Consider the following 487,587-nt stretch of genomic DNA (forward strand, 5'->3'; position numbering starts at 1 on the left):
TGTCTCGCATCCCCACCCTCCTCACCTCATTCACAGGTGGTGGGGGAGTAGCAGGACATCTTCTGCAGATCAAATCTTGTCTGATATAGCATCTGCTTCCAGCCCAAACTGAGAAGCGTTCATGTTGGAATTGGCCACTCAGATGGATTTTCCTCGGATGATTGTGTGTGCAAGAGCTGGCATGGATGTTGAAAAATATAAATAGATGACCAATTCTGACTGATTGTTTTTCATATGTTTATAATTCTGCAGGAATAATTACAAATCCACATAAATACTACGCAAGAGCTGGGCCACAACCAAACAGGAGCACTAATTACTGCTGGGGTCAGACCACAAACACAACTCGCTCCCACAGCACAATATATTCAAAGCCAGAGCATCTGACCGTTACTACTGTTGCAGTCTTAAAATGACTCCTGACATACAGTAGTTATTTATTTATTTATTTATTACATTTATATCCTGCCTTTTTCCTCCTTAAGGAACCCAAGGCAACGTACATAATCTTCCTCCTCTCGATTTTATCCTCACAACAACAATAACCTTGAGAGGTAGGCTGGGCTGAGAGTCTGTGACTGACCCAGAGTCCCCAGTGAACTGCCATGGCTGAGTGGGGACTAGAACCCAGATCCAATACTCTAGGCACTACATCACACTGGCTCTCTCCTATGTTACTCCTATGAATGCTACCAATGAAGGAAAAAAGCACCCCGGTGCGATTTGTCATCTGAGACCCTGTTCTGTGTCCCACCTCCTAGAGGGGAGGTTGGTGGGACGTGTAGCAGAGCCTTTTGTGTAGCAGCACTGGAACTGAGGAACACCCTCCCCAAGGTTAGGCAAGCCTCCTCCCTAGTGTCTTTTAGATGGGTGGTGAATATAATATTGTTCCATCTAACTTCTATTAATTAATGCCATTCTGATAATTAATTCTCACTGGAAAAGACCCTGATGCTGGGAAAGACTGAAGGCAAAAGGAGAAGGGGACGGCAGAGGATGAGATGGCTAGATAGCATCACCGATGCAATGAATATGAACCTGAACACACTCCGGGAGAGAGCGCAGGACAGGAAGGCCTGGCGTGCTGTGGTCCGTGGGGTCACGAAGAGTCGGACATGACTGAACGACTGAACAACAACAACAACAATAATTAATCTCTGGTTTTAAAATATGTAAGGGTTTTTTTTATTTTTATGTATTTTCATCTTTGCATTTTTATTGTACATTGCGTCGAGCACTTACTGAGTGTGGGGCAGGGGAAAATCCAAAAATATTCTAAATAAAATAAAATATATCCTCACTGCCTGGGGCTTCTATTCTTACCTTGTTACTGTCCTTGGAGCACTGATGTAGTTCAGAAGCAGCAAAGGAGAACCTGGATATGACTCTGACCTGTTCCAACTTCTGAAACCTTCAACCTTAACTTTCAGTGACCGCCTAGGGCTTACAAACAACGATTGAAAAGTGGCCATACCACATCATTGCCTAATCAGAGAGAAGCCAGCCCATTTTTAAGAAGTTATTAAAATAGATTATGAATCAGCGAGGCAATTAGTTTGCCTCATATTATGACAATAACATGCTAAGATTAAAAATTATTTAAAAAAAAAACAGGCTGTCATGTTTATGACGAAGGTTTTGCAAATACGTTCCCAACGATGATTCTTAAGTTCCCAACGATGATTCAAAGCCAAAACCAAAACCAAACGAAAGATTCCACACACAGAAATGCACTACAGACAGTGCCAGGCAGCACAATTGCGTGTGGTGGTTTTGTCTCGGCAGCAGACGTGCCTAAGAGCATTAAAATGTCTTTGCGCACCAGCTAGCTTAGCATTCCAGCTGGCCCTGGAAGCTCACAAACAATATTTATTTACTACATTTATAGCTGGGAGGGGGGGGGAGTTTGTGTGGGCTCCCTGTTGGCTCCCCAGCCTGCCACTCAGGCTGACAGCACCTTCTGCTTTTTCCTCTCAGCTCTTCCGGGCATGGCAGCTGAGGCGGAAGCCTGGGAGGGGGGGAAGTTTGTGTGTTGTACTACGAGTATATCCTGCCTTTCCTTCAAGGACCTGAAGGCAGCCTACGCGATCCTCCTCCTCTCTGTTGTATCCTCACAACAACCCTGTGAGGTAGATTAGGCTGAGAGTCAGTGACTGGCCCAAAGTCGCACAGTGAGCTTCATGGCAGAGTAAGCACTAGCATGAAGAGGTTGGCCGCTGGTGTCCCCAGTTGTTTCTCGAGTCCCCAGCATTTGGTGGAAGATATACTGTCCCTGAACATGAAGGTTCCATTTAGCTACCACAGCTGAAAGCCACTGAGAGAACTATCCTCCATTAATTTGGTTAATACTTCTAACATCTGACATAGAGGATGCGATCCTAAACATACTTACTAGGGAGCGTGTCCCACTGAATGCCGAGAGACTTCAAGGGAAGTAAACATGCTTAGGATTGCAAGGGAAGACAGAGGCCATCACCACGTCTTTCAGCAGTGAATTCCACAGGCTGATTATTCATCATGTGCGGTCATGAATCTGCTGCCAATCCATGTTACCAGTTGACCCCATGAACTGGGGGCTTCCTCGTCCATAATTCAGTTTCTTAGCCGCTGGGCTGAGGTCGATGATGAACGAGGTTCTCCTCCCATCCTGAGCGGGCAGGCTTGCCACATACAAGAGCTGCTCTAAGCAGCAGTTTGGGGCTTGTTTGGCGGATTATTTATGTATTTATATTTTCATCCCATTTTTCAGACAACTATAGTCTCCCAAAGCAGCTCACATCAATAAAAAAAGGAGACACACGCCCTAAGACTGGAAGATCCTGCTGCATCAGACCAAAGGTTCACCAGACCCAACAGTGTGTTGTCTGCAGCGGTTAGCCAGATGCCCCCAGGAAGCCCCACAAAAAGGGCATCGAGGTCAACAGTCCTCTCTCATTGTTGCTTCACAGTAACTGGTATTCATGTTGATCAGGTTCCCCTTTTTAAATTCTATCATCTGGTTAAGACAGTTTTATTTAGGCAAGCTTTTCATCAGCCTATACAGTTGTTTACACTGACTGATTTGAATCATCTATCACACCCTTTTCTTTATGCTTTTAAAGTTTTTACCCTGTAGTTCTGCATTTTGACTTGTTTTTATTACAGTCTTGTTAGCTGCCTTGAGCAAAGGAAATTGCTGCACCCCTGGAACGTCTTACTGCTTGCACAAGTGGGGTGTGTATAACAGTATTCTGCTAGCAGATATAAATGATCTTAAATTAAAAAACAAAACATTTAGCCATCATAACTAATAGTTTTTGATAAACCCATCCTCCATGAATTTGTTTCTTTTAAAGTCATGGCAGAGCAAACAAGTTGTTTTCAACATGTTCCAACATGCTCCGACAATCACTCAACTGATTCACTACATGGACAAGACAATACCAGTTGACTTTACCCTAACAATAACAACAACCCCCCCTCTCAATGACTGAGTGCAATCCTATACATGTCTACTAAGAAGTCCCATTAGAGGAAAGTCTCTTCCCATATTTACCTACCCAGACAGGGAGGGAGCAATCCTATGGCCACCAGACAGAGGCTAGATGGCCATAGGATATGCCGTTTTCTCGAAACCAACCTTGGAGCCCGCATTCTGAGGTCGGTTCCTGGAGAACCAACCTCCCCCTACTTCCGTGCTGTCTTGGAGGCAGTGTGGAACAGCCCCATCCTCTGCACTCGCCAGAGGAGTGCAGAGCGGCTGGAAGGGGGCGTGGCTGGGAGCGTTCCAGGATGGGGAGAGAGTAGCTGCCTGTACGACACATCCTATGTGTCATACAGCAGCCTCCCTCCCCGCTCCATGCTCCTGTGGCTAGACAGCCACAATCGGCTGTCTAGCTGAAAAAGCAGGGCAGGAGAAATGCGGAGGGAACGATCCCCTCCGTGCTTCTCCTGCCCTGCTTTGAATAGGCGGTCGCCTCCGAGTTTGGAGGCAGTTGCCTATCTCAATAGGATTGTGCCCTAAGATCATCTACTGAGGCCCTCTTCCAGGTGCTCCTTCCAAATGAAGCAAGGTGGATGGCTACAAAAGAGAGGGCCTCTTCAGTGGTAGCACCCTGTTTGTGGAATGCTCTCCCCAGAGAAGCTCACCAGACTATGTTATGGTCTTTCCAGTACCAGGTGAAGACCTTTTTATTCTCCCACCCAGGCATTTTAATAACTGTGTTTAGTGCTTCTAATACTTTATTCTGCTGGTGGTTTTATGGCATTGTAATGGTTTTATTCTTTGCTATTGGTTTTATTTGGTTTTATTCTGAACTGTTTTTATTATCTGTTTTAATATTTGTACTTTGTAATGTACTGTACACTGCCTAGAGAACTTTGGTTATTGGGCGGTTTAAAAGTACAGCAAATAAATAACATTGCGTTCAATGGGACTTACTCCCCAGTAAGTGGATATACGACTGCAGCCTGAATTGACCTTAAGATATGACAATATACAGCGAGATGCCATTTGGGTGCCAGGTTCACTCTCACCTGTCATCTTGCCAAAGCAATATTACCAGAATGGCTCCCAACAAAGTCCCTGTGAAACACGGTGCCAGACGGATGCTTAGCTGTCAGTCTACATTTCATATGGAGACATCCTGATTTTATCCAACTGCTATGAAAGTCTGCACAGTTCGTGCTTCCCAACAGTGTCTAGCAATTCTAATTCACAACTCTGCAACAAAAAGCATGTTGCCACAGCTTCTTGAAAGTGTAGCAAGCAAAAAACAAATTCATTCAACTCCAGTTCTGTTTCCTTGTTTTGTATAATGCTTTCCATATTATGTTAATAATCATGTTAACGTGAAGTCATTAAAGAAATAGTTGAAAGCAAGCATCTCTGTCCTTAACCTTTTTCATGGTCCAACAATGATGCAAAGTGTGGTACAAGTATGTACCACAAGCAGAAGTGGAAGCAGCACACGCTACTTCACATGCAACGATGACCAAAACAACAGAAAAATTACAAGCTAACAAGGCTACTTGGGTAGCAAATTGTGGTAGCTGATTAAAGGGATTCATAATTCATGTTTTGGAAGGGACAGTGGGAAATGCCAAACAATGTCAAAAGGAAAAAATTAAACCACTTGATGTAAATGAAACATCTTGCTTTTAAACGCCGCAAAATCAATGTACTGAGTTAACAGAGGCCAACCACGTAGGTATGCAGCGAATGCTTTAATTGTATATAGCTACTTGCAATGAAATCAGCACGTATATTTCCAGATGGCTGTAATCACAGAAGCTTTCTTTCCAAACACTGCTGAGATGTGGTGGAATCGCATGTGATATCATATCATGTGTTCAGTTTCAAGGCGAAGCTGTTTGGTACCATCTAGTGGCAGAACTGTATCTGAAACACCAAAAATAAAAATACTCTTATTTACATCTCAATAAGTTAGGAACAAGAATGTTGTTTAAATATGGATTTTGTTTGATGGATGTTGGAACAATAAAAATCACATGTACAACTGTATGCTTTATTTACACTATTATGAGAGGTGTTTAATGTGCCATTATTATGATTAAAAGACATATAGTTGGGAGGCAGAGAAAAATGCAACACATATACATTCAAGGCACAGTCAGTAGCAACAGCTGGGCTGGGATGAAGATTCAGCCCAAGTGGGATAGGCAGAAACAAAGGAGAGGTGAACAGACTGGGGTGTGCGTGCAAACTCCTTGGTTTCATCCAAGGTATTTCTGAGCTCAGTGCTGGGTATGGTACAGCTCTGGGATAGTTTTTAATCAAACCCAACCCATATCAGTTCCTTCAATCTTTTTTTCTTTATAAGAAATAATTTGTTTTTTTTCCAACAGCGGTAACAAGTTTCCTCCCACGCTGGTTGGGGACTGCTGAGAGTTGTACAACTTTTTTCTGTCTAACATGCATAGGATTGTATCCTTATGTTGGTTGGGCAATTATCAGGGGTGCTATCGCAACAGATTCCTGAGAGTTGGACTAGATAACCTTTAAGAACCCTTCCAATTCTTATCCTATGATTCTATCTGCTGTCTCCCCCTGTTCTTGTTTAATTTGTTACATATATTGAATTTTGGTATTTTATATCCCATTTGCATTTGGAATTTTATTGTTCTTGCTGTAGGTGTTAGCCTTCTCGTGCATTTTTAATGGAGAATGAATATTTATCTAACAAAATAATAAATAAATGAAATAGATATTAAATTAATAATAACAATAACAATTGTATTAAATATGCATTGTGTTGTTGTTGTTGTTGTTCAGGGACCTGTTGCTCCCCTGCCTTATCATTGCAAAAGCTGTCTAAAGTAAAGCTAACCAACAAAAGATGAGGCGCCCAGTGGAGAGGAGGACAAGCTCACCGCTTACATGGGGAGAGCCTCACCTTGACCCCTGGATGGCGGAGGCCACCCCTGAGGCAGCAGGGAAGCCGTTCTGATGGGAGTCACAGCAGCAAAGATGAAAAGTGGTGGCTGCCTCTGGAGAGAGAAATGGCCGGCCTGCTTGCTTGCCAACCAGCCACCCCCTTCCCGAGTACAGGTGACAATAACGCCAGAGGTGGAGCCAGCTGCTCTGAGGCAATTTAAGAGGGCCTGGGCCCGGGGCCGGCCCTTTTGGCACTCCACTGCCACTCCCTGCTGGGCCTTGGCAGGAAATGGCTGTGCGTCAGTTGGTCTCTGTCCATCAGTCAAGAAGGGAGCTGAGGCAAAGAGCAGGCAGCCTGCTTGGCCTGCTCAGCAGTTTCCTCAGGCACTCATTCCCACCGTTCTTGGTCACCCTTCCCTTTCTCATTGTATTCATTCAGCATCAGCATCGATTTGTTTATATTCTGCTTTCTCGTAGTAAACCATGCAGAAAGTAGCTTACCATGGCACAAGAAAAGAACAATACATCATAAAACATTAAGACAACACCCATCAGTCCCAGCCAGCATGGGGGTTGCAGTCTAAGATCAACTGGAGTGCCACAAAAACAGCTAAGGGTGCAATCCTATGCACGCTTAGATGGAAAAAAGTCATACAACCCCCAGCATTCCCTAGCCAGCATGGCTGGCTGGGGCACACTGAAAGTTGTAGGACGTTTTTTCGGCCTAAACATGCATAGGATTGTGCTCTAAGAGTCTTGTGGCACCTTAAAGACTTACCAATTTTATTTTGGCATAAGCCTAGAGTGCCGCTGGCTCCCAGCCCTGGTTTAGTGCTTTTGTGCTTCCAAAGCACTTCATCACATGCATTATATACTTGTAATTCTTAAACAACCCTGTAAGGTGAATCAGTATTCTTATTCTCCATATTGCAGATGTATGAACTGAGGCTGAGAGAGTGGCTTGCTTAAGGCCATCTGGTGAGTTCATGGCAGAGGCAAGATTAGAACTAGATACTTCCCAATTTGTGGCATCTCTCTCTTGCTCTCCTAGTAGCTGACGTTTTGCATGCGATGCTCTGGCAGATTTTAAATCCCAAATTGAATAAGACAGCTTTAGAAGAGGGGGACCGGACAAGTCTTCATACCTGAGTTAGATCCAGATTTGACATACTTAGAACAGACCCATTGGAATCAACGGGTCTGAAGTTAGTCATGACTAATGTATGTCTCATTGATTTCAATGGGTCTATTCAAAGTATAACTAAATCTGAATTCAACCCTATGAGTGCAGGGACATTCTCGCTATATCTAGGTATGCCTCTGTAGCTCCTTTGTAACAGTATTCATTAAGCGGCAAACTAGGCTAGTAATACATGAGAGGGTTTAAAAACATTAAGCAAATGCTACCAGATATCTCTGGCATGCTTGTGGAAGGCAGTACTCTGGTGCTGAGTTACAAAAGGGAACCCAATACAAGGGATTAAGTAGTAAAGCCAGGCAGCTTCTCCCTCGCTTAGAACTCTGGCTAAATGCCTCTCTCTCCTCTCTCTGGTGATTAGGAAGGCCGGGTGATTTCCCAAAGCTCACTGTGGGTATGTCACTCACATGTGCCTAACCTAACCAAATCGTTTTGAAAAGAAAATTCAGTGCATGCTGCTCTGGGTGGGTAATAGCAAGAGCAGGAATACAAGGCAAATGAAAGCAAAATGAAACCTAGCCATGTGTGCAGTTAGATCTATTTGACTGCAGCCTTTCCAGCTATCCTGAGTGCAGGTGCAATCAGCGTGGATGCGATCTGGCCGCCAGTCTTCTCTCCATCCACCCCTCTGCCAATTCCAGTCACTCATCTGAGAACTCAGCTGGGTTGCATGGCCACTGATATCCTAGTATTTGCCATTTTATTTTGTAATCAGAGACCCTGTAATGATCCTTTTCATTTTTTTATTTATTATTAAATTTATTAATCGCCCATCTGGCTGGTCACCCAGCCACTCTGGGCGATGTACAACACACAATAAAAACAGTTTAAAACAATAAAATTATACAATAAAAACATTTTCTAAAATACCCTAACCCACCCCAAATGCCTGCCTGAACAACAACGTTTTTAATGCACGACAGAAGCTCATTAAAGAGGGGGCATGGCGGAGTTCCCTAGGGAGGGAGTTCCACAGAGTGGGGGCCACTACAGAAAAGGTCCTCTCCCTCGTCCCCACCAGTCTAGCTGTCCTGGCTGATGGGACAGAGAGAAGGCCATCCGAGGCTGATCTTGTTAAGCGGCCTGTCTGGTGCTGCTGGAGGCGCTCCTTAAGATAGGCTGGGCCGGAACCATATAGGGTTTTAAAGGTCAAAACCAACACCTTGAATTTGGCCCGGAAAACAACTGGTAACCAGTGCAACTCCTTCAGCACTGGAGTGATGTGATCTCGCCGGCGGCTGCCTTTAATCAGGCGAGCCGCCGCGTTCTGTACCAGCTGCAGTTTCCGAACCGTCTTCAAGGGTAACCCCATGTAGAGCGCATTACAGTAGTCTAAACGAGAGGAGACCAGGGCATGTACTACCGATGGGAGCAGATGGTTGGGAAGGAAGGGGCGCAGCCGCCGTATCAGATGGAGTTGGTACAGCGCTGTCCGGCTCACAGCTGACACCTGAGCCTCCATGGACAGCTGGGAGTCCAAAATGACCCCCAGGCTGCGGACCTGGTCTTTCAAGGGTAGCCGTACCCCATTCAACACCAGGTCAACATCCCCCAGCCTCCTCTTGTCTCCCACCAAAAGTACCTCGGTCTTGTCAGGGTTCAGCTTCAGCCTATTCCTCCCCATCCAGCCACTCACCGTCTCCAGACATTTGGACAGGGATTCTACGGCCAACCTTGGTGAAGATTTAAACGAGAGGTAGAGCTGCGTGTCATCCGCATATTGATGACACTGCACCCCAAACCTCCTGATGATAGCCCCCAGCAGCTTCACATAGATGTTAAATAGCATCGGGGAGAGGATGGAACCCTGTGGCACCCCACAAGTAAGTGGCCACGGGTCCGAAACCTCCTCTCCCAGTGCTACCCTCTGGTACCTGCCGGAGGGGAAGGACCGGAACCACCGCAATACGGTGTCCCCAATGCCCAACCCCTCCAGGCGGTCCAGGAGGATACCGTGGTCAATGGTATCGAAAGCCGCTGAGAGGTCGAGGAGAACAAGGAAGGAACATTCACCCCTATCCAGAGCCCTCCTCATATCATCTACCAAGGCGAACAAGGCCGTTTCTGGCACACAAAAGGGGGCACACACACACCGATTCTGCTCTGTTCACAATCAACAGCTAACATGATGGCAGAGTCTTCAGACTAGTGTAAGTTCCGGGAGCTCAATTTGTCCGAGCAGCCACAAGTGTAGAATAGATGAATAACCATTAAAACCGAAATGCCTTCCCACCAACGTGGTCCCAAGCAGCCTTCTTCTGTTAGAGATGGGAGGGGGAATAGGATGCCAATTTGGTTATAGGTCAATTCCTTTGCTTAGAAATCAACCTGTAATTTCTGTCAACCAGAGCAGTAATTTTTCAGTTCCTCATGAAACTGGAACAGTTTAAAGCAGTCACATGCCATAGCAGGTTCTCATTTTGTACCATAATAGAACTGATCCCTAATGCCGCATCTGATCACTTCCTTTCAAGGGTGCTGCTATGTTTGAATTATCTGCAAAGCTGTGTTATCCTGGAACAGGGCTCTACCTATAGTTTGCTTTTAGATACTTCCTCCCTTTTTAAACCACTGGTCAAAACTGTGCCTTTGGTGCAAGCAAGCTTATCTAATTTTATAGCTTTCTCTTAATACCAGCACACTAGATTTGCACAGCATTGCCTACACATTTTAGGTGGAATCTAAAAACTCACTTTTAGGTACAATGAAGGGCTCCATTTGGACTAGACCGCAGGCGCTTATCAAAATGGTGGCAGGCAGCTTTTAAACTGATCCCTGAGGGAAAGCTGACAGGAACTGGGAAGCTTCTGGTTTGGGTAAAATGGTCACTAGGGGATGAGAGTTAAAATATTTTTGAAAGCCCAAATGGGACTGGTTGGAAATAGGCCACAAGTATGCAGTACAACATGATAGCTAGTCACAAAACCTAAGGGTCATGGAAGAAAAGGCACATCCTAGAGAGATTTGGAGAGTCTTTGATCCAAGATGGGAGAGTTGGAGTGCTTGGTTTTAAAGGAGAACAGAATTAGTGGGAAAAGCAGAAACCCGGTGGAATGGCGAAAACCAGCGGGAAACTCTATAGGAAGGGCATACTGGTGGTAATGTTGCTCTGTATTTCAAAGAGGGCAGTGTTAAACTAGAAATCTCAAAGGGGAGAAACTCCAATATAGAATCACAAAACCAGACCCCCAAACTACTTTAGTACTGGGGACAAGCTATTGGGTTTTCATAAATGAGACATTTATCATCCGGTTGTCATTCCCTACTCATGGTTGGTTGTTCATGGTTTTTTTAAACGACACTGTGACCCCCCAGTTTTGCTTCTGCATTGACAAGTTTTTTAGAGCAGGGGAAATGGCACTATTTAATTGTAAAAGCAAAAGACTTTTTCACTTGTGTATTTGCGCTATTTTGCTGTATCACAGTGCCACCTAGCAGAAAAGGAACCACTCTTTGTGTAGTGCTTGGGTCTCAATTCTGCAACGAAACTGAAAGTAGATACAGGATTAACAGCTGATTAATGGCCTCATATAGAAACCCCCATTGTCTCCCTGACAAAAATCATCTTGAGGATGCTCTTGAGAGGGAGAATGAAATCAGGGGAGTATGCCAAGGAGAAAGGAGTGCAGTAACACGTGACTTCAATTACCCTCACATAGGTGGGATAAATGCATGTTCTGGTCATGATGAGTAAAATTTCTAGATACCCTATAATGACTGTGTTCTAGATCAGTTGGTCATGGGAAGGTGACTCTGACCAGAGGGGAGGTGACTCTGGACTTAACAATAAGTGGAACCCAGGACCTAGTGCAAGTTGTGAATATTGTTGAACAGGCTGGGAACAGTGACCACGGTGCTAACAAATTTAATTTATATGTAAGTGAAAAATTCCCAGGAAATGTTAACAGTGTCACATTTGACTTGAAAAGGGGAAACTCCTCTAAAATGTGGGGACTGGTAAAAGGAAGTTGAAAGGGAGAGTCAAGAGGTTCAAATCTCCAAAAATGCTTTGGGATTACTCAAACCCACAATAAAAATCTCTGCTAGAATGTATACGGCAAGTCAAGAAAGGTACCACAAAGCCCAAGAGGTCACCAGGATGGTTAACTAAGAGTGTCAAGGAAGCCATTAGAGAAAAGGAAGCTTTGCTCAAACAAGAAAAAAGGAATGCAAACTTTCAGAAAAGAAATGCAAGCAGACAATGAGGGATTAAAAAAAAAGGATTTTGAGGAGCATATTGCTAATAACATTAAGACCAACAATTAAAAAGAAACTTTAAATACATCAGAAGCAGGAACCCAGCTAGAGGCAGTTCATCTGTTGAACAAGGGAAAGAAGTACTAATGCAGGATAAAGAGATTTCAAAGAAGCTAAATTGCAGATTTAGAACCCAAAGATGGATAGGTACCAGTGCCTCAACTGATTAACATGGAAAGAGTTGGAGAAACTGAGGCAAGTCATGGTGACAAAGAGATGAAGTTCTAGACCTTGCTGACAAGTTGAAAACAGACAAATCACCAGGGCCAGATATTATCCATGCAAGAGTTGTTGAAGAACTTATATGTGAAACTGATGATTTTCTAACAAAAATATCTAACATGCACCACAGGGTGGGAAGGTGATCAATGTAATGCCAATTTTAAAAAACAGATGGGGGATTCCAGGCTGATTAGATTAATATCTGGTCTGGATAAATTGTTGGAAAGTATTATTGAAGATAAAATTAGCAAGCATTTAGAAGGGCAACTGCTGACAAAAAACCAATACGGCTTCTGCAAAGGTAAGCTGAATGACTCACTATCCTTTTAAAACTCTTTTGAGAGTATCAACAGCATATGGATAGGGGTGATCCAGTAGACATTGTTTACTTGGACTACTGAAAGGCCTTTGACAAAAGTCCCTTACCAAAGACTCCAAAGCAAGCCTAGCAGTCATGGGATAAGAGGTCGTCTTATGGATCGATAACTGGCTAAACAGAAAGCAGAGTAGGAATAAACTGAATTCTCACAATGGAGAGATGTCAATAGTGGGGTCCCCCAAGGATCTGCATTGGGACCAGTTCTTTTTAACTTGTTCATTAAGTTATCAGGAGTTAGAGATGAGCTGTGAGATGGGCACATTTGCTGTCAACATCAAATTATTTAGGTTTGTTGAGACAAAAAGGGACACCAAGAGTTCCAAAATGGTATCTCCAAACTGGAATGGACATCAAGATGGCAAGTAATGTAAGCAAGTGTAAAGTGATGGGCAGTGGGACAAAATCTTAATTTCATGCTGATGGGGGCTGAGCAGGCAGGGACTGACCAAAAAAGAAATCTCTGGGTTGTGGTTGATAGCTTGATGAAAATGTCAACCCAGTGCGCAGCTGTGAAAAAAGCAAATTCCATGTTGGGCATAATTAGAAAAGCAATTGAAAATAAAACTGCCAATATCATACTGCTTTTATACAAATCTATGATATGACCACACTTGAAATACTGTTTATAGTTCTGTCAACACACCTCAAAGGAATTATTGCAGAGCTGGAGAAGGGCAACCAAAATGAACAAGGGGACTGCAGCAGGTCCCCTACAAGGTACGGTTATGTTCAGGGTTCCTTACTTTAGAAAAATGGTAAGGTGGGACATGATAGAGGTGTATAAAATTATGGATGGAGAACAGGAAGTGGAACCCCCCCCCCCCAATAATAGAACCCAGCGTCATCCCATGAAACTGAATGATGGGAGTTTCAGGACAGATAAAAGATGTCTTCACGCAGCACATAACTATGGAATTAGTACGCCAAGATGTAGTGACAGCCACTAATCTGGATGGGTTTAAAAGATTAGACATATTCACGGAGAAGACTATCAATGTCTATGCATTTCCTCGAGTATCAGAGGCACTATTCCTGTCAATACCTGTTGCTAGGTAACACGAGCGGGAAGCTGCTATAATTGTGCTCATGTCCTGCTGTGGCCTTCCCATGGACATGTTGCTGGTCACTGTGGGAACAGAATGCTGGACTAGATACACCTTCAGTCTGATCCACTATGGCTCTGATGTGCCTAAGGGGCTTAAATATGCTGAGCAGTATTTTCCCCTTATCACTATTGGAACAGCAGGCTGCCTACCGTTTCAAAAGTGGCAGAAAACATATTACCAGTTTAAAATTGTCATTGTTTATTATGTTAACCAATTCTTTCTGCAGCATATGCCTACGCAGTGTACATGGCGCAGCCACGGCACAGGGCAGTCAGTCAAAGAGGTGCCATCTGCAGGACTGAGACCCACCTGAATGTTGAGGGGTTGGACCTGATGGTCTTATAGGCCCCTTCCAACCCTCCTGTTCTATGATTCTATGTGGAAGCTATTTGAGGAATATACATCCAAAGCATCCCTTGACACATAGATCACTATGCTGCTCTTTGGATCCTGTCCCTCATGTTCTCATTATGAGAACGTGGAAAGATGCTGGATGAACAAGACTGACTTTTACAGATGTATGTACTGCAATAAACTGAAGCAAAGCCTGTAGCAAGTGAAAATATGGCTGCCAACTCTAAGCAGACGCACAGCTATGCCCTCCATACAAACACAGGGTGGGGCTGATGTATTATGTTTTCTTAAATCTGAGAAAGGTGTGTATTAAGGGTTAAGCATACCTTTCATTATGCAATGGGTGGGTGTTCTATCAGTTACAGGATATGGTAATCTCTTACCTTATTCCTCTTCCTTTTCCAACTATGTGCACCACCCATAATTATAATGCTCTACAGAACATGTATGATCACATGGTATATTTAACACAAATACTGAACACTTAATTATGTAATTTTATTTGAGACGCACATAGTTATAAAAGAGTTCACTTGAAATAACACCCCTTTCCCCTCTTTCGTCTTTTTACAGAGTATCAGTACACAATTAATGATCAGGTTTACAAGTTAACCACATGAGAAGTCCACATTATTTGCAGGAGCTCTTTCACCTTATGCCCTTGGAGCAGTAGTAAGATGTGCTGTGCTTCACACATGGTGGAATAACTGTATGTAAAAATTAGACTATTTTGGATCATGCTTTATTTTTCAGAATTTAGTATATTGCATTAAAATAAGCCCAAGGGGGAAATGTCATTTGCAAAGGGAAAAAAACAATATTTGTAAGGCCATAGGAATGCACTTCAGATTCTCCAGAACCTAGGAAACACTGTATTTAAGAAGTCCTGTGTTTACATGTATCTTGAAATATAAACTAGGAGACTCAGAATGTGGCAACGCCATTCAGAGACCATTAGCCACTTTAGTCTTTAGCATTATAAAAAAACCACTCATTCCAATCAGGCATTTTCACAGTTGCCAAAAACATTTGCACATAGTATCTACCATCACAAGCCTTTAAAGTTGTTAACCACCAAATTGTTGACATAACCGAAGTCTAATACAACATGCATTTTGGCTAGCAGAAATAACGGGCTTTGCGGTTTCGAATCTGAACATGAGAAGTGGGGATGCACTTGGGACAGCTGAATCCCCCCATTTATATATAGATTAAGAAACCCCCCCATTGGCAAGTATTTTACACGTATTGTACAGAGAGAATGCCAAGTTAAATAAAGGATTTTGATATTTCATATGCAACACAGGAGTGCAAATTTGTAGACAGATGTGTAAAACTTAAAACCAAGCATGTTTAAGCTATTAAAAAATCCAACTGAAGGAGACAACAATGCTTTGATTGATTGACAGGTTTTGCTAAGCACAGACTGCACATTTTGAAGTTGCATTCTCTTATTTAGAAAGTCAGTAGGGAACTAGAGATTTGAGGAGGAAAGGGAAGAGAATGCTGGCTCTCTGGCTCCTGAAAAAGCATCAAGGACTGGCCTTTCCAAAACGCCCCCCAAAAACCAAAAGAGGTCTCTAAGCAAGAGCAAATGTGTTGTATCTTGTAGAATGGACAAGAGTTTTGGGAACCTCAACGATTTGCTAGCAATGCTGTGTTTTAAAGGCTTAACATTTGAGATTAGTCTTCTGCAGAGCTACCGTTCCACAAAATACTTGTTTTGGGGTAAGATAAGTTCATTATGATATGAATGATAGAAAGGCAGCCCTATACCATCTTTGTATGACTGCTCAGCTAAAGCATTCTAGGGAAGCATTCACACTGTAAGATACAGCACATCTCAGCTTTACAAGGTATACTATTCGTAGAAAAAAGGTCTAATATCAACCATTATGGAAAGTTAAAATTGCAGCCACAGCACTTAATACGGCTGCACAGGCTACATCATTTTTTTTTAAGACTAAAGTTGTTTCCACGTGAAACAAGTATTTTCAAAACTTCAGCAGGGAACAGACAATTCTGTCACTAATCCTTTGACAGGAAAAACAAAACATTAACATTATGAAAGAAAGTGAACTGTGTGTGGCAACCTTACACCAAGCTTAAAGTGAATTTCCTATGGTCTTACTTAAATTATGTACATTTTAGCACAGCTAGAAGTAAGAAAATAGTAAAAATTTTTAATAAAACAAACAGAGTCGATACCCCAATTTGCTGCTGCTTCAAGAAGCACTTTATATGAATTCAACTACATACAGGCTCTCTCAAAGGGAAGTTCATAGAGACTAAATGTTCGTACACAGAACCAAGATGTGAAGTATAATTCTGACAAAGAAGAAACATAAGCAAGGAAAATGTGCAGAAAGGAGCCATAGAACTTGTCAGTTTTGACTTTCAGACAACCCCCTCAGATATAGATTACAATGCAAATAAGTCAGAGGTGATAAAAAGAGGGACATTCATCATGGGTATAGTCACACTTGCCCTAAAGAAAGCACTTTTGTTATAAGAATGCTTTAGTTCAAGTGTGTGACCCAGAGCTATCAGGCATACTTGTGTTTTACTATTTAATATTACTGCCAGACACTACTCTTTCTATCCATCAAACTAGATGGGGGCAATCCAAGAGGTAATTGGAGCAGTATTCTTAGGATCATAGAGTGGCAAGAGAGTCCCAAATTCACAACTCCACCATATTAATTTTTTCTAAACTGCTCAGGACAAAAACGAATAAAATGCTTTCTGCTGACTGCCAAAAGCCAACCTATTTACCTCCAAAAATGCAAAATATAGCTGTAACTACATTAATGTCAACACGTGACACTCCAAAAATGAAATAAAGGTGTGTGCCTACTTGGCTAATTTATGGAGCATGTTTCAGAATGGCAGCTAATGGAGCTATCAAGGTTGAGGTGGTGCTGAGTTAAGAGTTATAACTTGTAGAGGTCCATGTTTGGCACATCAATAAAACTAAAGCACCTGTTTTATAGTCACCCAACACTTTATGAAAAATTTCAATAGTGGTGTAATAGACTACACATGGGAAATCCCAGCTAAGTGAGAAAGGCAGCTAAGTTTCCATCTGTTCTAAAGTTCTGAACTAACATCAGTTGCCTCAAGATTCATAAAAGGTCATTATCAGCAAAAACTGACTGCTTTTTGTAAAGCATCTTCTTTATTGAAAGGGACTGAAAGCTATAGGGGCCAATTATACACGCTGTGTGCAGCTTCTCTTACAATATTCAACAGGATGAAACAGTAACCATAAAGTTTTATATTTAAGAAACAGTTGCTGCACTTAACACCACAGACAACAAAATGTCTTCATTCAACAGAATATAGGAAGAAATAGAAGTGAAGTCATAAGTGACCTGGATTAACGAAAGGAAAAATGTTGTAAGCGATTAGGGAATATTTTCTGTACATAAGAGACAGAAAGGCAACATCCTACATTCAGAAAGAAGTCATTTTATAGAAAAAGAGATTTGTGTATTGGTTAAACAAATTGGAAATGATAACCCAAACGGAGATTTTTAAGTGCCTGAGGTATTAAGCTTTTCACCACCACATTACAAAACCACATTTCTACTGCAGACATACTTGCACGCCTGCAAAACATACTAGGGACATATGCCAGGCCACCATGTGTGTGGTGCCTAGCAAATTTCCACAGGGCTCTGAGCCGTTTCTCCCTTCTCTCTGTCTACACAAGCAGCATGATGAAGCACTAGGTTAGCTGGAGATCCATGCACACCACCCCATACCCTATCTAGCCCTCCCTCTCAACTTAAAACAAAATAATCCATGTTCCAGAGCACAACTAACTTAAAACTTAAAGGGGGGAGGGCAGCTGGCTGCGGAAATGGAACACACAGCCCTAATAGCCCCTTATGCTACCCATGCATAATCGTAGGCGAAGTTCTACTGACCCTATGGAAACCCTCTGAACATGGGCGCCGAACTGTGGTGGGCTGAATCATGCCCTATATATTTAGTGGGATCTAGTCTGATCCTTTAACATTACTGGTGCGGGGAGAGGTTGGGGAGGACAAAAAAATTGCTCAGGAATGCTTACCAGCCCCCAAAATGCCGTGCAAATACAAGTGTAAGACTATGCTCTAACAGGAAACAAAAGGCTAGTACAGATGTGCAAAGAAAAAATTAGCAGCTTTTGAAGCAGGCAGTGAAACAAAGTGATGAAGAAAGAAGATTTAGCTCCTGCACGTGTCTCTCTCTCTCAACTTCATGGCTTCCATATTTGAGAGGAGGGAGCCCGACATGTCGAGAAGCAGAGTGAACCAAAATCCATTCTCTCTTGGTTTAGCACACTCTACGTTCAAACAGAGCTCTCAGCAGCAGCCTGGTGGTAACAGCTCTGAGGCTAGGTGAGCCTGTGCTTTCAGAGAAGCAGGAAAAGGGTTTTTTTTCTAGGTATGCTGCAGTCTATTGTTAGGAGTTCATCAAAGCAGCGTGCATCGAAAGAAGCTGCTCTTCTTTGATCTGTTTTCTGTTATTTTCACTGGCCCACTTGCACCTGCTGAACTGTTGTCGTTCTAAGGAGACACACAAGAAAACAAAGATACAACTTGCATTATTATGGATGAACAAAGCTTTTGGATTCTTTTTGCCCACAAGCAATACTCAAATCCAATGGAGAACTAGTAATATGTGCTGTCTAATTGTGTACTGGTGTACCCCAAACTGTTCTCTAGCAATTACCTGTGTAAACATGCTGTAGGAAACTAAAGGATCCCAGGAATCCAAAGTGCCCTCCCTCAGAGGCTGACCATTGCATCTCTGCATGATTAACTGCTCTGACTGTGCCTCCTTGCAATCAGCCTCTGCTGGAGTCATGTAATTCTGCCCCATCTGGAGCATTTAATCACAACTAACACAGAGATGCAGGACAACTACCTGCCTAAAAGGTGACTGCCTGTTACAGCCCTGCATGAGTCACTTGCTCTGGGCTTGCATCCTTCCAATCAGAAGTCACACCCAGAACAGAGACTCAAACAAACATATCGGGTGGGTGGTGGCAAGTAGTTTTTACTCCAATAGTAAAACAACTCAGGGTTAAGAGTGAAATTGTGCCCCCAATTTTAATTCAAAAGAAAGCATGCCCCAGCTATCAGGCATTTGGGAAATAATGGGGTACACACTAGCCCCATTGTAACGAAAATGATTTGTGCAAATCTCACTCATGGTGTTCATACAGGATAGGATCCCACTAAATTACACTTACTGTGTCTGTAATCTGACACATTACCATCTTGCTATGGTTTGGCAGATTAGGCACCAAACAGGAACAAGATTACATGTGTTTGCAGAGCAGAACAAGTGAGGCTGTGTTTATATCCATTCAGGGTTGCCCAGAACATTTTGGTGCCTCTAGTGAAAAATCCAGAGGGCGCCACATCTGACATGAACACATACAGGGCACAACCCACCAGGAACTTCTTGTGAGCAAGCCTTTTCTAAATGAATAGACCACTTCTCTGGTCGAGCCATTGCCCAGGAAAATGTGGCCAGGAAAACTTCCTGCCAGACTGTGCAAGAGTTCAGATCTGTACTTTCTACTTTCCTACCTCTACTGCCACCCAAAATCTAATGTCTCGGGCAGCCTCCTACTGGCAAAGCTACTTCTGGGTTCAGTTGTCTTACTGGACTGATTAAAAGAGCTCTGTGGGGAGAAAATGGTCTCTTATGAAGCAGCGTGCACCAATTCCCTTTAAAAAAGGCAAACTGGTATAGCACATAATTTCTATTCAGTTGCAGGAACTGAAGGCTACTTCAGAATTTGTTGCTCAGGTAGCATCTTAGAAGTACAAATGCAAACTTCCTGGCACCTGATCTTGTAATATCTGATGCATCAGCTATACAGAAGATACACACATTTTGCAGAACATACTTGGGAGGTCTGCAAGGTGGTCTCATCTCATCTTCCTTTACTTGCATCTTTGAGGAAAAGGTGCCCGTGGGGTGGGGTGGGGAGTCCCCCCAGAGAAGCAACAACACAGATAAGCTCTGGCAGCACTGCGGGCCAGTTAAAAGCTTTGCAGACTACTTGGCTGTGGGCCTCATAAATGCAGAATTTGAAAAGAAACAGTGCAGAAAGTTGCTTTTGAGCATAAGAGAAGGAACTATAACCTCCATATTCCCACTGGCACATTACATAATTTGTTCAAAATGTGCACTTCAGTTCAGACAATGGTAACAACTGCCTCCCCTCATCCCTGAGTATGTTTTGTGCCATAATGTTTATTTCAGTTCCACGTTCTTCTGCTGAAACATAAAGGATAAATCTTTCAGTGTTAGAAGGCTAAAGGGGCTTCTTAAGCATATTCAAAGATTCAGAAATCTGCTCACCAGTCTAAAGCAGACATCCTTCTCCCCTGACTGGCCAGTATGAAGCTGAGCTAAACAGGGATGGAGCTGCTCCTCACCACTGAGCTGGAAGAAGGGGGCTCATCACTGTTGGTCTCAGTGTCACAGATGCTCTGAAATGCTTTCAAAGCTCAGCATAACATCAGAGACAAGACCTCATTCCCTTGGAGAAGAGGTAGGTTTGCTGCTGAGTACAAACTTCTGACTAGATACTAACACAAAACCTGTTGTTTTGGCATAGTGTACAAGATATATCAATCATGAGATACAGGTAACAAGAGAAACCAACCATTTTTCTGTTGAGTTTTGTCATAATATCCCGTGCAAGAGTGAAGAAAGCCTAGAATCAAGAAAAAGAGTTATCAGACAAATGTGACATGATTGGTAAGCTAACTTTAGACAATTACATCTTAGGTACCTGGAGTGCAGGGTGAACTGTTTTTTAGGAGAATTGCAAAGATTACTTTTAAGGAGTAACAGACCCCTTGGAAACTAAGCACCCAATATCTAAGCAGGCCTCAGAATGGTAGTGCCATTTTCATGACTTCTTTCAAGCACCTCCTGCTTAAGACTATGTCCCTGGCTCAAATGATGGCCTTCTTGAGAAGTTTATCCCATCTCACTGACGTTTTTCTGCTACATCACCCCATTCTGATGGCAGGAAAGGACTCTAGATATCTGTCTCAAGTGAATGTCTGAAAGATAGTGGGATAGGCAGGGGGATTGGAATACACTACTTCTGTAGGTAATGTGTTACTCCAACAGTTTCAATGCACCTTCACTGCATATTAAGCTGATATTGTTATTAGTTTGGTCAACTGGTGTCTGACAATTCAGAGTCAATTGATTAAGAAGTTAACATTCTGAGAGAAGGCACAGATCAAGGCAAAGCAAGAACGTCACCACCTGCATATATCCCCACTAGGATCTTGAGAAAATTCAGAGCTATTACAACGTTCCAATTTTGTCAAGAAAAACTGTCAACACATACAGATAACCTCAGTTCCAACTAAATGCAGCTAAACTCATCTGGTCCAGAGAACATTTTATTATCCTCCTGTGTCCTGGTGATCAAGGTAGCTAAAATAACTTCTATTTAAAAGATGTCATTCAACAGATTTGAAGGACCATTAGCTCCATGCAGGAACAAAAACACTTCTACTATTAAATGCAGTATTATTAATTACAAAGTTTCAGCATTACTCTTTAAAACAATTGTTTTCATAGAAACACTACCTAATGACAGGAACATTGCGAGAAACAAATTAACAGTGTCAAGTATTTAAAATTAAAGACCTAGAATCTATTACAGAGAGCTTTGACTACGGGATGGTATAGAAATGTAATAAATAAATAAATATAATATAATATAATATAAATATAGAACTGCAGCACAGCATTCATGAGCTCAGACGCAACATGAGCTTAGGAACTCTTCTGTCCCTTTAAGTATCCATGCTTACATTCTATAGCTAGTATCCAATATTAGTCCTATGTAGAGTAGACCCACTGAAATGACTGGGACTTAAGCTGGTTGTGACTAACTTCTCCCATTCATTTCAGTGGGTTTACTCGACATAGGACTAACACTGGATACTACCCTATTTTTGCAGAATTTTAGTATAGGTTGCCCCAAATTCACCCACAGGAAAATCATGGAACAGAATGTATTCACAAGATTTCGAGCAAGATTACAATGATAGAAGAGGCATATTCTTACAGGACCAGACTGGCAAATATAACCTCCTCCTACTGCTGGGAATATGACGAACATACACTCTGACAGGCCCATACAGCTACAAAACGTTTAGTGCTATAGGAGTCACCATCTTCCGTTGTAAATCATGGACAATGTCTGTTAGGCCCTGGTGTATATGAAGCCCATAGTGTTGAGCACTCCCACCCCCTCCATTCTCAGAGTTGCAGGGAGTGCAGGAAAAGGAAGAGGGCCTATCTTGCTCTGCAGGAGGCAGAAGCCCTACAAGAGTCTCATGCTAGATCTGCCTTCTGCAGAACAAAATGCAGAGTGAAACAAGACCGAGCCCTTCCCTTGCGTTCTCTGGCATATGCATAGAATTTGGAGGAAGGGCAAGGTCTTCTCTCACTCTGCACCAGGCTCTGGAGAAAGGAAACTGCAGCATAGTCCCTATATTAGCAAGGAGCAACCTCTTTTGGTCCAGGGGCCAGATTGCCTCCTGGACCAAGCCTGACAGGCCAGGTGACAGGTAGGGGTGGGGGCCCTCCCCAAAGCTTTACATCCACCAGTGACATCAGCTGCACCACTGCCCACTTTATTTTCTCCCATGCAGAGAGAGGCATGGACAGCTGGCTCCTGCAGGTGCCTACCAAGCTGAGCAGTTCCTTCCTGAGCCACTTGCATCCCGATTGGCTCAGGAAGGGATTCAGCCAGGACTTGCAGGAACTGGTTCCCGCAAGCTCCAGCTGAGTCCAACAGCTCCTTCCTGATCAGAGTGCTCGTGGCACAAGAATGGACTCGGCCAGGACTTGCAGGAGCCCCAGACAAGTGCTGGGGGAATGCCCAGCTTATTTCCAGACCAGAGATAACATAGGGATCCCCCGCCCCCCTGGGCACAGGGTTTGGGGATAGCAGGGAGTGGGGGTTGCAGAGGGGGCTCACCCGCCCCCCCCCACAGGCTGGATGGAGCCCTAGCACAGGCCAGATTAGGCCTGGGAACCAGAGGTTGCCCTCTGCTGCCCTATATAGTACATAGGAAGCTGCCTTATTCGAGGTCTGGTGCTGGTCCATTTAGCACAGTACTATCTGCTCTGACTGGCAGCTACTCTCCAGGGTTACAAGCAGAGAGAGTTAAATCTTTCTTATCTCGCTCAACCTCTGAACCTGGGACCTTCTGCATGTAAAGCATGGGCTCTACCACTGAAATATGGTCCCTCTCCATACTTTTGTGATGCTTTCACAGTCATTGGGCAAAAACTCATGGGAAAGAAGAACTCATGCTGCTTGTGAGAGAGAAGCTGCTGCTCCCCTCCCCATGGCCACATCCCTGGGCCATCATGTGTGCCAGAACGCTTGGGGGAGGGGCGCATGGCCACAAGACTTCAGCCTTCCTGTCCACCCTGATGACCAGCTGTGTAAAATCAGGAGCTTGTCGAGTGCATCTTTATAAGGAAGATATGCATCCAAAATGCAGAGATAAACATTGGGAAATATTTTAACAAACAAGTGCCCAGCAGTTTGCTAGCAATTCAAGCCACTCTTACCTCTTCCACATTTATGCTCGATTTTGCGCTTGTTTCCAGAAATTTGATTCCATAATCAATTGCTAGCTGTAAGAGTATTGAGAGGTCATCGTAAGCATTTAAAAAGTCAACTGTCAATACGCAGTCAGCTGTCCAGCTATCAGCTACAGCATGATCAAAAGCTGCAAGTGGGGCTTTGGCAAGGTCAAGGCTGCTTCTGTTGCCTTCCGGCAATGACATTCCTCAGCTAGGATCCCAGGAGGCCAGTGCACTCCCACATGGGTGGCGTGTGTGTTGGCCTGTTTCTGGCAGCAGGCCCTGACAGCTCTTGGGATTTCACTCCGGCATGCCCCCAACCTCTGCGGCCAGAGATGGACTGCACCAGGAATGGTGGGGCTGAAGGGTCCCTATGCACATGGAAAGCACCACGGGCATGTTGGGCTCCAGCCCCTGCATTTGGACACTCTCTACAGTTTTTCCATTTCCAGTCAGTAGTTTAAAATTCAAGACTTACCACACTCTATATTAATGTTCACCCTTTGTACTTTCAGTTCTGCCCTTTACAAGATGCTAGCCTACTGCCCAGTACAACCAGCAATGCAGACTGGTGGCAGTGGCTTTAACTAGCCAGGCATTTTATTAGAGATGCATGAGCTCTAGGAAACTCGCCTTGGATTAAAGTGGAAATTACCCAAGTTTTTCTGAAAGCAATTGTAAATACTCAAGTAACTGAGCCAATCCAAGGCCTCAGAAAACTTATCTTCTGGCACCCATCTACCTGCAGCATTCCAATCCCCCGCCTCCCTACAATCTAATGGAGCAGCTTCACTATTAAGATTGTATTGTAGATTCTATTGATTAGATTGTATTGCAGAAAAGGGAAAACCAGGGGAGGGGGGATGGAAGAAGAGAGCCCAGTCCCCTTTGGGTGAGGGACTGGGTCCCCATCCTCAAAATATGCCCCACAAGCTCTCTGTGTTGTGTATCACCCTGAAAACTATTGGATAATAAATCTTAGAAATAAATACATTTCCATCCCTTCCCCACTAGGACCTAATGGGGCTTTACCCCAATAGGTCCTATGGAGGTAGGGAATGGAATGAGGCAGAATTGTGGGGAACCCAGCCAGGTTATTTTATTATTATTATTATTACCCTCCCCTACAGAAACAAGTGGCAGAGAGGGGACATCCTCCTTCAGCTCAGCTCAACATCCGAGCTGGAGGATTGTTTCGGGTTTGGTTAAAACTTGTGTTGGTTTTGGTTGGCTTAATGAGCTCCTGAAATTCATTTCCAAGCCTGAATCAGGCAAACTTGGTTGACATTCCTAGTTTTTATGTTAAATTTGGTGTTGAAGTAACACACCAGAGTTAGTGACTCTGACTCAACAAATAAATGATTGTGGCTCAGATGCCATCAACAACAAAACCGATAGCAGACTGTTGATTTAAATTCCTTGGGGATCTTGCTGTTTGCAAAGCCATAGCAGTTTTACCCAGAAAAGGAAATACATCTACTCCCTTTGGATACAAGCTGGGCTGAAGGGGGCACCTTTTTAGTTGTCGACCATTTTACACAGGAAAAATGAAGCAGCTATGGCTGTCCAACCTACATGGCAGCAGGGTTTTCCCAAGTTCCATGTCACAAATCTTTTGCTTATCAGTCTCACTGCCCAGCCTACGGTAAATTTTAATCTCCAATTTAAATTGCTGTAGCTGACGATGCTAACAACTAGCAAATTAAGGCCTGCAGTCCTATTCTACTTATTTCATCCCAATAATGCTAGTTTGGAGATTCTTGGGGGAAACCTCTGTCTCACCCAACTCAGAGACCACCCCCAGATGAACACAGAAATCAGGGTATTAGGATGCATTAAACTTGCTTAGTTATCACTGTCTCAAAAGAAAAAGTGATGTGAGAAAGAAAGGCCATCAAGAACATTAAAAATCATATCCAAATAATGGTTAATTTGGCAAGATTTACCTTCTCTCCCTTTTCTTTTGAAACTTGCCTTTTCTCATTCATATCACATTTATTACCCAGGATCATTCTTTCTACATCTGAAGATGCGTGCTGCAGGGAAGGAAAAGCTTGTTAAGAACAGCCATGACACAAAATGTGTTCAAACACAATGTTGATGTGTCAGATAAAACAGGAATCAAGACTATTCTGAGGCAACACATTAAAAGGGGGGGCGTAGCGTGATATTACCTACTTCACACATCTTTAATTATTTCAGAAGATAATAACCTTGGAACAAAATTTTGCTCATAAAGGATCTTCTGGTTAACTCATCTCTAAAAGCCCTTGTCTCATTGTGAGAGTGGAAGTGAGTGACAGACCGTAACATCCACATTATCAACCACAAAAATACGTGTAGGGGATGGCCTAGACAGACCTGTTCTTATAACTGTTGTCTACGTTTTATTAGTTTGTTCACTCTTGTAGCTTTTCTCCTAATGAAGAGCCTTTTGTGCTTGGAGTGCACTGAAACAGTTATTATATTGCTGAACAGAATAAAGACTCATGCACCGTTTGTGGACTTCTGCTACACTTTTGGTTTTGCTGACGAACTGTCTTTCTTTCTGCTCATCCTAGACCACAGGCAGGGGCAATGCATCTTGAAAGCTGCTCTGGGACTGCAGAAGTGAGGTGAGGCATGTCCTGGCTCCATCCACTGACCAGAGGAATAAAGGCTTCTGGGAGGTTCCACTCACTGCCTCCCAGGAAGAACATCATGGCAAGGGGATGGGCCCAAGAATGAGCAGCTGCAGGGAGCTTGCATCCCTCTCCATGCCAGAAAGAACACTCGGCTCCAATTCCCCTGCGACTGCAGAGCTGAAGGGAAGCAAACCTAAGCTTCCTTCTGCAGTTGGTCGGAAGAATAAGGGCTGCTGGATCAGTTGCAGCACATTTATCCAACCCATGGCGCCAGATGGAAATAAATGTCTATTACCCCCCCCCCCCTTACTTGTCATCTTAGTTTGTAAGCCTGAGGACAGCTTGTGTCTTCTTTTTAAATTGATATGAGCCGCTTTGGGGTACTCATATGGGGAAATATTCACTGCTGCGACAGCCTCAACTGCAACTAAAACCAGAATGGGGTACAGCTTTTTGTCCATAAATAGTCTAAACCTTATGAAACAATGAATATCGTCTCTCTATTCAAGCATAGACTCCAATCTGCTTTCCTGCAGATAAACAAAATTTGACATTTTCTTGAGAAGGCAAAACCACCAACGTGTCTGCCAGTAAGTTAGGTTTTATTGTATTGGGATCTGAAGCTTAGCTGGTAGGCCCATGTTCCATAGGGCAATGCTATTAATGTCAGACTGGTGCCAAGGATTTGGATGCTATGTTGCAATCACTTGCATCTTAGAACAGTTTCCCCTAATCTAGCAGCAAGCCACCTCCCCCAAAGACTTCCTCCTCCATAGCCTCTCAAGGACCATTTGCCCACCCTGCTTCTTTATCTGACCTTATGCTCTGTGAAGCTGTCCTTTAAACTTGGCTTGCTTCATTTGACTGAGCAGTCACTATGTCAGTTGTACTCTATGTAGGGCCTTGCACTGTGCCGATGGTGAAATAAGCACTGAGCGATAAACAAAGCTTCAGAAACAAGGAGGGGAGGAAATGAATGAGGCTTTAGCCCAGAGCTAAGCAAAATGCCTGCCAACTAGAAGGGAATCTCAGACTGCCATTATTCAAGGATAAAAACTGAAACAGTATCTAGCCATGTACGCTCAAGTGTATTTAAGGCCATAAATATACATCTCAACAGGCCCTTCTTGTTTTATCCCCATTCTGTCAGGGGAAAATAAATAATAAAAAAGCACCAGGGAGTCATCCTCATCTATCTTCTCAGGAAAGCAGTTTTAGTTAATCCATCCTACACCCTGCATTTTGGCTTTACTTGATAACTTGTAAATACACATTTTTGCTTGCTGTGGACCCACCACTGGATCAAAGTCACTTTGATCCCACTTTCCCCCAATACAACAACAGCTCTTCGGACCATTGTGCAATTTAAGTGACTTGGTGATATTTCAGTTTCTGTTCAGGACCTCATGAAGCTGCCAGACAGGTGAAGGTAATTATTCTCTTATATACACCTACCTCTTCTATGTTCCTTATCCAGTTTTTAATGTTGTCAAAAGACTTTTCATTTGTGATATCATATACCAGCATTATTCCCTAGAGAAAACAGAGTGGCTGTCAATCATATACATGTTATTCCCCTCACAGTTACTGTTGTAATGATTCCTGAAAGTTGGATACACACACCAGTGGGGAAGAAAAGGTGGGACTATTTCTACTATGCTCTCCATCTTCTGCCCCCTACCCCCATTTGTTTAGATTGACTTCATCTGTTCAATGAGGTAAAATAAACTTTAGATAGTATCACAGTATTATACACAAAGCAGATCCCACCCTATATTTTCAAGATAAAACTTGTTTGCTAGATTCATTGTTCTTGAATCTTTCAGAACAGTTATTAGATTGGATACATTCAATTTCATGTATTTACCAGGAATGATTTTGGATTGCCCCTCTGTTCACTGAGTGCCCAAGATGATGTACAAATACATCAACTACAAGAAGCTGGACAACTTTTGGTACAATAAAACCAGGGATTAATCATAAAAACAGAGTGCAGCATTAACTATCGAAAGCTTGGTGGAACAATGTTATCTTCACCAGTCATCTAAAAGACAAGAAAGAGGAGACTAGCCTAACCACCCTGGGGAGGGAGTTCCACAAGGAGGGTACGGCTACACAAAAGGCCCTGTCTTGAGGAAGTTTTATGAAATGTTAACTAAAACATGTCATCCAAAAAAAGTGTACTACTCTCAATATGCCTTCCTTGAAATCATGCAATAAGTAGTGTTATGATTTCTCCATACTTCAGACACCCATACCATGGAATGGAATTTTACTTCAATGCGCCTCCAAAAAGTTTCAACCTTCACAAAGAATCGCCACATATATGCTGGAAGCCTCCCTTATTACATCGCCAGCAATTTTCATGAAAAACATGTAAGCCCTGTTGGATCAGGGCAAAGACCTATCTAGTCCAGCACCTTGTTTTCCCTCAGTGACCAACCAGATGCCCTTGAGAAGCCCACAAGAGGATGTGAGAGCAATAGCCTGCTCCCACTGTTGTTCTCCAGCAACTGGGGTTCAGAGGCATGCTGCTTTTGAACCTGGAAGTAAGTAGTAGCCAAGGATAGCCCTATTCTCCACGAACCCTTTAAAGCCATATAAGCTCATGATTGTCACCACATCTTGTGGCAGCAAACTTGATAGTTTAAACTAGGTGCAGTAGCCTACTTATGTTTATCCCACCTTACCCCAAAGCTCATGGGAGCTTACACTTAGCAAACAAAATGAAGAAAAAACCCAAACGGTTTCCAGTGTTCACATTTTATGGATGTGAGAACCAAGACAAAAATTCCATGCTACCCAATAACTCACCTCTTCCCCAACAACATCCTGTCCCTATCACACACACCCAGTCCTCTGTTCTTTTCTGTATCATTGCAGACAGTACCCAATGTCTGACACTCCTCTATCACATCACACCTACACCCATTCCTCAATCTTCCCACAGGTAGAGTCACTGACTCCACACACCTAGATCAATCCCACTCAGCTTTCTATGTTCCTCTCAAGGGTGCAGCTTCTGTTTACCCCCAGCATCTATTCCTGACCAGTTTTTACCTATGAGAGCTACTTCCTCATTCTCCAGTGAGATGGCCATTTTAACCGTGGTACTGTTATAGTTTCTTTGAGATTTGTGTACTGGAAATTCTACTTGCTTAGAAAAAGGACCTTAAAAGTAAGTAGCTTGAGACGGTCCCCTCACTAAGCAAGACTGCAGGTTTCACTGCAACAGTGAGAACTCTGTCACTACAAAATAAGAAACTGGTATGTCTATGTTAAAGCAGCAGCACAACCAAGCCTGAAAATGAGCACTCACCATGGCTCCTCTGTAGTATGCAGTTGTGATTGTGCGAAATCTTTCCTGACCTGCAGTATCCCTGAAAACCAAAACATATGAATGAAATGGGGGATGCTGAAACACAGGACACAGACACCCCCCTCCCAAATTTTTAACAGTGTTCAACTTTCAATTTAATAGTAACATAGAGACAATTCTACAAATGCCTTGCAGTTAAGTTTTGCACTGGACAAGATCAAGTGAGTAAATGTTACAGCCTTAGTCCTGAACACATTTGCACTCAATGTACCAATTAGTTCAGTGGTATTTACAAGCAAGAAGGTTCTAAGACTATAGTCTTATCGTTCAATCCTCAACTCATTTATTTGGAAGTAAGTCTTATTTTTAATCAAACTTGCCACCAAGTAAACTGAGGTATGGACAGAAGGGTTTTAGGACATGTGCTCCAACTATGTCCATTTCATTAAATGCCAGTTCTCCTACCACAATCATTCCATCCCACAAGCAGTGACCTCATCTCCCAATCTCTGCTGGACAAGGTGAGTAGACAGCAGTGCCTGAAGAGGCCCCCTGACATCCTCAGCTGATTTTATTTTGGATACTCCTTTAAGATACTTTAGATTGGAGGGTTGTTTGTCTAGGATCATAACCAAAATTTTGTGGTGCCACAGCCATTGGTAGATGCATTCAAGCTATTTCAGGCCACTGTGACTTAAATCGATGGTATGGAGTCTGCTTTACTGTGCTGCCTATCTTCTAACGCAGTGAGAGAAGCAGCCTTTTGTGAAGCAATTCTCTCTTGTGCCTGCTTTATTTCTGTTTTAAGTCAATTAAGCTTAGTAATTATGAGCAGACTTGAGCATTTTTCAAGGGAAGGAGGGATATAAAATATTTTAATAAATCACAAAATAAGTCAGTCACAAACACAGAATGCTGGCTCTCAAGTCTATATTGCAAAGCACTTTGCATGCCAGACAATGCTAGGGATGAAGAAAAAGCCTTCAAGCTTTGACAAGGCTGCCTAACTGCCCGCTGTTCCAGCAAAGATTCTGGCCCAGCAAGAGGCACCTCCTTATCTGCACACCACAAGCCTCCAAGGGGGCCTGAATGTAGAACTTTAACCCTCAAGGGTGAGCTTCGTATTCAATCATGATTACCTCTTGTATGCAAACGTAGTCTAAACTGCTACCGTCCCCCCCCCCCCCCCGCACTAGTTTACAGAAGCTGATTTGAGCAATGAATAACTATGCCCACAGTCCTTAGTTCAAGGATAATTCTGCAGAGAGCATGAGAGAGATAAGCAACAAGCCACTGGCAAGTACTTTGTGAACTGGATTTGAAGTCTTTGTTGCAGAGGCAAGTTACATTCTTATAAACTTACCATATCTGTAGTTTGATTTTCTTCCCATCTAGTTCTATTGTTCTGATTTTAAAATCAATTCCTGGGGGAAAGAAAGATGTGTTAATTAGGAATCTACACTGTTCTGCTGCTTTATTCTCAAATTAGATACAACCATAGGGCTATGCAGAGGTTAGGTAGCTCTGCTAGTCTCCCCTCTGAAGTTTAACATTCTTCAATGCACTTAAGGCAGATGGTCACAATGGAGGACTCCCAGTCTCACACTGGTATGGATCCAAAAAAGGGTGAGTGGAGTTCCTCTTGAGCAACAGTTCCACTTGAGCAACTTTCCTGCCTCTTCTTCCACACTGCAGCCCCTTGAGCCCCGTCCCCCAGGGCTTCAGAGACTTCTTCCCCCAGTGGTGGTGGTGGTAGGGTGTGTGTGTGTGTGTGTGTGTGTGTGTGTCGCCCAGGGAAAAGAAAATCAATAGATAAAAGAGATTTCCTCTTAAAGCAAGTACTGATAAGCTTGAAATAACTATTGGGGAACATCTGCCTCCTTATTCTAAAATTTCAAAAGGACAAAAATGATGATTTAAGAAGCCTGTTCTTGATTCTGACTATCTATAACTTTATATAAGAGTTTTTTTTAAAGTTTTGAGGGTTTTGGCAACAATTTGTGGTATTTACCTGAAGGGGCAGCTACTCCTATATCAACCTGCCTGGACTAAGACATCTGCCAATGCCCTTCTCCAAGGACCTCCTCCATCAGAAGCAAGGCAGGTATCAACAGGACTCAAGGCTTTTCTGGCTGTGGTGTCCTAGTTACAGAATGCCCTTGCCATGGAGGTTTGACTGGCTTGTTAACACTGTTATCTTTTAGGTGCTAGGCAAAAACTTTTGCATTCACATAGACATTTTAAGTATTGTTCTTTTGGCTTTTTTTAATCTACTATTTTTTGGCTTATTTGTTTTAGCATGTTTTATTTTTTTCTCTTATTTTATTGCAAATCACTTTGGAATCAAATTCCAATGAAGGGCAATATAGAAATATGTTAAATATTAATGTATACATTTATTTATGAATCTAGCATTTTATTTGCTGAAGCAGATTTATATCCTGTCCTATTTAAATCAGTACTCAGAGCAGTTTTTTTTAAAGCTACAAAATCCACGTGCAGCACTATGTATTACGTATTAAATATTTCTTAAGCCCTAAATACTTTTTTCTTAGTAGAAGAATGCATGATGGTAGAGCAGGGGCATCAGAGGACAATTACTAGCTGACTAAAGCTTATTTATCTAAATTTATTTATAAATGTGTGTGTGTATTTGCTGAAGAATGTAAGTTACCTGGAGTGTTGTTTGAGACAGAAAAGTGTGAGGGATACATATCCAAATTACTGTTGATAAATAATAAAGCCGCCCAGCAGCAGGAACAGCCCCATTTTGTCAGAAGTAACAGAAATACTTTGTTCTGCTTTCTAGTTACCTAGAACCAGAATGCAGATGTTTTACATGTGAACTGGCTACCTTCCTCCAGAATCAAGCCCACCCAGAGCTGATTCCTGAAGACCTTCCACCCCCACCTCAATTACGTCATCCCTTGTTGACAAACAGTCCAGAACGATGCTCACTGTTGAAATTCATTGTGCAATTTTTCCTGTCAAGGGCACAGAGGAGCTTGCATTTAATTACACTGAACAGCACTAGAGATCAAACTCTAGGAATAAAGCTTGTGGTTTAGCAGAATTCAGAGGAAATAAGCTATAGGCATTCTTTTGTACTGCAAGTGAAGTCAACAACAGAATGGCATCCATTTTGTTTCAATGGACCATGTTTTTAAGCTCCAGATAAATGGAGGTTTTTTTTAAAAAAAATAAAAAGTTAGTATCAGATAGAAACCTTGATGTGGCTTCCGGTAATCAAGATGGTAGTTCATTCAATACAGCTGTCCTTCTCCACGCTACAACCATGTTTTATAGCAAGTTTGGAACATTTAGCATAGAGTTGAAGAGCCCCTGCTCATAACATCTCTCTCCTCACACAGAGAGGATCTCATCCTACTGTAAGTGCCGATACCCATAAGATTATGTTTACCAAACCTGCATTTGGTACACACGCAAGCAGGTTTTACACAGCTGAAGTTCACCTGGTCTAAACATAAGAATGTGTGCCGTAGCACAGCAACTGCAAGACTGGATTAAATTCCTGTTCAAAGTTGAAAAATGTACACAGGGTTTGTTGGTGTTTTATTTTTTCTTTCTTTCACGGGAACAATGGAAAGTGTTACGAATGCTTACAGCTCTTAATGAGTGGCTAGAATGAGCCATCCACTGACATTTCCTTTGTTTCCTCATTTCTGCAACAGGAAGTGGTGAGCTGCTGCACCCATCAGCAGAGCAAGTCTGGTGACTGGCTGCTGCTTCCTGATGAGCAGGTTGCTTGAAACGTGAAAGAAGTAGTTTCCAGAGTGATACAGAAGAGTTTAGAGCTTAAGCCAGGCAGCTAGAATAATTTTTCATTTGTTTGTCACAAGGAAGGCAGCCTACAGTGACAGGAAGGTTAGGCCACTAATTCCCAAACTGTGTGCCATGAACTGACACATTAACTGGTGTGCTGTCAGAAGAATAATTAAAAGGCTAGTCCTAAGGCCAGGTAGAGGAAATGCATCACCCAAAAAGAAGACAACAGAGGACAAAGATTTGCATAAAATTTGCATATGCTTATATATATGTATAGATGCACATTTAGAAAAAGTACTATAATTTAAGTAGAAATACAACACATGTCCCCATAGTGGGCGAAGCTGTGATGAGGTGACCTGTGTGCCTGCTCAGTCGGCTGATCAGGTGCAACTTCAAGGCCCCAGCTCTCTTTTCTTGTGGTTCTTTATTTTTAAACTGGACTTGGATTGGACAGCTCACCCAAAAGAGGACTGTCCCCTGTAAAATAGAACTCACGGCCATCCTGCCCACCGTGGCACCTGTTTGATGGACCGCTGAACAATTCAGTGCTCTGTGTCTTTGCCTCTGTTGGGGACAATGTCTACCTGTATTGAGCATCACTGAATCAGGCAACCGCTCAAAGCAGACATGCAGTAGAAGTGGCCTGCCCTGAGAGAAGGATGCATGTTTTGTTTCTGCAAGTACCTTCTTCCAAATCAGGAGTCATGCTCATAACAGCGACTCCTACAAAAACACAGCAGGTGGGCTTCCCTGAGTAGGCAAGCTCTCTTTTATGGACTCTTAGAGGTAAACCCCTTAAGTGTGTAAGTGTGACTCCAGGTTTTACGCAGAAAACACAGTCTGCCTCAGCCATCAGAAGTCTGGGAAACACCGTGTTGTTGCTTTACCTGAACAACAATACTCCCAAGAAGAGGTGGCTTTACCATGAGGAATGGTAAACTGGCTATCTCTGGCAGCAGATTTTGGGGATCAATGAATAGGACAGACAGGTGTGGCCCATAGAGCAGAATCCACTAGCATGTTACCCTGCACAAGCCCCACTGAAATGAATCGGAGCTGTGGAAGAGCGCAGTAGTGCTCCTGCAATGGGGTTCAGGCCAGAGAACTTTCCAGTGGATAATGTCCTGTATTAATAATTAGCAGAAGGGGTTGCTATTTAGATTTTCTGCCTCAGGCACCAAGGTGTTTCAGGACAGGCCTGTCAAGACCTAATGAGATTTTAAGATGCTTGCAATGCACTGCTGTGAAGATATGTTGCTTCAACTTCTAAGCAAGAACAAATCAAGATCAATCAAGATAAGGAGTTATCTTTGTTAGATGTTAAATTAGGATAGCAAGAAAAGATGACCACCAGTGACTACTGCTGCCAGCAGATCACTTTTATACACACTGGCATGGAAACTGACAAACCTACCACTCTAGATGGAAGCATGACTGCCCCTACTGCTGTCCATTCTATTTCATGTTCTCTAGCGCAAGGATGGGCAACTGCAGGAGGTCTGGGGGCCATTGTTTCTCCTACCCCCCGCCCCCAGCAGCACTCTGTGGGATGCCCAGAATTTATTTTTTACAAAAAAAACAGTAGTTGGCCACCAAAATGCAGTATCAAACCACTCCATAGTGCTAAAAGGCTTAAATGTAGCTTGTTTGCAAGCTAACTTTGACACTTTTACCACTCTGTAGCACTAAAACCGCCACCCTCTCGCCAATAAAATTTTCCTGCTGCCGCCGAATTCAGCAGCACAGCAGGGGCTGCACTGGGCGGCTGTGTGTTGCCCACACTTTCTTTAGATGGAAGCATGATTGCCCCTACTGCTGTCCATTCTATTTCATGTTCTTTTGGCCCCACTAGTTACAAACATTTATCTGCATCTGTGTGCACATGCTTAATTGGCCAATGAGCATAATGCGTCACACAGCTGAGGCAGTAAGCGCTAATCCGTGAAAGCTTACACCATAATAAGTGTTGTTAGATTTTCTTGAGGATCTTCCTGGTTTGTAGCCACACAAGTTTGTTTACAGTGCTAATTCTTACTAGTCCACTCCTAATCTCAGCACTTTGTGCTATGGCCCCTAACTTGGAAAGAAGTCAAGGTTAATGCACAAATAGGGACCTGTATGGGATAGTCTCATTAGCATCAAAAAGAAACATTGTTTAAACAGATAGATTTTATATAGCAGAATTTGCAGCATGAACAAAGATATACTTTTACAGAACAGAGAACAAGTTACTCTTAAATTCTGTTTCTTGTAGGATCATCCTATGCTTGGTGTTTTCCTGCATAAGGATGCCAGAAAACTTCCTCACCATGTAGACTTCCTTTCTAAGATGCATATGCAGAAAATTTCCTCTTTTAAAACTCCTCAATGAAAGCAGAGCCATTCCCTCTTGTCCCCAGAAGTATCACAAAACATTAACAATTTTTCATTCTCTTTCAGTCTCTTTATGCATTATGAAAACTAAACAGGCATTGGCAGCTGTATATTACAGCATTCCTTCTAACAGTGTTAGTCTAAGCAGTGCAAGTATCTGACTGTATACTAAGGATGTGGGATACTTTTGTTGCATCCATCTTTACGTCAGCCAGTCTAATTCACACTTCCCAGGCTAATCTGTGAATCGGAATACAGCTATCCTTTGATTCTGCACTTCTGAGAACTGAATTGCAAAATTTGGAGATCAAAGGTCCACAGAAGGATGTAGAAACTGGACGGAACAGACGTATGTTTGAATATAGCTGACTTGAGTCATTTTCCATTTTTGAAATTTTAATATCCTTGTGAACTGATTTTCACATTGAAGCTTCTGGGGAATGAGAAACCCCTTTTGGAGAGGTTCTTCTGGTTAAGATATCCTAGATGATTGGCATCAAATAACAAGTGTTTGGAAGAGATATACATGAGGCCAGAAGGTCATTTTCAGTTGCCACCTTTGAGAAATTTTTCATTCCTAAATTTGCTTTGATGAAGTAATGAAACAAGATCTAATCCAAACATCACATCAACATCAACTGTACTACAGCCTTAAATATAGCTACATTGTCATTTTCACATTCAGTTCTCATGTATCATTGTTTTAATACAGGACATAGTCGCAATACATCACTAACATCCGCTTTACATTTTTTACGGGTTTCACTGACATTGTAGTTTTGTGCATTTTAGGGATCCTCTCCTTTGTGAATGTGATTTCTGCTTTTTTGGCATAGCTCGCACAACATGAGTTTATTGATGTGCATCTGCTAGCTAGAACTAGCCCATAATCATAACCAAGTATAACCAGTTGGACAATGGCTAACCCAGGTTTCCCTTCAGACGAGATCATTTTTGGCTGTTCAAAGGTTCTTCTTTTGCACACGGCTGTTCCCCAAAGTATGATGGCTAGATTCACATTTCCTCAAACTATGACACAAGACGTATCGTGTGACTTGGCCCTGTAGAAACTGTCTGGGGGCCATTCTTATTACATATGGCCAAGATAAGGTAACTGCTGCAGCTGAAGGAAGTTGTAGACAAGGTTTAGTTTAGGGGTGCATTTTTTTTTTTTTAAGGGCTTTGCACACATCTGACTAGTGAAAACCCAGTTCGGCTAAGATGCAAACTGGTATCAGGTTGGTATGTGGATTGCATTTACATCTACATTAAAGGAACTCTTTTTCACTTCCACTTTTTTTTTTAAGTTCCCTTTTCAAAAATACTGAAACCACGTTTTCATAAGACTATAATCAGCCTATTTGTGAATGAGCATTAGCACCAGTAACTGCTGTGGTAAATTATCATTATGCTTATCTTGCATACATTTGACCTTTAAATAGAACTGTCAAACTGTACCACTTGGATTTCATGGAGTTTTGGTCCTGCTGTTTACCATTTTTTACCGCACATCTATGTGTCTGCCTGCTAAATGAGGAAAACACTTCTGGATGCTACATTTATGAACGCTTCCGTCATAATAAGACTGTTAAATTTTAAGGTGCCACAAGACTCTTCTGCACTGTAAACAGTGGGGGTTCACAGGGATTTGTACTGAAACCAATGCTTTTCAACTTGTTCATAAGTGATCTGGAATTAGGGAGTGTGTAGTGAGATGGCCAAGCTTGCTGAGAACACCAAATTATTTAGGGTGGTCAATATAAAAAAAGAGATTGCAAAGAGCTCCAAAAGGATCTCTTCAAACTGGGAGAATGGGCATCAAAATGGCAAATGCAGTTGAATGTAAGTAAATGGGGCAAAAAATCCCAACTCCACATATAAGCTGCTGGGATCTGAGCTAGTGGTGAGTGCTCAAGAAAAATCTTAGGGTTGTAGTGGACAGTTCAATGAAAATGTCAACCCAGTGTGTGGCTGCTGTCAAAAAGGCAAATTCCATGTTAGGCATAATTAAGAAAGGAAGTGAACATATGGCTTACATGTTACCTCCAGTTTTAGAGGCAGTATGCCTATGTACACCAGTTGCTGGGGGACAAGAGCGGGAGGGTACTATTGTACTCATGTTCTACTTGTGGGTTTCCCACAGGCAGCTCATTAGCCACTGTATGAACAGAGTGCTGGACTAAGATGGACCTTGGTCTGATCAAGCATGGTTCTTATGTTTTTATGCATTTGTCCTTGTAACAATGACAAAGATATGCAAGTTCTTTATAGAACAACACAGCCCTCAACAACCCATTAATCAACGCAGTCAAGGCAATTCTTGGTCTTAGTAGGAAACATTTTTTATACACCCCCCCCCCCTTATGAAATGTTACATTTGGCTCTGGACACTCCAAAGCATGGCAGGGTAATTGAGGTTCCCAGGAGGTCTCCTGTTTGGGTACTTTCCAGACTTAGCTTAGCTTCAGAGATGCAACTACACTAATCTTTGGGCTATTCCTGGATAATTGCACAGATTATGCAAAAGAAAACTGCATCTCGCTCAACAGGGAGCTTCAGCTAATCCTGCCTCTCTGACAAGCATACCTATGAAATGTATGTATTTGTCACATTCATACTTTGCTTTTTTGGAAGATGCACATCCAGGGTATTTTTTAGGAGTATGCTTAAAAGCAGTGTCTGAAGGGACCCTCGGCCTGCCAACATTGTAGTATAAGTAAAAGTTGACAAGCCTGTAAGTGATGCATCTTAAACCACTTCAACCAAGAAGAGTGTCAAAGGCTGTAGCTCAGTGGTAGAGCACATGTTTTGCATGCAGAAGATCCCAGGTTCAATCCCTGACTTCTCCAGGGAGGGTTGAGAAAAACCTCCCTGCTTGAGACCCTGAAGAGCTGCTGCCAGTCAGCACAGACAAGACATTGCTAGATGGACCAGTGATCTGACTTCGCATAAGGCACCTTCCTATGTTCACTATTCTTTCTAGCAATGGCACCGAGACCCATTTTTTTCCACTCACAGAACAAATAATTATTTAATCCTTGTGTTTAGCCCTTTATTGCAAGTCATTCAGCTCCTATTTCTAGGCAGTGCATCTACAAGCCTCTATCCGTCATTACAGAGTCTCACATGACTTCTTATCGCCTTACAAATAGCTTGTAAATTGACATCAACAGGACAGGATGCACATGAAGTCTTAGAGAAGCCTCATCTTTAGCATATGAGCTTCTAGTATAAAGCTCATATTTTATAAAAGGCTGCAAATAAATTTGACACTTATTTTATACCACAGAAAATACCACACATGAAGTCCACAAGCCTACAATAGAACTAAAACTGACATAAATGTTATGAGTAGCTTCTTGCAGGACAACCTGCGTGTTTTGGTTACACTTTGGAAAGTTTCAAATATGCGGTGCTAAATCCTATTGAGGGGATCATTTTGTTGGCTTTGCAGTTTAGGGATTAAAATTTGTCATGCAGACACACCAAGTTGCTGCATGTGCACACAAGCCTTTAAGAAAGTGCAGAAAAATAGAAATACACCAAGATTAGATCCCAAAGCATTAACTCTAACACCAGGAGACCTCCCTCTATTTTAATCTATCTGGGACAGAAACGGCCTTGGTCGCCTTGGTGAATGATAGAAGGAGGGCTCTGGATAGGGGGGAATGCTCCTTCCTTGTTCTCCTCGATTAACAAGATCAGCCTCAGATGGCCTTCTCTCAGAAGCCAGGACAGCTAGACTGGTGGGGACGAGCGAGAGGGCCTTTTCTATGGTGGCCCCCACTCTGTGGAACTCCCTCCCTAGGGAATTCTGCCATGCCCCCTCTTTAATGAGCTTCTGCCGTGCATTAAAAACATGGTTGTTCAGGCAGGCATTTGGGGTGGGTTAGGGTATTTTAGAAAATGTTTTTATTGTAGAATTATTGTTTTAAACTATTTTATTATATGCTTGTACATCACCCAGAGTGGCTGGGTGACCAGCCAGATGGTCGATTAATAAATTTAATTAATTAATAAATAAATCTGCTGCAAGCCTGCAGCTCCTCCCAAATCTGCAGGCAAAAGTAACCCTGATTATATATTTTCCAATTTAAAATATGGCTACTCTAAATTCCTGAAGTCTGAGATCTGCTTTTTTAAGTTATGAATTCTCGATCATCCCAGAGTGCAGGACACGTAATAATGGGCGCAAGTTACAGGAAGCCAGATTCCGGCTGAACATCAGGAAAAACTTCCTGATTGTCGGAGCAATATAACAATGGAACCAATTACCTACGGAGGTAGTGGGCTCTCCCACACTGGAGGCGTTCAAGACGAGGCTGGACAGCCATCTGTCAGGGATGCTCTGACTTGGATTCCTGCACTGAGCAGGGGGTTGGACTTGATGGCCTTGTAGGCCCCTTCCAACCCTATAATTGTATGATTCCATGAATTAAAATTGAAGGAAACATTGAGACTTAGTTATGTGCATCCTTACTTGGATGTCAGATCAGACAAAACAACAGCAACAACTAGCGGTATGAGAGAATGTCGGAGGCACATTCAGAGTATTAGTGAGGGAGAATTACAACTGCAGCAAGCTGATTTCATGCTGCACAGTCACAAAGACAACTAATCATTCTGAACTTTAACCTTTGGCCTTCTTCCCCAGAAACAACTGCAAGGCCATAATTTCATGGATATGCAGTCTAGTTAATGCAGCAACATCTGATCATAAACATGTATCTTGTGCATGGCAAATTCATTAATCCAAAGCAAATAGGATACAGTAAACAAAACACCAAGAGAAGTAGCATGTGATACCATGACTGTGGTTCCACTGAGCGAGAGGAGCAAAGCAAGGTATGATACCTATAAACCTGTAGAAATTGAACTTTTTTTGATAGCATGAACCAGGTGCTAACGTTTAGTTTCATGCCAATTCCCAAGCATACCATAATATATGGGTATTTGATACCATAAAAGCATACACATGATATATGGGTATTGTTTGGTGGCTCTGTACTGTTGGCTATTATATGCAATAATAATGTGTTAGCTACAGAGGATTTTCTTTGGTTAAAAAACCTTAGTATACTTCGCTATTAGGAAAGAACCCTTACAATAAAGAAATAATGATGATGATGATGAGGCTTGAAGGAGACTAGTGTAAACTATTAGTCCTCAGAGGAGAAAATCACTTTGTTAATATTTGTTCCCAGCCTATTTAACAACTTTCAACAGAAAGAATCTGACTCAAGGGCAGGAACTGTAAGATTAGCTGTTAAGAGTGGCCCACATACATCAACGGAAGAGACAACATCAAGGAGCGTGCCCACTGTCACACACATGGTCCTGTTCAGTGAAAGGGAGAACTACAGAAGGGCATGCATCTGATGAACCCAGATTAGCGTGTCCCCTGAGAGCAGAGTCTGCACGCAGAGTAGTATTTCCTCCAACATGTGTCAAGGTACAAGGTCTCCTCTACTTGAGTCAATACGTTTCTTACACTCTGGCCTGAGTCATCCTGAAGCAACTCCCAGGTACCCCTCAAGTACAGGAGTTGGCTAGTCAGCTTTCACACTGGCATCTAACTAATGTTTAACTCACGATAGATAATGACCTGGGACAAATGTGAGACCATGTTTAAAGCTGGTTGCCTTTTTAAACAAGGGGGATCCCTTGTTCCGCATCATAATCCGAACTCCTGAAGATGATACTGGGGGAATGCAGAAACCAAGCTGTAGAGATATTCAGGTGGCTTTTTTGGACTTACAAGACAACACTCAAAAGGGCTATCTCCTGAAAACAGGAGAGACAATAAAGTATAGTCATGTGAGTGGGCAATCAGAAATGTCAAATTGATCCATACTAGGTATGGCATATCTGAAATCTGCCTTAGGGGTGGGTCTCTTTGGGGCTGAAAGACAGGGTAAAAACTATCTGGAGTCCCTAGAGAAGACAAGACTACAAAAAAGCACAACACAAATGTAAACAAAACTAGGTAGTTCAGGTTAGAATGCTAAAGGATGGAGCAAGCACAACTAATGCAATATGACACACAGCTTATTTATCTTTTTGCCAAAGAATAAATGTTCTACAGAAAGGAGCAAACATCTATGTGGCTTCCTACTACCAGCTTTAGAATTCTTTCCACATTTTTTTTAGAATCTACAAAGTATATAGACGTTTACTCTTTGGATAAGAAAAGGCAGAAGACTGTGGGAAATGCAGAGATGTATGTCCAGTAACTAGAAAAGATAAGTCTCTCAACTATGATAATTTTGATCAGTGGCATGCCCGTGAAAATTCATTCGTTATAGTTCTATCCTACTTTTCTTCCCAAGTATACATAAACAAACATATGGTGCTACTTAAGATTATGAGTGCCTTCACAGTTTGGGGGAATCTGTTTACTAGTCTGCATACGAGCCATGTCACCACTAGTAGCATTTCTTCCAACCTGCATCATGGTCCAAAAATCCAACTAGTCTGTTTACTAGCTTCTCAGCCACAAATTGCTGAAGACCCACACAATCAAATTTGTTCTATGTGTGGACAGTAAAAAACTGGTCAAAGGCAAATTATGATACAAGACTCCATAATTAAGCCTGCCATACACAGATAAGGACTCAGAACATGGGCACATTTTCTATTCTTGCACACTTTAAGACTTATTAACTAGGTCGGAACAAGTACAGTGATGCTGACAGGTGACACATTGAAGATAGATTTCTTCTATGATCAAGGCCCTCCAGAACACAGCCATTTAAGCATCTTCTGCAATGCCTGAGAACCACATCAGGGAGATTTTGTACAGAGTCTTACGGATTACCTTTAATGGGATATTTTCCACGAGACTAAATACTCTCAAACAAAACATGTAGAACATGCTTCACAGTACCTATCTAGCTGGGGCATTATTAACATGAATAAAATGCTGAAACACTACTGAAAGGAGAAAATAATTTCCCCATAATTAAAGATGGCTGAAGCAGCCTTAGATTTTTAGCTCCAGTGTCAGAAGGAGTAGTTTCTGCATGCATGTGGCCCTCCATACTGGAAAAAGTTATTTTGCATTCAAGATGACTTGTTATGAAACAATGGAAAAGGGACTGGCAGCTCCAGTTCACACTGACATTCCAAGCTAGACCAAAAGGGAAGCAATCTAATATTGCTCATTATGTGTACAAAGTCACCTAATTTCATTAAGTGCATTACTTTTTGCACTTACAGTATCATGTCCATTGGCCACAGGAGAAGGAAAATAGAAGGCAACTCGGTATAGGAGTTGCAAAACGTGCAAAAAAACTCCCCCTGCCAGAAGCTTACCCACAAGTACAATTGTCATGATAGCAAGGCCAAATTAAGCCAACGCAAGTGTTATTTTTAGTCTCAGTGTCCCTTTAAGAAGGAAATTACTAACCTGACTACTTACAGAATTACTCTCTTCAAGTTATCAAGCATGCAATAGTTACAAGCCACTATCCTAAGTCAAAGAGTGAACTTCCAACAGTTAGAGCATTGTACAGGGAAAATCATGCATGTAAATAGCTTCTCATTAAGATGTATAAGGTTTCCACTGTGAGAAGCCCGTTGCATAAGCAGTGTGGAATGCAAGCATATGAAGTTCATATGGCCAACAGAGGGAATTGAACCTAAGTCCATTCCGGCAGAGAACGCGTTTTCACTTTAAAGAAGGCATCAGAAGTACTAATAAGAAGTAGTGATTTTCAGACTGACATGTGCTGTCTGTCATAGGTACCTTAAGACTCTTCTCTCTTCAAGCCAGTTGGGGGTTTTACTGCAGAGGTAGCTTCCCCACTCCTTGCCCCTTTAGTAAGGCTCAGGGCAGTGACTAAATATATTGGAGTAAAAACTTTCTCTGTAAGAGCAAGACCATCTCCCCAGCCCACAAGACACCCTGATTTAGAGCCAGATTAAACAAGCTGTCTGGCTATCTGTCTTCTTGCAAGCACCCCTAAAATCCCACTAAAGTCAACAATGGGGGTTGCTCAAAAGCAAATCCCCATTTTTGCATTTTTCGTTGTTATGCCAAACACACAACTTTGGATTTTACTGCAAGAGAATAATGCATATTCTGCTAAGACCAGTGGAGGTAAGTGAAATCTTGTGTGTCAAATTCCCCACAATCCTCAAATTTCTCTGGAGTTCAACTCCACTGTTCCCAATGGAATGAATTTCAAGCAAGTAGGTTTAGGACTCTGGTCAGTATCTGTATTTGGATGATAAAAAGCACTGCAGTTAATGTAAATCACTTGAATACCAGTTACCAGGTAGGCCTGGGAGAAAACTAAGAGCTGAATAGCCAATCTACATGTTCTCTGCCACGGGAAACTCTCAAATTCTCTCTCAAAGTCATTAGGATAATTTGTCAGCTGTTGTCTAAAGACTCACAAAATGCCCATCCCCCCCAAATCATTTTTCTATGCACTAATTTCAGTTCTGGATGCACATAGGCTACTTAATGTTTCTCTCTCAAAATCTATCGTCCTCTGAAGTGTCCCAGTGGTACATTGTTCCCTACATGCCACCCACAAAGATGAAGGATTTTTCCTTTGAACTTTTCTCCTAAAGAAGTTCTATTAAAGAGCAAATCTGAGCCAAAAAGCAGCTGCAATAAGGCAATCTTTATGCACCACCCGACCTGTAATATGAATCTATCCATACAAAAGGAGAAAGTTCAGGGAGGGAAGAAAAGAATCCAGTGCCTCATTCTTTAGCAGATTTGAAGAATGAAGCCAACCCACTTCTTTTTCCAACTAGAACATTCTAAAGTTCACCTAAAAAACCATACCATGCCACAAGTGATAATGCAAGGCCCATGAAAGTTGATGCTCATCTTTGTAAGCACCAACTCAGTTAACATTAAGTTGTTCAAAGTAAATAGCATGACAGGAGAAGAAGGGGCTAACAGAGACCTTGCTTTGGGGAAACTGCATGTTTACAGTTTGATAAACTGACCTGCTAGGATCTCTCAGGCAGCCAGACAGTGAAGTTCAATTCAGTACAGACAGATGTGTTTTGCAGTTCTATCAGGCAAATCACTAGTGGTAAACCATACACTTGGACAGACTACCTCCAGCTAGGTAGCGCACTAGTCAGAATGTGTCTGCCACAGACGCAACTATGTGTAGGGTGATGCAAAACAAACTCATCCACAGCTTAGAGCAAGCTATTTCTGCAAAGTAGCAGCAGTTCCTGCCTTAACAGCCTAGATACCTTTCTAAGGGGGTGGAAGAAATGGAAAAAAGAAGAGAAGTAATTGACATACTGGATCATCTCAACTAGCCCATGGGAGATTATCTTCATTAATAAATATTATGCTTTTGTTGTTTTAAGCACGGTATTTACCAAAGAGGTATTAGGGCAGCTATTTAATTATGGTCTAGAGAATTTCACAGATGATGGGGAACTGGAGGATGTTTCCTGCTCGTCCTCAAGAAACAGGAGTCTGCTTGAAATCAGAGTTTGAATTGAGATTAGAATCAAATTTATATCTTTTAAAAAAACTCAACAAGGTGCTTCAGGAATACATTAGAATAGCATCCAGCCTTCAAGTCACAATAGGTATTTTGCCCAGATTGTAGGCGCACAAAGGTGGGGCAGCTGCCTTTTTATGGCTCACAATCACTTCTTCAGAGAATGTTATTCAGTCAGGAATTGCACTCATGCCTAAAGCCATTAAGGGTTAACTGATGTTTAAACAAGACATTTGTCTTCATGTCAGTCAAATGAGACACACATATATCTAAGAAAGCTCCATCTGCCAGTTAAAGATGAGGATGAAGCAGTCAGACATCTGCCAAGTGGAGAGACAAAAGGTGTCGAAGCTTTTCCCATACAAGCCAAGCTATTTCACCAACAGATCACCAAGGCAAACAGCCACGGTGTTTCCACTTCAATACCATAAACAGTCCTAATTCCGCGTTGCACCCATAAACGTAACACTGAGGCCAATACTAGCATGTACAAATGGCTATGGGAATGATCAGCTATTTAGGTGAATAAGATACTTTTCTCCTGGAAACCAAGATAAGCCCTTGCAAATAAAGGCGTCTAGTATGTCTCTTCCTCCCACAATCCATTTCTGGATTACTCAAGCATCACATTCACCTACTAACTGATGTGAAGGATTGGAGGAAAAACTAGGGGGGAAATTCCCCATTCTTACCCCTGAAGGCCTGAAATAGAAAGACTGGAGGTTTGCTGGGGAGGGGGCACAGGACCAAAATCAGCTGTCAGCTCTACTAGCAGATGGGCAGCATTGGATTCTGCCCCAGGAGTGTAGTTTGGGAATCTATCAAGTTCCCTGTCTGTGCCACATGGTGACAAGGCCACTACTTGCCTCACATTCCTCTATCTTCTGCATAAAATGAAAAACTGATGAATATTTCAACATATACTTGCTATTAAGAAACAGACCAAATAGTTGAGAAGCTTGTTTGAATTCATGCCTAGTCTTCCACTTTCTGAAGTGTATGAAGTTCAGAACTGGCCGTTACAGATCTTTCAGACACTTAGATCACAATTCCAAGCACAGTTACTAGGGAGTAAGCTCCACTGAATGATTTACTTCTGAGTAAACATGCAAAGGGTTGTGCTGTAATTCCAATTGGAGAAATAAACTTGGGACATGGTAGTATTTTCAGGGGTATATTATTTATTGGGATGGAGTGGGCTATAAATTAAAACAAATATGGGTTCAGAATAGCCAAGTTTTTCTATAATTACTATGACATTTGCTGTGTATGACAATATACTATCAGAGTTCAGTACTGTTCTAAGTATGAAGCTATCATATTAAACTAGAGCTTCTAAAGCAACGTTTCTATTACTGCTTTTACTTTGTTATTTTATATTACCTTCCAAAAATATATGTTGAAAGTTTTTTAAAGCTGATGTTCTGCTGCAAGTGTTTCTTTTAATCAAAATGGAGCCATATAAAATGAAACCCAGGAGGAAAAACTCTGCAAGAAAAAAATAAGTCAATCTGTTCCAGCCATTTGATACACAAACAGCTTTTGCGGACACGCTGCCAGATGCTGATATCATCTTGGATAAGAATGTAAATATTGCAAAGTTTGTTTCATAGTCAGCAAGTTTCTGCATTGAATATGAACTCCTCCCAGCCCATAAGGGAGCTAGCCGTTCAAATTCAGCTATGTTACTATTGCCTATTGGCAGCAGAAGAAACCTAGCAGCCTCTGGAGAGGACTTCTCTCTCTGGTTACTATAAAAATGAATGCATTTAACCAGAAAAAACATCACATAGCAATAGATTAATTAAGGCTGCCAAAACTAGAACTATGATGAAGCAATCAAACATGTGTACCTCTGTATCCTTAGTATAATAGCAAATGTGGAGGCAAGACTGCATATTTTTCATGATTTGTGTTAACCTTTGATCAAGTTTTTAAAGTTCTGAATGTGATTATATAGCGACTTAATAAGCAAGCTGACTCTGTACATGATCCTGACAAGTTTCACTTCCCTTTTAGATGAAATATGCGTAAGAGTAAGAATTTCCACTCAAGGAAGCAGTAGAATCCTGCTGCAAAGTGCTTGAGTCAGATGTTTCCACTAAACAGACATTTGCACAGATGTAAGTATACAAGAGTAAATTCTTGCTACAAATTAATTAAGCATAAGGGAAACAGGCAGAGTTGTAAGAACAAACATGATGTCCTAGTTGTAACCCTCTAAACACATCTTGCTGCTGAATGACACATAGAAAATGAGCAGCTAGGGAATACACAGAACAGGCCAGTTTGAAACTTGAAATGCCAGGAAAGTGAACACTGGAAGGGAGAATAGGAGAGAGGCATGAACCATGCCATACCTAAAGCAACTCAGATCAATTACTAACTTTGAGGCGATTGGACAAGGGGATAGTAGTCTTGCGCTTTGACCAGGCAGATCTGGGTTTCTAACCCTTCCTTTAAAGTGAGTTACTGGGCCTGTTTGCACGTTATGACAGCCTACCATGGCTTAATTTACCTGTGGGGGCTGTTGCATAGTGCCAGGCACCCGCGGTCGTCACCTTTACATGGTGGCCATGAGCACCCAGCTTGCCGTGTTGTGCAAATCCAGGCAGCAGAGGTTGTTTGAGGGTTAGACAGCCCTTAAATAACCTTAAAACAAGCCATGGGTTATTTGAGGCTTGTCTAAGCCTCAAACAGATGCTGCCATCTAGGTTCACACAACACAAGAAGCCACGGCAAGCTGGGCGCCATGCATAAATGACACCTATGGGTGCCTGGCATGATGCAACAGGCTGCAGAGATAAATTAAGCCATGGTGGGCTGTTGCGTGAACCAGATCCATCTCTGATTCAGCCACAACAACCATGGTTTGCACATTACAAGAAGGAGCTGTGTTAAGCCTCAGGCTCACATGCTTCATCCTGCCCTCTTGCCACAGTCGAGTTGTAACAAGACTAATGCACAGCAGGCACATTTTAATGCAGCACTTTTATTAAATACCAGTTGAGCTCACGTTCCTCCAACTTTTAAGGAGGATTAAAATATATTCACACAAATTCGGCTGCTATTGCAGTTCCAGTCAGAAATTGTGAAGAGATACAGAACTACAATACTGCTATTGTAATAATGCCACTGCATTATGGTAGGACACAGTTGGTCCAAATCAAGCAATGATTTGCATCTATGAATGAGCCTGCACAGAATGGACACCACAGCCCCCACCACTTATTTATTCTTAACTTGACAGCAGTTTAATGAAGACCAGCAAAGCCAGGAAAACCACAAGGTCTCAGAACACATGAACACTCTTGCTTAAGTTTGGTTATTGCAGCTAATTAGTGCTCAAGCTGGATGTTGTCTTATATTAAACATCCAGCTTGAGCAGTTTCTCGTGGCCTCTCATTTCCTGACAATTTCTATACACTCAGCATTCCAAAAATTTAGTTAGCAACCAGTTACTATGACAGTTCCTTGAGAAGCAAAGGAACACCCTTCCTTGAATCAATTGTTTCCCCACATGCTTGGTGGTTTGCTGAGTAAGGCCTGCTTCATCAGTCACTGAAATACCAACAAGCGGAGCCTGATTTCAGGCTGCCTCTGTGGTAGCATCCTCTTGCAAATTGTCCCTAGGTATATTTAATGGGTTCTCAGAGCTTCTGGAGGATGGTAAAAAACACCTTCCTTTTGGGGAAGGGACTTAGCTCTGTGGCAAAAGGTCCCAAGTTCAATCACTGGCATCTCCAGATCAGGCCAGGAAAGACACACTGGAGAGATGCTGCCAGTCAATGTAGATGATATTGAACTAGATGGACCAGTAGTCTGACCCAGTATAAGGAGGCTTCCTATGTTGAATTTCAGTTGGCCGGGCTTGCTGATAATGTGGTTTTAAAGCCTTACCTGCTTGCTTTAGATGTCTGTTGTTGGGTATATCAATTTTTGTTATAATTGGTGTTTTAACTATTTCAGAAAGCAGTCCTTAAAACACCCCAATGTTAAATACACTTCTGATTCAACGAGATCATACTTTAGAAACTGTTGACATATTTTTATTCAGATGAAAACGGTGTGTATTCAAATTGCTTAAGCAAACCTAGAACTGAAGCTATAAAAAGTTAACACTTTTTTCAGTTTACACAGGTTCTACAGTAGTGTAGTAGAACTGAGCATTCTGTCAGTTTCACCCAAACAGCCTTCACATTTAATACATGACACTTACACATGACCAAATATTTCTAAGTAGATATGCAATTCACTAAAGTAAAAAAGAATTTAGTTGTGGCAAGGTGGCCTAACAGCTATGATCCTAGAAGAAAAGCTGCCAATCCTGTGAGCAAAAATCCTTAGCAGTGATATTTTCCATAAGAAAAACACTGGAGTGAAAGTGAGACAGTACAAGTCACAACCAAGTCATATAGGCTGTTCAGAAGTTCAACAAGGGAGTTCCTGCTCTTTTTATCACATATTGAAATCTATTACCTCTGGTCAGGGAAATGCTCTCCCATTTACTACAGCAGTTATCGTTGCTTAAGTGCTCTGATGCTTCTGCCTTAAAACACTAAAGGTGGTTTATCAATATTTTCCCCTTTGTTTTACAATATTAACAACTTCATTAAAAGGCTGCTTTTAAAAGACCACCATCATTATGGCTTGTGCCTCAAACAGCTGAGAAGTTACACTCCCATCTCAAGTGCCCATGTCAGAACCACCTACCCTGTGACAACAGAACAGGGTATGCCATGGTGACTTCTCTTGAGGCCAAGGTAACTGACCTGGAGAAACACAGAGGCAAGAGGTTTATGGACGAAGCCTTCAGGGATGTGACAGCAATGCTTCACTCTCAGGGTAACTGCTCCTCCACTGTCACGGAGAATGAGGGTCTCAGGGAAGGAGTGCATCACTCCAAAGAAAAGGGAAATGATCCCTTAGAAGGGTCCCGCTCCTTGGGGGATTGGAAAGTGCCCAACGTAATGCCAATTTTTAAAAAGCAATCCAGGAAAGATCCAGGAAATTATAGGATGGTTACCTTAATGTCTGTTCCAAGTAAGTTGGTGGAAAGCATTAAAGATAAAATGATCAAGTCAATGAACAAGTCTTGACGAAGAGGTATCAACATGACTTCTGCAAAAGTAACCCCTCACTTGCTAACCTTTTAGAGTTAGTAAATAAGCTTGTGGATAGGAGTTACCTGGTAGACATTGTGTACTTGGACTTTCAAAAAGCAATTGACAAAGTCCCTCACCAATGGGTTCAGAACAAACCTGGCAGTTATGGGATAAGAAGACATGCCATCTTATGGACTGGCAACTGATTAAAGAATAGGGAGTATAAGCATAAATGGACAGTTCTCACAATGGAGAGATATAAGCAGTGGGGTCCTCCCGGGGATTTGTATTAGGATTATGCTTTCTAATGTGTTCACAAATGACCTGGAGTTAGGGTTGAGCAATGGGGTTGTCAAGTTAACCGATAGCACCAAGTTATTCAGGATAGTAAACTCAAAAATGTATTGTAAGGAGCTCCAGAGGGATATCTCCAAACTAAGAGTGGGCAATAAAATGGCAAATTTGGTTCAATGTAAGTGTAAAGTATTGCACATTGGGACCAAAAAAAAAAAAGACCTCATTGGGGCCTGAACTGACTGTGACTGTTGGAGTTCTGGTGGATACCATGATGAAAATGTTGACTCTATGTGAGGCTATGGTAAAAGAGGCAAATTTCATGTTGGGTATCATTAGGAAATGGACTGAAAATAAGGCTAATACTGTAATGCCTTTGTTCAAATCTATGGTGTGACCGAACTTGGAATACTGTGTACATTTCTGAGAGACACACCAAAAAAATATTGCAGAGCTGATGATCAGGGGGCTGAAGCAACCCCCTCATGAAGAAGAGTTACAACATTTGGGTGGGGTTTTTTTTAGTTTAGAAAAAAGATGAAGAGAAGGCTATGACAGAAGTTCATAGAATTATCCAAGGTGTGGAGAACTACCAAAACTAGGGGTCATCCAATGAAGCTAAATGGTGGGAGATTCAGGACAAATGGAAGCCCTTCTTCACAAAGCAGGCAGATAATAATGATGGAATGCTAGTACAAGATGTGGTGTTGGCCACCAACTTAAATGTTTTTTAAAAGCGGATTAAACAAATTAATAGGGGATAAGGCTATCAATGGCTACTAGTCATGATGGCTATGTGCTACCTCCAGAATCAAAGGCAGCATGCCTCTAACTACTAGTCACTGGGGAACAACAATGGAAGAGAGCTATTGCCCTTGCCTGGCTCTTGGGCTTCCTGCAGGTGTCTGGTTGGTCACTGTGGGAAAAAGGATCCTGGATTAGATGAGCCCTGCTAGGACAGACTGAAGGCTTTTTTTATGTTCTTCGTATCCAGCCCCATACATACTGCAAGACCAGAATGGAACTATGCCTACTTCCGATGTTAAACTTTGCATTTTTAAGTTCTACCTTTCCATTTGGTCCCACAATCCTTTTATTTATTTATTTATTTATTTATTGCATTTATACCCCGCCTTTCTCCCTCTTGCAAGGAACTCAAGGCAGCTTACATTATCCTCCTCCTCACCGTTGTATCCTCACAACAACACCCCTGTGAGGTAGGTTGGGCTGAGAGTCTGTGACTGGCCCAAAGTCACCCAGTGAGCTTCCATGGCCAAGTGGGGACTAGAACCCGGATCTCCCGGCTCCCAGTCCGTCACTCTCACCACTACACTACACTGGCTCTTTTGTTTCTCTTTTGTTTTTGTTTCACTGGCTCTCTTTTGTTTGAGAGCTCATAAGATTTGTTACCCATCAAGAAGTATCAGAATAAGGCAGGCCCGCAAAACTTGAGATCTGCCATTCTGACAGTGACCCAGCCGCCATGTATAGAGATCTATCAGGGGCTCAACCAACCACCTGATTTTGCTACCACCTTGGTGTTGAAAAAACAAGCATTAAGCAGCTTGCAGGACATGCTACATGGCTGCTGTGCTGTACGTGGCTCACAACCCAATAGTTTAAAAAAAATGAGGAAACAAGGCTCGAACCTTGGTTGTATAAAGTATTCTAAATCAGATTCAGCTCAGCCGCTTAGATGTTATAAGCTCCAAACAGCTCAGAGCATCTCCCCCATTCAAGTGAGGAAAGACACAGGAGAAATTAAATTGTGAAGCCAGAGTTAAACAGGTAAACAACTGGCAACATGAACAGCCCCACTGTCAGTGGAATAAGGTGCAGCGGCAGCTGCTGAGCAGCCAGCAACCACTCACTCAGGAAAGCAACAGCGGGTGGCGAGTATCAACCCCTTTTCTTCTTCCTCTTATCCACGCTGGCTGCCAAGGCAAGAGTGATTCCAGTCCTCTACTGAACCAAAGAGGGATGCTGCTGGGAAGCAAACTGAGTATCCACAGGCTGGTTTTGGCAGCTATTTACCCAGCCTTCCCTCCAACCGGTTCTTCCTTTTCATCCATAACATGGCATTACCTTCCCTTGGATTGTAAGCCTGAGGTCCCATCTTACATTATTTCTAATGTTTGTGCACCACTGAGCCATTTTAGGCACTTTATAAGCAGGAGTCCTAGAACAGGTGCTTATTTCCAGCGGGGACCAGGCCATCCTCGAGCCAGCATCTGGGGGAAGGGCGTCGATGTTTCTAGGGGCAGGCCAACCGCAATCCGAGCGCTGCGCCCCAAAACGCCGAAGAGAAGCGTGGCTGGGCGGGCTGGCCTCACAGAGGAACGTCCCCATTTCCCTCGAGGCCACGGCAGGGTGGCCGTGCGCGTCTTACGGAGGGCGGCTGCGGGCCTGTCATACGGGGCAGCAGCAATTCAAGAAGTGACGCGGGGGGGCAGATTTCCCCCACATCCCCGCCCGGCCCAATGCTGCAATGGGAGCCCCTCAGCCCAGACTTCGCTCGCTCGAAAGCCCTTCTCCCCCCGCCCCCGCCTCCCTCAGCCCGGTCCCGTCGGAGCCCAAGCAGACGCCCGGCTCCCCATGCAGCGCCATGAAAATCCCGGATGGGGGCGACCGGGCGGGGGGGGCGGGGAAGAAAACCACGTCACGGGCCAGAGGCTCTCGCGCTACCCCCCCCGCCGCCGCCGCCGCCGCCCCCCCGGCATCTTTAATCCGAATCAGTCCTGGCCATCAACGCCTCCGCGCGCCCCCACGGCCCCCTCCCTCAAGAAGGCGAGGTAAAGAACGGGCGGGGGCGGCGCGTCACGCGCCCCTCCGCGCGCCCTGCCGCGCGTAGGCGCCCCCGCCTCGACAGGCCCCCCAGCGCCGACCCGCGTCCGAAATGAGACGACCCCGTAGAAACGGAGCGAGGCGGACTGAGAGAAGCCCCCCGCCCCAGAGGCACGCCGGCAAGCTGGGCAGGGCCCCCTCGCGAACAGGCGCCCCCGCCCCACGGCTTGGGCGGGAACGCGCCCACGCCGCCGCCTCAGGGGCGCCCCTCGCCGGCGCGGCGCGGCCCGCCTCGCCTGAGGCGCCCCTCGCCCCTCCGGGGTCGCCGCCGCGGCTCACCGATGGTGGAGATGAAGGTGGTGTTGAAGGCGTCCTCGCTGAAGCGGAAGAGCAGGCAGGTCTTGCCCACGCCCGAGTCGCCGATGAGCAGCAGCTTGAAGAGATAGTCGTACGTCTTCGCCATCTTCGCTGGGACTGGCGGCGGGGCGCCCGCGGGCGGGGGAGAGCCGGGCGGGGCGGGGCGGGGCGGGGCGGGGCCGCCGCAGGAAGGGGCGGGGCGGCCCGCGCCGGAAGCGCCCCTCTTGCGGCGGCGCCCGCCGGCCGCGCCAGCGCCTCTGGGAAGCGCGGTCTCCTGGCCCCGCCCCGGCGCGAGGCGCGTGCTCCGCTGCCCCCGCTGCTGCCCCCTCGCGGCTTTTGTGCGGGAGAGGCAGGCGCTGCGGGAGGGGCGCGCCGTCGTCCTCGCCCGCCGCGCCGCGCCGCGCCAGCAGGCCTTTCCTCCTTCTCAAGGCGAGAAGAAGTCATGCACGTCGTTACTCCGGCAAGCGCAACGACAAAGGCAGCATCCCAGCCCTACCTAGAGGAAACCCGTAGAATGGGAGCTTCAGCCGCCTCCCCTGCCCCACCAGCAATCTTTCTCTTTCTTTTTAAAATAATTGCAATAAATGTTAATTTCCCAAATGTAAAGGCCAACGGTAGTGTCCTATGCTGATCCTACCTAGAGCAGACCCATAGAAATGAGCGGGACTCAAGTTGGTCGTTAAGTAACTACGTCTCATTTCAGTGGTCTACCCCATGTCGGGCTAACGGATACTACCCATTAAATGCATGGAATGTAAATGTATTGTCGGAGGGCAAACCCTTCCGTTTTTGAGCCCCCCCCCCCCGTCTTGCCAGTGGGGCACACCCTGTCCCTTTCTATGTGCTTCTTCGCAAATATGTGTGCAAATATTTTATGTGCTTCTTGGCAAATAGATTTACAGTGCAACCCTATACACATGCATCACACCAGACCAGAGGTATGCCGCTGCTAACACTGGCAGAGCAGCTGTAGTATCCAATGCATGCTCCCCCCGAGCGGGATTGGGGGAAAACACACAACCAGAGAATGCAAAAGAGGCTGTAAAAGAGACACCCAGCATCCCATTGTGATCTGGAGTACAGGAGTCCACTGTTAGACGCAATCCAGAAGGGCCTAAATAGACTGGATTTTGGCTGGCCAAGCCTGTCACGCACATCGAGACACCAAAGGGGAAGGCCAAAGTCAAGAAAGAGGAGTAGAAATGCTCCATTTTGAGAGCAAGAAAGATCCTGGGAAAATGCAGTGAGGGGAGCAGAGCATAACAGCAATAACAAAGAAGATAGATAGATAAGAAGGAATACACATAATTGTCTGAAGTATTCCCTATGGTGGGTGGAGAATGTGTGCCCCTCCAGATGTTGCTGGACTCCCACCTCCCATCATCACTGACCAATGGTCATGCTGGCTGGGGCTGATGGGACTTGCAATCCAACAACATCAGCAACATGTTCCCCGCCCTGTGGCATTCTGTTCTCATTTTGCATACTTTCTGTAAGCACTATAAAGCATCAGGCTATTCAAAGTTGTAAAACATGCATTTAAGTTGTAAAACAGGAAACTATGTTCCTGTTATCTTATGTATATGAAAACTGAATAATGTGGCAAATGAACTTTGTGTCGGCCAACCAGTCTGTCTCTAGCTTTGTGCTGCTCTTGGCTCCCTTGTTTTCCCATCCTTGGATTAACTCCCTTTCTGGCTGTTACTTTTGTTCTAGCTGACTCACTCTGGTCCCCCCTTTTGCTCACTGTTACAGGAGCCATTTTAAACAACACTTGCATAACCCTAAAACAGGCCGTGGGTTCTGTGAGGGTTGTTCTTTGTAATGACATTGCCTGTGTCATTTGCTTAGTGTCAGAAGTTCTCATGTGCCTTTGTTTACGTATTAAATTTAGTTGTTCATATGTTATATTTGTAGAATTTGGAAAAAGACTCTAATTAAAAAGTTAACCAGAATATCTCAGGGGCTACTAATAGTCACAGAAAGCGAGCACAAACTTACAATACCAAAGGCTAGTGGCAAGAAAAATTTCCCACAATTCTACTTCTTCTGTTTCAGTGATAGATGGGGGGTTGGGAGTAATCAAATAGGACTATTTGAGTGGTTATTGTAAAGCTTAATAAGATTATAGCCAAGCTATTCTGACACTGGAACACTAAAACTAAATAGGTTAATTACTTTTGTTGTTGTTCAGTCGTTAAGTCGTGTCTGACTCTTCGTGACCCCATGGACCACAGCACGCCAGGCCCTCCTGTCCTCCGCTCTCTCCCGGAGTGTGCTCAAGTCCATATTCATTGCATCGGTGATGCTATCTAGCCATCTCATCCTCTGCCGTCCCCTTCTCCTTTTGCCTTCAATCTTTCCTAGCATTAGGGACTTTTCCAGTGAGTTTTCTCTTCGCATTAGGTGACCAAAAGATTTGAGCTTCAGCTTCAGTATCTGTCCTTCCAATGAGCACTCAGGGTTGATTTCCTTTAGGATTGACTGATTGGACCTCCTTGCAGTCCAGGGAACTCGTAAGAGTCTTCTCCAGCACCGCAGTTCGAAAGCATCGATTCTTCGGCGCTCAGCCTTCCTTATAGTCCAGCTCTCACAGCTATACGTTACTACTGGGAAAACCATAGCTTTGATTATACAGACCTTTGTCGGCAAGGTGATGTCTCTGCTTCTGACTATGCTGCCTAGGTTTGCCATAGCTTTCCTCCCAAGGAGCAAGCGTCTTTTAATTTCATGGCTACAGTCACCGTCTGTGGTGATCTTGGAGCCCAAGAAAATAAAATCTGTCTGCTTCCATTTCTTCCCCTTCTATATGCCAGGAAGTGATGGGGCCAGATGCCATGATCTTCGTTTTTTTAATGTTGAGTTTCAAACCAGCTTATGCACTCTCCACTTTCACCCTCAACAAGAGGCTCTTTAGATCCTCTTCGCTTTCTGCCATTAGGGTGGTATCGTCTGCGTATCTGAGGTTGTTGAGAATTCTCCCGGCAATCTTAATTCCGACCTGTGATTCATCCAACCCGGCATTTCTCATGATGTACTCTGCATATAAGTTAAATAAGAAGGGCGACAATATGCAGCCTTGTCATACTCCTTCCCAATTTTGAACCAATCGGTTGTTCCATGTCTGATTCTTACTGTTGCTTCTTGGCCCTCATACAGGTTTCTCAGGAGACAGGTAAGGTGGTCAGGTACTCCCATCTCTTTAACAATTTGCCACAATTTGCTGTGATCCACACAATCAAAGGCTTTAGTGTAGTCAATGAAGCAGAAATAGAAATTTTTCTGGAATTCTCTTGCTTTCTCCATGATCCAGCAAATGTTGGTGATGTGATCTCTAGTTCCTCTGCCTCTTCGAAACCCAGCTTGTACTTCCGGTAGTTCTCGGTTCACATACTGCTGAAGTCTAGCTTGTAGGATTTTGAGCATCACCTTGCTGGCATGTGAAATGAGTGCAACTGTACGGTAGTTTGAATACTCTTCGGCATTGCCCTTCTTTGGAATTGGAATGTAAACTGACCTTTTCCAGTCTTGTGGCCACTGCTGAGTGTTCCAAATGTGTTGGCATATTGAGTGCAGCACTTTAACAGCATCATCTTTTAGGATCTTAAATAGCTCAGCTGGAATACTGTCATCTCCGCTAGCTTTGTTGTTAGTAATGCTTCCTAAGGCCCACTTGACTTCACTCTCTAGGATGACCAGCTCAGGTTCAGTGACCGCACTATCATGGCTATCAGGGACATTAAGATCTTTCCTGTATAGTTCTTCTGTGTATTCTTTGAACTCTTCTTAATCTCATCTGCTTCTGTTAGTTCCCTGCCTTCTTTGTCCTTTATCATGCCTGTCTTTGCACAAAACGTTCCCTTGAGATCTCCGATTTTCTTGAAGAGATCTCTAGTCTTTCCCATTCTGTTGTTTTCTTCGACTTCTTTGCATTGTTCATTTAAGAAGGCCTTCTTGTCTCTCCTTGCTATTCTGTGGAACTCTGCGTTCAGTTGGATATATCTTCCCCTTTCTCCCTTGCTTTTCGCTTCCCTTCTTTCCTCAGCTACTTGTAAAGCCTCATCAGACAGCCACTTGGCTTTCTTGCATTTCTTTTTCTTTGGGATGGATTTCGTTGCTGCCTCCTGAACAATGTTACGGACCTCTGTCCATAGTTCCTCAGGCACTCTGTCTATCAGGTCTAATCCCTGAAATCTATTCCTCACCTCCATTGTATATTCATAAGGGATATGATTTAGGTCATACCTGAATGGTTTAGTGGTTTTCCCTACATTCTTCAATTTAAGCCGAAATTTTGCAATAAGAAGCTCATGATCTGAGCCACAGTCAGCTCCAGGTCTTGTTTTTACTGACTGTATAGAGCTTCTCCATCTTTGGCTGCAAAGGACATAATCAATCTGGTTTCGATATTGACCATCTGGTGATGTCCATGTGTAGAGTTGCCTCTTGTGCTGTTGGAAAAGAGTGTTTGCTATGATCAGCGTGTTCTCTTGGCAAAACTCTATTAGCCTTTGTCCTGCTTCATTTTGTACACCAAGGCTATGCTTGCCTGTTATCCCAGAGATTTCTTGACTTCCTACTTTAGCATTACAATCCCCTATGATGAAGAGGACATCTTTTTTTGGTGTTAGTTCTAGAAGGTGTTGTAGGTCTTCATAGAACCGATCACCCTCAGCTTCTTCGGCATCAGTGGTTGGGGCATAGACTTGAATTACTGTGATGTTGAATGGTTTGCCTTGGATTTGTACTGAGATCATTCTATCATTTTTGAGATTGTACCCCAGTACTGCTTTTCCCACCCTTTTGTTGACTATGAGTGCTACTCCATTTCTTCTAAGGGATTCTTGCCCACAGTAGTAGATATGATGGTCACCTGAATTAAATTCGCCCATGCCTGTCCATTTTAGTTCGCTGATTCCCGAGATGTCCATGTTCAATCTTACCATCTCATGTTTGACCACCTCTAGCTTACCTTGATTCATTGATCTTACATTCCAGGTTCCTAAACAATATTGTTCTTTACAGCATCGTATTTTCTTTTCACCACCAGACACATCCACAGCTGAGTGCCCTTTTGGCTTTCGCCCAGCCGCTTCACTCTTTCTGGCGCTACTTGGAAATACCCTCTGCTCTTCCCCAGTAGTATATTGGACACCTTCCGACCTGAGGAGCTCATCTTGCGGCATCATATCTTTTAGCCTTGTGATACGTTCCATGGGGTTTTCTTGGCAAGAACACTGGAGTGGGTTGCCATTTCCTTCTCCAGTGGACCACATTTTGTCAGAACTCTCCGCCATGACCTGCCCGTCTTGGGTGGCCCTGCACGGCATAGCTTATGGCTTCACTGAATTACGCAAGCCCCTTCGCCACAACAAGGCAGCGATCCATGAAGGGGTTAATTACTTTCGACCAACAGAAATAATCAGATTAGGGAAAATCACCACCATTACTCATGAACAAATCATGGACATATTTGTGCTTTCTTGGCTTGGGGAACTATTTGGCTTAGAGCACAATGCTATGCATGTTTTCTCAGAAGTCTGTATTTGAAGGCTTACTCCCACTGTGCCTGGGGTTGCAGTTTCAATCACAGCAGTGGATAGGATTACCACTTACTGAGGTTTTCTCAAAAAAGGTAGCCTTCCATGTTCTCACAATCAGGCAAGAATAGTATTAAGAGCAAAATAATTTATCTCATTTCCCTCTCTATATTTCTGCTTAGCAAAACCATATAAAATTGGAACCTGGAAAGAGTATAACCAACTGGTATAACCAATTAGAAAGAGTATAACCAACTGGGATAACCAGTTAGCTCTAAAGACTACATGAGGAATTAAAATCATATTCCACTATGGGTTTTTTCCTGCTTTATTTAAAGCAGGGGTGGTTAACTGGTCACCCTTCTCCTGCAGCCTGGACTGGATGAAGGTAGCTCTTGAAGTATTTTTTTCTGGTCCTACCAAAATGAGTTTAAGCTCTGAGAAATAGAGATTCTACGCTTTAACATTACATCACTCGTTTGGATTTTGTATACACTATGTAAATATCCATATTTTTATGTAATGGTGTGCCTGAACAGATGTGCTCTCTAATTGCACAGTCTTTTTACTGCTACATGTGGCCAAATTCATTACACAGTTGACTGCTTCCTTCCTCTGGACAACTGCCTGGAGAACAGAGCGGCCCCTGAGACTAGAAAAAGTTAGCCACCCTTAGTTGAAAGCAAAGTCTCTTAGGCTGCAATCCTATATGCACTTATCTGGAAATATGTCCCATTGAACTCAGTAGAGCTTTCTTCCAACTAGATGTGCTTAGGATTGCACAGTTACCATATAAACCTTATTGTCAAGTGACTAAAAACTAGTATGACATTTCCCTAACATCGAATAGGATATTTCCCAAATGCAGCCTTGATGGGGTAAACTTTGCTTGAGTACACCATTTATTTAGGATAGTTAAAAGAAAAGGGGATTGTGAGGAGCTCCAAAAGGATCTCTCCAAACTGGGACAATGGGCATCCAAATGGCAAATGCGGTTCAATGTAAGCAAATGTAAAGTGATCCATGTTGGGGCAAAAAAACCCAACTTCAAGTATAACGTGATGGGATTTGACTAGTGGTGACCAACCAAGAAAGAGATCTTGGGGTTGTGGTGGACAGTTTGATGAAAATATCAACCCAGTGTGCAGCCACTGTAAAAAAGGCAAACTCCATGTTAGGCATAATTAGAAAAGGAATTGAGAATAAAACTGCCAATACCATGCTGCCCTTATAAAAACCTATGGTGCAACCACACTTGGAATACTGTGTACAGTTCTGGTCACCGCACCGCACCTAAAAAAAGATATTGTAGAGCTGGGAAAAGTGCAGAAAAAGGCAGCTAAAATTATCAAGGGGCTGGAGCAATTCCCCTACGAGGCAAATTTACTACAGCTGGGCTTGTTTAGCTTGGAAAAAAAGGAGGGTAATAGGAGACATGATAGAAGTGTACAAAATTATTCATGGTGTGGAGAATGTGGATAGGGAGATGTTTTTCTTCCACTGTCGTAATACTAGAACCCGGGATCATCCCATGAAGCTGACTGGTGGAAGATTCAGGACAGATTAAAGGACTTCTTCACACAGCGCATAGTTACACTTTGGAATTTGCTATCACAAGATGTAGTGATGACCACCAATTTGGGGTGGGGCGGCTTTAAAAGGGGGTTAGACAAATTCATGGAGGAGAAGGCCGTCAATGGCTACTAGTCCTGATGCCTCTATGCTACCTCCAGTACCAGAGGCAGTGAGCCTATGTACACCAGTTGCTGGGGAACATGTGGAAGGGTGCTGTTGCACTCATATCTTGCTTGTGGGTTTCCGGTGGGCAGCTGGTTGGCCACTGTGCGAACAGAATGCTGGACTAGATTGGCCCTTGGTCTGATCCAGCATGGCTCTTCTTATATTCTTAAAAGCCACATATTAAGCCTGGTATAAGACAGTGGTATTAAAGGCAAAACTGAAGTACTTTGGCCACATAATGAGAAGACAGGATACCCTGGAGAAGATGCTGATGCTAGGGAAAGTGGAAGGCCAAAGGAAGAGGGGCCGACCAAGGGCAAGGTGGATGGATGACGGACTCGATCTTGGGGGAGCTGGGGGTGGCGACGGCCGATAGAAGCTCTGGCGTGGGCTGGTCCATGAAGTCACGAAGAGTCGGAAGCGACTGACCGAATAAACAACAATAAGACAGTGGACAGTTCTGCACCAGGGTTTTTTGCCTTAAGCAAGAAGTGGGAGGTGGGTATGTGTCTTTTGGCTAGTCTAATGTATTGAGGCTGGTAGAGGGTGAGTGCAGAATGTATGTACTAATATATATGCTGCAATATGTTGTTTTTAAATCTAAAAGGGCTTCTTTCTAACTTAAAAAAAACTCACAGTGAAGGTCTCGAGCCATTCTCAGCTATTCTTAAAAAAAATCAGAATATATATACAGGGGATTAGATGTGGAAGTTTTAAAGCTAGCGTTAGGAAACAAAGGCACAAGGCAGTGCTTGTGAGGGGTGGGGTGGGGTAGGGGGCAAAAGAGCAGCATTAATTTGGGGGGCGGGAGCCACAACTCAGTGGCAGAACATATACTTGGCATATTGAAGATCCCTGGATCAATCCCAGCATCTCCAGGTATGGTTGGGAAACAGTCCGAGACCCTAAAGAGTTGCCGCCAATCAGTGTAGCAGAACTCTGAGCGAAATGAGCGAATTTTTTGTGAACCGCCCAGAGAGCTTCGGCTATTGGGCGGTATAGAAATGAAATAAATAAATAAATAAATGGTGACTCAATATAAGGCAGCTTTCTGTGATCCTATTTAAATCGGTATTCAGAACCATGAGGACTAGAGACTCTATTTTACGGGAAGGGCCAGAGCTCGACGGGAGAGAACACGTATTTTGCATGGAGAACGCCCCAGGTAGGCTGGGAAAGACTAGTCTGAGCCACTGCCAGCGAGGGTAGATAATCCTGAGCCACACGGACCGATTAGCGCACTCACGCCGCCCCGATCACATTCGGTCTAAGGCCAAGAGAGGAGCGGCTCTGGCGTTCCCGCCCTCTGCCTTGCCAATCACCAGAAGGGGCGGGCATGCAGCCACTCTTGTGGCGCGGATTGGCAAGGAAGGGGGACGAAGTGCTGTCACTCAAGCCTCCTCAGGGCCACTCCGATTCGTAGAACGCGACTGGTGGGCGGGGAAAGCAAACCTCGACGGTCTTTGAAGAGTTAAAAAAACAAACAAAACAAAAAACGGTTGTTCGGGGAATTTTCAAAAGCCACAAGGTATATCTGAAAAGCTTATGGTTTCTTTTGTTCGAAACAAATAAGCCAAAACCCCGCCTCAAGCCGGGAGGGAAACCCAGCCTTCCCCCCGCCCGCTGAGGACGACGCGCTCTGACCATAGAGCGCCGCGTTCGGTCCCCTAGAGGGTCTCCCGGAAGTCGGGCGTTGCCATGGAGACGGGCCTGGGGCGAGGCCTCTCCCGCCGCGTCAGGCGGCGGGGCGCGTTTGGGGGTGGAAAGGAAGGCGGCCGGGCGGGCAGGGGGCGGAGCTGCGGGCAGGCGCTGGACTCGCGCGGAGGGCAGGGAAAGACGAGAACATGCCCGTGAGTCGCAGGGCCGCGCTTCGGGGAGGGGGCGCGCGACGGGGACGGGGCGCGCCTCGTTAGCTAATGGGGGCTTTGGGGGGGCGGGGAGGCTGCCATGTTACATCCGGGGAGCGGGCTGCAGGACAGGCCTTTTGCGTGAGCGGGGGGGGCGGACTCTCCCCTCCCCTCCGCTCCCCTCCGCTCTCTGTCAGGCGATAGTTGGGTGCGTTCTGACTGGCCTCTGTTACCCAAAACCGGTTGATACGTGGAGCCATTTCACAGGACCAGGTGCTGCAACACCAGGCGCTTGCCCTTTCCGCGGGAAGAAATGCTGCGCAGCCTCCCACCCTTCAGTATCGCGGGATACCCGGCCACGACCCCTCTGCAAAACTAAGCAGCTGCTCTTTCTCTTGGCAGCGGTGCTGGGCAGATTTCTGAGCCGCCGCCCCACATCGCATGATACATGGATTCGTGTCCGTGATCCAGCTGTAATATGTAGCTGGGTCTTTTTCCTGGCAAGGGATGCCGGGCACTATGTGGACAGGGTGGCGGTGAAGGGAGCAGGGCTTTCAGGAACATATTTGTGTCCCCCACACAAGAAAGTGTCGGGATGGGGGCCTTTGTCAAGACGTGTAACTGCAAACAAAATGTCAGTGTGCGTGTGCGTGGGGGGCGGCATTATCATTTCAGTTCTCAGTCGAGATCAAGAGTAGGTGGTGCAGAAATTTACCAGTTTAATTCACCCATCCTTTATTTTGAAGCATTTGGTTTACATGCATGGTATTCTTCAGAGTTCTTCCCCTTAAAATCCATCTATTCCTTTCATCAGCAGTATCAGGTCGCCAGGCTGCTGTTAATTTTAATTTTAGAATCCACAGCAGACCATCCAAGGAGAAGCCTCTCTCTTAACAATTCTGTGCACTGTTTCCAGGAACTGGCACTCCTTGTGTTTACTGTTCTTTCACATTTGGGCTTTGTAACGAAGTCAGCTCTGAACAAATTCAACTCACCGAGACTGACCATAGCCTAGTTACAAAGATACAATATATGGTGAATGCCCAAACCCATAATAGTAGTGTTCTTGTGGTGGATGTTCTTGTTTACTAGGAAGTTGGGGGAGGAGATTGCAAGATGAGGCAGCTGGGCATATGCTTGTAATCCTTAGATGTCCCTAAGGCCTGCAGAGCAGGAGGCAGAAAGGTCTGGTTTGGAGGAACACAGTCCAGTAATGTTCCCCTGTACAGACCTAGTTGAAAGGAGTGAAAATTGCCATGGTCTTGCATAACTGCTATTCACTTCAGTGATGGGGATTGTGTTCTATGTTGGGGATACCGTTTGGATTTTCTGCCTTGGACACCAAAATGATTTGGGGGATATGCAGTAGAAAATGCCTCATTCAGCCAAGCTGGCAAATACTGCTTTGTTGTATTCACATGCAATAACTTGCCTCTCTTGGTACCTTGCACAGCTGGCTAGAGACATAATTCACCCATCCTTAGAGGAAGAAAAGAGAAAACACAAAAAGAAACGCTTGGTCCAGAGCCCAAATTCCTACTTCATGGATGTCAAGTGTCCAGGTAACTATTTTTAAAGTGTTCTCCCCTGTAGTTGACCACAGAAAACCTACTGTAAAACAGAGATAAGACTGGAATTTTCATATTCGTTCCTTCTCTTATGGGGTAATAAAAGTACTTCGAGGGAAGATGAAGTGGATCTGTTTAACTTTCTTCACTGATTATTTCCGCTATAATTGAGCTGTTCCCAGTGATAAGAGGACAGGTGAGCAGATTCCTCCAGAAAGAATTTAGAATTAATCCACTCGTTTTGTCTGATTTTCTTCAGCATTCCAATGGACAATGCATAATGTTCATTTATTGAAGAATTAGGTTTCTTAGTCCAGCTTTAACAAAATAATTTTCTGTTAACAATCTTATTGAATCCCTGAGTTGTATGGGATAGGACATCAACACTATTGATCCAATAGTCTCAAAAATGAATAAACATTTGTTATAAAATGTGTTTGGTACTACTTTTTAATACAAAGGCCAGCAATAACTTTGTTTTGTGGGGAGGGGGAAACAAGACCCTTGCCTCCTCCTGCAGTTTTGCAGGCAGTATAGTATTTGCTGATGTGGCTCATTTCCCACTTTCATTTCTGAAACGTTGCAGCTACTTATCAGACCAGCTTACTCAGAAGGTCAAGTTGTTCAAATAGTTCCAGCCCAAAGATTGTACTTGAAAGTGTGATTAATGGAGGAGTGTGCGTGTCGCTTTTTACATGTACTATTCATGTGCAGGCCAATGTTGTTTACAGATTGCAGCCCCATTACACATTTATTTGGTCCCACTGAACTTGGTGAGACTTACTCCTGAATAAATATTTATAAAGTTGGGTTACACATTTTTCAGCCTGTTGTCTATATACTTAGTTTGTGCATTTGGAATAATTGAAAGCAAAAGTTTGGCTCCTTTAGATTATCCCCTTAGAGTAAAAATGTTAGATCTGACATTCTTACTTGATTTAGTCCCCCGCTACTGCAGTGGGAAGGTAGATAATGGCATTTTCTTTATGTCAGGTGCAACACAAAAGTTGGGAAGCAAACAGTTTGAGAAACCACTGTGCAGAGCCCATTCATAAACTTGCTTTCACATGTATATATTGCTGGCTCCATCTGGGCACTGACTTTCACTGCTTTTCTGTGGTGGAGACAAACCATCTCTGTAGGAATATTCACAAAGCTGCTGAAATAACTTTACATCCACAAATCCTATAATTTAACATTTTTGCACAACATGTGAAATACCTATGAATGTTAAATCTATTAAATAAAAAAATAATTACACTGGACACAGTGGGCAGTGTCCAATGGTGTCAATTCTGCAAACACAGATAGCGCTAGCAGAGCTCTGCTGAATCGTTCCATTGTGCAAGCGGTTGTCCATTATGCTTGCTCAATCGATTGTGCAAGCAGTTTTGCCACAGATTGCACAATGTGTTGCACAAGTATAACACACACCCGCTTGTGCAAATGTAATTTTAGTTGGATTTGTCTCTTGTGCACAGTGTGGAACCTAGTTTCCACTAGCGCAACATCATTTGCGCTAACCGAATGACACAGTTGGATGCTGCCCACAATTCCAGATGAGATCTGACTATTGCAGGAAAAAGTGGAACTATTTCTTACAACTGGGAAACTATAGTTCTATTACTACAACTTGAAATTGTTAGCTTTTTTTACAGCTGCGTTACACTGCTGTCTCATGTTCAGCTTGTGATATCTCATCTTCCATCTCTACAATCAATGAAGCACCATCTGGGTGGACTTTCCTCAGAGGCTCTAACATTTATTTATATATTTATAATATTTATATACCGCTCCACATCAAAAGATTTCAGAGTGGTGAACAGCAAGGATAAAAGAATAAAACACCCTGTTAAAACAATTAAAACATTTTAAAAGAAAATGAAAGTTGCTTGTTAGCCATGCATGTACTGTTTGGTCCTAGCCATTGGCTTCTGCAAGAATTAGTAGCTGTGGACCTGCTTCACGCAATGAAATAACCCACAGTTTGTTAACCATGGGCTGTTTGGGAGAGAGCAAGCATATTGGCTCCTGACTGCTCACCTGCTTCTGGTGTGCTAAACAACCCAGGGACAGAGTGTCCCTGGGTTGTTTGCCATGACATCCGAACCCAGAATTCTTGAGGGAGAAACCCCTCTGAGTTATGCCCCAAGAATGGGATATATGGGTACCATACCTGAATAGATGCTGGTCATCTGACCATTGGGACAGGCCTCCGAGAACAATTTTAGTATTCTCTACATTGAAATTAATGAAAGCTGTAGAGGGAGAAAGAGACCCAGGTTCAAGTTTCCACTCAACTGAGAGGCTTTAGAAATACTGACTTGCCCATACTGGCCTAAGGGCCTTGAGGACATTAATTATGACACCACAGTTTAGCATTGGGCATGACATTTCATAACCCAGTGTAGCATTAGTGTGTGTGTCCAATTGAACAAGAAATGTCTGCTTTTAAAAATTCAGGATGCTACAAGATCACCACGGTGTTCAGCCATGCCCAGATGGTAGTGCCCTGTGTAGGATGCTCGACTGTCTTGTGCCAGCCAACAGGAGGCAAAGCCAGGCTCACAGAAGGTAGGGGACAGCATCTGGCCTCTTAAATCCAGCCACCCATGTGCAGATATACCACTTATGCCATGATCTTAGAATTCAGTGACGGTCACCTATTCAGGCAGCCTATAATTTGAGAAATTCTTGCTACTCTTGCTCAAATTCCAGAGCCTGGGGAGGGTGGGATTCATAACTCATTGGTACAACACATGCTTTGAAAGCATAAGGCCCCCATTTCAGTTCCTGGCATCTTCACTTAAAACATGACAAGGCTGGGAAAGATGTTTTTATCCCTGAAATCTTGGAGAGCTACTGCCAGTTAGAGGAGACAATATTGGGTTAGGTGGACCAATGGTCTGACCTGAAAAATGACAGCTTCATTTTTTCTGTGGTTGAATATACATCTGGAAGGACACTCTTACTTCAACAATTGTACGGTAGAGGGTTTTTTTATTTTGGCAGAACTGAGAGTATAATGTTCTAATTCTTCTCAGAAACAGGAAATGGGTATTGGGACTCAAAGAAAAGCATATAATAATCTACAAAATGGACTTGGGTTATGAGGACTGGCTGGCTAAAGAATTCCATTTCCTTGAATTCTGGAATGCCAGTCCGTGCACATTTAGCAGAAACTACCACTCAGGTCTGGGCCAGGTCAGTTCCTAGTCTGGATGGAAGTTCTGTTGGGAAGCTTACATGTGATACTGTGTGAGCTCCATAGCAGAAACTGACAATAAATAAGTGTAATAATTAATTTTAGGTTTTTCTCTAGACAACAATACAGATATGCCATTTCTCAAAATGCTCTCCATTCTAAGGTAACGAAGAAACTGAACCAAGGATGGGGCCACATAAATTGAGGCCTGTACATACACGTACAGAGAAAGACAGAAGTCCTTGCAATAGGAGTCCTCCCTGTATATTGTGAGAAGATTGTCAGAAATCTAGACATGCAAATGGGTTCTGTGTTGAAGAGATTATATTCTGAACTTTTGAGATACATTCCTAGAACTATGAAGTATATTATAGGGGCTGTTGAAGTTATCAATAATACAGCATTTACTATAAGTTGTCCCCACTCGGCCATGGAAGCTCACTGGGTGACTTTGGGCCAGTCACAGACTCTCAGCCCAACCTACCTCACAGGGTTGTTGTTGTGAGGATAAAATGGTGAGGAAGAGAACGTAAGCCGCCTTGGGTTCCTTGCAAGAGGAAAAACGGTGGGATATAAATGCAATAAATAAATAAAAATAAAACCTTGAAAGTAAATGAATTCAGCAGAATTCCATTATGGAAGAAATGGCACTGGGATAGCATGGTGGGGCATGGAGTGAAATGTAGATGAAAAGGAAGTGAGAATAAGGGTTGATTATTCCCCCTCCCCCAATAAAACAAGCAGCTCTGGGTTTCAGCTACAGGGAGACAGAATGAGAATCAGTGTCAGTGCATGTTCCCCAGTCAGTGGAGCCTTTGTGCAAAGGAGGCTATGGAATCTTTAATTTTTAAAAGGAAAGCATATGCTGGAGGATGCTTTGCGAATGGGAGTGGTCATTTGAGTTTTCACTGTCTATAAACCCCCTTTGGATCTCATGCTGCTTCTTTCTTTCTAGGCTGCTCATTTAGAAGAAAGCAACACTGAACTGCTCATTTGCTGCTGTACATGTCACCACTGGAAGCCTTATCCGACTGCTGTTTAATCTAGCAAGTTAGTTATGTCTGGCGTTGCAATCCCACCCCCAGAAAACACCAAGGCTGGCCCTCTTATGTGCAGGTTGTGTATGTTTGGGGATAATTGAACTCTATTTTTATAACTTTTATTATATAATGGATGCTGAATGGATAGGGCTCCTAATTATAAAAGTAATTGACGTTGGGTCGGTATGGGAAATTTAAATGACAGTCTTGCAAACCCTGTGTTAAGAGTCTCTTCCATAGGAAGGGGTACTTGTATTTTAATTCTGCTGGTTTTGCAGCTTTGGGGCCCAGCTCTCTGGGAATATCTACATTGTAAATCACCTTTGAAGTGAATAAAAGGTATGAAAGAGTGTTTGGCTTGTTCCAAAGCCCCCCCTTATTTCAGCAGTTTTGCCTAGAAGAAATTCCCATAGATCTGCTAATAGATTCCTGGCTGGTCAGCAAACTTGGCATCACTTCAATTTGCCTCCTTGCACTGTTGTTAGTCTCACCCATAAGTTATGCAAAGATGCAGACCCTTTAACCTTTTCAGATTTTTCTTTATGAAGAGAGGCCATGTGCAAGGTAGAGCACACATTTTGTATGCAGAAGGTCCCAGGTTTAATTGCTGGCATCTCCATTTAAAAGGATCAGGTAGCAGGTGGTGCGAAAGAGTTCTGCCTGGCCCTGGAGAGTCACGACCAGGCTAGATGGAGAAACAGTCTGATCTGGGGTAAGGCAAATAAGTTCCCATGTTCTTGAATTTTCACTTTGGCCTTGGACTGTGCGGCTCCTGCCCTTTACTATTCTACTACCCTGAACTGTCTTGGTCAGTGAAGCTATTTATGCTTCGTTGACTTTTGCCAGTAGGGTAAATAATCACCCGCCAGACTAAAACTTGAGATAGAAATTCCTGAAAAGGGTTTTAGAGTGTGGATGGGTCTTAGGGTTGCTGTATTCCTGAACGGTTTGAGGAATGTCATTAAAGTAGCAGCTTCACTGCAAATTTTCTTGAATTGGGGATTTGTGCTGCTGCAACAATAATTCTCATAGCCTGTGGCTTATTCTTCATTTGATGTCAAAATGTATCCAGCAAATACAAACATCTGGATGCAAACTGTATCCAGATATTGATATTTAATGAATATCTAAAGAAACCATCATTGAAGCCATGGCACCTGCTTAAAGGTAAACAGGATCTCCTCCTGAGTTGGAAGAATCAGTTGCTGATTAGTAGATGTGTTCCTTTCCCCCAAATAAAACTGTATTTTGTGCTTTTTAGAAGGCTGACTGCTTCAGAATCAATAAACTGCTTGATATGAGACCTGCAAGAGTTTGAGCTGTTTTACTGCACTTACAGAAACGTTAACGGTTGCTTAAGTAAAGGAGGAGAGATTATGATTTCTTAGTAAAATATAACTGTAGTTGCAAATCCATTTTTGAACATGTTTGTGTAGGTTTAGCCAGTCCAAGGTGTGTGTGTGTGTGTCTTACCTTCCTCTCTTTCTACAGTAGTCACAACTGCTGGTATTACAACAATTTACAAACACTGCTCAACTTGAAGCTACAAAGAAGGAAGTGAGTTGGTCTCCCAGACCCCATAATCTACATCTCTTGCTAGAAAAGGAGCAGATTCAATTGGACATGAACACTGCACACAGTGCCACTTGAACATTTTGTCAACAATATGAAGTGTTTATTAGATAAGGCAATCAAAAACGCCAGTTATCATAATTAAAAGACCTAAATAGGCATTTTACATGATTAGAAGCCAACAGACCCAGTTAACCCAAACAGACTGCTGAAGAAAGTGGGGAGAAGAGCAAGGAACTCTTAACATTGCCTGTGCTAGGTCCAAGGTGCATCCCCCAAAGAAAGGTGATTCCTACAAAGGATGGTAGGCATTCTTTTACTTGCTCAAATTGTTAAAAGACAGGAATGTAAAAACACAAATATTTAGCACCTCTAGACCAATAATACTAATATACCTTAACTAATTGCAAAGATACATGGAACTGAAGAGTTTCTGATCAGGTGCCTCACATAGAAGAGGAAGAATATCGTATTAGTATCATCCACTTTAGAACCTTCCCTCAAAAAAGTTTGAAAAGAAATCGGTTTAACCAACAGTGCTACTAAACATATATGGTTAGATAAGTACTTTGAGGTATTTCATAAAGGAACCTCTTAATAGGCTTGCCCTTAGGAAAACTGTTTTAAAAATGTATGTCTGTGGTAATGCAGTATGATCAAATGGCTGGTTCGCACAAATACCCTTAAGATGTGTAATGTCTTAAGAAGGCCCATGCTATAACCAGTAACTGAGCTAAGCTGCTGATTCCGCCCCCAACATCACCCAGCTGGACTAGCCCGAGAGTTGAGCACGCACTTCTAAACAGGAGCTCCTGTGCCTGAGCAAATACACACAGCGGTTCCTCTTCATACTCAATACATGGATGCTGGGATTTACCAGTGGCACAGCCCCAGTCACTGGTGGACCACTTCACATGGGTTAACACATGGAAGAGTTTTGGCTGGGTCTGGGCCATCCATCAAGGAAATCACTTACCAAAGGCAGAGCAAAACATGACTAGAAACAGATGAGAAGCAGTGGGTGTAGGGATTGTAAGCAAGTCCAAGAATGGGAGAGAGGATGGTAAAAAAAAAACCCAAATGCTGGAGAGTCCAAATCAAGCTAGCAAACCAAACTATCCAGGAGAGGCTGGAGGACACAGCTGAACAGAGATGAAAGGTGCGAAAACCCAATCTATTAATAATTAAGTATAAACCCGCCATTCATGCTTTCACACCTTACAAATTTGAGGCAAAACTTCAGGGGAAAATTCATTTGTGAGGACTTGCAAAGTATGGAGTCCGCTTTCCCTCACCAATTCAGGAAAAAGCTCAAGTCAAGGCAAAAAGGAGAGCTGAGGGTAGGCATGCCTAAGAAAGTGGAGAAGGTATCATGGACAACTGTGTGGTGCAATAAAGTCTCCCTCAGAGGAATTATGGGAAGTTAAGAGATCAGTAAGTGGGGATTTCAGGGCCAGCTTGAATGGGTAAAACAAAGGGAGAAGAGCCTTCTAGACTGAACCTATGCATGTTTGCTCAGAAGCAAGTCCCATTTTTTCAATAGCACTCCCAAGTATATGGATATAGGATTTCAGCTTTTGACAAGCTTTGTAAACATCTTAAAGCTTTAAGACATGCCTCCTGCCTTTGAAAAATCGTATCAGCAGTAAAATGTTAAGAAAGTGAACAGGATGGAATTTTGATAATGGAGCAAATGAAATCCTCTCCCAAAGACTACACAAGGTTGGCAGTAAGTTACGCCTTGGAAAGGCTATTATGACACATATCATTTGACAATAAGCCTGCCAAATTCTGAAACCAACTGTAACTTTGGTACCTTGATCAGCAAACAGAAGCAGGAAGCTTTCCAAGAAACTCCAGACTACCCTTAAGTCTAGAGAAATATTACATGGCCAGCAAGTTATTAAAAACAGCAATACTAAGGCTACAACCCAATACTCATCTACTTGGGAGCAAGTCCCCTTAAACACAATGGGACTTACTTCTGAGTAGACATGCATAGGAGCATTCTGTAAATGCATTTATATGCTAAATACTAGCATCCAATCTGATGCTGAAAGTCAATACCACCATAACTGCAGGATTAACTTTAGTGGCTTTCTGCACTGACAGTCAAAATTACTAATGTGGAGGAATGAGCTCTGCGAACAGTTTGCGCCATGAGGGGAGGGGGATTAACTCACCCATGTCTTCCTTGGCTGCCTGGATGCTCTTAAAGGGATAGTTACCCTTGGCAGCTTACTCCCTGCTGCCTCCCTCCACTCCTAATCAAGAGGTGGCACCCTGAATATATGCAGTAGTACCAAAATCATGCCTCCCCTCAGTGCTGTGATGGCAGTTGGTGGCATGGCTGCACCTGCTCAAAGGATGTCCATGGTGGTTGTCCTGTGCTTTCACCATTACTATCAATCTTTCAACTACAATTTTGAAAGTGAAGACCCTCTGCCAAAAATCACATGCAGATCTGGCCTCGCATGCAAGGCTTGCGAGGCTGACAGTTTTGCTCATCTTAATGTTGCTCAATTTACAGGAAAAGAAGAGATGAAGCTATTTGAGTGGCATGTAGGTTGGGCTTCAGGCAGCAAAAGTAAGCTACTAGCATTTTTGGCAACTTGCAATGGAGTAACTTTCATAAAATGTTTTTCTCCCTCTAACACGGGGCCCCTGGACCCATACAGCTGCTTCCCTGAGTGACAAGTTCTAATGCAGCGCAATCAACACAGGATGGGAGCCCAACTTGCCAAGAGGATGCTTTCAGTGCTGTGGACACCTGTCAGTGTACACAGCTTTCCACATTTCTTTTGGAACCTTGCTTAGTCCTGCAAGCTGTTTTTATCAGTGCACTGTGCTAACTTGTCCTTTTCGAATTCCATTGCAATCTTTAAGGCAGTGCTGTTAAGAGAAACTGACTGCATGTTACAAATAATGGAGACCACCACACCCCGCGGCGGCATCAGCGAGCCGCCCTTTGCTGCCTCAGAGTCTGGTTCTTCAGGCAGAATGAGGAGGGCACTGCTTGCTCCCACTGCTCCTCCAGTGTGGCTGGCGTAGCGTCGCTGACGCCTGCAGAAGCCACATTCCTGCTTCTTCTCTACAACAAGCCACGCCATCCCATATTTACTACCATCATCCCAGGCTGCCTCTGTGTTTGGGACTTCTGCCCACAGCATTGCTACCGTGCTGGGCTTGAGATAACCAGGAAGGACTCCAGAGGCAAGCTTTTTCAACTGCCCAACTTGATAGCCATACAGCATGGCATTCCCAAACTTCAGAAGGTCGCCGACTGTGGACTGGAAACCACCACCAGCCCACTTGTAAGAGTTGTCCACATAGGGTGCGTTGACCAGATGACCTTTTTTGTTGTGAATGTAATACCTGGAAATGAAAGCAAGAAGGCTGGTAAAAGAAAGCACCTCTGTTATTCAGATGTTATCCAGAGCTTACATGATGGCTTACGTCAGAAACTGCACCAGGTAAGAAAGCACAAGATGACAATCACCAATGCAACTTTTCTGCCAGCAGCAGATATGATGTAAAACAAATTCAGTGCCCAACAGGCCAAAGTCGGCGCGCTCAGTTTAGCTACAGAGGGAGCCAAGGGACAGAGGGGTTTCCAACATCGGGGGTGGGGGGAGGATGAACAGCAAACTATTCCTTGCAGATTAATGTCCTCACAGCCTCGTCCAAGCTAAAAGGGTACTGTTAGCAACTGAAAACTTCAGCTTTGGATCTTCCTGTTTTTGGAAGCACATAATTCACCTTTTGAAGCCTGGAGGAGGCAGCCCATTGTGAACTCCAGAATGTTCTCTAGGCTGTTGATTTGGGAGAATCAGCACAGTGGGACAGGATGACGACTCCTGAAGCTATGCAATAATAAGAGGATTTTAATGGAGAAGCTTTGCCCAGTTAACAAGCAGTAGTCAGCGCTGTCAGACTCATAGTGGCCAGGCTCCAGGTCTCAGCATGAAGCTGCTTTAGAATGAATGATATATCCTGCAGTTGCACCACAGCGGTAGGAACAAGAACCCCCCCCCCCTCCTCCTACTGGCTGTGGTGCAGCAGAGAAGGCTGCTCACCCTTAACCTCTGGAGCTTGGGTACTATTCCTACTCTGGGTAGGAAGAATGACAAAACAGGCAGGCTGCCCTGGAGGATAACTACAGCCCCTCAAAGTGAAGGGCTTCAAACTGAAGGAAGTTCTTAGCAGGGCTCTCTGTATTCCATGGATCAGTACAGAATCTTGGTTTCTAAGAACAGTCACCTTCAGTCTTTAAAACATTCTAGCCCATGGATGGAAATAGAGGTTGGAAAGAACAGAGGAAGTGACCACTAGCTAATAGGATGTGAAAGTCCCTCTGATTAAAAGAAAGATGTGGACAAGCTCAGGATTTACTGCTACAAATTCATTTTAAGGAGGTCAGACCTTTAAGTACATGGATGAGCCTCTTGCACAGTGCAGCTTTTACTTGTATACAGGACTAAACCTACTTGTAGAAAAGCTACCTTACCCTGGAAGGGCAGCCCCACATAAAGCTCATTACAGTAGTCTAATTGTGAGGTTACCAGTGCATAGATCACCATGGCTAGGCTATCCCAATTCAGGAACAGGCATAGTTGGTGCATCAACTGAAGTTGGTAATGGGCACTCTGGGCCACTGTGATCACCTGGGATCCAGTGACAAGGATGGATCCAGGAGCACTCACAAACTAAATACCTGTTCCTTCAAAGGGAGTGCAACCCCATCCAGAACAGGCAAACAATCCAATTCCAGACCTGGGAATCACCTACCCATAGGGTCTCTGTCTTGTCAGGATTCAGCTTCAGTTTATTAGCTCTCCATCCAGCCCAGAACTGCATCCAGGCACCAGCTCAGAACATGCACAGCCTCTCCTGATTCAGAGACAGAGCTGGATGTCATCAGCATACTGATGACAGCTTGCTCCAAATCTAATGACCACGCCCAATAGTTTCATATAAGTGTTAAACACTGGGGACAAAATAGTGCCCTGCGGCTCCCCACAGTTCAACTGCCAGGGGTCTGAGGCAAAGTCACCCAATGTTGTTCTTGGGAACCAACCCCGTAAGAGTTGAATCACTGTAAAACAGTGCCCCCAACTCATGGAGACAGTCGAGGATGCTGTGATCAAAAGTATCAACAGATTGAGAGACTGAGAAGAAGTAACAGGATCGCAGTCCCATCCCTCTCCAGAAGGGTAACCACGGCCAATTTCATCTCAAAACCAGGCCTGAACCCAGACTGGAATGGATCAAGATACTCAGTTTCATCCAGGAGCACCTGCAGCTGAAGCATCACCTTTCTCTCGAGCACCTTGCCCAAATAGGGGATATTTGTGACCAGATAATAGTTAGCATTAATCTCTGGGTCCAGGAAGGGTTTATTTTCCATAAGTGATTGCAAGACCACTTCTGCCAAGGCAGCGGGGATCACACCATCACATTTGTTTAACAAATGCAAAGATTACTAACTTTGCTGTGGTCAAGGCTGGCAGAAATACAGGATGGAGAACTCAGAACAAAACATTTTGGTTTCAGATCGACATTGGAGCTCACTCTCTTGTTTCCCTCTTACTCTACTCTACTTGGATGCTCAGGAATGCATTGCTACAAACATGCACCATCTTTTCCCTGCTTTGGATTTAGGAAATACAAGGAGCACTGCAAGGTGGCAGTGTTCTCTGGTTTTAGATAACCAGTCCCAGCTATGCGGAAGCACTACTTTTCTGTTCTGCCCTGCTCCCCTTCATCCAGCTTAGATCAAATGCCTCCTGATTAGGGGCTTGTCAGCAATTCCCAAGTCACTCTCTCTGACAAGACCTAGGTATTCAGAATTACTCCCACTGGTGACACAGAGAACCCTATTGACTGTAGAGTCTCCAAAACCATCACTTCTGTTCTCATAACAGAAAAAAGCAAACTGGGCAGCCCAGAGTACCTGCGTGTTCCTCAAAATTTCACTAACATCCCAATCCAGCTCTGATCATGTATAAAGATGGTATTTATGCATGGCTAGTTGCACTGGAACATCGATAGGGATGTACTTCCCACTGAAAGCAATGCAGTGTGGACAGACAGCATGTGTATTTGGATGAAAATTTGATTTATAGTTGCAGTTCCTGATCCAGCTGGTGATATACACACACAGGAACCTGCTTCTGTATGAAGATCTCTTATCTGGATCTGGGCAACACATGCAATTTCATTTGGCTTTCAGGGCCACCTCTAAATGGCAAATTAAAAATTATGTGAGATGCAGCTATACACTGGGGGCTTCTCACTGCACATTACAAGTATCTCCATAATTTTGGAGTTGTCCTCTGTAACTCGGGAATGTCTAGGTTCCTACACCTACGCTGGGCCCTTATATTTAATATGCAATCCAATTTGAATTCTGAACCTGCATAGAAATAAATTACCAAACAAACAATTATCAGTTTTGGAGTCTCAGCTGACTTTTGTGGCTAATCAGTTTCTTTAAATAAAAGAAGTGGTGAAAGAACTAGTCACGTTGCTAGGAAACATACGACTACAGTCAAGTAGCATTCACATGGCACAGCTCCATAAGGTCTGTGTATTAATCCCTCTCACCACAACATATCCAAATTAACTGTAGATCAGATAGAGCAAGATGATTCTGACTCCTTTAACTCCAATGTATCCAGTAACAGCTGGCTCAGTGGTGACCAAGAGAAAGTTAGATGTGCGCTGCTGCCACTGTGGCAAGGAACGCAGGCTGCTGAGGTACTCAGGAGGACACATTTTATCCAGCCCAAACAAATGAACAACTGTGGGAGGCTACAGGACATGACTACACGGCCATTTACCTCGCTCTGTTGTATATCAATGGCTCATTATCATCCAGTCCTGTTGTCAACATATCCAGGTCACAAAATATTTTCTGCATGTAGTCTGTGAATTTCTGACCCGAGGCTCTCTCCACAACAGCACTCAGAAGAGTAAATCCATATGTCGAATACAAAAACTGACTACCTTGAAAATAGGGAAGGAGACGAAACACCAATTTCATGTATTATTTACACAGTGGATACACTTGGTCTGTCTACCTCTTAGTCTCCTAAAAAAGGGACCTACCTGCTAAGGTTGGAGTGACGATTCAAAGAGGTGAGAAAATGTACTTGCTTTGTTAGGCAAGTACTTGCTGTAGGTCTAAAACCATCAGTGGTATATCTTCCAGCAGTTAAAGTGTAGGACTGTATAAAACTCAGTATAATAACTTGCATTCATTTTCTCTCTCTCTCTCTCTCATGTTTTTAAATTGGTATCAAAGTAGCTGAGATTTACGAATTTGGAATGGAATCCCTTTTAGGAATACAGGACGCTGCCTTATACCGAGGTCAGACCATTGGTCCATCTAGCTCAGTACACCGATTGGCAGCAGCTCTCCAGGGTCAGGCAGAAGTCCTAGCTGGAGATGCTGGGGACTGAACCTGGGATTCTCTGCATGCAAAGCAGGTGCTCTTCCACTGGGCTACAGCCCTTCCTCCTCTTCAGAGCCCCAGAGAAGAGATGTACACGTTACATGCAAAATATAAGCAGAAGAGACCAAACTTAGGAAGAGAACAACCTGGAAAAAGGACATACTTCACAGTGAAGATGGAGGAAGCAAGGATGATTAAATTCTGTGCCCAGTGAAAAGATGCTGTTGAAAGAACCAAGTTACGCAAGTTGCCATTTGGCAACCCAACAACACATCTGAAGTAAGTAGTTTGCATAAAGGGTACTAGCAACTCACCTGGATTAAAGAACAAAGGATCATCTTTAAATATATTCAGTGAATCTATCACACTATCGTATTTTTCTTTCAAGTAATATTCTTCATGTTCAAACTCCTTTTTTTTCTTTCCACTTTTAGAATTTTTGCCTTCGTGTTCTGGCTTGGCTTTAGTCAAGTCATTCTTTTCAGAGCCTTTGTCTTCTTTCTCTCTGGGGGCAGATTTTGTGGTATCTTTTGCAGCTTTTAGGGCTCTGTTAGCCTTTTCTCTCTCTTCCTTTACTCTAGAAATATCTTTGTCATAGTGGCGAATTCCGCTTAAATGTGAAGCAAGCAGTCTTGTTGTGACATTGACCTAGTTTTTAAAAAAAAAAAAAAAACACTGGCTCAGATTCATGTGGTGTGATAACATGTATTATACAGCCATAACAGTCATAATAAATTTACAATAGTTGGGGGAGGGGGATAGGGTCATGGAACTCAATCCACTGCTCAGCTGACAACTAGCCCCATCAAAATTAACAGGACAATGATTGTGTAACTTGCCAGAGGAATGCCCACAGCCCCCCAGGGTATGTTTCCCTACTGCAGAGACAAACATTTCCTTTATTCTTCCTTACAAGATAGTTACTTTGTTATTCACTATTCAGCATATGTTACAGATATAACTGGCTGGATAGCCAAGCAATACCGCCCAACCACCAGTCATGGTTGTGATCGACCTCATTCACCTTTTTGCCTTCATATTCTTTTTCAGGAAATTCTGGAACATACTTCTGCACTGGAGCATCTAAATCCAGTCTTCCTTCTTCCCACAGCTTTGCAACAGCAACCATAGTCAGAGATTTGCTAATACTAGCGATTCGTAGCACAGTCTCTGGCTTGCAGAGCACACGGTTCTCCACATCAGCATAACCCATACCTTTAAGGAAAGAAGGAAATTGAATGATGTCCCATGCACTGAAATGCTTCAATGCTGTGAAACCAAAGGGTTTGTCAAGTTGACAAAGACGCTTCAAAGCAGTTGTCTCCTCGCCTTTCCTCTCCCCAATACCAACAGTGGTGAAGTCTAGCATCATGCTTCGCTTTACCTACCAAATGAATGTCAGCACTTCATTTATAGCAGTGACAAGAGCAAAGGACTGAGAAGCACTGGGTGTGGCAAGCATACATTTGTCCCAGTATCCATATGAAGTTGGTTAGTCCAGGAAGACAGGCTTTGAAGGGACATGCTTTGAAGTTGCATGGAAGGGCAGGATAGAAACCCAAACAGACGAACACATGAAAGTTGGTGAAATGCTCCACGTAATAACATACAGGCATCAGTTAGTCATCTTAACATGAATGCTGTTTATCATCTTAATTGGCAAGAGGAAGAGACGAGCTGAAAAACAGACAAGATATTTGAATTCAAATAAAAGAACTACCGTCCTGGCAAAAGAATGGTCTCACCCTAGGTCAGGGTAGGCAGACTTCAGCCTTGCAGGATCTACTTTGCTTACTAGAACTCCAAGATCCACCAACTAGAGCCAGTTGTAAAATACCTACTTAGAATGAAATAATTCTGAGCCCAGGAATTTGTTTGTAGTATCAGAACAGAATGAGACTTTCAGTTCTTCTACATAAAAAGGACTGTTTTGTGTGTGTGTGTGTGTATGTCTATGGGCTGTTGCATTTGTTTCACTGTTGTTTGTTTTTATTCTTTTGTAAACTGCTTTGGGATTTGTTTCAAATGAGAAGCGGTATATAAATACTGTTCATCATCATTGCTCATGTTTGCCCCAAGTTTTCTTCTTTTCTGCAGTATAATTTAAGATGCAGGAGGTCATTTCATTGCTGCTGTCGTTAAACAATTGGGAGTCGAATATCTTTGCCAATCTACTGTGAATCATCCAGAGATCTACAAGGAAATCTTGATGTACCTTCTGTCTTGTTGTTGTTCAGTCGTTGAGTCATGTCTGACTCTTCGTGACCCCATGGACCATAGCACGCCAGGCCTTCCTGTCCTGCGCTCTCTCCCGGAGTGTGCTCAAGTTCATATTCATTGCATCGGTGATGCTATCTAGCCATCTCATCCTCTGCCGTCCCCTTCTCCTTTTGCCTTCAATCTTTCCCAGCATCAGGGTCTTTTCCAGGGAGTTTTCTCTTTGCATTAGGTGGCCAAGACATTTGAGCTTCAGCTTCAGTATCTGTCCTTCCAATGAGCACTCAGGGTTGGTTTCCTTTAGGACGGACTGATTGGACCTCCTTGCAGTCCAGGGGACCTGATTGGACCTCCTTGCAGTTGGTTTGTAGGTTTTACAGACTCCTAAATTCATTTTGAAATTAAAGTTAATGTGGCCCACAGGCAAAAAAAAAAATTGGAATCAACATTTGAACAAAAAGAACCATTTAAGCTTAGCTTTCAGAAGGAACACAACCCTTCCTGATAGCTATGGAGGCAAAGAGCGGACTGGGTAAAATTGCAGTGGCATAAAATTACAGCCATCCATTCAATACAAAAGGCCGAACTTGGACCTATTCCACAAGCTAACTTCCGCATCATATTTAAATACAGGAAAGTTTGGGTAAATAAACTGTAACCGGTGGCATACAGCATTTCCAAGACACCTTGTGCTATGTCTTTTCCAGGGAGTTTTCTCTTTGCATTAGGTGGCCAAGATATTTGAGCTTCAGCTTCAGTATCTGTCCTTCCAATGAGCACTCAGGGTTGGTTTAATAACCTCCCTTGTAGACCATGGGAATGCTGTAGACATCATATACCTCGACTTCAGCAAAGCTTTCGACAAAGTGCCCCATGATATCCTGATGAGCAAACTAGCTCAAAGTGGGCTAGATGAAACAACGATCCGGTGGATCCACAGTTGGCTACAGAATCGGACTCAAAGAGTGCTTATCAATGGGACCTTCTCAAACTGGGGAGAGGTAACGAGTGGGGTACCGCAGGGCTCAGTCCTGGGCCCAGTGCTCTTCAACATTTTTATTAATGACTTGGAGGAGGAGGTGCAGGGAATGCTGATCAAATTTGCAGATGACACAAAATTGGGAGGGATAGCTAATACTTTGGAAGACAGAAACAAAATTCAAAGTGATCTGGATAGACTGGAGCGCTGGGCAGAAAACAACAGAATGACATTTAATAGGGACAAATGCCAAGTTCTGCACCTAGGAAAAAGAAACCAAATGCACAGTTACAAGATGGGGGATACGTGGCTCAACCACACTACAAGCGAGAAGGATCTTGGAATTGTTGTCGATCACAAGCTAAAGATGAGCCAACCATGTGATGTGGCTGCAAAAAAGGCAAAATGCTATTTTGGGCTGCATTCATAGAAGCATCGCTTCCAAATCGCGGGAAGTACTAGTTCCACTCTACTCAGCACTGGTTAGGCCTCATCTGGAGTATTGTGTCCAGTTCTGGGCACCACACTTTAAGAAGGATGCAGACAAACTGGAGAGGGTTCAAAGGAGGGCAACAAAGATGATCAGGGGACTGGAAACAAAGCCCTATGAAGAGAGACTGAAAGAACTGGGCATGTTTAGCCTTGCAAAGAGAAGACTGAGGGGAGATATGATAGCGCTCTTCAAGTACTTGAAAGGTTGTCACAGAGAAGAAGGCCAGGATCTCTTCTTGATCATCCCAGAGTGCAGGACACGGAATAATGGGCTCAAGTTACAGGAAGCCAGATTCCGGCTGAACATCAGGAAAAACTTCCTGACTGTAAGAGCAATACGACAATGGAACCAATTACCTGGGGAGGTGGTGGGCTCTCCCACACTGGAGGCCTTTAAGACGAGGCTGGACAGCCATTTGTCAGGGATGCTCTGACTTGGATTCCTGCATTGAGCAGGGGGTTGGACTCGATGGCCTTGTGGGCCCCTTCCAGCCCTACTATTCTATGATTCTATGTTTTCACAATAGGATTAGCTATTTAAAGGGGTTTCCATAGTGTAATGTGCTAAGGAATACTGTGAAGCATCTGGCACCAATTGGCTAAGTTGCTGTGACGTCATAAAAATGTGCACAAACAAGCTTGACCCCCAAAAGTAGGTAAGCCCAGAGGTAAGGGGATCGGAAGAAGTGGGCTGAGTAAGCAGTGAAACAAGACATAGAGACCTTGGAGGGAAGGGTCAGTGGAGCAGGCAGAGCAGAGGCCTGAGAAAATGAAGAGCAGAATATGCAAGTAGAGGAGGAAAAGGATTACACAGAAACTCATGAAAGGCCTAAGGACAAGACGGGCTGCATGTTGCTCAGAAAGGGAGGGGATAATGCTGGACTGTGGGGCAGGCAAGGGAGCTGGCCAAGAGTCAAAAACAAAGGAAGTAGGGTAAAGGAGGCACAGTCTTTGATGTACAATAAAAATTCATTAGCAATACTCACCTTCTGACCATACTTCTTTTCCATCTACAGAAACTCCAATTACTATTCCAGGGGCTCCCATCTCATCCTATTGGAATAAAATACTATTTTAGTTCTCTGTGTTCTCCGAACTCTGAAGTGGGGAACTTGTGGCCCTCCAGATGTTGTTGAACTACAACAGCCATCAGCCTTGCCCACCGGCCATGCTGACTGGGGCTGATGGGAGCTAGAGTCCAAAAGGCCACTAAAACTATCAGAATTGGAGAATGCAAAGCCAGGAAAAGGTTCATATATTCCTTTGCTTATATCACACACGTATCACTAAGGGCAACACAGAGATGACACGGACTCCTACAAGGGAGACACAGAAGGTGGCAAAAAGAGAGAGGGCCTTCTTAGTGGAGGCCCCAAATTATGGAACTATCTCCCCAGTGAGGCCCACCTGGCATCAACGTTGTCATCTTTTTGGCACCAGGTTAAGACCTTCTTCTACTCTGAGGCACTTGACAGTATATGATAAGGTTTTAATTGGGTCCTGGGATACGGTATGTTTTTTAATTGGGCCCTCTTCTTAGTAGCCACCCACCTCACTTCCTTTGGTGGAGGCTCGCGAAGAAGGATCACTGAGACTGATCTTAGCGTCTGGGCAGGTGTATATGGGAGGAGACGATCCTTCGAGTAACCTGGCCCCAAGCCGTTAGGGATTTGAGTGTTAATATCAGCATTTTGAATTGGGCATGGAGATGGGCTGGCAGCCAGTGCAGATTGAAAAGTACTGGCATAATATGATCATATTGGCCAGTATCCATTCACAATGTTGCTACCCTGTTTTGGACCAGCTAAAGTTTCTGGACCGTTTTCAAAGGTAGCCCCACGTATAACAGATTGCAGTAATCCAGACTAGAGGTTACCACAGCATGGATAACTAGCTAGGCTATCTCTGTCCAGATAAGGGCGTAGTTGGTATATCAACCTAAGCTGATAAAAGGTGTTCCATGCCACTGAGTCCACCTGTGCCTCTAGTGACAATGCTGGATCCAAGAGCACCCTAAACTACAAACCTTTAGGGGGAGTGCAACTCCCCCTCCCCGTCACATCACTTAGCTGGGCAGATGAACCACGCACTAACAGTACCTCTGTCCCGCCTGGATTGAGTTTCAGTTTATTGGTGCTCATCCAGTCCATTATCACCCCCACCCCCCGGCACTGGTTCAGAACACCTACTGCCTTACCTGTGTTTGATGAAAAGGAGAGATAGACCTGGGTGCCATCCACATATTGGTGGACACCTCAGTCCATAGCTCCAGATAACCTCCCCAGTGGATTCATGTAGATGTTAAACACCATGGGGGATAAAACAGAGACCTGTGGCACCCCATGGCATAATAGCCAAGGGGCAGAGAAGTAATCCCCCAGCAACTTCTGGAATTGGCCAACCAAGTAGGAGCAGAACCACTGCAACATAGTGCCCCCAACTCCCAACTGAAACAACCTATACAAAAGGATACCATGGTTGATGGTACCGGAAACCACTGAGAGATCCAAGAGAATCAATAGGGTCGCACTCCCACTGTCCCTCTCCCGGCAGAGGTCATCCTACTGGGCAACCAAGGCAGTTTCTGTTTCAAAATGAGGCCTGAAGCCTGAATGAAATGGATCAAGATAATCTGTTTTATTCAAGAGTGCCTGGAGTTGCGTGTGTTGTCTGTTCATAGGTAAATAGTTTTTATATTATATTCAATTTTGTATTTTTACGGTTTTAAATCTTTGTAGACCACCCAGAGAACTTTGGCTATTATGTGGTATAGAAGTGTAATGAATAAAATGAAATGAATTTGTAGTCTAATGTAGTTGATTCACCACGCAGGCATCTTTAGTCCTGGGTCACAGGATCTACTGCAAGAAGCGGCACAGGGTTTACCAGATCCCACAGAACCACCAGGGCACAGTAGGAGAGCATGTGATGCAGCTGCCTGATGAAAGCTAACCAGGTCTGGGTCTGGTTAGTGCCTGGATGGCACACCTGGGAACCCCCATGCACACCTCCTTGAGTTCCACAATGAAAGAAAAGTGGGATATAAGTAACTAAAATAAAACCTGACACTTCCTGGACCGATGAGGATGCATTCCTTACCACAAGCACACTCTATTCTATGATTCTCCACATCCTCAGGAGTTTTGCACTTAAGTCCTTTTTCCTTAGAAAAAAGTTTTCTCTGCACAAGCCCAGAGGTGCTGTGCCCTGTAGTCCCTGTTATTACCCCTCCACCCACCAGGGACATGAGTGGATAGGAAGAATAAACTCTGTATATGGTCAAGGGCCCTTTTCTTCGGTCCTTGTGGAAAACAAACGATGTACACGCCCAGGGACGTTTTGCTCTTCGGTGGTTGTTGGCTTCTTAAACTCTTGGGGGGAGATGAACGCTATAGGCTCCTTAGGGCCCCCCTTACGCCATCATCTCTGCATACGCTCAGTTAATGAGTACCGTGAAGTGGTATGTTTCGTGATATGAACCCCTCCCTTTTGGGGGGCTTCTGTTTGTTTGTCGTCACCACTGTGTTGCAAATAACAAAAAACTATTAAAAAAAAGACGACCAACCTCTGCATATGCTCAGGGACGCTCTGCCACTTGCTCCTTTGAAAAAACAACCTTGTGGCGGGGGGGATGAACTCTGCACGTGCTCAAGAGCAACCAGTCCGTCCCCCCATCAGGGTAGCCCCTCCCTCCGGGCTTCACCCACCTTCACCCGCTGGACAAGGTCCCTGCTGCTGGCCACGGCCCGGCTGAAGCCCTCCTCTCGCGGCGGCCCCTCTCGCCGCCCTCCGTCGCCGCCCTCCTCCTCCGCCACAGCGGCGGCCGCCACCGCCGACAGAGCCAGGCCGAGCCCCACGCCCAGGCGCCAGCGGCGCTGTCGAGGAGCCGGGCCCCACCGGGCCCCGGAGCCGCCGCCGCCGCCGCTCCATGGGCGCCTCAGGGGCGAGCAGCGGCGGAGCAGCGGCACCCTCCGCAGGGCCGCCAGGCCCCGCAACATCGCCCCTCTGCGAGGAACTCGCTCGCCAGGCTCAGGCTCAGGCTCAGGCCTAGGCCTAGGCCGGCGTTGCTAGGAGGCGCGAGGCACGAGCAGGCGCCTCCCGAACGCGTCGAGCGGAGCCGCCCGCCGCCCGGCAGCTCAATCGGCGCCCGAACGCGTCGAGCAGAGGCGGCGCTCGCTCCTTCCCCTGCCTGCGTGCGGGGGGCTGCGCGGCTCGCGCGCGCGCCCTCGGCGGAGCAGCCCCCTCGCGCGCGCCCGCGCCCGCCTCGACCCCGCCGGAGAAGCGGCGCGCCCCGGAGGGCGGCGCTGCCCGCGCACGCCTTGCCTCGGGAGCGGGCCCCGCTGCGCCCAGCGTCGGGGGCAAGACTGGGCTAGGCGCGGCGCGGCGCCGCAGGAGGGGGCCCGGGGGCTCTGGCCCGGGGAGCGCGCCCGCGACGGCCGCCTTCTGCGGAGCGGGCTTCCCGCGGCAAAGCGCCTGGCCGTGCTCCGCGAAACCTGCGCTGGCAAACCTCCCTGGAACGTCTGGACTGAGGGAGGCTGGGGCATTTCAAACGTTCTGGAGCGCAGGCTGTATCCGCGCCACCTTGCAAGCCGGAAGGGCTAAACGAGAACGCGTGGGGCCCAATCCCATGCATGTTAAGAGAGAGAAGGGTCGTGCAACTCCCAGCAACTGGGAGTCGGAGGGCTGCTTCTGTCTGAACATGCACAGGGTTGTGCCCTCGCTTGTTTAGAATCTGAACAAATACGTGTTTACTCCTAAGCCCCACTATGGTTCCGTGATGCTTACTCCCAGTGAGTGTCCTGGGGGTGATGTGGCTCTTACTAAGTGTGTAGCCCCTGAAAGGGCTGGGGTGGACTGGAGGCGGGGGAAGAAAATGCTGTTATTTCAGTTACACGGACTTCGCCTTGGGCCTGGGGGTCCCCAGCATTTCCGGGCTGGTGGGCACATTTTGAATTTTGAGAGAGTGTTGTGGGTGCCCTTATGCAATGGCAGCCATCAGAGGGGCTTGCCCATTCATAAAATGGCCACCATGGTGGGTGTAGCCAGTCACAAAATACCCATTTCCTAGTCAGCAAAGTGATGAAGTTAAAAGAAAAGTAACGTCTCCCAGAATCTTAAGTAAAAGGTAGAGTATGAACTCCCAAACACAAAACCGTTATTTTTAACTCACTGTTTTCTGCTCCAAGACCTATTTCATAGGAAGCAAAGTGACGATTGGCTAAGAAGCTGTGTACAAGGCAGAGGTGGAGTCTGTGCCCAAATGCCAAGTCACCCCCCCCCCCGAAAGCACAACAAAATACCCATTTTTCAGAAAGCCAGCTGGCGATGCTCCCAGTTAAAACTTTTAATTAAAAAAAATAGCTTCTTTTTTTTAAAGCAGGAGGGGCCGGGAGCCTGGCAGGCACCAACAGAGGTGTCTGTGGGCACACTGGTGTCCAGCAGTAGGGCATGAGGACTAAAGGTTGTGCCAAAGGCTTCCTGGAAAAGGTGACTTTCAAGAAGGGATTTGAAGGAAGCGAGGCATCTTCTCTTTTATTATCATCCAGGGTTGGCTCCAAGTTTGTGGAAGCTCTCAGCAAAGCATCCCCTCGTGGCAGCTGTGGCGGCTGCGGCAGTAGCAGTCCCAAGGAGCACCCTTTTGAAATCCTCTCGGCAGCCAGGGGCAAAACTATGTCAGCGGCATTGTGGGAAATAAAACTGTCAACTCCCAGCCCACTAGGGCTTCCCACGTTATTTTTTACAAACCCCAGAGCAATGCTAAATTGGAGGGCATTGTGGGATGTTAAAACAGTGGCTCCCAGAGCCAGCCACCAGGCCCACAAAGCTTTTAGACCTGGGCCCCAAACAGCTGCCCAATGACACCACGTGCTGATGCTGGGTCTGTGTTATTTCTTTATTATAATAATTATAATCACATTCCTTTAAGCAAGAACAGCAACTCTGGCTTTTTTCACTGCTGCCAGATAAGCTGCACCTACTTTTGGGCAGGGCACAGCAGCTTTCGGAGTAATATTAAAAGGCAGCTAAGGGTGCAATCCTATGCATATATAGGCAGAAAAAGTCCTACAAGGCCCAGCATTCCCCAGCCGGCCATGTTTTTCTGTCTAAATAGTTAATGTTATATTGAGAGAGAGAGCGAGAGAGAGAGAGCGTGTGCGCACCATTTGGATTTTCTGCCCAGGCTGCCCTCAAAATGCCTGGAACCATCTCTGCCTTGGGCTCAGTTCACTGGGATACTTATTTATATATTAAAGGCGCAATCCTACACGCTTAGACAGAAAAAAGTCCTACGACTCCCAGCATGCCCCAGCCGGCATCCTGGGAGATGTAGGACTTTTTCTTCTGTCTAAACATGCATAGGATTGTGCCATTAGAAGTATTTTTATCCAGCTCCTCAGCCAAAAAGTATCCCAAAGCGGTTTACGTATAATCAGTAAAAGAAGACATTCCTTGCCTGTGAGCTTACACTCTCAAAAGACACGACACACAAGGAAAAAGGAATGGGGAGGGAAGAGGGTAAAAAAGCAAGTCTTACAGCAGCGCGGGTGGAATGGCTCTGCTTCCCTCTTATCTCTCTCCATACCAGTTCCACTGAAATGAAGGGGAGAGAATGCCCTGGTGGATCATGCCCATTATCTTTTTAACCTAAAAAAACTGCAACCAGATCTGAGCCACGCTGTGGGAAATGGATGAAAGCCTAGGAGGAGAACAAATGTTTTAGCCATTAACCATCTATATAACATAAAGAGGCACAAAGGAATCCAGGAAACGTAACAGAATGAGTTCTTGCATCCTTCTCCTTGTCCGATGATGTTTTGAACTATCGAGCTGGGCACGAAGCCAGACTAAACAACTTTCAGATGTGCAATCAAATTCAGACCAGGTGGGACCCATTTTGGCATTTGTTGTTTTAATTCTCATTACTATTTTCTCAATAAAACAGAGTCATTTATCATATGCCAAATTCATATCCAATACAGACAAAGCCTGGATTCACTTAGCAGAGTTTAACATTGACAGATTACTTGCAGCAACAATCTCGCTTCCATTACGACAATCGTCCCCTCCCTGTACTTGAATCTTAATGAAATAACTCCTTGGGTGCAGCCATTTGTACTGGTCTTAATTCAGACTGCTACATTTCTAAGTAGCATTGAACAAAGAAGCTGCCTTATTCAGAACCAGACCCTTGGTCCATCTAGCCCAGTATTATTGACACTGTCAGCCATGGCTTTGCAGGGTTTCAGGCAGGTTTCTTCCCAGCCCCACCTGGAGATGCCAGGGGTTGAACCTGCGACCTTCTGCTTGCAAAGCAGGTGCCCTACCCCTGTGCTTGTTGTTGTTTATTCCGTCAGTCGCTTCCGACTCTTCGTGACTTCATGGACCAGCCCACGCCAGAGCTTCCTGTCGGCCGTCGCCACCCCCAGCTCCCCCAAGGTCAAGTCCATCACCTCCAGAATATCATCCATCCACCTTGACCTTGGTCGGCCCCTCTTCCTTTGGCCTTCCACTTTCCGTAGCATCAGCATCTTCTCCAGGGTATCCTGTCTTCTCGTTATGTGGCCAAAGTACTTCAGTTTTGCCTTTAAGATCATTCCCTCAAGTGAGCCGTCTGGCTTTATTTCCTGGAGTATGGACTGGTTTGATCTTGCAGTTCAAGGCACTCTTAGAATTTTCCTCCAGCACCACAGTTCAAAAGCATCTATCTTCCTTCGCTCAGCCTTCCTTATGGTCCAGCTCTCGCAGCCATATTATTTATCACATTTCTATACTGCCCTCCCATCTCTCACTTTGCAGTGCACAATCCCACCTTTGCGTCCCCAAGCTGTTTGTGTCAGTCACAGGCTCAGCGCTGATGCAGAAAAGCCCAATTACATCTCGCCCTCCCCTTAATGGGCGCAATCCACTGAGCGCTTCTCTTGTGCGAAGCCCGACTGAAACATACGGAAGACACGCAAGAGCAGTACTACCTCAATGGGGCTTGCCCAGACTTCTCTGGTAGATTGCACCCCCTGCGTGAGGCGGCTGCCTTGCCAAACCACAGGACAAGGCAGCCTCTGGCTCATTACCAAGACTAAACTTTCCATGCACAGTGACATGGGTTTGGCATTTGGGGTGAAATTGCTGTAGCCGAAGTCTGGCTCTATCTGTTTCATTCATTACATTTCTATACTGCCCAATAGCTCTCAGGGCAGTTCACAACATGATAGCATATTTGATATATCTGTCTACTCCAGCATTTCCCAGCTTGGTACCCTACAATGTTTTGGACTACAACTCCAAGCATCCCTGACCACTGGCCATGAAAACGTCTGGAGGGCACCAGGTTAGGGAAGGCTGATCTACTCCCACACCAACCTACCTGCGTGCTGAGATCATCAAAGACCCTCCTCTCCAGGTGTTCCCATTGTCAGAGGGAGGCTGGTGTCAACTGGGGAGAGTGGCTTCTTGGTGGTGGCACCTCCCTTACTGATTTCTCTTCCCAGGGAGGCTTGCCCTGTGCCTACATTTTTCAGTAGCAGGCAAAAACTTTTTCCCTAAGCTTTTAAGTATCTGATGAGTTTCTAATAAGACTATTTTACTGACCGCTGTATTGTTGTTTTTTATCCTACTACTTTCTATGAACCACCCTGGAAATAATTGTAAAAAATCCAAAATCCACAGTTGGGCAACGCCTTTGTTAGGCCTAACCAAAATGCCACAAAAGACTGTGCAAAGTTGGTCCTACTTCCCAACGGTGGATTTTGGATTTTTTTTCTCATGGACCAGCATATCTTTGGTTTTTATGGAAATATTTACGCATATAAAATAAACCATCCCACCTTGTCCTGTTAAACTCAAGGCAATGGTTAAGTTCATATCAAAGTATGATAATTTATTCCTTATAAATCTGAGTAATCCATGACAAGCAATGGTTGTGAACGGATCCCGGCTACCTCACAGCTTTCATGGCTACTAGAGTCCCCACAACACTATGTTTGCCCATGGCAGCTTTCCTTAACCTGGTGGCCTCCAGATGTTTGGACTACAACTCCCAGCATTCCAGATCGTTGGGGCTGATGGGGGGTTGAAGTCCAAAACATCTGGAGGGCACCAGGTTGCAGAAGGCTTGCCCATGGCATGATCCAGCCACAAGATTAAATGAGGCCAGTGGGAGAGGGCAGGTGCGGTTACATACACTTTTACCCTGTGTATAGGAAACCATGAGAGTTACACCATTTTTACGTCAAGTAGAAGAAAAGCAGTTCCCATTTCAATGTATGAAGCAGGACTTGGTGAAATACAATATATAAAAACAATACTTGGGAGGCCCCCTGGTATAAATTCACGGCCAAACAATTTTCACCTGCCATGTATTCATTTGCAATTCAGCCGTCTATACAAATGAAGATAAATTATTTTCATTTGACCCCACCTTCCCAATGAATAGTATTTGCATTTCTTCCTGCAGTTGGCTTGTGGTTGCCCCAGGCAGAAACTTTCCCTTAAAAAAGACAAATAAAAAAAAAAAGACTAGTATCTCTGGCCTTCTAGAGAAAAATCTGCAGAAAGATTTTTCACAAAAAAGAAAGTTCCTGCCAATGTAAGATTTAACCCTGGGACTCATTTCACAACTCAATTCACCTGGAGCCAGCTTTTCCAGTGGCTTTGTAGATGTGAATACCTCTTCCTAGTATGTCATCATATTTCTAGATTAGAAGATGAAAAGCTGTTGTATTGCAGACGTATATTGAACAATTCACAAGACCAGTTCAGCATATGATAATCCATTAAAAGTCAACCATGTGGTCTTCAACATGACAGGAAACAAAAACATGTACATTGGGCATTATTTTCTTTCATCTAGGAGTCGGTTTGCTTTTTAGTTGATGTTTCTTCCAACAGGAGGAAATGATCTGGAGGCGTCAAATGTCAGCCTAGAACTCCATAGTAAAACTGGATAAAAATGGAGGTACTATGATGCATAAATTGAATATGCTTGCATGCAATTAGCATGTTGTTAATAACATCAAGGCCAATTATAAAGAATTCGTTAAAATACACCAGAAGCAGAAAACTGGATAAGGAAACAATTGGATGACAACGGAGTTAAAGAAGTACTAAGAGGGAGATTGCAGAGAAGCTGAATTAGTTATTTTCGTTTGTCTTCATTGCAGAAGGCTTGGGGCTGATATCCATGCCTGAATTGATACTGGGGTAGGCTGCCTTAGAGGTTTGGGGAAAAGACTTGATATAGAAAGTGCCCAAAGTAAAACAAAACCCCTTCACACTTGCCAGCTTGCTGGCAACAGCATCCGAAACAACATCCCCAGGGAGGAGTGAACCTGTCGGTACAAGAGGTGAGCGGCAGAAAATGTTGAGGTGCTTGGGATGGAAGTAAATAAAGTGCTTTTTTCCCCATTGTTCTAGCTCTGATGAAGATGAAAGGATCCATGGCCCACTACACTGGATTCATAGAAAGGAATTTTTGATGAATACAGTGGAATAGTCTAAAATAGCCGGGAACTTTACAACATGAGCTAGATGGAGATGCAGGCCCAGGCTTACTGTTCAGATTGCTTTGCTTGCTTCTGGACTGATGACATTTCAATAACATTCTTATGCCATTTATATTTTGTTTCTGATTGCTTTCATCTGACATTCCCTGACCATGTATAGTATTTTCTAAGTATTACTGTTATCATTAATGATAGTTCATAATATGATAGAATCATAGAATAGTAGGGTTGGAAGGGGCCTACAAGACCATCGAGTGCAACCCCCTGCTCAGTGCAGGAATTCAAGGCAGAGCATCCCTGAGAGATGGCTGTCCAGCCTCCTCTTGAATGCCTCCAGTGTGGGAGAGCCCACCACCTCCCTTGGCCATTGGTTCCACTGACGTATTGCTCTAACAGTCTGGAAGTTTTTCCTGATGTTCAGCTGGAATCTGGCTTCCTGTCACTTGAGCCCATTATTCTGTGTCCTGCACTCTGGGATGATCAAGAAGAGATCCTGGCCTTCCTCTCTGTGACAGCCTTTCAAGTACTTGAAGAGCGCTATCATATCTCCCCTCAGTCTTCTCTTCGCAAGGCTAAACATGCCCAGTTCTTTCAGTCTCTCTTCATAGGGCTTTGTTTCCAGTCCCCTGATCATCTTTGCTGCCCTATTCTGAACCCTCTCCAGCTTGTCTGCATCCTTCTTAAAGTGTGGTGCCCAGAACTGGACACAGTGCTCCAGATGAGGCCTAATCAGTGCCAAGTAGAGGGGAACTAGCGTTTCACGGGATTTGGAAGCTATGCTTCTATTAATGCAGCCCAAAATAGCATTTGCCTTTTTTGCAGCCACATCACATTGTTGGCTCATATTCAGCTTGTGATCGACAATTCAAGATCCTTCTCACTTGTAGTGTTGCTGAGCCACATATCCCCCATCTTGTAACTGTGCATTTGGTTTCTTTTTTCTACGTGCAGAACTTGGCATTTATCCCTTTTAAATGTCATCCTGTTGTTTTCCGCCCAGCGCTCCAGTCTATCCAGATCACTTTGAATTATGTTTGTCTTCCAGGGTATTAGCATTTCCTGCCCAATGTTGTGTCATCTGCAAATGTGATCAGCATTCCCTGCACCACCTCCTCCAAGTCATTAATAAATGTTGAAGAGCACTGGGCCCAGGACTGAGCCGTGCGGTACCCCACTCGTTACCTCTGCCCAGTTTGAGAAGATCCTATTGATATATCTTTTATAAGGCTTTCCCTTCCCCTTTTAGAGTCCTTATTCCTCTTTGCTGATTGTCATATACTGTTTCTAGGCTGTATTGTTTTTATTGTAGGGTTTATTTTTGGTAATATTGTTTTTAACTCTGTATGCCACCTAGAGTATTTTGTATATAGGCAGGTTATAAATTGAATAAAATGAAACTATTATTTTCAGGCATTGGGCATCAATAATGCAATTGATTCATTGTAGTTCAAGTCTTGAATCTGTGGTCTTTGACACTGGCCATGCTTTACCCCCTCATCCACTGGGTTGCAAAGGTGCACATTCAAACTTGGACTAGACCATCAAATTAACACTCCCGTTCGCGCCCTTTCTGGAGCTCTTGCTGGAAATTCCAGCAGTCTGACACCATTGTTTTGTAAAGCAGACCACCAATATTTCCAGCCAGGGCAGAGGTGGGAAGACAGAATGTTTTCTGGGATGACATGTGCCTGCATGGACCGAGCGCTGTGTTCGCAACTGAACAGGTCAAATGCCTATACTCAGGGATCCACCAACCCAGCCCACCCACGAGCGGCCTTCAATTTCAGACTTCCTCAGCCTGGTGCCTTCCAGATGTTGTGGGCTGCAACTCTCATCCTCCCCAGGCACTTGGGCTATTGCTTTAGCTCCTCCATTGGCTCTTGCCACAGTAACTCATTTGTTCCTGCAGCCTCCAGATTGCTTTAATAGGAAAGTCAAGCCCTCCCTCTCAGTTCACTGTTGAGGAGTGGGCAGCTCATTTCTGGAATGGGGTGGGTCAAAGGAGTTCACAGATACAGATACTAGCATTTCTGGGGTTATTTTTTTTTGGGGGGGGTGTTTGTGAGTGCAATTTTTAATATTCAAATTCATTAAAAATACAAAAAAAATCAATGGGGGCAAGACAGAGATGACATTACATTGATAGAAAATGGATTAGAGCCCAATCTCCTCTTATTGAAACGGGTCCTTCCAAATGGAGCCATGGGAAGGAGGTGGTGTTCACTGCAGGGTTATTTCTAGAAGTGCCAAAGCCCTGTTGCTCAAGCAGCGGGCCCCACGATTGTAACAGACCCAGCAGAGCGGCCCCATTCTTTACTGCCCTACGTATGGGGTGCACTTGATGGAGAGCCAGCGTGGTGAAGTGGTGAGAGTGCTGGACTGGGAGCCGGGAGATCCGGGTTCTAGTCCCCACTCGGCCATGGAAGCTCACTGGGTGACTTTGGGCCAGTCACAGACTCTCAGCCCAACCCACCTCACAGGGTTGTTGTTGTGAGGATAAAATGGAGAGGAGGAGGAGGAGGAGAATGTAAGCCGCCTTGGGTTCCTTGCAAGAGGAAAAAAGGCGGGACAGAAATGCAACAAATAAATAAACACCGTGCAACCTCTTCCGCGTGTCCTATTGAAACGAAGGGAAGATGTACAGGAATGGTGCTGGCCCAGTTGCAACCTTTGCCCCTCCGTTTCCATGCATTATACACACAGAACCCTTAAGGTGGGAAAATAAACATCACAAGGCAGCAAGTTTTTTTAAAAAAATGTCCTAGAGTGTGTGTTTTATTCCATTATCAATTATACAATGTTTACATACAGATATGATTCTCAAAAACTGCTCAAAACAAAACAAAAAAGTGTGTCAAACAAACATGTGGCAAATACCAAATTTATTTGATTCCCTTCAGCTTTAGGCGAAACCAGAACGCAACTGGAATTCATCAATGTAAAACGTTTGGTTTGTTCCCCAGTGCAGCAGATCTTAAAACGCTGCCACAGAATGACGTTGCAGACCGAAATGCTGCCTAACAGTTTGTAGTGAGCCATGAATTGCATATGTCTCTGAACCCAGGCGCTGAATATTTTCGAATGGGGCCCACAGGTCTGTTTTGTTCTTGAGCTATGGGAAAGCCAAACCTTTGCAGCTTGAGGCACCTCCAAGAAAATCAAATTATAAGCGGGACAAACCGCTGAGTTATACAAATACCAGTCTAAAGACCACACAACTACCTTTTGTTTCAAGGGATGCCAATCAACACCCCCCTTCCCGCCCCCAATTCCTTTCCTGGGTTTCTAACATTAATCTTTGTTTAATATCTAAGTTGGCAGCACAGATGGAAGCGTCTCTCCGTCCCAATAAGGACTCCACATAGCGTTACTCAACTCTATACAAAAGATAGGCAACATTCAGTCAGGCATATGGCACTGCTGAACCATGGACACACGATGTAACCTATATATAGCTTCCCGCTCTCGATGTTTTCCCCGACTCCATGCCTGGGGTTTGAGCAAGATGGTACTGTGATTGTAGCATCATGGGAAGAAAATAATAAAATGAAGACACATTTCAGGGGGTTTCATGGCAAGCAGGTGTTTAAAAAAAATTGAAACAAAATGGCTAAGTGGTGTGGTCGCAGCTAAGAGGGTTTTCACATGTTGTTTAACTCCAGTAAAGTTTGATCCAGCATCTGATGCATATTGAGGTTTTCTTCTTTGGCATGTGCCACTTTCTCTGTTTTGGATTAGAAAAATGAAAAGCTGTCATTTGGATGCATCTATTTATTTTAATTGTACCAAGGCAAAAAACACTGCGAAGGGGAATGAAGTGTGCATGGGCATGAAACACCAGGATTTTCCAGATTTGAACATCTGTAAAACCAAAAGGTGGCAAAGCAAAGCACCTTGCAGCAGCCAGGCACCGCAAAAAACTTTGCCAAGCGGGGCCCAGAAAGAAAGGAGGTGCCAAATACAAAGACTTATTTTTGGCACAAGAGCATCTAGTTCATGTTTCATCAAATATTTGTTGGGAGAACCAGCAGGGGAAGGGGGAAGGAAGAGTATTTTTTTTTAATGTAATTTTTAAAATAAAGCTTTGGGGTACCTTAAGAGCAAATATAAGTCTGTTGGTGTTACTGCAACAGACCAACATAACTAGTCTCCTTTAAAAAGTAAAGCAAAACGGTGTGTCAGACAGTCAGTTCCAGAGAAAATCCTTGAGATGGAAATTTAAACATGTTCTTAAAATTATTGATGATGGGACTTCAGAAGCAATTTTACATCACGGATATTTAGCAATTAGCAGAAAACGAAAGGAGGGGGGAAGAGAGGAACCAACAATTTGACAGTTTGGGAAAACCCCAGTTGACTTATTTTTGCAGCTAAGCAAAAACATTAACATTAAAAAATCACAACCGTTGTTAGTTTATGTGACATGCACACTTCGTAGGACAGCCATTAAACACACTTCACTGATGCTGCACATAAGCACAAAGCTCCAGAACCACATACAACCAAAACATCAACAGTGATTTTGCCACGATGCCAGTGTACCTTTAAACTGACCAGAGGTTATCAACAAAAGGCCTCTTACTTGGGTGGCTGATTTGACCCACGCACAAAGCTGTTTTTACTGGGACTCGAAAGCATGTGCTCAAGTTTCAAATATGAACCAGCCAGGAGTACATCTGATTTGGGATCTTTTAAACAACGATTCTGGTTTCAAAGTTCTCCTTTCCACTTACTAGCGATAAAATAACTACAAGAGGTAGAGGCTGCTTGGTTTTGTGTATGTGGTTTTTAAAAAAATTATTACCAAGAGCATAGCTGGTCTTGAAGCAGGAAAAGAAATATCTAAATAGAGCACAGCTGATTAGGGAACTGTAAACCTTTCCTAAGACAAGCCAGCTTCACCTTCACTGACAGCAGACAATATTTCTTACTATGTACAGGCCTCTTGCATATTTCTATATCAAATGAATCATACACATATTCATTAGAAAGAATGGATTCATACTAAAGCTTAATCCTCGTTCAGGGCCAACTTTAGTTCATTAGTTAGACGGTGGTTTTGCTCAAGCTGCTGGTAGAGTTGGTCTGTGCAAGTCAGCAAGCGGGTTAGAAGAGAAGAGAGAAGAAAGAAGCAGAAGGAATCAAAAGTTAGAGAGACAGCCAAAAAGTTAACAGGAAAAAAACCCACCCCAGTCACGTCAGTAGAAGCTGCTTTATATTCCTAATGAAGCATCTACTTCAAAAAGCCCAAACACACACAATCTTAGGTGCTCTACCTTGCTATGGGACAGAACCTTAGAAAGGAAGAAACCTCTACCATCAACGGTGGCCAATGTGTTCAGGACCAACAGCCACATAAGAAACAAGCCATTCATATATTGGAGAACTCCCACCCATTTCTGCAATTGGGGCAGGGGGAGTTGGTGGTGTACTATGAGGCAGGGCCAAACAGATCTATTAAGGGTGCAGAGTAGGAGACGGCCAGATTTATTTATTTTTTTAAACCCACATGCTTTGTGCTTCATTACTAAATCCACCTAGCTGGATATGCTCCCACTGACGTAATCCAACTTTGTTTCAAGTACATACACTTACGATCACTTAAATCTTCATTATAGGAGAAAGACCAGCCCGAGCCACCCAGAAGTTTTCTTGACTCCATTAGTCAACATACAATGAAGTTACTAGCGTTTTCCCAATGAATCTTCACCTTTGGGATCTCAATGAATGACTGTCATCAGAGTCATTCATTGAGATGACTCTGATTACCTAAGGTGTCAGATGCATGTTCCTTTCATTGCATAACTGAGTGGCTGAAAATAGAGTTGTTCTTTTGACTCCATTATTGAATGGAGAGAAGCCCCAAACCTGTGTGTGTTAAAATTCAAGTGCAAAGAGGCTTCCTACTTGCAGAAGAGAGTCCTCTAAAATGTTATCTTGACAGCGGCCAATAAGTGATGGAATCCAGGCTGTGTTGTCCCTGTGTCATCAACCTTCTGGGCAGCTGTTAGCTAGCTCTTTCTATGCCCAGAGGCACAGCACAGGTTCTATATGACAGTGGTACTGACCTGTCAATTCCCGGTCAAAACTAGCCCTTGGGGGCTTCTCCAGAGGCGTCCCCTTCTCCTTGACCACCAATCATTTGGTTTCCTGGCTTCTGAAGTTTTTCTCCTATTCAATAAAGCTGAAATGCCTCTCCTAAGGCTTAGCTACTGGCAGTAACAGCTTGGAGCTCCAATGTGCTGGTATCTTTGACCCCACCCTTGGAAGCTTCTCCAAAATTGAATTCATCCCTCGGGCTGAAAAAGCGTCTACAACCACCCTATACATACACATATAACTGCATTTTTGTAAGCCACCCTGAAAACAATGACGGGCGGCAAAGAAATTTGGTAAATAAATTACATAATTAGGTACACCAAACACAATGGGATCATAAAGGTGACCAGACATTGGTTAAGGCCTCTTTCCCAATGTATTTTCAATATATAAAAATACTGGTTTAAACCTTTTCAGTTAACCAGTATTCTGAAAAGATAAAGAAATAAGAAGCCAGTAACAAATCTGCAAGAGTAATATATGACATAAGCCACAATAAAGTTGGAATAATAAAAATGGTAACACAAATGTAACGATTGCTTCATCAATGAAAAATTGTAATGTTACAGAACTGACCAATCGCCAGCAAAAGTCCATTTCAATTAAGGGCACAATCCTATGCACGTTTAGAGAGAAAAGTCATCAACTCCCAGTGTTCCCCAGCCAAGTGCTGGGAGTTGCAGGACTTTTTTCTGGCTAAACGTGCATAGGATTGTGCCCTAAATCTTATCATAGAATAGTAGGGTTGGAAGGGACGTACAAGACCATCGAGTCCAACCCCCCCCCCCCCCGCTCAATTCAAGAATCCAAGTCAGAGCATCCCCAACAGATGGCTGTCCAGCCTAGGCTTGAACGCCTCCAGTGTGGGAGAGTCCACCACCTCCCTAGGCAATTGGTTCCATTGTCGTATTGCTCTGATAGTCAGGAATTTTCTCCTGATGTTCAGCCGGAATCTGGCTTCCTGTAACTTGAGCCCATTATTCCGTCTCCTGCACCCTGGGATGATCGACACAAGATCCTGGCCTTCCTCTCTGTGACAACCTTTCAAGTACTTGAAGAGCGCTATTTAATGATCTTCATCATTAAACCTTCCACGTATTGTGAAGACAAATATAAGAAGTGTAATTATCCAATTTTCATCTAAGAGACATCACCAAGTCACTTGCCCACAGTGAGATAATTTGTAAATACCATGAGAACAGGTATCATGAAAACAAACAAAATATTTATTTGAAAGGCACTCTCAAATCAAGATTCAGCATCTTCAACAGACTAAACCTTTCTGATAGCTACAGATTTTGCTATCTGAAAGTAATGGTCTATCGGAGAAGCTAAATCTTGATTTGAGAAAGCATTTTGGATATTTTATTTGTATTCTCTTTATTTACAAAGTATCACACTGTTATGCACCCTCATGGGTGCAATGACTTGCAGCACAATTCTATACATGCCTTCTCAGAAGTAAGCCACACTATGTTCAATGGGACTTATTCCCAAGTAAACAGGTACAGGACTACATCCTTAGGCTGCAATCCTGTATACATTTACCTAGGGATAAACCTCACCGAACTCAGATGGGCTTACTTATAAGCAGACATCCATAGGATTGTGATGTTTCTTCTCATATGGAAATTGGATTCATTTTGCTCTTCATAATACATGGATCAATAATGACACTCCCACTGAAATGGAGTTTTGCCACTATACATCAACATACTGTAAAATTACAATTTCTTAATGATGAAGCAATTATATTGATTGTGTAAGCATTTTTGTTATTCTGACATTTCAGCAATTACTCTTGCACAGTTATAATTGGCCTCTTGTTTCTCTGTTTTTGTTCTCCGTTTACAAGAAGCCAGTATCTCTCACTTTCTGTGTGTGTAACCAATGAACTACACCAATCACTGACAGAGTTCAGTTTGGGGCAACTTCAGCAATGGTGGAAAAAGGAGTCAGTAGTCGCTCTGGAATAACCAATCTGGAGGCCAAGGTGTGATCTTATGTGCTCGCCCGTAGACGAGATTCCACTCCAGCTGGTCATCATGAAGACTGCTATTTAATAACTTCAACTTTAAGGGCAGGTGCCTGAGTGTGCTTGTTTTCCCTCTTCCCTCCTCACCCTTCTGTGTCATGTATTTTAGAATGCAAGCCTGTTGTTTGTCGCTGATCGTATGTCAGCCACTCTGGGAGCATTTCTGGCCCAGGAGCAAGGTAACTAAAATGCTTTAAAAAACAAATAAAAACGAGATCGTACAACAGTGACTGGCACTGACAACAAACAATGGCGCTAGCAATCCAGTCCCACATTTCACTGTTCCAAGCAGAGGAGCAAAAGGCAGAAAGTCCTCCACACGCAACTTTTGTCCAACTCAAGAATTCAGTGCCGTCGGAAGAGGGCAGCTGTTTGGGCCATCATTCACAAACCAGTTATCCCCCTGGCAATCTTTTAGCTAATGACTTCGGCAGCATCTAAGCGTCTCCAGGCTTGGCCACGTAGGACGATTCCCAACCACAACCTGATCCATGATGAGCAACTTCAGCAAGTCCAACTCAGCCTGGGACACGTGAATACTTGCTCTAATGAATGCTTTGCACAGAACCAGCTTTGAAGACAAGGGGAAGTGTTGAGCACCCCCCCACTCCACACATAACCGATTCCCTCTGTTGACAGAGCCTGGGCTCTTCTCTCTTCCCCTCTGCCCAACCCAGGTCTCCAGCCTCCCCTTCTGACTGTGCTGCTGCTTCCATCACCCTTTACTGCTTCCATCACCCTTTACATGTCCTTCCTGCTGCCCTTGATACCACCCACAATCATTAGGGCCAGAAAGCTGTTTGCTTTTAAATGAAAGCCAAGATTCTCAGAATACTCAGTTCTGCATAGAACTGCAGACAGTGTAAACACACACATCCCTGGCTACAGTGGACGTTCACATTTATCCCACGACTAACATCACCCTTAGCTCTGAGACTAAAGACTTCCAAATGTTCACCTTAAAACCCAGTCCGAGAAATGTTACCTGGAGGATCAGGAGGAGGATCAAGTGCCAGAAAGAAACATCTTTGTGAAAAGGAAGAAACTTTAGGAAAGTTTCCAATCTAGTAAAATAGGCTCAACTTGGCTGGTTTTGTATTTCTTGTATTTAAGACAGAAGATTTGTGAAATGCGATGTATGAACAGCGGTGAGAAGAACAAAAAGAAAGGAAAAGAGACAGGCAAAAAAATTAAAATTAAAAATAAGAATAACCCCCAATGGCGAAAAAGGAGATTTTTAATTTTATTCAAACTTGAAATGATGGAAATAAATAAAAGGCAAAAGGAATAGCAAAAGAGATACAGCTTACACAGCGGGATCTTTTTATTTTACATTGAAAGTTGGAGTGTTTCTGTACAGTCAAAAAGGCACAGAAGGGAGAGAGAGAGGGAGAGAGTGCCCCACGTCCTGTGGTCGAGTGCTAGGAAGAAAAGGTTACGGGAAGGTAGGAGGACAGGACAATGAACTGAGAAACAGCCAGTAACTTGGAAAAGATGGTTTATCCAGTGTGACGGAGATGTCTTTGGAGAAGCGAAGCAAAGACATTTATCTGTGTGAAGATAAAGAGACAGGAAATAAAAATAGTATAATGGATGGATTGAAGGGAGGGGAAAAGAAGAGAAGATGCAACAGAACAGAGAAATGGAGTCTGCCTTGCTTGATAAGGGGGTTGGCTCCTGCTTTTTATGGCACATGTGAGATGGCCATTTCATGCACTGGCCAAATCAAAACCCTCGAGACCCTCCAAGCGCTGCATTTGGAACAAACAAAATCTTGCACTTCGGGACAAATTCATGCAAACCAACCCCTTTTGCATGAAGTTGCTCCATTGTCCATTTCAGTTCTGAGCCCAAGGTCTGGGTTCTTGCAGAACTTTGCAATGTTTGGGCAAGGAAATAATGGAGCATTCCCCCACAAAAACTTTTGAAAGCAGATTCCCCCCCGTCCCACCACCCCTAAGTATTAAAACTGGAGCTGTACTTCATTCTTAACAGTAAAAATAAAAAGGCTTACTCCTTAGGTTTTTAAGAGTAAGGGTTGCTCAGCCCTCAGAGGCACCCCCTCTGTCTCTGCACAACCCTGGAGCACTAAAGCACCCAGAGACATAACGGGTCACCTCCTCTGTGGGAGGGGTTGTCCGAGTCACAGAAATATTTAACTGCATTGTCAATATTTTTTTCTGGGAGCACACCTGCAGTTCTTCTGTGGCACACAGTTTAGGGACGACTGGGGTGATCAGCACAGAGGGGCAGTAAAGGCGAATATCATCTAGAGGCAAAAGGGTGGGGGTGTAGGGAGAAGAGGTCCATTGTACAAACATCTTCTGCACACATTCATGGGAGATTTTTTGAAAGGTCAGTGCAACTATGAGAGCACTTTCACAAAATAGCTCTTTTTAAAAATACGCTCTTTTTTCGGCTTACTTCAGCTTGCACACACAGTGCTAAGCAAGAGTCAAAAGGATCTGGTTAAAATACCCTCATTTACACATCTGCTGGTATTTCAAGTCAAACGCATGTAACTTTCACCCCCCCCCTTTTCCAAATTCACTTTAATGGTGTGTGTGCGCGCGGGGGGAATCCTTTGCTGCAGGCCTTCCCCAACCTGGTGTCCTCCAGATGTTTTGGACTTCAACTCTCAGCAGCCCCAGCCAGATGGTCAATGATCAGAAATGTTGGGAATTGCGGCCCAAAACATCTGGAGGGCACCAAGGTGGGGAAGGCTGTACTGTTTCAGGGCCTTCCAACTGTCAGAGAATTTCCACCTTTTAAAACTGCATTTTAATCCTGCCAGGTTCCATCACTGCAAACTGTGCTATGGCCATCAGTCCGCATGCAAAAAACTGCTTTGTTCTCAAGCAAAAATATCTCACAAAATGTTCTTAAGGATGTTAAGTGTGTGACAGAGGACTTCTAGGGAAGGTTAGAAAATCAAGACAGATGATTTTGGAAAGGTTCCTCCTGTGCAAGCACCGAGTCATTGCTGACTCCTAGACAGACACCGCTTTCGCTGGCGTTTTCATGGCAGACTGTAGCGAGGTGGTTTGCCATTGCCTTCCCCAGTTGTGACTACCTTTCCCCCAGCAAGCTGGGTGCTCATTTCACCGACCTCGGAAGGATGGAAGGCTGAGTCGACCTGAGCCGGCTACCCGAGACCCGGCTTCCGCTGGGATCGAACTCAGGTTGTGGGGAGAGTTTCGGTTGCAATACTGACACCCACCACTCTGCGCCACACGAGGCTCTCAATGATTTTGGACCACAAATTAAAAATAAAATCCTAGGGCACAACAAAAAATATCGCAAAATAGCACATGAAGAAATATTTTTTGTTTGTAAATTAAATTGGGGGAGGGGGAGAGAATGCAAATTACTTTGGTAATTTGCAAGACGTATGGAGACTCTAACCAAAACCCAATGCTGGCTATAAAACAGCAATCAATCAGTGTGTAGATATTAAAGGAATGAAGTTCTGTACAGTTAGCCATGCACTTTGGAAAGAGCAGGCTTCCTTTTACTGTTATTTTTTATTAGTTAGCATACCCTGTTGTTACCAAGGTTATCAGAACGATAGCAAGGTTATCAGCGCAGTATAGTTGACTTCTGCCCAGTATTTCTTAAATATTATAAAGCAGATCACACTCATAGACTGCATACAGCAGTCTTCCCCAGCTGGGTGTCCCCCAGATGCATTGGACTACAATGCCTGTCATTCTAAACCATCATGGAGTAGACCAACACATTTGGAGGGCACCAGGTTTGGGGGGGCGCTGCTCTACAACATCCAGCATTCATAAGTACCTTCTCTCTTTCTTGTACAGTATCAACACTGCTGTGTTGGTGGTGTTTTATGGATAAGAACTCTTGAGACTCAACTTTGCATGTCTATTATTCAAGCATTTTTTATGCCTTTTCCCCGTCTAGAGATTAGCTATTTCAGGATAAGCGCCATTCCACCTTCATGGCATTGAAGCATGCTGGGAGTAAGATAGGGAACATTTGCCTACTGGAAAACTGCCATGTTCACCATGGGAATGAAAACTATGTGGACCAAACCAACTCTCAGACTGGACTTTGGTGCACCTGATCGCCCACCTTAGAGCCATCTGGGTAAGTTCTAAGAATCTGAAAAATCCGAAAGATGTTACACTACTTCATCACCTGCCCCACCAGCCACCATAAGAGCTTCGACAGATGAGTGTAAAGGGACAGGAAGGGCCCTTCTGGTGGTGGCACTAGAACTCCAGAATGCCCTCCCTGGCAATATCCAGTAGGCATCCTCTTTTCCCACACTGGGGCAGGTTCTGAAAATATATCTATTTAGACATACATTTAATGGCGTGTTGTTTTAAGTCTGATGCTGCTGTCTTAGGTCAAATGGCAGATTTTGAATAATTTTTAATGTATTTTAATTACTTTACTGATTATTCTTTTGTATAATAATGATAATAATGATAATGATATATATTAAAGTTGAATAAAAGAGCAATCCTACGTCTCCGAGATAGCGTTTTGAGGGAAGACAGGATTTTTTGCTTTCCTGGCTCTGAGCTCGTAGACAGCGCTTGGAGCCGGCAAGCCGTGCTCCCCCCTCCCGCCCCCCAGTGCAGAGGGAACCGTGGCTCCCCTCTGTGCCTCTCCGTGCTTGTAACGCAGAGCGTGGAGAGGGCGAAAATGGGGCATTCCTGGGGTGGGGTGAACCTCAGGAGTTTCAGACAGCTCCCTATGCGGTCTCCAGACCCGTTCCCACCCCCTCCCTGAAGCCACACTTAGATGCCCGAAATCAGGCATCTAAGCAAACTGCAGGGCAGTTGGAGCACAGAGGGAATTGTCTCCTCAGTGCTTCAGCTGCCCTGCACTGGATAGGTGGGTGCCTCCGGCTTCGGAAGAGGTCAGAGGTGGCCATCTATCGCAGTAAGATTGCGCCCCAAACAATGCTGTTAAGTAGTCACTGAGCAACTGGTCTCATACTTTGTATCATGCTGTCAACATATTGCCCACTTGTAAGAAGCTATCAAGGGGGTATCCAGTTAAAGATGCTTCAGGACCCCCTCTCCAGTATACATCCTTTTACTAGGAAGCACAGCCCACTGATTTTGACTTAGTTCACCTCCCAGTAAACAAGTTTAGGATTTCAAGTTTTAAAAATTGTTAGCCTTATGAACAGAACCTTAGAAATTCTGGGACAGAAGAGAACCCCAATGCACAGCCACATCGGGGTAGGGGGACGAGCAGGAGGGGGAAGGAAGCGCTTGACGGTACACAGCTAGGTGAAAGTGAGCCTTGCAGAAATGTTACAGAAATTCATCAACCCAAGCATGAAGATTTCCCACTCTTTATTGCAAAAGAAAAGTTCCTAGGCAACCTCTCTCTCTCTCTCTCCTGATTAAGTTCTTCAGCACCAAGGGCCTCAGTAGACAGCTGTGGGACACCACAGCTGACTTAGCAGCAATGTGCATTAATATGGCACAAGCCAATGCTGATCGACACTCCCTTGTGCCTCTTGAAATGTCAAAGTGGACATAAACCTTATGAGAGATTCTAAATTATTGTGTTATAACATCTTACCCTCTGATTATAAGCCTTCTCAGTAACGGATCCTCTCATTTTTTAAAATTAAAACGTATCTCCAAAATGCTGAGGGCTAGAAACTTATTTTGTTAAAATTGAGTTTTTAAAGAGCAGACTGTAAGAAACAGCAGTGCCAGGCTGCCAAGAGCCCACCCCTGCACTAAAGAGTGAGTATTATCTGCAAGGCTGCACTTTGCAATCCCGAGGGAGGAGGGGCACAGGCAAAAGATGGGAGGAAGCCATTTACATTGAAGTCATGTCGTTGAGAGCGTGGTCCAGCTCCTCGCTGATGGCTTTGTACTTGAGTTTCTGAGCATACAACTCATCTAAGGGTCACCAAGGGGAATGGAGAAGTGCAAGGAGACAGCAGTGGCGAGTGACCAGGGGTGATGAAAGGAAAGACCATCCGGAAATCACAGCAGTGAGAAGGGGAAAGGGTGTGCAGAAGTCAGTGGCGTGGCAGGATGAGAGAGTGAAATAAAAATACAGAGAAGTTAAGCAGATTCAGAAGGAATTCAGATAATGGAATAACTGAACATGGGTGGGGGAAAAACACGTTATGATGGAATTCTTCAGCAAGCCAAGCCAGTGAATGGGTAAACAAACACCGAGGTGATATGGGGGAAATTCTCTTTGATGTTAACCTTCCATTAAACCCAAAGAAAACTAGTTCTAGTGACACTCCTCATGGGATGCTCTCCACAGCTTTCCTGGAGTGGCAAAGTCTCTGGACTTGGCTGAAAAAGGCAGCACCCCTCAGTCGAAGAAACGGAAGAGGGCGATGGGAACTTGACGTGGGCAAAGAAAGGGTTTACTCCGGGGGGCAGGCAACCTGGTACCTTCCAGATGTTTTGGACTACAACTCCCATTATCCCTGAACCTTATCTGACTGGGCCTTGTGAGAGCTGTAGTCCAAAAGAGCAGGAGGTCGCCTACTCCTGGTTTAGTCTGGCGAAACCTGGTTGACCCCAGTGTGGTTCCCGTGAAGAGCAGTAACTCAGCTGCCGCAAGGCAAAGTCACCTCTGCCCTCTCCTTGCCGTATAGCCCTGGATCTCTCATGAAGGGTAGAAGCCCATGTCCAGGCTATACCGCTTCAGACCGCGGGGGTCTCTGGATGCTCCTCCGTACAAAACAATTTCCTACACACAGAGAACTGTCCTTCTCCCTGGCAGCCCAGTTTTGTACAGAAGAGCTTTTCCTCATGTGAGACCCAGATGCTGAAATGCTGAAGTGGTATAGCCCAGACACAATGCCACGCCCTCTGTAAGAACTAGGCTACAGGCACACCTGGAGGCAGAAGGCCGCACAGCCTCTGGGAAAGGGTTTCCAACCTGAAACCGACAAGGGCGTCACCATTTCACCAGAGTAAAACCTCTCCGAGCCCCTGTCGAGGCCCTCTTCTCTCCGGCTTCTTCTTCCAGGTTTGTAATTGTGTCATGGAAGCTGCCCGCCAGCCCACCTGGAGTCTGGTGCCACGGCAAAGGTTCAGCCAACAGCTTGGCACAACTACCAGAGCTGCCATTTGCACAGCAGAAGGAATGGCGCTGGAGCGAAGGCCACCCCCACTGGATCGCTCTCCCCCACCAGACATATCCAGAGTCCTGCAACCCCTTCTCCGCCTTGGGAGTGGCGGAGCAAACCTTTGGGCAGCCACACACAGCACAGTGGAGTCTCTCTGACTCCAGCACTGCACTCAGTCGTCTTGCGTGGGAAGCACCGCTTTCCCACCCAGGAGCCCCACGAGAATGAGAACGAAAAGGAGGAAAAAGAGAAATCTTCAAGGAAAAAAAACTGGAAGGGTTTGCTAAGAGCTCGGAAGCAAACTCTGTGGGGAGCTACCCAGATGCTGCTCACTGACACACAAACAATGCTTTTAATGTTGCTGACAAATTAGCCCGTGGGTGCCACCAAATAGCTGCTCTGACCTTCACTTATCTGTACCAGAAAATTGAGTTTACTTGCAACATTCCTAATTGGAATGAGCACAATGCCTCCCTTGGCTGACATTATCGGCCAACGAACTCAAGGCACTGACAATATCTCCTATCTGACTTGTTTACTCTTTTGGCAATGGAATATTCCAGAGGAGGAGTTTCAATGTCTGTAGGGAGGAAGTCTCAGACCACCAAAAAAGAAAAAAAGGAAAAGGCAGAAATAAAAGCAAAAGATGCAAAAAGCAAAACCTTGTCCATCTGAAGCCAATACTAAAACATTTTAAACCCCATTTTCAGACGTTTTTATTTGTCCTGCTCACGGCACAAATGTTCAGTGTAATGAATCTATGAGCACCAAAAGGCAGGCCGCCAGCCAGTCACTGTCCTGGCACAGAGAACACTTCTGTCCAGGACACAGTGCCATCAACTGTCCCAGTGCCATCAGCTTCTACTCTGGCCAGTTGTAGGCACCTACCAATAATGTCAATTTGGTTGAGGGGGGCCAAATCACCTATCAGGAAAGATCGCCACGTGGCTAACAATGGTTGCCGTGGCCCCACCCCATGTTTCACATGTTGCGAGAATGTCTGCCATTGGGAAGCCTGCCAAACACGCATGGGCTCTCCTCATGGCCTGGCCACACTCTCCCCATCACGTGACTATTAATCGCACACTGACGGGATGCCTGCAGTGGGCTAGTGATGAGCACTGATCCATGACAGGCACTGGCTAGCACTGGCCCAGAGTAAGAGGTTGCCCAAAGAAAGTGCCCATGATAAGAAGGGCAGACATGGCATCGGCCTTCTGGGTTTGCAAGGGACATGAAGACAGAATCATACCTTCTAAGTCATCAATGCTCTTCTCCAGCTTGGTTACTGACCGCTCTGCAAATTCAGCTCGGGTCTCAGCCTGGAGTCAAAACACACAGACATGCATGTCACAAAAGCCACAAGGAAGATGTGGGGACACTTCCACGTTGTTGCACAGAGGCAGAGAAAAGGTCATTTCTACACCAGGGGTGGGAAACTTGTGGCCCTCCAGAGATTTTAGCGTGATGCTGCAGCAGAGGGCAGATCCTGAAAGAGCTAGGATCCAACCATCTCCTTTACACGGTCTTCTCAACATGGGACCCCCACCAATGCCCTGATCCAAAGCAAAAATGTCACACCTCAATTATCTCTATGTTTTTAATACACAAAGGATGGAGTCCATCAAGCCCCCCCACCCCCACCCCTCAGCTGAATGGAAGTTGCCCCAAAGCAGAGCAATGCTTTCATACAAAGCTCCTCCCAGGGCCGGCCCTATCATTAAGCAGAGTGAGGCGACCACCTCAGGCGACAGAAGGAGGAGGGCAACAGAGGTGGCAGCCTCCAGGATGTTCCCACCTGTTGAAGGCCAGACCTGTGTGTGCCACACACCCTTTCTTAATTTTACCTCCTTCAGTTTGTCAGTAAGGACCTTGATCTCCTCTTCATACTTGTCTTCCTTCTGCGAGTACTATAAATCAAACAAAGGAATGGCAGGCCTCAGTCTCCACGTTACCTATACAAATGCGACACTCTGCAGCATCTGGTGCGCTTAGGATCATATGTTCAAGCATACGAAAAGTGGCTGCAGGGGAGGAATCCAGCCAAATTACAATGCCAGAGATGTGATCATACGAGGCTAAGTGAAGGTTGATTGTAAAGATGTAACTACTGCTTACACTTCTAAGATGTTTCAAATAATGCCAATACAAACTTAGTTCCCACTTAGATGGCCTTTTGAGCTGAATTAAGATTGTAATCCTATGCTCAGAATTAAGTCGCGCTGAACAGAGCAAGACCTACTTCCAAGTAAATACGCACAGGATTGTGAGAACTGCTGAACACAAAATGGTTCAACAGAGGCCTCCATTTTTTGGATCACAACAGGTTTAAGTAATCCACGCCCGGTAATTTTTTAAATTATATTTTTATTCCACCTTTTAATCATTCCCTCTAGTTCTGATATTCAGGTTATGAGTGCCAATGTGTATGTAGCCAAAACGGCATCATCCATACACAACAGGGAAGTATCAGCAGGTCTGAAGGAGCCCCAAGGTTTGCAGACGTACAGAAAAAACTGGTGAACGCATACCCTGAAGGGCGGGGGGCCTCAAACTAGCCCTATGAGGACTGAGCATGCCAAGTGGCCACAGAATGCTGAGTCTGCGAGATGGGATATCCAGAAAAAGAGGGCACGTCTGGCTGGCTAGCTGGAACACTAGCCAGTTTGTTGCAAGCAGAGATGTGATGGCTTGGGGAAAAAACAGTTTTTCAGATTTTTCAGAACTTCCTGGCAAAAAAAGAAAAGAGGGGGTTTCTATTTTTTCCATTCTTCCCCCCCTCCCCAGGCCTTCACATCTCTAGTTGCAGGCCCCACTCGTATACTGTACAGTGTGTTTCAAAGGTTTCACTAGTTACTTGCTAACTAGGCTTCCTCCATCGGAAAAGACTGCGTTTTAGTGAGTCACGTTTGTGTCTTCCATGGCTGCCAGCTGCTGACCTAAGGAAGAGTTCTGTACCGCTTCAAAGCTGGTGGCTCATTTACTCCGGCACAAACAGGCCTGATCCACCCTCACCAACAGGGGGCGTTGCAAGCGGGCCACGCCGCAAGGGCAGGAGGCTGCCGGTTTGACGCCTGCCGTCTCCCGTCACCTCCTCTCAGGTCGTGGGGGCAGGAAAGACCTTTGCCTGCATCCAAGATCCGCTCTCTGGGTTGTTCAAACTACGGCTGACTCAGTATGATGTTGCACCTTGCCTCTCCCTTTCTCCTTTATCGCTCTTCATGTGACAAGAACCACATACTTATGTAAACAAGTCATAAGGAAAAAGGGTGAAAAGTACTGAGCATGTTAAGTCGGGGGAGGAGAAGAAATATTTAAATGGGGTTGGAAGAGTTCTTAAGTTGTTAAAAGATGTCAAAGGAAGGAGAAAAGGTCCACAGGGCAGGCAAAAAGGTGTCTTTTGTTCCAGGTGGCTGCACTGCAAGATCCAAGATCACCCCGCAAAACAGCAAGGCCCCTTCAGTGTCCCTCGTGGGCTGCATGTTGCTTCATGGGTGAGTCTAAGAACTCTGGTGCTCCAGGCGACTGTGGGGGATGCTCGTGCATTTCTCCACCCCTGCCTCTGCATCACAAAAATGGTTTAACCCACAAGGAGTCAGAATCAGAGAAGGTCCTTCCTAATGTTAACTCATACAGGGTGTGGCTCTGGTCTGAAGAATCTGCTTTGTAGGATGGTGGAATCTCCTTTGTTTCCAGAAAACACTGGACAGATGTTTGCTGTACAGAACTCCTGCCGCAGGATACTTATGACACAACCTATGAACCCTGTTTCAGTTCTAGAATAGTAAGAGTACATTTCACATGGAGACCACGGTCTGTTCTTGAACAGGCTCACCACAGATTGCCAGAAGTCCAGCGGAAGCTGCAAACGGAAACAGCTTCCACCTCACACGGATGCCGACTGCTCACACTGGCTCGAATGCATAGCTTTAAAAAACAAAACCCCACTGAGGTTGGGGTTGCACCCCTAAAGAGAACTGTTTATAGTGTTTTATTGGTTTACTGATTCATGCAATGGTTTTCTTGTTCTGTTTTACTGTAGAGCTCAGTGGACAGAGTGCAGGAGATGTCCGAGTTCTATTTCTAGCACCTCCAGTTAAAAGCGTCTCAGGCAGTGGAGGCTGGTGGCTCCAATGTCAGTGGGGTGGAAATCTACTCTGGGTTTCAGTCAGAACCCTAGAGGAGCTATCCAAGCTCGGATAGCTGCTTTAGTGTTCTGAGTGAAACCCCGAGCAGATTCACCCCACTGAGATTGGAGCCACCAGCCTCTACTGGTCTCAGGCAACTGGATGAGAAAAACCTCCACCTGAAACCTTGGCTGCCACCATCCCTCCAGAGTGCACGGTTCTAGTTAGAGGGACCAGTGGTCCAACTCTGAATGAGGAAACTTTCAGATATTCACACTGTATTATTCACCGTGCTGGCAGATCCCCTTGGGGACTTGTGGGCAAAATGGTGATTTAGAAGCATCAGCACCAATTAGGAAGCAAACTTGCTTACTGGAGAAGTAAGTTCCTGACCGGAGGTGACAGGACTTACTTCCACGTAAACATTCCAAGGACTGGGTCATAAAGCCCACCGTGTAGCATTTGCACCTCCCAGCGAGACCGTACCTTCTCCGCCTGAGCTTCCAGGGACCTCAGGTTGTTGGTCACAGTTTTCAACTCCTCTTCAAGTTCAGCACATTTGCTATTATTTTGGAATGGAGGCAGGAAAAGGGGCAGGAGGAAGATCAATCAAGCAAAAGAAAAAAGAGAGAGGGGGGAGAAAAGATAGAGAAAAAATGAAAACTGAATCTCAGAGCTAAAGAAAGGGCCTTGAAAGTCGCTGAACCCATCTGAGACAGAAAAGGTATAAATCAATTGCAACACCCAAATTTGCTCTGAAGCTTGCCCCAACCTTTTAGGCAAAGAGCATGTCTGTAAGGCTCTTAGGCGTCTCACATTTGCTCCAGCGGGGTGTGCAGGGGAAGCGTCCCTGGTGGATGATGCCCAAAGGGAATGCCATCAACCACCACAAACGTCTCCATTTTGCAGAGGAGACACAGTCCAGCTTTTCAGGCAGTTTGGAACTTGACAATCTTCTGTCCCACAGCTTTCACAGAATTCCATCTGCACAGAGCATCTGACAGAGACACGGCTCATATGAACACCACAGAGTGTTCAAAACAGGCAAATTTATTTGGGATTATTTATAGAAAAACCCTTACACTATCCCAGATCGTTCAGTTTCTTTTTGGGGCTCAATCAGCTGCAAAAGAAGGTAAACGCGCACACGCACACACACTCATACTTGAGACTAAAGAAAGCCACTCAAGCCAAATACAGAAGGAAAAAGAAAAGAACACCAGGAAAATTCAGCCACTATTGCTAACAGGTGACTAACTAGCCGTTCAGGATAGCCAAAGGATTTGGGTTGCAGCTAAACCTGAACATTCGGTTCACAGACATGTATGTATATTAGCTCCAGTACCTTCTCCTCGGCAGCCATTAATGCTTTCAACGTTTGATCCATTATCCTTAACTGTTCTTCCAGCTGTCGGACTTGGCTGTTAGTGAACACATGAAAATGCACAAGAGCCATTCACAAAAATCAGTGAGCGAGTAAAAAGCATGCAGTGACCCAAACCAAATGAGAGACCCCCCAAAGGAACAACCTGAATACCACGTTAAGCGCGCAGGCGTACGCACACAAACACTCACACACGCAAAAAGACACCCCTCCTTCTGGCGCGTACAGCAGACCGCCGGCACAGTGCTGACCTGGACGCTCACGGGCTGCCAGATACCTCATGCTTGCCACGCTGAACCCAGAATGTTGAACGCCCAGGGGGCAGCACCCACCTTTCTGAGAGCTCAGCACGCTCCTCCGCACGTTCCAGGTCACTCTCAATGATCACCAGCTTACGAGCCACCTAGAGCAAGAGGGAAAACAGAAGGCGAAAAAAGGCTCATGTGCCATGCAGCACCACCCGCCACACGGGAACCGAAAGCACGATAGAACCAGGTGTGCAGAACACCAAGTCGCCTCCTACCCACTGGCAGCGGGGCGCCAAGGGAGGCTGGAAGCAGTTTTCCCCTCCTCCTCAAAGCACTGCTGTGGATTGGGCCTGGCCACCGCCAACACATCCTCCATCTTTTTCTCACACACTTCCCTTCTGCTGCCACCCGCTGTTCCCTCCCTCTGAGCTGGCTCCTCAAAAACCTGGCGTTCTCTTAGGTTTTCCAAATATTTATGTAATATATGCTTCTCTCTCTCCTCTAGACTTTTCCCCAGCCCGGTGCCCTCCATGTATGTGTGGCCACACCTCCCATCATCCCCAGCCAGCATGGGCTGGCTCAGGATAGTGGGAGTTGTGGTCCAACACACCTGCAAGGCCTTGGATTGGGAAAGGCTGCCGTACAGCACACTCTCAGTCCTAGGTCTCAATGCAATTAACAGCTGCTTGAAATGACTTAAAAATGTCCTACGTTCTGCTGTATTCAGCATTCTATTAGCTCTCTCTTAACAAAGTATGCATGTGAATAGTCCAGAAAGGTGAGTGAATCCTCTCAAAGTCAATGCACCTTAGAGAGAGTTTCCTAATTTCAGCAGCTCCAAATATCCACAAAGAGAATCAACTCTTTATTTCTTCTGAGTATTGAGCAAATGGAAAAACTATCGGTCCTTAACCCTGCCACTCTTGAGCTCAGAGTGAATACTCTACGTTCTGAGAACATCAGCCCAGGAGAATATTATACGGCATGTCGGATTTCTTTTTAGAATTCCTGTTCGCTAAATTCACCCCCTTGCGCAAGCTGTGATCCTTGTCTAAGCAACGGCCCCGGGGAAAAGCAGAAGTGTAAAGTGCAGGTTTATGATGTCATGACATCACAAACCTGCACTTTACACTTCTGCCTTCCCTCAGGGCCTTACGGATTCCGCTGTTCCAGAAAGCTTTGTAAAACTGACTCAGAGGGCCGGGTCACTGCCGCAAAATGACGTCTCCCAGATGTACCCTTCCAATCCCTCGAAGTGATCCGGCAGTGGAAAGTTCTGGTGCAGCCACCATGAGCAAAGACGATGCTCTCTCTTATACAGGGATCCTCGCCCGTCTTTGGGGCCCTGCGATATCACAGTGCTGCCTTGCGCTTGGGAGCTACGATGGGGGGTGGGGGGAAATGTTTCAAATGGCACATAATGGAAGGCAAATTCCACAGCTACACTTACATAAATAAACCATATCCAGGGGAAAAACAGCCTAGCTGTGTGAGAAGGATTTCAACTCTCAGCACTGGTTTAATTCTTCCCTCGTGAAACTTCGACACAATCTCTCGATGCTTTCTAGATCAAGGCGTTACTTTCTGGCATCTTCTTTGAAGGCTTCCTCCACAAAGAACCTTAGCATCAATCAGCCTTCTCCAACCGAGTGTCCTCCAGATGTGCTGGACTACATCTCCCATAAAGCAAGTGATGGGAGTTGTAGTCCCGCACATCTGGAGGGCACCAGGTTAGGAGAGGTTAGCGTCCGTCTTCGCTTATAACATAACGGCTGTGTTTCATCTGGCCAAGTGACCACAACTGCTGCAGAACAGCTGACTCCTTTGTCCTCTGCTAGGAAGAGCAGCCAAGCCAAAGAAGGAGCCGAGAGGCCTCGCGGCTGCGCTCAGACACCAACCTCTTCATACTTGCGGTCGGCGTCCTCAGCAATGTGCTTCGCCTCTTTAAGTTGGATCTCTTGAATTTCCATCTTCTCTTCATCCTTCAAGGCCCTGCTCTCAATGACCTTCATACCTCTGGAAGACAACAAAAGCAAGGTTTGGAATGAGTTTGTTAGCTCAGGCCCAGGGCTGTGGACACTCCCCACGCTATGCCCTCCCCCCTCTCTCACAAGCATACAGTCAATTATATTTATACACACACACACACACACAGATACCATATCAGCACAGGTCTGTGCCCAGTCTCAATTCTGCGCGGAAAAAAGCGACTCCTCTAACAAAGTACAAAGGTCTTATTTTGCATAATTTATATGTGTTTGGTACTCATGGGAGAGATGAGGGCACTGAAGACCACCAGAAACCCACCAGAGATCTTATCCAGCCACCTCTTTCACCAGGGAGGCTTCAGCAGGCATGACCTACGCATTTCCAACGCCACAAGGGGTAGAACATTAGTGGGCCCCACGTGCCCCCCCCCGGTTTCCTTTGTGGTCCCCACTCCTGCCACCACCATATATGACACTGAAATTCGGTGGTGCAGTAGCAAGGGGCTGATTTCCCCTTATTTTCAATAAAAGAGGTTGCGGTTTGCCACGGAAATTTAGTGGCACAGCACCAGGAATGAGCTATTTTTAATGAAAAAGTGGCCCTTTTGGCTGCTGCACCACTGTGGGGATTGGTCCCCGGACCCCCAGAAGTTGCCCACCCCGGGCTAGAAACATGGGTCTTAGAGATGCTGTCTCTCTGCACCTGGCCCCACATTTTGCACTCCCACAGAATGAAAGCGCCCAAGCAGTTGAAAGGGGGCTGTTGCTCAGTGGCAGAGCCCCTGCTTTGCATACAGAAGGTCCCGAGTTCAATCCCCCGCATCTCAAGGTAGGCCGAAGAAAGAATCTTGCCTGAAGCCCAGGAGAGCCACTAGCCAGTCAGTGCCCACAACACTGGGCAAGATGGACCAAAGGTCTGACTCAGTTTGGCAGCTTCCTACGTTCCAGGTTGGCCTGTGTGATCATATTGCAGCAGGCAACCCAGAACCAAGGACGCCACATCACACACACGCGTGCGGTTTTAATCACCTTTCCCCACTTGAGGACTGAAACTTTCAGTTCCCCACCAGCTGAAGGCACCCACTACCGGGTCTAAATTGCAAGTTCGTCCAAGAATGTGTTATATGTACAGGAAAAGGCCCCATCACCTTTCGGCATTGTGCCAGGAAGTGGGGCTATGCAGTCAAAGGGGCGGGGCTATGCAGCTCAGGGCTGGTTTGGCTTGGCTCTCAATGGTTCCCATTGACCTCTATGGGGCAAAATGGAACAGGCTGCCTTCCAGGACAACAGCTGGCACGAGGCAAAAGCTGACCCTCATTGCAGATAGTGGGATCACAAGGGGCATGTTGAGCCCTAACCCAAAGGGTGGACAAATGCAGCCCTTTATGTCCTCCATACAAGTGAATGGCTGCCATTCACTCATATGGAAAAAAATAAGTGCCATGCTTGGTGGCAAAAACCAGCATCAGCGCTTAGCAGCGACCGAAGACAAAGACCCCTGGGGGCGTAAAGTGTCTCTCTGTGCAGAATCCACAGTTGCACCCTGAACACGCCACAAGTGTCCCTGTAATATACAAACCCCTCCCACCACACTCAGCCGCCGTGCACACAGCCAGCCACAACAAGCAGCACTGTGCTGGTTTAGCATGGAGAAGCTCTTGGTGGGCTGGGCGTGGAGGGGCACCGAGATTTTCTTCCTTAGGTACCACACTGTCAACATCTGCCCTGCATAATGTAAGGCAGTATTTCCTAACCTGGTGCCCTCCAGACAGGTTGGACTACAACTCCCATTTATTTATTTCTACACTGCCCATCATGGCTGGCTGGGGGTGCTGGGAGTTGTAGTCCAACACATCTGGAAGGCCCCAGGTTGAGGAGAAGGCTTAAGGCAACTGGACCAACACAGCAGAGGCAAAACAGGCCCCGATCTCAATGGAAACAGGACGGATGGCAGCCTGAGCACCAACAGCCCAGAGCCCTCCCTACCTTTCGCTCTCATCCGCTGCCTTCTCAGCCTCCTCCAGTTTCTGTAGGGCGGTTGCCAAACGCTCCTGGGCACGATCCAACTCTTCCTCTACCAGCTGGATGCGCCTGTTCAGAGAAGCCACATCGCTCTCGGCCTGCGGGAAGGAAGCAAATGCAGCGATGTTTGAGGGAGCTGAAGAGGTTGATAGGACATGCAATTGGGGTGGTGGAGGGGGTGGTTAAAGAGGACTGAAACCAAGAAGGGAAAGTGCGTGGCGGGGAGAGAACAGGCAATCCAGTTTTAACGCAGGAGGAACCCAAACGTCGGTAGACAGATAGTGGCCACGTATGATCCTGCCAACAACGGCTACTAGTCATGATGGCTCTATATGACCTCCAGCATCATGTTCTACCGGTGGGCTTCCCACAGGGCTCTTTTTATGTTCATCTCTCCCACAACCTGTACAATCTATTAAAGTATTTCTCAACTGTTTCCTTTTGATGCAACCACACATACCGTGACTTGACAGGCTCCCTCTCTCTCTTTGTCTGTGTGTGACTTTACAGTATTCCTAGAAAGCTCTGACCCTTCACCATACACTTAGTGCTCAGCTACTATAGAACACATATTAAGAAACCCAGCAAACGAAGCGTTACCCTTTCTTTGAATAAGGAAGTTATTGTATTGTGCTGCATTTTCGATTGCAAATAGGAGTTAACTATGTCAGTTTCCAGACGGGTATTCATACTAGTCTGTTACAGCAAAAATGATAAAGGGTCTTGTGGAACATTACAGATTAAGAAATATATATGGCATGAACTTTTGTGGACTGCAGTTCATATTATCAGAAGCATGAAGGTTATCCTGAGTTACAGATAGATATAGATATCTGGTTGGGGATGGGAGTTGTAAACAGAGGTTAGAGGGAAATGAGATGCAGAAAGTACAGTGTGACCGTTCACAGAAACAGACATCCTGGCATTCACAGTTTACCAGTTTAGTTTACCAGTGCCAGGATGTCTGTGTTACAATGAACAACTGTTTATGTGATGGCCACTCTTAATAACGTAATTATCACTGTCCGTAGTTTCTCCGTTTCATTTCCCTCTGACCTCACTGTTTATGACCCACCTTGCCAACCATATTTGTGTGTGTCTGTAATTCAGAACAACACATCATGCATCTGATAAAGTGGACAACAGTCCACAAAAGCTTATGCTATAATAAATGTGTTAATTTTTAACATGCCACAAGACTGTTGTTTTTAGTAGGTCAGCGATTGTTCTCATTTAAACATCAAATAATTTCATTACACATTTGCAGTCCTGGTTACAATAAGCGTGGTTTTGTGGCCGTCTGTCCTGCAGTGAGTGTCTTACAGGAATCCGAACGGGTACTTATGTCTCCCTGGAATTTGATACTGGGGATGATGACATTTCAGTAAATCGACATTATATTGAATAAAAAGAACGGGTCTATTTTTACAAGAGTGGTAATCTAGTTTACCTTAAAGACAGTCAAAAGGTATGGACAGCTTCCCATCCCCCAAAGTTACAACACAGAGGAGTGATATGCAAGCATTTAGATCAAGGAGAAAAGTACTAGGAGAACGCAACAACTGCCATTTACACAACACATGAACACACCATGTGCTACTCTGTTCTCTCTTCTAACTCCCCTCCCTACTTTCTAAATCGATGTAAGCTTCTTGGGGCAGGGAGCCATCCACTCTTTTCCAACCACCTAATCCATTTTGGCTTCCAGACTTTTGCTCAAACCACAGAGAAAGGACAAAACTGGATCTTGTAGCGAACAGCTTCAGGTTTTGGTCACAGTCCAGCGGCCAACCTGCAGTATAGATATTACAAGTGGCACAGGCAGTGCGCGTTTCCGGCACTCCTGGACAAGATCGAGAGACAGGAAAGATCCCTGGCTGTTTCTCCAAGACTGCCTGCTCCTCAGTTGAGTAGATGAGAGCAAAACCAGGTCATGGGAAGGCCGCACACATACCAGTGTGATGCACACAGGAGGGGCACTATCAAATGCTTTTGAGTCATCTCGTGGTCTGCAAGACACAGAGGCTGCTATTGCGCTCATGTCTTGCTTGTGAGTTTCTGATTGGCAGCTAGTTGGCCACTGTGTGAACAGTATACTGCAGTAAATATACCTTTGGTCTGATCCAGCGCGGCTCTTCTTATGTTTTAGCCTAACCTTGGGGCCCTGTGCTCTCAGGTGTACAAAAGAACTGGACCTGCCTTGGATCTTGCAAAACAGCAAAGAAAGCTGGAAAAGGAGTTCAACTGCTTTTAAGCATCATGTTGAGAAGCACCTAATCTTACTGGGAATTTCCTTCCCGGTGGTCTAGGCATGGATGGACCACTCCAATTCTGGTCCATATCAGCTTCACGTGCGTTCATTCATAAGTCTATTCCATCCTGTTTCCACATCAATCTGTTAATTTATTATTTAAAAATCACATTTCAATACTTAAATGCACATTTGGTATGTATTTTATCCTAAAATGCAATTCTTATGTATGCGTTTTATCCTAAAACATGCATGTTGGTACTTTTTTTTTTAAAGCCAAGAACTGGCATTTGGGGTGGGTTAGGGTATTTTAGAAAATGTTTTTATTGTAGAATTTTATTGTTTTAAACTGTTTTTGTTGTATGTTGTACATCGCCCAGAGTGGCTGGGTGACCAGCCAGATAGGCGATTAATGAATTTAATAATAAATAAATAAATAAAACTGTATAACAAAATTTGGAGGAGTTAGTCCAGGAATTGAAAATCTGATCAGCTCACTTAAAACTGCAGGCTGAGCTAAATTTTCATGCATCCCTATTGCGATCTTTATTCTAATAGCAAACCAGATTATCTACTTAAAGGTACCATCACAACAGTGCCATGCTATGCATGTTTGCTCTAAAGCAAACCTCACTGTGTTCAATGGGGCTTACTCACTAGCCACGTAAGGATTGCACCCTGAGCCACATTTTCGCCCTTTTGAATGCAGCTTTTTTTTTTAAAGCAAAACCTCCACCATTTAAAGTGTATGAACTTCTATTACTGAGGATCACTTATTACTTATTACTAGATCGGTGCAAAATCACAAAGAAATGTCCTTGCTTACAGAAGCCACAAATCAACTCATTTTGAGGTCACAATCCACCAGGACCTTCTCCTGTGCAGCTCCTGTCCAGTTCAAAGCGGTCTGACAGGAGAACATTCCCATTGCACTGCGGCCAACATTACTGAAAGACAGCCAACCAGAATTTTCCATAACTTTATTCTGTTCCTCCCTGATTCTCAAAACACACTTCTGAGAATCTTCTGAGGCTACGGAAGTTACAGTATTTTCATCTTTAGGGAGGGGAGAACTGGCAAGCAATCCTGTGGAACAACTGATTAAACAGCATGTTAATAATTATATAAAAACTGATCTTGCCTCAATTGCAGCCTGTAATGCTTAAAGGTCAATTTCCTACTTCCGGTTCCCAAAGAAGGAACTCAGCACAGGCCAGCCTGCAGCCACCCTGTAAGGCCCAAATTATTCTTCTTTTTTTCTTTTTTTGCTGTAAAGCAGTACTTTCCCTTATATGGTAAAGATAAGTACTGATGACACCACATGGCACTCCCAGGGCTAACAAGATAAACACAAGTTTCTATTTTGTGTTTGCTATTCTCTGTCATAGTTTCACTATGATAGAACCAGGGATTAATGATTGCTAATGGGCAAGAAAGCAACCATTTCCTTTTCACAAGGAACAGCCTCTCCTGGGCCTCCCTTCAAAAAGTCTGCAAATCACCTGTGTCCCCCCCCCCCCCCGGAATATTCTGATTGGACCTGGTATTTGCACGAGAAGACTGGTTCTTACATTCTAACAATATTTTAATTGATTCTGAAGTTTAAGTCCCCATGCATATAAATGTGGCCTGAATTGCAAAACCATCTGGGCTTACCTCCAAGTTAAAGGTTCTTGCTGTTTGCCCAAAGTATCTTTCCCCAACCCAGTGCCCTTCAGATATGTTGGACTACAACTCCCAGAATCCCCCAGCCATTGATACCATACACCATCATTTTTGTGAATGCGGTGGGTGCCAGCTCTCAGCTGGTGAACAGGAAAAACAGCAAAAGCTTTTAATAGTACTATATCCTTCCTTCTATTTCCGATGCTCAGAGTTACGTGTTGATGCTTATGTAGCCAAAGCAGCACCACCCACACACGAGGGTGAGTTATCAGCAAGTTTAGGGAAGCCCCAGGGTTTGCAGAAAAAAATCTTGGGGGGGGGAACCCTCATGGGGCAGGGGGAGGACCTCCCAAAACAGCCCAATGAGGACTAAACATGCTCAGTGACCACAGAACACTGACTGACGTTCTAAGGAAAAAAGTTGGGGTGGGGGTACATGGCTGGAATACTGAACAGGGAGTGCTCCACACTGCAACATTTTGTTGCAGCTTCCAGTTGTGTCATCCACTCCCCCCACACACACACATCACGCTCAGAACACCTGCATGGTGACTGCATGCAAAACAGCTGCGTGAACCTGAGCATTATAGTCAACAAAGCGAGATTCAAAGATTTTAAAAAAACAAACTCAGAAAACAGTGCAATCTGAGGCATCTTTACTTGGAAGGAAGTCCATGGAGATTACTCCCAAGGTAAGTGTGTGAAGGATTCCAGCCTAAATGAAGCAAGTGACAAGAGCTCAGGCAAGAATCATGTGTCTTCCATGTACCAATGGCACCTGACCACCTGAGCCTGCATAAGAGAAGTTTTTTTTATGGATGGATCTCTAATATCACACTTGAGAATTCCCAGAGGGCAGGCCCAGCCCCTGCTCAACATATTGTGGCTAGAGAGAAAGCTCTCAGGAAGATTTTAATAAAGAAGAGCAGGAAAGGGCCTTTTCAATAGTCACGAATAGTTAAATGAGACCGCCATGTTCAGAGGCAGTCTATCTTTCAACAGCACTTTCCCAGGAACAACAGCAAGGGAGAGGCCATGACTTTCACGCTCTACTTGTGGATGGGCCATTGTAGGAAAGGGGGCAGGAGCTCCCAACAAAACAGAATGGCTGCAGGTTCAAGACAAGACAGGAAGCATTTCATTATTTTAAACACAGCCTGTCCCAACCTGGTGCCCCCCAGATGTGCTGGACTACAATTCCAATCATTTCCAGCATGGCCCCTTAATCATATCCCTTAATCATTCAAACAACACCTTTTGCAGCCATGACAGTTAAAAATGGAAACTCCACATGCAGGGAAAAGTACCGTTCTGACTCCCAGATGCTGGGGACAAACCAGAAGGAATCGGCTGTCCCCATCACACCAACGTCTGGGAGGGCTTTGGCTGGCAACTCTTAGGGACCGAATACTGGCCTAAATGGACCTTGGCTGGATGGAGTAAGGAAATCTCATGTCATTAGAGCTGCAAAGGGATGCAACCAAAGGGCAACCAAAATGAGCAAGGTGTCAAAGCATAGGAGCCAGTGTGGTGTAGTGGCAAGAGTGTTGGACTAGGAGCTGGGAGATCCGGGTTCTAGTCCCCACTCAGCCATGGAAGCTCACTGGGTGACTTTGGGCCAGTCACAGACTCTCAGCCCAACCCACCTCACAGGGTTGTTGTTGTGAGGATAAAATGGACAGGAGGAGGATAATGTAAGCCGCCTTGAGTTCCTTGCAAGAGGAAAAAAGGCGGGGTATAAATGCAATAAATGCAAAAAATGCAATGCAATCTTCCCCAAGAGTGAAGGGAAAACCCACCAGTGGCTACTTGTCATGATGCCTAAATGGAACCTCCAAGTTCAGAGGCAGTCAGTCTATCATGGACCACCAGTTGCTTGGGAGCAACAATGGGAAAGGGGGGTCGTTTTCAAGTCCTGCTTACGGGCTTCCTGGGGTGAGGATGTTGGACAAGGTGGACCTTTGGCCTGGTCCAGCAGGACTCTTCTCACATCCCCAACTTTTCCATCAATGAATCCTGTGGAACTCTAGTCAACCCATCTAAAAAATTATTCACAACAGCTTTCCCTACCTGCTGCCCTGGAGATGTGTGGGACCAGGAATGATGGGAGTTGTGGTCCATCACATCTTGAGGGTGCCAAATTGGTTGGGGAAGGCTGACAGAGACCGTTTTTACACCTGGGGCACAATCCTATGCATGCTTAGACAGAAGAAACTCCTACACCTCTGGGCATGGCTGGCTGGGGCATGCTGGGAATTGGAGGGCATTTTCTGTCTAAGCATGCATAGGATTGCGACCTTAATAATGACCGTGTACCCTCATGCTACCGTTTGAGCTCGGGCACAGTGCAACACATGCTCAAGCAGCTTCAGCTGTGAAGGACGCACACACAGAGATCCTCACTCCCCCCTTTAGAACGCCTGGGAGCCAACTCCGACCCTCCGTTGAGCTCCGCTTCCCAGTATTTCGGAGGGGAACACTAGTCTGGTGCAGTGGACAGACTTGGATATGGGGAGACCCAGATTCAAGTCTCGGCTTGGCTAGACGATCACTAGGGCGTTGTCAGTATGTCGCGCTCTCTCTGCCTGAGCTACCACAGGGAGAATGCGCGGCCAACATGCCTTCCTGAGCGGCCGGCATGGTAAAAACAGAAACCACTGATTTACACGTGAATGCGACCCTTCGCAACCAGCATGGTTTGTGTGCGTTGTATACCCCGGTAAAAAAGCCACCCAAAGCCTCACCCTTTGACCCTCGCCCGCCTCGCCCCAGGTTTAGAGTGGTGGGTTTTGCATTGACCAAGAGAAGCTTTGCATATTACGTTTTTCATGACAACGCACTGGAGACAGGCTGTGCAAGCCTAAGCCATGACGGAAACCCAGCCCAGGTATGCTCAGAGACACTCTTTTCTGCGGGGATGCGCACCACCTTCTCCAAATAAACCCGGCCCGGGTATGCCCAGAGACACTCTCTTCTGCGGGGATGCGCACCACCTTCTCCAGAGAACCGGGGCTGAGGCTCGGCTCGTCCGGATCTCGGAAGGATCTTCGGCCGGGCTGAAGTTACGGCGAGGCAGTCCGCCTAAGCGCGCCCTGGCCGGGCGCTCTCCGGCTCCTGCCTCTGTGCAACTGGGCTCGCGCGCCGTCCCCGCGCTCGGCCATCCGGGCGGCCTGGCTCTCGGCCTTTGTCTCCCCGGGAAGGAAGGAGGGAAGGGCGGCCGGAGGCCAGGCTGGCGGGCAGCCCGGCAAGCGAGCGCCCTGCGCGACGTCGCGCGGGCTCCTCCGAGAAGCCGGGCGGGGCGGGGCGGGGCAGCCTTTGTTCGGGAGGGAAGCCCTGCTCCGCGGCGGACGGGGCGGGAGCTGCGGCGGGGCCTCCCTCGCCCCAGACCGGGGGCCGGCTTGCGGGAGGGAAGCGGGGGTCCTCCCCGCCCCTTCACGGGGCGGAGGCGCCCGGCCCTTGCGACGCTCGGCCCCGCAGAGCCAAGCCCGGGAGCGGCCCCGGCGGGGGGGTCCGCGGAGAGGGGGGAGGGAGGCTCCCCCGACGTCCCCACCTGCTGCGGCGGGCCAAGCGACGCAGCAGCCCGAGCGCCCGCGGGAGCCCCCGGGAGGCGAGCGGGGCGGCGCGGGCCGGGCGCGATGCGCGGGGGATGGGCGCCCGCCCCGCGGCCGCCTTACCTGCTCGCGCAGCGCCCGCTCCTCGTCCAGCTCCCGCTGGAGGCGGCCCGCCCGCTCCTCGGCCCCGTCCGCCTGCTCTTGCAGGCTCCGGATCTTCCTGCGCACGGCATCCAGCGAGCTCAGCCCCGCCGCCATCGGAGCAGAGGGCGAGGCGAGGCCGGCGGGAAGGAGGCAGCGCCGCGAGCAGCCCGCGCAGTCCCGAGCAGCGCGCCGCGCCGCCCTCCGCCGCGCCTCCTCCCGCGCCCCCCGGAAGTCCTCCTTCCCCGCCCCGCGCCTGCAGCCGCCTCCACCGCGCCGCCCTGGCCAGGCTTTGGCGGGGGGGGCTCCCAGGATCGGCGCCCGGGGCTGCAGGGCTTCCCCCGCCAGCGCGCACTCGGCTGAGCGCGCACTCCTAGGCCTGCGTCGACAGCAATGAGTCCCGGCATTGCGCCCCAAGCGTGGCTAGCAGCAGCGCGGACGCGCGGCCCCGTCCACATGCTCTCGGACTGCAACTTCCGTCAGCCCCAGCCAGCATAGGCCACGGTGAGGGACGATGGGAGTTGCAGCCCCTCGACGGCTGGAGCGCTGCACGTCCCCCAATCCCTGCGGTCTATAGGATCGCGCAGCCAGCCTCCCTCCCGCTGAAATGCAGCCGGGCTGCCGCCGGCGCTGAGACGGATTCCACCAGCTCAGCCTCCATTTGGTCCGGTATCGTCCACTCCAGGAGCGGGGAACCTGGCGCCCTCCGTGAGTGTTCGACTACAGCTTCCATCAGTCCTAGCCAGCGTGGCAAGGGTTTTGAGGAGTTGTAGTCCAAAACAACGGGAGCGCACCAGGTTACCTGCCCTGGGTCTACTCTGGCTTTCCCATCACCTGCTACCTGGCCCTCTTTACGGAGAGATGCTGCCAGGGATCAGACCTCGGGCCCCTCCCCAGAGCTGGGGGCGCGGAGGAAGGACTATGCGGGCATCAGCCACCCCCCGCCCGCAAATGATCAGACTGAGAATCTCTCCAAAGGATGCTAGTGCGAAGTAAAGTACTGGAATTCGCACACCCCCCCCCGCCCCGAATGCGCTTACATCGCACTCTCGACTTGCGAGACATTTGGGGCGTTGCTGCATTGGGCAGAGGCCAGGGGCTAGCTAGAAGTTGGGCAAGCGTGCCACCTGGTGGCCACCGCTGCACACTCCATTCCAGGGTGGGCTGCTGCTCCCAGGGGCTGGCTCTGCCACTCCCTCCAGGCGAAAAGCACAACACACACACACATATTCTTTTGATCGAAGGGATGCTGCAGCAACATTTCCAGGATTAAAATGCCCCAGCAGCTAGTGAGGGAAGGGAGAGGAGGAGGAAAACAAAACAAAGTAGATACTCTAGGGAGTTGGGTCAATCGTGCTACTTGAAATAACTGCCAGTACCTCGGACAACTGCAAATTGTCTAAGGCTACTGGAGCCAGATGTGCAAAAATAAGTCAGGCTCTCACCTAATTCAGAGCCTGTGGAAAGGCCACCATGAAAGAGCAATTGTAGGCCTCAATGAAATGGGAGGGTGTGGGAATAAGCGGAGCTTTCTCCTCTTGCATCACAAATATGCAAGGAAATGTCCAGTGCAACCCTACGCATGTTTACTCAGAAGTATATCTCACCAAGTCTGTCAGGGTTTACTTCCTAGTTAAGTGTGTTCAGGATTTCAGCCTTAATATTACTTAGCATTTACATACCATTTGTTAGCATTCAAATAATTTCATGTGCCTTATCCCAGCAATTCTCACAACGGTCCTGTAAAGTAGGCCAGTATTATTAATCTCCATATTGCTACGGAGCGCTGAGGCTTGGAGAACTGATGTGAGTTTTGAAAAGCACACTTGCACACATTATTAGCAAACATAGTGTTTGTGCACCACCGTAGGCATGTATGTGTGTAGGGTAGGCAGAAATATTTCCCCCTTCCTCAAACCTAGCAGAGAGATTTAGGGTGCTTCCGGGCAGATAGTTCCTAGCACTACCAATGAGAAAGCCTTGTGCAGCTAGACACGGGAGGGTTACAAGAGGAAGACGTCATCTGGAGCCCCTGTACAATTCTGAATGAAGCAGGGCAATAGCACCCCAAAAGCCTCGTCCGGAAGCACCCCTCACCTCCCTGACTTGGAATAGGTGTGTTATCTTGCAGTGCAAATTGAATGGGAAAATTGCGTCTCCCCACACACCACACACCCACCCAAGAAAACAGGGTTAAAAGAGAAAACCTGTTAGGTTAGAGCTAGGAAGAATACCGGCTGGAACACAGAGAATGTTAAACAGGAGACACACCCTGAATTTAACACTCCACATTCCGGAGTCACTTTGCCATATCAGGGCTTCAGGATTCTCTTTCTGCTTTATGTCACTTGCTGTAGTATCTCTCCTGTTACCATTGCTGTGCCATTTACTTTGTGGCAACAGTGTATTAGGGGCTGTATAAATCCTATACATTTTCTGACAAGACTGGAGCCAAAATGGGGTTACTGAGAAACAAGAGAGGGAGGTATCAGCATGTTCTGCTGAGCCCTAAGGTATGCAGAAGTAGGAAACATAAAAAAGGGGGGGCATAGAAAACACACACCCAAACAGCCCAATAAGGACTGAGCATGCCCAGTGGCCTCCAAGAGCCACAAAATATTCTGTCAGTTGAAAACAAAAAAATAAGGGGGTGGGAGAATGAATTGGCCTGCATGGGCCCTTTACAGCTCAGGATATCCTTGAGGAGGACATGACTGGATGGCTGGCACCCTAAACAGAAGCACTCATCTATGTGGGCATGGATATGCTGCAACATATTGTTGCAGCACCCCTTGTATTGTCTATGGAGGAGATACCCAAATATGGGTGAGGGCAGGCACTGGGAATTATTATCAGAGGTAGTCAAGAAGTGGGTGGCAAGCCAGCTAAGGCACACTGAACTGAAAACACAAAACAAAAAATTTAAAGCCATCAAACAGGCTTCTATCCAAGCGCTCCCGTTTAGCCCATTTGCAGTAGGGCTTTTGTCATTCTGATCTGGGACTTGGGCGAAAGACCGTATTTCTTTAAGACAGAGTGAAGGAGGGCACTGATGTCAAACTGCTCTTGACGCAGCAGATTTGGTCCACCTACCTCAATATTTTCTACTGCAACAGGATCTCAAGGAAGGCCCAGCCCTGCTACCAGAGAACAATCCTCCAAACTAGAGATGCCAGGAGAAAAACCTGTGGCACCGCCACACGTAAAGCAAGCGCTCTGCCAGAGAGCTACAGCCTCCCCCCTTTTGTCTCCCCCTCCGTGTGGAGAGGGATTGCCCCTCCTGCCTCCACTGCTGAGGAATTATGGCTAAAGCCAGCCAGGGTCCCCTTTTGATCAGGATTTGACGGGTGTTTAATGCTGGCTTTGGATCTCTGTCAAATGAGCAGGGTGTGGTGGATAAGGAGAGGCTATTGGGCTCCAGAGCTAAATAGGGAACATTGCAATATTTGCCTATGACACCAAACAACCGGATGCAGGTCCTTCTTAGGCCTGGTTTAAACAGGACACCGGGCGCACTAAAAAAAAAAAAGCACACACACACGCAACCTGTGTGGCTGGGACAAAGCACTTTGCATCCAATACACACTCAGTGGCTACTGCCTCTGAGCAATATTATGAGCAATATTAGCACACCGGGGATTTGTGGTTTCGGAGCACATGACTTGTGGCAAGCAAATGTCACTTGTGGAAGTTCCAGTGACCCAGCATATGCCTGACACAAATAAATTTCTTCTTAAAATCACACACACACAGCATCATATCTAAACTGAGGTTTAAGTAATGTCTGTCCATAAAACATCTGGAAAACCCTCCCCATGCAGTTCAGGAGGAAGAAAGTGTGGCATCTTCCAAGCACCTCCTAAAAATGCACCTTTTCACCCAGCTTTCCCTGGGTTGTAACTGCTGTTGGGTTTTACTTTGGTTTTATAAGCTACTTTTAAAGTCTTATATTATGTTTTATTGTGTTGGAGTTTATGGTTTTAATGGTTGTGAACTTCCCAGAGAGATTCGGCTTTTGGGTAGTATATAAATATAAATAATAATAAAACATCCCTGTTAATAATGGATGGAGTAGTTCCATCCATTATTAACAGTAGAAGTGGGAACTATAAAAATAGCCATTCATGGCCTATTCATTCCTATATAACTGTTCCCTTCCCACACAGGATTATGCCTATGGAGGCTCACATGTGAAACTCAGTCATCCAACGGATTTTTCGAGGAAGGGGTGTGCACAGAAGCCAGAAGAAGCCTGGCATGGTCACCCTCTTCATTTCTGGGGGAGAAAATCCACCTGACAATTTTAGATGCAAAAAACTCCAAAGGTAGCTATATTGTAAGAAAAAAACACCAAAATCCATGTTAGTGCAATAGCTTTATTACACTAACCGAAAGATCACCAAAAATGTGCAAGCTTTCAAGATCTCCAGATGTTACAAAGAACAGGTCTGGTGGGAGAATGGGGAGAAAAAAATCCTGACTTGATGGTGAAGTCACAGCGTCTGTATGTTCAGAGTCCCAAGATGAAGTGGGGGACATTCAAAATGCTGGATCCTCCATTTTGGAAACATGTTTTTTGTTTCTGAGTAACAGCGGGGTTTTATAGTTCCAAAATGGGGGATCCAACATTTCCCCCTTTCTTGTTCCCAGCATCTTTTGGGGCTGCTCCAGAAACAACCTGGTAACTATCACATGAACTGCAGAGCTTAATTCGAATATCTACACACCCCCTCTTCCCCCGCTTTACCTTGGGACCCTGATCATGCAGACACTTTGACTTCACCAGTTTCACATTTTTTCCTCCCCATTCTCCCACGAAACCTGCTTTTTCTAACAACACCTTGCCTGATAAAGACACCTGGAGATCTTGAAAGCATGCACATTTTTTTGTGATCTTTTGGTTGGTCTAATAAAGCTATTACACAAACATAGATTTTAGATGGATTGCTGTCCACATACATCTGCCTCTCTAGGAGGCCTTCAACTGCAGGAATTCCCATGGAGGAATTTATTCATCATGGGAATGGAAGAATGGGCAGACACCAGAAATTCTGAGATCAGCTTGTCCAGTTACTGCAGCAATCGTGTGCACTTGGGAGCAAATCCTATTATACTAATTGGCCTTCCTTCTAAGTAAATGTGCTGTAAGGTTGCAATCCTAAACACTTGCTAGTGAGCCAGCCCTATTCTATTCAGTGGGGCTTACTTCTGAGTAAACATGCATCGGATCAGGCTGCATGGGTGTTGAATTTGTTTTGCCCTGTTTCCAAACAGACCATGTTCAGATGGGGCCGTCTACTCCACAGCGACGTTATGGCAATGAAAGGTTCTGAAAGCAGGAGCGGCAGTGCTTTAGAATGGTAGGACACACCTTTACGGTACGGGGCACCTGGCAAGGCTCCACCAGCTGGCAGAGGAGGCCACGCAGGGAGCAGGAGAACAACACCCAGCTGTTACTCATCAAGTCATTCCCTCCCACTCGTTAGGCAACCCGGTGTGTCTCAAAGGAAGTGACGTGGAGGCTGACGGCGGCCCACTTTGGCCGTGACTAATGCCTCCACCCTCACCACACCAGCCGGTAACCGCGAGCTCGTTCCAGGGAGCTCGTCCTTGCTCATTAGAGACATGCGCCCGTCTCATAGGTCTGTCTGCACCAGTCCAGGAAATTATGTCCTCTCTAGGCAAGTTAGTCTTCCAAGTTAGTCAACACTGGAGTTCCTTACACCTCTTTCTACAAAATGAGCCTTTGCACTTAGGAGATATGGGATGGAGGTGCGGGATTTGTGGTCTGTTGACTTGGAAATGGCTGGAGGAGGAGCCCTACGTTTCCCTTAAAGTTTGCAAATAAATATGCCTGCTTTCTCAATTAAGGGAGCAATGGCAGAAGTCTCTTTCTGTTCCAGTAGCATTTCTCAGCTCTCCCCGGCCTTCATCCGAGACGAGCTCTTTCAAAATAGTCTGCATTCTTTTCCTTATAAGGAATATCTCCCCTGGATCTATATGCGGTTCCTTTGAACAAGTTAAATAAACGCCTAGCTGGAATGCTGACTCCCATCTATAGAAAGCCACATACAGAGGAAACACATCTGAACCAGATTAGATGCAGTCTTGACTCTCAGACGGAGAGTCACTCTGTGGTTCTAGGGCTGAAATTAAGTCAAAAGGATTCCTTTCTAGTTGGGCACAAGAAGTTTTCTTTCCCCCAAAACCTACACAATGAACTAAGCACAGATTTAAGTTTGTCATCCAGTGCATGGATCTTCCTTACTTGAGGACTTGGCTTAATAACTTACTTTTCTCACACACCCCAAAAACAAAACCCTGCCTGCTTTTGTCATCCTTTCTAAACCCCCTTGCTGAATTTATGTATTCATTTATAAAGAGGTTGTTATTGCATTTTTAAATGGGTGAAATTTAAATGACTATTTGCTTGGGATGTCCATTGTTCCCTCTAACCTTAGGAGGAAGCCTTTACTTGGAAAGAATGTTAAATTGCACTGTAAGGGATGTGGGGCTGCAAATGTCTGGGAGTTACATGCACGGAACTATTTAATACTTCTCAGGGGTTAGACAGGTGGGTGGGATGAGACACTGCGAAGGGTGCTGCTGTCACACTATACCATATAAAGTGCTGAGCTATATATAACCCCATGCTTATTCTCTGGATCTCTGTCCTACAGATTGCAGACCTAGCAAGTATCATCTTCCGAGCTGGGTTTTCACAGACAGGGCTGTATTTTAATTGATGAGTCTTAGCTACCTTTCTGACTTTCAAAGCCACCAGAGGATCTGGAAATCAAGAACCACTGGCCTGCCTTGAAACACTCAGGCATTGATACCTCTTGGTACCCTACTGGGTAGCAGTAGATGTGTTGGAGCCTCAACTCCATAACTCTTACTATTTCCAGCCCTGTAGGGCAATAGATTATAATGTTCTGGCGGCTGTTTTACATGCATCAATAATGTCTTGAGACAGTTGAAAGGATTTTCTATGCGGAAACAGTGGTCACCCCACCGTCCTTTCCCCACTTTATGCCCAAGTCACACCTTGCAAGGGTTGAGGTACCCAAGTGCAGAAATCATGTCCATGACCTCTGGTGATGGATGGCACTCATCACACAAGGCAATGAGAGTTTTTCCGCTCACCCACCCCTGTCAAGAGACACTGGACCCTGTATCCTGTGATGGAGTCAGGAGGCCATAGAAACTGGCTGGGTGCTTGGGAGCAAAGAGGCGGGTGGTGTGTGTGGTGATGGAAAGGGGAATGTACTCACATCTGTGGCCTTTTTCTCTGCCACTTCCAGTTTTTCCTGGGCATCTTTCAGTGACTCAGAATACTTGTCCAGTTCATCTTCTGTGCCCTTCAGCTTCTTTTGCAGAGACACCAGCTCATCCTCCAGCTGGCCAATGGAAAAATGGGGTTGGGGGATGGTGGGGGAGGGGAGGAAGGGGGTGCAGCAGGCAACGTGATCGTGCAAATAAGAGGTGTGGGTGCAGAAGGACAGACAGACAGAGAAGGAGAAAAGGAGAAAGAGAGAGGAGAAAAACGTTAGCATCCTCTTGGCATGATACCTTGGTGGCCTTCTCATCTGCAGAGAGGAGGCTCTCTTCAGCCTTGTGTAGCTCTTCCAGGACCCGATCCCGCTCGTCCTCTGAAACTCGCATTTGTTTTTCCAACTGCACTATGTCATCCTCAAACTAGCCACGCATGTTAGAGGCAAAAAGAGGAGGAAATGCATTTTTATCCCAATATACATTCTCCTTTCTTTACCCACCCCTCGGATTCCTCCCACTCAGTGACTACAATATTTCTGAAGGTCTCCATCACGCGGACGGGTTCGGCCTGAACTAGAAGCAGGGCACAAACAAGTGACAAGCGAAACAGGAAGGGTGTGTGTGACAGGTTTTAGCAATGGATGGATCCTGATCCACAGCCCAGTCAGCTTCCTGTGCTTTGGTTCAGGCTCAAGGGCCCCAATTCAGCTAAATTTAACCACAAGGCAAGCCCCGCTGCCGCCAACGGAACGCGTTAGGTGCGATTAACTTCTGTCATTTTCTTTTCAGTGGGGCCGAGTCATGGCTAAGTTCAACTAGACTGAGGCCCAGGCTCCCTTGGAAGTAAGTGGCGCTGAAGTTGTTGGGGCTTACCCCCAAGGAAATGCTTCTGGGAGCACAGGGCCAGTGGGAGCCGCAACCGGGCCAGACCGACGCTGTTCTCAGAAGTCAGTCCGGCTCGGGGGGGGGGGGGCGCGTCTGCGTAAAAGCGCTCGGGGCCGTGCCGCGCGCGGCTCCGGCTCTCGCTCCCTGGTTCGTGGCTCAGCGCGCCGACAGGCCAGCGGGTGCGCGGGGCAGAAAGTCACAGGCGCGCCCTGGCTAGCCTCCTCGCGTGTCAGCAGGAAGCGCCACATCCACCCCTCCTTTCCCCGCCGCGAACCGCCCTCCAGAAACGCGCCTCTTAGGCAGAACCCGTTTTCCCAGAGGCGTCCCTGCCTCCCCGCCACCCGCAGCAGCTCTCCTCGCCCGCGCGGCTGCCCCGCCACCCCCCAGCTCTTTCAGGGGCGGGGAAGCCAGGCTCGAAGGAGCCCACCCCGGAACGACTTTCGGCGGCCGCAACGAAGTTCCCCCTTAACTCAACAGCCCCCAGCACCCGGAAGGAAGGAATGCGGGCAGCCCTCGCCCGCCGGCGTGGTGCGGCGAGCCGCGGGCCTGCCCCGCCGGGCCAACGGCGCTCGCTCCCGAGCAGACCGGCCCGGGCGCGGGGAGGCCGGAGCCCCCTTCTCAGCGGGCGCCGCTGGGCCCGGCCCCCGGCGGCGCCAGGAGGCCGCGGCCCGGCCCCCAGCCGCCCCGCGGGAGGCGCCGGCGCCGGCGGGGGAGGGCGGGGCCGCGCCGCCTCGCGGGGAGCGCGCCCGGGCCCGGGGGCCCGCCGCGCGCGGGGGGGGGCGGGGGCGCGCCCGGCGCCGCAGCCCACCTGCTTGCTCCTGTCCTCGGCGGCCTTCTTGTCGGCCTCGGCCTGCTCGGCGCGGTCCAGGGCGTTCTCCTTGTCCAGCTTGAGCATCTGCATCTTCTTCTTGATGGCGTCCATGGCGGCGGCGGGTCGGGGGGCTCGGCGGCGCTCCGCGCGGAAGACCCAGCGGGGCGAGCGGGGCGGGCGGCGGGCTTCCCTTCCTGGAGGAGGCTGGCCTGCGCCGGACTGAGCGCCTGGCCGATCTGCGAGTGCCTCCTACGCGGCTGCGGGCAGATATGTACCGTCGCCGGGGGCCGAGTGCATTCCGCGAGGCGGCCGATACTTTTTTGGGAAAGGGCGCGCGCCTGCCGCGCCCGCCCCCCGACGGCTGCTCCTCCTCCGGCCCCGCCTCCTCCTTCTCTCGCTCCGACTTGCGCTCGCTCGCTCGCTCGCTCTCCGAGGGGCCGCCGCCTTTCGGGCGCGCAGATGCCTATATATGGGAAGCGGGGAGGACGGGGCAGCCCGGCGCGGGCGGGCGGGCGAGCGAAGCGGCGCGCGGGGCCGGTCTCGAGCCCCGCAGGGCGGGGCGCGGGACAGGGGAGGAGAGAGCGGCAGGGAGCGGTGGCGAGGGGTGCCCGGGCGCCCCCCGCCCCCGGAGAGATGCAGAAGCCCTCCGCGGCAGCCTTTGCAGGCGCCTCCGCGAGCGCCTGCACGGGCAGGCAGGAATCCCCCCCCCCAGCCCCGGACGCTTTTCTCCCAGTGCAGCCTTCCCCAACCTGGCGCCCTGCGGATGTTCGGGACTGCAACACCCATCAGCCCCCGGCCCGCACGGCCAACGGTCAGTGATCGTGATCTGCCAAAGCCGGCAGAGGGTGGGGTGCCGCCCTGGCGAGCCCGGCTGCTGCGCGGTTGGCCGCGACTGCTCTGGACTTCGACTGTCTTCTGTTTACGAGGAGCCGATGCAGACACAGGAGGGGAGACGCGGGGCCTGGTAGCGGTGCAGAGAAGGACCCGTGGTGTGCAGAAAGGGGGCAGAGAGGCGCCTCTCTCTCCCCGCCCCTCGCCCCCAGCCCTAGACCACCCGTGGGGTCATCCCATGAAGCTGAGTGACGGGAAATGCAGGGCAGCCAAGAGGAGCCCCTCCTTCCCACCACGCCGCCACTCACTGGTGGAGGCAGCTTTCAAGGAGGCTCAGGCCAACGCATGGAGGAGACAGGAGAGGTTGTTCATGGCAATTGACTAGGATGGTGAAATGGAGCCTCCATTTTCAGAGGCAGTGTACCACTGAGAACCAGTTGCCAGGAAGCAGCATTGGAGGAGGGCTGTTGCATTCATGCCTTGCCTGTGGGTTTGCCAGAGGCACCTGGCTGGGCCAAGACAGGGTGGTGCTGGTCACGACGAGCCTCCGCTCTGCATGCAGAAGGGCCCAGGGTTGATTCCTGGCATGTCCAGGTAGGGCTGGAAAAACTCCTGCCTGACAGCCACAGCTGCCAGTCAGTGCTGCCAGTACTGGGCTAGATGGATCCAGGGTCTGACTCGGTCTAAGGCAGCTTCCAGTGTTCCTAAATGGGGCCTTTGGTCTGATCCAGCAGAACACTTCTTGCATTCTTAACTCTGAGCGTAAAAATTTTTTTTGAAGAGAAGTTGCAGACAGACAGCAGTTTCTAGAGCATCCTTTCCCAACCGGTCATCCTCCAGATGTTTTCAGCTACAACTCCCATCACTCCTAGAATGGCCAATGGATGATGGGAGTTGTAGTTCACATGTGGAGAGCACCAGGTTGGGAAAGGCTAATCCAGAGTGCTGGACAGACCTGGGTTCAAATCCCTGCTCAGCCAGTAGTCTAATTTGGGTAACCATGGGCCAGTCACTACTTTTCCTCCTACCTCACAGGGCTATTATGTAGATAATATTGTGGGAGAGATTGCTATCTTTGCTGTCCTTAGTTTTCTAGAGGAAGGGTGGGATAACGTTGTAATGAAAAGCAATAACATTAAGCAAGAATGTGATTTAAAACTATAGCTGCTGCTGACCAATTAAATAATATTTGGCAGATTTACACTCTGCTTTTTTATCTGACTAATCAATGACACTGAAATGAATGTCTGTATAACCCAGAAATTAACCGGATCATACAACAACCTGATCACACACAATAGACTTCATCTCACTCAAACGTACATCAAACTTTTGAGAGAGGTCAGCATTAAACCCATTTTACAGATGAGGAACGAGAAAGAGGGATGGAGGGAGGGAGAGATGGGTATAAGACCATACATTATGACTAAATGGGCATTTGGTCATAATATGTGGTCTTATACCCATCTCTCCCCTCCCCTCTCTTCATTCCTCATCTGTAAAATGGGTTTAACGCTGACCTCTCATAGAATCATAGAATAGTAGGGTTGGAAGGGGGCTACAAGGCCATCGAGTCCAACCCCCTGCTCAATGCAGGAATCCAAGTCAGAGCATCCCTGACAGATGGCTGTCCAGCCTCGTCTTGAAGGCCTCCAGTGTGGGAGAGCCCACCACCTCCCCAGGTAATTGGTTCCATTGTCGTATTGCTCTGACACTCAGGAAGTTTTTCCTGATGTTCAGCCGGAATCTGGCTTCCTGTAACTTGAGCCCATGATTCCGTGTCCTGCACTCTGGGATGATCAAGAAGAGATCCTGGCCTTCTTCTCTGTGACAACCTTTCAAGTACTTGAAGAGTGCTATCATATCTCCCCTCAGTCTTCTCAAGGCTAAACATGCCCAGTTCTTTCAGTCTCTCTTCATAGGGCTTTGTTTCCAGTCCCCTGATCATCTTTGTTGCCCTCCTTTGAACCCTCTCCAGTTTGTCTGCATCCTTCTTAAAGTGTGGTGCCCAGAACTGGACACAGTACTCCAGATGAGGCCTAACCAGTGCTGAGTAGAGGGGAACTAGTACTTCCCGGGATTTGGAAGCGATGCTTCTATGAATGCAGCCCAAAATAGCATTTGCCTTTTTTGCAGCCACATCACATTGTTGGCTCATATTCAGCTTGTGATCGACAACAATTCCAAGATCCTTCTCGCTTGTAGTGTGGTTGAGCCACGTATCCCCCATCTTGTAACTGTGCATTTGGTTTCTTTTTCCTAGGTGCAGAACTTGGCATTTGTCCCTATTAAATGCCATTCTCTTGTTTTCTGCCCAGCACTCCAGTCTATCCAGATCACTTTGAATTTTGTTTCTGTCTTCCAAAGTATTAGCTATCCCTCCTAATTTTGTGTCATCTGCAAATTTGATCAGCATTCCCTGCACCTCCTCCTCCAAGTCATTAATAAAAATGTTGAAGAGCTCTCTTACAAGTTTGATGTACGTTTGAATGAGATAAAGTCTGTAACTGCGCAATCCTATGCCCATCTCAGTGGTAAGTCCCATTGAGTTCAATGAGACTTACGCCCAGGTAAGCGTGCATAGGATTGCAGCCTTAATTTCTGTAGCACTTCTTATGTGATACATGCTGTTAGGGTGCAATTCTATACACACTTACCTGGACACAAGTCCTATCGGACTCAACAGGGCTTACTTCTGAGTAGACATGCATAGGACTGCAGTGTAAAAAACATTAGCCAAAACAACAGTCCCACAGAACAGTTTTCTGTGGGGCTCAGATGCCATTTGGCACGCCAGAACCAGGGAGGGTCCAGTTGCATCGTCCCAGAAGTAGCAGTCATCACCTATATCTGACTTGCCCATTCCTCCAAGGATGCAACTTAACATCACACCATGCCCTTCTGTCTCAAGCACATTTTCACCATTGCTAAATTTCATCATTGGGTCAGCCCAGTGCAATTTAGTTCTGCCAGCACATTTGCGTTTGAACCCCAGGGATCCAATTTGTAAGGCTGGGAGGTTCACCTGTTGCTTGTTAGCAGGCCATGTGGCCGACCCATCTCTGCTTGGCCTTGAACATGGCCCGCATTGCATCTGTTACACCAGCATGTGATAGTATTTCTTCATTTGGTACATGGCCACTAAGGGAGGTTTTGACACAGACGTCGTTCCATAGCTTTTGTGCAACAGCTAATTTCTCTTCAGCTCATGTGTGTTGGCCAGCACCCTGCACTGTAGATCATGATGGTGGTGGTGGTGATGACGACGACGACGACGATAGCCTTCTTGAGCACCGCTGGCCACCTTGAGAACCATTTTCTTGGTGGAAAGGCAGGCTACAAATCAAATCAGTCAATCCATTGCACATTTGAACCATTGTTCCAGGCAATGCATATACATAGACTGTTATCTTGGGGCTGCTATACATGTGCTTCAGAATGTGGTGTGATGTCTTGAGGTGGGAGAATGGACTATGTCATTTCAGATGGTGTGTGGGGGAAGCACATTTTTAATACTCTAATACTGTATAGGAGGGACTCCCTGCACACAGAAAATTAGCACAGCAGGGAGCAAGCTGGGATAGTACATTTCTCCCTGGTTTGCTAGTTTTCTACTGCAGGGAGTATTTACATGGAGGAGCTTTTTTTTTTTTTAAAGGAACACCTCCTCCTCACGTGCAGCCCAAAGTGGTACAATCCACTCCACCACTTCAGCTTTCTACCACCTCAGTTTTGCTTTATGTGAAGACTATGCCGTAGTCATCTTTTCAACTTCCCTGTAACGCAGGGCAGTGTTGCTATTACCCCATTGCAGCATTTCTCAAACTTTTTTCCCCTATGGGCCACTTGAAAATTGTTGTGAATCTCAGCAGATCACTTTTTATGCTTGATCTTGTGGTTTTAATTTTTGTGAGCCGCCCAGAGAGCTTCGGCTAATGGGCAGTATAGAAATGAAACAAATATATACACCTTTTTTTCTGCAGCATCATCAAATCCAGTGTCATATTATGAAAAATAGGGGCCCTTGGCAAGGCTGCTGAGAAGGGCCCTTTTTCTGGTTCATTTTAAAGGAGAAATCAGTAGACAGTTCCATTGGCGTATTATGAAAGTCATGGGCCCTGGGGCAGAGCCTTGTTAGCCTGTTTGGTAATCCGGTGCTGATCAAAACGGCCTTGATCTCCATCATCCGGGGAAAAAATCAATACGGGGCCAACATCAGAACCTGCTGGATCAGACCAATGTCTATCTAGTCCAGCATTCTGTTCCCACAATGGCCAACCAGCTGCCCACAGGAACCCCCAAGCAGGCCATGAATGCAACAGCACCCTTCTGCCCATGTTCCCTCACGACTGGTATACAGAGGCATACTGCCTCCAATACTAGAGGTAAAATATAGCCATCATGACTAGTAGCCATTCATAGCCTTTGATAGACCAAGTATAGCTGTTCCGCAACCTTTGGGCAGAGTACCTGAATGGAGCTGACTACCAGTGGTCTGTGAACCACAGCTTGAGAAGCTCCATCCTACTGCACGTAGTGGGAGGAGAGTAACTCAAGGCTACTTAGTACATTCATGGCAGAAGCAGGATTTGAACTGGGGACATCCTGTTCTACAGCCTTCGTAACTGTGGCTGTGCCAGCTCTGCTCAAGCAAGCCAAGCTGTTGGGGTTTTTTTTTGGATGGGGTCATCAATGGGATCTGTATTTTTTAAAAGGGCATCAGTGCAATGGCATGATCCGAGGGGGGTGCGTAGAATCTCTTGTGGCAGAACATGTTGGGGTGCAACGTTCCGACCGTGCGCAGTTGCTTGCAGTGCCCCGGCCACACTCTCAGGCACTCGCAGGGACATTTCAAGGAACCCTGTTGGGCACCCCTCTGGCTATGCGGCGCAGTTCCTTGGAAGGGGGCAAGGAAAAGTCTTGGGTCAGCCCCAGTCCACAAGAAACTCTTCCAAACCAGCCCCGTTTGGCAGAGGCGAACCCCCTGAGATCTTAAAAGTCAACACAGATGTGGGCTGCTGCTCCTGCAGCCTCCTTCACTTTTGACACTCTGGCCGGGTGAGGGAGGCATATTTTTGTAACTGCAGGCAGGCCTGGTGGATCAGGTTCTGGCAAGTCATTACATTTCTAATGGGAATAGCACATGTGGGAACCAAATGCAGAATGACGTCGGCTGAGGCAGAGGTTAGGTTTTGACAATCTAAAGCCAGGGAGGTATAAAAATATTTAGCTTTGAGCTGCCACGTCTATGCTTTCCCCTTTCCCACTGCCCCAGTTGTTGGTGGGTCATCTAATATTACCTTCATAATAACTCCGCTTTGTTTGTATGCTCTGTGATGTGGGGCGCAGCATTTCCCAAACGTTTGATAGTTGAGGGAAGGTTCTTCTTTTCAGAATCACAAATTTTCCGAATGGCTCTCATACCTGAAATGGTTTACTGTAAGATGAGGAACGAGTCCCCCTCCAAGGAACTTGTCCCTCCACTGTAATTCTGCACAAGTCACCAATCTGATCAGAAGCAGCAGGGAAGTCCAGAATGTTGACTCACACAGAGATGCAATGGGCAGACTCTTCTGAGAGTAGATAGTCCTGCTGTATCTCTGCATGAGGAGTGATGGAATGTGATCCAATCACAGCAGGATGACTGGACTCAGGCCGAATTTGATTGGAAGCTGATGTGAGCACATTGTCATAATGACTTCTGCGGAGGATCACATGTGCTCATTTGATAACCGATGCTGCCATCATTCCAACCATTCGAGGATGTCCTTTCTAAAGACTAAAGGATTTTAATTGCACCAATCCAACGGCTTAAGAAGGTGCACAACAGAAAACAATATTTCAGTATATCCAACAGCAAAACAAAGCCGACATAACATCTCACAGTAATTCCACAATAGAACCAGTACACAGATAAATGGGGAAACAAAATGAATCTTCCTCTTATGACTGATTGTTTAAAGTAAAACTGTTTATAAAGACATTTTAGAGTCTAAGGTAGAATATCCAAATCCCCCGCCCCCCGCCCCTGCCTGCATGCTAACAAACATGGTCACAATCCACTGGGAAGGTCTCTGCACACGTGCAGTCGAAAGGAACAGTGGCAGCACGAGCACTACGGTGGTCATTCACTACTGTGGTCATTTCAGGGTGGCTTGTGCAGGAGAACATCTCGGTCCTTCTGTAGTGCCCTTAATGGTACCCAAAATCCAACAGCCTGAGCAGTGGGCTTCTCACCTTAACATATGGCAAGGCTGCCTTTGGCTATGAAAGATTTTGGTCACCTGGCCAGTCTTAGAGCACTCTTCCTGGTTGCTTCCCAATTCCTTGACTGGCTGCTGGTCCAAGCAATGTGGTGGTAGTGAATGGTAGTGTGGTGGGCCAGGTGAATGGCCCCCAGGTGACTCCAGTTGCTCTCTCCGTGCAATGACGACAGCTCCTCCGTTCAGGCTGGAATTTTCTCTTTGGCAGGGACCCCAGTCTGGAAACTCAGGTCACGACCGAACTACAGCAAAGAAGTGGAAAGGTGTAATTTGGAGTGGAGAAGCAGCAGATGGCAGAGGGGGAAACTGAGGGATGCTCACCCCTTCCCTGTACCTTCTCCATGTTCATTTATTTAATTTGGACAGGGATTTGGACAGGGATTCTACGACCAACCCTGGTGAAGATTTGAATGAGAGGTAGAGCTGCATGTCATCCGCATATTGATGGCACCGCACCCCAAACCTCCTGATGATAGGTCCCCAGCGGCTTCACATAGATGTTAAATAGTATTGGGGAGAGGATGGAACCAGGTGGCCGCTCACTTGTGGGGTGCCACAGGGTTCCATCCTCTCCCCGATGCTATTTAACATCTATGTGAAGCCGCTGGGGGCTATCATCAGGAGGTTTGGGGTGTGGTGTCATCAATATGAGGATGACACGCAGCTCTACCTCTCATTCAAATCTTCACCAGGGTTGGCTGTGGAATCCCTGTCTAAATGTCTGGAGACGGTGAGTGGCTGGATGGGGAGGAATACGCTGAAGCTGAACCCTGACAAGACTGAGGTACTTCTGGTGGGAGACAAGAGGAGCTTGGGGGATGTTGACCTGGTGTTGAATGGGGTACGGCTGCCCTTGAAAGACCAGGTCCGCAGCCTGGGGGTCATTTTGGACTCCCAGCTGTCCATGGAGGCTCAGGTGTCAGCTGTGAGCCGGACAGTGCTGTACCAACTCCATCTGATACAGCTGCTGCGCCCCTTCCTTCCCGACCATCTGCTCCCATCGGTAGTACATGCCCTGGTCTCCTCTCATTTAGACTACTGTAATGCGCTCTGCGTGGGGTTACCCTTGAAGACGGTTCGGAAGCTGCAGCTGGTACAGAACGTGGCAGCGCGCCTGATTAAAGGCAGCCGCCGGCGAGATCACATCACTCCGGTGCTGAAGGAGTTGCACTGGCTACCAGTTTTTCCGGGCCAAATTCAAGGTGTTGGTTTTGACCTTTAAAACCCTATGCGGTTCTGGCCCAGCCTATCTTAAGGAGCGCCTCCAGCAACACCAGATAGGCTGCTTAACAAGATCAGCCTTGGATGGCCTTCTGTCTGTCCCATCAGCCAGAACAGCTAGACTGGTGGGGACAAGGGAGAGGGCCTTCTCTGTGGTGGCTCCCACTCTGTGGAACTCCCTCCCTAGGGAACTCTGCCATGCTCCCTCTTTAATGAGCTTCCGCCATGCGTTAAAAACATGGTTGCTCAGGCAGGCATTTGGGGTGGGTTAGGGTATTTTTAGAAATATGGTGTTTTTACTGTAAAATTTTGTTGTTTTAAACTGTTTTATTATACACTTTGTACATCGCCCAGAGTGGCTGGGTGACTGGCCAGATGGGCGATTAATAAATGTAATAAATAAATAAAATAATTAGGAAAATCCATCACCTGCTTTTCGACAATTGTTTTCAAAGCATGCTACAATGAAAGAAAAATAAAGTATCGATAAAACTACAGCAGTAACAATGCAACTTTACCACAAGGCTCCAGACCAGCTTTGCCATTTGTGTCTTGGAGAGAGGAGGGTTTAGCCCCTGCCTCTCACCCACCACTTCTCCACAGGGTTCCCCTTGCCTCTTTGACGTGATTTGGAGGAGACCTGTGTTCCATCCAACACAGAGATCTCCACTGAGAGCTTGTTTTCTGCCCTCCAATTCTGCAGCCTAGGAAGCAGCTCTATTATTCTACTTACCTTCTCAAACAGCAGCAGTTTGCTCCAGCAGTAACTGTTTTGCTCTGCGAAGGGTGGACACCCAGAGAAGTCAATGGCTCTAATTTACTCCCGGTGCACTGACAGTCGAGACACACGCAAACTACTTTACTCCTACAGCTGGAGTAAGTGATTGCTGTTGAGAGAGGAGGTATGAATGCACCTATAAGAATATCTCAGGTGAAGAACATCCCTCTCCCAGAAAATCAGGGCCTGATTTTCCACTAAACCATAGTAATCCTACAGTTAATTAATCAGAAAAAATGATGTATTGCTTTCCTGTAAGGTGACTCCAATTTAGGCTCTAGGGAGATCACCCATGTCAGTCTGCTGCAAAAACAACGGAGTCTGGTGTTAATTTAGAAACTAACGTAAACTTTGGAAGGCGTGGTGGTATAGATCCAGAGCCAGTGTGGTGTTGGGCTTATTGTGTTGGACTCGAACTGGGGTGACCCCTGTTCAAATCCCCACTCAGCCATGAAACCTAACCTACCTCATAGGGTTGTTGTGAGGATAAAATCGAGATGGGGAGAGAGAAAAGAACCATATTTGGTGCTCTGAGCTCCCTGAGGATGGATGGGATGAAAATGCAATATAATTAATGAATGAGAATGCAGCGCTCACACCCAACAGGGTATGTGTATATAAACAAAGAAAAGAAGGCAAGTATGGCTTTGCTCTGCTTTGTTTTCCAAAGTCTGTCCCCCAGACGTCCAAGCAACGCGAGAGATAGCTGTAGGTGTGTCACACAGCACAATGTGGAACACAAAGGAATACAGAATCCAACCAGATGAGTAAGATTCAATCCGTGTGTAGGTGTAACCCACTCCTAAATAATTAGCTATTGGTGATGAATCAGCAGCCTGAAAAGATCAATAGGGTCAAATAAACAAATGTCTAAAGAGGGACAATCACTTTCTCAAGAAATCCCCAGGATTTGCTGAGACCATGGTGTTCCACAGTGGCAAATTTCCAAAAGGACTCCAATTTGGGAGTGTCACCATTGGAGTCTGTCTCAAGTTTTTCATTAGAGTTTGGTGACTTGGAGATCCGCTACAGGCTGTCCAGAGACTAGGTCACCATCCCCCTTCCCCTGTTTTCTGAGTGCTACCATTTGGGGGGCTGATGGTTGTCTGTTTATCCTCTTATGTGCAGGCTGACCTGAGTGGGCCTTGTAAAGGCCAGGAGGGAATTGTTGACAGATGATGGCAGAAGATGTGCAGGTGAAGCAGCCTTATGTGCAGGCACTGGGGTTTGTCGCAGTTGTCGTCCCTGGGTTTGTATCCCTGCTAGGTGCCCCATTGTTGCAAGGGTGGCCAGGTGCAAAAGAGGACACAGCAGGGTCTCTTGTGTAGAAAAGGGAATTTCAGCAGGTGCATCTTGCATGACTGTCAAGGGCTCCTTGGAGGCCTCTCTCAGTCTAATCCAGTAGCCAAGTCCAGACACAGACAAGGGATTCTTTTCAAAGCTTTATTCCTCCTTTACAACTTAACAACTCTACTATTAGGAACTAGATATGAGCAGCAGAGTACCTATGCCCTAAGTTGGAACAGTTGGTCCCCGTTTGAAAGGGAATCACTGGCAGACCCTGAACTTAAGGGCTAGGGAGAGTCCCTCCCCTTTTCCCTTGGATCCTCTGGGCGCAACCATTGTTTGCGTGCCAACCGGACACTACGCCTCCTTTCCGCGCCCTCCATTTGGCGCCGCTCTCTGCGTTGGCGACGCGCGTCCATCAAGTCTGCTTCCCGCGCTCTGTCAGTCCCAGGACTGCTATCTAAGCTAAGAATGCTGGTGGGAGGAATCTCCATCAGCTGTTGGCCCTGGGAAAGAGGAGCGCGCTCCTCTCCCAGGAGCGACTCCTCTTCCTCAGAATCAGAATTACTCTGGGATTCTATGGGCTCAGTGTCCACCCTGACAATGACAAGCTACATCCGCAGAAATTCTCTGTTCTACACAGCTATTTAAGGTGCATCTGGTGAGTAGCTTTTGCTGGTGAGTAGCTGCCTCTCAGGTTGAGAGGCTATCTATAAGCAAGGTGCTATAAGACATCTGGACTGCATCCAAGTCTGAGGGCCCATCAGCGACATCCCTTTGGTCCCAGTCTTCCTTGCCCCAATTCCTACCGCCTCCTCTGTCCCCCCGACACAGCATGTGACAGTGTTAAGGGGTAGTCACCACCTCTGAGAGTCGAAATCTCCCACTTTTCACTGCCAGGAATGTGGCTCAGCTCCAGCGGATTAGGGGCTTGTAGAAATAGAGTTAATAATTTAGGGATTTGCCCTTGAAAGGGGCACAAGTGAACAATATGTAATTTGTGGACAAGCCCAAAGGCCTTGGAGGCTGTCAGAGAGCAGAATCAGGCTTCAGACTACAGTATGAAACGTCAAGTCGTTCTGCACATTCAAGTAGTATTTTCCTCATTCCTCTTGCTTAAACTAATGGATCCAGAAACACTACATGGTTTTACAGTACTGGTGGACCCCTCTGAGGTCCTGGGCCACTGCCCAGCAGTGCCAAGCCCTGATAGATAGACAACTGCCTCTCTTGAATTCCTTGACCTTTAGGACTCATTCTGTAAAAAAGAAAAGCAAAGCAACAATCCTCCTCCTCCCCTCATAGCCACACACACCTTGGGACAAAATAAGTTGTTGTTGTTGCTGTTGTGACTCCTTCATGCATTTACTGCCATGGGCTCTGATGGCCCCCAGAAACCCACAATTTATTTATTAGTCTTTAAGTTGCCCCAAGAATTTTTTTTTTTGCTGTTTCTGCTTGTGTATCTACCCAGTTTTAGTATTTCAACCTAACATCTCGTAGGTCAGTAATCTCCATCCCATATCGATCACATGAGAGCAGGACTTCAGTCTAGGTTATCACCCAAATCCACAACGACCATCCCATTTGAGAAGCAGTCGAGTGAGAGTGTGCTCATTCAGCTCTCTGGGCTCAAAAAGCAAACGGTTGCCTATGACATCCGGACTAAGCCAGGATTAGGAAGAGAGGGCTCCAGTGCCTCTGGGCAAAAGGGAACTTCTTGTAGACAGCAGCATCCTGTTTAGCCACTTGCTGAGCAAGGGAGGGAAGGGCAAACCTCTTATTCAGTTCCTCTTTGCAGAAAGGATGTTGGATGTGGCTTGGGAGCCCTAGGCATGGGGAAGAGCAGAGAACCTGTCTGGGTATGGAGATCCTTCTCTCCTTGTAAGAAAACAGAACTTTGCCAACCCCAGATGTTTCAGCAAGCACTGAAATCTCTGAGTGAGGGTTTTCTTGTTTACATCGATGAGTTTGCTGCTCTCAGGGAGCTGAATCTTGGGCAATTTAACTCGTTCCTCTTGTACGGATGCATGAATAAAAAAAAACATGTGCAGACAAATGCAGCTTGTAGAACATTTCAGCCGTTTGGGGCTGCTGAAGGGGCTGCCTGGGAGAATGAAAGAATTACAATCAGGGGACATATAAGATTTCCCCCTCTTCTTACACAGCTGCTTAAGGAGACCCAGCAGATGAATGACACCAGGCCTGCGCAGCCCGGGGCCCGAGGGCCAACTGCAGCCCCCCTCTCTCTACTGTGTGTGGTTCCACAGGGGAATTCCAGTTATTGCCTGAGGCCCATGATTTCCCCACAGCTGTGGCCTGCACAGACCTGTCTACAGTGGGGTTGAGGAAAGGAGAATGTCTACGTTCTGTTCTTCGCTGCTGCTGCTCTTCTGCTCCCGGGATTCACAGGTATGTAGTGGAGTAAGCAACAATTTCTCCAGACTCTTGCAGCTAGGTAACCCTATTCCATGGCCCACCTGCCTCAGAGACTTCCAGCTGGTTGCTGGGAGAGTGAAAACCTTGTGGAATAAAACAGTGGAGTGGAGTGGGGGGAGAGAGAGAGAGAGAGAGAGAGAGAGAGAGAGAGAGAGAGGGCATCTCTACACCAGCCTAAAATCCTGCATTTAAAATGGGGCTTTCTGCTTCCATTTTCAATGCAGAATCACGATGGCTCTCTTTTTCACCTGCTTCCTTCTCCCCCTTCCCTTTCCCCCTCCCTCTCCCCGTATCTGAGTCTTCCATTGATCTTGCTCCTCTTCTTCCCGCTTTATCTCTTTTCATGGAGGGAACTCAAGCAGAACACAACAGGGTAATTTGATAGCTCATTATCTGCAATCTATTTAAAAACAGAACAGAGGGCATTTAGTGCAGGAGACGCCTTGGAGTGTCATGGCGTCATGTAAACAGCCTGCAAATTTCCGTGAAGGAGCAATCTCAGTCGCAGGATAAAAGCTCCATGTGAAGAAAGCGAGAGAGAGAGAGAGAGCAAGCAAGCAAGCAAGCAGATCTTTAAAAAATGTCATGGGCTTCTCCTAAATAAAATAATACCATAGAGCTGATTTCGAAGAAATCAACTGGCCTTCCCCAACTCAGCATTATCCAGATGCGTTGGACTGCAACCCCCAGATACCCCAAAAGCCATGCTGGGTGTGGATGATGGGATTTATAGTCCAACACATCTGGAAATGGCTGGGTTGGGGGAGGCTGAAATAAACAACCCATCTCAAAACGAATCATTGGATTGCAAAAGTTTTCACATGTAACTAGTTTTCCTTTCACTTAAGAGCTTGCAGCATAGAGTGCAATGTGACTGACGCATCGCTGCCTCTTTGAGTGAGTTGTCCTCACCCCGCAATCTCCATGACTATTTTCTGAGCAGTTAAGTGGAGGCATCCTGGTTGCCGCATTGGTAGGACCGGTTCCGCCAGTCCTGGGCAAACTGTTTTTCAACTGAGTAAGCATTTATATAGGCCAGTTAAAAGGAGTTTATGTGTGACTATAATTTAAAATACAGCATTTGATCGCGCACTACTGATTTTGTTGAGAAAAATGTCTAACTCAGATAAAATGGATACACTAACTCTATTTAACACATGACAGAAACTGGGAACAATCTGTTTTTATTTATTTTTCCTCAGAGGCCCAAGATCAAATCTTTTGCTTGTTTATTTTATTTAATAGATATCTAGCCTGGTTTTCAGGGTAAAACCCTCATGAAGTGGATTGCAACATACCTTAAAATACAAAAAATAATTAAGGGCACAACCCCATCAAGACTGGAGGCTTCTGAGTATCCCATGCCCTGCCAGGTTGCGCTTGGCAGGGCAGAGGAGTGATGGAGGTGATTTTTGCCTCTGTGTCCTCCTTTCTGTAAGTTTACCTCTAGACAAGCCTCTGAACCTGTCTAGATGAGGAGCGTTGCTGGGGGTGAGGCTGGAGAGTCCATAGGATGTTGTGTATTCTGGTCTCTCCTCTCCCTTCCCCTCTCCTCCAGGCCTCTACGAGGTCATCCAAGGCTGCTTTTGCGACCTCAGAAAGCAGGCACTGTGGTTCTTTCCACAGTGGCTGTGAGGAGGCTGGGGAGGGGGAATCTGAAAAATCCTATGGTCCCTGGGATGCTCTCCAGGGACCATAGGATTACACCCTAGACCATAAAAGCAACAGTATTCAGTACATGAATAAGTAAAACAAGGGTGCAGACCCTGATAGGGGATGTGCCTGATCTCATCTGATCTCGGGAGCTAAGCAGGGTCAGCCCTGGCTAGTACTTGGCTGGGAGACTGCCTGGGAATCAGGCTTCCTGCATTGAGCAGGGGGTGGGCTCGATGGTCTTGTGGGCCCCTTCCAACCCTGTGATTCTATAATTCATTCATGGGCTAAAACCTCAGGACTGGGGGCCAAATCTTGGCCTCCAAGGATCCCCAGAAGGCCACGCCCCCTTTCCCCAGTCTTGCCCCTTCCCCAGCTGCTGATCGCGTGGTGGTTTTCTGCCTTTTGCTTGCTTTTTTCCCCATTCTGAAATGCTTCTCCCATTACTCAGCTAGTGGCAGGAAGAGCTTTAAGCTAAAATACGCTGGTGTTTTTTGTTTGTTGGCCCTGCCCCCTTTGCCGTTGGCCACGCCCACCACTGGCTTCTCCGAAATGGAATTTGGCCCTTGGGCTGAAAGAGGTTCTGCACCCTTGAATTAAAGTAACAAATGAGATAAGCGTGATAGCATCAGCAGCAGATAAGCCTCATTCAAAAGCATGGGATGCTAAACTTAGCCAAATGCAGCCTGGCATAAATACGCTCCTGCAGGCCAGCACAGAAGGGTCCTATGCACTTCTGGGTGGGTGAGGGGACGGGACACATTCCAAAGACCACTGGCTATGCCGCTGTAAGGGCCCTGATCTCCTAAACATGGTTGGGAGGTCAGAAGGGCACCGTGGCTCACACATCCCTTCCCCTTTTGAGCTCACCGTGGTGGCTTTTTCTGCTCTCCTTTGCGCTATTATTGACTCAGACTGACTGTCCTAACTTTAGTGGTTTCTGCTGGAATTTTGAGGTTTTGATCTGCTGATTTTAAATATTTAATGGCTGCTATTTTTTGTGGCTATCGATTTGTGTGTGTTTTTTTAACTTGCTTTTCATTTTTGTCTTACTTTATTTTCCTAGTTTTACTGATTGTTTGGACAGAAAAACAGGATCTAAGTATTATATGCAGCTCCACTCCACCCAGTCTTCCTCCCTTCCTGTCCCGCTTGTTCCATTGCCATGTGTACGCTTCTTGGCTTCCTTTGCCCAGCTCCCTTCTCATCCTTTCTCAAGCCCTTCTCCTTCCGTCTGTCTTTCCTTAGGGACAGGGCTGGTGTCAAGGGCTGACATTGCTGGGCGCTTGCTGAGGGCCCACTCCCCAGCAGGAGCCCACAGGGAGCAGCCCCCTGGACTTGCTCCTCCTCTTTGCCATGGCAACCTGCTTGTTCACCCGCCTCTCGCTCTGGCCCAGGCAACGGAGGTGGTGAGGAGGAGGAGCAGGAGATGCCAAGACCTACCTGCTCCCTGGCTCTCTGCCCGTCAAGCAAGCGAGTGGTGGCAATAATGAGAAAGAGGATGAGGAGCAATTGCAGCTGGAGACTATGGCAGTGGGAAGGTGGACTCATGAGGGAGGCGGCTCACTGAAGGTATTTTGCCCAAGGGCCCTCAATAACCTGGAGCTAGCACTGCCCAGAGAGATGCTGGCACAAATAAATAAAACCAAAGCAGCCCAACGAACAACTTCTGAGCAAATAAGGGGGCAGGGTGGCTCCGTCAGGGCATGCTTGAAGGCTTCTCAGGGGCACCCAGCTGGCCACTATTGGAGGCAGCGCACTGGGGTAGGAGAACATTTGGCCTGACCCAGCAAAGGCAGTGCCTATGTTCTATATATATATATGGCACAACTTGAAATCAATCCCAGGCAGGGTCCCGTATGCCTCGTTCCCTCCTTGTGCCTCCGAAGCAGCATTCAGAATCACTCAGGAATGCAGCAGCTGTGCGTGTTAAGGGCTCTCTGAATCACCGTGGCAAGTCATTCCCACTGTCTGCCTGCGTCTACGGCTACTTAGAAGACGCGGCTCTTAAAGCCGGGGAGAGGTGTGGGCGAATGTGCCTGTGCTGCCTCACCCTTTCAGACCGAGATGGTGTTGTGTGTGGCTTGTCCTGCTTGCCAAGACCCCATTCCCAAGAAGCTGTCACCCAAGAACACGTCTCCTTGCTTGCCCGTGGAGTTCCTCAAGGGTTGAGGGTATTTATAGTGCAGGCCGCTGCACCTGCCTGGATCCGTAACTCAAGAGATCGGGCTCAGATGCCACGGCAAATGTTGGGAGCTGGACACGGTGAGCGAATGCCTAGAAATATCTTGGAGGAGGAGGAGGGCTTTTCTTGAGAGACCCACTGCAGCCTTCCTTCCTCAGGGGCACCAAGCCAGGCCTGCTCACCACGCGATGGCACACTGAATGCCCCTTCTTTCCTGTGTGTGCTTCCCAAATGAAGCTTCCCAGCTTTGCTGATATTAACAGCAGCCCAGGCTAGCGGTGCTCTCCACCTTCTGAGGGCAGCTGCTTCTGGTGCCCGTTTGCCAGGAATGCCTCTTATTTTCCAATTCCTGCTAAAGTGCTGCTTCTATTTTTGTCTTTCTGGGGAGTGCCCAGTTCTTAAAAAATGGTCAGTGAGATGTGTTGGCTTTCTATTGTGCAATTGTGTTAATACATATTTTAAAAACAGTTAGCCTGGTTTGCTAGCATTGTCATCATTCAGGTGTTTTGTTTAGTTTCAGTTTTTTTACAGTTTTCCTCCCCGCCCCCCAGTGCAATAGCTAAGTAACTCAGTAAAGTTATAGAAATGAAACTGGTGCACAGCAGTGGTGCCTAGTTCTTGCTTACCAGTGATATGGGTTGACCAGTGCACCAGCGCTGTTGTTCCACCCCAGTCTTCTCCAACCTGCTGCCTTCCAGATGTGTTGAACTGCAACTCCCATCAGCCCCACTCAGCTGGGAATGATGGGACTTACAGCCCAACACATCTGGAGGGCACCAGGTTGGGAAGGCTGTGTCTCACGACCGTGCTGTGAATGAGCTAAAAAAAGTATCTGTTTACATGCCCTGCCAAACTGTTTCACCAATCTGTTTTCCTCGGAAGCTAAACAGGGTCAGCCCTGGTGAGTCCTTGGATGGGAGACCGCCTGGGGATCAGGCTTCCTGCACTGAGCAGGGGGTTGGACTCGATGGTCTTGCGGGCCCCTTCCAACCCCATGATTGTATGATTCTTCCTCCTATTCACACTGACATAACCTTGGAATCAGTCCCATTTAGCTCAAGCAGAATGATCCCCGGCTTATACTATCTGAGTTTTAAATTCTCTCTCTTTCAGCATGGAAGGTAACTATGTTCAGTTTTTAAAATCTTGCTGGAAAAGCAGACTGCAGTTCAACGAGAGCCTTACTGCTGTATTCAAACCCAGAGCTCCATCTCCTATCCAGAAAGCTGCTACAAAACACCATTCATTGCATTATATATAATACCTGTAACACTGACATAATTTCATTTTAAACGATCTTGTAACAGGGCTGCTCTTGTGCTGCTGTGTCAAGTGAAGAGAAAGTTTTACAAAAAACCAATGACACTCAAGAGCTAAAGCCATCCCCTTCAGGGGGCACCGATGGCTAGATTAATGGCTGGTGTGACTAGCGACTTGAAACGCCCTATCTGCAAAGTGAGAGGCTGGAGATAAATTTGTACTGTTGCCACCAAAGGGGAGAGAAGTCTGAGTTTTTGCAGTTGGATGTCAAGGAGCAGCATTTGTTCAAGTATTTGAAAGGCTGTCACAGAGAGGCAGGCCAGGATCTCTTCTCGATCATCCCAGAGTGCAGGACACGGAATCATGGGCTCAAGTGACAGGAAGCCAGATTCCAGCTGAACATCAGGAAAAACGTCCTGACTGTTAGGGCAACATGACAATGGAACCAATGAGCTAGGGAGGTGGTGGGCTCTCCCACACTGAAGGCATTCAAGATGAGGCTGGACAGCCACCTATCAGGGATGCTTTGACTTGGATTGAGCAGGGGGTTAGACTCAGTGGTCTTATAGGCCCTTCCAACCCTACTATTCTATGATCCTATGATTTTAGGGGTGCTAAAATGCATGCCATCTGGTATTCACCTGCTTCCCTTTGTTCAACTTGTATAAACATAAAGAAGCAAGTATTACTGAACCACCATAAATAACTCTAGTAGTCTGTCCCCAAATCTCAATCACTTGGGCAAGTATAAAAAATTGCAACTATATAATACCCACAACTGGTGTCCCTCAAATTCAAGCAGACTTGTCAAACGGCATTCTAAATTTGGCCATATTTAGGTTAGTTTTTGACTCTTAAAGGCGTATGACCATTTTTGGAAGCAGGGATGGACAACTTCGCCCTGGGGGTGCACATGCCCCTAGGCCTAATTTCAAAAGCCCTCTGCATCTGATCGGTACAGATGACCTCTGGCAAGAGTGATCTATCCCTTCCCTGATAGCCCACTGGATGGGAAGAAAGAGAGAAAGAGGGAAAAGAGGAGGGCAGAAAGAAAAAGGGGTGACCCACCCACAGTTGGCTCTGGCTCTGGCTCTGCCCACTGCTGACTTTGGCCCCTCCCACTGCCAACACACAAGGGAATGCGGCCCTAGACAGAAAAAAGGTTGCCCACCACCTCTACTCTGAAAGATATATGGCCAGAGTGCAGTTTGGATAAGGCTGCTTGGAGTTCAGGCTACACAATGTAAATATTATATGCTTAAAATGTTTGCTTAATTCAGTTTTAATGTTTTGTAATCACTTCTCTTTTGGCTTGATCTATAATTTCCAGATGGTGGCTGCAGATGAACAAGACTTCTACTAAGGACCTACCACCTGCAGAAGTGTAGCTTGTAAACGGTTATTTTTAATAGCTTGACCTGTAGAAACATTATTAGCACTGAAGTCATTATGGTTCATCAACACAAGTAGATATTAGCTGTTAAATGGCAGAGCCAGGACAAAAAGGGCGAGTTCTCACATGTTCATCCATTACACAATTTGTACTGCCCTTCTCTTTCTTGGTCTCCTAGAACAGGGCTGGGCAGACTTCAAGCGTATGGGGTCTCCCTTGTCTTTTCCTAGAACCTCGAGATCCACCAGCTGGTGGTTGTTGTTGTTTATTCAGTCAGTCGCTTCCGACTCTTCATGACTTCATGGACCAGTCCACGCCAGAGCTTCCTGTCGGCCGTCGCCACCCCCAGCTCCCCCAAGGTCGAGTCCGTCACCTCCAGGATATCACCCATCCACCTTGCCCTTGGTCGGCCCCTCTTCCTTTTGCCTTCCGCTTTCCCTAGCATCAGCATCTTCTCCAGGGTCTCCTGTCTTCTCATTATGTGGCCAAAGTACTTCAGTTTTGCCTTTAAGATCATCCCTCAAGTGAGCCATCTGGCTTGATTTCCTGGAGTATGGACTGGTTTGATCTTCTTGCAGTCCAAGGCACTCTCAGAATTTTCCTCCAGCACCACAGTTCAAAAGCATCTATCTTCCTTCGCTCAGCCACCAGCTGGAGCCCCGTCCAAAATAATAACTCAACAAGTGGGGCGGATGCAAACTTCGAATCCAGGAACAAAAGTCCTTTGAGGGACCAATCAGCATCCCAGAACTGGTGGCAAGTATCCTTGGGAGAAGAAATAAGATGGCATGAAGAATGGGTGCGTACCTCTCTCTGGCAACCTCACACCTGTGCTGGGCCTGCTGGCTGTCTCCAGAAGAGCAGCAGAAATAGAACTGGGTTTGGCTGTACAGATCTGGGGCGTGAAGACGAATGTATTGTTTGTTGGTTCTCTCTCTCTCTCTCTCTCTCCCTCTCTCTCTCTCTCTCTCTCTCTGTGTGTGTGTGTGTGTGTGTGAGAGAGAGAGAGAGAGAGAGAGAGAGAGAGAGAAGTGTGGGTTTGAGAAATCTTTGTGGTGAAAGTGAATGAAACACATGCCGTGCTTGCTCTGTGGCACTGGAATAGAGAGTGTTTTATTGTGTTGCACCTGGCTTGTTTGAGTTTCTACACCACCTTTCCCAACCTGGAACCCTCTCAAAGTGTCAGGCTGCACCTCCCATTATCTGGCTAGCCACGACCCATGCCTGGAGTGGGAGCCTGTGCAAAGGAACCGGACATTAACGAGCTCAAAAAAGAGCTGTTAATCCAGCAGAGAAGACAGAGAGCTTCATATACTCACAGCCAGTCTTGCTTCTTCCTGGTCCTCTGCTAGGTCACCTCTTGTGGCTGTATCTTCTTCCTCCACCTGAGTAGACTCCTGGAGTTAGATCCTTCGGGCAGCCAAACAGGTGCTTCTGCCATTCTGGGCTTCCCACCAGGTCCACTGTCACCTTTGGTGTAATGGGCCAGGGGTGTGTGAGGGGGGAGGCTCAGGGATGGGGTCATGGGGCATTATTGGGGGGCCCTGAGATGGGCTCCTCAGGCTGCCTCTTACCTCCTTTGGGCTTTCCTATACATCAAGGCTCCCCAACAGGGCTCCTGAGGGCACAGGTGCGCCCACAAAGAGGTTAATGGCGCCCTCGTGGTGATTTCTAAGTATACAAGGCATGTCTGATAACTTTCTGGTTGCTCTATATTTTTAAGTGTACGGACTTGGTTTCTCCATAATTTTTAGTCTATGTACCTCAGCTTGCAGTTTTGACAAGCCCCCTTGCTCTCTGATTGGCCAAGTCTAGCTCTTCAGTTGGAATAGGGTTCTCTGCAGGGTTCTAAGCCTCCTCCTCCAAAGAGGTCACTCTCCAGGGTCTGGGTCGGATGGAATCCTGAGACATGGCCAGCCACACCTGCTGGGGATGATGGGAGTTGTAATCCAACACATATGGAGGGCACCAGGCTGGGAAAGGCTGTTCTACCCACTGATAAAAGATTTCATAGGCTGGGAGATCCCACCAATGGAACTGACTGCTGCCTGTTAGGAGAGCTCAAAAGGGCACTCTAACAGAGCCAACAGCACTCTCCTGTTGTCATAGCACATTGCTTCTGAGCATGGGGGGTTCCACGAAGCCATTGCCCAATCCCCCTTTAATGCCACGGAAGAGAGCATCCATCGCCAAACCTTGCAGCAGCAAGTTCCATAAGTTAATCCGGCACTGAATGAAAGAAAGAAGTTCTCTCTTTTGTATGTCCCAAATCTATGAGCGATCCATTTCATGGTGCAACTTGCATTCTGGTATTATGAGAGAGGGCTGGATGCACCTGATCTCAACAGCTAAGCAGGGTCAGCCCTGGTGAATCCTTGGACGGGAGACCGCCTGGGAATCAGGCTTCCTGCACTGAGCAGGGGGTTGGACTCGATGGTCTTGCGGGCCCCTTCCAGGCTCCAGCCCTATGATTCTATGAGATTAAAAAAAACAACCCACTTCTCTCTGTCCACTTTGTGTGATTTTTACAAAACACAGGACTCATTTCATTCTGTTCTCTGTGAATTAATTTTCAGAATTTTGCTTGGGCAACTGCAGGATTGGCTCTTTGACTTACAGTCACTCAGCATCCTTTGTTGCAGAGTACTCATCATACCCTGATAATGATGATGATGATGATAATAATGTGTTCAGTATACTATTCCTAAAGTGTATTTATTTCAAGTAGAAGGAGTGGTACGCATATTCCGAGTTTCCAAATTAGTGTTTCTGAATAATGGATTGTCTTTTTCTTTTCTTTTTTAATTCTTCTGCTGCCTCATCACTGATGTTCTAACAATGGCTATCAAAATAGCAGCGGCATACCCCGCCAAGTGGGAATGGAGTTTAGGCACTCCGTCTTCATGTGTCAAAATGTTGAACGACAGCCCCCTCCTCCCAGCCCTCCAGGGATCTGCGGGAGTTGTTAGCCAAGTAGCATTGGAGGCTGGCAAAGAGAGGGCAGTGCAGCTTCAGTGCAGTCAGAGAGCAAGAGAAGAGCCAGGCAGAAGCCCCAGTTTCATCACAGTCTGTTTCAGCATTCGTTGTTCTTCCAGGACAATGAGCAGAACACACAATGGATGTACCACAACAGATGTTGGCTGGAGTGATTCCAAGGACCGATTCAAACAACCACATTTTTACAGCGACAAAGTCAATCTGAGTGGATTTTGTCTTAGTGCTGGGCTGCACGTCACTGTATACCCAGGAGCTGAGATGCAACGGCTGGCAGGATTGGGACCTGAGTTTGATGGGGTGGCGAGACAACATCGGTTGCGTGCCTGGGTGTGGAGCTGGGAAAGCAGTCCCAATCAAGATGTTGAAGCAGAACCAGAGCAAAGGGCTTGGGTGTGTCTCAAGTTGAAGCCAGGTAGACAGTCTGAACAACAACCAGTACCATAGCCAATGAGGTGAGGTGAGGTCAGGAGGAGCCAGGCAGTGTTGTCGTAGGATGTCAGAGGTGAGTTGTCTGTGTCAGAGACAGGAACCACGTGTTAGATCTGAGCAGTCAAGCCAGGAGTCGGGGAAAAGAACAACCCGACAGAACAAGACAAAGAAGGGACCATTGCTCAATGACAGAGCACATACTTTGCAAAAAGAAGGTCCCAGGTTCATCTCCAGCACCTCCAGACCCATGGCTGAAACTCTAGAGAGCCATAGCTAGTCAGAACAGAGTTTGGTGGACTAGTGATCTGACTCAATAGAAAGCAATTTCCTATGTTCCTAACCAAAACCCTGGCCTGAACAGGAAGGCTCAGTAGCCAGGGCCGGCCCTACCAGTGGGCAAAGTGAAGTGGCTTCCTCAGGTGGCCACAGGGTGTTGGAGGAGAGAACTGTATGCCATGTGGCCTGCCCTACACCCCCTAAGTTAGCCTGTCACCTTCAGACAAGGTGACAGGATGCTGTGTTGAAGAAAGATTGAACTGCCGGTCTGGTCGGCTTTCGAACATGGAATGGGAGGGGGTGTCATCCTGTTCTTTGGCTTAGGCAGCAAAATGTCTGGGGCTGGCCCTGCCTGGAACCTTGAATGGTTCAACAGAAAGTGACACTGGCACACAGCCCAGGAGGCTCCAGGTTTGAATCGTCCTTAACAAGCCTGCCGCTTTCTCAAGTCTTATTGAACATGCTTGAATTGGTCTCATGAATGCTCCTACATGCATTCCAGTCCATGATATATCGTGTCCTGACTAGAGATATAAAATTTCTGGAAATTTTGAGGCCATGGAAAAAAGGGTTTTCCCCCCATTTTTTTCAGGAAAAAACAGAAATGTTGAAAACAATTGAAAAATATTACTTATTTTTTTAGCGCTCCTTCCAGATCTAAGCCTTCCCCAACCTCATGCCCTCCAGATATTTTGGACTTCAGCTCCCATCAGCCTCAGGCAGCATGGTCAACGGTCAGGAATGCTGGGCACTGTAGTCCAAAACATCTGGAGGGCACCAGGTTGGGGAGGGCTGCTTTAGGAACATACAGCAGCATTTCTCTTCCTAAAGTTATTTTACGTATGACTTAGTTTGCTCATAAGATTATTATGAATAAAACTTTAAAAAGTAAACTGAGTTAGTATACTTGTAATTATTGTCTGAATGGATTAGGGCTACATTAAATGACTGCTACAGCATCAGAAACAGAGGAGTCTATAGAACAAAACCCAAACGGTTAAGAATGCACAAGGTGACTCTATTCACATGTTGGGAAACTCAGCATAAATGTCTATCAGTAAAATATACTTTAGATCAATAATTTTAATAAGGAATGAAAGAACTAACTATGCTGGGAATCTTACAGAGAGGATTAAAATCCCCCCCCCCCCCCGGCTTCATTATTTCCAGATATTTCACATCTCTAGTCTTCCTATAAATGTCTTCCTATTGCATAGTTTTTAGAAATCCTTGGGGGGCGGGGAGTAAAGCCTGGGTAACAATATATAAATGACTTATATTCTAAAAGAAAATATTTCATAATCCAAAACTGTTCAGTTTTTCCAATTTTTCACTAAAAAAATGGTCCTTGGAAAAAAAAAATGGAAACACCCCGTCCCCCCCCCTCCATTTTTCCAGTTTTTTTCTGGGCTTTCACATCTCTAGTCCTGACAGACTAGAAGGGAGTAGTGATGGCCACCAGTTTGGATGGCTGTAAAAGCGGGTTAGACAAATTCCTGGAGGAGAAGGCTACCAGTGGCTGCTGGTCCTGATGGCTCTGTGCCACCTCCAGTGCCAGAGGTGGTGGGCCTGTGTACGTCAGTTGCTGGGGAACATGGGCGGGAGGGTGCTGTTGTGCTCATGCCCTGCTTGTGGGTTCCTGGTCGACAGCTGGTTGGCCACTGTGTGAACAGAATGCTGGACTAGATGGACCCTTGGTCTGATCCAGCAGGGCTCTTCTTCTGTTCTTACGACATTGCTGCCTAAATTGGTTCTCACAGGAAATGCTACGTAGTAGAATTACACTACAACCTTTATGGATAATTTGCAATGAAGTGAGGCCAGGGTGTTTTGTGCTGGTTTTGGAGAATTCTGTGTTCCCAATAGACCACAAGTACAGGGTTAAACAGGAGAAGGTGGAGAGCTAAAAACTAGATAGCCTTTTTTGGAAGAGTTTTCATCTAGCCAATGGTGCTGATTTTCAAGGTGATGCTGTTTATTTTTCAATATAAAATTATGGTGTGGGGCATTAGGACCTCTGCTAAGCTGTACTAATTTGTATTTGGCCATGGCCAGGTCAGTGTGGCATCAGAGTACAGACTCATGCAGTGCCACACACATCGTTGGAATCAGTGCAGGAGACTGGTTTGTTGTTGTTGTTCAGTCGTTCAGTCATGTCCGACTCTTCGTGACCCCATGGACCATAGCACGCCAGGCCTTCCTGTCCTGCGCTCTCTCCCGGAGCATGCTCAAGTTCATATTCATTGCATCCGTGATGCTATCTAGCCATCTCATCCTCTGCCGTCCCCTTCTCCTTTTGCCTTCAGTCTTTCCCAGCATCAGGGTCTTTTCCAGGGAGTTTTCTCTTCGCATTAGGTGGCCAAAATATTGGAGCTTCAGCTTCAGGATCTGTCCTTCCAATGAGCACTCAGGGTTGATTTCCTTTAGGATGGACTGATTGGACCTCCTTGCAGTCCAGGGGACTCGTAAGAGTCTTCTCCAGCACCACAGTTCGAAAGCATCGATTCTTCGGCGCTCAGCCTTCCTTATAGTCCAACTCTCACAGCCATACATTACTACTGGGAAAACCATAGCTTTGATTAGACGGACCTTTGTCGGCAAGGTGATGTCTCTGCTTCTTACTATGCTGTCTAGGTTGGCCATAGCTTTCCTCCCCAGGAGCAAGCGTCTTTTAATTTCATGGCTACAGTCACCGTCTGCGGTGATCTTGGAGCCCAAGAAAGTAAAATCTGTCACTGCTTCCATTTCTTCCCCTTCTATATGCCAGGAAGTGATGGGGCCAGATGCCATGATCTTAGTTTTTTTAATGTTGAGTTTCAAACCAGCTTTTGCACTCTCCTCTTTCACCCTCAACAAGAGGCTCTTTAGATCCTCTTCGCTTTCTGCCATTAGGGTGGTATCGTCTGCATATCGGAGGTTGTTGATAATTTTCCCGCAATCTTAATTCAGGAGACTGGTATGGGTATTCAAATCAAAATTTAGCACCGCACCTCGTTAGGTTTGAAGACAAGACCCACAAGATATCTTTTTTTCTGCTCACATCATGGTGAGCACCAATATGATTTTTACCCCCCCCCCACTTCAAGAGTGCTCTGCCCTCATGAAGCCGCTTATTATTTATTATTATAAAAAAACCATGAACATGAAAATTACAAACATGCACACCAACACCAACAGCAAATGGTTTTTAAGCGCCAAATGCAAGACTGGAATAAATATTCCCTCTGGGTTTTTTTAAAAAGCCAGCAGTGAAGGATCTATATGTATCTCCCTGGGGAAGGAGTTCCAAAGGAGTGGAGCCACCACTGAGAAGCTCTCACTATATGCATATAATGTAGCCTTCTTTGAACACTGTGTCATGCAGGCCAGGTATGGCACTATTTTCTCTCTGGCTTGGAGTTCTAAATTATAACAGCAGCGTATGTTAAGTTACCTGTTTCTTTAAAGAAGGGATGTGGCCAAAGAGGGGGAAGTTGTTGCAAGTGAGTGTGGTTAGGGGAGAAGGCGTGGAGCAAGAAAACCAAGATACTCCCCCCCCGATATTGTTGGAGGGTTCGAAGCCACTTTTTATATAGGCTAATAATCTGATGAAATAGGAGGAGGAGGAAGGAAGGGACAGTAAAGTAAAGTTTATTGTTCAGAAGAATTTAACCCCAATCTCAAACAGCTCTTTGCTTATGAATATATAACATTTCTTGTTAGAAAGTCCAGCTGTTTCTATGTTGTGTATCAAGTTTATAGCTCCTTCATTCCATTCTTACCAAGAAAAGGGCAGTTTGATTCCATTCTTAAGATAAAGAGCCATCGCCTGGGGAACGGCAGGTGAAAAGTCAAGGGTGCCCTTGAAAAAGATTGAGGCAGTAAATCTACAAGCAAAAACAAAACAAAAAGGGAGTTGTGGCTGGAGTGAAATAAAATAAAATATGATTGATTGTTATCATGCTGTTCTAAACCTTTCTTTCCCTGAAAGAAAAAAAAACATTGAAGAATAACAGCAGACTCTCAAGAATTGGCAGCCCCCACCCTACCCCGAGGTCATAGCCAGCCCGATTCTGTGTTTTTAGGCATTTGGGGGCCCTGTTGTCAAAACCAGCTCCTTCCAAAGGGTTCAGTATTGCAAAACCAAACTTTGCTCTGGTTTGTGCTCACAATTAAGAACTTGCACAATGGACTGACAGACTGGCCCACTGTGAAGCAGGGGAGCAGAGTCAAAATGGTGGCATCATGGTGGGATGTCGGCACACAACCTTTTGGACAGTTTGGGCCCTGATTTATTATTTTGTTATTACACTGGCTTACGTACCACTTTCCTGTGAACTATCAAAGTAGTTAACAGAATGATAATATAACCATAAAAATATAACCATAAAAATGCAGTAAAGTAACCACTGATTGGCAATAAAACAAATAACTCTACTGGCTGGGTGGGGAAAGGCTTTCCTCAGGGAAAGGCTGCATAAAGAGGAGGGTCTTAAGCAGATGTCTGGATTTCAAAACTGAAGACGCCTGTCTAATGTTAATAGGAAGCGTGTTCTAGAAGTGAGTGCTGCAACCCTAAACGGTTTATTTATTTGCATAACTGCTTGTTTTGTGGATTTGTGGCATAATATTTGTAGGGCGCAATCCTATGAATGTTTAGACAGGAAAAAGTCCTACAACTCCCAGCATGCTGGCTGGGGAATGCTGGGAGTTGTAGGACTTTTTCTGACTAAACATGCATAGGATTGCACCCTTAGGGCGCAATCCCATGGGGATAGGTGGCTGCCTCCGAACTTGGAGGTGACCGCCTATCCAATGCAGGGCAGGAGAAGTACAGAGGGGATCGTCCCCTCTGTGGTTCAGCCACTCTGCATTTGCGGCTAGACAGACGATTTTGGCTGCCTAGCCACTGAAAGGCAGAGTGGGGGAGGCGGCTGCCAGACAACACGTAGGATGTGTTGTAGTGGCATTTCTGCCTTCAACGTCCTGGAATGCACCACAGAATGCCCTGTATTGGCCGCTCTGCGCTCCTCTTCTGAGCACGGAGCATGGGGCTGTTCCGAGCCACCTGCAAGGCAGTGCAGGAGGGGGGTGGGAAGGTCGGTTCTCTGGGAACCAACCTTGGAGTATGGGCTCCAAGGTTGGTTCCTGGAAACCGACATATCCTATGGCCGTCTAGCCGCTGACTAGCAGCCATAGGACGCTCCCTTAATATATTAAAGACATACATATTAAATACATATTGAAAACTATTACAGCTCTTGGATTTGTTTTCTAAAAGACCATCACAACTACATACAAGTTCAGCACATATATAACACTGATTGACATATTTATTACCTGGTTTTGAATCAGTTCATTCACATATGTAGCTATGGCCATAGTTAGGATGGACATTGGTGGGGTGGGGGCCAGAAAGGAAGAATTTGGTTTCAGGGTATAACTATAATAATTCTAGTTATGGCACACTTAGCATTTGGACTTGCACCCCCCCATCTATATTTTTCTTGGGAGGTTTCCTGCACTTTCTATCAAAACATCTGGAGCTGACAAAATATTGCAAGAGAGGCACAACGGGTGTTTAATGGTGGCTTTCGTGTTGCTGGTATTTTGCTTCTTATTTATTTATTTTTATTTATTTATTATTAAATTTATTAATCGCCCATCTGGCTGGTCACCCAGCCACTCTGGGCGATGTACAACATACAATAAAAACAGTTTAAAACAATAAAATTCTTAGACTCTATCTGCTGCAGACAGAACTGAAGATTCCTGTGTATATGTGCTGTCTATTATATGGAATGTCTGCAAAAGGCCGTTTACTTTCTGATGGGGAAGAACAGAATGTTCAATGCATTTCAGAAACTCTTTCATAATTAAACACAGACTTTAAATTCTGGGGGTTAAAAAAATAAATAAAAATAGTGTCTGTTCTCTGTCATTTTTAAAGAAGAGAAAATGATGGGATCGTTCTCTTAAACATAAAAGAAAAGCTGTCAGCATGTGTGGTACACGTACAACAGAATCCACCAAGACATTTTTCTGCACAAGGTTGTTACATTTTCATCCCACCTTATTCACTAGAACTCAGGGTGGTGTAAATGGCTCTAATCTCCCCCCCCCCAGCTCCATTTCATCCTAGCCACAATCCTGTGCAGTAGGTTACCCTAAGAAAGAGTGACTGGTCCAAGGTCACCCAGTGAGTTTTATGGCTGAGTTTGGATTTGAACCCATGTCTCCTGGGTCCTTGTCCAACACTCTAATGACAACACTGGACAAGCAACCTTGACTGAGGGCCTCCCGAGCTGTTTTGTTGCCTGAAAAGTCCAAACACCCCACCCTCAAAACCACCCTCGTTAACACAAATCCCTGCAAGCTTTGCTTTGCTGAATCATCAGATTAAGGGTGCATCCTGTCCAGCATCCTGTTTGCAACAGCTCTAGCCAGATGTCTCTGGGTCATTTGCACAAAGGTGGCAAAGTCTTCCCCTATGGCAGGATTCCCCAGCCCAGGACCCTCCAGATGTGTTGGGACTGCGACCCCCAACATCCCCCAGCCAGCCATGCTGGGGGATGCTGGGAGTTGCAGTACAACATATCTGGAGGGTGCTAGGTTGGATGAGCCTGCTCTACTGCTTGCTTCCAATTGTTTGTTTCCCCTCGACATGAAAGGCCAATTTAGCTATTGTTCCTAATAGAAGCTTCCAGATTTGTTCCCCATGAATTTCATTTTAGTGGGGCTTATGTAGAAGACCTTCCCTAGTGGATTGGGCCCAATGCTCAGAGCTGCCCATCTCCAACCACACTGTCACCCTTAAGGACACCCAACATCTGTCCCCTGGGGTGGCCCCTCACTCGGCCCCATGGTAATACTGCCCCTGGAAATGCCTTCTGGAGAACTCAAATCCTTGCTCATTATTTGGGGTCATTTTAGTTGGTCTTCATGAAGTAGGTATTGCCCTACTGTGACTTTGATTTTTTCTTCTTCAGTTGGACCAATACATCCTGCCCCATCTTCTGTCTGAAGTAGGGATGAGGGAGAAATGTGTCTGGTTCGCCTTTTAATGCAAACATACCTAATTTTGCACTTTGGAACCAATAGGCAAACGACACTCAGCTATTCCTCGAAATCCACACTTCTCCAAATGTTGCAATGCAGTTTCTCCAATCAAAGCATATGTACAACAATAGGTATTTTAGGCAAAATCCCACAAAAAATGCAAGCTTTAAAGCACTAGTTCTCAAAGTTCGGGATGAACCAAACTTAAGACTGGAAAAATGAGAACCCAAGAGAAGCTGAAACGGACAGATCCGTCTATCCCGGCCTGAATGGGACAGAGACCCCCCCTCCCCCTGGGTTTCCGAGTCTCTCCCGAGAGCCGAGCAGCCCCAGGCAGCCTTGGAGATGTGGTGAATTCTCCACACCCGGCTGCTGGCATGACTGTCATTCTTTTCAAGCCTATACCCGGCAACCGACCTCTCCCAGAGAGTGCTAAAGGCAATCCTTTAATCCTTTCCTCTCAGCACCAACTGAAGAAGAAGAGCACAGAGGATCCAAACACAAACTCGAGCATGACCTCACCCTGTGTTGCCCCGGTTCCAGAGGTCAGAAGCACCAATCAGCTTTCCCAGCGTGTCTCTGCTCTTGGCAGGGGAGTTTGCTGTAGGCCAAAGCTGGGGCAAATGCTCGCTAAACTTGTTCCGCTCTGAATGATGCTCCACACTCCACAGAGAAACAGGCGCATTGCTGAGATTCCAGCACAAAATAAAGCATTCTATGCATGGCGTATTCCTTTTTGGATTTAGAATGCCCTTTCTAGATTTTTATGGCTGTTCTTATATATCTTTATATTTATCTACCTTTGTGCCATTTGTCATTTTGTATTGTATCTCATTCTTAAGCTATAATAAATATCACCTTTCTCTCCTCTCCCTAGCAGAGAGGTCTGCCTGAATCACCTCATGCTGATGTGTGAGGGGGAGGAGTCAAGCTGCAGTGCTCTGCCCCACCACATGTCACCCAAGTTGCATGTTTTGTGGTTGTGTGAAGGGACCGTACAGCTCAGCCGCACAAGGGTGGAACTGATTAGCCCAGGAACCCCTATCAGGTGGAGGAGAGCTACGTCCGTGGGTCAGGATGCACACAGGGCCCCCTCACATGGCCAACGGACAAACAGATGGATGATAGTGTATGTAGGGGGGATGTGGCCATTGTGTGTTACCAGAAGAAGGGGCAATAGAGTGTGATCCTAGGGATGTACTTCTGTAAAATCTGTTCCATCTGCATTCCATGGCCTATCAGGTGCCTTTTGTTCCATTGTCCTCAGTGATGGAATTGGATTTTTTCCAGTTTCCCAGATTTGCTCAAATTCGCATTTGTGCAAATTCGTACTTGCAAAAATACGCAAATCCCTTCAAAACGGGCAAATCCCTCCTAAATGCACATATTTATGTTTTAGCCTATGGGTGAGATGTGCATTTTCAGCCAGGTTTTTTTTTTAAATCTCTATTTTTCTATAATGAATTTTGCATAAAATTCCAGAAAGTAAAAAAACCAGTCTGCAAGTTCATGGAATCCATGAGACTCAGGAAATGCTAGTCTGCTGTGGAATTCATGGGTCAGGTTCATAGATTTCCAAACTCATATGATCCCATGGCGGATTTCCTCCGGCATCCCCATGGGATCCCCTCACATGTTCAATAGCAGATGTGGCAGGCCCAATCAGGACACTGGTAGGGGAGGTGGTGGGCGCTTCATCCCTTTGTCCCCACTGTGGTCCCAACCCAATCCTCCTGAACCTGTTATTTACACTGGAAGGAATGTCCCCATTTGCACCAAGGGAAGCTTCTTTCTCAGTACAAGTAGCAAGCATGGGGGAGGGTATCTAGGCTGCAGTGGGGTGTGTGAAAAGCGATATAGCCATCCACCAGGGTCCTGATCCAATTCAGTGGGAGGGGAGTGAGCCTGCTATTTACTTAAAAAGCAATAACAATCCACATAATTGCTAACTGTGTGAGTGGGGACATATCTAGCTTGACCCTCTTCCTGTTTTCAAACTTGCTCCTAGAAAATATGTATTTTTGGATGCCTTTAACCCTGAAAACTGCATTTTTGTACACATGATTGGGGTCCTTTTTTTTGAGCTGAGAACTGTATTGCAAAATTCAGAAAAGGCCACCACCAGCCTTCCTCAACCTGGCGCCTTCCAGATGTGTTGGACTATAACTCCCATCATTCCCAGCCAGCTATGGGAGTTGCAGTCCAACACATCTGGAGGGCACAAGGTTGGGGAGGGCTGCTCTACGTACAACATGGGGCTAAAAGGACCATGGAGCAGGGTAGGCTGGGCTGTACTTGCCCCTTTTCCCATCATAAATCCTGCCCCTCTTTTGTGCCCAGAGAGCGTTTGTATGCAGGCCGCAATTCACGCAGAGCAAAGCGGGCTAAATTGGGTGCGCCCCGCCAAGGATGCATCTTATCAGGAATGTGTTCTAGCGGTAGCTCAAAGAATGCTTGGAGCTTTACCCAGGCTGTCGGTAGATCAATCTGTCTATTTATTGAAACCTAACGGCTGGTGAGGCTTTTGAGCATCCAGCATCACAGACATGTCTGAAAGGAAACTCACAACGTGTCAAGAGATGATAGCAAAAATCCCCGGGAGCAGGGGGGCAGGGAACACCTGCCTACCACCAGGCCCTGCTCTGGACGCAGCCGGGCATCAGGTTTCAACACACCACTAGGCTTAAACCAAGGTGACGGGTAGCACCTACTGTCATTGCGTCTGATTATCGGAGAAGAAAAACACCAACAGATGGAACCGTACTTAGGAAACATGCCTGACAGCGGAGCGTTCCTAACTATATTTGTAGTCACGGACGGCATTCGTTTCATCCTCTTGATAACGCGTGGAGATCAAATCCAGAGGATTAACCGCCAAGTGTGAGAGTCTCCCCTCTACCAGACTGGCATGGACACACATGCTGTTCCAACAAGCCTGTAACCTCATCTTAGGAAGAACCTGTCAAAAAGAGACAATATGACCTACTTTGAAGGTGAAGGAACTCAAACAGGGCTAAGATGAGAAGTTTTCTTGGCTGACTGCTTTTGAGAAATGGCTTCACTGTTTTTAAGATTAAGCACTGACGATGCAGCCTTACAGTTTTTGAAACCAAAATCTGAAGTATATGTTAGTGATAAATAAACATGGGTTATTTATTTATTTATTTATTAATTACATTTTTATACTGCCCAATAGCCAAAGCTCTCTGGGCAGTTCACAACAATTAAAACCTTAAAATACGGACAATATAATACAATATAAAAGTTTAAAAGTTTAAAAAGTACTACATTATGGAAAATCTTTTGTGTATATTCTTAAATCCATATTAATGTAATACATTTATTAGGCCAACTCAAATGTCACAAAAATTAGCAAGGTCAGTTGGCCTAATATTTATTTATTTATTTATTTATATCCCGCCTCCCCCCCCTTTTAAGGAACGCAAGGTAGCATACATAATTCTTCTCCTCTCCATTCTATCCTCACAACAACAACCCTTTGGGGTAGGCTGGGCTGAGAGTCTGTGACTGGCCCAAAGTCACCCAGTGAGCTTCATGGCCGAGTGGGGATTAGAACCTGGATCTCCCGACTCCCAGTCCAGCACTCTAGCCACTACACCAATATGGATTTTGGATTTTTTTTTCTTATGGCCAACACCTGTGCTTTTTAAAATATTCTTCTCATTCCCTGATGCAAGGCCTATGAGACCTGTAAGATATCAGGTACTACGGAAGGATATTTCATTTGAAAAACGGCAGCTGTTGTAAGTCATACTGTACAATCTGAAACAGGCATGTTATTCCTTTTTCCAGATCATGATCCTATTATCTGAAAGATCTCTTTGAAAATAAAACAGAGACCAAAAACATATCTTGCAAATTAAACAAGGCAAGGCTGTAATCCTACACAGATTCTTACTTGGGAGTAAGTCCCATTCAGCATAGTGGGACTTACTTCTGAGTAAACAGGATTGCACTGTACACAGCATTTAAAGGATTCAAAGTCAGTGAATAGGATGGAAAGAGAACTGAATAGTACTCAGTGGGTCAAGGATATATTGTCATTTGGGAAACCAGCAAAGCCTATATGCGAGGTCTTGTGGCAGCCAAGTTACTTGAACAAACCATGGAAAAAAATTAAAATACAACATATAAATGAAATTACAGAATTAGGACAGAATCAGAAGGATACCTACGGATATTTTATTTGAAAGACATTAGCATTTTTCCAGGTGCTTATTTGTATGGAATAAATGTGGGTTGGTTAGGGGTGTCTCTCTTCCGTGGTTCTAATGAACGTCCGCAGGCTGTTGCAGAGTTTGCTGCTGTCCCCCTCCCCAGTACTTGCATTTGTCACGGGGAAGTTTGCTTCTGTCCCCCCCTACACTTGTAACAGTTGCCTGAGTTCCGTAGCTCCTACCTGCCATGTTTGGCAAAGATTTGGGCTCCATAAAGGACAGGAGAGAGAGACACGGTTCAGATCTGCTGGGAAGTTCTCCTGAGCAAGTCTTGTTGAAATGAACAGGAACTGTGGGAGAGCATGAAGTGAGGCTTTTCTCCTCAAGACAACACAAGTTTGTTTGCAAGGCTACAGGATAAGCAGACGGGCAACAAGCAAGCCTGCACCAGCAATGCTAGAGTCCTCAAAAGAGCATCGGTCCCCCAAAAGCAAACAACAGCCCCATCCCACACAAGCCTACTTCTCGCCAATTTTCTGCCAAATTTTAATTGCTTCCTTTCCCCACCCCCTACTGCTCATCCCAGACATGCATAACACTGAATATTATATAAGCCGCTTTATAAAGAGATTATTGATTTGTTCCATTTATATCCTGCCTTTCCTCCAAGGAGTCCAAGGCAGCGTATATGATCCCCTCTGCTCCATTTTTCGTCACAACAATCCCGTGAGGTAGGTTGGGCAGGGCGTCAGCAACTGGATCAAAGTCACCCAGTGAAATTGATGGCCTAGTGGGGGCTACAACCCAGGTCTCCCATGTCCCAGTCCAGTACTCTAACCAGTACACCAGGGGTCCCCAATGTGTTCCTGATATTATTAAATATCATTATGCATTTCAGCTACACCAGCTCTTTTCATTATTACATAACGATTCTGATATAGCCTGGGTGAAAACAGAACGCCATGGAGATAACTTATTCAAGTATTTTTTTTTGTCCAGGACTAATAGAAATATACCCACATTAAATAGGCCTTTTGTAAAATTTACCCTACAAATTCGGAATAGATGGCATAAATATCGAATGCCCCAAATCTCTCCTCTCACACCTTTTTTAATCCATCCCTTGTTTTCTTATCCTAATAAAAGCATAATTCTCTTTTTACACAATTTTTACAGTGTTTACACATGTGGTTTACACAGGATTTTGGATTTCTTCGCAAAGGGCAAATATTTAATAGGATAACAAATTAAAGACATAATTCCAAATACCCCTAATTTGTGGTTTCAAATCCACCAAATACTACACTTTCTAAATGTACCATCAGTCAAGCAGCAGGCTATAAGGCCACTGACATAATTTGAAAAGTATTTAGTTAATTATACTCCGGGCTCTAAGGGAATAGTTTTGCAACTTTATAAATACCTTCTCGATATTGCTATTATAACATGAAAAGTTTAAAGGTCGCCTGGGAGCAAGATCTAGCATATGAAATAAATGACAAAAACTGGCAAAACATTTGGTCTGCCCACCCATTGAAAGCAATTTCAGCCCATTCTAGAGAGAGCTCAATCAAGATGTTTTATAGATGGTGTCTCATCCCCGTGAAGCACTCAAGAATAAGCAAAAGTAAATCTCCATTACTTTGGAGCAGGGTGGGTGGAGACATTGGTATATATCTTCACCATCAGTGGACTTGCCCATTCGCTCAAATCTTTTGGGGTGAGATTGAAAATGAAATCAACAAAATTACTAATCAGTCAATTAGCCTTAACTAGGGGCGTTGCAGGTTCTTAAAAGATCTGGGGCGCAGGCCCATAACACACATTTGCATCTGTCTGTCTGTCTTTATAATATATCCAAGTCTAAGTGCACCTTTAATATATATGTGTGTGTGTGGTGTGTGCATGTGGTGTGCTTGTATGTGTGTATAGATTACATACATACATACATACATAAGAAGTGTGCACTGACCCCCCCACCCCACTTCAACTCAGACCCTGATTCAGCATTTTGGAAAACATCCCACTTCTACTTGGGCCAATTTGTAGTCAGACCATTTCAGCTCAGCACCAAACCTGAGCAGAGATGTACGAATCCCTTACCTGGCTCCATTCCGGGGCATCCATGGTGGTGGGGAGGCGTTCTGTCCCTCCTCCAGAATCCTCCCCGGGCAGCTCCACTCTGCGGCAATTCCGTAGAGCTGCCGGCCGGGGCTGGCCACAGCCGGATTTCCAGCCACTGCCAGGCTGCTGCGGCCGCAAATGGCAGCCGCTACGCCGGCCACCATTTGCGTCCCTGCCAAGCCGTGATAGGCAATGTAAGTATTTACGTAGCCTATCACAGCAAAAGGCAGCCACACAAATGGCAGCTGCTACGCCATTTGCGTGGCTGCCTTTTGCCGTGGTAGGCTATTGTCAAGGGCTCCTTGGCAGCCTCTCTCAGTCTAATCCAGTAGCCAAGTCCAGACACAGACAAAGGGATTCCTTTCAAAGCTTTATTCTTCTTTTACAACTTAACAACTATACCGTTTGCAACTAGATCTGAGCAGCACAGTACCTATGCCCTAAGTTGGAACAGTTGGTCCCCGTTTGGAAGGGAATTACTGGCAGACCCCTGAACTTAGGGACTAGGGAGAGTCCCTCCCCTTTTCCCTTGGATCCTCTGGGCACAGCCGTTGTTTGCGCGCCAACCGGGCACTACGCCTCCTTTCCGCGCCCTCCATCTGGCGCCGCTCTCTGCGTCTGCGTCGCGCGTCCACCAAGTCTGCTATCTGTGCTCTGTTACTCCCTGGACTGCTATCTAAGCTAGGAATATTGGTAGGAGGAATCTCCGTCAGCTGTTGGCCCTGGGAAAGAGGAGCGCGCTCCCCTCCCAGGAGCGACTGCTCTTCCTCAGAATCAGAACTACTCTGGGATTCTATGGGCTCAGTGTCCACCCTGACAGCTACATAAATACTTGAGTAGCCTATTACGGCAAAGAGCAGGGCCGCAAAATGGCGTAGCAGCCGCCATTTGCACCCCTGCTCTCCGCCATGATAGGCTACATAAGTATTTATGTAGCCTATCACGGCAAAAGGCAGCCATGCAAATGGCGGCCACTACGACGGCCACCAGTTGCGGCCGCATCCGCCACCGCATCCGCCGCCAGGTAGGCTCCGTCCCAGGGGGATTCCGCGGGGTGGCGGGAGGGCCCGTTCTGCCACGGACTCCAGGGGAGTCTATGGCGGAATTCTCCAACATCCCTAAACCTGAGTCAAGGTTTGGGAAAATGAGTCTTTATGCTTCCTGTTGATCACCATTGAAAATAAAAAAAAACACCTGTAACTTTTTTCTTGGTCAGAACTGGACGATAATTTCAGGCACAGTATCCCCCTAGAAGGGGATTACACCTGCCCAATGTCAGAAAAATAGGTGCAGGGTTTATATTTTGATTTCCTTTTAAAGGGAACTGCCAATACATTTTTTATTACTTGGAAGAATTGGATACATATTTTAGGATTCATTGCCCCCTCAGAGGAGAGCATGTCTCCAAATTTCAGAATGATAGCCACAAGGATTTTTGTGCAAGGGTGGCCTTGTCATTTTGAGGCCTCCAAAAGAGGACATACTTATCTCTCTATGTTCCTTGTGGACCGTTGTTCTGAAAATTACAGACTGCCTAGAGTTGTCTCTAAGTAAGAAACCAGCAAAGTTTCAGAAGGTTAGGTGCAGCAGTTCATGTGGAAGGAGAGTTCTCCAGTTTGGGGGAGGGAGTGATTTGCTTTCCCTTCACCCCTTCCCCAATAGTTTTTTTGGGTAAATTTGTATGAAAATGCATAGGTCATTAGAGGTGTCTCCCAGGCAAGGAACATGCAGAGTTTCTGAAGGATATACATACATGCAAATTTAGAATGAGTAGAATATATTTACATTTCACCAATATTAGCAGCGGGGGAACATGGGGTGGGAAGGTGCTATTGCACTCATGTTCTACTTGTGGGTTTCCCACGGGCATCTGATTGGCCACTGTGTGAACAGAATGCTGGACTAGATGGCCCTTGGTCTGATGCAGCATGGCTCTTCTTATGTTCTTAAATAGAGAGTGCCTCTGAGCATATGCAGAATGCTTTTCTTTCACCACTAAGCACTTACATTCTCCCCCTACCAGTTCTATTCCCCTCCATGCAACCATCCCTCCTCATCCTACCGTCCTCCAGCAACCCTTCATAAAAACAGATGTCTTGTTTTGTGCAACTCCTCTCCAACTCCTCCTTGTTATGCACAAGCTCTCATTGTATCTTCCTCCCCATAACTTCAGTTGTGCCAAGACTTCACCAGGATTTAGCCAATGAGTCTGTTTTCAAAACTAGGGCTAAGTTATGGAGAAACTCTGAGCATGTACTAAGTGCCTTTCCCTCACCACTGAAGCTAGAGTTCATGCAAAAAAACAAAACAAAAAACACCAAACCCACAAATGACAAAACATGCATAGGACTGAGGTGAAACGGTAGTCAATTCATTAGGTGGAATTGGGTAGGCACTGTATTAAGCCTGCAGTATCGTGCTCACAACCCAGGACTTATTTCTGAGTAAACATGCAGAAGATCAGGCTGCAAACCTCCCTGCAAAAGTAACTCATGCTGGAATCCTATGCACACTTTCCTGAAGGTAAGCCTCATTAAACATAATGGGGCTTCTGTGTAGGCACACATAGGATTTTATAAATGAGCAGTATTTATCTCCCCTCCACTTAAAAAACAAACCAAAAAGTCCTATTTTTATTATAGCTTTCTGTTCATAGGAACATAGGAAGCTACCTTATACTGAGTCAGACCTGGGTCCATCTAGCGTAGTATGGTTGACACTGACTGGCAGCAGCGGCTCTCCAGGGTTTCAGGCAGGATTCTTTCCTAGCCCTACCTGGAGATGCTGGGGATTGAACCCGGGACCTTCTGCATGCCAAGCATGTGCTCTTCCGCTGAGCTACAGCCCTTCCTATTGCTGGATAATGGCAACTAACAAAAAAAAAACAGCCCCAGATTTGTTTCTCTGGAACCATGTGAACCCACTCTTCTCAAAGACTTGAGCGAGAAGGAGAAAACCCAACCGTCTTGTCTGTTTATATAAAGTCAAATACAGTTCAGAACTTCTCTTGCTCACCGAAGAGAATTCTCTTTAAGAATTCCTCAAGATATGGTCTGGGTGGAATAAAGGAGAGAAAGAAAGAACAGTATAGGGGAGGGAAAAAGAAAAGAAGAATGGGGACTGGAAATGTGTGTGTGTGTGTGTGTGTGTGTGTGTGTGTGTAGAGAGAATTCCCTACGCCAAGTGGCTCCTTTCAGAGAGGTAGTACTTCAGAGGAATTTAGGAGGCTGTGGAGGGTTTGTAAGGACTGCACATACTTCAATGAACTTTATGAGGTGAGGCGGCTGAGGGCTTTTTCTAGCTTTTTTTAAACTGTAGAACCTGTTTAAAAGCCTTAGCAGTTCCTTGATCATGATGCCACATAGTCCTAACCCTCCTTTTGAAATAATTTGAGTCCTACAGCTATTTAGGAGAAATTAAAGTGGAGGGGGAGGCGCAAGTTTATGGAGGCTGATTGGATCCTTTCCTGTACTGAAGCTACTAAACGTCTGCAGAAGCCAAAGATTTCACTTAGGGGCGGTAAAATCAGGTGCTGTGTGAAATACCAGTATTTCACATGGTGCTCTTTCTTCCCTTACGTCTCACTCTTCAAAATGTCATTGCAGGTAAGCTTCCAACAGCGGGCATGTAACAGCAGAAAAGAAATCCATTTATGCTGCCCCTTTGTTAATTTCCATGAAGCAAATAAATAATTTAAAAGAGTGTGCATCAGCGAATATTAAAGACTGTTCCAGTACAAAATTTATCCATATAATAACCTCCTCCCCAAAAGAAGCAACTACCGGACATTGCCAAAACATACATCTAAAAGAAGCATTATCTGCACTGCTCCACCAGCAGTTAGCCAAATTAGACAATCTCTTATTAAAGAGACATTGTGGTGTCCAATAGACATGAAACAAAAGGTTTTGCTGAATAAGACGCAGCCTAAGATCCAGAGATGCAATAGGCATAGACACCAAAGCGGTGATCCACTGATTAGGCATTTTGTGGTGGCACCCACAGCAGTGTCTCAAATTCCCAAATGTGGCCACGGGTCCAAAATGATTGGGGACCCCTGCACTACACCACAATGGGGGTCCAGCTGGCCCAGAATGATCTAATCTGCTTGGCAGCAGTGTCTTCCTACCAAAGATCAAGGACCTGGGAGCTTCTGCGTGCAAAGCAGGCGCTGTCTGGTCATCAGACAGGAGGTAGATGTGACCCGCCTTCCCGCTTGAATTTGATTTCCCATTAGAAGCCAATATTAGTCACCAGTATTAGTCGCCAGGGCACTTAGAAGAACAACACATGGCTCATCACACTGTGGGAAATTGACCTCTGTTTTCTCTCCCAGGGGAGGGGAGGAACCTGGATTATGACCCTCTGGCTGTTCTCTCCCCATGCTGGCAGCAACCCAGGGAAGGAAGGAACAATGGCTGCCGCGATCATGAGCGTGGTTACTTGGGCAGAGGCAGCGCGGGCTGGCTGTGAAGGAGGACGCACCAGCTGCCGGTCTGCTTTCTCTGGGTGGCTGCTGGTTTTCACAGTTCACAAGAAGGAGCCGAGGAAAGAGTGTGGGCGCGCCTCCTGAGCGCACAGGCGCCTTGGGCAGCTGGCCCGGCAACTCTCCTCTCAACACAGCCCTTGTGGGGCTGGTCTATCACAGGTGCCCATCTAAGTAATGATTGTCAGGGTGGAGACTAAGCCGACAGAGCCCCAGAGCAGTTCTGATTCTGAGGAGGATCAGCAATCCGTGGGAGAGGAGCCAGCTCATCCCTCACAGGCACAGTAGCTGGCAGAGATTCCTCCTGCCGGCATTCCTGGGAGAGAGAGTGACCCTGGCAGCAAGAGAGTGTGGGAGGGGAGATTGCTAGACACTCAGCACAGATGCAGGGAGCGACGACAGATGGAGGGCGCGGAAAGGAGGCGTAGCACCCGTTTGGCGCACAAGCAATGGCTGTGTCCTGTGGACCCAAGGGAAAGAGGGAGGATCTCTCCCTAGCCCGTAAGTTCAGGGTCTGAAAGTGACTCTCCTTCAAACGGGGACCAACTGCCTACCCGGAGCATAGGCTATTCCGCTGTTCATTGCTTAGTCGCTGGTGATTAGCATCTGAAAGAGTCATTAAGTTGTAAAAGGATTAAAGCCTTGAAAAGAATCCTTTCATCTGTGTCTTGAGTTGGCTATTGGAGTCTACTGAATGAGGCCACTAGGGTGCTCCTGACATCGATGCAAAATCTCCAGTGCACAAACATCTCCTAGATCAGAATCTGGATGTTGGGGTTTGGGTTTTGCAGAATTTCCAATCAGATGATTTTCAGTCTGATGGAATTTGGGAACAGTGACATTCCAGGTCTAGATGAGCTGGCAAGCATTAGACTGTAAGCTCCTTGGGGCAGGAAGGCATCTTATTTTCCTGGTGGGAGTTGTGGTCTGACAGATGGGAGCACCATGCACTCAGAGCACCGTGAGCTTTTGACGGCACTGTATCAATCCATATGTGACAACACGGCAGAGCACCAAACAGGTGGAAACCACAGTCAACGCCCAAGCCGCGCCGAGGAGGATGTAAAGATGCAGCGGAGACCGGCTATGGTGAAAATCATGATTGAACACACAAGGAACGGTGAAGGCTGTGTGGAGGCGTATTAGGACGGAGAGCAACGGAGAACAATCCACAGGCCAATTCTCTCAGGGAAGTCCCACTGAAAACAAAGGGGACCTGGAGTAGTGCACAGAAATGTGTGCCCCACATCAATCACTGTGTGTGTGTGGGGGGAGGGGTGCCATTTTAATTTTTCTTAGGCAATTTGAGACGCTGGGGCACTCACATATTTGAAGAAGGGTGGCAGGCAGTAAAAAGATTTGTGCTTGCAGTGGGTGTTCCCTCAATATCATACACTATTGTTCCCATTTAGATTTACTGAGAAGACATTTACTTACAGCAGCCTTCCAAACTCAGTGGCCTCCAGAAGTGTCCGATTACTGGGCCTTATGATCCAGCACTTCTGTAGGGCACCAGATTGGACAAGGCTGGCAACGTTTATGGCAGTCATGGCCTTGCAGGGAGGCTCATCTATCTCCTGTAGGACGCTGACTGAAGCCCAGAGCGGATTCACAGCCCCACTGACATCGGGGCCACTGGCCACCGCTGGGCTAATCTAATATCTAGGATTGTCCTGCTCCTGTTTTAACTCAAGACACTGGCTAGTGTCCCCAAAAGTTACTTTTTGCCTAGTGCGATGTTCTTTTCCTTAAAGTGTTTTGCTGTGTGCTTCGAACAGCAGGCCACTGTGCTGTAGATCAATGGAAGGGCTGCTTCTGCGGGGTTGTATTTTGACAATCGGCCAGCAATAGAGTTTCTCTGCAGCTCTTTCTGCACAGCGAAGCACCTGGGCCATCCTGCTAACTGCCAGTGGCCAGAAGAGACCCCCTCCCCCCGCTCCACAACATATTCCTAATCGTACTGGGTGCTTCCAGATAAGGCTTTTCCTGCGTGCAAAAAAAATCCATTAGGGTGGAAAAGACAGAGGGCATCTCTACACCAACCTAAAATCCTGCATTTAAAATGGGGCTTTCTGCTTCCGTTTTAAATGCAGGATCACAACGACTCCCTTTTTCACCTGCTTCCTTTCCCCCCTCCCCTTTCCCCCTCCTTCTCCCTGTACCTGAGTCTTCTGTTGTCTTTCATTGATCTCGCTCCTCTTCTTGCCACTTCTCTTTTCAAGGAGGGAACTCAAGCAGAACACAACGGGGTAATTTGACAGCTCATTATCTGTGCTCTATTTAAAAATGGAACGAAGGGCATTTAGTGCAGGAGACACCTTGAATGATCACGGTGTCATGTAAAGAGCCCGCAAACTTCCGTAAAGGAGCCATCTCAATCGTAGGATAAAAGCTCAGTGTGAAGGAGCCCAGAATAGCCACACAAGTTTGCTTGATTAGTAGCGTGACAGCCTTCAGCTTGGAAGCACCCACTGACCTGGGTTGGATGTCATGGCTACCCAGGGGTTGTTTAAACCCTGGGCAGTCATGAACCAGTGGGAGCAAGTGCTCGTGCTGAGCTAAACAACCAGGGGCCCTCCGTCCCTGGAAGTTGTGATGTCCGAATGCGGAACTGTGGTTTGCTGCGGGAGGAACAACCCAGACTTGTAAACTAAGGTAGCCGTGATGTCCAAACTGGGTCACTGTATCTTTTTGCAGAGTGTGATTGTACGCTGCTTTGGAAGGCAATCTTGGCTGAAAAGCAGGTTATAAAATTAACAAGACACATCACAAACTGCTTCTTAAATGTCCCCTCAGTTTTAAAGGGGGGTTGTCATCTGACGCAGGATGGGCTCCTGTTTGAGAGAGACACACCCAGATTCTCCTTGGGCACGTGAGTGTTGTAAGAGTTCCCTGCTGGGCTGGTCTTTGGGTTAAAGTGGAGAAAGGGTGGGAACATTTCAACAAAGTTTTAATTGGATGAAATGTTATTCTCCTTTGTTGGAAAATATGATGGTTCTTTGCTTTGCTTTTGGGGTCCACCATGAGCATTAGCAATGTGGCATGTAAGTGAATGAGTGAGAGATAGATAGATAGATAGATAGATAGATAGATAGATAGATCAGGGGAAGGCAACCTTTTTGGGCTGTGGGCACATTTGGCAATCTGAGAAACTGTCCCAGGTACCACCACAAAACGGCTGCCATGGGAGGCACGGCAAAGGACAAGTCATCTGCCCCAAAGACAGAGTACAAAGGCAGAGGTGGGGTCTGAGCCCCAACACACTAAAGAACTCCTTCGAAGCCACAGTTTTCAGTGCCAACAGAAATCTATTTCACAGGAATCCCAGCGGCCCATAAGAAAATGTGTTAATTTAAAAAAATGTGGGAGGGGTAGGGCTCCTTGGCAGGCACCAAGAAAAGTCTCCTGGGGTGCCCACAGGCATCCACCTTGCCTCCCACTGTGATAGATGATGGTTAGAACAGGTAGATAGGACAGACAGCAAAAGAGTCCAACCAAGACTCACCTCCACTCAGCTTCTGCGCATGAGTAACGCATGAGTAACGTGGTTCCTGTTTTGCTTTGTCGCACTTACTGTTTAATTACTTGACCTCAAGGAAGGTGATGCTCTCAGAGCCATTGACTCAGGAGAAATTTGGCTGTTTGTTTTCACATGTCCTGGAAGGCCTCCAAATAGGCCATCAGCAGTTTTTAGAGGAAGGCATTTCCGATTGCTGCAAGCTCTTCCGGTGAAGCAGCCTCAGGGCAGGTCATGGCAAGTCATTGATCCTGACAGCTCAAAGGGTGGCTGTTTACAGCCGAACCCTAATCCATACCTCCACAGTGAGCGCCTTGAAGCTTCCATTATCCTGGCGGCATTGATCAGCTGAAAGAATGCAGCAGCTAATGCCAGGGAGGGACTCAGAGTACATGATTTACTGTGGGCCGGGGCCAGTCCACCGCTAACTCTTTCCCATGCAAAGTAGCAGAACACTCGGAATTCATACAACAACCACCTGACCTATGGCCTGTCTAGCAAACCTTTCCTGCTTCCAATATCGTCGTCCAGACATTAAGAACGTAAAGTGCACTTAGAGAACCTTATGCTACCATGCTCTTGCCCTCCTCTTGTTCATTCCAGTGAGATTTGCACAGGAGAACTTGCCGGATGATTGTGCCCTGTGACTCCCCGCCCCCAACCAAACATTGCTACTGACATTTTAGAAACATAGAACACATGTGGCTGATGCTAGGGAAAGCGGAAGGCAAAAGGAAGAGAGGCCGACCAAGGGCAAGGTGGATGGATGATATTCTGGAGGTGACGGACTCGACCTTGGGGGAGCTGGGGGTGGCGACGGCCGACAGGAAGCTCTGGCGTGGGCTGGTCCATGATGTCACGAAGAGTCGGAAGCGACTGAGCGCATAAACAACAACAAAGAACACATGTGACAATCCACGAGAAAATAAATGCAAGACAACTACAGTTTAACAAAGAAAAGAAGCAATACACTAGCCTGAAAATAGGCAGGCTTGTTTTAATCAGGAATATGAAAAATTAACACTGTTGTTTTGTGGTTAGACCCATCACAGTGCAAGGGAAGGAAGAGCATAACTGCAGGAGAGAGGGAGAGAGATGACCAGATATCAGCCCTCTCAAAACTGGTCATATATAGTAAAATAAATAAAGGGCCCCTGAGTTGCAGGTTGGGGCTCAAGATGGGCCTTCCGTTTGAAAAGGTTGAAGATGATTTCTCTAGACCTCTGCACCCCATGTGAGACAGCCCATGTGGCCTCCTAATCCTTGTTTGGCTGTTGATTTTGGGCAGGGCAACATGTTGCATTAAACACACACCTACTGCCCCAAATGGCAACCGTGTGTTGAATCTGATCAGGAACTGGTGCACTCTGCTGTACACGGGCTGCTATCAGAAGCCCGGGACACAATCGGATGATGTTAGCCTGTGTGGCCATGCTATGCTGATGTCAGGGGCAAGGCCACGCCCATTGGTGTCACAGTGCTGGATGGAGGGGCTCTAGCCACTTCTGCCAGGGACCAGCAGCACCTACCCATTGGGGATGTCCCAGGGTGGGCAAAGCACTGAGTGCCTTGCCCCCTCTCCCTGCACATGGGAATCCTGTTGCGATCTCCAATCCGTGGTCAGTGATAACAGAGAGATTCCCTCCTCTCCAAGGCCCAGGTAGCCTCCAGACCACGGGCGGGGCTTGGAGAGGGGACTGGGCGGGGCCTGCAGAGAGAGCCCAACTCTCTGCAGGCTGGATGGATACCAGTGGGGAGGAACCCCTGCTGTTTTAGGCAATGTACAATTCTGCTCTTTGAAGCAAGGGATGGGTGACCCAGGAGAGGCTCCAGTTTCGTTTGACCAGGACACACACTTGCCTGAGCTGAGCTTGACAAAGAGGAATCAGAATTTACAGGAGATGAGTTAACTGTGCACTGATGCACCATAGGATTTCTTTTGTCTTTCAAATGCAGTTTTTGTTTGATCAAGTCTGCACATGTCTCTCCCCCCCCCCCCGCCCCACTACAACAGGGAGGGCATTTGCTTGGGGAAAAGGTTGCCTAACTGATTTTATTAATGCCACACCATCAAAAGGGCCTACAGGTTGGTCACCAGATTAATTATTCAGCTATCTGAAAATATTAATTTTGCTGGATAAAATTACATGGTTTAAGTTCACTGGACATGAAAATTGCAGAGTTTACCACATTTCAATGTAATCATTTTTAAATGGTCTGAGACCAGGGGTGTCTAGATTTTGTGAACCTGTATTTCATAGTAGATTTGTACTACTCAGCAATGGTGGCACCCATCCAGTTTGTTTTATTTTCATTGAGGCAGACTTTGAAGTAATAATTGTCCAACCTGGACTGGAGTGACTCAGCCTTAATTTCTGCTACTTGAAATAATGGAGGCCTTTGAGCACATGACAGAGTGAAGGGTCCCCTTTGGCCATTATTAATAAAAGCTGTATATGTTAATGACACGTGAGGAAGTGTCATTAACATTATCTCACATTATCTCTCTCTGCAGGGGGAATCTACCCTTTGTCTGTGGATGTTTTAGGCCAAGCTCTATCTCAGATGTAGAGCATCTCTACACCAGCCTGAAATCCCACATTTAAAACGGGGCTATCTGCTTCCGTTTTAAATGCAGGATCACAATGGACTCCTTTACACATGCTTCCTTTTCCTCCTCCTCTTTCCCCCACCTTCTTCCCCTAATCTGAGTCTTCCATATGTTTCATTGGTCCAGCTCCTCTTCTTGCGGCTTTTCCTTTTTCACTTTCACGGAGGGAACTCAAGTGGAACACAAGCAGGGTAATTTGATAGCACATTATCTCCAATCTATTTATGGAATGAAGGGCATTTAGTGCAGGAGATGCCCTGGAGGTTCACAACATCATCTAATGGGCTGGCAAACTTCCATGAGTGAGCAATCTCAATAGCAGGATAAAAGCTCTGTCTGAGGAAGCCCATATTTCCTGTATTGGAGGAGCCCTGATATAAATTATGTTATCTTCCCTTGGACTGTGCACACAAGGTTTTAGCTTCAATTTTAACTGGAATGCATCTTGACTATTTGGGTTACACTTTTGGAGGGAGACTTTCCCATCATACTCTCCAGAAATCACCGTGTCTTGGGCTATATGTGTCGCAAATGGACTTCCGCACTACCCAGAAAACTGAGTTCAGTCATTTTGGTGTACACTTATTGACCTCCATTTTGAGGGGGAGGGGCACAAATACTTCATTTTCTAGCAACCAGTGCCTTGGACTGCAGGGGTATCAAATTCATCCATGAGAGAGTTATGGAGTACATTTCTTGTACCCTACTTTAAAGCCTTAAATTTTTTAAGGGAAAGGCTTGCAAATACTACTTTTTCAGACCGTTCTCATACTTGGGGCGTCTCCAAAGAATGAAACAAAAAATGGGTTAAGTTCACAAAATGGTGCAAGGATAGAGCAAATGCTTCATGAATGATATCACAAGTGCTAGCCTTATATATATATATAGCCTACGGCATTCACACAACTACAGTTGAAACAGTAGCACACACCACTCCAATAAAGGCAGAGTGGAACAAAGAGGAAAGATGCCTACAGTTCCAATGTGCATTTGCTATACCAAAAATAATTGTCTGAGATGTGATTCACAGAGCTGGTGCACACACAGCAGCACTGGCCTTCTTGTAAGGTATTGGAAACGTATTCTCCCACTATCATCCTATTCCTTAACTGTGGTTACCATAACCATGTTTAATGCTAGCCCAGTTCCTGCTGTACCAGGAACTGAGACCAACATTAAACTGTGATTTTGAATGCTGATTAAACAGGAAGCCCAATTAGTGCGCCAACCCTAGTTAAGGCTGGTGCTGATGTTTCCTGTAACCATTGTTAAGGCAGGCAGGAAGAATTCACTCTCCAGACTGAAGGGGGTAGGAGGAGCAAGAAACAATTCCGGCGACTGACCCCTGATCTCTGAATTGCAGTAGGGAGAGAAACACTCTTCCATCTGCCATGGGCCTTTATAATTCAGTCCTGTAATGTACCTTCTTCTGAGTAAGCCCTTCTGAACAGAGCATGCCTTCCTTTAGACTAGACAGGCACTGGATTGGGCTCTTGGTGACTTAGAAGTAAGAGGCAGCAGGAGGAATGATGCCCTTAAGTTCCCCTGCGTCCGCCTGCCTGTTCTACGGAGACACTAAGCAGATATAAATAACCGGGGTTGGATCAACGGTTATTTCCAGAATGGGACCGGAGTGTGCACAGGGGAATTAATTTATGACAGCAAATGGGGAGAATAGAGAGCCAGCAAGCTTAGCCCAGGCAAAAGGTGAGAAACCTGGCCTCTGATGGGCCCGGAAAAGACCCTTGCGAGGGAAGGCCGGCAGGAGGAGGGTATTTCTACCTCCAGTACCTGCCTATTAAACAATGAGGGAAGAGAAACACAATTCAGTCTGGATTCCTGTCTTGCTGATCTCACTGGGCCCAGGAATGTCATGATGCCCTCCGACCAAAGGAAAAGCCGAGTCACGCTGCAGAGGTCTGGGTTGTTTCCAAGAGCTTCCTCACCTGAACAGCATTTAGCCGAGTGATGTAACGAACAAACTGGGGAATCTTCACTTCTCCCCAGTGCTGTTTGTCAACTTTCCTGCAGGCCAAGCAGCATCTGGGCAGGTGGGACTGTAGCTTAGTGACTGAGCACCTGTTTCATGCACGGAAGGTCCCAGGTCTGCTGCCTGGCATCTCCAGCGAGGGCTGGGAAAGACTCCTGCCCGAAACCCTGGAGAGCCGCTGCTGCCGGTCAGTCTCGACAATACTGGGCTAGATGGACCAGTGCTGCGGCTTGGTCCAAGGCAGCTTCCTGTGTTCTCGAGGAGGCGCCCACTGCCGACACGGAGGAGAGGAGGAACCCAAGTCGGCTGCAGCTCCCCTGGACAGCCATCAGACAGTCCCCCCATTGGGAAGGAAGAAATTGCCCCGGCAGCTGCTGCATCGTTGCAGAGCCCAGGACCAGCGCACCAAGGGTAGGCATGGCGGGGCACTTGCCGAGGGCCCACACCCCAGCAGGGGCCCACTGAGCAGTGCCCCCTGGAGCAGCTCCTCCTCTTCACCACTGCAACCCGCTTGTTCTCCTGCCTCCCACTGTGGCCGAGACCACGGTGGTGGTGAGACAGAGGAGGAGATGCCGCTGCCAACTTGCTTCCTGGCTGTCAAGCAAGCAGGTGGGAGCAATGATAGGAAAGAGGAGGAGGAGTGAGAGCAGCCGGTGGCAGTGGAAGACAGGAGGTGGGCTCCCCGAGGGAGGGATCAAGGCTGTAAAGAAGAGCTCTGTGGGATCAGCTAATAGCTTTATCCAGTGCAGCTTCCTACAGAGGCCCAACCAGATTCTGCCAGTAAGCCCACAAGTGGGGCACAAAGGGAACAGCCCCCCGCCACTGCTTGCCCCTCTGCAACTTGATTGTGTTACTTAAAAAGATGGTGCACTGATTGGGTGTCTGCCACGTAGATTTTCTGCCACGTAGATTTTCTGCCACGTAGATTTTCTGCCTCGGGCTCCAACATGGTTTGGGCTGAGCCTGTGATGTAGAACACCAAGCCTTCCACTCACTAGGCAATACTTCCCAAAGGAAGGACGGTAGTCCTTACGTTTGAGTGTTGAAACCCTTTCAGCATGAGGGCCAAATTCCATTTGGAGACACTCTTGGGGTGGGGTGTATATCACAGTGGCAGGTAGGGATGAAGCCAAGAGGGGCAGGACCGAAGGCAAAGCGGGGGAACTACGAGCACATTGTAGCTTAAAGCTCTTACTGGCCCAGAACTCAGCCTTAGGAGAGGAATTTCAACCTTTGAGAGCGAGGGGGAAAACCGCAAAAACTGGGAAACCACCAAACGTTTGGTGGTTGGGAGAAAGGGGGTGGGGCCAGGGAAAAGGGGTGGGCCATCTGGAGAACACTGGAGGGCTGGATTGGGACCCCAGGTTTGCCCCCCAGGCCGGGCCTCAAGTTGTGCCCTCCTGCCTGAGGCTCTAGCACAGGAGGTTTTCTTTGAAGTTCCTCTCGGAGAAAAATACCAACCCTTGACGCACGCCGTGGTCCCGTGGACTACGTGCACTCTCGTGCAGCGCGCACTCAGTCCAGGGCGTATAGGGCTGCAGCGCTGGTTCCCATTTGCGCTCTAAATGCTACTGTCTTGCCTGATGCTGACGCTGCACTTAGTGCGGACACCCGATCAGCGTAGCCCGCTGCAGCCCAGAACTCCTGCGCACAGTAAATCTTAGGCAGAAACAGCCACAGTGGCACCTTTCGAGGAGTGCCTCCGAGGCCAGCGCCTCAGCGCGTCCAAGCCCGGGGGAGCGGGGTCCTGCTAAAGCTGGCTCCGGCTTTAGGCCCAAGGCGCTGGCCAGGGATCAAGTGGCTCGGTGACGTGGGCCTCCCAATGCCCTGGAGCACCAGCTTGGGCCAGAGGCTGGGGGCAGGGATCCTGCCTCGCCAGCGCGGCTCTGAGGTGCGTGCCGCAAGGCGGGCACAGACACAGCGGGGCACGCAGAAGGCCGCGGTCAGCGCTCTCCCGGGACAAGGCGCGAGGGAAGCGGGAGGCGCCTCACGCGTGTTTGCCAGGCCCTCCACGAAGCCCCAAAGGTTCTTGGGTGCAGCTCAAACCCACTCGTGACAGCCTGGGCCTGGAAGATGCCTTGACGGGTTCCACCTTCAGGGGCCCTCCTCTCCGCTGCCTCTCCAGGTTGTGCTCCGGGGCTCGTCATTTCCTTTCCCATAATGTTTTCCTTCTCGCACTGTGATGAGGGCCCACAGTCTGGCATTGGTTGCACGGATGCCTTGATTCCCCTGTGCTCTTTTCGGATGACCCTTGGGGTTAGGAAACAGCGGCCAAGGCCTAAGGGCCACAGCAGACAAGCTGCAGGAGGCCCTGGATTAGGAGCATCTCCCACGGTTGGGGCAGGGAAGTTAATAGTAAGGGACCTTGAATCAAGCCAAGATGCTGGGCAGAGGTCTGTGCGTATGGGTTTAACGCTCCCCTGCACCGATTTCTCAATAAAATTCCCTCCTGAAGTAGCTATTCATCTTTCCCCATAAGGCAACTAGCAGCCAGGGGACTGTCTGAATTGGGAAAATGGTGCAGGGGAGAGGGCTAAACCCTGTGGAGGCTGGTGGCTTTGATGTCAGTGGGGCAGTGAATCTGCTTCAGGATTCAGTCAGAACCAGTCGGAACTCTAAAGGAGCAATCCAAGGTGTGGAGCGCAGCTCCTGACTGGTTCTGATTGAAACCCAGAGGGGATTCACCGCTCCACTGACATCAGAGCCACCAGCCCCCACTGGCTAGACCCTGACCCTTCCCCCCAATGCCATGGTCCTGATCTGATTCAGGGTCCCTCAGAGAGGAGGGACCCTCAAGATGTGCCAGAAGATGTCGAGATGGCCACCCATTTGGATGGCCTTAAGAGAGGGTTAGACAAATTCATGGAGGAGGAGAAGGCTGCCAATGCTACTAGTCCTCATGGCTCTATGCTAGCTCCCATATCGAAGGCAGTATGGCTATGTACACCAGTTGCTGGGGAACATGGGCAGGAGGGTGCTGTTGCATGTCCTGCTTGTGGGCGTCCCATGTGGGACCCATATGCAGCTGCATTGATCAAAAGTAGATACACCTACGTGGGTCACAATTCCTATGGTCAACTCAGCAGTCAGAACCAACCCAATGAAGTTCCTTCCCACTGAAGAGATGGAGCAGGAGAGGCCCTGTCTGGGAGATGCAGGCAAGTCCATCTTGACATCCAACACCGTGGCCAGATTCTCTGGGTGCTTCGAGATGAAGATTTTATGGCGCCATCCCCTTGCCTCTTTCATGGATGCTTATGGGAGGGTAGAGATGGCGCCATCCCCTTGCCTCTTTCATGGATGCTTACGGGAGGGTAGAGATGTCGCCATCTTCTGCTCATGCCCCTCCCATGTTTCTTCACCACGTCTTCCATCTGTTTCCTTAGTTCAGAAAATCTGTTAAGGGGAAAATAGCGGAACAGCTGCCCAAGGCCTTCTAACTTGTAGCACTCGGAGCTGTCCATCTGGAAGCACCCCAGGTCGCCCTCGCTGAGAGAGAGAGAGAGAGAGAGAGAGAGAGAGACACCACGCTGAAGCAGATGTCCAGGGCTTCTAGCTGGGTGGAGGTCAGCAGCTCAACCAAGGAGGCCCTGCCTGATTTTATGAGACTAGCAGATGGACATGGGTGAGTGAGCAGAACCAGAACTGTGGATCCTGACTGTCTTTGTGCAAACAGAAAAATCCATGTTGTACCCTAAGATTAAGCACTCCCCTGCAAGGAATCCCTCTCTCCTCCATAGCTCAGAGGAAACTGTATGAAGGAACACTTTCCTTCCACACTGGCTGGGAGGAGTCAGCTGCAGAGGATCAGTGCTGGAACGAAAGCTGTCTAGCCTGACCTTAGGATTACCCACAAGTTCAGGTGTAAATATTCACGGTAATTTGAACCTGTGCAAATTCCTACACAGGAAATCAAGAACTTAGAGGGGGACGTGTGTCAGCCAGGCACTTGGTTAGTCTTGGCTACAAAATCCCAGATTACAAAATTTAACATCAAAGCAATTGTTCATTCGCCCCTTGGCCCTTCACATGTGATACCAGTTCAGGTGATTGCTGCTTCTTTTGCCATCACTGCCCCTGAAGACTGTCCATTGCCAGAGGGAGGTTTCACTAAGCCCTCCATGTGCCTTCACTATTAGTATCATAGGACATCAATGATCAGCAATAAAGGATCAAACCCTCTCTCAACTTTCACCCTCCAGCATGCTGATTGAAAAGGGCGGGGGGTATAAGTGATAGTTGCACCCCGACTTTTGAATACCCTTCCCAGAGAGGTCTGTTGTGTGCATTCTCTGATGTCCTTTTGGCGTCTTGCAATGACCTTTTTATTTGCTAAGGCCTTTATCGTAACCTGTTTTAATACTTTTTTATTGTAACCTGTAGTTTTACTGTAATCCTGTTTTAGGTTTACTGGGTTTTATTCTCTGCTCTGTTTTCTTGGATCTCTTCCTCATCATACCTGATTTTTGTTTGTTTGTCATATGAAAGCCTAGAAATAATATAGATAGGATAGATTTAGGCCCCAACCCACATAACGTTGCAGAGACTAAGTCCAAATGAGATCAACAGAACAAGTTAGTTGTGAATAACTTTAGCCCCATTGCATTCTGAGCGTCTTAGTCACGACTAACTGTGGCTGGGATGGAGCCTTAAATTTTACCGTTGATTTTAGATGGTTCAGAAATAAAGAAATAAATAAAATCTGGGTTTTGGCTGTATAGCTGGGTTATAAGTAGGGTAGTAATAACAAAAGCTTCAAAGGTTGGTGTTCACCAAGACAGCTGAGTGACCGAGGTACAACTGAAGGGCCTGATGCACCTGGGGATCAGGGCCTATTTAAGAAATGTTGGTGCCTGAGATGGAAAACCCAAATGGTGCCCCCGCCCCAGCCATAAATAATGGAAGGTTGTAAGATCTGAGGTTTGGCAGGTAGCTACCAGAAAGGGCCTTTTCTTTGGTGGCACCTAAACTGTGGACTCCCTCTCAAGTCACTATTAGGAACATAGGAAGCTGCCTTATTATACCGAGTCAGACCATTGGTCCATCTAGCTCAGTATTATCTACTGCTGCCCTCCCAATATTTTGGACTACAGCTCCCATCAGCCCCAGACAACATGGCCAACAGTAAGAGATTATGGCAGAGAGAGGCAGCCTGGTGTCCTCCAGATGTTTTGGACATCGACTCCCATGATCCCTGACCATTGGCCATGCTGCCTGGGATGATGGGGACTGGACACCTTTACAGGGGCCAGGTGGAATCACATGTCCCATTGTCACTGATGGCTAAGACGCCCCTTGGCTGGTTTGGTGCACGAGCCACACTCCTGCCTGGCGCTGCTCAGAGCAAAGTGCCCGGGTACATGAACCCAGTGCTCTGGCAGCAGGGCCAGGCATTCCTGCACCACTGTGGCAGCTTGCAGGCTGAAGGAGGGCTTGCCTGATCTTCCCCCCGCCGCAGCGCCACCCTTATAACGGCTGGGGAAAGCAGTGCTGCAGCTCGCCAATGTGGCTCAGTTCCACTGAGAGCGACGGCCGCCTGCGTGGCCTGCCCTCTCACCTCTCCTCCACCAGCGCTCTTGTCTTTGGTCCTTGCTCACGTGAGCTGGAACCTGATCCTGCTCCCCCGGCCTGTCCTTGACTATGTCATTCTCCTCTGCCTCTTTGGACCTTGGTCTGCTTGCACAGGAAGCGGACCCCCCCCCCCCAGCACTGGTCTTTTTCTGTGCATAGCCAAGCCCTGAAACTGCTCCGGCTCGTGACTTGCCTTGGTCAATTTCGGCTGGGGACTCAAAGTCCTCCTTGGAGTCTGCAGGTTGTGAAGCCTTGCAGCTGTCTCCTCCAGGCTGCCATCTTTCCTCCTTGCACTCCTTCAGGCGAGCGAACCCTCTGTCCCACCCATGCCCTTTCGCTGCTGCTCAGAATTTCCTGTTCTGATCCTCTCAGGAACAAAAGCTACTCAGCTAATTGCCCTCAAGCGCTCCCTCTTCCTCCTTCTGAAGATTCAAAGCCTGCCAAATTCACAGTTTGTTGCCCTAACAAGCCACCTGTCAGGAGTTCTCAAGGGCCCTTTCCAGAAGATTTTATTTCTAGCACATTGGCCCAATCCAGTGGGAAGGGCCATGATCCAACCTACCCCTGGGTCATGATGCTCGTGGTGGGGGAGAAAGAGAAGAGAGCCTCCAAAATGGCATACAGAGAGTTCTCATTTTACCCTCACAATGACCCTGCGAGGTATCTCAGGCTACAGGGGCACCATTTTAGACGTTATTACGGGCTAGGTGGGTAAAGATCTTTCAGCCCATCCCTGTTCATTCTCAGCAAGGATAAAAGGCCCATCCTTGCAGACATTCGAGATCTAGATTGAAAAAGAACTTAGCAACAGCGATCACCATCCAATCTGGTGTTGCAGTTATCTTTCTTAACACTGTGTATGGCAATGTAATCCAAATATGTATGCTCCTAAAGCAAAGAGATTTGTGCATTTGAAAAGCCTACTAGTACATAACCCCATTTCATGGCTTAGAACAATAGTCTCTCTGTGCAGAACCAGCTGGTTGGTAAGGAATAGAGGCAAACTTGGGGGGAAATTATACACGGCCTGAAATTTGGGCTTCGCCTGTCCTGTGATGGCTGTGTCGGGCTCAGCCCTGGAGCAAACTGGGGGCAAATCCAATTAGCAAAGTCAATAGGCAAGCAAAAAGGACCAAAGCACAATATTACCAGTCCAGAAAAAGGGCAGTCCAAAAGCAGGGGCTCATCCAGAGGCCAGCAGCATGAGAGGTCAGTGCAAGGAGAAGCTAGGCTGCACACTCCTGGGAGCTGAAATAAAGGTGTCGTTCTAGTAGCTAGCAGGCCTCAACTGAAGGCTTATATAGCCAAGTCTCTCAGCCCACACCCAGATGCAGCTGCAAGCTGTTAGTGCTAAGCTGGTATCTCCCTACTTCTGAGGAGATCTTACTCATAACAGAATGCCTCTTTTAATGGTGCCTGCAGCGACACATTCATCAGTTAACCCAGGGGCTTGAGCAACTCCCCTATGAGGAAGGGTTACAACATCTGGGACTGTTTAGCTTAGAACAGCCTTCCTGAACCAGGTTCTCCCCAGATGTATTGAACTACAACCTGGGAGTTGTAATCCAACAGATCTGGAGGGCACTAGGTCGGCTCAGATAAAAGTGAGTGAGGGGAAACATGATAGAGGTGTACAAAATCATACCTGGCATGGAGAAAGTGGAGGGGAAGACATTTCCCCCCCTCTCTTGTAATACTAGAACCTCACGGGATCATCCTATGAAGCCGATTGGTGGGAGCTTCAGGACAGATCAAAGGAAGGGCTTCTTCACACAGTGCAGAGTTGAACTACCGAATTTGCTCCCACAAAATGTAATGATGGCCACCAATTTGGATGGCTTTAAAAGGGTGTTAGACACATTCATGGAGGAGAAGACTATCAGTAGCTACTAGTCCTGAGGGCTAAATGCTACCTCCAATACCAGTTGCTGGAGAACACAAGCAGGAGGGTGCTTATACTCACGGGTTTCCACAAACATCTGGTTGGCCACTGTGTGAACAGAATACTGGACTAGATAGACCCTTGGTCTGATCCAGCTGGGCTCTTCTTACGTTCTTATGAAGGCCTCTCAATACACAATTGCGCTCATTTCACATGCCAGCAAGGTGATGCTCAAAATCCTACAAGCTAGGCTTCAGCAGTATGCGAACCGAGAACTACCAGAAATACAAGCTGGGTTTCGAAGAGGCAGAGGAACTAGAGATCAAATCGCCAACATTCGCTGCATCATGGAGAAAGCAAGAGAATTCCAGAAAAATGTCTATTTCTGCTTCATTGACTACGCTAAAGCCTTTGATTGTGTGGATCACAACAAACTGTGGCAAATTTTTAAAGTGGTGGGAGTACCAGACCACCTTACCTGTCTCCTGAGAAACCTGTATGAGGGTCAAGAAGCAACAGTAAGAACCAGACATGGAACAACCGATTGGTTCAAAATTGGGAAAGGAGTACGACAAGGCTGCATATTGTCACCCTGCTTATTTAACTTATATGCAGAGTACATAATGAGAAACGCCGGGTTGGATGAATCACAGGTCGGAATTAAGATTGCCGGGAGAATTATCAACAACCTCCGATATGCAGACGATACCACCCTAATGGCAGAAAGCGAAGAGGATCTAAAGAGCCTCTTGTTGAGGGTGAAAGAGGAGAGTGCAAAAGCTGGTTTGAAACTCAACATTAAAAAAACGAAGATCATGGCATCTGTCCCCATCACTTCCTGGCATATAGAAGGGGAAGAAATGGAAGCAGTGACAGATTTTACTTTCTTGGGCTCCAAGATCACCGCAGACGGTGACTGTAGCCATGAAATTAAAAGACGCTTGCTCCTTGGGAGGAAAGCGATGGCCAACCTAGACAGCATAGTAAGAAGCAGAGACATCACCTTGCCGACAAAGGTCCGTCTAATCAAAGCTATGGTTTTCCCAGTAGTAATGTATGGCTGTGAGAGCTGGACTATAAGGAAGGCTGAGCGCTGAAGAATTGATGCTTTCGAACTGTGGTGCTGGAGAAGACTCTCATGAGTCCCCTGGACTGCAAGGAGGTCAAATCAGTCCATCCTAAAGGAAATCAACCCTGAGTGCTCATTGGAAGGACAGATACTGAAGCTGAAGCTCAAATATTTTGGCCACCTAATGCGAAGAGAAAACTCTTGGAAAAGACCCTGATGTTGGGAAAGACTGAAGGCAAAAGGAGAAGGGGACGACAGAGGATGAGATGGCTAGATAGCATCACGGATGCAATGAATATGAACTTGAGCACGCTCCGGGAGAGAGCGCAGGACAGGAAGGCCTGGCGTGCTATGGTCCATGGGGTCACGAAGAGTCGGACACGACTGAACGACTGAACAACAACAACAACTCAATACCAGTTGCTGGGGAACATGGGTGGGAGGGTGCTGTTGCACCCGTGTCCTACTTGTGGGTTTCCCGTGGGCAGCTGGTTGGCCACTGTGTGAACAGAATCCTGGCCTAGATGGACCCTTGGTCAGTTCCTGCACAGCTCTTCTTATGTGCTTATGATATGTGTATAATTATGATACACACATTTCCAAACACATTGGAAGTCTCATTCACACATTACATTCTTCAGGTTAAAAAAAAAAATCTTAGGAGTACACTTAAGAAATGTCATGTGTGAAGCAGCCATGAAAAACAGTTTGTAGGCTGATTCATGATCCTTTGGTGAGAGTGGAACTTACTGGGGGACACACTTTGCCCACATGCATCCTTCAGTGGGAGAAAAACTATCTTGCCTGCACCTCCAAAGCTGTCTTCGACGAAAGGGAACTGTTGTGTCTGAGAGATGCTTCTTTCCTTTTAAAGTAATGTTTCTTCTTTGGAAGGATCTTCTTGCAGCAGAGAGAGAGAGGGAGGGAGGCAGGGAGAATAGCATTGTCTGTAAACCATGGCAGGACTCACTTGCTCGCATTCCCACACTAAGCAAAATGCGCCCCACACAGAATATGTTTTACTTACAGAAGGAATCTCTTATGTGGCCGCAGGGAAGTTTTCGAAAGAAATGTGATCTTCAGAAATCGAAATGTAAACTTGAAACAGCTTCCAAAGCAAAGGTTAGATCAAAGACGAGAGCGATTTTTCTTGGGCTGGCAGAACCTGCAAGGAATCCGCGGCGTTCCTCATGGTGGTGCGATTCGATACGGTGGCTGTGAATCGAGCAATAAATAATACTTTACACATGGCGATCAAATGGCACTTTTATGAATATTGACTAAAGAAGGGTACGAAGAAACCCATTAACCCAGAGGCAACTGGGACACTTCACAGCAGCAAATATGTACGACACATAAGAACTGCCGTAGTGGAGTCAAGGACATGAGCTGCCAAAGGTGTGAGCTGCGAAGTCCTGAATTCAAGTCCTGCCTCAGCCCTCAGTTCAGCCTTAGCCCCTCATCTGCAATACAGGAATCACAGTGCTGGCCTGTCTTACAGGGCTGTTGTAAGGATTTGTGAGATAACTTTTGTGAAGGGTGCTGAATACTCAAACAGCATCATATAAATATTAACTGTGATTGTTAATTGATCTTGGTCGTTCATGCCCCAGTCCTGGGAGATTGGACAAGTGGGACCTGCAACAAAGTGTTACAGCGTGGAGTGCTCCTATGTTCCAGCCAGCCACGTTCTCTGCCAGGATGCACTTTTACATTCTTCCAGCTTTCCATTCCCACCCCACAACAGACACTTCACATTCTGTGGCTACTGGTCACTGAGTGTGCTCAGTCCTCACTGGGCTCTTTTGTGGGGTGGGGGGTATTGGCCCTCTTAGAGTTTTTTCCTTCCCCCAAAGGTTTTTGTACTTCTGCAAACCCCGCACATGCTGATGCCTCCCTCTTCTTTCTCAGGAGACTTGTCTTGGCTACTTAGCCATCAGAATCTGGCAACAAAATTCATTGTCAGTGGATCTTTCTAGATTAAATTACTCTAATGCAAGGGTGCACAACCTTTTTGGTCCTGAGGGCTGCATGGGATGCTGGCTCGGGGGCTGTGCATGCACGTACACACACACACACACACACACACCAGTCATCCTGATACAGACTGCTTTTTCCTTGCTTCTGGGAGAAGGGGATGGCAGAAAGCTTCTCTCCCCTTTCTCTCACTGTACTGTACAGTAATCTCCAACCTATCCAGAAAGGGCAAGTGACTCGTCATCTCTGTCCTCCATCCTCTGACGCACTCTACAGAATGCTCCTGGGAGGCAGCTGGCCAAAGGGCGAGCTGCAAGCCCTTCAGAGCTGCCCAGTCCTCACGTGTGGGGATAAGAGTGTGGGATGGAGGCCAAGAGCAGTTGGCAAAGAGGTTTGCAGCCCATGAGCCACCGGGGCCTGGCTGGGCAGTTTTCCTTGTGTCGTGGTGGCCTATAGAAGCAGAAGACGCCACAGCACAGAGACAAGGTGGGCAGGAGTGGGAGGGGCTTGATGCCTGGGCCAGCGGCCTTCTCTTGGCAGGGGGAGGGAATGTAGCAGTGGCAGGGTCCAGGCACCCATGGGGGCCACACCTAAGGCCTCGGGTGGGTGGGGTGCAAGCAGTCCAAGGGTTGTGCATGCCAGCTCAAAAGCACACTTCTTTGTGGGGCTGCTTTTGAGGTTGGCTTGGAAACTTCAGCTGGTGCAAATGCAGCCCTCAGACTATTTTCTGAGCCTCGCAGGTTAGATGATTAAACTGTCTTCATTGGCTAATAGGGAGGGACAAATCTGTCAGTTTCATGGTCTCCTGCATTCAGCATTCATAGAATCATAGAACAGCAGGGTTGGAAAGGGCCTATAAAACCACCGAGCCCAACCTCCTGCTCAGTGCAGGAATCCAAGTCAGAGCATCCCTGACAGGTGGCTGTCCAGCCGCGTCTCGAATGCCTCCAGTGTGGGAGAGCCCACCACCTCCCTGGGTCATTGGTCCCATTGTCGTATTGCTCTAACAGTCAGGAAGTTTTTCCTGATGTTCAGCTGGAATCTGGCTTCCTGTAACCTGAGCCCATGATTCCGTGTCCTGCACTCTGGGATGATCAAGAAGAGATCCTGGCCTTCCTCTCTGTGACAACCTTGGAAGTACTTGAAGAGCGCTATCCTCTCTCCCCTCAGTTTTCTCTTCTCAAGACTAAACATGCCCAGTTCTTTCAGTCTCTCATAGGGCTTTGTTTCCAGTCCCCTGATCATCCTCGTTGCCCTCCTCTGAACCCTCTCCAGCTTCTCTGCATCCTTCTTAAAGTGTGGTGCCCAGAACTGGACACAGTACTCCAGATGAGGCCTAACCAGTGCTGAGTAGAGGGGAACTAGCACTTCCCGGGATTTGGAAGCTATGCTTCTATGAATGCAGCCCAAAATAGCATTTGCCTTTTTTGCAGCCATATCACATTGTTGGCTCATATTCAGCTTGTGATCGACAACAATTCCAAGACCCTTCTCGCTTGTAGTGTTGTGGAGCCACGTATCCCCCATCTTCTAACTGTGCATTTGGTTTCTTTTTCTTAGGTGCAGAACTTGGCATTTATTCCTATTAAATTGCATTCTGTTGTTTTCTGCCCAGCGCTTCAGCCTATCAAGATCACTTTGAATTCTGTTTCTGTCTTCCAGGGTATTAGCTATCCCACCCAATGTTGTGCCATCTGCAAATTTGATCCGCATTCCCTGCACCTCCTCCTCCAAGTCATTAATAAAAATGTTGAAGAGCGCTGGGCCCAGGACTGAGCCCTGCGGTACCCCACTCGTTACCTCTCCCTAGTTTGAGAAGATCCCATTGATAAGCACTCTTTGAATCCAATCCTGTAGCCAACTGTGGGTCCACCTGACAGTGGATCCACGCTATCCACAGTTTTTAAAATCCCAAGTTCTTTCTGTCCTGTACATGAAGAAATTTGTGATTTTTGGTAAATTCTTATCAAAAACGAAAACAAAGCAAACTTCTCAACCACCTGTAATGGCCAAATTCAGTGGGTAAAACTATTCCCAGCCTGGAGTGGACCATGTTACACCTGCCTGCCATACAGCTGTTAAAGCTGAGGAGCCTGTCAGAAAAAGAGGTCACAGCCTTAATTCAGCACCCCAAATATAATTGAATACACAGAGATTGAAACTCAGACTTTTAAGAGGATGCATATCAGTTTCAATTTCTCCCACATCTGAATGTTTAAATCTAAAGTTCTTCCCTTCCCATTTATGATGAAATCTGCGAATTTTGGTAAGTTCTTATCAAAAGGCGAACCGAATGAAATTGTCACCCATCCCTATTGGCTACCGGTCTTTTTCTGAGCTCAGTTGCTGACCTCTAGGCCGCAAACAGGCTACTATAAACCCACCTCCTCCCCTTAGAAAGTCTCCAAGATTGCCAAGGAATTAGATGCTAAGTTTGGTGTTCCATGGACATGCAAGCACTGTGTAACTGTGTACCAGCTTCCCCAGTCTATCAGGGCAACCCACACAAGGATCCTGTTTGGGCGTTTATTTATTTATTTTATTTATTTATTTATTATTAAATTTATTAATCGCCCATCTGGCTGGTCACCCAGCCACTCTGGGCGATGTACAACACACCATAAAACAATTTAAAACAAATTCTACCATAATTTTTTTTTAAAATACCCTAACCCACCCCAAATGCCTGCCTGAACAACCACGTTTTTAATGCACGACGGAAGCTCATTAAAGAGGGGGCATGACGGAGTTCCCTAGGGAGGGAGTTCCACAGAGTGGGGGCCACCACAGAAAAGGCCCTCTCCCTCGTCCCCACCAGTCTAGCTGTCCTGGCTGATGGGACAGAGAGAAGGCCATCCGAGGCTGATCTTGTTAAGCGGCCTGTCTGGTGTTGCTGGAGGCGCTCCATAAGATAGGCTGGGCTGGAACCATATAGGGTTTTAAAGGTCAAAACCAACACCTTGAATTTGGCCCGGAAAACAACTGGTAACCAGTGCAACTCCTTCAGCACTGGAGTGATGTGATCTCGCCGGCAGCTGCCTTTAATCAGGCGAGCCGCCGCGTTCTGTACCAGCTGCAGCTTCCGAACCGTCTTCAAGGGTAACCCCACGTAGAGTGCATTACAGTAGTCTAAATGAGAGGAGACCAGGGCATGTACTACCAATGGGAGCAGATGGTCGGGAAGGAAGGGGTGCAGCCGCCGTATCAGATGGAGTTGATACAGCGATGTCCGGCTCACAGCTGACACCTGAGCCTCCATGGACAGCTGGGAGTCCAAAATGACCCCCAGGCTGCAGACCTGGTCTTTCAACGTTCCTTCAACGGTCTTTCAAGGACCTGGTGTTCCTTTTTAGCGCCTTCAGCTGCAGCTTGATTCAAGCCCACTGAGAATTAACCGACTGGCCTGAACATCTGAGAGCAGTCCAACGTTGTTAAGCTCAACATTTCTGTCCATTTGCATTGGCTGACTGTTCCTTAGACTGCAGCTCTGGGAGATATAATTTCAAGGGCTGCCCAAAATAAAGGATGCGTAAGTATCTGAGCCCCAGTTTAGAAAGGGACTTTGAGCTGACACTGAAATAGTTCTTGCTCGCTGGTACAGCTCAAAGGGACGCTCAGGAGCACCAAAGGGGAAGAGAGTACGCACAGAACGGGAAGAGTGCTGCGGGGGCAGGTCCACCCCAAGAAGCCTTGAGCACGTAAGGTGGAGGTCCCCAATCTTTTTGGACCCATGGGCACATTTAGAAATTTGAGAAAGTCCTGTGGGCTCCCATGGAGGATGTGGCTATTCACCTAATGGCTGCCATGGGGGCCTGGCTAGTCAAAAGAGGTGTGTGTGTGTGTGTGTGTATGTGTGTGAAATAGTGAGGCTAGAGGCTGGGAGGAGGGGGAAATAGCAAGGCAAATGGGTAGATGGGAAAGAGAGAGGCTAGGGCTGGGGAGAAACAGCAAGGTAAAGAGACTGGAAGGAGAGAAATAACAAGGGTAGAGGCAAGGAGTGGAGAAATGGAAAGACAGTAAAGGGGAAAAGTCTGTGTGAAGAAGAAGATTGGGGGAGGGACAGGAAGCAACTTTTTCCTTCTCTTCCCACCCACCAAACAGCTGATCTCTGGCAGGTTCAGGAACAGGAAGGAGAACCTGGCCCCCTAATGTTTTTCTAGCTTTGACCCCTGGCTGAAGGTCTCATGATGGGTGCAGCACTGGGAACTGTGGCTCCATGGCCAAAGATCCAGGGCGCACCCAGAACTACTTCTGTTGCCCATAGAAGTGGTCCATCATACAATTTCATCACACTACTGGTTTCCAGCATCAGTCAGCCGGCATCAGTGGTCTAGGAAAGCCACGGGAACAGGTAGAGAACAGCTGGGACTACAAGCTTTAATTGCTGGGTTAGTAGGGCTGCCACTGGAATAAAGAGATCTTAGCTGATTAATTGTACAGGTGTTAGTCAATTCATCAATTAGTTCTACATATTTATTTATTATTAGCGTTTATATACAGCCTTATCTGCCAAAAAGTCATCCAGGTGGTGTGCAACCATTAAAACAAGAAAACCTTAAACCAGTAAAAAGAAGAATAAGCACATTAGAGCTACGTGTTTAAGAAAGCTAAATGGAAAAGATGCGTCTTTATACCCTTTCTAGGGGCAATTGTAGTTCTTGAGTGAGCACATGCCACAGTTTGAGAGCAACAAAGGAGAAAGCCTTTCCATGCATGCCCAACGAATGGGCGTCTGTGGGTCATAGTGCATAATAGCTGCATAAGAAAAAAAAGTTCTAAAGAAAAAGGTGTGCGCTGTTCTTAGATGATACACGTATATGTGTCCTTAGGAGGCATCTCTCACGCAGAATGTTTTAAATTATTCAAAATGTCCCAAATATTTAGTGCAGTTCACATATATCACTTTAATATTCCTTACAACAGCCCTTTAAGGTAGAACAGTACTATTATCCCCATATTGTAGATGGAAGACCAAGACTCAGAGAGAATTGCATGCCTAAGTTTACCTAAATGAGTTTCATGGCTCTGAGGTGAGATATTAACAGGGAACTCCCAGCTCATCCCTTTCACCACTATGATAAAGCACCTCTCAGATTAATAGGATTGATTGATGAAGGCATATTTTCGTTGGTGGCACTGCAATTAAAGGGCACAGTATTTGCCTCCGGTGTGCAACTGTGCTAAGAAAGGGAAAAGAAAGTATGAAAATATGCCCTTTCCTTCTGACAATAGGCAGCAGCCGTGGATTAAATTAGAAGTTATCTCAGCATGCATTGGGTTGATGGTTTGGTAACATGCAGACTGATGTAAACAGAACCAATTCTTTCATCAGTTGACAGCCCACATAACAAACCCACTTGCGGCCCACCTGACTGTGCAAGCAGCCTCACAGGCACTTGCGCAGGCAATTTTTTTAGGGGCACTACTGAAGAAACACACAACAGGGGCACCGAGCCGCTTTGGCGACGCCCCAAAAAAGAGGCCAAAAAGAGATGGTGCAGATTTGCATAAAATGTGCCTATGCTAATTTATATGTATTTCGAAATATATATTAAGAATATATATTTCTAAAAATATATTTAGAAACAAGAACTATAATTCACACAGAAAGAAAGCACCCTTGTGGGGGAACACCGTGACCAGGTGACTTGTATGCCAGCCCAGTCAAGAGACCAGGTGGATGAGTGGCCCTTTGCACTCCCTTCGGATGTTTTTTTACCTTTAAATTGGGCCTGGACTGGACAGTCCTTCAAGCAGAGGACACCTTCAAAGACAGGATTGTCCTCTGTAAAGTAGGACAACCCCACCTTGGGATGCACATCTCTGACTATATCAAAGAGGTGCTTGGATGATGAGCAGACATTGTATAGCCTTTGATCCCAGCAACGTATCAGCAACCTACACACTCAGTTAATGCTCAGACCCAGCTTTCTTCACCTAATGATCACTCATTCACACAGAGTTAATTGTGCCAAATTATTCCTCTGTTACTCTTGTGCATTCGTTGAGCAAGAACAGTGTGGCATGTGTGACACTCAAAAGAAGCAGGGAAGAAAAGGAGGACATGCCCAGTTGAAAACACTGTGGGTAAAGAGGTACGTGTGTGAATTACTGACCATCAGTGGTGCAGGTTAGGAGTCTGGGATGTCAGTCTATCACCGGGCACCACATCCCTCTTACCAGCGTACAGAAAAGTCATTGCAAACAGGAAGTGAGCAGGTCCTCTGCAACCCTCATTGATACGGACTTCATCCAGGAGCTTTTGAAGGAAGTTGAGTGCGGCTGCATAGATGTAAAGCCAAGATGGGACTTAGTACAGAACGTGGGTGATGGAAGTCCAACTGGTGTCAGACATATTTGTCTAGGCCAGGCTGGTCAGTTGCAGAATTTGAACCCTGAGAGAGTGAGAGAGTGAGAGTCTTTTGGCCTATATTGAAATGGGTTTCCAGCAGGAGTTAAGAACTGAAAGAGAATCTTGGAAAAAGATGGTCACAGCGGGAAGATACTTCGATATGTATATATTTTTTATGAATTAGGAAAGCAACTTTTTGTAACATGAGCCAAGCTGAAGAGTGCAGCAGATGAGGTGAATTTCAGCCAGGTGGCATTTCGAGAGCAAAAATTTGATTTTTGCTCACCTGATGAAGTTGCCAAGCACAAGAAATGCCTTGGAATCCAAAACAAACACTGATGCATTTAGCAGGACATCAAGGTAGACAGCCCTCCAGACTCAAAAGCACAGCTGATTTCTGTGTGTGTGTGTGTGTGTGTGTGTGTAGAGCATTTTGGGAAGAGCTGCAAAGGCCCACTCCCCAGGGGAGCCTGCCAAGCAATGGTTTTATACATTGCTTAATGACCCAGCAAGTTAAACAGTTCTAAGAGTTGGGGGAAATTACACCACAACCTCCAATATTTTACAGACAAAAATAGGGACCCGAGCTCTTATCCCACTGCCCAGCCTCTGTTCTGCATTATTGAAGGCTCTGTCCAGCCCTGCTAAAAGTATGCTTTAACTTTGCAACTGCCAGTCTTCTACTAATGAAAACAAAACAGGAAAGTGTTTTGGTTAAAGATATGCTCCGGAAACATAAATTGACCCACAATACGTTACTAGCAATTCAGAAGAGATCTCAGCAACTGTAGCGTGTGAAACAGAAGGCTGTGGGCTGCACATCGCCTTAAGCTGGAAACCGCTACAACAGGCATGGGGATCTTATTTCGGCTGGAGGGCCACAGTCACGTTTGGGAGAGATATTGGGGGCCAAGGACCAGCAGAAGGCTGGGCCATCACAGCCACGACTGGGTGGGTCCAGGGTCCCCAGCCACCTCCCTCCCTCATGCAAACACACCATTCACACACACACACACACACACACCCCATCCAGACATTCAGAGAGACACACAGAGGCAGAGCCAGCTCAAGCGGCCATTCCCAGCAAGGAAAGGCAAGGGCCATGTAGGACCCCCTTGCGGAGGGGTTTTGGGGAGGGAAAAGGCCTCCACAGGGCAACTTATGAACCTGCCCAGTCAATGAAGTCATCAGAGGGCGTTCTCCTGGTGGTCCTGCATGGACCTATGGCCCAATTGGAGAAAACCCAGAGAAGAGCCTTTGGTGTTGTGGCCCCCTTCTTATGGAACTCCCTGCCTCTGGAGGTCAGGCAGGCACCAAAACAGTGTTGTTTCTGGCCCATCCTGAAAGCAGATTTATTTCAGGAAGCCTTCCTCAACCAACCAGTCACGTTTTTAACTAGAATTCTGCTTAGAAAAAAAAATGAAACAATTTTTAACATGGAGTTTTATTGTTTACCACATCTTTGTATTATTGTTCACTGCTGGGAATCTGTCTAGATGTGGAATTGCATATAAATGATGTCAGTAAAATAAATAAATAATATGGGCGGTGGGCTGTGAGTTCCCCACCCATGCTGTATACACTTACTTGGGAGTAAGCCCTATTGAACACAGTGGGACTTACTTCCAAGTGAACACGGAGATGATTGTGCTGTTCGTGTCCATGCACTAAGGGCAGCCTTCCAGATGTGCTGGGACTACAACTTCCATTATCCCAAGCAAGTATAGCCAAAAGGATTCATCCACTATCTACTTCAAGGCTGAACTTCGAGAGGAGTGGAGGGACTGAACTCAGAAGAACGACAATTCTAGCAGCTCACACTGAAAAGGACAACAGTGCCTCCCCTTTGACAACACGACTCTCAAAGGCCCAGGATTGCTGCCAAAAATGCACGTGGGATAAGCAGGACACTGGGACGACAAGATTATCCCATCCAGCTGCCCTGCTGCCCTGCCCGTAACAAGTGCAACGATTCACCCTGCAAACGGCACACATTGAAGAGGCTTTGAAGGTATGAAGCCATCAGTGGAGCAACTGCATTTTCGCGGCCGTCGCTGGATGGAAAGGTGCACCGGGGCGCAACACCTCCTGCCCCCGCAGCTTCACCTCCTCCGTGTTCCTCAAGCATCAGCTCACGGATGCAAATCTGCGGGCGGCGCGCGTGGAGCGTCGCAGGGCTACGCACCGCCCTCTAGTGGGGTGAGGTGGGTCACGATCGCTCATCTTTTGCCAGGGCCTGCTTTTCATTAGCCTGTTCGGGGAAAAGAAATAGATGTCATCTCCGGTCTGAGTGCATATTGAAATAGGGCCACAATTGGAATCAGCTTTCTATGGCAGAAAGCCTTGGAGGTGATGAATAGTGAGGACGTCCCTGGGCATATACAGAGTGCCTTTCCACCTGCACGTAGGTGGCAGAGTTTTCAGGCAAGTAAGTATGGCATCCAGGCCTGTTTGAGCCCCTGACACCCGTCCTTTTGAAATTAACCACTTTATCCCATCGACAGTGTAATTTGTTACATGTAAAACCACAATTTGATCCAGAAAAATGTGCTCCAATTGCATTAAGAGGGTTCAAAACTGAGGAAGGTAAGTAGAGCATTCCATCTCCCAGCTGTTTGGCACCTAGTATACTTTAGGGCAGGACTAAAAGAATAAGCTCATTACACCATAGTGTGAGATCCTGTCAGTCAGGTTGCCAAACTCAGATGCCTCAATCCCACTCTAAGATACAGACAGATGAGGCTAGAACAGTAGACCCAAGGGATCAAATCTTCCCCCTCTACCACCCTTAGTGGCACCCAAAATCTCCCACCTGTTGTGACCACCTTGCCTTGCCATACTGGTTAGCCCGTTTTTGTTCAGAACTATTCCACAAAAGCTAAGACATGGCCGGAAAACACCTTGGGCTGATGATCAGGATATGGGCCTTCAGTCTCTTTTCAAGAATTTTTAGAGAGGCAACTACCTTGAATTCCAGGGAACTATAATCTCTGTTTCTCTCTTTAATAAGAGAGGGCGGGCAGGCGGGCAGGAGCTGCACAGAGCTAACATTTCATAACACCCTAAACCTTCCTGGTCACTGAGTCATCCATCTCACCATAGACAGAAAGTCTTTGCTCTGATATTGGTAAGGTACAAGAGAGAACTTTAGGGAAATCAAGATAATTTCCAGAACTTCCCTTCTAAGATGTCAAAGCTACATTCTTCCAACTGGCAGAAGTCCAGAGCATTGAACCTAGAGTATGGTTTTACAAGGAACTAAATACATATAGTATTATTTTAGGCGTTTTAGAAATGATTAATAATAAAATACATAATCTCATCAGTGAACTCGTAGCAGCACAGCTTTTCCTCCTAAGCTATCTTGAAGGATCTGAGGAAGCAAAGCAGAAATCAGATTTCACTGAGTGCATTAAACACAGTAGAAATTTGGCACGAGGGGTGTGTTTTTCCATTTAGGAAACTGGCCTGGAGATTGGGGTGGCAATTTTTCAACATGCCACTGTAGCTATGCCTTTGTCAGCAGTTTGATCTGAAAACATCAGCAGGTGAGCACTGGCCCACCTAGCGTAGGGGATTGTCTGCTCTGGTGATCCTTCATCTACTGTAGGAAAGGATCCTCAGAACCACTGGAAGTCCTTATAGTGAGAAATGCCAGGGACTGAGCCTGCGACCTTCTGCTGGGAAAGCGCATTCTCTGCCATGGACCTTTGTCCTCTTCCTAAGGTACCACCGATGTACATTTATTCATTCAATTTATATCCCACCTTTCTACCAGCAATGACACTCAAGGCAGCCATCAATAATAAAATCCAAGTGAAAAACAAAATCTCAAAACATAAGAACAAATCCATCAAAACACAATGAAAAACACATGCATACAAAAAATAGACAGTACCCAAACAATTTAAACCCCCTTCAGCAACAACCCCAGGCCAGCCTGAAAAAAAAAGGCTTTGCCTGTAGGCAGAAGGATAACAGAGAGCGGGCCAATGCAGTCTCCTTCAGCAGGGAGTTCCAGAGCCAGGGAGTGGCCCCAGGGAAGACCCTCTCTCGTGCCTCCGATGGTGGTGGGACTGAGAGAGGGGCCTCTCCCCTGGAGATCTGGAAAGGGGAGATTCATGTGGGAGAAGGTGGTCTTTCAGGTGGCCTGGTCCCAAGCTGTAGAGGGCTTTGCAGGTCACAACCTGCACTTTGAACTGTGCCTGAAACAGACCAATAGCCAGTGAAGTTGTTGGAACAAGGGAGTCGCGTGCTCCCTGTGACCGGCCCAAGTTAACTGGCTACAGCATGGTGGACCAGTTGATGTTTCTGAACACTTTGTGAAGGCAGGCCCATGCAGAGCACGTCAGCATAGTCCAAACGGACTGCAACGAATGCTCGTGTGGCCACGGCCAGATCAGACGTCTCTGGGAACCAGTGCAGTCGGTGCACCAGCCTCAGCTGTGCTAATGCCCTCCTGGCCGCCGTTGAAACCTGGACATCTAAGTTCAGGCCTGAATCCAGAGCCCTGTTCAGGTGTTCTCTTGGCATGTCCAGTCGAACGCTGATTTCCCAGGGTTCTTAGTTACGTGGCGTGCCTCCAGGGATACAGGAGACTCTCCTCTTCAGACAGTCGCCCTCCACACGTACAAGGCAATGGATGTGGCCATAGAGGGGGCTGGCGTGTTCCCTCTCCTCGTGCATGGATTGAACATGGCAAGAGCAGTGGATGCTGGTGGCTCCGATGTCTGCGGGGCAGTGAATCTGCCCCGGGCTTCAGTCAGAACTCTGCAGAGCACCTTACTTAGCTCCTTTAGAGTCCTGACTGGTTCCGACTGAAACCCAGAGCAGATTCACTGCCCCACTGACATCGGAGCCACCAGCTGCCACTGGCTAAGAGAACACCTGAACAGGGCTCAGGGGTGCTCCCAAGCAGTGAGTCTGAGTCTTCAGGGGGCGTGCAGCCCCACCGAGCACAGACGGAGTCCCTATCCCCTGCTCTCCACTGACCAGGAGCACCTCTGTCTTGTCTGTATTAAGCTTCAGTTTGTTCACCATCTTCCAGTCCGTTAATGACATCAGACACTGAATTAGAACTAGAATGGCATCCTTGGATTTAGGTGGAAAAGAGAGGAAGATGTTGTTCTAGCAGCAGAAAAAAAGGGCAGGATCTGTGTCCCAAGGCGCTTACAATCTAAGTGAACAGTCATGGCAACAGCAGAGGAAAGGAAACTAATGGAGAGGCGATGGTATCAGGGATGAATAAGAGCAAATGCAGTTCCACATTCTTAGTCTTCATTTGTGGTTTTGTTGGCTAAGCTGGAAAATCCAAAATGCCGCCCCTGTAAACACACACTAATAAATCCAGGGCAAGTTCCCCAGTGCTGCACGTCTCATTTTGATGAATGGGAGCCCTGCAGCATTCTTGCACATATCCCGTTCATTGCAACGGGGTTTGCGCCTCCACTGAACTTGCCCCTGGCTTCTGCCCCGGCTCAGCTGTGCCTGTCTCCCTTCAGTGGCAACCAGATCCTGATGCCAGAGACAATGGCCTCCACCTTGCCTCCTCACAGAGCGAGAATCCAGGAATGGATTCAACTCTCTGTCAATGCTCAACAGCCTCCTGCCTGCTCTAACGCTCGCGCTGGCAGTTCCAAATTATGCTGTTTATTTTAGCCCGAGGAAAATGGCTTCCACAGAACCACTCTTGTGTAAACACAAAAGAGGGGCCCAGATGGCAAACATGTGTGTATAAGCAAGGGGTGCCTTGTGATGGAACACAGACCTCACCAAAAAGACCCCCCCACATGCACACGTATGTCTGTCGGGACTTTGGAGTGGACAATTCAAGCCATGGTCTTTGGCAGCTCCCATCTAAAGAGAAGCCCAGGGATTATGCCAACCTCGTTCAGTCCTCCTGGAAAGTGCTTCTAGCTGTGCTGAGAATTCCAGGGGCATCCATCTGACTTGCAGTTCCCCAGAGCAGGAGGGAGGGAGGGGGAGCTCCCAGGAGTGATGTTTGGAGTTTTTGGTGTGGCAAACATCCAGCACAGAAGCAGTTGGTTGGTGGGAGGCAGACGGAGAACAGGGCTGGGGGCGGGTGGAACGCTCCACATGCGTGCTCCCACTTGTGTCCTTTACAACGAGACTCATGCCAGAGAACTTCCCAGGAACAGAAGAACATCAGAAGAGCCCTGCTGGATCAGACCAAGGGTCCATCTCGTCCAGCTTTCCATTCACACAGTGGCCAACCAGCTGTCGACCAGGAACCTGCAAGCAGGACATGAGTGCAACAGTGCCCAGGAAAACTGACCGCCCTGAGGCAGCTCTCTCCGCCTTCCACTACTGCCACTCTTCTCAATGAAGCATGCACAGGGGAGCATCCTGGAGGATTGTGCCCCATGGGTCAGCTCCATGTCTCTCCCACCTTGCTGCTCTTAATCCCTTGTTGTTGTTGTTCAGTCGTTCAGTCGTGTCCGACTCTTCGTGACCCCATGGACCATAGCACGCCAGGCCTTCCTGTCCTCCGCTCTCTCCCGGAGCGTGCTCAAGTTCATATTCATTGCATCCGTGATGCTATCTAGCCATCTCATCCTCTGCCGTCCCCTTCTCCTTTTGCCTTCAGTCTTTCCCAGCATCAGGGTCTTTTCCAGGGAGTTTTCTCTTCGCATTAGGTGGCCAAAATATTGGAGCTTCAGCTTCATTATCTGTCCTTCCAATGAGCACTCAGGGTTGATTTCCTTTAGGATGGACTGATTTGACCTCCTTGCAGTCCAGGGGACTCGTAAGAGTCTTCTCCAGCACCACAGTTCGAAAGCATCAATTCTTCGGCGCTCAGCCTTCCTTATAGTCCAGCTCTCACAGCCATACATTACTACTGGGAAAACCATAGCTTTGATTAGACGGACCTTTGTCGGCAAGGTGATGTCTCTGCTTCTTACTATGCTGTCTAGGTTGGCCATAGCTTTCCTCCCCAGGAGCAAGCGTCTTTTAATTTCATGGCTACAGTCACCGTCTGCGGTGATCTTGGAGCCCAAGAAAGTAAAATCTGTCACTGCTTCCATTTCTTCCCCTTCTATATGCCAGGAAGTGATGGGGCCAGATGCCATGATCTTAGTTTTTTTAAATGTTGAGTTTCAAACCAGCTTTTGCACTCTCCTCTTTCACCCTCAACAAGAGGCTCTTTAGATCCTCTTCACTTTCTGCCATTAGGGTGGTATCGTCTGCATATCGGAGGTTGTTGATAATTCTCCCAGCAATCTTAATTCCGACCTCTGATTCATCCAACCCGGCATTTCTCATGATGTACTCTGCATATAAGTTAAATAAGCAGGGTGACAATATGCAGCCTTGTCGTACTCCTTTCCCAATTTGGAACCAATCGGTTGTTCCATGTCTGGTTCTTACTGTTGCTTCTTGACCCTCGTACAGGTTTCTCAGGAGACAGGTAAGGTGGTCTGGTACTCCCATCACTTTAAGAATTTGCCACAATTTGTTGTGATCCACACAATCAAAGGCTTTAGCGTAGTCAATGAAGCAGAAATAGACGTTTTTCTGGAATTCTCTTGCTTTCTCCATGATGCAGCGAATGTTGGCGATTTGATCTCTAGTTCCTCTGCCTCTTCGAAACCCAGCTTGTACTTCCGGTAGTTCTCGGTTCGCATACTGTTGAAGCCTAGCTTGTAGGATTTTGAGCATCACCTTGCTGGCATGTGAAATGAGCGCAATGGTGCGGTAGTTTGAACACTCTTTGGCGTTGCCCTTCTTTGGAATTGGAATGTAAACTGACCTTTTCCAGTCTTGTGGCCACTGTTGAGTGTTCCAGATTTGTTGGCATATTGAATGCAGCACTTTAACAGCATAATCTTTTAGGATTTTAAATAGCTCGGCTGGAATACTGTCATCTCCGCCTGCTTTGTTGTTACTAATGCTTCCTAAGGCCCACTTGACTTCACTCTCGAGGATGTCCGGGTCAAGTTCAGTGAGCGCACTATCATGGCCATCAGGGACATTCAGATCTTTCCTGTATAGTTCTTCTGTGTATTCTTGCCACCTCTTCTTAATCTCATCTGCTTCTGTTAGGTCTCTGCCTTCTTTGTCCTTTATCATGCCCGTCTTTGCACAAAACGTTCCCTTGAGATCTCCAATTTTCTTGAAGAGATCTCTAGTCTTTCCCATTCTGTTGTTTTCCTCGATTTCTTTGCATTGTTCATTTAAGAAGGCCTTCTTGTCTCTCCTTGCTATTCTCTGGAACTCTGCATTCAGTTGGGTATGTCTTCCCCTTTCTCCCTTGCTTTTCGCTTCCCTTCTTTCCTCAGCTACTTGTAAAGCCTCATCAGACAGCCACTTTGCTTTCTTGCATTTCTTTTTCTTTGGGATGGATTGAGTTGCTGCCTCCTGAACAATGTTACGGACCTCCGTCCATAGTTCCTCAGGCACTCTGTCTATCAGGTCTAATCCCTGAAATCTATTCCTCACCTCCACTGTATATTCATCAGGGATATGATTTAGGTCATACCTGAACGGTTTAGTGGTTTTCCCGACGTTCTTCAATTTAAGCCGAAATTTTGCAAGAAGCAGCTCATGATCTGAGCCACAGTCAGCTCCAGGTCTTGTTTTGACTGACTGTATGGAGCTTCTCCATCTTTGGCTGCAAAGGACATAATCAATCTGATTTCGATATTGACCATCTGGTGACGTCCATGTGTAGAGTCGCCTCTTGTGCTGTTGGAAAAGAGTGTTTGCTATGATCAGTGTGTTCTCTTGGCAAAACTCTATTAGCCTTTGTCCTGCTTCATTTTGTACACCAAGGCCATGCCTGCCTGTTATCCCGGTGATTTCTTGACTTCCTACTTTAGCATTCCAATCCCCTATGATGAAGAGGACATCTTTTTTTGGTGTTAGTTCTAGAAGGTGTTGTAGGTCTTCATAGAACTGATCAACCTCAGATTCTTCGGCCTCAGTGGTTGGGGCATAGACTTGAATTACTGTGATGTTGAATGGTTTGCCTTGGATTCGTACTGAGATCATTCTATCATTTTTAAGATTGTACCCCAGTACTGCTTTTCCCACCCTTTTGTTGACTATGAGTGCTACTCCATTTCTTCTAAGGGATTCTTGCCCACAATAGTAGATATGATGGTCACCTGAATTAAATTCGCCCATGCCTGTCCATTTGAGTTCGCTGATTCCCAAGATGTCGATGTTCAATCTTGCCATCTCATGTTTGACCACCTCCAGCTTACCTTGATTCATTGATCTGACATTCCAGGTTCCTAAACAATATTGTTCTTTACAGCATCGGATTTTCTTTTCACCACCAGACACATCCACAGCTGAGTGTCCTTTCGGGTTTGGCCCAGCCGCTTCACTCTTTCTGGAGCTACTTGGAAATACCCTCTGCTCTTCCCCAGTAGCATATTGGACACCTTCCGACCTGAGGGGCTCATCTTCCGGCGTCATATCTTTTAGCCTTGTGATACGTTCCATGGGGTTTTCTTGGCAAGAATCCTGGAGTGGGTTGCCATTTCCTTCTCCAGTGGACCACATTTTGTCAGAACTCTCTGCCATGACCTGTCCGTCTTGGGTGGCCCTGCACGGCATAGCTTATGGCTTCACTGAGTTACGCAAGCCCCTTCGCCACAACAAGGCAGTGATCCATGAAGGGGTAATCCCTTGTTGCCCTCACCCAATGTTAAGATGAGACCCACACCCCGATAACAGCCCATATCCTGACTGGAAAAGGTCCTGCCCAACACCAATAGGCTTTAAACATTCCCTTTACATCCAAGAGGACTAGAAACCCTCCCCCTTTAAAAAGCAGAAATACATGGGATTAGGGATGTCAGAGAATACTCAATGGATTCAAATCAGCTCCGGTTTCTATGAATCTGATCTGTGGATTCCACCATGGGCCAGCTTTTCCAAGGTGCATGGATTCTGTGGACTTGCAGACCATTTTTCAGTTTGTTTGGGTTTTTTTGCAGATATGCACACTTGCACTAATGCACACCTGCGCGAATGCGCACTTGCGCTAATATGCATTAGCGCAAGTGGAACACAATTCGTATACATCCATTAAAACACTGATTCCATCAATGAGCGGACAACAGAATGAAACATGGCCGATAATCTGCAAAACACAGACAGAACAGATGTATCAAAATCTGTACATCCCTCCATGGGATGTCAAGTGCTGCCTGGTGGGACCTGAACTTTCGGAGTGAGTTTACAGGCCCATGAATGTGGACAGACTTGCCCACAGCTCAAGATGTCTCTGCTTCACCTCTCTACGAACAAGGCCCTGGTTTCTTTAGGTCCTCTCTCTCTCTCTTTCTCTCTCGCTGTTCTTTCCAGTGATCTGGGGACGATCAGGGGAAATAAAATATGAGGAGCCCATGTGAAAATACCCTGGCATGCTCTGCCGATTTATGAGCACATAAACAAAGACTGGAGTTTGCCTTTTATAGATTCAGGCTGCCCCGTGCCAAAGAAATTGAGCTGGTCTTTGCCAAGGTTTGTCGCAAATGCAGGATTCAGAAGCATGTGGAGTTGCAACCTCAGTTAAGGTTTATGGAGAGGAAAAAGAATTCAGCATTTTAAGCCTTGGTCCCATGGAGATTTTTCTCCATCATTTTTTTTTTTTACACCCAACCTTTTCGCCCAAGTGAAACATCCCCAAATGCACACGTTACACTGAAGGACAGCAGGCAAGCTGTCCTGGTGGCCCACTCAGTCTGTCTGGCCAAAGCAGGCATTTCCCAGGCCCCGGCTCCTGCCTTGGGAGCCAGGTCTCCCCAACCCTCACCCGAGGCTAAACGCTAACATTTAAGTGAAAGTGAAACATCCCCCATCCACACGGGATACTGAAAGACAGCAGGCAAGCCATCCTGGTGGCCCACTCAGTCTGCCTGGCCAAGCTGGGCTATTCCCAGGCCCCAGTTCCTGCTGGCAGAGAAAGGTCTCCTGAACCCTAACCTTAATGTGAGGCTTAACGGTAAACTGTACATTCAAAAGAAACATCCCCCATCCACACGGGATACTGAAAGACAGCAGGCAAGCCCTCCTGGTGGCCCACTCAGTCTGCCTGGCCAAACTAGGCTTTTCCCAGGCCCTGGCTCCTGCCTGGGGAGCCAGGCCTCCCCAACCAGGTAAACTGGAAAGCAATAGGCAGTTGCTCAGTTGCACAGGCTCAGGCTTAGCCACGGCCGGCGCAAAGGGTAGGCATGGCTGGGCCTTTGCCATGGGTGCACATCCCAGCAGGGGCCCACCAACAAGATCCCCCTGGAGTCACTTCTCCTCTCCGCCCTTGCCACCTGCCTGCCCCCCTGCCTCCCGCTGTGGCCCAGACAATGGTGGCAGCGGTGAGGAGGAGGAGGAGATGCCGTGGCTGACTTGCTCCCTGCCTGCCAAGCCAGCGAGTGGGAGCAATGATGGGAAAGAGGAGGAGGGGCGAGAGCGGCTGGTGGCCATGGAAGAGAGGAGGTGGGCTCGCCGAGGGAGGGGGCCCATGGGGGGGTTCTTGCCCAAGAGCCCACAAACACCTGGAGCTGGCCCTGGGCTCAGCCATAGGCTGAGTTACAGCAGTGGGCTGTGGGGGCCAGGGGCCGCGCCAATGGCTGCGTGGGGGTACTTTCTCTCCGCTATCCCATGCACCCGCTGCCCACCAGTTTTCCTGGAATGTCACCTCAAGTTCTAACATTGTCAGAAGGGAGCAAAACTCTTTACCTGTCTTTCGCACGCCGTAGGTCACTCCATAAATCACGCCATCCTTCCACCGCGTTGTCCCTCTTTTTTCCTAACCTAAATGGTCTCGGAAGGTTTGGGCTTCGGTGGATGTGGAGATGCTGCGACTCCCGGCCATTTGGCTTGCCCTTTTCCAGCTTCATGGGATCAATGAACAGAGAGTTGCCACTGCATGCATTGTGTGAGTCTTGGGCCGTTTCTTTCAGAGGCGTTGGGATTAGCGATGTTGCAATGCATGGCAACTCTGCTTTGCTGAGCTGGTTTCAAAACTGAGGCCAGAGATAAGAGGATGTCACGCTTAGGCAAGAACTCTGGCATCGCTAAAAGGACACCCACTCGTGAATTTCAGCACTGCTCCAACCTGCAGTTGACATGATGGTCGTAGCAAGGAGGAAATGATATCCACTTGCATCCATCTATGGAATCAGAAGCGCTCCAAGTCGGCAACATAGGCTTCCCTCAAAGCCTTTCCTCAGACTGTGGGAAAGAGACTACAGGAGCAACCCTATACATGTACAGTCAGAAAAACGGTCCTACAACTTCCAGCATTCCCCAGCCAGCATGGCCACCTGGAGAATGCTGGGAACTGAAGGATTTTTTTCCTGTCTAAACATGCATAGGATTGCATCCTAAATTTCATTTGCTATCAGAAGAGCCATAAGGAAAACCTCCAAGCAGCCAATGGATTCCACCCATATTTTGGCCTGTAAAGGGGGGGAAACACGCTTAGTGCACTACCCTCTGGCAACTAGATTTCAACTGAATACAGCTTTCTTTTGATCGATTGTAGGTTTGCCTGTATATTTGGAAAATTAACAAATCTCTGTGTGGTGGGCTGCAGGGGGTGGGGGAGGAGGAGAGGACCGGGAAGTCCCATTCCGAAAGCAGCAGCCATCTGTGTGTGGTAGCCTGTTTCTGGATCCAGCTCGTATTCTGTCTCTTTGTCCTTAACTGATTTTTTCTGGTAAGAAAAAGAAGAAAAAAGTCAGAAGAAGTGTGGAGAAAACATGGGAGGGTAACAAATGGAAGACAAGTTGTCTGCCCCCCCTTGATAAAATTCTGTGTTTGAAGCAGGGCAATTGCATAATAGAAGCCTAATTTCAAAGCACCCATCATCTGCTTGGCTCTTTTATTTTAAATGAGGCATCTGGTGCCAATGGGAGATCCCCCTCAAAGCCAATCCCAGCTTCAGAAGAGGGAATTTCTTGAGACAGCAGCAGAGGAGGAAAGGGTTACATTCACCATGCTTGCTCTGATCCCATTAATAATTGACCCCAGCAGGTGCAGACTGACCTGCCATCGTCTGACTGGGTAGGTTTAGGGCAGCTCCCTATTTTCCCTTCCTGATAATTTGCGCCAGCCAGGGGGGAAATTCCGCAGCACAAGCTCCATGGAAGTGAACGGTGGCCATGCAAGACCTGGTGCAATTTGGGGGGATTTTCCAAAAGGATAGAGGGGATAAGCCAAGGAGGAGGATGGAACAACAGCAAGCATGGGTCAGCCTCCCAAAAGAGATGGAAAACCCCCAGCTGTGTGCGGACACAGGATGTGACTCTAATAATAGAAGCCTGGAAGAAGCTGAAAATTCAGCACAAAGAACACTCAGCGTCCAAAGGGAGCAAAACATAATGCTGTGGCCTGGGCATTGTGCCAGATAAAAGGAGACCAGCATGAAGAGGAGTGTGAGAACGGAGATGTTTCAGCAGTGCCGGCTCCTGGAGGGCGCTTCGGGAAGACACCCTTCACGGGCCCCCTCCTCGGGGAGCCTCCCTTCTCCCCACCATTGTCGCCAGCTGCTCTTGCTCCTCCCCCCCGCCATCGTGTGCTTGCTTGACCTGCAGAGGGCCAGGGCGCAAGGAGGCAGCGCATCTTCTCCTCCGCTCCTCGCCATCACCTCCGTTGTCTGGGCCGGAGCAAGTTGCAATGGCGAGGAGGAGCAAGGCTGGGGGCTCTTTTCAGCGGGCCCCTGCTGGGGTGTGGGCCCTTGGCAGGGGCCCCACCCTGCCTACCCCTGACGCCGGCCTGCATTTAAGTCTAATTGCCCTGTGCATTGATGCTTAACAGGCTCTCTGAGTTTCATGGAAAGGAACTCCCACCACTTAAATGCTGGTTGCTGGTTGTCATAACTGAGGGCCAAACTACCTCATAATCATAGAATCATAGAATCTAAGATTCTATGATTCTATACCTATTACTTTAAGCTTTTCCACCCCAGCAGTGATATTGGTGTACAGCCCCCACCCCCTGTGGTAATTAGCATTCCCTGATGCTAACGGCTGTATGGGGTGTGTGATTTTCATAGACATCCCTGCTAGAGGAGGAAGGTGTCAGCCTCTGCGATCCTGAGGACAATTGGGCTCCCCTGTGTTGGCATTTCATTCTTTAAAATCTGTGATGTAATTAATGTAACATGTCACTAGGCCCTTATTCTTCTGCATTTCCCAAGTCTTCAAAGAGGACAGCAGGAGATGTGGTATATCACCCACACACCTTCTTTTTAAATGTGGAAGCCGGAGCCTGGAGCATCGTAGCTTCGGATCATCACAGCTGGCGCACACTCGTGCCACCGCGGATAATCCAGACTGCTGGGGCACACAAGTGTGCCATGAAAAACCTGCTAGTGTGCAACAGGAAACAAGTCGCTTTAATCATTAAATGGTTGTATGAGCTGAAATTGCCCATCCATGCAGTGACCTGTCTGCAGTGTCTCTGCAAGATTTGCTGCTCTGTCTGGCTCTCCTTAAAAAGGGTAGTGGTGGTGGGGGGAAGAACTTAATTTTGCTGCATCTTTGCAGCAGAAGTGACTGGATCGTTCACTCACTCCTGGTGCATGTACACAGCAGAATTACCTGTCCTCAGAGGAGCCTATCCATTGCCTCTCTGAATGAGTCACAGTTGCAGTGTTCTACCTTCCACTCATGGGGGGCGGGCGGAGTGACTTGCTTAACATCACAGAGCAATTCGAGCTGAGGTGAGTTTGGAACCAAGGATGCTCCTTGGAGATGCTTTTTTCCCCCTGGGCCTCTGCCGGGCAGCATCATACCAGGCCTTTCCAGTTGGCCAGATCGAGGCAGGGGGGCTGTCCGTGGGACTTGCCTTTTCAGTCAGGCAGCCAGCCACTTTCTGCAGCTTCTCTCTTTGCTTCCTATCTCCCCCTCCAGCACAACAGATTTTGCTGGAACGGGATACATTGCCAGAAGTGGCAATAAAATATGGTGACGAGGCTGTAAGGGATGTAGCTACTAGAAAGGAATGCAAACGTCATGATCCAGGCTCCCAGAGGAGAATGGGGGGAAAAAGGAGAGAGAAAGAAACAAAGAAAAAGGAAATCTCCTCCCTTTTATTGGAAATAGAAAAATGACAGCCAATTTCTCTTAAATTAGCACATTTCAAAAAGTACCAACGGCTAACAAAATTAGAAGGGAAAGACTTTCCTGATTACTAGGTTGGACAAAAGACAAGAACAGCAAAACACCATCCCCACTACCCCAGTGACTCTTCGGTATGTTCATGTCCTCGATATCTTTTCAGAAACAGGGTAGCTGACCCTTTAAAAGCCCGTTGGCATCCCTCTTGCAGATGGAAAGCAGAACACTCAAAATGCAGGCCTCAGCTGCAGCTCTGGAATGCGTTTGTGAGGCAATCCTGATTCCGCAATCAGACAAGGGACTCCGGAGCAAAATAGCCAAATATGGAACTGCACTGGAGTTCCTACCGCAGGCCCGCAAGGATCTGGGCCTCCAAAGGAGCTGCTTCCCCCGCCCTGCGGCCACTGAACAGATGACAGCCGTGCAGGTCAGCCCTCTGTATTTACAGACAGACAGACAGACAGACAAACGGGACCGATTTGTACTCTGGTGGCGGAGGGGCTGCTCAGATGCTCGACCGGCATCAACCGCTACTTCGTCCAGGCTTTTGCAGGCTGCAGGCACTGCTGAGACAGTCCCCCAAATCAGAAGCAGCCAGGGTTTCACAGCACCCGAGGTGGCCTTGTTATTATACGGCAAAGTGAGACAACAGCCTCGGAAAGCAGAATTTGGGCATCCCCTGCTCCTTGGGCACAGACACCCAAGCACAGAAATCTTCTTGTTCATTTTTATCCTGCTCCTTGGCCCCAAACAGGCTACCAGAGTTGCTTACAATCAGTTAAAGAAGATGGTTCCTGCCCCTGCAAGCTTACGATCTAAAAAGGCACAACATGCAAGGAAGAACGGATGGGAAGGGAAGAGGAAAACATTACGTCGTCTTTCGGCAAGGCTGCTGGAGTGGCCCTGCTGGAAGATGAGACTAGAAACCGGCCCATTTTGCGTCCCCTCTCCTCTCCCTCTGTCACAGCTTGCTGGAATGGCAGCAGGTGGAGACAGCAACCCGTGGATGCCGAGACGTTTTCCTCCCTCTCTTCCAGGGTCATGGCATGAAGCCGATTTGGCAGGAGGGTCGAGGCAGGCAAGAGAGGGGAAAAGGCTTCTTTACGCACAATGCCTTGCTGAGGCATGGTGCTCCCTGCCGCTAAGTACAGCGACGGCCCCTGCCCCCGTGGCTTGAAAAGGGGATGAGACAGATCCAGCAATGGCTAGCCATGATCGGGCTTAAGTGGAACCTCCACATGCAGGCTCATTTTAGCTCTAAATGCCAGATACAAGGAGGGAGGGGCTGTTGGATTTAGGCCCTGCTTGGAAGGCACCTGGTTGGCCACTGCGGGGCGCAGGATGCTTGAACTGATGGACTCCCTTTGGCCTGATGCAGGAGGCTTGTCTGGTATTCTTGCAAATAAGCACTTTCGTCTGTGAAATGCAAAGACGGCCGAGCCCAGGCCTTCCCGGCTCACTGCTCCCTTGTGCTCCAGAAGCAGCAGTGGCGATCTAGGCATGCCCGCAGCCCTCGCCGTGGCACGGGCGCATTCTGCGCTCTGATATCCGTGCTGCGCATGACGCAAAGCATTCGCCCCTCCAAGGCAGGTAGGGGGCGGAAGGCGGCCGGTGCCTGCTTCCAACACGTGAAGCAGCCCGTTCCACCAGGGCAGGGCTGGAAAACCTGCGGCCCTCCAGATGTGTTGCCCTACAGCTCCCGTCAGCCCTAGGTAGCAGTGTCGGCTCCAGGTTTTGGGGGCCCTTGGCCAAGACACCCCCAATGGCTCCCTCCCGCAGCAACTCTCCCTTCTCACCGCCATGGTCACCAGCTGCTGCTGCTCCTCCTCCCCTCCTCGCAGCTGCCGCTTGCTTGCTAGACAGGCAGGCCGGGCGCCAGGGAGCAAGCGGGCCGCAGCCTCACCTGCGCCTCCCCCCACCATCCCCGTTGCCTGGGCCGGAGCGAGAGGCAGGCAGACAAACAGGCGGCCGGGGGAAGAGGGGGAGCCACTCCAGGGGGCTCTTGCCAGGGGGCCCCTGCTGGGTGTGGGCCCTCGCCAGGCGCCCAACCCGGTCCACCCTCGATGCTGGCCCTGCTAGCCAGCACAGCAAGCAGCGAGAGACGATGGGAGCTGCAGTGCAAAAGATCAGGAGGGCCATAAGCTGCCCATCCCTCGCGTCAGGGAGAATTGGAGCCTATCGCTATTTTTTTTTTTAAGAAATAGCTTTTTCCGTCCTATGCAACTGGTCAGATAAACGCTGGGTGTGTGCTGTAGCGCTGGCTTCCGTGAAGTGGCCACTTAACTGGCATCAGCTGCAGTCAGTCCAGAGATTTTGCAAAGAAGTTGCGAGAGCTGTAAGGGGAGGGCAGTGGTTCTGCTGCAGCTGGGCTGGATGCAGTGCCATTTAGACACCAATCCCGCAAGCGCGGCTAGCTCAGGAGGTCGGGAATGCAGCACCCTCCATCTCCCGGACAATCTCTGCTCCTCACTGCCGCCTAGGAGGAGGCTTGTCTCTTCCAAAGCCACCTCACTGGGGGGAAAACACCCCTGCCACTTCCTAGAGCAGCTTTCCCCAACTGGGCGCCCTCCAGATGTATTGCACAACAACTCCCATCACCCCCAGCCAGCCAATGGCCACACTGCCTGGGGGTGATGGGAGTTGTACTCCACCACATCTGGAGGGTGCCCTGTTGTGGGAGGCTGTCCTAAAGCATTGGGTTGTGGACTCTGGACTGCCATCACAGAGCCCTCGCTGAGCCCTCACTGCAACCGTCCCTCATCTTCAGCTGGGGTTGCATTTTCCTGGTTCATTTCCTTGAACTGGATCCAGGGGTTGTTGGTTCTGTCACACCTGGTGGTAACAAAGTACAACAGATGCTTGCTTCCTGCAGGTGCGACCGGTACCCAGAACTGGACAATCTGGGCCCAAATTGTAAATATTAAGAGTGGGAAGGGAAACAAAAGGACTCCAAACCGAACAGCCATTGGTACACAGCCCAGCACAATCTCTGAAAACCCCCATTGAGCTTTAAGGGTGGGAACACTGAACACGAACAATGACACACACAAATGGAGAGCGCACAGCACCACAAACTGAGGTTCAGAGCCTAGACCTGCAGATGCTAAGGGACATTTAAGGAATGCCACCCCCTCAGTGAAGCACAGAAAATACCAAACATTTTCTGAATTCCTGCATCTTTTGAGGAACCAGCCAGTAATGAATTGTTTTTTTTGTTGAACTGTTCAGCTGCTGAGATACTAAGCAAAGTATGTGTGGAATTCACCATTTACTCCTGTTTCATCACCCAAGGTGGCTTAAAAGAAAAACAAACTAGTTCACTTTTCCTTTTTGCACAAATAAGATCAGAAAGGTTCTGCAGCAGAAGCTCTGGTCAGTTTTTAAGCCCCATTCCCCCTTTCTTTGCAACACTAACATTTCCATCCCTCCGCCCCCGCACCCCTTGGATTGTCAGCACTCCTGGCCTGTACGATTTGTGATAACCCAATAGGGAGAAAAATGCCCTCTGCACATGCTCTCAGACATCTGCAAACAGCCCCAGCCCTGACACACAACACTGGCTTCTGGTGCACGTAACAAGGCTTGTTGGCTGGGGCTGAAATTAAGCACCAAAATGGCCTCTTTGATAGCTCTAACTGCAAAAACCACGATTGGGCTAGAAAGCTGGGGATGATGGGACTTACAGTACAACACATCTGGTGGACACCAGGTTGGGGAAGGCTGGCCTACACACATACACACACACACTTTGGAGAGCTCCTTTAGAGTTCTGACTGAAACCTGGAGCGGATTCACCGCCCCACTGACATCGGAGCCACCAGCCTCCACTGCACCATTGGTCTGACGGCACTTTCTGGAGGACAAGAGGACCAGTCTCTGCCCCGTGGAGCTTGCAGTCTAAAATGCAGCGGAGGAAAGGTGGAGAAAGATGTGGAGTGAGCCAGGAGAGGATATGCAGTTGTTTCAGTTACATGCGCTTAAACTACATTGTCCTTCCCCAACCCTCCTGATCGGCTAGATGGGATATGATGGGACTTATAGTCCCAACACATCTTGAGGGCACCAGGTTGCGTAAGGCTGGTGTGGACTTTCTTTCCCTTCCTTTACCCAGGCTCAGTTTCTGGAGCTCCAGCCTTGTCTCACACCTCGGTGTTCTGGCTCTGGCTCTAAAACCCAGATCCAAAGCCTGCTAGACTCCCGGAGCATTTGTCCATGGTCGATTTCTTGAGACTTCTGCACATCTGCCCGCCTCTCTGCAGCTGTGCCATTTTACTGCCAAATCCTGGAGGAGAAACCAAACCCTCATATTTCATCATATACTCCCAAGAACGTTAATGAGTAGGTTGTAGTTCTACCACAGTTTGCTTTGGCTTTCTTTCTTCGCTGAGAATCAAAACCATATTATTGTAAGCCACTTCCTGCCATCTACTTTTTGTAATACCATTTAAAAAAGCAAAAACAGGAGTCTGATGAAAAGATTAAAGAAAGGCTTTGCTGGGATGGCTGATCTTCTGTGCTCAAACATCTAATCATCCTTAGCTTTCCCACAGCAGTTTTGAGTACTCAAAATACAGACGGAGTACAACATTACACAGGTTACTCAGGGTGAGGGGAGAATGAGGACCCCTGCTTGTGCTGTTGAGAGCAGAGGCAGACAGTCCTTCTCTGGCAGCCCCCACCTTGATTCTGGTACCACCCCCACCCCTCCACTGCCTACACCATTCCCCACCGCAAGAACAAGAGACAGGGCCTTCTCAGTGGTGGCACCCTGTCTGTGGAACGTCCCCCAGAAGGAGTCTTACCTGATGCCTACACTGTTAACTTTTCAGCACCTGCTGAAAACCTTTCTTTCCTCTCAGGCATTTTAGATACTTTGTTTTTAGATTTTTAGGGTTGTTCATATTCCTGTAATGTTTGTTATTTTGGAGTGTTTCTTATTCTTTTAAGCATTTATAATACATCCAGAGAACACTTGCTATTGGGAGGATTAAAAATATAATAAACAAACAGCTAAACAAACCTGGGGAAGGAGGTTGGGGTAACTCCCAGGACAGGGCTCCAGCGAAGATGCGTGGGTCCTGCTGGGCTGCCTCCCCACTCCCAGCACCAAATGGTGCAGGGAGCCTCTTTTTCCACCAGGAAATCACAGACCCCGTGATTTCTTGGTATGAAATGTTGTTAGCTGACCTGAGTATTTCTTTTCTGATAAAGAGGTGGGATGTAAGTATTTTAAATGAATAGATCGATATCCTGAAACAGACAGGAGTTGCCAGGGGGGTCATGAGAATGCAGGCATGCGACTAAGGAAAGAACCCGTTCCTTCAAAAGTTTTATTTCTGGTAAATACAAAACAGTTCTGTGGGCCAGTTAAACAGCATACATACAGTGTAACATCAAGACGGAGCACGGTCCCTTCACTCTTTGCCTTGTGAGCATCATGTCATGGATGCGAAGTTGCCCCTCTGCGGGGCAGAATGCCACAAAAGAGCCTCTCTTTCATTGCGACGTTTTCTGGCTATTACCACGGTTCAGAGTTTGACAATGTCTGTAGTGGTTTTATTCAAGGACAGAAACAAGGCAAACAAGCAAAGCCCTCAATTCTGATGTTTTACAGATGAGAAATGTGGCACCCTACCAATGGGATTGGGAAGCTGGATTTGGGCAAAAACGCCACCCTTGCGCTGAAAAAAGCAAGATAGGGCATGTGGAAAGCAAAAGGAAAATGTCATTTTGGTTGCTAAAGATGCATTATCACTCTCTTCAGGGAGGAAGCCCCAAAGCATGGAGGGTGGGATTTTAATGCATGAGAACAGCCATGCGGGGGTGGTGGGGGGGGGTGTCTGGGAAGTAAAAGGGCATCTGGGTGGCTTTTGTGCCCCCTCCCTCTGTGAGAAAGCTTCAGAGTCCATTTGACTTTCTTGTTTAAAAAGCCCAAGCATTTTAAACTCTGCATCAACGTTGCCTCTTCTCTTCATGGCTGGCCTGAGCCATTTCAGAAAACCCAAACCGCCCCTGCATATTTGTCAACGTGGGGCACAACCCGTTGGGAGGTTCCCTTGCACAAGCTTTGTTGAAGGGGAGCTGTGCCTGTTCATTACAATGAGGCCTGTGCAGGAGCGCGTCACGACAGATCGTGCCTTGTGTTAAAGACTGCACAAGGGTGGTGGTGGTGGGAGTTAGCTTTTCCACCCCCAGGCTCCCAAAATTTAGTGCGAGCAATGCTCATTTTCACAAACACCTCTTTACCGCACAAGCTGAAGTTGAGATAAAAACTGAGCACTGCATTTTGGGTGGTTGCATCTAAGAACTGCCATACAGGGGTTCAATGGACTAAAACTAAAAACTAACAAATAAGAGTTTCCTGAAGAGTCATATTTGTAATGAGTCAACCAAAGCCAATTCCTCCAACATTTACCCTTCTAGATCAAGATGGCCATGGCTTATATGGGGCAGCTCACTGCAGGATAACAGAACCAACCCAGTTACAAAGAAATCCTGCCTTCCACCAAGTATGGTGGGATTTCTCATCTGCACAGTAGCCAGCAAGCATGTGGGGGAGAATCCCAGGCAGGGCTGTGTGTAGCTCACAATTTTGTGGCAGCACAAGAAAGCTGCAGAGTGCAACGGTGGTGGGTGCTGGCACCCTGAGAACCTCAGCTGTTGTTCATTAAATATGCAAGTTTCTAGCCCTTATTGTCCATGAAGATATGCTTGAAAGTGTGCGGACCATGCCTGCCAGAAGCCGGAGAAATGGCTGGATAAGCTTCTCAGTGGCTGGGAGTGTGGCTTTGGAGCTTCACCATGTTTCTGGCCCTTTCCCACGAGTAGGAGAAGCAGAATAAATTCTGGAGAACAGTCAACATTGCAGAATGAATGATGCAAACTCGAGTCATATTACAGAAAAAGCATGCCATTTGCAGAATTCATGCATGAAGGCACCATATTTCAAACATTTTAGAAGACACTGGCCAGGATACAGCCTTCAGAGGCGAAACAGATGCAAACTCCCCCACTAGAAAGATTTTGACTCTGCCAGCACGCCAAAAGTTTTGTTGATAGTTTCTTTATTATTCCAGGGATCCCCGCTTCGACCGACTCTGAATTCCTTCAGCGTCAGAGATGGGACAAAGACTTCAAAACATTTGTGGGTGCACTGGCATTTATTTCCTATTGAAAGGCTAAGATTTGTAAGTTACCTTAGAAGCTGACAAAACCTCAAATTGTATGTGTTTCATGCAAGGAAGCTTAAATGCTGTACCAGAAACAACAGCCTGGCCTTACAGCAGTGGTTGGCAATTACAACCCCGCCTTGGCTTGGGGCTAGGCTGCAGTTTTGGGCAGGGACAAGTCATGCCCTCTTTTGAACTCCCCGCTCAACCCACAGCCCCATCAACTTCCTGCCTCTCAGCCCCTTAGTCAGTCCTTGGAGAACAATAACTGAAACATGAGCCCAGTTCATGCAGAACAGCAGATGAGGCGATAAAAACTCTCTCCCAGTTAAACAGCACTTGGGGAGAATCACATACAGGAGAGAAACAAAAATAAAATAACCACATGCCTCCTGGCGCTTAGAAAACCCATTTGGTAGGGGGAAGATTTCTAGCCTGGAGTTCCCTCTGCTCTGCTAGGTGCCTCTAGGCTGAACCAGGCAATGCAACCCTTTTTCTCTGGGGCCAAAGAAAGAGTCTGAGAAGATCACATCTGCCAAGCGATGCTGTACGAGATTTATTCTGCATCCATACACTAATATTTTGGCAAGAAAGGTAACTGAGACAAGGTGCCTGTAACATGACTGGCTCAGTGTGAAGTACGTAACTGGGGAGCGGGGAGGTTTAAGATAAATTCACGAAATTAAGGATGACTTGGGAAAGTAACTTATTTCCCAGCAGGGAACTTGGGAGATTTATTCCAAAGGCTTCTGCTGCAGTTGGAGTATGATGGATAATTATGATGATTTAGGCAGCTGAGCCAAAACCTTTTTCTTAGTTTCCGCATTTTCAGTCATGTAGTAAAGTCTATTTTGTATGAGAAACACCACAGTATAATTTTACCTCGTCTGAGGATTTACACCACATTGGAGGAAAAACACTGCAGCACCTTTGAAACAGCAGCCTCAGCAGATTTTTGCTTTCCAGAATGCTTTTCTTTAGGTAGCAGCACAGTGATCAACTACCAGAAAAATACTATTTTAGGGCCCAACAGTTACATTTCCAGATATTTTCCTTCACCGTTCACAAAAGCAGCTTCTGATCTTCTTTGTGAAACTTAGAAAGTTAAAAAAAGAAAAGAAAAAAAGTGGAGAACCCACAGGAAAATGAGAAGTGGAAATAAATGTGGAAATAAATGTTACCGGTTCTCACAGAGTCCTCCTCTTTGTGGTAGTACAAACCCAGGGTCAGTGTGACAGCTTGGGCAACTATGATTTTTGGGATGCAGCAACGTGGTCAGGTAGTTTGTGCCCCAGAGTGTCCTCTGTGAGATGACGAGAGATCTGGGGGCCACCTCTTGGATCACACAGCGCAGCAAAATATCAAGGCCTGGTTGTGCACAAATCCCATAGTACAAACCCATCTTCATGAAAATGAGAGAGAAACGTCATTGAGTTTATTGTTCAGAATTTGTTTTTTGTATCCTCTAAGCAAGAAGGATATAAATGAAATGACATTTTCCTTCACAAAACTGTTATTCTGGACTTTTAAAAACATAGAATCAGCTGTTGGGGTGTGCATGTTACTTAATTCCCCAAAAAGGATAACGATCCGAATCTTTTGTGGGCCAGAATCCCAAATCCCCCCAAACACTGCACGTGAGCGGGACACTGTCCAACTATGTGCCGACATGAATACTTCTAGTGCAAACAGGTACTGAGAAAGGGTTGCTCAAACATTTGGCGTGAACCAGCCCTATGGCGCTGGAGAAGACAAACGCCCCCAGTGAGGCCAACACATTCATGCGTCTGGTTTCTCTCAAAACACTGCAGCTGCCTCAGCCTTGGTCTTCGAAGGAAAGAGGGGGAGAAAATAAAGAAGAGAACCCACCACTTCCATCTGGGTAGCTTATCTGCAACACGGACTTCTCAACATTGTTTTCCTATGCATTATAATACCAAAGGTCCTTAACACAGGTCAAAGAGAATAATAAATAGAGCAAAACTTCAGGCTATGATATAATACTGACTTTATAACCCCTTTTGTAAAAAAAAGTGAGGCCCTGTCTCTCCTGAGATACAGTAAATAAGGGCAGGGAAGGGTAGACTTTAACACTGTACCATCAGTTGGTTGACCACAACTCCGTAGCTGAAGAGTTGAGGAAGAGGAGCCCACCCGCTGCTCCTCTCTCACCCCCCAAACCTATTTCGGTAAGTGCTGGCCAGAGTTTCTCTCTGAAGCATGCCCCTGCAGCTCAGTTGCTCTCAAATGAAGCCGGCAGAAGATGCTTAGCCTTCATCTTCCCGCAGTTCGGTCGGGAGAAATTTGTACTGTTGCTGGCGGATCTGGGCCAGCTTCTTCCTCGCCTCTTCCAGCTCCCTTTCCTTCTTCAGCATTTCCTCCTGAGCTGCGATGATCTACAAAAAGAACGGCAGCGATGGGCAGTGGAGGCTGGTAGCTCAGTCAGAACCAGTCAGGACTCTAAAGGAGCTGTCCAAGGTGGTTCACACCTTGGACAGCTCCTTTAGAGTTCTGACTCGTTCTGACTGAAACCAAGAGTGGATTCAACGCCCCACTGACATCGGAGCCACCAGCCTCCACTGGCGATGGGGCGACAAGAAGTCAAGTCTACAATCAGAAAATAAATATAAAAATGAAGCATATTGAACTCACCACTCACATGGAAGGGACTAAAACACAGGGGATTTCCAAATGCCAGTCAGGGGTTGACCATGAACACAGGAGATGGCCTTCTCCCAAGCCAGACCACTGGTCCCATCTAACCCAGTAATGTCTCCTCTGACTGGCACCGGCCCTCCACGATCTTGGGCAGCGTACTTTCCATCACCGCTACTCAGACCTTTTTAACTGGAGATGCCAAGGACTGAACATAGGACCTCCTGCATGCAAAGCGGGTGCTCCACCACCGAGGCCACAGCTCGTTCCCAGCAAGGGACGGTAACCCAACTGAAGCAAGAACTGTCTCTCTGTTGCCATCATACAACCAGAGGTGTGGAACTTGTTTCAGCCTCAGGGCTGAATTCAATTTCAGAACAGCTTGGGGGGGGGCATTCCAGTGGGGAGTGGGGCCAAGATAGCAACAAACAAACAAACAAACCTCAGCCTGTTTTAGCTTAAGGATCTTACTGGCAGTAACAAAGTTTTAGGAAAGGCATTTCAAGCTTTTAAAATGGGGAAAAACTGCACAAGAGCTGGAAAGCCACCAGATTGGGTGGTCAAAGGAAAGGGGGTGTGGCCCTTTGCATCTGGATCACGGATCTGAGGCCCCCAGGGACCACGGATCCCTGATATACAGCTGCTGAACTTCATGGAGAAGCCTCAGCAGGGTCTCAACAGGAGAGGTGAGGCAAGGAGAACGGGAAAGCGAGAGAGATTCCACTGACCTGCGCAATGCCTCCCACAAACTTGGTCTTCACCACCACATCGTCGTCGTCTGCTTTACCAAATGCTGCCTTCTGGGCTGCCCTGACCAGGTTATCCGATGCACGTTTGACGGCATTGCCTGCAGCCTACAGAGGGGGCAAACACAGAACTTAGTAACCTCCCTCTAAACGCAAATTTAGGGAGCCAGAGATCCAAAGGGCTGCCTGTTCCTATACAAAACTGTTCTTCTCTTGAGGCAATCTTTGGAGGTCCTTCTCTGGGCTCCCTCACCAGCAGAAGAGGAGGGGAAGGCAGTCTTTCAGGGAACCAGGTCCCTGGTTAGGGCTTTCTAGGTAAGAACATGCACCTTGAATTGAGCCTGGGAACAAGCGGGCACTCACTCCTCTCGGGCTGTGGTGTGAAGGGCGTCTCAGCTTTGGTCTTATCATGCTGACCTTTAAAATGCTACAGAATGTGCATTTCATGTGTATTCACTGATATGGATATATACAAATCTATGTATGTATATACTTTTTTCTCTCCCCCCCTTTCTTTTTATATATTTCTTTAGTTGAAATTTCACAATAAAATTGAATGTAAAAGTGCTACAGAAAGTCTGATTCTTTAATTAATTTTCACGACCAAGATAGTTGCCAATTCAGTCCCCCCCCCTCCCTGGATTGCACTGCAGTCTGGTTGCTTGCAGCAGTGTCTTCTGTTCTGTTGCTCATGAGACGTGAATGTACCTGGATGCAGTTACTTCCAACTCATGCGCAATGCCTGTACTTTGCCCAGACTTCTTTCAGCCCCTTCCCTTGCCACGATGGTGTTTTGTTATGTTATATTACAGTTTATTTCTATGCTGCCTTTGGCCAAAAAGACCCCCACACTGGCTCACGAATGCATAAATACAACATTCAAACAATACAATTAAATACAAGTTTAAAGCAGCAATATCACAATGACTATTTAAAATTAAAAAACCGTAAGCCCGAACACACCCTTCCTCATATCTAAAAGCAAAAACCAATTGGCAAAAATGCTGAAGGAGAGATGGAGCTATCCCCAGCTCAATCCCCTGAAGCAGTGCCTCCAATTTAGAATTGTTTTATTTGTTTTAAATATTTTTAGGATGCCTTTCAGGGCAAAATCCTCCCGAAGTGGCTTACAACAAATATGAACCATAAAATTACAATGTGACACAATGTAAAACCACAAATTACAAATGCTAAAAATTCAGAAGCAAGCAACAACGGGGCCCATTGTTAATAAACCGCTGAAAACATGGTTCAAGGCAGGGCAATAGCAATCTAAAAGCCAATATGCCAGCAGTAAGATAATCTCAGTTAAAATCTACTCAAAACAGAGATGTCTTCAAAGACCTTCTGAGGCTGAAACTAATGGGGGCAACTGTAAATCCCTTGGAAGGGAGTTCCACAGATTAGGGGCCACCACTGAAAAAACGCTGTCCATAGTGCCTACCAATCTCACAGATCTTAGTGAGACGCAGGGCTTCCAGTGTTAACCTTAGGGCTTGGAAGGTTCATGTGTGTATAGATCAGCTTTAGGGGAGCCAAGATGGGTAGTGTAACTTTTGAACTGCCATTATGAGATGCAGCACAGTGGCCAAAAATGAGTGGGGAAATCCCTGGTTCTTATGTCACTCCAACCATGAAAGTGCTCCTTGGCCTCTGGCAGCCCAACTATCCACCCTCCCGTTTGCAATGTGGGTATAGTAATACTGGCCCGCCATGCTGGACTGTTGTGCTTGCTTCGAACTCTTGAAAACGCACCATATCAAAGCAAAGTGTGGCTAGGAAACAAGCGCGCATGGCAAAAGTTATTTCAAATGTCGTTTCCTTTTATCATTAGTTGCCTCGAGCGCCATTTCCTTGGGGGAAAAGGAGGGTATAAAGCAAATCAGTAAATGAAACACCATCTCCTGCATCACACTCAGTGGGTTTCGCAAAAGTTCCAGCTGAGCGCTCTCACCTGCAGCCTCCTCATAGCCTCGGAGTCCTGATCGGCCTTCACCTTGCAAGCCACCAGCAGCTGTGCCGTGGAAGCTGCCACTTGCTTCGCTGAGGAGATCAGCTTCTCCTCGCTGGCGTGTCCTTGGACAGAGGCATTGGCTGCTTCGCAGAGGCTGCTGGTTGCAGCTGCCACCATCCTGGCCTAGAAGGGGCAAAGACAGCATCTAAGGCCCAGCCTTGTTACCCAGGTGGGCCAGCGGTCCAGTAGGCCCAGCCCAAGGAAATCTGAAAAGACTAACTAGCAGGGGACACAATGGCGTGGGATGCTCTCCTTAGTACACCCCATTGAAATGTGCAGGCGCTGCGCCAGAAACGTGCCCAAGGGTAAAGTCAGCCCCTCCCACCAGTCTTCTGCTGCCTTCGACCTCACAATAAGGCCATCTCTGATTCCTGGGCTTCCTCCTCAGGGTCTTCTGAAGATGGTTTTACTTAAGTACCTTTCATAGGAAATGCCAGAGCCTGGATCTGGAACCTTCAACGCAAAATGGATGTTCTAGTGCTGAGCTACGGGTATTGGAAGAACCTTGGCTGGGGATGGTCCATGCCATCTGCAGGGGTGCCATGGATCCTGGGCTTGCAGGGACTCAGCACCAGCACTTTTGGATTAGCAGGGACATGGATGTCATCTGCCACCCCCCTCAAACCTCCCTGTTCCCTCTAAGCTTAGCTGTAATCCCCTCAGTAGCTTGGCAGTGGGTGGCGGGGCGGGGGTGGGGGAATGAATGTTCTCAGCAACAACACATAGTTGTGCATAGGGATGTCTGTCACTGGGAAAGCGTGTCCAATCTGGAATAGGATTCCCCCCCCTCCCCAGATTTTGGGAAAATCTGCACACACACACCCCACCTGGGTTCCACCATTTGTGCAAATTGCCACAGCATCCCACAAATAGAACCCTTCGACATCCCTAGCTGTGCACCTTCCTTGTTGTAATGCAATGAATTTTGGGGTCATGAATGGGGAATTAAGACCCGTTCGCTTCATGAAAGACCTGCTCCTGGTAGAGATGAAAATGGCTAGAACCGGTTTGTTGATATGGATCGACACAGCTTGCCTGCACTTTTGGATTGTTGTTGCGGGCGTAGCTACGGGGAATGTCATCGTGACTGCCTGCAATTCAGCACTGACCACTACACCATTGGCTGGCAGCCTTCAAAAAGGAGGGAGGAGAAAGCGGGAGTGACTCACGGCAGAGATAAGTCCCTGAGACCACTGGCCATCGTCAGCTGCGTTGGCAGGGATGGCTCCAACCTGGAAATAAGGTCAGATAAAATCAATTAGGAAAAACTATTGATTATTTACATGTGCTTTGTGTGTGTGTGTGTATCATTTTAGTGCCACAACAGCTCTGTGAAGTAGGTTAAGTTTTCAAGACGCAGGATCACAAGCTACATTGGGGCATGCCACAACTAAACACTGGGGCATGCCACAACTAAACACTCATGTTCACAGGGTTCTCTCTTTTTCTCTCTCTTCTTAGGGGTTGTTGTCTTTTGAGAGGAGAAAGAGAGAACAAGAGGCTGAAAAAAAGGGAGAAAAGGAGGGACAGTAGAGAAGAGGGGGAGAAAGAGAAGGAGGAAGAGAAAGATGGGAGGGCATATACAGATTTTGTTAAAAAAGAAGACGTGGCTTACACTTTTGCGGACAGTGATATTTTTGCCTGCTCACTAACCTTTCCCTGGGCAACCAGCTCTCTTTGGGCGGCAGATGCTGACTTGACAAGGGCACTGGTAGCGGCTGCAATGGATTTAGCTGCTTCAAGGATCTGTTCTTCAAAATCCAGAGTCTCGTCCGCTTGCTAGAACCAGAAGAAAAGACTATTCGCTACAGTTCTCTTGAAATCCCATGAGTTTTGCTCTTGTCGAATTTGCAACAGAACACCAAACAAAACAACCCCCCCCCAAAAAGCTGCAAGACGTGCATCCCACACGAGACTCTCCCCATTTTTCTGCAACAGGAGGAACCAGCGTTAAGCAACGTTCAGGTCTCATTTGAAAGAAAGACTGTGGGCGAATGTCTGCTGATTCGCTGCCTTGATAACCTGGTGGTTGGCGTGACTCCGGCTGACGCACACCGGGTTCAGCACTGAGATTGTCCTTGGAAGATATCGTGTGGCGGAGGTGCGCCGCTGCTACTACTGTGCATCTTCTCCTTGCGTTATGTGAGGTGCAAATGGATATGTTACCAGGATCTACCCTGGAATGTTTCGGCCAGGGATTATCTAGTGATGTGTTAGAGCAGGGGTGTGAAGCCTCTTTTAGCCCGGGGGTCAAACTCCATTTTAGAGAAGCGCTCTGGGGCCGCATTCCAGTGCTGGGCAGGCCTGAAGGCAAAAGGGGTGAGACCAAGATACCTGCATATTTTAGCTTATAGCTCCTACTGCCAGTAGCTAAGCCTCAGGAGAGGCAATTCATCCTTTTAGGATGGGAAAAAAACGGCACAGAAGCCAGGAAACCACCAAACGAGGGTGGTTGGGAAAAAGGGGGTGTGGCCATCTGGGAAACCCCGGAGGGCAGGATTTGACCCCTGGGCCTCAGGTTTCACACCCCTGCTTTAGAGCTGTGGAGAGGCAGGAGAGGTCGAAGGCCTAGCAGGGGGAGAAGAGAAGATGCAGGGGCCCAGGAAAGAAGGCCGCAGGGGGCTGAAGGGCAGAAGGCCAAGCCAGGGCGCAGGGGATCACTTGGAAATGAAGGCTGGGGCTTGGGAGAGTGAAAGTGGTCCAGAGGAATAAGGAGAAGGAAAACTGGGTGAGGGAATGACCAGGGACTAGAGCTGCCTCTGGCCCAGCACTACTGGTGTTAGGCTGTGACCCAAAATCAACTAGCTATTTTTATTTATTTATTTATTTTTGCTGTAAGCCTACGGTACTGTTGATCTGAAATTGTTAGCCACCAATGTGGGGAAAACTATTTTTGCTGTTGCTATAGAGACTTTGAAGTCACAGGAACTGAAAATACCCTGGGCCTTCTTTATGTCTCCCCTTGAGGGTGTGTGTTTGTTTGCTAGCACTTGTGCCGTCTCTTTCTCCAAACCTCTCTGTGAAACCCTTTGAGGCAGGGGTTCAACTTTCAGAAGTGGCAGGGGCAGACAGTCTCAGTGTTCTGAAATCCCCCGCCCCCCGAAAGAGAAGCTGCCATCCGTTGGCAGCACATGGACGCTTGTACTTAAATGCCGGCAGAACAAAGAGGTTCACATGCAGAGAGAGCTGCGTTCAATACAGACATTCTTATATGGTCCATTATCTACAAGCCTGTTGCCCGTAAAGCAGCAGAGCACAGGAGCTGGCTGGCTGGATCAGACCAAGGGTTCCCCAGTGCTCTGTGTCCAACAGTGGTCATCCAGATGCCTCTGGATGTTTCCAAGAAGGGCAGGAAACTGATGGATTTCCCATTATTTGCCCCCAACAGGCGGTATTCAAGGGTAAACTGCTGCTGTACATGGAGGCTTCGATTTAGCAGTCATAGCTAATGAGCGATCACCAGACCTATCTCCACCATTTTTTCTATTTATTCATTTTTACAAAAGCAAAGAAGCTTGAGCAGCCTTCCCCAACCTGCTGCCCTCCAGATGTGTTGGATGACAACTCCCAGCATCCCAGGATGCTGGGATTTGTAGTCCAACACATCCAGAGGTTCTCAGCTTGGGGAGAGACTATGACCACATCCCATGGCAGCGAATTTCCAGTCTACCAGCTCCCCAATGGGCTTTCGAGAGGGAGATTTTTCTCTATCACTGCATGTATCCTTTTAATCAGACTGGAAGAAGAGGCGGCATCTGCAGGAGTCCTTCTAAAACCTTTAAGCCCCTTTGTGGAATTCATCTTGCCTCCTGCTACGTTATTAAAAAAAGGCAGAAAAAAGCCCCCGGAGACAGAGCAGGACACCGTAGGAATGTTTGATATATAGTTGGACTAAATTACAACCTAATATATCAAACATATCACACAGAGTCCCGCAGAAAAAAAAGGCATCCAGGTTTAAAAAAAAGGCATCCAGGTTTGGATTCGGCTGGAAATATGGACTATTAAGTGCTGAATGCTCAACAGTAGGAAGACGCTATGGGCTGCTGGAGAGATAAACCTTCCCCCTGCCCAACTCCTCTTTGAAATGCTGGAGCCAACAGGCCAAGCTGGTGAGAACCTCAGGGAGAAGAGGCTGAGCTCCCAGAAAGCCTTCTAAAGTGGGGGCCATCACCAGAACACCACTGCCCCCTATCTGCTTCCCAGCAGAAATCAGTTTATTTTTCTTGCATGAGATACAAAAGTAGAGACAACATGATTGTTCCCTCTTTCTAATCTCACCCCCACAACGTTCAACTGTCAATTTAAAGGAGGTCATTTGCTGTGATAGGTAATTCACGGACAGCAGGCGCTTGGACAAAAAAAGAGAATCCAGTGCCAAGGTAACACCCATTTCCGCAGCAAGGATTCTGCAACAGGGAAAATTACGCAAATCAACCCACAGTGTGTTTCTCCCATAATTTTTGCATAGTTCATTCTGATTTTGCTCGTCCTGGGGAAAGCCAAACCTCACTCTGACTGCCAGATAACTTATTTCATCCAGTCCTCTCTGCATTCTGTTTTTTTTTCTTCCCAAGTGTCGCTCACACACTTTCAGGTTTCCCAATCATAACACCCTATGCAACATTGTCAGCAGTGGCTCCCCCATCACCCCATCCAAATCTCTCTTTTATTTTAAGCCCTTGCTGATAACATTGCATAGAACAGTCCCTAAGCATCTCCTTTCCTTCTCTGCAGCTTCATTTTCCAGATGTAATTCCTTTCGGAATGCGCAATGCCAGGACTACTGAATTCCCCAGATTGCAAGACGCACTGGTTTTGTTAGGAGAGGCTTGGAGGTCATGGCGAGCTGCGATAGCAAAAACAGGAGCCTCACATCACTTAAGATCGCCTGATGAGGCCCTGCTCTTGATGCCATCTTATGGACATGCTTAGATCGGCCTCCCCCAGGATTGCGACCTCACTCCCCAGCTTACCTTGGGCTTGGCTCTTGGTTTCAGCTGCTCCAACTTCTTTGCTGCAGCTTCAATTGAAGCTGCGGCTCCCAGTAACTCTGTCTCAGCAATGACCGTGGGGTCCTCCGGATCAACCCATTCAGTGCCTGAAGACAGTTCGTAAAACAGAGGGAGAGAGAGAAAGAGAAAAATCATCATGGCAATAACTTCAGCAGCTGCATTCTGAACAGATGGTGGTTGCTGCCATAACCCAACAGGGTGTCAGAAATTCGAAAACAAAAAGGAGCGCACATCCTACAATGACAACACGTGAAAGGAAATTAATTCAAGCCATTGGCGGAGGAACGTAAAGGAAAAGGTAACTCCGCCAACCCCAAAGCTTCTAGATCTTGTATCTGCATTAATGAAGTTATCTGTATGTGAGGCTAATTTAAATCTCTCATGGGCCCAACCTAAAAGCATTGCTAATCCATCCAACCACGCAGAGGCAGAACAAGGACACCGGCACGCAAAGCAATGTCCTGCGGTGGGAAGTGCTCTGGAATTCTAGGCTAAACAATTCACATTTTTTCAAGTTACAAAAATTATGCAGATGGCAAACTTGAACTTCATGTTGCCTTGTAGCAAGAGTTCCCTCCCTTTCCCTCATAATGTGAATGTTTTTGTTCTACTTTGTTTGGGGAAGAAACAGGGGAAGAAGTGTTGGGATTCAGAGATCTGTTGTCAGCCAAGATTTTCTCCAAAATCATGAGGAATGGAAGCATTTTATATTAAACATAAAAGCAAGGGTTTGATAAAATTTTCCAAGACTCTGCAGGCAAAAGCTACGTGGTGTGATTCTGCCAGGCTGTGGATGCTGCGTGGTTTCCTGTATCTTCTCTGAAGGGCAAGCATACGGTGAACTGCACCACGTACATCGGCAGACAGCAGTGCAGTCTAGCGGCTGCCAGCATGATCTGGGAAGTCTCCTATTCAAATGTCACCTCAGCTATGACGTGACTAGGTAGCTTTAGGAAAGCTGCTCTGATCTCAGCCTCAGTAACCCCATTTGTAACACGAGAATAATAATAACTGTGCATGTTGCAAGAGAGTATGAAAAATTACAGACATAGTGTGTATGCGAAGTGTTTTGGGAACTTGAAAGTGTTGTATAATTGTTCCAAGTGTTATTATTTGGGCTGCCAGTCACCTGATTAAAGAAAATTTACAATGCAATCCTCTTCATGTCTACTCAGAAGTAAGTCCTATTAAGGTCAGTGAGGCTTCCTGGGAAGTGTGTTTAGGATTGCAGCCAAAGTTGATTAACTATATGATTAATTAAAAAGAATTTAAAAGTTCACACACACATTTTGTAGCAACATCTCAGAAGAGGCATTCCCTTCTGTGTGGAAGAGTGAAGGGGGAAGGCCTCTTAAGATGGTGCTTGCCTTCTCCCCATTTTACACTCCTGTAAAAAATCATATTAAAAATGTTTTTGGCCTGATTAAGCAGATCACCTTTTATGTCAATCAAAGTTTTTTTTAAAAAAAAATAATTAACACAGCCTTCCCCAACCTGGCACCTTCCAGTCATGTTGGACTACAACTCCCACCATCCCCAGCTAGGATGCTGGGGATGGTGGGAATTATAGTTCAACGCATCTGGAGAGCACCACATTAGGGAAGGCTTATCTAACTGATTAAACCTTGTGGCCATACTTATAAGGGGAAAGCGATGGCATTGACAGCAATTTCTGCATCTCTCCGTGGCCCCTCCTGAACGTAGGTTCATTTGCACATTGGGCTGGCAGAACACTCACTCACCTTTCATGGCTTCAGCTGACTGTATGAGCTCCGTGACAGCACTCGCAACCCTCTTTGACAGGGCGGCCAACTGATGCTTCAGCTCTGGGGTGGGCTTCTGGAGGATCTAGAGGTGCAACGCAGAGTGGAGGCAAACGTTTTAGTGCTGCACCAAACGCTTGTGGTTGCTCAGTGTTTGTTCACTGCCATCCTTTCTGACTACTTGAGCCCAGCCAATAAGGGATCAAATAGCCAGCGTGATGACATTCACATTACCACAAAGTTAAACCAGAGTGAGGACAGTACTTCTCAGAGCAGCTCCCATTAGTTTCAAATAAGACTTGCATCAAAGAACATCCCAGCACATTACGATCTAAGGATGGAGTTCTGTCTGTCACCCTTTTTGGTGCCTCAAACCCTCTGCCTCAGGCAAACGTCTTCTCCCTTGTCTCAGGGTAAGGCAGCTCAACTGGTCCTCTCCTCAACCCACACTCTCAGAAAAAAACAGCTTCTTCCTTCCCATCTATGGTGGCTCAAAGAAGACATCTGGGAAGTGTCTGCACATGAGCATGAGCATATTTTTATTAATTATATTAGTAAATCCTTATTGATTATACTTATACACAAGCTCTTCCTTTTGAGAACTGAGATTGGCTTAATCGGGGCTCTGCTGGGCCTCCTGGCCAGAAACGGATCAAGTCCACACCGGCTTAGTTTCAATGATGCTACAATACCAGGCGAAGTGCCCCTGGGGTAGCTGTGAGGTGGTGACGGGGTTGGGGTTAGAGAGGAGCCTCCATACCTGGCCATAATCTTGAGGTATCTGCCACTACAGACTTTTTAGTCTGTGTATACATGGGCGGCGGGTGGGGGGAGGAAGTTACCATTTTCATTAGTGGCTCCTTTAACCTGCTCTTTTCTGGTTGCTTTGTACGCTGAATTTAAGAGCGGTCCTGTTGGGTCTGACGGAAGGTATACCCAAGTCCATCTGTCTGTTCAGAAGCAGCCAGCCAGGTGCCATCAGGAAGCCCATGAGCAGCATGTGGCGGCAATGGTTCCCTTCCATGCTGTCACCCTCCGGCCATTGGTATTCAGTGGCCTACTGCCTCTGAACATGGAGGTTCCATTTAGGTATGTGGATGATGAATAGCAAACGTGTTCTCCGAGTGCTGGTCCGTATGTAACCAAAATGGCACCGTCCATGTGGAAAATGGAGGCATCAAAAGGCCTGGAGGAACTGCACAGTTTGCAGAAGTACAAAGAAACCTAAACAGCCCAGCGAGGACTGAGCATGGTCAGCAGCCACAGCAGAAAACTGAGTGTCGGTGGTGGTGGTGGGGAGGATATGGAAAGCTGGGGGAGAGAAGGAGGGTCGGAATGGAGTAGCTTTGGAAAGGGGCATGGCTGGCTGGAACCCTGAACAGGAGCACTCCGCTCCACACCATGGCAATATTGCGTTGCAGGCCTCTCTTGTCACAACTGGTCGCCACGGAGAGATCTCTCCTTCTCCTCCGCAAATTTGTCTCATCCCCTTTTAAAGCCATCTTAGCTGTGGCCATCACCATGCCTCGGGGCCGTGAACGGTGTAGGCAAATTCTGTATTTTGTGAAGAAGTCCTTTCTTTCTTTTGCCTGGCCTGAACCTCCTACCAAATCAACGTCAGAGGAGTTCTAAGTATGATGAGAAAGGGAGAAAGCTGCTCTTTTTCTACTTTCTTCCCACTCTGTATCATTCTGGAAACCTCTGTCACAGCCTTTCCCCAACCTGATGCCCCCAGATGTGTTGGACTACAACTCCCAGCATCCCTCAGCCAGCACAGCCAGCTGAGGATGCTGGGAGTTGTAGTCCAACACATCTGGGGGGCATCAGGTTGGGGAAGGCTGCTCTATTACATTCCCAGGGCTGGCCTGAGGCATTTTCCTGCCTGTGGCAAAGGACCGCATGATGCCCCCCATTCCATGTACAGAAGCTGGCTGCTCAGTCTCTGTTCAACACTGGCAATGGGATGCCGTTCCCTACTGCACCTGGACTGTCTAGCTTAGGGCAGGCCCCGCGACACACCAGTTCTGTCCTCCAAAACCTTGCCGCTGCCTTCCGTCCGCCCAGTATCTGCCACAAGAGGCAGCCGCCTCACTCTGCCTAATCTCAGGGCCGGCACATCCCCTCCCCTTACTTGTCTCCCCACCGCTACACTATAGAGGCCCTAATGCTTTATCCCAGACATGAGTAACTTCCGCCTGGTGGGCTAGGTACAGCCTGCAAGAGTTCCCCATCCGGCCTTTCCCCTCCAGCCCTGCCCCCTCTCCCCAGGTAGGGAAATACTCTTGTCTCTGATCAGCAGCTGATCGGAGAGAAGAGCTTTTCCCTGCTCAGTGATGAGAATGGCTCCTGACCTAAGAGCTCTGGTGCCCCATCCCATCCTGGATGACCCTCTTCCCCCCACCCCCAATTTATACACAGGTTCAACAGTCTGCAATGGCGGGTGCCTTAAGATTATGGTCTGGTATTGAGGCTCCTCGCCTCACCACCCCCTTGCCCACAGGGATCAACTTGCTAGTTTGGAACTTGAGACACTTTTCGTGGCCTATCGTTCACCTGACCATGGGTATGATGTGGTGGCCCTGTTTCCCTGCTCAGATCTGGTCTATAACAGAACGATGACATTAACGAAATACACTAATTGGTAATTCAAGGAGGCTGAAAAACAAGAGCACAAGATGTGAGAATTGTGATAATATTCTTGAGGTCCAATTGGCTTTGGTCTGGCCTCTTCATGTTGAGGCAGAAAGAGAAATGTTTAAGGCTGGCTCAGTCTGGCAAATCCTTTCAAGAGCTTGGGCTCTAGAATATAAATTATTTCCCACTGAGCTGGTTCCCGGAATGAGATTTAACAGGTTTCATTCTTCTCACGCTGTTTGCCTCATTAGTAATGGGCGGTAATGCAATTGTACCTTTTGTCTTTGCTTTATCTGTATTCCAACACATGCCCATTAATTTAATTTAACAAGAAGCATTTACAATATGATCCCTGGCAAATACATGCTCACTTGTCTTTGCCTTTTGATTTGTGGGTAATGCAGACATTTCTATTCAAACGGCTTAACAGCTCTCGCTCAGCCAAGTAGTCACACCTGGGAGGCAATTCATTGGTGCGATCGAACCCACAAATCATTCACAGAGCTGGCAGCCCTTTTTCTTTTGTACACCCTCATTGCTAAGGGCTGGAACACTGACAGAAGACCAGAATGCTGCGGTGGTGGGGGGAGTGGGAGAATGACCTTACTTTGAGGCAAGCCAAGGTGATCGCTCCAGGCGGTCAATTTTGGGTGCCTTCAAGGGTGGCAGTGAGGGAGCTCACTTCCTCTTCATTTCAATAGGGCTTGCACAGGAAAAGGCTGCATGGATTGTGCCCATGCTAGTTATTACATGGGGCAGCCGTCTGAAGGCTTAGAAAGCCTTCTCTGCAGTGGCCCCCTCCTGTCTGTGGCATGCCCTTCCCAGAGAGATCCACTTGGTGCCTTCACTGCATACATCCAGGCACCAGGTTAAGACCTTCCTTTTCTAACAGGCATTTAATCTTGAACCTGTTGTTCTGATGATTAACTTTACTGCTGATTCTGAAATATTTTAATGTTTTAATAATTTCATGGTTGTATTTATTGTTTTGGCTGTTATTTTATTATTGTTTTGGGTTTTCTTATTGTAAACGGCCCCAAGGGCATCTGGCGGTTGGGCGGCATATGAATTAAATAACAAACAAACAAACAAACAAACACATTTCCTTCCTCAGGTGCCAAAAACGTATTTGACCAGCCCCAGCCCTGCACCACAGAAACATAGGGTGCTGCCTTAGACAAAAGAAGGCCCAGTACGGTCTACTCTGACTACCACTGGCTCTCCAGGGTTTCAGGAAGAGAAGGTCTGCCTGAGAAGACTACCTGCATCCTTTCTAACTGGAGATGCCGGGGCTTGAATGGGGGACCTTCTGCATACAAAGCAGGTGCTCTACCACTGAGCTCTGGTCCCTGCCCTGCACAGTGCATGAGCATGAAGAGAAGTATGAAGCTTCCAGGCTGGTAGCCTCTGCCCAACAGATGTAGGGTGTCACCTCTCACCACCACTGCGGTGACTGCAAAGCGAACTGCGACAGTCGTCATAAAGTGGCTTCAACAAATGCAGCTGTCTTTGGCAAGGGTACCAGAAGAATGTACGAATCCTTACCATAAGAACATGTTCCAGGAGCTCAAGGTAGCCCAGGGTGCACTCTGTTCCATAGCACAGAGCTCTTGCCCGGATGTCTTTGCTGACGTCCAGGTGGTACGAAGCTTGCTAAGGATGCAAAAGAACATCAGCATTGAAGGCAACAGGGAGGCAACGAAGCTCATGTCCTTTGCTAAGACTCTTCATTCAACATGGCAACACAATTTCATCGTCATCATTGCTGCTGCCACCACCACGTTGCAGCATCAAAAAGCATCTCACCCAGCATTTGAAGAGGAGAAGCTCTGTCATAGGAACATTGGAACCTGCCTCATCCCAACTAGGGTCTTGGTCCATCTGGTTTAGTATTGTCTACACTGACTGGCAAGAGCTCTCCAGGGCTTCAGAAAGGAGTCTTTCCCAACCCTATTTGGCGTTTCTGAGGATTGAACCTGGGGCCTTCTGCATGCAAAGCAGGAGGTCTGCTTCTGAGCCACAGCTGTGCCTTAGGTAGAAGAAGCCCTGCAGCCCCTCTTTGTGGATCGGTTCGCCAAAGGCTCACTCCATCCCCACCAACATGCAACCAAGCAGGTAACTCCCCTGGCAATTCCTCTGCCTGTTACTGAGGTGCTCTTGAAAACCCAGTTGAAACAAGTAGGGCTCTCCGTGGATTAAAGAATTTTATGCGATTAATCATTTTGCCAAATCATTCATTAAAACGCAATCAGTTGATTAAATTTAAATACATTTGCATAGTGCCAATAACCTCAGGAGCTAAATGCCTCCCCACCCGCCAAGTTGAGGGAAGGGCAAGATTATGTGAAAGTGAACAAATGAAAGAAAAAAGACTTTATTGGCCCTTTTCGCACATAATGCTAAACCAACCTCTGCCAAATGGATGCCCTCCAAATGTGTTGGATTACAACTCCTATCATCCCCATCTAGCATGGCCATTGCTGGCATGTATCAATGTATGCATGTAGTGCTCCTCTATGTGAAGGGAAAGTCTATGCCAATCTGGATCCCTGACACTTGGGGTTGCTCCAGCAAGCGCACCGGTATACGTGTAGATCCCTTTTTCACATGTGCCAAATGCATGGTTGGCAGGGGGTGGGGCAGGGCTTGGCTGCGTGGCCCCACAACTCCCCCAGCCCTATATTATCCCCTCACTTAGTGGGTTCATCACAGCGGCGAGATCTGAAGTGGGGACTTGCAGCTCCCTGGCTCAAGTCTCTTAGCCCCTGGCACGGTAAGCTCTCCACGGCCTTATTCCACTTCAAGAAATACAGCGTTATGGAACTCTCCTTCTACACTCCCCATTTGATCCCTTGTCTCCCTTTTGTTCATGGAAGTTGGTGCCCAGCTGGAACTGGCTGCTTGGGAATGTGCCGGCATCAGGAACCCAGAACAATATATAAGGAAGGTAGCAAATGCCCTCATTGCAATAGTCCATCTGACAAGCGAGCTGTTGTACGACCAGCTCATAGGACTGACCTAATCTACATTTCTGAAGAACAGAATGCCACCTTTTGCAACACTGTGCAGGAACCTTTTCAGAAGTCCTGTTTAAAAGAGCAGGAATCGGCAGCCGAAAACTACCAAAAGAATGTAAGAGTACATCTGCTTAGGGTTTCTATAGCACTTTAGAGTATTTAAAGCACTTCACACATTATCTTGTTTTAATCCTTACGAATGCCCTGTGAGACAGGGTCAGTACTGCAATATTAAAATTAACATCTCCTAATTTAAAATTAAAAGACTGGCAGACTTTAACCCGCTGCCCCCCCACCCCCACCCATGTTCTTTATAGACAGAAAGTTGAAACCAACTCAGTTTTAAAAGCCATCAGAAAACAACAAAAATGAGTCAATAAACAATTCTTTTGTCACCAGGAAACTCCCCACCCCAAGTATTTAAATCCTAATCTGTTTTGCAGCAGAGCTGCTTAATTCAGATCTTTCCCCAGAAAAACAGCTCAAGCCCCCAGCCAAATGTGCAGACGCCGGGATGCGATGGAAGCGCGAGGCGGCTACCGGGCCCGGTGCCACGTTCTTACCTTGCAAGCTGCCAGCATGTCAGCCACGGCTTTGCGGCTCAGGTTGGCCGTCGCAATCACATCCTCCTGCCGGCATGAGTTCCCAGCCGCTACGGCTTTGGCTGTCGCCATGGTGATGCCTTTTGTCATCCGGATCGATTCTTCGGGCGATGAGGTCTTTTCAGGAACCTCCTTCGACTGAAACACCTGGACGCACAAAAATCATCATTGTAAAGAAGAAAAGGAAAGAGAGACGTGAAAGAAGGCTGGGCGCTCTGCTTGACATTTGGGTTTGAGGCTTGAGCTCTGGAAGAGATACGGCAATTGGAAACAGCCTCCACAAATGCGAGGAGACAAGATATATAAATGGAAAACAGCAAGATCAGCCCCCAGCCCCCTGCCCCCTGCCAAGAGCTGCCTGTTCCTGATGTGAGGGGCAGGCTTACACATTTCGGAGTGCTTTGGACCCACACTGGTGGGACAATGTATTGACAGGCACAGCCCTGTCTCTGGTTGCACAAAACATAGTTGCTTCCTACATTATCGATCTGTTACACTCACATGCTGAGCTTCCTTCTGGTTTACAGTGGCTAACATCTGGCTCCAGAGAGGTTTGCCTGGTGCCTACATTGTTCTCTTTTTGGCACCAGGCAAGGAACTTTCTTTTCTCTCAGGCATTTTACAGACCTAGTCCTAGATTTGTATGGCTGTGTTATCAATTCCTATGTTGCCTGTTGTTTTGTATTGCATTATTTTAAATATTTGTAATGTATTTTATATTTTAGCCATGTGTATGGAATTGTATTTTTTTAATTGTCTGTAAGCTACCCAGAGAACATGGGCTGTTGGGGTCTCCCATCCATCCACCTTCAGAGAGCCTGCTCAGACTTGTTCCAGCAGTAGGACTGACCCAATCCTATATGCCGGGGCACCGGCATAGAAGCTGCCAAGATGGCACCCAGGACCAAGCCCTGGTGGAATGAGGAGAAATTCCTCTGCACTTATTGACTGAAAAGTGTTATCTTCTAACACCTCAAAGCAGGTTCTAAAGACAACTTGCACATATTAAACAGAGAAAAACCAATACCAGCCATGAAAGCATCTAAACAAATGGAGCAGCTTCCTTCCCACGCCTTTTACACCCCAGCATGAATTGAACGGCCTTCACCATGCAGTGACAAATTGGAAATGAGCTGGTTCAGTGAGCGTTCTTCAAGCCAGGATTTCCACAGAGAGGGTTCCACTATGCTGTGCAAAGCTCTCCTATGGCAGAGATGGAGCAAGGACAGGCGACTTCCCTACACTCAGTGTCAGAAGGATTTCACCATCATGAAGCCACCTGTGCTGGTTCCAATGTACGGACTTTTAAGGTATAGAAGCATGCTTCTGTAGCAGGACTGCAGTGGGCAAGCAGCATCACTCCAGTCCCCACCTCCTCCTGTTAAACAGGGTCTCACGGACAGGGCTGGGGAAGACCTCTGCTCGAGACCCTGGAGAGCCACCACCCGTCAAAGTAGGCAATGCTAGACTAGATGCACCAATAATCTGAGTCAATAGAGCTTAAAATCCACAGGATCCTGTTGGCAGAAACCAGCCTGTTGCAGCTATATGTGTACTTAGAACTGGGCTACTGATCACTGGCTGAGATTTTACAGCACCAGTGGTGTAGTGGTGCAGACAACCCACGATTCAACGACAACTCATACTCAACCCATATTCTGGGTTGTCATTATGTGAGAACCTGGCTGTTGGGTTGTGAACTGTGGATTGTTTGACCATGGGTTGTTGTTACATAGGAACCCAGAATCGTGGATGTTCATGGGTTCTTTTGCCAGGCTACAGAAGCTGTGGGCAAGAGTGGTAAAAAACCCACCCTCAGTGCTGCATTGGTAGTTGAGATACAGGGAGTTAGTGGTCAAAGGAGGGAAACAAACAACCCAGGGACTGAGAAAACAAACCATAGTTTGTTTGATTGTCTGCCAGAAAAATCCTGGGTAGGACAACAAACCATGGTTTAAATAAACCATGGGTTAGCATTACACGTGAACCAGGCCTATGGACTGCCTTTACCGTGAGCTCCTGCTTGATGTACTCAATTGTAGCCTCAAGTGCCCTCGTTCCTCGTGTAGCTTCATCTTCTACAGCTTTCACCGTCTTCAGAAGCGATGTGACGTTTGTGACCATCACCTGGAAAAACAACAGACGGAAAACTGCTTTATTGCCAACTCTCCCCACAGAATGCCTGAGCATCCATCACGATAATCCCATAAGAGTGCAAACACAGACATGGAGACAAGTGGATTTGATCATAGTTGCTTCTCTTTTCTTGAGCAGCTTAGACACCAGTATTTGTTGTATGCCAGATATGAGTAAATCTCTTCCTTGAACACAGATCTGCAGGAGAAGATGGCTTGACAGGGTGAAGATTTTCTAGATATTGGGGGTGATGTGGAAATATCTACTAGTGTACATGGCTCCCAACTAGAACCTTAACAACGGATGTTTATGGGGCTAGCATACACCTAATAGCATTAAGAACTTACGGAAGAAGAGGACCGGAAAAAGACACCACACACATTTCTGTGTGTGTGTGTGTGTGCACACGTGCGCGCATGCACGCAACACATACAGATGTGCTGTGACAAATTAGGTAGCTGATGAGATGTTTACAGACCAAAGAAAAAGTTCCACAGCAAAATGTGCCTCATTAGGAATTAGAAGGATTTAGATAATGATTTTAAAGATTTGTGAGAAGCACAATTTGCCAACAACCACCCCTGGCAATTTTTCATGAACACCAGAAAGGAGACGGGAGAGGAATTTGTTTTGAAAAGCTGAACTCAAGCAAACAGAAACATTCAGTTCCTATTGTCAGCTTAGATAGCAAGGCACTGAAATTACAAGTGGAAAGCTAAGACATCTCATACCTTGGCAGCACCCTTCAGCTGGTACATTGATGGGTCGTCCACGGGTTTGCTCGCTGCTCCTTTGGTTGCGCCAATGAGATCGGACAAGGCCTTTGCAACATCCTTAATAGCATTGATCAGTACAACCTGGCAGGGGGGAAAAGTAGAACACATAGGCAACTGAGCAGTTTCCCCAGCCTGGAAAGAGAGGAAGCCTCTCCTCCATGTTCACAATCACTTACGGAGGGGGAGCGCCTGCTGCATTTACGCAAGCTTATTAAGCCTTTACTCAGCACTGAGTTCAGCCTGAATTGGTGGTGTCTTGACCTCTGCACTAAGCTATAAAAGATGTACAACCTCCTTAAGACACTGCATTCTTACGTAAGACGTGTTTTAAGCAGTAGAAATGATATGGCTAGCTATGGGTGAAAGTTCCAGATTTATTTATATTTTTATGTATGTGTGTGCATGTATGTATCTAACTATAGATTCTATATCTATCACTTTTATTTATCTATATGTCTATCTGCCTATCTATAAGTTGTGGAAGATCCCCAAACATAATGGGTTTTATCCAATGATGACTTTGCCTTAACAAAATGGCTCCCTACAGTTTCAGCTGGGATTATGTTCCAGTCCTCCGTGGAGACACTTGGGATTGTACCGGAGACCTTCCGCATGCAAAACAAGGCCTCTACCACTGCGCTACATCCCCTCCCCTCACTGTACCCTATTCCCCTAAGCACAGCACAGCCTCCCCTCTCCCTCTCTACCTTTAGACTAGAAGAAACCCTGCTGCAGGCCTGTGTTAAGAGCCACACCAGGAACCTGTATGGAATTCTATTTAATAAACCTGTTAGCTCACCCACGGCTGTGTGGAGCCTGCACCAGCAGTCACGATTCATATGTGATCCCTGGCAACCTTCCTGGTGGCCTTAAGCACGGGCTCTTGGGGTCTCTCGCAGACAACCGCAGTGCCTCCCACCTCTGCTACCAGCTCTCAGTGTTAGCTGACCATCTGGCCATGGCCATCGCCATGGCAACTTGGCTCTGCTGAGCACAAACATGATGCCAATGAAGCAGATCAGCAGCAGTGGTGAGACTGAACCGGGACTCAGACCCCCAACCCTTCTGCCCCCTCACAGGTTTTGCCCAGTGCTCGCTTGGATGCACATCCCTCCCCTCCCTCACTGGCTTTGCTGCATCAGCTGGTGAATTTTTATCCTTGCATTTGTGTGCCTGACACTGTGCTAATCTCTCCGAGGGATGGCTTGCCCTGGCTATTCATTTAAAATGAGATTTCCCTCATCTAAGACACGCTTCGCAAACAGCCTCAATACATTAAATTGCTGAAGCAACATCATGCAGTTTGACAATGCTGAAATGCCGGCCTTTACAGTAGAAGCCAAAGCCAAAGACGGTGATTACAAAACAAACAAAATAACCTGACCACTGACCACGAAGAAGGTCCTTGTATTATCAGCTTGACATTTATTTATTTATTTATTTATTTATTTATTTGCACTTATTTATTTAAAACATTTGTATCCCACCCTATATCATTAAGCTCTCAGGGTGGTGTATAGATAAAATCAGTGTAAACAGTATAAAACAATAAATAGTCTGAACAGCTAAAAGCATATCAAACCATTAAACAAGCTAATACCAATTAGAAAATCTAAAACAATAAAACAGTTAAAACTGTGTGTAACTTTAGGGAATTCAATTAGCCCTCAAAGGCTTTCGTGAAAAGCCATGTTTTAACTTGGTGCTGAAATGAAACCAACGTCTGTGCCAATCCGGTCTCCAAGGGGAGGGCATTCCACAACTGGGGTGCCACAGCAGAGAAGGCCCTCTCCCACATCCCACCATACTGTATGTCTCACACTGGTGGGATGCAGGGGAGGGCCCCTCCAACAGATCTCAATCCTCAGGCGGGCATGTATAGGGAGAGGTGCTCCCTCAAATATCGAGGTCCCACAAAACAACACAATGCAGATGGTCTCCTTTCCATCCATACATCTCTGGCGGAATACATGGCCATCGTGGAGGTGGCCCAAGAAAGTGGTGGAGAGATCTAGACAGGTGTGTTGCGGAAGCATAGAAGAGAATGCAAATTAACCAAATGAGAAGGGTGGGAGCTTCAGGATATGGGGATGACTCTGAAAATGGGGCATCCCCATGTTGGGTTCTCAATCTCTTTCTTGTAAGGTCAAGAATCGCTTAGCAAACATCATAAGAACCTAAGAAGAGCCCTGCTGGGTCAGACCAAGGGTCCATCTAGTCCAGTATTCCTTTCACACAGCGGCCAACCAGCTGCCTCACGGGAAACCCACAAGTGAGTGCAACAGCACACTCCCACTTGTCTTCCCCGGCAACTGGTGTACATAGGCGTACTACCTCTGATGCTGGAGGTAGCTTACAGCCATCTGGTCTAGTAGCCACGGATAGCCTTCTCCTAAAGGAATTTGTCTAATCCACTTTTAAAGCCATCCAATTTGGTGGCCATCACATTGTCACACTATGGCTAAACATAGGAGAAGAGGACAGGGAGTACCATTTGAGGTGGCACCTGTGCGTCCCACAATTCTGCCTACAGAGATTGCAAAAACACCCACCCAGCCAACACTGGAAGGTGCCTCAATGACAGAGAAACTGCTCTGCAGGTCAAAGGTTCCAAGTCGATCCCCAGCACCTCAAGGTAGGGCTAGGAAAGACTCCTGACCGAGACCCTGGAGAGCCATCACTGGTCAGGGTGGACCAGCCTTTTCCAACTTGGCGCCCTTCAGATGTTTTGGACTACAACGCCCAGCATTTCTGACCACTGACCACACTGGCTGGGGTCGAATTGTCCTTCTAGGCAGAGGTGGGCCCAGTGCAAACCTCCAGGCCTCTGGAACCAGACCTCTGGACTCCTCTCCCAGACCACACTCCCTCTCCCCAGGTCATGGTTGTGTCCTACTGAATGAGGTAAGAGCAGTGGAGGCTGATGGCTCCGATGTCAGTGGGGCGGTGAATCCGCTCTGGGTTTCAGCCAGAACCAGTCAGATCTGATAGATGGCTCCTTTAGAGCTCTGACTGGTTCTGACTGAAACCCAGAGTGGATTCACTGCCCCCCTGACATCGGAGCCACCAGCCTCCAGTGGGCGAGAGTCATGTCTGTAGCTCCACCCACTTTTGACCCTGGCCACACCCACTGCTTGAGCAAGGACCCCAACAAGTTTTGACAGAGGGCTGCGGACCTTGACAAGAGCCCCCCATCCCTGTTCTGGGGTGATTTCTTCAAGTTTAGTGCCGCTCAGGACTGACATAGAGTGTCCTGGGAGACCGAAAACAGTCAACACTGGACCCTCATCCGTACCTGTGTTTCTGGCTCATCTGACCCCAGGCTGGCTGCCCCCAGCTTCACCACCTCTGCCAGTTGAGTGATGGTGCTGGCTGACGACTGTGCAGCTTGAGCGAGCTTCTCCTGGCTCGAGGCCGCGCCGGAGACCAACAGCTTCGTATCTTCAACCAAAGCTTTTGCCGTCTTCAAAATGTTCTCCCTGGAAAAAGATAAGGAGGGAAGTGAGGGAGGAGAAAAAGAGGAATCCATCCGTTCACAGCAGCCCTGTCATGAAGCACAGGCGGACTTCAACTCCCATGCTGGCTGGGGGATGCTGGGAGTTGAAGTCCAACACATCTGGAGGGCACCAGTTTGGGCTAGGCTGCTCTAACCACTACACCACTTATTTGTTAATTAAATCGATTAAAATTCAATTAAATCGAGTTTTAAACTTTACAACATTCCCCCCCCCATATTCATTCATTCATTCATTCATTCATTCATTCATTCATTCATTCATTCCAGAGTGATTTCCAGTCTGCCCCCATCATGCCATCCTTAGCATACTTCTTTTCAGTTCTTATTGGCAGCCCTTCAGCAAAAGGTTCTAGGGTAGAACTGTGTTCGTTATGCATAGTGGAAGCAAGCAAGGCTTCTGAGATTTTGCTAGGCGTGGCTCACACACTTTCAAGCATGCCGTTGCAATCATGAGAACTAGTAACATGCTCTTAAAAAGAAAAGTAATAATGCTGAGTTTCTCCAACAGCCCAGTTCTACGGTTCACAGAAACTCAAGGCATAGAGGATGATAACGTCTAATGCCATCATTTTCCCTCAAGAATTTCCAGGATCACTAGCTGGAGGGATTCTGACATGGAAATGGGTGGAAAATCTGCTGCAGAGGCAAACTACTATCAGGCATCCCCACGATTTGGCTTGCCTGAGCCAGCATGCCGCTGCCCCTTGGCGACGGTGACACGCGGCCACACTTCCTGCCAACACTGGGAGGTGGGCGGGGATCGTCCGGGCAGAAGTGCATCGATTCCCTCCCCAGCTCCAGCGTTTGGTGGGTGGCTGTTTTCTTGCAGAGGTGCCTGGGGGGCTCCGCCACAGCCAAACCAGCAAACGCACTGCCACCCTTTCCTGCGGGGGAGGCTGGTGGGTCAAACGTGATCCTGGCAGTCACAATTTTTGGCTTGGCCAGCAAGGCAAGCCGAACTCTGCAGATCCCTGATTCTATGCTCAACCACAACCACCAGCACAGCGAAATTCTGTGCCCAGGAAGGCCCATGTTCTGTTAAGGCCCGAATTCTGAAGAGTGCACAGAGATGCATACATTTTTCCTAACAACGTTCTTTATGAAGATCTGAGAAAAAAGTGGTAGGGAACCTATGGACATTCTAGTATTATTTCTTTCCACAGGCACAGAATCTCCTTCTAAAAGCAGTGCCATGAAGTCAACTGCGATGTGGGAAGAAGTTAAAAGAAATGGATCAAAACCATTTTCAGGGTTTTTATCATGACAAAGAGGGCTAGAGGCATGTTCAAAACATAAAACGGGGCTTCTCAGCATTCTGAAAAGGCTGTTAGATTCTGCACTGTGGACCATATCCAATGCATGGAAGCAATGGAATCCCAGACTTGTCTCATGTACGGGTTGGAAATTGAATTTATCTTTACAGCCAAGAGGCACCAGCTGTTCAAATAGTGTAAAAATACATAAGAAATATATGAAGAGAGCCAGTGTGGTGTAGTGGCGAGAGTGTTGGACTGGGAGCCAGGAGATCCGGGTTCTAGTCTCCACTCAGCCATGGAAGCTCACTGTGTGACTTTAGGCCAGTCACAGACTCTCAGCCCAACCTACCTCACAGGGTTGTTGTTGTGAGGATAAAACAGAGAGAAGGAGGATAATGTAAGCCGCCTTGGGTTCCTTGCAAGAGGAAAAAAGGCAGGATATAAATGCAATATCTTTGATCAGGAAAGCAGGAAAGCAACTGCAATTTCCTTTTGCCTAAATCAGGGTTTTCTCTCTCTCTCTCTCTCTCACACACACACACACACACACACACACATATATATATATATATATATATAATATTATATATTATATATGAAAACCCTGATTTAGGCAAAAGGAAATTGCAGTTGCTTTCCTGATCAAAGATATTGCATTTATATCCCGCCTTTTTTCCTCTTGCAAGGAACCCAAAGCGGCTTACATATATATATATATATATATATATATATATATATATATATATATATAAAAAAAAAAATAAACCCTGATTTAGGCAAAAGGAAATTGCAGTTGCTTTCCTGCTTTCCTGATCAAAGATATTCCTGGCTTGCCTATATTTGTCCTAGCCAAAATGTAACAATGTGGTTACACGGATCTTGCTTTGTGACTAGAATACAATCATTTTATTATTATTGTCAAATCAAGTACGCTTCTTGCAAAAGCCACAGCTTTGTTGTTGTTTTTCCCAACCCCCACAATTTCAGAATAAGCCAAGAAGGTAAGAAACTGGGGATATTTCAGAATACCCCAAAGAGTCTTCAGGGCTTTCTGAAGAAAGCTTTCATTAACGTGGAATTACATTTTGCAAGCCAATAATAAAAATGGAGAGAGGAAATTTTACAACTGCCATGCCTCAGAGCTCTTCAAAGCCACTTGCTTATTGGGCTTCTTCCCAAGACAGTTTTTTGTCCCAGAGAAGAGACCGTTTTGTGTGTCTCCGAATCGCTGTAAAATTAAAAAGTAATGGAAAGCAATTTAAAAGCAGAGGCACTTCAACATCAAAGCATTACTGTTTGGGGACAGAAACAGACAGTGGTTTAGAAGTGGTCTGAGAGAGGCTTCCCTTCTCATGGTGTACACAGATAACTTCTTTGTCCCAATTTTGCCTCTTCATAGGAGGCATGAAGGCAATGGTCACCTCTTGCTGTTTGCCCCAACTTGGGATATTCATAGGTACACTTCCCCAGAACATGGAACACGCTTCTTTGTGAATACGGAGATTCACAAAGCTCATAGCTATACACCAGTTAATCCTCTCTGCATTTTCTAGAATTGGCCAACCTAAACCAAACACGAGCAGCGAACGGTCAGAGCCACGACAGCTCCCCTCCATTTAACAACTTTGGATTAGCCTTTGGAGGAGGAGGGACGAAGACCAACTCCCTGGCTCTCCTGGCAAACGCACCCAGAGCAGGTGCACCATTGGTCCACAGCCCATGCGTGTGATGGGACCCCAGTGTGCTTTCCCATGCCCAAAGTAACAGTTCAACACATATAGTGCCCAGGCAAAGCAGGGGTCAGGGACCCCAGCAGAGTCCCTGGGCAGTGGGACCAGAGCCCTCCCCCAGGGATGATCAAGAAAGAAGGTCTGCTGTAAGGATCAAGGCAGCTGATAAAGCAGAGGGGGAGAGGCAGCCAGCAACTGCCTGCACCTTCTAGTGTGTGGAGAGAGAGACAGAGCTGACGTTGAGAGGGGAGAGGCCGAGCCCTTCGCGGCGAGCACAGAGTTCTTCTCCCATTCCAGAACATCCTCCAATGGTGTCTTTTCAGTCCAGGCGGGATCCCTTTTGGATTTCAAATTTAATACTGGTCTTCCTTGAAGGACCCCCAGCCCCCACTGCTCTGTTGCTGGAAACAAAGCCCTATGAGGAGAGACTGAAAGAACCTGGCATGCTCAGCCTTGAGAAGAGAAGACTGAGGGGAGATAGGATAGCGCTCTTCAAGGACTTGAAGGCCAGGACCTCTTCGCGATCATCCCAGAGTGCAGGACACAGAAGAAGGGGCTCAAGTGACAGGAAGCCGGATTCCGGCTGAATATCAGGAAAAACTTCCTGACTGTCAGAGCAATATGACAATGGAACCAATGACCCGGGGAGGTGGTGGGCTCTCCCACACTGGAGGCATTCAAGATAAAGCTGGACAGCCATCTGTCAGGGATGCTTTAGACTGGATTCCTGCATTGTGCAGGGGGTTGGACTTGAGGGTCTTCCAACCCTACTATTCTATGATTCTAAGATTGATTCCATGAAGTGGGTTCTGTTGGGTTGGGTGCAAGTTTTTATTTCTTTTGTTATTGTTTTTAATTATGTTTTTAATCTATTTGTTTTTATAGTTCTTTTAAACTAAGTATTTATTGTAGTCTTAGTTTTATTATTGCCTTGAGCCATGTCTGTGTGTGTGTGTGTGTGTGTGTGTGTGTTTTGGAAAGACAGAGTACAAGTCAAACAAACAAATCAAACCAACACCACCGCCTTAAATGGCCTGCGGCTCAGTTTTGCCTTTGAACAGCTCTACCCCTTTGGACTAGCAACTGCCCCCCCACCACTCTGCGGCCCCCCCTGACCTGTGGTCTGCAAAGGACTCGTTGTTCTCGGCATTCAGCGTCCCGGCTGTGGCAAACATGATGGTGGTGTCCAGGTCGGCGATGATGCCCGAGACGGCGCTGGCGGCCGTGATGCAGGCCTGGGTGCCTTTGTTCCCCGCCTGCAGGGCTGACAAAACCAAGGACACCTGCCGAGAGAGGGGAAAGCAAAGGCAGCTGCAGAGAAGCCCCCCCTTCATCAGCCAGGGCAGGGCACGTCATTCCAGCCAGGAAACAGCGTGGCAGGGGACCTTGATCGTCTCTCAGTTGCTGAAGCGATGGCGCAAAGGAGCTCAGCATTGTCACTGAGCAGGTCAGACTCAGATTCCAGACTAGATCTTGTGGGAAAGGACCAGAGCTCTACGCAAGAAATCATTTCCACAATTAGCAATGGCATATTTTTTTTAAATTGCAGGCATACACACACATCCGAATCAGGGTCCTTTCAGGGCGTAGGGAGGATTTAAGCCTTAAAAAAAAAGCAGGCATACACACACATCTGGATCAGGCAGATACACACATAGATTTTTTTTAAAAAAATAGCAGGCATATACACACATCTGGAGCAGGGTCCTTTCAGGGGGTAGGGAGGATTTAAGCCTTTGCCTCTGCTGTGGTTCCAGTCCAGGTTGGACTCCCTGCACTGTTATTGGCTCCGGCACCCACTGAAGATTTTTTCCAATGCAAATAGCAGATAAGTGCATGAGCTGGTGTGGGTGGGGGCATCATGTTTACCATAGCGGAGAGGACAAAGGGTTACAGTGCCCCTGCTCCCCCTCTCTGGGTCCCAATTTGGCTCAGGCCCCCTGTGCCTGCTGTTTACTTAAAGGAGAAACCCCCACACTCATTCATGCCATTGCTAATGGTGTGAATGGCGATCTGTCTAGTTTGCCCCTTGGTGGTGAAGCCCCTGCTTTGCATGCAGACGGTCCCCGGCTCAATTCCCAGCATCTCCAGGCCAGGCTAGAAAAACCCCTGCCTGAAGCTTTGCAGAGGTGCTGCTGCTGCTGGCCAGTATCAACAATACTGGGCTAGATGGACCCAGGGTCTGAGTCAGTATAAGGCAGCTTCCTAGGTTCCTAGTTCCAGAGGCAGTCAACCTGTGGCCCTCTGGATGTTTTGGTCTAGAACTCCCATCAGTCCTAGCCTGCATAGCCAATGACAAAGGATGATGGGACTTGTAGGCCAAACATCTTGAGGGCCATAAGTTGCCCACCCGTGTTATATACTCAGAATTTACCCATGTCACTGCAAAGTTATGTTACTAAGAGGCTTGAACCTACCCTTACCTTAAAGGAGGTGACTTTTTCAGTGCCTATGGGTAAGGATTTGGGGGTGCCTTTGCAGTGTTCTCTATAACAAAAGGGCCCCTGATACCTGACTTATCAGGGGGTGACAACAGTTCCAGTAAAGGCAGATTGCTGGGGTGCTTCGGGGGGGTCCCCCTGTCCCTTGCCTTTGACCGAGGGGCATGCTGGGAGTTGTAGTCTGACACATCTGGAGGGCACCCATTTGGGGAAGGCTGCTCTGCAACCAGAAAGGCATCTAGTTCCAAGTGGAGGGGAGCTTGCACCAACCATGCCGAGGGCACACACCTTTTCGCTGACGGCCCGAGCGCATTCTATCAGCTCCCTCTTGGTGTAACTATCCGTGGGACAGATCTGCAGCGCGCCAGCCTTCTGGACCAGAAAGATGCAGGTGTGTCCAAGTTCCTGAACCCGTGTTCTGATCTGGAAGCCTATCTGGGTAGCCAAGTGGTGGGTGGAGAAAGGGTGGACGTGTGGGGAAAGGGGAACACGAGAAGAAGAAAAGAACATGTCAAAAGTTATATGTAAAGGCGGCGCTGTTTTGTAAACACCAACCCACAGTTGCTTCGCTTTCTTGCCTTTCTGCGTTATGAAACTGTTCCTGGAAAGGTTTGCAAGATGTCCTATCAGGATGGGAGGAATGGAAGAAATTAGCTGACAGGTGCCCTAAGAAACTGAGAGCATTCATAACCAACGCCACTGTTCATCATGGCTGCTTCACTTTGCAACCTCAGTAAATAAATTATAAAAGCACCAAAAGGTCCTTCTTTCCACAAGCCTCAGTGCTTCTAAAAAAGTGTGCCTGTTTATTGAACTGCTATCACCGCTATTTAAGTCCTGTACTTGAATTACAAGAAGGAGGTGAGAGGTACCTGGAACCCTCACCTTTTGCACTGCCCCCCTTGGGTACTGCTCTTAGAAGTGTACCAGGGTGTGTGTGTGTGTGTGTAGGGGGGACACACGACATGATTTGGGTAATACTGAGATGAACCAGTGGGTGGGGCTTCTGGATTCAGTTAAGCTCCACACACTATTTAAATTTATATTGTGGATTAAATCCAACGTCCACTAGTGCAATGGGACTTTCTCCTTCTCTCCTGCCTCCTGTGCTACCTGGAAATCTGCTCTGGAGGGCTTCCCAGGCCTCCGGAGCAGAGTTTGAGGGTGTGTGGGGAGCTGCAAGGCAGAGGGGAACCCGCCCCCCCCCGTTCTGCTGATGGAGCCACTTCCAGCAGCAGAACAACACCGCTGGATTGAGAACCCTCTGCCTTCCATTGGCCTGCCTGAGACGCCGAGCAAAAACTTCACAGAAATTCAAAAGAAAACAAATGACCAGCAATAGTGCATCCAGTTTATAAATGTATAGATTTAAATATGTGTGTGTGTGTGTATGAACAGATTTTAAAATGTGAAACATTTCGGCATGAAACACCACCTTCAATCAGCGATTGAACACCAGTGACCAAAGCTGGTGTTTTATGCCGAAACATTTCACATTTTAAAATCTGTTTATATATTTTTAAACATCTGTAAATTTATAAACTAGGTGCAGTATTGCTGTCTTTTGTGTTGATTTGCAGTGCTGTGTCATGCGCATCGCAACATCTGTTTGCAGAATATGTATCCGTCTATTTACAGGAATTAACAACACCCAAACTGATACAAAATGCTTTTGATTAAAAGTTAAGAATCCTAATCCAAAAGGAAGAAAACGTGTTCTGCCCAAGCAGCAGAGATGACAAGTGGGAACTAGTTTAACTGGGGTGGGGTGGTCAATCTGAGAATGGAGGCAGGGGAGAAAGATGGGGGTGGAGGCAGAAAGGCAGGCGGCAAGTCCTCTGTGTGTATATATCTTGTTTGACATCAACACAATTGCATGTTCGTTAACTCCAAAGACGACCAAGGAGTGCAGACCTCCTCTGGTTCCGCAGTGGCGCCTGCCATCCGCCCCTGGAAGGCCAAATGCCCATAGTCTGTGGTCATCTGCGACGCGAGTCCTCCCAGCTCCTCCGGATTAGTAACCGCCTTCGTCATCTGAAACATTGCAGCCAAGCAAGAGACAGTTACATCAAGGCAGAACTTGCTCTGCCAGCCTCCCCTAACGTAGTGCCTCCCAGATGTGTTGGAGGGCATCTCCCATAGTGCCCAGGCAGCGTGGCCATTGAATTTGGGAATTATGGGAGTTGCAGCCCCACACATCTGGAGGGCACCAGGGTGGAGAGAACGGGGCTACTCAGATCCAAGCACGTGGGGGCTGACCCGGGCAGGGCTCCCTCTGTCGCAGTAGTGCCGTCTATGGAATGCCCTGCCCAGAAGTTTGTCCAGCAGCAATGCTGATGTGTTTTTGGTGTGTGGGTTTTAACTCTGTTGTATTTTATGGGCACGTTATGAAAAGCTGCTCTTTGGTGATCTGAAATGGAATTTCCTTGTGTCTGTTTTTACTGTTTTATCCTTGCATGTTGCCCTGAGTGTTTTAGACCTGCACATTTGCCAAACCAACCAATCAGCCCTACACTGAAAACTCATGAAAAAGGCCAGTTGGCTTTGGAGGCAAAACCTTGGGCGTCCTGCGTTAGATCCAGAAAGCAACAAGCTCTAATAATTCATGGATCTGTTTCACATTGGGAAATGTGGTGAGCTGCTTTGGGACCTCCAGTCAAAATGTGGGAGAGACATCTGCGAAAATGTATGGAATACAGTAATGTTACCCACACAAGCTGCAGAAATGCGGTCAAGTTCAAGCTGGGCCCATGGGCCAAATCCTGCCCTTTCTCCTGGTCCCACCCACATCCCCCCAACCACCTAATGCTTGGTGGCTTCCCATCTTTTGCATGGCTTTTCCCCCATTCTAAAAGGTTGAGATGCCTCTCCTAAGGCTTAGTGAATGGAGTGATGAACCCACTCCGGATTTCAGTCAGAACTCTACAGGAGTTCTGACTGGTTCTGGCTGAAACCCAGAGTGGATTCAGTGCCCCACTGAGATCGGAGCCACCAGCCTCCACTGGGATTAGTTAGTTACCGGCAGTACGAGCTTTAAGCTATGCTAGGCTGGCATTTTTGGTATTTTGGCCTCAGCCCGTTTTGCCCTTGGCCCCTCCCACCACTGGAAAGCCGCCTCCGAGAGTTTCTCTGAAATGGAAACCAGTCGTTGGGCTAGAAGAAGTCCAACATCCCTGATTTAGAGCATGCCTACAAAACTGGAGTGCGCTGGTGCTGTTATGTCCTGCTTGTAGGTGTCAGGAACGAATCTGAGCGTGTGGAGATGTCTGGCAGCTCAGATTCAGAATGAAAACAGCCAGAACAGCGGGAGGCAACTTCCCCAGTGAGCCCAGAGATAGAGAGACTTTCTTCCCAGGACCATGACACACAGACGGCCCAGCCTGACTGGGCCCCCCATTCCTCCCCCATGAGAACTCAAGTGGAGGAGGAGAAGGAGGATGTGACTCGAGGGACGCAAGAGTCCGTCACAGAGCGAAGCGGGCAAAGTGAGGGGCAGGGCTCAGGCGCTCCGCCAGATTGGCCACTCATGGAAGCCAAAATGGGAGGGCGCCACCCTAAGGGAGGGGCATCCCTGCGAAGCAAGTCTTGCCCTGAAGTTCAGGCCCAGACTGCTGGCAACTCCTCTAACTTCCGCTTTGTCTCCTCTATCAATATCCATAGATGTGTGGATTAGCTGTTTCATTGTAGTCTGAGAGTTTCCTAGAATCTGCATTTGTCAAGAAGCTGGCCGTTAACTAATAAAGAAGTGTAGCTTGAAGCCTTGTTTCCTGGAGTGTGTCGATTGTGAAGCGGGAGGACAAAGGACCGTGACAGGCTTCCCAGAGACACCTGCCCGGCTGCTCATAGAAAAAGAAAAAGCAACGTCTTAAGATGTCGCTCAAGGCTCCTTGCTGTGGATCAACAACTCATGCCTCTTACCATCTCTTGGGCTGTTACTGCAATGGCTTTCGAGTATTTGACCACGGTGGTCTGATAATCAACAAAGGATCCTTTAGGCTCTGGTGGTGTGCCCTCGTCCAGCTAAGCCGGGAACAAAGAGAAGGAAAGAGGAGGAGAAAGAAAGGTTATCAATGTGGCACAGGCAGGAGGAGACCGAGACTCTGTTTCTGTAAATGCCAAAGAGCTGCAGTAACCAGAAAGCTTGTACTGAATGGCATAGATTAGAAATGCAAATTAGGAATGGTATAATCAGATAACTGTTTTGCATAAGTTCTTTTTGCATGTATTGGTGCCCTTAAAAAAAACACAACTCAGCGCACAGAATTGTCAAGAATGAGGCAGCATCCAGGGTAGGCCTGGCTGGGCACCTGCTGAGGGCCCACACCCCAGCAGGGGCCCACTGGCAAGAGCCCCCTGGACTTGCTTCTGCTCCTGATAACTGTTATCCTGAAAAAATGAAGGCTCCCCTGAAAAGACAGCTGCCAATATCATTTTTTTAAAAGTGATTTTTTGTTTGGATAGCTGTAAGCCCAGCCTGAGGCTTCTCAGGCGCTTTGGAAAAGTTACATGTCCCATGGGCCCTGGAACCTCAAAATGAACCAAGGAGAGACTGATCCTTACAAACCTTGCTCATGGCTTCAGCTATGGAGTCCACCATGTTCCCTACCATGCCCACTTCACTGGCAGCTTCGTTCAAGGTAACCATGATGTCGTCCACTGCTTCTTTCATCAGCTGGGCAGCTTCTGTGATGGCATCATGAGTGTGTGAAGCCTGAGTGAAGGTAACAGGGAAACAGAACATATCACAACTTTCTCTCTCTTCAGCACAACACATCCAGAGTCCCTTCTATTAAAAAACACACATGTGTGTGACAACAGATATGGGAAATTTATTTATTTTAAATATTTCTGGGCCACTTTTTCACCAAAAAAAGGTCTTCAAAGTGTCAGCACAGAAAGCATTCTAAACCAAAAACTTGATGAAATAGAACAAGTTTTAAGGAGTGTTGAAATGCCTGCAGTATAGTGGTCATGCAGATCTCCCAGGGGAAGGAGTTCCTTAACAGACGTGTCACTATTGAAAAGGCCCTGCTCCATGTCCCCGCCAAGTGCGGCTCTGACTAAAGGAGGATGCAAAGCAGAAATAAAAGGCTCCTTAAGTAGAAATAAAGCAAGAGAAACACAAGAGCCTAGGCATGTTAAAACATAAGGGACCTGGTTGACGGAAGAGAACACTCTCTCATTTGTAACTTTAGAAGAAAAAAGCAATTCTTTAAAAAGCTTTTGACCCCGCCTGCATTTAAGACCTTGAAAGTCTACTTCCTACCAATGTATTTAATTTTTTCTTTAGGCAATTACAGCAGTTGCTTCATGAGCTCCTTGCGGGAGACCATAATCAGACAGCGATGATTACCAGAGGCTGGATTTTTAATTACACACGTCGGCATAAGGGCCATGGAAGAATTTCTCCAGAGCCTCTCAACATCCATCAGTATTCAAATGATGATTGCTCACAAGGATCATATTTTTAGACCTGTGACATGCAAATAAGTGTTCCTTTTCTGGAAGCTTCTTCTGACAAAACAAACATATTTTAGAGAAAAACTAAGGGTTCATCAGAATGAGGGGCTAGAACAGACCCTGCACCACTTCACACTGAGGGTGAAGAATCACATCACTGACTGCTCCCCCATGTTAAAAACTCCATTCAAATGGAAAGCCAGCTCAGTAGGCAAAGGGCTAGCCAAGAATCTGTCTTGCTGATCTGCTAGTTTTCTATCTGCAGAGAGTTTCTTAAATCAGGCAGCATTGAAAAACGTGATTCCCCCTCTCACGGTCTCAGATGGCATTCAAACTATATAATACAAATCATTCCCTTTTTAAAAACCAGATGATTGTGTAAGTAGGGCTGCAAGCTTAAGATGGTCAATCTGTTCAAATAAAAAGGGTCAGGTAGCAGGTAGAGATGTGAAGGGCCCAGAACCCCCCACCCCCGAAAAATGGCTGATCGAATGTATTTGTTCTTATAGACATTTACAGATGCTCCAAGTCATGCTCAGCTTCCCAACATGTGACTACAACATCCTTCCTCAACCTGGTACCTCCTGATGTTTTAGACTTCAGCTTCCATCTGCCCCAGCCAGCATGGGCAATGATCAAGAATCCTGGGAGATGTAGTCCAAAACATTTGGAGGGGGCCAGGTTGGGGAAGGCAGTACAAGCTCAACCAGTCACTTCTTTTATTCTCATTGACATTTGTGGATGAACTCCATAGGCAGGATTGACTACTATCCTAATGTTCCATGGTGTAACAGCCCAGGGCAACTGGAAACTGTCCTAGGCAATAGGTATTTGGGACCCAAAAAGTATTGGCTGCCTATTCCGAGCTATCTGGCAGGTTCCTTTCAAATCTCTTTCAGGCTAGAACATGGTGGCTTTGCCGCTCCTCCTTTGACAGATTCTAAGTTGTGGGGAACTCTAAAGGCCTGCCAAGCGGGAGGAGACAAATTGGGCCCAAACATGCCACAACAGTCCTACCCATTTCAGACACGACTCCTCTGTACTTGTAGCTCAAGAAGTTTCTTTGGGAAGCCGAGTCACATTGCAGCTTGGCGACCATGTCGACAGTGCACAACATGTGGGTTCCCCCCACACCCAGAATGTCACCTTCAGAGAACAGCCCCATCCTGTACTCTCGACGGCAGCATACCTTGGGGTTTCCACCTCCTTCTTTGGCTGCATAGAGCATTTGGAGGGCAGACTCTGCTAGAGTCTTGGTCTGGTCCAATAAGTTCATTTGTTGCTGGTGACTCATCAACTTGGAGACCACGCCAACAGCGGCAAGAACCAGTGGTTCAAAGTAGCTGGCCAGCTGCGTCACCTACGGCAGGAAAGAGGGCAACTGAAAGTGCACCCAGTCCGTGGCTCTCTTTCCAATATGTGCAAGGACATTGTTTTTCCCCTGGTCCATTGGTTTCTGTTATTAAAGACCGCATTCATTTCTTTGGTCACATGTAAAATTTCATTTGTTTTGTTAGTGGTTTGTTTAAATGGAATTGGTTTTGTAATTCACATACATTTTCTTTCCTCCCCCTCTGCGGTTTATGGAGGTTCTGGGATGAGCAGAGATGATTTGAGCCCCCATTTTATTTTCCCAGATGTTATGTCACTCCAGGGCATTGGGGGATGGGGTGGGGTGGTAATCTCTGCCACACATACACACAAAAGCCCCCCACCCTACTGTCAGCCACCATTTTTACCCACAAATGTCCTGGAACAAAGTCTGAGGCATTCTGAGAAGATGGTGGCTGCTGAGAGGTGCTACCAAAACCAGCTCTGCTACCAGAGAAAGGCTAGGCCCCCCTCCCAATTTCCTCAGAGCCTGCCCCAGCCAGACCCCCCACACCCCAACGGGCCATCTACCATCAACTGCCTTGTGGGAAGGATTTCAGAAGAGAGGTGGGTAGCACCAGACGCTTGCTGCTATTCCAGCTGGACAGTCCTTGCCCCCAGGGCCATCTTCCACCAACTGCTCTGCTGGAACGATCCTGATGATTTATATATTTATTTATTTATTTATTTATTTTTAATACCATTTATTGTGATTTTATTATTTTTGTGTTACTTGTATGCTGCCTTGGTAGAATTTGTATCTTGGAATGTGGCATATAAATAATTGTAATACATAAAAGCATACATAACCCCCCCCCCCCGAATTAATGGGGAGCTGTTGCATTAGTTTCAGAACGGATGGAAATCGAAGTTGAGTAAGGCCCATTCAGTTCAATTTCTCATTCATCCCGAAATGAATGCTCAACCCTGTCCAATACCCATGGACAGAAAATGACTTCTCTCGGGTGGCTAAGAGCGTGGACTGTGAATCGAGCCATTCTCAACTTGAACGTTGCCTTTGCCATTAACTCAGTCAGTGTTCTTCGGCCAGCAACCATTCTCTTGGCCTCAGCCCCTCTGTGTGTGACAGGGGGTAATATTATTAAACTGCTTCTCAGGGGTTATTGCAGCAATGGAAAGAATGTATGCCAAACACTTCAAACCTTCAGAAGCACCATGTACAATAAGAGCATAAGAACAAAATGTTAGGGCACTGACTCTCGCTGTTTTCAAAACTGACATGAATGCCAAATGGAATCTAAGCAAAGATAAATACTCTTCAGCTACCTGACTGGGTGGGATGGAGGGACAAAGTGTTAGGGATTCAACCCTGGCATCCCCCTTTTTTTGCAGAGTAAACAGAGGGGAGATACATCAAAAGAGGAGGACAGGAGGCCACTGCACGAGGGGACGTAGAATGAATCAGTCTAAAATCAATTCCTCTAATTGAGAAAAAGAAAACCCAGCTTTATGGCTTTGCTGGTGTCTTTGCTCAATTGCACCACGAGTGACTCACGGTCTTAAAAGCCAGTTTGTTTTCACAGAAGTGAGTACTACTCAGCATACAACTTCCTCTAAATTAGCAGCCCCAAGAGGCAGGTGAAGGGGCCGAACCGGTGTGTGAGAATCCTCATTGCTTCCATAGCAGCCTCTAGCTGCTGTTCCTGTTCCCTCCCCACACATTTCTCTCCCCTGCGAGGCCTGGATTCTTTTCCTGCCTCCCACCATGAGGAGGACATCTTGTGGTTTCCTGGCCTCCAACCTTGTGCCCAAGCTGAGCAGCTTCACCCCGAGCTGCCGTAGCGATGGGATCGATAAGATGTCCAATTTCCTGGACGACGGAAGTCAATTGCTCCTGCAAGGCCTGATAAAGCAAAGGAAATGAACACATCAGGCTTCAGAACTATAATGACACTACAGAGGTGTTCCATTACATGAAAGACTGAAACACAAAACATAAAATGTAAACGTATTTTTTTCTTTATTTTGGCATGTATACCCCAGCTTTTCTATGAGAGGAAGTTGCTTTATAATGGCAAAAACATCCAGTATAACTTTGGGTCCTGTTCTGTTTATACAAAGCTGGAGTGTATTAATTTATCCTCTAATCAAGATGATGGCTTCTTGCCTTAAAAAAAGGACAAGGAACAAAAAATGTGACTGCTTAAATTGGCTCTGAGGAGCTGCTAAATGATATCACCCTCACCCCTGTTTACACTATATGCATCCCCTCCCTTTATTCCAGCCTCACGTCTTCTTCTCACTGTGATCTATCTTTTAAACAAGACCAATTCCCTTGACAACTCATCAAGAGAAAAGGTGAACTTTAAAAGCTGCACCCTGAAGAAATTTCAGGCTGGGGTTTGCAAACAACTTATCCGTTTAGCATCCTAGATGTGCCTGGCTTGCTCATCCAGAAGACTGGTAGCAATGCATCATGGGCAAATCTTCTGGTCTGTTTGTAGCACAAAATTTAATGGTGTTTTCTGTGTCCAGTGGCCCTTCCACACCTTTCATTCCCAGCTACATTAATTTTGATTTTGAACTGGAGCACACACATGCAAGCATACATCTGGTTGCAAGGGAGGCGTTGTTTTCCCTGCACAGGCAATGCATAACTTCCATCACCTCAACAGAAATGTCATCCCTTGTGGCCAGGTTCTGACTGACTGTAGCGAGGGAGGCTTGCTCGATATCCCTGATACATCTGTTGATCCCATCAATGGAGTAGTCGCACTCCCTCTGGCCCGGGGCTTTGTCTCTGGAAAACAAAAGTGGGCTTGTCACATTGAGGGCAAGCATATAAAATAATTGCAATAATAATTAACCAGTAGGACCTGCAACAAAAAGTTGCAGTGTGGACTTCTCCCTGTTCAGGATTCCCTTGTCGCTGTTGCAGAAATTCACTACTGCAAGTTGCAGTGATGGCTGCTGGTTATGATGGCTATAAGCTGCCTCCAGTATTGGAGGCAGTATGCCTCTTTATACCAGTTGCTGGGAAACATGAGCAGGAGGGTGCTGTTGCACGCATGTCCTGCTATTCTGGCTGGCCACTGTGGGAACAGAATGCTGGATTAGATAGTCCTTTGATTTGATACAGCAGGGCTGTTCTTATGAGTTACTTGTCCAGGCTTAAGCATTTTTATGTATTTGATTTATTTCCCTTGAAAGGGCATAAAACAATGGTCTCTCTTCAGTGCTGGGAACGGCTGCTCTTCTGCCTTTCCTCATATCCCATATCTAAAGGCACAAACTGCATTATACAAACATCACATGTCCTGGGATGGTTCCAGAGATGAAGCCGTTCTAAAGCATCCTCCAAAGTCATCAACTTGACTCCATCATTCGGATGTTTATAGCATGGACTATAATTCCTTTTCTTTTCTCCCTTCCTTTTTTCCCCACTTAAAGAGCTAGTTTGAAATCTCAGATTAGTGTACAAGCATTTTATTTTCTTACTGTTGAAAGAAAGACACTGGTTTTAAATATTTACTCCTTGCACAGCGCGCAGCTGCGCTCAGGGATGCAAAAGAGGGCTCTTTTCACAGCAAAAAAACAGAGTGTTTTGTACCAGACTCCTTTCTGGAGGCAGGGCTGGCTGAAACGTGGGGCTTGTTCTTGCTCTGGCGCATCATGAAGAATTAAAATGGCAGCTAGAGTGAGCGGCTGAGGGGCTGATCAGCGCACCAGGAACAGTTTAACGTAGGGCCTAGGATAGGCAGGAGCAGTGGGCCCTACCAGGGAGCTGGGGTCACCAACCGACTGCTGATGCCAGCCCTGTGGGAGAGGTACTCACCATTGGTAACAGAATCAACTCCTGCTTTTCCTGCCTTCGCATCCCCCCCGCCCCCCTTTTCTTTCTTTCTTTTTTTGTGTTATTGTAGGCCAGCCTTCCTCAACCTGGTGCCCTCCATTTGTGTTGGCCTACAACTCCCACCACCCCAGCCAGCCATGCTGGCTGGGGCTGATGGGAGTTGTAGTCCATCACATCTGGAGGGCGCCAGGCTGGGAAAGGCTTTTTGCCAGTTGTCCTTATCATTAATTTCTGTTAATATGGGGTTACCTTTGAAGATGGTTCAGACACCATGCGAAACAGAGCTGCTAGGCTACTGAGCAGGACTGGCTGATTCGCCATGTGATGCCAGTGCTTCGTCAGCTGCTCTGGCTTCCAGTCTGTTTCCGAGCACAATTCAAAATGTTGGTGTTGACCTTTAAAGCCCTAAATGGCTTAGGACCAGAGTAGCTAAAGGCATGTCTCATCCCACATGTACCTGCTCAGGCCCTTAGGTCATTTTCAGGGAGCCCCTGACAAAGGAAGCTAGGTGGGTGACTAAAGAGAGAGGGCCTTCTCAGTGGTGGCCCCCAACTTAATAATCTCCCCCCAATGGTTCACCCAGTGCCTAGATGGTTATCTTTTTGAGGCCAGGCAAAGAGCTTTCTTTTCTCCTATAACCTAGAGACCTAGTTCTAGGCTATTATGGCTATTTTATCAATTCCTGTGTTGTTTATTGTTTTGCATTATATTGTATTTTATTATTTTAAATATTTGTATGGTATTTTATATTTTTCACTGTTCTATTCCATTTTAATGTTTTGACTGTTTGTGATCTGCCCAGAGAACATTAGTTATTGGGTGGTTTAGAAATATAATAAATAAATACACAAACTTGGGGGTGTCAAAATGGTACAAATGAATGGTGTGTGCAGAAGGGGAATGGAGAATCTAGCATATAGGACCACAGAGAGGGGCAATCCTCATTCACATTTTGTAAACACTTCTAACAAAAATAACTTGGGGGTAGGGGGCAGAAGAAGAAAAGATGCAGACCTAATGGAGGTGATGAGGCTCTTAATGGACTCCGACACGGTGTGCGAGTGCCCGGCGAGAACGGACCAGGTCGATGGGTCCTTCGGGTTGATGGCCAGCAAGCGAGCCGTTGTGATCAAGGAAGATGAACTCTCCAGCATGGTCCGAGCTGAAGTCAGGATGGGCTCCTGTGCACGAGAACCCTGGGAAGGTCCGAAAGGAGAGAGGAAAGCCATGGTTAATTACTTGACTCCCAGACTGGGTCCAAACCATAGTTAGCTGAACCAGGAATATGCCAGAATTTGTTTTAGCAATCCTTATAAAGCAAGAAGGAATCATGGCTTGATCATCCTGGTTTGCATCAATTGCTCGAGCCATAGTTTCCTTTACAAGGGCCGCCCAGGGAAGGAGAGGGAAGAGAGGGAGCAAGTTAAATAAAACCAATGTAAGGTTGTAGTGTAGCTGACGTGGCAAGTTTTGATTTATGCCAAGTATCCTGCTTGCTCCTAAAAAAAACAGAAAAGCTGAGCTAAGCTTTTGCACACAGATATTCACCACACTTTGTCATTGATCTGAAAACCAGAAAAGTGATGACTCCGTACCAGCAGGCTATGGCAGGGCTTCACATCATGAGAATGAATCCCTTTTCTTACCTCAGCACTGATCTGGGCTGGTATGCTGACAAACTCAGGGTTCGATGCAAAGGCCGTCAGATTTTCCACAGCTTCGATCAATGGGGCAGTCGCGATCCGGCACTTGTTACGGTTGTCTTCTGAGAAGTCGCCATCCAAGGCCTAACGAGGAAAAATGACATGGGGCTCAGGGACTAATAAAAACTATAAATAGAGAAAGAGAGAGAACCAATAGCAAAAACTATGCATAAAAAAGAATTGGGTTCAGAGAGGTGCTACCAAGTCCCCTGGCTCTAAGAGCGCTATCCCACTGGAGCGACACTCTTAAAATGGACAGCTCCAAGACTGGAGCCATCTACCCAACCAAGCCCCACAGAAAGGGCAGGTGGAACAATGGAGGCAAAAACGCCTCCTGTTCCACTTAGGACAACTTTTAAGCTGTGGAATCGTTTGGCCTGCCTAGCTTCCTCACCCCTTGGTAGGCAGGACAGGTAACTCCAAGTCTCTCCTCCCCCTTTCCCTCCCCACCCACCATTCCATCTCCTTTTCTCCCTCCCCAACCTTTTTCCAAGGTCATTGTTGCTAACAGCGATGGACTTAGATGGGGAGACGTGGGTTCGAATCCCCCAGGCATTTGTGATGTTCATTGGTTGAAGCACCTCAGCCGAACTTACTTCACAAGGTTGTTTTAAGTTGGGATAATGCCTATGTATGCTACCCTGGGCTCCCTGAAAGAAGGGCAGGATCCAAGTGGGACAGAGAGCGAGAGAAAGAGGAACCCTTCCAGCATCCTGCATCACAATACTTCCCATTCTCCAGCTGGCTTTCAAAACAAGAGTTTCGTACAGTGATTACAAGAGCCATTCACACTCCCAACACATCACTCGGCCCTCTAGAACTGTTCATGAGTTCTCCAACTATATCCATGCTCTCCAAAGCAAATGCCCTGCATGCTGGCCCCTGAATTCTCTCAGACCCCAGGTGAGGGGGAGAGAACATCAGCTCTCTCTTGAAAACACTTTTCGGTGCCCCAGGCTCAATGGGAAACCATCCCACAGTAAGAACGCACTCCTTGGTTGGACAGGGTGCATACCCATATGCACATAAAGGTCATCATTATTATTACTGTTTTGTTGTTGTTGTCAACATCATCATCATCAGCATTAATATTATTACTATTAATACTAAAGGCGGACTAAAATCATTTTAAATATACACAAGATCTTTAGTGAAATTCACAGTAAACACCCCACAGACTGGTTACCATTTTTATGCGAACCAAATATTTATGCATCAGGGCTCAGAAAGAGATTTCCTGAAGCAAATTTCTTGAAGAGACTCCCACACACATCTATATGAAAGACTTCTCAACAGATCAAAGAGGCCATCTAGAAATATGGCAGGTTCTTCCTTAACTTTTTTTTTTTTCATAAAGTACAACATTCCCCCACTCCTTGTTTTCATCCCTGCCCACCACCACCCCGCCCCCAGACAATAAGCAGCTATATAGCTGGCTCCATATGCTGTTTTTAAGATGGTTTTAAAAACTTGTTTTTTCTGGCTTTTTTTAATTATAAATGCTGCTCCTTTTGTTGGTTAGTTACATTTTTGGATTTGGTTTCTTTTAGATTGTGTTTATTGTAACTAGCTCATTTTAAATTTCTTGTTTAAAACTGATTTGTGATTTTATGGATTTGTTATACTGAAATTGATGTATGTTTTATATTGTATTTTTTTCTGCTCAGACACCAAAGTCACAGAAAGTGCAATAGAACAGGGGGTGGATGGTGGATATTTTCGAAGAATTGAAAATTCGAAGATTTGAAGCTTCAAATCTTCGAAGATCATGCCTGAATTAGGGGGGAAAAAATCACGACGAAGCCACGATTCTTTGAAGATAATGCCTTAATTAAAAAAAAAAATGAAGTGGGGGATAGGAGGGGGTAAAACTTAGTGTCATTTGAAGGGATAGAACAACCCCCTGCTCAGGGCAGGAAGCCTGATTCCCAGGCAGTCACCCATCCAACTACTGACCGGGGCCGACCCTGCTTAGCTTCTGAGCTCAGACAAGCACACACACATCTAGCCCTTTGCTTGTTGCTGAGGAAACACTGAGTGCTGAGGAAGCTAAGCGATCAGTAGCCAGAAGATGACATGGGGCTGTTGAGAGCTGTGAGCATGGTGGGCGTGGAATCAGTAGAAACAGGAAGAGTTTCTGATCCTCCAATGACAGCCTCCATCTTTAACAGCAGGAAAACAGCACTCGAGTGTGAACCGAGCTTGCACATTCGATGAAGCACCACAACGGGGAAAATGGGTGAGTGTGGATAATCAAGTTTTAATGCAAGAGCGTTTAACCCAACAGGACATCGAATTCATTGCGATGGCGGGCGTAATGTAGATCGGCCCTCAGAACGGTGCTTCCTGTATGTGTTGCAAACTCCTTCCCTCACAGAAGGATAAATAACTTCCTGTAAAAATAAGCCATTTTTTTTATAGCTGAACAAAGATGAACAGTATTTAATCGCCACTTGAATAAGGCTGCCCTGACAGTGAAATACCAATATAGTCCCAGAAGATTCTTGTACCTTGATAGTTTTAACCAAGTTGGCGGTGCTGTTTGCTACCTCCTTCGCAGACTGGACAAAGTGCCTCTTCGCAACGGGGTTGGCGGTCTTTGACGAAGCAATCCGGCAGGCGTTGCAGAGCGCAGAGGTGTGCTTTGCCACGATGGTGGCGGCTGATAATACCTGAAAAGCAGAGCAGAGAGACACAGGGCTGAGCGGACCAAACTGCAATCATTCTCAACAGCAGAGCATCTGCTCTGGATGTAGAAGGTCCTGGGTTCATCTGCAGTTTTGAAAAAGGACGTGGGCAGCTGGAGATGGAAAACCCACTTCTCTGCCTGAGACCCCAGAAAGCTACTGCTGGTGAGAGTAGACAATGCTGGACCATAATCCGGACGTGGTACAAAACAGGTTGTGAAGGCAACATGGGGTTCCACTGTGACATTGTGCAGGTAACATGGGGTTCCAAACCCCCATAATTCAGGGCAGGGGGGTGATATTTGTGGGGAAAGACTTACTGGTAGGCAACAAAGGGCTGACTGTCATAAAAAGGACATAGGGCAGGCCTTTTTGGAGTATTTCATTTTGGAACAGAGGCAAGGGATTACGTGCTCCATCAAAACTCCTTGGACATGGAAAGCTAGCAGTCAGAGAGAAAAGCTTAGTTTTCTCTCCTGAGATGCTAGATTCCTGCAAGCAGGATTGGAATGGGAGGGATAGCTGATCCCGTGTCTGAGGTGCTAGTGGCTCAGGGGACCAGTCCCTTGTGCTTTTCCCCTGACTGTGTAGATCCACCCGGTGATACAGAATAGACAGTGGATATATTTTAAAGTGCCAATTGGTGGTTTAAATGTTTTGCAAAAAATAAAATGGAAACAATGTACAGGTAGGACTTGTCCAGGTCTCTTTTCCAGTTCCTTGGATGCTCTGAGAACTGGAGAGATGTCTCTTGCTTACAGTGCAATCCTGTACATGTCCACTCAGAAGTAAGTCTCATTGCTTAATGGGACTTATTTCTCCACAAATGGATATATGATTGCATTTTAATTGCATTAAAATATGGCAAAGAAGAAGAATAGCTACTCTCTTAATTTGAGACATAATTATGCCTTTAAAAAGAAGTTGGTTGTTGATGCGCTTTATTTATCTCAGTTAATGACCTGTGGAATATATCTATTTAAATCTCTCTCTCGATTTTGAAATTTCCAAAAAATGAAGAAGGGCAAAATGCATTCATTCACTGATAAAGACCAAGTAAAACATGCCCAAACATAATTGTCTCTTAGTTTTGTCCAAACTCATTTTCAGTCTAGGAATGTACGTATGCTCCCAAATCCGTATCTTTGCCCACAGCTCCTTCAACATTCAGTGAAGTACCACCATGTTTCCCTAAAAGTATCAGAGCACGTTCTTTCCTCCCCAAGTTTAATGAAGCCTAGTAACTGTCTCTATAACAGAGGGCTCAAAATCATTCTCTGCCATACAGCAGTGTCAGGAAACACCTGTTTGTTTCTGTACTTCGGCAATACGGACATTGCTGGCACAAGTGAAATGCAGATCAGGCCACAGCTCAGCGACAGAGCGCCCACTTAGCATGCCGAAGGCCGTGGGTTCAATCCCTGGCATCTCCAGTTAGAAGGACCAGGTAGCAGGTGATAGGAACCTTCTCTGCAGGAGACCCTGGAGAGGCACTGCCAGTCGAGGAGACAGTGCTGGGCTGGATGGGCCAGTGGTCTGATTTGTTATAAGGCAGCCTCCTACGTTCCTATTGAACAACATTATATTCTTCCTTTCTAACAGCCTTCTGAATATTAACGGTTTAACGTTTGGGGCAGTGGAGGTTAGTGGCTCAGATGTCAGTGGGGTGGTGAATCCGTTCCGGGTTTCAGTCAGAATCAGTCAGAACTCTAGAAGCATATGGTTGGAAGGGGGACCAACTCCTAGTCCAAAGCTCTCAGTGTCAACTTGGCTGCATGAGCAACCCCAGCCAGGACAACAATATTCTTTAGAAATGCCAGCAAAGCAGAACACAAGCCTAAGTGGAACATCCCAGAATCCTTTGCAGGAGATGCTGGGGTGCCCCTTTCAGGCCTCATGCAATCCAAGCACACGCTCCAATGTTTCTGCAAAACTGCAAGGGAAACCAGGATCCACCGCTCAGAGTCTGCATAGTGCAGCTGGCAAAACACCTTGGGCAGCCCTGTTGGGCGTTACCTGGGATGGGCTACTTGCGGGGTCCACCAAGTTCTGACATGCCATTTGGATAGCTTGATTAGCCCTGGCAAACTGGATGGGATCAACGAGACCCTGCTGACCAGCCTGGCTGTTGGGATCCGAGATGCCAACCAAGTAAGCGGCCTAGACAAAAACCAAAGACATGGTAACTTCCCAGAGATGGGGCCCGTGCGTTGTGCAAAGGCTGCCATTCAATCTGCTTCGCTGGGGTTCATGCAGAGCAGGAAGCTGAGGAGAGCCGTTTGCAGTCCAGCACACTTGTGAGAGAGAGCAGGTGTTGCATTGCAACTGCAGGTATGGGAAATGCAAACAGCCGCCGAAGCGTCATTTGCGAACCTGACCGAATGCCACGTCCCACATCATTTATTATAGTGCAGGCCGAGGCTTTAGGGTCCACAGCTCAGCCAACTACACGTGAAACCGCTAATGCTGCTGTCATTTAAGGGGCCAACAGGGTGCTAGATGGCTCAGGCTGACTATGGTTATTTATGAAGATATAATAAGCAGTCAAGCAGAAACGCAAATCAAAGCAGCATTCCAAAGATTCAAAAATGTGACCAATGGTTATGAATCCATCAGATCCTTTCCATTCTCATGCTTTGCAAGAGCTACACTGATTAAACCACTTTTCCCCAACATGGTGCCCTCCAGATGTTTTGGACAGCTAATAACCATGCATCATGGGAGTTAGCAGTCTAACACATCTGGACGGTACCAGGTTGGGAAAGGCTGTGCTTAGAATATGCAGAGAAGCTGAAGGTCACTTTCCTTCAAGACAGAAAAAGCTCGTTTGTTGTATTAGTAACCTGGAAGTCACCTGAGCTGCTGCTTCGGTGAGACCGCAAAGGGCCTTTGAAGCCACCCCGACGCACTCGCCAAAGACGGGAAGGTCACCTGTTTTGGCGTTCTGAGAAATCCCAGCCATCGCCTCGCCAAGCACCTTCAGACAGAAAGTTGATTCAAGACTAATCTTTCAGCACACTCTGCTGTATTAATAATGATGCTACATAATATTACAATTGCCACTATCAATAATGGTTCATTTCATTTCATTTATTACATGTCTATACCGCCCAATAGCCAAAGCTCTCTGGGGGGTTTACAAAGATTAAAAGCTTTAAAAACACACTGTTATGCATAATATAAAAACAGTTTAGCTACTGTTACATATAAACAGAGCAGACACACATACACGCACACATATCCAAACACTATCTCAGGACCTGATTAAAATTTTGAAAACCTATCATATGCTACCAAATGCCTGGGAGTAGAGGAAGGTCTTAACCTGATGCCGAAAAAGAAACAACGCAGAATTTGCTGGAGATCCATTCCATAATTGGGGGGATCACCATCCCTATACTGGTGTACCCTTCAGATGTGTTGGGACTCTGATCATCCCCCAGCCAGCATGGCTGTTGACCATGATGGCCAGAGATGATGGGAGTTGTAGTCCAGCACATCTAAAGGATGCCAGGTTGGGGAAGGCCAAAATAGGAAGTTCAAATCTCTGAGGAGGTATCACAGACTTTTCCTCCTGAATGCTGGAAAAAGCTACACAGCTCTTGCACCCTGGTTCTCCCATTTCTGCTGAAATGCTCTGGTGCCCTAACTTTAGGGAGCTCTGATAAGCTTGAGTTCATATTAAATATGGCTCGGTGCAACAGGTTGTGAAGAAGGACACATGAACAGAAAGAAAACACAATGGCTACCTTTGAATTTTCCATAACACCTTCAATGCAGTCGAAGTAGGAGAGGTCACTCACAGGTTCATTGGGGTTTTCCAGCATCTCTTTCACCGTCTGAAAGCAGACAGGGTACCGCCAGCCATGAGCAACACAATAAAAATAGTAGACCAACGTGCCTCTTGCCGCACTTGTGTTAATCGTCAGCATGCACTAGATCAGCCTTCCCCAACTCAGGGTGTTAAACTAAAACTCCAATCATCCCTAGCCAGCATGGTCATGCTCACTGGGGTGATGGAACTTGTGGTCTGAAATATCCAGAGTGCATCGGACTGGGGAAGGTTGCCCTTGATTTTTTGTGAGCAGGTAAGTGAAGCCGTACTTGGGATGGATACATTTTGATTCTGTTGCTTCTAAAGTTTTTACAGCTGCAGCTTTTTTAGAAATCATCATCAGGCTTTAATGTTTTTTGGGGTGGCTTGTTATATTTTTTGATCATTCAATTCTACATTGAATTGATTGTTTTAGTGTTTGGCACATCACATTGCATAAGTCCCCGGCCTCTGTCCAGAAATGCTGCACGTAAACAACTAGATGGCCCTTTGTTGACCCTTATAAGAGGGTCCGGCTCCAACCAGAAGAATATTTTCTTTCCAAACAAAGCCCTTAAGTCTATGCAATGAGGGCCATTCTCACCCCCCCAATCAGTTAATCTGACAAAAGAACTCATCACTTCAACCTCCATGGAATATCTGAGGTTTGATGAATGTCAACAATCCCAGACAGATTTGGTGAATATCTAGAAATTTAGAGGTATACCAATGCCTGTTGACTGTAGGTGTTGAAAGGAAAATGCCTTGCAAATAAATGCATTGTTTAGGCCTTCACAAAATTAATCCAGGATTATTGGCATTTGCGTGTGAATGCCAGTGTTCACCAGACTTCCCTCTAGTGCAACATTCCCCAACCTGGTCTCCTCCAGATGTGTTGGACCACAATTCCCAGCATTCCCCAGCAACACATCTGGAGGGGACCAGGTTGGGGAAGGCTGCTCTGGTGAATATAAAAATATTTAGGGTGCAATCCTATGAATGTTTAGACAGGAAGAAGTCCTACAGTTCCCAGCATGCCCCATGCTGGCTGGGGGAGGCTGGCAGTTGCAGGATTTCTTCCTGCCTAAACATGCATGAGATTGTGCCCCTAAGGACTTAAATCAAGGTCAAGCAAATTCTAAGAGCAGAAGCCTGGCAGACTTGAGTTCTGTGCTTCAAGGGTGCCCCTAGGCTGCAGTGCCAGCTTGTCTGAGCATTCCATCAGCTGACTCCAACGGGCCAATTCCAGCCTGCCAGGATCTATAAAACCCTGGCTTCAGAGCTTCTCCTCAGGCTGAGCAACTTGCCTGTGGTGTGAGGACACCGCCTTAGTACATGCCCCAGTTTTGTCACTGGATCTAGCCCCTTGCTGGTTTGGACTATGTAGCTGCCCTGGCCTTGGACTGACAGACAGCACCCCTGGATCCTGATTGGCTGGAGCTTGATGATTTGAGGACATGATCAATCAGCCCTCTCCAACTTCCTGAATCATAAAATCAAGGCTTGCCAGTCACATCCTACTAGGAAGGTACAGATTTTGTTAAATCTGTTTTGTTTGTGTTCCGTGCATTGTCAGGCAGCTTTTGTTCCATCGTCCACTCTTGGATGGAATTGGATTTTTTAAAACCAGAATTTCGTTCTACTTGCACTAAGGCACATTAGCACTAATGCACACTTGCACTAATGCACATCAGTTAATGCAAATTAATGCTAATGTGCACTAATTAATGTACATTAACAACTTAGTGCAACCCTCCTCCTCCAAAAGTGAAAACCCAGTCCGCAAGTCTGTGGAATCCATGTGATTTGGAAAAACCTGGTCCACTGCAGAACCTGCAGGTCAGATTAATTGAAATTTGAACCCATTTGAATCTGCTGCAGAGTTCCTGACATCCCTACTTCCCATGAATCTTCCCCGGGAACAGTAAGTTGTGTACCTCCAGTTCCCGGAGAGCGTTGTCACACTCTTTTTGGCCAGGGGCTTGCTGAGTACACAAGGTGATGAGCTGGTTTATACTCTCAGTCACAGCCCTGGAAAGAGAGAGAGATGTACATGGGAAACACTGACAAGGTGGCCAGTCAGAGCAGACACCATGGTGCAAGTGCTACGATAGCAACTCACTCCTTGCCCCATATCTGTATCGTGCTTTTCCACGTGTAGAAACATGTGCTGAAATTGGGCAACCTGTTACCTGTGACTGGATGAAAATGCATTGGCACTGATGACCATTTAGCTGGCACAAGGACTAGATAATTATGACTTCAGCACAGTAACTAGGTGTTTGCAATTGAGGAAGGGGGACTTTATGACAGTGCAGTGAGCATTCCACTACAAGTTTCTGGATTTATATTCTAACTCTTTGTTGCTGTAGCTGTACATACACATGGGCGCCAGGGTTCTCAAAATAAACACATTATTAAAATTCCTCCTAGCAACCCTGCAAATTTTAAAACAACAAATAAAAAGCCAAATTAAAAACAAACCAATTAACTTCTTTCTCTCTCCCATCCAGTAAAAAACAAAACAAACCCAATGTAAAACCCAACCCAACACTATATCTTTCTAGGGGAAAACCCGAAAAGCCAGATGAAAAAGTGTATACAAAAGGCAAGGATATCGGAATAATTCCTCAGTTTCAGAGATAAATTCTTCAAGAGCCTTGGGGCCACATCTGTAAAGGCCTTGTCTCCATCATCAGATGTTGTAATGCACGTACAGATGGCAACAAAAGTAAGGCCTTTTGATGAAGAGACAAGACAGGAGGGTTGATACAGGGAGAGCCCTTCTTTAAGGTATGTGGGTCCTATCTAAGGCAGATGTCTATGTTTATATCTTTCTTACTTTTCTTCTCCCAGTCATTTCCATGTGGGTAAACTGAGGCCAGTCAAAAGGTGAAATGTACCTCAGAGGCAGTGGAGGCTGGTGGCTTCAATGTCAGATGGGCAGTAAATCCGCTCCAGATTTCAGTTAGAAACAATCAGAACTCTAAAGGAGCTCCAAACCATGGATAGCTCCTTTAGAGTTCTGACTGTTTCTGACTGAAACCCAGAGCGGATTCGCTGCCCACTGGCACCGGAGCCACTAGCCTCCACTGCCTCTGAGGGAAAGCTGTTAAGAATTCACACCCCAGTCACTCTGACTTAAAAATGAGGCCAACCTTGGTCCTTACCTTGCTGCTGCTGCTAAGAGGTTCTTGGCGTTGGGAGCGCCTGGATCCACCGAGAGAGACTTGGCGGCCAGAAGCAGCTTGCTGGAAGCCATAGAAATATTCTTGAGGTTCCCTATCACTTGGATCTGGTCCTCTTTAGTCTGCAAGGCCAGAGGGGCAAATCATGACATAGATTTAGCACAGGAGGTGGGAAGGCAGTGAAAACACTAAGTGCTGGGTTTGCAGCTCCATATGGCCATCAGGACCACCAGGACAGCGTAGAAAACAATGCAGAGTGCAACTTTGGTTTTCTGTGTGTGCAAACGGTAAAGGAGCTCACATCCAAGCAGACAGATGCCCCCAACGATAGAGGTCTTCGCGGGGTAAAGCGGGGAGCTGGGCAGAGCTTTGAAACTACTTGCTGAACAAGGTTTCTGTTCGCTTGCACATCTCTGCCTGGCACAACCATCCCGCAATTGTTTGGCGAACAGTGGGGCCGGCAGCTCATTCTGCACCCCAGGCCACGTAGGAAATCTGTCATGGGCCCCGAGAGCTGCAGCTAATTTGTGTGTCTTCGCTGCAGGGGCTTAATGAGCATATAATTTCCATGCATATGACAAGATGGCGAGCTGCAGTGGGTGGCCGTAACAGGAGTTGCGTCGGCTAGCCTGCCACAGAGGGATGGATAATGTCTTTGCATAATGTTCAGGGAGGCTCTTGTTCAGGGAGCCTCAAAGCCTGGCCCTCCAATGGACACAATGTTGCACATCCAGCTGTCTAGGTGGCAGCTGAGACAACGGCAGCTGTGCCAAGGAAGGAATGCTTTAAAATCTGCAACGTAGCGCAATCTGAGCTTGGCATTCTGAGACACACATGGGAGAAGAGGGAGGGCTCTATGGCTCTCATGAAGGCCTTCGCTGGGCAAGGAGAGAGATTGTTCCTTACTGCTGCTGTGCCTTGCGGGGAGAGGCATTTGCAGGGATGGCGGAAATCTCGGGTCTCTCCCCCAGGCAGAAACGCCTTCCCTGTGGTCGTTACAAGCCCGTCTATCCCCTGCAAAGGGACAGCGGAGCTGTGTGTGGGAGCTGTGGACAGCACGAGAGGCGACCCTGCAGGCGAGGCATGTTTCGTTTCAGCGTTTATATCCTGCTTTTGCATACTGGGGAAAGCCCCGAAGCGGCTATCAACTCCCAAGCAGAGAACAGTAACACCAGCCCTCCCTCTCCTGCCAAGCCATGGAGAAGAAGAAACCTCACCTGCGCTTGCCCAGCCATTTCAATCCCAGCATCAAGGAACTCGTCAAAATCCTCGCTGAACTTTCCAGAGGCCGCCGCCAGCTCCCCGCTCTGGCCTCGTGTCGCGTGGACCACCTCCCCGGCCGACTGGTTCAGGTCGGCAGCAGCCTGGTTGAGTTCGCTCTGCGCTTCTTGGAAGGATTTTGAACTGGGAGGCAGCTAGCAGCAGGAAGAAAGAGCATTCTGGGTCATTGTGCGTCCTTATAGACACAGCACCAATGATGTGCATGGTGGCACTTACAAGAGGACAGGTCCTTGCCCCAAGGGGCTTACAGTGTGACACAAGGGAGACAGCAGAGGGAGGGACTGGAATTGGAGGCCCCAGGGATAAACAGGGAGAACACGTTATTATTTCAGTTACTCATACTTTGGCTTAGTTACAGTAAGATACAGAGATTAGGGGGTTGTGCCAACCATCCAGAATCAGGCCATGGGTGCTCAAACTTCTTTTTCAACAAGTCTTTTGATGGCCTGGTCTACACGTGTGGTGGAATGAGGTGGCAGAATGGACTGGAACACCACCCTACTGAACAGGTTTCTATTTAGGACTCAATTCTTACTTGCAGGTTCTGTTGACGTTTTTTAAGTCCAGCTTTGCATTTCTATAAAAACTCTATTATTATTATTGTCATTATCATTATTATCAACAACACATTTTTAAAAGCACCTCACCGATTCCACAAGCAATTTCTTGCTGGATTCACCAATGCTCTTCAATGCCACATCCACATCCTTTTGGCCGGGGAGGCAGTTGACGCAGTTGTTCAGCGAGTGAGAGACGGCTTTGGCCACCTTCAGGAAACACACGCACACAAAGAAAAGCCGAATTGATTCAGTCCACAAGCTCTGGGCAGGTGTGGGCAGGTGTACATTTTTCTCAATTGTTCTTATATGATGTTGTGAGCTGCTTGATGGAAAGGCAGGTATAATGTTTTAAAATTAATTAATCTATCAATCGTGCTATTAAAGTTATCTTTTTGCACTGTGCCTTCCACAATTAGCTTGAGCAAGCTTTGGTTGGCTGTCACCCTTGGCTTATTCTGATGCTCTGTTTGGATCGTCCTGCTATTTCTTTAGGCTCCCCCCGCCCCACCTGTTATTTGCCTATTTATTTTGGGACTAGGTTTGTTCTAATTGCAAAATGCCTCAGCAGTCATTGTCTACAGATATTCAAAATAAAATAGAAAAGGCCCCTAAATTAAAAAATTAACCAAAACACAATTAAAAGACCAGAATCAATATAAAAACAGCAGCTGTCAAAGATCCCTGTCCTTGAGGAGTTTAAAATCTAAATTTTGACAGTGGAGAAGACGACGGAGGCAGGCGAAGAGACAGGCGCACACAAAAGTAGCCAGGGAGGAACGTAGGCGAGTACAGTCCCATGTACTCAGATGTGGTTGTAGGAGGAGTTTAAGTTTACAGGAGAAGCCGAACACTCCATGAGAACGAGGCAGGCCATCATTCTGAGCAGGCACAGGCCACTATCCACTGGGGCTTTCTCCTTCATGAGCTTTGCTGAATGAATGGAAGCTGAAACCGAGCATGGCAGACACCAAGAACACACACCAGTGTGCATTTTAAAACAACCCAGGTTTGGTTTTTTTTAACCTTGGGTTGTTGTGCATGATGCAGTGTGCTGGTGCATGCTGCCTGATCGCTCCCACTGTGATCCGTTGTGTCAGAACGCAGAACTCTGGTTTGTCTCTCCACTGACAAACCAGAGAAATCACCCATGCTTTGTTCTAGGGCTATTTCTCTGGCTTGCAGGGGAGAGACAAGCCAGAGGGGTCCAGGTCCATATGCAATGCTAAACAAGCCAGGGATAGAGTACCCCAGGGTTGCTTGGCCACTCCTGCTTGCAGTGGGAGCAAGAATTCACAACAACCCAACCCACCATTTTTAAAAATGGTGGGTTGCTGTGATGTGTGAAACGGGTCCTCTTCTTCTCGGACTGGTACAGCGAGACAAGGCCCCGGCCGTTCCGCCACTCACCTGGGCCAGCCTCTGCTGGCTTTCAGCATCGCCAGGAGCCACCAGGGCCTGCTCTGCTTCTTGGATGAGCATGGCGGAGCCTTCCATGACGTCCCGTGCAGAGTCCAACATCGCGTGTGCCGCAGCTGGGTCACTGGTAGATGCGGCCACTCCCCGCGCTGCCTGCGCCAAAGTCTTCAATGCCTGAGCCGTCTCCCTTGCAGCAACCCCTAAATTAATGCATCAGCACTTGTGATATTTCTATACCGCCCAATAGCCAAGACCGCACTGAGGCCATCATTCATATATTCACCATGGTCCATCTGTCATGCACAGGCATCCCTTCAGGTTCACAGAAGGAAAAATCCCCCATTAAAATGAAAGGCAAGTGAGATGGCCCCGCTTTCTATGAAAATGCTCCAACGTCTACTGGAAAATCCCTTGTGGGCATGGGTGATCGTCCACTGTGGTGATCTTGGTTTTGTTTTGTCATGACTTGCCCTTGTTCTCCTGGAATAGAAGCATTTATTTTCCACATTAAAAAAAGAAGAAGCTTGTCTATAATGTCAGTCTGGTCAATTCATCACGGAGTGGGGGGATACCAGGCTAGGACCACCTGACTGCCTGTTTGCCTAAAATCTGCCTGACTCTGGTACTTGCCAGCCTTCATGGCCACCAATTCGCCTGGCTTTAAAAGGGGACTGGACAGACTCATGGACGAGAAGGCTACCAATGGCTACAAGTCCTAATGGCTCTGTGCTACCTCCAAGACCAGAAGCAGTATACCTATGTACACCAGTTGCTGGGAAACATGGGCGGTGCTGTTGTGCTCATGCCCTGCTTATGGGTTCCTGGTCAACAGCTGGTTGGCCACTGTGTGAACAGAATGCTGGACTAGATGGACCCTTGGTCTGATCCAGCAGTGCTCTTCTTATGGATCTGAGCTTGTATTACAGCAAGCTTCCACAACACACAACATCCTTCAACCACCCAATTGTTCAGCTTGATGACTTCTGCATCACTGAGAAGCTTGCCTAACTGCTCCATCATCAATCGAACGGGGGCGAGAAAAAGATTTCAATACCCTGTTTTGTAGGTCTCTGTATGGAATCGATTTCTCAACAAGAATATAGGGACCCAAAGAGTTCCTGAGAGCCACAGAAAGCTCTTGTCCGCCAAGTGGAATTTCCAATCCCGCCCCTACTTTGAACAGCTGATGCTCAGGCTCTGTTACACAGTGTTTTTGAAATGTGTAGTTCTGAAACAGTTTTGAAACATGGAGGAGCAGGCATTTGAGAAAAATCAAATTGGGGTCATGGAATTAGTTCATGGGATCCTGGCCATTGTGGGTTCCTGGCCAAGAGCATTTAGAAGCTTTGCCTTCATCAGCCCAGCTTGCCTCAGTTGGAGGTGGCCTTTCATGGAAAAGAGGAGAAGGGGGAAAAATAAGGCAAAACGTTCAATTTTCAGACAAAAACTGTTGCGTAACAAGCCCTGTTCCAGGACATCTTTGCTTTCCAGATTATAAATATTTACATGGCTATAAAACTTTCAAGTTTGCAGCCTAACAAATAAAAGAACCGCCCTTTTTAAAGTCATGGATTATTAATCCTGCACATCTTTCCCTACGCAAGCATACTGAAACCACTAAGCCTTAAGGCTGCAACCCTATCCCAACACTGGGGAACTTCCTTCTGAGTAAAGGCGCATTGCATCTGGCTGCACATTGGCTTTTCTCCAAGTGAAATGTTCCTACTTACAAAGGCAAATGCGCTTCCTGACCACTGGTTCATAACAAACCTAAGATTTTAGAGACATAGAATTTTTAGAGATCAGGCCAAGCCAATGCGCCCAAAGAGGATGAGATCCCAACCCTGAACTAGTGCCGGGACAGGAAGACCGTCAACGAATATTTGCCCCCTGCCGATCGCGCTGTCTGGCAGCATTTCCCAAACAGGAGGGCTCTTTTAATTCCATTTTAGAAATCGTTATTCATGCATTAACGAAACCCCTGGAGCTTTGCAGCGTTTCACCGGACAGCGAATGTCTGCTCCGACGCGCCAGGTCTTTGCAACTGAAATAACAGAGCCACCCTAATCCAATTACAGCCACTTCAAAACTGAAGCACAACTGAAATCTGTTCCGTCTCGGGGCACATTACCAAAGGGAGCGCCACTCTAATGAGCTTTATCGGTTGAATTTGGAAATCTCCTACCGGGCTAACCACTGAAGACAGAATGTAATTGACAGAAGAACGTTTTAATCGCTCCACAAGCCTTGCGCCATCAGATGAGTAATTCCCCGAGGGTAATGCAATCTTGCCTATACTGAAATGGAAGTCCTCGTCACCACTGCACATTCATTTTTTTGGATAAAGGAACACAGCCAATGTTGCCTAGGCTGGGCAGGTATATCGACATTTATATGGCCTGGCTGCAGCTGGGTATATTGCGCCATGCACTAGGTTCACTGCAAAGACAGGAGAACGCTTTCGTCAGCAACTTGTTCCCAAAAATTCAGAAAGTTTTACGAAGTGGACAGCCAGCCAGTGGAGCTCAGGAACTGGAATAAAGCTTGGAGATCAACAATGTCACCTGGAACTGAGGCTAAGTTCAGAGCAGGAAAGTAGCTTAGGGTGCAATCCTATAGCTGCTAGTTTCCGGGAACCGACCTTGGAGCCTGTGCTTCGAGGTTGGTTCCCGGAGAACCACCTCTCTACCCCTCCCCCGCTGCCTCGTAGGTGGTGCGGAACGTCCCCAGGCTCCACGCTTATGAGGGAAATGCGAGTGGGGCAAAAGGGGGCATTCCTGGGGGCGGTGCGGGGAGTGCAGAAAGTCTGGGACAATGCTTCCTATGCATCATCCGGCCTCCCCACCCCACGCTCCGATGTCCTGTGGCTAGACAGCCGGAATCAGCCGTCTAGCCATGAACACAGGGTGGCTGGAGTGCAGCGGAGAAGTTCCCCTCCATGCTCTGCTCGCTCTGCATTGGATAGGTGGTCACCTCCCAAGTTCAGAGGTGGCCGCCTCTCCACATAGGATTGTGCCTCCAGGACCTGTATAACCATGAGCCAATGGGTCCTGACCCCAGGAAGCAAGCTCCTGAACCCATTACAGCCCAGGGGCCAAATTCTGCTCTCCTGGGATCCAAATCTAGTCCTTCAGAGTTCCCCAGAAGGCCACGCCCCCTGACCACTGGTAGTGTGGTGGTTTCCTGGCTTTTGTTGTCCAATCCCCCCCCCCTTCTAAGATGCTGAAATGCCTCTCCTAAGGCTTAGTTACTGTTAGCAAGAGCTTTAGTCTAAAGTATCCCGGCAGTTTTGGTTCCCCTCCCTTCACCTTCAGCCCTAAGCCATTTTCCTTCTGCCCCACCCACCACTGCAAGGCGGCCCCCAAGAAGCTCTCCAAAATGGAATTTGGCCCTCGGGCTGAAAGGGGTCCCGCGCCCCTGCATTACGAGCTCTGTGGCTCCACCACTCTCCCGATGAGACCACTGGGTTTGCTTGCCGCAGTGTGACAAGGGTGACGCCAACAGCAGTGTCCCAGTGCCAGCTGCACTTGTCAGAAGTGTGGTGGGCTGCTGGGATGCCACAGTTTACTTGTTGCGCCACTGTGCCCGGCCACTGAGTTGGAGAGCTGGGAGGAGAGTGACGGTGGCAGAAAAAAAAAAACGCTTTGGAGGGAAGGAGGTGGTGGGCAAGGAAGAGCTCTCCTTGGCTGGGAGACCAGGCCTGATGGGAAGGAGGAGGAGGAGTCATCAGGGCAGGGCAAGGCAGGCGTGCCTTGGCGGGGAGGGCGCAAGGGACAGAGGTGTGTCACAGCCTGAGCAAGGAAGGGCCGGAGGAGGGCAGCCAAATGCTGGCTAGCTAGACTGTAAAAACCAATGATAAAAACTGGATGGCCCCACAAACAGGGAAAACAGGGGGAGGAAACTCCAGATGCTGAAAATATCGATAAGGCCCAAAGTGTTTCAGAAATCCTTCCTCAGGAGCATGTGTTCAACGAAGTTCCACCAATGCATGGGGCACTCCAGTGACTCCCAGGATCTCCCAAACATACCAATAAATCTTTTTTCAGCATCTGGAGTGTCCTCCCCCATTTTTTCCTGGCAGAACTGTTGTCACACAGCGTCAGTTGTCAACTGTCTCTTCTCTTAGAGGAATTCTCCCCTCCTGCAGGGTAGAAATTGTGAAAACCACACCCTCCTAGACACAAGGCTCCAGAGTGTGGGAGAGAAAGTCTTACCTAGGAGCCATGTAACAAGGGAACCCATCAGGAACTGTTCCCCACAGTCCATATTTATTGAAATCCTTCCTGTACATTCACTGCGGAAGGACTTGGGGGCACCAGCAGGCACAACACTGATCCCTTAGACTCTACCCAAGACTCCACCCACCTTAGGTGCCCAGGAGTGGGTGCGTGCACACACGTGCTTTGTCCCCAAACAACCTACCACAAATTATGCAGTTGGGCCCCCACCAAGAGAAACTGGCTGGCTACACCTCTCGTTACTCAGCACAGAAACTGCCAGCTTCCTGGAATCATCATAAGCGGCATCAGCCCAAGACTCCTCAACAGATGAGAAACGTTGGGCAGCCAGTAAGCATCACTGAGATAACGGGTTGTATCCAGTGTTAGTCCTACTGACAGCAGACCCATCAAAATGAACAGGACTGAAGTTAGACTAACGTTGGATATAACCCATTGGATAAAAGCCATTGGATGGCACATGCTTCAAACACGGTGCTATGAAATAATAATTAGTAACATCGTCATTAATAATACTGTGTATTTATACACATATTCGTGTGCCACTTTTGGCTCTTTGTGGCCTCCTTCCAAAGCAAGGAAGAAATAAAAACAATCACAGAGCATCACAGAGCATCTTAGAACACCTTTGCCATAGCTGACGAGATGCCATTATAATGGATATATTTTTTCTGGCAAGTTTTGTCAAGCTGACTTGTACCTGTATAATGTTCGTTGCCTTGTGCCGCACAGGTCAACAGCTGGGCCATGGATGAGCCGACTGCTTTGGAGGTGCTTCCCAGGTCCTGAGCGCATTTTTCAAGCTGAGTGGGGAAAGGGCCATGCTAACATGAGCCAAAGAGGAAAGGTAACGCTGTGCAATGACCCACCAAAACATGGAGTGCTGCTCTCAGTGGAGGCCCCTACGCTATGGAACACTCTTCCTGGAGCAGTGTGTCTCCCCGGTGTCATTTCATCAGTAAACCAAGAGTTGTCTGTTTCAAAATGTCTTCCCCAGTTTCAGACCCTTCTTTTGGACTGCAAATTTTACTAACTCATTGTTAATGGGACTCAACCATTAAAATCGAACTGGTCATTGCTATTTAATAGTTACGCTGCATTAATGTTTTTAAGTTGTGCAGCCCAATCCTATGTATAGTTTACTTGGAATTAAGTCCCATTGGATCCAGTGGCTTACTTCCAAGTAAGTGTTATTTTATCGTTTACTTTTTTTCTTAACCAATGCTCATAAGCCACTTTGAGTCTGTGTTAATGTAGACGCACAGGTTATGAATCACGTTGACAAATAATGAATCCTATGCACACTTGGTAACCTGAAGCTTGTGGATACTTCCCCCTCTTGTGCGTGGATGGTGCTGTTTTGGCTACATAAAGATCGGCACTCCTCCCTGAAGTTAGCAAACAGAAGGAATAATACCTTTGTTATCAGCTAGTTTAGATGAAAAAGTCTTAACCTTGCGCCAAAAGGAACACAGAGCTGGTGGCCAAGCAAATGTCTCTCGGAAAACTGTTCCACAGCCTCAGCTGCACAGAAGGCCCCGTCACTTGTAGACCCTCATCTAACCTCGGGAGACGGGGGCACCTCCTGAGACCAGTCAGAGCCGGCGATTCTGGGGCGAGATGGACCAGCGGTCCGACTCAATAAAAGGCTGCGCATCAAAAATGGCAGAATCGAAGACCATGTTGTCTTGTCTCTTCTATGTTATGGATTCCAGTCTGTTGCTTGATTTTGGCACCAGGTGCAGACCTGCTCATTTCCTCAGGCGTTATAATCTTAAGAAGAAGTGAAGAGGGAAAGAGCACCGCGAATGGCAGCAAAGAAGGGGGAGACAAGCTCTGGTGTTCAAAGAAACGAAATTTGTTGCGCTCGACGTGTTTCAGAATGCTACCTTTCTCAGGAGCTATACATCAAACCAAACATTTACATTAAAAACGCTGTCTTGCAGTATTGGGTTTTGGGTGGCGGAATTTTAGCATTTGTATACAAAAAGGTTTTATGAAATTTTGCAATACAGGAACAGGTTGTTATCTGCAAGACAGCGTTTTTAATGTAAATGTTTGGTTTGAATTATAGCTCCCCAGGAAGGGGGCATTCCGAAACACGTCGAGCACAATAATTTTTGTTTTCATGAGCACCAGAGCCTGTCTCCCCCTTCTGGACTGTTTTAATCTTTAGACCTTTCAGTACCTTTAGTTCTGCTGTTTCCATGGATTGGATGCTGGTGGTTTATTTGTTTTAATTTAAATTGTGGTTGTTTTATTCTGTTTTGGTTTCTCACTTCTTTTATTAATTCAATTAATTAATTCAATTAATTAATTAATTTAAATTGTGGTTGTTTTATTGGTTTCTCACTTCTTTCAGCCTTCCCCAACCTGGTGCCCCCAAAATGGCTGTGTCAGGGATGCTGTGAGTTGTAGTTCAACACATCTGGACACCAGGTGGAGGGGGCCTGCTTTACGGTTTTAAAATGTAATCTTAATGACCCAGAGGACATCACTGAATGGACAAAGACAGTCAATCAATCAATCAATGAAAATATGTCTTCAGTTTTAGCCACGCTTGGACAGGCCCAACAATGCCCCACACCCTTAAGCGCTCGCCAGATTACCGTTTCTCCTGGAAGAGGCTTCAGCTGCCCCTCGAGAGCCGCCATCTTTGCATCCTGCAGTTCGTTTTTGAGCGTTTGGACAGTGTTTAAAGCAGAGTCAATTTCCATGGGTCCACATGCTTCATGTGCCTGCACACCAGAGAGAGGAACCCCCAAATGTGCTCGTGATCAAAACAGCGATCCAACCCCTCCCACTATCAACAGCGCACACCCTCTTCACACGTGGCCTGCTCGGTGTTTGAGGGTTGCCACCTCAAATGGTGATGCACGTGGGAATGAGTCATCACAGATCCAGCACCACAGTGGTAAACATCTTCAGCAACATTATTTTCAAGGGAGCCAGTTCTGGTATTCAGCTACAACCCATGACATATAGGAGCAGCTGTATATGCAAACGTAACCATGGAAAAGGGGCGCGGTCAAGACAGCTCAGTCCATAACTGATCAGCTAACACAGGGAAGCAGAATTTCAGGCCCCTGGGCCAAAACTAGCAAAGTGGAGTCCCAACCCAGCCCTCTGGGTTCCCCAGACGGCCTCATCCCCTTTCCCCTGACCAGTGATGGTTGGGTGGCGCTCCGACTTTTGTGCAGTTTTTTCCCATTGGAGAAGGCTGAAATGCCTCCCTTAAGGCTGAGTTACTGGCAGTGAGAGCTTGAAGCTACTGTGTGCTGGCATTTTGCCAGCACCCCTGTCTTAAGACCCCAGAGCTTCTACAAAGTGGGATTTGGCTCTAGGGCTGAAAGAGTTTCAACGCTCCTGATCTAAAGGGACAGGTACAAGCATCTTCAAAAAGCCGGTATTCTGACAATGCAAAGCCACCCTTCAGATGGCATACGGGCAACACACGGCCCTCACAGGTGACTAGGGAGTTGCGGTGAGGGGCTGCGATCTCAGCATGCAGGGAAGTTTAAGCCTCCAGAAAGAGGAGGTTTAAACCTCCCTATCCCTGCATGCTGAAGCATGCAGGGATAGGGAGAAGCATGTGTGTGTGTGTGTGTGCACGGACACGCACGCACAGGTGCATACAGCCCCTGGCCCATCCTTCATTGCCCCAAGTGGCCCTCGCTGCCCACCCTTCCTTCAAATGCACCCCTCATAAGTCTGGAGGTCTCCCTACCTTTTGGGAGGCAGTTCTTAGCTCGGCAAGGCTGGTGGCAAGGTTTTTAGCGCACTGGCTCAACTGCATTGCCGCGGCCTGGTCACTCACCGTAGGCACTGCCGCTTTGGCCGAGGCCACCATTTTGCTCCCCGGCTGTTGAAAGAACGACAAAGAACCAGGCGTAGGAGCCGCTGGCCATGAGTGGATATGGCCACTTGTCTGCAGAGCTTGTCCATGTAACATCAGCAGGGAGACAAAATGTTGCAAGCATCATCTCAGGCATGAGTGGGGGTTCCCAGAAAGCCACACCCCCTCCATTGGCTCCACCCCCCACCAACTGCTTGCTGGTTTCCTGGTTTCTGCGCACTGTTTTTCCATTCTAAAAGGCTGAAATGTTGTCAGGAATGAATCTGAGCGTGTGGAGATGTCTGGCAGCTCAGATTCGGAATCAGAATGGGAACAGCCAGAACAGAGGGAGGCACCTTCCCCAGTGAGCCCAGAGATGGAAAGGCTTTCTTCCCAAGACCGTGACATACCATGCCTTCGAAAACGGTCCGGAAACTTCAGCTGGTCCAAAATAGGGCAGCAAGATTGTTAACAGGGACTGGCCTGCGAGCTCATATTACGCCAGTACTTTTCCAGCTGCACTGGCTGCCAGTCCGTTTCCGGGCCCGATTCAAAGTGCTGGTGTTAACATTTAAAGCCCTTAACAGCTTGGGGCCAGGTTACCTGAAGGATCGCCTCCTCCCATATGTGCCTGCCCAGACCTTAAGATCATCATCAGCGGCCCTTCTCCGTGAGCCCCTGCCAAAGGAAGTGAGGCGGGTGGCTACTAGGAGGAGGGCTTTTTCTGTTGTGGCACCCTGGCTCTGGAATGAGCTCCCTAGTGAGGTTCGCCTGGCGCCTACATTGTACTCCTTTCGGCGCCAGGTGAAGACCTTTTTATTTTCCCAGGCATTTTAGCATTTTAGCTTTCTAAATTTTTATCTTTGCTGTTTTAAATCTGTATTTTAAACTCCTGTACTGCTGCTAGGTTTTATTGTGGTTGTATTGTTATATTGTGGTTTTAATGTTCTATATATTTTAAATTGTTTTATTGTGTGTTGTTTGGTTTTAATTTTTGTGAACCACCCAGAGAGCTTTGGCTATTGGGCGGTATAGAAATGAAATAAATAAATAATAAATAAAATAAATACAGATGGCTCAGCCTGAATGGCTTCTCCATTCCTCCACCATGAGAACTCAAGTTTCAGAGGAGGAGGGTGATGGGCGTGACTTGAGGGATGTGAGAGTCCGTCACAGAATGGGAAAAGTGAGGGGCAGGGCTCAGACGCTCCGCCACGTTGGCCACTCGTGGAAGCCAATGTAGGAGGGAGCCACCCTATAGGAGGGGCATCCCTGCGAAGCAAGTCTGGCTGTGAAGTTCTTGCCCAGACTGCTGGCAACTCCTCTAACTTCCGCTTCGTCTCCTCTATTGATATTCGCAGATGTGTGGAGTAGCTAGTTCTATGCAGTCTGAGAGTTTCCTAGAATCTGCATTTTTAAAGAAGCTGGTCGTTTACTAATAAAGTAGTTCTGGCCTGAAGCTTTGTTTCCTGGAGCGTGTTGGATTGTGAAGGGAGAGGACGAAGGAACGTGACAAATGCCTCTCCTGGCAGTAAGATGCTGAAGCTAAAATAGGCTCTTATTTTTGGTATTTCTGGCATTTTTGGCACCACCCTCTTTTGCCTCAGCCCCACCCACCATTGGACTGTGGCTTCTGAGAGCTTCTTTGAAATGGAATTTACCCCTTGGGCTGACAGAGGTCCAACGCCCCTGCTGTAAGAAATAGTTTTACCCACCTCGCGGTTTCTCCAGATTGTCAGTAGTAATTATTTGGACCAAAAATGTGAAGGAAAACAAGCCTTCCCAGCCCCATCGACCCTCCCCACCCAAGGTTCGGATATTTTGTTCCAGTCACTCATTCAAAACTTATCAGGGACACTTGGCTGGGCAGGGCAACACCCGTCCCTCTTGCAGTTCTTCTGCCAGTCAACTGTACCTGGAGGAAGTTTTGGCTAGAGTTGATCAAGGCAAGTTGAGCACTCAGGTCTTCTGCCTGCGCTTGGCTCCCCCTCACGCCCTGGACCAGCTGTGGGATGTGATCAGCAACATTCTACCAGGAAGAGAAAGTGGGAACAATGGGTTTGGGATCCAACGGAAATGTTCAAGACCCAAACTGAAAGCCACAAACTATCAACATGGAGAACTGTAGGAACTTACCCCAAAGGATTTTCAAAGCCATTGCCTGAGCCAGGGTGTTGAATCTCAGGCCTGCGGGCCGGCCCTCCGGCAGTCTCCAGACGGTCACACTCCGTTCCCCTGGCCCCACCCCTTTTCCTGCCTGCCAATCATTTGGTGGTTTCCCAGCTCTTGCACAGTTTTAGAGGCCTCTTTTAAGGCTTAGCTACTGGCAGTAACAGCTTTAAACTACAATATGTTGGTATTTCTTTGTATATTTTGCCTTTGGCTCCACCCCTTATGACTTTGGCCATGCCCCCCACTGGAATGTGGCTCTTCTGAGCTTCTCTGACACTGGGTTCAGCCCTCGGCCTGAAAGAGGTTCATCACCACTGATCTAAGATCTCATCAATAATTCACCAGTGAAAACTAAAAAAAATGCTGCTTTCTCTGCCTGTGAATTGGTCAATCCAGCTAGGGAGCACAGCTGAGCGAGGAACCATGTGTGCAAATAGAAGTTGTGCGTATGATGTGTTCCCCAATCTGTCTGCTGGGACAGGGCGTGCATAGCCCTCTCCAAAAACAGGCTCCAGCCCCGATCAGCCAGGGACTAGATGTAGTCCTTCCCTGGTCCCACTTCTTCTTGAATGCTTGATCAGGACTGTCAGCAATTATCTGGCAGGGGCCTGGGTGTGCAGTTCCGTGCATGCAAGCAGGCAACACGCGGCTCCACTCCCCTGATACATGTCTCACCTTTATAGCTCTGCAACTATCAGTTCTGGTTTGAAGACTCTGCCTTCATTGCTCAGATAGCCAACAGCAGAGAAGGGGGAAAATGCTACTTCTGGAGCAACTATGAGCTCACTCAACAGGTTTGTTTGGATTTGCATTGCTTCTGGAGCACGCAGGGATCAGAGGCGAATGCAGAGCTGGCCTGAGTTGCCAGCACATTAAGCCCTGAGATTATAAACACGCATCCAATGTGGACCATGTCGCCCTGCCCACTTTGCTTCACTTCCACCATGAGCCATTTGTCTGGAATGAAGGCCTCTAGCAGCGCAAAAGCGCTTCTCTTTTGCACAACCAACAACAGCATCTCAGAATTTCCATCCTGTAATGCCTTGGAAAAAGAAGCCCGACCAGCCCTTTAAACGAAGAAAAAACATATGTGACGATCGTTGGAGGGAGAGAGAGCTGGTTGTGTTTACCTAATTCATAAGAACAGACCTGCTGGCGGATCAAAAGGTCCACCTAAACTGGCATTCTGTCTCCAGCAGTGGCCAGCTGGCAGGAAGCTTGCAAGCACAGCAAGAAGGCAGTGACCTGTCAGTTCGCAGAGATATTCAGCCTCAGAGCATGAAGGGTCCATTTAACTATCATGGCTAATAAGCAGTGTGGTACAGTGGTTAGAGTGTTGGATCGGGACTTGAGAGATCTGGGTTCCAGTCCCCACCCAGCCATGAAGCTCCCTGGGTGACTTCGGGACAGTCACTGACTCTCAGCCTAATCTGCCTCACAGGGCTGTTGTGAGGATGAAATGGAGAGGAGGAGGATCATGTACACCGCTTCGGGCTCCTCAGAGGATAAGGCAGGATATACATGTGACAAATAAAAAAATAGTCCAGCCCTCATCCATTGATAGTACCAATGGCCACTGGCACATCCTGTGGCAGTGAGTTCCATAGGTTAACGATGCACAAAGAAGACCTTTCTTCCCAGGCATGGAGGGAATGATTCCCCCTATGATCTTCACCCTGTCTCCCCTTGCTGCTAACTTCTTTCCCACAAATCAAGGAGGAGATTCTGTTGACCAGGGTTGTCACAAATAGGAATGGGTGAACGAGTGACGTTTGAGATCTCCAAACATCGTCTTGTGCCTGATCCCTGTTCGTGCTTGTGATCGCTGCTTGCTCTGTGTGAACGGGAAATGTGTGCAAATCGAGCAGCGCTAGCACGGGAGATTTGCACCAACTGGGCAGCAATTGAATGGGAAATTTGTGCAAATCTCCTCAGATTTGCATAAATACTCTCCATAAAGTGGGGCTGATCCAGTCTACTGAGGAAATTTACGCAAATTAGGAAATTTACGCAAATTGAACTGGGAATCGGGAACGAGATGAACAGAAGCACGTGTTCAATAATTTGTGAATATTTTCAGCAGACACGGGCTTGTGCTCGTGTTTGGAACTTTGAATGGGGCATGCTCGCATGTTTTGTGAGCAAAATCAAACTTCTCACACATCCCTAGTCACAAGTGAACAAGCTGGCTGCTTAGAGAAGCTGCATTTTAAACGATGTCAAGGGATCCACACATAGGATCCCTTGAGGTGTGGCAGAGAACATGACCCTCAGATTGTGCAGGGAAGCCAGAGGAGATGGTTAAGTGTCTTGGGCAAGCCCAGTTTTGTATACTCCAGTACTGCTGGAATTTCTTTTGAAGTTCTCTCTCCTTCCTTTCTCAGTGGTAGGAGGAAGGCATCGCACATGCTGTGGCTAAGTGCTTGAAGGGATGGAGGTGACCATTACGTTGGAGAAGACTGTGCCTACTAATATTCCATGCAGCTGCAGGATGTGGTACTGGGTGCAAAATCTAGCTGAGAACTCCGCTTCAGTGAGGGAGTTGGGCAATTTTAGACTCTCCACATCACAATCTTACTCCTACTCATTCTGTTGAATGGACATCTGTCCCAAGGACTTCCCCTGATGGCACCACTGCTAAGCCTTCTGTTTTTTTTGTTGTTTTTAAATCAAGTTTCTAGCCCTTAAGGTCTTGAAGATACACCTGAAAGTGCACAGACCATGCCTGGTGTATTCTCAGAAACCGAAGGCTGGAGAAGACTTCCAGTGGTCAGGATTGGGGTGGGGTGAGGGGTCGTCCAGCTCCCCTGTCTTTCTCTATGGCCAGCATCTCGGTCAACCAGGCGGGGCACAAGCGATGGAGATAACAGCAGGTGCCGCCACAGCAGAGTTGATTTCGGGCCAGCCACTTGTCTCTGCATTGTCCAGGCTGGAAGCTGGCATCTTTCTGCTGCTGGGATGGGGCATTTTTATACCAGATGTGATCCCCAGGCTGAGCAATTTGCCCAGCCTGTTGCATACACCAACCTACAGAGCTGTACTCCATGCATCAAGGCTAAGCAAAGGCTGAAATTACTCAGAAACAGGGATAATTGCCCAATTAAAGAAAACTTGTTCGACTAACTGTTTGCATCCATTTACATATGGGTAAAAACAGTGGTGTCAGGTTGTGGTTACGAAGGGATGAGGGAAAAAGCACTCTGTCCATGCTTGGATCTTTGATGGACAATGTAACGCTAAGCCCAAAGAACACCCCCCACCCTGAGGAAGAGCAGCTGCCCCTCTCAGAAACAATTTGAGACAGGTGGAGGCTCTTGCCATGCATGGCCTTAAAAGAAGGGGTCTTTTGCCAGCTCGTGCTACCCTACCTTGCAGCTCTGGACGAGATGCTGGTGGGCTGCTGTGTTCTTGTTCGAGACAGCTGCGTTCTGCGAGGCGGCAATGGTCTGCGTTGCCGCCGCTGCTGCCTGCTTAGCAGCGACCTGGAAAGAGAGCTACATTCATGGGTCTTGGAGAGAGAGGCAGGAGGGGGCTGAGTCAGGCAAGAACGTGAGAAGGCCCCACGTGGCAGTTTAGACTCCGCTTCCCAGCACCGGAGTTGCCTTCAGTGCAGTTTCATACCACATGGAGGCAACACCTGTAATGGCCCCAGGAGTGTGACCAAGTCACCTGTAGTTTTAAAGGGGCCTAGAGATTCATAATGCTTTGCTTAGGTTCATTATTAGCACAATTCCCTTGCTAGTGGGCCTCTGAGCATGTGAGATGAGTCAAAGGTCGATAGCGTGGCCTCAGCACATCCCATGCTAATGAAGGCTAGTGTCTTATCAGGGCCTACGATGTGCCTGAGAAGTGAAGCTATGTTTATGCAGAGCTACAGGTGGCTGTGCTGGGAAAGTTCTGATTGTTTTCCTTCTGAACAAGCGCTGTTAGTCTGTGCTGGGAATGAACACTAATTAACGCTTGCTGCTGTCATGCTGCCTCACTGCTAACATGTATGGTATAAAACCCATTTTACCCCATGGCTCTGGGTTCAGAGAAGCTGTCTGATCCAACCACTGGGTACTCCTGTGTGCTGACTGTACTCAATAAAGTACTCCTTGTAAGCAAACCTGGATCTGGCTTATCACTATCTCAGCACCTCCAAACCTTAGCAGCTCACGGCCCAGGCAATACAACACCTGAAGCAGCCTTCCCAACCCTGGTACCCTCCAGCTGTGCAGGACTACAACTTCTATCATCTCCCAGCCTGCATGGCCAACTCCTGAAATGTAATCTACTAGGAGATGCTGCCAATGCCATGCTGATCTTCTACACGTCTGGTGGAAATGCCCTAAAATAAAGTCTACTTGGAAGAAGGCTTTTGAAGCATCGTGGTCCAAGGTACGGTTCCATACAACCCCGTAGCTCAGTGGTAGAGCCCCTGCTTTGCATGCACAAGGTCCCAGGCTCATTCCCTGGCATCTCCAGGTAGGGCCTGAAATTTCTGGAGAGCTGCTGCCAGTCAGTGTCAACAACACTGGGCTAGATGGAACCACGGTCTGACTCAACGGAAGGCAGCTTCCTATGTTCTTAACTCTAGGTTGTAAGGTTTTGTGTCATTTGGACATTTCACTGGGACAATACGACTGGAACACCACAAACTGGTTTGGAACCTACCAGCTGCAGCAAGAATTGTGATCCTGTCGAGACCCCAAACTCCTTGCACTAAAACACTGGATTGAAAAACTTGGGAGAATTGCCAGAAGGGAAAAGCTGATAGAATGAGTTCAGCCATGAGATTGACCCCCCCCCCGAAACATTCCAGAAACCTTGCCTCCCTTTTATTGATTTTATTAAAATCAAATTCAATATGTACCTTCACTCTGATAGGTTTCTCTGATTGGTTTCTCTGATTATATTTGTCAGGCTATCCAGGTGGCAAGCCTATGGCTGTGCGCAGAAGGGTGCTAGTAACCTTGCAAGATGCAAAAGAGACCGGGAGGGGGGTGATCTCACTTCTGGCCACACGTTCCGTGACACTGGCATGCTTCACACTCAGGCAGGTCGGCTGCCCCTGGGAAGAAAGCCAGGGTCTGGCTTGGCCAAGCTGTTAGGGCTTGTTAGAAACAGTAAAAAATAAAAATGAGAGAGAGCCCCAGGCTGCATTCTCACCTCTAATCTGTTCACGATTTTCTTCTTGATGGCGTTCTGAGCAGCTGCATTGGTGGCCACCCGCAGGCCTTCGGCCGCTTCCCGGAGCCTCTGCTGCTGGTCTTCGTTCTCTGGGTTGGCTGCAGCTCCCTGGCGGAAACAAAACAACATCCGTAAGAGCATTCACGGCTGCAGCTGGACACACTGAGAGGGCCGCTTCTGAGGCTCTGGTTTACGTACAGCAGGCAAATGGCCCCTGGAGCATCTTTATCTAGCCCAGCCTCCCTGAGCCGGGTGCCCTCCAGATGTGTTGCACAGCATGGTCATTAGCCATGCTGGCTGGGAATTATGGGAATTGCAGTCCAACACGACTGGAGGGCTCCAGTTGGGGAAGGGTGATCTAAGCCAACCCTGTGCCCCTTCCAAATGTTAATCGCTTATGCGGGGAAGACTTTAGTTGACACTTTTGCTTGTAAGGAAAAGCAGCAATAGGGCTGTACATTTCATGCAACATCTTTACTGTACTGTGATTTGATGTACATAGGGATAGGTGGCCAAGTGAAGTTGGAGATCCCTAGGATTCTCTGAGCACCGTCTTGCCACTCGTCTCGTACTCGATTCCTGTTCGCGTTTGCGATAGCTACTTGCTCTGCGCGAACAAGATAATTGCTCAAATCGAGAAGCGATTGAATGTGATATTTGTGCAACTTTCCTCCATAGACTAAAGCAGGGCTGATTTAGTATACAGGGGAAATTTGCACAAATTAGGAAGTTTGTGCAAAATCGAACTGTGAAAGTTGTGCAAATCAAATGCAAGCACGTGCCGGCAATTTGCAAACGTTTTTGGTGGAGACATGCTTACGCTTGCATTCAGGGCTTTCAGCAGGGCGTGCTTGCATATTTTAAGAGCAAAAACAAAATTCTCATACGTCCCTAGATGCACACTCTGGAAGGAAAAAAACAACACTTGTCTTGCCTGGGGTGCAAGCTCAAAGGATCCCTCAACACAGATGGTCTTATACCACCCAAGCCCCCATGAGCTCCGTATCTGTGAAGTCCTTACCGCCACGCAATGTCAATTTTTTGTACAGACCAGGACCTCCCTGTAATAGTGGTTCTGGTTCCTCAATTAGCGAACTGGACAATACAATTGGCTATCACTGCTCTGGTTTATCAACACAGGCTTTGAAATTGGGTCAACATCCCTTTCAAATGCCTCGATGAGTTACCAACAGATTTCTAGCCCCTGTGTATCATCTATACCCACATATCTGTGTGCACGTTTGCATGTATGTTTCTGCCAGTAAGGAATAACCAGATATTGCAGCATTTTGCTTTTAAGTTTTATTTACAAATTTTAACTGCTTTTTTAGTGTTTGCCTGTTGCTTTTATTATTTTAGAGATTATATTGCTGAGTTTGTTTTCTTTTTATCGTGCCTTATGAAAGTCTAATAATTTTCTAAGAGGACTTCATTAACAGGATAAGGAAACAGTGCAACTTTTATTTCCCCAAACAAACCAAAAATAGATTAAAAGGCACCAAAAGTACTTTCGGTAAAATTGTCAGAACTCAAATAAATCGCTGGTGTTTCCAGAGTAGGTCTACTTATACGATCCATGCAAATGACATCCAAAGTATTGGACATCCCCTTCATCCTAGTGACTTGTCCTGAGTACCTTTGCGGCTTCAACCATCCGGGCTGTAGAATCAGCCAGAAGTTTTGCGGCTGCCAGAAGTTTCTTGGAGTTTTCCATGTCGATTTCCGCCTCGGCATCTGACCTCATGGCGTTCACAAGGTCCGAAGTCGCTTGAGCTAATACCCTGGCCTGCCGTACCATTTCACCTACAACAGTATTGAGTTAAAAATCTGCTTTTTATCTCTCCTTTATCCCTCAATGTCCCATTCAGACATATCCTCGTCTTCCCTCACAGGTGCTTGGGACCTACAAGTTTCATCAAGCACAGGCCAGCCTCAAGGGTAGGAATGGCTGGGCACTTGCTGAGGGCCCACAGCCCAGCAGGGGCCCTCTGACAAGAGTCCTCTGGACTTGCTGCACCACTGTTCCCCTGCCTCTCACTCTGGCCCAAACAATGGTGGTGGTGAGACGTTGGAGCAGGAGATGCCGCGGCCCGCTGGCTCCCCGGCTCTCTGCCTGCCAAGCAAGCAAGTGGGAGCAGTGGTGAGAGGAGGAGGAGTAGCTGGGGACAACGGTAGCAAGAAGGGAGACTCACTGCGGAAGGGGGCCCATGGAGGGTGTCTTGCCAAGGCCCTCAAAAAACTGGAGCCGGCACTGATCAAGCACCCTGGCTGGATGGTCGGGACACAGCAGCGCCCGAGAGGAGCGCGCCTCCTCTAATGTGGAGAGCCGCCTTCCTTTAAGAGGCCCATAGCTCAGTGGTCCAGCCCCTGCCTTGCAAGCAGGAGGTCCCAGGTTCAGTCCCCAGAAACTCCGGCTAAAAAAGGATCAGGTAGCAGGCAACGGGAAAGACTCTTTCCCTGCCAGAGACCCTGAAGAGCCACTGCTGGCTGGACTAGTAGTCTGAACTGGGAAAAGGCAAATGTGCACATTCAAAATGCATTGCCTGTTGAATTCCCACCGCTTCCTGAGCCTGCCTGCTCCACTCCTTCCCACCCCTCCCCAGGAACCTTGTAAGCCTGTCGTCCACTCTGGCGTACCAGCACCTTTTCATTTATACTTAGATGGTGCACAGCTTGCCTGTCATATGAGCGAATATCTCCTAACATTTCTCGGAGCTTTTGCTGTTCCAAGGACAGCTTGCCGCATGGCTTTGCCAGCATGCTTATCCCCCCCTAATGTCAAGAACGAAACATATCAAGACAAAAGTCACAGTTCCCAAAAACAACATAAATACTGCTGCTTCGGAACACCTGGCCTTTATGTCACACTGCATCTTAGCCTTACAACAACCTTGTGAGGTAGGCCCTGGTCAACATGGAAATGTGAAGAGTGAAGGGCTGCCCCAACCTGCCCGGTGACCCAAGGTGGCATCCCATTCAAGCAGCTTACCAGCGTCTCCCATGGAACTGAAGATGCTTTCGGTGACGCACATGATGGTGTCTGTGGCCTGGTCGTAGCGCCCGATGGGCTCCCCTCGGCTGGCAAACTGGCGGACGTGCTGCAGGAGGTCGTTCAGGGCCTGGCTGACCACGCTGGCGGCCGCACTGACCTGCTTGAGCAGATCTGTGTCGTCCGTGGCAGCCTGGCACGCTCGGACACAGTTCTCCACAGAGCGCTCCACCAGCTTCCCCGCCTCTATCAGCTGCTCCTGGCACACGGGGGAGCTGATGGTCGGGCTCACCACCTGTGTGGGGACACAGGGCACCCGGTCACCCAGGGAAACTGGCCACAGCTCAGTCTTTTTTTTCGAGCCTGCCCATCCTCCACAGCGGAGACCCTCCCATTTTGTCCTGCAAAATGTTTTGTCAACAGCCCTGCGAGGTGGGTTAGGCTGAGAGAGAGGCCACCTGTGAACTTCATGGCCGAGCAGGGATTTGAAAATGGGTCTCCACGGCCTTAGTCTGAAATTCTCACTGTTATGCCACGCTGGCTCGAAAAAGAGTTGATAAAACGCCACGTTTACATGCTGCTGAACCTGCATGGGGCAATGAACAGAGGCCGGACAGCTATCTGTCAGGGATACAGTAGCTGCGCCCTGCATTGTAGATTCTGCATTGAGAAGAGGTTGGACTAGATGGCCTCCAAGATCCCTCCAACTCTATTCCACCATTCTATGGCTCTGAACAGAGGGAGTTCAGTCTCTCATAAGCCACGTAAAGGGATCGGTAGCTAGCAGTGGAGGCCAGTGGCTCCGATGTCAGTAGGGTGGTGAACCTGCTCTGGGTTTCGGTCAGAGCCAGTCAGAACTCGAAAGGTGATATCCAAGGTCCTTTAGAGTTCTGACTGAAACCTGGAGCGGAGTCTCCACCCCACTGACACTGGAGCCCCTGACCTCCGCTGCTAGCTAACTGTTCCCTAGGGTGAATCCTGTCAGGTGAGGCGATACCCAAGAAGAGCCTCTTCATTCACGGCAGAGGCTTCCCTATCTGCTAATCCAGGCCTGTCGTCCTCTTCTCCCAAACACCCGCCTGTGAGCAACTGCTGACGGAATATTCCAGAAGGGCCAGGCACCCCAACCCCAGCCATACCTTTGCGCATGCCACCAGCTGAGAGGTGGACAGCGCGCACTGCGTCGCCGTGGCAATCACCCTGTTCTGCAGAACCGCATCCTCAGCCACCTGGGCCACGTTCTTTGCCTTCAGCACCAGCATGGCGGCAGCGTTGGCGACCGCTTTGGCCAGGCTCATCAGCACATCCTGGGGAAGAGGAAGAGCAGAAGCCAAGAGGAGCAAAGAGGGAAGCGAGAAGACAAGCGAAAGGAGGGTTCTGCGGCTATGTCGGAGGATGACTTAACATTCCATCACTCTGAAGGGCTGTGGAGGCGGCTGGATCCTGCCGGGGGGTGGTGAATCTGCTCCGGGTTTCAGTCAGAACCAGTCAGAACTCTAAGTGTAGAGTTCTGACTGAAACCTGGAGCGGATTCACCACCCCACTGACATTGGAGCCACCAGCCTCCGTTGCTGAAGGGCACATCAACCACATTTTACTTATTTATTTACAATATTTTTATACTGCTCCACATCAGAAGATTTCGGAGCAGTGAACAACCAAGATAAGAGAATAAAACACCAGGTTAAAACAGTTAAAACATTTTTTTAAAAGACAAATTCCAACAAGGTCGAATTTAATAAATAAAAATTAAATTGGGTCAAGTTTGAAACCTAAAAGTCAAAGCACTTTTTGCATGCAATGCTACAAGGTTTGATGCTGTTGTTGCTGTTGCTGTTTTGATGTAGCAGAAGGTACATATAAGAATAAGACACATATTTATGGTATTGATGTTTATATCAGGGTTGCAACATTTAATCGACCCATTAGATTAAATTGATTAAAAATATTTTAATCTGCAATCTATACTCTAGGGGTGTTGAACCATTTCCAGGCTGAGGGTCAAATCCCATTTTGGATAAGCTTTCAGGGGCCGCATTCCAGTGGTGGGCAGGGCCAAAGACAACAGGGGCATGGCAAAATACCAGCATATATTTTGGCTTAAACTCCTACTGACATTTAGAATGGGGGAAAAAAGTGCACAAAAGCATGGGGGAAGGGGGTGGAGCCAAGGGAAGGGGCGTAGTCATCTGGGAAACCCTGGAGGGCCAGATAAGGTCTCTGGGCCTGTGGTTCCACACACCTGCTGTACACACTTACTTGGAAGTAAGACCCATTGAACTCAATGGAGCTTACGTGTAAGTAGTTGTGTATAAGATTGCACTGTGAATTGATTAAAAACATGTCCCCAATTAATTGGGCAGCTGTTGTTGTTTTCAATATTTGCAAAAGCTGCAAAACTGGGCCAGCACCATCCAAAAAGAGGAATTGCTCCTCCTCTCTTGCACAGATGGGATGCTTCTTCCAGGCGGATGCCTGCCACGACACGTGTGCATCTAAAAACAGAGAACTTTTGCTTCTCACTTCACCAATATCACCTTACCCATATGCAAATTTAAATCGAGAGATTATCAAGCAATTGGCTAATGCTCACAGGAGGAGTCCATCTGCATTTCTTTAACTGGACTGCAATCGGAATTTATATACAGGACTACGGTGGCATTCTGAGCCCAAGCTGGATGAGGGGCAGCCCAGATGCAGCCTTTACCTGGAACCGCTCATCTGTCTCATTCTCGCCGATCTGCCTGAGAAGCTCTCCGCTGGCTTGGCCGATGCTCCCGGCAGCTGTCAGGACCGTCTGGCGAGGCTGGGATGATGCAGAGCAACAGGACATTAGGTGAAGTTATTTGGCTATTTCAAGGGAGTAGAATTCTCACATTGATTGTTTTCTCCCCCCAGAACAGCCACAAAGCACTTTATTGAAGAAGGGACATAGCTGGCCTCTTATCCAAAATGAGCCACTCCTATGCTAGCCTAAACTACACAGAGCACCTTCTGCTAAGAACGTGTCCTATGCAAGTCCTGCTGAAACAAACGTCTCTTGTTCCCCTTTCCTCATGTCTCATTCTTCACCTACACTCCCTCAGTCTATTACCGATTTTCCTACAGCCTCCTTGCCTCTGGGGTCCCTTGTCCCTTCCCTTCCTTACATCCTGGGACCACTTCCCAATCCTTGGCCTATTCTTATGCGAGGTTTTAATCCCAACCAAACAGACAGCTTCCCCTTTCCTCACAGAAATCGGACTGCAAAAAGTTGTTTAGTTCTCTGAGCAATTGAATGTGCCAATTCACTGCGAAAATTCAACCAGTCAGTGTCAGAGGCTTCACTGCCACAAGCGGAACACAGTATCAGTTCTCAGAAACCAGGAGAGAGCCAGCATCATGTGTAGTGGAACTCCCTCCCTAGGGATCTCCGCCATGCCCCCTCTTTAATGAGCTTCCACCACACATTGAAAACTTGGTTGTTCAGGCAGGCATTTGGGGTGGGTTAGGGTATTTTTAGATGAGGTTTTAATGTGTGATTTTACTGTTTTGGATTGTACTGTTGTGCATTGCCCAGAGTGGCCGGGTGACTGGCCAGATGGGCGCTTAAGAAATTTACTAAATAAAATAATAAAATAAAAAATAAATAGTGAGCCACTTCAGTCGCTCCTGGGATATCAGAACTCTTACGGTGCTTCTCTACAAGATAGAAACCTGAAAGTTGGTACATAGTCTAAGGCACCCTTATTACTAGAAAAATCTGCAAATTTCTATGTCTGTCCCTCTCTCAAATCAGGGGACATAAAGTGTGGAAGGGCCTAAGGGTGCTATCCTACGCTTATTTAGGTAGCCGCAACTTCATAGTAGTTCTCTGCACATTCAAAATTCAAACTCCCATCTTCAAAATCAAAATGAATGCTCATGGCAAAATCCAAAGAAAAAACAATTTCTTGTTTGAAGGATTATTGTGATGCTAGATTTCAGGAATGGAATTGTAAATCTGCAGGTCTGTGAGGAATCCTGATACACCCACCAACATCAGAATTTTTATTTCAGTGGGAAAATGCAGCTCTGACCATCTGCAATCTAACAGAAGACCTGACAGGCTGTGTGCGTGAGTGCGTGCGTGCGTGCGCCATACTGAAATGAGCATGGGCAAGTTCTGAGCATGCCCAGTTGATGAAATCCTCCCCTGTTTAAGGGGAGGCACAGATTATGACTTGACAGTTGGGATATCCTTTGGGGGTGGGGGGGGGAGAGTGACAGAGAGTGCTGAAGCAGAAGCACTGAGAATTGGCTTCAAGCCAGGTTCTAGTAAGAGCAAACACCTATGGGAAGCCATTACGTCGGGCAGGAACATCGGAACATAGGAAGCTGCCTTGTGCTGAGTCAGACCCCAGGCCCATCTAGCCCAGTATTGTCGACACTGACTGGCAGCAGCGGCTCTCCAGGGCTTCAGGCAGGAATCTTCCCTCACGTTACCTGGAGAAGCCGGGGATCAAACCTGGGACCTTCTGCATGCAAAGCAGGGGCTCCGCCACACTGAGCTTTGGCAGGATAGAAAGACCCAAACAACTGCCAGGGGGAAATGGCCCACTCTTTATTACTCAGTCTCTTTACAGGGGCTAGCCCAGCTTGCTGAGGGGTAGCACCCCTCAAAACGTTCTTTGCAGATTTCACCTTATTCCATTACTAATGTCTAGTGTCAGAGCTCTGAGTGCATTTCTGCTGTCCGGTTGTGAGCTGGCTCTTTGGCCTCACCTCTCCCGACGTCGGCTCTACAGCTTTCAGCAGGTCTGAAACAGCTCCCGCCAGGGTCCGAGCAGCTTTCAAGAGGTCCTCCCCGCTTCCAACTTCATCGTCCATCAGCGCAGCAAGAAGCTTGACCCCTTTGGACATCTCGGTGAGGTTGGAAGAGATGGTGGTGATGGCGCAGCCCACGGCCGTGTAGTCAGTGTCTACTGGGTCACCTGCCAAACATGAAGGTTTAGCCACGAATGTCAGAAAATGAAAACGCTTCTCAAGTCAAGATGAAACCTGCTGCTTAAAGATGGGTTTGCTGAGGTTTTAATACGGTTTCCTCTTATGGTTCAAGTCTTCACGGGTTTTGTTGTTGTTGTTGTTTGTCCTTCTAATGTATTCATGGTTTTGTTATATTGCACTGTTTTTATTGTAATCCACTTTGGTTGTTTCATATTTATAACCCAGTTCTCTATCAGCTAAACAGAATGAGCATGCTGTTCTCTTGCAACAGACTGAGGAGGCCTGAAAAGAGGATTTGCAAAGACCCCAGTTAAACCAGGTGGATTCACAGGACAACTGTTTCACCACATTACGCCCAGCTCACGTCTCCCTTCAGCCCAGGGGATGCTCTCCCTCCTCTTCCAGTTTGGAATGGTGGCATGGGGAGGGGTTCCCCACCCCCCCAGGACAGTTGACTGCACAGGAGCTGCTGCAGGCTTGGCCAGTAACCAGCTCACTCTGCACTCTCGGAGAGGAAGGGCGGAGGACCGCACACCTCGGCTACTGCACCTCTCCCCTTTCTTTGCTCTGGCAACAGCTGCCTAAGTAACCAAGGAATTATAGGTCTGTTTCTCTAGAAGGCTGCTAGAGGAAGCAACAAAGGACGACGGCAGGCTCACTAGCTCTTCTCTGTGGCCACAGCTGAGGCAGTCCCTGCCTCAGGCAGTCCCTGCTGAGGCAGTCCCTGCCCCAGCTGAGCAGTCCCTGCTCCAGCCAACGGTCCCAAAAGTGGCCGGAAGGGAGTCCCCTGCCCATACCCCCCCCCCCCATGCAGGGCCATTCCCTCCCACCTTTCCTGGCTGAAGCAAACCACGGCTTGCTGTTCTATGCAAACCAGCAGCCACGTTTTAATCCAGGTTTGCAGGGCAAGCGCACACCACAGGGCAGCATCCGACAGCGTCATTCATTTCGCAAATTCAAACAACGCACGCGGAGCTCTGCGGAATATTTCAGTTGCCTGTTATGCTTTTGCAACTGGCTGTGCAAGTGGATGCACAACCAATTGTACAACAAGCTGCGCAAGTGGAATGTGCCATTGGTCACACAACGGGTTGCACAAAAATTCTATGCAAGCATTTGCATGATGGTTGCGCAAGCAGAATGCACAACTGCTTGCGCAACTGCGCTTGGGCAAATGTAACTTTAGTTTGGTTTTCCTCTTGCGCGTCCTTTGGACCCTAGTTTCCACTAGCATAACATCATTTGTGCCCATGGAATGACGCGGCTGGATCCTGCCCATAGTTCGTGGGTTTGGATGAAGTGGCAAAACCATGGTTTGCTCCAGACCAGGAAAGGAAGGAGGGAGTTACCATGTGTGAGGGGGGAGGGGGAGGAGTGTATGAATTTATTTTATTTATTTCATTTCTGTACTGCCTAACAGCTGAAGCTCTCTGGGCGGTTCACAAAAACTAAAACCACAGAGTGCAGCATAAAACAATATAAAATACGAAAGGTTAAAACCACAAAATAACAGTATAGCCAGAATAAAACCTAGCAGCAATGCAGAGATTTAAAATACAGATTTAAAACAGCAGAGCTAAAAGATTAGGTAGCTAAAATGCTAAAATACTGGGAGAATAAAAAGGTCTTCCCCTGGCACCGGAAGGAGAACAACACAGGCACCAGGCAAAACTCTCTAGGGAGGTTCATTCCACAGCTGGGGGGCCACAGCAGAAAAGGCCCTCTTCCTGGTAGCCCCCCGCCTCACTTCCTTTGAACCCAAGAGTCCTTGAAGGAGGGGCTGCGGCTCAGTGGTAGAGCACATCCTTGGCATGTAGAAAGAAGGTCTCAGGTTCCATCTCTGGCTTTTCCAGTTAAAGGCAGGAGATAATGGGGAAGCATCTTCTCTGCCCAGAGAACCACTGCTGATCAGAGGAGACAGCACTTGGCAAGATGGAGAAATAGTCTGTCCTGGTATGAAGCAGCTTCCTGACATCCTAAGGCTTGTAGTGTCAAGCCATGATTTGGCATTATACCTGAATCAGCCCTCCTTGGGATATCTCCTAAGCCAACACGGCGTTACAGAAAAGGCCATGCAACCAAGAGCAACCCCAGCAGAAATCAGTGTTTGCCAGTTTACCTGCTGTCAGGTTCACAACGGAGGCGGTTCCTGCGGTGATGGCATCAACCTGAGAGTGTATTTCGTGCTTCGACTCATCCACTTTGTTTTGAACCCAAACTCTGGAGGCCTGGAAAGCAGCAGGAAAGTCAGATTCAAACTCAGCAGACAACAGTAAGAAGCAGCAATTCCGCCGAGAGAGGGAGAGGCAGCATGTCCAAGCCAGGGGCGGCCAGGCCACGAGGCCCATGAGACGGCTGCCTCGGGCAAGCAGATGTTGCGTTTAGGGCTGCAGAATGGCAGACAGATGCATCTGACCTCCCAGCCGGGCACAATCAATAGGAACTTCTCTTGCACAAATCCCATTAAAATGAACAGGAGCTGCATGACAGCAAGAGCTGTTCAGAACAAGATATATTTTCAAGATCAGACAAGGCCTCATTCACACACTGGGGAATCAAGCAAGTCCCTACAGCGGCGGGTACCCGAGTGCACATGGCGGGTTGCTGGATTTAGCATAGTGTTGCATCTTGGTGAAACAGCCTGCTCTTACAGAACCTTCCCAAATATGGAAGGACTGCCAAGAGAAGCCTGGGTGCAAGGCCAAAAGAGCCAGACGTCACAAAATCCAGCACAAGTAGCTCTCCCAGCTGCCCACCTCCCTCTTTCCACTGCCCACCAGCTGAGTGTACCATGTCATTTCCTAACGGTGGAAGGTTATCGACTTCGGTGAGGTCAGCCTGTGCCTGCTGAACAGCATGTCTACTGGTGTTGATGGTCCCCATCAAGGCTTGCTGAGCAGAGGTCTGGTGAAACAGGGGCAGGGAGAGAAACAGACTTCAGAAACAGTTCCTATGTAGCTGTAAACTCTTGGACAGATTTTCAAAGTAGGACATTCCCGTCCCCATTTACAGCGAGGGCTCCACCAATAGAATAAGGCCAAAGGATCAAGAGCAATAGAAATCAGCCATGCCAGCACCATCCTGACCAGTTTGAGGCAGGACAGACAAGTGAGGCGGTACTAGCAAAGGCTGCAGCAAATTCCACAGCACGGAAATCTATCAACAACTTCTAAAGTAAGAGATAATCTAGGTAACAGGGTGGTGAGTGGGTGGGAAAGAGCAGTCTTCTTCTTCTGGTATTATTATTATAGTATAATCATTAATGATATTATTATTATTATTAATTATCAGTATTATTATTAATTCCTTTTTGGATCACATAAACGTGCCTTAGAAGGGACAGCTGCAGCAAGCTTCTTTCATTCTTCCCTGCCACAAAGAATGCCTATATGAACTTTGGTGCCCGAGTTTTGCTTTCTTCCTCCGCCCTTCTGATCCCTTTTCCATTTGTTTCATGACTCTTAGATTGAAAGCCTGAGGTCAGGGACTGTCTTATTATTAATCTTTGTAAGCCACTCTGGGAGCCTTTTGGGCTGAAGAGCTGTAATGCTGTAAAAATGCTGTAAATAAATAAGTACGTAAGTACATTATGCAGAGTCAGACTGGTGAGACCAGCAGAGGCTCTGTCCTTGCCCAGAGCGAGCGAGCCCTTTTCTCGGCCAGCCACCTGGGATCCTTTCCACAGCACACGGCAGGCACTGGAAGCTAGGACTGTGTTTGTTATTTATTTAACGTAGCAAGCTTAGTTATGGTTAGCAAGCTTAACAGCTTAAGGCCATCAGTTTCAAAGCGGTTAACAATAAAGTGAACTGAAACAGTCAATAAAAACTATTTGAAAACAATCCAGTAAAAAACAAAACAACAATTAGGGAAAAGGAGAAGCAAGGTGCTGAATGCTAACAAGCTCATGCCGAAAGAAAAGGTGTCTTAACTTGCTTGCAAAAGGGTGGAAGGGAAGGAGCCAAATGCATAGCCCATTGGGCTGCCCGGAGTGCTTATGGGGCCTGGGGCAGAGGTGATGTTGGGGGTGCCCTGGGGGACTGGGGCAAATTGCAGCCCTGCAGCAAATGGGAGGGAATTCAGACAGAAAAGACGGACTAGCCACACAGTGGCTTCTGCTTGGCAGTGCTGGGAGCCCTCTCGCTGGACGTCGGCCCAAGGGGGGAGCACGCAACTGTCCCCCCCACTTGCTCCTTCCCATCTCTTCTTTCCCTTCTGTCTTCTCTCTTGCTCCTTATTGTCCTACTTCTCTGCTTGAAACATAGAAAACAAGGTACTCCATATTTCTGCAGAAGCCCAGGACTGTTAATGGGAATGTACTGTAATCGTTAGAAGCCTCTTTCCTTCCTACTAGTTTTGTGCCACCCAAAGGTGAAAGCGCCCTTGGCATCTAAGGTGGTTGTAGAAAACTTTTGTTTCTGTGTAGCTACATCAGGCATAAAATATTCCCCTGAAGAAGGCCTATAGAGTGCAAAACAAGCAGCAACTTTGATTCCCCCCGCCTTGCGTTAATAACATTTCTGCACACTTTTTAGGGTCTTCTTTTAATTGGGATGGTTATCTTCCTCATGGATATCATTTTTGCTCCCCCCCCCCCCGCCCGTAACATGAGCTAAGGTAGAAAATCTACAATGGAAAATAACACTGCTGCCTTGGAAGTCAGGGCCAAGCAGTTCAAATAGTTGATGTTCTCCCTTTTCTGCACGTATTTGGGACATTGCCACCATCAAGAATGGAGATCCTTTACGCCACATGGGCACAATGCTTCCGTACAGCTGAAGAATGCGACCTTGGCTTTGAACCTCATCTGGGCAAGTCATCAGAAGTCTCCTGCCGTCTTGAGGCTGCACTGGGTTCATCAGCAATCATTTTCAAATTCTGATTGCCATGTATCTCAAACGGGTTCCCCCGGGAAAACTAAGTTGAAGGAACATACTGGTGTCTTCAATGTACCAGTCAAGTGGCAATAATGCTGTTATTGCTGGCAGCAGCAGGAAGAAACTGCAAGCTTATAAGACATTTTCTTTAATGTTCTTTAATGTTTAATGTTCTGTTTTTAACTTCTGCTCAGGAGCACAACACAAAAAATGTTTGGGGGGGGGAATCAAATTGTAATGTTTTCAAAGTTTGAACGCTATGTTCTATAGCATTGTCTACGTGTAAATGATGGTTCTTAGTTAGCATCTCCAACTGAAACAAAGCCTGCACATATGTAAATTCATTTGCATTTGTCTATCCTTTGTCATCCTTGCCTCTTCCTGTCCTCCCCCCCCGCCCACTCCCTCTGGCAAAATTTAGGCTGTAAGATAATTGACACAGGGATTTGCCTTTCTCAGTGGAGAAGGGCTGTAGCTCAGTGGGGGAGTGCATGCCTCACAGGTCAGCTCCTCTGCATTCAGAGGAGGTCGCATTTCCATCCCCAGACTCTGAGGACTTGGGCCATGAGGAAACAAGTATGCCACAGCCACTCCCACATTGTTGCAGCCTGAGATTGCTAAAATGAGGTCCCTTTAGGAGACAAAGCCACAGCCAGTATGGAGGTGGGACCAATCATGCTAAACCCAACTATACTCTTATATAGTAGTCTTGCTCTGGTCCTTGTTGGAGCAATATACGAACACCCCTGCCTGGGGATCAGCCCTACTTGGAGCTTTCTAGGGTGGTGATCTCTTTTCGTCTTGCTTCCTCAGAAACCTGACCAACCTGACCCCTGTTCAAGATCTGATCCATAGCAGAACCCTGTAACCCAAGCCACATCACAGAGCATCATCATGAAATGATACATACACACAGTATGGAGCTAGGTGGACCATAGGTGGACCAAAGGGCAGACAGCTTCTTATTGACTAAAATGTGGGCGATTTAAAATGTGTGCATTTTGAGAAAGTGGTGCATTTACCAAGTACTCATTTTGGGAATGTGTAGCCAAGTTTGGGAATCTGTGAATATTTTTGGAGAAAATGTGCTCTGTTTGTGTTCAGGATTGCAAAGAGGGCATTTTTAAGTGATGTGCAGAATGAAACAAAATTATCATACATCCCTATCATAAAATACTTTGCATTACAACAGGGGACAATATATTGTTGCTGGGAAAATTCTTTTCCCCCAGCTACTGTGAGGACAGCAGCTAAGCTCAGGGGGGACAGGGAATTCGGGGTAGTGGTGCATTCCTGTGAGTCCTGGTTGCACTACACCACTGCTCCCCAATATCTTCCCCCCTCCCAGCAGTTTGTCTCCCAATGTTTTAGGTGAGCACTGCCAGAGGGGATAACCACAGTGGTCACAGGAAGAGGTTCAGCACACACAGATCTGCGTAGACTACAAACATGTGCTAGGCGCTAAAGGACAACAGCAATAGAATGCCTGGAGGCTGCTTACCAGGGGGGGCATGTGACCTCTGTGCATTTGGCCAACTGTCACCTGCTGCTGGGGCGAAGGCATGCTGCCAACGTTGAATGTCTCTGGCCCGGTGGACCCCGAACGCATGACTGCCGGCAGCGCAACGGAGCCGTGCTCAACCTTCCCCGTTCGGTTGAACTGCTGCTGAAAGATGGTCGACCTGCAATGGACAGTGCAGAATTGGCCAATGACCTTTTTATTAGTAACATTTTTTACACTTTGCCGTTCTTCTTGTTCGTCTTCAGATAAATGGTCCCCACTTTTAGCTTGACAAATGCCCTGTGAAGTGGGTGAGGCTGAGAAAGAGAGAGAGAGAGAGAGAGAGAGAGATTGGCTGGCCCAAAGTTTCCAGTTCAGCTTCGCAGTTAAGTGGGGAACGGTTTCCCGCACCTGAGACCTACACTTTAACCCAGGGGTGAGAAACACCTGGCCCTCCAAGTGTTGTTGGCCTGCAACTCCCATCAGCCCCAGCCAGCACAGCCAATGGAGAGGGATGCTGGGCGTTGCTGGGCAACAACATCTGGAGGGCCACACATTCCCCTGCCCTGCTCTGACCACTGGACTATACTACATTACACTGAAGGTTAAGTACGTTTCGCCCTGTTGTGCTTTGGTTTTAGAGCTTGGCTGGACGTTGTAGGCCAGCCTCCTCAGCCTGGTACCTCCAGATGTATTAGACTACATCTCCCTTGTAGCCCAACATATCTGGGTGGCACCAGGTTGGGGAAGGCTGTTGCAGAGAAAGATCGGCTATCCCTCGTCTTGCAAGGAGCCTTGTCTGCCTGCCATTAATGATCTTCTAACTGAGGAACCCCTGATGCATTTCCAAGGAGCCCCAACATTCCAAGGAATACAGACTGGAATCCACCCGCTGGTATCCTCCAGGGAGGATGGGCTTTTTTTTTTTTTGGCTTGCCTCTACATTAATTGGGGCAAGAGAAATGGCTGCCCCCTGCATCACGTTTTCACAAAGCTGTTCTCACGCACAGACTGTGCTGCTGCTGATCAGCTGACAAATTCACACTGCCTGGGGCAGTTATGAGCCTGGAATTACAGAATTCAAAATGGCAAAGAAATGAAAGCCAGAATTCACTGGAAATCACCATGGCCAGAAACTGCAATTAAGCCAAGCCATTAAGGTGAGTGTTTTTGTTGTTGTTTTTGCACTTAAACACACAGCAACTTATAAGCGTGTGCAAAAATACTGGAGCTATTTCAGTGAGGGAAAACACCGCGCCCAGTGATACAAAGTACATTTCATGAAAAAAGAGTGCAGCCCCGCAAAGCCCAAAAAGTTGAGCTGAAGTAGTAATAATAAATGTTGGTATATCGTGATTTGGTGCACAGGTGGGCAGACTTCAGATCTGTGGGAACTACTTAGGTTTTTTTACTGGAATGTTGAGGTTCCCTAGTGGGAGCCAGCTGCAAAGCGGTGGCTCAAGTGAACAGGATTAAGAAGCAGGATACATGGCCCAGGAAACAAAAGCATCAGAACAGCCCTGCTGGATCAGACCAAGGGTCCATCTAGTCCAGCATTCTCTTCGCACAGTGGCCAACCAGCTGTTGATTGGGAACCCACAAGCAGGACACGAGTGCAACAGCACCCCCTGACCCATGTTTTCCAGCAACTGGTCTACACAGGTATACTGCCCCTGGTTGTGGGGATGGCACACAGCCACCAAGACTAGTAGCCACGGATAGCCTTTTCCTCCAGGAATATGTCCAACCCCCTTTTAAAGCCATCCAAACTGGTGGCCATCACTCCACCTTGTGGTAGCGAATTCCATCATTTAGCTCTGTGCTGTGTGAAGAAGCCCTTCCTTTGATCTGTTCTGAATCTCCCACCACTCAGCTTCATGGGAGGACCCCACTGGGTTCTAGCATTTTGAGAGAGGGAGAAAAACATCTCCCTCTCCACATTCTCCACACCATGCATGATTTTGTAGACCTCTACCATGTCTCCCCTGATGCTCCTTTTTTCCAAGCTAAACAATCCCAGCTGTTGTCACCTTCTCTCATAGGGGAGATGCTCCAGCCCCTTGATCAATTTAATTGTCCTGTTTCCAGTCCCAAAACTTGGCTCACAGTCCTTTCTCGTGAAAAATCCACTCCTGGCCCCTGCCGCCCCCCACAAGCTTTCTTCATTTCAGCACCCTAAGTGAGGGTGTGTACATGTGACCCTTTCTGTTGATGCTATTGGTAAGCTACCCAGCACATGGCTGGCTGGGGGATTCTGGGAATTGCAGACCAATACATACCAGCTTTGTGGGGGGAGGGCTGAACTATGGGATGTATAAACTCTTGACAACTTCTGACAAAGCAGCCAGTGATCTTCCAGGAGATCCCAATCTTCCTTCTGGGCACTCCTCTTTAGCATTCACAACACCTCATATACTTTATCTCAATAATCTATGTGACAACCTTGTAAGGTTAGTCAGTATTTATTCACCATTGCAGGGGGCGGGGAGGAGTCAGGCTGAGAGAATAGTGGCTTAAAGAACTCATACAAAGAAGGTCAGATTTGAACAAGGGGTTGCCGTGGTCTTCAGTTCCCACTCCTAGGTGCCACCGAAGCCGGCAGTCACAGCAGTCATGAGGCCGCAGACGAGGCATTAATGGCAAGGGGTTCATGTCACCAAGCAATGCTGTTAATTAACAACAGCAACACGATAATAAAACGACTTATTCCCATTCTGAAGATGGGTGAAGTGAAGGATGAAGGAATAATGCTTTGCCAGAGACCACATAGTGACCACAGCAGAGGCAAAATTTTAACTAGGCCTTCCTGGCTCTCGGCTTGTACGCTTTGCCAATATACTACACCAGAGTAGAACTCTTGTTCACTTCCATGTGTGCAAACGTACTTTTTAGGTGATACAGATTCTTCCAGCATCGTCGATTCCTCATCCCCTTCCAGTCCAAATCGGTCCTTGCTTTGCTTCTGCAGAAGAAGAAAGATCGAAGAGGCCCTTCATCGTCACTGCCCTCTTCTCACAAAATCCATTCCATCTCACAAGCGAAGACCTGCTTCTCCTAATATGCTGCCCCCCCGAAAACGCTGGCTGCAGACTCAACCCTACACAGCCCTGAGTACCATTTTGCCCGCAGACGTGCATCACGACGCCCTCTGGTTTGTTTTAGCTGTGGACATCCAGCAGGAAAAAAACACCGCAGTTTTAGAGCTGCAGAGTGCTGTCAAGGTCACATTTAGCATGTGAACAGGCTAAATTTGACCCGTTTTGCACTTTGTAGTGGTTTGCTGCCAATTTTCCCCCTGGTGCCTGGTGGAGTGCAGCCACTGGGGGTGGGGAGAAAATTGCCCCTGGACCCCCCAAAGTTGCCCACCCTGGGCTAGAGCTACATATTTGGCAATAGATTTTGGTCCAAGATCTGGGTCTCTGCTGAATACCTGCAAAGCAGAGGGGAGAAAGGATGGTTGGAAGCAGATAACTAGTGGGTGGCATGTGTGTGTGTGTGTGTGTGTGTGTGTGTGTGAGAGAGAGAGAGAGAGAGGGAGAGAGAGCGCCCAACTCTTCCTGTTCACCTGCCATTTTCCCCTTCAGCACCCTTCACCTGGAATCCTGGCTGGTGGAAAAAGGAACAGGAGGGGAAGGGTTAGCCATGGCCCTTCACACCCACCCTTTCTCTGCTGCCAGCAGTCCCTGCGTGCCCCGTTCTACAGCTATGGGCAGACAGCTGGGACTGTCACTGAACATGTCATTAAGCCAGTGTTCTGCGGCAACAGCAGAATTTGCCTTTCTGGGGCACAACAGCCTGACTGACCCAGTTTTGCACCTTCCTGTGGTTTTGGCATTTCACTTATCTCGGCTGGGATCCGAAGAGCTACTTGAGGCGCACCCAAAAGCGTGAGCTTCTGTTTCTCCTCTGAACAGCAGAGCTCCCTTCCGCTGCCAAAGCCTTTTGCAAGGTGCCATGGAGAACTGCAGTTTGGGAAGCAAAAGTCCCCCTGGGAGCACCGGAAAAGTGTTCTGCTTCTGTGGATCTCAGGCCCTGAAAAGGATGCTGCCACATCTTGCAACAGTGGCATCGTTTGCCTGGGCGATATATGTTGTCTAAGTCCCCTATTAAGACCATGACCCACCCAAAGTTTAACACCTGATTTCAAGGGGAGAGATTTACGTACATACTGATTTTGCCCATGGGAAATCAAAGGGACTTAAAAATAATAATAAGAGCAGTGCTGTGGGAGACTGATTGACACAATCAGCAAAGACCACTGACCCAACTCTGAACTCGCAAGCTTAAGCCCACTTCCTAACACAACTGCGTGGAAATGTCATTTCCCCAACAAACATCTCAGGAAGTACCTTCTTGAGGATGATATCGATGTAACCTGCAATTAGCTGAGAGATCTGCTCGCCTTCAGTGGTTTGTACTGAGTAGTAACTTTCTTGATACTCGCCAAAATCCTAGGGAAATAAGATGTTGTTGTTTTAGACTCACTCACTATTGGTCCCATTTTACAGATGAGAAGCAGAGGGGAAACCTCCAGGGCCATACAGATGAGCCCTTGGCAGAGGCAGGTCCTCACATGGAGGATAAGGGGGCTTTCACCCTCCCCCCACTGTGGTCCCAATCCATATTGGGGGTCCTGCACTTACTTTGGAGTTAAAAAGGTGTAGCTTGGCCCCTAGAACCCTGAAAGAACAGGGTTCTCAGTCGTGTGGGGAACATAGATGGCTCTCCGCTGCAGAGTCGCCCTCCAACTGATGGACAGCAATAGTGACAGAGGGGGCAGAGTAGGCACGCTTGTCCCGGCTCTCCCTCACATGATTCTAATTACACGTGGGATTAGAATGCCCAAATAGGCCTGTGTTACTGTCCGGTGCTATAATGGTAAAAAGGTAAAGGTGTCCCCAGCCAGTCATGTCCGACTCTAGGGTGCGGTGCTCATCCCCGTTTCTAAGCCGAAGAGCCAGCGCTGTCCAAAAAGACGCTTCCGTGGTCATGTGGCCGGCATGACTGAACACTGAGGTGCACGGAACGCTGTTACCTTTCCCGCTGAGGCGGTACCTATTTATCTACTTGCAATTTCTTGCTTTCGAACTGCTAGGTTGGCAGGAGCCGGGACTGAAGACGGGGGCTCACTCCGTCACGCGGCACTCGAACTGCTGTCCTGCCGACCTTCCAGTCTGCAGTTCAGCGTCTTAACCACTAAGCTACTGCGGCCCCGTCCGGTGCTATACATTTTTGTCTAAGTTGACTGACCCTAGACAAAAGGGTTAAAGAAACTGGGACGCAGAGCCAGCGTCAAGGGTAGGCATGGTGGGGCACTTGCCGAGGGCCCACACCCCAGCAGGGGCCCACTGCAAGAGCCCCCAGGAGTGGTTCCTCCTCTTCACCACTGCAACCTGCTTGTTCACCTGCCTCATGCTTTGGCCCAGACAATGGTGGTGGTGGGAAGGAGGAGCAGGAGATGCTGCTGCCGACTTGCTCCTTGGCCCTCTGCCTGTCAGGCAAGCGAGTGGCAGCAGTCATGAGAAAGGGAACAAGGAGTAATAACATCTGGTGACAATGGCAGTGAGAAGGTGGACTCGCTGAGGGAGGGGGGCCATCAAGGGTGCCTTGCCCAAAGGCCCTCAAAAGCCGGCACTGTGGGACACTATTGGCCTGTGTGCGCCAGTGCCACCAGTACCTACAGCTTTAGGCCCCAAGGCCTTGGTCCAAAGGAGACTTGCCAACTGAGTGGAACCTCCTTCACCATGAAACACCCCCTGCCCTCTTTCATCCCCTTCACCTTCCGCACACAAATCAATTACCAGAGTGAAGCTTTTCGGGGAGGCCGCCCAGCGCTTCACCGTCGTCAGGGGCCACTCCTGCAAGACCTCCTTGGTCTTCTCGTCGACACGCATGACAGACTCCTTGGTGATCCCCAGCAAACGTGGGACTAGCTTGTTCTTGCCCTTCATTTTCTCCTGCGAAGGAAAAACACACAGACTGTATGCAAGTTGCGTTTCTGCTCAGGGGCTGCAAGGTGGACAACAGAAGGGCTGAGGGCTTTGAGGGGAAAATATCAACTTGCACACTCTCAATTAGTCTGAATGAGCAGGTTTGATGACTCATATGAAAGCAAATTAATCAGGAGAAGCTCTCCAAATCCCTTGTAATCAGTAATGTTGGAAGAGAGATGCGATATCTTAGCTATCAAGTAATACAATTTCGTTGCATCACACAAGCTTAATGCTTAAGGGGACATAAACTGAATCCAAGATCTGCGGCTGAAGGAAGAAAATTCACTGCATTTTTGTATCTATGCTTTGTTTGAACGGCCACTTACAAAAATTTTTTCAGACTCAGCAAAGATATTCAGCATTGCAATTAATACAAAGGCATGCTATCAAACCTGAGAACTACAGAGTAGGCAGTCTGACATCAATTCTTGGGAAAATTCTGGAGCAGATTATAAAGCAATCACTGTAAGCACCTTGAAAACAATGCTTGAAGCCAACATGGATTTGTCAAGAACAAGTCCTGCCAGACGAATCTGATCTCATTTTTTGACCAGGTAACCTCCCTTGTGGACTGTGGGAGTACTGTGGACATAATATAACTTGACTTCAGCAAAGCTTTCAACAAAGTGCCCCATGATATTCTGATTAGCAAGCCAGCTAAAAGTGGGCTAGATGAAACAACTATCAAGTGGATCCACAGTTGGCTACAGAATTGGACTCAAAGGGTGCTTCTCAGTGGGATCTTCTCAAGCTGGGGAGAGGTAATGAGCGGAGTACCGCAGGGCTCAGTCCTGGGCCCAGTGCTCTTCAACATTTTTATTAATGATTTGGATGAGGGGAAAGCTTATCAAATTTGCAGATGACACAAAATTGGATGGGAGAGCTAATACCCTGGAGGACAGAAACAAAATTCAAAGTGATCTTGATTAGCTGGAGCGCTGGGCAGAAAACAACACAATAACATTTAATAGGGATAAATGCCAAGTTCTGCACCTAGGAAGAAGAAACCAAATGCACAGTTACAAGATGGGGGATACGTGGCTCAACAATACTACCACAGAATCATAGAATAGTAGGGTTGGAAGAGGCCAATAAGACCATTGAGTCCAACCCGCTGCTCAATGCAGGAATCTAAGTGAGAAGGATCTTAGAATTGTTGTAGATCACAAGCTGAATATGAGCCAACCATGTGATGTGGCTGCAAAAAAGGCAAATGCTATTTGAGGCTGCATTAATAGAAGTATAGCTTCCAAACCACGTGAAGTGCTAGTTCCCCTCTACTCAGCACTGGTTAGGCCTCATCTGGAGTATTGTGTCTAGTTCTGGGCACCACACTTTAAGAAGGATGCAGACAAACTGGAGAGGGTTCAGAGGAGGGCAATGTAGATGATCAGGGGTCTGGAAACAAAGCCTTGTGAGGAGAGACTGAAAGAACTGGGCATGTTTAGCCTTGAGAAGAGAAGACTGAGGGGAGAGATGACAGCTCTCTTCAAGTACTTGAAAGGCTGTCCCAGAGAGGAAGGCCAGGATCTCTTCTCGATCATCCCAGAGTGCAGGACATGGAATCATGGGCTCAAGTTACAGGAAGCCAGATTGTGGCTGAACATCAGGAAAAACGTCCTGACTGTTAGAGCAATACGACAATGGAACCAATGACCTAGGGAGGTGGTGGGCTCTCCCACACTGGAGGTGTTCAAGATGAGGCTGGACAGCCACCTGTCAGGGATGCTTTGACTTGGATTTCTGCATTGAGCAGGGGTTGGACTCAATGGTCTTATAGGCCCCTTCCAACCCTTCTATGCTATGATTCTATGAAAAACCTGTTTACCCCAAACACCCTGGTTATCTGAAATCACCATCCATTCTCCCTTGTTCATGAATCGGACCTGTGGATTCTGCAGTAGATCAGCTTTTTTTGAGTTGCATGGATTCTGCAGGTTTGTGGACTGTTTTCTTTTCTTTTTTACTTTCTTGAATTTTATGCAACTTTTAGTCATATACGTAAGATTAAAAAAAACAACAATGGCTGGAAATGTGCATTTCCCCCATAGGCCAAAGCATGAAAATGAGCATTTCAGGGGGATTTGTTTATTTGGTAGGGATTTGTAAATTTTTGCAAGTGCAAATTTTCGCAAATGTGAATTTGCACAAATTCGGGAAACTGGAAAAAAACTGATTCTGTCAATGAGAGGATGATGGAACCAAAGGCTCCTGATAATCCACAAAACACAGATGGAATGGATTTCACAAAATCCATACACCCCTAACCAGAGGTGCACAACTTCAGGGGCTATGGGGGCCAATTTCAACCCAGCAAATCTGGTGGTGGTGGGCAGTGGAGGGAACTTCACTGAAGGCTGTGTGTGTGTGTGTGTGTGTGTGTGTCGCCTACAGGCCACATGTTGCCCACCCCTGGTCTAACCCCCTCAAATAAGTAACACTCAAGGGTTTCTGATAATTTTCAAAATCATGTGGTCTAGAAACTTACTTTTTTAACATATAAAGATGAATGATTTTTTATGACATTTTAATCTAATCCTTCCTCCTAGGAGCTTAGGTGGTTTATATGCTTCTCCAACCCATTTTATCTTCACAACAACTCTGAGAGGTAGGTTAGGCTGAGAGCGTGCGACTGGTGTAAGGACATCCAGTGAGCTGCATAGCTGAGTGGGGATTTGAACTCAGGTCTCCACCATCCTAGTCCAACACTTCTACCACTATACCTCAATAGCTCTGCTCATGCAATTCTCAGGATCCTAACAACAGTCCCAGATCTCATCCTTCAAGAACTGTATGCCGTTATATTATGTTCTTCTGTCTCCAAGTTATTTTAATCCATGGAATGCAGAGATGCAAAACATCCTTCTAACCAGAGCCTTCGTTAGGCAAAATAACTCAAGTTCCAGGTGCTTTCTCTGCCTTCCCCTCACAGATTTATCACAGCTAGACATTTCATGCCATGGTTACTGAAATGACTCCATTACCAATTGCTTTAGTCAGTACTAAAAAAAAGTTAAAGGAATTTAATATGCATTTTTAATTTAACACATCCCAGCATGCCACTGCAGAAGAATAATCACCAAAATTGTTGTCTTCCTACAGCATGCAATGGTGCCAGTTTGAAGCCACCTGTTATTAGAACCTCTAAGTCATTTCAGTATTTGAAAAAGCACAGCCTAATTAAGTTGCACCACTTAGCACTCTGGGAGAGCCATTTTGCTCTTGTGTATAAATTGCTTCTTTGCAGGGTGGTTAACTTGCTTGAAAAATTGCAGGGAACTGGTTGGCAGCAAATCGTCAAGGCTCCCCAAGAACAGCATGCATTTTAGCTAGCAGAGAAAGTGCCTTGAAACATTAGGGTTGAGCCAAAATGGAACCCCATTTAGGTGGTTTTCAGTGGGCTCTGCAAACAGGGGTTAAGAGTTTGCACAGCTCACTGGTGGACACAACCACTGCCACATTCCCTGTCATTACCAGGCATTACTTAATGCCAGAGTGAGGGTTGCAAAGCTTTGCTCTCACTCTGATTTGGCTTGACAACAATGCCACAAAACCACTCTGATTTGACTGTGATAATGTCTCAAAGACAATTCAGAGCGAAGATTGGAAAGCTTTGCCCTCACTCCAATTTGGCTTCACAACACTGCCACAAAGCCACTCTGATTTGACTATGCAATGATGTCTAGAAGACAATTCACAGCAAGGATTGGGAAGCTTTGCCCTCACTCTTATTTGGCTTCATGACAAATTTGAATGTCTGCTACCTCTTCCCATACTCCCCCTAAAGACTGTAACTAAATGCAGACTCCATGGCTTCAATATCAGCCAGCTCTCATCCTCCCCCACCCTGTCTTTATTTGCCATCTAGTCTGATGATGGGTTCTGGAGAACTTATGGCCCAAATGGCTACCTTTGATTTTTAAAAAATCAATCTTCAGGACAGGTTAGTGGACATCCATTCCTTAATCTCAAATGAGAATTTGAGGTTTTCAGCAATCCCTGGAAGAAGTCCTGACTTGGAAAAATCCTGGGTCATTTTCTGGTGCGGGCAAGCCTTTCGTTACAAGTAGCAATCGTATTGAATCAACTTAGCCCAGTTCCAGCCCAAATCCCTCTTACCTTAACAAGGAAAAATGAGACTCCATAGGTCCTCAGCGATCGAGCCAACTTCACATACTTCACCTTGGCTTCAATTTCTGTCATCTCTCCACAGTTTTTGTGTTCCTGTAGAGAGGCTCCAATGTATCATTTTGTCATTGTTTAAAAACCTACTCAGGGGTTGTTGGGGGGGACCACACAAGGTATTTTATAATGCAAGCCTATATATGCCAACTCAGAAGAAAGCTCCATAGAGTTCAATGGGACTTACTCCCAGATAAGTGCATATCAGATTGCAGCCTTATTTTATTTTGTGTTAAGCTGTGACATCTTACTAGCCTTCACCAAATGGTTTTGAAAGAGACAGGATTCAAAACACCCATCTTCCATGAGAATGCATCACCTCTACTTCAGAGATCGGAATCCCCCAACATTTTTATTCAGAACCAGGGCCTGCTCCATCCCAAGAGATCAAAGCTGGTTGTGTATTATACAAATAAATAATTTTTCTGCTTCCAATACTCATTAGCCAAAAGAGCTGGAGAATGAACAAGAAAGATCTTCCACTCAATTAGATGTATCCTACCCCCACCCTATTCCCCAGCTCTCTCACCTAAGTGAATCTCTTCTGTCATTTATGATTAATTTATTCCATTTTTAATTTGCCCTATAGCAAGTGTTCTCTGAGAGGATTACAAGGAGTTACATGACTAAAATACAATACAAACAGCAAAAAGAATAAGTTGCAGTACAAAATGACAAACAGCACAGGGACAGATAGATACATTCATAATATAAACATAAATGTATATACACACACAGCCATAACATTCTGGAAATTCAGTCTCTAAAATGCCTGGGAGAAAAGAAAGACCTTTGCCAGGTGCTGAAAAGATAATAGTGTAGGGGCCAGGTGAGCCTCCTTGGGGAAGATGTTCCATAATCAGGGTGCCACCGCTGAGAAGGCCCTCTCTTACAAATCTTCTTCAGGTATTCTACCTCTGACACTGTGAAAGGCACAGCAGTGATGCGCAACCCTGTCCCCCCCCTCCATGTGTCGGGAAGGTGGAATTCAGCTGGGAGCCGTTTTTTGCTCCCAGAGCTTCCCTGTCGGATTTAGATCCCTGAGGAGAGAAGCCTCTCCGCTGCAGACGTCTGTCCTTCCAACACATGGAAGGCGATGAAGCTGGCGACAGGGATGTGATGGAGTGGGGCATCAATGGCTTGTCCCTGCTCCCCCCAACTCATAGGTTGGTGATCCGGGCGGGGGGCGGCAGGGGAAGAATGGCAAAACAGGGCCATAGCAAACCAGCCATTGCACCAGTGCAAACTTGGCCATGCTGGCTGGAGATCATGGGAGTTGCAGTCCAACACATCTGGAGGGCGCCAGGTTGGGGAAATGTGCTCCAATGCAGACCCTCAGCTCTGCTGTCTCCCAGGACAGCCCCACGTGCATTTTAAATTGGTGGGAAAGGATCATAGGGTAAGTCCCTCACTTTCCTGGCTACTCCCTCGCCTCTTATCCAGGGGGGAGCCCTTCCTAATCCAAGCCCAGATATGCCCCCATCAAAAGCTCACCCTGCATTTCCACTAAGCCCCATCGACCCCTCCAATGCTTTTAAAAAAGAATACAATATCCCCCACCTGAAGCCCCCTCCCTTGGTTGTCAGTCCAGCATGATCCCTTTCCGGTTCAAGCTCCCATCTCACCCCATCCACAGTGGGAGGGTTCCTGTCCACTAATCCGTTGTTCCTGTACAGGCCCTTCAACCCTTTTCCTTCTCATACTGACACCAGAGAAACAGCCAGAAAAGGATGTTCTGCATTTGCATTCTTGCAGAAACGATACTCCCCCATACACCCTGACATCAATTAAAAAAATAACTGCTTCCCCTGAATTGCTCTTTTGTTTTCAAAAGCACAAAACCCGATATCTGCAAGAGTGCATACACCTGTCAGCCTTCATCAAGCCCCGAGATCCCAGGGATATTCCAGGGATGCGATATTAGCATGTGCAATGACATTTTCTTGGCGCTAGCAGGATCACGCTCGCCTTCTGCCGACAGCTGTTTCTGGACAGGGCTGCGTCAGATTAAACTGACACTGGGCATCTTCCTGGTTGTCACTAACCAGGATGGCTGACGTCTATGGCCATCTAAAGCAGAAAATGCATATATCCAGTGCAAATCTGTACACTTCTACTTCTTCCTTCTCCCTTCTACTCTGGACCTCCAAGGGAATTTAGGCCTAGATCTCACAGACTCCTCAAGGAGGTGCTCCGCCTATACCTGGCCTGTACCACTTCAGCCTGCTGGTGGAATCTTGCATGAATGAGCACTCCTCCATACAAAAGCACTCAAAGTGTGTAGAAAACCAAATATGGTGTGCCCATCTGCTATGTGCGAGGAATGTATGCTACAGGGAGTCTTTAATCATATGCCCACCACCGACAGTCTGAAGTGGTATAGCCCAGGCTAAGGTTTTTCTATTTCTTTTTAAAGCTTCTTTGATGTACAGAAGAGGTGTAGTGCTGGTATTTCCGCCTGCCCTGCCGCTGCAATGCGTTTGTATTGCTGGGATTGTTATATTATGATTTTAAATTACTTCAGTGTGTAAACTGCTCCGAGAACTTCGTGTGAAGAATGAGTAATAAGCGATTTCAAATGAATGAATGAATGAATGAATGAATGAATGAATACCGCTTGAAAAGTAGGACTTCTGAATGGGAAACCTGCCCACCCCAGAATTCCAAACACTTTCAGCCTACATCATCCAGGTCATATTGCACAACCAGCAGCATAGCATGTTTGCTAAAGTAAAGAAAAACGTTTGGAAGGCATAGGCTTCATAAATCCACCATGGGCAAGGCTGAAGCAAAAGGAGGCAGTGGGGAAAGGAAAACACATCCAGAATCAGCACAGAAAGGTGCTTAGGAAAATCCACCAGTAGAATCCACTACGCAGGCCCAAGATCAGTTAAAGCTTCCTTCCCCACCTGGCACCCTCCAGATGTGTTGACTACAGCAACCAGCATCCCCAGCCAGCCGATGATAGGAGTTGTAGTCTGAAACATCTGGAGGGCACAAGGTTGGGGAAGGCTGGGTTAAAGCCTTGATCCACCAAAACTAAAACCTGTTTTCTGAGCCTCGCAAAGAGAATAAAAGGTTTGGGTCTTTATTGTCGACCAACGATCCATCTGTGGGTGTGGCCTCAGATGAAGAACGAAAGAGCAAGACTAGGCCAGCTGCTGCTGCTTAGACCTCCACCAGGGACCAGAAGCCACAGAAGGAACCTGGTGGCCTTTTTCTCCTCCGCTTTCTTTTGCACCCTCTCCCTTGTCTGGCAAGGCCAGAGACAACGGAGAATCCTGGCTTATCGTTCATGAGCTGTATCTGCGCAGGCAGCGCTCCTGCTCCTGCTCAGCAATTCCTGCACTCAGAAGCACTTGCATGGAATCAGAAACTGAAAGTATGACATCATATTCGAACTGGGGCACCTGGTTCATTACACCCCTTACAAGCCGGTTCCACAAACCAGGGTTTGTTCTTTGTGTACAATTTCTGGAATGTTTTGGAGTGACCAGCCAGGAGCCCTGGTTTATTATTTATTTATTTATTAGATTTATTAGCCGCCCATCTGGCCAGCTACCCGGCCACTCTAGGCAGCGTACAATACTAATAACACGAGATACAACGAATTTGGTTCAGAGACAATGCTAAGCTTTCAATCCCTGCTTAGTTTAGCTCCTCCAACTCCTGACGGTAGGAGGAGCTAAGTGGGAGTGATTGGGCAGAACAGTACACCAGGAGTCCCCAGAATTCTGGCTTACCGTTGCATGTGAACACGGCCGTAGGTGGGCATAAGCCCTGTGATAGGAGTCACAGCCACTGGGGTCTTAAACCTGGGAGCCTGGTGATGTGAGGCAGGAATTTAGGCTATGCTCCACCAGCCTGCTCTGGCCAAAAGAGGGAACTACAGGAAGGCCAGCCAGACCAATAAGAAAGTTTCTTAAACAGCAATAGGTCTGAATGGGTCATATGGGGTTGCCCGATCTCTGCAGCTTCCAGGTCGTACATGTTCATATGCCTGGGCAAGAAGAACGCCCTGGTAAGTATTTCCTGCAATAAGCCATCCTTCTCTGGGTCTCCCATCCTATTCCCGAGGAGATGGGGAACTGGCGGAAGTACTTAGAGCAGGGGTGTTGAACATCTGGTCCACCTGAAGCCCCAATCCAGCCCTTTGGGGCCCACCAGATGGCCATGCTCCCTCCCCCTGACCACCAATCATTCGGCAGCTTCCCAGCATTTCCACAATTTCCTCGCCATTCTGAAAGATCAAAATGCCTCTCCGAAAACCTGCTTACTGGCAGTAAGAGCTTTACGATGAAATATGCTGGTGTTTTGGGCCCCATCCCATTCGCCTTCCGCTGCACCCACCCCAAATCCAGTACTGAGGCACTAGATTCACAGTTGTCCTATTATGCCACTTGGCACCTTGGATGGCTCCTTTGGCGTTCTGACTGGTTCTGACTGAAACCTGGAGTGGATTCACTGCTCCCCTGACATCAGAGCCACCAGCCTCCACTGGCCACTTCTAAAATATGCTTCCATTAAAAAAAATTGAACAAACCGATCCAGTGCTTAGCATCTTTGGATGTTCCAATCCATTTAGATGAGCAGTCCTCAACCTTTTCAATGTTTGGGGTTCCGCCTTTAGTTGAAATATGCATTTGAGGACTCACATCTTAGTTGTTGTTGTTTAGTCATTCAGTCGTGTCCGACTCTTCGTGGCCCCATGGACCATAGCACGCCAGGCCTTCCTGTCCTGCGCTCTCTCCCGGAGCGTGCTCAAGTTCATATTCATTGCATCGGTGATGCTATCTAGCCATCTCATCCTCTACCGTCCCCTTCTCCTTTTGCCTTCAGTCTTTCCCAGCATCAGGGTCTTTTCCAGAGAGTTTTCTCTTCGCATTAGGTGGCCAAAATATTGGAGCTTCAGCTTCAGTATCTGTCCTTCCAATGAGCACTCAGGGTTGATTTCCTCTAGAATGGACTGACTGGACCTCCTTTCAGTCCAGGGGACTCGTAAGAGTCTTCTCCAGCACCACAGTTTGAAAGCATCAATTCTTCTGCGCTCAGCCTTCCTTATAGTCCAGCTCTCACAGCCATACATTATGTATGCTCACATCTTAGAGCTGCTACCAAATATTTGTATGTGGTAAGTGCTGCTGGTGCAGCCCCCTTAAGTCAGGCTGCGATCCAGTAGTGGAGCCAGACCCAGCTGCTGAAAAACCATGCTTTGGACCAGGCTTCTCCACCCTAGCCCCCTCTAGATGTGTAGGCCTCCCACTGTCCTCAGCCAGCACGGCGGATGTAGTTGTAGTCCAAAAGATCTAGCAGGCACCAGGGTGGGGAAAGCTGTTTCAGAAGAACCCCCCCAAAGTGGGATGAGAAACTCCATCACAACATTGCCAGCCATAACAGGAACTGGAAAGCACAGGGCCTTTAAGTGCTCTGCCATATGAATTTTCCTTAACAGCCAACAGAATTCAGCAGCCTACAAAACACTGGACATTTAGGTTTCCTCAACGAGAAGAGACAGAGGAAGCAATGCGGACAAAATGAGCCACGAAGGTCCTTACATAACCATTGCTTTCCCTGCACTTCAAATGTGCTCCTATTTACATTCTACACTGCAACTAAGAATGGTTAAACATATCAATTTCTTGAAGAAAATGCACTGAAAAACAAAAACAAAAAAATCTTTCAACCCACACAAAATCTGAATTAGGATAGTAAGTTTGCCAAAGGGGGAAAAAGGAGAAAAAGCCATCTGCTTCTTTCTCACTTGACCTAGTGCTAGTTTATTGCTGAAGCGAATGCACAGTGTTATGAGAGCAAAAAATAAAATACTCCATCTCTATATAAAGCTGGGGGTGGGGGAACAGCCTCTTAATTACCTGAAATATCCTTTTTTCAGCTCCTCTTTGCTTGATGTATTCTTTGGGGAGGAATTCTTTTAGACTGGAAAAACAAAGAGCCAGAGTTAATGAAGATCGGATCTACTTTTCCTCATTTTGAAGCAGTACAATACAGAGGTAGTGGACGATAACCATCCGTTCATATGGTTTCCAGTACCTTGCAGCTTTCCTTTCCCTGATTGGCTGCCTCTGGATGGGAGGGAGACAGGTAGCCAATCAGGGGAGTCCACTGGGTTGGAGTATAAAGCAAGCAGCCAATAGAAATTTTGCACACCTGTCTCCCTCATTGGCACCGGACCCATATATAAATGGGTGAAAAACCCATAGAAATAATTCAGCTCCATCCTCCCAGCCTCGATTGGCGAATCTGAACTAAAAATCCATTTGCCTATTCGAATTTCAGCAGATACTGTTCTTCCACGGTCTTAATATTACTGATTTTAAAAATACATTAAGTTGCCCTCCCACTTATCAACATACCCAGGGCAGAGGTGAGTAAACTTCAGTATAATCCAGATTAAGATGGTTTCATTGGAACTATTGTTATTTTCAGACTGATATGAAATGTTTAGTTTGCTTAACACAACATTTATTTTAGCATCATTTTTGTATTGTTGAACTACTATCAACGGTTTCTATTTTTATGCATTGTTATGTGTGAATTGCTTGTCTGAACTAAAAAGTGCAGAGCTGAATAGTTTTGCACATGTATGTTGTTCTTATAGTCCCACAGCATCTTGAGTTCTATAGTCTTAAAACTGCATACTGGCTTTGCACATGTGTGTTTCCATCTAGTTTACACCTGACATAAGATCTGATATACCTCAACTTCAGCAAAGCTTTCGACAAAGTGCCCCATGATATCCTGAAGAGCAAACTAGCTCAAAGTGGGCTAGAGGAAACAACGATCCGGTGGATCCACAGTTGGCTACAGAATCGGACTCAAAGAGTGCTGATCAATGGGACCTTCTCAAACTGGGGAGAGGTAACGAGTGGGGTACCGCAGGGCTCAGTCCTGGGCCCAGTGCTCTTCAACATTTTTATGAATGACTTGGAGGAGGAGGTGCAGGGAATGCTGATCAGATTTGCAGATGACACAAAATTGGGCGGGATAGCTAATACTTTGGAAGACAGAAACAAAATTCAAAGTGATCTGGATAGACTGGAGCGCTGGGCAGAAAACAACAGAATGACATTTAATAGGGATAAATGCCAAGTTCTGCACCTAGGAAAAAGAAACCAAATGCACAGTGACAAGATGGGGAATACTTGGCTCAAAAATACTACAAGCGTGAAGGATCTTGGAATTGTTGCACAAGCTGAATATGAGCCAACCATGTGATGTGGCTGCAAAAAAGGCAAATGCTCTTTTGGGCTGCATTAATAGAAGCATAGCTTCCAAATCCCGGGAAGTACTAGTTCCCCTCTACTCAGCACTGGTTAGGCCTCATCTGGAGTACTGTGCCCAGTTCTGGGCACCACACTTTAAGAAGGATGCAGACAAACTGGAGAGGGTTCAGAGGAGGGCAACAAAGATGATCAGGGGACTGGAAACAAAGCCCTATGAAGAGAGACTGGAAGAACTGGGCATGTTTAGCCTTGAGAAGAGAAGACTGAGGGGAGATATGATAGCACTCTTCAAGTACTTGAAAGGTTGTCCCAGAGAGGAAGGCCAGGATCTCATCTCGATCATCCCAGAGTGCAGGACACAGGATAATGGGCTCAAGTTACAGGAAGCCAGATTCCGGCTGAACATCAGGAAAAACTTCCTGACTGTAAGAGGAATATGACAATGGAACCAATTACCTGGGGAGGTAGTGGGCTCTCCCACACTAGAAGCATTCAAGATGAGGCTGGACAGCTACCTGTCAGGGATGCTTTGACTTGGATTCCTGCACTGAGCAGGGGGTTGGACGCGACAGTCTTATAGGCCCCTTCCAACCCAACTATTCTATGATTCTATGACTCTATGATGAGATTAGAATAGAATCATAGAATAGTGGGGTTGGAAGGGGCCTACAAGGCCATCGAGTCTAACCCCCTGCTCAATGCAGGAATCCAAGTCAGAGCATCCCTGACAGATGGCTGTCCAGTCTCGTCTTGAATGGCTCCAGTGTGGGAGAGCCCACTACCTCCCCAGGTAATTGGTTCCATTGTCATATTCCTCTTACAGTCAGGAAGTTTTTCCTGATGTTCAGCCGGAATCTGGCTTCCTGTAACTTGAGCCCATTATTCCGTGTCCTGCACTCTGGGATGATCAAGAAGAGATCCTGGCCTTCCTCTCTGGGACAACCTTGCAAGTACTTGAAGAGCGCTATCATATCTCCCCTCAGTCTTCTCTTTGCAAGGCTAAACATGCCCAGTTCTTTCAGGCTCTCTTCACAGGGCTTTGTTTCCAGTCCCCTGATCATCTTTGTTGCCTTCCTCTGAACCCTCTCCAGTTTGTCTGCATCCTTCTTAAAGTGTGGTGCCCAGAACTGGGCACAGTACTCCAGATGAGGCCTAACCAGTGCTGAGTAGAGGGGAACTAGTACTTCCCGGGATTTGGAAGCTATGCTTCTATTAATGCAGCCCAAAAGAGCATTTGCCTTTTTTGCAGCCACATCACATGGTTGGCTCATATTCAGCTTGTGATCGACAACAATTCCAAGATCCTTCTTGCTTGTAGTGTGGTTGAGCCACGTATCCCCCATCTTGTAACTGTGCATTTGGTTTCTTTTTCCTAGGTGCAGAACTTGGCATTTATCCCTATTAAATGTCATTCTGTTGTTTTCTGCCCAGCGCTCCAGTCTATCCAGATCACTTTGAATTCTGTTTCTGTCTTCCAAAGTATTAGCTATCCCGCCCAATTTGGTGTCATCTGCAAATTTGATCAGCGTTCCCTGCACCTCCTCTTCCAAGTCATTAATAAAAATGTTGAAGAGCACTGGGCCCGGGACTGAGCCCTGCGGTACCCCACTCGTTACCTCTCCCCAGTTTGAGAAGGTCCCATTGATAAGCACTCTTTGAGTCCGATTCTGTAGCCAACTGTGGATCCACCGGATCGCTGTTTCATCTAGCCCACTTTGAGCTAGTTTGCTCATCAGGATATCATGGGGCACTTTGTCGAAAGCTTTGCTGAAGTCGAGGTATATGATGTCCACAGCATTCCCACAGTCCACAAGGGAGGTTACTTGATCAAAAAATGAGATCAGATTCGTCTGGCAGGACTTGTTTTTGACAAATCCATGTTGGCTTCGAGTAATCACGGCATTGTTGTCAAGGTGCTTCCAGATGGATTCCTTTTATCATCTACTCCAGAATTTTCCCAGGGATTGATGTCAGACTGACTGGTCTGTAGTTCCCAGGTTCCTCCTTTTTACCCTTTTTGAAGATAGGGACCACATTAGCCCTCCTCCAGTCATCGGGCACTTCCCCCATCCTCCATGATTGCTCAAAGAGAATAGACGGCGGTTCTGAGAGTTCTTCTGCCAGTTTCTTTATTACTCTAGGATGTAGTTCATCTGGCCCTGGAGATTTGAACTCATTCAAAGTAATTAGGTGTTCCTTGACCATATGCCTATCGATCTCAAGCTGCAATCCTGCCCCTTCAGCCTGTACTTTGCCTTTGCCAGGGGGGTCATAGACCCTCTTTTGGGAGAAGACTTTTCTCCCAAAATTACAGGAGATGGTTTGGAGTGACAGAGTTACAATATATAATGGGTGTGATTGCGACAGGGCCTTTTCGTCGGTGGCACCTCTTTCAATGGGTCTTTGGAGCCTTCTGATGATTTGCCCAACATCTGAGCCAATTTGCCTTTGTTGATTTTGCTGGTTCTTCTGCCATTTGTTTTTATGCCATCTGGATCTTCTCAACTGTTTGACTACATTTCTGTTGTTAAGTTTTGATAAATGGTTTTAATTGATATCATGGCCTTGCAAGGGTCGTAAGCAGCTTGTTTAGATGCTTTGGAACAAAAGGCCGGATGAAATACATAAAGAAAACTTAGCAAGAAAGGGGAGGATTTGACACAAAATGGTCAAAACCTATGCAGGGCTTGAGATGGAAAATACAGCTGATTTCTTCCTTCCACTGACAGCTCGGAACACTATCCATCAGTAGGGTCACCCGCGCAAGCCACACTGAAATTAATGGGACTCCTAGTGGATTTGCCCTTGCGCTTAGTTCTGTCATCTGAGCTACAGGTTAGCCTCTTAACCTTTGTTTTGGACAAGGGGCCGGCTACGTAAAGTGCGATCCAGTAAAGAAGGAAGTCTCACTGACCATGGAAAGACTTTGTTCCCCATCCCCCTAGCATTAAAATTTCCAAGTCAGCCCGTCACTGACAGCTGATGCAGATTTAAAGCTCTAGAGTGGGGGTCTGGGGCCCTCCAGATGTTTGGACTCCAAGTCCTATCCGTCCCAGCGGGAGGCAGGAGAACAAGCCGGTGGCAAGGGTGAAGAGAAGGAGCACGTCAGGGGGCTCTTGTCAGGGGGGTCCTGCTGGGGTGTGGGCCCTTGGCAGGTGCCCGACCAGGCCAACCCTTGACACCAGACCTGAGTCCACTAAGAAGGTCTCCTGTGCAAGCTCCGTTGATAGGAAGGTGCACTGCACAAAGGCCTGGCATCAAAGAATGAGCAAATCTAACAAACAGGTGTTGGAAAATAAATACCCCTGTCATACAACTCCCATCACCATGGAACTGCGATTGATCCCTGCTTGCCACTTGGTGGCAAACAGACGTCAGTGTAGATATTTGCTGCCTGCAAAGGACTCGCATGAAAGGAACCTTCCTTAAGGCCATCTCTTGTTTTTTCCCCTCAGCTCAAGGTTTCTGTTCTTATTGTTCATGCTACAAAGGGATGTCAAAAATCCAGGGAGATGCCTTCATTAAGGCCAATGGCTCAGCAGAAACGCATAATGAATGTCTTCTGTTCTTTGGAAGGGACGGTGGGCGCAACATTCTCCTTCAGAAGAGACCTTGTCCAATGAAAGTGAAATCATTCATAAGGCATGGGGGGAGGGGCAAAAGCCCCAGAGAAATAATCCGTGAGCTCTTTTTAATTTGAACTCTGAGCAGAATGCTTACTCAGCTAAAGGGAGCAACTGCTCCACTCCTTAGAGAGATACAAATATTCCATTAGCATTAAATCACCTTATTTAAATTCTGCAGAATTGGTTTTGCAAAGCAGGGTAACAATGATGATGGTACAGCATAGTCGTTGTTCTCTGCTGAATTTCAGTGAATTCAACATCCATGTTGTTCCTGGGAAAATTAATCCCCCCTCACCACTACTGTGAGATTGCAGCTGAGTTCAGAGGCAACGGGATGCTTTTGAGGGGTGGCGGTGGCAGGTGATGTCAGTGCCCCCGCTAGTCAAAAAGAGCCAGCGCTGCGCCCCTCCCGACCCTGGTTCCACTGCGCCACCAGTGTGTTCCTTGTCCTCGCCTTTTCCTCTGGCTCCGGCCTGCCACTTCTTAAAACCAACTGTGTGTGATGCCACCAATGGCAGAAACGGATATAGACACCTTCTCATTCCCGCTGGGGATGCTGGGACTTTTAGTCCTGGTGCCCTCCTTGGTGGACAAGGACACTCTGCCGGGGTGACAGATCCCCTGTAACTGGCATTTCCAGGTAGGGCTGGGAAAGGTGTCGCTGGGAAAGCCTAGGGAGCCCCTGGCGACAATACTGAGCTAGGTGGACCCAGGGCCTGACTTTGTTTAGGGCAGCTTCCTATTTTCTATGCAGGGGGTGGCCGAGGTGGTGGATACTCAAGGGGCAGGTCAAGAGGGCCTTGCTTGACCGGCCCCTGCCTGCGAGTCATTGGGCAGAGGTGCTTGTGGACAGGGGTGCCTGCTTTTACAAGTATCCCCATTCGATTACTTGCGACACCCCCACTTTTCTGATTCCTTCTGGGTGTGGGCCGACCCTCAGCTCACTACTAGGTCCAGCTGCTGATCCTGCGTCCACTTGCTATCACTTCCACTGAACCACCATGGGAAGAACGTCTGCTTCTGGGAAATAAAGACTGAGGGGTTTTAATAAAAATCTGATCAAATCATCAAAGTCCTTCAGAGGAGAAGATAACACTTCAGTGTAGGAAATCACATGATACAGCCTTAAACCGGAACAAACAGTGACAATATGTAACCAAGGCTGCCCGGTGGGAAGAACGAAGGCGAAGCTAACCAACCCTTAAGGAAAATGAGGTCTGTTATGCAATTGTTATACAACCCATTCGGGAGCGGGGAGGGGAATGCCAGGATAACAAATGCATGAGCTGTACTGCAGCACCATTCTTGTAACGATTCCACAAAAGCTTGAGGGACGAAGCAGCTGCCAAAACTAAAGCAGGAAGTAAAATGAGTACGTGATGGAGAAGAGATCCAGTCCACCCCTCTGCCCCTGCTGTGCTAGACTTCGACTTAGAGGGTAATGTTTACACAGGAGAGCTTTCCAAAGGCCCTCCAGGCTCAAGTGGTATAGGCCTCTCCACCATCCCAGGTCTCTACCTCTTCTCATTTGGCTGGATGTGTAGGTTTATCCTGAGACAGAGGATGGACAATGGTAGGCTTTGGTCAAGCTCTTGCTCAGGGAACCTTGGCCACTATTACTGTTCTTCTCACCAAGAAACCCTGGATTTGCCTTTTGGGTAGACCCCCTTGGGTTCCCCAGAGCCCAGTTTGAAGACCCCCGGGCTAGAAAAGTTGTCTGAACGGCACACGTGGCTCACGCTCAACCCCAAGTGTAAGAACTTCGGGGTGACTTACTCCAAAAAGCCGGGCTTGTGCTTGTGCTCGACGTGAGGCCCAAACTGGATCTGTGCTTGGAAACCCCCAAATTCACACGCCTTCTCAAAGGATACAGGGTGGGAACCATTCAGAATGTCATCGCGGGCCTGGAAAGCAAGTACAGAAGGAAGCCACGTCATGTCCAAGAAGTGATAAAACAACTGGGATGGGCAAACCAGGGAAGATAAAAAATATTCAGAAATATCTGACAATATTATTTTATCTACACAGGCTAAAAGAATACATTAAAAGCCAACAGAAGACAACACAATACTCGTGTGCCGCAATAGGCCACAATCCCAGGAGTAACCAGCATGTTATGACCTAAAGTTTTTACCAGTGGTCTAGAACATAAAAATGGTCTAGTATGTAAAAAAGGCAAATCAGAAGTGGCCACATGTTTACTCCAGTAGCCATGTACTCCAAGAATCCACCATTATTAACTCTCTTTCTGTCCCCACACTTGTTTTCTCCATCGGTTTTGCCTTTTTCTTCTGTTTGTGGATGCAAAATCATATAAAATATTCAAAGAAGAAGAAAGGCAAGGCAAGGCACCGTGGCTGAGATGAGGCAAGAGGTTATGAAAGAAACCCATTAGCGCTGCTTGATCTGGGATGGCTCACATTCGCACACTCAAGTCATGCCAAGATGTTGCCCTCATCAAGTGCTGCACGTGTGTATGTGAAACACAGCTCAGAGGCTTCCTTCATTTCTGAAGCTGCACATTTATATCACGAAGGAGTCCAGGGCAGCTGGTAAGAAAACAGATTTGGTCCTGAAGAGAGGCGCCTCTGTTCCAACTTTCGCATACCTGGACATAAAGCAGGTTGAGTTGAACAGGGTCTCTCGAATCTACATTCTGGTCCGAATAGAAGAACTTGCGTCTCAGCAATAACGTCTCGTTCTCATCTACTCCTTGCTCCCGAAATGTCCGACTGTGATCCAGCCAGTTTACTAAGGAGAGAAGCCCCCCAAACACATGCACATTACTAGACCTTCATCTCGCCCCCCCTTGCAAAGAATGGGGTTGAATTCAGTGGTAGTCTAACTTAAGTCCCATTCATTTCAATGGCTCTTTTCCAAGTAGGACTAACACTGGATACAACCCATGCATTCCAATTGTAATACGCATACAGGTGCAACCCACTCTGATGGGTTAAGATGCAAGCATTTCAACAATATGTAATGGAATAAGGAAGTAGTTCACCTACAGCTCAAAGCATATTCTAGCAATCTCTGTGCAATTATGAAACATTTTCATGAAGTTCAGATATTAGATAGTATGCTGATAATTCCAGTCCAATAATCCCTTTTAATTAAACACCTGAACAGATACGAAGATACTTCCTCTCTAACTGGTAAACCTGGTATACGTTCATTGTCAGCATGGTAAAGCTTTTGGGGTGGGGCTCAGAAGTCTGCAGGGGGCTCATCCCAGGTCCAGTTCTCAGCCTGTCCAAGAAGGGCTGGGGAAGACCCCTGTGTGAGACTCTGTAGCACTGCGGTTGTCAGCGTACCAGGCTTTCCAAACTTGGGTCTCCAGATGTTGCTAGCCTGCAGCTCCCATCATCCACAGCCAGTATGACCAGTGATCAGGGATTATGGGAGCTGTAGTCCAACATCATCTGGGGACCCAAGATTGGGAAAGGCTGGGGAGGCAGGACAGCTTCCTATATTCATCTATGTTTGTAGCTGCCATTGTATTACTTCATTGCATTACAAGGGGGAAACTGGAGGCAGAGAGTATTATGTTAGCCCAAAGATACTTTCTGAAAGAGTGATTTTAAGAGCATTCACAGTTTACATTTATATTTTTTTGCCACCCAGCTGCAGGTTTGCATTTTTTTTTGTTTCCTAGGATCCATTGTGCTTTACATCAAGACCATGAAACTTATATCTTGACTGTAGTCAAGACGTACACAATCACATTCGTGTGCTTTGTTTTGGCATCCAGGAGCACCCTTTTCAATTAAGCTAACCAACTGATTAAGCACTGGAGCTTTACTCTGGAGCCATCAAGCCTCTTAGGAAGCTGGACTCATTGTACTTTTTCTCCACCTGTCAGGAGTGCCCTTGCTGCCTTCTGTAATCCTCAAGTAGCCAGAATCAACACGCAGATAAAAGGGCTCTTTTCCAAGGCATTATTTCCATTCAACCTAATGACGCTTACAGATGCTAATTTCCTGAGCCTGAGTGGAAAACTCAAAGGAGCAGCCTACCAGGGGATTCTAGCTTTAGGGAATCAATTGGTCTCCATTTGGAGGAAAAGCGTGGCAACCCTCTGAACTTAAGGAGTAGGAGGGGAGAGTCCACCCCTTTCCCATGGGGCATTGGGGCGCAGCTGTTGTCGTCGCGCCAAGTGGGCTGAGTGCCTCCTCTTGGCACCCACCACCTCCTGCTTGTCTCTGCACCCGCGCCTCGCACCTAGAAGCTCAAGTTGTCCCTCCCTCTCCCTGCCAGGGTCACTGTTGCTCTCAGGAATGTGAGGGGGGGGCTCTCCCTCCAGCTGCGCCTCTGAAAAGCGAGCGGGTTCCTCTCCCACGGATTGTATCTCTCCCTCAGAATCAGAGCTGCTTTGGGACTCTATGGGCTCTGATCCAACCCTGACATCACCACCTCTCATCCTCTTGCTTGGAAGGATTCTAATTACGCAAGAACAATACTTGGCACCAGCGGACAGAATGTATCCGGGCGACTCACTCTCCAAGCAGGTGTAACTGGATGATCAACCCTTCTTGGAGGCACACCTGTGCCAATTAGGGATGTCAGAGAAATTTGTCTGGGGGTGGAGTTCGACGAGTTTTCCTAGACTCAGCCCCCTGGACTTTGTTTCAGTTCCCACTGTGGTGCCAGACTCGATTTGCAGTGAGTCAGGCAAGTTCACAGATTTTCCAGGAATTTTGTGCATTTTCTTTTTGGAAGGTTCTGCAATTTGCACAAATGTCTGAGTAATCTGCACAAATTACAGCCAAATCTGCACAAATTTGGCCATGCTTTGCACAAATTGTGCAAATTGTGGAATCTTAAAAATGCACAAAAATGTTCCCGGAGTTCAGGGAACAGGCTGCAGCTTGGCTCAGAGATGCAAGTGATTCCTACATGCCGTGGAACTCCGTCAAGCCAAAAAAGAACTGGATTTCCCAGTGATGGACATCCCTAGTGCCAACAGGACTTCACTGCTGCAAACTGGTGCACCATTCCCTCTGGCCGGGGTTGAGCATTTCTATGCTTCATTAGAAGCATCCAACCCTGTCCACACAAGGATAGTTAGGTAGGCACACGGTTCTGGTTGCAACTGGAAGAAGGGGAATTTTGCACTTTGCTCATTCAACACTGCTCATTCAGTGCAGAAGGTCCCAGGTTCAATCCCCGGCAACTCCAGGTAGGGCTATGAAGGAATCCTGCCTGGAACCCTGACGAGCAGCTGCCAGTCACTGTCGACAGTACCGACTAGATGTGCCAATGGTCTGACTCAGTATAAGGCATCCTCCTATGTATGTTCCTATGTTCAATCAACACACTAGTAATTGTGATCCTACTGGCAGTTGGGGACCATAGCTCAAGGGTAGACCACCTGCTTGGCATGCAGACAGTCCCAGGTCCAGTCCTTGGCATCTCCAGGTAAACGGATACAGTAGATGGCAAAGGGGCTCTTCTCTGCCTGAGACTCAGGAGAGCCAGCGCCACCACCAGAGGAGAAAATACTGGGCCAGATGGACAAGTAGCCTGACCTTAGGGCAGTTTTCTCTGCTCCTTCAGAAGGGATTAATTGTTATCACAAACAATGTGCAGCGAGTTTTGACCTTTACAGAACGCAGCACTCTTTGATACACCGGGCGCACAGCTCATGCCATATTAAAACGAAATAGGAACAGAAACACTTTATGGGACTTATTTTCAGCTGCATTATGTTTGCTGTAACCTCTGACCATTTGCTGTTCCTTCGCTTGGTTTTGATTTTTAACTGACAAGCATCCCTAACGCCTGTATGGGAGGCGCAGCCAGGATAGACCTATGAAAACAACAACACGCCCCAGCCAACTCGTGCACCGTGAGCCTTCGACTTGGATCGCCGTCGAAGCTTTGGAACAAAGCGAGCATTGTTTTCGCTTCCTTTGCAAACACTATTGATATTTCATACTGCAGATTTCAGCAGACAAACACAGCACGCTGCTTTGACCTCCAGAATCCAAGGTAAAAAAAGAGAGAAGGAAGAGTGATTTCATATCTAAATAGCATTCCTTAAGGTATTAAGCAAAGTAACCAGCAGAGTCCCCAGGCTGGTTAAAAGCCAATTCCAGCAAGGACGAAAAGATTTGGGGGCGGGAGTGCAGGAAGAACGGGGGGGGGGGGGGCTAAAGGGAATATATGTAGCTGTTGCCTGGCAACCAATATTGTTGTAGCGCCACATACAAAGGTTCATATCCTTGTATCCCCCACATTTAATCAGTTCCAGAAGAACGGCTGGTTCCAGACGCTCACTCATCAGTTAAACCGGATTGATGCACTCCCATAGGCATTGAATGGCTGGGGAACCACCACCCCCCGTAACTCTGTTCATTCACCCTGATTGCAAGTACAACCAATAGCCAAAAGGGTAACTAATTTAGACTGCGCATCTCCAGTTTGTGGCTGGGTGTCAGGATTAAGCTTAGGCTCCGAGATATGGTTTCTGACTCGGATTCAGAGTCAGAGGCGGAGCTGAAAGAAGCCCAGCCAGGACAGGTTGCCGGGGAGGACATTCCCCGAGACTCTCTCGGAGTCAGTGAAGGACTTTCTTGGGGGCTTATGGTCCGGGGGGGCAGGCTCGGAGACTGTCTTCCCCCCTCTGGTAGGCAGTTGGTCTCTGTGGTGGGGGAAGAAGGACCGGCACTGGCAGGTGCCAGATCTCGCCGCCGAGTTAAGTGGGTGGAGCTGAGAGGAGGTGGGAGGCGTTTCGCCAGAGTGGCGGCCCGTCAGAAGTTGAGTCCAGAGCGCTTTCCCTGAAGGGGGGAGCCCAGAAAAAGCTTCTGGAGCATGGTGAAAGATCCATTCAATAATTGAAAGGCAACTGCCCTGCCAGTAGTTCTCTTAACAAAAGCTCTACTTCATTAATTAGAACCAGTGGGCAGATCCCAGCCTTTGTAGTCACTTTAGGTGTGAAGAACAGGGGTATAGAAATAAACAAATAAAAATAAATGATACTGGATGCAGCATAAGAGACACCAGGTTACCTGAGGGATCATCTCCTTTCATATATACCTGTCCAGACCCTATGATCACCCTCATAGGGCCTTCTTCAGGTGCCCCCACTGAATGAGGTGAGGCAAGGAGAGGGCATTTTCAGTGGTAGCACCCCAGTTGTGGAATGACCTCCCCAGAGAGGCTTTCCTGATGCCTACGTTGTGCTCTTTTCGGCACCAGTTGGAAGACCTTTTTATTTTCCCAGGCTTTTTAGCTCTCCAGTTTAAAAAATTGTGTTTGTGCCTTTTTAGATCTTTGCACCGCTTCTGGATTTTTTATTCTGTTCTATACATATGGTCTTAAACTATTTTATTGCATTTTATGGTTTTAAGCTTTGTCTTGTAAACTGCACAGAGAGCATTGGCTAATGGGCAGTGGAAAAATGAAATACATACATACATACATACATACATACAAACAAAATCAGGACTAGTAGACATTGATACCCTTTCCTCCAGGAATTTGTCCAATCCTCTTTTAAAGCCATCCAGATTGGTGGCCATCATGGCATCCTGAGGTAGCAAATTCCAGAGTTTGACTCTGCGCTGTGTGAAGAAGCCCTTCCTTTGATCTGTCCTGAAGCTCCCACCCATCAGCTGCATGGGGTGACCCCTCTGGGTTCTACTATTAGGAGAGAGGGAGAAAAATGTCTCCATCTCCACTTTCTCCACACCAGGCACAATTTTGGACACCTTCAGGTAGCTGAGAATAGTGAAGCTGACGGAGAGAAGGTTTCGGGCAGGAATGTTTGAGTCTTCCCTGCAGCTCCTCTTCCCTGGGAGAGGCCTTCTGGCTTCCAATCTGAGGCCAGCACAGGAAAAATGAGAGTCTAGAGAAGGGTTTGCTGCACCAGTAAGCTGGCTGCAAAGGAAAAGGTGTCTCCTGCTTCAGCTAACATGGAGAGAGCAACGTCTTTAATAACGAATGCACAGATGCTGGACAATTTCCACTTGAGGAAGAACATTGATGCTTGGATGTGTTGGGGAACCTCCCTGCCAGTTTTGCAAATCTTATTGCCCCGACTAGCGTCGCCCTTTCTTGCTTCTGGAGGGTGGTGAGCCCCCCTTGCAGTAGTTCCCTCTCACACATTCATGTCCTGGAGGGATTCTTGAGGGGCCTAGAGGAACAACGTTGTTCATATCACGGGTCCATTACCCCCTCAACATTTCCCCTGTGGTCTGGCAACCAATCTACTCAACCATTATGAGCAGCTACAGATGCTACAATCCCAGAAGCAAGCTAGATGTGCAGTCAATCCTAGCTTTGACTGTTGATGCAATATGGTGTCCTTGGGGTCATTACTGCTCAAACCCATGCTCTGGATATCACCTTAACACACTGCCAGCTGAACCAAGACGTAATGGCTTGCTTAGCTGCCTGCATAACAACATCATCTTTTACACGACTTTAGAGCTGGGATGCAGAACTCTGAGCCTGCAAGCAAAACCCTGCCCAACTAGGGCCCCGACCCAGCCCTCCAGCATTCTCCACATGGCTACACCTCCTCCCTTTTCCCTCCGACTGCTGATCCTTTGGTGGTTTCCCAGCTTTTCCATGGGTTTCTAAAAGGGTGAACGGTCTCTTCTAAGGCTTCATTACTGGCAGTAACAGCTTTAAGCTAGAATAGGTTGGTGTTGTTGCTGTTTTTGACCCTGCCCCTCTCGCCCACCACTGGGACGCCGCCCCTGAGAGCTTCTCCAAAACTGAATTTGGCCCTCAGGTGGAAAGAGGTTCAACACCCCTCTTTTAGTGGGACATTATGAATAGTTACATCTGAAAATTGACAGAGAGCTCAGCTCATCTCTCACTGATTTAAAATACATTAGTACCACCAGCTAATTTTGAAAGGGTGGTGCGTGTGTCATTTCAGACACCCCTAGCTGCTTATTTTAAAATATAAAACTCTGCCACTTCTAGCATAAGCATTCAAAGGTGCTTCCATCCACTCTAAAACAAAGTAATAAGAAGACACAATAACAGTTAGCTTTTCTACATGAGGCATTTATTGTGCGCTCATCATTCCCTACTCATGGTTGTTTACGGGTTCTTTAGATGACATACTGACCCTCCAATTTTGCTTCTGTTTTTACTTTTGGTGATTTTTTTTTAGAGCAGGAAAAATGTGGCATTTAATTGTGAAAACAAATGCAAACATGATTTCCTCTTATGTATTTGTGCTATTCCACTATATCGCAGTGCCACCTAGAGGTTATGTAGTGGGAAAGCAGCAAAGGAAACACGCTTTGTGTAGCGCTCAGACCTCAATTCTGTGATGAAACCGAAAGTAGATATAGCAGGTAAACAGCCTCTTGTAGAAAAGCTCCATATAGCATGTGTTTTTATATAGGCTTTTTGTGTGTAAGTCAGCATCACTGTTGAACTCACTCCTATTTTTGGACATCATCACCACTCTGGTTTTCCATGTACTATTTATCCTAAATATTTTCATTGGAGGAGACACTACTCACAGTCATCATCTGTATGGAGCTTTGCCTTTAATTTCTCCATTTTCTTCTCATCCCGTAACAGCGTTCGATCTTTCTTCAGTGTCGCCGTACCCTCCTCCTTTTTTTCCTCAGTGCTCTCCTGGATTAAGGAGTACTCTTCATAATTGGTTATTCCTAGAATTGCAAAAACAAACAAACTCAATATACTACACAACAGGAAATTGTGGGAAGAAAAAAGCCATATACACCAGCTCTCCCTGCTGACGGTGTGCACCATAGTACCCTATAGTGCTGTTAACTGACTCATGTGAGTGTTTAAATTTGGATAGGGATGTGCAATGCTGGGAATTCTGTTCTATTTGAGCCCAAGGGGATTCTGCAGTGATCCTGTTCTGGTAACTGGTGGTGGTCTGTAGCATGTTTTTTTCCTAATTCCAGAAATGTTTTCCACATTGGGGGGGGGGGGGTTCTGCTATTTACACAAATGATAATTTGCACAAATTGGATGGGGGGATGGATCTTGTAATTTGTGCAAATGGAGTGTTGTTGTTTGAAATTCCCTCATCTTTCACAAGCATGCAAGAGCACAGATTCAGCTGGCTGATATGCAGGCTTGCCTTGTAAATTTCCTTGTATGTTTCAGCTGTCAACAGGAGAAGGGAAGGGAAGTAGGTAACATACAAGGAAACTGACAAGGCGAGCCCTCATATAGGCTAATTTGTGCACAGCTGTGAAGGAAAAATAGTAGCCAGACAAAGGAGGAACCCATCTGCAATTCAGAAACACTGAAAGAGAAAAAAAAATGTGAACAGAGTAAGTGCACCAAAAGGGGAGGGGGAGAAACAATACCTCCCACTTGGCAAAGGAATCCGCTCAAGTGTTGAACCAACACTTGTTAGAGTCCTCCTCCTTTTCAACACTTCCCTAAGTCTCCAGCAGGTCTAGAAAGGGGTGTTACTGGCTCCCCACCCTTTTCATGGCTCCTTCTTGGAGTGCACAAATTTATAGGCTGGGAAATAAATGGAGGGGAAATTTGCACAACAGGAGTTGCTACTCAGAGAAGGAGCCACACAAAAAAATAACGGGAGGAATGGGTTTTTTTTGGTAAAAAGAAAGTATGACCTCAGATTTCAAGATCCATGATTTTAAAAAAAGAAATCCAAATTGCGCAAAATGCTGCCTTAAAAAAAACAACCCAAACTCAGAATCTGCATATTGAATCTACTTGCTATGGTTTGAGTTGACAACAGCGGGGGGAAATGGAACAAAATCTGCCAGAGACGAACTGGAAAAATCCATCAAGTTTTTACCTCCCAAACGGAATTCTCATACATCCCTAAATTTGGATGTGTGTATGTGACTGATAAACAGGCCTTAATGGTTTACCGCATGTGCCCAAAGTAGAAAAGAACAGTCAAGTTTGCTTTTTTATGAGACATTTCATTCTTCATCCCTCTTCTGCAGGGGTGCAGAACCTCTTTCAGCCAAGCCAAATTCCATTTCAGAGACGCTCCTGGGGGCTGCATTCCAGTGGAGGGTAGGGCCAAAGGCAAAAGTGTCAGGGCCAAAATACCAGCATACCAAATGACTGGTGTTTGGGGAAAGGGAGCAGGGCCTTCTGGGGAACCCTGGTGGGCTGGATTTAGCCCCTGGGTGCTTATCTCTAGTGGACTTCAGCCCTCAGGCTGAAAGAAGTTCAACATTCTTGGGCTAGATGGGCCAACAGACTGACTTGATGGATGGCAGCTGCACAGGCCCACCAGGGGCATCCATTATTCTGCAGCCGAACCCACGCTTTGCATGAAGAAGATCCCAGTTCAGTCCCTGGCACCTCCAGTTAAGGGAACCCAGGTAGGAGAGCTGGGAAATGCGCCCGTTACACCCAAAACTGCTGCGCCTGCCAGCTGGGGTAATGGGTGCTGGCCTAGAGAAGTAGCCCCTTATATTCAGCTCTTTCTCATGGGTTGGGTAAAACATCCACTGCAGAGTTAACAGACAGTTGCCAAGTATGAATTGCTTCACTATGAAAAGTGAAGCAATTCATAGTACAAGTTATACATTTGGCCTGTTCATGACCAGCTGCTTCCATCTCGCCCAGGTGTTCAGATGTTGACAGGCAATGGCCATAGCAATGGCCGTAGCAATACAGCAATATTGCAATTCCGCAATATCACAATATCACAATACCCAGAGCAATGCCCAGAGCATCAGGAACTCTGCTCCCAGAAGAGCCCCTTTTGAGAACAGGGCTGTGAGTAGTGGACCAAGGCCCCAGCCTTCACCCTCGCCCAGCAAGCCCTGTTGCCACAGAAGCCACTCACTTGCCACCCTTCTCTCCTTTCTGGCTTGGCCAGGCCAGGCCAAGGCCAGGTTTCACCTGGGGGATGCCAGCTGCTATCCCTCCTCATGGTGGAGACAGGGAAATCTATAACAGAGAACGGGAGAACCATTTATCTTACCTATCCGGCTGCAAATGGTCACCAACAATTCCCCAACAGTTTTAGAGTCGTCCACCATCACCGTCTTCACCGAGCCATCCAGCATCCGTATCTTCTGTGGCCTTTGTTTCTTCTTGTATTCCAAAATATCCTAGGAAGCAAGTCACAGGAATGCTTTATGGGATGCAGACAGGCCAGATGCAGATACTGAGGGTCAACAACAGTGGGCCCCTGCTGGAGTGCAGGACCTCGGCAGGTGCCCAACCATGCCTACCCTTAACACGGGCCCTGTGTTTGCCTCACAGCAACTGGGATTCAGTGAACAGGGAGGCTCCATCTGGCCATCAGGCCTTAAGAGCCATCGATGGATCTCTCTTTCTCCATAAACTGGAGATACTGCAGAGGAGTGCACAGATCTTGGCCATACCCCGTTCCGCAGCATGTAGTAATCCAGGGTTCTCCCAGCTTCCAGCCAAATGCCTTTTCGTGGATCTTCGTCGGACAGGAATAAACCATAGTCGGAGGCTGAGAAACCAAGATAGAAGGGATGTGAGTGTCTGAACAGCCTCCTTTCCTGAACATCTATTCCAAATGAAGTTTTCCACCCAACTAGGGAACCACGAAGTTGTCCCTTCGACCCTCGCTGCCTGCCATGCCTCCCCCATCTCATCTTATCCCTTCCCCTCACCTTGTGGCTCTCCTCTGCCTTCCTACTCCTTTCTCCTCTTCACTTCCTTCTATAATTGGCTCACTTAACAGTCAATACAGCTCATTGCTTGTAGTGCTTGGAACGATTGATTATTTGTTTTGGAGAGGGAGCATGGCAGGAAGGGAGGTTTAACAGTGTCAATATAAAAGGGGGGCAAACTAAAACGTTCATTTTTAAAAAAGAAGGAATGGATAAAGTGTTTTCAAGGGCTGATGAATTAGCTCCATTAAGACACTCAATACTGGAAATGTTAATACTCCTGTAACAAGCGCTCTGATCTTCTAGTGGTGGAAGGGATCAATACTGCAGGAAAACGCTGCAGCCAAAGAAAATGATGCAGAGGAGCGGCAGGAGGCCAGGCTGCCTGAAGGCCATGAGATGTCACCATGGGAGTCATGGGGGACCACGAGCAAAATGGCAGCACCAAGAGGCAATGCTCCAATGACAGTGCTTTAATCACTCAGTGCTAATTAATGAAGGCTGTGCTTGAAAGTAATGAACCAAGTAATACCAAGTAGTTTAAAGGGAATGCTTCCACTCCATCAGTGTCTATTATATTAAGCCAGCAGCTTGGCGGACGCCCCCGGAGCCTGTGTGCCACGGAAGCGGCTTAAAGCATGGAGCAGAAATGCCAGGCTCGAATTCGAGGCTCCTGGGGCAACAAGGCCACGCTGCCAATCAAATGCCCGTCTCGTCTCTACAACAGCATTGCTAACCATGAATCTTAACCTAATTTGAATGCGCCTCTGGCCACCTGATATGACACCGGTGCAATTAGCAAGCAACTGATCACCCTAAAATAATCCTGAATTCAAGGCTTCCTGGTAAAACTTTTGCCCAGGAAATAATCATAATTTTAGATGCTTTTGGTTGTCCAATGAGTGCCACATAAGATAATATCCAGAACATGAATTAAAAACAAATAAAACTGTAATAACAAAACTGGTGTAATTAATAACAAATAATCTGTGACATAGGAACAAAGGAAGCTGCCTTATCCTGAGTGAGAGGCTTGGTCTATCTAGCCTAGTATTGCCGACACTGACTGGCAGCAAAGGCTCTCCAGGGTTTCAGGCAGGAGTTTTCCTAGCCCTACCTGGAGATGCCGGGGATTGAACCTGGGACCTTCTGCATGCAAAGCACGTGTGCTCTGCCACTTAGCTATGGCCCTTCCCCTGAACATAAAATCAGGGGTGGAGAGCGTGTGACCCACCAGATGTTGGTGAACTGCAGTGCCCATCAGCCATTGCCAGCACAGCCAATGGTGAAGGATGTTGGGAGTTGCAGTCCGACAACATTTGGAGGACTGCCCATTCCCCAACCTGCTATAAATCAAGTATGAACACACACACATACACACACACACACACACACACACGAACGTAAGAAGAGCTCTGCTGGATCAGACCAAGGGTCTATCTCGTCCAGCATTCTGTTCACACAGTGGCCAACCAGCTGTCAGCCAGGAACCCACAAGCAGGACATGAGCGCAACAGCACCCTCCCACCCATGTTCCCCAGCAACTGGTGTACATGGGCTCACTGCCTCTGGTACTTGAGGTAGCACAGAACCATCAAGACCAGTAGTCACTGATAGCCTTTTGCTCAAGGAATTTGTCCAACCCCCTTTTACAGCCATCCAAACTGGTGGCCATCACTACTTCCTGTGGTAGCGAATTCCATAGTCTAACTATGCACTGTGAAGAAGCCCTTCCTTTGATCTGTCCTGAATCTCCCACCACTCAGCTTCATGGGAGGACCCCACTGGGTTCTAGTATTGTGAGAGAGGGAGAAAAATGTCTCCCAATCCACATGCTCCGCACCAGGCATAATTTTTTAGACCTCTCTCATGTCTCCCCTGACCCTCTTTTTTTCCAGGCTAACAATCCCAGCTGTTGTAACCTTTCCTCATAGCGGAGATGCTCCAGCCCCTTGATCATTTTAGTTGCCCTTTTCTGCACCTTTTCCAGCTCCACAGTATCTTTTTTTAGGTGTGGTGACCAGAACTGGACACAGTATTCCAAGTGTGGCTGCACCACAGATTTGTATAGGGGCAGTATGATACTGGCACTTTTATTCTCAATGCCTTTTCTAATTATGCCTGACATGGAGTTTGCCTTTCTTACAGTGCTGCACCCTGGGTTGACATCTTCACTGAGCTGTCCACCACAACCCCAAGAGCTCTTTCCTGGTCGATCACCGCTAGCTCAGATCCCACACACGTTCATTCTGAGCTTTCCACAATCAACTTTGCCCTCTGTAGGAAAGCAGGATTAGGGAGAGCTTCAGCTATTGGATGGTATAGAAACAAAATGAAATGAAATGAATTTTTCACAGGGGGACACTGCAAAATGGGCCAAAAGTGTTAAGCCATTGCATGGAGGTGGATATCAATGACAAATTGCATCAGTGACAGCAAGGATGGGCAAACGATACAGCGGCACAGAGAGACAGGGAATTTGGCTCAGCTGCCTTAGCAACTGGGATGCCTCTCCTCTCCCTGCTCCCATTCAGAATGAAGGCAATGCATTGGCCCTCACCTTGGTGACATCACCACGCAAGTCGAAGATACATGGCTTTGGGGTACTATGACATCATGTTCACTGTGTGATCACTGACCAGCCAAGATCACCAAAGCAGCAGCAGACTGAGGTGGTGAACAAGTACAAAACAACCACAAACTCTCTTAAAAGTAGGAGGGGTTTTGGGAGGGCATTAGGGGGCATCAAAAGTGCACCTCCCTCCCCCCGAATATTTGAGAGTAGCCCTGCAAAGCATGCAACCTTTCAGTCTGCACCTGCTAGGCCCCAAAACTCCATCAGCCACGACGGACTAAAACGAATGGCTTGGTTACCAGCCGGAGTAACAAGGGCTGCGGGGAGGTCACCTCCCCACCCTCCATTCCAGCTAGGATGCCACCAAGAGCAGCGCGTCTCCTCAGTCCAGCCGTCCCCATCAAGTCTGGCTCCTGCCCTTTCCTTTTCTCCTATCAACTCCACCCGCCTCTGAATTCCTTAGCCTCAAGTATAAATATCCAGTGAATGGTTGAGGGGAGAAACCCTGGCCTCCACACATTCACCTGAAGTTGTGAGCAGAGATTACGCATGTAGGTGCGCTCTCTCTCTCTCTCTCTCTGCAGAATTAGGAATCCTGCAAAAAGGCTTAACATGTGGAGGTCAGGAGAATGGAAAATAGGTGCAATCCCAGTCCCCTCACCTCTCCACTCCATGCCTGTATCAGGCTCTTCCCTGTGCTGCAACAAGCCCACTAGGGCATAGAGCTCACTGTTCCTACTCATCCTTCCTGCTCCTGCCCATTTCCACTCCTCTTGGCTGCATGAGGCTGCCCTCACTGTTTCCCTCACATCAGCTTCCTCCCCTGCTTTCACAGGATTGAGAACTCATCTTGGTTCCCCACTTGTGAATTACACTTTGACCTGCTTGATCCAGATACCTGGGCTCAACTCCCTCCCTGGGCTCAAACGGAAGGGAGTCCTTCCCCCTCGCCCATACATGACAAGTGGCTTCATCCTGTGGAATGGGTCTCTGAGGCTCCCTCACGGTATGTCAATTGTTCCTGCTCTTCTCTCCAAGGTGGGATTGCAGCAACTATGTTCCTGTTTGAGAGCAATTCCAAAACGGCGGACAGTTGCCTGTCCTAAGATACAGAATGCCTGGGCAACGTGGTACAGGTGTATGCCCCTCAGGAAGATCTCTCTACGCCAGGGGTGGACAACTTGCAGCCCTCCAGATGTATTGGCTTGCAATTCCCATCAGCCCTAGCCAGCATAGCCAATGGTGAGGGATCATGGGAATTGGAGGCCAAAACTTCTGGAGGGCTGCAAGTTGCCCATTTCTGCTCTACATGGATCTGTTTGATTGCCTCTGTTTCCTTGTGAGAGAAGAAGTGACGGAAATCCAAAGATGAAAGGCTTCACAAGATGATTTAGGGAAGCCAGCATTGAATCTCAGTTTTCCCCCGAACGAACCTTGTCCCATTTGAGCCTCTGGCACTCGCTCGCGAATAACACGGCATGCATCGTACACCGCTGTGGAGGGCTCGAACTGCATCGTCTTGACCACATTGCATTGGCGTACGCAGATCTTCAACGACAGCGCAACCATGTTGTTGGATCACTTGCAGGCCTCTCAGTATGTTACCTTCAGAAGAAAGAAAACAAAGCACTGGATTTTTGTTTAAAAGAATCCTGCCGCTTTGGAATCACACAGCAACTAAACGAATCCTTTTTGTGTCCGCTAACACCAGACTTGGCCACATTTTGGAGCTCATATAAAGACCTCACAATGTCACCAGAAGGCTTCCAAGGACCAAGAGACCTTACAGCCTGTCATATCCCTTCTCAGTGGATTGGGCCTTTCCTATTGCTGCCTCTACCTCAAGATGTTGTGAACTGCCCAGAGAGCTTTGGCTATTGGGTGGCATAGCAGTGTACTAAACAAATAAATAAATGATTCCATGCAAGGGAGCAAAGGGGAGGGCCTGATCTGTGCAGGGAGAAGCATGGCAGACCCTGATACATTTTTGTGAACCACCCAGAGAGCTTCAGCTATTGGGCGGTATGAAATGAATGAATGAATGAATGAATGAATAAATAAATAAATAAATAAATAACATCCCCATCACAGGCATTGGGAGTACCTGCTGGCAACAGATTCCATAAAAATTAGGTAGGTCTTATCATACTTCCTCACCCAGCGAGTGTAAACCAGAAAACCCCCAAACCACAGCCCTTTAAGTGACTCAGTGAGATGCCAGGACAGTTTGTTATTTAGAAGACATGTTAAGAAACTGAACACTTTTATTCTTCCCAGGGTGTTCTCTCTCTCCATCTCTCTTTCTTGGAGAGACTGGCTCCATAATTTCCAGCAGTGGGCAGAATGGCAGTTGTATTTGTTAGAACCAAAATCTGTTTCAGGGACATGAACAAGAAGGAAGGGATGAGCAATCGCCTTTGCTTACTCTAGAAACAGAGAGCGCAGTCACCCTTACAACAGCTCTCCTAGGAAGGCATTTCCTGCAGGCAACAGATATATGTGTCCAACACCCAGTGGCGTCAGAATATATTTACATATTTGCAAAGTACAGAAATATTGATTACATCTGTGATAAATGCAATGCAATTCCTCCAGGAGGCTGAAGCTGGCATACATGGGGATATTTGTAAGAATCCTAAAAGTTGGGTTAAGCTACGAGAAATAGATTAATGAGACTATAAGCCTTTAAGGCGGCGCTTTGTCCATTTTCATCCTTGAACAGTACATAGCTCCTTGAATCATAGAATAGTAGGGTTGGAAGGGGCCTATAAGACCATCGAGTCCAACCTTGGTGAGGTGCTTTACAAATAATTAGACTGACTGGCCCAAAGTCACTGGTTACAGCTGCTCAGGGATTTGAACCCAGGTCTCCCTGGCTGAAGGGGAAACAGATTTCAGTTCTTGTATAATGAGTATTCCATTTATACTCCACCTTTCTGCTCAGAGTCCCTCTAGCTGGGTCATGAACTAACAATTATAATTTGTACAAAGCTTTGAATATAAAAACCAAAAAAAAAAAAAGACATAAAAAAACTTTTTGGGATTATCATCTCCCACCTCCCACAAAAAGAAAAAAACAACCCCTGAATTTAGCACCTATTAAAACCTTTGCAGAACTAAGAATGTCTTAATTTTTAGAAGAAAAAGAATTAATTGTAGCTCAAGATTCTTAGGCCATGAGGCGAACTTGGGGGGGGGGAAGTGCTTAGAAAATGAATTTTGTGATACTCATCTGGAGATGTCATCTTTGCGTTTTATTTTATTAGTTTTAGGACAGCCTTCCGCAACCTGGTATTCACCAGTTTTGCTGGACTACAGTTCCTATCATCCCTGGACACCATGGCTATTGGCAAGATGACTGGAGATGGTGGGATTGTAGTCCAAACAAAACTGCAAGGGACTCGACAGAGTTCTGCAGTGTGTATACCTTGCTTTACATTTGCAAGCTGAGCTATGGATTCTTCCCTGAACTTTAGGAACTTCTTTTGTGCATTTTCCCACAGTGTCTGCAATTTTAACAAATTTCTGAGCAATCTGCACAATTTTCTGAGCAACCTGTGCAAATTATAGCGGAATTTGTGCAAATTCAGCCAAATTTGTGCCAACTTGGCTGTAATTTGCACAAATTAACCAGAAATTTGCACAAATTGCTCAGACATTTGCACAATGCAGAACCTAGAAAAATGTGCAAAATGCCCAGAAAAATTTGTGAACTGGCCTGACTCACTGTAGACCAAGTTGGGTGCTGCAGCAGGGACTGGACTGAAATCTAGGGGGGCCGAACCTAGGAAAAAGCATTGAACTACACCCCTCAAACGCATTTCTCTGACATTCATGATAGAGGGCACCAGGTTTGGAAAGGCTCTTGTAGCCAATAAGCACCAAGACCTTGTTTAAAAGTTCTCTGGAAAACGTTTAACCCAAAGTCTGGGGGGTTATAACCTACTCCAAAAATTGTAGAGATGACATAGTCCCATGGTGGTGATGGTAGTGGTTGTTGTTGTTGTTGATTATTATTATTATTATTATTATTATTATTATTATTATTATTAATACTGTTGTTGCTGCTGGTGCTACATTATCTCACCTCTTTTTGTCTTGCAAGGAACCCAAGTCGGCTTACGTGGTCCTCCTCCTCTCCATTTCACTCTCACAACAACCCCGTTGGATAGGTTGGGCTGAGAGTCAGTGACTGGCCCAAAGTCACCCAGTGAGATTCATGGCCAAGTCGGGACTAGAACCCGGGTCTCCTGAGTCCCACTCTAACCATTATACCACTGGCCCTCTAATGATGGGGGGTTCCCAAAAAACAACAACATAAAAATGGGCCTTGCCTCACAATTTTTGTCTGAAAATACTGATCTCTGAACAGAAAGCCCTTTACTCAACCTCTGACAGATAGGGGCTCTCTGTACCTTCTCAGGGATGAGGGGAGTGCACTCTGCGCATACCCAGAGGCCCTTTGTGTGTGTGTGTTTTAACTTCATATGTTCTGTGTTTGAGGTGAGGCAATGAACACAGAACCCGATCCCAGAGAAGGAAGAAGGCGAAATATGTCATTCAGAGGCTTAGCAAAGCAAATGGTTAGGGATGGAGCCCAGAGCCTTGAAAGGGGCCACACCAAGAGCTAGGGGCTTGAGGCTTGCTACTGCTTGATGCTGGCCTGATGCCCAGAGTGCCACCAGAGGAAGGATGCCAAAAGCACTCTCTATTTGAATGAAAATTGAGTAAGACAACTTTTTAGCCCTGAATTATGAAAAATTGCTCCATCTGAAATAGAAGGATGTGAAAAATATCTCTCTTTTTCAAATACTGAAAGCAATACAAGCAAAAATCAGTTCCAAGCTGATATACTTAAGTTCTGCTAAATATCCAGTTCATCCAAAAGTGAAGTCCGGACATGTGGAATGCTGGCAGGAACCACCTTTGCAACAAAAACAAGCCACTTCTCAATTCCCAGCCCAGCCGTTGCTCATCTTAAATTTCTGTCTCTCCCCACCCAGCCCAGTGTGTTTGGAAAGGAAGTTCATCAGGAAACTAGGAGGTTCCTTCTTCTTCCTATGAGTCAGGAATTTGCACTGCCAAAAAGACTTACAGCACTGACCATGTAAAGGGAGCAAAGTTCAACATATGTTTTCAGAGTCACAGAGACCGTTTCCTCGCTGCCGAGTTCCAGATCTCTTAGAAACCAGGGCTGTTAGTCAATTAAAGAATCATTCCCTCTAATAGCCAACTCAGGTGGTTGAGTGCTGACAAGACTGGAGCCAAAATGGGGCCACTGAGAAATGAGAGGGCAGTGTCAGCCTGCTTGGATGAACCGAAAGATCTGCACAAGTATAAAACGTGTTTAAAAGAGCCCACAGGGGGGAAAGGCACTCAGAACAGCCCAGCGCTCAGCTGCCTCTAGAATGTTGAGTGTCACTTGGGAAACAATAAGCAAAAAATGGAAGTGAGGATGCCATGGCCCCGCTGGCTTGAGCCCCTTATGGGATCCTGGAGAAAGGGCTGGCGAGTGGCGCGTAGTCCTGCACATGAGTATTCTTCTCATGGGGTGAGGATACACTGCAGGTCCCACTGGCATTGTTCAAAAACCCTCTTTCTTACTGTTGGTTAATGGGTTCCTTAATCAATTAAGTCAATTCGCATCCCTCTCCAGCCTGAGTGACCGCTGGCCTGTGCTAATGAATCCTGTCATTGTGGGCACCACCTAATTAGAGCCATCAACCAACTGTTAAAAAATTAAATTCATCAGCTGCTCTCAACATCCCATCTGTGACATGGTGATAATGCTGGCCTACTTTGCAAGGTTACTGTAGGAATTAATACGATGTGTCTGCGGAGGGCTTTGAACCTTGAAATGTGCTTTGAAAATGCTTCATGTACCTGAAAGGCCAGCTCCTCTCATATGAACCTGCCCTTGGTTGAAGGTCTTCTTCAGATGCCTTGGTTGAAGGTCTTCTTCTGTGTGTCCCACCACCAAGAGAGGTCAAGCAGGTGGGAAAGCAGGATAAGGCCTTCTCTGGGGCAGCACCATGCCTGTGGAACTCTCTCCACAAGGAAGTTAGGCTGGCCCCTTCTTTGCTCAGTGTTAGCTGGGCTGTTACAATTTTTTGTTCTGCTCGGCTTTTTAGTATTTTAAAGGCCCAATCCTATGCATGTTTACACAGAAAAAAGTCCTACAGCTCCCAGCATTCTGGGAGCTGTAGGACCTTGTCTAAACATGCATAGGATTGTGCTCTAAATGAATTAGCTCCACATTCTGTTTTTAAGATTCTCTCCTGTTCTTAATTTTGCTGTTGGCCATTATTTAAAGTTTTCACACTGTTTCATGTTTTAATAGTGAGAGGGTCCTATCTGGGCCAAAAGACAACTCATAAATTAATTAATTAATATATAAAATATTATTCTTACAATTGCAAACTGTCTTGATGCCGAGGAAGAGGACTGAAAGGAATTAATATGAAGTCTAAATTAATAAGAAGTCTATCTATTATCTATCTATATTTATTTCTAGGTAACCTTTAAGGATGGAACCATTATTGATGTCTTAAAAACCACAAGGAAACGCATATGAGCAAGGATGGATGGACTGAGGATCTCTCTTTCCTTCTCTCCCTGTATTTATACACAGAAATAGCAGGATCAATTTGTTAGCCCACTGCCCAAAACAGGATATCCTGCACCTCAAGACCCCCCAACAGACGCTTGGCCAACTTTCTGTAAAAGGAAAAAGATTCTAAGATTTTCAGCATCTAGATATAAAATCAAAAACACTCAGTGATGCAACAGAAGAGCAGAACATCTGATCCAGCATCCTGTTTCCCTACAATGGCCGGCCAGATGCTTCTGGAGAGCCCACAACCAGGGAATGAATGCAACAGTCCTGCCCTGTGGTTTATTCTCCAGAGAGGCCGTAGCTCAGTGGCAGAGCCCCTGCTTTGCAGGCAGAAGGTCCCAGGTTCAATCCCTGGCTTCTCCAGGTAAGGCTAGGAAAGGATCCTGCCTGAAACCCTGGAGAGCCATGGCTGCCAGTCAGTGTCAACAATATTGGGCTAGATGGACCAAGAGTCTGACTGAGGATAAGGCAGCTTCTTATGTTCCTAGCATCTGATATAGTGCTTGTGAGCATGGAGGTTCTGTGTGGCCAGCATGACTAAGAGCTATCAATGGAGCATACCTCCTCCATATATTGGTAAAATCCTCCTTTAAAGCCATCTAAACTAGTAGCCATTTCCATGTCTTATGGTAGTAAATTCCATAAACGAATCGCTGGTGGGTGAAGAAGTTCTTTCTTTGGACTACCCTGAACCAACTGCCAATCATTTTCATTGGGGCAAACCCTAGTTTTAGTGTTAGCCGGTTGGGAGAAAAGTCTCTTACTCTCTCTGCACTATTTATAATGGCCTAGTATGCACATAATGCTAAGTCATGGTGTGATTTGCTGAAATCTGTATTGTTGTTGCGTCCAAACCCATTCCTGCAAACATACCATGGTTTGTTAATCAGCTATAAAACCACAAATAGAAGCCATGTTGTTGGCTTACAAAGTCTGGCTTGTTTAAACCATGATGTCTGAACCCAGAACTGTGGCTTATCCCTGCCCCATTTGTGCTGCTGTCTGCCCTTAAACAGAGGTGCTTGGCAAGAGTTGCCTGAAAATTAAACAGTTCTGAAGGCCGACAGGATGGGTGGGAGAAAAATAAACCGGAAATAGGAAAATCAAACTATGGTTTGTTTGCAAGACCATTCATGGCTAAAGCAACAAACCATGATTAATACAAACCATGGCTTAGCATAACATGAGATGCAGCCAATATCATAAACCTCCACATCAGCATTACTCAACCTGGTGCCTTCCATATGCAAGACTGCAGCCCCCTTCATCCTCCACCAGCAGAGCCAATGGCTGGAGATGGTGGAAGCTGTAGTCCAACAACATCTGGGGACCTAATGTTGGGAAAGGCCATCATTTCAGGAGGGCACCAGGATGAAGAATAGTTCTCTACATCCTTACTCCCTTCACACACATAGTTTCCTTTTTCTAAAAGACCACAAAACATGCTTTCAGCACTATGGAATAAGATGCTCAGTCCAATTACAGAGCAGTGAAAGATATTTCGATGCCCGAGATTAAAAATCCCAAAGTAACCCTTCCAATGTCACACAAGGTGTACAATCCACCATAATTCTTCCACATCTCCCATTCATTTCAATCATGTTTGTACAGAGGAACTTACTGATGAATTGTAACCCAGCACAATTATCTGATACGGGTGGTTTCAAAGACATTCACCGACGCAATAATTATATCCGTCTTACCAAATTGGGGACGGTGATCGCCCCCACCCCAATTTGATGAATGCCCATAACACACAACATTCAAAATACCCCATTTGCTAGCAATTCAATTAACTGTGTTCTCCATAATAGCACCCTGTATCTCCTCATTATTCTATTCTTCTCTTATAGACGATCATTTCACGGTTAGCCGGCTCAACAAATTGCTAGAGCCACGCATGTGCATTTGTATCTTTTGAATACCACCCTCTTCAAGCGGCTTGCATCATCCTGAAGCCTTTTTGATTACTCATTAGAGAATATGTATTCAAAAACATGCCAACATTTATTCTTATTTTTGGGCTAAACCCTAGCTCATAATCCAACGGTGAAGTAGTCCTGATACATACACCTCGGGCACAGTGAGGAAATCACGTTGAGTGCCCCAGGGTACACAGGCCTCATTCACCTTGCTTATGCAAGTACTTGTGCTGGAAGATAAACCCCTTGCATGGTGCCCCATATTAATGAGTGGGAAGGGGGCAGCTACTTGGGGTTTCCACCTCAGGCAACCCAATGTCTTGCACCTATCTTGGGTTTTACCTATGAACATGTCTAGGTAGATGTCTTATTCCTGGGTGCTGAACCTCAGGCCTGGGAGCCAAATCCATTCCCTAGATGGCTCAGCCCCCTTTCCCCCAGCCACCAATCATTTAGTGGTTTTCTGGCTTCTGCATGGCTTTTTCCTGTCTAAATGACTGAAGTGCCTCTCCCACAGCCTAGTTATTGCCAGTAAGAGCTTTAAGCTGAAATATGCTGGTATTTTTTGTATTTCGGCCCCACCCTTTTTGTCTTCACCCCTGCCCACTACCGGAATGTGGGGCCCAAGAGCTTCTTGGAAATTGAATTTAGCCCTTGGGCTGAAAGAGGCTCACACCCCTGTTGTACAGGAGCCTTTTCCAAACTGATACTTTCCAGATGTGTTGGACTTCAGCACTCTTCATCCTCTACAGATGGGAGCTGCAATCCAACGCATCTGTAGGGCACCAGATTAGGGGAGGCTGCCTTAGAGATTCACTAGAAAGGCATCACAGACGTCTTCACCCCTTGTCGAGTATCATAGTGTGATCTACTACCAACGGATCAATCTTCCATATTCATTAATTGACGGGGGAAACTGAGCAGCATGGGGCTTCTGTGGATGCTCAACCCACAAAGGCAGCACCCAACAAGAATGACTAACTTTGGACTTCCACACGATATGGACAACTGATGGACCAGGGTCCAGAACGTCAAACTATGTTTATTGACTATCATCCCAGCCACCACAACCTAAAAGTAGTGCGCACATATCCACTACAAGGCAACTGAATTCCAGGTCCTACTACAGTTGTGAGCCTTCAGATGTTCATTTAATTTGATCACTTCCCACAGAGAGTTAGTTTGGGTCAGTGCAGAGTGTGGCCTTCAACTGGGAAGTTCTAGCTTCAAATCTTATTCAAGCTTCAAAGATCAGAATGCAACCTGCCTATCTAACAGGGTGGTTGTGAGGATTTTTTTTTAAAAAAAACTTTATTCCTATATGTTGATGGAATAAGCAACAGTCATTAGCTAAAATCCACAGTATGGAGGGGAAAATAACTGGCTGAAAAGCCACTAAGTAGTTTATGCACTAGGGAATTGGGGTGCTGGTTTTGGTTTCACTTTAGCCTGTTTACCTTGCTTGTTTTAGTTGTAACAAGAAGATTCCTGCTAATATTAAGTAAAGGTCCTGTTTAAAGCTTGCAGTTGCCTTCCGTCTCAGGTGTGGTCAGACAAACTGACTCTGCAAAATACATGACACCTGAAGTCCTTTGGAAGGAGGGCTTATACACATGTGAGAAACTCCCCAGGAGAAAATTATCTGAAGCATCCCCAAACCCATTTTTGTGTAGATTTCAGCTAGCAATAATGGGTCCCTGCCGAATCTAGTCAATGGATTGATAGGACTGCTCACTGAAGGTGCTACAACAAGAGAGCGCCCAGACTGAGAACGCTCCCTTGTAACCCGTTTAAACAAAAGGCTCAACCAGCATTTAATTCCACAGCTCGTTTGCAGCTTCGAGTCACTTAGGAGTTCTTTTCTGGCAACTGTAAAAGGGCGAGGGCAAAGACAAATTCTAATGATCCAAAATTTTATGTCTGGCATTTTCCTCCCATTGCATTATGCATAGGCAGAATAGGCATTTCAACCACTCTAAGATTTAAGGTGAATAACTGAATTGGGGAGGCGGGGAGGAAGGCATCAACTCCAGTTCCCTCAGACACAAAGCAGGGCTGTCCATCCAGGGATGTACAGATTTTGATAAATCCGTTCCATCTGTGCTTCATGGATTGTCAGGTGTCTTTTGTTCTGTCATCCACTCATTCAGATTACCCGATGTGGATTAGTGCATCTATGCAAGTATGCATGAGCGCTAATGTGCATTTGCACAGGTGCAAGTTAGCGCAAATCCCCCCCAAAGTTAAAAGCTGGTCTGCAAGTCTGCAGGAACCTTGCAACTCAGAAAAAGCCAGTCTGCTGCAGAATCTGCAGGTCAGATTCACAGAAACCCAAACTCATTTGAATCCGTCGTGGATCTCTGACTTCCCTACCTACAAGTCAACCTCTACAATTGCAGACCACACTAGCCCTATGCTGCTCTTCAAAAAAGGATGTATTTACACACTGGATTCCACAATTGCACTGGCCCCCTTGAGTTCTAGCACACAGGAAGATGCCTTCTACTACCAAGTCAAGCTATTTGTCCATTTAGCCCAGTATTGTCTGCCTGGAGCATATCTCCAGGGTCTCACCCGCTACCTGATCCTTTTAACTGGAGATGCCAGAAACTGAGCCTGGGCCTTCTGCATGCGTATCAGGCACTCCACCACAGAACTATGGTCCTCCTATTGCATATAGAGCTCAAGGTGCATAGGCTTGATTTGCACACTACAATATCAGTGCATGCAGACTCGGCCTCTGCAGGGACACACTCCCCCTCCCATGCCAACCTAAAATCTGTCAGGAATGAATCTCCACATGTGGAGATGTCTGGCAGCTCAGACTCAGATTCAGAAGGGGAACAGCCAGAACGGGGAGGCACCCTCCCTGGTTTGCTCAGGTTCGGGAAGACTTTCTTCCCAAGACCTTGACACACAGATGGTTCAGCCTGAACGCCCGCTCGCTTTCCTCCACCATAAGAACCCAGTTTTTGGAGGAGAAGGAAGAGAGCAAGGGGCATGACTTGAGGGATGCTAGGGTCTGTCGCAGAGCAAAGAGGAAAAAGTTAGAGGCTGGGCTCAGACTGTCTGCCAGGTTGGTCACTCGTGAAAGCCAAGATAGGAGGGAGCCACCCTAACAGAGGGGCATCCCTACGAAGCTAATCTGGCCGAGAAGTTCTTGCCCAGGCTGCTAGCAACTCCTCTAACTCCTCTACTGATATTCAGAGATGTGTGGATTAGCTGAGAGTTTCCTAGAATCTGCATGTGTAAAGAAGTGTAGCTCGAAGCCTTGTTTCCTAGAATGTGTTGATTGTGAAGGGAGGGGACAGTGGAACAGGACAAAATCTAGTCCGTGCAGGTCAGGTGATGTGGCTGGGTGAAGGAGCAGATCATGCCAGGATGATCCCAAGTCCCCACCATGTGAATGTCAGCACAGGACGCAAGTGCGCCACGAAGCAAAGGAGCAGGTGCCTTGCCCAGCAGATTTGGCCCAGATAACTCAAGCCAGCCCAAAGAATGGGATGCTACTGCAGGAGGGCAGAACCCCAGGCCCAGAGGCCAAACCAGCCCTCTCGGGGGTCCCAGATGGCCACGCCACTGTCCCCTTTCCTCCCGACCACTAATCACTTGGTGGTTTCTCAGCACTCACAGGTTTTTCCCCATTCTGAATGGTCAAAAGGCCTCTCCGAAGACTTAGTTACTGGCAGTAGGAGCTTGAAGCTACAAGATGCCGGTGTTTGGGGCCCCGCCCCTTTGGCTTGGGGCCCCGCCCCTTTTGCCTTCAGCCCTGCCCACCACTGGAACATGGCCTCCTTTTCTGCAGAAAGGAATCTGGCCCTCAGCCTGAAAGAAGTTCAGCATCCCTGTGCTGCACTATCAAAAACCAAAAGAGGGCCCGAAAGATGTCTCCTTCGAAGCCAGTCCCCCTGAACTGAAAACCAAATAAGGGCAGGGGATGGCTGTAATTCCCTGGAAGAGCACACATGTTGCTTTAATCCCCAGCATCTCCAGGTGGGGCTGGGGAAGACTAAGTCAAAAAAGAAACCGCTGCACCAACTGAATTCCCAACGCGTTTCGACCCTTGGTCTTCATCAAAGGAAAAACCTTGATACGAAGCAATGGAGAGGGAATCCTCCAAAAGAATCTCCAAGAGTCCTTCCCTTGATAAAGACCAAGTGTTGAAACGCGTTGGGAATTCAACTGGTGCAGCGGTTTCTTTTTTGACTTTGGTTTCCAACCTTACAGCTGTTTTTTCTGGTTCCTATTGGCACTGTTGGGGTTGGGGGAGTCGCCTACCACAGTCCTTGGAGACCTGCTGCCAGGCAAAGCAGTCAATACTATTGATTGCACTGATTACACTGCATATAAATATTATTTATTACATTTGTTACACTACTGGGCTAGGCAGACAAAGGGTCTGACTCCGTGTAAGGCAGCTTCCTCTGTTCCTATATTCCAGTGTCCCCTTGAAACAAAACAGTGGGTCTTGGGGATGGGGGCGGAAACAAATGAGTTTGTTTTCTGACTACAGAGCAAAAAAGCTCCAATTAAAATCCAGTTTTTGAATCTTGAATTGATTAACCCAATTAAAGTTATGGCTATTTCCCACATCTTTGCCATTCTGGGTCATCGGCTACTTAGTGGGAGCTCCTGGAAACACCAGAACAGCTGACCCAAGAAAGCTGATAACACACCCAGCAAAACTAAGGGTAAACATAGCCAGAATCCCATGCTAGGGAGTGGTGCAGAATTTTGGGTAATCGCATAACTTCCATATGTGTAATGTTTTAACAGCTTTTGTGCCTCTTTCAATAGGTGGTCGGTCGGGCTTCGTCCAAGCACGTCTCTCCAGCCATTTCAGGACCATCAAGAATAGCTAGTCGTCCACTTTTCACAGAGTTGATGTCATTCCAAATGCTGACACACTTTTCTGCTTGGAAGGAACAGAACTTTGGGAAGAAACAGACAAATGCCAAATTTAGATAACACAAACTCATCATGTGCTGTTTCTTCCTGGTTCTTGGAAATGTTCCCAAGGAGCAAAAATGGTTGGGGTGTGATGGAAAGAGTGATGGCAAAATTCTATGGCATATAAATATGAAGCCAGAGGATAAACAGCTCAGGGGTGTGGAGTGTGACACACACTTAGAATTCAGGAACAGGGTGCTTCTGAGCATATGCTTGGCCCAGGAATGTGTTTGCAGTGCCAGGACAGAGCTCATAGTCCATCCATACAAAATCCCTCTCCTACCCTCCCCCACACACACTTTCTTCAGAGAGAGAGAGAGAGAGAGAGAGAGAGAGATGGGAGGAAGCCTTTTAAAATAGCTATTGTTAAAAAAAAAAAAAAGGAGAGACAGGAAACCTTGCCTATTTACTGCAAACCACCCAGAGATTCATCAGTACATCTTCTTTCTGCACAAGGATAGTCAAATGCTATAAGCATTTGCTGCCCAAGGGAGTAGATCTAAGTGGTGTCCTACTTCCTGGAATGGGCCATGATCCACTGGCAAGTTTCCTTACATATGCTCCATTGAAAAGAACGGGAACTTACTCCTATTCAGTTCATTGGAATAGACATCCTAGTGGATGAATCTTGTCCCACGACTTGGATCGGTCTCCCAGTATGCCGCTCTTAATAATGCCCCAGATGGGAGGCCACAGATGCTCAGGCTTGCTGAAATTCTCCAAAATTTACTTCAAAGCTTGGTTGGGCTCGCTCCCATTCTCGTTTGCAACCTGTTTCTCAGTTTGTTTGGATGGGGAAAGCTGTGCATTTTGAGAAAGGTGTGCATTTTGCAAATGCAAGTGTAAGTTCAGGAATTTGTGAACATTTTCAGAGAACATGTATTCCTGTTCGCATTCAGGGTTGCAAAGGGGGCATTTCCAAGTGATTCGCAAATTGAAACAAAATTCTCATACCTCCATCCCCAGACTATGCCACCTGCGTAGGACACCTCATGTTACCTCACGGGAGCTACACACCTCTGACTGCCACCCAATGTTGGCATGTAGCCAAGTAGCTACCAGGGGTGGGGCAACAGGGGCAGGAATATGAAGCTTTGCCTAGAAAGGGGGCAGGGAACATTATTACTATTATTATTGATACTAATTAATAATTAAACAATGATTCAAACATCATGCAAAAGCAGGCTTGCAACAAACTACTCCCATACCAAATTGAGATGGGCTTTCATCTCTGGAACATGGCTGCCCTGAATGGTATGTTATCCTGGCACGGTAGTGCAAAGTCTTCCTCGTGATGGCAGGCCCGCTGCATTTCAGTGTCCTGCTAAGGGGGCCAAGAATTCAGCGGACGCAAGGCAGCACCAGAGGCATCCAAACTCCTGTCAGTGTGACAGTGATGAAAAGGGCTCCAGGAACAGGCCCCCGGCAGGAGTGTGTCGGCCAGCCCAAGGCTTCCATGACCTGACGTTCTGACGCAGGAGGCTTAAATCCAGCTGGATTGGTAGCTCATATATGTGGATTCAGCTCATGAACCAAACAATCCCAAGGGAACATACATTTAACAATAAAGCAAGCATTTAGGGGTCAGAGATGATGGAGGTATTTGCAATCCCTTGTTTTACAGGGTTTTAAATGGTTTTAGATGGCTTTTTAATAGGGATGCAAGCTTTAATTGGTTTATTCCATATATTAACAAATTAAACCTTGTGTTCATTGACTGATGGAATTATATGTTGGGGGATTATATGTTGGTTGTTTGTAACGCTACTTTGGTTCAGGTGTGTTCTTGTAAAAGGAAATTAAAACAAGAAAAACTACAGAGATAGGTTTCCCATTTAATAACAGAAATGGTAGCCTTTGTTTATTAAATGGTAATTTATCTTACACGTGTTTCAATGTTTTTAAAATGCACCCCAAAGAAAAAGAAATGCAAGAAAGCCAAGTGGCTGTCTGATGAGGCTTTACAAGTAGCTGAGGAAAGAAGGGAAGCAAAAAGCAAGGGAGAAAGGGGAAGATATATCCAACTGAATGCAGAGTTCCAGAGAATAGCAAGGAGAGACAAGAAGGCCTTCTTAAATGAACAATGCAAGGAAATCGAGGAAAACAACAGAATGGGAAAGACTAGAGATCTCTTCAAGAAAATTGGAGATCTCAAGGGAACGTTTTGTGCAAAGACGGGCATGATAAAGGACAAAGAAGGCAGGGACCTCACAGAAGCAGATGAGATTAAGAAGAGGTGGAAAGAATACACAGAAGAACTATACAGGAAAGATCTTAATGTCCTTGATAGCCATGATAGTAATGTCCTTGATAGCCATGATAGTAATGTCCTTGATAGCCATGATAGTAATGTCCTTGATAGCCATGATAGTGCGGTCACTGAACTTGAGCCGGACATCCTCGAGAGAGAAGTCAAGTGGGCCTTAGGAAGCATTAGTAACAACAAAGCTAGCAGAGATGACAGTATTCCAGCTGAGCTATTTAAAATCCTAAAAGATGATGCTGTTAAAGTGCTGCACTCAATATGCCAACACATTTGGAACACTCAACAGTGGCCACAAGACTGGAAAAGGTCAGTTTACATTCCAATTCCAAAGAAGGGCAACGCCAAAGAGTGTTCAAACTACCGCACAATTGCGCTCATTTCACATGCCAGCAAGGTGATGCTCAAAATCCTACAAGCTAGGCTTCAGCAGTATGCGAACCGAGAACTACCAGAAGTACAAGCGGGGTTTCGAAGAGGCATAGGAACTAGAGATCAAATCGCCAACATTCGCTGGATCATGGAGAAAGCAAGAGAATTCCAGAAAAACGTCTATTTCTGCTTCATTGACTACGCTAAAGCCTTTGATTGTGTGGATCACAACAAACTGTGGCAAATTCTTAAAGTGATGGGAGTACCAGACCACCTTACCTGTCTCCTGAGAAACCTGTACGAGGGTCAAGAAGCAACAGTAAGAACCGGACATGGAACAACCGCGTGGTTCAAAATTGGGAAAGGAGTACGACAAGGCTGCATATTGTCACCCTGCTTATTTAACTTATATGCAGAGTACATCATGAGAAATGCTGGGTTGGAAGAATCAGAGGTCGGAATTAAGATTGCTGGGAGAATTATCAACAACCTCCGATATGCAGACGATACCACCCTAATGGCAGAAAGTGAAGAGGATCTCAAGAGCCTCTTGTTGAGGGTGAAAGAGGAGAGTGCAAAAGCTGGTTTGAAACTCAACATTAAAAAAACTAAGATCATGGCATCTGGCCCTATCACTTCCTGGCATATAGAAGGGGAAGAAATGGAAGCAGTGACAGATTTTACTTTCTTGGGCTCCAAGATCACCGCAGACGGTGACTGTAGCCATGAAATTAAAAGACGCTTGCTCCTTGGGAGGAAAGCTATGGCAAACCTAGACAGCATAGTAAGAAGCAGAGACATCACCTTGCCAACAAAGGTCCGTCTAATCAAAGCTATGGTTTTCCCAGTAGTAATGTGCAGCTGTGAGAGCTGGACTATAAGGAAGGCTGAGCGCCGAAGAATTGATGCTTTCGAACTGTGGTGCTGGAGAAGACTCTTACGAGTGCCCTGGACTGCAAGGAGGTCAAATCAGTCCATCCTAAAGGAAATCAACCCTGACTGCTCACTGGAAGGACAGATACTGAAGCTGAAGCTCAAATATTTTGGCCACCTAATGCAAAGAGAAAACTCTCTGGAAAAAACCCTGATGCTGGGAAAGACTGAAGGCAAAAGGAGAAGGGGATGGCAGAGGATGAGATGGCTAGATAGCATCACCGATGCAATGAATATGAACCTGAGCACACTCCGGGAGAGTGCGCAGGACAGGAAGGCGTGGCTCCATGGACATGCTATGGTCCATGGGGTCACGAAGAGTCGGACACGACTGAACGACTGAACAACAACAACAAAATGCAAGTATGTGCAAATGTACTGAAATGCTATCAATTAATTGGTTAGAAGGCAAATGATTACTCAACTAATTTTTGTAATGAGTTGGCAGCCTCTTTTTAAAGATCTTGACTTTTTAAAAATTATATAGTTACCTGACAAACAGAGTGGGCAAGAAAGCGAAGACAATTTCACATATTACATGTACACAAAAGAGCAAAACAGCACCATGGAGCCCTGCTGGGGTTATTTAGAAAGTGATTGTAATTAGTATTAGTCTTATTATAAACATCTATCACCTTACGTGCTAAAAAGCCATCAAGTTACTCTTTCACATCTGTAACAAGAGTACAGTCCCCATGAGAAAGATTCTGCACAGTGCTTGAATTACAGGGAGCCTTTTAACTCCCTCCTAGCTATTAGCTTCAAAAGGCTACAAGGTGTAAGGCCAGCCTTCCCCAACCTGGCACTCTCCAGATGTGGACTACAAACCCCATCATTCCCTGCCAGCACAGTTTTATGATCACTTGCAGTTTTATGTCCTAAGTGCAGTTATATATCTACCTAGGAAATGAAGAGTTTAGAATCATAGAATAGCAGGGCTGAAAGGGGCCTGCAAGACCACCGAGTCCAACCCCCTGCTCAATACAGGAATCCAAGTCAGAGCATCCCTGATAGGTGGCTGTCCAGCCTCATCTTGAATGCCTCCAGGGTGGGAGAGCCCACCACCTCCCTAGGTCATGGGTTCCATTGTCGTACTGCTTTGACAGTCAGGACGTTTTTTCTGATGTTCAGCCGGAATCTGGCTTCCTTTAACTTGAGTTACACGACAGAGATGACTGTCAATACCGTTGCACAGGAATGTTGCTAGGCTTGGGTCCCAAATCTATTTCTCGGGCCCCCAGATCTATTCTACAGAGCCCTGGGTGCCAATTGGTGCCAATGGAAGAGTGATTTTGTTCCAGCTTAATTGCCAACTGGGGGGCAATTTTCAAGGGGATTGCAGCTCAGAAGGAAAGGGTTAACTCTCCCCTCCCCACATGATGCAACACCCCCCAACAAAATGTTCCCTTGCATGATAATCAAGCTTAGGAAAAAAAAAACTTTATCTGCTTTTGCGATGGTTTGGGTGAGGGTGCAAATTAATTGAAGAACTTATTTCATCTCCACTGATTTGGATGAGAAATTAGCTGACTGGCTTTGCCTCCTGTAAAATTTAAACAAATCCTAGTAATTATTTCTGAATGTGCATAAATAGATATAAATTAGCATATGCAGATTTTATGCAGGTTTTTGTCCTGTGGGCGTGGTTCCTGGCTCTTTTAAGAGCCTAGCAACACCCTCACTGGCACACAATGTCTGGAAAGGCACTCCCGCATTAGGAGCATTTTGAACCTAAACAAAACCTGTTTGCTTCTAACCAGGAAGCTAAGAATTATGTTAGATTCCTCCCCAACAGGGGAGGCAAATCCACAGCCAGAGACAGAGGATGCTCAGCATAGTAATTAGGGGAGTGGAAGCTCAAAAGGAATATTCTTGTTTTTGGTTTGTGTTTTTAAATCTCTCTATCCCACCTTCCAACAACAGCTTCCAAGGCAGCTAAAGACTGATAAAATCAACCAACTTTAAAATATTAAAAATCCCCCAAACATCACAGTGGTAAAAACAGAGAAATAACAAGAATAAAATAAATCATCTGTTAAGAGGTGGAGAGAGTAAAATAGCCTTCGCCGAGCACCAAAAGGATCATAAGTAGGCAATATCCAAGTGTCTCTGAGAAGAGCATTCCAGAACTAGAGTGCCGCCACTGTAAAGGCCCTGAGCCCAGTCCCTATCCCCCTCACCTTGGAGGGGAATGGCACCCAGAGCAGGGCCCTGGTGCTGATTTTAAAGAGTGGGCAGGTTCACATAGGGGCGGGCAGTTTTTTAGATATCTTGGACTCAAACTGTACAGGATTTTATTGATCAAATCCAGCACTTTGAATTATATAGGAACAGGAGTGCTATTATTATTAATTAAAATATAATTAATAATTATTAATAATGATAACAAGAGTAATGGTGGTGGTGGTGGCGGTGGTGGTGGTAGTAATGATGATGACAATGTTGCAAATCTTAGCTTGGATGGAAGACCTGAGTGCCCCAGGGAAAGAAACGACCCTGTTCTCCCTACCATGTTCTATATTAGGGCTGGCCCAAGACATTTTGCAGCTTGAGGCAAGGAAGAAGATGGTGCCGCCCCCCATTCCATGCACAGAAGCCAACTGGGCTGGCGAGGGAATCTTGCTTCAGTGCTGCCAACGGGATGGTGTCCTCCACTGCACCCAAGGGCAGCGGTTCAGGTGCTGCAGGACAAGCTCTGTCCCTTACGATAGGCCTGGAGTCCTGGTTCTGGTCTCTTCCTTTTTAAAATTATTATTTGTTACATTTCTACACTGCCCCATAGCCGAAGCTCTCTGGGGGGTTTACAGAAGTCAAAACTTTAAATACGATATAAAACGTTTAAAAGCCATTTACATGAAAGCCCACAGACGACATACACAAAAAACATATAACTAAAACCAACTTTGAACAGTCAGTCATAACTAAAGACACATCTAGGACCAATTAAAACTCATCCTGTGCTGCCGAATGCCTGGGAAAAGAGAGAGGTCTTAACCTTGCGCCAACAAGATAGCAATGTTGGTGCCAGGCAGACCTCATTGGGGAGCTTGTTCCATAGATGAGGGGCCACCACTGAGAAGGCCCTCTCCCTTGTTGCCGCCTTCCAAGCTTCCCTTGGAGGAGGCACACGGAGGAGGACCTTAGATGCTGAGAATGGGTAGGTTCATTTCCGGAGAGGCGTGCCATCAGGTACTGTGGTCCCAAGCCATGTAGGGCTTGATAGGTTAAAACCAACACCTTGAATTGAGCTTGGAAGCATATAGGCCATCTGGCCGCTTCCTCCATTACCTTCTAACAGACAATGCTGAATGGAGAACTGCCAGAGCTCACAACCACCCACAGTTTGAGATTCCTCCCTCTGGTGAGTGGCTGGTGGTACAATTAGGGACTAAGGACGTAAGACAGGGGTGCAGAACCCCTTTCAGCCCAAGGGCTGAACTGCATTTTGGAGAAGCTCCAGGGGGCCGCATTCCAGTGGTGGGTGTGGCTAAAGGCAAAAGGGGTGTGGCCAAAGGTCCCCAAAACACCAACCTATGTGGCTTAAAGCTCTTTAAGAGGCACTTCAATCTTTTAGAATGGGGGGAAAAAACACGCAAAAGCTGAGAAGCCAGAAAAGGACCAGCAGTGGGGTGGCAGGGAAGGGGGCGTGGCCTGCATAAAGCCCCAAAGGCAGCCCAGCCAGATCGGACCCAAAGTCCGTCTCGCCTTGCACCCAGGTACCCACAGCAGCCAACGAGGCCATGAGGACAAGACAGCTTCCCTGTTATTTGTCCCCACGCCTGATAACCAGTCACATTGAACAATTATTTTTAATTCGCTCCAGTTGTAGGAGACAAAAATACATTCTGTGCCCTTTCAAAGGGGGGCATTATTTCTGCCATGAAATTAAGCAGCTGCATTGAAAACCATGATTAAGATCCCTGCCACTTTGATTACTCCAGAAAGGAGGGAACAACAGTAAAATCAATAGAGGGAGTAAATATTTTATGTCACTTCCCCTAGATGTGCAGAGAAAGAGTGAGCCACTGGAGGATGGCAAGCGTCCTTAAAAATTCATGCTAATGCGGGTGCTCCATTTAAGAGATCTATATGGCCCAATTCTTTCAGATTATGCAACATTCCATAAAAAGCTTGCACACAGGAACACAGGCCAAATGAGCATCAGACAAGATGTTCTTCCAAAATTGAGGTGCTTTAACTTTTTAAATTGGGCTTAGAGATGAAGCACTGGCCTAGAAAATAAGCTAAGTAATTGGATATTTGAGGAACGATTCTTTAACCAGATCTGACAGCGAAGGCTGACAGAGGTTTCTAAGGAGAGGGTTTCCATCAGACGCCCTAATTCAGCATATGCTCAGGCTGCAAGGTGGGCAACAGCAGGGGTGGGCAACTTCTGGAGGTCTGTGGGCCATTCCCCCCCTCCAATGGGCAACAAGGAGAAATACAGACAGTCCAAAGCCAGGATGCTTTTGCAGAAAGTAGCACTCCTTGAGTTCCAGTAGTTACACATCCCCCGTCAGGGTTATTGGATTTTGTGCATGAAACGGATGCAATTCTCCAAAGCTTGTGCGAGGGTTTTAAAAAGAAAAGATGGGTTGTGCTCTCGGAAATATTACCTAGAGATGCCCTATGAACCAACTGCTCTCATCAACTAAGCACACAACCCGTCCAGCATGGCCGTTCCCAACCTGTGTACTGCAGTGGGGAGTGAGGGAAACATAGACATGAATTACATCATGAAATGCTCCTGTGAGCCCAAAGTAGCTCCCTGCAGAGAAGAAGGGCTGCCCAGCTCTGCACGATGCACTCTTCTTGTCTCACCTCCTGCCTATCAGCCTCTACCAGAGTTAAATCTGCTGGATTGGGTGTGACTGGATCAGCCCATCCTTCCCAATGCAGCAACTCAGCAGAATGGCCCAGCCCCAGAGGACAGTGCCTGTTGCATCTCTGGAGGAATCGCTGCCCTGCCCTAGCCTCCCTCCTCTCAGGAGGCATGGCTAGATCCCTGACTCCTATAGAAACATGAGGGTAAGGCTTGGATGAGTCCAGTTCCAACGCTTAAACAAACCATAGAGCTCAGTGGTAGGGACGAACGCATTGTGTGAAACCTGTTCCGCCTGTGTTTCGTGGATTGTCAGGTGCCTTTCGTTCCGTGGTCTGCCCATCGCTGGAATAGGATTTTTTTCCTGTAACTGAATTTGCACAATTTTGTATGTGTGAAAATGCACAAATCCCTCCAAAATGGGCATTTTCACACTTTAGCTTACAGGGGAAATGTGCATTTTGGGTTGTTTTTTTAATTTTGCATATTTTCCTACCATGAAAGTTGTGCAAAATTCGGGAAAGTTAGCCCGCAAGTGTGCGGAATCTGCCCAACAGGTAAAAAGCCATCCTCTGCAGAATCCACGTGTTGGATTCATGAAAATCTGAACACATTTGGTTCCGTTGCAGATTTTTCTGACATCCCTGCTCAGTGGTGGAGCACACACTTGGCATGCAGAAGGTCCCAGGTTCAATCCCTGACATCTCCAGTTAAAAAGATCAGGGAGCAATGGGTGATGGGAAAGACCTCTTCGTGAGACAATGGAAGCTGCCTTCTACCAAGCCAGACTATGTGTTCATCTGCCCAGTGTTGTCTGACTAACAACGGCTTTCCCGGGTCTTAGGCACATAGGAGTCCATCCCATCTCCTGCTACAGGATCCCTTTAACTGAGCCTGGGATGCTGGGCATACAAAGCTAGTTCCCTGCCACTGAGCTACAGCCCCTCCCCACCTCTCCTGGACAAGCAGACCCAGAAATCCTTCTGCTTCTCCCCTGATCCATCCCACAGGTTCTGCTTCTTCCTTTCGCCCAGTTCTCCGCATCACTCAATACCTGGCAGAGTAGACACGGGCTTTACGCAAGGCGCTTCCTCCTCCTGGCAGGTTCCTGGTGACATCCGCACGGCAAGGGAATCCAGTGGCCAGCAGGGTCCTTCGGCAAAGTGTGTCCCAGTTAACAAATTCCTCAGACTATCACACGGAGATGTTCTGACAATCCCTTTATTTTCTTTCTCCTGTTGTGAATCTAAGAGGCAAAAAAAGGAGAGGATTGTTACACCCAGCAGAGGCAAAACCAGAATTTCATTGACTTTTATTTGTCTTTAATGGGGGGAAAGGAAGTGGAATGCATAACATTCTGTAGTCATTGAGATTTTATTCTAAGCATACAAATCACTAACATTTTGGGTGTGTTTTCTTGAGTGGGAGTATTTCATCCACTAAATGGGAAACAGCTTGGGCTTTGCACACAAACATTTCTGTTGGGTTTTGGGAAAAAAAATGGGGGAGGCCAAAAAACAAAACAACTCAACCCCATGCAAGAGAGACTAAAGTATTCTTCAAAAACATTATAGTTTCTGACCAGTTTCATTTGATATGTGCAAAAAGCTGGGTGCCTGCTTTAGAATTATTTAAGGATATGGAGAAGAAGCTGTAACATAAATGATATATCTGCATGAAACTGCCTACATACCTATAATAAAAGCTTTTGTTGAATATCAGGATCAACAATAGGAAGACCAGCTATTCTCAAACTTGGCTGTTCTTCAGTTTTGGATTTCATACAATTAAAAACTCATATGCATCTCTGCAAAACTTGGAAGATGTACACTCCAAGCCTATGCATGTCTACTCCAAAGTATGTCCCACTGTGTTTAGTTGGGTTACTCCCAGGTAGGCAAGCATAGGACTGCAGCCTTAGTCTGAATTCCCACATCAACCACTGGAGTCAATGAAAGAAAACAGATGAATCCAAGGATTCCATTTTTAACTAACATCTGAGCTGCAGCTAAATTAGATACCTATTCCTATTTTGGCAAGTTATTTCAAGCTGGCAAGTAAGAAACACAACAAATGAGTGGTACTTTAGCGAAAGAACGTAAGAAAAGCTTTGCTCAACCAGATCGAAGGTCCATCTCATTCAGCACCTTGCATCTCACTGGCCACTGTGGGAAACCTCTTGAGGAGCCCACAAAGAGGTTATAAAAGCAATAGCTTTCCCCACCCCAGTGGTTAGCCTCCAACTGCTGGAATTGCATTTAGCCATCATGACTAATAGCCGCTGATAGACTTCTCCATGAATTTGAGCCTCTTTTCAATCCATCCAAGCTAGTGATCCCATCAGGGTGGATCAGCTTGTTGTCCAAACTTGCCCTATATCTTGTGGCATTGAATTCCATAATTCATTTATTTTATAGATTGATCTGCTGCTCTCCAATCTGACTATTTCCAGTGTGAACATAAGAACGTTGGAACAGAAGAACGTTGGAAACTGCCTTATACCGAGTCAGTGTATCCATCTATCTAGCCCAGCATTGCTGACATTGACTGGCAGCAATGGTTCTCCATGGTTTCAGGCAGAATTCTTTCCCAGACCTACCTGGAGCAGCTGGGAATTGAATCTGCATGCAAAGCAAGTTGCTCCGCCACTGAACTATGGTCCTCTCCCAAATCACAATAAGAATCCTAACACAATAATGATGCATCATGTGAAGCAGTCTTTCTAGACCAGCATTCTGTTCACACAGTGGCCAACCACGGGAAGCCCACAAGCAGGATGTGAGCATAAGAGCACCTACCTCCTTATGTTCCCAGCAACTGGTATTGAGAGGCATACTGCCCTTGACACTGGAGGGAATATATAGCCATCATGACTAGCAGCCATTGATAACTTTATTCTCCATGATTTTTTCTAATTTCCTTTTAAAGCCGTCCAAGTTGGTAGCCATCACTAAATCTTCGGGCAGCAAATTCCATAGTTTAAGTATGCACTGTGTGAAGACGTCCATCCTTTTATTTGTCCTGAATCTCCCAGCATTTGTGAGATAGGGAGAAAAACTTCTTCCTATTCACCTTCTCTACACTGTGCATAATTTTATATGCCTCTGTCATGCCTCACTTTGTTATCTTTGTTCTAAACTAGAAAGCCCTTCAACGCTTTAGCCTTTTCTCCAACCCTATGGTCATCTTGGTTTCTCTTTTCTGCACATTTTCCTGCTCCCCTTTTTGAGGCCAATTTTTCTGGACCAGATCCCAACTGGTCCTGTCATCATGAACCCAGTATTATAAAGACTCAATGTATCTCTAGCTAGAATACCATAACAGAGTCTGTATAAAGTTTCGACAAGATCACGCAGCGTCTTCTACGTGCTACCATAAGGTTGGTGTTGCCTGTATTCAGCTTCAGTCTACTAAGTCTTCATCCAGTCCACCATCACCACCAAATGCTGGTGAAGTACAGCGACCACCTACCCAGGGTCTACTGAAAAACCAAAATGGTGCCAGATGCCCTTCCTACATGAATATGCTCTTCCACATTTGTATACAATCTCGCAAGGCAGCTTCATATGTACGTATTGAACAAAGTGTGTGAACTCCAGATCAGTTGCCAAGGTGATGAGCAATCATTACTCATCACAGAATCATAGAATAGTAAGGTTGGAAGAGGCTTACAAGACCATCGAGTCCAACCCCCTGCTCAGTGCAGGAATCCAAGTCAAAGCATCCCTCACAGATGGCTGTCCAGCTTCATCTTGAATGCCTCTGGGAGAGCCCACCACCTCCCTGGGTAATTGGTTCCATTGTCATGTTGCTTTAACAGTCAGGACGTTTTTCCTGATGTTCAGCCTGAATCAGGCTTCTTGTCACTTGAGCCCATGATTCCGTGTCCTGCACTCTGAGGTGATCGAGAAGAGATCCTGGCCTTCCTCTCTGTGACAACCTTTCAAGTATTTGAAGAGCACTATCAGATCTCCCCTCAGTCTTATCTTCTCAAGGCGAAACATGCCCACTTCTTTCAGTCTCTCTTCTAGGGCTTTGTTTCCAGTCCCCTGATCATCTTTATTGCCCTCCTCTGAACCTTTTCCAGTTTGTCTGCATCTTTCTTAAAGTGTGGTGCCCAGAACTGGACACAGTATTCAAGATGAGGCCTAACCAGTGCTCAGTAGAGGGGAACTAGCACTTCACATGATTTGGAAACTATATTTCCAAATCACCCTCTGGGTTCATCCTGACAGGTATGTATATGGCAGTTTCCCACACACGCCTAAGAGATCCCATATTTTTTGTCCTTAAGTCCTCCAGATCCACCATATAAAAAGTTATGAATGATCTAACAAGATTACACCATGGAACCAAATTTCATCTTGCACTCTTGTCTGTGTGCATATCTTACACATCTGTCTTGGTTCTGAAGCCAGGGAAGGTGGAGGGAGGAATCCAATGAGGTATGGATTAAGAAGCAGCCATAAGTATCCCCAGCCCCAAACCATGGATTAGGAGGGGGGCAATCCATCAGACTCTCAGCACTGCTATAATCCATTATACCCCCCTCCCCCGGATGGGAAAATACCAGGGCAGTTGGAAAGACAAGGCATGGGTGAACTGTGTATAAAATGCATCTGAAATGATACTAGACTTTGAATCAACTGGAACCATTAACAGGAAGTCAATAAGGAAGTGAAATCGAAAGCTGGAGAAATGTTTTGCTTAGCCCAGCAGGAAGTTAAGTCCCAGAAAGCTGGGAGAAGCAATTCTTCAAACTGATTTGCCTAGAAATCCAACACAGTAAACAAAAACAAAAAAGGAATTGGCTGTTTTAGGAAGCCACAGACCATGACCTTTCAACACATGAGCCTCCAGGGTTTTGCTGTCATCCAAACAGCTGGCTGAAGAATGGCACCAGTAAAAAAAAACACTTAGAGAAACTGACATGCCAGAATTTTGAAAGCAACAGCTAAGTAATGCACATTGTTGGCTTTTAAAATAAACTTGGAGTGCTATGTTGGAGCCCTGCGCCAAACCCATAACTTCTTGAAGGTCTGATGCCCATTCCACTGGAAATCCATCCACGACAGAGCCTACAATGGTATCAAAAAGGGAAGAACTTTCTGCAAGAGGTTTCTAGTTGATGGGTTGCCCATCTCCAAAGGAGGCAACTGGCCAGGACAAGGGCTAAAGGTCAGACTCTACTGCTGTGCAGTTGAGGGCAGCATGCATGCCCAATCCACATATTCGCATTAACATGTGGATGGGGAGGAGAGGCCGTGCCTGCTGTGTCTGTGCTCAGCCTCAGCCTCAGATGTGAAAGCACCCATGCACACATATTCCAGTTGTGCACAGAGAGGCTCTCTGTGTGTTCAGGAACCATGCAGAAGGCAGGGAGACCCCCTATGCATGTAAACATATAGATTCTGCTCAGACTTCCTGCTGAACACATGAAGGTCAAGCGGTGCCCCTCCCTTTGTTCAGTGAATGCATAGATAACAGGAGCAGGTCTTCTCATCTGTAAGGTCAGCAGCCTTGGCTGATCTGGGTCAAGGAAGACCACCCAACCTGTAACAGCTTCTTTCTCCCTGCAGGTGAGTCACTGCTTTGGTCTGAGCTGGGTGGCACTTCAAGACCTCAGCATGCTCCACTCCCAAGGAAGCATGGAAGACTAAACAGAGAGAACAAGTTATGTATATATGAAGAACCTCTGGAACAGTGCTGAGAACTGGAAACATTTGCCTCCAGTCTGATACAGGAGCAGACTTTGGCACCACTTGGAAGGTGACTAGCCCATTACTGGAGTAATGCTCCTGACCCCAGTTGGGTCTGTTCTGAAGCCACCATTACCAAGGGTGAAAACAGACATCGCTTTAAATCTGTGCCTAGCAGCTATGTGGTTTTTTTTTTTTTTCATTTTTATGTTAGAGTAAGCGCAGCCCCCTCATTCGAATTAGGATCCTAGCCTGGGATGGGGTGGGCATTTAAGATCTGGATCAGGCGCCCTCTGCCTACTCTAGAGTAAAAATGAACTGAAGACATAGCTAGGCACAGATAGCTGAGGAATATGGGCGGGAGGGTGCTGTTGCATTCGTGTCTTGCTTGTGGGTTTCCTGTGGGCAGCGGGTTGGCCACTGTGTGAGCAGAATGCTGGACTAGATGGACCTTGGTTTGATCCAGCAGGGCTTTTATGTTCTTAGATTTTGAGTAATGTCTGTTTTGGCCCTGAGAGTGAATTGGACTTTGCAAGCTGGCCTCAGTGTGGGGAGTGCCTGACTCATGATGTCCCGCACATGGCCTTGACAATGCCCCTTCCCCCTCCCTTCCAGGCGAATGTTGAATGCATGAACCTAGATCAAAATGCATCAAAATGTTGAATGCATGAACCTAGAAGCAAGCCATATTCTTCAACCTCACATGCAACATTTTTGCCACCATCTTATTATGCCTCTCCTGTCCTCAGGCTTCTTCTATGAGAAACTCTAAAACATACACAGCATGGGACAGCCAAGATGTGCAAAATCATTCTCTCTGCAAAAGATGTTTGCCATTAAAAGCATCTTCACAGTCAAATGATTTCATTAACTATTCAAACAACCACATTAATCTTGCCCAATCAGAAAATGTTGCTGCCACCAGCCGCATTCTGGTTTCGCTTGGATCTTTAATAAATTAAGTCTCTACATTTGCCTGTAAATGTTTCCTTCCATATATATTTCATTAAAACATTTAAAAAATGCCAGTGCATATACATTGTACATGTACATATTTGTGAAAATAAATTTGTTTTTTTTAAAGTAAACTTCTGAATCATACTTGTAGAAGTATGTGCATTATTATGCCAGTAACTAATAAAAAAAATCTAGTTCTGAATAAAATTACCAGATTGTTGCCTTCCTTCTTTCAACCCACTATCATCAGTCAATTTTAACATGACAGGAAATTCTTGCCATTTATTTTCCCATTCAGCTACTTTTGGGATGGATAATACTCTCCAATATTTCATATGGCTTACTCCAATAGTAATGATCCTACATCAAGTCAGCTCACAATGATTAATGTGGCATATCCTTTGTACAAGTGATTAAAAATATTACAGGATCCAAAAGAAATGTTAAGCCAGTTATCTTTTCAGTCTCTTTGCTGATCTTGTTCCAAAATGTCTTTGCTACTGCACAACTGTGCCACCTATGGAAGTGAGCACCTTCATAGTTTTGCCACTTGCAAAGATTGAAGTCTGCAGGTGCCTCTTATCCTGGGTAACTTGCCCATAATTTGAAGTGCTTTCCTTTGTGGCTAATGGCCAACATTGGAAAGCACACCAGGAAGACACCAGGCTGGGGAAGGCTGGTCAAAAGCATTTGGTGGTTAAAGAACCACAACTGGATTGCACCCTCATCTAAGGTGGGTTGTATCAGCAGCACCACCACCATACAGAGTTTTGGTGGTCACTTTAAGACATGGGTAGGGATGCTGGAGAAATTCAAGATGGACTAAAATGAGCTCAGATTTCTAAGAATCTGACCTGTGGAATCCACTGTGGAGTGATGCCCGAGGAGCCTGTGGACTTTCGGATGTTTTTTACTTTCCCGAAATTTATGCATATTTATTCACAGAAAAATATGCAAGTTTCTGCTGAGGAAAAGTTGAATAGAGTGGGGGACAGTACGCTAAATGTTATGTACTAAGGTAAATTGTGTAGATTGCTATGAAAACTCTCATGTAATTATGTGCATATTTTTCCATATGACGAAAAGCAAATAATTCGTATCTTCTGTGAGCGGACGATGGAACAAAAGTTGCCTGACAATCTGCGAAACACAGACAGAGCAGATTTTACACCATCCGTACATCCCTAGATGTGGGTCCCCAAATGCGTATTTCAGCAAAAGAGAGGTCACGAGTCTGAAAAGGTTGAGGACTGCTCATCTAAACAGGGTGGAGCTGGGGTGCGGATCCTCTTTCAGCTTGAGGGCCAAACTCAATTTCAAGGAAGTACTCGGGGCCACATTCCAGTGATGCGCAGGACCAAAGGCAAATGGGTGAGACCAAAGCACCAAAGATACCAGAATATTGTAGCTTAAAGCTCTACCTGTCAGTAGCCAAGCCGTCGGAGAGGCATTCTACATTCCTTGTAGAATGGAGGGAAAATGTGCAAAAACCAGGAAACCACAAAATGATTAGTGGTCAGGGGGAAGTGGATGGGGCCCTCTGAGGAACACCAAAGGGCTGGATTGGGACCCCAGTCAGACCTTGGGTTCAACCACCAGGGGCTCTGATGTCAGCAAAGTGGTGAAGCCATTCCGGGGTTCAGTCAGAACCAGTCAGAACTCTAAAGGGGGTATCTGTCAGGTTCCTCTGCCCTCTTCCTTCACAATCAACACACTCCAGGAAACAAAGCTCCAGGCTAACACTACTTTATTGGTTAACAACTAGCTTCATTACAAATGCAAATTCTAGGAAACTCTCAGATTGCATAGAACCAGCTACTCCACACATCTACGAATATCAATAGAGGAGAGGAAGTGGAAGTTAGAGGAGTTGCCAGCAGTCTGGGCAAGAACTTCATGGCCAGACTAGCTTCGCAGGAATGCCCCTCCCTTAGGGTGGCTCCCTCCTACATTGGCTTCCACAAGTGGCCAACCTGGCGGATCGTCTGAGTCCTGCCCCTCACTTTTCCTACTACGCTCTGCGACAGACCCTAGCATCCCTCAAGTCATGCCCCTTGCCCTCCTCCTCCTCCTCTTCCTCCTCCAAAACTTGAGTTCTCATGGTGGAGGAACAGGGGAGCAGTTCAGCCTGGGCCATCTGTCTGTCAAGGTCTTGGGAAGAAAGTCTCGCCATATCTGGGCTCACTGAGGAAGGTGCCTCCCTCTGTTCTGGCTATTCACATTCTGAATCTGAGCTGCCAGACATCTCCACATGCTCAGATTCATTCCTGACAGTATCCAAGGTTATGACTGAAACCTGGAGTGGATTCACCACCCCCACTGACATTGGAGCCACCAGCCTCCATTGGGTTCAGCACCCCTGGATCAGAGCACCCAAAGAAGCCAAGCATTGAATGAGTTTGTTCTATTTTGAAAAAAATGACAGCTATAATAAGGCAAATAGGGCAGTCTTTTGTGGTAGTACAATGCATTGGAAAGGCACCAGGTTGGGAAAGGCTGCTCTAGACAGACAAACAGTCTGATCTGCACATTGCAGAATGGGGACCATAAAATGGCAGCATGCTCAGTGCTCAATGCTTGCTCAAGAACACAGAAATGGGGGGAGCAGCATGACCTGTGCCACAGCACATCCCGTGAGAATCTGGTGTTTCCAGTAGGCAAGCCAACTGCTCTAAGTACTTGAAATTGATCGAGAGGAGAACATTTAGAATTCTTGTCTATTAAAAAAAGGGCCTCACTTCCAAAAGGATCTTTTGCAGTCCTTGCCATAAACATGAACATGAAAGCTGCATGCCTCTTAGCTAATGCGTGGCACCAACGGCATCTGATGCTGGGGCCGCAGAGAAGATCAATACCAAAGAACAGAAATTAGGCAGATAATGTGGTTCATATTTAACAGCTCAAGGAACCAGCACATTCTGAAAGGCCATGGTGTGCTACTTAGAATGCCCAAGCTTTGGCTTCATTAATGCAGCTTGAAAGAAATGGCAAAGCCCTGAAAAGTAATGCTTTCATTTGGAGATCAATACTAGCACTCACGGTCTCAGACAAGTGATCCTTGATTATCTATATGGTGTATATATGAGGAAGCAGATGGAGCATTTTGATTTTCTTCCTCCCCACCACAGTGTCCTACAGAATAGGGCTGCATCCAATATTCCTGCATGTCCATTTTGAGCAGAAGAGAGCTGTGGGCAACAGGGATGCCCTGCATGCCCTAAACTAGCCTGCAACCTTCAGGTGTAGTGGAGGATGCTGTCCCACTGCCGGTGTCGAAGAAAAGAATAAACTGCCCGTCCAGCTGGCTTCTGTACATGGCACGCAAGGGGTGCCATCTTGCCGTTCATCTCGAGCAGCAACATGTCTTGAGCCCTGCTATTCAGTGCCGCTGTTCCCACAAGCTGATGGAGCTTCAGCGCCATATCCCACCATCCCCCGATCACAGCTTCTTTTTCACCTGGCACTACTCACACGGGTGGTTCCAGCCCACTGAGGAGCACATGGTGAACAGGGCAATGTCATGATGGTGTACAGCCAATGAGCTTTGGGTACATGCTGACATCACCAAGGGCAAACAACTTCCAGCAGTGCTTCCTGATAAACAAACACTTGCAAAGCCATTGCTGAAAAGTCACCAAGGGGTGTGTATTTTAGATGGTGGTGAACAACAGTGCATGTTTTTGGTTCAGCCCTACCCTGGACATACATCTAGGTGGGTGGGAGGAATGAGGCAATAGCAGCCTCTTTGCTTTTCTCTGCAGAAGCCAGACCTTTTGCACATGTTGGAGAGAAGAGACAGGAAAACACGGAGCTCCAGCCAACACGCTATGGAGCAAGGGATGTTGTTAGTCCCTGGCCTTCTTCATAAGCCTCCATCAAGTAGCCAGCTACAATTAGGCCTAGGGGCAGAAAGTTTCTCTCTCTCTCTCTCATATATCCATATATAGTCTGACATCACCTGTATATGTGTTGTTGGAGCATTCCCATTTGTTTGCTGTTGATCGCCATTACTTTATTGAAGCCAAAGACTTCCATCTTTAACATTCCTATTAAAAAAATACATGGAGGCAGTGGAACATTTTGAAGTAGAAGCGCTGATCCTGACAATTCCCATAGACACGTCCCCCAAGGAGAGTCCAAAACTGAAGGCAGCTCTGTTGATCCATACCAACAAACCAGTTCTAGCAGTTTTCATCTCCACCAGGAGCAGGTCTTTTCCAAAGCTAATGAGTCTTAATTGCCCATTCAAGGCCAAGCCACAATTGTTTCCATTGCAAAATATATTGTTGCTGGGAAAATTCATTCCCTCTTTCCCAGCTACTGTGAGGATTGCAGCTCAGCTCAGAGTGATCAGCGAAGTCTGAGGGGTAGTGGTGATGGCAGATTATGTCAGCGTCCCCGCTAATAAAAAAAATGTCGGCACCGCATCCCAGGGAGCCCTGGCTCCATGACACCACTGCACGGAAGCATAGTAACACTTCAGAAGATTTTTATCCTGCCTTTCCTACAAGGAGCTTGCAGGGATCACATGTGATCCCTAAATGTAGCCATTACTTGCCATCACTTGCCATGTCAGATAACAAGGCTTTTGAAACAAGCTATAAAGTTTGGTGAGACTTTAATTTGGGAGTCTGTCCTGAGAGGAAAGAAACGGCCTTTTAACACACGTCATGGAATACCACATTTATTTTGACTCCCCCCCACATCGATATCTTTAAATGAGGGACATAATGCGCAGCAGCTTTCGCCAAATGAACCAAAACACATGAACGGTAAAGGATCTGATTCTGATCCACATGGATGGTCTGTAATAGTTTGTACAGCCAGTTTTATTTCTGTACCTTTACTATTCTGCTGTGCAGTAGGATAAAACAGAGGTAAGACATTTTAAAAAAAATAAGCCCCCCTCTCCAAAACACGCTGGTGAGCAAGAAATTTCATTTTAGGAGTGGAATCTGGCAGCGAGGTTTACACAAGCGGAAGTAATTACATCCTTTCCATAAGCAGAACTGTAGAGCTTGGCAGGGTGTCAAAGCCTTAAACACCAAAAAACGTAATCAAAAATACACACAGCATGCCTAAAAGACAAATACAATTTCCCAAACACGCTACAGCACAGGACCATCATACAGTAACAGTCTCTGGAAATGTAGCAATTATCTTCTCCAGATTTCAGTAGGAAAGTAGAACCTAACTCAAAATACACACTACTAGGGATGTACGGACTGTGTAAAATCCACTTCGTCTGTGTTTTGTGGATTGTCAGGTGCCTTTCGTTCCATCATCCCCCTACAGACAGATGCGAATATTTTTTTTCATCATGTGGAAAAATATGGAAATAATTATGTAAATATTTATGTAAGTATTTACATAATTTACCCCAGTACGTAACATTTAGTGTATTGTCCCCTATTCCATTCTACGTTTCCTCAGCAGAAACGTACATATTTTTCTACGGATTTATATGCATAAATTTCAGGAAAGCAAAACAACCATCCGAAAGTCCATGGACTCCATGGGGCCTGAGGGGGTTGCTCCGCAGAGGATTCTGCAAGTCGGATTCTTAAAAATCCGAGCCCATTATAATCCATCTTGAATTTCTCCAGCATCCCTACACGCCACATTTTGGGAGGTGGTTGTCTGTGGCAATTACAGGTATCAGAGTGGTCAGATGACACCTTCATCTGGATCAAAGCTAGATTCTGCCACTCAGTCTTGACACTTGGACATGCAGTGTTGTCTTTGGGAGCCAACAGAACAGTGGGTGATTCAAGAGTGGTGCAATAGAACGTGTTGCAGGAAAGGCTGGGGTGAGCGTTTGAGAGTGGGAAGGAGATGGAAATCCAGGCACCCCCAGCTTGAATTGGCATGCTACATGCTGAGTCACAGACACCACCTTGCACTCCGGCCCCAACTTTAAATGCTGTTTGTAGCCTGTTTCCACTGCTGTTCCACCAGCTCCCCCCCACAACCTTCCTGAAGAAACAAAGCCTCACTTGGGATAGGGCACCCTTCCCCAACTTGGTGCCCTCCAAAGGTGTTGGACTGCAACTCCCATAATCCCCAGCCAGCAGAGCCAATGGCAAAAAAGAGGACAAAAGAGGATAGTGATTTGCATAACACCTGCACATGCTAATTTATGTATAGATCCAACGTATCTATTCAAATCTAGAAATAATTATTAGAATTTAAATAGGAATACAGTACATCTCACCATGGTGCGGAAGACAGTGACCAGGAGCCCTGTGTGCCTGCCTGTTCAGTCTGCTGTTTGGTTACTAACTGTCGATGGGCAACAATTCTTATGGTTCTTTATCTTTAAACCAGCCTTGGATTGGACAGCCCTTCAATCAGAGGACAGTCCTCTAGAAAGAAGGCACATGGCCACCCTGAGTTTTAAAATCAAATACTCTTAAAAAACAACACCTTGAGAGTTTTCAAGCAAGCATTAAGCTTCATCACTCCCAAAATCCAACACCTGAAAAGCCTGATTTGGGGACAGGCAGGAAGAAGTTGGGGGTTGGGGGGTCGGGCCCACCCTTCGGATGGCCAGCGCAGCTACCCGGGTCAGCACAAAGGCCTTCCACTGGCCCAGTTTGGAACAGCACGGATTCAAGGCACTGGAAGCCGCACCACTGGATGGTTTTTAAACTTGTCTAAGAAATGAGGACAGCGAGCCCTGCGCGGATGCCCTGGCGCGCCTCAAATGCCGTGGCCATCTCTCCATGCCCTTTAATGGGGGATTCTCATTTGTTGTACTTCAAGTTGCTCATTTCACCTTGTCCATTCTGCAAATGCTCCTTTTTGAATGCTCCATTGAACACCGCCTTTAATTCCTCCTCCAAAGGCTTCCAGGGTTTCGAGAGTGCTTTTGCAATCACTATCTCAATTCAAGGACAAATGGGGGGATCTTTGGAGGATGCTGCTACGAACGGGGTGGGGGAACCAACAGTGGGGAACTAAGAGGGGTGGGGAAGCAACAGCTCTCTTGAAGCCAAACTAAATGGTTGCTAGATGCATGGAAGCCAGGAGAGGCGAGAACAGATTCCCTCAACATCAGGCAAGTGCATCTGCTACAGATGGGTGCATCTTCCATAGCCGTGTCTGTAAAACACACCTTCCAACTGGCAGCTCCCAGATAATTGCCTCTAGGCGGACACACAGTTGACACACTTGCTGAAGCTCTAAAAAGAGAGACAGACTCTCACTGGACTCACCCATATTGTGGGCCGCCGTGAGCAGGCACCAGCTCATAAAGTCAGCACCATTACAAGATCCCTGGAGGCCCCACATACTCCTTGGGGTGATCAGAAGGACAGTAGCTGAGCGGCAGAGCCCCTGCTTTGCATGCAGAAGGTTGCAAGTTCAATCCCCGGCACTTTCAGGTAGGGCTGGGGAAGAATTCTGCCTGAACCCCCAGAGGGCTGCTGCCAGTCAGGGTAGGCTAGAGGTAGGTAACCTTTTGGGGCCATGAGCACATTTGGCAATTTGAGAAACTGTCTTGGGCACCACCACAAAATGGCTGCCATGGGAGGTGTGGCAAAGGGCAAGTCACCTGCCCAAAAGACTTAGTAAAGGCAGAGGTGGAGGCTGAGCCCAACACAATTAAAAAAAACAAAAAACTCCTTTGAACCCACAGTTTTCAGCACCAACAGAAACCTATTGCACAGCAATCCCAACTGCCGGTAAGAGAATGTGTTAATTTTTAAAAAGTGAGAGGAAACTTAAACAGGCTCCAAGAAAGGTGTCCAGGGGCACATTTGTGCCTGCGGGCACCATGTTGCTTACCCTTGGTGTAGACATGATGGAGCAAGATAGACCAATGTTTTGGCTCAGTATAAAGAAGCTTCCTCTGTTCTAAATCCAGGCAAATGTCTGTGTTAACCTTTCTTCAAATACTTCCCATTCATCCCCCTACTTCCCAGTAACTGCTGTTACAACCCATTGTATTCCAAGCTATTTATTTCGCAAGCCTATCCTTGCCCATCTCCTCAAGAGTTAAGGGATAAGGGGGTGTCACCTAATTTACCTTTAACTTGTACAGAAACAATGGGTCTGTAACTGCTGTTTTACGTCACATCCCAACAGCCATTACTAAGAAACGTCCTGAAATTAAGCCTCAAATGTCTATTGCTATTCTTTCAAATAAGTGGGCCCTGGAACAGAAATCTAAAACAAGGATGATTAAACTAAAACAGACAAGTAGAATTCCTTTGTAATGTTTGTGTTGGGCTGGGCTGTACCATTTGCTGCTGGGCTGTACCATTTCATACTGCATTTAGGGCACCTTTCCCCAACCTGGTACTCTCCAGAAGTGTTGGACTACATCAGGCTGGGGAATTTAGGGACTTGCACTCCAACACATCTGGAGGTTGGGGAAGGTGGATTTTTTTTGGGGGGGGATACTCCATATACACAGGCAAACTACTAATAGGGAGAAAGACTGTTTAGTCTTCTTCATGACATATCAAGTTTTATATATCAGCTGTTTTGGTTATGGTCCATACTGATGTTTTCATTTTATTATGTTTTGGTATTTTTAATAGAAATTGCTTTTAGCTATTTCATATTTTGCATGTTTTAATATTGTAAGCTGCCTCCACTCTTTTTAAGAGAAAAGCAACTAAGAAATAATAATGATAATGATAATTGCATGGGACTTCTTTATGTGAAGGAGCAGTCAAACATCCAAACTGCCACTTGCAGCATGAAATTATGCTGTCCGGCCACAGTTCCGGATTGCACAGGGTTCCTGTTCAGCTCTTTTAGCTCAGCAAGGCAAACTGCAAATGGAGGCTACGTTTTCATACTTAAACATCCACGTTTCTGCCTTTTAACATTTGACCAGGTTGTTTGTTAACATTTTGGAAGGGTACAGATGTAAAGCATGCAAACAGAGCTACTTGGTAAAAACACGATTTTGCTTGTTTGCCAGGAAAGACGTGATTGTCTCTGTAAAAGAGGTGGCTAAACTCTGCCCATGAGGACAGCTGGGTGCTCCAAAGGGACCAGCTCCTTAGAGCCAACGGCCTCTTCAGCCAAATGCAGCCTTGCGCCGTGTGTAGGTGGCCAGGGTGAGTCATCTCCTTCACAGGCCACATTTACACACTAATAGATGACGGGTTTGGTCCCAAGAGGCGTCTTTGCTACCCAGCATAGCTGTAATTTAGTAACTGGAAGGCAGCACTCTCTGTCACTGCCGATTTAACCAAATGCCCCCCGCCCCCTGCAACGGGATTGAATTCCGTTGGAAGGAGAGGAGAAGCTGTTAAGCCCTGGCCGCTGCATTCTACCATACATTCAGAATCGATGTGGACAGGGCTGCTTTCTAGCCTTCTCACAATTATCTACTTGCTTTTCCTTGTAGCGTTTTAATCTCTTGTCAGCAGCCTTGGAGACTGCTTGATAGAAAAGCAGGGCATACGTTTTCCAAATAAATTTTAAAAAATATTCTTTGCCAACACCTTCCATCTTGTAGCCCTCTCCAAACTTCAACAACATGGAGATATGATCTATTATTGATAATAGCATGTGCACCTAATTTGAGCGAGAGTGAGAGAGAATGAATGTGTGCATGGTGATCCATATTTTTTATTTTAATTTTAATGCCTTAATGCATTTATAAATAAGGTGGGATATAACTTTATATCCCACCTTATTTCTTGTTGCAGGGAACCCAAGGCAGCATTCATGATCCTCCTCCTCTCCATCTTATCCTCACAACAACCCTGTGAGGTAGGTTAGGCTGAGAGTCAGTGACTGGCCCACAGTCACCCAGTGAGCTTCATGGCTGAGTAAGGACAAGAACCTGGATCTCTCGAGTGCCCGCCCAACACTCTATCCAGTACACTACACATCGTATGCATTCATTCAGTAATCCTTAGAACAGCCCTGCAATGTAGGACAGTAAGTTTCAGATCGGAGGCTTAGGGGAAGACAGTGACCGGGACTCAGCTGAGATTCACCAAGCTGCATGCTTCTTTTGCAAGGTGCACCCGATGTGCCACCATTGCTGATAACATTTCATGCAAGGTTGGGGTGCAGAAGCTCTTTCAGCCCAGGGCTGAATGTCATTTTGGGAAAGCTTCCAGGGGCAGTGGTGGCCAGGGCTAACGGCAAAAGCAGACAAGGCAAAAAGACCGGCATATTTGAGCTGCCAGTAACTGAGCCCTAGGAGAGGCATTTCAACAGTTTAGGATTGGGGGTGGGCGTACCTCTGCAAGAGCCAGGAAACCACCAAACAAACAGCAGTTAGGGGAATGGGCTATCTGGGAGAACCTGGAGGGCCTGATTTGGCCCCCTGGACCTGAAGTTCTGCATCCCTGGCTTAGGGGAAGCACTTCACAGAAAAGAATGCATGCAACGCCCTTGCGGAGCGCTGGCATCCAGCAGTACTTCACCAGGGTGGCCCAAGAGAGTGAGGTAGCTCAGTTTGCTGACATACATGCAAGAGAAGCTTAGTTCAACGCACGCTCTCAGGTCAGCTTTCTTCAATACTCTCTTTTCTGACCAACAACTTAGCAAGAGCAATGCTTAACAGCCCCTCTCCATTCACATACATCTTTGTTTAATCTTTGTAAACTGCCCAGAGAGCCCAAAGATCTTCAGCTGTTGGGTGGTATGGAAATGCAATTACATGGAAATGAAATAAATGAAATACATCTCTTCTCTGGGTTCCTTTGCCAGAGGAAGCTCATTGTATAGGAACCAGGCTGAGGGCCTTCTCTGTGGTGGCACTCATCTCTGGAATGCTCTCCCTGCTGAACCTTGACTGGTGCAGACACTGCTATCATTTCCACATGTACTGTTTCAGGCCATGGGTTCTGATGGTGCTCTGTGATGTGGCTTGGGTTGCAGGGTTCCGCTATGGATCAGATCTGGAGCAGAATTCAGGTAAGTGAAGGATTCTCACACAGCAAAATGGAAAGAGATCAGCACCACGGAAAGCTCCAAGTAGGGCTGGATGCCAGACAAGGTTGTCTATATGTTGCTCCAACAAGGAGCAGAGCAAGACTGAGCCTTAAATAGAAGTGTTATTGAATTTAGGCTGGTTGGCCCCATCCCCATACTGGCCTAGGCTGTGTCTCTTAAAGGGGCCTGGCCTGTTTTAGCAAAATCTCAGGCTGCAACAACATGGGAGTGGCTGTGGCATGCGATTATCCTCATGGCCAGAGTTATCAGTGTCCGAAGATGGCAAGTCAGCCTCCTCCAGCTTCAGGGGAGCTGACCACTGGGACCTTTCTAGGGAACTGGGGTCCTGGGGGGGTAGAGGCCTTGTGATGCTTTTCTGTTAGCTCTTAACCCTGGAGGCCCCTCAGAAGACAAGGGGTTAAAATCCTCTGAGGATGCTGGTTCAGGGTCTGGGATCATGACACCACACCAAGTTAAATCTTATTTGTCCAGGTATTTTAAAGTATTATGCAGGCTTATGTTTAGTTTGCTCTGTTCTTTTTTATTGCGGGGGGGGAGTTGGTGAGATTTTATCATTTTATTGTATTATATTGTGACTTTTTAAATGCCCCTTATATACAACCCCAATATCCTAGGATGAATGGCAGGTTAAAATGCTTTAATAAACAGCAAAATAAATAAATAACATAAAGATAAATGTTGGGAAGAATCCGCCACAAATGAAGTGCTCTCATTGAACAGATTCCATTTCAACAGTGTTTGCACAGGAAGTCATTACCTGATTGTAGACTGCCCTGATAATGAGTTGCATTTCACATTAGTCCTACTTAGACTAGACTCACTGAAATGAATGGAACAAGTTAGACTAACCTTGGATACAACCCAATGTATTTGAAGGGTGGGGTATAAATCTAAATAACAACCAAAATAAACAGAGTGAATTGAGCTCCATGGTTCAAATCCATCTCTCACTCTGCCCACTGAATGGTACTCCAGATCCACTGACTGAGGCAGCTATTTTACCTTACCACCCAGTAGGGCCTCCTCCAGTTGCTGCCCACAGACATGCTGTTTGCCAAGATCCTCCCAAGGAGCTCTTGGTCGAGTATCCTGCCACTGCCTTCTCAGTGGTGGCACCTCCAAACTCTCTTGAGGGCTGTTTGCTCAGAGACTAGATGGCTGGCATCTGAAACTCAAGACATGGCCTTTCCAAATGACCCAGGCTTTTAAGACTCAGCAAAGTCACCGCTAACAATTTAGGCTCCTACAGTCTTATTGGAGCGATGGCCACCAACGAAGTTGAACTGAAAAGGAAATTAGACCAATAGATGGAGTAGAAGTCTATCAGCAGCTATTAGGCATGATAGATAAATGGAATCTCCATGCCCAAAGGCTTCCTCTGTTGCTGGGGGGATGGGGGGCAGCAGAGGTGAAGGGCTAGTCTGGGGCTGAACAAGGAGTCTGTGGGGATGGGAAACCTGGGTGGCTCTATTGTGACAGTGGGCTCTGCAGAGTCCCCGGTTTTTCTGGAGGTCTCTGTGAGCTCCCAGACCTCTTCCTCGGGTAAGGTACCCCGCAGGGTCATGGTTGGGCTGGAACCTGACAATTTGAGTGCTACTGCTTCTTTTGGGGGGTTTAGTGTTGGATGTTTTTGAATGAGTGTTTTTAACTTATGCATTTTAATGATTGTTTGTTTTTGCTTGGAAGCTGCCATAATTTTTTTTCAAATGATAAAAAGATGGAGCAGAATTCAAAACAACAACAGAACAATAACTCACTCCAGACTGTTATCTGCAGCCTATTTCTGCTGAAGTAAAACTGGCATTAAAAAAACAAAAACAAAGCCCAAACCCTGACACACGATCATAGCAAGTAGTCCTGACACAATTCCAAACAAATTCCAGGTCGACTCCCTGGGAATATCCGGCTGCAGCGGCGTTCAAAATGGCTCTCTTCCATGCTCTGCAACAGGGCGGTGAACCAGATGCCTGGGTGCACACGAGCGGCCACTGAGGACCGTTTCGTGAAGTGTGTGTCTCCTGCGATCTGCTTCTGGCTGCTGATGCAATCCTCCAGTTATGCACACACAATTCATGCAGCCATCAGAGGCATTAAACAGGACATCTGATTCAGATCCCAGAATGGGCTGGGGATAATTTGGATCCCTATTTCGCAGTCCCGTGACCTACCTGCTAGAATCCACCTACACATGCAGCCTACAATCCTCTCTCTATGACCTTGTCCTCACAGAGATGATAAACCTGAACTGGATTGTACCACTGGCAGTCAGGGGCTCACACAAAGAAAACCTGCTTCCCATCACATCCCTACACATAGAAATTTAGCATGTCGTGAAAAAGCTAGACTAGAACATTTCTCTCCATCTAGTTCTTTATGCTTCGGAAGGGTGTGTGTGAATGTGCAAAGGAGCATTTCACCCTGTGTGGGCCCACCTGCAATTGGAAGTGGTATGGCCCAGATGTGGATTTACCTCCTCAGTGAGTAAGCCCAAGTCATTTGCCTGTTTTTCATTTGAAAATCATTTCTAGTAGAAACCTCTCAATCTAAGATGGAGCAGAGCCAATAATAGCAGTTTTGCTCTACCAAACCATCTGTCCCCATTCCAGGAACACACACAAGCCCCTGTAGGAAGGGCTGGCAGGTGCAGAAGGGATCACCCCACCTCCTGCAGGCTCTGGCTTAATTATCAGATCAAAATCCCATGAAGTTGTCCCAATTCTGTTTTGAAAGCAAAGTGATCCTGCATTCCCTGTATAGAACAGGGCCCAGAAATATTTCTGGTACATGACAGGAAAACCCAACCAGCGCCCAGACCAGGTCCTTGGGTGGCCCTGTTCACTTAGTTGAGGCAAGTACAGCAGAATCTCCCAATGGATTGTGCCCCACAGGATCAAATCTGCCTGCCACCCATAACGACACCCAGAATTCACCATCTGAAGCAATGGCCTCACCTTGGCTAACATCAAGGCTCTCTCTGGCTCAAAGTTTCCACTGATGAGTGAGCCTTCGAGGAATTCCCACCCTTGACCTTGACCCCCCCCCCCCGCAAGTTTCGCTTTCATGGCTACATGAGCAGCAGTCTCTGAACTTTTACACATTCCGCATGCAGGTATTGCAAGTACGGAAACTTGGCTTTAATGGCAGCCTTAATACAGAATGCCTCCAAAGTAAGACCTTTATAGCCCGATAAGAATTCAGGAGGGGGCAGGGGGGAGAGCCAGCAGGACATAAATTGTAGCATTTCCCAAGTGTCACTTGTTACCCAAATGGCAGGAAGAGCCAGGTCCTTTAGCGTGAAAGAGCAGGAAGCTCATGGCGCAATGTCTTTGCACTACCCATGAAATGCAACTTGAATGAGAACCCCTGTTTTGGCTGAATAGGCCATTCAGCTCTTGTGCCATATTTCTTGCACGCACACACGCACTTAAGGCCTTAATTGCTTGATTAGCATGCGACTCGTCACACACCGGTAACACAGTAATCTCACGCCAACCGTGGGATTTTAAAGTAATCATCCCATTAGCACGTACCTCAATAAGAACCCGCCAGAGCATCAGGAATGCCTTCCGAAAGGAGCAAAATAACTCAGCACCATCCTGTGATTAGGGAACATCCCTTCAGAATATTTTTCAGCCATGTATTTGATCAATTGGGACTGACACACTCTTGCCAGTGGCTGACAGTCTCCCCCAAGTCAAGATGTTTTGTCTGCATGATAGGAGCCTGTGTCTTCAGCAGCCTGGGGTCTTCAGTCTGTCAAGAGTGTCTGTTAATAATAATATTAAAAAACCCTTCTCTGCTATTTAATAAAACCCCACTGGCTACCCCTTCAGTCTGCAAAGTCCCCTTCGTTCCCAGTGTTGGAAATTTCAGACCTGCTGCTGCAGAAGTAGACTTAATTGCTGTACTACAGTATACAGGCAGGCAGTTCTCAGGTTGCAAAGCTATTTATGTCTGTTCAGCAATGCAGGCACTGGTTACAGCTCTCATGCTAAGCATGCACTCTCACAGGGAAAAGATTAACAGGCTCCATTAATACCTGCTTTCTGAGGGTCTGTCCACACACAATGTGGTCCAACATAGGTTGCATGAATGGCGAGCCGGCCATGTCTTTCTTGAACTCATGCTAGTGCTGTATATAGACTCATGTGACTGCATGCAGTGCAAAACCAGCACCTTTGGTTATGTAAGCATGTTTCTTAGGCATACCGCTGTCTATTCTCTTTGAGAAATCATGGAGGACCGGGGAAGTGCCAGATGACTGGAGGAGGGCTAACGTTGTCCCTATCTTCAAAAAGGGTAAAAAGGAGGAACCTGGGAACTACAGACCAGTCAGTCTGACATCAATCCCTGGGAAAATTCTGGAGCAGATCATAAAGCAATCCATCTGGAAGCACCTTGACAACAATGCCGTGATTACTCGAAGCCAACATGGATTTGTCAAAAACAAGTCCTGCCAGACAAATCTGATCTCATTTTTTGATCAAGTCACCTCCCTTGTAGACCGTGGGAATGCTGTAGACATCATATACCTCGACTTCAGCAAAGCTTTCGACAAAGTGCCCCATGATATCCTGATGAGCAAACTTGCTCGAAGTGGGCTAGATGAAACAACGATCATGTGGATCCACAGTTGGCTACAGAATCGGACTCAAAGAGTGCTTATCAATGGGACCTTCTCAAGCTGGGGAGAGGTAACGAGTGGGGTACCGCAGGGCTCAGTCCTGGGCCCAGTGCTCTTCAACATTTTTATTAATGACTTGGAGGAGGAGGTGCAGGGAATGCTGATCAAATTTGCAGATGACACAAAATTGGGAGGGATAGCTAATACTTTGGAAGACAGAAACAAAATTCAAAGTGATCTGGATAGACTGGAGTGCTGGGCAGAAAACAACAGAATGGCATTTAATAGGGACAAATGCCAAGTTCTGCACCTAGGAAAAAGAAACCAAATGCACAGTTACAAGATGGGGGATACGTGGCTCAACCACACTACGAGCGAGAAGGATCTTGGAATTGTCGTCGATCACAAGCTGAATATGAGCCAACAATGTGATGTGGCTGCAAAAAAGGCAAATGCTATTTTGGGCTGCATTAATAGAAGCATCGCTTCCAAATCCCGGGAAGTACTAGTTCCCCTCTACTCAGCACTGGTTAGGCCTCATCTGGAGTACTGTGTCCAGTTCTGGGCACCACACTTTAAGAAGGATGCAGACAAACTGGAGAGGGTTCAAAGGAGGGCAACAAAGATGATCAGGGGACTGGAAACAAAGCCCTATGAAGAGAGACTGAAAGAACTGGGCATGTTTAGCCTTGAGAAGAGAAGACTGAGGGGAGATATGATAGCACTCTTCAAGTACTTGAAAGGTTGTCACAGAGAAGAAGGCCAGGATCTCTTCTTGATCATCCCAGAGTGCAGGACACAGAATAATGGGCTCAAGTTACAGGAAGCCAGATTCCGACTGAACATCAGGAAAAACTTCCTGAGTGTCAGAGCAATACGGCAATGGAACCAATTACCTAGGGAGGTGGTGGGCTCTCCCACACTGGAGGCCTTTAAGACGAGGCTGGACAGCCATTTGTCAGGGATGCTCTGACTTGGATTCCTGCATTGAGCAGGGGGTTGGACTCGATGGCCTTGTAGGCCCCTTCCAACCCTACTATTCTATGATTCTATGATTCTATACTAAATAAGTTTTTCTCAGTCAGCATCCACCTGCACTTTGGGATCAAGTTCAGCCATCTTGTACTTCTACATGGCTACTTGTCGTGAGGGCTCTGTGCTACCTCCAGTATCAAAGGCAATATCCCTATGTACTCCTGTTGCTGGGGAACATGGGCGGGAGGGCGCTGTTGCACTCGTGTCCTGCTTATGGGTTCCCATGGGCAGCTGGTTGGCCACTGTGTGAACAGAATGCTGGACTAGATTGGCCCTTGGTCTGATCCAGCTTTGGGGCTCTCCTTATTTTCGTAGGGCCTTGTCAGTGGCAGCCCCCCAATTATGTGTTGAGCCTTTGGGTAAAGCATCCTTAGTTGCTCCCTGGGGATGCAGCCAAGTGTGCAAACCAAGGATCCTTTCTCACTGGCCTGCAACTGGGAAAGCAGCTGAGGGTCAATGCTGAAAAAGGAAATGGCAGGATGTAGGGCACCAAACTGAATGGCTTTAAAAGGGGCTGAGATAAATACCAGGAGGAGAAGGCTATCAACGGCTACAAGTCCTGAGGGCTATGTGCTACCTCCAGTACCAGAGGCAGTATGCTTATGTATGCCAGTTGCTGGGGAACATGGGCGGGAGGATGCTGTTGCACTCATGCCCTGCTTGTGGGTTCCTGGTCGACAGCTGGTTGGCCACTGTGGGAACAGAATGCTGGACTAGATGGACCTCTGGTCTGATCCAGCATCAGGGCTCTTCTGATGTTCTTATATACAATCGAAACCTCTTCTCTTCTCTTCTCTTCTCTTCTCTTCTCTTCTCTTCTCTTCTCTTCTCTTCTGATGTTACAGAGATGTTACAATCTCTTCTGATGTTCTTATATACAATCTGAACCATAGGCCTGGGGGCCAGATCCAGTCCATCTGGGTGCTTGGTCTGGCCCGCTGGGTTTCCCCAGAGGGCTACGCCCCCTTCCCTTGGTCCCACCCCCTTCCCCTGACCACCAATCAGTTTGTGCAGTTTTTTCCTGATTTTAGAAGGCTGAAATGCCTCTCCTAAAGTTTAGCTACTGCCAATGAGAACTTTAAATTAAAATAAGCTGGGATTTTTGGCCCCACTCCCTTTGCCTTCAGCCCTGCCCACCACTGGGACGTGGCCCCTGAGAGCTTCTCTGAAATGGAATTTGGCTGAAGGAGGTTCCACACCCCTGCTTTGCATATTAAGCTGCCTTAATATTAAGTCAGACTATTGGCCTATCTAGCTAAGCATGACCTACTTGGATGGGCAGCAGGATCTTGAGCAGGAGTTCCTTTCCCAGATGTTCATGTGCCTAAGATCCTTTAATGTTGAAATCAAATCAAGTAAGTGGGTTTAACTGGAGATAAACAAGACAGAACTTGGGACCTTCTGGGTGGGTCCACCACTGAGCTTCGAGCCCTTCCATTCCTGCAAAACCCTCAAACATTCCATGGGTCATAATGCATGCCATACAGGGCAGGGGGAATCATACATACATCGTTTCCCTGGTATCAGTCAGCAATATCTCAAGAGAGAGATGCAACCAAGGTTTCCGAAGGTGCCGAAACCTAGGCATTGTAGGGGAGATGAAATGCAGATCATGGTAGAGGAGAACGTGGGTTGCAACACTCTGTCTTCCGTGGCAGGAATAGCTGCCCTGCAGCAATCCAGGGGTGGGTATGGAGGATGAAGGAGGAGACAGTGAGGCTGGCATAGGCATCCAAAGCAGCCCCTTTGGCAGAAGACGCATCGGATTCTTTGCTTTAACCTTGACAGGGTCTAGTTTCCCCACCACAGTATTTATTGCAGGTCTTGATGAGAGAAGGGCCCACGTTTATAGGTACAATGGACATAACAGGGAGCTATCATCTTGCAGGCTGCTACCAAGGATGGTCCAAGACATTGCTTCACCTCAAGAAGCTGCATCGTTTGATCATTTGGTACTGAGGTCAAAGGAAACAGGACAAATATAAGGCCACTCAAGAAGCAGCTTCCACCAAGACTGGTTTCAGAAACAGGGGATCCCCAGAATAACTTGTCTCCAGCTGGAAATAAGCTTGCATGGAGACGGCCAGGAATAGACAGGTTTCTGTCTAGCAGGGAAGGCATCAGCCCAGCACAGAAGAACACCCAGTGATCTTCATTCCACATGAAGTTACAGCCAATGGACTCTCACAGTAATAGCAGCTGGGCTGTAGAGGAGCCCAGTTCAACAATTAGCACTTTACTTTAAAAAAAAAAAAATTCTAATACCCCACCCCTCCTCCCCAAAGAGCACAGAGCAGCATATGGTGTTAATAAGTACCAATAAAACAACCATAAGGGCGTACTTTCATGCTAAAAATAATAAAATACAAGAATAATAATCTCACCTCAAAACACCAAAACTAACAAATCAGGAGCCAAATGCTGAAGTAAATAAAAGGTCTTTAACTTATGTTTATTAAAAAATAGTCACAGCAGGGGCTAATCACACCAGAATCTTAGACTTGGAAGGGGCCATTGAGTCCACCAAATCCCAACGCCCTGCTCAGTGCAGGGACCCAGTTCCAGGCATCCCTGCCAGATGGCTGCCCAGTCTCTGCTGGAACCCCTCCAGCGACCGAGAGCCCACCATCTCCCCGGGCAGTGGGTTCCACGGTCTGACTGCTCTCACTGTTGGGAAGTTTCTCCTGATCTTCAACCAAAATCTGCCTTCCTGTAACTGAAGCCCATTATTTTGTGTCCTGCAGTCTTGGATGACAGAGAACAGGTTGTGGCCCTCTTCTGTGTGACAACCCTTGAGGGACCTTGTCATTTCCCCCTGTTTTCTCTTCTCAAGGCTAAACATACCTAGTTCATTAAATCTTTCCTCATAGGACTTAGTTGCTAGTCTCCTGATCATCTTCGTTGTCCTTCTCTGAACTCATTCCAATTTATCCGAATCCTTCTTAAAGGGTGGTGTCCAGAGCTAAACACATCATTTCACATGAAGTCTGCCCAGTGTAGAGTAGAGTGGAACTATCACTTTCTGTAATTTTATAACTATACTTCTATCGATGCAACCTAAATTGCCTTTTTTGCAGCCATATCACACTGCTGGCTCATTCCACTTGTGTGATTGACTACAACTCCGAGATCCTTTTCACATGTACAACTGCCAAACCATGTACCCCATCTTATACCTGTGCATTTGAGTTCTTTCCCAGATGAAGAACTTTGCACTTGTCTCTGTTAAATTTCATTCTGCTATATTCTATCTTCTAACCTATCAAGATCATTTTGAATTTTGTTTCTGTCTTCTCAGCTATCCCACCCAAATTTTGTGTCATCTACAGATCTGATACGCTTGAGACTACCTTCCCACTCGATATGCTGCCTTCCTACGCGATGTAAAGTGGCAACACCAGCATTACACAATTGTGAAGATGTGGCTTCTCACTGGAAAGGCCTAAGGCTGCACCCTTTTATATGAATGTTGCCCCACCAGTTTACTGCAAAAGTTCTGGCCTAATAGAAGCCATGGGTGGGCTACAGCCTGGCCGGCATGTGTGGTCTGGGTCATGGAACTTCCTGAGTTCATGATGTCTATGCAACTGAAGAACACAGGAATTGCTGCATTGGGTCAGTCTTAAGATCCATCTAGTCCTGTATTCTGTTCCCAGTTGTGACCAGTTAAATTCCACCAGTGTTCAAACTTGGGACAGAAGCACAGTGTTAGATGCCTTCCTCTACTGTTGCCACCAGCATCTGGGACAGAGAGGGTTACTGTCTTGCTATGTCCATGGTGGGGAACGTGTGGTCCTCCAAGTGTTGTTGGACTGCAACTCCCATCAGCCCTAGCCAGCATGGCCAATTAGTGAGGGATAATGGGAGCTGCAGTCCAACATCTGAAGGTCCAAATGTTCCCCATCTGTGCTGTATGTGGAGATTCCATTTAGCTATTGTGGCTAATAGTCATAAACTGTCTTCCATAAACTTGTGTAATGAAGTACCACAAAAGCCACCCTACAACGAGGCTGTCTGTCATGCCCCCTCTTGAGGACTCCTCTTCAGAGGATGACATGGAGCCCCCCAAGCAAAGCATTGCAGAGGAGCTCTCTGTGTCTGGGGACCTTGAGGCAGACCAGAGGGATCCTGGGCTTTTGGAGGAAGATAGCCAGCCATCAACCCCAATCCTCACAACATAGTTCGCCCCTCTCGGACTCAGAGGCAGATGCCAAGCGGCCACTTAGCCCCAGGGAGCGCAGGCGACTAAAGCAGCAGGCTTGGCCAACTGCCAGACACTTGAGGAATAAGAACTCCTCGTGAGTAAAGGTATACTCCTCGTGAGTAAAGAGGTAAAGACCCTTCTCCAGGTGTCCTGGCCAAATGAAGAGAGGCCGGTGGCTACTAAGGAGAGGCCCTTCTTCCATTTTGGCCCCCTGGTGGTGAAATGCCCCCCGCAAGGCTTGCCTGTAGTCAACGTTGTGGTCTTTTTTGGAGCCAAGTGAAGCCCTTGTTATTTCTCCAGGCATTTTAAGTGCTTCATTTTTTATTGCTTAAATCTGTGAACGCATTTTTAAATTTTTACACTGCTGCTGGTTTTTATTTTGGTTTTATACTGTAGTTTTAAACTTTTATATTATGTTTTATCATGCTGTATTTTATGGTTTTAATGGTGGTGAACCACCCAGAGATCTTTGGCTATTGGGTGGTACAGAACTGTAATAAATAAAATAATGCTAATGATAATATACTCCTAAGTCCCTGCTCACGAGTAGACCATTCTTCCAGTGGTACTGGTGGCCTGAAGCTATGCTCTGGGTGGGGTTCTGAAGGCTCAGGCTTAAAAGCTTCCTGCCTTGCATTCCCCTGCTAACCCAGCTCTTCTCTTGATCCCACAGTGTTTGACTCTGGACTGCCTGCAGACCTTGCTTTTGGAATTGACCATGACTGGATCTCCAGAGCTCTGTCCCAGCACTGCTGCAAGCAGAACACTGCCAGGCTGACCTCCTGAACGCAGCAAACCAATTATTAGACCATATTCACTCCTGTGCTGGAGAAAAGCACAATACATCAGCCACCTAAAATGCACAACAAGGACTTCACTGGTTAGGCCTCATCTGGAGTACTGTGTCCAGTTCTGGGCACATCTTAAGAAGGATGCAGACAAACTGGAAGAGGTTCAGAGGAGTGCAACCAAGATGATCAGGGGATGGGAAACAAAGCCCTATGAGGAGAGAGTGAAAGAACTGGGCATGTTTCGCCTTGAGAAGAGAAGACTGAGGGGGGATAGGATAGCGCTCTTCAAGTACTTGAAAGGTTGTCACAGAGAGGAGGGCCAGGATCTCTTCTCGATCCTCCCAGAGTGCAGGACACGGAACAATGGGTTCAAGTGACGGGAAGCCAGATTCCGGCTGAACATCAGGAAAAACTTCCTGACCTTTAGAGCAATACGATAATCTGTCAGGGATGCTTTCACTTGTATTCTTGCACTGAGCAGGGGGCAATGGTCATATAAGCCCCCTGTTGTTGTTGTTTATTCGTTCAGTCGCTTCCAACTCTTCGTGACTTCATGGACCAGCCCACGCCAGAGCTTCCTGTCGGCTGTCGCCACCCCCAGCTCCCCCAAGGTTGAGTCCGTCACCTCCAGAATATCATCCATCCATCTTGCCCTTCGTCGGCCCCTCTTCCTTTTGCCTTCCACTTTCCCTAGCATCAGCATCTTCTCCAGGGTATCCTGTCTTCTCTTTATGTGGCCAAAGTACTTCAGTTTTGCCTTTAATATCCTTCCCTCAAGTGAGCCGTCTGGCTTTATTTCCTGGAGTATGGACTGGTTTGATCTTCTTGCAGCTCAAGGCACTCTCAGAATTTTCCTCCAACACCACAGTTCAAAAGCATCTATCTTCCTTCGCTCAGCCTTCCTTATGGTCCAGCTCTCGCCGCCATAGGTTACTATGGGGAATACCATTGCTTTAACTATGCGGACCTTTGTTGTCAGTGTGATGTCTCTGCTCTTCACTATTTTATCAAGATTTGTCATTGCTCTCCTCCCAAGAAGTAAACGCCTTCTGATTTCCTGGCTGCAGTCAGCGTCTGCAGTAATCTTTGTGCCTAGAAAGACAAAGTCTGTCACTGCCTTTACGTTTTCTCCTGCTATTATCCAGTTATCAATCAAGCCGGCTGCCATAATCTGGTTTTTTTGAGGTTTAACTGCAACCCAGCTTTTGCACTTTCTTCTTTCACCTTCGTCATAAGGTTCCTCAGCTCCTCCTCGCTTTCAGCCATCAAAGTGGTATCATCTGCATATCTGAGTTTGTTCATGTTTCTTCCAGTGATTTTAACTCCAGCCTTGGATTCATCAAGCCCAGCATGTTGCATGATGTGTTCTGCGTACAGGTTGAATAGGTAAGGTGAGAGTATACAACCCTGCCATACTCCTTTCCCAATCTTAAACCAGTCCGTTGTTCCGTGGTCTGTTCTTACCGTTGCTACTTGGTCATTATACAGATTCCTCAGGAGGCAGACAAGATGACTCGGTATCCCCATACCATCAAGAACTTGCCACAATTTGTTATGATCCACACAGTCAAAAGCTTTAGAATAGTCAATGACACAGAAATAGATGTTTTTCTGAAACTCCCTGGCTTTCTCCATTATCCAGCGGATATTGGCAATTTGGTCTCTAGTTCCTCTGCCTTTTCTAAACCCAGCTTGTACATCTGGCAATTTTCGTTCCATGAATTGCTGGAGTCTACCTTGCAAGATCTCGAGCATTACCTTACTGGCATGTGAAATAAGTCCCACTGTTTGATAGTTTGAACGTTCTTTAGTGTTTCCCTTTTTTGGTTGGGGATAGAAGTTGATTTTTTCCAATCTGTTGGCCATTCTTGTGTTTTCCAAATTTGCTGGCATATGGCATGCCTCACCTTGACAGCATCATCTTGCAAGATTTTAACAGTTCAGCCGGGATACCGTCATCTCCAGCTGCCTTGTTATTAGCAATGCTTCTTAAGGCCCATTCAACCTCAGTCTTCAGGACATCTGGCTCTAACTCACTGACCACACCGTCAAATCTATCCCCGATATTATTATCCTTCCTATACAGATCTTCCGTATATTCTTGCCACCTTTTCTTGATCTCTTCTGCAGGCCCCCTACAACCCTACTATTCTATGATTCTATGCTTCCCTTCAGTGTCTGAAGCCAGCTTCTCTCTTTCCCTCCTCTCCCCAACTGGCAGTACTGCACCTCATGAAATGAGCTCACTCACCTCTAGTCCTGTGGAGAATTCAGAATGGACAGGGCCTGGAGGATTGCATCAGAAATCAGAAGGGTGGGAGAAGACTTCAGAAGTTGTACTCCCTTCAAAATCTGTATGAGGATGATGACAGAGGGGCCTAAAGCCAAGACCAATTTGCCGAGGAGGAGAAAGATGACGCAAGCTGGAGATGAACAAATCGTGAGGCCTGGATGACAAGGAATACAGCCTAATAACAGCCTCAAAGGCATGGAGGTCCTACCATGATGGACAGGCAATTCATCTTTGTAACAGAAAGGTCAAAAGAGGTGCTTCTTTATCTTAGGGCGCTACACCCTAGGGTTCTACACATTTGGATTAAGGAGCAATTTGAGCAGCAAAGTTGAGCCACAGCACAACTGCCTGACCAAACCGTCTCTCACTTCTATCTGCTGATTTTGCATCCAAAAAGTGACTTCAGCCTGGCTAACTCCAGAGTGTTAAAGTTATATTGCTTAAGATCCATTGCCTGTCAGTTTTTAATACTGTTTGTCTCAGACAGTCTGGCAACCCCATAAAAACAAGTGTTCCTGCAAAGGGGAGACACCAGCTGAAAGCAGATATAGAGCATCCTGAGCATGTATGAATGTGCTTGTTCTTTGCTTTCCATTAGAAGGATTATTTGCAATGCACTAGCAAACTGGAGGGCAATACGAGGTGTGGGGGCTGGACATTTTAAAAATGCAAGAAAAAGGGGTGTGTGTGTGTGTGTGTGTGTGTTTAATACCCATTCTAATTGTGGACAAATGCATGTCCACGTGCTCCAACTATACCTAACCTCTGTTCCTCCAATACCTGTCCTTGGTAAGTCACAATGAAGGATGTTACAACACACGCTTCTTTCTCCCATTGGAAGCAGCAGGGCTTAATGATGCTTAACTCTGGTCAGATCACGCGTGTTCCTTCTTTTTGTCATCTTTTTCATGCAGTGCACCACTGTCACTACACACACGACATCTTCCTTGGGAGGTGGTCAATTTCTCATACTTTACTGACCTGTGCAAACTGAGTTCCTCACGAATAGGTCCCTCTAAGACAGAACACACAAAGCACTTCTAAGTATACAGAGACTCACAGCCAAAGAGATGTCTGGTTCTTTGAAATCCACATGAAAACTTAAGTGTTTCTTACCTCTGCAGTTTCCGCTCACCTGTACCTTTCTCCTCTGCGCAATTTCCCCCCCAGTTTTCCTTTTTTCTGAATGATTTCCCTCTACCCTTCTCTTCCCTCATTCCTTTGAATCATTCCACAGTCTCTGAACTCCTTTCCTAGGGCTTTTTTTGGCCTACTTCTCCCTTATGGCTTCTCCTAGCCCTTTCTAGCATCTGGACAACTCTGTTAATGGCAACTGGAAACTCTCTGGCTTGCCTGTCGTACCCCTCTGTGACATAAGGGCAGTTCAGCCAATCCCAGAGACTTCGCTACCACAAAATCTCTCAATGCCTTACAAACCCAGATAAGCCAAAATTAATGCTTCCCACCCCAGCAAGTGGGACCCAGAATCATTGTCTGACCCACCCCAACAGCTGGCAAATGCTATAAATTACACTACAATTTCTTCACAAAGAAAACAAGCAAAACCTCCACCCCCCTCCCACAAATATGAGCTCTTCAAGTCTTCTCTGCTTGCACCCAGATGGAATCGGGGTGGAACTTGTCCAACAAGGATCAATATCAACTTGGCAAACTGCCATGCCCAGAAGCTACCAAACTCTGCACAAACAGACTATTGTTGACTTATGGACTCTGGTGAAGATTCCTATTGTGATTCTGAACGCAGCCCGAGTGCTGCTTTCCGGAATGCCAACAATGTTATCTTTCTTTCCCGCTTCCATAATACCAGTTACACCAGGCATAATCAAGTGTCAAAGATGGCTTTGTGCATTGTACGCCTTTAAGAAGTGATCTTTAAAAAAAAAAAAATGAGAAAGGATTTCAGATGGATGTATTCCTGAGAAATCAACCAAGTGTGATAGTGACAGCAAAAGCCACCAAGCTACCTGCCCCGAAAACATAAGAATGTAAGAAGATCCCTGCCAGATCAGACCAAGGCTCCACCTCTTCCAGCATTCTGTTCACACAGTGGCCAACCAGCTGTCGACCCGGAACCCGCCAGCAAGACACGAGGGCAACAGCACCCTCCCGCCCATGTTCCCCAGCGACTGGTGTAGGCCTACTGCCTCTGATACTGGAGGTAGCATATAACCATCAGGAACAGTAGCCATTGATAGCCTTCCCCTCGATGAATTTGTCTAATATTATAAAGCCATCCAAACTGGTGGCCATCACTACATCTTATGGAAGTGAATTCCAAGACAGGGGCAGGCAACATTTTCAGGCCAGCAGGTGCATTTTCTTCCCCCCTCCCCTGGATTCTCTCTTTTCTCCCTCCCCACTCCACCATTTTTTTAAATGGAAGTTTTGTCTCCACATTTATTGAAGTCTATGGAGTGATATTGTTCCACTGACTTTAAAAGAGTTGGGGAAAAGGATTCACTTGTAAAAAACAGGTGGAGGGCAGGAATTCCACCCCTGCACCAAGGGCCCTGTTGCCCAAAGAGTGCTTGGTGTGTGTGGGGGTAGCCTTTCTGCTCCCCCCCGCAGCTGTTTTTCAGCAGGGGACCTTTTCTCCCAGCTTTATTAAAGGCTATAGAGTGAGACCGCTCCGGCTGACTTTACTAGAGGTAGGGAAATGCTGATCACAGACACACACAGGGGTCTTAGCAGGTGCCACTGTGTGCCTGTGGGTGTTGTGTTGTGAGGAATGTGTGGATCAGCAACACACAAGCTCACTGAAGTTCTCCGAATTCCATTTTGACTCGAGTCCACATCAGATTGTGAGGTTAATTTGTTTTTTCCTTTTCGCATGAAAATCAGTGTGTATTTTTCCAAATGTGCGCATCAATTGTGCGCATCTTTGAAATATATGCTTTCTTCTCCCATTGATCAAAGTGTATTTGTGCACATGTTTTCATGCACTTTTTTCAAGAGGCAAGGGAGAGGGAGGAAGAGAAAGGCAAGAAGAAATGACTGCTCCTTCTCACTCCTGTCATTCCTTGCTCATTCAGAGAGAGCTAGGGAGGAGGAAGCCACTGGAACAGTAGCAGAAGGACCGGGGACTCCGGGCCTTGGCAAGGGCACCCTGCCAGAGGCCTGGGCCTCAGCAAGTGCCCAGTGATGCCATATCCCAAAGCCAGCCCTGTGTGTAGGGTCAGGGAATATCGCTCATCCTACTCTGGTCTGCTGCTATGAAGATGATTTCCTTGCTGGTCTGGCAGATGTCCCCGCAGTTCCCTTCTAAACGGAGATGAATTTGTGCCTGATCTCTCTTAGGTATCCCATGTGTACGTGTGGCCAGTGGGCTCTGTTTGCTGCCGACACTGCACAACCCCTCCTTCCTTTCCACCCAAACCATGTCCTGCAATCTTTCAGTGCTTACTTAGGCCAGGCCCAAGGTGCCTTTTCCTCATCACTGTTACATGGTTAGATGCAAGCTAATGTATTGTAGCAGTAGTGGGGTACAATCTCAAAAATGATAGAATGATCTCAGTACGAATCCAAGGCAAACCATTCAACATCACAGTAATTCAAGTCTATGCCCCAACCACTGAGGCCGAAGAAGCTGAGGTTGATCGGTTCTATGAAGACCTACAACACCTTCTAGAACTAACACCAAAAAAAGATGTCCTCTTCATCATAGGGGATTGGAATGCTAAAGTAGGAAGTCAAGAAATCACTGGGATAACAGGCAGGCATGGCCTAGGTGTACAAAATGAAGCAGGACAAAAGCTAATAGAGTTTTGCCAAGAGAACACGCTGATCATAGCAAACACTCTTTTCCAACAGCACAAGAGACGACTCTACACATGGACATCACCAGATGGTCAATATCGAAATCAGATTATGTACTTTGCAGCCAAAGATGGAGAAGCTCCATACAGTCAGTAAAAACAAGACCTGGAGCTGACTGTGGCTCAGATCATGAGCTTCTTATTGCAAAATCTCGGCTTAAATTGAAGAACATAGGGAAAACCACTAAACCATTCAGGTATGACCTAAATCATATCCCTGATGAATATACAGTGGAGGTGACAAATAGATTTAAGGGATTAGACCTGATAGACAGAGTGCCTGAGGAACTATGGACAGAGGTCCGTAACATTGTTCAGGAGGCAGCAACAAAATCCATCCCAAAGAAAAAGAAATGCAAGAAAGCAAAGTGGCTGTCTGATGAGGCTTTACAAGTAGCTGAGGAAAGAAAGGAAGCAAAAAGCAAAGGAGAAAGGGGAAGATATATCCAACTGAATGCAGAGTTCCAGAGAACAGCAAGGAGAGACAAGAAGGCCTTCTTACATGAACAATGCAAAGAAATCGAGGAAAACAACAGAATGGGAAAGACTAGAGATCTCTTCAAGAAAATTGGGGATCTCAAGGGAACGTTTTGTGCAAAGACAGGCATGATAAAGGACAAAGAAGGCAGAGACCTAACAGAAGCAGATGAGATTCAGAAGAGGTGGAAAGAATACACAGAAGAACTATACAGGAAAGATCTGAATGTCCCTGATAGCTATGATAGTGCGGTCACTGAACTTGAGCCGGACATCCTCGAGAGTGAAGTCAAGTGGGCCTTAGGAAGCATTAGTAACAACAAAGCTAGCAGAGATGACAGTATTCCAGCTGAGCTATTTAAAATCCTAAAAGATGATGCTGTTAAAGTGCTGCATTCAATATGCCAACACATTTGGAACACTCAACAATGGCCGCAAGACTGGAAAAGGTCAGCTTACATTCCAATTCCAAAGAAGGGCAACGCCAAAGAGTGTTCAAACTACCGCACAATTGCGCTCATTTCACATGCCAGCAAGGTGATGCTCAAAATCCTACAAGCTAGGCTTCAGCAGTATGCGAACCGAGAACTACCGGAAGTACAAGCTGGGTTTCGAAGAGGCAGAGGAACTAGAGATCAAATCACCAACGTTCGCTGGATCATGGAGAAAGCAAGAGAATTCCAGAAAAACGTCTCTTTCTGCTTCATTGACTACGCTAAAGTCTTTGATTGTGTGGATCACAACAAACTGTGGCAAATTCTGAAAGAGATGGGGGTACCAGACCACCTTACCTGTCTCCTGAGAAACCTGTACGAGGGTCAAGAATCAACAGTAAGAACCAGACATGGAACAACCGAGTGGTTCAAAATTGGGAAAGGAGTACGACAAGGCTGCATATTGTTACCCTGCTTATTTAACTTATATGCAGAGTACATCATGAGAAATGCCGGGTTGGATGAATCAGAGGTCGGAATTAAGATTGCCGGGAGAATTATCAACAACCTCCGATATGCAGACGATACCACCCTAATGGCAGAAAGCGAAGAGGATCTAAAGTGCCTCTTGTTGAGGGTGAAAGAGGAGAGTGCAAAAGCTGGTTTGAAACTCAACATTAAGAAAACTAAGATCATGGCATCTGGCCCTATCACTTCCTGGCATATAGAAGGGGAAGAAATGGAAGCAGTGACAGATTTTACTTTCTTGGGCTCCAAGATCACCGCAGACGGTGACTGTAGCCATGAAATTAAAAGACGCTTGCTCCTTGGGAGGAAAGCTATGGCAAACCTAGACAGCATAGTAAGAAGAAGAGACATCACCTTGCCGACAAAGGTCCGTCTAATCAAAGCTATGGTTTTCCCAGTAGTAATGTATGGCTGTGAGAGCTGGACTATAAGGAAGGCTGAGCGCAGAAGAATTGATGCTTTCGAACTGTGGTGCTGGAGAAGACTATTACGAGTTCCCTGGACTGCAAGGAGGTCAAATCATTCTATCCTCAAGGAAATCAACCCTGAGTGCTCATTGGAAGGACAGATACTGAAGCTGAAGCTCAAATATTTTGGCCACCTAATGCGAAGAGAAAACTCTCTGGAAAAGACCCTGATGCTGGGAAAGACTGAAGGCAAAAGGAGAAGGGGACGGCAGAGGATGAGATGGCTAGATAGCATCACCGATGCAATGAATATGGACTTGAGCACGCTCCGGGAGAGAGTGCAGGACAGGAAGGCCTGGCATGCTGTGGTCCATGGGGTCACGAAGAGTCGGACATGACTGAACAACAACAATGTATTGTGGGAACAGCAGAAATAAATCGAAAAAGCTTCAGTACTTACTTACCTAGAAACTACTGTTTGTCTTTTATGAAAAACTACTCTGGAAAGATCCTGGGCAATAACCCAGACTGGTGCAATCTAAAATAACCAGACCCTTAGCTTGTCTGTCAGCTTAACTCACTCCTCAGTCCTTGAAATAACACTGCAGCAAATAACTACTGCATGAAAGCAGCGTGCGCATCAAAATGGAACCAAGAATTGCAGAATTGCAGTAAAGCCATTTTAACCCCATAGGGCTGTCATGAAGCATTCTGTGCCCCAAAGAACTAATGCAGTGACACACGACACATACATCTTCCTAATACGCCCCCCCGAGTTTCACTCTATGAAATTTCAGACCTTTTTTACCCAGACCTCACATAGTATGGGGTTGCCCCTACAGTTGCTCCCTATGCTGGATAGTGTCCACATATCTAAAGTTTCAATCCATGCAGTGAATATAGATTCAATCTATAGCAGTGTGTTTAGGATACCATGCAAGCTCAGCTCATCAACAATAGGAATAATAAATTTTGCAAAATAAATATTATTTAAAAGTCTGAAATGTATTGAACCTTGAATGTGTAGGCTATAAAAGCATAACACAAAAATGATCAGTAGTGAAGCGCAATGGATGAGGTGTTGTAATTTGGTTTGCAATTTTTGTCACTCCCTTAAAAATGGGTGCAGTGATCAAGCTGGTTTTCCACTTTCAAAGGAAGAATTGTGTCATAGACATGCATGTCGTCTCACTGGGCTATAGGGACATAGGGAGCGGCCTCACATGGAGTCAGGCCATCGGTCAATCTGTGACCAGCACTGTTGACACTGACTGGCACCGGCTCGCCAGGGTTTCAGGCAGGAATGTTTCCTACCCCACCTGAAGATGCCAGGGCTTGAATGTGGGACTTTCTGCACATCCTCTACCACTGAGCTACAGCCCTTCCCTTGGTGCTCAATGAGATATCATACCACAGCTCTTCGTGCATTCGCCCTTGAAATCAGGTCAAGCTAGAATTTGAACTCGAAATGGAGAATGGCATCTTGAATAAGCATACCAAATTTCATACAGGTATAGAAATCAATCAGTCGATCAATAAAATACAGATCTCTCAACATTCAAAAGAGATGTTGTGGTGCAATAAAAAAAAAATGGGATGGGACAAGCAAAATGGGACAAGCAAAATTAAAACCAAAGGCCTTACTTATCTCAGTGACCATCAGTTACAAATACACTTTTCTTTCCAAGGAGGTGCCTTCAGCCCATGTCAACAAGAATCCTACATTGTTGATTTCCATATATAAAGTGGCAGCATTACAAAGACCTACATTTCCACCATTCAACCTTGCAATCACAGCGGAGAATACAATATGAAGTGAATGGCTCTTTTCACTGATAGGTGCTGAATTGAACATTTAAGCTCCAAAAAGGCAGATGAAGCACAGCCTGTTTTTTCCCCACCCCTTTGAATTTCTTCCCAGCTCCACAGATGAAAATTTCATCCATAAAAGGCAATCCGACTCAAGCTGCATTGTCTTCAGTTCACCATTAAGGATAAAATTAACAGGCATCTCTGGGCCTATTATATACTTTAGCTAGTGATCCAAGATGCTAACATAATTCAGGCTAGGTGAGAAAATATGAACTAATAGAAGTTTCGAAGACTCTTCTGCAAGGGCCTGTCATTTCCAATAATGTGTGTGTGTGGGGGGGAGCAACCAACACCCTATGAAACTGTGCTTCTTAGTACATCAGCTTTCTTTGAATCAGTTCAAAATTTAACTGATTTAAAATGAAATGCTAAAAATGACAACTGGAGCAGAACAAATCTGTTCATTAACTTGGCCTTAGGGGCACAGCCTAAAGGCATGCAATGTAGCAACTGTGCCAAAACTAAGCAGGTCTTCAGCTGGTCAGTGTCAAGAAGGGAGACAATGTGAAAATCTTCTGTACATCACCGTCAGTGATGACAGATCATTTTAGACCTCAGACTTAATGATCCAAGGTGGCCTGCTTTGATATGGCCTTGTATATTTCTTCAGCCGTGAAGCATGCAACTGACACGTCTACCCTCTCCACCATTCTTTGCTTCACAACTGGTTCTACACTCCTGCTACGTGCGAGCAAAAAACCCAAAACAAACCCAAAACCTGTTTGCCAACCCTAAGAAAGGATGTGTCTTAGCATGTGGATTTTAAATTCACTACCGTTTTAAACTCTCTTAAACCATAGCACTACCATGAATGGAGGAATAAGATGGAGTTTGCTTCGGCTGCCCTGAGGCTAAACACATTTACGTGGGAAGAAGCACCACGTTGTTGTAGAAAAGGATTATACACAAACACACACACATATATATCTACACACACACATACATATACTGTATATATACATTAAAGTAAAAATAAGAAAATGAGCATCTGTAACCATAAATATGCCCAGTCAGCTGCCCCCTAACTCCAGAATATTTTAAAATAAGGATGCTGCGGCAAACATCGTCAGCTCTGGTGGGCTCCCGCAAGCCAATGCAAGGTGCTGACGCAGGGCCTGTTTGTCATGGCCCCCATCACCTGCTGCTCTCTGGGTGGATAACTGCAGTGGGGGAGAGACCTGGACTTGATCCAGCTTTCGGTGCACCACTGACCACCATGAATCCCAAGGAGGAAAGGCTGCATATCAATGGAATAAAAATAAATAAACCAGACTCCGATTCAATCAACAGTCAGTCCACACCCATGGAAGGCCCTTGGCAGCTGGCGGAAGCTTGGCTGGAAGAGTTCCAGACAGGAATCCCCAGGCTGGGGCCGCAATAGAGAAAGCTGGCCTTCAGGATGGAAGAACTGGCAATTTTCAAGCTCAGCTAAATTCTCTGGAAATCACTTTGACAGTCATTTCAGCTCATTCCCATTTTCATTTTCAACCTGTTTTTCTGCTCATTTGAACAGGAAAAGTGCACATTTCAAAGGGGAAAAGTGAGCACGTTCTTCCCCCATTGACCAAAGTGTAAAAATGTACATTTGTGGCACGTGGCGGGGGTGAGGGGGAGGAATGCACATTTCAAAGTGCACTTTTTTTAAAAATGCATTTTTTGAACATGATTGCCAATTCGGGAATTTGTTAACACTTCTCCAAAAAAGAAAAGAAAAAAAGGCTCCTGTTTTTAGCCAATGTGAAAACAGTCTCACATACAAAAACAAATTTAACAACAGCTTTGATGGCCAGGGGAAGCCCTTGGGTTAGCCTTAGTGTCAACCCAAAAGACCCCCCCCCAATACACATACACTTTCTCCAATAAGAAATGCCTTGCACAATCTAAATGGGAATCTCTCTTGCAAAAATCCCACTGAAATATACCTGGTGTACCCCACTAAACAACTGGGGGTTCTCCTGGGTTATCCACCTGTCTTGGGACAAATATTGACATCTATCTATCCACAAGGCCTGGTGTCAAGGCTGCAGGAGAGGCCCACTGACAAGAGCCCATCGGAGTCGCTCCTCCTCTTCATCATTGCAACCTGTTTGTTCACTTGCCTCTCACTCTGGCCCAGACAACAGCGATGGTGAGAAGGAGAAGCAGACTACTTACTACTGTCAAGCAAGCCGATGGTAGCAATGATGAGAAAGAAGAGTAGGAGCAATAATGGCTGGTGAAAATCATGGTGAGAAGGCAGATTCACTAAGGGAGGGGGCCCACTGAGGTGTCTTGCCCAAGCACACTGCCAAGCCTGGAGCGGGCACTGCCACTCATCAACATCGCACCTTGCAGACGGACGTCACAAAAACATAGACTCATAGACTCATAGGGTTGGAAGGGGCCTACAAGACCCTCGAGTCCAACCCTCTGCTCAATGCAGGAATCCAAGTCAGAGCATCCCTGACAGGTGGCTGTCTGCACTAAATCTGCACCGTGTTTTGTATCGGTATTGAAGTGCGCTGATAACTGTCGGGGCATATTACGTATTCCGTATAGCATTTTCCTAGCCTGATTTCCCACTTTTTATTCTGTATTATCCAAAACACCACAACAGACGCTATTGTGCGCACTACCAAGGTATAAATGCGCAAGAAGGATATAGCGTCACCAGGATGGGATTGTATCGACAGGACACGAGGTGTAGATCTGGCCCAGGCCTTTGCCCTGAGGAACTTGCAAGCTATGTTTTGCCATAGAGGAAGATAAAGGTGGAGGAGAGAAGTCAGGAAAGGCAACAATAATGAAGAATGGACCATGAGGAAGTACAGTTACACACACTCACACGGGCTTCATGTCAATGACATGTCTGCTCTGAAATTTGGTCTTAATTCTTCAGAACAGCAACCCTTACAATCAAAGCAGGTTGTTCAAGTGAAAGCATATGCCAGTTTGCATAATTTATTCCGCCTGGAGACTTTTAGATTTCCTTGGCACAAAAAGCAAAATTTCCCTGGCCAGAGTACATCCCTCAAGGCTGTAGAGGCAGCTCTGAAAAAAACCAACAACTCAGGCCAGACAGATGATCTTTGTGGGTAATTTGACATGTTAGCAAAGACTGAAGAGATCCAGCCAAGGGGCTCCGTCTTCTCTAGATGGAGCACAAATGTTTAAAGATCCGGTTTAAATGCCTTGCACAGGTGCTGCAGCATCACTCTTGTACCAAAAAAAAAAAAAAAAAAGGTCACCTTTTTGGCATGGCTTATTTCCCTCTCCTTGGGCTGTTACAGAAAAGCACAGCTGCTTCAAAAACATCAGCTACATGAAATCCATTCCAAACTGCGTCTGCACCGGATAAATAATAATTTGATGAATTGGTCCCTAGAGCGTGGCTTTTTTTTGGTAAAGGCTCTCAATGGGCAACACCTGTTTGAGCCCAAACAGTTACGGAATTTCCCCAGGGCCTACTGGTGCTTTCTCAAAAATGTACATCCCTACTAGTGCCTATTTTTGCCTGCAGGATGCAACAGCTAATCCCAAAAGGAGTGTACCAGCAGGAACTAGCCAAGATGTGGCTCCTGGCATCTATTTAGAATTTTGGCCACAGCACTTGCATTGAAAAAGTAACAGCTGGTGCTAAGGGATGCCCTCCTTGCCATAGCTTTGACCTGATCTTGCACTCTAAGAAAAGGTTGTGAAGCTTCTATTTCTTTATCAGAGTTTCTCTTTGGTTAAGATAAATGATTTTGGAGCACAATACCTAAAATTACTACTGATGCCACCAAATTTCTTAATGAGTCGGCTTGTTGGTTGAAACTTGTCCGTTCATAATGCCCACCTTTGTAGCAAGCCTGGATCGATGTCTTACGAATTCTCTGTTAAGTTCAGAATTAACTGGGATCTTTGACGCATGCACAGTAAAGTAGTACACAGATCCCACCTAAGTTTTCAGTCGTCCTACCACCTAGAACCCCCCCCCAACTTACTTGAAGCAATCCCCTTCCCTCATCATCATCACCACCCTAACTCTGGCTCCATCATATTGGCGATGGTGAGTAAACCTCACATGACATCATCAAGCAGGCAGGCCACATGAAAGCAACCCATCAGAAAGGGGGCACATAATGTGGCAGTGCATGACATCATGGTGCCCTACATGATTCCAAACTATAGCTCCCAAGATGCATCTTGATATTGTGCATGCACAAAAACTCATACATATAATGAGATTTTGTATTAAAGGAGAACTCTCGCCTGAGCTCATATAGATAAATGTGTTACTTTCTGGGTAAATAATGGATTCACTCAAGGTATGTTCACCCATCATTACAAAGGACCATCTTCTCCTGTACAATTCTGCCCGCCCACTCAAGTTTTCTTGACTTTAATCTCACTATGGTCAGGAGGTTTGGTTGGTGGGTACACAGGAGAGGGCTCTCTCCAGTGAGGCTCCCAAATTCCGTAACACAGGGGTAGGAAACATGTTTTATATGGGGGGCTGAATTGCCCCCCCCGGCCTCTATAGGATAGATGACGTCAGTGCGTGTTCCATGCCTTTCTCAGCACAAAGAAAGGGACTCAGCTGGTTCAGATAGGAGTCCAGGCGCACTCCGTGGAGCCACCCAAGGAAGCTCTGCAGGCTGGATTTGGCCTGCGGGCTGGAGGTTCCCTACCATAACTCTTTGCTCTGGTAAATCCTGATAGCATTTAGATGGCAGGTGAAACCCTTTTTATTCCACTGGGCCTATGGCACATTAAATCCCTGAACTCTTCTGGAAAACTCTTTCCTCTGCAGAAGCCACCTTTTCCAGCTCCCCTCTCCACTGACTGTTTTTATTGGGATGGATACAAAAGGAACACAGGATACCACCAGTGGCGGCTGATGGCACCAATGTCAGTGGGGCAATGAATCCGCTCTGGGTTTCAGTCAGAACCAGTCAGAACTCGAAAGGAGCTATCCAAGGTACTTCCACAAAAGCCTGCACTGGATGCAGCCTTCTTTCTACTAGGTCAGACCATCTGCAGGTCAGACCATTCGCACATCTGGAGCAGTGGAGGCTGGTGGCTGCAATGTCAGTGGGGTGGTGAATCTGCTCTGGGTTTCAGTCAGAACTCTAAAGGAGCTCTCCAAGGTGCAAAACACTCAGAGAGCTCCTTTAGACTTCTGACTGGTTCTGACTGAAACCTGGAGTGGATCCACTGCCCCACTGACATCGGAGCCACCAGCCTACACTAGATGCAGCCTTTTTTCTACCAGGTCAGACCATTTGCCCACCTAGGCCTTCTCAGGCAGGAAAGGGTCTTTATCCCATCACCTGCTACCTGGTCCTTGGAATGGGAGATGCTAGGAACTGATCTTGGGGCCCTCTATATGCAAAGTCCCTCCACCCCTGAGCTGTGGTCTCTTTCCTCCCAAACCACTCAGTTAAACTTGCATCCTTTTTAACAACAAGGACCCAAAGCTGGAGCTGAAATTAAGCTGTTCTCCTAAGTTTGGCAGTGTGCTTGCACAGCTTCTGTTTGTTCCAACAGGACTTGTGCAGGAGAACTTCCTGGTGGATTGAGTCCTGTGTTAATTAGTGAAAGAAAAGGAGGCAGCACATGGGTTTTTCCTGCCTGAAGCACCTACAAGTCTTGCGTCACTTCTGATCACTTCTGATCTTAATGATTAGGCATAGGTTGGTGTGGGAGGGAGAGAACACACCAGACAGCAGAGTGGATTATAACATTTTAGCCCCTATCAGTACTGAGAGAAATCTAATTTCTTCCACAGCACCCCCTGGGCATTTCTCCTCCCAGACTCCATTTACTCAGTTGTGGGTGAAGTCCAAAGCTGATGGATATGCAGTTGTGAGCATCTTCGTTTTTGTTTTTAAAACCCACAAGTAGTCTCCACAGAGTGCACGTTTGAAGAGTGGAACAGCAGGAGATGGAGCTGTAGCTCAGTGGCAGAGCCCCTGCTTTGCATGCAAAAGGTCCCAGGTTCGATCCCTGGCAGCATCTCCTTTCCAGGTATGGCAGGAAAAGATCCATGTCTAAAACCCTGGAGAGCCGCTGCCAGTCAGAGCAAGGGTGGGAAGAAGGTAGATCTCCAGATGTTTTGGACTTCAGTGCCCAAAAGCCCCTGCCAGCATGGCCAATGGTCAGGAATGCTGGCAGTTGAAGTCCAAAACATCTGGAGATCTACTTTCTGTCCACCCTGGGCTAGATGGACCAGTGATCTAACTTGGTCTCAGGCAGCTTCCTATGTTCTGCTGTTTAACACTTTCCACGCCTGCGCTTTCCCCATCAAAAGCACCCACACTATTCCTTAGGGCCATATCGCCCCTTTCCCAGGGAAAATAGAAGGGAGGGGAGGGGTTCTGAGTACAAAAACAGACAAAGGGCTCTGTGTATGCCCACCCCCATCCTTAAGCTGCTTTTTCATTTTAAAAAAGTGTGTGTGTGTGTGTGTGTGTGTGTGTGTGGATTGGCAACAGCATGCCATGTCTAATCTGGGCCCCAAAAGTAATATCCATTGAAGTTCTGGGGTCCCAATTCATTCCCCAAGCAAGACATGTTTTAAACAGAAGCCCAGATATGGCTGCATGCAAAGACAGTCGAGAAATGTGAGCTGATACTCCCGAGCAAACATTTCCTGTGAATGGACAGGTTCAAAGATATTTTTGCACAGATCAACTGAGAAGAGGATAAATCAGCTAAGGGCACAATCCGATGCATGTTTAGACAGAAATAAGTCCTAAACTTCCAGCACCCTGCAGCCAGCTATGCTGTCTAAATGGGCATAGGATTGCATCCTAAATGATCTTAGTAAGTTGGTGGACGATCCTTATTAATGGTTAGTTGCGATTGCTGAGTTTATTAACACATGCCAACGTCCACTCTGAGGGAAGAGAGAAGGGCCCCACTAAACCGAAAAGCAAGCTAAGTGTCTGGTTATTCTAGATTGCACCCGTTTTAACCTTTTGCCCTGCCTTTTCCAGATGTTTTGCAACAAACAATCAGTTTCTCACTCAACACAACAATGTATCAGATTATTTTTCCTATTCTCGTTAAACAGGGAAAGCCATGTCTCCGAAGTTCAGCACCCGCTCTTTGCTGGTTTAGGGTTGCAGAGCCCACAGCCAATGGTTTCCAACAAAACATAACCAGGGGTAGTTCCCCCCTGCCCAACCCCAAACCTTATTCTCACTCAGTCAACATCCAGTTGCCATACTGCCTCATCTAATCAAAGAGAAGCTCATAATATTGGATTGTGGATCCAGCTGGATGAAATAGAAACCCATCCGCTGCTTCGTCCACCTCATTTTAAAATAAAATGAGAGGTGAACCTTGAATATGGAGGTCAGAATGCAAGAATGGGCAATGGTCTTGTGGATGTATGTCCCCTTTTTTCTCCTCTTAATGTATGCATTTATACCATCCCACACACTGAAATGTCTTCAGATTCCAAGGACATTTTTCTTTTTATAAAACCATTTTTAAAAAACACACACACAGGAAGTGAAGTCATGCATTTTGTTCACAGCTAACTGTTACTGTCTGTGCTCTGGGATGATGATTTCTGCTGAAGTCTTTAACAGCACAGCAGGTTCTCCCCCACCCACCCCCGGCTGCCCCAGGAGTGCTTACTCAGAATTCCTCCGCCAAGTTTCAAAAGAGCTACGCAGCTCTCACTGCCAAGAGCCAGATATCCATCTTCGTTTCAATTTGTCACCCGAATTTTGTAAACTTCCAATAAATGCAGCATGCTTTTTTTAAACTGAATTAAAATTGGAGGTATAAGACACCGGAAGAAACTCCCCCCCCCCAATAAATAGTTTGGAGGAGGGCTAGTGGAGCCCATGAGGTGAGAAATTTAATCCATGCTGTGCAGGGCCTTAATATGCTGTGACAGGTGGAGCAAAGGGGGCAGCAACAGTTCTCTATGGGGAGCTCATCCATGCTGCACTACACTTTTGCAACCCCAAAGTTCTCCTTTTACAGCAGACTCCCCCAACCCAGTGTCCCCAAGATGTGTCGGACTACAACTTTCATCATCCCCACCCAGATGATGGGAGCCATAGTCCGCCACATCTTGAGGATGACAGGATGGGGAAGGCCACATGTATTTGCCTTCTGAAAAGATAGGGAGAGGGGGGGAAACCCCTCAAAAACCTTGAGAGAGAGTGTGGCCTGTAAATAAGAGAAGTTATTCTCTTATAACTTCTCTTATTTACAGAAAAGTTATAAGAATGTTATAAATGCAGGTTGGACTCGATGGCCTTGTAGGCCCCTTCCAGCCCTACTACTATTCCATGAAGTAGATAAGTAGATTCAAGGCAAGTGTGCGTCATTGTTTGGAGAAGAGGTTTTTCGCGTTCTGCAGTCATTTGAGATTTAGCGTAGCAGCCAGTCCAGATCCTCTCACTCGCCCTTCCCCACCCTGGTGCCCTCCACATACTGGCTGGGACATGCTGGGCATTGTAGCCCTACATGTCTGGAGGGCACCAAGTTGAAGAAGGCTGCAGAGACACACATCCACCCAGAATTTGCACAGAATGAGGAGATATTTACAGTGCATCCAAAACAATGCACATACGTTCCCACAGTTTGCCTAACTGCTGTAACAGGGAGGCCGGCATGATGGCCCCTGTATTGCAGGCGGGAGTGGGGGTGGTAAAAATGCCGTGGTCTGCAAATCAGCAAACGCAGAATGCAACCCCTGAACTACAGCTGCCAACAGACCAGGCGGGGAGAGCGGGGAGATGGGACCAGCCTGACCAACATTCATGCTTTTGTGTCATTTGTGAGAGAAGCAAGTAGCAAAGCTGCGTCTGCTCACCCACCAGCGTCAAGGGTAGGCATGGTTGGGCCCCTGCTGAGGTGCCCAGCAGGGGCCACCTGTCAAACACACACACACTCCTGGAGCGGCTTCTCCCCTTCATCACTGCCACCTGCTTGTTCCCCTGCTTCTCGCTCTGGCCCAGGCAACGGTGGTGGTGGTGAGCAGGAGATGCCGCTGCTGACTTGCTCCCTCTGTCTGTCAAGCGAGGATGAGAAAGAGGAGGAGCAATCGCAGCTGGTGACAATGGTGGTGAGAAGGGAGGCTCCCTGAGGGAGGGGGCCCACGGAGAGTGCCCTGCCCAAGGGCCACCAAAACCTGGAGCTGACACAGCGCCCACCCACCCCGTCCATCATTTCTTTCTCTTTTTAGCTGTACTCTCTAGGTCAGGGGTTGGAAACGTCAGGCCTGGGGACCAAATCCAGCCCCACAGGGTCCCCCAGAAAGGCCTGGCCCCTTCCCCACCCCCTTTTCCCCAATCACCAATTGTTTGGTGGTTTCCCAATCAAATGTCCCAGGGCCTGGTCTGAAGGCACAGGAGGCAGCCACCGTGCTGAAGCTAAACAGGTCTGGGTCTGGTCAGTGCTTGGAGGGGAGACCACCTGGGAACCGCATGGAGCCACCTTGACTTCCATGATGGAAGAAAGGTGGGATATAAAAGTGATAAATAAATAAATTCCTGTCTTTTGTGTGGTTTTTTCCCCTCATTCTAAAAGGTGGAATGGCCTCCCCAAAGGCTTAGTTCCTAAGAGTTTTGACCTAAAATTTGCTGGTATTTTGGCCCCCAAGAGCTTCTCCAAAACAGAATTTTGCCCTCTGGCTGAAAGATGCTCTGCACCCCCTGCCTTAGGTGAATATTTTATTCTATTTATTTAAAACATTTCTTGGCCACCTTTCAAGGAAGAAGCCCTCTCAAGACAGCTTATAGAAATAAAATACATAAAAACAGTTAAAATATTAAAAGCGATAAAAACAATAAAAGCCAACAATGATAACAGCAGTAACAGCAACAACAGCAGTCATATCAAGAGAAGGCCAAGGCAGAACAATATTTTATTTATATATATCTTGTTAGGGTCTGCCCGAGCAGGATCTGTCCGAAGCAGACGCTGGGCAATCCTTGCAGACATGCCGTGCGTGATGCCTGAGCACCGGGTAGGCCTCACCCCTGGGCCCTAACCAGGTGACAGAATGCTGGGCTTCAAGAGTCACCCGCTCCACCGCTCACAGCTCCACCTTTTGGAAGCACCGTTGTAATTAACTGATCTTCCCAGCTAGTCTCTTTCAGGCCAGGCAACATTTTCATCATAAAAGCTGAATTATGGGTGATGGTGTTGGGAAATAATACATGTATTGTGCAAGTATCGCTTAGCCTTTGGGGATTTTGTTCATCAGTCCCACATGGACAGCCAGGATGAGTTTCTCACTCTCTTTTACACACACACATACACACACACACACCCCTCTTTGTTATATTAAAAAGAAAAGGGAAAGGTATAACCTGGCAATGAATCCAAGTCAGCAAAGTCTGAACAGCAAAATGGGAGCTTTTATTTGAGCTGCATGATTCTTGAAAGGTAAACCTTGGAGGGGGCTGGAAGATCACAGTGTCCCACCCGCTGCTCATATAGACAGGCCTCTTCTCAACAGGCGTGACTGAGCTCTTGTCCACTCCCTGAATACTCACATGAGGTCTTCTAAGAGCATGGCTTATTGACTGAATGTAACTTACCTTGATCTGCCCTCATCCTCTCAGAGAGCCCATTAATTTCCCTTGCTCTGGAGGATTCATTCTATTATTCAAGTGTTACAAGAGGGCAAAGAGTGTCCCCTTCAATCAGCTTGTTCCAAACTGCTCATCTGCATAGCTCTCCATAAGGATTTCATCTAAACCCAATGGAATGGAAAGGTCATGACAGCGTTGCTGCTGAAATTGCTTCAACCAGGTTGCAGTTAATGCAGTTTTCAGGGGAGTGTTGATTTAGGAGGCAAGTCAACCTAAAGGATTTCCTAAGTAATCAAGATAAGAGCCAACAGTCTATTGTTAGCTGCACTTTCCTGTTCCCAAAAAAACTGGTTTTTCCATATTAACTGATGGTTCAAGCCATGTTAGAGGGTGGTTGCCAGAATGTGTATAGAAATCACACACTGGGTCTACTTGCAAAGTTCAAAAGGAGACAAGAAGTTGAACAGGGCTCTTACATTTTTTCTGGGTGCTAGGAAAGCCATGAATCTCAATCTCTCCCCCACCCCATTACCTTTCATTTTGCTCTCTGTATCCCCAGAAAATAATGTTTGGATTCCATGTTCAAAAATGTTTTTTTTCTGGCCTGTCATACAGGAAATCCCATTTCTGTTAAAGCACAGACACACACAGCCCCCCAAAGGGGTATATTATTGGCTTCTTATTAAAGAGAGCCAGTGGACAGCCTGGGTTCCTGGAAGCCCTTTAGTGCAGGGCTAGCCCACTTGGTGTCCTCCGGATGTTTTGGACTACAACTCCCCAAAACCCCAGCCAGCCTGGACACTGGTGAGGGATTATGGGAGTTGTAGTCCAAAACATCTGGAGGGCACCAGGTAGCCTAACCCTGCTTTAGCATCTAGGAAGATGCTCCAGCTGTAACCCCAGTGACTCACCACACAAGGCAGCCATGTGTCCTGATCCAGCATAGGAACCCCCACAGAAGCTGCTTCCACATCAGTGCTGGCTCCGGGTTTTTGAGAGCCCTTGGAAAGACACCCTCCATGGGCCCCCAGTGAGTCTACCTTCCCACCACCATCGTCACCAGCTGCTCCTCATCCCCGTCTTTCTCAGCACTGCTACCAGTTGTTTGCTTGCTGGACAGAGAGCCCAGGAGCAGTCAGCAGAGGCATCTCCTGCTCCTCCTTCTCACCACCACCCTTGTCTGGGGCAGAGCAAGAGGCAGGTGAACAAGCAGGTTGCAATGGTGAAAGGGGGCATGTCCAGGGGGTTTTGTGGGCTCCTACTGGAGTTTGGGCCCTTGGCAGGTGCCCAACTATACCCACCCTTGATGCCAGCCCTGTCCCACATGCATACGCATCTTGCTGGATCGGGGTGATTGTTCGTGGAGTCACCATTATGCAGCAACCCTACTGCATGGGCAATTGTCTAACACATTTGCCACGTGACACTATTTCAGTTTTATCAACAAAAGGAAAAAGAGCAAAGCCAGGCAACAGCAATGAGCAGCAAGGTCACTGCTACAAAGAGGGAAGTTCCCCGATGTGTTGCCATTCAAATGTGCAGGTTTCTGCAACAGGCTATGCAACTCCAGCTCCAGATTTCACTCATCCATTTTTGCCACCACGCCAAGTTAAATGAGCGCATTCGTGTCTCCCAAGCAAATCAGAAAAGAACAAAGGAATTACCTATCGTTTGCCCACCCGGGCGCACTGAGGTTTGTTGCTTTCTAATTACAGCCCATCAAGTTATTAAATAACTAATTACTCTTAGGAAAACATCACAGGGTATATATATTTAAAAAATGTAATTATGTTGGAACAAATCCTCCACTCAAAATGAGGCAAAAAGCAAACCCCAAGTCGAATTTCAATCTCCGTAATGAACTGGCTGGAGCTTCAATGGCATGGTCAAAATTACAAGCCAGCTTCAAGGTTTTGATGAATGACTGCAAATTGCAAACCAAGGCCTGCTCAGAGTGCCTCAAGGCGGGGGGGGGGGTTAAGGTTCTTTTTTCTTTCTTTTTTTTAAAGGAAAATTAAATGCAGTCTCCTCACCCCAGCCCACTTTGCCTGAGTGAGAAGGGTGAGAAGTTCAAAGGTGTTATCCTTATCAGCACATTTTAAAGACATCCAAAGGTTTGTTCAGAAAAGGTCACGCCCATCACAATAATAGACACCCACACTCCTGATCAGGGCCGGCTCCAGGTTTCTGTGGGCCCTTGGGCAAGACACTGCTGCTCAGTGAGTCTACCTTCCCACCACCATTGTCACCAGCTGCTCTTCTTCCTCTTCCTCCCCCTCCTCCCCACCACTGTAGCCTGGGCCAGAGCAAGAGGCAGGTGCGAAGATGCATGTTGCATAGGTGAGGAGGAGAAGGTCCAGAGGTCTCTTGCTTGTGGGCCTCTGCTGGGGTGTGGTGCCGCCCCTGCCTCTATTCTTGGGATAAGACAAGCAACTGGAGCCTTACCGGTAAAGAGAGTTTCACAAACTGCCTGGGGACTAGGGATGTAGGAACCCCCTGACATCCAGTCCAGCCGGGGTGGGGGAAGTCCACAGTGGGAAAATCCAGACCGCTTGGGCCCCGCGGATTTCCCCACAGTCTTACTGCGTCCATCAGTTTGTGGGGCAGCTCTCCTCCATTCTAAATGTCACGATAGGCTAATGGCTGCCATTAGCCAACCACAGGAGAATTATGGCTGTAAATTATTTATTTATTTAAAACATTTCTTGGCTGCCTTTCAGGGCAGAAGCTGTCCCAAGGAGGCTTACAGCAAATATCACAGTTTACGGCTGTTTACGCCACAATTTACATAGGATGAAGTGCTTTATAGCCACAAATGCCGTAAACTATGCAATTTACAGCCATAATTTCCCCATGTTTGGCTAATGGTGGCCACCATTAGAATGGAGTTTAGAATGGAGGAGAGCTACCCCCTGGGGAATCTAGCAAACCAGGAGGTGAGCAGAGCTGGTCCGCTGCAGACTTCACAGCTCAGATTCTTGAGAATCCAGCCTTATTTGAGTCTGCAGTTGATTTCTCCGCCATCCCTACTGGGGACTTCCCAGTTCATAGTTCAATCTAAGGCTGGCTCCAGGGTTGAGGGTGGTCTTGGCAAAGTGCCCTCCTACATTACTGTCCCCCACAAATGGACTTCCCTGGCAGCACAAACCTGCCCGGGGTGTTGAAAGCTTCCAGAGAGGTCCTTCTCTCTGGCCTGCCATCATTTAAAGCTGGGTCACGAATCCTGTACTACTGTGGGCAAGAATCCCTTAGAAGAAATGGAGTAGCGCTCACAGTCAACAAAAGGGTGGGAAAAGCAGTACTGGGGTACAATCTTAAAAATGATAGAATGATCTCAGTACAAATCCAAGGCAAACCATTCAACATCACAGTAATTCAAGTCTATGCCCCAACCACTGAGGCCGAAGAAGCTGAGGTTGATCGGTTCTATGAAGACCTACAACACCGTCTAGAACTAACACCAAAAAAAGATGTCCTCTTCATCATAGGGGATTGGAATGCTAAAGTAGGAAGTCAAGAAATCACCGGGATAACAGGCAAGCATGGCTTTGGTGTACAAAATGAAGCAGGACAAAGGCTAACAGAGTTTTGCCAAGAGAACACGCTGATCATAGCAAACACTCTTTTCCAACAGCACAAGAGGCGACTCTACACATGGACATCACCAGATGGTCAATATCGAAATCAGATTGATTATGTCCTTTGCAGCCAAAGATGGAGAAGCTCCATACAGTCAGTAAAAACAAGACCTGGAGCTGACTGTGGCTCAGATCAAGAGCTTCTTGTTGCAAAATTTCAGCTTAAATTGAAGAACATAGGGAAAACCACTAAACCATTCAGGTATGACCTAAATCATATCCCTGATGAATATACAGTGGAGGTGACAAATAGATTTCAGGGATTAGACCGGATAGACAGAGTGCCTGAGGAACTATGGACGGAGGTCCGTAACATTGTTCAGGAGGCAGCAATGAAATCCATCCCAAAGAAAAAGAAATGCAAGAAAGCAAAGTGGCTGTCTGATGAGGCTTTACAAGTAGCTGAGGAAAGAAGGGAAGCGAAAAGCAAAGGAGAAAGGGGAAGATATATCCAACTGAACGCAGAGTTCCACAGAATAGCAAGGAGAGACAAGAAGGCCTTCTTAAATGAACAATGCAAGGAAATCGAGGAAAACAACAGAATGGGAAAGACTAGAGATCTCTTCAAGAAAATTGGAGATCTCAAGGGAACGTTTTGTGCAAAGACGGGCATGATAAAGGACAAAGAAGGCAGGGACCTAACAGAAGCAGATGAGATTCAGAAGAGGTGGAAAGAATACACAGAAGAACTATACAGGAAAGATCTGAATGTCCCTGATAGCCATGATAGTGCGGTCACTGAACTGGAGCCAGACATCCTCGAGAGTGAAGTCAAGTGGGCCTTAGGAAGCATTAGTAACAACAAGGCTAGCGGAAATGACAGTATTCAAGCTGAGCTATTTAAAATCCTAAAAGATGATGCTGTTAAAGTGCTGCACTCAATATGCCAACACATTTGGAACACTCAACAGTGGCCACAAGATTGGAAAAGGTCAGTTTACATTCCAATTCCAAAGAAGGGCAATGCCAAAGAGTGTTCAAACTACTGTACAATTGCGCTCATTTCACATGCCAGCAAGGTGATGCTCAAAATCGTACAAGCTAGGCTTCAGCAGCATGTGAATGAAGAACTACCGGAAGTACAAGCTGGGTTCCGAAGAGGCAGAGGAACTAGAGATCAAATCGCCAACTTTCGCTGGATCATGGAGAAAGCAAGAGAATTCCAGAAAAGCATCTATTTCTGCTTCATTGACTACGCTAAAGCCTTTGATTGTGTGGATCACAGCAAACTGTGGCAAATTCTGAAAGAGATGGGAGTAGCAGACCACCTTACCTGTCTCCTGAGAAACCTGTACGAGGGTCAAGAAGCAACAGTAAGAACCAGACATGGAACAACCGATTGGTTCAAAATTGGGAAAGGAGTACGACAAGGCTGCATATTGTCGTCCTGCTTATTTAACTTATATGCAGAGTACATCATGAGAAATGCCGGGTTGGATGAATCACAGGTCGGAATTAAGACTGCCAGGAGAATTCTCAACAACCTCAGATACACAGATGATACCACCCTAATGGCAGAAAGCGAAGAGGATCTAAAGAGCCTCTTGTTGAGGGTGAAAGAGGAGAGTGCAAAAGCTGGTTTGAAACTCAACATTAAAAAAACTAAGATCATGTCATCTGGCCCCATCACTTCCTGGCATATAGAAGGGGAAGAAATGGAAGCAGTGACAGATTTTATTTTCTTGGGCTCCAAGATCACCGCAGATGGTGACTGTAGCCATGAAATTAAAAGACGCTTGCTCCTTGGGAGGAAAGCTATGGTAAACCTAGACAGCATAGTAAGAAGCAGAGACATCACCTTGCCAACAAAGGTCCGTCTAATCAAAGCTATGGTTTTCCCAGTAGCAACGTATGGCTGTGAGAGCTGGACTATAAGGAAGGCTGAGCGCTGAAGAATTGATGCCTTCGAACTGTGGTGCTGGAGAAGACTCTTACGAGTCCCCTGGACTGCAAGGAGGTCCAATCAGTCAATCCTAAAGGAAATCAACCCTGACTGCTCATTGGAAGGACAGATACTGAAGCTGGAGCTCAAATATTTTGGCCACCTAATGCAAAGAGAAAACTCTTGGAAAAGACCCTGATGCTGGGAAAGATTGAAGGCCAAAGGAGAAGGGGATGGCAGAGGATGAGATGGCTAGACAGCATCACTGATGCAATGAATATGGACTTGAGCACGCTCCGGGAGAGAGCGCAGGACAGGAAGGCCTGGCACGCTGTGGTCCATGGGGTCACGAAGAGTCGGACACGACTTAACGACTGAACAACAACAACACGAATCCTGGCTTGTTGGAAACAGTTAACCACAGTCCCTCTTTGCACGTAAAGGGAGGGTGTGGTTAACTGCAGCCTCCTGGTCAGTTTCTCTAGCCCTGCAAAAGTGATGCGAGTGCCTGCCTGTTGCTTGTGCATCATTAAACCAGGACTTTTGCCTTCGCATTTCATACAAATGCAGCCAGGATTTCAGGCAGGATTCTTCCCAGCCTTACCCGGAGATGTCAGGGATTGAACTTGGGACTTCCTGCATGCAAAACTGGGGCTTTGCTGCTAAGCTAAGACTTCTCCTGGCATATCTGGAGGAAACCCACTAGGTGTGAAGGGGTGATTGGAAAACTTTGAGGCAGCCCCCTAGACAGCCAGGGTGGGGTAGTCGTTAGACTGCTGGACTAGGACCGGGAACATCTGGGTTTGGATGCCACACTCTGGCATGGGTGATGCTGGGTCAGTCTGTCTCTGTAATCTACCACACAAGCCAAAAATGGGATCATTCCATGCGCACCACTCTGCCCTCCCTGGAGGAAAGTCAAGATACAAACCAGACAGACAGGCAGTTCAGTCTATGCTGGGAGCCCTCCTGCTTTTGTGCGCATATCGAAGCCCAAGTAGTGGCAAACGAGCGAACGGACAGGCAAACCCTAATGATAAACGAATGTTTATTGCACTGAACAGCCTAAGATGCTAAAGGGGTTCCCAGTTGCGCTTCTGTTGTTTTCCTCCCACATCGGCAGGAGAGGAGAACACAGTTTGAAACGTGAACAAGCCCCAGGCATGCAAAATCTCACCTCAACTCCCCCATAACTTTTTAACCAGCAAGCTGCCAGCTTAAAGCAAAGCCTCCAACAGCTGCAGTGCAGCCCCTTCCAGAGGAAACCCATCAGGTCTGCCGATTGTCCTTGTCTGCTCATTAGAGGGACTCCAGATCTGTTCCTCTCTTTGGCCACATGAGAGACAGAACCACTGAAGACAGTAGAGGCCAACAAGCCACTCCCCTGAGAAATCAGCTCCAATAGACCACCTTCCCCAACCTAGTGTCCTCCAGATGTGTTGGACTACAACTCCCATCATTCCCTGGTAGCATTGTCCATGGTCAGGAATGCTGGGGGATGTTGGCCAATACAGCTGGCAGACACCAAGTTTGGGGAGGAGGGGTCTGCACTGACTGGCAGCAATGATTCTCTGGGGTTTCAGGCAGGAGACTCTCCCAGGAGATGCGGGGGATCGAACCTGGGAACTTCCACATGCAAAGCAGGGGCTCTACCACTGAGCTACATCATAGGTAGTGGCCCTATCCCAAGTCAGACCCTCTGTACAGCTAGCTCAGCAACACCAACGGGCAGCAGGATTCCAGGGTTTCAGACAGGAGACCTGGGGATGCCGGCGATTGAACCTGGGACCTTCTGAATACATGCCTCGGCTCTGCCCCTGAGCTCCTATAGCCCTTCTTTCATCTGCTTTTCTTGCAAATGGAAAACCTTCCAGATAAAATGTCACCCACATCCAGGCATTGCAGCAAGCTGCATTTTGCTGACATTCATTTTCAAACAAATGCCAGCTTTGTTCGTCAAATCCATGTTACAAGATTTCCGTGTAAGGATGCCAACCCCATGGGCAACTTCTACGAGATCATTCCATAGATTGTTTCTTGCCTCAGTTGGCCTCATCCAGCTGCAGATGCTCCAGCGGTTCCTATTTTCTGATACCCAGTAAATCCCTGTCCCCTACGGGGCATGCCTTTTGAAAATTGCATTGTGAGCGGGTCTCTCCACATGCTCAAGTCAGCTTCCCAGCCCTTCTATCCTGTCTCCTTAGGTTAAATCCCCAAGATGCATCTCAAGTCTTACTGCACCCCAAGTAAAAAAGCAAGCACAGGGACAGAAGGAGACAGCACATCCCGTCCCTTCCGCCCCCGTGACAGTTAATATTGCCAAGTGCATGGCAGCCATGCTATAAAAAGCTGATCCATGGAAAAATTAAACATTCCATTTTATTTAGTTAGTTTTTAAAAGGAGAAACTGTTATGGTTGAATCACTCATGCATCAGTGCATGACAGGCTGTGGAAAAATAAATACATACATACATACAAGAGGCATCAACTGCAGGCACCTTGACCTGTGTGCACTGTGGGGCGCGGTGCTCTTGGTGGGAGAACAGGTGTTGCACAATGCCAACTGGCCATGAAGGGGAGGGTAGAAATCCGCACACAGGCATCCCTATTTCTACTGTCAAAAGCTGCGATCAAGAAGAACATGGGCTTGGAAGTGAGCGCTGTTACCACAGGAACGTAAGCAGCACCTTGCTGGATGGGCTGTGGTAGCTCAGTGGCAGAGCACCAGCCTCAACTGCGGAAGGTCCTAGGTTTGATCCTTGGCAGCTCTGGGCAGAAGATGGGAAAGACCTTTTTCTGCCTTCTGCTTGCTATGGAAGCCTGGAAAGGCACTGGTAGGCACCAGACTCCTGCAGCCTGGCATCCTCCAGATATGTTGGATGGCAAGTCCCATCATTCCCAGGCAGAATGGGAGTTAGGAACATCGGAAGCTGCCTTATACTGAGTCAGACCCTTGGTCCATCTAATCCTCCCCTGCTGTTGTTCCTCAACAACTGGTGCTCGGAGCTATACTGCCTCTGAACAGGGAGGTTCTATGCAGCTACCATAGCAAGCAGCCATGGATACAGCCCCCCTCCTCCACGGATTTAGGAAGCTGCCTTATGCTGAGTCCATTAGTCCATCTAGCCCAGTACAGTCAACACTGATGGGCAGCTATGGCTCTCCTGGGTTTCAGGCAGGAATGTTTCCAGCCTTATCTGGAGGTGCCAGGGATCAACCCTGTGACCTTCTGCAGACAAAGCAGGGCTCTACCATGGAGCTATGGCTTTTCCCAATGCAGTCCCACACACCTGGAGGGTGCCAGGCTGAGGGAGTCTGGAGTAGATAACACAAGGCTGGACGGGCCGAGAGTTTGGCTGGGGATAAGGCTTCCTATAACATAGAATGGGGAGCAGCTCTCCAGATGTGCCGGACTAAGCTGGTTGGAGTTGATGGGAGCTTTAGTCCAACACACAATGTGCCAATTTGGGGAAGGTCACGTGACCAGTGGAGGCTGGTGGCTCCGATGTCAGTGGGACAGTGAATCAGCTCTGGGTTTTAGTCAGAGCCCTAAAGTTGCTATCCAAGGTGCTTTAGAGCGCTGACTAGTTCTGACTGAAACGCGGAGCAGATTCACCGCCCCACTTGAAATCGGAGGCACCAACCTCCACTACATTAGATGAACGTCTGTCTGTTGCAGGGGCCAACCAGATCTAGGCCCAAGACGCTCCCAAGCAGAACGTGATGGCGAGACACAGCCGTTTCATTTTGATGGTCCCAGCGCTCATTAGCAAGATACACGTTGCCTGTGTGATGAATAGGCACTGACTGACACAGCTCCACTGGCTTTTTGTTTTTGTTTTGTTTTTTAATGCTGTCTACGCTAGTGGGCATCACAAGGGCCTTTAAGTAATGGATCCAGTAAGTTAATTATATGCTGCACAAAGAAGAAAGTGGATGCACTGTAGCGGTGGAGAGTATATTATATGCTGCACAAAATGAGCAGATGTACTGTAGTGCCAGAAAGCATGAACCAGGAAGTCCCCAGTTTACATCGCATCCCTGCCATGAGCTCTGCCTCAAGCAGGCCATTACCTCTTGTCCTCAGACCATGAGGGGATAATAATTCCGCTCCACCTTACAGGGTTGTTGTAAAGAGTACTAAGATTGTATGTGCAAAGCGTTCTGAAGACTAAAAAACTACACTACATAAAAAGGCAAAGAACTGTGATTAAATACATCCTTTTGTTCAATCATGTAATTGGATGAGGGAAAACAGAAGGTACCTATTCGCTCTCTTGTTCACCATTCCAATTGTGCATACCTTCCACCATGTTCCCTCTTACTTTCCTAGATGGAACCTTTTTGTACATTGCAATCAGCAAAGGTTACATAGAAGCAGGATCGATGCCTGCGCTGGATTCAAGACGGCAGAGCCTACAGCATGTGGAGCAGTAAAACCCAGCTGGGGATTACCTAGCTTGGTAGAGCTGCAAAAGGTGTGCAGATGTTGTCTGCTGACACCAGTTCAGTCTCATCTTTCCACAAATTAAGTTTAAAGCCATCCTGGGCCTGGAGGTGGCGGGTGAGTATGAAAAGATGTGAATTCGTGCCACTCATCAGGATGTCTGGGGCTCAAACCAGGAATCTTATAGACTGGTTGGGCTACCTGGGAGGAGCTGTGATCAAGCCCAAGAACCCTCTATAGCAGCGAGGGGTTGGGGGTGGAGGGCAACATACCGCCCATGGGCCAAATTTGGCCCCCTGCCCGTTTTTGCAGTGTGGGGGACAAAAAGTGGCAGTTTTGGAAGAAAACAATGTTGGTGACAGCAGGGAAGGGGTGCCCCCCAGTGGGTTCTGGGGTGGGGGCAATGCGACCCCTGGAAGTTGGCCACCCCTGCTCTATAAGCACTAAAGGGAATAAAGGCATGCAACAATGCCCCCCGCTATTTACTGGCTGGCAGTACAGAGTGCATGGACTGGCCATGCCTGGTCTATACCCTAGGAGGCAGATTCTTCCTTTTGCATGCTCAATGTAATGGGAGTTTCTGTTTGCTGTGCATCAGTTTCTCTGCTCCAGTGGCCCAGACTTCAACTCCAGCAATGGACAGGAGGTGCTCAAAGTGCAGTCACAGGGCACCCCTTTTGCATGCAGAAGGTCCCAGGTTCAATCCCCGGCACCTCAAGGTAGAAGGGTCAGTAGCAGCTGTTGGGAAGTCTCTTGCCTGATCCTGAAGGGTCACTCCTGGGCTGGATGGCAAGACAGTCCAAGCTAGGAGACACAACAGCTTTCTTATGCAGATTGGAAGACGAACATTCCAGGGTGGAACTTGGCTATGGCTTCCCATTGCATGCCCACACACAGACCCTGCAATAAGACGTCTCCATCCAAAAGCCATCAATATTCCATCAAAAAGCCATCAATATTCCATCAGTAATACACATTCTTTTAATGCCCCCTTGTCCAGAAATATTCCAGTGCATAATTCACCATGGCAGCTGGAGACAACATCTCCCCAACATACACAAAATACATATTCATGGACTGGCTCAAAGCCAAGAGAGCCCCCATTCAATTAACAGAGATTATTTGATTATAATGGGAACTGTCTTATTAGCTCAGATAGTTAAATGAAAACAAGCACTGGTTGTTTAATTTAATAGCTCAGATACATTTCAATTGGATGCTGGAACCTTTTTAAAAAAAATCATGGACTGCAAATGAGATATTTAAATCCTTGCAAGGTAGGCTGACCATATTCCCTTGAGACAAAAATGGGATATTGGGATGACAAAAACGGGATGGGGTTATGTAATATTCCGTATTCATGAAAAAGTAAGACGATAACAAAAGTTTTATTACATGAACATATTGAGCTTACAAGGTCAAAAAAATAATAATAAAACCACAATATAACAAAACAACTGCAGCTCCCTTTGTGGTCTCTCAGGCTATAAGAGACCTAAAAAACAACCTAAACTCACTGCAAAAGAACATGGAAAGGGGCGCAAATGAATAACACTAATTTATTGCATATACACAAAAAACCCCACTCATAAATATACATATATAAAATATTTATAAAATATCACATCAGCAGTAAACAAATCTGTATGGCATACCACACTGAACACTCTAATACAGGACTGCAGTGGCCAGACTGCAAAAAATCATAAACATACACCAAAAAGAAAAAAAAAAAGGAATGAACACCCCGACTGCTATCACAAACCGGTATATGCTAATGTCCCACTGGAGAGTTCCGCTGTAATAAAAAAATAGCTAACAGCCTGTTGAACCGAAATATGAGTCTGAAAAGTCCAAATCAAACTGAATGTAGGGCAGAAAGAATCTCTATGGGCGGAATGATGGTAGAAATAACAGTAAGACGTGCACCCGCCTGGCTCCCACACCCTGAATGGGGCTTAGCGGCCGCCTCTCGAATTCCCCGTCACTGCGGACAAGCCAGGGGGCGACGTCTGATCGTCGCTAGCTCAAGAAGCCTGGCCCTGACTGGACAAAGGAAATGGAACTTCCTCTTCCGCCACACTAGTAGTTTTACTGCACGCATTGATTAGCATAGAGCCTTATGAGAAACACATGAGTTTTTTACAAAAAAATTAAAAACGGGACAAAATTGACATTTATATTAAAACGATAGGATGGTCGGGAAGTATGAAAAAAACGGTACCCATTTAAAATGGTACGTATGATCAGCCTATTGCAAGAGCATCTATCAACACAAAAAGCAACAGATCAGAGGGGAAACACCTCCCCCCCATACACACCACACACACACACTAAGTAGGAGTACTGACTCCCTGATGATGCATTTGAAGCTGGGCTTTAAGAGGCAACAGATATTTTGCTGAGGATTTGGGGAGCTCTTGTTCATATGGTAGGATTTTTCGTATTTACCTGGGGAATGGCCCTAGGTCAGTGGCACACCCCTGCCTTGCATGCAGAAGGCCCTAGGTTCAACCCCCAACATCTCCAGTTGTTTAAAAATGCAGGTAGTGGGTGATGGAAATGGCCCTTCTCTGCCGGAGAGCCTTGAGACCCAAGTAAACACGGTTCAAGTAGTCTGATCTGATACAATGCAGCTTCCGGTGCTCCTACGTAGGAACCAGCCCACCTACCCCGCCACCCCCGGTATGAAAATAAACCCACAGGATTTTGAAACAGCAACATTTTCATTTGACTGAAAGTGCAGATCCCAAGGTCAGGAAGCAAACAGCAGCTGAAGAATCCTTGTCAAGATTGGATTCTTGTCGTCCAAGGAAGTGGCACATTTGGGTGGTACCATAAAGATCCCGTGCATTTCACACCAGCAGAAGCCAAAATAACAAGGTCAGCCACATCTTTTGGTCCAATAACTTCAAAAGCACTCATGAGAGCATCCTGGCATTGATTACTACAGGGAGAAAAGGAAAAACATTGCTGAAAATGATCTCCTTCAGGGCTTGACCCAGGAAGCCTGTGGCCTAGGAAACCACCTCGGACCGTTTGTGCTCTGACTTGGAGCCCTTGCCAAGGGCAGAGGGGAGCAGACAGGTGCGCCAGCCCTCCTGACTGGCAGGAGGGTGTCCAGGTGTCCTACTTTACAGAGGACAGTCCTCTATAAGGAAATGCTGGCAGAGGCCAGTCCTCTATTTGAAGGTGTCCTCTACCTGATGGGCTGTCCCATCCAAGCCTGGGTTGAAGTCAAAGAACGGTAAGGAGGGAGAGCAGGCCAGGGCCTTGAAGCTGCCCATCCACAGTTAGCACCTGGGCACCAGACTAAGCAGACATGCAGGTCACCAGGTCAGTCTGCCACACCATGGTGAGAAGCGCTATCTTTCCACTGGCATTCTCTTTGGTCCTCTTTCTGGCATCATCTAAGCCGCCACCCTAACTGGAGGCAGCATGAAGCCTTTGGACTGGGTGGACCCTGGCCAGTGGATCAGGGCCTTCTGCCTGCTGGAATTCTAAGCTGCAGATTCTTCAGGTCCAGCCACTGAACCCTGGCTGCAAGAACACACCTTCCAGGTCTAGATTCAAGTAGAACTGCCCACGGCCCCAGCTTGACCTTAACCAAGGCTCTAGGGAACCTGGGCTTGTAAACAGCCCATGACTCCTGCTGCACATACGGATCACAGCCAGGCATGGATCTTTTCCATGGAATGTGGGCATCCAGGGTCTAAATCCCTGCTCAGCTGTGAAACTCACAGGATGGCTGCGGCCCATGGCTCAGCCTGATCTACAGAGGGGTTGTGACCATTAAATGAGCTAAGTTCCATGTATGCTTGTGAGAGCTCTTTAAAGGACAGGATTTCCTTGTTGCTAGTGGGGGTGGTGAACCAGCCAGCAAGAGAATACACACAAACGCATTTTAATCCCACCCTTCCTCCAAGGAGCACAGGATGGTTTACAAGGTTCTCCCCCTCCTTTTAATCACAACAGCCCTGTGAGGTAGCCTGGGAGAAAATGACTAGTGCAAGATCACCCAGTAAGATTCAGGATAGAGTGAGGATTTGAGCCTGGATCTCCCCAGTTCTTGTTCAACACTCTAACCCAGCCTTCCCAAAACGGTTGCCCTCTGGGTGTTTTGGACTTCTACTCCCATCAACCCTAGCCAGTATGGCTAGTAGTCAGGAATGCTGAGAGCTGTAGTCCACAACATTTGGAGGGCACCAGGTTGGGGACCGGTGCTCAAACCACTAGGCCCAGTTGAACCTTACTTTTGTTTTAAAAGAGGCCATCTCTGAACTAGGGCTCCAATGCTTACTCAGGAAATTAGCTAGATTTTAAAAAATTGTTTACTTAATTAACAAGCAATCGAAGAGCAGATTATTAAATTATATATATAATTTTAATGTGCATACTTAAAAAAACCACAGATAGGAGCAGCATCTTAAGAGGAACAGAGGAGGAAATGCCTCTTCTGAGAGGACAGACGTGCCATAGAAGACTTGCATCATCTAAGGACTAAGCAAGCTGTATACCTACCCATACGGACATTTAATCAGTTAATTAATTAGTCAAGTAAACTCATACAATTAAATCAATTCAGATCTCTTTATTTGGGTGGCATCCCTCTTTGGAACCCTTCTAATAAACTTGAAGAATTTGAAATGCACAAAATGAGTGTGAGTGAGTGAAAGAGAGAGAGACTAATGCTGGTTTGCGAAACACTTGTGGGTTACCCCTTATCCACCTTGGCATCAAGACCAATTTACTCTCACTGTTCAGAAACTCAAAGCACGCAAGGCAATATCATAAGGAGAGAGTCCAGTAAAAAAAACTAACATAATGAAAATGCCAGAGGAAAGCCTTATTTTATTTATTTATTTATTTATTGCATTTATACCCCACCTTTTTTCCTCTTGCAAGGAACCCAAGGCGGCTTACATTATCATCCTCCTCTCCATTTTATCCTCACAACAACAACCCTGCAAGGTGGGTTGGGCTGAGAGTCTGTGACTGGCCCAAAGTCACCCAGTGAGCTTCCATGGCTGAGTGGGGACTAGAACCCGGATCTCCCAGCTCCTAGTCCAACACTCTTGCCACTACACCATGCCACCTCAGCAAACAAAGAAAAAAAAAGCCGCAGTGTTTATGCCACACACTACAGCTCTAGTTACAGCAATTCCCCTACAATCGTATGGGGTCACAAATGGGGTACAAGGCCCTGCATTGCGCTTAAAGTAATTGTCCCCTTGTTTTAAGGCAAGCAACCATGGAGGCTCACCAGCTCAACCTAAGCTTGCCATACTCGTTTTTCTATTTTAAGCAAGTTTATAGAAGGCTGCAAAATTTGGCATGGGGGATCTGAGCCGCACGACAGGTTGCTGTGCTGCAGAGCATGACCAGACCTTTCCTTCTTGAAAATGATTCCGGATTACTTGCAAGGGAGCCTTGCTTTGAGACAGGATTTGCAGCAATGCCAAAGCACCATGCTACAGGGCAGCAGACGCCCTGATCCTTTCTGTACTATCACCTCACATGAATATCGTCAGTTCCAGGTAAAAGTGCTTAAGGGCTGCTCCTAACATGGTATTTCCCAGTACAAAGTAGGCACACAGAAATGGCTAGAAAGCATTCAAATAAAGCCCACATTTCCAAGACAAGGAGGGTCAGGACACAGGACAGAGATATCCTTTGTGCAAAGCTCCCAGGACCTTCACCGACCTTCCAAACATGATGAGATGGCCCATTTCCTGGCTGCTTCCTTCCACATTTTCGAAGCCCAAGCATCACTTTTGCACAGCTTATTCTATTACTGACGCACCAATGAAATGCAAAGCATGTTTTATTTGATCATACCTTAAAGGCCATTTTCTCACGCTATGTGTTTCAAATCGTACAGCACGGTGAGGCACCGATTGAGGGCTCGCACCCCAGCAGAAGCCCCCTGATGAGAGCCCCCTGGAGTTGCTCCTCCTCTTCACCGTCGCAACCTGCTTGCTCATCTGCCTCTTGCTCAGACCCAGACAACGGCAGTGAGGAGGAGGAGCAGGAGATGCCGCTGCCGCCTCGCTCCCCGGCTCTCTGCCTGCCAAGCAAGCAAGTGGGAGCAACAGCGAGAAAGAGGAGGAGGGGCACGAGCGGCTGGACACAGTGACCTGGTTTGCACAATACAGGGCAAATCATGGGTTAATGAACCCAAGATTTGCCACAGTGTGTGCCATGCGCATCCCACCACCAGGTTGAATATTCACCCTCCAACTAAGCCGATCGGAGGTTGCCACGTGATGTCTGAATGCAGATGCTAGAGGTTAATCATGGCTTGAGCAACCCACGGTTAACCAAATTACTAATTGTAGCTGTGAGTCGTTTAAGCCACAATTAATCTATAGCGTCTGGATTCAGACTTCACGTTACAACATCCAAAATGGTGGGGGAACACGCCCATCACATGCCCCAGCAAATCTTGGGTTAATTAACCCACAATCTGACACCGTTATGTGTGAACAGGGCCAACAGTGGTGAGAAGATAGACTCATTGAGAGACAGGGCCTATTGAGAGAGTCTTACCCAAGGGCCCTCCAAAACCTGGCCTGGAATACAGGATGATGTCTCTTGAACAAGTGATATATTTGCACATGAAATGGACACTTGGACAGACTCACAAGCTGCGGAGCAACTTTAAAAGTCTGCCGATATTTGCCAGGGCCAACCACTTCAGTTTGTTTTCTCTGGCCCAGCACTCTGAGCAATGCTCGGCAGCTGGCTCTCGCCGCCCTTTTAATTTCCCACAGTGTTCCTGATCTAGCATTGCTTGAAGCACTGAGGGGAATTAAAGGCCTGGCTAGGCCAACACTTCAGCCCTGCTAGGAGTGCTGCCACCATAGCCCAGCAGGCCCAGCATGGCCCGCTGACTGGGGCAGCTCACCAGAAGACACTGCCCAGGACCCCCCCTCAGATCTGGAGCTGGTACATCTGGGTCCACCAGAAAGCCAAAATTCAGTCCGCATGTGGGTAGAAATGTCTTGGGCTAACAGTCAAAGCCTTGGACACAGCGTACCTCATACCAGAAGCCAGCACAGAGTAAACGTCACCACGCGCAGTACAGAAGGAGGGGCTGAGAGAGCTCCGTTGCTTCTTCACACTCTTCAGGGTTGATTAAGGAAGGGGGCTTCCTGGAGCAGCCCGGAGTGCCGAAGCTTGCAGAACCCAAGCTGTCTGTGGTAAATATGGCAGCGTCACTCCGATTATTTCACGCCCAAATGACCTTTTGCTGCTTCAACTGCAGTGGCGAAGGTAAGGGCCCCTCGGTCCATCAGCCCCCCAGGAATAGCAACGAAAGCCAGGCAGCCATCCCAAATCCTGCCCTGTACTCATTCTTAGCGGAATGAGATCCACTTTCTCCATTAGACCGCCAGGCTGGAAATACTACAGAGGGTTTCCCCCACCCCCACCTTTTTGGTTTCCAGATCACGCTGAAAATAACACTCGCTGCTGCACAGACACCCTTGCACGCCAGATGCAGCCGATACGTATCAGGTGACAACAAAAGGGATTGTGGCAGTTTCGGGACTAAGGGCACAATCCTATGCATGTTTAGCATGGCTGGGGAATGCTGGGAATTGTAGGGCTTTTTTTTTTGTCTAACATTCATAGGATTGAACCTTAAATGGTTTATGGTGGGATGAGGCAGAAAGAGACACCTCCCTTCACATCAGGTGGAAGCCGGAACCACGTAGAGTTGCAGCTGTGCCATTGGGGGTTCAAGCTCAGCCTTCCCCAACCTGGTGCCCTCTAGATGCGATGAACTACAACTCCCATCAGCCCCAGTCAGCATGCCAGCTGGCGATGTTGGGAGCTGTAGTCCAGAAAGGCTGTTCTTGCGCGAAAAAAACAAAGAAAAATCCCTGACCTGTTGCTGTTTTGTGCTTCTTTCATACCAAGAATCCATGCAGAACGCAGGAAGCTACTTTATAAAGAGTCAGATATTCAGGGCCAACCCAAGACATTTTGCTGCCTGAGGCAAAGGGCAAAATCCCCTGTCCCCATTTCACATACAGAAGCTGACCGGACCAGCCGCCAAACCTCATTTCCACCCTGGTGGTGGGACAGAGACTTCCACCAGAGCGGGCTGGCTTAAGGGGCACAGGACAGCTCTGCCCACCCAACTCCCCCAACCCCCTTCCCTGCTCTGCCTAATGGTAGGGCCAGCATGCCTGGTCCATCTCGCCTGGAATTATCGACGCTGATGGGCAGCAGCATCTCCAGGGTCTCTGGGGGAGAAAGGTCTTCACCATCACCTACGACCTGGTCCTTTTTTAAAACTATAGATGCTGCCAGAGATGGAAGGAAGGGCCTTCTGCATGCAGAACAACTTGTCCAATATTAGGTCGTCAGCCTAGCTGGGAGTAGGGCAGATGCTCATCGGGGAATCGAGCACTGGCCTCCAACTAATGAGAACTTCTGGCTGTCTAAAGGGCTAGAAGCAATGACACTAGAGGAGAGGGTGCAAGAAGCAATGGCTCCTGCACAACCAGTGGGTTCCACACAGTGAAATACTGATGATTGCAGAGACATTATCACATGGATGCCCACCAGTGGCAGGCAGACTATAAAGCCTCACCAGACCACATCAGGGATGCCTCACATGTTTGACCAGTCCAGTCTGTATGAACAGCTTACAGTCAGGAGACCTTGGCTTCGGTGGAAATACCAAGAGTTCACAACCTGACAACAAACCATGGGTTCCCTTCCTGGGTTCTTCATGGTTAACAACCCATAGTTAAACCACAGTTCAGGGTTCGCATGTAATGACAACCCACAATTCAATGACAACCCACGATTCAGTGATGACACAATTCAAGAACCACCCACAATTCAGCTTGTACTCTGTGTTGTTGTTATGTGTGAACCGGGTCCTTGCATTCCAAGCATGTGCTCCATCCATTGCGCGATGACCTTCCTCCGATTTAATGTCATTTAGTAATAAAACCAGTCTAACCCAGGGAAAAGCACACTACAGCAAAAACACCCTATCCCTTAAGTTAGATTTAATTAAACACATTACTATGGTTTATTTAGCACTAGGATATTTTGGATTTTTCCGCCAGTAATGCTGACAGGTGAGTGCGGGTGCAAAGTGCTCTCAGCACTGCTATATCGGTGACAGAGTCCTCTCCGGGACACTTTTGAAGCTACACAAGTGGCATTTTCCATTGTCACAGGAAGTGGCTCTTTTAATAATGTCACACCTCTTTCTCATCAGCCAGCTCCCACAGCTGCACAGAATGTAAAAGCAAAAGGTTTTATATACCAACACGTAAAAAGGTCAACAGCTACAGACCTGGTGTAGGGAAGGTGAGCTACAAATCCAGGAAGCCCCTGGGTCAAATCTCACCTCTGCAGTAAATTTGCTACATGGCCTTAGCAAGTCATCCCCTCCACCCATGATGCTCTCTCTCAAGCTTAGCCCCCCACTGGTAACCTGGGGATACTGTCCTACATTACAGGGCCGTTGTAAGGATTATGGATGCGAAGTACTTTGAAAAACTATTATCAAAAACGCAGAACATTATTACTACCATTACTAAGTAGTAATATTAGTACTTAGTAGGAACATTATTACTATTCCTAAGCAAAACTCAACGGCTGATTTCAGCTTCAGCGAACACCATCCACTCCCGACAACAAGTCATTAATTGCTCTGAAACCTCTCCCCATCTCCTCCTCCCTTGAGCTGCATTTCGGGGGTAGCCCTCCTGTGAACATACTTACAGAACAGCCTTAGGCCTGGTCTCCACAAACTGCAGAACCAGGTGGTAGCGTCCTGAGGTGGTAGGATACAGCATACTGCTTCAGGATGCTAAAGGGAGCATACTACTTTTGAACACTGACCCGGCTTGTCGCTTTTCCAGTTCCCTACTGCTGTAATACAACCATATCACAGAGAAAGGTTCCAGCCCTTTCCCTGCTATGGCCGTTTTGGGGGGTTACTTGCAAGGGATTTTTGTTTTAAACATCAGGGAACATTAAACTGGGGTGGGGGGAGGCCCCCCAATTTGCACTCCAAAGTGGTACAGCCCAAGCCACCGCCTCAGGACTCTACCACCTGGCTCTGCTGCATGTCTCAATCTGGAAGTGCCCCTTGCTTTTCCCTGCAGGGCCCCCCCCCCCGCCGCCTCCTGTCTCCATACAGACACAAGGCTGGCCACCCACCCTCTTAGCTTGCATCTGCCTCCCTTCAAGGATCTTAAAAGCCAAAGGAAGCAAACGGGGGTCCACCCTCCCCCTCACACACACTCGCGCGCGCCCCCAGAGATTTCGTTCCCACCTTCAGGGAAGGGAAGGGAAGGGGCGCAAGGAACGCAGCAGGCCAGTAGTCCAGTCCCGCTCATCCATTCCCCTCCCAGGCACAGCAAACCAACACCTAACCTCGGAGGAGGAAGGGGAGAGGGAGAGGCGAATCCCACCGCAAGCAACCCGCACCGCTTCCCCAAAGAGCCCCCGCCGCCGGCTGGAGAGACCCGCCTGGGTCTTCCCCCCGCTTCCCCCCCGGCCCTCCTTGCAGGGTCGCCGTCTCGCTTCCCCCATCAGGAACCCCGCATCCCCTAGGCGGCCCCCCGGCATCGCCACGCCAGGAGCCCCTTCCGGGGCCCTTGGCCCAACTCGCCCCGAACTTCACAGCCGGAGAGCGCCGCCGCCTCCCCCCGGCACCTGCGCCTCGCGCTTCGCTTTCCAAGCCGGGGAGGACGAGCCGGCGCGGCAAACGTGGCCGCCCGGCAAGGGCTCCTTCGCGCCCCCCGGCACCTTCCCAGGTAGCGCCGCAGCCAGAGGGGATGGCGCTGGCCGGGGGGCGCGGGCTGGCCGTCCCGACCCCTCGTCTCCGGGCCGGGCGGAGAGGGCGAGGGGCGCGGGCGCGGCCGAGCGGGCCAACCCGTGCAGCGACCCCCGAGCCGAGCCGCGCCGCGCCGCCGGGCTGGGCTCCGACCCGCGCCAGGGGCGGCGGCGGCTCTCGGAAGGCGAGCGGCGGAGGTCGCGCCTGGCCGGCTGCAGTCGGCTCAGCGCCCGCTCCGGCTGCTTCGCGGGCCGCCCCCCCCCCGCGGAACTGGCCAGCCTGCCGGCGGACGCGCGGCGAGGAGGGCGCGGGGCGCTGCGCTGCCGGGGCTGGGTCCGCCTCGCCGCTCTGCCGCGGCCGCCCGGGGATCGGGGCCCTCCCTCGCCCGGGCCCGCTGCCGGGAAAGCCGCTGCGAAGGGAGCCGGGGCGAGGCGCGCTCGCGAGGGAGGGCAGCCGCGCACCCTCCTTGCCGCGGGGCCGGCGGCGCGCGTGCCGGCGCGCAAGGTCAGCGCCGGCCCCGAGCTGCCCGACCCGCGCCGCCTGCGCGCCGCGGGCACAAACGCGCCCCACGGGGGCCAGGCGGGACCCGCCGCCGCGCGCGCCGGGAAGGGCTCCTACCGCGAGAGGCGAGCGTGGCTGGGCTGCGTCCCGTCCTCCTCCGCGGGCAGCGGCTGCCGGGGCCTCCCCGCCTCTCGCCCGCTCGGAGGCTCCGCGCCTCCCTCCGCCTTCGCGAGCTGCTGCCGCCGCTGCCGCTTCCCAGGCTCCGCGAGCCCCCGGCCCAGGGAGGGCAGGAAACGCGTCATCACCCCGGGACCGGCCGGCCAGCTGGCCTTCCTCCTCCTCCTCCTCCTCCTCCCCCTCCGCTGCCCAGCCCGGGGCTCCCTGGACCGGCCGCCAGCCAGCGGGCCGTGCGCGGTGCGGGCGCGGACTCCGCGCAGCCTCGCAGCCGCCAGATGGCCCCCGTCCAGAACTCGCCCATCGCGCCCCCGAAAGCCACAGGAAAGGTACCCCCAGGCTTCCTCTCCCCCACCCTCGCCCAGGCCTGTGCATGCAAGCGGGGGGTCAGTCCCGTGGAGCTCGGGGGGGCTGCTCCCGCGGAAACGCGAACAGGACCGCGCGCCTCCTGTGCCTCAGAACGACGCATCTTCTCCAAAGGGGACGTTGCCACGTTTTTCTTTTTAAACCTGCCTCTGCTCCTGTGCTTTTAACAGCCGCTGCTCGGGCCGAAATGGAGCAAGCCGCATCGCCGCATCACGGGCGGCAGGGCCTGCTTCGGCCGCGGCGTTTCTGCAGGGCAGATTCCTATTAAAAGCCCAGGAGCAAGGCCAGCAAGGGGGGGGGGGGAGTTGGCAACCCTGCTTCTCGCCCTGCTCACTTGGCTGCTTTCTCGCTGGGGTCCCAAATGGAATAATCTCGCGAGTCTGCCGTGAATCCTGGAATTCCACGCAGTCCCGCTACTTGATGTTGCTGTTGTGACTCATGAGATGCACGGTGAGAAAGATGTCTCTGGGCTGGCAGGACCTGAATGTAAAAAGATGTGCCTTCTTTTTAACAGGCAGTGGAGAAAGGGACGTCTTGCGAGGAAGGCTTTTGTCCTGTGTAGGCTTGCTTGGGATGGGAATGGGTCCCACGCAAGACACAGGGAGCGCCCTCCGCTCAGACCGAGGAGCCGAGCAGAGGTACTTGTCAGTCGCAAAAGCTGCTCTCTGCGTAATTGTGCAGACGGAGGCAGCAGCCTGGGAGACCAGCAGATTGGACCTGGAGGGCAGCATGCAGCAGCAGCAGCAGCTCCCTGGGCTGTTCTTGTGCCCAAGCTCCACTGGGATGGGGGGGGGGGTGCTGTGGCTGCTCCACTCCCTCTAAACCTGGGACTCCCATTGGGCTTTTGTTTCACGTGGAGCATCGTCGGAAGCTGCCTGAGACCAGGTCAGACAGTTAGTCCATCTTCTGGCTCCGCCGCCTCCAACCTGCTGCCCTTCAGATGTGCTGGACTGCAACATCTTTAACCCTGGGTAAAATGCTGGCTGAGGGTGGTGGGAGTTGAAGTCCAAAACATTTGATGCGCACCCCTGGTCTGCTTTGTCCGGCAGCAGCTGTCCAAGGTTTCAGGCAGAGAAGGTCTCTCCCATCTCCTGCTACCTTCGTTTAACTGGAGCAGCTGGGGATTGAACCTGGGACCTCCTACGTGCATAGCAGCTGCTCTGCCACTGAGCTACGATCCCTCCCCAAGTGATCTCCAACGATGTGCTGCTAACTTAAAGACAGCAGCTGAGTTTTAGTTTTGGAAGAGTTTTGAGAGTCCTCCCATGCGCTGGTTCTTATAAGGGACATTGGAAGCTACTGTGTACCAAGTCAGACCCTTGGTCCATCTAGCCCAGTGCTGTCGACACCGACTGGCAGCCATGGCTCTCCGGGTTTTCAGGCAGGATTCTTTCCCAGCCCTACCTGGAGATGCTGCCGGAGATCGAACTTGGGTCCTTCCGCATGCAAAGCAGGGGCTCTGCCACTGAGCTGCGGCCCCTCTGAGTAGGACGTGTGCCTCACACACAACAAAGTTTTACATTCAAGGAAGAAGACAGGGGTGTGTGATTGGTGGTGAATGGTGGACTGAAGTGGGATACGGGACAACCAGAAGGTGGGTCGTGAGAAGGGATGGAGAACATGGTTTGACAAAGAGAGGATAAGACACTTCTCAGCTGTAAGAGGTGACCAAGGAAGCTGATGTCCAGCTTGACAGAGCAATGCAGCTATGTTACATGATTGGACGCCAGTCCAGGCCTACGAACTGAGTTGTGTGTATTCTGGGACACAATGGAATCTGTGATTTATCAATGGAATCTGTGATTTATTGTGCCACAGTCGTCTGATGGACAGAAAATGTGCCATAGGAGACCTGAATGGAAAGTTCTCTGTTCTGCTTTGAAATCCTGGGGCAAGTCAGTGTTTTGGAATTGGTTGTAAATATGCTAAATGGTAACATATATTCAGGGCAGCAAACTAGTATACCTATCCAGCCCTTGACTTCCCCCAGTCTGCACCAGTCTGGGATGGTGTGTGTGAAACCGGAATTACAGTTCCTTTAACCAGAGTGCCCCTTAATGTGGAGGAAATTAAAAACAAAATGAGAGTGCCACCTGCTGCCAGTTCAAGAAACAGATGCAACTGTTCCTTTCAGGGTACAATGGACTACTGCCCTGCTCCGTCAGGAGTGGGCAACTTGTGGCCCTGCAGATGTTTTGGCCTACAGCTCCTATAATCCCTCACCATTGGCTATGCTGGTTAGCAGTGATGGGAGTTTTTGGTCAACCTACAGCAAGGGGCCCCAACTTTTTCGACCCAGGGGCATATGTGGGAAAGTGCTGTGGGCACCACCACAAAATGGCTCCCATGGAGGATGTTGGTAGTCACGTAATGGCTCCTGTGAGGGTCTGACTAGCTAAAAGATGTGTGTGTGTGTGTGTGTGTGTGAGAGAGAGAGAGAGAGGCTAGAGGCTGGGAGGGAGGGGGAAATAGCAAGATAAAGGGGTGAGTAGGAGAGAAAGAGCAAGGCTAGGAAGGGAGAAAGGAGAAGTCTAAGGACAGGGAAGTGAGAGAAATAGCGAGAAAAGGGGCTGGGTGGAGAGAAACAGCAAGCCTAGAGGCTGGGGGGAGAGAGAGCGTGCACAAAAGGGAAAGGTCTGCAGGGATGGAAGACGATTGGGTGGGTCCACGAGGCAACTCTTCACTTCCTGGCTGCCAAGCAGCTGATCAGTGGCAGGTTCAGGAAACAGGAAGGAGAACCGGCCGCCCTTTAATTTAATTTAAACAACTTTCAAGTTGTTTAAATTAAAAATAAATGTTTAAGGGTCAGAGAGTGGAGAGATTTGCGACCACCCTGCAGGGAAGGTGCCCTGTTGGGGACTCCTGACTTAGAGGGGTCCAGGTTGGGAAATGTTGCAGGGATGGGTAAGTTGTGGCCCTCCCAATGTTTTGGCCTACAACTCCCATCAGTCCTAGTCAGCATAGCCAGTGGTGAGGGATCATGGGAGTTGTAGGCCAAAACAACTGGACGGCCACAGGTTTCCCACCCCTGCTTTATAGTATTGTAGTAAAGGCAAGGCATGTGCCTTTTACTCAGAAGTAAGCCCCATTGAGTTTAATGGGCCTTACTCCTCTGTAAGTGGGCATAGGATTGGAGCCTTAGGGTGCAATCCTATGCCTGTTTAGACAGAAAAAAAGTCCTACAACTTCCAGCATTCCCCGGCTGGCTGGCTGGCTGGCTGGCTGGGGAATCCTGGGAGTTGTAGGACTTTTTTACTGTCCAAACAGGCATAGGATTTTGCCCTTAATTACTCTATAACAGGGGCTACTATATGGTTACTCAGGTCCCCAGAAGAGGCATCCTCATATCTTGTCAATCCGTCAAGTCAGATGTATTTATATAGCCTTTTTCTGCATATTATATTATTATTACTATTTGTTTTATTTCTATACCACCTAACAGTTGAAGATCTCTGGGAGATTCACAACAATTCACACACAGAAAAAATAAATACAAACTATACCATTAAAACATTATACAGATTTACAACATTATAATAAAACATAGTCTAAAAATGGTTGAACGTACAACATTTTCAAACAGTTTAAATAGCTAAAAACAATTTCAAGAAACAGTTTCAATAACAGACCTGTTCACAGCCTGTTTGAGCCTCAGAAGTTTCCTTTCTGTGAAATGGGTGTTGTAGCAGAAAATGGTGGGTTCAAAAGAGTGATTTTGTCTTTTGGAGCTCAAACCCCACCTCTGCCTTGGACTTAGGTTCTTGGGCAAGTTATTTTTCTTTTAGCCTTCTAGGAAATGGGTGTTTTCTTATTGGCCATGCCTCCATAGCAGCCATTTTGTGCAAGCACCCACAACACTCAAAATGTCAAATGTGCCTACCATCCAAAAAAGGTTGAGGACCCCTGGACTACTGTCTTTAGGTGGACCACTGATGCATTTCCGGTAAACTACCTAGTTGGTTGCTGTGATTCTTGCAAAGAATGCTGGTTAGCAAGATAATTCTATCATGCCTGTTCTGTAGCTCACGAGGAATGGGTCAAGCAGCTTCCTGCAGCGATAGCAAGACTTATCCAAGGAAAAGCATCTTTTTTGCTACAGGACCAAAAAGTCATTGATAAGGTCAGCTGATCGTTCTAGATACATCCAGTGCTCAGAAAAGTCTTTCTTTCTTTTTAAAAAACCCTCTCTCGTAATCTATTTATTTAAAACAAAACTTCAAAGAGAAAAATGACAAGCTTGCTGCTGTTTATGGCTTGATTTTAAGCAGTAAAAAATCTGATAGCATGGCAGAGAACTGGGAAAGATGGAGGGCCCAGGGGCAATGGATTTTTTATATATATATATATACCATCAAAGTGTTTAGACCCTTAAAAGGGCATTCATCTGTCACACAGTCCATCTCATAAAACTCCCTTGCAAACTTATCTGGCCAGACACAGTGAAGCTGTAACCCTTCTGCTGGAACAGCCTTGCAAAATATAATCAAGAGACTTACCACCAGGCCAGGGAATAATTCAGTTTCATAACTAGCGGATATTAAGCAGATATTAATTTACAGGCTACATTCAAATGGGGAAGTCTTAAGTTAGGTTTGTATTTCTCAAACTTTATGAAATATTTCCACACTCTCCTATCCTAGCTCTCCCTACCAGGGACTTAAAACCAGGAACCTCTGGATCTAAAGCTGGGAGACCTGGCCTAGTGAGCTATTGGAGACTATATATGGTCATCTCCCAGAGCCCTCTCCAAGCACAGAAGGGAACAGAGGTGTGCAGCATTATTGGCACTTGGCAGTGGGGACCATTTTGCAGAGGTGGGGAAGACAGATACATCTGGACTGAGAAGCAGCCGTCCATGAACATGACTCGCATACGTAGCTGACAGTCAGTAGTAGAGCAGATGCTTTAGATCAGTGACTTTAGATGCTGAGGGATCTACTTTGGAGGGATCTACTTTGATGTTTATTAGAACCCTGAGTTCCATTGGCCAGAACCAGGTGCAAAATAAGATAGGGGGACACGTGCTAAGAATTAAGGAACAAGATGCCTCTGAGCCCATTGTCAGCCCAGGAATGTGTGATCAGTATCAGAACCAAGCTCACAAATGCTTTCACACAAACAACCACTCCTGGTTCTCCCCTCCCCAAGAGTTCTTTTTCAGCAACCTAATTTATGAGGGAGAGAAAAAAGCTGTTTAGCTGTTGCAGTTGTTAGACAATGGGGAGTTAGAGCTTTTTTACATGAGGCTGTTAATCGGCTGTTAATCTACTTTCAGATTCATTGCAGAACTGAGATCTGAGCACTACACAAGGAGGGTTTCCTTTCCTGCTTTTCTGCTATGTAACCTCTAGGTGGCACTGTGGTGTAGTGGAATAGCGCAAATAGACAAGTGAAAAAAGTGTTTTCTTTTGCTTTTACAAATAAATATTACATTTTCCCTGCTCTAAAAAACCTTCCTGAAAGTGCTGGTTAGGCACAGAAGCAAAACTGGAGGGTCACGAGGTTGTCTAAAGAATCTGCAAACAACTGTGAGTAGGGAATGCCAAGCACATGATAAATGCCTGGTGTATAGAAGCCCACAGAAGCCCTGCAGATCACCCAGATCTACCATTAGATCCCAATCTATCTTCTCCTCACCCCTGCTTTACATGCAGAAGGTCAATCATTGGCATTTCCAGTTAAATGTAGCTGATCTCCGTCTACCTGAGACCCCAGAAAACTGATGCATGCCAAAGAAGCCAGTGATGGACAATAATTGGACCCAGTATATGGCAGCAGTATCCTGTGTTGACTGCTGTGAGGATATCAGAGGCAGCAAAAGGCCTAGTTCTAAGACGGAGAGGGCTCACCTTTAGGGAAATATGAAGCACACAACACATCTCTACCACACTTCTTCTCAGTGGCTTCACAAGTCCTTTCTTTCTTTGTAGTGACCTGTGGAGATCTGAGTGCCACACACAGTTCTTGGAGTCTGGATTGATGTGTGTGGAATTACTCTAGGCAGGTAGATATTCAGTTTTCAGCACTTCCTAAGTCGATGAAATTATTTTCATGACACTTCACAGGATGTGGAGTGCAGAAATGAATGCAGAAACTGTGAATGTCTGGATGTTATCCTGCCAAAGAAGCAGAAAGTTGCAGAGGCATATCTCTTGCAACAGCTATTCCAATGGGATAAGTGCTCTTACAAGAGTTCAAAAAGAATTCTGTTAGCCTCTTCTTCCAAGATACTACAACGTTACCCAAGAAGGGGTTTTTGCTCCTGGCAACAAGATGAACTGAGTTCTGTGGGTGCCTGAGAGGTTCTTTTTAGGTCACATTCTGATGGTTCTGTTTTACTCATTTGTAACCTTTGAGGATAAAAATGGTCATAGCAGTCAAACTAACAGAATTTTAATTTTAAGAAAAACTGTGCAGTACAAATCAAGACAAAGCATAAATTACAAAGATTCATATATATAATTAGTCCTGGAAGCTGCATCTACTGTAGTATCCAAAATGTTATCACTATAGTATAAATAAAACATTAAAAAACAAAATTGTATATTAGGATGAAAGCTGTTAGTTCTACAAAAATAATGGCTTAGCCCATCTTCGTCTTTTCTCTTTTTCCCTTATACAGTTTGTTAATTTCTTCATGCATACAAAATCCCACATTTTATTTAACCACATTTTATTTAAAGAATGTATGTCTGACAATCTCTAGTATTTTGCATCCAGCCCAGGAGATAGGCCAAGCTCATGGAAACACTGAGAGCCAGGCCCTTTTCCAAGATACTCCATTCCATTTTTTCCAAGATACATCCCTCCACATGGTTTTCTGTCCCCTCACCCCACGCCCACCCAACCGTCAGTCAGCATTCTGTGGCTACCAGTGGAGGCTGGTGGCTCCAGTGTCCGTGGGGCAGTGAATCCGCTCCAGGTTTCAATCAGAAGTCTAAAGGAACTATCCAAGGTGTGGAAGCACCTTGGATAGCTGCTTTAGAGTTCTGACTGAAACCCGGAGCGGATCCACTTCCCCACTGACATCGGAGTCATCAGCCTTCACGGCTGGCTGCCAAGCATTCTCCTTCCACATTGGGCTGTTTTGCCCCCACCCCGCTTTTAGGGATTATTTGCCGTGACTGTTTTTCATCCTTTTGCTAACTTTGGGATTTCCCCAAACCTCCTGACACCTCCCTCTTGTGTGTGGGGGGTGTCGTATTAACTATATAAGCACCAGCATTGGGAGAATGAGTTCGCTGTTGGTACGTAGGATTCAGAAATGGTTTACTCACCCTTTCGCGTCCCTGATTGAAGCTCCCACAGGTTGGGTGAAGGGGATTCACTAGTTTAACTAGACTTTTAGCCAGTGGGTGCTGTTTAGTCCTTATTTATTTTCAACTGATGTGTTTTTAATGTGATGTCTTTGAATGGATGTGTCTTATGTTTTCATGATGTTAACATTTTAATCTGTATTTTATATTGTTAGCCACTTTGAGCACTATTTTTAGTGAAGAGGCAGGATATAAATTAAATTAATAACCAAAATAAAGAAGTGATCTTACATGCCATGACAACTGACCAGGGATTTCAATGGGAAAACACTCTCGTTTTCAGGAAAGAGATCTGAGAGGGAATTAGTCAGGGGTCTGGCAGAACATGAAAGAAGGCTTGACCGTATGGCCTCCTTGGAATTAATGGGCCTTTTGAAAAGTGACTCCCATCCTCAAGACTATGCTGCAAAATGCTTTTGTTTCCACCCTCCCTTTCTTAAAACTACAAAAGGGGGTATTTCCCCCTCAAAATGTTCCCCTGAGGCCTTTCCTTATTTCAGAAAAGCAGGGAGTAAGAGAGTGTCAGGTAACCCTGAGATGTAACGATTTGGGATGAATGATCAAGGCTGAGCTGGGATTTGAACCCAGACCTCCGGATTCAATGTCCGAGGGGTGCTTCACATAATGATGTGTTACCAAGCATGTTTCCTGCAATGTACATGAGGCAAGGAGCCAAGCACCGTCCGCCCACATGTAGCCATGCCCTAGGCCAGGGATGTAGAACCTCTTCCAGCCCAAGGGCCGGAAGCTCTTGGGGGCCACATTCCAGTGGTGGGCGAGGCCGAAGGCAAGAGGGGCGGAGCCAAAATAACAAAAACACTAGCCTATTTTAGCTTCAAGCTCTTACTGCCAGCAACCAAGCCTTGTGAAAAACTGCAGAAAACCACCAAGTGATCAGTGGCTGAGGGATTCGGACTCCAGGAGGGCTGTATTTCACCCCCAGGCTTGAGGTTCTATACCCCGATCTAGGCAGATGGTTAGCGTGTGTCACGCGTCAGATTTTTAGGTGTATTCCTTAACGAATAATCACCCAGACATTTGTCTATTTCATTTAAATTTATTTATTTATTTATTTATTTATACATTTCTATACCACCCAAAAGCCAGAGCTCTCTGGACCTTTCACAATGATTAGTTGGGTTGGAAGGGGCCTATAAGACCATCGAGTCCAGCCCCCTGCTCAATGCAGGAATGTATCCAGTGATCCATATCACACCTTTCAAATCATAATGCGTGCCCAAGGCAGCTTCCAATCATATACAATTTTAAGGGCCAGTACTCAAAGTCCATATAACAAGAAACACCAACAAGAATAAAACATTAAAAGGCAAAAAAGCAACTCAGATTCAATAGTATATGAATACTTAAAAGGAGTAGCAATAAGAATATAAGCAGAGCCATGCTGGATCAGATTGAAGGCCTCTCCAGTCCAGCATTCAGTTCCCACAGTGGCCAACCAGATGTCCCAATGGGGAGCCCCAAAGGAAGACATGGGTGCAACAGCACCCTCCAGCCCATGTTCTCCAGCAACTGGTGTACAGAGGCATTCTGCCTCCGATACTAGAGGTAGCACAGAGCCATCCTGACTAAGAGCCATAGATCGCCTTCTCCAGGAATTTGTCCACTGCCCTTATAAAGCCATCCAAATGGGTGGCCATCGCTACATCTTGTGGTAGCAAATTCCACACTTCAGCCATACACTGTGTGAAGAAGCATTTCCTCCTGTCCTGAATTTCCCACTGTTCAACTTCATTGAAGACCCCATTGAGTTCTAGTATCTAGTATTTCCCCACATAATGCAGATCAAACCTGAATTTTTAAAAGGTTTTAGCCAGCCAAGAGAAGGCTAACAAAGAGGGGCCAAAGTGAGCCCACCTGGGCAGCGGATTCCAAATCTTGGGTGCAGCCACAGAGACGAAGCCTGCCTGATGTGTTCCAGACAGGCCAAACAGGCCTCTGACGTTGGCAGGACATGGAGAAGATCAAAATGTCCAGAGAGGTTGATGCAGGAGCCAGGGGCCATATTGGCACCCATTTTCCTTGGGCAGCTGCCTGGGTCCCATTGCCCCATCGGGGGTGGGGTGGAGGGCATACCACTGATGTCTGCCCTGCACCCTCCCCCTTTTTGCCCTGGTGCTCTGAGCATCGCTCCAGGGCATTGTGGGAAATCAAAATTGTGCCTAGACCCAGGTGCCTGGTGCTGCTCAGAGTGGTTGGCTGGGGAAAGCTGGGAGCCGCAGTCCCACACGTCTGGAGAGCACCAGGTTGGGGAGGGCTGCCTGAAGAAGAAGGCAAAATTGGTACCAATGTGCTAGCTGAATCGGCAAACAGCACAACCCTATATAAGAATGAAGTCCACCTGAACTCAGTAGCCTCCTGAGTAAGCAAGTATGCAGAAGGTTGCAGCCCCAAACCCATGTGATTAATTGACTAAGGCTGCAATCCTGCTCATGCTTACTAAGGAGCAAGGTCCATTCAGCTCAATGGGACTTACTTTTCAGTAAACATGCACAGGGTTGTACGATCAAGTGACAACTGTAATAAAGGTGCTTGACAAGTTTCCCTTAAAAATCAATGTGTGAATCACGAATTGGAGAGACCCCACTCGCCCTCCGTTTGCTTGTTTTGAGGATAGCTATGGTGTGGCCACTTGGAATACTGTGTCCAGTTCTGGTCACCACACCTAAAAAAAGATATTGTAGATCTGGAAAAAGTGCAGAAAAGGGCAACTAAAATGATTCCCTACGAGGGAAGGTTACAAAAGCTGGGGTTGTTTAGCTTGGGAAAAAAAGGAGAGTAAGGGGAGACGTGATAGAGGTCTGCAAAGTTATGCATAGTGTGGAGAATGTGGATAGGGAGACGTTTTTCTCCCTCTCTCCAAATACCAGTGGGGTCATCCCATGAAGCTGATTGGTGGGAGATTCAGGGCAGATGAAAGGAAGGGCTTCTTCCCACAGTGCAGAGTTAAACTATGGGATTCACTACCACAGGATGCAGTGGTGGCCACCGTTGTGGATGGCTTTAAAAGGGGGTTGGACAAATTCCTGGAGGAGAAGGCTGTAAGTGGCTACTAGTCCTGATGGCTCTGTGCTACGTCCAGTACCAGAGGCAGTGAGCCTACGTACACCAGTTGCTGGGGAACATGGGCTGGAGGGTGCTGTTGTGCTCATGCCCTCCTTGTGGGTTCCCAGCCGACAGCTGGCTGGCCACTGTGTGAACAGAATGCTGGACTCGATGAACCCTTGGTCTGATCCAGCATGGTGTGCCGTATGTTCTTATATTCTTATGTTCTTATGGCTAACAAAGTACTACAACACAGCTGTTCTTCCCAGCCCCTTATCTTCCCCATGTTAACGGGAATTAATTTTTTGTTGCTGTTATAAAAGCAGAGTGTTGGTGGTGTATATCCCCACCCCGCACTACCTTTAAAAAAACCCCAAATACTATTCTGTAAAAGGGGGAAACCATCTTTGCCTTTAATAGCAGCTGTATTGTTGGCGCCTTGTTTTCAGAGGAGCTGTTAGAAATAAATGCAAGAGTGATGATATACATTGATAGTTCTGCTTTCATTCTGTTAGTAGCTGGCAACAGCTGTGCCTGCCTTTTGTCCAGAGGTTTTATTATTCCTCCTTGCAGGTCCTGCTTGTGATTTACACCAGCACAGCCCTCTGATACAATTTAAAACAACAAAATGCAGCTGAGGACGTGTTCAGATGGATCTCGACAACACGCGTTGCCTGGTTTCTGTGCGGTTCCAAAGGAAAGGATCTCAAGTCACAAAAGTGTATTTCTTTTCCTGGAGAGCTGCCAGAATTTAATTGGCTTCACTAGTGAAATTCATTATTATAAATCTTGTTGTATTTGTAAGTTTAATAAACTATGAACATCTGCTTACAACATGGCCCAGGAAGAGACCTTGCTGTGTATTCCTTTTGCATAAACCTTTTCCATTCCATTTGAAGTCAACATTTATTTGTACTTTTGTACAGTGACGATAGGAAGCCAGGGCCTTTATGTGCTTCAGGATATTTTATTTACTCTTGTGTGAAAAAATAAATACAAAATAAATCACTTTTCTAAAGCCTAGAAAGGAGGCCTGGGTGCTGCAGGGGGAAAAAAAGGCATTTATTTGAACCTTCCTCAATCAAGAGCCCTTGGAAAGGGAAGGGAGCTGTGGAAAAGCTAGATCTGTTCCCTTTCTGTTAGGTGAGGTGCTGTAGCTCAGAGGCAGAGTGCGAACCACATGGAAAAGGTCTCAGGTTCAGTCCCCAGCAGCACCGGATCTGGCCGGGAAAGACTCCGGTCTGAAGCCCTGGAGAGCAACTGCCAGTCCATGCAGAGTAGAAAACACTGAGCTAGATGGACCAAGAGCTTTTCTAAACAAGGCATTCACTGTGCACACATAGTTCCCTGCTCATGTTTGCTTACGGGTTCTTTAGACGCTGACATGACCCTCCAGCTTTGCTTCTGCTTTTAAACAGCACTTTGGGTGGGGCGGGGGGGGGGTTAGAGCAGGGAAAACGTGGCATTTATTTGTGAAGGTGAAAGAAAGTGCTTTTTCCACTTGTGCAATTGCTCTATTCCATAGCAACACAGTGCGGCATAGAGGTATTTAGTGGGGAAGTAAGAAAAGAAACACCCTTTGCGTAGTGCTCGGATCTCAAGAGCCAGGTGGTTACAGCAATTAGTAATAGGACCGGGCCTTTTGCTTGATGGTTACAGTCCGGATTCCCCCCCAGACTCGAAATGGCTAAAGTTTAGCTGGGATTATCTACTAGGGTGCTGGGAAAGACTGAATGCAAAAGGAGGAGGGGACGGCAGAGGATGAGGTGGCTAGATAGCATCACTGATGCAATGAATACGGACTTGAGCACGCTCCGGGAGAGAGCGCAGGACAGGAAGGCCTGGTGTGCTCTGGTCCGTGGGGTCACGAAGAGTCGGACACGACTGAACGACTGAACAACAAATCTACTAGGGATGAGAATTCAAGCCCAGTCCATTTACAGCCTTCAGAAATCCATGCGTCATGTGCTCATCATCTTTCTTTGCAATGTTTACCATGTGCAGTCAGTACATTGCAGGGCTTCCCAACCTTTTTGGATCCATGGGCACTTTCGGAATTCTGAACGGGTGTTGTGGGTGTGCTCCCAAAGTGGCTGCCACGGTGGGCACAGCTGGACACAAAATGCTCCTTTCTCAGAAGGCAAACTGGCGAGACTGAAAGAAAAGGACCTTGCAAAGTTCAAGGCAGAGGTGGGGTCTGAGCACCAAAGCACAAAGCCAGTTTTGGGGACCCAAATCAAGATGGCGCTGGAGGGCAGCCCTGCGCTGTGCAGCATGCTCGCCCCCTCCCAGTTAAAAGAAAATGAACTCTGACAGATCTTAAGAAATGAAATAAAAATCAGGAGGGGCAGGGAGCCCAATAGGCGCCAAGAGAGGTGTCTGTGGGCCCGTTGGTGCTCAGGGACACCACGCCGGAGACCCCAGACCTATTGGGTCTTCAGCTTTCTGCCTCAGGAACCCACCTCCCAAACTCCCATGGCAGGGTTGCCTCCTCCCCCATGGCGTTTGGAACGTTTGCACTGAGTTGCAGCTTCAAATGACATCGTGCATTGAGGGCCAGACTGTCTGAGTGGCTGTCGCGGACGATTTCGATGGCTTTAAAAGGGGGTTGGACAAATTCCTGGTGCATAAGGCTACCCATGGCTACTAGTCCTGATGGCTCTGTGCTAGCTCCAGTATCAGAGGCAGTGAGCCTATGCACACCAGTTGCTGGGGAACATGGGCGGGAGGGTGCTGTTGTGCTCATGCCCTGCTTGTGAGTTTCCCGCGGGCAGCTGGTTGGCCAGTGTGTGAACAGAATGCTGGACTAGATGGAGCCTTGGTCTGACCCAGCAGGGCTCTTCTGAGGTTCTTATGATCTAACATGCTGTTGTCTGTAGTTGTGGCGGAGAGCCCTGGCCCAAAAACGTCTCTGGTTCTGGGAGGTCATGCTACATACAGCTGGTTGTGTGTGTGTGTGTGTGTGTGTGTGTGTGTGTGTAGTGTGACAGACTTTGTCTTTAGATTTCTATATGTTTCTCCCTCCCTCTGTTTTAATTATATTTGTGTAGGGAATATATTTCCATATATATTATTTATACCCTGACTTTCTGTCCCCTAACCTTCAAGGGGGCTACAAACTATGACAAAAACAGCCCCCCCCAACCTGGCACCCTCCAGATGTGTCGTACCACAACTCCCACCATCCACAGCTGGCTGTGGATGATGGGGTAGTGATTCAACACATCTGGAGGGCGCCAGTTTGGGGAAGGCTGACCAACACCATAAAACATTAAAGCAACCGTACACAGTTCACAAACGCATAAACACAACCCTCATGAGCAGCATTCCATCCTCTTTGCTTCCCTTTTGACTGTTCTCCTCCTGTGGTGTACTGGTTACAGTGGTGGACAAGGAGTGGAGAGGCCCCAGTTCAAATCTCCACTCGGCTATGAAGATCACCTAATGGTCCTGCAGCAGTCCCTCTCTCTCAGCCTACGCTACCTCACAGGGCTGTTGTGAGGACAGAATAAGGAGGGCAGAAGAACTGCGTACTCTGCCTTGAGCTCCTTGGAGGACAGGTGAGATATAACTGTAACCCCTAAGTACCACCCCAATCCTGGTGAAAGATGGTGAGTCTAACAGCACCATCCTGTACATATTATCCAGAAGTAAGTCACATTGTGTTCAGTGGGTCTTACTCCCAGGTAAGAGTGCTTTGGCTCATAGGCTTACCAGTGCTGTGTTTTTTATGGTTTATTTCACCCCTCTTACTGCATGCTTGCTTTACGTTTTTATGATGTTGTTTTTCTTTCTCCCCACCCCACCCCCTCTGGTTATACTGCATAATTTTAAATTTTTGCATGGAATGTTTCTAACAGATGTTTGTAGCTGCTTTGGGAGCTTCATTTGGCCAAAAGGCGGGTTCAAAGTGTAAGGCATAGTAAATAATTGCTTTGGAAAGTCCAATTAGAATGAACAATGCAAATGGCTCAAGTTGTGTAATTTCTTCCAAATACACATTTTTGAAATGATATATAACATTCTGAAAAGGAATAGTTTCCAATTTCTGCATCACTTTCTAGACACACTTGAGTCGTGCATGGCCCAATCCTATGTATGTTTACTTGGAAGTATGAACCTACCAGTATGAACCACTCTGAAATCTGTTTTAGATATGGAGCGGTATATAATTATTGTAAATCAATCAATAAATAAACCTACCCATACACTGCAATCAACACTGGACGCCCTCCCCTGAGTGCCTCCTCCAAGGGAGGTTTGGAGGATGGCAGCAAGGAAGAGGATCTTTTCCGTGGTGGCCTCTAATGCTAGAACGCTCTTCCCAGTGAGGCCCACCTAGCGTCAACACTATCATCTTTCCAGTGCCAGGTTAAGGCTTTCCTCTACTTCCAGGCATTTGATGGCATATGGTTTTATATGACGTTATTACATTGTATTTTAGGCTCTTAATCTTTGTAAACCAACCAGAAAGCTTTGGCTCTTGGGTGGTATAGAAATGTAAGAATGGATGCATGCATGCAGGAAAGGCCTGCTGTGTTCAGTGAGGCTCACTTCTAGATAAGTGTGCATAGGTTGCAGCCTTATAATTAGTTGATGGTAAGTCCCATCGGACTCATAAGGTTTACTTCTGACTCAATATGTGGAGGATTAGGCTAAACATCCATTTGCACAGAAGAGTAGAAGGCTATACATTTCCCCCCCACCACCCCATTTTGAGAAGCAATTCCACAAATGAGAGAGAGGAAGGAAATGAGAGAGTTTTGATTACTCCACTTTACAGGGCTGGCCCAGCCCTACCATCAGGCAAAGTGAAGAGGAGGCCCCAGGCAGCAGAAGATGGGTGGTGGTGGTGGCAGTGAGTGGCTGGAGGACAGAGCTGCGTGTGTACCAGGCTAGTTTAGGGGGCACCTGCCCTGTGCCCCCTAAGCGAGCCTAATGTAGCAGAGAGACAGCTGATATTGAAGTACGTTTTGACTTCCTGAAACAAAAAAGGACACATATAGGAAGTGGAAGGAAGGCCAAGCAACAAAGGAAGAGTACAGGCAGGTAGCACAGAATTGCAGGGATGGCGTCAGAAGGGCTAAAGCTGAGAATGAGCTGAGGTTAATGAGGGATGCTAAAAACAACAAAAAGGCTTTCTTCAGCTACGTGCATAGTAAAAGGCAGAGGAAAGAAATAAGGATGGCAAAATGATGACAGATGACAAAGAAAAGGCAGAGGTGCTCAATTCCTACTTTGGATCAGTCTTCTCCCAAAAGAGGGTCTATGACCCCCCTGGCAAGGACAGGCTGAAGGGGCAGGATGGCAGCTCGAGATCGATAGGCAATATGCTCAAGGAGCACCTAATTACTTTGAATGAGTTCAAATCTCCAGGGCCAGATGAACTGCCTAGAGTCCTAGAGTAATAAAGGAACTGGCAGAAGAACTCTCAGAACCACTGTCTATTCTCTTTGAGAAATCATGGAGGACGGGGGAAGTGCCAGATGACTGGAGGAGGGCTAATGTGGTCCCTATCTTCAAAAAGGGTAAAAAGGAGGAACCTGGGAACTACAGACCAGTCAGTCTGACATCCATCCCTGGGAAAATTCTGGAGCAGATGATAAAGCAATCCACCTGTAAGCACCTTGAAAACAATGCAGTGATTACTCGAAGCCAACAAGGATTTGTCAAGAACAACTCCTGCCAGATGAATCTGATCTCATTTTTTGATCAAGTAACCTCCCTTGTGGATTGTGGGAATCCTGTAGACATCATATGCCTCAACTTCAGCAAAACTTTCGACAAAGTGCCCCATGATATCCTGATGAGCAAACTAGTGAAAAGTGGGCTAGATGAAACAACGATCTGGTGGATCCACAGTTGGCTACAGAATCGAGCTCAAAGAGTGCTTATCAATGGGATCTTCTCAAACTGGGGAGAGGTAACGAGTGGCTCAGTCCTGGGCCCAGTGCTCTTCAACATTTTTATTAATGACTTGGAGGAGGAGGTGCAGGGAATGCTGACCAAATTGGCAGATGACACAAAATTGGGCGGGATAGCTAATACTTTGGAAGACAGAAACACAATTCAAAGTGATCTGGATAGACTGGAGCGCTGGGCAGAAAACAACAGAATGACATTTAATAGGGATAAATGCCAAGTTCTGCACCTAAGAAAAAGAAACCAAATGCACAGTTACAAGATGGGGGATATGTGGCTCAATAACACTACAAGCGAGAAGGATCTTGGAATTGTTGTCGATCACAAGCTGAATATGAGCCAACAATGTGATATGGCTGCAAAAAAGGCAAATGCTATTTTGGGCTGTATTAATAGAAGCATAGCTTCCAAATCCCAGGAAGTACTAGTTCTCCTCTACTCAGCACTGGTTAGGCCTCATCTGGAGTACTGTGCCCAGTTCTGGGCACTACATTTTAAGAAGGATGCAGACAAGGTGGAGAGGGTTCAGAGGAGGGCAATGAGGATGATCAGGGGACTGGAAACAAAGCCCTATGAGGAGAGACTGAAAGAACTGGGCATGTTTAGCCTTGAGAAGAGAAGACTGAGGGGAGATATGATAGCGCTCTTCAAGTCCTTGAAAGGTTGTCCCAGAGAGGAAGGCCAGGATCTCTTCTCGATCTTCCCAGAGTGCAGGACACAGAATAATGGGCTGAAGTTACAGGAAGCCAGATTCTGGCTGAACATCAGGAGAAACTTCCTGACTGTTAGAGCAATATGACAATGGAATCAATGACCTCGGGAGGCGGTGGGCTCTCCCACACTGGAGGCCTTCAAGACGAGGCTGGACAGCCATCTGTGAGGGATGCTCTGACTTGGATTCCTGCACTGAGCAGGGGGTTGGACTCAATGGCCTTGTAGGCCTCTTCCAACCCTACTATTCTATGATTCCAGTCTGGTCTGTTTCTGGGCATGGAATGAGGAAGGGAGGGCACCATCTTGTCCTTTGCTTCAGGCAGCCCTGCCATTTTACAAACAACCTTCCTAGGTTGTGATCTTATTATTTCCTTATTCCAATAACGAACTACTTCCTCTTTGATCACTATGAGGATGATGATTTCAACATTGGTTTGATAACACACAAATGAAGAAAACTACACAAATTAAAGAGCTGGGAAAAGTGCACAAAAGGGCAACTAAAATAATCAAGGGGCTGGAGCATCTCCCCTACAAGGGAAGGTTACAACGGCTGGGATTGTTTAGCTTGGGAAAAAGGAGGGTCAGGGGAGACATGATAGAGGTGTACAAAATCATGCCTGGGATGGAGAAAGTGGAGAGGGAGACATTTTTCTCCCTCTCTCAAAATACAAAAGCCAGGATCATATCATGAAGCTGATTGGCGATAGACTCAGGAGGACTTCTTCACACAGTGCACAAACTATGAAGTACGCTACCTCAAGATGTAGTGATGGCCACCAGCTTGGATGGCTTTAAAAGGGGCTTAGACAAATTCTTGGAGGAGAAGGCTATCACTGTCTACTAGGCTTGAGGGTGATGTGCTACCTTCAGAACCAGAGGCAGTGAGCCTATGTACACCAGTTGCTGGGGAACATGGGTGGGAGGGTGCTGCTGCACTCATGCCCTGATTGTGGGTTCCTGGTCGACAGCTGGTTGGCCACTGTGTGAACAGAAAGTTGGACTAGATGGACCCTTGGTCTGATCCAGCAGGGCTCTTCTTATGTTCTTATGTTCTTACACATTATCTAAACTTTGATAAGGGGAGGCCATAGCGGGAGGAAGGGAAGATGGAGTCAAGGATAATAGGAGGAAAATATGGTTCCTGATCAGTTACATACACTTGGCTCAGTTTCAGTACATGATGAGGACTGAGTAAGGGAGTTCTTTATGTTCTTTCTTCACCAGTGTTGTGTAGTGCATAGAGTGTTGCACTATAATTGGGCAGAACCAGGTTCAAATCCTCACTCGGACACCTTGGTTTGTCTCAGCTAAGCCTACCTCAAAGGGTTGTTGTAGGGCAAGGAGGGGGAACGACATATGCTACCCTCAATTTGTTGCAGGGAAGGCAAGATATAAATGTAATTAATAGATAAATCATGTGTTGTAATCTTGACTGCAGAAAGAAAAATGTCTTCAGTAAAATGACTTTTTAAAGAAACCTGAGGTTGGCTGTCTGTCTGTCTGTCTGTCTGTCTGTCTGTCTTTCTTTCTTTCTTTCTTTCTTTCTTATTACATTTGCATTTGCTTTCACATTCCTGGAGTCAATAATTGGCGAAATGATGCTTTGTTGAGTTAAATATTGAAATTCTCATCCTCGGGGTACAGTCATGTATGTATTCAAATAAAATCCTATGTAAGTTCTCTTACACAGTCCTGCTCCCATTCAACGCAGTGGGGCCTGTGCAGGAGACCTTCCTGGTGGAATGTGCCCTCAACAATGGAATGGTGCAGATTAACAAGGCAACAACTGCAAAGCAACCAATGTTTATTCAGCTAGGTTTTCAGAACAGGTGGTGAGCTGATGGACACACAGGAAGCCTTTTCCAGATGTTGTCAGCTGCCCCTGGAGAGGCCACGGCATTATCTACGGTGATCTTTTTGAGAAGCAATTTAGAGGCCCCCCCCCAATGGATTGAGGGACCAAGGCTTCAATACGTGTTAAACGAACTCTTCATATTGCATTGGGCTTGGTCTTCTCTCCAGAATGTGACCCACAAATGCTGTCTTGGTCTCTTGTGGCACTGCCGAGTCTAATGACTCCAGCGGCCCTGATCCGGATTAACCCTGCTGCTAAGATACAGAAGGAGGAATCCCATTTCTTTGGCCAGGGTGGTGGGATTGTTTTTTTTCAGCCACTAAAACAAAGCAGATGTTCTTGGACAGAACTCCAGACTGTACATTCTTCCACATCTATAATCAGATGCAATTATAAATCAATTTTATATGCACATACCTTCTTATCCGAGACCGCTGTGGATTAATGCGGTTGGAGTTTTGCCATCCCAATTAGTGGGGGAGGGCCAGAAGAAGGAGCAGACTAAAGAGTGAAGTCATCTCCGTTCTTGCCTTTCCAAGAGGTGGCCATGTGGAGAGGGCCCACAGCTCCGTGGTGGAGCGTGAGCTCCACGCGCCAAAGGCCCCAGGCAGAACCCTGACATCTTTGATTAAAAGGGTCAGGTTGCACATCATGAGAAAGAGACTTGTCTGAAACTCTGGACAGCTATTGCCAGTCAGAGAAGACCAGGCTTCCCCAACCTGTTGCCCTTCAGATGTGTTGGACTGCAACTCCTATCATCCCCAGCTAGCACGGCCTATGTTGGGGATAGGCTGCCCTAGGCATACTAATGGTGTGGTAATGTAAATGTTGCTTGTCAGACTGAATTGCATTTCACCGACTGGGAATGTTTTCCCGCTGTGTGGATTGCCCCTTTCGCACAAAGCAGAGGCGCTCATATCCTCAGAAGGGCATCGCTGCCACACTACAGAGCAAAACTGGTGTAACCATCCTTCCTTCTCTCCCCCCAGGGAAGCAAAAAACTATATCTGTAACCTAGACATACGTTTGTGATCTTCCTGTCTATATTTTATATTTCATATTTATTATGCTCCATGTTTTTATTGTAACGTGGCGTGAATGTGCCATATAATAAATAAATAAATCTCCCCAGGGAATCCTGGGAGCTGTAGTCCTATGAAGAGGGCAAAAGGCCTATATCTGAGAATCCCCAGCACCCACGCCAAACTACAGATCCCAGGATCCTTTGGAGGAAGCCACGCCTGGTATAAAACTGATTCAGGTTTCTAAGGTAGAGATGCTCCAGCCTAGTTGGTTCTATAATATGTTCTTGCTAGATGACAACTACTTTGAAAGCCAAAAGCCTCCACTGTCTCCCAGGGTTCTGAGAAGGGGCATAGTGGAGCCAGGGCTCGCAGGATTGAAGCCCCCCGAACTTTTACTTAGCAGGGACCCTGACATCATCTGCCACACCCTGTTCTGTCTGAGCATAGCTGCAATCCTCACCCTGGCTGGGTTTGCATGATCATGGAGAGGGAAATAAGCCATGGGGGCTTATTTTCCCCACGGTTCATGCCGGTCACATGTTGGGGGGATTTGCATAATTACCTTCACCAGTGCAACTTGCTGTCTCATGTGAACCCAGCGAGGGTGGCTTGTTGCCATGGGTAACAAGCCACCCAGAACCCATGGGCTGTTGTGGGGTTCTGTGGTAGCTTGTTAACCATGGCAAGAAGCCACCCTCACCAGGTTCGCACAAGACCAGCAAGGGTAATTATGCAAATCTCCTATTTGGATGGTCCGCCCCAGGAGACTGATGGAAACCAATGGATTTCTGACTGCTCTTGAGGATTTTCCAGTGGCGAGAACTGGTGATCCAGCCGAGGCCCTAGCCTCACTGTGGAACCGTGAGATGTGGAGGGCCATCGACTTGATTGCACCCGAGTGCCCTCTCCGGTGCTGTAGAGCCCGCTCCACTCCTTGGTATACTGGGGAGCTGTGGGCAATGAAACAGGCTGGATGTCAGCTAGACCGCAAATGGCGCAAGACTCAAAGTGAAGACAACCAAGCATGCTCTGGAGCGCATAATCGTGCCTACTGCATGGCAGTGTGGGCAGCAAAGAAGGTTTATTTTGCTGCCTCCATTGCGTCCTCAAGAGGCCATCCAGCAGAGCTCTTCCAGGTGGTCTGGCGGTTCTTAACATCTTCCCCAGTAAATGGGGCCCTGGCCCAGTCAAGGACCCACTGTGACCTTTTTACATCGCACTTTGAGGACAAAATCGCTTGGCTCTGCAGCGAACTTGATGCTGTTGTTAGTGCAGTACCAGTTGAGGGGTCTGATGCCACCATCTGCCCAATTTTGTGGGATCAGTTCCGGTAGTTGTGGCCTGATGATGTGGACAAGATGCTTGCAATAATGTGACCAACCACATGCCCTCTTGGTCCCTGTCTCTCCTGGCTAATAAAAGCTAGCCGAGAGGGCATGACTGGGTGGATCCAGGGAGTGATAAATGCTTCCCTACCGAAAGGGGTGGTCCCTGCTGTCCTTAAAGAGGCAGTAGCGTGGCCACTCCTGAAGAAGGCCACTCTGGACCCAATGGTATTAGACAACTACTGCCCAGGTGCAAATACCCCTTTTCTAGGGAAGGTACTTGAGTGGGTCGTAGCGGACCAACTGCAGGCACTCTTGGAGGATGCTGATTATCTAGACCCATTTCAATCTGGGTTTTGTCCTGGTTACGGGACTGAATCAGCCTTGCTCACCCTGGTGGATGACCTTTATCAAGAGAGGGACAGGGGGAGTGCAAACCTGTTAATTCTGCTTCATCTCTCATCAGCTTTTGATACCATCGAGTATGAGATCCTCCTGGATCGACTCTGTGGGATGGGTATTGGAGGCACTGTGCTACAGTAGTTCCAGTCCTACCTATGGGGCCGATTTCAGAAAGTAACATTGGGTGACTATTCCTCGGCCCCTTGGCAACTGAGCTATGGGGTTCCGCAGGGTACCATCTTGTCCCCAGTGTTGTTTAACATCTATATGAACCCGCTGGGAGTGGTCATTAGGGGATTTGGAGCTAAATGCCATCAGTATACTGATGACATGCAGCTCTCTCTCCCTGTGACATCTGAATCAGGAGAGCCTGTGCAAGTCCTGAATCAGTGCCTAGACTCAGTAATGGGCTGGACGAGGGCCAATAAACTGAAGCTGAATCCTGGCAAGACGGAAGCCCTGTGGGTGAGTGGTTCCCGGGTCAGAGAGATAGGCTCATTGCCTGTTCTGGATGGGGTTGCACTCCCTCTGGAAGATCAGGTCCGTAGTCTGGGGGTACTCCTAGATCCATCATTGCCGCTGGAGGCCCAAGTGGTCGCAGCAGCTCGGAGTGCCTTTTACCAGCTTCGGCTGGTTCGCCAGCTACGGCCTCTCCTGGACAGGGATAGCTTGACCATGGTGGTACAGGCATTAGTAACCTCAAGACTGGATTACTGCAATGCGCTCTGTGTGGGGCTGCCCTTAAGGCTGGTCCGGAAGCTGGAGCTAGAGCAGAATGCAGCAGTTCTGCTGTTGTGAGGAGCTGCCCCTTTTCAGCGTGTAACTCCTCTGCTGAGGGAACTGCACTGGCTGCCTATTTGCTACCGAGCTAGATTTAAGGTATTAGTACCAGTGTACAAAACCCTATACAACTTGGGACCAGGATACCTGAGAGAGCGCCTCCTTCTTTATCAACCTGTCCGGTCACTGAGGTTATCAGAGAGCATGTTCCTGGTGGTTCCACATGGACCTATGGCCCAGTTGGAGTCCACCAGGAAAAGAGCCTTCAGTGTGGTGGCCCCTTGCCTGTGGAATTCCCTGCCTTTAGAGGTCAGGCAGGCGCCAACATTGTGTTCCTTCTGGCGCCTCCTGAAGATGTTATTTCAAGAGGACTTCGTTGCATGACCAGCCATGGTTTGTTAAATTCCACTTTATTGGGGTTTGTCTTTTAAAAAAAACACGTTTTAACTCTTTTAACCTGCTGTTTTATTCTTCTACCATGTTGTTCACCGATCCGAAATATTCTGATGTGGAACAGTATATAAATATTGTAAATAAATAAATAATAATAAATAAATCTCCCCCAGCACACATGACAGGGAAAATAATCCACTGTGGCTTATTTCCTCTTCCATGATCCTGTGAACTGGCCCAGTAGCTTGGGGAGAAATGGATTTTCCCTGCAAAAATATATAGTTGTGAGCTACCTCTGCTGTAATGCTGAAATTTTGGGGTGGCTTGGTCTTGAACAGAAACTAAGGCTCATTAGCTTTACAAAAGATCCACATGGTGGACATGAAAACTGCGAGAAGTGATTTTCTTGGTATGAATTAGCACAGCTGCCCACATTTTTGGCTTCTCTTTGGGGGCATGGCTATTGTTGGGAATATTGCAACCTCATCTGAAAGTCACTGGAAGGGGGCAGAGTTGCAGGTAGTTGGTTCACGGGCATGTTGCCCACAGCTAGCTGTCAGAGCTCTATAGCCTACAGTGTGGTTTCCTGTGATTTTGCTCCCCCCCTTCCCCCCCCCCCGACCTTCCTTCATTGCTGGGAGCAGTTGTGTTTGTTGTCTCTCTCTCTCTTGCCTGTGTAACAGAATATTTGTGAGTAAAACCATTTTACCTTTCCTTCACCAAAGAAGGGTGTGGTCTCCTTTTTAGCCTTGTGTACACATGGGACTGGTACACACTCATTCTGTTCTGCCTTTTGTTTTTTCTCTGCTTACTGCCTTTCTACCAGGAGGCATCAATATTAGGCAATTCCCGTCAGCAATGGGGACTGTCTCGAGGAGCGCCTGCACATCAGCATTTACTGCTGCGCCACTGTTCCTGAGTTGGTCCAGCATTGTCTCCCTTTCTTCGTGCCCCATTCCTTCCTGCTGGCACAGTTGCCAAAAAGGCCCGAGATGGACGGCAGCTGCTCCAATAGCTCCAGCAAGCAATCAAGACGGGGAAGCAGGTGGTGGGAACCTGCGCTCCGTTTAATCCCAGCCTGAACGTTGCGCTCTCCGGTTACCCGAGGATGGAGGGGAAGCAAACCCCAAAGGACTGCAGAGATGGGGAATGTAGAGCCGCAGTCTTGGCTCCAGAAAGCCCCTCTTGGAAAGTGCAGGGGGCTTGCAAACCATCACAGTTCACGCGTGGTTCTTTCCCTCTCCAAGAAGCTCTGCTTCAGATTCTTTTTTGGAGGGAGGAAGGGAGATTCGAGCAATACGTAGAGCTGGGCCAGTGGCCGGAGTTGGCACTGTGGGGCAGCCACTAGGACCTGTGTCCCTGTAGGGCCCCGCTGCCAATCCCTGGAACCTCTTGGCCCTGGCTGCTGCGCCTCCTTGCTGCGGCTGCTGCTTGCACACCTGCCCTCTCCGAGTGTGCAAGCAGGGAGAGGGGCAAAGAGTAGGAACAGTGGCCTCTGCACACCTTGTCTCTCCTCCCGCCCCACCCCCAGCACCTCTTTGGGAGGGTGAGGCAAGCCAGTGGGCAATGGTGACTGTGGAAAGGAGGGAGGCCCTGCTGAGCGCGTCTTATGAAAACCTAGAACCAGCACTGGGGCAGAGGCCCGATTTTAAGCAAAGAGGTGTGTGCGTTTGACATCCAACCCTGGCGTTACATAGCCCCATGTCATTGTTCAGAACAGGGGCAGGCCACCCTGGTTTTAGAACAATAGCCACTCTGTGTAGAACCATTTCTGGCCGCCTGGGAGTATAGAGGCTTCATATGCAGTCTGAAGTCAAGGTGGGGGACTCCCCCCTCCCTAAAGGCTGCAGCTGCCTCTCTCTCTCTCTCTCTCTCTCTCTCTCTCTTTCTTTCTCTCTCTCTCTCTCTCTGTCTCTTGGCCCAACTGCCAAAAGCCAAGTAGCAGTCTTAAAATACCTTCTTGGAAGTACCTGTTCCATTGCACATAGCTAGGCCTGATTCACCTGTGCAAATCACATCACCTTACTTTTTGCCACTCATGTGCATGCTTATTGTATCGCAGCTTCCGAAAACCATGTAGCTGTACAAAGAAAGACACACGTGCCATTTTCATACACATCTCTGTATGCTGGTTGTGATACACTGGGATTAATAGCACACTAGTACATTGCCAGCAACTTTGTCCCTGGTGCAGTGAGGAGGCTTAATATAAGAAGCCGGTCATTCTAATCTCACTCCTCTAAGAGGCAAGGCATTCCCTCTTAGCCTCAACCCTCCTTCTTCATTCTGGGAATAATACTATAACACTGGCCTACTTCACAGGTTGTCGTAAGGATTATTGTGACAATGCATGGGAAGTCCTTTCAACCGTCGGAAGCTCTTTATAAATGCCAGCCAGGTGATGTTATTATGAACACTGAGGGTGCTTCAAGACAAAGGGCTGCCTGGGGATGAAGGGGCTTGAAGTACAGTGCTACTACACAGGGGGGTCCTAGCACTAACAGACAGAAGGCTCTGTGCAGCTATTCTGACTTTTCATGTCTTAACAGATTTTCCATGGTAAGAAAAAAGATGGATGCAGCAGTGGGAAAACACAGGAGGGTTCTGGGCAGAAGACGATGTGGAATTCCTTCCTGAGGCAGGGTGATGGCGCCATAAAAACCTCAGCAGAAGCACCCTGTGACTTCATTAATCAACTGAACAGCATTTATTTCTACAGCTGTCAGCAGATGGAGCTATTGATTTGAACATAAAAGTTGCCTTCCTTCATGCTGTCAGAGCAGCTAACCAACTCTGCCTCTTCCGACTGGCACAGCACTCCAAGGTTTCATCCAATCCCCTTTTGACAATAGGTGCCAGGAATTAAACCTGAGACCACTTGCACACAAAGCAGGTGTTCTACTCCTGAGCTAAGGGGCCCCTCAGTGCTACAGCGCTGTGTTTCTAGCAGCTCAGGGCTTCCTTTAAGATGACTGCGTTTGAGCCGGCTTCTCTGTTTCTGGTTTTGTGGTGGTGCTGGTGAAGAAGCCACAGCTGCCCACCCCACCTTTCCTCAAGAGTCAGGGTTGCCAGAGAGCAACCCAGAGATCTGCATTGATCCCTCAACACTGCCATGCAAAAGTGAGGATCTCTGAGTTCCCACTAGGCAAAACTCCCAAGAAATAGGCAGGTGCTGTGTGCTTTTATTCCTCACATCCTGCCTCAGAACTGGGCTATGAACTTAACCATTTGAGCGCACTGATGCAATTCAGAGTAGAAAAACGGTTGTCGGTCATCATTACTGGGACTTTGTTGGGGACATCCTTTGCCATCTATGGAGCAGAAAGTCTAGGGAAGTGTAGGTGTTTTCTATGCCTGCCAATCTTTCACAGCCCAAATCTGGGATTGATCTAGTCGAAGGCTCTGCACGACCCATTCTTTCAGTGCAGAAGGTCCTTGGCCTAGTTGGTGGCACAGCTCACGTCTTACATAAGCCTTTCCAGAGTGCTGAAGACATAAAAATAACACCGTTCTCGCTCTCCCTTCCCAGCCTGCAGGGAAAGAGTTTTGTACTCCTAGCTCTGAACAGTTTGCTCCTGTCCAAGGCTAAACTCAGCATGCGATTGAAGCCCCACAGGCCTCATTGTGGTCTCTAGTGGTTAGCAGTTGTAGTAATAGTTGCTGTTTTTGGTGTACATTTCTGAGCCTGGCCGCATATGTTCCCTGGGGGCATGGGGTGGTAGAGGAAGGGCATGAGCCCCGCTTGTGCCACACAGATGATGTGTTGTGTGGATCAAAGCCTCCCCATGAAGACCTGGTTCATGGAGGATGTGTTCACATCATGTATCTCTCTCAAATAACCATGTTTGCATGTGTGTGCAGGACTGCATGTGTAAGGAGCATACAACTCCAGGGGGCACAGAACAAAAAGGGGGGTCTTAACATTATTTGGTCAGTGGGGCCCATCTGGGTGAGCTCTTGATTAACCAGCCATTTCCCCGGATTTTCTCATCTCTGCAGGAAGTTATCTGTGAAGGAAGAGGGAGATGATTGCAAAGAGCCCCATTTAAACACACACACACAAACAGATATGTACCTTGGACACGCATGCCTAGTAAATGGGCCCATTTCATGGTTTATAATAACAATCCCCTGATATGCGGAGAAGGTGCAAGTTGCCTGGAGGTACGGGTAACCCGGAGGAATAGCCATATCTGGTCTAGAATACAGGTAATTTTGGCTTGTGCATCCATTCAAGCTACAGGAGCCCTGTTTGGGGAGGGGGGGAGTTGGCAACTCTATTGTCAAGTAATTTTAAAGGGCTTCCAAGGGCTTTATTAGAATATAAGCCTTTGGGGCAGGGATTTGTTTTATTCTGCACAGTGCTGTGGGCATTGATGGCACTATATAAATGAAGAACCCAAAACATCCCTTCTTCTTGCTCCTTTATTGGCAGAGCTCACTGAAGCCGCTGCTTATCCCAACCATATCCCCGTGAAAGGAGCAGCTTATGAGCCAGCAAAGGAAGTCTTCTCCAGAGCTGTTTCAGCAATTTCCCCCAAACTGGCAGCCTCCATATATGCTTGGGCTACAGCCCCCATCACCCCAGTCAGAATGGCCCCTGCTGACTGGGGATTATGGGGGTTACAGTCCCAGCACATCTGGAAGGCGTCAGGTTGGAGAAGATTGTGCTATCGCTCCTGCCAGCAGGGATGTCTAGCAGAGAATGCTGGACTAGATGGACCCGTGGTCTGATCCAGCAGGGCTCTTCTCGTGTTTTGATGTTCTAGAGACAACTCCCTCCTGCTCCAGGCCATCATAGTGAGGGTGGGGGTAGTGGCGGGTTGGTGCAGGAAGAATCAGTCCTCCCATGAATAGCTGGGAGAACTTTCTCCTGAGGCTTGCAGTGCACATGACAAGATGTTCATTCCTGGTACATGGCTGTCCTTAGACATGGTCATAGCATGTCCAGTCCTTTGCCTATGCAAAGGATCTGGCAGGCTCTGTACCAAAATAGCCAGCCTCTGTTTTGGAGGGGTCTGGAATTTCATTGGGAGTGGGAAGGGCTCAGTGGGATCAACCAGTCAGCAGGTTTCATTCAGATAAACAGATGTTGCCGCTGGAGGATAAGCTGCACATTTTTTCTTTCAAGAAAATGAATGTGTTGCTATGTGTAAGAAGAGCCCTGCTGGATCAAAGCAAAAGGCCAGCATCCCGCTAGCCACAGTGGCCACCCAGATGCTTCTGGGAAGCTCCAAAAACAGGACATGAGAACAACAGACCTCTCCTGCTCCTCAGCAACTGAAAAGGGAGGCTCTATGCAGCTGCCATAGCAAGCAGCCATGGATAGAGCCCCCCTCCTCCATGGGTTTAGGAAGCTGCCTTTATCCTGAGCCAGACCCTTGGTCCATCTAGCCCAGGTCTGTCAGTGCTGACTAGCAGTTATGGCTCTCCAGGGTTTCAGGCAGGAGTTTTTCCAGCCCCACCCGGAGAAGCTGGGAATCAAACCTGGGACCTTTTGCATGCAAAGCAGGGGCTCTACCACTGAGCCACAGCTCCCCTCTGTTTAATCCCCACTTAAAGCCAGCTGAGTTTGTAGCCATCAGCACGTCTTGCGGCAACACAGTCTGCAAATCGGCATTCTTTAAATTTGACTTTATTTGTTATGTATTTATAGGCCACTTTTCAGGTATGCGACCTCTCAGCGTGGTTTACAAAAGGTTGAAAATGATCATCATGCAATGCGGTAGATTGGATGTGTGCTCTTGAGAGCGTGTTCCTGCATATGTGTACTCAGGAGTAACCCCCACCTCCAGGAAAGCATGTATATAGGATCGCAGTCTGAAATTATGTACAGGTTTCAGACACAAATGTCAGGTGCCCCTGAAAGCTTGTTTGCCTCCCCCCACCTATCTTCAAGAGGGGCCGCAGTGGCTTAGTGGTTAAGACGCTGAACTGCAGACCGGAAGGTCGGCAGGACAGCAGTTCGAGACCCGAGTGCCGTGTGACGGAGTGAGCTCCCGTCTTCAGTCCCAGCTCCTGCCAACCTAGCAGTTCGAAAGCAAGAAATTGCAAGTAGATAAATAGGTACCGCTTCGGCAGGAAAGGTAACAGCGTTCCGTGTACCTCGGTGTTCAGTCATGCCGGCCACATGACCACGGAAGCGTCTTTGGACAGCGCTGGCTCTTCAGCTTAGAAATGGAGATGAGCACCACACCCTAGAGTCGGACACGACTGGCTAGGGACACCTTTACCTTTACCTATCTTAATCTGGATGATAATTGATGATTGCCATGGGGGAGATGGAATGCACATGATGTAAATTTGAATGTAAATTTAGCCATGGGTTTAGGCTCAAGGAGATGTCTTCCAGCGTGTCCTCCACTGAGCCAGTTGAAACAGCTTCACCCATGGTTTTTCTCCTTCCAAACAGAAGATCAAATGATGTCCCCAACTCCAGAACAAAAAGGGACATAACATTATTTGAACAGTGGGGCTACTCTGGCTGTGCATTCAGCACCTTCTGTTTGGACAAGACATTTCCCCCGAGGATCAAACTTAGGGAAAAACTGGCTCTGCTGACATTCCGGCAGGAGCCAGCCAAGCGCTGCACTGATTGGCTGGTGCCTGTGCCATCAGCAACCCCACCCCGCCCCGCTTCCCAGAGCAGGGTTCGCAACTTTTAAAGAATTGGTTGTGCTTTAAAAGGAGAGATAGAGATAGAGAAGATCAATGGCAGTTTTGATTCTAGTATTACGCTTAATCTGTGTCTGCTTCAACCTCAGTTGCATCAGATGAAGTGAACAGTGTCTGTGCAAACTTATGTCAGAACAAATGCGTTAGGCTTTAAGGTGCCATGAGACAATTTGCAGTTTTTGCCAGCCAGCGTAGACCAGTCTTCCACAACCTTGCACCCTCCAGCATGGCTGGGGATGATGGGATTTGTAGTCCAAGAAATCAGGATGGCGCTGGGTTGAGGAAGGCAATACTGTAGACAATACTGAGCTACACTGCTTCTGTGGTGTGACTCAGTGACCTGGTTCACACGTAACGAGAAGCCACCATGGGTGAATTTCCTCGCGGGGTTCTTGTCATGGTGGCTGCCATTTTGATATTTTGGCCACAGCAGGAACGTGCCATGGCTTCTTGTTATGTGCAAGCCCAGTGAGGGTGGGTTGTTGGGGTGCCTGACAAGCCACCCAGAACCCATGGGCTGTTTTAGAGTTGTGGCCCCTGAGAGGCAGCCTCCTATACTCTTAGTGTGCATGATTCTTTACAAAGGTCCCTGTCCCGAGGAGCTTACAGTGCCAGCGTGGTGCAGTGGCAAGAGTGCTGGACTGGGACTCGGGAGACCTGGGTTCTAGTCCCCACTCAGCCCTGAAGCTTGCTGGGTGACACTGAGCCAGATGCTGACTCCCAGCCTAACCTACCTCACAGGGCTGTTGTGAGGATAAAATTGGGGGGGGGGACCATGTCAGCTGCCTTGGGCTCCTTGCAAGAGGAAAAAAGGCGGGATATAAATGTAATAAATAACAACAACAACAACAAAATAAAATTTGACACACAGGGGACAACAGAGAAAGGGGAAGGAAGTGGGGGCAGGGGTCAATAGGGAAAGAATACGCATTTAGACTACAACTCCTGGAATCCCTCGGCTGGCTGGGGGATTGTAGTCCAACATCTGGAGGGCCAGAAGTGGCCCGCTCCTGGTTTATCGAAAAAGTGGGTTTAGGGGGGGATTTGAAGGAAGGGAGAGAGGTAACCTGAGCACACTCGGGGAGAGAGCGGAGGACAGGAGGGCCTGGCGTGCTGTGGTCCATGGGGTCACGAACAGTCGGCCACAACAGAGAGGCAACCCCGCAGAGGTGCTCCGAAAGGCCGTTCCAGGCCGAAGGGGCGACAAGCGAGAACGGAGCCATTTCAGGGAGCAGAGGAGCCAAAGAGGCAGGGCGGGGCGCATCTGGCCAGGAGAGACGGGGCCGCTCCGCTCAAACAACTGCCCGCAGGGGGCGCCCCTCACCCATCCCTGGGCTGCCGAGGTGGACGATGGCTTGGGTGGAGCTGCGGGCTGCGGGGCTGGCAGCGCTCCGGTGCTCCGAGGGGGCGCGGCGGGCTCCCCCCGGCATCGGACCCCACCAGGCCGGGCCCCCGCGGCGGTCAGAAGCATCTCCGTGGCCTCGCCCGGCGGTGGGCCGGCGACAGCCATCCCGCTGCGCCTGAAGCGGGGAGCTGGCCGGCGTCGGGGACGGGGACGGCTCCTCGCTCGGAGACTGGATTACGCGGGCCGGGCGACGTCCCCACGCTTCTCGCGGGGGCGCTGCAAACCTGGCGGCGGCCTGGCCGCGGGAGGCCCCCGTCGGGCGTGTGCCTCGGCAGGCGGGACGGAGGGAGGGAGGGAGACCTGGCTCATGCGCGCCACCGCGGGGCCCAGTCCTCCAGCGGGAGGGTCCCTCTCCGCGCGGGCCACCGGTCAGGGCTTTTCCCGGTGGGCCAGAGAGAAACGAGGGCGCTTCCGGGACTGGGCCAGCCTGGGGCTCTCCAGATGGGTTGGACCGGGACTTCCCTCATCCCAAACAGCATGGCCTTTTCCCTTGCTTTCAAAAATATTTATTTATTTTTCTATACATTTCTATACAGCCCAAGAGCTGAAGCTCTCTGAGCCGTTCACGACGGCGAAAACCATAACATCAGCAACGCGATAAAACATATCAAACTTAAAAGCTTCGAAGCACAACATAAAGCCAGCAGCAGGGTAAGATCTAAAAATGCAGGAGCGCAGTACAGCAAAGACTGAACTAAAATGCCTGGGAGAATACAAGCTCAGAGCGCAATCCTGCGCATATTGAGGCGGAAAAAGGTCCACCAACTCTCAGCATTCCCCAGCCAGAATGACTGCTCGGGGCGGGGCCTGATCTGTCATTATCTGTGAATGAATTGTTACCATCATCATTCAAAGCCTGTTGTTGGGCAATACCCTTCTTAGGGCCAACCAAAATTACACAGCAGCGGGCAAGCTTTCCAGGTCTCCAGAACTCTTCACGAGAACTACAGCTCCTATCGACCCCAGGCAGCATAGCCATTGAAGACCACACATGAGGAGGGCGCAGGGTGGGGAGACTGGGCTAGGTGGTACAAAAAGCAGGGGACGGGGGAAGAAACAGCTAATGAGAATACACCATCAACATCATCAAGAATAAGCCTTGCACCGTCCATGCAGCATGGAAGTCATAACGCGCTTGCGATTCCGTACGCCCCTTGTAAAACCAGGCTATGAATGAGCCCCTCTCCCTCCCCGCGCCACGCCGCTCTTTAGCTCAGGAGCGCGGGTCCCCGCCCCGAGGGGCTCGCAGTCGGGAAGCGACCCAGCACAAGGGAGGCGACCGAGGGAGGGCGGCGGGAGGAGCTCGAGCGGGGGCCGCGGCGGAGCCGGCAAGAAGCGGGGCTCCTCCGCCCGCAGCTTCCTGCGCGGGAGAGGGGCGGGGGGCGGGCGGGCGCGCGCGCGCTTCTCGGCCGCGCCGGCGCCGGAGCAGCAGCCCGGGGAGGCGCCAGCGCGGACGCCGCGCCTCTGCGCGCCGGCGGCCGGCCCTGCGGCAGGGCCCGGTGGGAGGCGCCGCGCGCGGCCCCGCGGCCCCGCTCCGCCCGGCGATTGGCTGCGGCGCGCGGCGGCTCGCCGATAAAAGCGCGAGCCCGCGGCCCGGCGCCCCCACGGCCCAGGCGACGGGGCTGCGGAGCTCCGGCGGCAGGAGGCGAGCCGAGCCGAGCCGAGCCGAGCCGAGCCTCGCGCGCGGCATCCTGCCCGCCTGCGGCTCCCCCGCGCGCCCGAAGCCGCGGCAGCCTGGCAAGGTAGGCGCGGGCTGCGTCGCCGGGCCTGGCGCGCGCGCCCGGCGGAGCGCGTTGAGGCGGCTCGGCTCCCCCCGGCCCTCCTTCCGCGCGGGGCTGCCGGGCTGGCCCAGCCCCGGAGCAGCCGCGGCCGGAATAGCCCCGGCTTCTTCCCGGCTCTACCGCGGCCGCCTCTCGCCCTCTTCCCCGCTCCGTTGCCTCCCTTGTGTCGGTTTCCCGACTGTGAGCTCCTCGGGGCGGGGACCCGCGCTCCTGAATTAAAGGCGGGGTGGGGTGGGGTGGGGTGGCCTGAAGCTTCGTCAGGTGCTGTTTCAAGCGGGGGCCGGGGGGAGGACGCTTTCGAGCCGAGGAGCCTTTGCAGTTCCGCGGGATCGGGCCGGCCCCGTTAATCGAAGGGGGGAGACGTAATGCACGAAACGTGAAGCGTTCCATCGCGACTCTCGCCTGGAGTTCTGCGGTGCAGTGCAGCAGATAGCGGCCGGGGAGGAGGGAGGGCCAGACCTGATGCGCCCCAGCCTTGTGCATGTGGACGCAAAGTGAGTCCTGTGCAGTTTGGGGGGCTTACTCACAAGTAAATGTGCACAGACTTGCCCAGACGTGCTACATAGGCTTTGGCCATACCACAGCCAGTGAGGGGTCGTGGATCACAGCTTCCCCCAACCTGGCGCCCTCCAGATGGGTTGGATTCCCACCCCCATCATTCCCAGCCATCTGGGAATGATGGGGGGTGCAGTCCAACCCATCTGGAGGGCGCCAGGTTGGGGGAAGCTGACACAGCTTTTAAGGTTTATGTGGGGTCCCCCGCATAAATGCTTCTTGGCTGAAGGCCCCAGTCCGGCCTCTCTTGCTCCCTTTCAGGGGTGTCTGGAGCCGCCCAGAGGTGCTGACATCCTCGTCTCGCCCCTTCCTCTTTCGGCAGGTCCGTCCCCCTCGGCTCTTCTGCAGGACTCTTCAGCAGCTGCCTCCATGTGGTTCCTGGAAAAAGTCCTGGCATCCCCCGGGGATGCTGGCCCCCTGAGCCCGCCGTTCCTGGGCTTGGCCGCTAGCCACCAGGTCCCCGACAGAGGCAAGCCCAGCGGCACGCCAGTGGCTGCTTTCACCAACATCTTGACGCCGGACAGGATCCCGGAGTTCTGCATCCCGCCCAGGCTGGTGACCCCCCCTCCAGCCAAGAGCCCAAGCGCCGGCTTCCAGCCCCACCGCTGCCTCACGGAGCCTGGCTTGCAGCAAGCTGCTGCCTCTGCCGGCGGCAGCCCCCCCAGCCCGCTCCTGCCCCATCTCATCCAGGTCGAAAGCGCGGAGGAGATTGTGGGAGACCTGGAGGAGGAGAGCACTGACTCGGACCCGCGCTCGCAGGCGGCCCTCTCCCTGCCTCACTTCCCCAAAGCGCAGACCTCCTACGGCTTCTACACCTTGCTCGAGAGCCCCCACACCCGGCGGAAAGAGTCTGTCTTCCATGGCGCGGGCGGTTCCCTGCCCTGCCTCGCCCTGCCCAGGCCCAGAGCCAGCAGCTATGGCGGCAAGGAGGCCTCCTCCGGCCCCGGGGCCCGGCAGCGGCTCCTGAGCCGGCAGGGCGCCTGGGACAGCAGCGACACAGCCTCCTCCTCTGCCGAGTCCTCGCCCTTCAGCTCACCGCGGCTGGGCCGCGCAGCCCCCCGGCCTGGCCTGCTCTCCAAAGCCCGGAGCCAGGACGGGCTGCTCTGCAAGGCACTGAAGGCCAGGGGCCGATCCGGCATGGCCAGGGCCAGCTCCTTGTCAATGGATGAGGCCAGCTCCGCCGACAGCAGCCCCACCACCACCCGGCGTGCTTCAGAGAGCCTCCTGGACCCCTTGGCCTCGCGGGCCTGCGGCTTGTCTCCTCTGCCCATCGTTCCGCTGGACCGGCCCTGTGGCCGAGACAGGCTGGGCCAGGACAGTGCGGTCTCGCTGGACAAGGGCGGGCTGCTCCGGCTGTCCTCCGAGTACTGTCCTGAGAATCGAAGGCTCCGCATCCGCCTGGTCAGTGTGGAGGGGCTGTATGGGGCCTCAGCGGAGCCCAAGAACATCAACTGCTGCATCGCCTTCTCTCTCATGCCCGGGAAGATCCAGAAGCAGAGGAGCACGGTGATCAAGCGCAGCCGCAACCCCATCTTCAATGAGGACTTCTTCTTCGTGGGTATTTCCGAGGACGACCTCTACAGTCTCTCCGTCAGGATGAAAGCCGTGAATAAGGGGTGCAACATGAAACGGGACCTCGTTTTGGGTGAAAGCGAAGTCAGCTTGATGAATATTTTAGCAGCATAGGACTCCTGGCCAGCGGACAGATTTTATTTATTTTGGACTGTGTGTTTTTGCTTTTAATAAACTGGATTTTTATTTAAACACGCAGATGATTCTTGTGTCGGTAAATGACCAAGTTGTATAACTGAAGTCGTTCTTCTCTGATCTGATGCCTTCCAGATGTGTTGGGATGCTGGGAGTTGTAGTCCAACACATCTGGAAGGTTGACTTTTGCATTAATGCAGTCATTTAATAATTACACTAGAAAAATATGATTACTAACACAGACAGTGCAACCCTATACATGTCTATGCAGATGTAAGCCCCATTGAATCCAGTTATTTTAAAAATTCTTAGCCTCCTTTCATCCATAAGGGATCCCAGGGCGGTGTACATAATTTAAAGCAAGGGAGGGCAGCTTGTGGCCCACACATTTTGGCCCACACATCCAGTCAGCCCTAGCCAGTATAGCCAATAGTAAGGGATGAAGGGAGTTGTATGCCCAAATAGCTGAAGGCTCAATTTTTTGGTTTTAAAAAAACAAATCATATTACAAAAGTAACGCCAATGAGACCAGTACCATACAACTGAGAGGCATAGCTATCCCAGCCAACAATACAGTCAATTTGGAATGCCCGGGCAAATAAAAGCACATTGACTTGGTGATAAATAGAATACAGAGTTTGGGTGCCATTCTACAGCTGGGGCACCACCACCAAGAAGGCCCTCTCTTTTGTAAATGCATAAGGCACTTCCACCAAAGCTGGAACCTGAAGAAGGGCATCCTCTGATTATCTTCCTGCATGGGCAGGATAGGATGGGGGGATGCGCTCCTTCAGTTATGTGGGCCCCAAGATGTGGGCTTTAAAACACCAACACTGTGAATTGGACTTGGTAGCACACAGGAAGCCTGTGTAATTCCTTCTGAGTTGGTGTAATGTGGCCCCATCTAGAACAACCGGCCAGAATTCTAGCAGCCAAATTCTGAACCAGTTGAAGCGTCTAAGCTATTTTCAAGGGTGGCTCTCCATCAAATGCACTGCAGCAGTCTAGCCTGGAGCAGACCAGCATGTCGGATCACCATTCAGGATGGCTTGCCTACTGTCTTGTAGTACACCGTGTGGATGGGGGGATGTTTCAGTTGTACAAGAAAATCAGGGTTGGGGACACTGGGCTTCCCAGGCAGGAACCAGGGCCTGGGTGAAGCCTAGCTCGGGGAAACAGACTTGAGTGGGCCATCAGGATGGCTTGCCTACTGTCTCATGGCTGTACTTGGTAAGTCCGTGAAGGATTGCAGCCTCTGCATTTCTGCTGTGCTCCTGAATGCCCAAAGTGCTTCATGTCAGCCTTCCTAGTCTGGTGCCCTGCAGATGTGTTGGACTATAACTCCCATCACCCACAGCCAGCATGGCCATTGGGGAAGCCTGCTTTACAATATTTCCCTGTACAATAATGCTGGTATCTCTATTTTACATGGGGCACTGAGGCTGGTTACAGTGTCAGGCTAGGACATGGGAGAACTGGGTTCAAATCCCCACTCAGCCATGGAACTTGTGGATGTTAGGTCAGTCTGTCTCTCAGCCTAAGCTACCTCACAGGGTTGTTGTGAGGATAACATGCAGGCAGGCAGGAAAGAAGCTCACCCTGAGCTCCTTGGAGGAAGGGTGGCATAAACATTTCAGGAATTCAAATAAATGTACATAGGAAGGAAGCCAGTTTGAACACAGTGGGACTTCTGAGTAAACATGCGTCAGAAATAAGATTGCCCTGAGACAGGCACTGGCTTACCATAGGCCTCCTCATGAGTTCATAGGAAAAGATGAAACTTAAATTGGGGACTTTGTGGTTAGCAGTTCAAGCCTCTTTGCCCCTACATGAATCTAGATGTATTCATGTATACACAGCCACGAATGTATAGAGCACTTTCTTATGTGTTGTACAATAACATAAGCAAAGAAAGAAAAAAGATAGCTCTGTGCCCGAAGAAGCTGACAATCTAACTTTCGTCGGGGGTGGGGGGTGGGAGAGAAGGAGGAGGTGAGGAAAGGGAGAAGCAAGTATAAGAGGAGATGAATCTGGAGCCCATAATATACAATTGTAAACTGTGGGGTTCAAAGGTCATGAAATGTAAGATGTACAGGTTGCATTTGAGGCTTGCATAGGAAGTCACAGACTGGCATTCTTGCATATCGTAGCCTTTTAACCCCAAGCCCTTCTGCTTACAATGTATATACCCATTACGTATGGTAGCCAAACGAGGAGAGCGCTTTGCGCATCTGATGATGTCGGTTCTAGTCCATGAAAGCTTAAACCACAATCTGCTAGTCTTAAAGATGCCCTCCTCTCTCTCTCTCTCGCCCCCTCCCTCTCCCTCCTTCCCCCTGCCCTTTTTTTCCCGTTTTGGTTCATACTTATTCAGCTGCTTATCCATTGAATGGAGTGGGGATTTACTTATGAGTAAATGTGGCACAGTATTTGCTTTTGTTTCAGTTGTGGGTAATAACAAAAGTGTTAAGCCAAAGGCTTCAAATAAAAATGAATGTTGGCCTGGAAAAGAGACCGAACAAAGAGGGAGGGAAATGTGTGTGAAATAATCTATTCGGGCTCCCTGTGTAGCTAAAATGAGAAGACAATGGCAAGAGTTACAAGAGGAAGCCCTTTTCTGTGGGTGTAGAAGTATGTAAGCCACGGGTGGGGAATGTGTGCCGCCCCCAGGTGTCATTGGACTGCACCTCCCAGCAGCCCTAGCCAGTGTAGCCAATGATGAGGGATGATGGGGCTTGCAGTTCAGCAACATCTGGACAGCCACACGTTCCCCACCCCTGATATAAACATCCAGGTTAAACGGAGTGGGAAGGCTGCTGGCTGAATGTGTGGAGAGCAACCGTGGTTCAACCTGTTTTTATGACGCTGAGTCCTATGTGATGACAGCCATGGTGACTGTGGGGCCAAAAAGCCGGAGGGCTACCATGGGTTTTTAGAGTCCTGACTCAAGGCTGCTGTTGCGGAGGCCCCTCCAACTCCCTAACTGGGGGAGGGATGCCCTGGTGCACTGCCCACCCCCAGCAAGAAGATGGGGACCATCTCCATGGCCTTCGTGTGTGGACTGGGGGAGCATAGGGTCAGATCAAGAGGGCGGCAGTGACAGTCATTCCCCACGCAAAGGACTCGCCACCCCAGCAGGGCCTGTTCTTGCTTTGCGCAAGCAAGGCGTCAGGGGGAGACCCATTGGGCACCTGCCGAGGGCCCGCGCCCCAGCCGGGTCCCACTGGCAAGAGCCCCCTGGAGTGGCTCCTCCTCTTCACCTTTGCAACTTGCTTGCCCAACTGCCTCTCGCTCTGGCCCAGGCAACGGGGGTGGTGAGGAGGAGGCGCAGGAGAGGCCGCGGCCCCCTTGCTCCCTGGCTCTCCGCCCGTCAAGCAAGCCAGGGGCAGCAGTGATGAGCAGGAGGAGTAAGAGCAGTTGGTGGCCACGTGGTGAGAAGGCCGACTTGCCCCAGGGTCCTCCAAGGCCTGGAGCCAGCACTACGCACCAGCACCTGCGAGGGCCAGAGACTCCCGAGAGAATTTAAGAGCCAAAGCAGACATTACTTTAAATCTGTATCTAGCAGTTACGTGTGTGTTTTCATTTTTACTCTAGAGTAGGTAGGGGTGACCCAATTCAGATATGAAAAGCCCCCGCCCCTGCGTTAGGTTCTCAGTCTGGAATACTTTGTAGCAAGAAGGCCACATTCCTTAAGGACAGGTTCTGGAGCCTGCACCTGCTAGACAGCGAAATGTTATTCTCTTCCCTACTTTGACTTTCAGACTATCTTTGTTCCAGCCCAGCAACAATCGCCTATCGTTTTCTTTCTTTGTTTTGCTCCCCCAAAGTTACCTTTCCACCTTACCAAAAAAATCCATTCCAATCCCTTAGGTCATTGCATGATCAGATTTTCGGAAAGCCACCATGGTTTAATTGCGAGCAAACAGGTTCTTAAGCTGCAGCTGCTGCCAAATGAAATGCTTTTCAGCATCTACGTGGTTGGACAGAGTGCTGTGAAACCAGAGCCATGTGCAGAAGGTGGGGAAAATTCAAGATATGATGATCCTGGCCTAATTATATCGTGGATATGATTCAAAACAGTCTTCTGGTCCAGTTAGCAGTAAATTTGAAGTGTGGTGAGAGAAACGACTTCCTCAAGCTAGTAATACGGCAGTGGATAAAAAACCCATTTCATTCTCCAGCAAATGCACACTTGTGATTGCTGGCCATCAAGTTTGCGTCCTCTTCAGGATGTGTATGCGGGGGCGGGGGGGATCTTGGGGCCCTGCAGATGTTTGGATAGTGGAAACTAAATTGACTTGCATTATTTGCAGTACTTTATATCACTCTTTTAATATACCTTGTGTTTTATAAATCTTAAGGTGGTCGTCATCCAAACATCACTCTGTTATTTCCACTGTACAGATCAGGGGTGGGCAGAAGGTGAATCGGGATCCACTGGTCCATCTCTGGGCAATTTGCAGTAGATCAGGAAGGGATTCCAATTCTCAATTGTCTAACAATAGCCATTTTAAAGTCTAACTTAGAAAATTAGAATCCCTGATCCAGTGAGTGGCTGTATTTGGACGATCAGCTGGGAAACAACTCGGTGTGGGTTGTTTCCCCAGCCCCTGCACGCTCCAGTCATGTGACTGGCATTTCCCTAATTATCTGCGCTGCATCATGGCTTGCCGTGTCATCCGAACTCAGCGCATGGTGTGGTGGGGGTGGTTTCTTGCCTACCCTACAACCCCTACTGCAAGCCATGGGTTGTAGGGTGGGTAAGAAGCCAGCCCTGCCACACATGCACCAGGCTCGGACAACCCGTGATGCAGCACAGGTCATTAGGGAAATGCCGGTTGCATGATGGCATATGTGGGGGCAACAACCCCTACTGTGCTGTTTCCCCCACTGATCGTCTGAACCCAGTGAATAGCTCACAGGGTAAAGATGGGGAACTTAACTTCATACATGTTGTTAATAAATTAATTTTATTAATTTATTTACAACATTTATATACTGCTCCTCATCTAAACAGATTCCAGAGTGGTGAACAATGAAAGATAAAAAGAATAAAACACCATATTAAAAGCTTTTTTTAAAAAAAGAATCCCAATAATCCACCCAATAACCAGCGTCCTCTGGATGGATTGCAAACAGTGAGAAGACTCAAATGCCATGCAAACAGTTACAAATATAAAATAGAATACAGATATTTAGAAGAATACTATGCAATACAATATAACAAACAGAACAAGGTTTGGCAAAACAGCCATGAAGATCTAGAACTAGGTCTCTGAGAAGACTGGGAGAAAGATGTCTTTGCCAGGCATCGAAAAGATGATGTAGGCACCTGCCAAACCTCTTTGGGGAGGGTATTCCGTAAGTGGAGTGCCACCACTGAGAAGGCTTCCTCTGTCTCCACCACCTGCAGGAGGGCCTCCAAAGATGACCTGAGGATCCGAGCAAGAGGCATTCCTTTAAATAATTGATGGGAGATAACAGGGGGGTGCCCCTCTCAGCCTCCTCCACAAGCACCCCTCCAGGAGGTGGGCTTGGGGATGGGGCAGCGCCTGCAGAGGAAGCCAACGCCTCTGCAGGCTGGATGGGGACCTCCGCAGGCCGGATTAGACTGGTGGGCCAGAGGTTCCCTATCCTAGTTCATAGGGTGCAGCAGATAATCGGTTCCACCCAGTGAGCCAGCATTTCACATCTGGCTCCAATTGGCGGGCCCCGTTTGGTGTACCTTGGGGTACTAGTAAACTACAGACTAGATCCCATGAGCCTGACGTCTGCTCTCCCATAGTATCGATGGCTGAGGCTGAAAGAACGTGATTTGCCCGTGGTCAAACAGCAACCCTAGGTCCAGTGGAGGCTGATGGCTCCAAGGTCAGTGGGGCAGTGAATCCGCTCCGGGTTTCACTCAGAACCAGTCAGAACTCTGCAGAGCACCTTACCTAGCTCCTTTAGAGTTCTGACTGGTTCTGACTGAAACCTGGAGCAGATGCACCGCCCCACTGACATCGGACCACCAGCTTCCACTGCCTAGGCCTATGCTTGGGTTCAACACCTCCTAGGATCTGGCCCAGCACTGCTCTGTCTGTCTGTCTATCTATCAAACTTCTAGGCCACCTTTAAAGGTGGAATCAGTAGCTCCCTGCAACAATGCCTTGAACAGAGCCTCGTATAAAACTCTGTTGAGGCTTCCGTGGAAGAACGTGCAGGTGATATGCAGTGCAGTTGTAATGTGCCTACTCCGTGGTAAACCCAACTGAAATTCATGGGGCTTAATCCAAGGTGAGTATAGGATTGCAGCCTTAGTTCCATATATATAGGTACATGGTACTCCTCTCTGTAACCCCAGTGGGTTCAAGAAGGCTGTCAACCGCTTTAGAAAACTTGCGTAAGAATAAAAAAAAGATTGAATATCAATTATGACAAACTGAAGTGGTTGTTTTTGGCCTTAGAACAATATATGTGTGGTTCCTATAAAACAGCAGGTTAAATTTTACTGGGGTGGGTGGGATTTTATTCTCTGGTTCCAATATCTGAAAAGACCATTTGAATCAAATGCAGCTAAAACTGGCATAGTCTCTAACTCAGGTCCTAAAAATTTTGGAGGACCAATGGGAGAGAGTTCACTGCAATCTTGCAACTAAATTGTATTCATGGGTGCTATCTGGGGCTTTTATGAATTGTTTCAGAACAAGATTCAAATGGCTGTTTTAGATACTCCCAGGAGTTTTATTATGTGGGCAATTCCAGTGGAAATTAGAATATGCCTATATTTTTAAATGATTGTGTAAAACTCATGCATATGTCAGAAGATAGGATCTGATGGTTTCTTTGCATAAACAGCTGCAATTTGACCACCCAAATCTTGCTTGCTTGGTTGGTTTTAAAGAATAGCTTAATTATACAGCTTTTCTCTAGATCATTTTTCTCAGTTCTTTCTGATGTGTCAGCTGGAATTTAAGAAAAGGGTGAGATCGTTGTTCAGAGCGCTCTTGCTTCACTAGCAAACGTTAGAACTGCTCCTCGATAAAGAATGATTACGTTTTGCCATGAGCTGGGAAATTATTTAACTGCCTTGCCTAGATTTGCAGTAAGGGAAGCTTGTATATTGCTAAAATAGATGTTAATGCTGTCTGCTGTGTTAGATAAATGATACTGCAATTTTCCATATCACTTTACATTGTGAATGAGTGCCGTGTTTGCACTCTTCCTTCCCACACTCTGGTGTACAATCCTGGTTCAAAGGGTTCAGACCATCATTGGCAAGTTTGGAAGTGACAGCAAAGTATGGGTTGATTAAACCAGGAAGTAATTTATTAATCTGTACATTTTTAGGGGAGGTGGGACTGTGCAAGCACAAGGGTCCTTGTGACTGCAGAGTTTCTGCAACCGGCCCACAGAGCATCCTTAGGTTTCTCCAAGAGGCGGGGCTTTGATCTCCAAGCCCCACCCCTGGAAGCATTCCCCCTAGAGGAATGCCCACTGTTATCTCCATTCTGAGATTAGAGATAACAGCGGGGATGTGGGCACTGGGTATAACAACATGAATCCAATACTGGATTCAGCCTGAGTGGGAGGAAACAGGAAATGGGTGAGGGCAACACCCGCTGCTTCTGGCCTGAGGAGAGAGAGGCCACTGCCCGAGAGACCTCTGTGGAAAAGCTCTGTTTAAATAAAACATAGGTTTCTTTGGAAGACAGAGTCTGTATGAGTCTGTGGAATGCAGTACACCAACTGTGAAACACCGGGGAACTCAGCCGGCACTGGGAGGCATCCAAGTCATGGTTTGAAGGATTGTCTGAATGCAGCCATCTTGATTGTGGTGAGGAAGCAGTGGAAGGTAGCCCACATTACTGGAGTGGTAGTCACATCATGCTGTTCCTGAAAATGCATGGAAAATGTGTGGAATCTTTGCCTACTGCTGACGCTGCCTCTCACCTGGCCCAATCACCAGAAATTCAAATTTTTGCTAGCAAATTGCAACAAAGAGGACAGGGCTGAACTGTGGCAACAAGTGGCTGGGTTGCTGCGACAAAATGTTGCCCAAAAATTCTGGTTGTGTTTGTGAGCTGGATATATGTCATTTTATAATGGCTTCTATTCCGTTTTATTCTACCTGAGTGATATTTTTATCGCAACAACTTTTAGTCCTGCAGTCAGTTGCTGAAACAGAGACATTCTGAACCAAACACCAATGTGTTCAAGTGAGCACAAGCTGGCGGCTGGCTTCTTTCCCTTTATGTATGGCAAGTAGGAGCCTGTGTCCTGCAGAATGTAAATTAAGGAAATCATCTATCAGCCGAGAAATCATTCTCATCCTGTAAAGGAGGCAAAGACAGTAAATCAGTCTTCGCGATGTACTCATTTCTGCTGCTCCTTAGGGGACCAAACAATGTTTCCTGCTACAATAATGGCTCTTCCTGAAAAGTGTCGCTGGAGCCACAAGCCGGACGTTAGTTTCTGCTCTACAAAAGAAATAACCCAAGTTTTTCAAAGAAACAACATTGGCAAAGAGGCAGAGCAATTTCCTATTGCTGCACTTCACCCCCATCCATTGTTATCATCATCATCATATAATTTAATTTATATTTTTAATTTAGCCTTTTAAATTATGTAGTTTTAATGGCTTAATATTTTATTGTTTCTAATGTTCCTGTTTTTATTGTGTTACCGATTTATTGTTTTAAATTGCTGTATACCATCGATGGATTTTAAGTAAATAAAGCATTATATAACTGTTACTAATAAATACAAATGAATATATTATTAATTAATTGATTGATCTATCATCATTATCATTATCACTATCATTATACCATCTGCATACATGGCACTTTACCAAGCGTAAGAGGCCAGGGCCCTGCCCCAAGGGGCTTACAATCTATAATTCAGCTCAGAGGAAACAACAGAGCAAAGGGGAGGAAAGCTGAAGCAGGGTTGTTTCACAGGAACATGGGAAGCTGCCTTACACGGAGTCAGAGCCTTGGTCCATCTAGCCCAGTGTTGTCGCCGCTGACTGTCAGCAGTGGCTCCCTGGGGTTTCCGGCAGGTTTTTTTCCAGCCCTACCTGGAGACGCTGCTGGGGATCGAACCTGGGACCTTCTGAAGGCAAAGCAGGGGCTTCGCCCCCGAGCTGCAGCCCTTCAGTTGCCTGTGCTGTGGCTGAGTTACAGATTTAGCAGCAGGCTGCAGCAGGGCAAGGGGGTTGAACCTCTTTCAGCCCGAGGGCCAAATTCAATTTCGGAGAAGCTTTTGGTGGCTGCATTCGAGTGGTGGGCAGGACCAAAGGCGGAAAGGGTAGGGGCAACCCCCCCCCCAACCCCAGAATGTTTCAGCTTAATGCTGTCGCTGCCAGTGACTCAGCCTTGTGGGAGGCATTTAAGCCTTTTAGGATCAGGAAAAACTGCATAAAAGTTGGCAACCACTGAACAACTGGTGGTTGGGGGAAAGGGGGTGGGGCCTGGGGAAGGGGGTGTGGCCATCTGGAGGGCCAGGCTTGATTCTTGAGCCTGAGGTTCCCCACCCCTGCAGTAGGGCACAGGACCTCGAGGGCTGTGCCAAGGACTTTATGCGGAAGGTGGATTTGGAGGAGGGGTGTGAAGGAAGGAGGAGTCGGGGAGGGGGTGTTCCAAGAAGCAGTTTTAAGCGTCCAGGGCAGTCATGTTTTTGTAAAACCCCTGAGGGATGGTCAGGGAATGAATGGCATCAACTGGCATTGTTCTAAACGAAGCCAGCACCACCTGAGACTCAGGAAGTTGAGTGCAGCTGGCCCACCAGGGGCTTGAAGAACCTCCTGGGACCTGACTTCACGGCTGATTCCCTGTGGATTGGGGCTGTTTCCAGGGCCTTTGCAGCAGATGGCATCATAGCCAGTCTGCAGCCCCCCCCCCCCCGGAGTTTACCTGTGGGGAAGCCACATTTTTGCAGGCTACTTCTACTCTGTCGTGGTTTTTCATTCCGCTCCCCTGCAGTTCAGCTGCGGTGTGCCCATCCCTCTGCTTTAAATTCGGTATGATTGGGCCTTCCTAGTGGTGTGTGTTGGCTGTGACCTCGGTAACCTAGGTAACTAGAGCAGCTCACCTGCCTTTCCAACTCATCACAGCGCTGAAGCACTCTTCCGTGCCTTCAGAATCGCACTGCGCTTCATTTTCCCCAGTGGGAGTAACTAGCCTCCCTTTCCCAGCCAGTCCCCCTTGAGAGCCTTCTCTGATGCTCGGGTTACTTCGCTGCTCCTCTGCATGGCGGGAAAGGGCTGGCTGGAGTTGCCTCCCTCTGCTAGCACCGCTGCTGCTGCTGCTGCCTATGCTGGCTGCCTCCTCTTCCCCCTGTCCCACATTTCTTGCTTTTCACTGTAGTGCGGCACCGATACAGCGAAATACTGGGGTTGCAGGCTCCCGCTCCTGGCCGCCTCCTCTCGCGGGATGGCTCGCACTCGAAACTGCGCGGCTCCGACATCCTCCATGGGAAAAAGAGGCTACAGGTGCTCAGCGGGGGGAAGGCAAGCAACAGAGGCTGCAGACTGAGAATGGCTGAAGCCGCTACACCGCTGTGTTTACTCCCTGGAAGTGCGCAGCCGGGGTGTTCTAACTGGGCAGCGCAGGCTGCAGACTGTCAATGGCTGAAGCAGTGAGATCCCTGCATCTCTCCCTGAAAAAGGAGAAAGGGGGTGGGAGCTCTAACTCCCGGACTGTTGGCTGGAATGGGGTGAAATTGCACTGGTGGGCTGCAGTTTCATGGGGAGCCCTCAGATGCTGTCAGGGATAATAACGTGGTCGCGGGGGGGGGGGGGCTGGACAGGGGTGGAAACAAGCCTCTCTCATTGGTTGAGCAGCCCCTGCCAGGTTGATGATGTTCAGTTCACCCAACCTGGGAGCATGTTGCTGTCAAGCACTGTGCGACCCATGAAAGGCAGATCGCTAAGGGACAGGACCGGCCGCTTCTCTTGCTTTGTGCGTCCCTGACGGACCAAAGCCGATTCTATGACCATCCGGGTAATGCTCCAATGCGCTTCTCATCCCGTTGTCGTGAAGATCCTCCCCGCTTCTTCTGCAGCCTGTGCAAGGGCAGCGCCACCTTCTGCTCTGCGTTCACAGGTTTTATTTTTATCGGAGCTTTCAGGGTATCGTGGCGCTCCTTTTCCCAGGAGAGGCAGCCCTGGGGGTGCGCCGCCTCTGTCACAGAGGGTCTTTGGATGTCGCCATGTTGCACGTGGAAGCCCGCCCAGCTCCGTGGTGGTGGGCGAGAGGCAAAAAGCCTACTTTGGACAAAACAGGGAGCTGCGCGCACGCTGCGCTTCCTGTCGCGTGTGCACGAGTCACCGAAGCCCCTCAGTGTGAGGCCTTCTATAAAACTACTACTAGTAGTAGTATGGCTGGTGCTGCCTGCATTGAAATAATGTAAGGGGAAATGGCTGCAATTGTAGCACAGCACAGCTGGAGCAGAGAGCCTCACCTCTTGAAGCAAGGCAGATGCAACGGGAGAAATCCGGCTTGGTCACTGGGCCAGCTAATCCTGGTTAGCTCCCGGTGTGCTTTTCGCATACAGACGTTACCTTCTTCAGTATATATTTAAAATGTTTTAGGCATGCACGTAAAAATAGAAAACTATGTGGAATCCTGCAGGCAAAAGGGCCAGGGACACCTTTGTCTCCTTTAGCAACCATCTCAGCCTCCTCAGAGATGCCCGCAGCAACCTCGGAGAACGTGGGCTCCAGTGGGATCTCACCACTGCTTCGATGAGTGCATGAGGGTTGGCAGTCCAGGTAAAAAGCACCGTTGCCACATGCTTACCACCTGTCTGTTTGGCCACCACTGTCCAGAGTATGTCAGCACCAGTTGCACTGGATGAAAAGACTTGTAAACAGACGACAGCGTAGCTACGACAATCGCACATGTGTTTTTTCCTTTTTGTTTTCTGGGAAGGTAACCACACTTTCAAGGGGTCGACCCAAGCCAAGAGCAATCAGATTGTGTACAGAAACAAATCTCCACAGCAATTTGAAAACATTAAAGTTATATAATAGGCCGTAAAACAGCGTGGATCTATACAGCAACCTGCAGATGCTTTTAATAGCACACCTCTTCCCTCCCTGCCCCTTTGCAAGTGACTTCACTAATACACAGAACGATGGATAGTTTGCTAATATCAGCATCAAAGGGTGAGTCACAGGTTACCTGACCTAATATAGTCAAGTTAGTTTTTGGTGGAGCCGCAAAGACCCCAAAGCACTCCCTGGTCTCTCTAGCCTGTTCGTGCTCCATTGATCTCAGTATCTATGTGCCTTTTCTGGTATTTGTTTGTTCTGGGCAAATGGTTTTATCTTGGTTTTCTGAAAACATTAGCACCACGATGTTAATGCCATTTATTGAGCGTGTTGTGCATCTGACACGTGTATTCAGCTGTAAATATGTGCTGATCACAGGAAGCTCCTTTCCTCCATACGCTCTACCACAGCCTTCCATAGCCAGCACCCTTCAGATGTGTTGCATTACAACTCCCATCATCCTTAGCCAGTATGGTCATTGGCACCAGGCTGAGGAAGGCTGTGCACAAAAGCAGAGTGTCACAAAAGTGCTATTTTAATTTATTAACTGCATGCCCTGTACTTTCTAGTCAGGGCTGCTAACGATCAATATAATGTTTAAAACCATCAAGCCATCAAACCTTCAGCAGAACAGCAGGCAGCACAATTAGCAACAGCCAGAAATAGATCAACTTCAGGGGGTGTTTTAATTAATTGTAGGGAAGCATGAGAGCTTGCTTGGCCCTGATGCTGTCATCTTTTCTGCACCAGGCAAAGGCATTCTTATTTTCCCAGGCCCCGTTGCTGTGGGCTATTTTTCTGGTGTTCATTCTAGGCTGTGGGGGTGGGGAGATTGTGCTGAGTATGGTTTATACTGATGTTGGCCTTTTTCTGTTATATTCATTGCAGATTTCTGTGTAAGTTGTTTTATGATTGCTTTTTGCGGTGGGGAGCGATAAATTCACTACTACTACTGATGACGATGATGATGCCTAAAGAAGGACTCTGTTGGATCTCATGGGGCAGGGAGTTCCACAGTCTTGGTGCCACTGGTGAGAGGCCCTGTTATGAGTTCCATCCTCTTCACTTTAGCTGGCAGAGGCACTTGGGTCAAGGTCTCCACAACGACTGTAGTATATGGGCAGGATTGACTGGGAGGATGTGGGGCCTATGTGAGTTACCTGATGAATGATTTGTGAAATGATTGAGTTCAAAGGAAGGGAATGAGAATAAGGACCCCAGAGAACGCCAGCTGTAGACGAACTGGTGGCAGAACCAACTTGTCCACATTTTTTTATTTGTTTGTTTTCAAGGCACAATCACAAACCATTCCAACAAGAAGAAAAGGTGGAAGACAACAGAAGAAGCCAATGTGGCTTCACAAAAAGCTTAGGGATGACCTGAAAACAAAAAGGACACATATAGGAAGTGGAAAGAAGGCCAAGTAACAAAGGAAGAGTACAGGCAGGTAGCACAGAATTGCAGGGATGGCGTCAGGAAGGCTAAAGCTGAGAATGAGCTGAGGTTAGCAAGGGATGCTAAAAACAACAAAAAGGCTTTCTTCAGCTACGTGCATAGTAAAAGGCAGAGGAAAGAAATGGTGGTTCAGCTATTAAATAAGGATGGCAAAACGATAACAGATGACAAAGAAAAGGCAGAGGTGCTCAATTCCTACTTTGGCTCAATCTTCTCCCAAAAGAGGGTCTATGACCCCCCTGGCAAAGGCGAAGTACAGGCTGAAGGGGCAGGATTGCAGCTTGAGATCGATAGGCATATGGTCAAAGAACATCTAATTACTTTGAATGAGTTCAAATCTCCAGGGCCAGATGAACTGCATCCTAGAGTAATAAAGGAACTGGCAGAAGAACTCTCAGAACCGCTGTCTATTCTGTTTGAGAAATCATGGAGGACGGATGAAGTGCCAGATGACTGGAGGAGGGCTAACGTTGTCCCTATCTTCAAAAAGGGTAAAAAGGAGGAACCTGGGAACTACAGACCAGTCAGTCTGACATCAATCCCTGGGAAAATTCTGGAGCAGATGATAAAGGAATCCATCTGGAAGCACCTTGAGAACAATGCTGTGATTACTTGAAGCCAGCATGGATTTGTCAAAAACAAGTCCTGCCAGACGAATCTGATCTCATTTTTTGTTCAAGTAACCTCCCTTGTGGACTGTGGGAATGCTGTAGACATCATATACCTCGACTTCAGCAAAGCTTTCGACAAAGTGCCCCATGATATCCTGATGAGCAAACTAGCTCAAAGTGGGTTAGATGAAACAATGATCCGGTGGATCCACAGTTGGCTACAGAATCGAACTCAAAGAGTGCTTATCAATGGGACCTTGTCAAACTGGGGAGAGGTAACGAGTGGGGTACTGCAGGGCTCAGTCCAGGGCCCAGTGCTCTTCAACATTTTTATTAATGACTTGGAAGAGGAGGTGCAGGGAACGCTGATCAGATTTGCAGATGACACAAAATTGGGCGGGATAGCTAATACTTTGGAAGACAGAAACAAAATTCAAAGTGATCTGGATAGACTGGAGCGCTGGGCAGAAAAGAACACAATGACATCTAATAGGGATAAATGCCAAGTTCTGCACCTAGGAAAAAGAAACCAAATGCACAGTTACAAGATGGGGGATACGTGGCTCAACCACACTACAAGCGAGAAGGATCTTGGAATTGTTGTCGGTCACGAGCTGAATATGAGCCAACAATGTGATGTGGCTGCAAAAAAGGCAAATGCTCTTTTAGGCTGCATTCATAGAAGCATCGCTTCCAAATCCCGGGAAGTACTAGTTCCCCTCTACTCAGTACTGGTTAGGCCTCATCTGGAGTACTGTGCCCAGTTCTGGGCACCACACTTTAAGAAGGATGCAGACATACTGGAGAGGGTTCAGAGGAGGGCAACAAAGATGATCAGGGGACTGGAAACAAAGCCCTATGAAGAGAGACTGAAAGAACTGGGCATGTTTAGCCTTGAGAAGAGAAGACTGAGGGGAGATATGATAGCACTCTTCAAGTACTTGAAAGGTTGTCCCAGAGAGGAAGGCCAGGATCTCTTCTTGATCATCCCAGAGTGCAGGACACGGAATTATGGGCTCAAGTGACAGGAAGCCAGATTCCGGCTGAACATCAGGAAAAACATCCTGACTGTAAGAGCAATACGACAATGGAACCAGTTACCTGGGGAGGCGGTGGGCTCTCCCACACTGGAGGCCTTCAAGACGAGACTGGACAGCCATTTGTCAGGGATGCTCTGACTTGGATTCCTGCATTGAGCAGGGGGTTGGACTCAATGGCCTTGTAGGACCCTTCCAACCCTACTATTCTATGATTCTATGAATGTTTGTATATCGCTCCACATCTAAAACAGATTCCAGAGTGGTGAACATGAAAGGTAAAATGATAAAAAGTTAAAAAGAATTAAAACACCAGATTAAATTTTTTCTTTTAAAAACAGAATACCAATAAAAAGTGTGGCTGGTCACTTAAGGAAGGCTTCCTGGAAGAGAATTGTTTTTAGGAGATGCCAGAAGCAGCACAGTGTTGGCACCTCCCTGACCTCCAGGGGAAGCAATTCCAAAGAAACGGGGCCACCACACTGAAGGCTCTTCTCTGGGTGGACTCCAATCGGGCCATAGGTCCATGTGGAACCACCACTGATGACCTCAGCGACTGGGCAGGTTGGTAAGGGAAAAGGCGCTTTCTCTGGCATCCTGGCCCCAAGTTGTTTAGGGCTTTGTACACTAGTACCAAAACCTTAAACCTGGCCTGGTAGCGAATAGGCAGCCAGTGCAGTTCCTTCACCAAAGGAGTTACATGCTGGAAAAGGGCAGCTCCTCACAACAGCCGAGCTGCTGCGTTCTGCACTGGCTCCAGCTTCCGGACCAGCCTCAAGGGTAGCCCCACACAGAGCGCATTGCAGTAATCCAGTCTTGAGGTTACTAACGCCTGTACCACCATGGCCAAGCTGTCCCTGTCCATGAGAGGCCGTAGCTGGGAAACCAGCCGAAGCTGGTAAAAGGCACTCCGAGCCGTCACGGCCACTTGGGCCTCCAGCGGCAATGATGGATCTAGGAGTACCCCCAGACTACAGACCTGATCTTCCAGAGGGAATGCAACCCCATCCAGAACAGGCAATAAGCCTGTCTCCTGGACCTGGGAACCACTCAGCCACAGGGCTTCCTTCTTGCCAGGATTCAGCTCCAGTTTATTGGCCCTCATCCAGCCCATTACTGAGTCTAGGCACTGATTCAGGACTTGCACAGCCTCTCCTGATTCAGATGTCACAGGGAGAGAGAGCTGCATGTCATCAGCATACCGATGGCACTTGGTTCCAAATGACCGCTAATGGCCCCTAATACTGCTCCCACTGCTTCATGGAGATGTTAAACAACATTGGGGACCAGATGGCACCTGTGTAGCTCCACATCTCAATTGCCAAGGGGCCAAGGAATGGTCACCCAATATCACTCTCTGAAATCAGCGCTGCAGGTAAGCCCAGAAACATTGTAGCACAGTGCCTCTGATACCCATCTCATGGAGTCGATCCAGGAGGATACCATGGTTGATGGTATCAAAAGCCGCTGAGTGGTCGAGCAGAATTAACAGGGTTGCACTCTCCCTGTCCCTCTCTCAATAAAGGTCATCCATCAGGGTGAGCAAGGCTGATTCAGTCCCATAACCAGGCTGAAAGCCAAATTGAACGTTTGAGCTGGTTTTTCTCAGGCTTTACCCACAGGGGAAGCTTTGTTGCCTCAGGATGTTGGTTTGGTCAGCTTCCTCTTGATTAGCCTTCAGGCAAATGGTTGAGACATTCTTATTTTGCAAGGCATTTGGATTGTTTTAACTTACTTACTTACTTATTTATTTATCGCCCATCTGGTCAGTCACCTGGCCACTGTGGGTGATGTACAATAATACAACAGTTTAAAACAATAACGTTCCACATTATAACATTGTATTTCTAAAAATACCCTAACTCACCCCAAATGCCTGCCTGAACAACCACATTTTTAATGCGTGGCGGGAGCTCATTAAAGAGGGGGCATGGCGGAGTTCCCTAGGGAAGGAGTTCCACAGAGTGGGGGCCACCACAGAGAAGGCTCTCTCCCTCATCCTCACCAGCCTAGCTGTCCTGGCTGATGGGACAGAGAGAAGGCCATCCGAGGCTGATCTTGTTGAGTGGCCTGTCTGGTGTTGCTGGAAGCGCTCCTTGAGATAGGCTGGGCCAGAAACGCATATGGTTTTAAAGGTCAAAACCAACACCTTGAATTTGGCCCGGAAAACAACTGGCAACCAGTGCA

The 487,587-nt window shown here is 47.2% G+C and overlaps 7 protein-coding genes across 14 annotated transcripts; 3 read left to right on the forward strand and 4 right to left on the reverse strand.

Annotated features, from left to right (window-relative positions):
• Positions 1-14,376: 14,376 nt before the first annotated feature.
• On the reverse strand, positions 14,377-53,783 carry RAB8B (RAB8B, member RAS oncogene family). The gene is made up of 8 exons (XM_084816663.1): positions 53,647-53,783; positions 30,841-30,901; positions 29,478-29,538; positions 27,614-27,691; positions 25,481-25,570; positions 23,520-23,585; positions 20,569-20,619; positions 14,377-18,448 (listed from the first exon to the last, which is right to left on the reverse strand). Exons 1-8 carry the CDS (start codon positions 53,768-53,770, stop codon positions 18,356-18,358), a joined length of 624 nt encoding a protein of 207 aa, XP_084672789.1. The 5' UTR covers positions 53,771-53,783; the 3' UTR covers positions 14,377-18,355.
• An 8,972-nt stretch (positions 53,784-62,755) lies between these two features.
• On the forward strand, positions 62,756-70,044 carry RPS27L (ribosomal protein S27 like). 2 transcript variants are annotated; one of them, XM_084816667.1, is made up of 4 exons: positions 62,756-62,794; positions 64,245-64,353; positions 66,823-66,933; positions 68,520-70,044. In XM_084816667.1, the coding sequence occupies exons 1-4, from the start codon at positions 62,789-62,791 to the stop codon at positions 68,546-68,548; spliced, it is 255 nt and encodes an 84-aa protein (XP_084672793.1). In that variant the 5' UTR covers positions 62,756-62,788; the 3' UTR covers positions 68,549-70,044. The 2 variants fall into 2 exon arrangements, with proteins under 2 accessions (XP_084672793.1, XP_084672792.1); XM_084816666.1 differs by lacking the exon at positions 62,756-62,794 and having other exon boundaries at positions 64,076-64,353; positions 68,520-69,912.
• Positions 69,914-85,381, reverse strand: LACTB (lactamase beta). Of its 2 annotated transcripts, none has more exons than XM_084816664.1 (6): positions 85,029-85,381; positions 82,308-82,374; positions 78,658-78,848; positions 77,948-78,281; positions 77,019-77,184; positions 69,914-73,551 (listed from the first exon to the last, which is right to left on the reverse strand). In XM_084816664.1, the coding sequence occupies exons 1-6, from the start codon at positions 85,317-85,319 to the stop codon at positions 72,990-72,992; spliced, it is 1,611 nt and encodes a 536-aa protein (XP_084672790.1). In that variant the 5' UTR covers positions 85,320-85,381; the 3' UTR covers positions 69,914-72,989. The 2 variants fall into 2 exon arrangements, with proteins under 2 accessions (XP_084672790.1, XP_084672791.1); XM_084816665.1 differs by having other exon boundaries at positions 70,259-73,551; positions 84,887-85,381.
• An 8,487-nt stretch (positions 85,382-93,868) lies between these two features.
• On the reverse strand, positions 93,869-133,636 carry TPM1 (tropomyosin 1). Of its 6 annotated transcripts, none has more exons than XM_084816668.1 (9): positions 133,390-133,636; positions 131,696-131,821; positions 116,778-116,911; positions 114,702-114,819; positions 112,888-112,958; positions 111,658-111,733; positions 108,892-108,954; positions 108,297-108,366; positions 94,570-95,544 (listed from the first exon to the last, which is right to left on the reverse strand). In XM_084816668.1, exons 1-9 carry the CDS (start codon positions 133,501-133,503, stop codon positions 95,462-95,464), a joined length of 855 nt encoding a protein of 284 aa, XP_084672794.1. In that variant the 5' UTR covers positions 133,504-133,636; the 3' UTR covers positions 94,570-95,461. The 6 variants fall into 6 exon arrangements, with proteins under 6 accessions (XP_084672799.1, XP_084672794.1, XP_084672795.1 ...); XM_084816669.1 differs by lacking the exon at positions 111,658-111,733 and adding an exon at positions 112,517-112,592; XM_084816671.1 differs by lacking the exon at positions 131,696-131,821 and adding an exon at positions 131,994-132,119.
• An 85,976-nt stretch (positions 133,637-219,612) lies between these two features.
• Positions 219,613-435,113, reverse strand: TLN2 (talin 2). The gene is made up of 58 exons (XM_084816675.1): positions 434,917-435,113; positions 365,954-366,145; positions 344,455-344,626; positions 340,186-340,283; positions 339,780-339,909; positions 337,342-337,494; positions 330,462-330,604; positions 329,630-329,757; positions 322,857-322,920; positions 316,921-317,025; positions 312,610-312,765; positions 311,158-311,259; positions 309,694-309,770; positions 306,809-306,989; positions 303,221-303,334; positions 302,550-302,658; positions 300,209-300,417; positions 298,173-298,271; positions 296,605-296,772; positions 295,466-295,760; positions 294,113-294,279; positions 292,456-292,584; positions 290,673-290,786; positions 287,048-287,161; positions 285,025-285,159; positions 283,907-284,035; positions 281,998-282,100; positions 277,051-277,259; positions 275,731-275,850; positions 275,020-275,217; positions 273,785-273,924; positions 272,552-272,645; positions 270,550-270,639; positions 269,655-269,777; positions 268,817-268,960; positions 266,624-266,785; positions 264,057-264,197; positions 263,425-263,606; positions 261,225-261,357; positions 260,359-260,460; positions 258,415-258,585; positions 256,330-256,476; positions 255,684-255,785; positions 253,680-253,799; positions 252,054-252,200; positions 250,441-250,607; positions 246,117-246,300; positions 242,777-242,902; positions 241,920-242,036; positions 239,871-240,056; positions 237,836-237,943; positions 233,636-233,741; positions 231,855-231,979; positions 228,532-228,657; positions 228,048-228,110; positions 226,819-227,001; positions 224,847-224,972; positions 219,613-223,859 (listed from the first exon to the last, which is right to left on the reverse strand). Exons 3-58 carry the CDS (start codon positions 344,588-344,590, stop codon positions 223,731-223,733), a joined length of 7,629 nt encoding a protein of 2,542 aa, XP_084672801.1. The 5' UTR covers positions 344,591-344,626; positions 365,954-366,145; positions 434,917-435,113; the 3' UTR covers positions 219,613-223,730.
• On the forward strand, positions 432,577-446,568 carry LOC146336916 (uncharacterized). Its single transcript, XM_084817855.1, has 4 exons — positions 432,577-432,586; positions 433,874-435,302; positions 435,854-435,977; positions 446,292-446,568. The coding sequence occupies exons 1-4, from the start codon at positions 432,577-432,579 to the stop codon at positions 446,325-446,327; spliced, it is 1,599 nt and encodes a 532-aa protein (XP_084673981.1). The 3' UTR covers positions 446,328-446,568.
• Positions 446,569-467,827: 21,259 nt separating this feature from the next.
• On the forward strand, positions 467,828-470,322 carry LOC146336917 (C2 calcium-dependent domain-containing protein 4C-like). Its single transcript, XM_084816396.1, has 2 exons — positions 467,828-467,959; positions 468,876-470,322. Exon 2 carries the CDS (start codon positions 468,923-468,925, stop codon positions 470,237-470,239), a length of 1,317 nt encoding a protein of 438 aa, XP_084672522.1. The 5' UTR covers positions 467,828-467,959; positions 468,876-468,922; the 3' UTR covers positions 470,240-470,322.
• Positions 470,323-487,587: the final 17,265 nt, after the last annotated feature.

This window comes from Heloderma suspectum, chromosome 11 (assembly GCF_057233095.1).
Source record: "Heloderma suspectum isolate Gila_16-S chromosome 11, 16-S_ref, whole genome shotgun sequence".
Lineage (NCBI taxonomy): Eukaryota > Metazoa > Chordata > Lepidosauria > Squamata > Helodermatidae > Heloderma > Heloderma suspectum.

Coding starts and splice junctions, on each gene's coding strand:
- RAB8B (XM_084816663.1), bottom strand. CDS start 53,770: ATGGCGAAGACGTACGACTATCTCTTCAAGCTGCTGCTCATCGGCGAC. Junction 25,571..27,613: donor GGATAAGGAACATAGAAGAG/GTAGGTGTATAT, acceptor CCTTCCCTGCAG/CACGCATCTTCAGATGTAGA. Junction 23,586..25,480: donor CAAAAGAAAAGGGAGAGAAG/GTAAATCTTGCC, acceptor ATACTCTTACAG/CTAGCAATTGATTATGGAAT.
- RPS27L (XM_084816666.1), top strand. CDS start 64,164: ATGCCTCATTCAGCCAAGCTGGCAAATACTGCTTTGTTGTATTCACAT. Junction 64,354..66,822: donor CATGGATGTCAAGTGTCCAG/GTAACTATTTTT, acceptor TTAAAAATTCAG/GATGCTACAAGATCACCACG. Junction 66,934..68,519: donor CAAAGCCAGGCTCACAGAAG/GTAGGGGACAGC, acceptor CTTTCTTTCTAG/GCTGCTCATTTAGAAGAAAG.
- LACTB (XM_084816664.1), bottom strand. CDS start 85,319: ATGTTGCGGGGCCTGGCGGCCCTGCGGAGGGTGCCGCTGCTCCGCCGC. Junction 82,375..85,028: donor ACCTTGTCCAGCGGGTGAAG/GTGGGTGAAGCC, acceptor TTATTCCAATAG/GATGAGATGGGAGCCCCTGG. Junction 78,849..82,307: donor AAAAGAAGTATGGTCAGAAG/GTGAGTATTGCT, acceptor CTTTCCTTAAAG/GTATGGGTTATGCTGATGTG.
- TPM1 (XM_084816668.1), bottom strand. CDS start 133,503: ATGGACGCCATCAAGAAGAAGATGCAGATGCTCAAGCTGGACAAGGAG. Junction 114,820..116,777: donor GCAGCGGATGAGAGCGAAAG/GTAGGGAGGGCT, acceptor GTTGTCTTCCAG/AGGTATGAAGGTCATTGAGA. Junction 111,734..112,887: donor CGTGCTGAGCTCTCAGAAAG/GTGGGTGCTGCC, acceptor CCAAAATAATAG/CAAATGTGCTGAACTTGAAG.
- TLN2 (XM_084816675.1), bottom strand. CDS start 344,590: ATGGTTGCGCTGTCGTTGAAGATCTGCGTACGCCAATGCAATGTGGTC. Junction 329,758..330,461: donor TCAACCTGCTTTATGTCCAG/GTATGCGAAAGT, acceptor CTTGCTTTCCAG/GCCCGCGATGACATTCTGAA. Junction 273,925..275,019: donor AAATGGCTGGGCAAGCGCAG/GTGAGGTTTCTT, acceptor CTGGCCTTGCAG/ACTAAAGAGGACCAGATCCA.
- LOC146336916 (XM_084817855.1), top strand. Junction 435,303..435,853: donor CCCCGAAAGCCACAGGAAAG/GTACCCCCAGGC, acceptor TCTTTTTAACAG/GCAGTGGAGAAAGGGACGTC. Junction 435,978..446,291: donor GACCGAGGAGCCGAGCAGAG/GTACTTGTCAGT, acceptor TCCTCCTTGCAG/GTCCTGCTTGTGATTTACAC.
- LOC146336917 (XM_084816396.1), top strand. CDS start 468,923: ATGTGGTTCCTGGAAAAAGTCCTGGCATCCCCCGGGGATGCTGGCCCC.